Source organism: Chaetomium strumarium (genome assembly GCF_033439665.1).
Source record: "Chaetomium strumarium strain CBS 333.67 chromosome Unknown B0T15scaffold_1, whole genome shotgun sequence".
NCBI lineage: Eukaryota > Fungi > Ascomycota > Sordariomycetes > Sordariales > Chaetomiaceae > Chaetomium > Chaetomium strumarium.
This window is the reverse complement of record NW_026944429.1, coordinates 5,596,701-6,100,141: the sequence shown is the minus strand read 5'-3', so window position 1 is coordinate 6,100,141 and position 503,441 is coordinate 5,596,701. Positions and strand designations below refer to the sequence as shown.

The 503,441-nt window shown below is 56.2% G+C and overlaps 167 protein-coding genes and 5 non-coding genes across 172 annotated transcripts in view; 89 read left to right on the top strand and 83 right to left on the bottom strand.

The window, feature by feature from the left end:
- Positions 1–256, bottom strand: part of B0T15DRAFT_67379 (thioredoxin-like protein) — a 1,207-nt gene extending 951 nt beyond the window's left edge. The window contains exon 1 of the mRNA XM_062871188.1: positions 1–256. This exon is cut by the window's left edge and continues 489 nt beyond it. The gene's annotated coding sequence lies outside the window, so the exon portion shown is untranslated.
- An 842-nt stretch (positions 257–1,098) lies between these two features.
- B0T15DRAFT_389355 (chaperonin 10-like protein) lies at positions 1,099–2,338 on the top strand (the record flags this gene model as incomplete). Its single annotated transcript, XM_062864484.1, has 2 exons — positions 1,099–2,064; positions 2,141–2,338. 2 exons carry the CDS (start codon positions 1,099–1,101, stop codon positions 2,336–2,338), a joined length of 1,164 nt encoding a protein of 387 aa, XP_062727018.1.
- Positions 2,339–2,695: 357 nt separating this feature from the next.
- Positions 2,696–4,474, top strand: B0T15DRAFT_520851 (family 53 glycosyl hydrolase). The gene is made up of 2 exons (XM_062868527.1): positions 2,696–3,708; positions 3,773–4,474. Exons 1-2 carry the CDS (start codon positions 3,107–3,109, stop codon positions 4,221–4,223), a joined length of 1,053 nt encoding a protein of 350 aa, XP_062727017.1. The 5' UTR covers positions 2,696–3,106; the 3' UTR covers positions 4,224–4,474.
- Positions 4,475–4,608: 134 nt separating this feature from the next.
- B0T15DRAFT_427260 (ribosomal protein S19-domain-containing protein) lies at positions 4,609–5,839 on the top strand. Its single transcript, XM_062865664.1, has 4 exons — positions 4,609–4,803; positions 4,936–5,012; positions 5,209–5,505; positions 5,601–5,839. Exons 1-4 carry the CDS (start codon positions 4,786–4,788, stop codon positions 5,668–5,670), a joined length of 462 nt encoding a protein of 153 aa, XP_062727016.1. The 5' UTR covers positions 4,609–4,785; the 3' UTR covers positions 5,671–5,839.
- Positions 5,840–6,022: 183 nt separating this feature from the next.
- Positions 6,023–7,116, bottom strand: B0T15DRAFT_482309 (uncharacterized protein; the record flags this gene model as incomplete). Its single annotated transcript, XM_062866091.1, has 2 exons — positions 6,023–6,889; positions 7,057–7,116. 2 exons carry the CDS (start codon positions 7,114–7,116, stop codon positions 6,023–6,025), a joined length of 927 nt encoding a protein of 308 aa, XP_062727015.1.
- A 317-nt stretch (positions 7,117–7,433) lies between these two features.
- On the bottom strand, positions 7,434–8,223 carry B0T15DRAFT_507816 (uncharacterized protein; the record flags this gene model as incomplete). Its single annotated transcript, XM_062867670.1, has 3 exons — positions 7,434–7,572; positions 7,750–7,991; positions 8,074–8,223. The coding sequence occupies 3 exons, from the start codon at positions 8,221–8,223 to the stop codon at positions 7,434–7,436; spliced, it is 531 nt and encodes a 176-aa protein (XP_062727014.1).
- Positions 8,224–8,868: 645 nt separating this feature from the next.
- B0T15DRAFT_67223 (uncharacterized protein) lies at positions 8,869–10,460 on the top strand. Its single transcript, XM_062871187.1, has one exon. The coding sequence runs from the start codon at positions 8,957–8,959 to the stop codon at positions 10,313–10,315; it is 1,359 nt and encodes a 452-aa protein (XP_062727013.1). The 5' UTR covers positions 8,869–8,956; the 3' UTR covers positions 10,316–10,460.
- Positions 10,461–11,077: 617 nt separating this feature from the next.
- On the bottom strand, positions 11,078–13,331 carry B0T15DRAFT_67221 (uncharacterized protein). Its single transcript, XM_062871186.1, has 2 exons — positions 12,184–13,331; positions 11,078–12,126 (listed from the first exon to the last, which is right to left on the bottom strand). Exons 1-2 carry the CDS (start codon positions 13,197–13,199, stop codon positions 11,337–11,339), a joined length of 1,806 nt encoding a protein of 601 aa, XP_062727012.1. The 5' UTR covers positions 13,200–13,331; the 3' UTR covers positions 11,078–11,336.
- Positions 13,332–13,662: 331 nt separating this feature from the next.
- Positions 13,663–15,142, top strand: B0T15DRAFT_67183 (RNA polymerase III subunit Rpc25-domain-containing protein). Its single transcript, XM_062871185.1, has 6 exons — positions 13,663–14,005; positions 14,111–14,209; positions 14,281–14,377; positions 14,437–14,523; positions 14,598–14,661; positions 14,718–15,142. The coding sequence occupies exons 1-6, from the start codon at positions 13,994–13,996 to the stop codon at positions 14,962–14,964; spliced, it is 606 nt and encodes a 201-aa protein (XP_062727011.1). The 5' UTR covers positions 13,663–13,993; the 3' UTR covers positions 14,965–15,142.
- On the bottom strand, positions 15,041–16,059 carry B0T15DRAFT_388250 (integral membrane protein DUF106-domain-containing protein; the record flags this gene model as incomplete). Its single annotated transcript, XM_062864436.1, has 5 exons — positions 15,041–15,219; positions 15,274–15,435; positions 15,488–15,848; positions 15,924–15,957; positions 16,013–16,059. 5 exons carry the CDS (start codon positions 16,057–16,059, stop codon positions 15,041–15,043), a joined length of 783 nt encoding a protein of 260 aa, XP_062727010.1.
- Positions 16,060–16,250: 191 nt separating this feature from the next.
- Positions 16,251–17,347, top strand: B0T15DRAFT_67130 (microsomal signal peptidase 25 kDa subunit-domain-containing protein). Its single transcript, XM_062871184.1, has 2 exons — positions 16,251–16,456; positions 16,535–17,347. Exons 1-2 carry the CDS (start codon positions 16,414–16,416, stop codon positions 17,185–17,187), a joined length of 696 nt encoding a protein of 231 aa, XP_062727009.1. The 5' UTR covers positions 16,251–16,413; the 3' UTR covers positions 17,188–17,347.
- On the bottom strand, positions 17,320–21,561 carry B0T15DRAFT_67126 (Dos2-interacting transcription regulator of RNA-Pol-II-domain-containing protein). Its single transcript, XM_062871183.1, has 5 exons — positions 21,150–21,561; positions 20,934–21,080; positions 20,806–20,868; positions 18,512–20,742; positions 17,320–18,453 (listed from the first exon to the last, which is right to left on the bottom strand). The coding sequence occupies exons 1-5, from the start codon at positions 21,235–21,237 to the stop codon at positions 17,452–17,454; spliced, it is 3,531 nt and encodes a 1,176-aa protein (XP_062727008.1). The 5' UTR covers positions 21,238–21,561; the 3' UTR covers positions 17,320–17,451.
- A 709-nt stretch (positions 21,562–22,270) lies between these two features.
- Positions 22,271–23,406, top strand: B0T15DRAFT_507810 (uncharacterized protein; the record flags this gene model as incomplete). The annotated part of the gene is made up of 3 exons (XM_062867669.1): positions 22,271–22,473; positions 22,527–23,259; positions 23,323–23,406. The coding sequence occupies 3 exons, from the start codon at positions 22,271–22,273 to the stop codon at positions 23,404–23,406; spliced, it is 1,020 nt and encodes a 339-aa protein (XP_062727007.1).
- A 504-nt stretch (positions 23,407–23,910) lies between these two features.
- Positions 23,911–27,228, bottom strand: B0T15DRAFT_67093 (uncharacterized protein). Its single transcript, XM_062871182.1, has 2 exons — positions 26,256–27,228; positions 23,911–26,206 (listed from the first exon to the last, which is right to left on the bottom strand). Exons 1-2 carry the CDS (start codon positions 27,036–27,038, stop codon positions 24,143–24,145), a joined length of 2,847 nt encoding a protein of 948 aa, XP_062727006.1. The 5' UTR covers positions 27,039–27,228; the 3' UTR covers positions 23,911–24,142.
- Positions 27,229–29,936: 2,708 nt separating this feature from the next.
- Positions 29,937–31,426, bottom strand: B0T15DRAFT_67033 (S-adenosylmethionine synthetase). The gene is made up of 3 exons (XM_062871181.1): positions 31,254–31,426; positions 30,534–31,199; positions 29,937–30,481 (listed from the first exon to the last, which is right to left on the bottom strand). Exons 1-3 carry the CDS (start codon positions 31,329–31,331, stop codon positions 30,020–30,022), a joined length of 1,206 nt encoding a protein of 401 aa, XP_062727005.1. The 5' UTR covers positions 31,332–31,426; the 3' UTR covers positions 29,937–30,019.
- Positions 31,427–32,755: 1,329 nt separating this feature from the next.
- B0T15DRAFT_564888 (GPN-loop GTPase) lies at positions 32,756–34,079 on the top strand. The gene is made up of 2 exons (XM_062870654.1): positions 32,756–32,975; positions 33,036–34,079. Exons 1-2 carry the CDS (start codon positions 32,928–32,930, stop codon positions 33,867–33,869), a joined length of 882 nt encoding a protein of 293 aa, XP_062727004.1. The 5' UTR covers positions 32,756–32,927; the 3' UTR covers positions 33,870–34,079.
- Positions 34,080–34,264: 185 nt separating this feature from the next.
- On the bottom strand, positions 34,265–34,908 carry B0T15DRAFT_507806 (uncharacterized protein; the record flags this gene model as incomplete). Its single annotated transcript, XM_062867668.1, has 2 exons — positions 34,265–34,749; positions 34,869–34,908. The coding sequence occupies 2 exons, from the start codon at positions 34,906–34,908 to the stop codon at positions 34,265–34,267; spliced, it is 525 nt and encodes a 174-aa protein (XP_062727003.1).
- Positions 34,909–35,539: 631 nt separating this feature from the next.
- On the bottom strand, positions 35,540–36,284 carry B0T15DRAFT_489844 (uncharacterized protein; the record flags this gene model as incomplete). Its single annotated transcript, XM_062866635.1, has 3 exons — positions 35,540–36,004; positions 36,066–36,149; positions 36,246–36,284. The coding sequence occupies 3 exons, from the start codon at positions 36,282–36,284 to the stop codon at positions 35,540–35,542; spliced, it is 588 nt and encodes a 195-aa protein (XP_062727002.1).
- An 802-nt stretch (positions 36,285–37,086) lies between these two features.
- On the top strand, positions 37,087–38,016 carry B0T15DRAFT_66921 (RNA polymerase Rpb7). Its single transcript, XM_062871180.1, has 3 exons — positions 37,087–37,564; positions 37,619–37,788; positions 37,847–38,016. The coding sequence occupies exons 1-3, from the start codon at positions 37,235–37,237 to the stop codon at positions 37,860–37,862; spliced, it is 516 nt and encodes a 171-aa protein (XP_062727001.1). The 5' UTR covers positions 37,087–37,234; the 3' UTR covers positions 37,863–38,016.
- A 3,500-nt stretch (positions 38,017–41,516) lies between these two features.
- Positions 41,517–42,236, top strand: B0T15DRAFT_489842 (ribosomal protein L21-like protein; the record flags this gene model as incomplete). The annotated part of the gene is made up of 1 exon (XM_062866634.1): positions 41,517–42,236. One exon carries the CDS (start codon positions 41,517–41,519, stop codon positions 42,234–42,236), a length of 720 nt encoding a protein of 239 aa, XP_062727000.1.
- An 854-nt stretch (positions 42,237–43,090) lies between these two features.
- On the bottom strand, positions 43,091–46,055 carry B0T15DRAFT_66839 (kinase-like domain-containing protein). Its single transcript, XM_062871178.1, has 4 exons — positions 45,837–46,055; positions 45,687–45,778; positions 44,007–45,611; positions 43,091–43,943 (listed from the first exon to the last, which is right to left on the bottom strand). Exons 2-4 carry the CDS (start codon positions 45,771–45,773, stop codon positions 43,215–43,217), a joined length of 2,421 nt encoding a protein of 806 aa, XP_062726999.1. The 5' UTR covers positions 45,774–45,778; positions 45,837–46,055; the 3' UTR covers positions 43,091–43,214.
- Positions 46,056–46,509: 454 nt separating this feature from the next.
- B0T15DRAFT_520810 (60s acidic ribosomal protein-domain-containing protein) lies at positions 46,510–47,788 on the bottom strand. The gene is made up of 2 exons (XM_062868526.1): positions 47,373–47,788; positions 46,510–47,309 (listed from the first exon to the last, which is right to left on the bottom strand). The coding sequence occupies exons 1-2, from the start codon at positions 47,529–47,531 to the stop codon at positions 46,944–46,946; spliced, it is 525 nt and encodes a 174-aa protein (XP_062726998.1). The 5' UTR covers positions 47,532–47,788; the 3' UTR covers positions 46,510–46,943.
- Positions 47,789–47,940: 152 nt separating this feature from the next.
- Positions 47,941–49,658, top strand: B0T15DRAFT_66570 (uncharacterized protein). Its single transcript, XM_062871176.1, has 2 exons — positions 47,941–48,324; positions 48,381–49,658. Exons 1-2 carry the CDS (start codon positions 48,319–48,321, stop codon positions 49,521–49,523), a joined length of 1,149 nt encoding a protein of 382 aa, XP_062726997.1. The 5' UTR covers positions 47,941–48,318; the 3' UTR covers positions 49,524–49,658.
- A 988-nt stretch (positions 49,659–50,646) lies between these two features.
- On the top strand, positions 50,647–51,904 carry B0T15DRAFT_389519 (ribosomal protein S8e/ribosomal biogenesis NSA2; the record flags this gene model as incomplete). Its single annotated transcript, XM_062864498.1, has 9 exons — positions 50,647–51,029; positions 51,088–51,119; positions 51,182–51,204; positions 51,260–51,308; positions 51,402–51,516; positions 51,568–51,569; positions 51,629–51,662; positions 51,720–51,810; positions 51,869–51,904. Coding segments are annotated over 9 exons (765 nt in total), but the record flags the coding sequence as incomplete, so codon positions are not given.
- A 311-nt stretch (positions 51,905–52,215) lies between these two features.
- On the bottom strand, positions 52,216–53,497 carry B0T15DRAFT_66750 (uncharacterized protein). The gene is made up of 4 exons (XM_062871177.1): positions 52,936–53,497; positions 52,638–52,808; positions 52,483–52,542; positions 52,216–52,412 (listed from the first exon to the last, which is right to left on the bottom strand). The coding sequence occupies exons 1-4, from the start codon at positions 53,310–53,312 to the stop codon at positions 52,337–52,339; spliced, it is 684 nt and encodes a 227-aa protein (XP_062726995.1). The 5' UTR covers positions 53,313–53,497; the 3' UTR covers positions 52,216–52,336.
- A 448-nt stretch (positions 53,498–53,945) lies between these two features.
- On the bottom strand, positions 53,946–55,716 carry B0T15DRAFT_520788 (Tim17/Tim22/Tim23/Pmp24 family-domain-containing protein). The gene is made up of 5 exons (XM_062868525.1): positions 55,352–55,716; positions 55,147–55,262; positions 55,053–55,079; positions 54,847–54,977; positions 53,946–54,749 (listed from the first exon to the last, which is right to left on the bottom strand). Exons 1-5 carry the CDS (start codon positions 55,385–55,387, stop codon positions 54,373–54,375), a joined length of 687 nt encoding a protein of 228 aa, XP_062726994.1. The 5' UTR covers positions 55,388–55,716; the 3' UTR covers positions 53,946–54,372.
- Positions 55,717–57,752: 2,036 nt separating this feature from the next.
- B0T15DRAFT_548523 (uncharacterized protein) lies at positions 57,753–59,681 on the top strand (the record flags this gene model as incomplete). The annotated part of the gene is made up of 5 exons (XM_062870199.1): positions 57,753–58,024; positions 58,083–58,364; positions 58,475–58,642; positions 58,674–59,010; positions 59,128–59,681. 5 exons carry the CDS (start codon positions 57,753–57,755, stop codon positions 59,281–59,283), a joined length of 1,215 nt encoding a protein of 404 aa, XP_062726993.1. The 3' UTR covers positions 59,284–59,681.
- A 1,112-nt stretch (positions 59,682–60,793) lies between these two features.
- B0T15DRAFT_482296 (uncharacterized protein) lies at positions 60,794–63,342 on the bottom strand (the record flags this gene model as incomplete). Its single annotated transcript, XM_062866090.1, has 4 exons — positions 60,794–60,864; positions 61,015–62,324; positions 62,405–62,934; positions 62,968–63,342. The coding sequence occupies 4 exons, from the start codon at positions 63,340–63,342 to the stop codon at positions 60,794–60,796; spliced, it is 2,286 nt and encodes a 761-aa protein (XP_062726992.1).
- Positions 63,343–63,411: 69 nt separating this feature from the next.
- B0T15DRAFT_66500 (uncharacterized protein) lies at positions 63,412–65,224 on the top strand. The gene has a single exon (XM_062871175.1). The coding sequence runs from the start codon at positions 63,798–63,800 to the stop codon at positions 65,112–65,114; it is 1,317 nt and encodes a 438-aa protein (XP_062726991.1). The 5' UTR covers positions 63,412–63,797; the 3' UTR covers positions 65,115–65,224.
- Positions 65,225–66,638, bottom strand: B0T15DRAFT_66470 (uncharacterized protein). The gene has a single exon (XM_062871174.1). The coding sequence runs from the start codon at positions 66,430–66,432 to the stop codon at positions 65,335–65,337; it is 1,098 nt and encodes a 365-aa protein (XP_062726990.1). The 5' UTR covers positions 66,433–66,638; the 3' UTR covers positions 65,225–65,334.
- A 679-nt stretch (positions 66,639–67,317) lies between these two features.
- Positions 67,318–68,951, top strand: B0T15DRAFT_388094 (pyridine nucleotide-disulfide oxidoreductase-domain-containing protein; the record flags this gene model as incomplete). The annotated part of the gene is made up of 3 exons (XM_062864423.1): positions 67,318–67,622; positions 67,709–67,940; positions 68,010–68,951. The coding sequence occupies 3 exons, from the start codon at positions 67,318–67,320 to the stop codon at positions 68,949–68,951; spliced, it is 1,479 nt and encodes a 492-aa protein (XP_062726989.1).
- A 576-nt stretch (positions 68,952–69,527) lies between these two features.
- B0T15DRAFT_66439 (uncharacterized protein) lies at positions 69,528–70,177 on the bottom strand. The gene has a single exon (XM_062871172.1). It carries the CDS (start codon positions 70,089–70,091, stop codon positions 69,603–69,605), a length of 489 nt encoding a protein of 162 aa, XP_062726988.1. The 5' UTR covers positions 70,092–70,177; the 3' UTR covers positions 69,528–69,602.
- Positions 70,178–71,066: 889 nt separating this feature from the next.
- On the top strand, positions 71,067–73,381 carry B0T15DRAFT_66441 (uncharacterized protein). Its single transcript, XM_062871173.1, has 2 exons — positions 71,067–71,428; positions 71,494–73,381. Exons 1-2 carry the CDS (start codon positions 71,295–71,297, stop codon positions 73,157–73,159), a joined length of 1,800 nt encoding a protein of 599 aa, XP_062726987.1. The 5' UTR covers positions 71,067–71,294; the 3' UTR covers positions 73,160–73,381.
- A 927-nt stretch (positions 73,382–74,308) lies between these two features.
- On the top strand, positions 74,309–75,043 carry B0T15DRAFT_66418 (uncharacterized protein). The gene is made up of 2 exons (XM_062871171.1): positions 74,309–74,618; positions 74,687–75,043. Exons 1-2 carry the CDS (start codon positions 74,478–74,480, stop codon positions 74,891–74,893), a joined length of 348 nt encoding a protein of 115 aa, XP_062726986.1. The 5' UTR covers positions 74,309–74,477; the 3' UTR covers positions 74,894–75,043.
- Positions 75,044–75,877: 834 nt separating this feature from the next.
- On the top strand, positions 75,878–77,687 carry B0T15DRAFT_548513 (uncharacterized protein). The gene is made up of 2 exons (XM_062870198.1): positions 75,878–76,438; positions 76,541–77,687. Exons 1-2 carry the CDS (start codon positions 75,924–75,926, stop codon positions 77,520–77,522), a joined length of 1,497 nt encoding a protein of 498 aa, XP_062726985.1. The 5' UTR covers positions 75,878–75,923; the 3' UTR covers positions 77,523–77,687.
- A 235-nt stretch (positions 77,688–77,922) lies between these two features.
- Positions 77,923–78,762, bottom strand: B0T15DRAFT_489827 (uncharacterized protein; the record flags this gene model as incomplete). Its single annotated transcript, XM_062866633.1, has 1 exon — positions 77,923–78,762. One exon carries the CDS (start codon positions 78,760–78,762, stop codon positions 77,923–77,925), a length of 840 nt encoding a protein of 279 aa, XP_062726984.1.
- A 2,495-nt stretch (positions 78,763–81,257) lies between these two features.
- B0T15DRAFT_66398 (uncharacterized protein) lies at positions 81,258–83,024 on the bottom strand. The gene is made up of 3 exons (XM_062871170.1): positions 82,770–83,024; positions 81,685–82,704; positions 81,258–81,628 (listed from the first exon to the last, which is right to left on the bottom strand). Exons 1-3 carry the CDS (start codon positions 82,888–82,890, stop codon positions 81,324–81,326), a joined length of 1,446 nt encoding a protein of 481 aa, XP_062726983.1. The 5' UTR covers positions 82,891–83,024; the 3' UTR covers positions 81,258–81,323.
- Positions 83,025–88,049: 5,025 nt separating this feature from the next.
- On the bottom strand, positions 88,050–88,121 carry B0T15DRAFT_t15. Its single transcript has one exon. It is a non-coding gene; the product is annotated as a tRNA-Gly (tRNA).
- A 4-nt stretch (positions 88,122–88,125) lies between these two features.
- On the bottom strand, positions 88,126–88,209 carry B0T15DRAFT_t14. Its single transcript has one exon. It is a non-coding gene; the product is annotated as a tRNA-Ala (tRNA).
- A 202-nt stretch (positions 88,210–88,411) lies between these two features.
- On the top strand, positions 88,412–90,151 carry B0T15DRAFT_520768 (uncharacterized protein). Its single transcript, XM_062868524.1, has 5 exons — positions 88,412–88,515; positions 88,589–88,847; positions 88,912–89,005; positions 89,074–89,203; positions 89,291–90,151. Coding segments are annotated over exons 1-5 (948 nt in total). The 5' UTR covers positions 88,412–88,513; the 3' UTR covers positions 89,754–90,151.
- Positions 90,152–90,564: 413 nt separating this feature from the next.
- Positions 90,565–92,980, top strand: B0T15DRAFT_499214 (uncharacterized protein; the record flags this gene model as incomplete). The annotated part of the gene is made up of 2 exons (XM_062867332.1): positions 90,565–90,735; positions 90,806–92,980. The coding sequence occupies 2 exons, from the start codon at positions 90,565–90,567 to the stop codon at positions 92,570–92,572; spliced, it is 1,938 nt and encodes a 645-aa protein (XP_062726981.1). The 3' UTR covers positions 92,573–92,980.
- On the bottom strand, positions 92,981–95,617 carry B0T15DRAFT_520762 (uncharacterized protein). The gene has a single exon (XM_062868523.1). It carries the CDS (start codon positions 95,506–95,508, stop codon positions 93,391–93,393), a length of 2,118 nt encoding a protein of 705 aa, XP_062726980.1. The 5' UTR covers positions 95,509–95,617; the 3' UTR covers positions 92,981–93,390.
- Positions 95,618–96,013: 396 nt separating this feature from the next.
- On the top strand, positions 96,014–97,615 carry B0T15DRAFT_507784 (uncharacterized protein; the record flags this gene model as incomplete). Its single annotated transcript, XM_062867667.1, has 5 exons — positions 96,014–96,159; positions 96,272–96,334; positions 96,392–97,166; positions 97,239–97,421; positions 97,586–97,615. The coding sequence occupies 5 exons, from the start codon at positions 96,014–96,016 to the stop codon at positions 97,613–97,615; spliced, it is 1,197 nt and encodes a 398-aa protein (XP_062726979.1).
- Positions 97,616–97,786: 171 nt separating this feature from the next.
- B0T15DRAFT_408829 (uncharacterized protein) lies at positions 97,787–99,934 on the bottom strand (the record flags this gene model as incomplete). The annotated part of the gene is made up of 3 exons (XM_062865344.1): positions 98,984–99,934; positions 98,737–98,926; positions 97,787–98,679 (listed from the first exon to the last, which is right to left on the bottom strand). Coding segments are annotated over exons 1-3 (1,734 nt in total), but the record flags the coding sequence as incomplete, so codon positions are not given.
- A 396-nt stretch (positions 99,935–100,330) lies between these two features.
- On the top strand, positions 100,331–101,437 carry B0T15DRAFT_489820 (Prefoldin; the record flags this gene model as incomplete). Its single annotated transcript, XM_062866632.1, has 5 exons — positions 100,331–100,373; positions 100,539–100,700; positions 100,871–100,980; positions 101,170–101,287; positions 101,367–101,437. 5 exons carry the CDS (start codon positions 100,331–100,333, stop codon positions 101,435–101,437), a joined length of 504 nt encoding a protein of 167 aa, XP_062726977.1.
- Positions 101,438–101,771: 334 nt separating this feature from the next.
- Positions 101,772–103,801, bottom strand: B0T15DRAFT_66315 (uncharacterized protein). Its single transcript, XM_062871169.1, has 4 exons — positions 103,629–103,801; positions 102,978–103,570; positions 102,638–102,925; positions 101,772–102,585 (listed from the first exon to the last, which is right to left on the bottom strand). Exons 1-4 carry the CDS (start codon positions 103,704–103,706, stop codon positions 102,033–102,035), a joined length of 1,512 nt encoding a protein of 503 aa, XP_062726976.1. The 5' UTR covers positions 103,707–103,801; the 3' UTR covers positions 101,772–102,032.
- A 2,271-nt stretch (positions 103,802–106,072) lies between these two features.
- B0T15DRAFT_385846 (P-loop containing nucleoside triphosphate hydrolase protein) lies at positions 106,073–108,453 on the top strand (the record flags this gene model as incomplete). The annotated part of the gene is made up of 2 exons (XM_062864299.1): positions 106,073–106,468; positions 106,537–108,453. 2 exons carry the CDS (start codon positions 106,073–106,075, stop codon positions 108,451–108,453), a joined length of 2,313 nt encoding a protein of 770 aa, XP_062726975.1.
- A 69-nt stretch (positions 108,454–108,522) lies between these two features.
- Positions 108,523–110,619, bottom strand: B0T15DRAFT_66129 (WD40-repeat-containing domain protein). Its single transcript, XM_062871166.1, has 3 exons — positions 109,427–110,619; positions 108,746–109,361; positions 108,523–108,678 (listed from the first exon to the last, which is right to left on the bottom strand). Exons 1-3 carry the CDS (start codon positions 110,219–110,221, stop codon positions 108,593–108,595), a joined length of 1,497 nt encoding a protein of 498 aa, XP_062726974.1. The 5' UTR covers positions 110,222–110,619; the 3' UTR covers positions 108,523–108,592.
- B0T15DRAFT_66124 (putative proteasome regulatory protein) lies at positions 110,498–112,147 on the top strand. The gene is made up of 8 exons (XM_062871165.1): positions 110,498–110,619; positions 110,704–111,009; positions 111,068–111,196; positions 111,254–111,356; positions 111,421–111,434; positions 111,516–111,756; positions 111,831–111,925; positions 111,983–112,147. Exons 2-8 carry the CDS (start codon positions 110,857–110,859, stop codon positions 112,031–112,033), a joined length of 786 nt encoding a protein of 261 aa, XP_062726973.1. The 5' UTR covers positions 110,498–110,619; positions 110,704–110,856; the 3' UTR covers positions 112,034–112,147.
- Positions 112,129–115,107, bottom strand: B0T15DRAFT_66183 (TATA element modulatory factor 1 TATA binding-domain-containing protein). Its single transcript, XM_062871167.1, has 3 exons — positions 114,836–115,107; positions 113,321–114,777; positions 112,129–113,271 (listed from the first exon to the last, which is right to left on the bottom strand). The coding sequence occupies exons 1-3, from the start codon at positions 114,990–114,992 to the stop codon at positions 112,261–112,263; spliced, it is 2,625 nt and encodes an 874-aa protein (XP_062726972.1). The 5' UTR covers positions 114,993–115,107; the 3' UTR covers positions 112,129–112,260.
- Positions 115,108–116,088: 981 nt separating this feature from the next.
- Positions 116,089–117,867, top strand: B0T15DRAFT_65732 (ceramidase). Its single transcript, XM_062871160.1, has 7 exons — positions 116,089–116,413; positions 116,475–116,661; positions 116,736–116,875; positions 116,944–117,124; positions 117,193–117,339; positions 117,403–117,405; positions 117,471–117,867. Exons 1-7 carry the CDS (start codon positions 116,321–116,323, stop codon positions 117,626–117,628), a joined length of 909 nt encoding a protein of 302 aa, XP_062726971.1. The 5' UTR covers positions 116,089–116,320; the 3' UTR covers positions 117,629–117,867.
- A 268-nt stretch (positions 117,868–118,135) lies between these two features.
- B0T15DRAFT_65811 (Prefoldin) lies at positions 118,136–118,978 on the top strand. Its single transcript, XM_062871162.1, has 3 exons — positions 118,136–118,315; positions 118,391–118,557; positions 118,631–118,978. Exons 1-3 carry the CDS (start codon positions 118,286–118,288, stop codon positions 118,797–118,799), a joined length of 366 nt encoding a protein of 121 aa, XP_062726970.1. The 5' UTR covers positions 118,136–118,285; the 3' UTR covers positions 118,800–118,978.
- A 1,643-nt stretch (positions 118,979–120,621) lies between these two features.
- On the top strand, positions 120,622–122,360 carry B0T15DRAFT_489812 (uncharacterized protein; the record flags this gene model as incomplete). The annotated part of the gene is made up of 2 exons (XM_062866631.1): positions 120,622–122,046; positions 122,115–122,360. The coding sequence occupies 2 exons, from the start codon at positions 120,622–120,624 to the stop codon at positions 122,358–122,360; spliced, it is 1,671 nt and encodes a 556-aa protein (XP_062726969.1).
- Positions 122,361–122,967: 607 nt separating this feature from the next.
- Positions 122,968–124,474, bottom strand: B0T15DRAFT_427184 (solute carrier family 25 member 38; the record flags this gene model as incomplete). The annotated part of the gene is made up of 2 exons (XM_062865663.1): positions 124,044–124,474; positions 122,968–123,983 (listed from the first exon to the last, which is right to left on the bottom strand). Exons 1-2 carry the CDS (start codon positions 124,078–124,080, stop codon positions 122,968–122,970), a joined length of 1,053 nt encoding a protein of 350 aa, XP_062726968.1. The 5' UTR covers positions 124,081–124,474.
- B0T15DRAFT_520727 (Dor1-like family-domain-containing protein) lies at positions 124,475–126,306 on the bottom strand. The gene has a single exon (XM_062868522.1). It carries the CDS (start codon positions 125,985–125,987, stop codon positions 124,623–124,625), a length of 1,365 nt encoding a protein of 454 aa, XP_062726967.1. The 5' UTR covers positions 125,988–126,306; the 3' UTR covers positions 124,475–124,622.
- A 27-nt stretch (positions 126,307–126,333) lies between these two features.
- B0T15DRAFT_520726 (uncharacterized protein) lies at positions 126,334–128,295 on the bottom strand. Its single transcript, XM_062868521.1, has one exon. It carries the CDS (start codon positions 128,222–128,224, stop codon positions 126,434–126,436), a length of 1,791 nt encoding a protein of 596 aa, XP_062726966.1. The 5' UTR covers positions 128,225–128,295; the 3' UTR covers positions 126,334–126,433.
- Positions 128,296–129,568: 1,273 nt separating this feature from the next.
- Positions 129,569–132,377, top strand: B0T15DRAFT_489808 (uncharacterized protein; the record flags this gene model as incomplete). Its single annotated transcript, XM_062866630.1, has 2 exons — positions 129,569–129,973; positions 130,032–132,377. 2 exons carry the CDS (start codon positions 129,569–129,571, stop codon positions 132,375–132,377), a joined length of 2,751 nt encoding a protein of 916 aa, XP_062726965.1.
- A 1,117-nt stretch (positions 132,378–133,494) lies between these two features.
- B0T15DRAFT_408808 (TLC domain-containing protein) lies at positions 133,495–135,490 on the top strand. Its single transcript, XM_062865343.1, has 2 exons — positions 133,495–134,377; positions 134,456–135,490. The coding sequence occupies exons 1-2, from the start codon at positions 133,895–133,897 to the stop codon at positions 135,062–135,064; spliced, it is 1,092 nt and encodes a 363-aa protein (XP_062726964.1). The 5' UTR covers positions 133,495–133,894; the 3' UTR covers positions 135,065–135,490.
- A 449-nt stretch (positions 135,491–135,939) lies between these two features.
- On the bottom strand, positions 135,940–140,146 carry B0T15DRAFT_65582 (uncharacterized protein). The gene is made up of 4 exons (XM_062871158.1): positions 139,770–140,146; positions 138,254–139,697; positions 136,316–138,190; positions 135,940–136,228 (listed from the first exon to the last, which is right to left on the bottom strand). Exons 1-4 carry the CDS (start codon positions 139,965–139,967, stop codon positions 136,203–136,205), a joined length of 3,543 nt encoding a protein of 1,180 aa, XP_062726963.1. The 5' UTR covers positions 139,968–140,146; the 3' UTR covers positions 135,940–136,202.
- A 943-nt stretch (positions 140,147–141,089) lies between these two features.
- B0T15DRAFT_65616 (uncharacterized protein) lies at positions 141,090–144,901 on the bottom strand. The gene is made up of 2 exons (XM_062871159.1): positions 141,811–144,901; positions 141,090–141,722 (listed from the first exon to the last, which is right to left on the bottom strand). The coding sequence occupies exons 1-2, from the start codon at positions 144,399–144,401 to the stop codon at positions 141,275–141,277; spliced, it is 3,039 nt and encodes a 1,012-aa protein (XP_062726962.1). The 5' UTR covers positions 144,402–144,901; the 3' UTR covers positions 141,090–141,274.
- A 491-nt stretch (positions 144,902–145,392) lies between these two features.
- On the bottom strand, positions 145,393–147,164 carry B0T15DRAFT_65543 (UAA transporter family-domain-containing protein). The gene is made up of 3 exons (XM_062871157.1): positions 146,572–147,164; positions 146,144–146,487; positions 145,393–146,083 (listed from the first exon to the last, which is right to left on the bottom strand). Exons 1-3 carry the CDS (start codon positions 146,891–146,893, stop codon positions 145,487–145,489), a joined length of 1,263 nt encoding a protein of 420 aa, XP_062726961.1. The 5' UTR covers positions 146,894–147,164; the 3' UTR covers positions 145,393–145,486.
- Positions 147,165–148,402: 1,238 nt separating this feature from the next.
- Positions 148,403–148,951, top strand: B0T15DRAFT_489804 (Sybindin-like protein; the record flags this gene model as incomplete). The annotated part of the gene is made up of 2 exons (XM_062866629.1): positions 148,403–148,536; positions 148,606–148,951. 2 exons carry the CDS (start codon positions 148,403–148,405, stop codon positions 148,949–148,951), a joined length of 480 nt encoding a protein of 159 aa, XP_062726960.1.
- Positions 148,952–149,196: 245 nt separating this feature from the next.
- On the bottom strand, positions 149,197–150,165 carry B0T15DRAFT_388854 (uncharacterized protein; the record flags this gene model as incomplete). The annotated part of the gene is made up of 2 exons (XM_062864464.1): positions 149,197–149,808; positions 149,875–150,165. The coding sequence occupies 2 exons, from the start codon at positions 150,163–150,165 to the stop codon at positions 149,197–149,199; spliced, it is 903 nt and encodes a 300-aa protein (XP_062726959.1).
- Positions 150,166–150,523: 358 nt separating this feature from the next.
- On the top strand, positions 150,524–152,092 carry B0T15DRAFT_65474 (Borealin N terminal-domain-containing protein). The gene is made up of 3 exons (XM_062871154.1): positions 150,524–150,901; positions 150,955–151,240; positions 151,292–152,092. Exons 1-3 carry the CDS (start codon positions 150,703–150,705, stop codon positions 151,965–151,967), a joined length of 1,161 nt encoding a protein of 386 aa, XP_062726958.1. The 5' UTR covers positions 150,524–150,702; the 3' UTR covers positions 151,968–152,092.
- A 176-nt stretch (positions 152,093–152,268) lies between these two features.
- On the bottom strand, positions 152,269–152,942 carry B0T15DRAFT_385431 (translation machinery-associated protein 22; the record flags this gene model as incomplete). The annotated part of the gene is made up of 3 exons (XM_062864276.1): positions 152,269–152,460; positions 152,543–152,760; positions 152,846–152,942. Coding segments are annotated over 3 exons (507 nt in total), but the record flags the coding sequence as incomplete, so codon positions are not given.
- Positions 152,943–153,819: 877 nt separating this feature from the next.
- B0T15DRAFT_520711 (uncharacterized protein) lies at positions 153,820–154,499 on the top strand. The gene has a single exon (XM_062868520.1). The coding sequence runs from the start codon at positions 153,873–153,875 to the stop codon at positions 154,260–154,262; it is 390 nt and encodes a 129-aa protein (XP_062726956.1). The 5' UTR covers positions 153,820–153,872; the 3' UTR covers positions 154,263–154,499.
- A 2,521-nt stretch (positions 154,500–157,020) lies between these two features.
- Positions 157,021–158,818, bottom strand: B0T15DRAFT_482275 (casein kinase I isoform delta; the record flags this gene model as incomplete). Its single annotated transcript, XM_062866089.1, has 7 exons — positions 157,021–157,044; positions 157,294–157,610; positions 157,684–157,943; positions 158,025–158,161; positions 158,216–158,278; position 158,429; positions 158,772–158,818. 7 exons carry the CDS (start codon positions 158,816–158,818, stop codon positions 157,021–157,023), a joined length of 849 nt encoding a protein of 282 aa, XP_062726955.1.
- A 976-nt stretch (positions 158,819–159,794) lies between these two features.
- B0T15DRAFT_65369 (uncharacterized protein) lies at positions 159,795–163,428 on the top strand. The gene has a single exon (XM_062871153.1). The coding sequence runs from the start codon at positions 160,023–160,025 to the stop codon at positions 163,098–163,100; it is 3,078 nt and encodes a 1,025-aa protein (XP_062726954.1). The 5' UTR covers positions 159,795–160,022; the 3' UTR covers positions 163,101–163,428.
- Positions 163,429–164,133: 705 nt separating this feature from the next.
- Positions 164,134–168,564, bottom strand: B0T15DRAFT_385537 (uncharacterized protein; the record flags this gene model as incomplete). Its single annotated transcript, XM_062864284.1, has 5 exons — positions 164,134–167,054; positions 167,115–167,238; positions 167,298–167,950; positions 168,027–168,122; positions 168,234–168,564. 5 exons carry the CDS (start codon positions 168,562–168,564, stop codon positions 164,134–164,136), a joined length of 4,125 nt encoding a protein of 1,374 aa, XP_062726953.1.
- Positions 168,565–171,635: 3,071 nt separating this feature from the next.
- Positions 171,636–175,311, top strand: B0T15DRAFT_489798 (uncharacterized protein; the record flags this gene model as incomplete). Its single annotated transcript, XM_062866628.1, has 3 exons — positions 171,636–171,735; positions 172,784–174,899; positions 174,984–175,311. 3 exons carry the CDS (start codon positions 171,636–171,638, stop codon positions 175,309–175,311), a joined length of 2,544 nt encoding a protein of 847 aa, XP_062726952.1.
- Positions 175,312–177,299: 1,988 nt separating this feature from the next.
- On the top strand, positions 177,300–179,716 carry B0T15DRAFT_520676 (uncharacterized protein). The gene has a single exon (XM_062868519.1). The coding sequence runs from the start codon at positions 177,736–177,738 to the stop codon at positions 179,410–179,412; it is 1,677 nt and encodes a 558-aa protein (XP_062726951.1). The 5' UTR covers positions 177,300–177,735; the 3' UTR covers positions 179,413–179,716.
- Positions 179,717–180,233: 517 nt separating this feature from the next.
- Positions 180,234–180,746, top strand: B0T15DRAFT_520675 (uncharacterized protein). Its single transcript, XM_062868518.1, has one exon. It carries the CDS (start codon positions 180,284–180,286, stop codon positions 180,710–180,712), a length of 429 nt encoding a protein of 142 aa, XP_062726950.1. The 5' UTR covers positions 180,234–180,283; the 3' UTR covers positions 180,713–180,746.
- A 1,951-nt stretch (positions 180,747–182,697) lies between these two features.
- On the top strand, positions 182,698–184,041 carry B0T15DRAFT_489795 (Cys/Met metabolism PLP-dependent enzyme-domain-containing protein; the record flags this gene model as incomplete). The annotated part of the gene is made up of 2 exons (XM_062866627.1): positions 182,698–182,904; positions 182,989–184,041. The coding sequence occupies 2 exons, from the start codon at positions 182,698–182,700 to the stop codon at positions 184,039–184,041; spliced, it is 1,260 nt and encodes a 419-aa protein (XP_062726949.1).
- Positions 184,042–185,189: 1,148 nt separating this feature from the next.
- Positions 185,190–186,545, top strand: B0T15DRAFT_388436 (uncharacterized protein; the record flags this gene model as incomplete). The annotated part of the gene is made up of 2 exons (XM_062864447.1): positions 185,190–185,525; positions 185,574–186,545. 2 exons carry the CDS (start codon positions 185,190–185,192, stop codon positions 186,543–186,545), a joined length of 1,308 nt encoding a protein of 435 aa, XP_062726948.1.
- Positions 186,546–186,845: 300 nt separating this feature from the next.
- Positions 186,846–188,571, bottom strand: B0T15DRAFT_64713 (uncharacterized protein). Its single transcript, XM_062871150.1, has 4 exons — positions 187,951–188,571; positions 187,739–187,767; positions 187,524–187,664; positions 186,846–187,427 (listed from the first exon to the last, which is right to left on the bottom strand). The coding sequence occupies exons 1-4, from the start codon at positions 188,153–188,155 to the stop codon at positions 186,981–186,983; spliced, it is 822 nt and encodes a 273-aa protein (XP_062726947.1). The 5' UTR covers positions 188,156–188,571; the 3' UTR covers positions 186,846–186,980.
- A 706-nt stretch (positions 188,572–189,277) lies between these two features.
- On the bottom strand, positions 189,278–191,340 carry B0T15DRAFT_489792 (oxygenase-like protein; the record flags this gene model as incomplete). Its single annotated transcript, XM_062866626.1, has 2 exons — positions 189,278–191,220; positions 191,277–191,340. The coding sequence occupies 2 exons, from the start codon at positions 191,338–191,340 to the stop codon at positions 189,278–189,280; spliced, it is 2,007 nt and encodes a 668-aa protein (XP_062726946.1).
- Positions 191,341–192,249: 909 nt separating this feature from the next.
- B0T15DRAFT_389335 (pyridoxal phosphate-dependent transferase) lies at positions 192,250–193,707 on the top strand (the record flags this gene model as incomplete). Its single annotated transcript, XM_062864481.1, has 5 exons — positions 192,250–192,365; positions 192,427–192,560; positions 192,613–193,043; positions 193,112–193,583; positions 193,652–193,707. The coding sequence occupies 5 exons, from the start codon at positions 192,250–192,252 to the stop codon at positions 193,705–193,707; spliced, it is 1,209 nt and encodes a 402-aa protein (XP_062726945.1).
- Positions 193,708–194,966: 1,259 nt separating this feature from the next.
- B0T15DRAFT_482266 (uncharacterized protein) lies at positions 194,967–197,057 on the top strand (the record flags this gene model as incomplete). Its single annotated transcript, XM_062866088.1, has 4 exons — positions 194,967–195,142; positions 195,762–196,198; positions 196,261–196,902; positions 196,951–197,057. 4 exons carry the CDS (start codon positions 194,967–194,969, stop codon positions 197,055–197,057), a joined length of 1,362 nt encoding a protein of 453 aa, XP_062726944.1.
- A 267-nt stretch (positions 197,058–197,324) lies between these two features.
- On the top strand, positions 197,325–200,688 carry B0T15DRAFT_520653 (Rad17 cell cycle checkpoint protein-domain-containing protein). The gene has a single exon (XM_062868517.1). It carries the CDS (start codon positions 197,497–197,499, stop codon positions 200,389–200,391), a length of 2,895 nt encoding a protein of 964 aa, XP_062726943.1. The 5' UTR covers positions 197,325–197,496; the 3' UTR covers positions 200,392–200,688.
- An 826-nt stretch (positions 200,689–201,514) lies between these two features.
- B0T15DRAFT_64554 (kinase-like domain-containing protein) lies at positions 201,515–203,509 on the top strand. The gene is made up of 3 exons (XM_062871149.1): positions 201,515–201,748; positions 201,825–202,441; positions 202,569–203,509. The coding sequence occupies exons 1-3, from the start codon at positions 201,650–201,652 to the stop codon at positions 203,170–203,172; spliced, it is 1,320 nt and encodes a 439-aa protein (XP_062726942.1). The 5' UTR covers positions 201,515–201,649; the 3' UTR covers positions 203,173–203,509.
- Positions 203,510–204,733: 1,224 nt separating this feature from the next.
- On the bottom strand, positions 204,734–207,355 carry B0T15DRAFT_507752 (uncharacterized protein; the record flags this gene model as incomplete). The annotated part of the gene is made up of 2 exons (XM_062867666.1): positions 204,734–205,755; positions 205,819–207,355. 2 exons carry the CDS (start codon positions 207,353–207,355, stop codon positions 204,734–204,736), a joined length of 2,559 nt encoding a protein of 852 aa, XP_062726941.1.
- A 5,478-nt stretch (positions 207,356–212,833) lies between these two features.
- B0T15DRAFT_507751 (uncharacterized protein) lies at positions 212,834–217,228 on the bottom strand (the record flags this gene model as incomplete). The annotated part of the gene is made up of 6 exons (XM_062867665.1): positions 212,834–216,031; positions 216,216–216,249; positions 216,373–216,678; positions 216,831–216,903; positions 216,993–217,092; positions 217,181–217,228. The coding sequence occupies 6 exons, from the start codon at positions 217,226–217,228 to the stop codon at positions 212,834–212,836; spliced, it is 3,759 nt and encodes a 1,252-aa protein (XP_062726940.1).
- A 1,566-nt stretch (positions 217,229–218,794) lies between these two features.
- B0T15DRAFT_520640 (uncharacterized protein) lies at positions 218,795–220,049 on the bottom strand. Its single transcript, XM_062868516.1, has 3 exons — positions 220,025–220,049; positions 219,905–219,965; positions 218,795–219,801 (listed from the first exon to the last, which is right to left on the bottom strand). The coding sequence occupies exons 1-3, from the start codon at positions 220,032–220,034 to the stop codon at positions 219,213–219,215; spliced, it is 660 nt and encodes a 219-aa protein (XP_062726939.1). The 5' UTR covers positions 220,035–220,049; the 3' UTR covers positions 218,795–219,212.
- Positions 220,050–220,614: 565 nt separating this feature from the next.
- Positions 220,615–222,065, bottom strand: B0T15DRAFT_489784 (uncharacterized protein; the record flags this gene model as incomplete). The annotated part of the gene is made up of 4 exons (XM_062866625.1): positions 220,615–220,918; positions 220,978–221,443; positions 221,510–221,574; positions 221,647–222,065. 4 exons carry the CDS (start codon positions 222,063–222,065, stop codon positions 220,615–220,617), a joined length of 1,254 nt encoding a protein of 417 aa, XP_062726938.1.
- Positions 222,066–231,542: 9,477 nt separating this feature from the next.
- B0T15DRAFT_64338 (uncharacterized protein) lies at positions 231,543–234,813 on the bottom strand. The gene is made up of 3 exons (XM_062871148.1): positions 234,421–234,813; positions 232,578–234,359; positions 231,543–232,496 (listed from the first exon to the last, which is right to left on the bottom strand). Exons 1-3 carry the CDS (start codon positions 234,586–234,588, stop codon positions 231,729–231,731), a joined length of 2,718 nt encoding a protein of 905 aa, XP_062726937.1. The 5' UTR covers positions 234,589–234,813; the 3' UTR covers positions 231,543–231,728.
- A 1,117-nt stretch (positions 234,814–235,930) lies between these two features.
- B0T15DRAFT_64087 (ER protein Pkr1-domain-containing protein) lies at positions 235,931–237,179 on the top strand. Its single transcript, XM_062871147.1, has one exon. It carries the CDS (start codon positions 236,239–236,241, stop codon positions 236,767–236,769), a length of 531 nt encoding a protein of 176 aa, XP_062726936.1. The 5' UTR covers positions 235,931–236,238; the 3' UTR covers positions 236,770–237,179.
- A 70-nt stretch (positions 237,180–237,249) lies between these two features.
- B0T15DRAFT_564850 (uncharacterized protein) lies at positions 237,250–238,007 on the top strand (the record flags this gene model as incomplete). The annotated part of the gene is made up of 2 exons (XM_062870653.1): positions 237,250–237,408; positions 237,656–238,007. The coding sequence occupies exons 1-2, from the start codon at positions 237,395–237,397 to the stop codon at positions 238,005–238,007; spliced, it is 366 nt and encodes a 121-aa protein (XP_062726935.1). The 5' UTR covers positions 237,250–237,394.
- Positions 238,008–238,507: 500 nt separating this feature from the next.
- B0T15DRAFT_482259 (methyltransferase domain-containing protein) lies at positions 238,508–239,326 on the bottom strand (the record flags this gene model as incomplete). The annotated part of the gene is made up of 1 exon (XM_062866087.1): positions 238,508–239,326. One exon carries the CDS (start codon positions 239,324–239,326, stop codon positions 238,508–238,510), a length of 819 nt encoding a protein of 272 aa, XP_062726934.1.
- Positions 239,327–240,719: 1,393 nt separating this feature from the next.
- Positions 240,720–243,534, bottom strand: B0T15DRAFT_386884 (uncharacterized protein; the record flags this gene model as incomplete). The annotated part of the gene is made up of 5 exons (XM_062864348.1): positions 240,720–241,721; positions 241,780–241,843; positions 241,897–242,214; positions 242,281–242,595; positions 242,681–243,534. 5 exons carry the CDS (start codon positions 243,532–243,534, stop codon positions 240,720–240,722), a joined length of 2,553 nt encoding a protein of 850 aa, XP_062726933.1.
- An 892-nt stretch (positions 243,535–244,426) lies between these two features.
- On the bottom strand, positions 244,427–245,350 carry B0T15DRAFT_489778 (uncharacterized protein; the record flags this gene model as incomplete). The annotated part of the gene is made up of 4 exons (XM_062866624.1): positions 244,427–244,452; positions 244,508–244,730; positions 244,790–245,244; positions 245,320–245,350. The coding sequence occupies 4 exons, from the start codon at positions 245,348–245,350 to the stop codon at positions 244,427–244,429; spliced, it is 735 nt and encodes a 244-aa protein (XP_062726932.1).
- A 342-nt stretch (positions 245,351–245,692) lies between these two features.
- B0T15DRAFT_388230 (CBF/Mak21 family-domain-containing protein) lies at positions 245,693–247,429 on the top strand (the record flags this gene model as incomplete). The annotated part of the gene is made up of 3 exons (XM_062864435.1): positions 245,693–246,306; positions 246,357–247,236; positions 247,286–247,429. 3 exons carry the CDS (start codon positions 245,693–245,695, stop codon positions 247,427–247,429), a joined length of 1,638 nt encoding a protein of 545 aa, XP_062726931.1.
- Positions 247,430–252,934: 5,505 nt separating this feature from the next.
- Positions 252,935–254,267, bottom strand: B0T15DRAFT_507741 (uncharacterized protein; the record flags this gene model as incomplete). Its single annotated transcript, XM_062867664.1, has 5 exons — positions 252,935–253,035; positions 253,065–253,217; positions 253,540–253,693; positions 253,802–253,877; positions 254,080–254,267. 5 exons carry the CDS (start codon positions 254,265–254,267, stop codon positions 252,935–252,937), a joined length of 672 nt encoding a protein of 223 aa, XP_062726930.1.
- A 580-nt stretch (positions 254,268–254,847) lies between these two features.
- Positions 254,848–256,805, top strand: B0T15DRAFT_389830 (uncharacterized protein; the record flags this gene model as incomplete). Its single annotated transcript, XM_062864513.1, has 2 exons — positions 254,848–255,647; positions 255,707–256,805. 2 exons carry the CDS (start codon positions 254,848–254,850, stop codon positions 256,803–256,805), a joined length of 1,899 nt encoding a protein of 632 aa, XP_062726929.1.
- Positions 256,806–261,427: 4,622 nt separating this feature from the next.
- On the bottom strand, positions 261,428–263,478 carry B0T15DRAFT_63831 (uncharacterized protein). Its single transcript, XM_062871146.1, has 4 exons — positions 262,586–263,478; positions 262,266–262,479; positions 262,139–262,172; positions 261,428–262,072 (listed from the first exon to the last, which is right to left on the bottom strand). Exons 1-4 carry the CDS (start codon positions 263,284–263,286, stop codon positions 261,726–261,728), a joined length of 1,296 nt encoding a protein of 431 aa, XP_062726928.1. The 5' UTR covers positions 263,287–263,478; the 3' UTR covers positions 261,428–261,725.
- Positions 263,479–263,920: 442 nt separating this feature from the next.
- Positions 263,921–264,015, top strand: B0T15DRAFT_t21. The gene has a single exon. It is a non-coding gene; the product is annotated as a tRNA-Ile (tRNA).
- Positions 264,016–264,431: 416 nt separating this feature from the next.
- Positions 264,432–267,076, top strand: B0T15DRAFT_63797 (uncharacterized protein). The gene has a single exon (XM_062871145.1). It carries the CDS (start codon positions 264,567–264,569, stop codon positions 266,865–266,867), a length of 2,301 nt encoding a protein of 766 aa, XP_062726927.1. The 5' UTR covers positions 264,432–264,566; the 3' UTR covers positions 266,868–267,076.
- B0T15DRAFT_63796 (uncharacterized protein) lies at positions 267,077–270,326 on the bottom strand. The gene is made up of 2 exons (XM_062871144.1): positions 270,216–270,326; positions 267,077–270,166 (listed from the first exon to the last, which is right to left on the bottom strand). Exons 1-2 carry the CDS (start codon positions 270,230–270,232, stop codon positions 267,286–267,288), a joined length of 2,898 nt encoding a protein of 965 aa, XP_062726926.1. The 5' UTR covers positions 270,233–270,326; the 3' UTR covers positions 267,077–267,285.
- A 194-nt stretch (positions 270,327–270,520) lies between these two features.
- B0T15DRAFT_520580 (Arp2/3 complex, 34 kd subunit p34-Arc-domain-containing protein) lies at positions 270,521–272,031 on the top strand. The gene is made up of 6 exons (XM_062868515.1): positions 270,521–270,687; positions 270,772–271,013; positions 271,069–271,491; positions 271,543–271,643; positions 271,696–271,744; positions 271,797–272,031. Exons 1-6 carry the CDS (start codon positions 270,626–270,628, stop codon positions 271,874–271,876), a joined length of 957 nt encoding a protein of 318 aa, XP_062726925.1. The 5' UTR covers positions 270,521–270,625; the 3' UTR covers positions 271,877–272,031.
- On the bottom strand, positions 272,032–274,629 carry B0T15DRAFT_520575 (uncharacterized protein). The gene is made up of 6 exons (XM_062868514.1): positions 274,147–274,629; positions 274,043–274,083; positions 273,811–273,985; positions 273,578–273,739; positions 273,335–273,522; positions 272,032–273,212 (listed from the first exon to the last, which is right to left on the bottom strand). Exons 1-6 carry the CDS (start codon positions 274,389–274,391, stop codon positions 272,191–272,193), a joined length of 1,833 nt encoding a protein of 610 aa, XP_062726924.1. The 5' UTR covers positions 274,392–274,629; the 3' UTR covers positions 272,032–272,190.
- An 812-nt stretch (positions 274,630–275,441) lies between these two features.
- Positions 275,442–277,459, bottom strand: B0T15DRAFT_520573 (uncharacterized protein). Its single transcript, XM_062868513.1, has 4 exons — positions 277,206–277,459; positions 276,696–277,151; positions 276,419–276,640; positions 275,442–276,324 (listed from the first exon to the last, which is right to left on the bottom strand). The coding sequence occupies exons 1-4, from the start codon at positions 277,321–277,323 to the stop codon at positions 275,762–275,764; spliced, it is 1,359 nt and encodes a 452-aa protein (XP_062726923.1). The 5' UTR covers positions 277,324–277,459; the 3' UTR covers positions 275,442–275,761.
- A 146-nt stretch (positions 277,460–277,605) lies between these two features.
- B0T15DRAFT_520564 (transcription initiation factor IIF, beta subunit-domain-containing protein) lies at positions 277,606–279,295 on the top strand. Its single transcript, XM_062868512.1, has 4 exons — positions 277,606–277,985; positions 278,042–278,309; positions 278,363–278,547; positions 278,609–279,295. Exons 1-4 carry the CDS (start codon positions 277,743–277,745, stop codon positions 278,960–278,962), a joined length of 1,050 nt encoding a protein of 349 aa, XP_062726922.1. The 5' UTR covers positions 277,606–277,742; the 3' UTR covers positions 278,963–279,295.
- A 4-nt stretch (positions 279,296–279,299) lies between these two features.
- On the top strand, positions 279,300–280,914 carry B0T15DRAFT_571569 (uncharacterized protein). The gene has a single exon (XM_062870864.1). It carries the CDS (start codon positions 279,556–279,558, stop codon positions 280,519–280,521), a length of 966 nt encoding a protein of 321 aa, XP_062726921.1. The 5' UTR covers positions 279,300–279,555; the 3' UTR covers positions 280,522–280,914.
- Positions 280,915–281,002: 88 nt separating this feature from the next.
- Positions 281,003–282,021, top strand: B0T15DRAFT_520560 (uncharacterized protein). Its single transcript, XM_062868511.1, has one exon. The coding sequence runs from the start codon at positions 281,148–281,150 to the stop codon at positions 281,655–281,657; it is 510 nt and encodes a 169-aa protein (XP_062726920.1). The 5' UTR covers positions 281,003–281,147; the 3' UTR covers positions 281,658–282,021.
- A 274-nt stretch (positions 282,022–282,295) lies between these two features.
- On the top strand, positions 282,296–283,185 carry B0T15DRAFT_388985 (uncharacterized protein; the record flags this gene model as incomplete). Its single annotated transcript, XM_062864469.1, has 2 exons — positions 282,296–282,661; positions 282,724–283,185. 2 exons carry the CDS (start codon positions 282,296–282,298, stop codon positions 283,183–283,185), a joined length of 828 nt encoding a protein of 275 aa, XP_062726919.1.
- A 2,075-nt stretch (positions 283,186–285,260) lies between these two features.
- Positions 285,261–289,319, top strand: B0T15DRAFT_63640 (cortical protein marker for cell polarity-domain-containing protein). Its single transcript, XM_062871143.1, has one exon. The coding sequence runs from the start codon at positions 285,508–285,510 to the stop codon at positions 289,237–289,239; it is 3,732 nt and encodes a 1,243-aa protein (XP_062726918.1). The 5' UTR covers positions 285,261–285,507; the 3' UTR covers positions 289,240–289,319.
- Positions 289,320–294,106: 4,787 nt separating this feature from the next.
- Positions 294,107–295,298, top strand: B0T15DRAFT_63572 (uncharacterized protein). The gene has a single exon (XM_062871142.1). The coding sequence runs from the start codon at positions 294,518–294,520 to the stop codon at positions 295,157–295,159; it is 642 nt and encodes a 213-aa protein (XP_062726917.1). The 5' UTR covers positions 294,107–294,517; the 3' UTR covers positions 295,160–295,298.
- Positions 295,299–297,483: 2,185 nt separating this feature from the next.
- B0T15DRAFT_63534 (uncharacterized protein) lies at positions 297,484–299,404 on the bottom strand. The gene is made up of 3 exons (XM_062871141.1): positions 298,368–299,404; positions 297,814–298,268; positions 297,484–297,753 (listed from the first exon to the last, which is right to left on the bottom strand). The coding sequence occupies exons 1-3, from the start codon at positions 298,967–298,969 to the stop codon at positions 297,620–297,622; spliced, it is 1,191 nt and encodes a 396-aa protein (XP_062726916.1). The 5' UTR covers positions 298,970–299,404; the 3' UTR covers positions 297,484–297,619.
- A 9,574-nt stretch (positions 299,405–308,978) lies between these two features.
- On the bottom strand, positions 308,979–313,143 carry B0T15DRAFT_520541 (armadillo-type protein). The gene has a single exon (XM_062868510.1). It carries the CDS (start codon positions 312,813–312,815, stop codon positions 309,144–309,146), a length of 3,672 nt encoding a protein of 1,223 aa, XP_062726915.1. The 5' UTR covers positions 312,816–313,143; the 3' UTR covers positions 308,979–309,143.
- Positions 313,141–315,016, top strand: B0T15DRAFT_63424 (ubiquitin-conjugating enzyme E2-binding protein). The gene is made up of 2 exons (XM_062871140.1): positions 313,141–313,861; positions 314,233–315,016. The coding sequence occupies exons 1-2, from the start codon at positions 313,238–313,240 to the stop codon at positions 314,827–314,829; spliced, it is 1,221 nt and encodes a 406-aa protein (XP_062726914.1). The 5' UTR covers positions 313,141–313,237; the 3' UTR covers positions 314,830–315,016.
- A 625-nt stretch (positions 315,017–315,641) lies between these two features.
- B0T15DRAFT_520535 (DNA glycosylase) lies at positions 315,642–317,503 on the bottom strand. Its single transcript, XM_062868509.1, has 3 exons — positions 317,239–317,503; positions 317,104–317,137; positions 315,642–317,044 (listed from the first exon to the last, which is right to left on the bottom strand). Exons 1-3 carry the CDS (start codon positions 317,321–317,323, stop codon positions 315,817–315,819), a joined length of 1,347 nt encoding a protein of 448 aa, XP_062726913.1. The 5' UTR covers positions 317,324–317,503; the 3' UTR covers positions 315,642–315,816.
- A 226-nt stretch (positions 317,504–317,729) lies between these two features.
- On the top strand, positions 317,730–319,693 carry B0T15DRAFT_482239 (uncharacterized protein; the record flags this gene model as incomplete). Its single annotated transcript, XM_062866086.1, has 5 exons — positions 317,730–317,757; positions 317,812–319,025; positions 319,091–319,349; positions 319,406–319,617; positions 319,667–319,693. 5 exons carry the CDS (start codon positions 317,730–317,732, stop codon positions 319,691–319,693), a joined length of 1,740 nt encoding a protein of 579 aa, XP_062726912.1.
- A 930-nt stretch (positions 319,694–320,623) lies between these two features.
- Positions 320,624–321,800, top strand: B0T15DRAFT_520528 (40S ribosomal protein S13). Its single transcript, XM_062868508.1, has 4 exons — positions 320,624–320,919; positions 320,981–321,013; positions 321,212–321,258; positions 321,362–321,800. The coding sequence occupies exons 1-4, from the start codon at positions 320,718–320,720 to the stop codon at positions 321,533–321,535; spliced, it is 456 nt and encodes a 151-aa protein (XP_062726911.1). The 5' UTR covers positions 320,624–320,717; the 3' UTR covers positions 321,536–321,800.
- On the bottom strand, positions 321,801–322,945 carry B0T15DRAFT_520527 (uncharacterized protein). Its single transcript, XM_062868507.1, has 3 exons — positions 322,716–322,945; positions 322,271–322,563; positions 321,801–322,113 (listed from the first exon to the last, which is right to left on the bottom strand). The coding sequence occupies exons 1-3, from the start codon at positions 322,782–322,784 to the stop codon at positions 322,026–322,028; spliced, it is 450 nt and encodes a 149-aa protein (XP_062726910.1). The 5' UTR covers positions 322,785–322,945; the 3' UTR covers positions 321,801–322,025.
- Positions 322,946–322,983: 38 nt separating this feature from the next.
- Positions 322,984–325,859, top strand: B0T15DRAFT_62814 (VRR-NUC domain-containing protein). The gene is made up of 2 exons (XM_062871138.1): positions 322,984–323,667; positions 323,717–325,859. The coding sequence occupies exons 1-2, from the start codon at positions 323,174–323,176 to the stop codon at positions 325,764–325,766; spliced, it is 2,544 nt and encodes an 847-aa protein (XP_062726909.1). The 5' UTR covers positions 322,984–323,173; the 3' UTR covers positions 325,767–325,859.
- Positions 325,860–328,050: 2,191 nt separating this feature from the next.
- Positions 328,051–329,547, bottom strand: B0T15DRAFT_62590 (uncharacterized protein). Its single transcript, XM_062871137.1, has one exon. The coding sequence runs from the start codon at positions 329,301–329,303 to the stop codon at positions 328,350–328,352; it is 954 nt and encodes a 317-aa protein (XP_062726908.1). The 5' UTR covers positions 329,304–329,547; the 3' UTR covers positions 328,051–328,349.
- A 4,327-nt stretch (positions 329,548–333,874) lies between these two features.
- On the bottom strand, positions 333,875–334,384 carry B0T15DRAFT_388345 (uncharacterized protein; the record flags this gene model as incomplete). Its single annotated transcript, XM_062864442.1, has 2 exons — positions 333,875–334,000; positions 334,088–334,384. 2 exons carry the CDS (start codon positions 334,382–334,384, stop codon positions 333,875–333,877), a joined length of 423 nt encoding a protein of 140 aa, XP_062726907.1.
- Positions 334,385–336,054: 1,670 nt separating this feature from the next.
- B0T15DRAFT_388193 (CCAAT-binding transcription factor (CBF-B/NF-YA) subunit B-domain-containing protein) lies at positions 336,055–337,014 on the bottom strand (the record flags this gene model as incomplete). Its single annotated transcript, XM_062864433.1, has 1 exon — positions 336,055–337,014. One exon carries the CDS (start codon positions 337,012–337,014, stop codon positions 336,055–336,057), a length of 960 nt encoding a protein of 319 aa, XP_062726906.1.
- A 5,795-nt stretch (positions 337,015–342,809) lies between these two features.
- Positions 342,810–348,242, bottom strand: B0T15DRAFT_564827 (eukaryotic translation initiation factor 3-like protein). The gene is made up of 8 exons (XM_062870652.1): positions 347,849–348,242; positions 346,533–347,769; positions 346,205–346,476; positions 345,472–345,831; positions 345,212–345,375; positions 345,160–345,169; positions 345,044–345,129; positions 342,810–345,010 (listed from the first exon to the last, which is right to left on the bottom strand). The coding sequence occupies exons 1-8, from the start codon at positions 348,072–348,074 to the stop codon at positions 343,010–343,012; spliced, it is 4,356 nt and encodes a 1,451-aa protein (XP_062726905.1). The 5' UTR covers positions 348,075–348,242; the 3' UTR covers positions 342,810–343,009.
- Positions 348,243–348,949: 707 nt separating this feature from the next.
- On the bottom strand, positions 348,950–349,040 carry B0T15DRAFT_t13. Its single transcript has one exon. It is a non-coding gene; the product is annotated as a tRNA-Met (tRNA).
- A 1,137-nt stretch (positions 349,041–350,177) lies between these two features.
- B0T15DRAFT_489751 (uncharacterized protein) lies at positions 350,178–351,990 on the bottom strand (the record flags this gene model as incomplete). Its single annotated transcript, XM_062866623.1, has 5 exons — positions 350,178–350,265; positions 350,394–350,864; positions 351,173–351,652; positions 351,709–351,796; positions 351,858–351,990. The coding sequence occupies 5 exons, from the start codon at positions 351,988–351,990 to the stop codon at positions 350,178–350,180; spliced, it is 1,260 nt and encodes a 419-aa protein (XP_062726904.1).
- Positions 351,991–358,126: 6,136 nt separating this feature from the next.
- B0T15DRAFT_62083 (uncharacterized protein) lies at positions 358,127–364,478 on the top strand. Its single transcript, XM_062871134.1, has 2 exons — positions 358,127–358,762; positions 358,821–364,478. The coding sequence occupies exons 1-2, from the start codon at positions 358,280–358,282 to the stop codon at positions 364,296–364,298; spliced, it is 5,961 nt and encodes a 1,986-aa protein (XP_062726903.1). The 5' UTR covers positions 358,127–358,279; the 3' UTR covers positions 364,299–364,478.
- A 2,834-nt stretch (positions 364,479–367,312) lies between these two features.
- Positions 367,313–369,513, top strand: B0T15DRAFT_489749 (major facilitator superfamily domain-containing protein; the record flags this gene model as incomplete). Its single annotated transcript, XM_062866622.1, has 2 exons — positions 367,313–367,976; positions 368,057–369,513. The coding sequence occupies 2 exons, from the start codon at positions 367,313–367,315 to the stop codon at positions 369,511–369,513; spliced, it is 2,121 nt and encodes a 706-aa protein (XP_062726902.1).
- A 681-nt stretch (positions 369,514–370,194) lies between these two features.
- On the bottom strand, positions 370,195–372,849 carry B0T15DRAFT_548376 (uncharacterized protein; the record flags this gene model as incomplete). The annotated part of the gene is made up of 7 exons (XM_062870197.1): positions 370,195–371,015; positions 371,082–371,278; positions 371,352–371,426; positions 371,477–371,563; positions 371,625–372,467; positions 372,548–372,660; positions 372,718–372,849. 7 exons carry the CDS (start codon positions 372,847–372,849, stop codon positions 370,240–370,242), a joined length of 2,223 nt encoding a protein of 740 aa, XP_062726901.1. The 3' UTR covers positions 370,195–370,239.
- Positions 372,850–374,744: 1,895 nt separating this feature from the next.
- On the top strand, positions 374,745–375,709 carry B0T15DRAFT_499145 (uncharacterized protein). Its single transcript, XM_062867331.1, has 3 exons — positions 374,745–375,046; positions 375,110–375,282; positions 375,346–375,709. Exons 1-3 carry the CDS (start codon positions 375,038–375,040, stop codon positions 375,353–375,355), a joined length of 192 nt encoding a protein of 63 aa, XP_062726900.1. The 5' UTR covers positions 374,745–375,037; the 3' UTR covers positions 375,356–375,709.
- Positions 375,710–377,927: 2,218 nt separating this feature from the next.
- Positions 377,928–379,470, top strand: B0T15DRAFT_520466 (uncharacterized protein). The gene is made up of 3 exons (XM_062868505.1): positions 377,928–378,268; positions 378,386–378,516; positions 378,580–379,470. Exons 2-3 carry the CDS (start codon positions 378,468–378,470, stop codon positions 378,822–378,824), a joined length of 294 nt encoding a protein of 97 aa, XP_062726899.1. The 5' UTR covers positions 377,928–378,268; positions 378,386–378,467; the 3' UTR covers positions 378,825–379,470.
- Positions 379,471–383,418: 3,948 nt separating this feature from the next.
- On the top strand, positions 383,419–387,533 carry B0T15DRAFT_408672 (P-loop containing nucleoside triphosphate hydrolase protein). The gene is made up of 3 exons (XM_062865342.1): positions 383,419–386,337; positions 386,390–386,481; positions 386,538–387,533. Exons 1-3 carry the CDS (start codon positions 383,542–383,544, stop codon positions 387,184–387,186), a joined length of 3,537 nt encoding a protein of 1,178 aa, XP_062726898.1. The 5' UTR covers positions 383,419–383,541; the 3' UTR covers positions 387,187–387,533.
- A 2,370-nt stretch (positions 387,534–389,903) lies between these two features.
- Positions 389,904–392,965, top strand: B0T15DRAFT_61876 (uncharacterized protein). Its single transcript, XM_062871133.1, has 2 exons — positions 389,904–389,971; positions 390,065–392,965. Exon 2 carries the CDS (start codon positions 390,291–390,293, stop codon positions 392,661–392,663), a length of 2,373 nt encoding a protein of 790 aa, XP_062726897.1. The 5' UTR covers positions 389,904–389,971; positions 390,065–390,290; the 3' UTR covers positions 392,664–392,965.
- Positions 392,966–393,266: 301 nt separating this feature from the next.
- On the top strand, positions 393,267–394,169 carry B0T15DRAFT_482227 (HSCB C-terminal oligomerization domain-containing protein; the record flags this gene model as incomplete). Its single annotated transcript, XM_062866085.1, has 1 exon — positions 393,267–394,169. The coding sequence occupies one exon, from the start codon at positions 393,267–393,269 to the stop codon at positions 394,167–394,169; it is 903 nt and encodes a 300-aa protein (XP_062726896.1).
- Positions 394,170–395,158: 989 nt separating this feature from the next.
- Positions 395,159–395,999, bottom strand: B0T15DRAFT_388005 (uncharacterized protein; the record flags this gene model as incomplete). The annotated part of the gene is made up of 2 exons (XM_062864419.1): positions 395,159–395,782; positions 395,847–395,999. 2 exons carry the CDS (start codon positions 395,997–395,999, stop codon positions 395,159–395,161), a joined length of 777 nt encoding a protein of 258 aa, XP_062726895.1.
- Positions 396,000–397,736: 1,737 nt separating this feature from the next.
- Positions 397,737–399,002, top strand: B0T15DRAFT_387628 (uncharacterized protein; the record flags this gene model as incomplete). Its single annotated transcript, XM_062864396.1, has 1 exon — positions 397,737–399,002. One exon carries the CDS (start codon positions 397,737–397,739, stop codon positions 399,000–399,002), a length of 1,266 nt encoding a protein of 421 aa, XP_062726894.1.
- A 128-nt stretch (positions 399,003–399,130) lies between these two features.
- On the bottom strand, positions 399,131–400,869 carry B0T15DRAFT_61603 (SGNH hydrolase-type esterase domain-containing protein). The gene is made up of 4 exons (XM_062871132.1): positions 400,144–400,869; positions 399,932–400,013; positions 399,665–399,862; positions 399,131–399,556 (listed from the first exon to the last, which is right to left on the bottom strand). Exons 1-4 carry the CDS (start codon positions 400,373–400,375, stop codon positions 399,259–399,261), a joined length of 810 nt encoding a protein of 269 aa, XP_062726893.1. The 5' UTR covers positions 400,376–400,869; the 3' UTR covers positions 399,131–399,258.
- Positions 400,870–401,363: 494 nt separating this feature from the next.
- B0T15DRAFT_548362 (cytochrome b5-like protein) lies at positions 401,364–403,463 on the top strand (the record flags this gene model as incomplete). The annotated part of the gene is made up of 5 exons (XM_062870196.1): positions 401,364–401,391; positions 401,476–402,327; positions 402,385–402,843; positions 402,914–402,987; positions 403,063–403,463. The coding sequence occupies 5 exons, from the start codon at positions 401,364–401,366 to the stop codon at positions 403,153–403,155; spliced, it is 1,506 nt and encodes a 501-aa protein (XP_062726892.1). The 3' UTR covers positions 403,156–403,463.
- Positions 403,464–405,514: 2,051 nt separating this feature from the next.
- B0T15DRAFT_520434 (uncharacterized protein) lies at positions 405,515–407,580 on the top strand. The gene is made up of 4 exons (XM_062868504.1): positions 405,515–406,048; positions 406,142–406,569; positions 406,633–406,748; positions 406,811–407,580. Exons 1-4 carry the CDS (start codon positions 405,900–405,902, stop codon positions 407,156–407,158), a joined length of 1,041 nt encoding a protein of 346 aa, XP_062726891.1. The 5' UTR covers positions 405,515–405,899; the 3' UTR covers positions 407,159–407,580.
- Positions 407,581–407,653: 73 nt separating this feature from the next.
- On the bottom strand, positions 407,654–409,078 carry B0T15DRAFT_571544 (uncharacterized protein). Its single transcript, XM_062870863.1, has 2 exons — positions 408,704–409,078; positions 407,654–408,648 (listed from the first exon to the last, which is right to left on the bottom strand). Exons 1-2 carry the CDS (start codon positions 408,876–408,878, stop codon positions 407,807–407,809), a joined length of 1,017 nt encoding a protein of 338 aa, XP_062726890.1. The 5' UTR covers positions 408,879–409,078; the 3' UTR covers positions 407,654–407,806.
- B0T15DRAFT_520429 (nucleophile aminohydrolase) lies at positions 409,079–410,506 on the top strand. The gene is made up of 3 exons (XM_062868503.1): positions 409,079–409,357; positions 409,421–409,568; positions 409,661–410,506. Exons 1-3 carry the CDS (start codon positions 409,328–409,330, stop codon positions 410,293–410,295), a joined length of 813 nt encoding a protein of 270 aa, XP_062726889.1. The 5' UTR covers positions 409,079–409,327; the 3' UTR covers positions 410,296–410,506.
- Positions 410,507–413,740, bottom strand: B0T15DRAFT_520427 (uncharacterized protein). The gene is made up of 5 exons (XM_062868502.1): positions 413,358–413,740; positions 413,166–413,236; positions 412,780–413,011; positions 411,118–412,700; positions 410,507–411,061 (listed from the first exon to the last, which is right to left on the bottom strand). The coding sequence occupies exons 1-5, from the start codon at positions 413,360–413,362 to the stop codon at positions 410,841–410,843; spliced, it is 2,112 nt and encodes a 703-aa protein (XP_062726888.1). The 5' UTR covers positions 413,363–413,740; the 3' UTR covers positions 410,507–410,840.
- Positions 413,741–415,408: 1,668 nt separating this feature from the next.
- B0T15DRAFT_61505 (P-loop containing nucleoside triphosphate hydrolase protein) lies at positions 415,409–416,997 on the bottom strand. The gene is made up of 4 exons (XM_062871131.1): positions 416,590–416,997; positions 416,129–416,515; positions 415,607–416,063; positions 415,409–415,546 (listed from the first exon to the last, which is right to left on the bottom strand). The coding sequence occupies exons 1-4, from the start codon at positions 416,798–416,800 to the stop codon at positions 415,426–415,428; spliced, it is 1,176 nt and encodes a 391-aa protein (XP_062726887.1). The 5' UTR covers positions 416,801–416,997; the 3' UTR covers positions 415,409–415,425.
- A 756-nt stretch (positions 416,998–417,753) lies between these two features.
- B0T15DRAFT_61485 (uncharacterized protein) lies at positions 417,754–418,357 on the top strand. The gene has a single exon (XM_062871130.1). The coding sequence runs from the start codon at positions 417,868–417,870 to the stop codon at positions 418,273–418,275; it is 408 nt and encodes a 135-aa protein (XP_062726886.1). The 5' UTR covers positions 417,754–417,867; the 3' UTR covers positions 418,276–418,357.
- Positions 418,358–418,774: 417 nt separating this feature from the next.
- B0T15DRAFT_520420 (killer toxin) lies at positions 418,775–420,203 on the top strand. Its single transcript, XM_062868501.1, has 2 exons — positions 418,775–419,542; positions 419,646–420,203. The coding sequence occupies exons 1-2, from the start codon at positions 419,253–419,255 to the stop codon at positions 419,776–419,778; spliced, it is 423 nt and encodes a 140-aa protein (XP_062726885.1). The 5' UTR covers positions 418,775–419,252; the 3' UTR covers positions 419,779–420,203.
- A 1,679-nt stretch (positions 420,204–421,882) lies between these two features.
- On the bottom strand, positions 421,883–422,943 carry B0T15DRAFT_385468 (Protoglobin-domain-containing protein; the record flags this gene model as incomplete). The annotated part of the gene is made up of 3 exons (XM_062864280.1): positions 421,883–422,417; positions 422,492–422,762; positions 422,835–422,943. 3 exons carry the CDS (start codon positions 422,941–422,943, stop codon positions 421,883–421,885), a joined length of 915 nt encoding a protein of 304 aa, XP_062726884.1.
- Positions 422,944–424,153: 1,210 nt separating this feature from the next.
- Positions 424,154–425,805, top strand: B0T15DRAFT_61396 (uncharacterized protein). The gene is made up of 3 exons (XM_062871129.1): positions 424,154–424,617; positions 424,674–425,618; positions 425,685–425,805. Exons 1-3 carry the CDS (start codon positions 424,505–424,507, stop codon positions 425,719–425,721), a joined length of 1,095 nt encoding a protein of 364 aa, XP_062726883.1. The 5' UTR covers positions 424,154–424,504; the 3' UTR covers positions 425,722–425,805.
- A 3,892-nt stretch (positions 425,806–429,697) lies between these two features.
- Positions 429,698–431,900, top strand: B0T15DRAFT_520406 (uncharacterized protein). Its single transcript, XM_062868500.1, has 9 exons — positions 429,698–429,969; positions 430,051–430,080; positions 430,141–430,196; positions 430,273–430,309; positions 430,365–430,817; positions 430,880–430,886; positions 430,939–430,983; positions 431,038–431,458; positions 431,516–431,900. The coding sequence occupies exons 1-9, from the start codon at positions 429,967–429,969 to the stop codon at positions 431,532–431,534; spliced, it is 1,071 nt and encodes a 356-aa protein (XP_062726882.1). The 5' UTR covers positions 429,698–429,966; the 3' UTR covers positions 431,535–431,900.
- A 4-nt stretch (positions 431,901–431,904) lies between these two features.
- B0T15DRAFT_61355 (NAD dependent epimerase/dehydratase family protein) lies at positions 431,905–433,272 on the top strand. The gene has a single exon (XM_062871128.1). It carries the CDS (start codon positions 432,040–432,042, stop codon positions 433,138–433,140), a length of 1,101 nt encoding a protein of 366 aa, XP_062726881.1. The 5' UTR covers positions 431,905–432,039; the 3' UTR covers positions 433,141–433,272.
- Positions 433,273–434,484: 1,212 nt separating this feature from the next.
- B0T15DRAFT_520400 (uncharacterized protein) lies at positions 434,485–437,073 on the top strand. Its single transcript, XM_062868499.1, has 4 exons — positions 434,485–434,928; positions 434,992–435,098; positions 435,167–435,777; positions 435,838–437,073. The coding sequence occupies exons 1-4, from the start codon at positions 434,747–434,749 to the stop codon at positions 436,957–436,959; spliced, it is 2,022 nt and encodes a 673-aa protein (XP_062726880.1). The 5' UTR covers positions 434,485–434,746; the 3' UTR covers positions 436,960–437,073.
- Positions 437,074–437,839: 766 nt separating this feature from the next.
- B0T15DRAFT_564808 (uncharacterized protein) lies at positions 437,840–439,271 on the top strand (the record flags this gene model as incomplete). The annotated part of the gene is made up of 3 exons (XM_062870651.1): positions 437,840–437,859; positions 438,145–438,467; positions 438,568–439,271. 3 exons carry the CDS (start codon positions 437,840–437,842, stop codon positions 439,269–439,271), a joined length of 1,047 nt encoding a protein of 348 aa, XP_062726879.1.
- A 155-nt stretch (positions 439,272–439,426) lies between these two features.
- On the bottom strand, positions 439,427–441,423 carry B0T15DRAFT_548334 (uncharacterized protein; the record flags this gene model as incomplete). Its single annotated transcript, XM_062870195.1, has 2 exons — positions 439,427–439,438; positions 439,618–441,423. 2 exons carry the CDS (start codon positions 441,421–441,423, stop codon positions 439,427–439,429), a joined length of 1,818 nt encoding a protein of 605 aa, XP_062726878.1.
- A 522-nt stretch (positions 441,424–441,945) lies between these two features.
- Positions 441,946–442,265, bottom strand: B0T15DRAFT_489729 (uncharacterized protein; the record flags this gene model as incomplete). The annotated part of the gene is made up of 2 exons (XM_062866621.1): positions 441,946–442,050; positions 442,140–442,265. 2 exons carry the CDS (start codon positions 442,263–442,265, stop codon positions 441,946–441,948), a joined length of 231 nt encoding a protein of 76 aa, XP_062726877.1.
- Positions 442,266–443,853: 1,588 nt separating this feature from the next.
- On the bottom strand, positions 443,854–446,454 carry B0T15DRAFT_520372 (uncharacterized protein). The gene is made up of 8 exons (XM_062868498.1): positions 446,048–446,454; positions 445,903–445,978; positions 445,636–445,793; positions 445,464–445,525; positions 444,773–445,360; positions 444,519–444,672; positions 444,153–444,445; positions 443,854–444,074 (listed from the first exon to the last, which is right to left on the bottom strand). Exons 1-7 carry the CDS (start codon positions 446,139–446,141, stop codon positions 444,204–444,206), a joined length of 1,374 nt encoding a protein of 457 aa, XP_062726876.1. The 5' UTR covers positions 446,142–446,454; the 3' UTR covers positions 443,854–444,074; positions 444,153–444,203.
- A 602-nt stretch (positions 446,455–447,056) lies between these two features.
- Positions 447,057–450,576, top strand: B0T15DRAFT_61044 (uncharacterized protein). Its single transcript, XM_062871127.1, has 3 exons — positions 447,057–447,088; positions 447,155–448,364; positions 448,441–450,576. Exons 2-3 carry the CDS (start codon positions 447,282–447,284, stop codon positions 450,268–450,270), a joined length of 2,913 nt encoding a protein of 970 aa, XP_062726875.1. The 5' UTR covers positions 447,057–447,088; positions 447,155–447,281; the 3' UTR covers positions 450,271–450,576.
- Positions 450,577–450,732: 156 nt separating this feature from the next.
- Positions 450,733–452,826, top strand: B0T15DRAFT_60986 (fungal-specific transcription factor domain-containing protein). Its single transcript, XM_062871126.1, has 4 exons — positions 450,733–451,360; positions 451,421–451,728; positions 451,798–451,931; positions 452,019–452,826. The coding sequence occupies exons 1-4, from the start codon at positions 450,937–450,939 to the stop codon at positions 452,806–452,808; spliced, it is 1,656 nt and encodes a 551-aa protein (XP_062726874.1). The 5' UTR covers positions 450,733–450,936; the 3' UTR covers positions 452,809–452,826.
- A 1,047-nt stretch (positions 452,827–453,873) lies between these two features.
- B0T15DRAFT_548299 (uncharacterized protein) lies at positions 453,874–455,288 on the top strand (the record flags this gene model as incomplete). Its single annotated transcript, XM_062870194.1, has 4 exons — positions 453,874–454,191; positions 454,341–454,424; positions 454,492–454,714; positions 454,740–455,288. The coding sequence occupies 4 exons, from the start codon at positions 453,874–453,876 to the stop codon at positions 455,018–455,020; spliced, it is 906 nt and encodes a 301-aa protein (XP_062726873.1). The 3' UTR covers positions 455,021–455,288.
- Positions 455,289–455,753: 465 nt separating this feature from the next.
- B0T15DRAFT_507686 (uncharacterized protein) lies at positions 455,754–456,924 on the top strand (the record flags this gene model as incomplete). Its single annotated transcript, XM_062867663.1, has 4 exons — positions 455,754–455,853; positions 455,913–455,965; positions 456,094–456,304; positions 456,407–456,924. 4 exons carry the CDS (start codon positions 455,754–455,756, stop codon positions 456,922–456,924), a joined length of 882 nt encoding a protein of 293 aa, XP_062726872.1.
- Positions 456,925–457,988: 1,064 nt separating this feature from the next.
- Positions 457,989–460,083, top strand: B0T15DRAFT_60939 (uncharacterized protein). The gene is made up of 4 exons (XM_062871125.1): positions 457,989–458,456; positions 458,566–459,177; positions 459,322–459,388; positions 459,442–460,083. The coding sequence occupies exons 1-4, from the start codon at positions 458,189–458,191 to the stop codon at positions 460,022–460,024; spliced, it is 1,530 nt and encodes a 509-aa protein (XP_062726871.1). The 5' UTR covers positions 457,989–458,188; the 3' UTR covers positions 460,025–460,083.
- B0T15DRAFT_60859 (putative high affinity copper protein) lies at positions 460,062–461,054 on the bottom strand. The gene is made up of 2 exons (XM_062871124.1): positions 460,807–461,054; positions 460,062–460,694 (listed from the first exon to the last, which is right to left on the bottom strand). Exons 1-2 carry the CDS (start codon positions 460,852–460,854, stop codon positions 460,143–460,145), a joined length of 600 nt encoding a protein of 199 aa, XP_062726870.1. The 5' UTR covers positions 460,855–461,054; the 3' UTR covers positions 460,062–460,142.
- Positions 461,055–461,456: 402 nt separating this feature from the next.
- On the top strand, positions 461,457–463,945 carry B0T15DRAFT_426992 (putative FAD binding protein; the record flags this gene model as incomplete). Its single annotated transcript, XM_062865661.1, has 1 exon — positions 461,457–463,945. Exon 1 carries the CDS (start codon positions 461,951–461,953, stop codon positions 463,943–463,945), a length of 1,995 nt encoding a protein of 664 aa, XP_062726869.1. The 5' UTR covers positions 461,457–461,950.
- Positions 463,916–466,300, bottom strand: B0T15DRAFT_520349 (peptidase S28). Its single transcript, XM_062868497.1, has 4 exons — positions 465,922–466,300; positions 465,077–465,867; positions 464,643–464,954; positions 463,916–464,587 (listed from the first exon to the last, which is right to left on the bottom strand). Exons 1-4 carry the CDS (start codon positions 466,036–466,038, stop codon positions 464,125–464,127), a joined length of 1,683 nt encoding a protein of 560 aa, XP_062726868.1. The 5' UTR covers positions 466,039–466,300; the 3' UTR covers positions 463,916–464,124.
- A 659-nt stretch (positions 466,301–466,959) lies between these two features.
- B0T15DRAFT_548289 (uncharacterized protein) lies at positions 466,960–468,806 on the top strand (the record flags this gene model as incomplete). Its single annotated transcript, XM_062870193.1, has 3 exons — positions 466,960–466,984; positions 467,113–467,138; positions 467,516–468,806. 3 exons carry the CDS (start codon positions 466,960–466,962, stop codon positions 468,755–468,757), a joined length of 1,293 nt encoding a protein of 430 aa, XP_062726867.1. The 3' UTR covers positions 468,758–468,806.
- Positions 468,807–470,164: 1,358 nt separating this feature from the next.
- Positions 470,165–472,113, bottom strand: B0T15DRAFT_520345 (uncharacterized protein). The gene is made up of 8 exons (XM_062868496.1): positions 471,737–472,113; positions 471,599–471,653; positions 471,304–471,540; positions 471,020–471,222; positions 470,809–470,950; positions 470,649–470,734; positions 470,409–470,581; positions 470,165–470,322 (listed from the first exon to the last, which is right to left on the bottom strand). Exons 1-8 carry the CDS (start codon positions 471,916–471,918, stop codon positions 470,285–470,287), a joined length of 1,116 nt encoding a protein of 371 aa, XP_062726866.1. The 5' UTR covers positions 471,919–472,113; the 3' UTR covers positions 470,165–470,284.
- Positions 472,114–473,071: 958 nt separating this feature from the next.
- Positions 473,072–474,238, top strand: B0T15DRAFT_482206 (uncharacterized protein; the record flags this gene model as incomplete). Its single annotated transcript, XM_062866084.1, has 4 exons — positions 473,072–473,074; positions 473,352–473,392; positions 473,452–474,122; positions 474,174–474,238. 4 exons carry the CDS (start codon positions 473,072–473,074, stop codon positions 474,236–474,238), a joined length of 780 nt encoding a protein of 259 aa, XP_062726865.1.
- A 1,334-nt stretch (positions 474,239–475,572) lies between these two features.
- On the top strand, positions 475,573–478,126 carry B0T15DRAFT_60712 (P-loop containing nucleoside triphosphate hydrolase protein). The gene is made up of 2 exons (XM_062871123.1): positions 475,573–476,328; positions 476,400–478,126. The coding sequence occupies exons 1-2, from the start codon at positions 475,721–475,723 to the stop codon at positions 477,940–477,942; spliced, it is 2,151 nt and encodes a 716-aa protein (XP_062726864.1). The 5' UTR covers positions 475,573–475,720; the 3' UTR covers positions 477,943–478,126.
- A 10-nt stretch (positions 478,127–478,136) lies between these two features.
- B0T15DRAFT_520336 (RmlC-like cupin domain-containing protein) lies at positions 478,137–480,076 on the bottom strand. The gene is made up of 2 exons (XM_062868495.1): positions 479,320–480,076; positions 478,137–479,269 (listed from the first exon to the last, which is right to left on the bottom strand). Exons 1-2 carry the CDS (start codon positions 479,668–479,670, stop codon positions 478,238–478,240), a joined length of 1,383 nt encoding a protein of 460 aa, XP_062726863.1. The 5' UTR covers positions 479,671–480,076; the 3' UTR covers positions 478,137–478,237.
- Positions 480,077–480,401: 325 nt separating this feature from the next.
- On the top strand, positions 480,402–481,298 carry B0T15DRAFT_507677 (uncharacterized protein; the record flags this gene model as incomplete). Its single annotated transcript, XM_062867662.1, has 2 exons — positions 480,402–480,612; positions 480,679–481,298. The coding sequence occupies 2 exons, from the start codon at positions 480,402–480,404 to the stop codon at positions 481,296–481,298; spliced, it is 831 nt and encodes a 276-aa protein (XP_062726862.1).
- A 249-nt stretch (positions 481,299–481,547) lies between these two features.
- On the bottom strand, positions 481,548–482,651 carry B0T15DRAFT_60703 (uncharacterized protein). The gene is made up of 3 exons (XM_062871122.1): positions 482,373–482,651; positions 481,902–482,217; positions 481,548–481,822 (listed from the first exon to the last, which is right to left on the bottom strand). Exons 1-3 carry the CDS (start codon positions 482,383–482,385, stop codon positions 481,783–481,785), a joined length of 369 nt encoding a protein of 122 aa, XP_062726861.1. The 5' UTR covers positions 482,386–482,651; the 3' UTR covers positions 481,548–481,782.
- Positions 482,652–483,341: 690 nt separating this feature from the next.
- B0T15DRAFT_408599 (major facilitator superfamily domain-containing protein) lies at positions 483,342–486,166 on the bottom strand. The gene is made up of 6 exons (XM_062865341.1): positions 485,741–486,166; positions 485,612–485,637; positions 485,144–485,527; positions 484,693–485,018; positions 484,310–484,610; positions 483,342–484,230 (listed from the first exon to the last, which is right to left on the bottom strand). Exons 1-6 carry the CDS (start codon positions 485,906–485,908, stop codon positions 483,660–483,662), a joined length of 1,776 nt encoding a protein of 591 aa, XP_062726860.1. The 5' UTR covers positions 485,909–486,166; the 3' UTR covers positions 483,342–483,659.
- A 507-nt stretch (positions 486,167–486,673) lies between these two features.
- B0T15DRAFT_520321 (uncharacterized protein) lies at positions 486,674–488,473 on the bottom strand (the record flags this gene model as incomplete). The annotated part of the gene is made up of 4 exons (XM_062868494.1): positions 486,674–487,136; positions 487,225–487,920; positions 487,974–488,330; positions 488,409–488,473. Coding segments are annotated over 4 exons (1,410 nt in total), but the record flags the coding sequence as incomplete, so codon positions are not given.
- Positions 488,474–489,019: 546 nt separating this feature from the next.
- Positions 489,020–490,979, bottom strand: B0T15DRAFT_520319 (uncharacterized protein). Its single transcript, XM_062868493.1, has one exon. It carries the CDS (start codon positions 490,628–490,630, stop codon positions 489,146–489,148), a length of 1,485 nt encoding a protein of 494 aa, XP_062726858.1. The 5' UTR covers positions 490,631–490,979; the 3' UTR covers positions 489,020–489,145.
- A 409-nt stretch (positions 490,980–491,388) lies between these two features.
- On the bottom strand, positions 491,389–492,071 carry B0T15DRAFT_520318 (uncharacterized protein). Its single transcript, XM_062868492.1, has one exon. It carries the CDS (start codon positions 491,812–491,814, stop codon positions 491,509–491,511), a length of 306 nt encoding a protein of 101 aa, XP_062726857.1. The 5' UTR covers positions 491,815–492,071; the 3' UTR covers positions 491,389–491,508.
- A 1,321-nt stretch (positions 492,072–493,392) lies between these two features.
- On the bottom strand, positions 493,393–495,653 carry B0T15DRAFT_482199 (glycoside hydrolase family 17 protein; the record flags this gene model as incomplete). Its single annotated transcript, XM_062866083.1, has 2 exons — positions 493,393–494,711; positions 494,771–495,653. 2 exons carry the CDS (start codon positions 495,651–495,653, stop codon positions 493,393–493,395), a joined length of 2,202 nt encoding a protein of 733 aa, XP_062726856.1.
- A 1,497-nt stretch (positions 495,654–497,150) lies between these two features.
- On the top strand, positions 497,151–498,195 carry B0T15DRAFT_60626 (uncharacterized protein). Its single transcript, XM_062871121.1, has 2 exons — positions 497,151–497,595; positions 497,662–498,195. Exons 1-2 carry the CDS (start codon positions 497,512–497,514, stop codon positions 498,142–498,144), a joined length of 567 nt encoding a protein of 188 aa, XP_062726855.1. The 5' UTR covers positions 497,151–497,511; the 3' UTR covers positions 498,145–498,195.
- A 47-nt stretch (positions 498,196–498,242) lies between these two features.
- On the bottom strand, positions 498,243–498,313 carry B0T15DRAFT_t12. The gene has a single exon. It is a non-coding gene; the product is annotated as a tRNA-Gly (tRNA).
- A 470-nt stretch (positions 498,314–498,783) lies between these two features.
- Positions 498,784–499,632, bottom strand: B0T15DRAFT_507670 (serine hydrolase FSH; the record flags this gene model as incomplete). The annotated part of the gene is made up of 1 exon (XM_062867661.1): positions 498,784–499,632. One exon carries the CDS (start codon positions 499,630–499,632, stop codon positions 498,784–498,786), a length of 849 nt encoding a protein of 282 aa, XP_062726854.1.
- Positions 499,633–501,736: 2,104 nt separating this feature from the next.
- Positions 501,737–503,224, top strand: B0T15DRAFT_385450 (uncharacterized protein; the record flags this gene model as incomplete). Its single annotated transcript, XM_062864279.1, has 1 exon — positions 501,737–503,224. The coding sequence occupies one exon, from the start codon at positions 501,737–501,739 to the stop codon at positions 503,222–503,224; it is 1,488 nt and encodes a 495-aa protein (XP_062726853.1).
- Positions 503,225–503,441: the final 217 nt, after the last annotated feature.

Genomic DNA, 503,441 nt, shown 5'->3' with positions numbered 1-503,441 from the left:
GGTGTGTAATTCAGGAGCGTGTCGTTTCGCGCGTATGAAACGCAGCAGATGTCGATCTTGACCAGCTGCTGCCGATGATGATAGACGCCCGATTCAGCATCTATACTACCCTCAAAGGTCAATTGGAACAAACGGCCTCGATGACAGCATTGCAATTGCACGTGGGATCGAACGCCGTCGACAAAAATGAAGTTCGACGTTCTCCAGACAAGACGCGGGATTGAAACTGGGTCGAGGACTTGACGTTACACTGCAGCATTACGGGAGTGTACGGACTGTACACTACTGACCACTGACCAGTACGGATTGAAATTTCCGTAACTACCTTACGTAATCTCAAATGACTAATCAATCTTCAAAGTTCCGCAATGCCGACAGGACAGTGTATACTGTGTAACTAGAAGACAGCTTCTCTGCACCTGATGATTTCAACCTGCAGGACCGCGTCGCCATAAACATGGTGATGTGTCTCTGTCTTGCACGTTACGACATACCGGCTTCAACCTCACTCGCGAAATGTATTTGTTGTGGCCGAATTTGCCCATTTCTTTGCCACACTGTTGAGGCTCTTCAACCCTGTGGAGCACACTGCAATCAGTGAGGCACTGTACGGTTAGTCATTGCTATCACCGGCTTGAGCCTTACAGCAACCGTGACGGCCTCATGCTTTCTCGTCCTCGTGTGATCCAAGTTTACAACGTACATCCATCGAAACGGTTCGAAGGGATTCTGCATCAATATTGCATGAGCTTGCCGCCCGATCACTACAATACCCTAGTCTGTTATTACCGCATCTAGACATCACCGATTCTGCCCCAACCTGAATTAATAATGGCTGCAGCTTCTAAATTTGTCCTTCGTGACCGTCGAAGGATTCGGGGGCTGTTACTTATTCTCTGCTCATAGTCTGAAGATTTTCGAGATAAAGACTTGACGCACAGCGGACCAGTTGCAATGACTGCCACGTCTCACCCTCTCTACTAGTGTAGCTAGCGACTTGCATCCCCAATCTCTTCCTACAGCTGTTTACAGCAACGGATAAACCTCCTACCTTGAGCCCCCTATTTAGAATCCATCTATCCGCTACCGACCGCCAAAATGGCCACCACCACCCTCCCCTCATCGGTTCCTGACACCCACCCGGCCATAGTCATCACCGCTCCCCGCCAACCGCTTCAACTTCTTTCACGTCCTACCGTCCCTCCCAAGGATGGCGAAGCCCTCGTCCACGTAACCTGGACGTCCTCCAGCCCTCTGGACCTGCACCGCGCCGACGGCGGCTTGGCGCTTGGCACGCCGCCCTTCGTCATGGGCATCAGCTTCGGCGGAACCGTCGTTGCTCTCGGAGGCAGCAAGCCCACGCACCTGAGCGTGGGGGACAAGGTGGTGGGCTTCGTGCAGGACGGCGCGCCCGACGAGGCCGGCTTCCAGACCTACATCACGCTGCCAATCTGGAAGGTGAGCAAGGTGCCTGCCAGCATGACGCTGCCTGAGGCGGTGACGGTGCCTGCGAATCTCGTCACGGCATTCCACACCATCACGGAAGACCTGGGCCTGGATCTGCCGTGGCCGTTGCCCCAGGGGTGGACGCCGCCGCAGGCCCAGGAGCGGATCTTGGTGTGGGGCGCGGCGAGCAGCGTCGGCATGTATGTGCTGCAGGTTTTGCGGCATTGGGGGTACCGGAACGTGCTGGCCGTGGCAAGCGGGAAGCATCACGAACTCCTGAAGGGGCTGGGAGCGAAGGAGTGCTTCGACTATCGGAACGGGAACGTGGTGGAGGAGATAGCGCGGTACCTTGCCGATGCCGAGGGCAGCGCATCATCGGCCGGGCGGCCGAGGGTGCCCTTTTTCGTGGACTGTATCGGGTCCAGGGAAGGAACGCTGCGGCCGCTGAGCAAGATCGCGGAGCCCGGAAGCAAGGTTGCCATCATGTTGCCGGTGATCAACGTCCACGCGGGCGATGAGCAGGTGCCCGAGTACGAGGGGGACGTGAGCAAGGTTCTGCCTGGTGACTGGGCGGAAGGGGTCGAGCTGAGGGGGACCAGGACATTCTTTTACGCAAAGGTGAGTTCGACCAGGCCTCGGCCTTTTCTACCAATTGCACATACATGGCTGACAAGCGATGCTTCTTTGTTGGCAGAACGAGTTTTTCAAGCACCATCTTCAGCCAGAGATTGTGCCTGCTCTGTTGGAACAGGGGGTGGTGCAGCCGAACAAGCACAGAATCGTTGAAGGCAACACGCTACTGGAACGAGCGGAAAACGCACTCAAACTGCTCAGGAATCAAGCTGTATCGGGCGAGAGGCTCGTATGGAGAATCGCCGACGAGGAGGACTGATTGATCATTGATCTGCCTCCTACGATGCATGTTTAAACCTAGGAGGTGATTTAGAGTACTACTAGTAGTACATATCAACTTACCCTTATCCCAACATACGGTCAATAAGTAGGTTAAGCTGTTGACACTAGGAGACCGCAACTCATAGGTCTTCTCGTTCACCCCTGAATGTCAGTTCTGCCCATTCCCCTGAAACGGTGGACACCAAAGCCCCAGCTCGGGCACTGCCCCAAGGTTACCTCCGGAAGCAGATGAGCCGAACAGCAGCGTGATTGGTGGTAAGACTCGGCATTGATGTAAATGTACCATTCTCCATCAACCTGGGATGGCGGGAAACGTTGATAGATTGCCGCTTGCTGGTTACCTACCTAAATAAACCCCCTTACGATCTATGTATGGATGTGGTTCGAGCGGGCAGTCGTTGCCGCATTGTGCCGGAACAACGTAACCTTCCGGATCGCAGCCGCCTTTGCTAGGTTCGGCCCAAAGCAGAACGTTCATCCGTTTCTTCCGTTCTGTCATGGATCAGGTATGGGTGGGACTGAGGTTACGGCCCGAAAGTGATGTACAAGTACCACCTTACCTACCTCGGTACGGAGTACTGAAGAGTGCTCGATGGACCATATCAATATCCCAAGCATGTCCCCACCAACCGGGAGATGCGTTTAAAACAGTACTGGAGGACTTGATAATGCCCACCAACCCGGTTCCCAATCCTATAGGCACAGAGCATTCAGAAGCGTTTCTTGCTCATTGCAGTCACCCAATATGATGCTCCCAGCAGTATTGACGATCCTGTTGGGCGCTTCGGCCGCCAGCGCCGCCCTGACATACAAAGGGGTGGACTGGTCCTCGGTGATGGTGGAAGAACGTGCGGGTGTCTCGTACAAGAACGCGAACGGCAATGCGCAGCCACTGGAAAAGATCCTGAGCGCGAACGGCGTCAACACCGTCCGGCAACGGGTATGGGTTAACCCCCGGGACGGCAACTACAACCTCGACTATAACATCGCGTTGGCGAAGAGAGCAAAGGCGGCCGGACTGGGGGTGTACGTCGACTTCCATTACAGCGACACTTGGGCTGATCCGGCCCATCAAACCATCCCGTCAGGATGGCCAACTGACATCGATAACCTCTCCTGGAAGCTGTACAACTACACGTTGGATGCGGCAAACCGATTCCAAGATGCAGGCATACAACCAACCATCATGTCCATTGGAAACGAGATCAGGGTCGGGTTGCTGTGGCCCACTGGCAAAACCGAGAACTGGGGCAATATTGCGCGATTGCTGCACTCGGCTGCGTGGGGCATCAAAGACTCCAGGCTCAACCCCAAGCCGAAGATCATGATTCATCTCGATAATGGATGGTGAGTGGCTGGCTCCTACCCTTGGTCCGAGTGAAGTGTGGGATGCTGAATGAGAGGATGGTAGGGACTGGGGAACCCAGAACTGGTGGTACAGCAACGTCTTGAAGCAGGGTACTCTCGCATCCTCGGATTTCGACATGATGGGTGTCTCATTCTACCCCTTCTATTCGGCGTCGGCCACTCTGAGCGCGCTCAAGACGAGTCTCAGCAACATGGCCAACACCTGGGGCAAAGAAATCGCCGTCGTCGAGACCAACTGGCCGACATCGTGTCCCAACCCACGGTACAGCTTCCCCTCGGACGTCAAGAGTATTCCCTTCTCAGCGGCGGGTCAAACGACCTTCATCACCAACGTGGCCAATGTTGTGTCGTCGGTGAGCCGCGGAGCAGGGCTGTTTTACTGGGAACCTGCTTGGATTCACAATGCGGGCTTGGGTTCTAGCTGTGCCGACAACACCATGTTCTCGCAGTCTGGGCAGGCACTGTCAAGCTTATCCGTTTTCCAGCGGATCTAGGGCCTGGCAGAGTTCGGTGGGCTTGTGAACATTAGCTGGAAAGAGAAGGCGGAAGTAGGAACAGGAGAAGTAGAGGATGGTAGAGAGTGAAGTAGCTCAAATGAGATATCGTGATATTTCAGTTGACTGCCCCACTATTGTGGCATACACGTACAACATTCCAGGTTGTGCGCATCGACCATCCAAAGCTCCGAAGCTGAATGTCGTGTTCATGATGAATCTGAGATTTGGGGCTCTGCTTTCCATGAGCATGGATGGGTAATAAACGAGCCCGGGCGCTCCAGTTGCGTGCTCCACACGTAACGGAAATTTAGCGCCACAATGCAGCCACAGCTCCCGCCACAAGCACTCCAATAACCACGGGCAGCGGAATCTGGCGAGGGCACAGAAACCCTACGAAATTTTGTGAGTGGGGCCCCAAGCAGCAGCGACACTGCCATCCACTACGCAGCGAAACCAGCCGTAGTCAAATCCACTCCATCATCGCGACAATCTGAATTTCGCTCTTCGATACCAGCACTATCGAACAGAGCGAAACCCGTGATCACCGACAACCGCAAAGATGGCTGACACCGAATACGTACGTGCCTTGTCCCCCTCGCCGTTCTCGGTTTCCGGTGACCGCAAATACCCCGACGACCATCGACGCTTTTTAGAGCCTGCAATCTCCGAAGCCTTGGGCGGACACTTAAGCTGATGATGGCGATGACAGAATGCCGAGGAGGCCGCTGAGCTGAAGAAGAAGAGAGCCTTCCGCAAGTTCTCCTACCGGGGTATTGACCTCGACGCGTACGTGGCCGTTCTCCTTGATTTCCCCAACCAGCAACAAAGATGTACCTGGACAACGAAGCCTCGAGAGCACTTAACGTGGTGACAGAGAGGAGGAAGAGGAAGGGCTGCGGGAAGAGGAGGCGACAACGATGTGAAATTGCATGAGTGTTGGTGCTGGGAAAGGGACAGAGCGCTGACACGATTGTCCGTACAGTCTCCTCGACCTCAGCTCTGATGAGCTCCGCGATGTCGTCCACGCCCGTGCCCGGAGAAAGATCAACCGGGGCCTGAAGCGGCGCCCCATGGGCCTGATCAAGAAGCTGCGCAAGGCTAAGCAGGAAGCTAAGCCTAACGAGAAGCCTGACCTTGTCAAGACGCACCTTCGTGATATGATCGTTGTCCCCGAGATGATCGGCAGCGTCATCGGCATCTACTCCGGCAAGGAATTCAACCAGGTGGAGATCAAGCCTGAGATGGTTGGTCACTACCTCGGCGAGTTCTCGATCACATAGTACGTCATGCCCTACCCTCTCGGCTGCTCCCTTTTGAAGAACATTCTGCAAGATTGGGATCTCAGGGACAAACGGACGGCTAACACCCCACTAGCAAGCCCGTCAAGCACGGTCGGCCAGGTATCGGTGCCACGCACTCTTCTCGTTTCATTCCTCTGAAGTAAGGGCTGTGGGATATGGGTGGTTCTTGCATTCAGTCAATCATGGATCAGGCGAAACGGGAAACGGTTCTGCTCATGGGCAATTGATTGATGTCGCGATGCCAAGCGCTATCTTGGACGGATCACGAGATAGTGTTACAGAGCAATTCGAGTGCTGCATTCGGTCCAAAACAATCCATGACACATTCATTAGGTGAGAGTTCGCATGGGGAAGATCCGGTGTTATGGCGGCGATTCGAACTGGACCGAAAGGTTCCAACGCCTGGGATGAGATATTATACCCCATTCCTCTCATCCTTCGCCGATGTTGTGCGGTGTTGGCGACGAATACCCATCAGATACCTCACGTTGCCTCTCAGAGCACGCCGCAGGTCTGTCCCAGTCCGCTCATGAAGCTGCTTCGGCAGGTTTCGCACTCACACTCAAACCCCTTCTCCTGCTTCCCATAGTCCCACGTCAACTGCTCCCCCTCGCATATATCTCGCCGCGCTTGCACACAGATATGGCGGGGCTTGATGAAGTGTGCCAACCCAGAAGGGCCAATGCGCCATGAGCAGTTCGGCCCAGGCGGGACACTGCTACTTGAGTAACAAGAATTCTGCTTGCTGCTAGCCAGCGAAGTTGAAGGGGCAGGGCAGCAGTGGTTGACCAGTGAGCCCAGCAGGTACACGCATGCTTCCCGCGTCGCCACTCCACCCCCGGCACGGGGAGGACCGGCGCCCTGGTGGACTTGGAAGGCGTAGTGCTTGAAGAACTCGAGACATGCATTCCGGGCGTCCGTCTCGGAGGAGCTGCTCACCACTTTGGCTTTGATGCCCGCTATGTAGGACTCGTACTCCTGGCGCGTCACGGTCGACCCGGCAAACCGGCCATGCTCGAGATTCTTGCCCAGCTCTCCGGACGTCAAAACGCGCGCCGCCTGGTCAAAGTCGGCGGGGACGACACCCAGCCGGGCGGCGAGCGAGGGAAAGGCGAGGGCAATGACGTCGGGGTCGGAAGCGAGGGCGCCGCGACAGGCGGCCAACTGACTCTGCATGAGCGCCTTGTCGCCCGAGAACTTCTCGTTGAAGAGCGCGGTCATCGCGGGCGCTTCATCGAAGATGAACTCGTCTCTTGCGAAGTCGCGCGCCGCGAAGAGGCCGTAACCCACGTCCGGGCTCACGAAGCCGACACGGACGGCGGGAGCATATCTGGGTGCGCGGCAGAGGAATTCTGATGGCGCCTAGAGTACGTTGAAATTGATTGCGTTAGCCAAGCAAAGCACAAGCGTGGGGCAGCTCAAGGATGAGGGACGGATCCCCGACGGAAATCTTGCCGAGCGGACAACGGGGGTACGGGCAAAAGGCCAAGAAAACCGAGGAACATAAAAAATAATGGAGAGTTACACGCCTTTGCTTGCTTTGATGCGTCAAATACTTCATTCGGCGTTGTCCTCGGAGCGCTCGCCATGCTGGTGTCAGCTGAGCGCTCGGGAGTTGGACGGAAGGCGGACGGGTGAAGCATGCATCGGCACAGCGTTGACCGTATATTCAAGATCGGAGGCTGGGGAGGCCTCGGAAATGGGGGGTCCTCTTTAATTGGTAAGGAGGGATGGACCACAGAGTTGTTTACGACAATTTCCAGGGAAAGGACGTTGGGTTATAGGACGGTTGCGGAGTGGCTTCCTCGGCGTCTCGACTCAAAGGCACCGTAGTATGTACAGGCAAGGTGACACAACGTGCGGGTTTTTATGCAACACAAAGCTAACCCCAGAGGCAGCGTTCTTGCTACTGGGACGCTGCAGCCAACCTCTTTGCTTTGCGCGCTTCTTCGTCGAGATGTTGTTGCTTGTAGTGGGCGATGACCTTGTCAATGTTGATGTAATGACCGGCGGGGACGTTGTGTGGTGAACCTTGTGTAAAGACCCTGTCACATGGTCAGCAATGTATCGCACCGATTGCAATGGCTCCTGGCATGACAAGGAAGCGCATAGAGCAGCCTCGGGCACCAAACCGCAGCCCTCTGTCGCGGTGAGCACTGGCTCTCGCTCTCCTCCTTTCCTTGGGGATTTCATATGTCATATGTCAAGAAATCGTCACATACTCAGGGTAGGTGAGCTCGTAATGCTTGCTCCGCTCAGCGTGGTAGAGGAGATGCTTGTCATGAGCCGCTTGCTGGAGCGCTGCCGTCATAAGGTGATTCTTTGTCTCCCACTCGTTGCCGTAGTCTGATATCTTCTCAAACCACTTGTGGATGGCCGAGGGCTGGCCGTCCTCACTGGGGCGCGAGATCGAGTAGACGAAGATGGAGGCGGCAACCGTGCCGACAGTGATGTAGAACGCAGACTACCCCTTTGGTTAGTTCCTAGCTCTTCTATCATTCCCCAGCAATGACCATATGAGTTTCCAACGGGTTCTTCGGACGTACCCCAAGCGGTTCCGCGACATTGTGGGCATGCTCGTGGTGATCGTGGCCATGGCTCGAGGCGTAGGATCTCGTGTTCTTCAGCACACCCGTCGGCCGCGCTGCCCGGGCTTGCCGGGAAAGCTGCGCTACTCTCTGCCTGATTGCTGACATGGTTGCTGTCGTTCTGCCGCAAGGGCGGGCAATTCGGGCAGGGGCAGAAGAGGGATGTCGGTTTCGAGCGCTGGGGGGAAGTTGACCCAACTCCCTGCTCACTTCCCGAGACCCGATAGCTCCCTTCCGGGCGCGGTCAAAGAGCAAAGCCTAATTGGATCTGCTGGACTCGAGAGAAGGTAATAGGGCTGCGTGCCCGCGTGAGAAAGCAGCAACTTCGGGAAGTCGGTTGGTGCTGAGTGACTATTTGCCAATGAGCTTGCGTTCAATTCAATCATCACGCTCGATGCCCAGAGCTTGGCAACGACAAAGCTACAAGTCACGTGACTGGAGCCTGCGCTTAGGGATGAGAAGCGCGCTTGCCGCCATTTGCGGCTATGAGCCAATCGGCAACTGTCCTTTAAGATCCAAAAGTCGTAAGTTGTCTTTTACCTTCCACCAGATTCAAACCCGTCTTGTGAGACAAAGCCGGGTTCCAGTTGTCTATTAGCAATCTGTCCTTTCTTATTTCCATTCTTGAGTTTACTAAAGTGGCCAAGAAGCCATGGTATTTATTAGAGATACTTTAAATTGACCACCGCTCACTCTTGATTTCCATTGACGTGCTGCTCAGTGCTTCCCCCAACAGTAGAACTCTAGAAGCACCCTTAGATGCAGTCACTCTCATACTCTCAATTCTCAGCTACAACAGTCGAGCCCGGAATCCATTCTCACTGCAGCTCGATCCGACAAAATGACGAGGTCACAGCTGAAGATGCTTCCACTCAATCTCGTGGCTCTCATTAGCCTGATGGCCTGGAGTGCAGCTGCCTCAACACCATCTCACTCATCATCCAGTGAAACCTCGACGCCGTCGGCGTCACCATCAGCCGACGTCGAGCTAATCTGCCACACCGACAATCCTGCTGAATGCTACCCAAAGATCTTCCAAGCAACCGACGAATTCCAAGTGGTCCACGACGATCAGGACCTTCCTCTCGGTCTCCACGTCAGGTTGAATGTCTACACCGGGAAGAAGGAAGCCAAGATCAACGTGCCGGACGAGAACGACGTAGCATTGGAAGGCTTGCCGGTGGACTCATCCGTGGTCATCGTCGAGCGAGACCAATCTGGACAAGGGGGGGAAGCAAGTGATCAAGTCAGGCTCTCGCCCAACGCTCCCCCCTACGACCCGGCAGGCAAAATCAAAACACCCGAGTCGGCCAAGTCGGACGAGGGCAGCGCATTCTACAAGTCCCTAGCCATCCTGAAGAAGGGCCTGGACGTCGACGGGGCGTTGGAAATGCTCGAAGACATCTCCCACGACATCTACTACGGCCTCAAGATAGCGGAGGACTACGAAACCGTCCGCGAGCTGTTCTGCCTGGCCGCGTCGGAGTCTTCTTCGGCAGCAGGCGACGCACACACTTCCCTCACTCGCGCCCGTCTCGCAGCCCTCACGTTGTCCTCAGCCGTTCAAAACAATCCGAAAGCGCTCGCCGAAATCGAGCGGCATTGGACAACAAAGCTCTCATCCTCGCTTTGCCGGTCCGACTCAACCGAGCCCCTAGGAACCACCACTTTTGTCCTGCTTGCCCCGTCATTATCATCACCGTCGTCGTCGTCGTCGTCGTCAGCCTCTGCGACGGCAGACACGGACCCCGCGCTGACCAAAGCCCGCATCTCCCTCCTGAGCGGTCTTCTCCGCTCCCCGATTTTGCGACGGGACTTCCTCGCCTCGGGCGGCCCGTCCCATCTACTGCGCATCCTCATCGCTCGGAACCGGCAGCCTGAGTGGTTGTTGGCGCAGCGATCGGCTGCCTTCCTCTTGCTGGACAACTTCCTCGACCCCGACATGGGCGCCACGATGGGTGAGTGGCCCACTCAGGCTCAGTTGCCAAAAGAAGAGTGTGCTGCACGGGAAGACAAGCAGCAGGGGAAAGATGGTGAGGAAGGAGAATGCTTGGATTGGCATGTCGAGCAATTACGGTCGAGACATGCAGCTATCGACCATTGGAGCCACGAGCTGTGGTCGAAGTTGGCCAAGTACAGGAAGGCTGAAGCAGCTGGGCAAGCGCGGACTGATACTGTTCGAGAGAAGACGGATTTGTGATTGAGATGCCCATGTTTTGTTTTCTATTTAGAAGGTCATCTATACCCTTGTACTACCTAGCTAGAAACGATGTATACCGTCTGAGCAGAGGCTTATGATGAGACTGTAGCTGCTGGGTCACCGCATCGTAACACATACCTTCCACCGCATGCGCACGTTCTGTACGAGGTGGCTAAGAGGACTTTCATTCTGCGGCGAGGATGTGGCAGTTTCATCGAGACTTGTCGCAGACGTACGGAAACTGCTGTCTGTATCAGAATTTCGGGAGGTATTATGACAGGATACTGCGACTCACTCCGCATACAGCTCGTGTGACGGCGCAGTTGCAGTCTGAGTGACACCCGGAGGTGGCGAGTATGGGAACACAACTAGGAGTACTTGGTATATGAGGGGTTGCAAACAACAATCACTGGGGAGAGCAGAACCTGTTGTCCACCGATCCTCACACTTGTGCGACAACTTCACCGGCCCTAAACGCCGCGATTTTTTGTCTAAATGTAGCATAACAGGGTTCCGAAAAGATCGCAGAATGATTAGACGCCACCCAATGCTTCGCTGGATCTAAGAACTAGGTAGTCGCCATTGAGAACCACAAAAGAGATTCCACAGTCCATGAACTCCGTAGACCTTTAGATCGGCCGCCAACCACTGTGTGACGCCGAAATAACAAAATAAAGCGGAAAATAGAAAACAAAGGCCTAGCGCTAACACTTACGACACTTGTGGTCGCGGTGATTTGACGTTCCGGCAACTCATATGAGCTGGCCCCGACACTGTCAGGGGCAGCCTTGAACTATGGCGAGGCAGCCAGGCAGCAGACGTATAATGTAGTAGGACATGTTAGAGCGAGTAATTGACCAACTTCCCGCTGAGGGGACACCCAGAAAACACAAACACTCCGTCAGTGGTGGTGTGCCCTGTAGAATGCGGGTCGACGCCTTAGTTCAACCCATCTAGGTTTCAGTGGAGGGAGTCGCCAAGCACGCCGGTGAGGCAGGGTTGAGGCCCGGGGCCCGGATCGCTATTCGCTCGGCCCGACGCCTGTGTTGCCAAAGCCGCTCAGGTTCCAACCGGGGTACTTGGCTGAATGATCGTCTGTCGAGACGTTGGTAGGCGGAATAGGCGGGAGGTCATTCCTTGGCCCCTCAGACGCCGGGGAAGAGTGTTCATCGGCGTGGGCAGCGGTGTACGCATCAGACGGCTGATCTCCCATCGGAGCGCCCGAGGCCTTCTTCGGGAGCACGCCCTTATCCTGGAGATACTTGAGCGTCTCCACGATAGCCAGGTCTTCTTGGTCATTATCATTCAGAATGAGACGTTGCTGCAACGTCATGCGGCCACCGTTCAACTCGCGCTCTCTCAGCGCAGCTTCCCGAACCGCTGGGTCGTGGACAAAGCGGCACTTGCCCCGCTTGCCACATGTGCCTCCGGTGGAGTAGTACTTGCAATGCTTGGTGGGGTCCGCTTTTCTGGGCGGGGGAGGGACGTTGCTCGGCTCGTGACGAGCCGACAAGACTTCAGGCTTCTCGTCATCCGAGTTGACATCGCTGGAGGGGGACGAGCTCAAGTCAACGTCCCTCATGTCGTCCCCTTCATCTTGCTGTTCACGCTTTCGCTTGATGCTCGACTCGACCTTCTCTAGTTGCTTTCTCAGTTTCTCGGCCCTCTTCTCTAGGGCGCTGTCCCTGGCATCGTGTGCATCGCCATTCTGAGCCTTCGCCGCAGCCTTGGCGGCTTCGATCTTGGCTTTCGTTGGAAACCTGGCACGACGCTCGGCGATCCACGCGGCAATCTCGGACGAGGTCTTGGGGCTTGTATATGGTCAGTATGGGCAAGAGAGGTACTGCAGCGTCCGTGGGGAAACATACTTAGGAGCTTCAGCGCCAATCATCTCATTAAGGCGCTCCTCCTCGTTCTCGTCATCCTCATCAGAGTCATCCCCGGGTGTCAGGCCCAGGGTGTTGGTCTTGCGCTTCTTTTTCTTGCCCGCAGATGCTGCATCAGGCTTCTGATGCTGGATAGGCGGCGTCTGGGCGCTCGGTCCTTTGTTTTGATTCTGGTTGCGGCTGCGACTTTTATCGCCGCCAAGGTGCCGGGGCTTGGAATGGTGAAAGCCACCGCGGCCGTGTTGACGAGGGCCGCGACCAGAATGGGCATCAAATGGCGGCGCGGGAGGCATGTATGGTGCGGGAGGCGGATAGCCTTGGTAGGGAGCAGGGTACGGAGCCGGAGGAGCAGGAGGCCCGCCGTATGGATATGGAGTGCTCACTGGAGCGGCCGTCGGCGGAGAACTGTTGCCATCAAATCCTATCCGGATCGGGGGTCCCATCAGCTGCCCCTTGGGCCCGGATCGATCGTTGTAGCCGCTGCGCCCACCACGTCCGCCACCACCGTATGCTCCGGGAACCGGGTGGGGTTGAGACGGCGCGCCCCATTGCTGGACCGGAGGACCAGGTTGAGGCGCGGGACCCGGATAGGGCTGGCCGTAGGGCGGCTGAGGAGCTGGTGGGTATTGGGGCTGACCACCATATGGCGGCTGTTGGTGGTACACCTGAGGAGCATAATTCGGGTGATAGTTCTGGACAGGTAGCGGCGCGTGCGGTCCGCCTTGTGGCGGGTGTTGCTGGCTATGTTCCGAGTGCCAAGCTTGATGCGGCAGCTGGGGGTAGCCGGGCTGCGGAGGGCTGGGGTATGGGGCGGGAGTTTGAGGGCCGTAGGTAGGCTGCTGGCCGTAACTGTATCCCGGTTGCGGTTGGTGGTAGCCACCCCGGTCCGATCCGGTCCGACCTCTACCACTATGACCTCCGCGAGGGCCATACGACGGATAACTCCCGGGGCCGGCGCTCGGTGGCGGCGGTGGGGGAGGCCCGTAGTTGTATGGCATGGTTTGTGAAGATCCGAGACCGTTAACCTCGAAAACGGCGTCGAAGGTCAACAGAACAGGCCCTGGTCAACTTCCCAGGACTGGCTCGCTCGGACTAGTGCGGCCCAACAGCTGATGAAAGGCGTCTTCACTTGAATACAAAGCCCGCAACAGCTAAGGTAAGGTACACGAGGAAAAGGAAACCGATGAGAATATACAGTGCCTGGTGTCGCCGACGTCGGGAGATCGGAGCGTGGGACGGTTTGGTGTAAATTCGGTGAAGGTTTCAAGGGTCTGTTGGTAGTTCGGATGACTTCACGGTAGTGGCCCGTGCGAGGAGACAATCAGACGGTAACGGTTCGCCCAAGGCGGTAAGCCGCAAGTGGTCAAACGCGGCAGAATTCCTGCAGGGTCCCAACTTCCAAGAAGCCTGAGTTTTTAAAACAGAAGCATGGGCCACATTGAAATTCCGTATGTAGGGTATTGTACAGTACATACGCCGTATAATACTGATGCCGAAATATGAAATCGGAACCAAGCTATCGAATGCTCAATAGTCAGTCGTATACAAAAGAACGTGAGGCACAACAAGAATAATAAGACCGGGGTAGTCTTGTAGATATTTCCGGTCCCGAAGATACCTACCTACCTGAGGTCTACGTCCCTCTAGCCTTCATCCAATCTTTGCCAAAGGTTTCGCACTGCCTGGTGCACAAAATCGTTGATACAATCACTCCATCAACTGACTTGTTATCGGCCAGCACAGCGAAACATACGAACCAAAATAAGGAAACGAAGACTTGGTTCACGCCGACATGTTTATCCTGGTCAGTACTGACATACGTTTTGCTGCTGGCTTTGCTTTTGTTATGGCGTAGTTTATACACCCGCATGATCCCTCACTAACACGCAGCGGCCGGAACCTGGATCAGACCAAGATAGCAGATCTTGTGCAGATTGCACCGGACGACTTTAGGAAACAGAGCCACATAGCAATTGAAGACAACCTCAACGCCAAATATGCCAACAAGGCAAGTGGACCACCTCCTCTCCACGTCAATCCAGTGTGTCTTGCTTGGCCCCTCTGACAGCTCCTCTCTAGGTAGTTCAGAAAATTGGGCTCTGCATCTGTCTCTGGGATATTTTATGGACATCAGAAGGCCTGGTCGGGCAGGGGGACGGCATGGCAAATGTCAACGGTACAGATTTCCAAAGCATACTGACCACTGGTCACCTGCTCTACTAACAGCTGATCTAGTCGAGTTCCGCATGGTGGTGTTCCGGCCATTTAAGGGAGAGGTCATCGTAGCACGAATCGCGGATCAATCGCCAGAAGGGATAAATCGTCCGTAGAACCACCTCCACGTCCTCCGCCAATTCTTGTCATCTTGGTATTAACTGCCTATTCTGCTCCTGCAGTCGCCACAAACTTCTTCGACGACATTTTCGTCCCTTGGACTGAGCTCCCAGAGGGCTCGGAATTGTAGGCAACCCCAACCCATTCGTTCGCCGGCAACTTCAAGCTGACAGTCCCGCTAGCGAACCGAACGAGAACATCTGGGTCTGGAAGGAGGAGGACCAAGTCATGTATTTCGACAACAACGAGATGGTCCGCTTCAGGGTGATTGCCGAGGAGTGGCATGACCAGACACCGTCCAAGCCGGTCGACGCGGTCGAGGCCTCCGAGGAGGAGCCTCTTCCCGTCATCAACTCCAAGCCGCCCTACAGTATCACGGGGTCGATGAACGGGGCGGGTCTCGGCTGCTGTTTGTGGTGGGAGGAATGATTGCCTCATCTCGAGGGTAGCGACGTAGGGGCTATATCCGACCGCCGGATGGGCGATTCAAGTGGCTATGGAATAGTTACACCTTGACAGCCTCCAAAAGACGCTGCTCCACACCGTCCAAGACGGAGTGGTGCTCGATGACGGCCAGGTTCTCCGCCTCGGCGAGGAACTGTTTGTTGGGATCGACGCCGGGACCGAACATCTGCCCACCTTGTGGGCCCATCTGGGTCATCTGTTGGGTCATTTGGTTTGCGGCTAGAGGCAGTATCAGTGGGTGCACAGGCAGATAAACAGAGCAGGGCAACCTACCGTTGTCGCTCCCGAGCAGGAAATTGAAGACAGACTGCAGACCGAAGATGCAGAGAAAGTACCAGCTGATGCTGGACATCCACCGAGGGTCCATGTCCCTGGTGGCTACGCCTGCCTGGAGCATGCTCTTGAACTTGACGGTAAGTGGGAACGGGAGTTTCACTGCCAGACTGTCAGCCACCGACACGACCAATGATACACCCAGGGAGCGCACTGATTACGTAGCCACTGAAGAACGCATTCACCCAGCTCATGATGAGGGTATTCGGAATGATCATGGCCATCTGATTCTTCATCATGCCCATCATGCCCTCCATGGCGTTTGGGTCGCTCATTGGATTCGCCGGCGGCTGGCCCCGCGCATTCGGGTCTTTCAGGTAGGCGCCCGATTCGTAGGCGATGATCAGAGCATCGCGCCGCGCCGTGAAGGAGGGCTTAGACAGCACGTGGTAGTTCCCACGCACGTTGATGCCGTGGAGCAGCGCCCGCTGCTCGCGCAGTGTCTTTCGATCGAGCTTCTTCGGCGTAGAGGCCATCAAGACGGTTGCATAGTGCCGGAGGACGCCGGTGAGAATCTACCCGGATATGTAAGCGTCTGGAAGGTAGGCACCGAGCTAATGGTCGCTTGGAAGAGGGCAGAGGTGGTGTACCATGACGATTGTGATGGGGAACAGGATCCAGTAGCTGTTGCGCTGTCAGCGTTTGTGCCAAGGAAGGCCCCTTTGAATGCGAGACTTACAATAACTGGGGATCCCTATGGATCGTCTGCACCGGTACTTGCGCCATCTTTGTAGCGCGGAGCCTGCTTTGCGCCGTCGAAGGCTGTTGTTGTCAGAAGCACTAGGAAGACTTTCAGTGAGAGATGTCGTCGTTCCTGGCTCGTTAGAAGCTCTGCCAAGCACAAGGGGTTGTGGAGACTTCAGACCCCTGTCATGGCGCGCTAGGCCGGCACTCAGCATGGAATTCCGTTGGCGCGCCACAGATCGTCAAAAGGTGCAGGTGGCCTTAAGCTTCACCCGACCTTACATAGCCCAGGCCGACTTACGCCAAAAACACCAACTACCACGCTCCTCAACATTGTCGGCGTCGCTGAGTTAGGCACTGGGTTGAACTTGAACCATTAGTAAACCGCTAGCAAACATGGCCGTCTCCCAAGAGAAAATAACGGTCTACAACCTAGCAGGTAACCGTTTCCTCTTTCTCTGACCCACTCCATCTCTCGTCTAATACATCCTCCCCGAACTTACACCTGGACTTGCAGACTTGAAAAACACGTCCGATGACGCAATCCCCAACTACCTCAACAGCCTCAAGTTCCGCCAGTCTCACCGTCTCACCGACGTGCGCCTCGCGCTAGGCTACTCCGCCTTCGCGCTCGCGGCCGCCTGTTTCGGCTGGGACTTCAAGTTCGGCTTCGAGTCGACCAAGTACTATACCGCCGCGGCCGTGGCCGCCTACACGCTGCTCAATGGGGCTCTGACGCTTTGGATGCTCTACGTCGAGCGCGGGACGGTGTACGTGGGTACGGCGCCGTCAGGGGAGACGCTGCGGATTTCGACGAGCACCAAGAAGAACGTGCCGACCTATTTTGTGACAGTCGAGGTGCAGGAGAAGGACGGCAAGAAGGAGGTGCTGAAGATCAGCCGGGCGTTTACGGAGTGGTTCGACGCGGCGGGACACTTTGTGGCGGCGCCGTTTCAGACTTTGCTAGCGAGCTCTCTGCCGGTGGTCGGGAAGCTTGATCCGAAGAGGGCGGCGGCACCGAAGGAGGACGGTGGCGCAGAGGCTACGTATACGCCGGAGATGCTGGATGTGCTGGCCCAGGCGAATGTGAGCGTGGTCGGGTCGGCGGCCGAGGAGGCGACCGGGTCGGAAGCGGCTGGGACGAAGGGTGGGAAGAGGAGGAAGGCGTGAGACGGCGACAGAGAGTAGATGACCGCGCCTATTGAATATGGTGTTGATCACACATGTGAAATGACCGGTACCCAAATGGTCACCTGGACTCCCAATATGAGATTCAATCAACTCCACGGCTCTGCAAGGCGTGGCGTTAGGATTGACCTCCAGTCCGACGGATGGTGCCCATAATCTTGAAGCTCATGCCATTCTCACCGCCGGTATCCGTATTTCTTTCTAGAGTTCTACACAATATGCACGCCAACAGGCTCGAGCAACCAGTTAAACAACCTTCGCCCAAGCACTCCTCGCCCTCCGAGCAACCTCGCGCACCTTCCTAACCGGGTCTCCGCACGCAACGGCTAACAAGCGCTGCGTCGGCGGCGCGAACGCCAGCACGTGCCGCTCCTCGAACCGAGTGGGAATGGCACCGAGTATATGCAGCGCTAGTTTCCGGCACAACGTACGGGTCGCCGGCTGGGCAATCATCGCGGCGCTCTTCTTCTGGACGCATTCCTGATACACCTCGGTGGTGCCGCCAATTACCTCCCTCAGATAGCCCTTGAGAGCATCCGGCTCGTTGGCGAGTATTTCCGCCAAGATCTCGAGCGCCGAGACGACGTGGGACCATGCGATGCCCTCGGAAAGGCCGGCGCGATTCTTGAGAGCGGAGACGAGCAGGCGCATCAGGGGTTCCAGATCGTCTTGGTACACCGTAAACGGGCAGTTGCTGATGACGGAGAGAACTGCGACACGATACCGGGTTGCGGTGTGGGCGTCTTTGGCGCCTGGCTGAGCGTCCTGGAGCAGCGGCCTGACTAGGTGACCATAAACCCACTGCTTGTAGAAGCGCTTGACGACTGCGTGATTGTCAGGGGTGAGGATGTCGTTTTGTTTGACGACAAGTCCAAGCGATTCGGCAACTCTCTCGCCGTTGCCGTGTTGGCTCGCTGCGGCCTGGTGCAGGACCGGTATGAGACCGAGGACATGTTTGTCCTGGCGAGCTGCTGCTCCGGCGATGACGTTCATGGCGAGTTTGTTGTAGTAAGCGAAGCTTTCCGTATCCACCGACGACGAGGCCGTTGCCTCCTTGATCCAGTTTGCCCAAAAGTCGAGAACCCGCTTCATCAGCAGTGACTCACGGTCCGACGATGCTGGGCCGTCCTTGTACTTGTTGACAAGTATCGCCCCTATAGCCGCGCGGACATCACTCTCTTGCGATGCAGAGTGTCCGAAGCTGGTCGTGTCACACATGTATCTTTCCGCTTCGCCGCTCAGCTCGTACTGGGATTCGCTGGTCAGTCATGGCGAACTACTCTCATTCAGTGAGTACGGGACATACTAGACCGGCCAATGCCCCTGGCCGCATCCCCTGAAGTATCCCTAGCGTGAGCAGGCCTTCCTGTAGACCGCGTACACTCTGCTGTGCCGGGGGGCTGTCCGAGTTGAAGAAATTAAAGGCCTCGGCGGCCAAATTACAAGATACCTGCAGCTTTTCGTCAAGACTTCGCACGACCAACGCCGTCATCCGCGAGAGTTGGACAAGGGCTCGCTCATCCCATGGTCCCCGGGCCCCGGATGATGCGAGTCGGTAGAAGTGCCTCACAATGAAGATGCTCACTCTCAAGAACTGGCGGTAGACCTCGGGGCCACTATCCGTCAACGTGGCCTGTGCCGCATCAGAGGGTGCGTCACCGCTTTGTATTCGCAGGAGCCAGTCATTGGGGAGCTGCTGAAACTCCTCCGACCAGTCCGTATCAGCGCCAGCTTGTGAAGCAAGGACCTCGCGCCCATATTTGACCTCGCACGCCTCGCGGAACCACAGGACGGAGGCGTGCAGTGAGGAGATGATGTGCGCATTCGCCGACCAGGACTGCGTTGAGCCCGTCGGCGGCAGTGACGTACTCTGTGTTGAGAGCGGAAAGATCTCTAGAAGCCGTGCCGTGAGTGTGATGAAATGCTGGAGGGGTGAGAACTGTCTCGGGGAGGATGCGTTGCTTGTGATGCTCGACGGTATCTCGGAGCAGCCGATGAATGCTGACCGAGACAGCAGGTCCCTAAAGGCGCTTAACGAATACTCGGAAGGGCTGGCCCAGTCACGCTTTTGGACCTCCGCTATCGCCCTCCTCATAAACTGTGCATAGCCCTCATGGTAGATCATTACAATCGTTCGCAAGGCTAGCACTGCTTCTCCCTCCAATGCTTCGTCGTCGCCATGGTTATCATTGGAGCTCAGGGTCAACCCTTTCGTGAGCATGACGGTCAGAAGAGAGCAAATTTCGGAGCAGACAGAAGTAGGGCACAACAGGACCGCTGTTCCGTCTGGCTGTAACACCTGTTGGCTGACAAGCAGGGCAAGGCCCTGGATGACCTGCTTGAGGATGTCCTTCTCCTCCGAAGCAGGCTCATTGCCCTTGGCGGTCCATATTGGTAGGTAAACGTCGTGGAACAGCGTGTCTAGGTGTGCATGGGGTTCTGTTCTTAAACTACCTTCGTCGTCCGGGTGTCCGCCGTTTCGATTCTTGAAGAGTTCCATCCGCGACTTGAGGAGGGAGTTGAGAAGGAGCAGAAGATCGCATGAGTGGGAGGGAGACTTCGGCTGCCGGAGATTCTGCCGGATGGTATCAATGAAACCGGCATTGTAGAGTACATAAGCCCTGATATTGGCGCTTATGACTGTCATCAATAGTAATCCGGCCTGCTTCGTGTAAGTCGGATTTGCAAGGTCATCCCGGCAGTCCCTGGAGACCAGGTCAACGTAGCCCGAGAGCAATGACCCGTCGAACTTGTGTGTTTTCGTGCCGTCGAGCTTCCTGGCCATCGCCCGCAGCACCTCCAGCGTTGCGTCGATGGTTTCCTTCACCTCGCCGTTTCGAACCTCGTACTTGAGAGAGCTCCAGATGTTTTCGATATGGGGGACGATGCTTGCGTGAGGGTTGCTGTACTGCTCGATGCATGCCTTGATGGTTTTCAGGATGTCAACCTTGACAGCCACCGTTACGGCGTCTCCTTGGTCGAGCTTCTGGATGAGGAAGGGAAAGGCATGGTTCGCAACACGCTGGTGTGCTGCGAAACAGCTCCGCACCGCCTCCTTCAGATCCTCGGCCGTGATGCCGATGGGGGCAGCAGAACTCCGCAGCGATATAGGGAAATAGGCTGAGAAAACCTTGAAGATCTCCTCGGTCACCTCAGGCGAGGGCTCATAGTCGGCGAGCAGGACGGCAAGAATCTTGAACCAGACCATAAGATTCCTCGGATCCCTCTCGCTCTGGCACACCTGGAGCAAGTCGACAACGAAGCCGCACGACGGCCCGTACTTGTGCTTCAACTCACTGCTTACAGCGGAGTCTTGAATTAGGCTGACAAAGAGCTCGTAGACCTCTAGCCGGGTAGACGCAGTCTGTAGACGGAAGTCCTCCTGGATCTTGCAGACATCTTCCATGATCTTGATGCCCATATCGGGCTTGAAGCCCTTCATAGCATAGAGCCGTCGTAGGGCCTTTGCAGATGCTGTGATGCCTGCCTTGTGGTCGTACGAAAACATGGCCCCAAAGAAACCGACGAGACGGAGGACTGTCCTAACCCGTAAGAAGCCTGCCCGCTTTGTAGAAATTGGGTAAGGGAAAGCGTACGCACCTTGATCCGACCTGAGCACACTCTTGTCAAGCGCCTCCAAAGTCCCTGCTAGAAAACCCAGAGCTGGTTTCGTGAAGATGCATCAGTGCCCACTCAGCCCCCTGAACGAGAGACAAATGCGCCCTTACCTTTAGCCCGAGCGATGATATCTCCGCTTCCCGCTTCATCCCCATTGTCCATTCGCTCATCGTCGGCATTTGCTGGAGTCATCCATTGCTGCACCGAGGCGGCCCAACTCCCCACCACTGTGCTGCTGGCACGGGAGCTCTCAATTTCTGCAACACGTTAATCAGCAACCGCTGTACCACTTAGGAATCCGAGTCTGAGGTCAGAGCTTTTCACACCTCTCGCAGCTTTTTGCGTGATCGCTGACTGTGCGGCTTCGTCGTCAGAGAGCACATATTCCAATGCCCACTGTTTGAATTGGGCCATCGTGTGTCTACTAGCATCCAAAGAGGATGATGTAGCAAGGGACCTGCGAAACTCCCAGGCTGCGCGGCTGTTGCGTTCTGATGTGTTGAGCACTGCAGACGGAGATGTTCGAATGCCTTGGCAGGATGCCTGAGAACCTGAAGTTAAGAACTCAGAATACAGGGCTTCGTGGCTTTACAACAACAGAACCGGCACAGTCTCTTAGGAACCTTCTTGCAAGCTAAGGCACGCTTTCGCAGACAGAGCAACTCAGATACACAGCTTTGCCTCGTCTCGAGGTCTTTACGGCTCATTCCATGCACCAGCGTCCTGGCACACCAAGACAGGAACTTGGTTCGCCGTTATCGCATCTGACCCCACGGTGCCCCGCGGCAGTAAAAGCCGCTACTCGGGCGGTGAAGCTTACATAAGGTTGCTGTATGACGCCGCAGTGTAAGGTAAGCAAGGGCCTAGCCGGCACTAAGCTAGGATTGGTAAGAGGGGCAGAGATGAGTGATTGCCATCACGGCCGAAATTTTTCGATCCAGAATAGGACCGTTCCGCGAGAGCGCTGCTCGGCCTGCCGCTGACTGAGGTGCGGTTTGAACTGCCGGGTATATGCCGTATATATCGATCAGAGCCAGGGCAAAATCTCTCATAAAGACGTAGCTCGCTATTCCAAACCATTGCCATTATTTGCCATTATCGGACAGACAAGGCCCGGCATCACTCCCGGTGTTCATATTTCGTTGAATTTCACGAGGCCAATTCCAGTGATTCTGGTATTAGTGGGGTTTCGCGGGGTAAGCCTCTTATCACCACCCACCGCGCCCCCTTTCCCCTACAACATTGAGCATTATCTGGATCGGTGTTGAGTCACTCAGTCGCTTGTCATGGGCCTCGAGGAAACCAGAGCCCCAGGCCAAGTCTCCTCTCGTCAAGATGATGGATACAGAAGACGCATTGCAGGCTCGGTTAGGGCTCTTGCTAATCCCGCTGCCAGGCATTCCGGTGTCCTAGCTGCCAGGTATTGAGAAGTTGACAACATCTCACGATGGCATCACAAGAAGTCCCCAAGACCTGCAAGGTCATTCTTGCGGACACAATCGCCAAGAAACTGCTGGCTGAGGTCAAGGAAACCTTAGCCAGCATCCAGGCACCCGGCAGCGGCAAGCCAACGTTGGTGGCGTTCCTGGCCAACGATGACCCTGCGGCCGACCAGTATGCCGAATATTCCAAGAAGACATGTGAGGAGAAGTGAGTACGGTTTCACTCCTGCGTCCCGAGCTGGAGGCTCATTCATATCGCAGCGGCTTCAACTTCGATCTGCGCAAGGTCGAGAAGGAGAATCTCGAAGACGCTATCGTAGCCGCCAACCAAGACAACACCGTCGACGGCATCCTGGTGTACTACCCCATCTGGAGGAACAATAAGCAGCAAGACCGGTACATCCAGGAGACCGTTGCGCTGTCTAAGGATGTCGAGGGCCTCTGCCACACCCATCTCTTCAACATGTACCACAATGTCCGTTTCTTAGACCCGCCCACCAATCAGAAAAAGTCGATCCTCCCCTGCACGCCGCTCGCCATTGTCAAGGCACTCGAGCACCTGCAAATCTACAACCCGATTCTGGCCTACGGGAACCGCCTCTTCGGCAAGACCATCACCGTCATCAACCGCAGCGAGGTCAACGGGCGCCCGCTAGCCGCACTGCTCGCCAACGACGGTGCCACTGTGTACAGCGTCGACATCACCGGCGTGCAGGTATTCACTCGCGGCAGCGGCATCCGGGCTCCGCGCCACCAAGTCCACGACAAGGAAGGGTGGGAACTCAAGGATGTGCTTCCCCTCAGCGACGTCGTTATCTCCGGCGTGCCGACTGAGAACTTCAAGGTGCCGACCGACCTGCTCCGGGAGGGCGCCGTGTGCATCAATTTCTCGAGCTATCGCAATTTCGATGGGCCGTCTGTCAAAGAGAAGGCGAGTATCTATGTGCCCAGCATTGGCAAGGTGACGATTGCGGTGCTGTTGCGCAATCTTGTGGTAAGTAAAGCTAGGTACCCCCTATTCACAGGTATCGGTGGGACTGACGTTGGTGCGCAACAGCGCCTCATTGCGAACCGGCCGCGTCCCGAGGGGACGTCCGACGCGGAACAGAAAGCGAGGGATGAGGCCTTCAAGGATGACTGATTGGTTACCCTTCTCAGCTAGCCTGTCATGTGTTTGGCTATTAATAAACTCGTAAATAAAAGGAGGCCTAAAAGGGGGTTACAAAGCAAACAACACCATGGGCTGAATACTTACGTGCGTACCTTAGATCCTGTCACTCCAATTTTATTCGGCGCACCTGTGAGAAGATGGCATAATGTGCCACTAGGAGGACAATGGGCAAAATGAAAAAAGGCCTTACTATCATCTATTCCAGCATCTTCGGGATGGACAGGGAGTAGAAGGCAAAGCATCTCAGCAGCAAAGCCCTTTCCCAATTACTCATAAATTTCGCCCAACGGGTGGCTGTGAATAAACAAAATCTATATACCAGAAAGAGTAAGGGTATCGAACTAGTCTTTCATAAACAGAAAAGAAGCGAAGAATAAAAGCACGTCTGGTTCCGATATGGCTGGACTGGCTCGTACCATAGCAGACGTGCCGGAAATCCTCTTGCCAAGGGCAAGGATAAAGCGGGCAGCTCATCGGAGGCTCATGCCCATTTGTCAACACCGCCGCGAAAATAACGCCCTTTTCTCCCCTTTCCGCGACACCTGACGACGCCAGCTGGTTTTGATCATTACCAATTACTTGCCTTTTTTTCCCCTACCACCACGTATCTTCGTAGCCAAGCCATTTCCTGTCGACGCCATGCCAAAGACGCCATAAACGAAAAGCTGATTCAGGGAGGAAGGAGTAAGCTCAACAAGCTTGAATTTCATTCCCCCTCCGCAGCCTCCAAGCCCTCCAGAATCCTTCTCGCCGCATCGATCCTGCGCCTGTACATCCGGCTCTCGGCGCTGGCCCGCCCATTCTCGGTCAGGCCCAGCACACACCGCCCCAAGCTCGCCACCAGCCGCTCGACGAGGTACTTGTCCTCTCTCAGCAGCGCCTCCAGCGGATGCTTGCCATCGCCGCCGCCCCCATCGCCACTGCCGTTGACTGCGTTGCCCATGTCGCTCATCAGCCTGCTGGCGATGCTGTTCAGTTCCTGATCGGGCGAGTCCCGCGGCGTTAGCACGCCGGTGCTGTTCGCCTTCTTTGTTCCCGCCCCGGAAAGAGAAGGTGGTTTGTTGGTGACAAGAGGAAAGCTCCGGTTGGTGCCAACCGACTCGAAAGAGGAGACGGAAGGGCGGTGCAGGGACGCGGCGGTGGATAAGGGGCGATGGATCACTGAAGCACGGCGGCTTCCTCGTTGGGCAGTGGAATTCGCTCCGCGTGCCGGTGAGGTGGAATCCTCCTCAGCTATGGGAGAGATAGAGCCGTCGCTGTCGCGCGTTGCAATGTTAGATGCTGGGTTGAGCGATAACCTCCTGGCCGTTGCCGTACTTCCGGACCTGTATCGGTGGCTTTGCGCAGAACTCGCTCTCGACGAAGTGCCATACATCCCAGTGGATGTAAGCGGAACGTCCTCGGAAATCACTGGGGATTTCAGAGACCGGCTCTCTTGGGCTGTGGCAAAGGTGTCAATGGTTGAGATCGAGTTGCTGCTATTCCGCCGGGCCAAGACGGGGGAGGCTTTAGGGCTGTAGTCATCGCCGTTTGACCCATCTGCTGCAGGCCCTCGGGTCGTTTCTACCGAGTCATCTGACGCGAAGCTCTCTGTGTCTGTGCTTGCTCGTCTTGCCAAGCTCATGGTGCCCATGGCGCTGTGGAGGAAGAAGTGTTCGTAGTCGAAAGCGTCTTCACGGTCCTCATGAGAGATTTGGTGCTGGACTGTATCATGGTAGAGCGATTCTCCACTCTCGCTCATGTAATCAGCGTCGTCAGCGTCGTGGAAGTTATCTTCCTGTCCCTCGTCCACGTCACCGTTTTCTGTGAGCATGTCCGAGCCATCGTCCTCAACTCCTCCATTGGCCTCCGGATCGGGAGCTGAAGGCGACAAAAGGTCGGTAGTACTTGGGGAGCGGCCCGCCGGTTGTTCATGCTGAATCTCGTGCTCTGCATCAAAATAATCCGTGTCTTCCCCTTCGACATGGTTGGTCGCCGCACGCTCCTTGGTGTCGCCATCCACGCTCGGTTCCTCACCGTTCCACAGGTCCCTGCCTGGAGGATTGCTGGTGATAATTTCGGACGTCCTGTTCGATCGAGGCTCCGCATACCACTGGTCTATCTGCGCATGCGTGAAGGGGCTGGGTGTCCGGAGACTCTGCAGACTCCGCCGCTTTAGGCTGTCTACCCGAGCCTGCTCTCGCAGGCTAGAGATCTTGCCCTTTAGATCTCTCATCTGGTCCTTGATGTCTCGCATTTGAGCTGCCGAAGATGATCTTTGGACATTCCTCACGCCATTGTCGCTATGGGACGACCCAAAAGTGGGGCTAAGAAACGCTTCAAGCCTCGCGTTTTGGCTAGAGCTGTCCGCTTCTCCAAGGCGCGCAACAACATCTTCTGTCAGAGGGCTCGGACCGGCTTCCATATACGAACTGGCTCTGTAGCCGGGCGAGAGCGGGTTACCGTCCATGCCACCGCGGATATAGTCGGCGCTCTTTGATGCCGTCAATGGCTGTCGGTAACCGCCAGCGGCCCCAAGGGCGCTTTGCGACCTCGGCAACGACACTCGATATGGCAACCCGTTCCGCATGGAAACATCGCTCAACATACGCGTGTGTCCGGGGGTGTGGTCATGGTCAGGTTGCGCAGCGCCGGTGTCCATGCTATGCTCTGGCGGATACATGGCTGTGGCGGCTCGCTGCAGAGGTGGGGAGGGCGTCGACCCGTCCGAGCCATAGGGGGATGCGTAGTGCAACGAGCTGCGCGCCCGGGTCAGATTGCCCTCCATCGTCTAGGTACCGTTAGCAGGCCATACACCGGATGAAGGGCTCGAGACGCACCGTCAGCCTTTTCTTGGCGTTTGCAAGGATCTCCTCTGCTCGCCGGCTCAGTGATGTGGTCGAGTATGTAGACAGGCGATCGAGATTCTCCGCTTTGGCGACCCCCAGCCGGGCAGGCTCAATGGCCGCCGTCCCCTCCACGTAGGAAGACGCCATGCTCTCTTCGTCATCCCCTTGAAAGACGCTGTCGCCCACACTGACGGAGTCGTCAAAGTCAGCGAAAGCCCCCGCATGGTCTTCTGTCGTGATGGTGCTGTCACTCTCAATGCTTGATCGGCGTTCGCGTTTGGCTTTCAAGCTCTGTTTGGACTTCTTTATCATGGCTGTTGCGCCCATCGTCGGAGACGACCGGAGTCCTGCTGTGTCGCTCCCGCTCCCGTGCTTCGGGGATCCAGGTCTCCGAATGGCCGACTTCGTCCGCGCCGGCGACGACTTCCCCACGGTGCTCTCAACCTCCGTGACCTCTCCAATATCCGACAGCATAGTGCCGTTGCCATAGATGATGGGTGTGGTGGGCGTGACCGGGCCAGGGGTGCCGTATGGGTGCGGTCCTGCCAGACCCGTTGCGACAAACATGTGGTGCATATCGGGGCCCGACGGAGAGACGTGTGCGTTGTTCCACATGGTGAGCGACGGGTGTGCGCGGCGGCCAAGGTCAGGGCCAGGGGACTCGCTGCGATCATAGTCCGGCAGGATCATGTCGGGGTTTGTGAGGGTGGGTGATGCGGGCTGTTGGCTGTGCCCATTGTGATATTGGGCGTTTGCCGCTTCCATGGCTGCCATGGCGCACGCATGCGTTGGCTCTCGGGCCTCGAGCTGTTTGGGCTGTCGGCGAAGCAAGGAAACGGACGGGAGAGATGCGAGGTCCCGAGCCCACTGGCCTCGAGGCCGCACCTTTTCTTCCCCTGGAAGTACGCGGGTACGTGCTTTGGCCGGCAGAACGGGGACGCTTCTTCCCGTCCACGAGGTGTGATGCGCCGGGCAAGGGGAAGCGAGCGCGCGACGCGCAAAAGCCACTGCGGGCTGCGACTAACGCGGGGTGAACCTGGCCTATATGCTAGGCAATGGGGCGAATGACTTAGGAGGAGACGTCTTGCCTAGGAACTTGTCGCAGCCGGCTTCGTCCATGGACGTGCTTCTGCGCGTCGTGGCTTGTTGGCCCTTCAGTGTAATGATCCGAGGAGACGGTAAGCCAGCGTAAAATGACCGCCAGCAGAACCTGGCCCTGGCACATCCACGTCCACCGCGCGAGAAATTGCCGGCGCCGTCATTTGAAAAGGCGCAGGGGTTATTAGCACGGCCGCCTTCCGGACTGGCCAACGGTGAATTGTGGGGGGTGACATGGGATCCATGCTCTGCGCGGTTGATTTCTTTTGCAGATCGATCGGGGCGCCTCCTGAGATTTGGAACCTGTGCCCGCGACTTCGGTACTCATTCTCAGATGGCGCAAAATAGCCCGAGCATGGGGCCATTGCTGACAATGAAATTGTTATGCTGACCGAGGACGCACAGACCTACTGTATTCCTTGATCACATTCACGAGCGCTCCCCAGGCACAAGCAGATATAGAAGTTGATCTTGCGGTGGAGATATTGTTCAGAATAGCCAATTCGCTTCGGCACGGACCCTGGGTTCTTGGGTCCGTCTTGGCGCTTAGAGTTTAAGGGGTCTCGAACCGTATTGCTTTGCACCCTGTACGGATCCGTATATGTAGTTACTTGTACTTATTGCTAGTATTATTATTACCTAACTCCGACATATGTGCTGTTCTTGTTTCAAACGCTGCATAAAGATACAGGCAGCGCTAATGGCAGGCTTTGGTAACGTATACGAATCTGCAGTGGATTCTGGATTCTGGCGCGGCCTGAAATTACAACCTCGCGAAGGGCCAGGATCGAGGTTCTCTTATGTTACATAAATCAATCTACGCCGTCGTATTGCCATAACCGTAGAAGTACGTAGTACATCCAATTATAGTTTCATACACCCTTTAGTTCTCAGGGTTACCAGTTTTGTCGCGTAAAGAAGTTGAGATATTGATGGAAAAACTTGTTGAATTCTCATCAGACAACAAGACAGCAATCCTCTTCAAGAGGACGGGACCTAAATAAGTCTGCCAAGGTCAAGCCACCCCGTCGTGCCTGGCGCAGCGTGGAGCTTCATCATGGCCCATGACCATGTCTCTGGGACAATAATCTGGACCATTCTTCAAGGGAGAATCGGATCCCTGTCATTCTTCTTACTATGTAACTGCTGTGTACTGTGGTATTGTATGTACTTGTACAATACAATACACTACCTACAGAGTACTCCGTACAATACAAGGGACACACGCTCAGCAAACCCCGAAGCTTCGAAAGAGTCACCCGACCACTACCAGTACTAGGTTACTAAGATGCGGCCGTGCGAAATCATCCCTTCGATAGGTACCCGTCATACAGGATATGCCTCTTACTATGACTCGGATTCCTCAAGCGGCGGGGAATTCGATCTACTGGGAGGTCCGGGTAGCAACCTGGAAGTTAACGGTGTCGGCCAAGCCAGATGAGTCCTGACGATCCTCAATCCTTATTCCGTAGCGAAAGTGAACCCGATGTCCCGGCGAGAAAGAGGGAATCTGGATTCGGGGATCGCATCGTGGTTGGTCATTCTCGAAGCCGTTTACACAGGCACCGTAGTATAGGAAAGCGGAGAATCAGTACTGGCATGCGAAATCATCGTCCGGACTACCTAAACCCTTGGTCCTTTTAACAGTTCCCTCGACTAGTGGAGGAGGTTGAACGTTTTCAGATTGGAACGCTCTCCGGGGCAATGCTGGAGGATCTCCAGCATTCGACTTCCAAACTCATGGATTCTGAGTTATTCCCACCAGAAAATCCAAACTCTCGTCTAACGTCAGACGGGTGTTATGCTGTTCAAGGATCCTAGCACTTGACCTTCTTGCGCTTATGCTCATGGCTCAGACTCTTCGGTTCAATCTCCACAGCGCCAGTGAGGTGTCTCAGCGTCTCCTGACTGTACTCGCAAGGACAAGATGGCAAAGGTTAACGATAACAGCGATCGTATAGGGCGACTCGAGTTCACCAAACGCTTCATTTGGTCTTTCGACCTTGTCATCGAGGCCACGGCTGCTCTCTAGGAACTAGGTAGTACATTCCTAGCTCAGGAACCCATGGCCCGAACCACAGGCATCACCTCTGTATGTCTCTCCTCTTTCCCGCCCTCCATCAAGCCAAAAAGGCTATTATCGACGTCTAATAATCAGGAAAAGAAAAGATGTTGAAGTTCTTTTGTTTTCCCCAAAACGCCGATGTCTTGTGCCCTCATATGCCGTGCCCCATGGGGTATCGCAATGCCATACAGTCGCCGCCTTCTTGGCTCATATAATGTCTTTGTTGAAAGACGCCTTTCACCCACCCATTAGCCACCCGTCTTTGACCTGGCTAAGTTTTTGGTATCCGCGAATTAACGAAACCCCCAGGCGTGATTCCGCCATCAGAAGCGTCGAGAGAAAATAAGGGAAAGCCAAAGTGGAGTCCCCAGTTATCCTTGTTGTGACCCAGAGACCCGAGCAAATCAGAGAAACGATGAGAAACATAAGTCTATCCGCCCACCCAGGTTTGTTGAGAACCGTACGCCAGCAATGCTTATCCCATTCATATGATCATAAAGAAAGATTAAAGGAAGATAGAAAAAGATCTTCCGATGAGGAGTGAGGTAACATCCGCAGAGGAAGTTGAATCGTCTGCGACATTGAATCTCACTTAGAACTTGAGCGGCTTGGGCTTTTCCCAGCTGAAGTTCTGGTTGGTGCCGAAATGGCCGTTCTTGGCCGTCTGGAGGTAGATAGGCTTGGCCAGATCCAGCTCCTTGACAATGACACCAGGGCGGAGGTCGAAGTTGTCCCGAATGATCTTGACGAGCTCATCCGAGGTCTTCTCCGAGGTGCCGTAGGTGTCCACGTAGATCGAGAGGGGTTCGGCGACACCGATGGCGTACGAGAGCTGAACCAAGGCGCGGCGAGCAAGGCCAGCGGCGACAAGTGACTTCGCAATCCAGCGTCCAACATAGGCAGCCGAGCGGTCAACCTTGGAGAAGTCCTTGCCGGAGAAAGCACCGCCACCATGGGCACCCCAGCCGCCGTAGGTGTCGACGATGATCTTGCGGCCTGTGAGACCAGCATCGCCCTGAGGACCCCCAATGATGAAGAGACCGGAGGGTTGAATCTAGACTCTGTCAGTAAGGAGAGTCCCAGACTTGCGCGATATTTGAGCTTACATGGTAAATGGTCCGGTCATCTAGGTACTTGGCAGGAATGGTGGTCTTGATGATCTTCTCCAGGATCTCCTTGCGCAACTTCTCGGTGGTGATTTCCGGGGCGTGCTGAGCAGATACGACGATGGTGTCGACACGGAGAGGCACGACAGCGCCATTGTCATGCTTGTACTCGATGGTGACCTGGGTCTTGGTGTCTGGGCGGAGCCATGGCAGGGTGCCATCGCGGCGAGCGGCCGCCATGGCAGCGTTGAGCTTGTGAGCGAAGAGCAGTGTCAGGGGGAACAACTCGGGCGTCTCATCGGTGGCGTAACCGAACATGATGCCCTGGTCACCCGCACCGAGGTTCTCGAGGCGGTCGTCGAGGTGCAGACCCTGCGCGATGTCGGGGGACTGTTCCTCGATGGCGACAAGCAGGTTGAGAGTCTTGTAGTCGAAACCCTTGGACGAATCATCGTAGCCAATGTCCTTGACGGCGTTGCGCACAACTTTCTGGTAATCGAGCTTGGCCTTGGTGGTGATTTCACCAAAAACCATGATCATGCCGGTCTTGGTGGCCGTCTCGCAAGCCACCTTGGAGAGGGGGTCCTCTGCCAGGCAGGCATCGAGGATAGCATCCGAAACCTGATCAGCGATCTTGTCGGGGTGGCCCTCACCGACAGACTCGGACTGAAAAGGCGGTCAGCGGCGACTATGCAATTCCCTAACAATGCTAAGACTTACAGTGAAGAGGAAAGTGCCCTCATTGTAGTGCTTCCACCCGCTCACGCCATTGGCCACACCGTTGCCGTTCGCAGCCATTCTGATTGAGCTTATGGGAAAGGGGGGTTCTAGAAGAGGGCTCGGAGTTAGTCACCGCTCCGGCCAGGACAAGTCTCGGGAATCTGCGCTCCGGGAGGGGATCAAGTCTTCGAGAGTCTCCAGGAGGACGACAGGATCAAGCCCTGAAGATCGGAGGAGCAACCAAGTTCCCAAGCAACAGTCGACCGGCTTATCGTCCATGGGATGGGAAGCCATTCAACACATTGCGGGAATTGACGATCTCTCGAGCAAGGAGAGCGGGGAAGAGAGTGAGATTCGGGGTCCATCTGAACCCCGAGACGGAAGCAACCCAGGTTCTCGACTGACCTTTGCAGAAGAAGAAACAAAAATTCACGGCAAAGAAGAACCGGCTGCTGGAAACTAGGACAGGGACAGGAGGAGAGATGTGAACGCTCGAAGGAAGATGGAGAAGCGAAAGACACGGGGGTCGCGGCAGTATTTGAAGAAATTGGGAAGGTGCCGAGCGTCGGCCATTTTTCACCGCAAGGTTCTCAAAGCGGCACGGCTGGGGTACCGGATCATCATGGTCCCCACCGGGCTACAAGTTAATGATGCCGCTCACCATAGGCAGTCCCGGCAAATGCCCCCGATCCTATAACGTCATGACCTGGTTCACAGTGAAAGCATTCATTCCAGCCGGGAAATTACTCATTCTAGCCGCAGGCCCAGAATTCTCTCGACCTTGAACGTGACAAGTAAGGGTATTACGGACGTATTATAGCACTGAGCAATTGCACCGGGAGACTTCGGGTCTACCTAAGGGACCTAGGACATAAGGTACCTTAAGATAGCTAGTGTCCTGAGCGGCTTAAATTTCTGTAGCAATGGATCTAACAGCTGCCGGGCTGTTATAGAGTACCCCAGGTCGGGCTTGTCCTTATCTGTAAAATTGCGCCATCTACCCCTCCTGTGAGTTTCTCCCCTTGCCGGGCGCATGGCGTCCCATCGGAACCGAGTGCCCCACTGAGGGGCAGAAAGTGAATTCCATCGACAGGAACACGTTCGGCAAACCTTATTCGCGTATCGTCGATTCAGACCAGAGTACACTACATAGGCTAGGTGGATAGACACTAGATAGGCACCTCTAAGCCGTTGTCTACACAATACTGGCATCTTATGCACAAGGTGCAAGCACAGAGCGAAACTCAAATAGCGTACAGTATTGATACTAGATTCCCGTCACGCTCGCCCGTCGCCACCGCCTTTGCGATCTCTGCCGAGGGGTAGTCTCAAGTGTTCAGCCACAGCTTTGGCGCTTGGGAGTTGTGTGCATGTATCTGTGGGGTGCCATCCAGCCCCGCACCGCCTTTAGCCAATCGGATACCACACACAGCACCAGCACCAGCTGTGCGTTTTGGTGGGTTCCCACAGATACATTTGCACCAGCCACCCAGGCCCACATCCACCCGCATTTGCCACACATGCTCACTTGAATCTCGTCCATGCTCCTTCGAGACTACGCGGGGATATTTTATGGACGCGATCTGTCTTTGGCTCCCTGCACTCCTTCAACTCTTCCTAAACCTTTCCACCCCTCTATTCTTATGATCCTATCACGTCACAATACTGCCCACCATGAGCAAATTCGGAGTTATGGTAATGGGTCCCGCAGGGGTAGGCAAGGTACGATGGCTTTTCGCAGATAACAATGTCTAGTAGGGTGCTAACCGTGCGGTTGAACAGTCTACGTTCTGCGCCAGTCTGATAACACACCTTCAGTTGAATCGACGTTCTGCCTTCTACGTGAACCTCGACCCGGCTGCTGAGCACTTTGAACACCAGCCCGATCTTGATATCAAAGACTTAATATCAGTCGAGGATGTGATGGACGAAATGCAGCTCGGTCCAAATGGGGGACTGGTCTACTGCTTCGAATATCTTATGCAAAATCTTGACTTTTTGACTGAGGGCCTGGAGTCGCTCACAGAGGAATATCTCATCATCTTCGACATGCCTGGCCAGATCGAACTGTATACACATATCCCCATCGTCCCGGACCTGGTCAAATTCCTGTCACGGCCCGGCGCGCTCGACATCCGGTTATGCGCGGCGTACCTGCTCGAAGGAACTTCGGTACTCGATCAGTCCAAATACTTCTCCGGCTCGCTCAGCGCAATGAGCGCCATGATTATGCTGGAGTTGCCGCACATCAACATCCTAAGCAAGTGGGACCTGGTTAAGGATCAACTCCCGAAGAAGCAACTCAAGCGTTTCAAGACACCGGATACGACCCTATTGGAGGACGACCCAGCGGATGTTGCACGGAGGAAGGCGGGCATTCACATTGACCCGCATAATTGGGATTCCAAAGATCAGGATGCGGTTCTGTCGGGGACTACGTTTAAGCGGTTGAACAACGCGGTGGCAAATCTGATCGAGACCTTCAGCCTGGTCGAGTACTTCGAACTCGATTGTACCGACGAGGAGAGTGTTGGAGCGATTCTCAGCCACCTGGATTACGTTATTCAGTATCACGAGGCCCAAGAGCCGAAGGAGCCGCCGGATGAGGAGGAGTAGGATAGAAAACGGGCGCCTCAGTAAGGCAGAAGGGAAAGAGAGAACAAGGAGGACCGGAAAAGAGAGGGGGGAAGAAAAGGAAAGGGACGAGAGGCGTTCATAAGAGACGGCATGGTTCTGTGGCCTCGGTGTTTCGGGTTGCTTAACTTGGTTTCGGCGTCTCAAAAGAACAGCATTTGCATGGGGACGGAGTTCGTTTGGGATAGTTTATGTTTCGTTTTGTTTCTCGGATTGATATCCATGAACAATTGCCTTTTCCATCGTCCCAAGAGTTTGTCCCTAAAAACCGTGCGCCATTACCCCGGGGCACCCATATCGTATCCAACCATAGCACCGCGATTCAGCCCGTTGAAAGTACACCTCCACCGTTACGCAACATGCTAATACCGCCTGCGCTACCTTTGCCGCTGTTGATAACCACCATACGCCGTCTGACCCTGCGTCTGCGACTGCGCCTGCGCCTTTTCATACTCGCGGACCCAAACACCAACAACGCCCATCACCCATCCAACGACCTGCCCACCCACCGTCACAACATCTCGTAGGCTATGCTCTAGCCCTCTCTGCCAGGCCGCCGCCATGAGTGCCACGACCGCCGCCCAGAAGAGCATCCGGAAGACGAGCCGCGTAAAATATAGCACCATCCTGTGCACCATGCTCAGAATCTGGAGCATCAACACTGCCAGCATCAGGACAAGCGCGGCCGACACGATGTTGGGGGACGCTGACACGAACGCGGCAAGGCGGTCGAGGGCAGTCGCGAACAGAGGGTACATCTGCGCGGTGGCGGTCGAGAGAAGGTGGGAGAGGTTGCGAAGGGGGCTGGACGGGCTGAGGAGGAAGGACTGGATCTGGGTGGCGGTCTCGTCGGGGAGAAGGTCTGTATTGTTGGTCCAATGGCACAGGTGGTTAGTGCTGGGTCGTTGTGCGAGGACGGGAAGGTCGGGGCCGAGGGGAGGACGGTTTCGCGATTGCGTTGGCTGCAGAATTGAAGCATACCTTTGAAGTAATTCAATGACCAGTGCGGTGGGGTATCCATTGTTCTCTCGGCTTCTCGGGAGGGTTCTGAACTTCTTTTGGCGACTTGTGTGGTTTCTGTGAACGGGAGCTTGAAGGTTCAATTATAAACAACGATGACATTATGTGGGGCAACTCAAGATGCGGTGTCAACACCGCCAAGCAGATAAGTCGTGAGGTGCCCACCTGCCTGGCATCTTTGACCATCGGAACCTGAGTGAAGGCCCCGATTTGAAACACCATAGGAATCACAAGAAATACATTAGTGCCTAAGACGAGGTAATCTTTATTCCTCCCGTTCCCTTCCCTGATTTCCCGTTCCGTCCGGTTGCTTTGCGGCTGCAGCCTCGACTCAGTACGAAAACTGAAGTCCCTCCAAGGCCTGAGGCCATAAGCAGGAATCCTTATACGGGATAGCCGTCCCATCACTGGTCGCACAACGTTGTCCCGCTTGTCGTAAATGCAGTCCAATAGACCACGTCGGTTCGGTATAATTCAATCGTACCCATACTCTTTACGGTCCCGTGCAACGTACGGTGGGTCTCACTCACTCGGCCTTCACACTTTACATCTTGTTGTTCAGAGGGCTTTCCTGTCCAAGGCCATCAAACCGTTGTCCCATGGAGTTCCCTCGGCTGGTGTTCTAGGGTAGGCTACTCGGCCTTGGCAAGCTTCTTCGCTTTCCGCTCGCGGACTTTAGCGACCTCGATCTCGACGGCCTTGTCGACGCGCTTCTTGAGCTCGGGTCGGTAGCCAAGCATGAACAGCACCTCGAGCCAGACGAACAGGGGCGCCAGAAAGATGGCCTGGAACAAGTTGTCCAGCAAGGCAGGGGCTCTGCCCTCGAACTTGCCATGGCCAACGAACTGCAAGAGCCAGCACACGATTTGCACGGCAATAGCGGCTTTGGTAGTGCCGGCCGGATCCTGTTGGCGAAGGTAATTGGTGCCGGCTGCTCCCGCGAGGCAGATCAGGGCCAGCACACCTCCCGCAACGGGCTCGAGGAGGAGGTATAAGCCGCCCCATGCCGTTGCTGCGAAGGCCCCCAGGTTTGGCTCAAGGTACGGTACCACTTGCAGCCATGGCGGGACGGCGAAGAAGGGGCCATAGTTGGAAGCCTGCATCGGGGTCGTCAGGTCATGCTGTTGTTCAGATGCGGCCTAGAACGGGGAGGCATACGATCTCAAATGCCGAAAACATAATCAGGGGCACGCAAACCATGTGAATAACTACGTTCACCCGGTTATGGTGGTACGCACCATACTGCGCGACAAGTTAGCTGGGTAAGTACGTGGAATACTAGAGTGCAGCCATATGGTCTCGGCCACGTCGGCTCCGGGTTTTGGTAGGCGAGCTTACGGAGGTGAGATGCTGTTCAAGGTCGAGCGACACCGCCATGGCGTTGTTGCGAACCCTTGAGGGAATGTTTGTTGAAGAAGGGGATAGGCTGGGCTGGGCTTGGACAGATTGTAATAATAAGCCTCCCGTCGGACAGCGGTCTTCCGCACAATCCAGAGCAACAAAAAGACAGATAAGCAGACTGAGATTTGGTGCGTCAAGAGAGAATAGCCTGCCAGTTGCAAAAGTAAATATTGGACGATGCTCACCACGGAGGGCAACAGAAGGATGTCAGGTGATGTTCTCGCAGTTTGTTGCAGGCTAGGCCGGTTGCAACGACAACGGACCGGTGATAAAACTTTTGGCCCTCGGGCGGCTGGGGTCAAGCTCCCATTTTCCCCCACCAGGGAACGAGGAGCAGCTGAGTGTTGTCGACTCGGCCACATTAGATGAACTAATTGATAAATGCCCGTGGAACAAATATGACATAGTGGGACACATAATGATGTAAAGCCGTATCTGCTGTGTGCTATATACACTGTGGCACGGTTATTCCATATCAAATTGGCCCCTTTTTCCAACGATGGCTTGGGCGCGTATCTGAAGGCGCTGCAGCTCAATGACCGGTTTTTTTGTTGTGAAGACTTGTTTGTACCTGGTAGATTAGGGAGCACATAGTTAATCAGAATGGGCGAAGACCACCACCATCTCATGTGACAGCAGCAGATAATGTGAATTCTTTCATCAAACTGATGAGCGTTTGCGCCGGTCCTCGGCTGGATGCGGAAGGACCCGAGTGGGCCCACTTTGATTCGCGCAATAGATCTACTACGTCAACCAGTCGCCGCACCACGGTCCGCCAGTCTTCCACTTCACAACTTACGCGGCGGCGAGTCAAGTAAAGGAATGCCCGACTAGACGCTCGTTTCCTCGAGGCCCTCGCCGCGACGCCCTTTCACTCTGCGACAACATCGATCCTTGAAGCAGAGAAGTCGCCGGCGCGTGTCGAAATGTTTTTTCTGCACAATCTCGAGCGGCGCGTCACGCTGCACCCTTCCTATTTTGGAAGGAACATGCATGAGCTGGTGACGACAAAGCTCGTTAAAGATGTGGAGGGAACATGTGCGGGCGACTACTACATAATCGCCGTCATGGACACCTTCGACGTGTCCGAAGGCCGGATTCTGCCTGGCAGCGGCCTGGCTGAGTTCACGGTCGGGTACCGAGCCGTCGTCTGGCGGCCGTTCAAAGGCGAGGTCATTGACGCCGTGACACATACGGTAAATCCCCACGGCTTCTTCGCCCAGGCCGGCCCATTAAGACTGTTTGTCTCGTCTCATGTATGTTCCCCACCACCGGTTGGAGGTCGACCATACCGCTGACGCATCTCGCAGTTGATGCCGGACGAGATTCAGTACGATGCAAGCGCAACACCTGCGCAGTTCACCAACAATGCCGATATCGTCATTGAGCAGGGTACGCATGTGCGTGTGAAAATAATCGGCCTCCGTACCGAAGTCGGAGAGATGTGGGCGATCGGCAGCATCAACGGAGATTTCCTCGGGTATGTAACCCGAGACTCATCCCGGCAAGATGAATGATGGTACTGACTATCATTGTAGCTGTCTGCAGGCTTAGGATCCTGACAAACGGCCTTCAACCATTGAAGCCGTTCCGCAGAAGAAGTTGTTCGAGGATTCTCTGTGGTCGCCGCCATCCCCGCCCGCAAGAAAGACTGCCTCGTGCAAGCCGGTGCACGATGAGGCCGCGTGGGTCAGTGCCCTGCTCGACTCGGTTGTTGGAAGGGCAAGGTTCACGACAAAACCAAAGTTGTAATACACGAGTCCCTCGCCTCAAACCTGGCCACCATGTAATGTCTCTACAGGTGGTTTGTGAGAATGAGTGGATGAGTTAGCCATGAATTAGCGAATGAGCTACTGCATATTCAAATCTGCGGGACAGAGGGTGAAGGAGGGCAACTCGCACTCCAAATAAATTTAATAACAGTGGCGCTCTTGATCGATTTTGCCCTGTCTGTAGATGGTCTCACCGTACAGATGCCACAACCAGCCAAGATTCTGGGTGCCAGGGCTTCGCTTGTGATTTGACGTGGCAGGAAGAGGATCGTATCTCTAGGTGACATCTTGATAGCCTGCTCATAGTCTATACGACCTCTAGCTGGTGCCCTCAGCAGAAGGTCCTCGTGGAGGTGTATATAGAGGCAGCAGTCAAGAACCTACAGGGCCATATACTGTCAAGCGAATTGTGATTAGGTTCTTAGGTGTTTGGACCTCCATTACCGGACAACCATGGAGGGTATATTTCCGGCCCAGGTTCATTATGTAGTAGCCGCAATGACAGAAGCACGTTAAGTCTAACCTGGAAGGCTATGCCGAGAAATATAGTAAAGCTGCTTCCATGATACGCTTGACGTATTGCTCAACATATAGGCGGCGCACCCTACCTAGTACTTATCCGGGAAATGCCCGTAGCTGCAGTATGTCCCCCACGCAGAGATAGATTTTCGCTGACGGCTGAATGATTGTATCAACACCTAGGTCTCAAGATTCACGTTGAACAATCAATACCCATCCAGAAAACTCGGTGAACGAGGAGGCTTACCGCAAAACACGAGGTAAGACCGCTTTTGTCTATCTCCAATGAGTAACTCTCACAATTGACTGTCTATGCAGGCGCTCATCTTTCCAATTGTCACCGAGTTGAGCATGCGGGAGAGGAAACGCCGCAGTCATTGTTCAGGGTACATACATGTGCAGTACGAAAAGTTCATGTGACGGCCTCAGCACTTGATGTGCAGTATGCTAACTAAGAAGACATTTGTTCAGTTTCAAGGTGGCGCAGCGAACAAAGATCCTAAGAACTAGGAAGATATTCCTGAACCATGACATTGTCTTGCTCTTCCCGATGGCATTGTTTTGCGCTCCCGGATGGAACTCCATCCGAACAAAGGCAATGTGAGGGAGTATATAAATCTACTGCCTCTTTTGTCCATTCCTAGCCCCTAGGCAGACTCCACGTCTTCCGATCAACACGACTGCCTCAGCTGACCACAACGGATCCAAAACGACGAGTCATATTCAAATACCAGCCGAAATCTAGTGGAAGCGGTAAGGCTCTCAAAGCTTCGAAAACACTCAAGGCATGTGTCACATCGAAATCGCCCACTATAGGTGTGGGCATAAGAAGGAGAGTAAGGTACGCAAGTGCCAGCTATACTATGAGAAAAAGGCAGAGGCAGGGTTTTCTCTCTGTTCTGCTATCCTTGGGCGCCGCCACCCTCGTCACTGCGGGCACGTCAGACACATCAACACAGACGACGGGTCAGTTTGCTCAATGGAATGTGCGTCGAGGCTCAAAGAAATGAGGCAGAAGGCGGGAAAGGAGGAGCTACGACGTCGAAGGGAACAGGAGAGGGGGGAAAGAGAGAGGAGGGAAAGACGGATCCAAAGACACGGTGAGTTGAAGAAGGCTATCTCTGACAGAGGGGGTATCAAGCCGCTCTGGCAGACGGGCCGCGGCGGGACGGATGTCCACACGGGGTCAACCCGGATAGAGAGACAACGGGCTCCGCCTCGACTCTCTGAGCGGCAACTCCTCCATCAGACACAGCATCCCCGCATTCCAACCACAACTACAACCACAACCGCCACTCTCCCACGCACCCAGGCTAACATGAACCCGCAAGGCGGTCGCGTACAGGCTACACAGAACCAGCAGAGAATGCCTCTACCATCGCGCGGCCAGGCTGGGCAACGACCAGGTCTGGCGAGACCTAGGGTGCAGGTTCCTCCAGCACAGACTGTCGCTTGCAGGAAGCCCGTGGTGGTGAATCCTCCAGCTGGCTTACCCGAGCCGTCTCGTCCAAGACTTGTCTCCGCTGCCACATCAAGCGGTTCATCCGTGTGTCGGCCCAGCCCTGCTAATGTCGCTAACCGGCAAACACGAACGCAGGCATCTCACGAACCAAGGAGCGCATACCGACAAGCTGCTCCTCCCGTGCCACCAAAAGACCGTCCTCCAATCCCACCGAAGGATGCGTGGCGACCACAGCATCGGAACATGGTACCAGCTCCCCTTGCCATCCGGTCCAAGCAACCGGTCAGGGCTGCAAGGGCTCCTGAGCCACAGCCGAGCGGAAGGCTCCACGGATACCGGACAGACCCGACGATGAATATGGCCCGGAGGAAACCAGTCGAGGTGAGTACTCCGTCGATGGCACGGGAGCGAGTCGTAAGACCGCAACCCGCACAGCCCGCGCAACACCCAAGCCTTGTTGTGCCCGGCTACAGGCCCAATCCAATGTTTGCTCGAAAGCCGGGTAAGAATCCACACGAGGGGGGCGTGCCATCAACGAAGCGACAACATGGCAATACCGCTGTTCGAGCGCCGCCTGCTGCTTCATCGCTGAAGTCTACCAAGCCTGGATCCAGGGTGCCGCAAAAGCAGAAAACCAAGCCTGGCTGGTTCAAGAGACTCATGTACAGCGACAGCAGCAATGATTCTGTCGAGTGGGTCTCCCTTGATGCTGCGCGTGTCGAAAGAAGCGTGGCGAATAAGTGGTAGAAAGTTTCCTTTGTACGACTGAATAATCTCCGCTATTGTGTACTACGAGTCGTTCGTTAGCTAGATGAAAAAATATACCTACCAGGTCTAAACGAGTGCTTTTAAAACCATGGCATCTTCGCGCAAGATGACCGTGACTGATAGTTCCACGCAGCTAGGCCAGGCATGTTGGATGGAATGCAAAGGAGAGAGGTATTGTGGTGAGAGATGTGCGTTCGTAGAATGGTGACCTAGAGTAACATATACGGCCTTTGGACAACCTCATTCACACGCGGGGATCTCAAGCCGTCCGTCCCCTTCCACTCCTCCGGTGCCCCTCGAGGTCACCAGTACCGCGGCGTTTCATGTGGGATGACACTAGTCGTGGGATCTTCCACTCTTTGGGAAAACGCAGCCGATTGTCAAGGTATGACCGATTTACTCGGCACTGGCCACAGGGAATCCAAAGCGCTTGCGTCGGGTGTTTTCATTGTTTGTTCGAACTTTGACGAGCGTAAACCCCCCTGCTCACCTCGCTCGACGTCGGTGGGGAAATGACCCACATTTATTTCCGCCGGACCGTCCGCTTGACCTCAGCTGTCCGCATCCGCCGAATTTTCCAACACCCGCCCCGACGCCCAGTCGCATCGCGGAGCCGACACCGCACCTCGACGGTTGAGACAGCTTCGTGCCTACCGCTCAATTGGGGTAGACACCGATTATCACAACATGAGCAGGACGCTGCTGCGCTCCGTCCTGGAGCTGCGCTCTCCGGTCATGCGCCTCCTTCTGCCATCGATCCGGCCGACGGCGACAACCGCGGCGCCCGCCGTGACAGTACCAGCCGCAGCCGCAGCGCGCTTCTTCAACCAAACGGCCCAGCACATTGAGCCGAGTCAGCCAGATCCCAGCATCGTCGCCAACTCCAAGTCGCCCCTTGCGTCCTCACCATCACCATCCTCTCTACAACAAACGCAGCCACAACCCTCCGAGACACAGCAGCAGCAGCAGCAGCAGTCCCAGCCATTAGCCAACACACCACCAAAACCGATCAGCGAATCCGTCCGCGCCTTGCTGCCCGTTCTCGCTGCCCAACCGGGCCGTTACATCACCGTCCACATCCACGGCCACCCTTACCTGGTGACCGAGGGCGACAGCGTGCGGCTGCCCTTCAAGATGCCGGGCGTCGTGCCGGGCGACATTCTCCGGCTGACGCGCGCCAGCATCCTCGGCAGCCGCGACTTCACGCTCAAGGGCGCGCCGTACATCGACGAGCGGCTCTTCGAGTGCCGGGCGGTCGTGACGGGGACCGAGTCGGAGCCGCTGCGCATCAAGATCAAGAAGAAGCGGAGGTGCCGGCGGACGAAGCACGTCAAGAGCAAGCACCGGTACACGATGCTGCGGATCAGCGAGCTGAGGATTCGGACCGAAGCGGTGAATGAGGCCTGAGCTGGAGAGAGCGGGGGTTCAAAGGTTGAGGAAGGGTTCCCGGAAGATGGGCTTGGAAGGGCACGGGGCCCTATTCTGAACACCGAGGTGTTTTCTTTGCCATCTGCTGCTGGAGGAGAGAGATGCCCGGGCCGTGTGTGCAAAGGAGTGCAACAGTTTGTACGATGAAGCGGTGAGCTGCCGTAGACATAGGTGTATAAATAGGGATCTATACGATGTCGTGGTGTAGAAGTGGTACAGCACACTGGCGCGGGATAAGTTAGGAATATCGACGGCAAGAAGCTTCAGTGATGGAGGAACAGAAATGGAGCGTCCGTCTTCGGCCGCCCTACAAGCTCACCAACTCGAGTTGGGAGATATTGAGTGCCAAATCCAAAGACGGAAAAGGTAGTAGGCGGTTGAAATCAATACACCGACGAGCACTCGGTAGGTACTACAGCATGATGATAATGAATGTGTGTAAGTCAGGGATGTCGACCCGGTAGAAGTACCTGAAGCGGTACGCCACCTAAGGAGGTAGCTCCCCGAGCTCCCTTATTATCCTGGAGGTCGAATTCAAGTTTTGCACAAAAAGCCTTTGAATATTAGAGGGAGTGTCATGAATCCCAAGATACCTTAGCTCCGAGTGATCACAGAAAAGGAAAGACGGTCTTGGAGTCGAACAACAAGGTGACAGTAGCAACTCTATAACCCTCAAATTTTCGAGGCTTCTCATTTCTTGAGAGGACATCCCTGAAATAGCATACCCTGATTATCTAACAATAGTCCATCCCGTCTCTATCGCCCTCTTTTTCGAGGGTGCCTCATTTTATGAGGAAAGGGCAAAATGCTCCCAAACTCCCAACTCCAACTTGTAACAGACCCAAAACCATTTCCCCCGCGCCGGGTATAAGAATGCTTGTCTTCCAAACAGCCACTTTTCCAAAAACTCCAATGTAGACCAATCCTCTACCATCCTCCACCAATCCCCAAGCAGTTTTACTCTCCTCCTTGTTTGGCACCAGCATCGATCGCCGTCCGCCAGCATGTGCAAGTGCCTTGCGGCTCCAGGGGGTATAAGAACGGATCCGTCTTGGCGAGGAGTTCCTCGCATGTGGGGCGAAGCGACGCATCCCGGTTCAAGCACCGCCGCATCGTGCGGAGCAAGCTCGGGGGAAGACGGGTGTTATCCACGGCGATCTCAGGGAAAGGGATGATGTGATCCCAATCGCAGATTGCCTGCACCCGAGCGATCATATGAGGCGAGTTGGCGAACGGAGGCGCACCATACACCATCTGGTACAGGATGCACCCCAAGCTCCAGATGTCAGAGGCCTTCCCGATCTTATAGTGCCTGACCTTCTGGTTTTGAGGCGCCGTAATCAGGCGCTGAGCGGCCGAGCTCAGGGCATATTCGTTGATATCCAACAGCGACTCCGGTGACAAGTAGTTCGGGGTGCCGACCTGTGACTCGCGATGCACATGGACCGTCTCTTCAATCTCGATCCGGTTGGCAATGCCGAAGTCGATGACCTTCAGTCGCCCTTGACAAAGGACAAAGTTGGCAGGCTTCAGATCTGAGTGGACAATGTCCCTGGCATGCACTGCCCGGACGCACTCGACCATTTCTTTCCACCAGTATCTGACAAAAGCTGGGTCGAATCCGCTGTCTTCTTGGTTGCGGCCACGCAGGAACGTCTGGAAGTCCAGCTCGCCTGCTTCCAGCACCTGGATCATGAACGGTTAGCGATACGTCAAAGTTGTGGCAAAGTGTTTTCGAAGATGACTTACAAGGCTGAGCGTCTCCTTCGAGGGGCTGTACTCGTAGTCTATCATTTGGACCACCCGGTCAACTCCAGTCAACCGCTTTAGCAGATCGACCTCCTGCCACTGGAAGCTTTTTGTCTTTTCGTTGAGAGTCCCGAGAGATAATCGTTTCAGAGCCAGGAGCTTGCCGCTTTCGGCTGAGACGCGGTAGACCTTACCCGACCCGCCGCGACCGAGTGTGTCAATTCTTGTGTACGACCTGCCATTGATGCGGAACAGGAACTGCTTCTTCCTGCTGCCCTGGCCAGCGGTGGAGGCGCCGGCAGAGGTAGTGACTGTGTCGACAACCGACATCTTGGGAGGTGGAGGCGGTGCCTGCCTCTGATTGGGACGATTGCTCGAGACCAGTGCGCTGTCCTTGCCGTGGATCATGAGGCGAGCCATGGACGGAGCTTCATTCTCCTTGTCGTCATTTTGGGGTTTGTCGAGCGGGACGGGAGCAACAACCGGACTACCCGATACATCAGAATCGACAGGGTTCGACGCCAGTAATGGCGGAGCCTGTCGCTTCCGGACCTGGGAGGGCCTCTGGTTATTGGTGGGGCTTCCTGATGCGACGAAATCAACAGGGTTCGACGCCGAATACGGCGGAGCCTGTCGGTCTCGGATCTGCGAGAACCTCTGTTTGCTCAATGGGCTGCCCGATTCTACAGTACCAGTAGGGTTCGACGCCGATGATAGCGGAGCCTGCTGATTCCGGACCTGGAGCAACTGTTCACAAACGTTGCTCTCCTGAAGCTTTGGTACTTCCTCGCTCTGCCTCCTGAGTCCGCGGCGAGCCGGACCAGAAAGGTAGCCGCCCGGGGTCTTGACGGCCCTTTTAACAGCGGGGACGGATGGTCGAGTGATAGAGGCGGAGCCGGGTCCGACTTCACGGCTCGCAGAACGGGTATTGTGAATGGAGAGGGCACTGGACGAAGCCGCTGACGTCCGTTTATGACCGGAGGAGCCCAGGGCGATTCTCACGGTCCTCACGGGGATTTCGGGCGTTTCGACCGACGTTTCTTGTTGACTAACAGGGGATATGGGCTTGGCTAACTTTGGGCCGTCGGAGCTCTCGGGTCTCTTCACTTTAGTAGAGGACGAGACTGTTCTCCGCAAATACCCCGGCGTGAAGCTCGAGTTGTTGGCCGCATTCGCCGAAGAATTTGAATGAAGCCGCACGACGCGCTTCCGTGGGCGAGCGCTGTCGGCTGGATTCATTGCGGGTGACGATTTGTTGCTGGCAGCAGATGCTGACCTGCGGGCTGTCGGGATTGAGCTTCTCCTAGAGGCAACCCGCGACCGGATCGAACTGGGAGGAGTGGACGATGGCCGATTCTCCCGTTCCTGGGAACACCTCCACAGGGACTCCTGGTCCCCAGAGGTTGGCCGTACCGGACCTGGAATGCATGACTTGTTAGGGGTACGCGGTGCGCGTTCAGCAAGACTCGATTCGCCGGGCGATGACACGTCGGAGTGATAATTAACTCCCAATATCGCCTTTGTCAAGGCACTCAGTTTCATGGGACGCAGACACTCCTCGGCCTCAGACGTGATGTCGCCATCGTCGCAGGTAGATTGCAACTGCTGTACTGGAGTGTTAGCCTGGCTGGTCCCAAGATGAAGGCAAGCGCATTATTGAGGGCAGTCAAATGTCCATACCTGAAACACGGTTGGCTTTCGGAAGGGCTCGCGCGGGCAACCGCGACGTTCGCTGGCATCACCGGATGTGTTGCAATTTGGATTCATGGCCGCTGTTGGTTGGTTAAGTTGATTGTTTTGACGGGTTGTGGGTTGCACCCGAGGACTTACCATGTAACAAGGAAGCGGTCGGGCAGATTAGGGCGCGGCACTCTGCCTCAATGGTCTTCCTTTCCTCTTCCGCCTCTTTCCGGGCGCGAATGGCTGACTTGATCTTGTTGAAAGAACCTTCGCTTCTGGGCGAGTGCGAAGGCTTGAGGGGTCTTGCTCTGAGGCTTCCTTGGGGGTGGAGGCAAGCCGACAGTGACGCGTCACAAACTCTGTCCGTATCGAGCAGGCACGCTGCAATGTGCCGTACCAGGGATCGTCAAGGATGTCTTCAATAGTTTCGGCCACTTCGCATTGGAAGGTGCGACATAAGTCTGACACGAAGGAAACATCCTCTACTGCCTGGGCTGCTAAATGACTCTGTTCCTCGAGTAACGAGTGCAGAGCGGCAAGGTCGCGATGTTGGCGATCGAAATCAAGAGATGCACCAAGTTTCTAGCGGAGCGTCATCTTTGATATCTGGGATGAGGGGCGATTAGAGAAAATAAAAAATCTGTCAACTGCTGAGCAGAGGTCAATTGATTGATTGGTTGATTGAGATAGCAAGTACGAACGATCAAAGTCCTAAGTCTCCAACTTGAGGCAGGTTGAGGAAGGGAAGAGGACGCGTTGGGGGGGAAACACTAGCAAGTCGATAAATAGAGGGCTGCCCAGGTGGTCTTGGTCCATGCGCGTCCCGAGATCCACAGCGCGTCAAGGTATGGGACGCAGCCAATGAGAGGCCGTATAGCGGCGCAGGAGGAAAGGCGGGCCCGACAGCATTCGGCAAGCAAACTGAAGCCAAGCTGAGCTGACTGAGGTGAGGGGAGCACAACCAGGCCCTGTGGTGGATGGGATGGTCTCTACATCAAATGGATAATCTAGACAGAGAGAACAAATGTTCCGTTATCCATTGCGCGACGCGACGGAATACCCAGTCGCCGAGCGCGCAGCCTGGAGCAGCCTCACAACGGAGATGAGCGGCGAGGGATTAGGCCCATGGAGCATGCCGGCAACACATCGCGTCCGAAGAGAGCCTTGGACTGTTATATTCCATTCTATATGCCCGGCGCGCCACCATACTCAGGTCCCTAGTTCAGGGATCCTGGTTACGAAGGGTATCTCGCTCCCTCACGTCAGGAACACCCGCCACGGCATATCATGTGGCCATGTATGTCGTAGCTGCGCAAGTAGGCCACCAAGGTTCTTCGGAAGCGACCCAGAGTGCTGAGCAAGCTTGCAAGGACCACTAACTCGGCGCTTAGTCGAAGAGACCGAAGCCCATGTCCTCGTCGGACTCCTCCTTCTCTGCAAGGACGTCAGTAAGCGACAGGGAGACGGTAGTCTACAGCAGGAACGCATACCCTCTTCCTTCTTCTCCTCCTCCTTGGGAGCCTCAGCAGCGGCGCCGCCTGCCGCAGCACCACCAGCGGCGGCAGCACCGCCAGCACCGCCAGACGGAACAGAGGCGAGCTTGGACGAACCCTCAGCGATCAGCTGTGTCGCATCGTGTTAGCGTACCATATTCACCGTGTTGAAGGAACATTCAATCCTGCGCACCTCGTTGATGTCCTTGCCCTCCAGCTCAGAAAGGAGCTTCTCGAGGCGTTCATCATCAGCCTCGATACCGACCGACTCGAGAACGGCCTTGATGTCGGCAGCCGACGGCGAGGTGTTGCCACCGAGGCCAAGAAGGAGATAGGCAGCGAGGTGCTTCATTTTGTATGGTCTGCGGCGGAATCGGTGTCAGCGTCAGGCGCTCTGTGGCCTTTGTCGAATAGGCAATGCTGTGAGGGAGAGACTCACTGTGAAGGATTTAGAGAACAAGAGAGGTCAATCAAGTTTAACCGCAAATTGGGCGGAGAAAGACTCTTCGAGTTCTGGTCAGTTGAAGGCTGGCAAGGGGAAACTTTCCTGGCTGATATTTTACAATTATGGCAGTTGTGATTTCGCATTTTCTGCCCCACATATCACCTGATTTGGATGTTAGGGCAGCTAGGTCGGTGGACCGTGGAGGGCGGGGGAGGGGAAGCTGCCTCGGAATCGGTTATACATAGCCCCGATCTGCTTGGGACAGGCCTGGGGGGTGGGCGGCTAGTGGAACTGTGGAACTCTGGCAGATTCCGCAGGTCTCTGTGGCCTCCCGCCCTTGCTGTATAAAAGCGGCTGGCAGCCAACCATCGATCGCGCCAACGCCTTTGTTCCCTTCCGCCGATTTATCTCTTTACTCGCTGCGCGCTCCTCCGATACCTCAACCGCCTCACCTTACGACTCTCACCTCCGCAGAGCAACCATTCTGCGCGGTTGCACTCGCTTGGACGGAGATTGTAAAGAGATTTTGCGGCAACCTCGCAAACTGACGTTCACAATTAAGAGAAGAGCGAAGGACCTTGTACCTCCTAAAAGCCGTGGTCGTTCGATGCCCCGGCATCGAGACTCAGTGTGAGGTTGGGGGTGGTTCACAAACCCGCGGGATTGATGCCCTAGGCTTGGCACACCAGCCACCATGCCGGTGAGTTCCAGCGCACCCTCGTCTCTGTCTCGTCAATATTGACTGTTGCGATCCAGATTCTCGACTTGCTAGCGTCGATCACGGGCGAGAAGCCCACGCCTTCGCCGAATCCGGTGCCTCAGCCAGGGATAATTCCGCGGAAACGGAAGGCCGAAGATGAGCTGCGTCCCGCGGCGGCGAGGGCAGCCAAGGCTGAGTCGATGCCCGAGAAGCCGTCGCGGCCGGATCATAGCTCGCCAAGGCCATCACCGCGGCCCGCAGATCGACCGACCATCTCTAGTGGCAAGCCGACCTCGAAGGCGCCGCACGGCTCGGACAAGCCCGTCTCGACTGCGAGGCCCGGTCTCGCCGGCTCCAATGGTAGCAAAACGGGGAAGGCGTCCTTGAACAATAGCAAGAGCCTACCTTCTCGGCTTGTTCCTAGTCGCCCGACCGTCCCAGATTCTGCGCCGCCGAAAAAGCGTTCATACGCAGAGATCATGGCTCGAGCAAAGGCTAATTCAGAGATGAGGGAGTCTCTCGGCAAGATTCACCACAAGACGGTCGAGCGGAGCACGATGACGAAAGAGCGCAAGGAGACGAAGACGGACGGCTTGAAGAAGCCTAGGATGGCCACGGGGAAGGTCATGTCGGGCAGAGCTGGGTCTACGAGCATGCCCTTGCGGGATGTCGGGAGAGCGTCTAGCGCACGTCAGAATGTCCCATCAGATTCTAAAAGCGCTCAGAAGACGGCACCGATGGAGGAAAAGAAGGTCAAGAAGGCGGCTTTGGCGACAACAGGTTACACTGGAACGGCGCGGCCGCGGCCTGGCACTTCCTCAACGGGCAAGTCTGGCGCTGCAGGCCGTCCGGGCTCGGCTGCTCGGTCTCGCGATAGGCCCCGGTTTGGTGGTCCGGTTTCGAGCTCCCGGAAGAAGTATGACGAGGATGACGATCTGGATGATTTCATCGAATACGATGACGAAGAAGAAGAAGCCGGTTATGGCATTGGAAACCAGTATCGGTACGACTCGTACGAAGAAGAGTCGGACATGGAGGCCGGTCTGTCAGACATCGAAGACGAGGAGCAACGGGCGGAGCGCCAAGCCCGGCGTGAGGACATGGAACAAGAGGCGCTCGAAATGCGACTGAAGCGTGAAAAGGAAGAGCGCAAGCGCAGACTCCTTACGGCTGCCAAAGCCAATGCTGGCAGTCGCTGATGCGCGATCGCCGGAGCTTGGGGCTTTGGACAGGCTTGTTCAGGATATCTGTGCATCAGAGCGACACAATGCGTTTCGCATCCTCGGAAGGTTGTTTTCCTGGAAGGGCGGGGAATTATCGGGGAGGTGGTAGGGCGTTGATTTCTAGACGGGGCACCATCGAGATACCGTACCGCATCATCATCATGGCCTTAGGGAGTTTTATGGTTCTGTAGCGTCCAGGATTGCATAGTTTTAGCCATCTTTTTTGTGTAAACATCAACAACTTTATGTCCATCCGTGCCTGCAAACCATGGTTCAGGCCTACCTTACCGCAGATGGAATGTTGTTCGGGTGATTGCCGCACGCCGAACTCTCAACTTGTCTCAAGCGGTGTTCTCGCAAAATCGCCGTACATATACAGGTCTGAACCCGCGGCATGCCCATCGCCTTTGCCCTCTGGACACAGTGTCTGGTACGCTCGTAGTCGACACTGCGCGACCCCTATCGTCTTTTCAAGGGGATGCTCGAGCCTCGAGGTAGCAGCCGGACCGACCTTAAGGGTTGCGGTAGCCAGCCCTTCATCTTCGACCTCGTCGAAACTACGCTATGCTAGTAGCCCATCTATCCATCTCATGGAGATCTATCTAGGTATGCAAAAGTACATCCGTTATGCAAAAGTACATCCGTACTGATAGATGAGCTATCCAACGGGGCTTATTAGTCAGTAAGCCATTGCTCGCCGTTGCCCCACTCGCCCGCCTGGGTCCCAGAATCTGATAAGCCCATCCATTTTTTATCAAGTCGAATGCCTCTCTCTCTGCAAGTACCTACTGCCCCGTGTCAAAGGCATCAACTCTCGCAGTGACACTTCTGGTGCTGTGTTTGACACCTCGAGTTTCGGCCCTTTGCGAGGGCGTCATCAGCCAATATGGTCAGTTCTCACAGGGCGCAGGCCACAGCATCTGTTTGCATCGTGGCCAGCCGAGCTAACCACATGTCTTGACAAACTACAGCCTCAGAACGAGTACATCGGTATGCACCCATCTCAAAGCGAAGGGGGCGGCACTTTCCAGATGCTCTTCACTTTCCCTCATAGTCGCGCCTCACAGCAAATCACAATCTAATATCAGCGGGATGAACAGAGCGGCATCGCAAGCTTCACGGCAAGCGCCTCGACCATGACGAGCGCGCGCGCAAGAAGGCCGCCCGCGAGGGGCACAAGCAGAGCGAGAACGCGCAGAATCTGCGCGGCCTGCGGGCCAAGCTGTACGCTAAGCAGCGACATGCCCAGAAGATCCAGATGCGCAAGGCGATCAAGCAGCACGAGGAGCGCAACATCAAGGGTGCCCCGGCCGAGAAAGAGCCGTCCGACCCCGTCCCCGCCTATCTGCTCGACCGAGCCAACCCGACCACGGCAAAGGCCCTGAGTTCGCAGATCAAGAATAAGCGGGCCGAGAAGGCGGCGAGGTTCTCGGTGCCCATCCCCAAGGTTAGGGGTATTAGCGAGGAGGAGCTGTTCAAGGTGTATGTGCTGTCTTTGGTGGTGTGGGATGGTTGGAGTGCGGGGCTGACAGAGAGACAGTGTCAAGACAGGTAAAAAGACACAGAAGAAGGGTATGTTTCCTGACGCCAGGACGCTATTGTTTCGGAAGTGGATGCTAACTACGATAAATTAGGGTGGAAGCGTGTTGTCACAAAGGTTGGCTTAGCTGCGCAACCCGAAGATGGGGGCACGATGCTAATAACCGTTTCAGCCAACTTTTGTCGGACCCGACTTTACAAGACGACCCGTCAAATACGAACGTGAGTCCCTCTCTCTGTCCCATTTTCACAATGGGGTTGTCGTGGCTAGGAGCCATGGGCGGATGTCTCGAAGGGAAGCTGACAGCTATGCAGGCTTCATCCGGCCAATGGGTCTGCGTTACAAGAAGGCCAACGTCACCCACCCGACTCTCAATGTCACAGTACAGCTTCCCATTCTCGGGGTGAAGAAAAACCCAAGCAACCCTCTGTGAGTTCTCTACACAACCATACTTGGGCTGCAAGGCTAACTTTCTCACAGTTGTATGCCATGTTGTCCTTCTGTGTCGCGCTGTACGAGTAATGCTAACTAGAAGATCAAGATACCCAACTAGGTGTTCTCACCAAGGGTACCATGTATGTATTGCCTCTGTCTTACGTCTCATTGAGAGGAAGTTGCTAACCAACGCCCAGCATCGAGGTCAATGTCTCCGACTTGGGTATTGTTACAGCGTCTGGAAAGATTGCTTGGGGCCGTTACGCGCAAATCACGAATAACCCGGAGGTATGTTCTTCCAAGGGGTGTCTCGGGCTCGCGGACGCTAACCTGTTCCCAACACCAGAACGACGGCTGCTTGAATGCTGTTCTTCTAGTATGATACTGGCTAGGCTTTGGTTTCTCCCTGGGCGGGTGGCAGGGCCTTCAAAGACGGGGATGGACTGGCGTTCGGAGTTGGGATTGAGGTTGGACTGGCCATATACAAAAACAAAAGTATGTCCCCCTTTCTGGGACTGCGATCCCTTACGTCCCGTCGATCTCAGATGAACATGTGCCATGTAAATGCCCATCTACATCCCCTTGAGTACCCGTCCAGGTGGATGAGCCCGCCTCTCCGCCTAGCTGTTCAATTATATCCCAAGAGGACTTTTGCTCGGTGGATCCTGAATGCCTACTGAGCCGCTGAGAACGTTGAGAAGTCGCCTCATCCACTGATGCAGGAGTCAACCACAATACAAGGTGTAATAAGTGTAAGAAGACCCAAACGACCCCGAATTCTGCAGGAACGCACTGTCTAACCGGTGTGTGTTTATCAGGCGCAGTAGTAGTGATTGTGATCTTTGTGTGCTCTTCCGCAGTGATAGCAGAAGTCGCACCCGCAGATGCAGCTGTTTCAACGCCAGTCAGCCATCTCACGCACCCCTCGGGGAGGTGACTGCAACACGCAGTATGACTCACGAGATATGGTTGCAACCCAATGTCTTTTCCACCCATCGCCCGCACTCCGGGCACTGCTTCCTGGGGCAAATGTTAGCTACGAACCTAGCACCACTACTAGTACTTCCCGCAGTCGTCGCGGGGGATTTTTTCAGGGGACCTCGAGAGGCACTCACCAACCCATCTCCCTCGCCGTCTTTTTGAAACGCACTTCATCCCCCCAGCTCACCGGTCTCCTAGTCTTCGCCACTCCGGTCTCATCCTCAACCTCATCTAGATGGTCTTGACATCGCCCGAAGTGTGCTCGCCCACGGCACTCGACACACGTTTTGCCATAGCAGCGTCTGCTGAACCGAACAGAATATTAGTCTTATCCCTGGAAACAGCGCAAAAGAAGGCCAAAACCCAACACCAAGCTGGAACCACACCCGGGGAGACAGACAAATAAGACCAACAACTAAAAACACCACATACCATTTTCCAACTCGCCGACTCCTAAGCGCAATGGGGATAAACCGCCCACACTTCGGGTCGTGGCAATATAGCTTCGCCTTGGCGTCGTACTCGGCCAGTCTCGTCCGGTATGCGGAGAGCTCGGACGATCCGAGCGAGAGGCACTGCCGCAGCAGGGATGTGGCGAGGCGCTGGCCGGGACAGCACTGGACGGGGCGAAACGGCGTCGCGCATGTGATGCTGAGGACGAAGTTGCGGCGGAGGCAGGCTAGGCAGTGCATGTGGCTGCAGGGGAAGACTGGGAGGGGCTGGCGGGAAGAGTGGGAGTTGCCTAGTGGGGAGAGGCAGATGGTGCAGAGCGTTGGTTGTGTTGTTGGCGGCGGTGGTGGTAGTGCCATGCTGACAGATCCTGGTATTGGCGTTGGAGACAAGCTAAGGGCCGTGTCCGTCGCGGTTTAGTTGGTTGGTAGGTTGAGATGGAGGCTATGCTCGCTCGATTGCTGTCACACTTGGGGACAAGGAGATCGCAGTTCGAGAAGCTGGGAGGACAGTAGAGGTTCGACGAAGACAACGGACAAGGGGTGTACAGAGTCGAACCACGGGGATATGCCGTTCCTCTTCAGCTGAGTTGTGTACTACAATACGGCTACCAGTATCACAAGATCGAAGGAAAGATAATGTGATCAGGTAAAATAGCTTCCCACTTTGTGGCTCAACGCTTCCACCAAGCAGTGGTGTTCGGTTGACCCATGAGAGACTAGCTCATTGGTCAAGGAGCGTCCTGTGACACAGGGCAAGGCGTGGTTCGTAGACGGAGGAGGAACACCTGGACAGTGCCCGAAGAGCCAGCCGTTTCGTGAGCATGGCGGGAAAACGTGGCACACAGCTGCGTGGCTGCGTGTTCGTGCCTTTGCTGCTGCCAGGCCAACTCAAGGGCGTCGGCCACCCGCTCACAGTGCCCAACAGGGCCAACACCGAGCGAGCGGCCTGATCTTCCTCGGACTGCGTTCAGGGGGCGCTTGGTACGGTGGTCAGGGTGTTGGGATGTTCCCCAAGTTGTCAGAGTCTCAAACCCGACAGTTCTATTGAACGATCCTCTTAAACAAACCAAGCGCTCCACCATTGGACGGCGTTGTTACATCGACCTCTCCACATTCCCTTCGGTGGTCAACCTCCCCCCTTCTATTGCCGGAAGAGCTTGGCCATACCTACATAGGGACAGGTGCAAGTGTAAGATATCCCTCCGCGTCTCCGAGTAGAGAAGTCGAAGAGTTGAAGGCCCCTGAAACAGATCTAGAACCCCAAGCAAACCCCAGTGAACGCCGTTTACATGTACACATGCCAACCGCTTGCGAAATGCTCAACCTCTTTCCCTCCCACAGCGACCTCCTTGACAAAAGCTCCATAATCGTCAACCGCGGCTGCGCGGTACATAGACAGTCTAGAGTCCGTCACTCATTACTTGTTATGCCACAGAAAATTGCCCAACCCATCCCACGTGTCCGCATTGGTATAGATATACGTCATACTACTCCTCAAGCTCGGCTGCAGCTCCGCGGCGTGCCACTTGAAGAGGTGCATGACCGAGGCCCACGACAAGCTGGCGAACAGCGGCCAGGCATAGTGGCTGATGGCGGCGCTTCGCTGCGGGTCCGACACCAGCGGCAGGCCGTAGCCCGGCTTGACGGCGAGGCGGGCCAGCGCCAGCACGACGCGCGCAAACACGTAGATGACGATCTGCTGGTTGACGCTCGAGATCCGGCTCGACCGCTTGGAGCGCTGCCCAAAGACGATGTAGCCGCCTAGCAGGCCGGCGATGAAGCTATCGTAGGGCCCTGATGATCTGGCTTAGCGGATCCTGTATAGCCCTCCGCTTCCTCTCTCTGGCCTGGGGCGTGAAGAAAGGGGAAGAAACAAGGGGTAAGTTCTTGCCTTCCTTCCCTGGTGTTGCGCCGTAGTTCTTTAATAGCATGCACGTCGCCTTATAGATGGCGGCGAACTTGGCAAGGTTTCTGGCATGTGTCCTCGTCGCGCGGAAAATGAGCCCTGCTTTTTGTCGGAGCCTGAATCGCGGCGACAACGGTTAGATGATAAATAAGGGAGAGACGGCGGCGCAGACACGGCGGAGCAAAACATACGTTCCGGACCGGAAGAGCATGATCATTCTGTTCGTAGAAAGTCAGCGCCGACGGCGTCTACACTCCTGGGTTACATCTATGCGAGGTCCCGTACACAAGCGCATGCGGAAAGCGCACTTTGGTCCCGTAGACGGCGCCATTGCGAGCGCCCTTTACCACGGCCAATAGATCATGGTATCTCGGGTCCAAGACGACGCGCTCGACGGCGGCCTGTGTTGCGACCGTTAGAAGTCTCCTTTAATCAATCCGTTGACCGGCTCCCATCGCGTGGTGTAAGCGACTGGTCTCGCGAATCGCACCTTGAGGCTCTCGAGGCTCTCGACTGCGCCGGACATCGTGCCTCGGCAACTCGGCGGGACAGGCTGATTGACGGGGTCGGGTCGGTGCACTGAGCACTTCGAAAAGACACACCGAGTTCTACCTCATCGGCGTACAGCTGCGTGCTATCGGTGGTTCTGGCCGGCAAGGAATACGAAGATAGGGGTAGGTGTACGAGTCGAGGTATGCAGTTCAAGTTTGTCCGACTCGGAACTCGAACCGAAGCTTCGGCCGCGGCATGTGCAAACCGCGGGGAATCAGACGGCAACTTGTCGGCTCTGTCGAACCCTTGTCCCTGCAGAGGACCACGGTGGGGAACCCTTGTTCATGTTCCCCGGAAGGGTCTGGCAATCTTACACTAGCAGTTCCAAGAATCCGCAGGGGTGACCGTTGTCAACCAGGCCTGTTGTCGACTTTAACACAATGGCTCAGCCCGACATCGGGCACCGCAACCAAACCAGCAACGACCTTGGATGTGCGTACCCTACTCAAAGTCTTATCTCAAATCTGTTTTCAGCAGGATTAACTGCCAATTCGCAGTGAGGTGGCTGAGGATCTTGCTTTACAGTTAGATGCCATGGACTCAATTAGGCGGACATTTCTAGGGACTGCCGTTATGGATAAGTAGGTAGCCAGGAATGGATACTATCAACCAACCACCATCCGAAGTGCGTTCCATTCCGCTTCCACTCTCTCTTACATGTGTGGGCCCTCACTTACCTTACTGAAACATTCCCAGGATCCCGCCAAGAGAAGGAGCCGCATCTCATCTCGGGTAGCCACGTGTGTGGCTGCATGTATGACAGTGTTTGATATCTTGCATCTGATCCGGTGTGCATCACACGACTTTGGGAGGTCGGTTGCGATGCCGGTTGCGGTAGCCGTCTCAGACGGCCCAGTCGTCGTTAATGCGGGAGCCTCAGGTGCGGGGGTCGCGTCGGCCATCGGCATCGGTGACGGCGAGGCGCGTATCCACATAACAGTAGTGACTACCAGCAGGCCGATACCTGTCAGGGCGAGGAAACAGAGGGCTATTCGGCGTTGCATCGTGTTTCTCTCCATGGAGCCGACTGATTACCCGATCCTCGAGTGTTTTCTTCGTCTTCATCTTCGTCTCTATCTTCGTCCTTAATATTTTCTTTATATTATCTTCTTTATTATATTTTCCCCCTCTATCGTCTCTCCTTATGTTTTCTCCTCTTCTTCTTCTTCTCTTTTTCTTCTTGTATTTGTTCCTCCTCTTCCTTCTCCTTTCCTTCAATTTCTACTTCTACGGTTATTTGCTTAATTCTGTTTAGATTACAGGCCGAGGAGCCTAGCGTACATGTACTAATGTGACGAAACCACAGGCAGTCCTGTCTCTGAAAGGGTTCGCCGGTCGAAGGTATCCGCTGGTCGGACTGTAGGTCTCGGTGAAGCCAAAGGGTTCACAACACTGCAAGTCGCAATGTCTGCACAGTAGGTAAAGGCTACTGTTTGAATTGCTCACTGAGGAAGCTAGCTATCTGAATGAGTGGCAGAATGGTAGAACTATATACAGCTTCCTCCCTTAGGTACCGGTGTACCTGATTCTGCTGGATCGATGATATCGAACATCGATCCCATAGATCCGTCCTGGCTCGACGGGATCGAACCTCGATCCCCTCGATCCTTTTCTGATTGGTCCATCTGGGACCATAATGATTGGAAGCGGGTGCCGCCCGCAGACCATGCAGGTCGGCCCCACCGGCCTCTGCGGGTTAATTCATGACAACTAAGTACGGCTTTTTTTGACGCTGGGGTGCCGGGGCAGCCCACTCTGGGGCTCCGCCGGGGACGACAAGCCGATTGCCGTCCAGAAAACAAACCAACTGGAAACCCCTCCAGATCACCTTCGAGCACCTCGAGCCAGCAATTCGCGCATTTTGATATGACCTGAGAAAACATGACCTAGCACCTGGGCTGCATTAAAATGCCTCTTCGTGCGACCGAGCCGCTGACTTACCAAGATCCGTACAGGCGCGTCCACGACTGGTTGAGTCTGTTACGCCCGGCGCAGCTGGCGAAATCGACCCCGGAACCGACTGCGAAGACGACTGCGGCTGTACGCACTGGGCCATGTCGACGGACCGCAAGCGCACCGGCTCTCCTACCAAACGGTCCCGGGTCGAGGCAGACGAGGGCGAGGCGACGCCGATCCCCTTGCGCAGGGCGCCGCCATGGCTGGCGCCAGCTACCATGGCTCCCACGCTTCCGCACTCCCACTCGCAGGGGTGGCAGCAGCATCACCATACAGCTGCCGACCCGTCAATGCCCGCCTCGGGGCTCCCCTAAACGACGCCGCTGTCGTCCCTCGAGGACGACGACGTCTTCTCAGTCTCTTCGGCATACCAAACACGGCTCATGTCCAATTCAGCCGGCGTTCTCTCCCTGCCGCGCCCGCCACCCGCATCATCGTCGACCCAAAGCACCACGACTGGGTCCCGCGTGTTGTCGCCCTCCCGACGGTCTAAGAGCCCTGTCAAGAAGGTCGCCGACTTGCGCTATTTTACAGAGCCGGTCACGTACTGTGGCTTGGATGACCCAGGCATTCAGCTGCCCGCCGAGATCCAGGACCTCTCGAATCAGATCGCAGTGGTGGCATTTGGCGAGGGCAGTCTTCCCACCAGCATTAAGTGAGTCATGTCCTGCATGCACGGCCGGTTTTGCTGGGTCATGCGCTGTGCTGACTAGAGCGCGTCTCTTGGTGCAGGACACGGTTCACGCGTCGAGCCCGCGCGAGAGAATCCCTGATTTCTTCTTCGGTGACTACAACGGGAACGGGACCGACTCCGCAACCCGCGACGATGCCATACGTAAAGACCTCGATATGCACGCCCAGCTCATGAAGGTCATCGCTGCAACGAGACAAAGCGTAAGATGGACAAGAAGTGAAGCGGCCTGGAACCTCTATGTGCATTCTCTGATGTTGGAATTGGCACTGGCGACTGTGGACAATGTCAGATCCGAGCTTATGTGAGTACCGTTCGTCATACTCGATTTGGTAAGCCCTCTTACCCCGGCATGCCCCAGCAGAATCTCTTCGCCAATGGATAGTCGTGGTGCTGATGTCTGCCACCCTGTAGAACAACAGCACAGATCCTATCCGACTTCCTACCTCTTACTGTCGCTCCTGGGACCCGACCGAGCGAATACGGCCCAGCAACAACCTCGGCTACCACCATAGTCACGTCCCAGGAGAAGATGGTTGACTTTGCATTCGTGCTCGACTGTGGACAGGGGTCGCCGCTCCAGTCCGCGATCACGCAACTCCTCGAACGACAGCTCCCCGTTCGGCCAAAAGTCGATTAACCACTCGGATTACGGCCCGTTATACGAACTGCCCGCGCCTATCGCGGTAGAAGCTAAGACTGCTACCGGGTCAGAGGAAGAGGAAAAGGTGCAGCTAGGCGTGTGGACGGCGGCATGGTTCCGAAGGATGAAGATGCTTGTAGGCTCCTCCAAGCTTCGCAAATCGTCTGCTACAGGAGGCAGCGAGACAGACCAGACTGCCGGCAATCTCGACAGCGCCCTCAGTACCGCCGTGATCTCAGTCCCCTTACTCCTGGTCGTCGGCGAGCGATGGATGTTGTTTTATGCCTGTGAAAAGGACAATCGAATCGTCAGTATACCTAATCCCTGCTCTTCCCTTTCCAGCCCTTGGTCCCTTCCCTCGTTATCATACTCGTCATGCCAGAATCTCTTGTCTCAAACATTCTCGCTCACACGTTACTTGCAGATAATCTACGGCTCCGACGCCATCGGGGACACCAGCACCGTTCTGGGTGTTTACAAACTTCTACGGGCTCTCCAGTGTATCGGCCGATGGATCACAGCGCATTTCCTCCCCTGGTTCGCCGCTAGTGTTGAGGGTTTAGGCTTAGGTGGGCTGTAACCAGAAGAGGTTGCCTCGTTGCTGCGGTAAACTGGCTCCCTCTTGCCAGAAAAACGCGTACACACACATCGATACTCACATCTTAAAGATGTAAAACGAGATTTAATTAGCTAACTAGGTAGTTCCACTTTACTATCTTCGTCTTCTTCTTTCCTCTTTCCTTCAATTTCTTTTCTTTATTTTTTTTATATAGTAATAATCGTATTTGCTTAACTCCATTTACCAGGGTGAGGGGCTTGGTGTACGGCCTTTTTTCGACGATGAGGTGACTGGGTTGTATTCTGGAATCAGTACCTCCAGGATTGAGAGACATAATTGTATTAAATTCGAGGGCATGATAAAGAAAGTACCGATATCTACAGCAGCTTTCCTGGCCGGACACGCTGGATAGACAAATCTCTCATTTCATCATCAACCCATTTCACCACATCGCATCGGCTTAAAAGGGACATAGTATTCCACATGGAGGCTAGTACGCCAGTTCATTCCATACAATCTCTCCATCCATCATCTACCTCCCCCACGTCCTGACTCTGGGCGGGAAGGAGGGCGCGCACTAGTGGTATTACTACCCCGGCCAGATGCCGGACGAGGTGCTTGCTTTCAAGCTCTATGATAGCCACCCGCCGAGGGACAATGCGCGCTGTGTGCCGCATACTAGCTTTCGGGAATTGGATGTTCCGGAGGGCGCGCGGCCTCGGCATAGTATTGAGATTCGCTGCTTTATTAGCTCTGCATCTTTCTTGAAGTTCACTATTTTGCATGTGAAAGCAGTCATGGTATTGTACAACTGCCCATAAGTTCCTAGCTGCCCAGGTACTTACTTACACAGTATATGTGATGCGTTCGACAATACTGACAATGTATTGCTAGTACAGCTGTTATCTCTAATGCCTTTGCTTCCATCGCACTTCGTCCTGTTCCGCCCCAGCTCACACAACCTAGCGTACTAAGGAGTTGCGTCCGGTGAACTCGAAAGACCCCTAACCCTCTCGCTTAGTGTACGACGCGATTTCCATATCCCCTGTTCGTCACTTTTACAACTTGACCTTAACCGCTTGCTCGATTTTCTACATTCAAGTCGCCTCCTGTTCTACCAACCTACCGAGCGACATTGTTGAAGTCTTTCCGATGTTGTAGACCGGCAGGCCCCATTCAAGCCATTGTTCTCCGATCTCGCAGCACAACTCCGGGCTCTAACGCTACATCTCGGACCTGCTTGTCCAGAACTCGTAGTCAAGTCGTACAGAGTATATTACAATTACCAAAGCATGGCGGGTACCGTATCCGGCTTACATACAGCCCAACAGCCCCCGGGAGGTTTCAGCTGATGACTAACTTCGAATCTCTGATCGCAAGGCAAGGGCATCGATCCGGAGCCGGCCGAAGCGGTAGGTAGAACAACACTATTGGGAAGAAGGGTCCGCGCCGAACCGAATCCCTCCCCTTCGCAGGTCCAGTTAACATATGGGGGTATTCCGAGCAACGAGAGCTAGCCATTTCCTCCAGGCTAGCACCAATACCCGTTCGTGGCGAAGATCTCCCAATCCGGATCGACGCCGAACCCCTCAAACTCCCACCCTTGAACGCCGTCCATCCCTCCTCCTCCTCCTCCTCCGGCAAACATCGGCCCGCCCGCAGCACCGGTAATAGGGGACTCCGACGGCAACCTACTACTCCCCGAACCTCCCGGGGCGACACCAGCCTCTTCGGACCTCGCTCCCAACAGACCCTCGCAAAACGCCAGGCTATCCCTCGCGGCGCGCGCCACCTCCACCTCAACCTCCTTCCCCTCCTCGACGGCCTCGACCTGCGCCAGGATCATGCTGAGGAACATGTGGCTCTTGACGTTGGTCTCGCCCTGCCGGATCCGCTCGGCCGACAGCTCGACCAGGCGGCCGCGCACGACCTGCTTCAGGAAGCCGCGGTACTGCGGCGCGCGGCGCAGCGACCCGTCGCCGCGCTGCGTCTCGACGTGCGACAGCAGCTCCAGGCTAATGGCCGTCGTGGCGCAGCGGATCCCCTCGCGGAACAGCCCGCCGCCGAGCGACATGAGCCGGGCGAAGTGGTTGGCGGGCGGGTCCGGCTCCGGCGAGATGAGGGCTAGTGCGGCGTCGAGGGAGATCTTCACGGATTGTCGGAAGAGCGGGTTCGAGCGGGCCTGGTGGGCGAAGGGGTAGTGCAGCGGGATCAGGAAGCGGCGGGTTAGGTAGTCGAGGTGGTTGCGGTGGAAGGGGCCGAAGTGGTTGTTGTTATTGTTATTGTTGTTGTTGTTGTTGCTGCTATCCTTGGTGTCGGCGCTGAAGCGGGTGCTGTAGCTTTGCAGAGCCGACGAGAGTTCCGAGGTGAGGGCGAGGACGCGGTGGTAGGAGAGTTCGGAGTGCATGCCGTTGAGGAGCTGGACGATGCGGAGGCGGGTGGGGAGAGATTCAAGCAGGGCCAGCTGGAAGGAGGTGGAGGTAAAGGTGCTCTTGGGGTGTGGCTGGAGGACTGTCGTGGACTCGTCCATCTCGTCGTCGTTGACGTTGGACGGAGGGTTCGTGTCGAATTCGTCTTGGGCGATTCTGGGCGGCATCCACGCGTCCAGAGACGACTGGACGGCCAGCTCCAGGATGGTAGCCCACAACCGCCGGCGGAGTTCGGCCTGCAGCACGGACATTGGCGGCAGGCTTTTGGGGTCGCGGTGCAAGCCCATCTGCATGGCCCGGTGGATGAGCGAGCCCATCGACACCCACACCGTGTCCCCGCCGATGGAGAAGATCTGCCGGGCGAGGATGGTGAGGCAGTAAATCTGTAGCCCGGTGATGTCGAGCCGGTCCTTTTCCAAGGGCCCCGAAAGCCAGGTCTGCGCGGCGTATATCCATTGATGAAGCAGTTCCGTGTTGCTTTGCGCCGCAGCAGCACTACCATGATCGTATAGGCTCGATCCTATCCCGACAACAAGCAGGACCTTGACACGGAGGTCAGGCGCGGCACTTTCGGGGTCGTCCCAGTATCTCTGATACTCGGCCCAGAAGGTAGGGGCGTGGAGGATGCGGTGACTGGATGCTTCAGAGTCAGCGGGACGCTTTGGCTTGTCCGCGATAGGGTAAAAATCACTAGATTTCCGAAACGCACGTACGTCGACTCGAAGGACGCAAAGTAGAGCCTGGCCAGCACATCAGCCATTTCGCGGGAAGGCGGCGTCAGATCAAGCCACGGACATGCGATTCCCCTCGTGGGCCGGCCGACCTTGCTGAATTTAGCCCTGCTCTTGCACTCCCGGAAGAAGTCCCTAGCCTGGGCAATCAGCGCAGCGGCCTCGCGGGTCTGGAAGGAGCCGTCCTTGCTCTCCATGCCCAGGATCTCGCCGTAGCAGCGGATCATGACGGTAAACTCGGGCGCCTTGCTGACCCAACGGCTTCTGCCCCAGTCACGCGGTTTGTTCAGGACGGCTTGCCACTCTTGCTGCGAGGCCTCCTGAGGTCGAGGTGCGAGAGGGTCGCTCCCCCGCGGCAGGACGGCTTCGGACAGCCTATTGACGGAAGGGCTGACGCTACCTTCAGCGGCACCTGAGGTGGGGTTTTCTTTCAGTTTCTGCAGAAGCAGACTGAGAAGACCCTGAAGGCTGTGTTCTCCGCGATCCGGGTGACGGGCAGAAAGAGGCTGTGACTGCAAGTGGTTGCGGTCGACGAGGCCTCTAACACTCGGTGCGGCGGCATGCTGATGGCCATGTATTTGGCCCATGGCAGACTCATGTGCATTGTTTGCGTGCTCTGCCGGCTGAAGCTCCGGGACAAGTACCTGCACACCTGGTATCCCCGATGGCGGACTTGCGCTACTTGGCCGTGAGCTTCCGGGCTCGGATTCCGGATTCAGGTGTTGGGGCGGACGGTCGTCCTCTGCCTGCTCCCCATAGCGACGAAAGGGCTTGTAGATGCATTGCGTCTTGTGGCGGACGCAGTGCGCGCAAGGCGTGTTATGATCGCACTTGACTTTGCGGCGGCGGCATTCTCGGCATGAGAGAGCCGGCCGTCGGCGCCGGCGCGGTGGCGGCTGCTGTTGTGGCTGTTTCTCCATGGACAAGGGCACGGAAGACCATCCTCGGCCGAGCCATATGCTCCGTCCTCCGAAAAAGCTTCGCTCAAAATCCAATGCTCGAAGCTGCGTCTTTTAGGAGAAGTCGGTGTTGTTCAGAAGTTCGGATGGAAGTTCAGGGGTCTGCGCATTTATCGGGCTGATGTCGTGCAAATTGCCGAAGCGAAGCGCAAATCCCAATGCTTACGGCCGCCCGAATCCCTGTCTCTCGGCCGAGTAGGCAGGCCATGTTCGGCAATAGGGATGTATAAGTCGGATCTGATGAATTGCTTATAAGACTAGAAGATCTGAGCATGTACATACCATAAAACCGTTTGAATTTCACTCTATTATCTTTTGGGTCTCCTGGTTCTTTCGATTCATCCAATCTGAGGCACTTCCGACTTGCTTTCGGCTCTTCCGCTCCTGCCAACCTCCTCGGCTCCCACGACCCAACCATGCCTCACTTGAGCCTCAGGGTCCTCGTCAGCGGCGGAGGCATTGCCGGGAATGCGCTCGCCTTTTTCCTTGCAAGGCAAGGCCACGACGTCACTGTCGTCGAGCGGTTCCCCAACCTGCGTGCCACGGGACTCCAACTCGATCTGCGCGGGCCCGGCATTGAAGTGCTGAGACGAATGGGCCTCGAGGACGCATTCCGCGCCAGGGCAGCCCCCGAGCAAGGCATGCAGTGGGTCGACAGCTCGGGAAGACGGCGGGCCTATTTCCCTGCAAACAAATCGGGACACGGGCGGCAAAGTTTCAGCTCCGAGTTTGAAATCATGAGGGGCGATCTGTGCCGCCTGCTTTACGACGCTGCCAGGACATGCAAGAAGCCACCGCGGTATGTGTTCGGGACGGCGATTGAAAGTTTGGAGCAGCACAACAACGGCAAAGACAATCACAATGTTGAGGTTCGGTTCGAGGACGGCAAGACGGACCGCTTTGATCTCGTCGTCGGTGCCGACGGCCAGTGGTCCCGTACGCGCAGGATGATGCTCGGCCCGGGAGTGCAGGACGGGATGCAGCGAGTTCCCGGGCTCTACTTCGCATACTTCACCATGCGGCGGCCGATGGAGGACGGCGACGAGTATCTCGCCACCTTGTACATGGCTCCAGGGAGACGGGGCATGGCGATCCGGAGACACAGCCCGCACGAGATGCAGGTCATGCTCTCATGCAAGACAGATCCAGATCGTCTCGAAAGCGTTCCCCGGGGAGACGTCAAGCGGGAGAAACAGGCCGTGGCAGACATCTTCAAAGGGGCCGGGTGGCTCACAGAGGATATCCTAAAGGCGATGAGCGTGGCCGATGACTTCTACCTCGAGCGGTACGGCATGGTCAAGTTACCGTCGTGGTCCTCCGGCCGCGTCGCCCTGGTTGGCGATGCTGCTTACTGTCCGACGGTGCTGACGGGCATGGGTACCACCTGCGCCATGGTCGGAGCCTACATCTTGGCCGGTGAGATCGGAAGATATTGCGCCCAGGGAAACGGTAACGACAGCAGCAGCCACAAATCGGACGGCTTGGTGGCTGCCCTCGAAAACTACGAACGAAAATTCCGGCCGTTCATGGACAAGATGCAGGAAGGCATACTCGAAAAGGCAGAGAGCCAATGGGCCATGACCGGCTCGGCATTCGGCATTGCCGTCTTGAACTGCTTTATGAGTTTGGTCTCGTTCTTCAAGGTGAACATCGCCGACTTTTTCGGCATCCGAGAGACTGTGAAGGGGTGGCAGTTGCCAGACTACAGGGGCGTCGTACCGGACGAGGCTTGACAACATACTACTACATCTCAGAAAAGGTGCCTGTACGAGTAATCAGGCGTCGGATATCTTCTCCTCTCAGCTCTTCCTCCACTTCTTTCCTTACTACTATGTACTATCAGATGCCCAAATCTAACTGATTCCAATATTCTCCAAACTGCTGATCCCACAATCAATTCAGCCATCACTTCATCACCCCTCCTGACACCCGGCTCACAGTTCACGCCAACCCTCAGCAACGCTCCCCTTCTCCTTTTCCTTTTCTTTCACTCCCACATTTTCTCCGTTTTCTTCCCCCCTTACTCAACGACCGCTCCCCCCTCCTCTTCCTCCCCATCCCATCCTCCTGCAGCATAGTATCAGATTTACCACCAAACCAGTGCGACCGCATCCCGCACCCCCGACATGTCTTCCCCTGGCACAGCGGACACAGCACCGCCCCGGCCTTGCTGCTCTCCCGGCCTTTCCGCGGCCCAGCCGTCACGATCCTCGCCTCCGACGACGCCAGGAACATGCCGCATCCTTCTCGATCGTGACAGTACAACCGCCGCTCGACCGGCGTGCGCCTCTCGCGCAGCTTGTCCCGGTATGCGAGGAACTCGGCTGCCGTGGCCGCTGACCCGAGCACCGCGAGCGGGATGGTTGTTGTCGTTGTTGTTGCTGTTGCTTCATTTGCCATGTCCTCTTTCTGCTTGTTGTTGCTGTTGTTGTTGTCGTCGTCGTCGTCGCTGCCGCGAAGGGTAGCAGTAGTAGTAGACTTAGTACTGCATGATCTGCATCCGGGACAGGATGCTGGAGTGAAGGGGTCGGTGGACAGGGAGGCTAGGAGCGAGGTGCGGATGCAGCGTTTGCAGAGCCGGTGGCCGCACTTTAGCGGTTTTGATGCTGGTGTTCGGGATAATGGCGGAGAGTGGTGGTGGTGGTGGTGATGATGACGAATGATGGGGCGGTAGCAGTTGGAACAGGGAGTGCTTGCGTGCTGATATCTGTTGATGTCGGGGCTGATGGGAGAGCTTGCTGACGGCGTCTGGATTGTGGAGGCAAAGGTTAAGGCAGGTGTTGCTGAGTGGTCTGAAGAAGCAGGCGGCGTTGTGGGATTGAACGGGAAGGAGAAATCATGGTCGGGAAATGACGGTCGCTTTGAGTTTGAACTTCCCGATGGTGGCGGCGTAAGTGGCTCGTACGCTGTGCGTGAGGGCTTCTCGGGAGTCAGAGGATCTGACGGGGGCTTTTCAACTGGATGTGAACTTCGTATAGGCGACATGGATGTTTTCGCTTCAGCTGGGCCACGATGGCCCGGGAGCGTAGACCGAGAGCTATTATTGCCCATACCGCAGCCGGCGACAAGTATAAGCGTTGTAGTAATGGCTTAGGGGGGAAGACTTTCCGAGCTGGAAAGATGCTATAGCACAGATAAACGATTTACTACTTGACATGTGAGGAAGTCTTGAATTTACTTGATACTAGTACTATGTATCTGAGACACGGACGACTGCCAACAGCGGACAAACTGGGCCATGGGTGACTGTAGCTCGGCTTGGAGGCATCGTATTGGGACAACACAGGAGGTCTAGCGACATGTCTGGCCACTCTTAAAACTTTGCTACTCTCGTTGACGCCCGACATTGTGTGGCAGCGTGTAAGTGGTTCATGATGTGAACAAGCAGGGGTCGCCATTGGCCAACGTTGCAACTTCTCAGCGGTTCACCTAGGTACCTGAATGTTCCGAAAAGCATCATTTGCTAAGCAGTAAGAGTATACAGTAGGGAGCTGGGGTTCAGTGATGGTCAACCGACCGCGTGACACCCGATCGTGACTTTTATTTGGACACTCGTTCCTAAAAGCTCTCAGGAGTCGGGTCTTTATCAATACCGGTAACGGAATACGGGTAGATAGTAGAGCCTAGAGGTTCGGACTATTGCGCTTTAAATCCCTATACCACCTAGAACATCGTAGGTTTTTGCTACTCCAACCTCTCAAGCTCCCAGTCACTGTAAGCCCGATCGGACAGACCTTTCTCGATCGTGTGATGCGTCGAGAGTGGTAAAACTTTTGGTGGTACATAAGGTACGGCGCTCCGTGGAGCCTTATCAGCTTATCGTCACTCATCGCAACCCAATGGAACACAACGAAAGGTGGGTCATCAAACTCGACTGTGCCAGAACTCATCCTGCGTTCAAGTTCTCCCATCATTCTAAAATGAGTCCGAGGCGAAATGCAGCCGTTGACCAGACGGTGCTGCAGCCATATCAGGAGTGGCTCCATACAAACCTGGAGGAAATGCTCAAGCCCGCATTCACTCCAAGGCCTCCGCATCCCCTATTCCTTGCGGTTCACTCGGCGGAATCACAATGCGACATCTCAACCTCAAAGAGCCAGTGTAATTGTCATCGGCGCTGGGCCCGCCGGCATAGCCGTCGTCGGCAATCTCCTCGAGACCGTCCCACATGCCAAAATCTTGTGGGTAGATAGATCGTTTGATGGCGGGAGCATTGGCCAGCTCTATCGCGAGCTTCCCAGGTGCGAGGACTATACCGTCGAGGATTGAATTTGAATTTCGGTCTGTTTCCTCACGAGGCATGGGCGCTAACCACCACTTGTTTCAGTTACTCCCCGGCAAGTGACTACCTGCAATACGCTTCCGCCTTGGCAACATTCCGTAATATCTGCGATGCGTCCCCGGAGCCCAACGCGATCACAGCGTTGAAGGAGCTTGACCCCGAAATGACGTGTTCGCTGAACCACGCCGCCGATATGCTCAAGCTCCTAACAAATGGCTTGATCAAGAGAGTTCAGCCCATAGTTGGAAACGTCACCCACGTGGTCCGAGACACCTGGGTAAGTGTTGACTCGGACCCCGACGTGCTATTCAAGATCCCAACTCAGTCCTAACACTCTTCTACCCAGCCCAGAAAGTGGACCGTGACGCTAGAACTAAACCCCCAAAGTGGCCCGGAGCCAGTCCTTCTCAAGTTCCAAGCGCCCATGGTAGTGTACTGTACCGGCAGTCGCCCTCAAACAATGGAACTTCCCGTCAATGTCTCCCGTCTGACCCTCCCCACTGCTCTCGCCCCTTCCCGCTTGGCGAAGGTCATCTCCCCGGACACACCACGCACCGTAGCCGTGATAGGCGACGGGCACAGCGCTGTCCTCGTCCTGCGCAACCTCTTCCGCATGGCGGCCGTCTCCCACCCCGGGCTCCGCATCCGGTGGTTCACGCGCACGGCGAACCTTCGCTACGCCGAGGAGACAGCCGATGGCGTGATTATCAACGAGAATACCGGGCTGACGGGCGAGGCCGCCCGCTTTGCGCGCACCATGCTCGAGGGGGACGCGTTGGACACATCGGACGCGCGCCACTACGTCACTCGATTCGTCTTTCCGTCTTCCAGGGATGAGGCGGAGAGGGATCAGTTGGAGATGGAGATGCTTAGAGAGCACTTGGAAGGCTGTGACTACGTGATTCAGGCGATTGGTTTCACGCGAAGTAGACTGCCGGAGGTGCGGGCCGGGCTGGCGCCGTTTCGGGGACCTGTGGGGAAACCGAAGCGGTTAGTATTCAACGGCTTGACCGGATCATTCTTCCCGAATATGTGGGATAGGAACGCTGTGGTTGGGCTCTTCGGGGCCGGAAGCGCGTTTCCCGAGCTTGAATTCACCACGGAGGGGTGGAGACAGCCGGCGGTGAGCATGTGGAAGTTCATGAATTTCCTCAAGAGGATGGTGCCGCAGTGGGTAGTGGCTACGACGAAGGGAGAGTTCGTCAAAGATGAAAGAAGGGTAGCTTGGGAGGCAAAGGGGACGAGGGAAATAATCCATGGCCGGAAAGGATCATGGAGTGATATGTAGGATAGTAAACCTATATTGAGATAAACGTTTGAGCTCGTTTGAGCTTGTATGTACATCATATGTAGAGAGGCTGTAGCGTCAAGTTCTAAACATCAACATCTTTATTTACAAATGCGGACACCTGTGGAAGAATCGAAACTGATCACCCCCACAAGTCCCCTGTTACATTATTAGAGAGAATCATATTACCGTTGGCTGTCACGACGTATTCAAATTCCATTGCGACACGACTAAATTAAAGGGTTAGTGATCGGGTTATTTACCTTACATAGAGGAATCTTTAAATATCCATCCTAGACACATGGCAAAAACCGAGGATCACACTGTCAAGGCCGAGTGCATTCCCTGAACACGCGTGATTTCCGCATTGGGTGACCATTGCAGAGTCGAAGACTGCCCCGGATCGCGGGCCCGAAATCGGCGATTTGCCGGCCGAACCGAAGTGGCGTTTTGATGTGCCGGGAATTTGTTGATGTTTATCTGGGGAAACCGGCTGCCAAGAAACCGTTTGTGCAACATCACACCAGGCTAAATTAGCCCCTGTGACTTTTGCTCTTTTCAACTTCACGGGCTTTTAGCCTGTCTGCAGCTTCCAAAATTGGTAACACGAAGACGCAACAACACATGAGATAAGAGGAACTCCCACCTTTCTCAACCTCTCTGCGTCCCGCTGGGGTGCATCGCAGAGTGCCTCTGAACTGAAGGTACCATCGTTGTCAGCCATCCTGTCAGGGATACAAGTCCCAACCGGCCGGTGCTTTTCAACGTCATTGCCCAAAGGATCCTTCTAGGCTTCTTCATATGTTTATGAGAATAAGATATGATTTTGGGTCGGACGGAAGACCGCGTGCCTCCCGCGGCCTTGAACCGTGCCAATCCGGGCGCCATAGTAGCAGGCTCCGCCTGAGGTGCGTGAAACTCGTCCCAACCGAAGAGAACACTTAGCCTTTCTGCCGGAAGCAGTCCCGCATGTAATCGAATGGATGCAACAAGTACCTTGATGGCGGGGACTGCGCGATGACATAGGTTGATCGCCATTAGTAGGCTGTTACAGCCTCTGCTGGACCCATCATTACGTAGAAGACCCTGCAGGCAAGGAAGATGACCTAGGAGTATAGCACAGTGGCACAGGTTTGGCATGAGATTGAAATTGGAGACGCGGTCACTTGCTTTATTTCCTTAAAGTGCTCGCCCACCTGAACATCTAACCGCCCGAGGTGTCTGCCTGAGTTCGCGCCTCTGCCTAGCAGCGGCAGGCGCTTTCCCGGCTATTTCCAATTTCTGTGCCGGACACCCACCCCTCACGCCATCCAGTACGGCAGTCAAATCCGTCAATCAAAGGCGGGCGTTATCTTCCCGCAGGCGCGCAAGTTTTTTTTCTCGACACGCACAGAGCGCCGGCACGAGAGCGGCCCTATATTGCGGAGCCGCCCACTTGACCTTTGGTCGTCTGATAGGTGAAGCAGCTATCGCGTTCACCTAGCTGATGGCGACCACGATCTCACGCCCTTCTGTTTGAATAAGCAGAGAGAGGACACGCCGTGGGCCGTGGATGGCACGATGAGAAGGGGTGGAAGTTCTCCTAGAATCCCAACCCTAAGGAATACACAGAATCCGTCGCCAAACTTTGCGAACAAGGCCAAACGGTGCACTCCTCGGACGTCCTACGTCAGCGGAGGAGCAGGCTGGGGTTTCTTATTTGCAGCTCTCCCCTCATTTGGCCCCCGTTCCGTTTCGTCCTTCGTCCGGTGTTCTCTTCACCACACCTCTACGGCTCTACACTCCTCGCTTCGAGGTGCTCACATCTGCCATATCCCGATTCCGAACAACTACGTACCTCTCACTTTCGACATGCCAAGGCCGATGGAAATCCAATCAATTGATTAGATGGCAATCTAGAGGAATTGACGTCAATTCCGTTGCTTTCCCTGAGCGGCAGCCCCCGACCAGATTGGCCCCGACTCTCTGCAGACGAGCCCACCCACCATCAAGGGGGCTAGTTTCACTCTCCGAGTCCATTCTTACACCTGGTTTGTTCCGCCGTCAGAACGCCCTGGTGCAACACAACTGCCGCTCCCATCTCATCGAGGATCATACGTGCGTGCCGTGGCGGCGGGATCATTGGAGAAAGCGAGCGGCCCCTTCATCTGTAAAAGGGTGTTGAGCGGCCAGAGTGTCGCGGCTGGCTCTGTGCCACTCGACGCCCTGTGGTTCTCCCGATCCCTAAATAGGCCCAAGTCGTCACTCTGTATTTCCTGTCTGGGCCTCCCCCCCTGGCTTGGTTTCGGTTCCACGATGCGGTGGATGCACCACGCGAGCTACTAGCACGTTGCGCCTTGCCTTATGTCGGACTCTCCTCAACATCGAGCGATGCACCATGCTGGGTCATACACGGCGGCCATCCACAGCGGTCACAACCATGGCTCGCATGCCGTCCAGGCACAACCCGCCTTGACAGGGCAATATGTCCCATGTCCGTGAGTCAGCGAGGCTGGGTTGCAGCGTCTTCAGTAATGTCAAGTGGCTGATCGATTTCTCCCAGATACGAAAACAAGGTCATTCGGGACGGTACCAGGGCGCGCATGGTCCTCTTGTTCATCCGCCAACTGCTCGAGGAGCTCCCCGTTGGTGAACAAGTCCAGCAGAGCTATGCTTGCCCTATGACGAAATGCCGTAACACCTTCACGGCGCCGGTGCACGTCATCCAGCATCTCTTGTCTTGTCCTGAGCTTGCTAGCGGCGAGTTCGATTGCGACAAGTGCAACACATGGCATAGCTTCCCGACGAACGAGAAAGACTGGACGCAGTGGATGGGTTGGAGGTCTCCGCAGTCTCTGAATGGAGGTCCTATCCAGCGGAAACAGAGCTTCGGTTCGAAGATGAAGGAGACGTTTGCTCTGAGGAAGAAAGACCCAGCTCGCAAACAGAACCCTGTAGCTGACCCGCACTTCAAAGGCACATACGCGACCGACGCGAGGCCTGGCACTGCTGCTTCTGGGACACCTAGCACCACTTTCACAAGCAGGGGCTTCGAACATCATGGCATCTTCCCCGGACCACCTGAGCAGGGGGGCGGTTTCATGGATCTTGGGAAGACCGCATTGCCGCACGGCCTCCCAGAGGTTAATAGCGGAATGTTTTGGCCCGGGTTCGATGCGAGTGACTTGCCCTCCACGGTCTCATCAGTGGCCATCTCGTCGACGGCGGACGAGAGCCCATCCGAGCAGCTTTCGCAGAATACTTCGCAGACAACCCTGTTCACCACGGGTTTAGCTTCGTACCAGCCTTCGGCGGCTTCAGTCCAAGCCACCAGGAAGACCCCGGAGACGGGGCAATTCCTATTTTCCACACAGGCGCCCTTCGGTCCAGGACTGACTTCTCTCCCCGGCCACGCGCCGTCAATCTCGGCCATGTCTCTAGACGAGCCGCTCCCCATGACTCAGACGCCCATATCATCGACGGAGCTAAGTCCCACGGCTGCAGACGGTAGTCAAGGGTGGTGGGGTCCGAAGGTAGAGGTTGGAACGCTTCAGGATGCTCCGCCATCATCTGGATCAGGTCCCTGCTTCCCTATCCAAACACCCATCGCGGATATCATGGGCGGGGGCATCGGCAGTGGAGTGTCTAGTCCGACATCTCCCTGCGGGGATGCATCCCCGTACTTCCAGACGCAAGCATCAGCAGCTCATTCCATGTCTCGAGCTCTAAGCCAGGAATCCATGCAGACCGGCGCCACAACGGTGTTCGGAACACCAACCCCAGAAAGAGGTGGAATTGCGACCTTATCTGCGCATGGGGGCCATGGCCAGCACTCGGTCCCAGTCCCAGGAACTGCCCCTCCCGAACCGTCGTTCGATGAAGAGCTTGTCTGCGACGAATGTCAGTGGAAGCCACGAGGCGTCCGGGAGAACCTAAAAGGCTACCTCCGCAAGCACAAGAACACGCACAGAGGCGTTCGGCTGGCTTGCGATGTGCCGGGATGTGTCAAAACCTTCAGCCGACTGGACAACCTGAAGAAACACAAGAAGGACAAGCACGGCATTGACGACACAAATAGCTCGGTGCCTGCAAAGCGGACGGCGTGCGACGCTGTTGCTACCCAGCACGCCGAGGAGGAGATGGAACCGAGACGCCCGAGTACGGTCGAATCCGAACTCAGGGGTCCAATGGAGGATTACTCGATGCTCTGGCCGGCGCTACACTTTTAGGCGCCTACGTACCGGTGGTTTATTGTGTTCGTCATCGTCATCATTGTGGTGTATGATGAAGACATCACGCGCTTCCCAGCGCTGCTTTCCTATCTCGAGTTGAGCATGTTCATTGATATAGTTACACAGCGTTCGGACTGACACATCGCATTGTCTTCTATCTATCGATATCCAGGATTCAAATCTCACATAAACCATCACAGGATAGCGTTGTGACCCTCTTGCGGGAGAGAGTTTAGCATTGATCTGGCATTTGATGAACTGATGCTCCATTGCTTTGTACTGCTGAAAAATTACAGGCTGATGCCGCTTTGGAATTAGCCGATTACTGGTAAGAAGACATCGGTAAGTAGAAGTATAGAAGTTCTTCGGTACTGGGACGGCTGTCCTTGAACATACTTCAACTTTAGCGTCTTAACGTATCCCGGCGGCCCAGCTGCTCGATGTTTGCAAGAAGGTCGGTGCTCGGTGTCATGGCCTACCTACCTGAGTCTGGATCCAACACAACCGAACGAGCTGGATGGACCCATCCTGGAGCCCTTCAAGTAACGCACTCGCTGAGAGACGTACGTTGCTCAAGCATATTAAGGGCAGAGGCGAGCTGTCTCTGTCTAAACCCTTTTCTTGGTGTCAATGTTAATCCTGCCTGTGTGTAGTAGAGTTGGAGAAGCGCCAATGGGAAGCCGCACTGGCAAGGCCATCGATGAAGATGTGGGCATGGGTCAGAGGTTCAGAAACTGAGAAGATCATCAACGGAACCTTAGAACTACAGGCCAAGAGGACGGACTCGGAATGGCAAGGTGGCCACGTCCCTCACGTTGCTCGAAACGAGAAGGGCCTTGATTTTGCCGCCGTTTACCATTAGTGTTGCTACTAGTAGTCACAAGAATCAACATCATTGGTGACCTGGACGCCCGAATACTGCGTACTTGTACCTGCCAGTGTCAAGTGATAGTCCCAGTAGGCCTATGAAGGCCCAGACTTCCATCATAATACACAGATTAGACAGAGCATGACTGTAATATCATGACGCTCTTTGTCTGCTGATGGTGCGGGGTTGACCAGGTTGGGTGATGTTGTGCACCTCACAGCGTTGGAAATCATGCCAGTGAACGTTCCAGCAGCATGTGCTTCTCCAACCCGACGATCAGAATGACGACACTGACGCAATGCATCAAAGGATCCCACCACTTGGTTCCGGATACAAAAGTAAGGAGTTCTGGATGGAATTGTTGCTGGATTTAATCGTTCTATGAATTCAGAAATCATTGAAACTTGAGACCAATACTAAAAGACACGTGCACCATATCTAAGCACCATGGAAGGACCGAATACTCAGAGAGGCCCCAAGAAGATGAGCCACCCGCACATGGCGGCCCCCAAGCACGAGTCGGGCTACACGGATGAGGTGGCCGAGGAGTGCCACGACCTGATCGACCATGCTGAAGAAGACGCACATGTACGTGTATTAATGTTCATTGAAAGGAATTCTTCCTGCGCATGGGTGTAATGTTGACAATCTGTTAGCTACACGAGCCCGGCTCGATGTACACAACCACGGACAAGCCCGAGCATGTGCACAGAATGAAGGCGGGCCTCGAGGGCAGCGGCACAAAAACCGGCAGCGGAGCCAGCGCAACGCAGAAAATGGAGGAGAAGGGTAAGGACATGAAGAGCACGATTGGAGAAAAAATGGAACAGATGAAGGACAAGATTCCCGGTATGCATAAGTAAACCGGGGACGGTGAACTGATCGAGTCTCAGTCAAAGGGGGGAGATACGAAAAGGAGAAGTCGGATGACGTTTCTACCTTTGTTGCGGTCACATCCGTATCATCAATTGATCTGTTCACAAACAAATGGTCCGCGCCATGTTTCAGGCATGATGCCTTCCGATTGTGTTAGCACTGTTAGGCCGAGATCGAGTTATGGAAACCCGGATGCTGAAACCAGTCCCTCCATGAGAACAATAAAGTACTAAAGCACATGTAATTATCCAGGCTATCACGTAGGTGTTCTTTCTGTGCTTTAAACAGAATTGCACCAAACATTATCCACGTTACTGAAGGTGGAAGGATGGTCTTTGAGTAAAATATGCAAAATTGCTCATATACCATCTAACAGAGATCATTCGTTCTGCGAAAGCTAAAAAAGCATAAACTACCAGGTAACGACGAACGCACCTTGGAGCTCCCAGCCTCCTAGTATCACATTACGAATTGTGCTTTCAAGTCTAGGTCAACCTCGTCGTTATCCCTTCTAAGCCAACAGAATTCGGCTGTGATTGCTGTCAAATATTGTGGTGGCTGAGCCAGCTTTGGGCGTTGCTCAGCCACTGTTAGCGCACATGACAAGGCTCACTACGAGACTACCCGGGTACCTTATTAGTGTGTATGACCACACCAAAGCAAGCAGTTGGTTTGTTCCTATAAGGCAAACTTTGGCTTGAAAGAGCTAGATCGAAAGCCCCCTTTTACCAGCCCGCTGGGTTGTTGGCGCCAAGGAAGCTTGTGACGTCTTGTTCACGCGCAGTGGAGAGAGATTGCAGTAGTGAGGAGGAACATGAATGTGTTCACCATAATCAAAGATGTGAGAGCTGCTTTCTGGTTAGTACTAGTGCCGTATTGAATAAATATCAAGTCGATCGCAAGTCCAAAATCAAATACGTACCAAACTCCCAACTTCCAAGACCAACCCCTAAAGTCAGATTTCAAGTCCCGACACACTATCGTATAGGTACTCTATCAATATTCCTTCCACAGAAAATGGAGGCAGCATCACAGTCGACAGCAACTTCTTATGAATCGGACGATTTCCCCATCGCCACGCTCGACAACACCCCCAACGAGTTAGGCGAGGAGCCTGTGCCAACCTACACCCGCACCGACACCACTCCTGTCACCACGCTCCTGGACACCCTCCCCTTGTCCATTTCCAGACACCTCCAACTGCCTTTGACAAGCTACCCAGCGCCTCCGCAGACATGGGATGCCACGGCCGCCGCAACCACCCACCCGCTCCCACGGGACCCGACCCTGACGTATTCCGAGAAAATCGCGGTCTACAAATCCCAGCAACAGATCATCGCCTCGTTCTTCAGCGCCATCTCCTCCCGCAACATCGAAGCCGTCACGCTCCTGGTGCAGCGCGGCCTCGTCTCGCCCGACGTGCCCGACTCCCTGACGCCCGGGCGCACGCCGCTGATTACGGCCGTCGAGGCGGGCGACGGCGCCATGGTGTGCACCCTCGTCGGGCTCGGGGCGCACGTGGACGGTTGGGGGTGGAGCAGCATGGCCACCACCACCTCTACCAGCACCACCACTACCAGGGGGGCCACAACTACAAGCATGGAGGGGGAGGAGGAAGAGGGAGAGAAAAAAAGGCAGCGGACGGCGCTGATGGTGGCAGCCGCGCGGGGCAACCTTGCCTTGGTGCGGCTGCTGCGCGAGGACTTTGGGGCCGACGACGCGGCGATTGCACCCGACGACGGGCAGCTGGCGCTGCGGCTGGCGGCCGAGGCCGGGCACCGCGACGTGGTCGAGTACCTGCCCGCGCGGCGCGGGGGTGCGTGGCGCAGGTGGGAATCTCATCACGCGGTGGCCATGGCGAGGGCGAGGAAGGCGGCGCGCGGCATCTACGTGTTCTTCAGGGCCCTACTGTACTACGTGCCGAGGTGCTTCCTGTGGGACGTGCCCAAGCATGCGGTAATGAAACCGTTGGGGAAGGCGGGCAAGTGGTGCTGGGTCAACAAGCACCGGTTCGGGCCATGGTGTAAGGAGCAGGCGAGGAAGTTTCCCGGGCGGGCGAAGCGGGCTGGGAAGGCGGTTTGGAGGGGGGCCAGAATGGTGCCCCGAGTTGTGTGGGGCGTGGCGAAGGGGATCCCGCGGGTAGTAGAAAGGCTGTTGAGGTGGTTGTGGACCGTCGTCATCACTCGCATCCCCGCGGCCATGAAGCAAGTCTGTGTGTGGATCTGGGAGAGTCTGAAGAGGGTTGGAAAGGCGGTCGGCCATGCGTTTCTACGCATTGTAGGCGCGCTGCACACGGCGATCGCGGCCGTGCTTGATTTCTTCAGGAATATCAGGGTCCGGGACGTCTGGAACGGGGTCTGCGACGTGTGCGAAGCCGTCTTCGTTGGGCTTCCGCGTGCCGTATGGAGAGGCATAGTGTCTGCGGGCGCCGTTGCGGCTGGCGTCGTCATCGGTCTGTTTGGCCTGACCGGGAAGCTCGTCGTGTTTCTCGTTAAGGTCCTGTGGTACGTGGCCAAATACGTGCCGCAGCAGCTGGTAGCAATCATCTCGGCAATCTGGACCTCGGTGGCGAAGGGATATCACGAGATCTTGGTGTGGATTAACCCCAAGCACTGAATCTCGTTCTTGAAGCGATTGGGGGTTTCGCCGAGATGCACACACATGTCCCATAGCCCTATACTGGGTCTAGCCGTCTAGGATAGTGCCAGGTATATAAAAGTTCTGCTGCTTGTAAAATAGCCCACTCATTTTCCGTCATTCTCACAACCTAAACAAGGATACCTTACATAAAGACCGTAGACATATCACCGCAAGCCAAGTGTTCTCTCATCCCTCCCGTGTCTCTCCAGCTTTGTTTTCCATGAAAGTTACAGGCCGACGCTATGTTCCCACCGTGAAATCAACAAGAGCAATGATGTCCCTCCCGCCGAACGATGCATGAAGCAGGCAAAGTCTACGCGACGTGTTTGCAAGTAGAATGCCAAGTAAGCGAAAAGAAAAAGAAAAAGAAAAACTCTCACTCATAAAGGTCGTCATCCTCCTCTTCTTCCCCATCACTATCGTAGTTGTCGGCATAATAGAACAAATCACTCAGAAACCACTCCTGCCCCTCGGGATCCGTCAACTTCAGCAGCGGTGGCGGGGCTCTCCCACCATCCTCCTCCGGCGGCTGAGGCTTATTAGCATTATTATTAGCCTGCTTCGGCTCCCGGCGGGTGTTCGTCTTGCTCTTGTGCCAGCGACAGGCCTGCAGCCCGTACACGGCTGGGCTGGCCGTGACCATATCCCGGCATTCTTGGTCCCCCAGTTCCTTTGCGATGCCCAGGTGGCCAGAGTCGTCGATGTAGAACGCCTCTCCCCAGCGGAAGTCGCGCTGCCGCTGCTCGGTGTGGGTGTAGTGGTGCTTTTGGGAGGCTGCGCGGGCCAGGCTCATTCTCTGCTTCCACGCGCGGAGCCTTTCTGCGGCTTCCAATCGTTTCTGCTGTCTGTCGCTCTCCTCGTCCCCGCGATTGGGGGTAGACGTTTGCCGGGATTGCGTTGCTGGCTGTACAGCAGCTTGGGTTAAGCCGCGCAGGGAGTGGGACGCCGGGATTGACTCGTAATCGGTCCAGGTGTCTTCCTCGTCATAGGGGAATTGGCCCTTCTGTTGTTGCTTCGACGTGTCAAACTGGGCTTCTGCGGACGATTGTTCGGTGCTTTCCGACCCGCAGGATACAGACGTCGACCGAGAGCGGATGTCGATGGCTGAATCGGTGTCTGTCCAGACAGTCCAGTCGCCGCTTTGCTCGCAGGACGGAATGCGGGCTCCCCCCTTCCCCGGAATATGAGAAGCAAGCTCGATTGTTGATTTCTGCATATTTGACGGCAGGCACAGGTGGAGGACGTGGTTACGATTTCGGTGAATATTGTGGCGCTTTGCGAACACTGGTGTTTGCGGAACGGCCGGAGACTTAATTGTTGGACGACGGAAAAATTGGAAGACGGAAAGCTCGAGGGAGGGTGCAGATTGAGGTGTGAAATAGCACTGCGCCGACTTCAACGTAAGTGTATGTTTGTTTGTTTACTTTGGGGTGTCTGCGATCACACCTCCTTCGCGTCATAGGCGGGAATCGCTAAAGGTCACGGGGACAAGATAGGCCAACAGCCAGTAGGTATCGAATATGCAATTGGGAGACAGTAACTACTATTAGTCTACTAGTATTACACTGTACCTCCCAGCTCGAGTATCAGGTGTGGCCAGGCTTAAAACAGCTGCTGTGTTCAGGTTTCACGGAATCAGTCTGTTCAATCTTTCGCTCAGATAGGGGCGCTGCTCGAGAAGCATGTCTGTCCGTTTGAATAAGCAATTTGCGAATACTAGTACCTGTTAGAAAGAAAACCATGATCCGCCACTGACCGCATAACGCAGCATGGACGTAATGTAGGCCCCCCAGTTACCATTATCCTACCTAATAAGGCAGCCATCAGGGGGGTGTAAGTCCGTGTGACCGACACTTTTTAGTTCAAGGTATTTCGGTTACATGTTAGGAACCGGCAACCATCCATAGCAACAACGCAAGGGGCAAGGGAGGGAGAAATAGATATCTCTCATCGTCATTCTGCACTCTAAAATGCCGACCTGGGCCTTCGCTCCACACTTTCCATCCTACCTCGAGGTTGAATCAAGCCCTCCCCACCACTCAGTCGGTTGCCATAATGTTTCTATTTGATTTTTTTTTTTTTTTTTTTTTTTTTTTTTTTTTTTTTTTTTTTTTTTTTTTTTTGAAAACCGCTACTTCTCTGGGTAACAATTGTCGGGGTAAAAAAAAAAAAAAAAATCAGCCGTTGCTCTATAAAGGTGCTGCCCAATGCTATTGGGGTACGGATCGTTCCTAAGCGGTTCCTACTAGTAGGTACTCGAGACCATGGCGATGGTCATTGACCCGATGTAAAACAATGTGATCCCAAATTGGCAATGGCGAGAAACGTACGGGCCGTCAGCGTCTCTCAACTAGTACGCCACAAACGCACAGCGAATCCACCAGGAGCAGCTTTTCTGGTATCACGCACGACTCTCCCGTTGAGTCACTGATTCCATGGGCCTTGCCATGGCCATTTCGTCACTCTTCTATTGTACCACAGCCTGCAGGGGTAAGGAGAACCGAGCAAGTCGTCGATCGCCTGGGGCTCAACCGCCATTCGTCACAAAGTCGTTCACGTCCAAGATGCCTCAGGGGACTGGAGAAGGCTTATCTAAGCCAAATCGTTTCTCGTACACTGGGCCGATATGCCCGTCAGCAGCGAGACAAGGGACACGGCTCAATATATCTCCACAGACCAGCTCAAAACCAAAAGTCAACGCGCCCGCCACACTCACAGCTTAAGTGGTACAATATGCCGAATCCACTCCCCTGGCCATCCCAATGTCCATACCGCACTCTCTTGCGCCTTTTTCTGGCCAACCTTTCTCATCGATGGTCTTGCCGTCACCATCCCGTAGTGGACAAAATGACCCTAGTGGACTCGATGGGTATAGTATATAAAGGGGAATATGTCGGTCGAGCCGATAAGCTATAATAAGAGAGCATATCGCGGCAAACCAGCCATCACAGATGCACAAATGCCCGCTTTTCCGGCTACCCAACTCCATGTGCTCCGCCTGGAAGACCCCAACCCGCCCATCAATGGCGCTTGCACTCCATGTTTATACCTAGGTAGGTACTAAGGTACCTTGCCTCCGACTTCCCATATCGCCAACCAAAAAGACCTCCGGCCCACGTCAACAACCAACCGCACCGCCAACAAGGTAAAAGGGGAGAGAATGCGATGACACAATGTCGACCACAGAAGAAGTCAAGTAGAGAAGAACTTTTGGTTCCCTGGTTTGAACCCACGCCCTCAGAATAGAATGATACCACACCAGTAGAAGGCACATAAATGGACAAAGGAGATGGTGGCCTGGGACACGTGAACGATTCAATAATAAGGGGTTCAACATTTGCCCTGGCTATGACTGGTCTTAGCCGATCAGATTTTGCGAATAAATCGCTGGCCCGGCACAAGTGTTGAATTGATGATGAGGCCGGTTTCGTGCCGATTCAGGGTTAGCGTTGGGAGTTGCAAAATAGCACCGCCCATATCGCCTCATCCGAACAATGTCCCAGTTGAGACGAAGGCTAATCGCCTAGTTCGGCGACGCAGCTGGCTGGATAAGAACTGGATCCACCAAGGTCTACGAGGACCGCGGCGGGAGCTGGAATCTTGCACTAGCAGAACTTCGTATCCCGCTGTCTTTAGCCAAGCCTGACTGCGTCCTCAACATCGCAGGGGCGGCAACGCTTTTCTGCAAGTCGCATCGGCTTTCGCCCAACATGAGCACTGCCAAGTAGAAGATACTGCCGTTGGCCCGTGCTCTTCCTTCGGCACCCGGAGGTCGTTCTAGAACCTCGCGGGCTCTCCGGGTCGGTAGCCGTTGACCCTAGGCGGCTCGTACTGCACGCCTGTCATGGAGTCGGGCCCCGTGGGCCCTGTAGCCGACTGCAACGACCGAAGAGGGGGCAGTTCAGGCGGCCGGGGCCTCGCATATTGATCAGGGCCGTACGGGTCCGCTGGCCGTGGCGTTGGGGCTCCGTGTATCCGTTCCTGGAGCTCTCGTCGCAGCATATCGATCTCGTTCTGCTGCTGTTGATTAAGGGCCTGGAGCTGCCTGATGAGATCGCTTTGCCGTTGGTGTTCCGAGATTGCTTTTAGAACGTCAGCATACCCGGTTCAGAAGCCTCAGGGGGGAGTGAGCTCCAACCTTTCGTCAGAATTTCCCATTTCGAAGCCTTGGAACCCCTCTCTTGCGGCATCAGATCCCTCAGCTGGTCAAACAACTCTTTCATTTCGGTGCGTCGTTTTCGTTCGGCCAGCTTGTGGCTAATACGGAGCTCGGGAGTTCGGCTGTAAGGCTGCGTGCCCGTCTGGGCACCAGCCTCTTCGTTTCGCAGCTCCCCGAGCTGTTTGTGCTGCAAGGTATGGTGGTGAACCGTCGAGTATTCACCGGATGCGTTAGACAACCTTTGGTAACCGCCTCCACCCATGTTCTCTTCCAGTCGTCGCTGCCCCGCTGGGAGCCTGGACTCAGTTGTGAACTGGCTGCTGGCAAACGATTCAGCAATGCTACTGCGTCTGGAGTCGATCAGCGACTGGGCCGTGGCAGACGGCAATCTCTGGATCTCTTCTTCCGGAAAGGCCCATGCCTGGCCCTTGGTCGGCTCTGCGGCCCGAGCGATTTGGCTAGTGGCCGGGCCAGTAATGGCCGGAGCAATCCTCATGGTTTTGCTGTGTCCCTCGGGGTTGCGCTCTGCGCTCGGCTGATATCCATTCGAAATTCGGTGAGGCGCGAGACTATCAAGGCCGGGGCGCGGGTTCCTTTGCTGCTGCAGTGTGGTGTGGATCGAGGTCGTCGACTGGTTATGGCTGGCGTAAGGTGAATTGCCCAATCTCATGTCGTGAAAGCCCTGGTTGATTCTGCTGTCCACGCTCTCTCTCCTTGACATCGCTTCGGCAATATCTCCATTTACAAACCCAGCGTTGTTTGGAGCCGAGTCCAACGACTGGGGGCGGTCAATGCGCCTCGGATCGGTAGTAGCGGGGGGTGTCGGCGAGACCATCGACGCCACGCTCATGTTACCACTATTCGTGGTGGTTGGGGATACGAGTGGGTGTGGGAGGAGGTGAGACGTCGTTGTCGGCGAGGGGGTCTTGTCGACAGGAGAAGGCTGGAAGCCGGAGTGCGGGGGGCTCAGCACGCCCATACCCGAAGCAGCAGAGGTGTCTGCCAGAACTCAGTAAGCCAATTGATACATGAGAAGCCAGTCAGGGGCACGGGGGGATCCGAACGTTTGCTTGATGCGTCTGTGCTCGAGTAATACGCCGAGTCCCGGTTGTCCTCCGGCGAGTTGAGGACTCCTGCCAATCCGGCTGGGAACTTCTGTGAGGTTGCCCGTTGCTGGTCCATCATTGCGGCGAGCGGGCCGGTACAGAGTGCAAACCCGCCCGACGAGGTCCTAGAGATTCGGTTTTGCCAGTTTTTGAAGCTTTCTCAGGTTCGGTCGAGCTAGCCTTTTTGGTTCGGGAGGAAGCAAGGGAGAACGATGGCAGCTCGGGTGACTCGAGGTCAGGTTCAGAACGGTAAGCTCCGCGGAAACAGCAATGGTGGTGGGAACGTAGGGGGGACGGTGGCCGAGCTAGGGGGTCGGCGCTAAAGGGGCACAAGGGGAGAGCGATGGTCAACGAGCGACTGGGCTGGCGACTGGGAAAATGTACAGCTGTCTAGGTGCGCATTGATGGGCTAATAAAGTAGCGTGCGACTGCGTGGTTGTGGGAGATCCAACAATAACCTCGACGGCGTGTGTGGGCCTGGGGGGGCGCACCGGCAGACCTCGAAAAGTGTCAAGGCGGGCCAGCACGTTTTTCTGAGCCAGCCAAGCATCTGGCCACGAGAGAACAGCTAGGGCGGGTGCGCAGGCCGGAGTGGGGTGCGACTCGTGCGTACCGCTCGGAATGGTCAGATGAAGCCGGGGTGGAATTGATGTGCCATGCGGGCATCCACCCATGGATGGACCCCGTTCTTTGCAGCCACATGGTATCTCCCGCTCCGCTCCCCATGATTCGTGATCACGGTACTAGTACGTACAATATAGGTATTGAATACACATTTCGACTAATGTTAACCAAATTGAGCAGCGGGACTTGTGCTCGCCTAAAGGGGTGCAACCAAGTCCACCGAGTGCCGACCCAAGTTCTGGGAGAGGTTCCGTACCACGGCCGCTTTGAAGCGTCGAAAACGGCAGGAGCTCAGTACACTAACAGAGCCAAGTGGAAAGTGCAACGAGGCATTACCGGGGTACTTGGTGTAGGGCGGCCACACAGTGGGCCTTCCCGTTGCACCCGTATGGAGTTCGGTCGGTGGGAAACTGGGGACCAACTTACTGCGTACCAAGATGCACTCATGCCCCCGAGATCCCCGGGCCCGACAGCCTGCGCTCACCCTCTGGTATGCAAGATAGCAACAATACCTAACAGCCTACCTTGCGGCCGCTGCAGGTTGGAATGATTTTATGTAGGTACAGTACTATTCCTTGGTTTGTCAAAATAGTCTACCATGTTGGCGGCGGCGCGTATCTTACCGTACATCACGACTTCGGGTAGGTAATGTACTGCTACAATACGTTACCGGTCTTGAGATCATCGACTGCGAGATACTTATACCTACGGTATGCACATACCTGGGCTTGCCTACACTATAACCAGGCTTGCTACCTTATAGTACTTGACTTTTGACGCAATCAGCCAGCTCAGCACTCCTGGACAGGGGAACGGCTAATGAATGAACTTGGTTCCCAGGTTCACATCGGACGCTTGCTGTGCTGTCACACCATTCAGCATCCCGAGATCGAGGTCATCGTGAACGCCAACGACTCTTTGTTCCCCGGTGCCATTGTTGGTAAGAGACGGTTGGGAATCCTCCCGACAAGCCTCCGGTGCAGTGCCCTGAACGATGTCGGTTTCCCGCCGTGCCGCAAAGCCAAGGGAAATGCCGTTCAGATATTGTCACCTCGGTCATCGCACATCAGGCAGGTGCAATTAGGCCCGGCTTGAACTGCAACTAACCAAAGAGACTGGGAGTCTGGGACCCATCCATCGACACCCCTTGAACGGGCCGAGGTTTTATCCAACCACCGTTACCGTACATACCGTAGTTACATAGCCCCGGAGGTTGCCCAGCCCTGAGCCAGCCTTGGGGTGCATCTTCGAACTATTGACTCAGGTGAGTGACGCAACTATAGCACATATAGTCCACACAAATCGTTCTCACGCCGCTCATTATGGTGCTGCTTGGGCGCCTGAGCCTCCGTCTATATAGGTATGTACATGTTTATACAAGTACATCCATGCACATATACGTACCTACACCTCACACAAGCGCGGACGCAGCGCCAGGGAGCGCCGGATCGCCGAAGCCCAACGAGCACACTCGGGTACCTATACATAGTGTACCCGTACCTACCAGGTAGTAATGTCCAGTTATCTAAAGCACTCTATCCGCCAAAGCTCGAGCCTGCCGGCAACAGGACGGGTCTCCATAGAAGGTCGATGTTTCGCGCAGAAAGGAGCCTCACCATGAGTTCCCCTTCAGGAACCCAACTGTAACTGTACTCCGGGGTACTGCTTCTAACAAGTACTTCCATTGCAGTATTACCGTATAAGTCTTCGCGGGGTTAAGGAGTTGTACAGTACCTAATAATCAGGGGACGCATTTTCTGCGACCAACGATTGGCGCTCGGCACGTGTTCTTGATTTGCCATGCCAGCGAATCTCGGCCAAATACGCATCCTGGTTCGGGCTGCAAGGGGGCACTGGGGCGTGGCAGATCGCTCCACTCTCCTAGATCACACATTTCTTTTCGTGATGGGTATGGATCAAACGAACCTTGGCCTGTACAGACAGAGATTCCTTCTAGGAGGCATCGATTCGATATCTGGAAGGCGAATCGATCGCAGCTACGGAGCACTATCACCGATCAAACTACGATGCTGAGGGACTGGCAAAGTTCTCCGTATAACGTTAACGTTACCGAGTCGCTATCGACGAGACGCGAGGCCGCGGTAGGACGGTCAGCCTCTGCAGTCGACTTACCCCACCTTGGACGCCAGGATGCAAATGATCAAAAAGATGTTTGTTCCAGGCGGCAAGGTGAGACATTTTTTTGCACTTCCTGGATTTGATCGCATTCTACCAGCCGAGAACAATCTGTCTCAGCGACCTGTCCGCCATTTGACTTTGGGATGTCTTGCTAAAATCTGTTTCTCTTTGTGGCATTTCAGAGGCCTCGCGCCTGGTGGCTTTCCTGCCTGCGTCGAAGGTCAGACATCTAGCAAGAGACGTACCAATCATCTACCAGAAGGACCCAAAGCCGGCTCGCTATCTTGATCTAACGTCAAGCCCAGCCAGTCGCAAAACAAACTCGATGACCGTCCTCTGTTGTCCAGCAGACTCGCTAGCGTAGTAGCGCCGACGCCGCTCGAGCCATTGACGCCGCTCACGACAGGACATATGCACACCCCCGCCACTGGCCTGCCACTTGCTTCCGTATCAATGTCTATGTGAACGCACAATTATGGATCGCGGAATGGTCCAACCGCAGAATCCAAGGAGACGCCTTTGTCGCAAACAGGAGGCCCGGGGAGCGACCTACCTTCATCCGTCTCTTGCCCCGTTTTCCCCGCTTCTCTCCATATATCGCAACATGCCGGTACTGCGTACGTACCAAAGCTCCGCAACTACCGCCGTGCGCTTGTGCTAAGCTGAAGACTACCGTCGGCCGTGACTAGCACAGCGTTCCAAGGGTGCCTTGCGGAGGCTCTCCGTGCTGGGCACCGTACATGCATAGAGAAACCCGCGGCAAGTCTGCTTTCTGATCGTGTCGGCCATACCACTTCCTATCGGCCAGGACGCCGAATTCGATATCTGGCCCTTGCCCGGGACCGACGGTGATACGTTGTCTCCCGTGTATCGGTGCGTCTCTCACGGTTTCGACAGTAGCTCCGAGCCCAGCTCTGGGCCGCGAAGCAGTTGCGGCCGAACATCCTCGGTCCATGGCGTCTGGTGCTCCGTGTCAATCGGCCGGTGCGTTACTCGGCTGCCCGCCGCTGGTAGCCTCGTTGCACCTACAACGCCAACTTTGCCGTGCTGCTTTTGTGAGACAGCAGACAACCCGCAGAATCCTGTCGTCTGAGAGATCAAGTACTCCCGGTGTATGGGTGTGTGTAGGGCTAGGTGAGGTGTCACATCCCTTCCATTCATCTGAGAACATTTGCTCGGGAACTGCCACGAGTCTGCCACACGTGGTTCACTGCGCGTATTACTCCATGCTTCCAGCTGGCACCCTCTCCGAACCTCGTCGGCTCCATATGCATCTTCACCCGCTCGCCAGTCACATCTTTCCAGACAACCTAGTAGGCAGAGCAAGCAACGTACGGATAATGACTGTCCTAGGCTGGCGTGTGGCGAGCCTCCAGCCCGCATGCACCACTCCTCTCGCGGGGCGCTGATTCGGACAACTACTTGTAGCATATAGCCAAACCCTGATATGACCAATAGATGGTGCTCCCAAGACTCCGGGTCCAGTGGCGTCCATTCAATGTGGCACCTCGAGTACAACGACATTCGGCATGCGGAAACGCACAACGCTGAACACAGATACAGAGTGCTCCTTGGTGCTTTCGATCTCTGTTCCAGATTCTCTTCAGGCTCTGTGAATACCGACGCCGTCCGAGACATGTGGCTACACAGTACAACACCAGGGGATCGAGCTCAGAACTCAGACCTCGAACTTGCCAGAGTGGATTTTCTTATTGCCCTTGCACACATAGTGCTTCACAAGGAGGAACTAGCGCAGCACCAGTTCAGTGGAACGGGACTATCTGCTCCCCGAAGACACGGACGGTGACTATCTGGTTCTCGGACGTAAGATCGGAGGCGAGAATGTTGCTTAGTTCTCGAGACTCAGGAGACTGCAGAGGCTGAAGTCGTAACCGGGAACACGGTTGAGAGGGGGGACCTGCTTGGCCGCTTTGGTATGACACCGGTTAAGCAGACCGTCGCTTATAGAGATGTTACATATAAATTAATGATGAGCTTCAGAGCTATGGTCGTGATACAGCGTGTGTATGTCACCTCTTGACCTACACCCAACAACAGTAGGTTGTGCCACCAGTTCACAGCCTCGGTTGAGGATCTCTCTCTGCCCTAGAATCACAGCGTATCAACAGATCGCTCTCAAGAACTCAAGAACCGTTTCAATGCCCATCAAATCAAGTCTCCTTGTTGGTTAGAGGAGGAGAGATGAAAGCAGGGAAGCAATGCTGCCGTGGAATGGGCATAAATAAGTAACCCACGTACTTGAAAATCAACCACATTTTATCAGGACCCAGTTTGATTTGTCCAGCCATGCACCCAACACAGGCTATATAGTAGATCGAGCATGGTGCGATCCTGGCCTTCTGTTCGCTCAGTTCTTTCGTAGCCTCTCTGAGAAGCTCGCAACAGTTGCTTGCGGTCAACAAAACCAAACCGCGATCAGGAAAAAAGAGAAGTCACTTTCCAATGATCTTTTTCTGCGCCAAGAGGGAATCGAACCCCCCCCTCAACCTTGGAAGGGTTGAATCCTAACCACTAGACCATTGGCGCATCGTGGACGAGCTGGGAATCGAACCCAGGACCTTTCGCATGCACCAGGCATGCTAAGCGAACGCTCTACCAACTGAGCCACACGCCCCTTCATGACGAATTTGTTGATGATTGGTTGGTGCCAGAGAATAATGAAGTGGCAGGCGAGTGGGCCGTGATGTTCGGCTTCGGTATGTATGTCACGTGCATGCCAAGCGCGGGGGGAGGAGGGGAGGGTGGAGCCAGCTTGCCAGCAGGGGTCCTCGCTCAATCGACTGATGCGATAGGAAATTTTCTTGCAAAGAGCAGCCCACGGGAACACGTTCTGCAGCCGTGTACCTTAGACACAGCAAGTCGGCGTTGGCTTGAGAATTCCAGACCACAACATCCGATTCCCAGCCAACATCCCCAAAATGTAAGTATACCATTGAACTTCTCCCTTCTCAATACATATGGGTACGCAGACCATTCACCAAACCATGATGCAGGCATTGTCTACGCCGCGCTGCTCTGAGGTCCGCGCTCTCGGCCACGAGGGCCGTTTTGACCCCAAGGGCCATTGCGCCCTTTGCCGCCGTGGCTCCCGCAGACTGCAGTGTTGCGAGGTCAGCTTCACCGCAGGCTATCCGCTTCTTCTCGCAGACGCTGCGTAAAGCATCCGAAGACAGGCAGTTAGAGGAAGCACAGCGCAAGTCGGAGGAGGAACTTGATCGCCAAGTTGTTGCCGACGCTCGTCAAGATGTAGAAGTATGTTGCACAGCGCTCAAGACACAGACACCCAGGTGTAGAGTGAGTAACTGACCAGTCGAAGGAGTCCGTGGCGCAAACCGAGGCCGATATTCAGGAGGCGATGCAAGAAGTGACGCCGGAAGAACCTGCTCCACGGAGACGATCCAACGAATCAAGTAAGCACCTGCGTGCCGGGACTTCTGCGCGTATCTGCTGCGTACAGCCAGCTAACAATAATATCCAGGCCAGAAGAGCGTCTTCGTGCGCAACCTTGTATTTGAGATCACCGAGGAGCATCTGCAGAAGGCATTTGCCAAGTATGGCGAGGTCGAGGGCGTATTCATTGCGCGCGACCCTCGCGGTATGAGCAAAGGGTGAGTTGGATTCTGCTTTTCCGTCTTTGGAGCCTCCAACTTGCTACCGGACGAAGCAGTGCGACTAACTTCGCTACCCACTTGCAGGTATGGCTTCGTGCACTTCAAGACACAAGAGGCGGTGGATGATGCCTGCGCAAATGTCAACGGCTCATTCTGGCACGGGCGCCGTGTTACCTGCATTCCCCGGACACAAAAAAAGGAATCGCCCAGATCCTTGAGACACCGCAACTCACCGTCGACCCCAACCGCGCAGCTCTTCATCGGCAACCTTCCCTACGAGACGACCGATGCCGAGCTGAACCGGCTCTTCCGGAGCATTGACAACATCACGGATGTACGGGTGGCTGTCGACCGCACCACTGGTTGGCCCCGCGGCTTTGCGCACGTCGATTTCAAGTCCGTTGAGGCAGCCATGGAGGCAATGAAGAGGCTAGAGGGCGCCAAGCTTGGCGATCGGGAGCTGAAGCTCGACTATGCGCACGGGTATAGGAAGGGGGAGAACCAAGACAAGACTTCTCGGTCCATCTTTACTGATGAGAGCGAGTGAGCATTGAAGGGAAAGGTTCCAACACCACATGCGTTAGGGGTGTCGCTGGCCGTCACGGGTAATTCGTGGGGGCGCTCGGCGTGGCCATGATTTCCTTGGGGTTGTTGGCCCAACGACAGGTGGATGGGCTCCTCGCTTGGCTTCCTGTGGGAAGTCTAAGTCCCCGCTATGTATGAATCATCTATGATGGCATCTTCCTTCTGTAACATGAATGTATAACTACCCCATCATCATTGAAAGAGGAGGCGTCGATCTAAATGTAATGTACACTGGGCTATAGGTACCAGTAGTTCGGAACCTGAAGCTGGAAGGTACCGCTCACGCTCGAGGCTTGTTCTTTAGAGGGGGCCCATCGGTTGAAAAACGCTCGGACCCCCAAGTACATCGCCCAAACGCTCGATTGCTGCCGGCCCGTGCCTGTGCACACCGCTGGCCGAAAGCCGATCTGTCCCTCACGCTCGGTGTGGGGCACACTGCCTCGGCATATCAGGTGGCGGCCTATGACAGCCGCACACACGACCGACAGGGCCTGAGATCTCGGAGACATTGCATGCCCAACCTCAGCCCCGCGAAACGTAACTGTGGCGGGATCCTGGCCTGGCCTTCTTTATTATTTGCTTTTTCTAAACTTCGTGGCTAACATCTGCTTTCTTATTAATGAATATCTTCTGCACCTGGCCCGGTATTTGTCAGCCCCGCATCTAGTAACCCTCACTGCCAACCACTTCAAAGCTCCTCTCACGAGTCGCCTCTCTCGCAAATACCCCCGGGCAACCTCTATCACATTACACGTCTTCTTTTCCTAGTGATCATGTCATTTCTCGGTGGTGCCGAGTGCTCGACGGCGGGCAATCCGCTCAGTCAGTTCACGAAGCACGTCCAAGACGACAAGAGCCTGCAGCATGACAGGCTCGCTGGCCGAGGGCCGAATGCTGCCGCCGGAGGCTTCAGGAGCATGGGTCACAATGCCCCGCAGGATGAGGTCGGTTGGAGTGTGAAAACCGTGAAAACATGCACAGAAGGAAAAACTAACATGTTGTTCCTTGATGTAGATGGTCAACGGATTTCTCCAACACGCGCCAGGTCTCCCAGAGATCGGGCTCGACCCCAGTCACAGCGTGCACCTCCATGCCCAAACTGGCTCGCCCATGTCCCCCGCCTGGGCGCCGCCCGACACCCAGGCTGCCATGGAAGCTGCCTTCAACGTACCGCCAGGAACCCAGTTCAGCCCGGAAGAATTCGCCAAATTCCAGCAGATGAACGGCTCCGCACCGTCTGTAGCCCGCGGTAGCCCCATGCCTGGAGCTAGCGCCACCGTCCTGGGCCAACCCCAGAGCCCTATGATGATGGGCGGCGGCATGAGCTACGGCATGGTGTCGCGCCCTATGTTCCAGCCCATGTATGGGCCGCAGTTGCACATGGCCCAGCCGCTGACGCAACAGCAGAGCGTTGGCAAGGGAAAGGGCAAAGAGGTGGTCGAGCTGGACGAGAACAAATGGGAAGAGCAGTTCAAGCAGATGGAGCTGCACGACCGCCAGCTGCGCGAGCAGCTGGACGAGGAGGCACGGTCCATGGAGCCTGAGCTCAACAAAATGGACGAGAAGCTGCTGCACTCCGAGACCGGCTACGGCGACCTCGAGTCGATCTGGCGCGGCATCCAGGCCGAGCGGGAGGCCATGGAGGAGTTAGACGACGTTGAGGACAGTTTCGCCAAGTTCGACAGCTCGAATTTTGGCGGGGACGGCCTCAACGACTGGTCGCTGAACAGCCGTTACGGCACAGACCCCATCGCGCAAGAATACCTCTTCGAAGAGGAGAACCTCTTCCAAGACCAACCCAACCCCTTTGAGGAGGGTGTCCGCATAATGAACGAGGGCGGCAACCTTTCGCTGGCCGCTCTCGCCTTCGAAGCGGCTGTGCAGAAGAACCCCGACCATGCTGAGGCCTGGGTTTACCTCGGGAGCGCCCAAGCCCAGAATGAGAAAGAAGAAGCCGCCATCCGCGCGCTCGAGCATGCCCTCAAGCTCGACCCCAACAACCTCGCCGCCCTCATGGCCCTCGCGGTATCCTACACCAATGAAGGCTACGACAGCACCGCCTACCGCACCCTAGAGCGCTGGCTCTCGGTCAAGTACCCCCAAATCATCGCCCCCACCGAGCTCTCCTCGGCCGCCGATATGGGCTTCACAGACCGTGCCCAGCTCCACAGGCGCGTGACCGACCTCTTCCTTGCCGCGGCCCGCCTCGCCCCGGATGGCGACCACATGGACCCGGACGTGCAGGTCGGCTTGGGCGTGCTCTTCTACGGCGCCGAGGAATACGACAAGGCGGTCGACTGCTTCCAGGCGGCGCTGCACAGCTCCGAGCTGGGCACGTCGAACCAGCGCGAGCAGATCCACCTGCTGTGGAACCGCCTGGGCGCAACGCTGGCCAACTCGGGCCGCTCCGAGGAGGCCATCGCCGCCTACGAGAAGGCGCTCGCGATCAAGCCCAACTTTGTCCGCGCCCGCTACAACCTCGGCGTCTCGTGCATTAACATAGGCTGCCACGCCGAGGCCGCCGGCCATCTGCTCGCTTCGCTGGACATGCATAAGAGCGTGGAGAAAAGCGGGCGCGAGAAGGCGAGGGAGCTGCTGGGCGGCGACGCCGCCGGCCCTGGCCTGGACGCTAGAATCGAGGCCATGACCACCCAGAACCGGAGCACCACGCTTTACGATACGCTGAGACGCGTGTTTACGCAAATGGGCAGGAGAGACCTCGCGGAGAAGGTCGTGGTGGGCGTCGACCCGGAGATTTTCAGGGGCGAGTTTGACTTTTGACGGGGCCGGTGATGGTGACCCGGGGCAGAAACATGATCATAAAGGGAAGCGGGTCTGGCATTTGAGCGGTTCTGGGAGGCTATGGGAGAGGCGCGTGGTTTTCTGATTCTGCCCTTCTCTTTCGGCGGCTTTCTCACGAGTCACTATCACTGGTATCTGGTGACTGGACGTACTGTCAATCTCATGCGGAATAGGATACGTGTGTATAAAAGGGGATGCATCGGATCTGCGATGGTCAATATTTGGAAGAGTGGTCGGCAGTGTCAGCCAATTTCACCAAACTGGCTTCAGCGGCAGCTCGATGTTCATGCTGCCAATCTGTAAATACCAGGAATCGCGGCTTAGATGGGACGGACATCGCGGCCTAACCAGCGATAAAGACAGCGGAATGAAATGAAAGCGGTAAATCATCGACTATATCGAATTTCAAGCGACTATAATATAAGGCAAGGCTTGTAGATAGACCATGACCCGCTTCCCCTTTTGAGCTGTTGCCTCTCAAGCATCTTCTTTCCATCTATCTCTCATCCACCTTCGACCATCATGCCTGGGTTTCGGGTCGCAGGCTAGCCTCCATTCAAATCATCGCCCCAAGATTACATCACTCTTATACGTTATACTCAGACGATCATGTCGCGTAGAGTAAGCACGCCATCGCTGCTACCGTACGCCTCCGACAGGTGATCCACCAAGGCAAGGCGTCAAAACACTCCGAAAAGCAACCTCAAAATCGACCGACGCAGCGCGATTCCACACCACGGATAAGACACCACCAACCTCCACCGGCGCTCCACGAACCATGCTGGCGGACGCTACCCCTATTTCACACCGATGAAACCGACCCCGCTGCGTGCGGCCTTCACCGCCCGCCGCAGGGCTTGCTCTTCCTTGTCAGTCCACTGCACGCTGAGCTGGTCCCATTTCGAGCCCGGGGTATTGTACTCCTTGCGGAACTGCGCTTGCATCGCCTGCAGCCGGCCCACCTCGCGCGGGTCGCCCGTGCCGCTGAACACGATGAAAGCTGTACAGGGCGGCAGAGCGTCGTGAATGCGCTTCAGCCGATCGGTAAGAGTAGTGAGGCATTGCTCCAGGGAAGGAACAGATGGGTCGCTGTCACTATCGCATGGAACTGAAGGTGGGCCGCCGGCGTCCTCTGCGAGGAGTTTGTTGCGGTTCCACCAGCCCTGCCGGGCTTCCAGCTCGCGCATGCGGGCCCAGACGAAGTCGACGCCGCCACCTGGGACTTCAAGGCCGTCCGGGTCACCCTTCACGGCGCGTATGATGCCAGCTTCGACCTCGGCGTCGGACTTGCACGAGATGGTGACAGTAGCGGCGTTGCAGGCGCTCCTAGTTGCGTCGCCCCAGTCGACTGCTGCGCTGGTCTTGCCTACCGGGAGGCCACCTGTTGCCTGAGGACCAGCCGTGGCGCGGTAGGCGGTGCCAGCGCGGGCCAGTCGCTTAAACAAGTTCTCGCCTTGCACGTCACCGGCAGCCCAGGCCTTTCCCTTCTCACACTTCTTCTTGATGAGGTCGAGACAGGTCTTAGCATCCTCAATGCTATCATGGCCGTTCATGGTGCCGTCGCCCTTTTGGACCTCACGATTCAGGTACTTCAACGCTAGATACTTGAGAGACGATTTGAGCGGTGCACCGCGCGGGTGCGGGAAGACGATGGAGGTATCGACGATAAATGGATGTGCAAGCCGAATCGCTTTGAGGTCCGACTCGAGGGAGTGGCCGACGAGTATCGTGCGAGGATGTAAAATATCAAGTAGCCGAGTCTGTATGTCTTTCAGAGTAGTCGTGACCGGGTCGAGCATTTCTTTGGTAATGCCCGAAAATCGAGTCACGTAGTCGGTGATAGGCTTCTCCGGCTTGACAAGCTCATCAAGCACAACTTCGCCGTCCCAGGATACCAGACTTATCCTCGTCAGAGAATACTCGTTTTCCCCTGTCATGCACATCTCACAGTCCAAAGCCAAAACTTCGCGGCCTGCTGTGATGCTGCCCTGTTGGATTTCGGCCTCGGGAACATCGCCATCTTCCAGGCTGTTGACCCTTGTATGGACGAAACCATCAGGGGCTTTGAAAGCGGCTCGCTTCTCTCCTTCCGGGAGCATGGCTGGGTGTACTGGGAAACCGTTTTCCATCATCTCATCAGTCGTAGCCAGAAACTCCGTAATTCGCGTTCGCACATCTCTCCAACCGTGAGGGTCAGACAACAGCGTGGCAGCCCCCTTCTTCTCCTTTGGAAGAGGAGCAGTGAGCATAGTCTGCATCGGAGAATGCAGCTTGGCGTACTTGTCATCGCCCGGTGCCTTCACTGGCCAGATATGCGGGAACATATCGGCAAATGGCTGCAGAGCCCGGTGCAATGCCTCCTTTTTGAGGACGCGAGGATAATAATCATCCGGAGAAGTACCCGCGGAGACCCGCTCGATCGCTTGACCTGGGGAGAGACTATAGCTGGAAAAGTCAACCTTCTCTTGGAACATGGCCTCTTCGAGGCCGGGGACCATGATGGCGACGATCTTCCTGAACTCCGGGCGGTGCTTAACCGATACCCATTGAGGAGCAGGCCCGTCAGCGAAGATATATAGAATCAAGTCACGCAGGGATGAGACATGAATCTTGGCCTGCAACCTTGCTTGTTGCTGGGAGAAGGTAATGCCCGGGTACCGGTTAGAGTTGGGACCTGGGATCTTCTTGTGCCTTTTGACGGGCCGACCGCGCTCGATCGTCTGCCATCCGTCGTCACTTTCAGCATCGTGAGGACTTGGCCGTTTGAGGCTGCCCGAGTCCGAAGTCAAGTTTTCTGTCGTAAGAGTCTGAGTGGCGTCCTCCGCGTCGGCAGACCCGTCGACCCCGTCGATAGCGAGGGTTGCCATGGTGCCAGCCACGCCACGGTTGTGCTTGGACTTTCGGTTCTTCCCCATGACAGTCTGAGAGCCGTCGTGGGCAGTCAAAGGCTAATAGAGATGAAAGAAGTGCTGGGCAGCACGTGATCCATGCAGATGAAGGAATGGTGGTTGAACTTTGGAGCTTTCAAGATTGATGGCATTTGGAAACAAACCTGCAGGAGGTTGCCGAAAAGCGGAAGTGGGGACCGAGTGGGGCGGTGGGTGCAGAGGGTACTAACCCGTTTTGGGCTAAGAGAACCTCGATGGCTCCAGCACTTATTACTGTAGTTTGATCTGAAGTTCCGAACGCTCCTTCCTCGACGAAGCTTATTTAGTAGTGCACAATGTGAACTGAGCTTGAACAGTGAGCTGCCACCTAGTGATTCGGATCGAATGAGAATCAAGGCGAGTATTGTAGGCTCCTGGAACATGCAGATGTCAACACTCCAGAGAGCACCAGCAGTTCTAGACTTCCCACCCCGACTCCAATTGTCTGAAGTTTTAACTGGGATCATCGGCCAACACCCGCACGTATCACACAATGGAAAGCGTCTTTTGCGAGTGCAAAGAGTGCGGTGCCCTCATCGGCCGTTTCACCAACCTCTGGACGCAGATTGGCAAAGACCTTTTTAGTCCGGTCCTGGAGCCAGAGGGTGACCTGGCGATCCATTGCCAAGGACACGACAGGTTCGGGCAACGAGGGACTATAGTAGAAGATTGGTGAATATGCCGGTGTCAGTCTTACTTCTAGTGTTGATCTAACTGCCTTGTATAGCCATGTACGAGACATCACCTGCAGGAATTGCACTGCGGTATTAGGGCTCAAGTGCATTCATACGCCGGTAAACCACTTGTTGGGCGGGTAAGTCCTTGCCCGACCACCTCATCGGGTATCTGTTTGCCTCTGACACCGGTCCAGGGGTCAGATCCTGCTCAGGCTCGCCTCGGTGGGATTGCTAGATAGTGATGGCCACGGAAGCGAGTTTGCTATCAAACGGATCCTCATCGATGAGCCGACGATGGGCAGCAACGCAAAAGTCGCTGAGCCATCTCAGGGAGCACTGGCGGACCGGCTTGCGTCGGCGACCGCTACTCTTGGAGAACTCGGCCAACAGTTTGCCGCGTTGCGCACTCTGATCCACGGGGAGCTGTGCGAATTCGAATCGAAGCTCCGTTCGCAGTACCAAGAGATGCAAGGATTAAAGTCTGACATCAATGGCAGTTTGCCTGCGACAGAAGATGCCGAGGACATGGCGAGCTTCCGCGCCGAGATGGCGAAGATGAGACGTCAAATAGACGAGATTTGCTCGAGAAGCATGGGTCGCACGGAAGTGCTCCCGTCTGGGGAGCTCGAAGTGCTCACCAGCAATAAGACTGGGGGCAAAGCCGACCAACCCACCATTGACCAAGTCATCCGGATTCCCAAAGATCTGCAGGCACGTCTTCTTGATATGGAAGAGCCCGAACGCTATGGTACATGGCTCCGCTGCGTCTTTGAGGAGGACCCTGAGGTTCAAATCGACCAATTGGCTCTCTGGAGAGCGTACAGCGCATCGTTCCTCGGAGCCCTAACGCGTGCAGGTCGTCCCATCATCAGCGCCCCCGAGTTTATCCAGAGAATCAGTGCTGTCTGGCCAAACGCCCGCCCACAAGTGATTCAGAGTGGGCCCAACAGAGAGGAGCAGAAGTACATCGTACGTGGAATCCGCGCTAGATCGCATCCGATAACCCCGGAAGGGCAGGCGTACCTGAAATGCCACTGGCAGCGTGGCCCTGGACAGCCCGTCAAGTGCGGATTTTGGAGTCTCACAGCCGAGAAGATGTGGGAGCACGTCCTCTCCAAACACGTGAATGTAACTGGGACCAAGGAGGGCGTGCACCGAACTCGCGAAATCGAAGCATCGCAGAGGGGCCTGGACTCTTTAGAGAAACAGATCGTGAAGCGAGAAGTTAGTGGACAAGCAGGGGATGATCATCGACAGAGTCGCAATATGGGTGCAGGAGATCTTGTTGAACTGTTGCCTGGCTCGCGAAAACGGCCGGCCTCACCAAGGCTCGACCACCTCTCCAAGAGGCCCGCTCACTCAGTTGGCCACCCACACTTCCCAGGCAGAAAGGACCGGGGGCCTTCTATGCCTGTTAACCGCCTGGTGACCACGGACCAGGGTCAAGCATCGGACGGCGATGATGCTTCCCATTTAACTCCAGGATACCAAAGGAAGAAGTCACCGGGCACTCGCACGACAAGTGCGTCTGACCGTCTCTCAGCATTCCCCTTGTAAGGGTGTTGCAATACGCCGCATCATTTCTGCTTTTGCTTGACCGGGCTATTGCGGCCCAGCATCGCCTCTAAAATCTGAGGTGCAAAAGACGCAAGCGTCTTGATGGGTCTGAGCACTTGGTCCTCGAAGAAGGCAGCACCTTCGGGGTCCTCCGGATCTCTTGCCCATGCTCGGATCAGATTCGACTCGTGCTCTCGTCCCTCCAGGCTTTCGAGGTCTTCCAGCATCGACTTAGCTTGTTTCAGTACGTCCCAATCCTCTGCCGCGCCGATAGATCCATGACGGACAGCGAGGCGAAGTAGCGCTTCGCATATGCTGACCTGGTCCGCCATAGCTAGGGTTCCTACTAGACCTTCGTGTGCGCATCTCGTTGCGAGCGCCCCGCTCGCCGTGAACTCTCCAGTGAGGGCCAACATTTTGATGATAGCCACTACGCCCTTGATTCTCCACGGCTGGAATGGCGCCACCAGTTTGAAGGGGTCGCACTCCGTGCTAAGGAAACATAGCAAGGGCAGGGCGTAAACAACCATCTTGTAGCTGGTTTGCCAGCGGATGGCCAGCTGATTTATGGTTGTCGGTAATGGCTCAACAGCCCACATCTTAGCTTCGACGAGGGGCCTGCATAGCTCCCATCGCTTGCAGGCGAATTTTAGGTGTTCCTCCTCGTCATCGCCTTGTGGCGGGGCGAGAGTCTGCCATTTCTTGTAAATTGCTTCGATCTCTGCCCTGGTCACCTTCGACCTGTCAATTGGCGGGTCTTGTAGCTTTGACAGGTCCGGCTGGAGGCTGAATGCGTTGAGATAGATGTGAGGCGAAGCTTGGCAAACCTCATAGACATCCAAGTCGTCCCAGCATCGAGGGCAGACGCACTCGAAATGGTACAGTCTCAGTGCCTCGTGTCGCGCCGACGTGGGCAGCATGTTATCTGGCAAAGAAGGTCAGCAAGCCATCACCACCTCCATAGGATCACGATGCTACCCACCGATATAAGAGATCGTGATTTCCTCCCCTTCCTGAATCGGCCTTTCTGCCCTCAGCACAGCTGTCCTCTTATGGAACCCGACAAACGCGTTCGGGACGCAGGAGTGATTGACCATCGCCAACCCGGCGTCGAGAAAGATGCCCGTCATACCCGTATCGGCATCCAACCGATTGAAGGCATTCGTTTGTATCTGCAACCCCTTCAGCACGCGGCTCCTCTTCACCCACCAGATACACGGAGCACTCACCTTACACAACACCTCCCTTGCCTTTGCCAGCATCTCCTCTCCCTCCAGCAACCCAGCGTACACCACTGCCGCAGTAGCTTGAAGTTCAAAGTCCTTCCACACCTCCTCATATGCCCTGAAACCCTCTACGTTCCCCTCCAACCCATCCCCCGTTTCAAAAGCCTCTTTGATAGCCGGATCTCCACTCTTCAAGAGCATCAAGACCTGCGCGACAGCCCGTACAGGCGTCGGCAGCCAGTCCTTGCCGGCGTTCTCCCGCACGCGGGCAAACATCTTGCACTCGAGCTTGTGCACCACCCGCCAGTGGGCACGCTGGCACGTGGCGTTGCAGTAGACTGCTGCCTTGCAGGCCGTGCACGCCCGCAGTTGTTGCGGCTGTTGCTGTCCCTCTCCTCCTCCTCCTCCTCCTCCTCCCCGCCCTCCTCTTCCTGAGTCGGTGGCATCAGATTCTGGAGAGCCCACGTGGAGGCAGTAGTTGCAGGTTGTGCGCATCGATGGGCCGTCGGGGAGGGCGATGAGGGGGTTGGAGAAGGTGGCTATCTGGCTACCCGGAGAGAAGGACTGGGTTGCGACCAGAGACCGCCGTTTTCCGGTGTTGGCTGGGTGAAGGCCATGGCTAATGCGAATTCCGGGAGGCAGCTGGGAAGGCATTGTGAAATAGAGTGTTTGTGAGTGAGCTGTTGCTACGAGGACAGTGGTGATGCGATTGGTGAACGGTGTGGTTGAGCTGGAAATCGAGAAGTGGGAGTTGGTCAAGCTGTCAAGTTATTTAATGTCGGAGAGACAATGAACGATGAGGCCTCGTAGGACAAGAACACCACAGCCACAATAGCGTAGGTAATAGGAGACTGTGGGTGCGAGCTGACTTGTGAGTCCGAGCTGGTGTGAACTTGTGAACGGTGAAGATTCGGATGAGTGTGATAATGCCACCCCCCTGCTATGCCAGATAAGCGCCATCTCTATAAGCCGGTTTGAGCCGTAATCGGTGTGAAACTGATCATGGCGCCAGTCCCTCAATAACAATGCAGACGCTCGAAACGGATCAGCAAGTCTGATTCTGATACATCGGAAGAGTCTTCCAGAAAAGTCTTGAACTCTACCAAACCTCAGTTTCTCACTTGCCGACCTGGGCTTGACCTATCTACCTATCCATTAGCTGCATAACCCCGCCAGACATGACGTCTAATCACGGCCCACATTACTGAAGTTCACAGCTCCACGCGCGCAGTTCCAGGGTCGTAGCGGGGCAGCCAGCAACACCCAAAGGATTTGAGTCCTATCGTGGCTCCGACATTAATTAGCCTCCCTCAGTACTACCTAGGCAACTGAAGCCAAGAATTCCCAAACATGGCCAGCCGTGGCGGTCAGCAACAGCAACAAGGAGAGGCAGGTCAGTTTTCACAGTCCTAAACTCATTGCGCGATCCCAGCCAAACTCTGGTTGAAAGTCATTACAATCTACGCTACCCCACCATCGCTCAGCTCAGAGGGCCACCCCTGGGTCTGCCCGGAAGAGACCGACTGAAAGAAAACAAACACTGATTCCGCCTCAACAGTTGACCTCGCCAGCCTCAGTGCCCAACAGCTCACTGCCGTCAAAAAGCAGCTGGACGGCGAAGTAGAACACCTCTCGACATCATACGCACAGCTTGCCGCAGCGCAAGCCAAGTTCAAGGAGTGCCTGCGTGTCGTCAAGTCGGGCTCATCATCATTCGATAGTGCGTTCCTCTTTCTCACGATTTACTTAGCGAACGTTCTGCCCGGAGTTCGGCGTCTCTTCCTTCCCCTCCGTTAGGACCAAACTCCTACTCGGACTCGGACTCCTTGATATCGAACCATCAACAACCCCTGACTGCCTCATCATCGATCCGCTAACACACAACCAAAGAAGAGAAATCCATACTCGTCCCGCTCACAAACTCCCTCTACGTCAAAGGCCAGCTCGCCGACCCCGACCGCGTACTGGTTGACGTTGGGACAGGCTTCTATGTAGAAAAGGTAACAGAACCCTCACCGTCACCCTCATCTTAACTCTCCTACCTGCCAAACTCAACCGGATCCTCGATATCTCACCTCACAACAACCGAGCCATCTACACCTGCCACTCGAATATCACATAGAGAGAAGATGAAAAATAGACATACACATCAAGAGAAAGTGCCACCCTCATCTAACAGCAATCACCAGGACACCGCATCCGCCGCCGAGTTCTACGAAGCCAAGGTCAAGGAGTTGGCGGGCAACATCCAAGGGCTCGAAGGTATCGTGCAAGCTAAAACGAACAACCTGCGGGTGGTGGAAGAAGGTTAGTCTTCCTCTACGTTGATTCCTTCACTCACGCTCGTATTTCTGGCTCGGTGGCACTGACAGACAACCCTGGCCAGTGTTGCGGCAAAAGGTGCTGGTCCAAGGTTCGGGCACGGGTGGGGAGGCATCAGCACCAGCATCACGATGATACTTCGGAGCAGTGAGGCTCAAGAAGCTTTCGTGTAGCAATTGATGCCATTCACAATCAAGCGTCCCCGCCATTGTGGTATGAACATCATGATGTTACAACCGCTGTGAAGTGAAGGCTCGTTTTAGGGGATGACGGAACTCATTGCGTTATACCTACATCAACAGCGACCCTTGAACGAAGATGATGCCAAAACTGAGTTCAGTCAACTGCGTCAAGCCATTGATCGATCCCAGATACCACCTATGAACTTCAACTTCAAAGCAACCGAATCCTTTCCTTCATCCACATAGCAAAATCCATCGTTCGGAAACTGAAACTGCTGAAACTAAAACGTCCAAACAGAATGTCATGAGGCCCCTGTCATTCCCCGTTTCCCTTCTTCCTGGTACATGCATCGCATCGTCCCTTTTCATCACCAGTTGAGGTTGCTCTAACCGTGAAGAGTGATCCAGACACTTAGCCGTACGCGCTTTTCGTTCCCTCCTCGCCAAAAGGCTGCAATGGAGATCGACTTCTCGACGGATTTGGATGATTGATTGCCGACTGAACGTTTTGTCGGGATTGGCCGCCGTTGGACTCATCGCTCCAGCCATCACATGGCGCTACTAGCCTCGGCGTGCTGGTCGGAGGCATCGTCGAGGACAGTCCGAATCCACTTGACCCAGAGGAGAAAATGGTCAAGAGGCTGGGTCGTCTGGTTGTGATCCTCGCCTGGGGCTATGTCCCCGTCATATGGCATGAAAAACTGCTCTGCGAAGGAGGCGTCCCATTGCCGTGGCACGCCAGCACCAGCACGCATGTCGTCATCCCAGTCCTCGCTGTACAGCGTCACGCTACCTGTAGTGGCGGTTGTCGATATGGTATCAGCTTGGTTCGGCGCCTTCTGTCCAAACTCGTGGATCAAGCTGATCTCCAGCAAGTATTTCGTGCTCAGGGTATAGAGCCAGGTCCTCTTGCCGTAGATATCTTCAATTTCGTGCGTGCGGAGGAAATACTTCGGAATAGTGATCACCGGAAAGTCTTCGCCGAGGGCAGCGCGCTGGAATTTGAGAACCTTGTGCAATTCATCCACAGTGAACGGAGGCGCAGCTTCTGTGTCCTGTTCGGAATTCTCCTTACGGACTTCAAGGACCCAGTCATGGGCACTATCCCGCTGTTAGTTGTTGTGAACAAGAAGGACTGCGTGGGATGCCTTACCCCTCCGGGCACGCGGTCGTAATCTCTAGCGCCCGTTGCTGCTTCTCCTGCTGGTTTGGCGTAAGGGGACCCAGTGTATACTGGACTATCTGTCCTATCTTCTCTTCATACTTGCCCTGGCCCCGCACCTTCTCGAAGGTTGACTCAACACGTAGGTTCTTGGTCTTGAAAATCAGGGAATCGGTCTGCACTGGCTCAATCTCGAGGTAGCTCCGCACCGAAGCCGGTAGGTCCCTATTCGATTGAGAAAGATTGTCACGAAGTGCCTTTATGGCCTTCTTGCCGACCCTGAAGTCACATCAGTAAGGCTTGAATGAAAACTTGGCGGAAGGCAACCTACCGATCGACCATGCGAGCTGTGCCCCTGGTGCCAACCCGGTGAACGAGGTTGCATAGATCGACGAAGCTGTAATCTGCCTGATCCTTTTTCCACTCGTCCAGAACAAGGGTCCCAAATCGCACTCTCATATGCATGGCATTGGGGTTGGAAAGCAAGATAGACCCCGCGCGGTTGATGGCCTGGGTCAGCTGCTTCGCATATTCAAGCTGCAGTGCGACTTTCTCATTTGAGTCGCTCGGCTTCGGTTCCTCGGACATTGCGACGATACGCCGACCGACGGTGCCCTTCTGGGGCTGGATAACTGCCGTGAAGCAGTTCTTTCCACCCGTCGGAGGGTGGACCAGCAGTCGGGCGCGCCACACGCCGTCCTCTCCAGGCTGGTACCTGAGCTTGGATCGAATGCTCGTGACGACATCTTGAGCTTTTGCCCTGTTCGCGGCTCTCACCGTGACGGTGACGGCAGGGCCACTGGTCTCTACCTCAGCCACGGCATCATGCTCTCCGGCAATTCGGGAGAGCAGGGCCTTCACGTCGACATCTGAGGGGTCAAGATCTTTAAATCCGCGCATTGGTGCCGGCAGAACAACGTGGACCTACCGGATTAGACTTCATACCTTGCGTCTAGGGAAAATGCTTGGGAGAGCGACTTACTATGATGTCCAGCTTTGGCGCGCTTTTTATCACCACCTGGTCGGCCCCGACGGTGTACTTTTTCCTTAACTCGGCCATCTTGTCAAGCCGTTCTCGCTCAGCCTTGCAGCTTGAGTGCCAGAATGTCTTCTCGCCGATGGTGACAGGAAGGCGGACGTTGTCGAATGAAGCGGGTACTCGCTATTAAGAGGACTAGAACCGCTGTTAGTAGAGAAGGTTTAACTGAAAAAAGGCAAGCCAACAATGCTCGGGGTCCTTTCAATCAACAGCTAAGGGATGATGATTTGGTGGTGTTGAGGAGGACGGGTAGAAACCTGGCGCAGTGAAAGTATGGGCGTGGTCAACTGGAAGGCTGGAATTTGAAAATGGAAGTCGGTCTCTGGTGAATGAAGATTTGACCCCGGGGTTTAGCCATTGCCACTGGATCAATGCCAGATAGCGTGCCTTCCATCGGGAGGTAGTCACGGCCACGGCCCCTGAGATGGGAAAGAGCGACCTTCCACACCCATGGTGCGAGTCCTGGAGGTGACGGCTCCCTTTGTGCCTGGCAACTCGGCTAACACCTGGGGCTGGACTGAAGTGGACCACAACGCAGCCCAAAGCGAACGAAGGGCAGGGTGGTGGACACAGGCATGACTTGAATTGAACTCTCTCACAACCAAGTGTATGGGCACGTACTTCTTGACTGAACGGGGGAGTTCGCCCTCCTCGGTCCTGCTGAACCGTGTTAGCCGAGAACTTCAAGTACAGCATGTCAAGAGAGCAAAGAAGTGAATATAGGGTAATACAACAACCTAACGTAGGACATTTCGTTGTCTAAAGAAAGCCCAGATCCTTGAGACCCGGGACCGAAAGAGTCGGTCGGTTGCAGGAAACAGAGCAAGAACGTATGAAAGAATGGACAACCTAACAGTCTTCAGGGAGTCTGCTGCCAAGGAGGAGCAAGCTATGCCAACCCCGGCCCGTGGCAAGATACTATAGCAATGAGCTTGGAAGTGCATGCAGAGATGGGATGAATGGAAATGTGTGATGACGATGTAAGAAACGGAGAAAAGCGTACCTCGATGGCGCGAGATTCTGGGCAGAGGACGGCGCTGACGCCGGTCGCTCCTGACTCATCTCCGCCCCGACTTGTTTTGCCTTGGGGAATTGCGAATTCCTAGCCATATTTGCGATCTTTATAGCTTTATATATGTTGTTGACAACCTGCAAGGACTTGACCTGGCGGCGTCGCTATCGTCCTGGAGGGTTTCGCGAAACCTAGACCGCTAGATGGTCGAATGGTGTTGAGGATGGTGGTGGTGGTTGGGTTTCGAAGTCGGTGGGATCTTCAGGTCAGCAGGTACTGTAGAGAAGATACCTTATGAAAGGAGGAAAGAGGCAAAGGAGAAATAAGAAAGAGAGAAAGCTTGTAGTTATGGCATTTCTTCGCGTCCCCGAAGTAGAGGATTACTCGAGCCGAGTGGTACGATTGTGGTGTGAGTGCAGAGTAGGCCAGCCGGCTACATGTTCCAAGAGATGCTAGATCTGTTACAGTATCATGTCGGTCACCCTGCTGCACGCTTGATTTCCCATGAGGGACTCTAAACATTGCCATCTCTGCGGCGACATCATAGCCAGGATAGATACTCATGCTCGGAGCGCGTGATTCGCCACCAGATTCAGGGGCGGGCCTATGGTGACCGGGCCGTGAAGGTCACGTGGCTGGGGCTGGATGTGAATCTACAGCACCAGACCGGTACTTACTTGGAGCCTTCCGACTTGGAACCATTGTGATAAGCACTTAGATTGGACTGTGAAAGAGAAGTGAACATCAGTGGTGTCCTGGACAAAGCGAGTCTAGTGACTCTGCTCTCCAGCATTGCCTCCGGAGCTGGTCAGGATCAAGGAGAAATACACTTGCTGCCCAACCAGGGCAAGCAATCCCAGGCTGTGCCATGGTCAAGGGCAGGCACGCTACATACAGATATTGTATTATACGATGCTTTGTGGAAGCCAAGTTCTGTCACCTTGCCCCTGTTGTTTGTTTATATTTACATTTTCCCGTTCTTGCCTCTATGGTGGGGTCGTTGCGGAGTTTGTACGATGAACTCGCCGGCAAGGGCTCGAATTGGGCTTAGAGCACTGCGGAAGGTCGTCCTAGAAGTATACAAAACGCCAGGACTTTATGTTGTCCCCTTAATCTAAGATGCGATCCAGTTCTGTTCTTTCATGCACAGGTAATGGTAAAATTAGTTCGTGGTTGACCCACAAGGATTCTGAGGTGGTCTGCCTGTCGTTGCTACAGGCAGGGGTCTTAATTGATTTGACGCGCTAGTTGGACGCGACAACGCGCGTCATAAGTCAACTAAAAGACAGCACCTGAAAAGCCAATGCAAGCCGGAGCGACAGCATCATTCAAACGTGGTATTTGCGACAAGTCATTTCCATAGTTGAGAGCCGCGATGCCTGGCGTTGTCGGGCGCTCGAGCCGATCCGCGCGCTACGTCCCCGGGATTGCCAGAGAGGACTCGGACGACGAGCTCGGCACCGATGACATCCCTTGGGAATGGATCTACGATAAGGACGCTGCCGGGGAGGAGCCAGCAGCAGTCGAGAACGGGAGGAAGCGCAAGCGAGCGGCAACGCCCGAAGCCCAGATCATCGGCGCGCGCATGGGCAGCTTCGAGTGCCATCTGGGCGACACAATGCTGCTCAAGGCCGAGGGCTCCAACGAAGCCTGGGTCGGCATAATATGCGACTTTCAGGTCGACGACGACGGCGACAAGGCGGCATGCTTCATGTGGTTCTCCTCCCCCGACGAGATCCGCAACCCCAAGAAGCGGACTGACTTCCTCGAGGTGAGTGCGACCGACCGACTTACCCGTGGAACTGAGGGAGACTGACTAACAGCGTGCTCTGCATGTAGAATGAGCTATACATAACCGTCAATTTTGATGTGAATCCCTTGGCAACCATCAACGGCAAGGCGCACATCATGTCCGAGGCTGCATTCATGGCAAAGTATCCCGGCGGCAAAGTGCCGCGGAAGTCGAAGGAGTTCGGCAAAGTGTTCGTCTGCCGCAGGGGCTGCAACACGAGGACATGCACGTACACCGAGGAGTTTGTCTGGGAGGATATCTATCGCGGCTGGGAGGACTTCGATAACTTGCAGGATATGGTGCGCCAAGGGACCAAGGCAACGCGCAAGCGCAGGACAGCGAAGGATAAGCCATCGGATCAAGACTACAAGGCGGAAGCAGAAGATGATCGCAAAGGAGACTACGCGCCGGGGACACCGCGGACTCCCAAGAAAGCACGCACCCGAGACGCTGTTACGCCAAGCAGCAGACGCAAGGACAGCAGCAAGCCAGCCACCCCCTCCTCGCACCGCCGCATCATGGTCAAAAAGCACCTCGAATTCACCCCGCTGGCCACCCGCGTCCTCTCCCCGCACCACGTTCAATCATCCCCCTATCAGCTCGCCCGCAACCAACTGCACGTGGCTTCCGTCCCGACAAGCCTCCCCTGCCGCGAAGCAGAGTTCAGCCTCGTCTACTCCCACCTCGAGGCCGCCATCACCGACGGCAGCGGCACCTGCATCTACATCTCCGGCACTCCCGGCACCGGAAAGACGGCGACCGTCCGCGAAGTCGTCTCTCACCTCGACGCGGCCGTCCGCGCCGACGAGCTCGACGACTTCATCTTTGTCGAGATCAACGGCATGAAGATCACGGATCCGCACCAGTCCTACTCGCTGCTGTGGGAAGCCCTCAAGGGCCAGCGCGTGAGCCCCGCGCAGGCGCTGGACCTGCTCGAGCGGGAGTTCAGCCACCCCTCGCCGCGGCGGGTGCCGTGCGTGGTGCTGATGGACGAGCTGGACCAGCTGGTGACCAAGAACCAGGGGGTCATGTACAACTTCTTCAACTGGCCGGGCCTCCGGCACAGCCGGCTGATCGTGCTGGCTGTGGCCAACACGATGGACCTGCCCGAGCGCACGCTGAGCAACAAGATCAGCTCGAGGCTCGGCCTGACGCGCATCACCTTCCCCGGGTACAACCACGAGCAGCTGATGCGGATCGTGCAGAGTCGCCTGGAGGGCGTGCCGGGAGACATCGTCGATGCGGATGCGGTGCAGTTCGCTGCGAGGAAGGTAGCTGCCGTGAGTGGCGACGCGAGACGGGCGCTGGATATCTGCCGAAGGGCGGTGGAGCTGGCCGAGGCGGACGCGCAGAGTAGAGAAGCAGAGGCGGAGAATACGGTGCCGGATACGCCAAGCAGGAAAAAGACTGCTGCCGGAGCAGGCAGAAAGGGCCAGCTGGACGACACGCCAAAGAAGAAGAAAGGCGCCGCCTCCGGCAGGGTCACCATCGAGACGGTCCGCCGCGCCATCAACGAGGCCACAAGCAACCCGTTGCAGCAGTACCTCCGTTCGCTGCCCTTTGCGTCGCGCCTGCTGCTGGCGGCGCTCCTGATGCGCACGCAGCGGACCGGGTTGGCGGAGAGCACATTCGGCGATGTGCTCGAGGAGATGCAGCGGACGCTGAAGTTGGCCGGGGAGAGCAGGCCGCTACTCCTGCTCGACAAGAAGGCGGCGGGGGTTACGAATACAACAACAGGGGCGGATACAGGGGCGATGACGTCCATGCGAGCGAAGAACAGCTCGCAGCTGGTCCGGCCGGCTGGGTTAAGTGCCGCCGCTGTGGACCTCGCGGGCGCGGGCATCATCAACTTGGAGGCGCACAAAGCCGAGCGCCCAAGCAAGGTGCGTTTGGCGGTTGGAGACGAGGAGGTTAGGTTGGCATTCCGGGATGACCCGGAGATTAAAGCACTCGGAGTCTTATAGAGATACCCATAATATACCGACCTAGAACAGAGATCTTGATCTGACAACAATCATTTTGGCTCTTCGTATGCATACCACGTCCGCCCAATACAGCTCGAGAACGCCAACCATGGCCCGGATATCAAATCCTATGCGCCTTCTAAAACTTCCTCTTCGCAAATGTCGGCTTCCAGTCAATCGGGTGTGATTCTGGCGTAGCTTTTGGATCCTCCTTCCATATTTTGACTGCCTACTGTTAGCCTCTCATGCACAACGAGGGGTGAGTCGAACCGATGAAGGGGCATAGACTCACTGGTTTTGTCGGCTTCGCCGCATATTAACCTCGAACCCGACAAATCAAAAATAGAGCTCATAATACCGGACTCGGCATCAAGCGAACCAGGTTGCGCCGTCGTGTCCAGCGCCTGAAACCGGTAGCCCGATTTCCAATCCCAGAAACTCATCGAACCATTATCACCTCCCGAGAAGAACACATTCCGGTCGTTGACCGCAAGCGTGTTGATGATCGCGTTGTGACCCTCAAAATTCTGCATGAAGGCGCCTTCGGGGCACTTCCACTGCTTGATGCTGCCCGTGCTGCCGGTAGCAAACGTGAACTCGGTCGGATGCGTTGTCAGTGCGCGAACGCCCTTTTTGTGGTGCGTCAGCACCCCCATCGTCTTGCCCGCCGCCAGGTCCCACATGCGCACAGTCGAGTCCAGGCTGCCTGTGATGACCTGCGGGTCGGCCTCCTGGCAGACGAGGTCCGCGACGGTGCCTGTGTGGCCAGACAGCACGTGCACGTTACTCCGCGTGCGCATGTCCCATACCCGGGCAACGCCGTCGCGGCCGCCGGTGACCAGGACATCGAGCGTGGGGTGCAGTTTGAGGGTGTAGACGCCGGAGAGATGCCCGTGATAATGCCTAATCTGTAACAATTCACCGTCAGTATCCAGACAATGGGATCGATCCTTCGCAACAAGGCGCTACTCACCACCTTGTTCGTCTCCAAATCCCAGCACTTGACCATCTTATCCTCACCACACGAGAACATATACGGATGCCTAGGCGAGACCGCCAGCCCGCGCACTGTCGAGATGTGCCCGGTCAGCGTCAGACGTAGCTGACCCGACGCCATATCCCAGATCTTGATAGTCCGGTCACCCGCGCCGGACGCGAACCACTGGTTGTTCGGTTCTATCGCCAACGCCCGCACCCAGCCAAGGTGCCCACTGATGACGCGCTGCAGCTTCCACGGCGGATGCCAATCGGGACGCGGCTGCGCAAGAATGCTGTCTGGCCGCCGGGTGAGACTCATGTTCTGTGGTTCGTTGCGCTGCTGGGGCTTGCCGCCTGCGGGCTGAGCGCCAGCGGGCCGGTTCCGAGAGAGCACCAGGGCGCTGGAGTTGGCGCCGCCCGCTGCGCCCGCTGCATTTCTGGCCGGGATGCCCTCTATCAACTTGCGCGCGTGCTCTTCTGACTTGGACGGCGCTTCTTCGGCCGCCTTGGGCTTCTTCTTCCGCGGACCGGCTGCCGGGAGCTTCTTTGCGATGACTTCTGGCAGGGTCTGAACGTCGTTGTATTCGGCATGAAGGCGGAGGGAGAGGGCTGTTTTCGTGATATCTGGGTCTTCGGACGCCAGGCCGGGGTCGAGCTTTATCCGCTTTCGGGCCGACGAGTCGGGAGCTGTGCTAGTGTAGATGGATTTCGTCCTGCGAGCGTTGTCGCGGACCAGGGCCTCGAGCCGCGAGACATCTGCGCCATTGCTGGCCACCTCCGCCGCCATCATTCCGAGGAGTGCGGTATCACGAGGTAAATGTGGGCCACTTCCAGTTTGGAGTCGATAGAAGTTGTTGTCTGTCGTCAACTGATGGCAATGGGTATGGTCGTGCTTGTCCCCGTCGCGTTCGTTCAGGTCGATGGCAATTTCAGTGGGTCCCCGGGCACACACGCCACATTTGATCTGGTAACGGAAGATACGGTACGATGCTGTTGCCAGTGTGCCGCCAGAGGATTCACCATTTGTAATCTAGCGGCCTTAGGCGTGTATATCTATCGATTAGAGCCAAATACTGGGCACATCAGCTCTTGACTCTCTCAACATATTTTGCAGCCTGCTTCTTACATCCTACTCTTTTAACTCTTCAATCTTACAGCGTGTGGCTGAAGCTCAAGCCACACTACCAGGTAAGGCAGTCAGCACATGCAAGCTTAAGACCCGCACAGTGCTTGATAAACCCTGCATTGGATGGCGCTGATCCCAGCATATAGTACGTTGGTTCTAGAAAGCATCACTTACAAGACACTCAACCTTAACCAGATATCGCAAAAGGAGTCTGAAGATATTGCGATAATATTCACTTCCGATTTAGTGAATCTTGTCACACTCTGAACGCCTATTTTCTGTCAGTGCACCTCAGGACCATGGAGGACAGGCCTGACAAGTACGCCATACACGCGGCAGCGCGGGAGGGGAAGGGTGAGTCGGTCGTGTATGTGCTGAGAACGCACAAAGGAAAGATTGCTGACGGATCCATTCGAAACTGTCCAGTTGATGTTGTTGAATCTCTCCTTCACGTTTGTCTCATTCCTTGCTCAGACAGTTCGCTTGTGGACTTACTGACGGCGGCACCAGGCCAACCCAAAGCTTGCCCAACTCAAAGACGATGACGGCCGGTTGGCCATCCACTGGGCGGCATCATACAACCAGCCCGAGGTGGTCAGCCTGTTGATCAGCCAAAAGGGCTTTGACCCGGATGCCGAGGTAGCTTCTGTTTGTGTGTCAAGCAAATACAAGCACCATATCTGACGGCCTGTCCAGGACGACAGCGGCTGGACACCACTCATGATCGCGGCCAGCGTGAAGGATGCCGACAAGGTTGTGGACATCCTGCTCGCCCGCGGTGCCGACGTCAACCAGACAAGTACTCTATCCTCTACCCTCCTCAGCATGTCATGGTAGTGACTTAACTAACCCCTAGTTTTCAGATAACAACGGCCAAGTAGCTCCCCCTTCCCCCCCCCCCCCCCCCCCCCATCACACCACTCTCCCTCCTCTCCTAACTTGATTTTGTTTGTTACAGACAGCTCTTCACTTCCTCGCGTCCAAGTCCAACCTGGATCTTGCGCGCAAGCTCCTTGAACAGCACACCCCGGCGGCATCAACCCGCGTGCGCGACAAGCGCGGCCAGTACCCGATCCACCGTGCCGCCGCCGTCGGTTCGGTCCCTATGCTCAACCTCCTTATCAAGCACAACAGCCCGCTCAACGCGACCGACAGTGCCGGGCAAACGCCCTTGCACCATGCGATTGCCGAGGGGCACGGTGAGTCTTATTTGAGTCCCTATGGCGTTGCTGTTAGGGGCAAGCAGGCGCTCATGATGGCAAATGAATTACAGGTGACGCGGCGATTGCGTTGTTGAAAGCCGGGGCGGAGGCAGATAAGAAGGACGTGGATGGATTTCTGCCGTTGGATTTGGCGCCGGGGAAAGACGTAAGTTCCTTCAAGGTGGAAAACTCATCCGGGGGAGACGTGGCTGACCCGAAACAGGTTCGGAAATACATCGAGCGGAAGGCAGAGGAGGAGGGTATTGAGCTGTAGGCCGGAAGCTTCGGATCACATGTCGCTGGTGACTCTGGGTCATAGACGGGACATGGCTGAGCTGGGATAGAGGGGGCCGTAGTAAGAAAGACAAAAAAGTAAGGGCGTACTCGATGGTGGTGTCACCCGAGAGACACTAGTCGGCCATGCAAAGATCTCAGCCCACACGGGAAACGCGGTGCTTCCATAATGCTCTTAACTATGCCAGTGAGTCACTTGACATCCATTCACTTGATAGTCCTCTCCACCAAGTCCCTATACATAGCCTTGACGTCTTCCACATCCGCCCTGAGCTCCTCGACCAGCTCGCTCTTCTCCCCAAGCAGCTCCAACGTGGTCTCGTACCTCTCCTTCATCTCGGCCACCTCCGCTTCCAGCACTTCCACCTTCTTCACCGCTGCCTTGCCACCTTCGACCTCTCGCATAAGCGCCACGATCTCGGCCCTCGCCTCGTCCCGCTGGCGCGATATCCTCGCCAGCTCCTCCCTCGCCGCCACCTTCTCGCTCTCGAGCCTGCGTATGGCAGCGCTCATGCGTTCGACGAGCTGCACTGAGGGGCCCGCGGCCACGGTCGAGACAGACACCATGTCCTGCAGGACCTGCTGCGGTGAAGCCGACCTCTCGACGCCGCCCTCGAAGGCATCCTCGCCTCGCTGGACCTCCCTGTCGAGCGGATTTGCGCCGCCGTGGTGAGACGGGGTCTCGGAGGTGGGGCTGAAGACAGAGCCTGGACTGAAGATGCTGTTTGCCGGCGGGGCGGATACTAGGGGTGGTCGGAACGGCGGTTGGGCCGACGGGCGGCGGGAGAAGGGCATACGGGACTCGAGACCGCTTACACCAGCGTCGCTGTTGCTCGAGGGGGCAGAGACCTTGCGGGCCTTGCTCGTGAGGGACGAGATGCCGAGGAAGTCAGTGCTGAAGGTCCGTTGCTGGTTGGTGAGTTGTGGCGAGGCTGGTCGACTCTCGGGCTTGAGGAATGAGCCGCCAGGGAGTCCTTCCAGCCAGGATCGCGGCCGTTCTGGCGGCTCGCGGAGCTGGCGCTCTTCTCGTTCGGCCTCCCAGGCTTGTTTTTGCTTCTCGAATTCAGCCTTGGCTTTAGCTAGTGTTGCTTCGGCTGCTTCCGCTCTTTTCTTGAGCGCATCGAGCTGGGTCTGATAGGACTTGACGTCCTCCTGGATCGTAGGGATCTTGGTCTTCGCCTCTTCCAACTCTTCCGCCTGGCGCTTTGCCCGGACAGCCTACGGAAGTCAGCAGATCATCCGGGGAACAAACGCGGTAGGTACTCACCGCCTCTCTAGCCTTCTTCCGCATTTCCGACTCCCTCTGCAGCGCCTCGTCCCGCTCCCTTTCCAAGCCGGTGATCCGGGCCAGGAGCGTTGTCTCGATACCTTGCCAGTTCTCGCTGGCGATTGAGTACTGCGTCTGCAGCGTCTCAACCTGCCGCAGCAGCTTCGCTTGCGAATCACCTGCAGCGCCTGACGACGCCTCCTCAGCGCGCATCCGCATCGCCTCAAGCTTGCTCTCCATCACTTGCACCTCTGCCTTGAGTTCCAACTCGAGCGCCCGTGTTCTCTCGTTGGCCCGTTCTGCCTTCTCTCGCAGCTCAGCGGCTTGTGCCTTGGCCCGGTCGGCGACCAGGTTCTTTTCCACTTTAAGGGCGGCCACTTCTTCTTCCAAGTCCGAGATTCGCCGCTTATCCTGTTCCCGTGCCTGTTCGTTCACCCTGGCCGTCATAGCTTCCATTTGTTCGCTGGCCTTTTGCAACTGGCTTTGCAGCTCCGCAATGGTGCTGTCTTTAGCGCGGATCCCTGGTCGCAATGTGCTGAGCTCCTTTTGTGCCTGGTCAAACCGCTTCTGAAGGTCGTCGTTCATCTTCTCCAGCTCGTCGGCTCGGCGAGCGCGGCTGCGCAGCTTTTCCATCTCTCTGTCGGACTTGTCCTTCGCTGTTCTGAGGCTGCCCAGCTCTTTCTCATTCTCCGCGATATTAGCGCGCAGCTTCTTCACAAGCGAGCGGTTCTTGTGATCTACGCTTGCCAGATTCTTCCCTTCTTCTATCAGCTGCGCAATCTGCTGATCCTTTTCGGCCAGCTTCTTTTCGATGCTTTCCGCCGGCGCGGCCAAAGCCGCCTTCCGGGCCGAGTCCGTAGCCTCCCTGGCAAGAAACTGAAGTTTGGCCTCTAATGCGTCTATGCGCTCCACGTACCCGTGGACCTCCTCCTGGTGCTGCAGTTGAGCGTCTGCGAGCGTCTTGTCCTCATTCTTCACGGGCTCCTCGACGTCGGCGTCATCGGAGGCCGTCTTCGTTTCTATGTTGGTGATGGGCTCGGGCACTCCTATGACAGGTGTGCTCTCCGGGTTTACGGATGTAACAGGTGGCGCCCCTGTCACACTCCTTGCATCACCATCAACCCTCCCCGCCAACTCCTGATCCTTCCTCTCGCTGGCGGACGAGACGCCTTTCTCCGGCATGTCGGCCACATCGTCATCTTGAGATTGTCTCGCAATGTCCTGCGAACCACGTGGCGATGGTGTGTCCCTGGGAAAGTCCTTCACAGTCGGACTGGGGCGGTCCACGCTGTCGGTTGAGGTGCGGCTCAGCACGTCAAGGCTCTGGCGCGGACTCCCCTGAGCGGACATTGACGACCGGGCTGCGGCTTTGGCAGCCATGGCTTTCGCCAGTCGTTCCTGGAGCCGATCATTGGTGCGGGTGGTCGAGGCGGTTCTCGATGGACCTGCTAGCGACCCTGGCAGTCAGGAACAGCCGTGTCCTCACGCGAGTCTAGCGTCCGACAGAGAACATACCAGGACTTTGTTTGGCCGAAGGCGCAGGTGTTGCTGGCTTGGTCTCCTTCTGTTGCACTGCACCGTCCTCATTATCGGCGAGGACTTTGTCCAGACGGGCCTCAACTCCGGCCACAGCCTGGGAGAGTAACGAGCCCCATCGACTTGGGGCCGCCATTGCTTAGGAACAAAGCAGTATATGTGACGGACAGTGGATGTGATCTGGCCATTAAGTTGCGCGTTCTAGTACACGGCTGTCCCGGGTTGTCGCATCTGATCATGTGTGCACGATGGACGATGTGGTGTTTGCGCGGCAGAGATCGCTGGCTCGATGTTGCTGTTCAACCTTGAGTTCATTCCGGCAGGGGCATGAGAGCGGCTGTCTCCCTGTGATACATCTCGTCGATATCAAATTGGTCCAAGTTGTAGTGTACTATGGTGATGCGCATGGGCGCGATCGATGGTGGAGGTTCTAGTTCTCAGGCAAGATAGGTAGGCGTTTCCAGGCCAAGCCTCGTTAATGTCTACGTACTCTGTACGAATCCGTACAGCTTTCGTAATTCTCTGGGGCTTCAGGCAACAACTGCTTGGCACTTGAACCTTGACGCCTGTCAACGCCTAGCCACGTCGCCCGCTGGTTGGTTGGCGAGCCTGCGCCCCTGTACGGTAACGGCACCGTGTGAGAACATTCCACCTCTGATCTGGACACGGTACCTTACCACACACGAGATCTGTTACCTGTACGGATACAGCAGAACACCGAATAACCGGAAAGGGAAGAAGATGGAAGGATGCGGTTCATGTCGCATTCCACGTGAAGTGATTGCCTTCTTACAGGACGCTTGTTCATCAGTGTCGCTTTCATACAATGCATCTCCCTTGGCTGAGACTGCCGCTGATAAGATGTCCTTACTCAGCTGGACGAGTGTAGGGACATTTCAGGTTGCTGGTCTTCGGCTTCCGGAGTTACCACACCCGGTGTGCTCCAGTCCGGTTCTTTTTTGTTCGAGCAGTCGAATCAGCGATTCGGAACGGCTATAGTAAGATGCATACATCACCGAGCCTCTCGTCGACGGGTCCCATTCCCGGGATTTCGGTCCTTCGCGTTTCGTGAATCAGCTTCCGGCTTCCTGTCTGGCTTTCCCCAGTCGCTTCCGGTTGTTCCGGATTCGCTCAAGTCCAATCTGCGCCGCTGAACCTGACATTCTTGTATCAGTGCATGTCCGGCTATCTCACCATTCAAGCCTTACTTCACCTGTTACTGTGTCTTTGAAGAGAAAATTTCGCTCGTTTGGGCACCTTGCTCCTGGATTGGAAACCCCAAGGCCCGCGACGGACATCCCGGGCGCACTCACGCTAACTTACATCCCCTACTAACGGCGATCAACTTGGTCGGCGCGACTGAGCCGGAGTAGCAGTGTGGTCCTTCGCTCTGCGCTTGTCTCTGAGTTCCCGAGCTTGGCTCTATGCGGAGTGGCATTCCATAGGCTCGCGCTCAAGAGGAACATGGACTTGGTGTCTGCACTCCGGTTTCCCTACCGGGAATCGCGCGATGGATTCTGGGGCGAACAGACGTCTACGCTGAACTGGTGCGAAGAGGTGCGTTCAAGCGCATCGGTCCGTTCAAAACGCGGCCAATGGCTTATCACCGGATGTCCAGGATTACAGCATCAGCTTCTACATTGCCGAAGTAGTCAACACGCTCACGAACCTGGTATTCCTGTGGCTAGGGAGTAAGGGTCTCTGGAATGTCGTGACATACTCCCACTCGAGGGTGTTCATTCTCGTCTATTTGGGGTACCTCGTCGTTGGCCTCGGGTCCATGGCGTTTCACACCACCCTGAAGTGTGAGTCTCGAACGTTCTTTCTGCCCAACGTACGTTGTGTTCCTGCATCGCCCTGTCTTACATGCCGATCGCAGATGAAATGCAGCTTGCCGACGAGCTGCCCATGATATACACAGTTTGTATCATGGCTTTTGCCACGTTCTCGTACAGGCGGCCGGTGAAAGTGCAGCTTTTTGTTGCGGCAGCCTTGGTTGGGTTGGCTGTCTTCATCACGGTTGGTGCTAGCTACTTTACCTTACTTTACATTGGTGACGAGTCAGGGCTGATGGTCATTGCGTCTAGGTTTACTACCTCTATGCCAAGGATCCGGTCTTCCACCAGGTTGCATACGGTGTGCTTACAGCTGGTCTCATTTTCCGCGGTTTCTATGTCATGGAGCGACAGTTGAGGCCGAAGTTGAGCCAGAGACGTCCTGTCGAAAGCGACCGGTACATGCGAGAGATGTATAAGTTGGCATTGACTGGTCTGTCCCACTACCGACGGTCGCAGCCTTCTGTGATAGGTATGACTAACACTGGTGCGTACGGCAAGGCATCCTCATGTTCTTGGCCGGCTTCTTCATCTGGAACGTGGACAATATCTTTTGCCATCATCTCACCGCCACAAAGAACGCAATCCTCCTACCATGGTCGGTTCTGTTAGAAGGCCATGGCTGGTGGCACATCTTGACTGGTCTAGGTCAGTTGCCTTCCCCTCTCCGGATCATCTTCCCTGGCCCAGTGACACTGACACCGAACATAGGCGGTATGTGGGATTCTCCCGGGAGCGAAAGCGTTGACATGACCACTAATTGAAGCAACTGACTGTAGCATATCATATGATCCTCTGGAGGGTCTGGCTGGAACGCTGTCTGGACGGGAGCGAGGGTGAGTTCATGTTAGATTGGGTACCTCTGCGGTCTGTCCCACAGGTTGTACCTAGGCGTGGCGCCTCTGTGAACGGTCCAAGGCAGAAAAAGACCCAGTGACCCGGTTTTGCTCACCTTCTGGGCGAGCACGGGCAGTCTCGGGTGGCTTGCACACAGTTGGGCTCCACGCACGGTGATACCATCCGTTGTGCCAACACGCCGTGCCCTGGATGTCAAGCCACGAATACGAAGTAAATGCAGATGAAGCCTGCTCCTGGCCACTATACGGTTGACCTTGGGCATCACCCCTGGGCTCTTGAATGGAAAATTAGACAGACAGCTGGACGATGTAAGATTGTTGAGAATACTGAACCCATACCTGAGCCCGCTGAAGGAACATGACGCATCCGCAACTTGGGGGCTTCTAACTTGGCATGGGCTGTCAACATCAGAGCTAGTAGGAAGGATTTTGAACATTTTACTTACTACTAAGTACTCAGTATTGCCTTGTCTCCTGAGTGTGTGGACGTTTCTGTCCAGAATTCCAGATTGAGTCTGCTTCTATCCGCCATGTGCGACTTTTGGAGATTCTGACACTGTGCTAGGACCGAACCAAATTTACGTAGCCAAGAAAACAACAGCATCGCATCATGAGTCCGGATTATACATCCATGACACCTCAGCGTCGGTCAAACTTACCTGCTCCTCTCTCCCACGACATATCAGGCGTGCATTTGGTCTTGAATCGGACCCATCACCAGAAACAGAATTATCAAAATGTCAATATCCAACGAGGCGCTGCAAAAGGCAAGTAGTGTCACAGTCCCTCACCCGGGTCCAGTCGGGCATCAACACTGCTAACATCCACGTGCGATCGCACAGCTCTTGAGGGAGGTCGAGACGCAGGCCATTGCCGCGCAGCAGCAGATCAGTCTGGTCCGCACTCAGGTCGCAAGCAAGCAGCGCGAGATGCGGCTGGCCCAACTGACTCGCAGCGAGATCGCGTCGCTGCCGCCTGACACGGCCGTGTATGAAGGGGTTGGGAAAATGTATGCTTTGCTACTCCAGGCCCCGTCAACGTGCCCCTTCCCTGAACGGGACGAGTTCCTAACGCCTTGTCAGGTTCGTTGCCGTGCCCGTTCCAGCGTTACAGGAGAAACTTGGCGGGCAGATGAAGGATATCGAGACCGAGGTGGATGCGTTGGGCAAGCGACTGCATTACTTGGAGACGACGGCAAAGAACAGCCAGGAGCACATCGAGAAAATACTGAAAGGTGGTGGTCAACCATGATGCTAGGGGTCGCACCGTGGTGTATGGTTTGATCATTTGATGCGAATGTGGACAGAGACGACCCGGCTTCGCTCACCTGCTGCACTCAGTCAAGTGAAGCAACGGCAATCATGATTGCGTTTAGATGGCACACAGATGCCCTGGTTCGAGAAGAATGACCGAATGAGGTCACATTTTGGAGTCTTCAGCCATGTCCTGGACAGGGAATATTGAACCATTATGATACTATGAATACAGATATGAAACTGAGGCACACTTGGCTGTGTATGTATGTATGTATGTATATCCACAATTTGGCCGTGTTCCTGAATTGAACTTGAGACTCGGTGTTCTACCAAGTACTAATCCAAAGTCAAGATGTACTGTACTAAACACTGTGCTAATGCCTCGTCGGGAGTCATAGCGGCCGGTCTCTACACAGGGCGGATTTGGGCGGCTCGCTTGACTGGTGACTTGCCGTGTGTTTCATACAGGCGCCGTTTCCTGCAAGCTGCGCACGTCCTCGGTTCATCAGCTGCCCGCAGCCAGTGGCTTTCAGGTTTGTGCACGAGTGGCCGCCTTAAATCCCGTCACCTGACACAAAGATAGGGTAAGAGCATGCGCGGCATCGCCCTTGCGCTACGGAATTGACCAACGCCATGAACTCGACAATAGGAGCAGTCGCAGACTCGCAGCACCCGACGTTTGCTGCCCGAATCCGGAGTGGAGAACAGCAAGAAGCCGAGCCCAATGCGCCAGAGGAATCCTGCCGACAGAAGCCAAGACATCCGGCCCAGCCCCTCATCTAGCCCTACACACCGGCCCCTCGCGGCGCGCAGCAAATTCCGTCGGAAGTTAGACGAACAGGCAGGCGGGGCTCTCGAGGAGACGGGTCCCGCGGCCTTATGGTGATATGACGGCCCATAGTCGGAAAGTCAACGAGAGGCAGTCACACACAATAGGCGTCATTCTCAGCAGGTCTTCCTATGGTATAGGGTATCTACCCGTACGCAACACAACAATGATCTTCAACACAAGGCTGGGGCTTTTCCGTCTTGACGTGTCCACTGTCCCCTGTTGCGCAACTTTCAACATCTCCACATACGGGAGAACTGGCGAGCGGCTGTCATCCTCCACAGCCACCAGCCGCCGGCCATGCTGCTACGCCGCGGATGCGCAGTTCTTCCTGGGGGCCAAGGTGTAATCTGTCCCTCCCCGCCCACCTGCCCATGGTCTCGCTCCTGGACCAACCATGCAGCGGCCACTGTGCGCTGTGGGAAAATGAGCGTCCTCCTGCCAGCCGCGAGGGAACGGTACCTCATCTCGGGCATGTTCTGTGTGGCACACCCCTCCAGGCTGCCATCACGCGTTGGTTCCGGGTACTTGTCAGCCCAGCCGATCTTGGCTGTGGCCGCCGGTCACGCACTGTACAGTCCCGGTGTCAGGTAATTCTTTTCGTCCCTCCTGATTTGCTGTTGTGCCCGCAGCTAATGCAGCCTCTCATTCCTTAGCCGAAAAGCTGCCATCGTAGGTACTCGATGTTGGTGCTGACCGCCGCTGTGCTGAATAAATGGTGGGTCACACCCCGCTCCGTTGGCGGCTTACAATCCTCCTGACCCCCCCTCTGTGACCCGACCATCTGCGTGGCGCAGAACTTCTCACTTCGATTCTCAGTATTCACTCGCAGAAGCCTTGACCTCAGGGAAAATAGGATAAGGTTCACGACTTGGGGTTCCAAATCCATTCCCGTTCCGTTTCCGAGGAGGTTGCCGGTTCAGTTGCCCCAGCTCAGCGGCACAACAAGGACAGCTTCACCCTGGGCCCCTCTTTTTGTCCTCTCGAAATGTCTAGCTACAGCGATGACTCGACCGAGATCGAGCGTGATCGGATAAGAATACACGAACGCATACGCGACCGGTCCCCGCTTCGCCGGGGCCCTCCGCCTTTCCATGCTGGGCCTCCGCATTTCATTCAAACCGTCACAAGAGATGTGCGGGACCCCCGTCCACCCCCTACGGGCTACTATCATCAGCCCGGCCCTATCTATCGCCGGCCCGAAGGTCGGACGGACATTGTTGTGACCCGCGCCCGGTCGAGGGAGCGCCGGTCCCCGCCGGTCCACGGCGGCCCGCCGCCGCCGCCGCCTGCTGCTGCTCCCCAGGTAGTCATCAACCAACCGCTGGTTGACCGCCGGCCAATCAGAGCGCATGACTCGGATTCGTCATCCGACGAATCGTCCTATGTCTCTTCTCGCCGTCATCGCTCTCGCCATAGGCGGTCCTACAGCCGCGCTCGCAGCCGGTCTTCGAGCACGCACAGCGACCTCGATGGTGCGCGGGATAAGTGGAGGGTGCAGCAGCTCGAGATGCAGCTCGCCGCAATCCGTTCCGAAGCCCAAAGGAAGGAGGAGCAGCAGCGCGAGGCGCAGAAGTACTCTCAGATACAGAAGTACTCTGAGAAAGAGGCCGAGCTAGCGCGCATCAGGGCTGAGCTGGATCTGCGGCTCGAGAGGGAGAGAGAGGAGCACCGCAACAATGAATTCAGGGACAAGTTCAAGCTGAGGGACCTCGAGTATCAGCTTGACCTCATCACGCGCCAGCAGGAGGAATTCGATCTGCGCCGCTCGCACGAGGAGAAGTCGAAGCTGCAGAAGGACAGTGAAGAGCTAGCTCGCATAAAGCGTGAGAGGGAAGAGCGAGAGCGTGAAAAGAAGGCCGAGGAAGAGAGGATATATCGGGAGCAAAAGGCAGAGCTAGAGAGGAAGATCAAAGCCGAGCAAGAGGCGAGGCAGGAGCAGGAGTTTAAGCAACGAAGCAAGGCGCAGGCGGCACTCGACGAGCTCGAGCGCCTCCACGCGGAGAAGAAGAAAAAGGAGGAGGAGGAACGTCTTCGGCGCGAGATAGAGCTGAAAAGGCTGGAGGAGGAGAAGAAGGCCGAGGAGGAGCGTAAGCGCAAGGAGAAGGAAGCCGAAGAGGTAATTGCGGCGTACAAGGCCAAGGAGGCGGAGCGCATCAAGAAGGAAAAGGAGGCCGCTGAGGCTGCCGAGAAGGAGTTCCAGCGCCGTATGCAAGAGAAGCTGATCAAGTCCGGCCTCGATGAAAAGGCCATCGAGGCCATCATGAAGGACGAGAAGATCAAGCAGGAGAAGAAGAAAAAGGAAGAGGAGGATGCCGCGCAGGTCGCCCGCCCCATGTACACCCGCATGTCGCTCCGGCACCTCGACATCGATACGCTCCGGTTCTACAAGCTTGACTTCGAGCTGGATCCGGTAGGTTCTCCCTTACTGCTCCGTGCCTACTATACTTATCTCCGGGACCTGCTAACCCTCCATCCTAGGCCGATCCGGGCTATGTTCTGATCCGGCGCTGGGTGCCCGAGTGGGAGCAGGCTATGCTGTGGGAGCACACTCGCAAGATCCGCACCGAGAGGCGGGGAGAAGAAAAGATCATGCTCGAGGTCTCGAGCCATTCCCGCCACCACAGGCACAAGTCGGCCGATAACTTCGAGTTCGTCCGCCCTAAGCGCCACCGTAGCAAGTCGCCTGGTCTCTTGATGTATCTCGCCGGTGGCCGCCCGCGGTAAATTCGGCTTGTTGCCACGACGTTACACGCTACTTCATTTCACTTGTCACTGCAGTGGATACCCTTTCTTGTCACGTTGACGGACAATCCTGCTTTGCTTTCTCATCCCGAGTGGAAATCCGAGGGAAGAAGGATCAGGCGGCTTTGAAGGGGAAATAGGATGACGGAAACGTTTGAGTATGATGGAACGAGAAGCACGGCCATGGTTTATGTCTGTTCTAACACGCGGGTCAGAGATCTTTCTTTCCGTACTTATCACTTTGCGTTACTCTACTATTCTGTCATTCCCAACTCAGTTTCCTTGTCCCAAGCAGTTAGAGTGATGCAACATTGAGTGACTCTAACTAGTGGTTCTGGGCTGTTTCTTTCCCCCCTTCATCCCACAACTACTGTATCCTTCATTTTGGGTTATGATACAGGTGTCTAGGGTAGGCTAGCTGGGCGGCCTTAGGTTTAGGTTAAGTGAGATGAGTTTAGAACACGATAGTAAAACTGGTATCGTACAGGACTCTGTGCCGCCGTATCCCAAAAAGGAATGAAGCAGAACAAGCCTTGCAACTCCTCATAATTCAATCCTTCCCAGCAGGTACCCCATAGCCATAATGGAATCATAGAGTATTCCTCGCCTTGACCTGGCCTCCGCTCCAACTCCCCTCGGCCCGCCTTATTAATTCCTCGTAGACGGTCCATGCCAGCGCGGAGCTGACCGCTTTGCGGCTCATACGCAGCGCTAGCCCATCCCACAGCGCCCTGAACCCTTCCTCGCCAACCATCCGCCTCGCGCCCTGCACCATGTTCCGGTACTGTTCGGGCTGCAGCTGGATGCGCGTCTTGACCGCGTCGAACGGGTTCGAGATCACGCTGCAGACCACGCCCGAGAACACGCCCGACGCAAAGTTGATGCATGCGGCGTGGGAGAGCGCCATCCTCCCTCCACCCTCTTCTGCTCCCCCTCCTCCTCCTCCTCGTCGTCCGGAATGCCCGAGCGATGATGGTGATGATGATGGTGGTGATGGTGATGGTGGTGGTGGAGAGGCAGGGAACAGAGCGCCCAGCCTCTTCTTGCTCTGCTCGTAGAACAGCACGTACAGCCCCGCGTAGGGCGCATCGCGGATTGCCGTCGCGCCATACCCGGCGAAAAAGCCGCGCAGCCCTTCCTTGGCGGCAATGTCCCGCGCTGCGGACGCCAGGGAAGTGTAGCGGTAGAGTGTGCTCTCGTACCGCACCTTCAGCACGGTCAGCGGCATGAGGATGAGCCCTGCGAAGGACCGAGCCGTGGCGCCGGCTAGCAGGTTGCTAGTGTTGGAGAGCTTAGGGAGGGAGGAGGAGGAGGAGGAGGAGGCATTGTTCTTTCCGCCTGAAGAGGGGGTGATGCGGGCTGCGCTTTGGCGGATTGCGTTGAGCGAGGTGAAGTAGATGGCTGAGCCGAAGCCGGTGCGGAGGGCCGAGGGGACGGCGCCGCGCCAGAGGGCGGGCAGGAGGCGCGGGGCTGCGCGGATGTCGGCGATGGCGGCCGCTAGGGAGTGGGCGCCAGATTGTTGGACGCGGGTCTTGAGGAGGTCGATGGGTTGGAGAAGGACGGCCGAGAGCACTCCGGAACCGAGCCCCGCGGCGAAGTGGAAGGCTGGAATTTCTTGCGGTCAGTACGGTTGTGTTCTGGTAACTTGAACTAGGTAGGACGTACTCGACTTCGAAAGCGCCGTGCGGGAGCCATCAGACATTGCGACGTCGGATGTCTTTCGCTCTGTGTGTGTCCCCGCTTGTTTTCCTTCGGTGAAGCTAAATGCTGGAACCCGCGGAAGAAAAGATACCTGCTTAAAGAGTGGTATGTCGGAGACAAGGACCGGCCATTCTCGACTACCCGTACTATATCGAATAACACATTGTGACTGAACGGGGTTAGGCCCCCGTGTTGTTCTTTCTGTGGTGCGGTTGAGTCAAACGTCAAAAGTCGAAGCTACGAACCGCCGACAGGGATGCCGGCCTATGACGGCATGGCAATGCTGCGTCTGGACCCGCCGGAACCCGGTCCTGCCGGGCTGGCTTGACCCGAGCTTACAAGCACTACAGCGCCGAAGTTCCCCATAGAGCCTAACCCCGCTCCACGGAAGACATACGAGACGGCACAGACGAGATCGTTCATCTGGTGCAGAGTCACAATAGTTCGACTCACATGTAGTCCGCTGACTGCCATAGCGGAGGTTGTAAAAAGGGGATTGATGGCTCGGTGCAGGTCAACCCACTAATCGCACAGTGCCGTATATCAACTCCCCTTCTTTTGCTCTCCTACAATTGACTCCAGCCGCCCAGCCAAAGCCCGGTGTCTCTTGACCACCTCAACCCACTCCTCTTCCACCTCTGGGCCAACATCCAGCGTAGCAAGAAACAGTCCAAAATCGCCCCCTAGCCGGCCAAGACTCCCAGCACAGTACAGCACCTGGGTGAGCAGACTGTCCCTTGCCGCTTGGTCTTTCACCGTGGGAAGGTATGTCCGGAGCGTTTCAAGCAGCATGTCCACCAGGTAGAGCGGGAAGGTCGCCAGCGCAGAGGGTATCGGTTCCAACGGATCACCGTCCTGCGGCCGTGGAGAGGCAGGCCCATCGCTGGCCGCTGCCGTTACGTCGGGGAAGATGCTCCGGAACATGGACACGATGGAGAAACTCTGCTCGCGGAAGATCTCGATATAGCGCTTGAGGTATCGCTCCGTCTGCTGCCCGCCCGACCAGGCGTTGCCGCTGCCGATGGCCTTTTGCCGCGCCTTTTCTTGGTCGGCGAGTTCCTGGAGCGGTTCGAGGGCCTCGATCATCGTCATGAGCGTTGCAAGGCGGCAGACGAGGAAGAGCGCGCCGAGGAGTCGTTCCTGGGAGCCGTGCGCCTTGCCAGCACTGCTGGAAGTAGTGGTGGGAGCTGCTGCTGCTGCCGCTGCCGCCGCCGTTGACGCTGCCTCGAGGTCTGGAAGCACTCGCCGCAACCAGCTAATTGTCCGGAGTGATGCGGCCAGCTTGAGGCCGGGTGCTTTGAGGGACAGGATGAGGTTTGCAGCCATCGTGCGCATGGATTCGTCTGCTTGGGCCGATATTGAGGCGACGAGCGGCGACTTAGGGTAGATAGAGTGCAGCCGGCGGATATGCCCGTTGAGGTCCAGGGCGGACGAGTAGTTGACAGGCGCAGTGGAGATGACCGAGGACAGCAATGTTGGCAGCTCGAGCACGTCGACCAGCCGCTCAACGTTGCGTGATAGGAGTAGCGCCTTCTTGCGTTGTTCCAGCACTTCGCTGTCGCTGCTCTTGCTAAATGTGCTTGAGAAGCGCACTGCCTCGCTGTCGAGCTTAGGAATCGAGTTGCGCAGTTCGGCAGTGCTAGCTGCCAGCGCAGGTAGTGTCGCTCGCAGCGTTGCATGATGAGTTGCAGACTCAATGATCTGCTTGTGTGACTTTTTTGATAGAGCTTGGAGGGAAAGTAGGAGTCCATGAGAGGACTGCGCCAGTGCCTGCGGTTCAGCTGACTCGAGCGACGACAGCGGCTGCGAGGCTAGTTTTGCGAGATACTCGAGTGCGCTCGGCTCTGGTGCCGCCCGAGACGACGATGGCCCCGGCGGTGAGAGCAATTCATAGAGGAGATCTGCCATGTTGACCAAACACCTCCGCTTTTTACTGGTAACAACTGTCGTCGATATCGCGCCGGGTCTTCAGATCAGTTCCAGTTGTGTGCATCTGCTCCTTCTCATCCAGGTGGTTGCTCCTGCCGTGTTTGAGTGCCTCCCTGCCCAAGTCGTGCTGTCGGACCATCAACAATCAAAAACTGATTTCGCCCATTCGAGTTCCAGTTTTCTTTTCTTGGTCAGGCGCTTGTTAACTAAATCTGCCGAGTTGCTTTCTAGATCCCTTACGAGACAACGAGGTGAGTACCCAGGAGCAGATGCGCGTATCACTTTGGGGGTTGTACTGATTAGTCAGATAGTGAAGTATGCATATGTCGAGCTTGCAGCTTGGCATTGAGTAAAGGACGGAAGTACAGGGATCTCCCTGCTCCGTGCCCCTTTTCAACAACTGCATCGTATTTGCTAGTCTGCCTCTAGAACAGTGTCTTTCCCTTTTCCACGTTCACATTTACATATGCATATGCCCGCTGCCCACGGCGCCCTCGAAGCCCTCGAAGCCGAGTCCGGCGAAGATTGGCAGGCCTTGTCGGTGGTAGTGTGACGCGCCTGGTCTCCCAGGCATCGTCAAGAACAGCTGCCTTAGACCTGTTCGCTCTCACACTTTCCACTCCCGTTCCCGTTCCCGCTGTCCTGGACTTCGGTCTTAGTGGCACACCTACCTTACCGACGAGGCTCAAAAACAACAGACACCTTCCAAACCAATGCAGTAGCACGGCGGTCACACCTGCACCCAACCAGTCTCTGTCTCCCTGTCTTTTCTCCGGAAAAGTTTCTTTACCTGAGTCGCTCACCGAAGTGTGATGGACGAGCTCGTTGCCTTCTTCTCCTGTTCCTTCTTCTTCAGTGGCCTTTACCGTGGCGTCATTGACAGGACCGTTGCCCTGTTCTTCTTCCGCTTCACCGACGACAGCCGAGCGCACTGGGGTCACTGGACTCGGTGGTTCCGAAGTGCTACGGACAGGCGGATTGGGCTCTTGTCTTCCCACTTCTGTAGCGACCGTCGAGTCTACGAGGGTCACTGAACTCGGTGGTTCCGAGACATGACCGGCCTCAGCTCTGGTGGGCCTGGTTGTGGAAAGAGTCGCACGTTGCAGTATGAAGCCGGCGGCCGTCATCAGGTCCTCCAGCGCCACCGTAGGAGGGTGTTGTTGAACTGGGTTCTCCGCCGTCGAGGACTCTCTGCCGACTCCCGCCTGTGCCCTCAATTCTAAACGCCGTCTCAAGCTCTGCTGCTGTTGCGCGTTCTGCAAATAGGGTCGTGGTTCTTGGGCCATGATAGGCGTCTGGGCTTGGCTAGGAACGGCGGGATAGCAGCTCGCAGCCCGTGCGCTAGGAAGTTCTTCTGGGACTTCGGCCCTATTTGCATCACGCATCTTCTCGTGCAGACCTCGGGCGATTCCGTCTAGCCGCAAGGGGCTTGAATAGCTTTCGGCCCATTCGATTTTGGTGGTTATTTCTTGGTGCTTGCTGGGGTTATCTCCGAACTTCATCCAGCCTTTCATCTGCTTTTTCATCTGGTCTGAGAGCTTTGCAAGCTTGCCGCTGACGTGTACCGTCATATAGAACTTTGTCGCATTATGTTCGAGTGCGAATGCTGTGTGGAAGAGGTTGCTGTGTGTCGGCTGCCATTCCAGCGAGTTCTCCTGAAGCTCCCATCTCAGCTTGTTGTACCACAGGCTTCCCTTAGTCGAGGAGATGTGACCGGAGAAGTTCCACCGCCCCCTGGTCTGCACGATCTTCTCCTTATTTATACCGAGCCCACCGCCACCATAACCCATGAACTGCATCTCGGGGGTGCGCTGCTTGACCTCTTTGGTCTGCACAAGGGATTCCTCCCCCACCATACACTTGGGGCCGTAGTCGTCCGTGAACTGGACCGGGCAATGAAAACGGCGCTGCATGCGGCTCTCTTCGCCATCGTCCTCGGCCAGGATCACTGTAATGGTTGCAGACTCGAGCCTGCAGTCCGCGGGCTGATAGAAATCCAGGTCCAGGTAGATAATGCCGGCCGGTTTCCTCGATTCCCCTATGACGCCCCATTGGGATTTCGTGAGCAGGAAGCGGCAGTCGATCTCAACCTTCCCGATGCGCCCACCGCCTGCTCGCATAAGGGTCGAGCCGATATTGTCGAATCTCTTATAATCACATCGTCCATATTTGCCCACTCTCGTCATCAAAACTGGTCGAGCGCCCTGTCCATCCATGATTGGGGTAAGTAGGCTTGAGTTCCCTCCAGTTCCACGCGATTCACTTGATCCCGGGAACTGACTCTAGTCTACCTCTGAGCGAGGCTGCTCCTACTTATCAACCCGCCGCAGCTAGCTGAAGACGCTGCAACCGAGGTGGTACAGTCCAGTACAGGGTTGTATTCCCGTCCTTGCAAGCTGCATAAGCTGCAGCCGCACTGTCCAATTCGTGATATTCTTGCTGCCGCTGTGCCCCCACGACACGGCAAGGCTGCCTCGTCCCGCACCACTCACCGGTCGGCGGTTCTTCACGACCGCTGGTGCCTCAGCTATCATGAACCTGGTCCGTGAAGCACGCGAGAAACGAGGGACATGAGCCACGTCCGTCGCACTCTAGATGGCTTCAGTCTGAGACCCTACGATACTCCATCGGTGGTACAGTTCCGCAGCTACCTACCTCGCACCATTGGCCCCGCGGCTGGTCTCGCGTTACACAAAGCTTCCCGGGTCGACGCTGGTTACAGCATGTCCATGGGTTCCTACGAGTCTTACTCTAGCCGGGAAGATGGATACGAAGAATCCTCACAGTACTCCGACAACGATGGCCAAGACTATCAGGAGGGGAGACGTGAACGCCGTATCTATCAGGAGGACAGAGATGAGCGCCACAGGAAGACCCATTACAGGTGGGTTTGCTCCCCAAGAGACACCGTGTGACGCCACGGCTTGAACCTAAAGGATTTAAAAACAAGCTATTTCAGAGAGCCGAGTCGCATCATGGGATGGCTGGCGCGGCAACCTCTGGCCCATATTCATCCGCAAAGTGGTCTCGCTGACTTTCATTCCTACTCAAGGGAGCCCCCAGCGCACCAGCGGCGGCCCAATATCTTGCGCCCGTTGGAGCAATTGCAATCTGGATTCGATCAAAAGCATGGGAGTCGGCAAAGCGGTCTCGCTGACTTTCATACCGACTCCAGAGAGCCCCCAGTGCACCCCCGGCGGCCCTGGTTCTTGGACCCGTGGGCGCAACTGCGGTCTGGACTCGATCAGCAGCATGGGAGGGCTCTTGTCTCCGCCCGAAGGCACTGGAACCCGCACGGAGAAACTTCAACACAATTCGACCGCAAAGATGGTGAGCCCCATGTCCAAGAAGATGTCGTACCCTCTACTGTTTCCGACCACCACGGGGTCCATGAAGGCATCGGAAGACAGCGCTCTTCTAAGACAGCCTTTCTAGCGGAGAACAAGAGGAAGGCGCCTAAGGTTCTAGTGGATTCGTCTGCCTCCAGTCAAGCTCCGGATTGCGAGGCCCCTGACCGACGAGTTGATCTTGTCTATGATCCATCACAAGCACGCAAGGATATGTCGATTCGGCTCGAGTTTGATATCGAGGAGGATTGGGAGGCGGATCTTGAGGCCTTCTGTCGTCTGCGACGGCTCGGGCGCTTCAAGGAGGCGAAGGAACACTTCCGGTCCAAGCTTGAGCACGTCAGCGCTATCCCGTACATCCGGGTACAGTATGCTGAAATGCTTGAAGCGTGCGGAGATTACAAGACCCTTCAGAGCCTTGTCTCTGGTCGCGAATTTTCTCCCGACCCATCAGAAGAAGCTCCCGATGATCGCAACAGGGGCAAGCTCGCAGCCAACGATGCTCTCCTGGAGTTCCTCTCACAACGACCCAATCCAACATACGTCGAAGCTGCATGGAAAGTCGTGTACCATACACTGAAAGCTCTTGCCACTGAGACCACCATGGGATCTACGGAGGTAGGTCATGAGCATCTTGCCTGTTGCCCGGCAGCACATCTGACCTCATGCCAACCAGATCCAGCTACTTACTTTATGCCTGCGCGTTTTGCACTATATCGAACGGTGTACACACGAGAGCATCGTAGGGGCGGTCAAAGTATATGCGAGGTATCTCTTTGATTGGAAGCAACTGTACCAAGAGCTTGTTGGGGAGAGCTGCATCTGGGACTTCCGGGATCTGCTGGTCGCTGCGGTATCGGTTTTCGGATGGGAAGAAAGCTCAAGGCTATTCTTTGGTACAGGTCATCTCCCGCGGGCCCTGGGCATGATTGTCAAGGACTGGGACCATCCCTTCTACGACGAAGCATCCACCCTGGGTCTCCTTGACCTCTTCACCTCGTTGGTTCTTCAGGACCCCAGCGATCACATGAGGACTCACAACTCGCTTTTCCTCCAGCATGCCAGGGCTCTCGCCGAATCCGTACAAACTAACGATCCGGAGCTGATGCGGAGCCGGCCGTTTATCCAGTGGCTGCTGGTCAGGTCTCTCCTAGAGCTGGAAGCAACGCCTGAACATTCACATGCGGTGCATTCCGGGGAGCCCGGCGGGTTGAAAGTTGACCAAGGACGCGGTGTCAATTTGCCGATATACTTCCCGAGCCGACATGGCAGGAAGCCAGATTGGAATATGGTTTCTGCTCGACCCACCCCGACGCAACGAAGTGTCATTGAGGTCGCCATCAGGGTCGCCGACGAGATTGGCGATTACAGATCGCAAGCAACCGCTCTCAAGCTGCTCGTTCTCCATTCCCAAGACCCCAGGACGTCGATGGGCGCTTTAGCACATCTGCAATCGGAGACTCAAGGCGACAGGGATGGCTACCTTGCGACCTGTCTATCCAGATACCTGGTTGCTACCGGTCCGGACGAGTTAGCGGACCTCCTCAAAGAGCTCGAGGGGCCCGGCGTCGCCGGCCACACGTTGCGCTTGGAGCAGTGCCCGAACGCGTCTCTGAAGTGGGCTTGGGTATTGATGCGCGATCTCTTGAGTGCGGCAACCGGCGGTCCTGGTGCCAGCGATCCGGCGGACCGAGTGTCGTCGAGATTCTTCGGCGCCGGAATCCAACTCGACGGATCGAAACTGCCTCCGTATATCGCGGAATTCACTCGAGCTGAGCTCGGCATTCCTGTCTCCCCATCTATGGCCCCCCTTTACCCAGAACACCCTTTCCCACCCGAAGACAACCTCGAAGACGACTCTGTCCCATCTGAAGTCGACGCGCCACATGTGCAAAATGGCCAACAGCAAGACCAAAAAGTACCCGATGGCTTTCTTCGCAGAGTTATCAAGCCGGCCAGTGACCAGAGGCAGCCAAACCCTTGGCAGTTCAACCCTTTCCGCGAGCCAACCTGGATGTACGGTTCAGACTGGCCTCCGCCAGCGTTTTATCCTGCCGCCCCCGTTCAGATGCCGCCACAAGCTCCCCGGCCCTTCTACTACTCTGGTGAACAGCCGTTCTATCCTACCCCTACCGCTCAGATGCCATCGCAAAACTCCGGGGCCTTCTACTCTGGTGGACAGCCGTCTTATTTTACCGCTACCGCGCAGATGCCGCCACCACCGCTAAACCCCGCGGCCTTCTACTCTGCTGAACATCCGTCTTATTCTACCCCTGCTGCTCAGATGCCACCACCAAACTCCGGGGCCTTCTACTCTGCTGAACAACCAGATCCCTTACTACACGGGATATCTCCTTCTGTCGAGGTGAGCGGCTGGCCACGTATCCGGTACGTCGATGCAAGGCGCTACCCAGCGCCGCAGGCCATACCGCAGCATCCCCACAATCCAGAAGAAGGCCAGGCCAAGAATCAAGCTCAAGAACGTAGACCAAGCGAGGCACACGGTCGCCAGAGTGGGCGCCATAACAAGCCAGGGAATTATGAACGCCACGGGAAGGACGCAAAGGAACCAAGGGAACAAAGAAATCCCAACGATAGTCAATACAAACCTAATCAGCGACAAGGTGAAGTTTTCATGCCGCAATGGGACTTCGGAGCCGATGGGCCAGCGGGTAATGACACCAGGTTGGGTTACGACTACGGAAAAACCTCAGCCAGTCTGAAGGGTAAGGGCAAAGAGCAGTCAATACCTCGCCCCGGAACGGAGGCGGAAACGAAGGCACAATGGAACACTAGCGGCCAGCCTCAACAGCCAGGGAGGAGCGAACCACAACAGTCTGCTCTACAGGACTCAAAAGCCCCATCCGGTTCTATCGGTATCGCCGCAGACGGCGGCAAACAAGCGAGCCGGAAGGACTCGGGTGATTCTCCCGAGAAAGAGGAAGATGGATCCGGTCAGATGAAGGAGACCTTACGTACGGGATCTGAGGGTAAGGAGAATGGAGCACAGACCCTGCTATAAAGAGACTGACAATGTAGTACCCCCTTTGCCCCCGATCCCCCCCCCCACACAGCAGCCCGGTCCTACAGAACAACGCGGGGTTCGGGAGGGCTGGGCGAGCTTGGTTGCGTCCGAACGTGAACGGATAAGAACACAATGGGGTAGACGCCGTATTGAGGCCCCCCGTCGTACTTTCACAGCTGATGCCGGGAACGCGGGACCATCCTCAAGCAAGCACGCCCAGACTGGTCAGCGCGATCGCGAACCGTCCCGCCCACCACCACCGACGAGAAGACGCGGGTCTGACGAGCTTGAAGTCCACTCAGCCACCGAGTAGTGGATGCTTCTGAGGTGGAACGTAGGGTCTGCGGTCGGTAGGGCTGGATTTCCGGGGGTTATGTCAAGCTTTGACAACTCATCCTCCTTCTGGGCCACGGAGAAACTGCACAGGCTACGGCTGCATTGTTGGAGACTCTTGGCATTTGCTTCAGATATTCAGGTAGTTAGCCATATCCGTACATCTTTTGAACTGGGTAAATAATCCTCTTTATATATCTAATTGATGTTAAGATGTCCATGATAGAACTAAGGCATTAACACACCGCGAGCTGAAGCGGTGCTGCTAGTCGTTGGAACTTGAAGGTAATCGACGCAGCCTACTACTAGTAGTAGTTGACATAACTGACGTTTTCTATAGTGGGTGCAGTTACAGTGGGCGTGCACGTAATTACAAAAGAAGTGGGCGCATTTACAATGAAACGTGAGCATACTAACAACAATGAGCAGATGTAGATGTCAGTACGATACGTCGCACGTAATATACAGCCAATGTTATGAACGGAATTTCACGAAATGGGAACGTTCGCTCTCTAGCGGCTAGCCTTAGCACCTAGGTATAGGATTGACAGTTGACTAGTTCAAGGCTCATCACTGGTCGGTGTGAAAGTACGAAAATGTGTAGAATTCAGGTATTCTAATGTCTGTCACTCAGGTCACTGCCAGTGTGTTACTGTGTTACCTTACTTACAATTACCGCTCGTCCCGGGATGTATGTTACTTGGCTCGCACTGTACCATACTGTACAGTATCTTACCTACCCAGGCCGGGGCAGGCAGCGCCTAGACCTCTCCAACGAATCCCCAACAAAAACGACGCCCTGGAGGAGGGCTTGTGCCGTCATCGAGCGGGACGGGCCTGGGCTGAAGCTGAGGCATCCGATTCCATTCCCGCTGCAACCTGCAAGCTCCGAAACGAGCAGCAAACGAATGATGAGGATGCACATGGCGCAGTGATCCTCCCCGAAGCGCCCAGTCCATCATCACTGGTGTACTTTCTTTGAAACGTCATCGGCCGCCCCAGCTGAGCCGCCCACCACACCACAGCCCCGGGTGCTTGTGACATTGTGCCTGGTGACCGCCATTACTACCTGGAAGCAGTCTCCCGCTTGCCACTCGCCGTTGAAAAGCAAACGAGCCTCCTGAGTGCCTCTGCTCCTCCGAACTTTCCAACAAGGGTGCCGTGCCCATTCACTTTCAAGAATGCGCGATCCATTCCCGTTCCCGCCGATCCCGGCACTGAGCAAGGCTGTCGAGCCGTATGCCGAGCGGTTCTCGATGTCGACTCTGCCCTTGCACATACACGAAGTCATCGGCGCCGCCCTGTTTTACACCCTGATCCAGACCGTTGTCTCACCCGTGCTCTCCAACAAGCTGTTTCCTCAGCACTATCCGCGTCACCACCGCGCTAAGAAAGCCAACTGGGACACCCACGTCGTCTCACTCGTCCAGAGCTTGATCATCAATGGCGTCGCCCTCTGGGTCATGTTTGCGGACGAGGAGCGCAGCAGCATGGACCATGAGCAGCGCATCTGGGGGTATACGGGCGGCTGTGGGATCGTCCAGGCCCTTGCTGCTGGCTACTTCCTCTGGGACGTGGGCATCACCCTGCTGAATCTGGATACCTTTGGGCTGGGCCTGCTTGCGCACGGCGTCGCCGCCCTGAGCGTGTACACCTTGGGCTTCGTAAGTCACACTTTCCGCTTTTCCCATCTTACACTCTCGAAAGAAACCAGCAAACTAACTCTGTATGCTTTGCTGCAGCGTCCCTTTATCAACTTCTACTCCCCGACCTTCATCCTTTACGAGCTCTCCACGCCCTTCCTCAACATCCACTGGTTCTGCGACAAGCTCAACATGACCGGGTCAAAGCTGCAGCTGTACAACGGCATCTCGCTGCTCGTGACCTTTTTCCTCTGCCGCCTCGTCTGGGGCACCTGGCAGTCCGCCCTCGTCTACCGCGACATCTGGCATGCGGTCGGCCGCGGGCCGTCGGCCGACGCCCTCGCGAAAGCCTTCTCGGACCCGACGGTCACCACCGCCGCCGCCGATCCGCACACCAACCCCATGTTCTTCGCCTCCCAGGCCGGCACGGTGCCCGTCTGGATGGCCGGGGTGTATCTCCTGGCCAACGTCGTGCTGAACACGCTGAACTGGTACTGGTTCGTCAAGATGATCAAGGCGGTCAGGAAGCGCTTCGAGCCGCCCAAGCCTGGGAAGAGGGAGGCGTTGTTGCCTGCCGAGGCTGTGCCGCGGACCAAGGTGTCGGCGGTGGAGGACAAGGACCGGATGACGGTGCGGCATCGCCGCGCGCATTCCATTGAGGATGTTGTGCCGGACAGCGAGGAGCTAAGGGAGGGGACTATTCAATAATGGGGATTAGCTGCCGTTGGGGTGAGATATAACGTCAAAGTGTGTTGAGATGCAGTAGGATTACTGATTCCTGCTGCCAGCCAGGTACCTGGCTGAATACGGTACCGACTAGGGTGGAATGGGGACCTCATGGATGGATATCTTACGATATAATGTCGATTAGCTGACCGCATGGGACGGGCACGGATTGATCATTCTGCTTGTCCACGGACGTTCTGTTGTCATGATTTCACGAGAAGTATATGGGACGTGCCAGGGGAGCCAGTCAGGGTTCTATAGACGGCCATTACACGAAGCCTCACCACCTCTCTCAACATGAGTGGTACCTTATGGGCCGTGTTTTTTGGACAGAGCCTTGAGGTTCTTCCTGTGCACTGGACATACGTACCATTCCCGGTCATCGAAACTAATTCAACCATTGCAACTTGTATCCCCCTTTGTCCGCAACGTCAAAAGCAAAACATCCAACTCTTGAGATACTGCATATATCGTGATTACCAAGTTTCCATAAATAACACAATTTCAACAATCATCAGGAGAGCAAGCTCAAAGCCAAGAACCCGAAACACAAAAGAAGCCACACGATGCAATTCAACTTTGACAAATTCGTAGGATAAATAGGTACTAGCTAAATAACTTTAGGTAGGTAGGTACTTAGGTACAGAGTAGCTCGGATGAAACGAAACGAAGGGTGAAGGGGGACACAGACGAGAGAAAAACGACAAAAACCTGACCAAAACCCGCAGCGGCTCCAATGAGCAGCATGCTGCTCCTACCCCCGTTCCGACGATCTGGATCCGTCTCTTCTTCTTCCGCCCCCCTGGAGAACTCTTATCGCGGTCTTAGCTCCCCTCGCCGTCGCCCATCCACTTCCCATCCACCTTCCCCTTGGCCTTCTATCGTCTCCAGGCACTTGAATCAGCCTTGTCTTGTCTAGATACGGTTACCACGGCGTTCGGAGAAAGCATGTCTCCGGAATGCCGCTGCTCTCTCCTTGTTTCCTGGTAAGCTGGACTTTGGTCTGAGAGAACACCGCTCGCGGCAATGACCAAGCATTGCCAGAAATGTCCGGCAAGCGACGCTGCAGGTATTCACACGACAAACTAGCATCTTTTCTGTCATTGGCATCTCGCTGGAATCAGAACCCGAACGGGTTATCCGGCGCTGTAACGCAAAAGAACGTCAGCATTCGCACGTAGACGAAGACAACCCGGCAGATTGCAGAGTAACCTGGCTGAGATAAAGACTTACTAGCAGCAGCGAGGTTCGCCCGCCTCCCCGTCGGCTGCGGCGCGAGTTTCTTGGCCTCGGGCGTCACGCCGAACCGAACGGGCGGCGGCGGGCCCGTCTTCTGGGGCACGAGCGGCTGCGCGGTCGGCGGCTGCAGCCCCCCTCCGACAGCACCGAATCCGCCGACAGCAGAAGGATTGGCCATCCCCGTCGGCTGGGGCTGCAATCCCATGCCCATGCCCATTCCCATGCCCATGCCGACGCCCATACCGCCCACTCCCATCCCCATCAGAGGCATGCCCGTCCGCTGAGGCTCGAGCGGTGGCGGAAGGCCCGTCATCTGAGGCTGCATAGGTTGCTGCTGCTGCTGCTGCGGAAAGCCGGCCATGAAGCCAGTCGGCTGGGCTTGCATGGGCGCGGTCATGCCTGTCGGCTGGGGTATGAACGGCCCTTGCATCGGGAAGCTCTGTTGCTGCGGCATGCCGGTCACCATGGGCATCATTGGCTGCGGCTGCTGGGCCATTTTCTGTTGCATGGCTTGGGTATACTGCTGCTGGAGACGCTGTTGGCTAAGGTCATTCAGGCTCTGCCCCGGCGGAGCGACCTGGGTTTGCGGATAGCCCGTCATCTGCGGCTGCAGGGGCGGGGGTCCAAAGGCGCTAGGCTGTGCGGACTGGGGAGCCGAGAGCGGTCGGGATGGGGGCGGAGGTGGCATCAGGCCGCCTTGGCCTTGGGTGTACTGCGGAACCATAGGTCTTTGCCGGGCGATGGTCTGGGGAAGCTGCTGGGCCAACTGCTGTGCTTGACCGTTGACGGCCGGCGGTTGCATGCCGCTGAAGAAACCGGGGGTTGCACCAGTGGGCTGCGGAACCTGTGCCGGAGCCGGGGCGGGCGCCGGAGCCGGCGCTAGGTTTAGAGGGGGCGGAGCTGGGGCCGGAGGCTGCACCTTCTCCGGCTCCAGTGGTTGACTAAGCAGAGACAGCTCTTGCATGGATCCCGTGAGCGTCGCGGTGCTCTGCGCGGGAGTGGCAGCGGCAGTGGCGACAGGGGCCGCGGCAGGAGTGCTGGTGGCTGCCGGGGCAGCAGAGGCGGCGGGCGGCGCAGGCGCTTGCTGCGGCGCCGGTTCCGGGGTTTTGGAGGGCTTCACATCCCACGCATCGTCATCGAAACCGCTGGCGGGCTTTGAAGCGGCAGCAGAAGTTGAAGTTGCTGACGTTGTAGGAGACGCACCCTTGGTCTCGGTCGCACCGGCGTCCTTCTGCTGGGAAAATGCCTTTGGATCGACGGTGTTGTTGGTCTCAACCGGAGGAGCCGGCCGCCCTTTCCTAGTGTTGTTCCGCAGGGTGCCCCCCGGTCCGGAAAATAGGCCACCAGACGCTTCATCGCCGCCTTTCCTGTCACGACAATACTTCGTATCCAAGTACCGTATGACTTTGATAATATCACCCTCGCGGAAACCCAGATTTCGGAGCACGGTCGCGTCGACGTCCGGCAGGACGGTCTCGTCCATGGACTCCCTCGCGAACGCTTGGGCATACCGCTCGCACAATGCCGGCTGGACGTCGCAGGAGAGGAAGAACGGGAACCAGTCGTACTCGGGCTTCTTGGGCTCGACCGTAGCGCCAACCTTCGGGGCCGGGTTGCTCCGGGAAGGCTCGCTGGTAGCGGCCCTCTTCTTGAGATCGGACAAAGGCTTGTCCTCGTCAAGAGAAATGCCAGTGATACGCTCGACATACTCCAGATCCTCGAGGGACATCTTAGCAATCGGCACGGCAATCCGGACCCCGTTCAGCTTGTGAAGGTTGAGCTTGCCGTCCTTGATACCGAGGAATTGGGCCTCGACGGTGAAGGACTTCGAACGGTCTGTCCACGTGCGGACTTTGGAAGGATCAGGCTCTGGAGATACTTTTAGCACAAATCTTCCCCGGCCAGTTAGCGTGTATAAGAAACGCTACTTACTTGACTTGCCGCTAGACCTGGACGAGCCCGGGGCCTCAGCACGGCCGTTCTCGTGTCTGCTTCGCTGTTGCCCCTCGGTGTTACCCTTTCTGACCGACAGACTACTACTCCGCTCGGGCAAAGGGAACCCAGGGCCTACCTCTTGCGCTCTCTTTTCCCGTTCTCTTTCCCTCTGATCCTCCCGCTGCCCGGCCTTGATAGCCTCCTTGGTCAGGCGCGCCTCCTCCAGACGGTTCTGCTCGACGGTGGACATGCCCGCAGTGATGCCCGGCGCTGACGAGGCCACGGGCGTGTCCAGGATCCCCGTGACTTCGATGTAGCTGCTCGGCACGACGCCCTCCTTCTGGTTCTTGACGCGGCGCACCATCCACCACTCGTCGCTCTTGGTGTCGTCCAGGATGATGACTTCGTCCCCTATGCCGACCGTGACCTCGTCGTCGCCCTGCGCCATGAAATCGTACATGACGACGCCCTTCTTCTGCACGATTCCCTTCTTCGCCGTGCCCGCCATGATCACCTCCCTCAGGCCCTCGGCGCGCACCGCGCCTGCCAGCTCGCCCAGCATGGCGACAATCTCCTCCGCGGTGTCCTTAGCGCCCGCGTGGAAGTCGACGCTCTTGCTCGGCTTGACCAGCTCCATGAACACGTGCTTGCCCTCGCGCGAGTAGTGCGTCATCTTATCGGCCGTCCACTCCAACGAGGGGCCGTCCTGGGCGTATTCCGGGGCGATTAGGATGATACCGGTCCGCAGGTTGATGCCCAGGGTTGTCGGCATCTTCTTTTTCTTGCCCATGATGGAAACCATCTCGTTGATATTGTACATATGGAAATCGCCGGGAGTGAGGGGCGCCGTTCCTGGGGTCCGAGGGGGCTCATAATCGTCGCGACTACGATGCCCCCCCGCGGGCGGGGATGGCCGGGGAGGGTCTACTGAGAGGTGGGAGTCGCCGCGCGGCCGTGCCGGGAGAGGTGGGGATTTCACCTCACTATCGGATTCCTCTGAGGCGTACTCCTGCCGGGGCGGGAGATCATTGAGCGGGGCTGGGGGCTGATGGGACGAGCCCGCCCGGGCAGCCATCATACCAGCGATCATGGTGGCCGGGTTCGGCGCGGCCGGAGTGGCAGGGCTGCTGGGCTCCGAGGGAACCGGATTCCGAGCTGGGAGCGGCGGGCTTTGCACATCAACGCTAGGACTCCGAGCCGGGAGCGGAGGCGCCGCTGGCGCGGGCGGCTCGGCAGCCACGTCCTGCTTGCTCTCTGCCTCGCCAGAGAGTTCAATGTAGTTTGCAGGGACAAAGCCATAGTCTCCATCGTGTCCCACCAAGATCCAGTCCGGATCGGACGTGTCAAAGACTGTGAGCTGCGCATCCTCGGGGAACGAGAGCTCCTCGTCGGTTTGTCTGGTGTACTCGTAGAGGGCGCGGGCTTTCCCTTGGGGTTGGGCCTGCATTTGTGCGCACTCGTGTTAGCTCTTAAACGGTCTCCTGATCTGCCCTGTTCTCCGCATCATACACACCTCCTCGATGTAGTTGTTGGGAATCAGGCCGACTGGCTCGTCCTCGTCCTCGCCAGTCGCCTTCTTCTTGGCCTTCCACCAGTCATCCTCGGTGCTCTTCTCCAGCACGTACAGCAAGTCCCCCTCGGCGATCTGCAGCTCGCCCTCGGCCTGGGGCGTGTAGTCGTACACGGCCTTGTACACGCCGACGAAGCCCATCCTCGCTGCTGCTGTTCCTGCTGCAACTGCTGGCAGTCGCGGGGGAAAGTGCTCTTCAGATCGTCGGGAGTCGGGATCGGGGCTATCGTCGCGTAAGGATGGCAGACGGCATCGGAGGGAATGGCAGCGGGTGCCGGCGTAGGACGCGCGGGCGAATGAAGGCTGCAATTAGCTCAGTTATGGCCGCCCAAAGGAGGTTGATTGCGGGGTGCCAGGGTGGATGTATGTAGCGGCGTAGCAACGAAGTCCCAGACCGCTGAGGTTGGGCCGGACCCAGGCGGGATATTGCGCTAAAGACGGCGTCTTCCCCGAAGACTCCTTAAGGCTCTTGGCGAGGCGCACCCTCAATCAGCAGGCGTTTAAGATTCTGAAAAGAGATGGCGCAGTCGTGATCCTGTATTCTTCCGGTCGTACTGTTCGGCAGACTCGGAGTTGAGTGGCCTCTTCCAATCACAGATCCGTTTCCAACTCCCAGCTACAGTAGGTAGATGACCCTGCGCAAGGAGGTCGGCGGGCATAGGTCTTTTTGGGCGGTGGGTCTGTTCAAGCAAGTGGTAACTTAACTGGTAACTTACATTACCCTGTCTCCAGCAGCTGTACGGATCCGTATCCGTATTGTAAGGTACTTATCCACCTCAGTACCTTAGGTTAACAAGGTTGTTAACGAGAGTGGGATCTACCCCAAATATCCAAAACCCAAGTCAGGCGCTGCAGGGGTGATCATAAATTCCTAGTTCCTAGGTTGTAGTAGAGAAGGGCCCTGCAGTGGCATCTGGGATCGTTATCGGCTCCGCACTGTGCTGTGTCGGTGCGTTCTGCCGGTAGCCGTGTGGTTCACAAGCTCAACGGTATGCAGGCAGCTCCGAGGCTCTGCATCCATGCATTGGACCCTGGACATTGGATGACAGCATCCAATTGTCCACATCACGGGCGACATCTGGATCTCGCTCCTTCCGTTGCCGGCACACTCTGGATGGATCCAAAATAGTCCTATCTGAATATCTATTCCGTCTCTAACGGTCCGCTAGCCATCGATACCGACAGAGTGATCGCTCTTTATCCCGAAGCCCTCGTCGTCGCACACTGAAGCAAAGCAAAGCAGGACTAGCTGGTTCGTCCCCTTCCCGCTTATACTCCAGCTGCAACTTTCTGCTTCTAATACGCAGTCCAAACCCTGCCCTTCCCTCAAAAACGCCTCCGCGTCTAACAATAGAGCCCACAACCTGCCCGCATCTTTCCAGTCCCTCCCAGTCACCGCTCGTTATTGCGCTCTCCCCTTATTGCGATTCACCTAACAAGGCCAATGTTCATCGAGGATGGTCGCTCTCATGCCCCGACTCCTTCCTCATGCTATCCTTCCGCTGAGTGTTCCTCGAGACCAACCCCGGGAAATACCTAGGTTCATGCCCCGACAGATGAATATCTCTCGCACCAGCGTCAACCGCGGTGGGTGTGCCCACCCCTGACCCTGACATGGACCCCAACATCGGCGATGCCAGCGCCGAGATGCTGCCCGTGTAGAGTTGAGACTGACTTGATGATGCGGGGATCGAGGCGACGGTCGGACTCCCCGTCTGCACTTCCAGGGGCCGTGCCGATGATCCCGCGGTTGGGGCTTGGCTCTGCTGGGGCTGCTGTCTCGGGTCGGGCAGCGCCATCGTGGCAGCGGCAGCGGCAGCGGCGCTGGCCGTGTTGGTGCGGGTCGAGAGCGCTGGGGATTGAGGGGGTAAGGGGTCGGAGGTGTATCTCTCCACCCTGCAATCATAGGTAAGGTAGGTTAGCTTAGCCTCAATCTTTGCCTAGTACCAAGTGGTAAAAAAAAAAAAAAGCAGCGAAAGCTCACATCATCCGCTCCTCCATGAGGGTCTGGTACCGGAACTCCTCTCTCCGATCCGGCACGTTCGTCTTGACCATAGTATTCCCGCGCTTCCCGGGCAAGTGGAAGTTTGGCCCCAGCCACTGCTGCTTGATGGAGAACTCGTAGCCACTCTGCTTGACAGAATTCTTGGCCAGCTCGCACATGTCCACGGAGCTCAGCTTGTAGATCTGTGCGGCGACCGCATACTCCTCGATCAAGGGCTCCTTGGTGAATGCAAACTGAAGCGGGTCATCAGTCGAGAGCGACACGTTCAGTCCGCGCTTGAAGTACTGGTAGAAGGGGTTCCGCTCGTACGCCAGAAACAGCGCGTTGTTGCTGAGCGGCGACATGGCGATGCCGATCTGCTCGAGATAGAAGATGTATTGTAGCAGGGGCACTTTGCGAAGTAGCAGGCCGTGGCTGATGCTGTGGCAGCAGAGCGCGGCAACCGCAAGATGCTCGCTGTCGCCCGCCTCGCCGCAGTGAGGCCGGAGAACGAACGTATTGAAGCCGCGCTGTTTCCGGAAGTGATTCAGCGACGCTAGATTCGCGAACAGGTGATAGATCCAGTACGTGTACGGCGGGTTCTGCTTCGTGTCCCACACCCTCGGCACCGGGAATTTCTTGAACAGCCTCCGCTCGACCTTGCTCTCGTCGTCGACGCTGTCGAGACCCACGACCCGCTGTAGGAATATGTGGAGCTTGGGGTGGCTGGTTGGGTCTTTGGTGACCTCGAACAGCGGCTGAAACAGGTTCTTGATGATCTGCTCGAATGAACTCATCAAGCCGCTCGACTTGTAGACGTCGTACAACCGCGGGACCTGGATCAGCCACCGGACGTTGTGGGAGAAGAGCTTGTTGTCTATGACCCAGGCCGCGAGCTTGTCCCACTCGTCGAGCGATCTGCCGTAGATGGAGATGCGCCACTCGACCATCTGGTACTTGCTCGATTCGAGATCGGCGATGACCTCCTTCGTGATCTCGGCCAGATATCTGCCCTTGATGAAGTTGTCCGTCTTGAGGAAGATGGTCCTCAGCCGCGACTCGCCGATCGGGTTATACTTCAGGTTGAACTTGTCGAAGCGATGGAACGAATCCTTGTGCGCGTGCATGTCCAGTGTGTCGATGCTGAGATCGTACGCCGTGAGGTTGATACTCTCGAACACCTCAGCCAGCGTCAGATGCTTCCCGTCGCGGAACAAGACAATCTCGTCCGGAAACTTCTTCATCTTGCTCTTGATGAAGCGCAGAAGGTGCTTCTGGTTCATGCAGGCCGAGTGGTGGACGTGGGTGTCGACCTTCCTGACGTTGTAAAAGTCACGGTGCGGCACCTTCTTGCTGTCGGCCGTCTCCTGATACTCGTTGAGAAGGGTGTAGAGGTTGAACTTGCCCTCCAGGTATTGCAGACGCCGGAACGCAAAGCTCTTGCTCGGCCCATCGGACGAGACGTTCAGGATCACGTCGAGGTCCAGGTAGTACTCCTTGATGGTCGGTACATTGACAACCGGCCTGCCAGCGTTTTCCGCTTCTTCGTTCTCGTAGACCTGATACACCCCGTTGTCGTCCAGCCGAAAGGTCATCCCGCTGCGCCCCGGCAAAGGCAGCAGATCATCCATGTCAAAGTCCTCGCCAATGTCCTGCCCCGGCTTGCGCTTCTTTGCGTTCGATTTCCGCGGCATCCCGGCACCTTGCTCCGGCGACCGCTCGCTAGAGCGCTGCTTTTCAACGTTCAGCACAAGGCTGTTCTGCATGCTGTTGTTGGCACTACCAGCTCCCCGAGTGGCCCTTTCCCTATCCTCCGTCCATGCCGGTTCTGGCGGTGGCGGATAGATGTTCCAGCTCGGATCATCTTTCGGATTGTCGTTTGGTCCTTGGAGAGAGAGTCGGATGTACTTGTGCCTGATGTCCAGGACCTTCTGGACGTTCTTGAAGATAGCGGTGAGCTCGGCGTTTATCTGAGGATCGGCATCCACGAAAGTACTGCTGCCGATGCCCGCGACCGCGCCGTTTAGGAGCATCTGCTGTTGGGTCGCGGAATCGGGCTGGACCCCTGATACTGACCCTGTGTTGCCCAGTTGGGGGTAGCTGCCACGGCTCGGAAGGTTGTCGGTCCCATAGTAACTAGGCTCCTCTCTGGGTTGCTGCACGGAAGCCGAGTCAAGTTCGGAGAGTTTCAGGTTGCTAAAACTGTGGCCGAGATTCGATCCACTATCAGCATGGGACGCGGCGATTCCAGCACTAGCCGGGATGAGTGGACTACTCTGGGGCGACATTTGAGCGAGCTGCTGCAATTGAGTGCGACTCTCCGCCTGGCTTCGCTGATAGAACAGTTTGGCGTCGGTCTGCGTCATTTGCCGTTCTGCAACCATGTCGTAGAAGGCCGTCTTATGGGGCATGTCTCGGGGAAGCATGCCGTCCTCCATTTCGATTTCATTTCGCTCGTGGTCGTCATCTGGACTTGAACGCTCCTTAAGGTGGTGACCGTCGGAGTCATTCCCATCTGGGCCCCCCTCAGAATCCGTGTCACCCCGAGCGTGCGTCCTGTACTCCTCGCCATCCGAATCAAGTGTTGGCATTTGAGTAGCTGAGACCTTGGGCGATGATGAGTGTGACGACGGATCATGCGAGTACGGATGTTCTGAATACAACAGTTAACTGCTTGTCCCACAAGCGGAGGTGGACACGGTGTAGCCGAAGCCTTTGTGTCCCGGCTTTCGTGCGGAAGGCTGGTTGGTGGTTGTTTAAGCACAGAGGAACACTGAGAGTTTCTCTCGGGTTCAACAATGCAATACTTACCGGCCATGACTAACTATATGCCGACTTCTAAAACACGGACAGTAAACTCTCCAGGATCCCGGAATCGCTTATCGTCCCTGTAACTCTCTTAGGGAAAGGAGAGTTAATATGGAATGAGATATGCTGTGTTCTCTTTCGGCCACAGTCGCAAATGGCACTAAGAATACTTCTGGGAATCACCACCCACCTTCAGGGTTTCTCTTAAGTCGAGGTTCAGGCTGTTAGGCTCTGACCCGAAAGAAACCAACAAGAATCGGCACCTTCCGTAACTGTGCGTGCCGTTGCGGCGGGGATTGACGTTCGGAGTCGGCCGTTAAGGTTGCCGCCAAGCCTGCATGCCTGCCAAGTCTTCCGTTCCAAGCGATTTTTACACTTCTGACTCCTGACCCTGGATACTACCTTACGTGTATGGTACTGTGCATACGCAGTATATAGGTAACTATACTAAGGAGTAAACGCTGAGCGTACAATACCTTACGTAACGATGTACCGATATGCCAAGCATACATGTCCAGTATAATACCGTACATAATCAGCCTCCCTTTCATGTTACTCGTGTACAGAAGCGGAATGACTGACCCTAATAACCGAGCCCAGCGAGCCGGAACCCCTGGGATTGGGTTTGAGAGGAGTCGAGGACGTTAATAAAAGCACCATTGCGGCGCTATGTAGATTTGGTGGAAGTTTGGAACGAGCCGGGCCTGTCGGTAAGTACTTACCTACACTAGGCCGGGACCACGGACAAGTGGCAAACACAATTCAATCAACTTGGGATCAGAAGCCGTCATTGGCTCTCGCATACATCTCTTGGTTCCTACACATCTAATACAACGGATGTCTATTATGTACGACAGAACCAGTATCCTCAGGACTTGGCTGCTGCTCCTCTTCTGACCGGCAGCTTTCGTTTCCCGTCCAGGGAGTACAAGCCTCCGGCAAAGAAGACTATGACAGCCCCTATGAGCGTCCCAGATGCCAAACGATTCCCAAATAGCCAAATGCTCAACAGTAGGCTCACCAGTTTGCGAATGTTGAGTACGATGGTAACGGTCAGAGCTGAGGACGCCGCGGCGAGGAGATTCACCCCGCGGATACAGGCGTATTGCGTCAACACGTTGAGGACGAGATAGAAGAGCTGGCTCGGAATCTGGATCTTCTGCAGACCTCGCTGGATGTTTGGCGATATGGCCGGTAAGTCCTCGGGGGACGGGACAGCGAGCGAGAGTGGAGCGCTGTTGGCGAGCTTCATGAATTGCCTCGTCAAGGACGGCAGGAAGGGCAAGAAGAGGGGCAACGACAGCAGATGCGAGTAGAACAGGTTCTCCTTCCACTGCGGGCCGTAGATGCGGTATGTTTCTTCCGTGTAGAGACCCATGATCGCTGAGAGAACCTGGGCGACGAAGAGGATGGCGAGGCCTGTCCCGAAGCTTGCGTTCCCGACTGACTTGTCGGCCGGCGACCCCTGAGCTGCCTGTTAGTGCCGTTGCAAGCTGTCGGCGTGAAAGGTTCAAGAAATGGTTACCTTAGTCTGCGCATCGGACCAGGCGGCAGTGATTACGCCCACCGTAAGTAGGAGCACTGCGACAACCTGGATCCGAGAGTACTTCTTGCCGTACAAGCTCCCTGCAATCATGGTTGTGATGCTGCCTCCCGAACGCAGGATGATATGTACCGGAACCGAAATATCGTAGCTGAAGGCGTGGTTATTGAGCACATTGATGCTGAAGAACAGCACAATGTTGACCAGCCAGCGCCGGATGGGGACTTTGTTCGGCTTGAGGAAGAATGGCGGGCGCTTCGAGTCGAACTGGGACGGTAATCCGATGGCCGCCACGAAAAGGAACTGAACGAACGTCAAGAGTGTCCCTGTTGACACCATGCGCTGTCAGTCCACAGCCGTTCCGCTTCCGCCGCTCCCGAGAAGGCTCATGCAGGGTCGACAGAACATACCACTGGCGGGCTCAACCTTGATGATAGATTCAAGGGCAAACACGTTGGAACAACAGCCGCCAAAAATGAGCGACAGCATGGCCCCGACGGCCAGCCATTGCGGGATGGTCTCGATGAACATGCGCCCGGCGAGGGCCATAGCGCGGCTGAAAACGGGCCGGTTGTCGTCAATTCCGTACATCTCGGCCTTTTCGAGCGAGGGCCCGGCATTGATGACGCGCGGCGACGGTGCCGACATGGCGTATGTCTTGTCGCCGCGGTCTTTGCTGGTTGGCGGCGTCTGCTGATGCTTGTGCAGTGCCGGACGCCGACGAGTTGTCATGGCCAGGGGGTGCGGCGCGGCGCGGGGGCGGTTGGCTCGTTACGGGGACATAAAAATGCCTGGTATTGGCGCTAGTGCACACGGTATCGGAACGGCACACCGGACTCCGTTGCCACACGAAGGGGCCGAGACTCGGATCGATCGGGGACGAGGCAAAAAGGTCGTCAGGCTATGGCGGGGCAGATAGCAGCTCTGAAGCGTTTGTCCTTAATGCCTGCTTCGCAAAGCGGGACGGTGAGACCGGGAGTCACAGCAGAGAAAGTCTGAAGGGGGGCTCGCGTGGTAACCCCAAGCTGAACCGTGGATAGGAAAGTTCGCGTCGAAAACAAGCAACGGTCGGCAGCGGTCGCACGAACCAAGTGTTAGGATGAATGAACGAATGGCGGAGGATATGTAGCAGCGCCAATCCCTCCCTTATATGGCGGTCATATTCACCGGCCGCCCGTGCAGCCTTTTTCGCGCCCGTCAGAACTCCAGGGCTACGTTACCTTATTCGAACTTTCCCTTGAGCTTCCATGTGGCCAAAAGAGACAGCAGGTGGATATGGTCCGAGATCCACCTGCGCGCCGCGGTAGTTTATTAGTGCTAAGATTGTTGAGCAGGCCGGCTTCCGAGCCACTAGAATCGCGGGAAAGGCAGCGCATCGGGTGGAAAGGCGGCAGCTTTCAGCGGGATGGAAATTTGCCGACCGGGATCGCGTTTGTGGATGGCCGATTGATCCTTGATGATTCTCGCTCGAGTGGGGTGCAACTGCCGTCGACTGCCGCCCTGGACCTGCATACGCGGATCTGGATGGGTTTGCTGGACGGCATCGCGCTGTCTGTTTGGGATGGAACATTAAATTCCGATAAGGAGCCGTTGTACGCAGCGTTACCTAGAATTCGCCTATCACATGTTCGTCCCCTTCATGCCGGTTTCCTTATCTTGCATCTTAACTTGGCCTGACCCGGATCAGCAGAAATGCTCGTAACTTCCCTATACCTACTAGTACACTGAAGGGTTGGGTAAGAGCAAGTTGAAGTTCCCGGCACGATCGGGCCGACGTGGTGGTAGGTAAGTTCTTGGCAACATCTGATGTTCTAGCTGGAGATACCGTAAGCGGGAATGAACGATTATGAGAAAGGAAAGACTAGTAGCTGTGGCTTATTACAAGTCGCAGAAAACGAGATGCTCTTCAACGCAACATGGCACCCGTACTAGTACTGGTAGTACTGCTCCAGTTGTAGTATTCAACCCTAACCCACTCATTTCCCGTCTGTCCCAAGACCCACCACAACCCATTCGCTGCAGATGAGCAGTCCGCCAATACCATCACTGGTCCATCGCGGCTTGAAAGTCGCCCAGATCCGATACAGCCCAGGGTATATTGTCTCTCAAACATTACAGCCGTGGACTCACATGGTTGCATATGTGGATATTTTCAACTTTCCCGCCAGCCATGAGATGAGATTGTCACTATGTGCGTCCTCCCATACAAGAAAGGGACTTGGACCTAAGCTGAACTGGATAATGACCAGGACCGTCTTCGCCCTCATCATCATAAACAAGGCCGGTGGCCTGATCTACAATCGGAGCTTCCACGAGGGCGGCTTGAATAAAATCAGCACCAATGACTACCTGGTCCTAGCGGGCACATTCCATGGGTACGGTGCCCTATTCATAGCCCCGGACCTCAGCTTGACACTTGATACTCACATAACACCAACGAAAAGCGTGCATGCCATCACAGCTCGCCTCAACCCTCTCAAGACTCCCGCCGCCAAACGAAGCTCCACTTCATCAACCGGCTCGCTCACTCGACCGGAGCTCCCATCAGGCCTCGAGGTGCTCGAGTCGGAGAACTTCCGGATGCAGTGCTTCACGACGTTGACGGGCATCAAGTTCCTGCTCTTTACTGACACGACGCAGGCCAATGTGGATTTGACAATGCGGCGTGTGTACGATATGTACACTGACTATGTCATGAAGAACCCCTTCTATCAGTTGGAAATGCCTGTGCGGTGCGACATGTTCGACCGGAAGCTGGGATCATACATCAGGGAGATCAACAACCGATAGCGCCCGCATCATCAAGCTACTCGGGGTGGGGATTGGGGGGTGCGAAGGAGAGAGATTACGAGGCTGGGGAAAGGGGAAGGTTGAATTGGAGTCATCGGCATTCTCTTGTTCCGGGAAGTCATTTGGAGTTGAGTCGTGGGAAGCGCACTTCAATAACGCCAAGCAACGTCTATTTCTACAGACCCGAGGCAACAGACCCCCGAGCGATCATTGCCCCATAGGTACCTGCTCCCACCCGTGCGTGTTCAGGAAGTATCCATCTTGTCGGCGTCGTCCGGTTTGCCTCCCTTGTCGTCATCCTTCTTGCTGCCGCTCGGCTGCCCGTCCTTATCCAGCAGCGGCGCAGACTCTCCCTCCTCCTTCACACTCTCTAAGTTGGTCTTTTTGGCCGCCTCGGCTTCCTCGCGCGCCCGCTTCTCTTGCCGCGCCTTCTCCTCCTCCATACTCATGCGCAGAGCCAGAGCTAGCTCGGGGTCCTGGGTCGGGTCGACACCGAACGGGAAGTCCTCACTCGAGCTGGCGGTTTCGCCACCCATGCTTCCCGCACCGCCGGCAACGCCCTCGCCGAGCAGGATCGGTGTCGCAATGAGCTGATCGCTGAGCAGCTTCGAGCTGGGCGGGATAACAACCAGATGCGACGAGTCGGTTGTGCCCTTGATCTCACGGCTGAACGCCTCCAACTTTGCTTGGTTCTCCTCGTCCATATCTCCGAATAGCACAAAGTCGACACCAATTGACAACTTCTTCAGCTTCTTCGCGAGCACGACGAGTTCGCGCTCGGATTCATTGATAGGTGAGCAGACGAACACGATGATGCGCTGCTTCTGGGCCTTGTTCTGGCGGTGTTTGAGCGCGAGCTGTTTCATGTCCAGCCAAGAGTTAGCAAGTAATCAGAAGCCCAGTGCGGCCTCACAGCAACTCACGCTAGCTATTTGGATGCCGGTTGCGAGATGAGCGGAGCCCCGGATCTTCTTCTTGGTCTGATGCAAGCCATCAAGGATCTTGCCCTGGTCGGTTGTTAGGGTCGCCAGCACTTCAGGGCCCTTGCCGCCCATGCTCATCAAACCGACAGACGACTCGGCGTTGCCCTGCACGACATTTTGAAAGATGATATTAACAGCATCGCTCTGCGCCTCGTAGCGGGTCGGTGTATAATCGCCGTTTCTGCTGCTCTCGCTGTTGTCCACCACGATCATCACTGCCTCTAGAGGCATCTTGACGAGGCTGCTGTCGGGTAAGAGGAACAATCGTTCGCAGATAAAGGTCTAGTTTGCCAGATCTGGATGTTCGCACCCTCCTTTCCTCTGAGAAGTGGATGATGTATGTTTTCAGTCGAATTATCGTTGGCGGTTGCAGCTGTGAAGTTGGAAGTCGAATGGAGCTCTGCTGCGTAAGGCGGTTCAGCCTAGCCTCCGAGCTTGGCTGACAGACCCCGGACTTCACTGCAACCACTGCTGGCAGGGGGACCCGCAGCAGCGTTGAATGCTTACGTAATACAGATAACCCGCCCCTGTAGGTCAGGTAATTCACTTGAACGCTGGTACCCGCTGGTTTGTTTACTTTCTGAGACGCGGACCACTCACGTCACTCAGCGCGCATCCCCTTCCCACAACTCACATCACAACTTCGCATGCCAGCGCAAATCGACTCAGGCTGTCAACCCTGTCAGATCCATCAGTTGCGCAAAAAGACCACAATTATCTCAGCACGAAATTGCATCAACAGCAATATCACACGACTCCAGTCACATCATGGAACATCTCGGCAGCAGAAAGCGCAAATCGGATCAGATTTCGGTCTCCGAAGACCAGTACACGGTCGACATAGGCAGTCAAAAAATACCAACCAAGGCTGGAGATGCTGAACGGAACGAAAGTCCGCTGAAGAGGCAGAAAGTTGGGATTACGCTGGCACAAAAGCAAGCACTAATTGACAACCTTCAGCTCGAGAGTATGTTCGCGTCGAAGACGAGGAAGTCGCCGCAATGCTGACAGTGTTTGCAGTTACCGAGCGCGCTCGTAAGCTGCGAGCAAACTACAACATCCATGCCCAAAGCCTTCGAACGCGGATCGAGATCCGCGTCAACCGCATTCCCCTCTCTTTGCGCAAGCTCACCATGGGAGAGTTGTTAGAGAGATACTCGACGGAGCAGCAACAGAACCCCAACGCACACACAAGCAGCACCAGGGGTCCACCGGTGCCTGCGAAGGACCCAGCACCGTCACGGCCGCCCATCCGAGCACCAGCGACTATCGCGTCATCCTCATCCCGCCAAACAAAAAGAACAAGGTTCGTAGCATCGGCCCTCACGCAATTGGGTGCGCTAACAATCTTCTACAGTCATGAAATCTCGGGCGGAGACAAGGAAAATGAGACGCAGACTCCCCAGAAGAAAGTTCGCGCCGACCCGGTGACAGATGTTGCGCGCAACCCAGCACAGGTGTTGTCACCAACCACTTCCAACTCTCGGATCGCGCCTCGGAGTGTCGCCACGCCAGGGAGATCAGGCATAGCACGACCCGTCGTGACCCCTGGCAGAGCAGTGGTAGCAACAAACATCCTGAATAGAATGGTTGAGGGGGCGCGGTCAACAACACGGCCCACCACGACCACAGCACGCAAGACGATGACCTCCGCCGCGCCAAGCAGCTCAGCCAACATCGCCACTACCGCTACCGGGACAACGGCAGACAGGAGGAAAAGAGGCGCGACAGTCACGGCGGCAGCGAAGCCGCTATCGAGGCCTGCAACGCGGATGGCGCGGAGAGCTAGCGGCATCAGCGAGTCCAGCGAAGGCAGCACCTCGACGGTGGTGAGGAAACGGCCCATGACAGCACCGCCGGGGGCACAGCCGAAACCTCCGGCCCCGCAACCTACGGCAGCCAAACGGACGATGCTGAGCACAGTCAAGAAGGCGGTCACGTCCGGCACGACGAGGAAACCGCCTGCAACCAAGGCAGCAGCACCATCCGCTTCAACGGCTGGCACGGGGAGGGTGTTGAGGAAGCGAGCTTGATTCGGACTCGGGGGTGGCATTTGTATCTTTATTGGCGTTTGGGCCAGCGTCATTCTTGACCCCGTGTTGAGACTTATCCGGGTGGCGGGCAGGTTTCATGGTTTGGCGTGCGTCACAACGGCAATGCATAGGGAATTTCGGGATATAACATCGTTGTCGGCATTATGGATTGGGAGCGGAATGGAGCCGGCTAAGCAAGAGGAGTCGCGGATTGTGTGTTTTTTGTATTCCAATGGGATAACACTTTCCAATGGCCACGTTGCGCTCCTCTCGCACCGCCCCATGGGTCTCTCACCGGTGTCTAACCAGCAGTCTTCTTCTTCTTATCCTCGACCAGCTCGATATTATCCTCGGGAATCTCCTTGTACTTCTCCAGCAAAAACTCTTCGATCTCGCCGCTAACATCGCCTTGCACCACAATCTCCTCCCCACCACCGGGCGCCTTGGTCACGGACGACCCAGTCGCGAACTTCTTGCCGAAATCCTTGGCCACCTATTTGTACCCGGTCAGCACAAACACAAACCCCTACTACCCCAGCTTCACCGGTCCGGGTTCGTCATGTAGAGGGACGGACCTTTTTCAAATCCAGCCCAAATGCCTCCAGCCCGATCACAGCCGTGACATACTTGCGCTTGTTGCGCTCGATCCGCTTGATAGTCACCACGCTGTGGGCCAGTTTGTCGGCCTGCCTCTGCTCGGCTGCCTCGGCTTTCGCGGCTTTCTTGGCTGCATCTTTTGCTGCACGCTCTTGGGCGGCTACGGAGAGCGAGGCTGTTGCGGCTTCGAGGGCTTCTGCGCGGGGTGGAAACAAGGGCGGGTCAGTAGGAGCAACCCAAAGGAAAGGGGCGGAGAGGAGGAGCGAGATGGCGAAACGAACCAGGTGACCATATCCTCTGGTAGAGCTCCAGATGGCTTTTCTCTAACCATTCTTGGCATTTCTTGACGGTACCGCCATATTCGCAGTACTGAAAGGGATGAAGTGTCAGTTCGGTAAGATTCAGGGTAGATCTGGTCCGGGGAAAACCGGCAGCAAGGGACACATGCCTCCGGTGGGAGAGTGCACACTATGGTAGCCCGAATGAATGTTAGTTGTGTAAACGTCATGATAGGAGCTGGGTGCGAGGATAGGGGAGCTCATGTATCTGGTGGTTCGGGTGGGATGATGTCACACGAGCAAGCTGTATCGGAAGGGGGGATTTGTTTCCTTACCTCCGCAGTAAACTACCTCGCGGCCGACTGACGCAGGCTCAGCCATACCTAGCTAGACAGCCAAAGCTGCGTGCTGTCTGGAGACAGTGAATATAAAGGCGGTGGTATTCGGCGCGTGCTGGTGCTGTCCTCGTCGCGTTTCGAGTCTCTTATGTCGCGCCGAGATGCTGCCCCTCCTTCGAATTAGACCGCGGGGCTGCTGGATGGCGGGGCTATCAGGGCAGAGCTACGGAGCACCAATCACCAACGACCTTGAGGTGGCAGGTGGGACCATCGGCTCTTTGAGGCACTTCGCAGCCCGGTCGGTACATGACTCTTCCCGCGCCCCCGCTGACCGACATCCTGCAAGTAGCCATTCAATTCCCTTCTTTCTTCCGCACGTGCAGACGACTTCTTGCCGATACGCCGTCCCAACATATCAGTTCGCGCTGGTTGTGTCATGGAGCTGTTTCGGCCTGGATCGTCTTCCGATTACCCCGCACCGTATTCATGCTGCAGAGCGGCTAATGGTTGGCTGACGCCTTCGCAAATGCGGCGCGCTCAATGTGACCCATGCCTACCCGCAGACAACAACGCGTTCCAGCCCAATCATTCTTTGCCGCGCACCACCCGAGGTCTGCATCAGTCCCGAGCCCCTAGCACGACCCGGATACCCATGGGCTTCCCTCGATCGCAAACTTTCGAAGGTGCTGCTGATGGCGAGCGCGCGAAATCGAAAGAGAGCCCACGCAGACGACCTCTCGCAAGAGCACCGTTCTAACAAGAAGATCAAGTCGAGAGGGAGACTTCACGGGCCGTCGAATTTCCCACCCGAATTCTGGGACGACCTGTCCAAGGTTCCCCTTACGCGTCGCGCACTGCGCGAACTCGACCGGCGAAACAGCGCTTGGCCTGCCCCGAGGCCCGTAATACCTGCAGTGTATACCAAGAACCTTGCCCGCTTTGCAAGACACGGCGGCCCAGATTTTCGCCATCTTCGAGGGGTATATATATGTTATTCTATGATCGAATTGATATGGTGCTGGAATTTGACATATGCGAAACGTTCTAGCTTAGCGAACCGAAGACCGCCTTATATACTATGACATCTAGCCGCTCCACTTCAAGCCAATAAACTAACGAAATCGACAAAGGCGATAGATATCTGTTCTAATACTAAGACGAACTCAGCGTACGTGTGACGAAACCACAGGCAGTCCTGCCTCTGAAAGGGTTCGCCGGTCGAAGGTATCTGTTGGTCGGACTGTAGGTCTCGGTGAAGCCAAAGGGTTCACAACAATGCTTGCCGCAATGTTTGCACAGTAAGTGAAGGCTACTGCTTGAATTGCTCACTGGAGAACTCCCAGAGTCCTCCAGAACGAGTGACTATATACTGTCTATCCTTGAGTGCTCTTATATGCTCTATAGAGCTCCTTAGAGCTTGATGCTCTATTGACCCTATCGAGAGCTTCCATCCCTTTGTGCTGATTGGCTTAGTTCCTTGAGCTCTCGTCCGCTCTCTAGAGCTCCCTAGAGCTCCTTTCTCATTGGTCCTAAATGATTGGTTCGGGTGCGTCCTGCGCCACCCGTCGGGTTGTCCCACCTGCAGCTGTCCTGTTGGCTTAATTCGTGACATCTAGCTATACGTATACTATGTCACGCAGCCGACAGCGCCGGGCGGGCGGCCCGAGTACTATATGACTGAGATTAAGGTATTCGCCATGACGAGCGATCGTAATATATTCGTTCAAGGAGCAACGGCATTCCGGAATGTACGCCATCGGGCGCAATAGTACCGCGACAACTTCATCCAGGTGTCATGAACCAACCATATATGACGGCCGGGTGGGGCGCGACCCCTGAACCCCGAGCCAATGGCCGACAGGGACGGCAGGATCACCAAGATCAATCGGGGACTGGTGATCCCGGTGAGCGGCTCACCCACGATCACCGGGCCGAAGCGATCAATGGTGATCTGGGTACGAAGGTACCTAGGGGAGGAAGCTGTATATAGTTTACCGTTCTGTCACTCATTCAGATGGATAGCTTCCTCAGTGAGCAATTCAAACAGTAGCCTTCACCTACTGTGCAGACATTGCGACTTGCATTGTTGTGAACCTTTTGGCTTCACCGAGACCTATAGTCCGACCAGCAGATACCTTCGACCGGCGAACCCTTTCAGAGGCAGGACTGCCTGTGGTTTCATCACACCAGGCGGCGAATACAAGAGCACGCCAAACCAATAAGGAGGCACCGCCTGAAGCAGAAATCACGATTGCTAAGCAATCTAAAGAGTTGGCTAGTAATAACTTTATAGATTATAAGGAATATGCCGGATTATAAGCTATCGGCACTAAGAACTACGCTATAGCCAAGGACGTCGAGGAGATGCTGGCTCCTCCCCAGTACCTTTATATAGAGGACGAAGAGCCTAGCCAGGAGCCTACATCCCTTAGTAAGCCGGTTTTAAGCTTCACTACGAGCTTTACATCGAGCTTTACCGTATAGAGCCAAACCAGTTCGAAGCGGAACAGAGCTTCTAACAGTCCCCCGTCGAATTCCCGGCCACGCAAGAAGCAGGATCCAGCCAAGAAGCACGACTCGGCCAAGAAGCGGACACGCTATAGTACGCCTCTACGAGTGGCTAGGTCTTCCACGCAGGGCTCGACATCTTCAGGATCTGCTGTACCTCTAGGGGCCCCGGCTGAAGAGTACTGGTCCTGGAGTGACGAATATCAAATGTGGTACTATATGAACGAGGACGGGAGTTGCATCTGGGACGATGGGGAGTAGTATTACCGTCAAGGGCTTGTTGTGTCCACGGACTCGGATGGGCGTTCCCGGTGTATGTTTAGTGTTGTTGCTTTCCCGTATGGCATCTCTGTAATGTTTACCGCCCTGGCGGACGTTTGCATTGGCTTTTTCGCATTCATTGGCACTAGTATATACGATGTGCTATGGTAGGCAACCTACAGAGAACTGCTCCTCCATGAAAACCCTCGGCCTACAACGCCTCCCATAGTCAGCTATATCCGCGAATCACACTGACATTTGTCTCGAGAAGGCTGAGGTAGTTGTATTACTTGGCCGACTAGTACCCCATCTTCTCCCTCTCTTACCTGACTGTCGCCATCCACTTTTCTAAGCCACTAATAGCGGCTTCCGGAGACCGGAAATTCGATGCTAAATATAACACCACCTTAGCCGGGCTAAATTCCCTCTCCGGAATCTTTGCGACGAACTCTTCTGCGAGCGGGCCGGTAGCCTGACGTCATAACTCCACCAAAAGAGCAAAATCGAGACTGAGACTCTTGTGAGCGTCCAGACGCTCGGTTGAGCCAATGTCCAAGTACTTGTGCAGAAAGACGACGCTGAATCGCTTATGGACACTATGGTTCAGGATGAGTTACCGGATTGGACCGAAAATGACGGATTCACATCCAACTCCTTCAACTGACAGCTTGCGGTGTGAAGACTTGAAAGTGAGTTGTAGGCGTTCAGCCCATCGGAATAGAGATGGAATGTCCTCACGATGCCATTTGCTCAACGGCAATGTCTGCAGCAGGAGAGCGAGAGAGTGTGAAGCAGGAAGCGTGGCAGGCTTATCATCAGAGGTAGCGCCTGACTGTACACTCAATCTTGAGCTAATAGTGATGTTCACGAATTTTGTAGGCATCCCCTAGCAAGAGAATGAAAGCAATTTTATCGTTCTGTCCTGGCTTCCCCACTGGCGCCTAAACTGGAATAATGTCTGTCCAAATGAAACGCAAAACGCAAACCGGTTGAAAAGGCACTCTGTCATGGAAGGCATGATTGGTAGAGGGCATGACGGCTTGCGGGGAGTTTGCCGCTAAAAAGGGACACTCACTGAGCAAGATGCATCAATACCTATCGCTAATTGGACATCGGGTTACTAACATCGTGAATGATCGAGGCAACATGTTCCAAACTATCATTTGGACAATACATCTCCTACTACTCACGCTCTTGTGCTATCCCGGCCCTCCCTGCGTAGACCTTTCATCGGCCTCGTATGGATTTGGGGTTCCCGACCTCTCCGCGTAGGTGTTTCCTATGCCTCTAGAGTTTTGGGGCCGGTCTTTATGGCTCTTGTATCGAAGGCACTATGGGACTAACTTTACTTTGCATCTCGTTAAACATCTTCTTCGTCCAGTCGAAGACGTTATCATATTTGAACTCCTTTGCTGCAAATAGACGACGGAAGAGTCGACGAAGATACGAGTAGTCCGGCCTATCCTCGAAACGCAGGCGTCGGGTATAGTTAATATACGTGGCGAATTCTTTGGGGAGGATGCCGTCGCAGAGCTCTTCGCCAGATAGGCGCTCCTTTATCTCTTTGATCCGCGCGTCCTTTTCTTCGCCCGTGGCCGCCTTTAGGCCTTGCCATGGTAGCGAGCCGTAGGCAAAATATACAAAGACGTATCCCAGAGACTCTAGGTCGTCCCCCTACGACTGCTCTGCCCGCGCTTTAGTAGACGAACAAACGGATCGCGATTAGGTACCTACCGCGGCCGTTATGATTATTAATGCTTGCGTACCGTATGGTACCGCCTAATAGGAGGCCTTCTACGTCCTTGTAACGCTCGGCATCGGCAGATTCCTTGGCCAGGCCAAAATCAATCGTGTATAGAGTGTTTCCCTGCTTGTCGATTCCTATTAGGAAGTTGTCCGGCTTGATATCGCGGTGAAGGAAACCCTTTGAATGGATATATTCGATCCGAGAGATCGCCTGGTCGGCGATAAGGAGGATAGTCTTGAGCGAAAATCTTCGGCCGCAGTAGTTGAATAAATCCTCGAGCGACGGGACGAGGGCATCGAGAACGAGCACGTAGAAATCGCACTCCTACCCATACCAGTGCACCCGCGGGATCCCAACTCCACCCGATAGCGCGTTATATATATCCTTCTCGCCTCGGAGCACCTCGGGGTTATCTCGAACATATATAAGCTTTATGGCAACCTCCTCGCCCAATTGGATCGGTCCCTACCCAGTTAGCGACGACCAGGGCAGCGAGGGACAGCACGTACCAGAATAGACAAGGCCAAAGCCCCCCGCCCCGATCTTGCGGTCAAGGCGGTACCGGTCGGCGATGACAATGTCCTCAAGGGTATGTGAGCAGTGTCCCCTTCGATACAGCGGATGGCGATCTGTACCTTCATTTGTGAGCTGGCAGGTAAAGCGGCAAAGTGGAAGCTAGCACCCAGAAATCATCTCATCTGTACCAAGACGGATTGGGGCGGGCGGGACTACCCTGGTGGACGTCCAACAGCACCGCTGCAATGCGCCCGCTGGTGGCACGGGGAATTGCGGCAAACCAGAGAAGCGGCCCCGCCTCGTTTGCTAGCATCGCGAATTCCTGGCACAGATCTCTCACCTAACACTATCTTTTGCTCAGCAAGGGAACAGCGGATCTTGTCCTTTGCCAGTTTGCTACAACCCAGCACCGTTCGCACACTGCTTGTGTCAAAGAGGCTGTCTCGACCGTGTTCAAGCTAACGACCGAGCTCCTGCGCGAAACGGGTCACAGTTGGCTGATGCCTTCCACAGGTGCGCCGCGGTCGACGCGTCACATGAGAAGTCTCCTTCTACTTACTTTGTTCGGTGCAAATCTGCCAGACTACCCGCTGATACCCTCACCATGGTTCGACTATTTCAGTGCTCTCTCCTGCAGGTGATAACCGAGACCGCCAACGGCCGTTTCACCCGTTGTTTCACTCAGAAAAGCCACTGATGCCATCGGATCAGGAGCAGGCAGGAGAGCGTTTCCAGAATTTAATCTGGCAGGAGAATACCAAGAATCCTAGTTTGACCAGAAAGGAAACCCGCAGATCGAATGATGATCCGGATGGGGTGAGCGCAAGCCCGTGCATTTCCCAGAACGGCCAGATGCGCGGCTGCATCGACGGACCGAAGCTACAGATACACGGTACGGTACAACGCCATTGGGGCTCGGTTGCTGTCAGGGACCGGGATTTGTGATACGGCAGCATCGACATGCTCCCTTCGACCCGCAAGCAAAGCTACTTCATCTTCGCCGGTTCGCAGCTCGCCATGTCGGAGGGATGTGTGGGCTATCTTATTATTATTAGTGTCGACAGCGAACCGGGTCCAATCAATGGCGACAGCCGCCCGTGTAAGCGCCCGCTCGACATCTTGCACTACACCAGCCATTCTCATTGGCTGCAACCCACTCTAGCTACTCTGCTTGATCCGGACCTCATTCGCGCGCGCCTTACCTTCGCATGGCGCTCATCTTGGTTCAGTGCAGTGAGTTGGCGAAGCTGAGCCGAAGCTGATTCGCTCGTGGCCGCAGTATCGCCGTGGTGATGGATGCGGTGATGCTGCCCAACTCCCGCCGATACTTCCTCACTGAGCGGCCGTCCCTGCATACCACCCGCCCCCAGGCAGTTGTCATCCGTTGTTCGGACGCTACTGCCCGTCTGGCGTCACCTCTGCGCTTCGCCGAAGACCAGTCACACCATGTCTGCCCATGAGAGCGAGCGCACCTTGGCGCGAATCCAGGTTCTGCCGCTGTGTAGGCGCTCTAGTGGATATCACCTGAATTCCTCTCCCTGGTTGTGCTTTCGTTTGCCTGGTGTTATATTGCTTTCCGAGTCACCTGTTCGCGTGCCTGTTGGTTCCCTCTATCTTCCTTTCTTGCCCCCTGCTGCGCGGCTTAGCAGAATAGTGCTTCGTTGACCGAAGCCGGTCCTGTCGTTCCCATCTCTCCTAATCACCGTTACATTTTCCGGCGCAGGACGTCTTTCAGCTTACTTGCAGTGTCTATTTCTATGTATTGGCTACGCCATTTCCTGCGATATTGATCCTACAACTATAAACAGCCATGTCAGATCAACTACTGTTACCAAGAACCACGTTCCGGCCAGCCTCCCCGCCAGCCCGGAGGAGGCATGGTCGGACACTTAATCCCATAATGGAGGAACCCGAACAGACGGGAGACTCGTTCGTTGAGCGGAGGAAGAACAGGCGGTCGATCGAGAAGATCGAGCAGTGGCTCTCACCCATGAGCGATCATTTCCCCACGCCGAGAGGTCAACACTTCCTGGCTGCCCCGATCCTCCCCGCCACCCCGTCCTGCGTGCCGAGCGACTGCGAAGCCGACCTCGACAACGACGACGCCAGTTCCCAGGCTTCTTCATCAAACCCATCATTACAGTGGAATACCAGCCACAACCGAGACAGCATCATGACGGATGTAACTGAGTTTGACGACCTTTATGATGTTTCCGACGACGAACTTACACGACGGCAACGCCTTCAGACGAACGGGATCAATCGGCAAGGGAGTGCAAGGAGTCTTCGGAGGACGTCGAGGGCGTCCATTGAGCAGCGGAGATCCTTGGCTCGCCTGGTGATCCCGGAGGAGCCAGTGCTCGCGGCTGCGAAGAAGCTGATGTCACCAATTCCACCAACGCCGCCATCCGCAGTTGCTATGTCGCCTGCTGTCAAGTCATTTATGGAGCTGCGGCAGGCACAGGAGGTTCCCCGTGTGTCTGCGCCCCCGTCTCTGGACGGTAGTATCAACTCAGAAGAGATGGCTCAGATGTCTGCGCCTCCCACCCCCATGATTGGAGCCGAGGACAGCGAGGACGAGGAGTGGTCAGGAGTCAGGCTCCAACCGGGTGCCCTCGAAACCCTCCAGGCGCTCTCAGGCAGTGAATCTGGGTACGAGGAGGAGCCCGCACAGGTCATCGAGATCCCGCAAGAGATGACCGAGGCGAACCGACGGCCACCCAGGCTGATCACCGGAGCCCCCCTAGCCAGAGCCGTTTCCCACCGGCAATCTCTCGCGGGATTGACTAAGCTCGAGATCCCTTCCCCGGGAGGCTTCTTCTCCGAACTCTCGTCCGCGACCCGGCGCACGTGGAACGTGAGCACCCAGCCAGAGGAGGCCAACCCCCCTACTTCGACCACCGCTGAGAACTTTTACAAAATCCCCTGGAACCGGTCGACCAACGGGATCCCGCCGCCTCCGCCACGGCCGCTACATCTCGACGACATACCGTCGGCCATTGTCGAGCGTGTCATTGAGCTTCCCGTGAACGAGAAGGATGAAGATCTCCCGACGGCAATCCGGGTGGAGGAAACTCCTGTGCCCATCACCGCTCGCAAAGTTCCGCCAACCCCGAAGCATTCTGAGGCCCCGGCTTCTGAGACTGCAGTCGAGGAACCAACGTCTCCGGTCGATGTCAACGAGATAATCAATGAGTATGCTACTCAACAGGCCTCAAAGCGGGAGGAGAACGCGGTATCACACATGGACCGCACTCAGATGTGGTTGGCGGCTCAGCGGGCGTACCTCCAGGGAGTTGCGGGCTTCTCGGAGGATAGCGCGACCACGGAAGAGTCGGAGCCCGAGCTTGAAGCAGAAGACAAGGCCGAGGTGCAATCCAAGGATACTTCTCCTGAACCCGAAAGCGAGCTGCCCAAGAAGAAGGCTGTCCGGTTCTCCGAGGTTGTGCTCAAGCAGAACATACCTCGCTGCCTCCCCTCGAAGCTGCTCCGCCAGGAGTCGTCCTACTACCGCGCCTTCACCGACTACATTGTGAGGGCCTGTGCCAGTGATGTCTTCATCTGCCGTCACCCACGCTTCGAAGCGCTTCAAGCCCAGCGTGTCTCGCTCAGGGACGCCCACCGTAACCAGCTCCTTGGCAAGTTCCAGCTTTCGGTGGTGCCCCAGTCGGCCAAGAAACGCTTGAGCACCAACGTCGTCCGAGGCGACGACGAGATTGTCGACGACCCGGAGAAGCTCCGCGCCGACAAGGAGGCCGAGGCCCTTTTCCAGATGCGCATGGCCACCTGGCAGGTCGCCGCCACCAAGCTGCTAAACGGCGGTAAGCTCATCTCCGCGCCCGTTGCGAAGCGTCTCGCACGCCAGAGCTGTATGGCGCCCGGCCCAGACGGTGTCAGCCGTGACCGCGCACGCATTCTCGACCTGGCTGGCCAGGGTTCCTGCGACTGGGCATGGCATGCCGCGATCCAGTACCCCAACACCAAGATCTACACCGTCACCACCAAGGCCATGCGCCAGCTCAGCAACAGCAACATCCGCGGACCGCCCAACCACCGCCAAGTCGCCGTCAAGAGTCTCACCAAGCTGCCCTTCGGTGACGACCAGTTCGATCTTATCTCGGCCCGTGAACTGCACGCCGTTCTCAAACTCTTTGGCGAGCACGGCATGGACGAATGGGATGCTTGTCTCAAAGAATGCCTGCGCATACTCAAACCGGGCGGCTACCTCGAGTTCGGCTTGCTCGACGCAGACATCATGAACGCTGGCCCGCTTGGCAATGCAAAAGCGGTGGAGTTTCACTTTGCTCTGCAAACCCTTGGCTACGACCCGAACCCGACCCGGTCCTTCCTCTCACGTCTGAACAGAGCGGGGTTCGAGGAAATCCGGCGGGCGTGGTTGTCTCTGCCTGTGGGGCCCAAGCGTCCTCCGCGTCCTGCCGCTTCCGTCACTCCTGCCTCATCGAGAGATTCCACCTCAGCCGCATCGGTCAAGGAGCATCGCCTCGAGGCCATCGTGTCTGGTTCGTCAGAGAATGTTGCCGCCATCACAGGGGTGGCGGCCGGCTGGAGCTGGGAGAAATGGCTGCTTCGCGCAGAGATGGAGAAGGCCGCTGGCGAGCTGAGGCTGGCTGATACCGTCAACCCCGGCGAGGCCATGCACGAGGCGGGTAAGATGATTGCCGACGTGCACGCGGTCGTGGAGGAGGGCCGCGGGATGGGGTCTTGCTTCCGCATGTTGAAGGGCTATGCGCGGAAGCCTCGACCTCTGCCTTCTCCTCCCATGCCGACGCCGGCAGGATTACCTACCGCACTGGCGGAAGCGGATGGAGTGGACTTGGATCGGAGCGGGTCGATTCGGATTTGCTTGGATACTGAATCGCTTCATTGAAGCCACCGTACTTGGGCCGGGGGGTTAGACCGGTTACTGGCAAGAACTCGAACGAAATGAAGGATATTTTGGTGTCGTCTCTTCTCTTCTGATCACGATTTTCTACTGAGAATGACGTTTCCGGGGCTGCTATCCGTATCGCAACATGTCGCTGCTCGCATTGTGCAAAAGCATCCGAGCCATTAGATCATCGTGGAGTGTAATACATAGGTACTGATACCCACAACCTACTACTAAACCTTGTGTCCTGTGCCTTGCGAGCAAAGCAGTGAACAAGATATTGTACACAAGGTGAGGTACGGATACGGAGTACATAGGTACCTTTATGTATAAAACCTGGTTTGTATTCGAAGAGTGTCGAGATGAGCAACAAGTGCCGGCCACGACTTATATAGCGATAACAACTTTTTATTACTAGTACTGTCGGAAACACCTACGCCTCCCCACCGGTCTCAGCCCGACCAGAATCAACTCCCCACGAACAGCGCAAGCGATTGCGCACATCAGTCATCATGATCAGTCTACTACTAGTAAAGGTCACGAAAGCAGAAAGCCTCCCTACACCAAAACTCGTCCGAAATTGCCCGCCTTAGACTCCGATTTGACAGAGCCTCTCGCAGGCCGTAATAATAAGGTAATCATCATGAATGGAAACAATCAGTTAACAGTTTGAAGTAGAAAGTAAAAGAATGAACCAGGCGATACATGTCGCACAGGTAGCTGCTTGGTGCTCTTGACGGACCCGCCGGGGCGGAACTTGCTCGGCAGGGTTCGCGTCGCGTATGGGGTCACACTCGCCGTTGGCATGCATGGCGCGGGCGGTGTTGAGCGCGTTCCACCAGCTCGTCCAGCGGTTGACGTCCTGGGCGCGCTCCTCCTTTGAGATGCCGAAGTTGCCCTCGGGGAAGAGTAGCAGATCTTGGTAAGGCTGCAGTAGACTTGCCATGCGCGTTGGCCCGATGCTCTTTTATTGTTGGTTTTGTTGGGAGGATGTGGAGTACGAATAATAATCAAGCGATCAATGACACGAAACCTAGTCTGTGTCCATGACATCGGGCGCGGGCGAGCCAAGCGTAACCTCGGGGCGCAACATTTGGCGTGTTGTGTCGTTGGCCTCGATGCTTGATAGCGGCTGATCGGAGTATTGCGACAGAGGTACACTAGCGCTCTTGCACCTTTCCATTTCCATCGACTCCGCACTAGGAGGATTGGGGACCGCGACTTGGATCTCGGCCTGCGGTTCGGGCTCTGGCTCAGACTTACGGCCGGACAGGGGCTCTTGTTCGTGCTCGTGAGTGATGAACGTCTCTGAGGGCGAGGTTAGAGATGGCTCAGGCTGGTGCGGTGACTCAGATTGTCGGGCTGCTGGTTGCTGATCCTGTTGAGGGCTCGGCATCGGCTCCTGCTGCCCCTGCTGCTCGAAGAAGTTCTGCGCTTGGGTCGCAATGCGTTCGGCGTCCGCAGCCTCGCACCTTTCAACGCTGACATCCCGCTGCTCAGTGCGCGGCTGCGCGGCTTCTCGGGAGCTTAGAGCATCCAGATCCATACCAAGTTCCTTGCCTTTTTCCGTACTCGCAGTCGTCGGTGTCCTGCTGGCCGAACTCTTGCCCGTGCGGCCGCTGCCAGTGCCGCTGCCGGTGGTCTTCGGCGTCGACGGAACAATGACATTCAGTACGCAGTCGTCAAGGTGCTCATAGAACTCTTGCGCCGTGGCAAATTGGCTCTCGCAGATGCTGCACTTGGCTCCCCCGTCTCCAGTCCGCCCGGCGCCCGCGGTCAGGACCAGCTTCTTGCTGTTGGGCGGTGTCTGTTCGACGTGATGTACCGCCGTCAGGTGGCGCTTGAACACATCCGCACGGTTGAAAGCCTTCTCGTAAGGGGTTCCGACGCCTGGGCAGAAGGGGCACACCATGGTACCCTTGTAGTGTGTCAAGGCGTGTCTGTTCTTGTCGTATTTGCGAGCGAATCCCTTGATGTGATACTCACATGTCTCAATAGGACATTTTTCAGGGCGTTCCTCCATGTGCGTCAGCATGTGCGCTTGGAGGTCCTTGAAGACGCGGCCACAGTCAGGGTGGGGGCACCGGGTGCGAGCGCTGGAGGATGACGAGGCCAGTGCATACGGCTGCTCATCGCTTTTCAAAATCATTGCCGGTGCCACGAAGGGGTTTTGGATGGGATGCTTGACGACCGGCCGCGGGTCGGCCGGATGGACGCGGTCGAGCGAAGGTGCTATCAATGGCGGGCCGTGTGCTTGCGGAGGCGCAAGAGGGGCCGGTGCAAGACGCGGGACATCCATGGTAGGCGAGCGCCGGTGGGGTGGCGAAACATACTCGTGGGCTGCCTTGTAGTCGTGCGCTTCATCTTCGCCGCTGGATCCGTCGTCGTGGTCTTGCGTGTCGTGCGATTGCCGCACCTCGCGCATCCACTCCTTGAGGACTGTCATAGGAGGCCAGTCCCCGCTCGCCTTGCCCCCGCGGTGAGGGTTGAAATGGGCTCTCCTGAGGTGAGCAGCCGCGTTATAATACGCCCCATAGCGCTTCTCGTTGACGCAGGCCTTGCATTTGGAAAGCGGTATCTCGGGTTGCAGCGAGCCGGGCGAGTCTGACGGCTGTCTGCAAACCCATCTCTTAACTAATGTGGCATGCTTCGCGTCGTTATGCCTCCTCAACTCATGCTCGCCTCGAAAGCCTTCCGGATACTCGTTGCATTTCGCGCAATAGACCCTCCGGAGGGGCGGGCGCTGATACGGGGCTCGCATTCTGGCCGTAGGAACCGGTGATGTGAGTACCTTTCCAGCCTGGCGCACGAACGTCGGGCTCTCAGCAACCGTGTGTCGTCGGCCAGGATCCATCGTCTGCGGAGACGCGAGCATCCGCTCAGGTTCTCCTCTAAAAAGATATATGTCTCTGTCCGTCTGGCTGGGGACGCTAGGATTCCAGGTCGTGATGAGCGGCCGCATAGCCGGCAGAGGCTTCCTCCCTTCTTCGGGCTTGCTGATAGGCGGCAGGACAAAGGATCCCTGTCCCGTCGGCGACCGCTGCTTGATAAACCCGTGATAGAAGCCAGTGTCCATCTCACCCGTCCCAAGCGACATAAGAAAGTCCTTGATATCATGCTGCCCCCACGTGCTCCTGCCCAAGAATACTCCAACTTCCACGAGGAGTTTGTAGTCATCATGGCCGACACCCATCACGTGGGGGTCGAAGGACATCGGCGCGTACGATGCAAAAACACTAACGAGTGCTTTGTAGACGGCGTGCATCGCAGCTACGCCTGTCTGGGGTGGCGAGGCGGAACGGGCGTACGTCACCCTGTCCACCAGGATCGTCTTCACGGCGCTGAAGATGCACAAGGAGAGAAAGACAGCCAGCCAATTTTTGGGGTCGGGTGGACCGGGCCTCGCCATGTGGCCGTCAAACGACTGAAGAAACTGGACCATGCAGTTATAGAGCAGACGGAACCTTCCATGCGAGTCAGCATCGTCAAAAACGACGTGTGAGATCGAACTGCTTGGCTCGCAACGGATCACCGGATCGGGCTGTTGAAGGTCGTAAAAGAGCGTTTCTCGGAGCAAAAGCTTGGCGCAGTACAATACTGGATACTGGGATCGCTCAAACTCTCGATCTGCAGAGAGCTCCCTACTCAGCCTGAGAAGATGCCAGAAGCTGTGCATGGCATCGCTCATGTTCCAACTTGCCGCGAGGACGTTGAGAATCGGGGGCGGCCTCTCCATGGCCTCCTTGCGAAAGGACGCTTGGGTTGGGTTGTGCAGCGGCAACTTAGCAAGGTCTTCGGTCCACCAGAAGCCATCGTCGAAATCCAGACTAGCCATGACCATTCCTGCGATCTCCGGCGCGATCACAAAAGACCTCTCCAAGAATTCGTTCATGTTGCGACGGACGGCGAGAGGGGACGTCAGGGGTGTCTGGCCCTGTTTGGGGCGGACGAGGACTGGAGGTTGCTTCAGCACACTGACCCATCCATTCCCAAGCAAGAGGAGGGCAGTCCTACCTGGAAGCATGATATCGGCAAAGCTAGGAAGCGAGCCTCGATGGCAGCCGATGGCCTTCCAAAACTCATCGTCGGCAGAGCTTGCCGGATCGGAGCAGAGCCCACAGGGATCGTTTGAGTCGCACTAAGGGGGGTGTCAGCGTCAGCGGGGAAGACCCAGCCACATCCGAGACGCCCACTCACTGCTTTCTGCAATACTCTGCAACGCAAGCAACGCGAGTGATCTTGGTTATCCCGAAGAAGTTCACCGATGGATTCCAGCCGAGACTGTCCCGTACGGCTGCGCTTCAGGGGCGGTAGCAGGGGATCCACCTCGGAGTCCACCGAGCCCCGAGGGCCGGCCGGATATTCAGCTGCAAAGGAGTAACTCTTCAGCGAATCCCGGGAATCCTTCCCCTGACTGCCTGTCGCCACGGAAGCGAGTTGCAGAGCCCCGGCTGGCCGGGGGAGGTAGAGCGGCGAAGTCGTCGTTGTCTTAAGGTAATCGGCCCCATGGCTCCGGTTCGCGTGGTCAGCGAACAATACCGGCGAGGTGCCGCCGACGGACAGGCCCGAATCCCTCTTGCGGGGAATAACATGCTCGCTGGCGTGCTGATCCCGGTCGTCCCGATGGGGGTAGCCATAGATGTAGTGCATGCACCGGTCATCCCCGCACTTGTAGGAGTGATGGCTTCGGAAGCTCAAGGGCAAGCTATCCCTCAATCTGAATGCCCGGGTGACAGGGTCATACTGCGCGAGGTTCCTATCGAGCCAGGCAGCATACCCTTCAGGGGCTTGATCACGATGATAGTGGGACTTCAAGGTCTCAAGGAACCTGGGATCCTGGAGATTGATGCCTGATTCGCACGGGCGTATGGGTCAGTACTCAGTAACACACTCGTGCCGGGCCGTCAACGGCTAGCTCGGACGTACCTTGGTCAAGACAGGCCGTTTCGATGCACTCGCACTGATACTGTAACACTCTTGCCTCTTCTATCTCCGACAAAAGTGGGATGTTGCCGGATAATTCTACTCGTCAGGGGTCAGACAGTGTCGCAAGGAGCAGCGAGAATCTTCGACCCCGCCGAGCAGAGCGGAAGAGCAGCGGCGCAACACTAGCAGAAATCGAGGGAGACTCACTGTGGTCATCGGCGTATGCGCGCAGCACACGGAGTTTGTGGCGCAACATTTCGAGCTCCACCTTGATGTTGGGGCCATATTGCTGGGGGAGGAGGGCGGCAAGCCTTGCTTGGATCTCGGCTTGCTGGTCTAGCAATTGCCTGATGGTGGAGTCCCGGGCCGCGTCGACCTGCTGATGCGGAGGAAGTGCCGGGACCGGAGGGGCGCCGGGGCCGCCGGGATTTAGCATGGGGCCTGGGGGTGCCGCCACCGAGCCGCGATCCGCCCGGGAGGATGCCGGTATGGGAGGCGGCAGCGGGAGGGCCGGCGGCGCAACATTTTCGGCCGCCATGGCGTGCGGTGTCTGCGGTGACAGGGAGGCGGAGCGCTAGGGAAAGAACGCAGCCCGAGGTTGCGGACAGGCACGGCACGGCAGAGCGACGGCAAGGAATTCAACGGCCGGCTTGACCTAATCGGTATAGCGACGGAAGGGTTTGTTTCTCGGCGGCCTGGCTGTGCTGTGCTCGCTCTCGGGGCTCGCGGCGGTGGCGGACGCGGACGCGGACGCGGCGGCTTGCTCGTCCCACCAACCAAACCCCGAGCGGATTCTTCGCGCATCAACGACAAGGAATTTCTCGGGCCAGCAGGCGCAACATGGTAGGAATCTCTCTGGCGTGGGTCCAATGTTGCTGCTGAAATGCATCACAAGGCCATAGTGCGCGGCTGCGCGGGGCGCATTGGGGCTTGCGCTGAGAGCTAGATTAGGCGCTTCTGGAATTGGCTTTGGAGCTCTCCGAGAGCCATAAAAAGTATGTCGTCCTAGGAATTTTTTTGGGGCTGCGGATTGCGTTTCTTTTGCTCGTTTTGGGGCAATTTATTACTAGACAGGCATTGACAAGCCAAAGCGTCGATTCAATCGGAGAAGTGGAGCAATCGGCGCAGCGAGCACAAGGCGAGGCGGCAGATTAATCATTAGGTGCCCGAGCGGCATGGACCTTCCATGTCAAGTCAAGCCTTTCCTTCCACCCACCGCCTAACCCTCTATCGCAGCGGGGCTTGTGACTGCCGTACCTGACTCAAGCCTCCCGCCAAGCGTAGTAGTATAGAGATCTGAGCCTTCCAAGTTTGTTCTCATAGCTGGATCCCTCAGATCTCACACATTCATCCCGAAGATAACCCGCGCGAGTCTCCTCTCCTCCGCAGTCGCGCATGGCGGCATGGGCGACGCTCTTTTGGCTGGCGAATTCGACTGGATGCTCAAGTGCTCCACATCGCTACAATGGCTCGGCGCTTTACCTGAATTGGCATAGCGCGCACGCTACTTGAAGCAGGCAGGTCTGGAAGACCGTTGAGAAGGTGGAACGTGGGTCGGCCTGGGTCAACGGGTGCGCTTTGACACGATCGACATCGTCATTCTCCGCCACGCCAAAACCCGTCGAAAGTGTGTGGGAATTTAACCAAGCAGGCCTTATTACCGCCTAACCTTCTTAAGCTGCCATCTCAGCGCTGCTAGCTATTGATCGCACGCGTCAGCTCTAATCGAGCTGTAGGCTGTGATGCAGTCACTGGCAGAGACAGCCATGCGGTATCTCTACCGACATGCGATCCTACCCTAGCGCCACACCCCCGCGATCTCTTCTTCCCCCGTTTGCTCTTTGATAGCATTTACCGGCTGGTGGAGTATTATATTCCCAGGTTGCCCGTCTGGAAGCCTTTTTATCCGATGTCTCCCTACGGGTTGACTAAGCCTAAGGCAACTTGGGAGTCCATAATGACGCTATGATCGGGACGGGTTTTGCTTTCATCGACCGTCCTCTCAGATCCCTCGGACTCTGCGTCTTCGCAACGGCGTAACATCGCGAGCGAAAGCTGTGATTGGGGGAAAGCCAGTGCAACCGCACCCCGGCCCTGTGCCATCAGCCTGGCGTTTGCAGCTCGCTGCAGCTCGGCATGCCCCTCCCCCCCGCTCGCTAGCTATCGACTGAGGTCTCCGCAACTTAATCCGCCGACAACATCGGAAGGCAGATACCTCCGGCCCGCCCCGGGGTGCCATCATGGCTCTCATCTTTGACGCAATCAAGGTGGCTTATTAACAACATCGCTATGAAGCCGCAGAAGAAACGACAGCGGCGGTCGGTTTCTGGGATATCTACGACGGGATCGAGTCGATCGACGGACGGCCATTATTAACGATTCTTGGGGCTGGCCGTGACTAAGGTAGCTACCCCTCCGCTCCACAGAGGGCTGCCGGGATAGTCGGCTTCGTCGCAATTAATGTGACGGGAGACTTGCAGCTGGTGTAACCCGTGACACCATCTTTGCGAATCAGTAACTAGCTGGCGAGTGAAAACCGGGACCACTATCGAAGACAAGAGCTAGCGGCAAGGAGGGCGCCGATGTGCTCCGACGGTCCAGCTTGGTACAGTACTGAAAAGATCCAGACGTGAGCAACATCACCACCTCTACATGGACAGTATACTGCATGTTGCATGCAGTTGCAGACGAGAGCCACGCACACACCCCGCGTTTCGATGAAACCTGGAGGCCTGTTGTCGAATAGTAGCCAGCAGCCACCCTCCATGACAAAACAGTCAGCTTTGGTGAGCTTATCAGCAGGTTCTCACGAGCGCGATCCTCACTGGTCGGATGAGCTACAGACTTGATAGCTTCATCAGTTTCCAGCCACACCAGCCAGACCATTTATGGTTACTGTGGTCCTGTAGGATAGGGAGTAATATGGCCTGGGCTGCCGAATCCAGTCCAGCCCAACGGCTCTAATAAGCGCCGCCACCGGGCGCCCTTACCAAGGCACACACGACAGCCCATCATCCGCTTTGGGACTAGAGCAGTTCGCCTTGGGCCTCAGCTCTGGTCAGCTGGTTCGCCTTGTCCTTTTCGTTATCGTAAACGATATTTGCTAGTTTGTCCGGCTCTACCTAGTAGTAGAAGATGAGGGTACATGACGCTTAGCAGGTGAGGAGGCCTCGTCTCTGGCCCCCATAAGGACCACTAATAGTGACTGTATTATCGAGGATCAAGAGTGAACGAGGCCTAGATTCCGTCTTGCTTTTCGCTTGCCAAACACCTTAACCCGCGGGAGCCTAGTTCTCCCCTCAGCTTTGTGCCATGGAGCTGGAGACGTCCGTGGGAGGTGCTGTGATGTCACTAGCCCAACACTCGGCAAGGTACCATATCACAGCGCCTCAGCCCTGGCGGTTAGACTACGGGCAATTCCGAGCATACGTCGGTGATGATCTCACTCCCGCGCTACGGGGGGATAAAACATAGCTATATAGGTAGGGGGCGCGCAACCTGGGGCAAACTGTTGTCAGTCGACTTTCATCTAACCAGCGCCCGAAGCCCCCACAATCTGACCTCTTTGATTATATTAAACCATCGCCTAAGCAGCAGAGCACCCCAACGATGTCATCCCCGATTCATCTTTCCGACTTCCGGACCGAGCTGTTAGTGCTCAGCCCCATCCTCCTCCTCCTCCTCTGCGCGATTATCACGTCCATCAGGGGTAAGCATCGCAGGAAGACAAACCCGACACCGTAGGGTTAACCCGGGCCCTACTAACACACCCCATCACCCTCGCAGAGACCCTCGTCCCATCCACAACCGTTACGTCGCCGTCGTCGCCGTCGTCGTCGACAAGAACACGCATAACCAACAAGCCCATTCCGCTCCCAGCCCCTGATCAGCACGGCCCGGCCTCGCCTTCTCCAGCTGTCTTCCCCTGTCACGCGTCTCTACCAGGTCTCGCTCGGCGCGCCAGCGCCCCGGTGTCTTCTGTGGCTGACCCGGTGCTGGGGCGGAAAGGGTCGTCGACATGTGGAAGGTGGTCGGATGACGCGGGCTCCGAGAGAGGCTCTATCTGCTCCAGCGCGTCGTCGTGCTCCATGGAGGCGATGCTTGCTGGCGTTGGAGGGCAGTTCCAGTGGAGCTGAACATGGTGTACTGAGAGGAAGAGAGAGAGGAGGGAAGAGAGAGAGGAGGGAAGGGAGGGAAGGAGAGGAAGATGGAGGAAGAGGAAGAGGGTTGGTTGGTGGGAGGAAGGGCGCGGGGGTGGCAACTTTGTTGAGGATATTGGATCGGTCTGGATGGGCACGACTCTTTAAAAATGACGCGTCGAGTTCGTCATAGACGCGGTACCTATGAGATTTGGCACAGACTACCTTACCAGGTAGTCGGCTAGAAGACTGGTTAACACATCTCTCGAATAACACGCTTTCACTGCCTTTAGACCGCGTCCAGGGTAGCTAGTTGCGTGCCTCCCTTTCCTATCTCGACTGCTTTCCGAGGAGATGCCAACAGCGAGAAGAGGTCGTCTATCCAGGGCGACTCGCTTTCGAGAAATCGATCATGGAGTCATAACCGATCGGCCTCGCCTCGACCGGGATCACGCTAAACAGACTGTCAGAGGTTGAGCAGTTGATATAAATAGCTACCACCGCCCACACCACCGAGACCTACCTTACCTATGTCTACACGTATACTGGTGCCTCACTAGGTACTCTCAATTTACTACCCCCCCCCCCACCAAGGACATAGTATTGATAGTATTGTAGACGACACGTTGCCGGAACCGCTAGTCAGCATTTACCAGCAGTACAAGAAGGACACCAACTCGGTGGCCTCTCGGCTCGCATCCACGGCCAAGGCATGTGGATACCCGGCTAGCCTCTTGTCGTCGGGATCCTGGGATGTGCAGGCGAAGGGCAACAAGGCCGGGAAGGGGAGGAAGGGCAGGAAGCAGCAAGCCGCCGGTGGCGGCAAATACATTGTCGCGCTCGCCGACTTTCGCCCCCTAGCCAACTTCATCGCCCGCTCCTCCAAGCTGAGACCCGTCTCGGTCCCGGACTCGTTCGTCACCACCATCGACCGTCTCATCGCCTTGCGGGCTAGTTTCCGCACGCACCTGGCCAAGCATGGAGCGGAGCCCGCCGCCGACGCGGATGCCAGGCACAGCCACTTCGTCGGCGTGCTCGAGGCCGTCCGCGATGCTCTCCGGCCCCGCATGTCCACTCCTCCTCCACGCTTCGACGGGGCGGATGACGGCCGAGCCAACCGGTTCTCCATACTGCCCGTGTACGAGCCCTCCGAGGCTTTCCTCAAGGCCCCGGCCATAGAGAGGCCGCAGCCCGTGCCCGACGACAAGACCGTCTACGAGGCCGAGCAGCAGGCGTCTCTCCAGGAGTCGCTGTTCGCAATGTCCATGATGATGGACGATCTCTGCCGCATCCGCTCCGTCATCAGCTGGATCTGGTCAAACTACGGGTCAGACGAGTTTGACCTCGCCGCGTGTGCCGTAGCAACCAACACGGCCACGGAGCTAGCCCATGGCATCATTGAAGATGTGGTCCCCGTCTTCAGGCGCCACGGCGGAACAAAGATGGTGTTGAACAAATACTTTCAGGCCTGCTGCCTGGCAAGCGGCCTCACCGTGGACCAATTCGACATGGATAGATTCGACGATTCGGGTTTCGACAGAGACGTGTACAGGATCGCCGACCGTGTCTACCTCGTCACATACCGCTTAGTGAAGGGTTTTCTCGACAAGCTCGGCCCACGTGAGCTCCCGCTGGCCCAGGAAGGCTTCTTTGGCAAGTACAGTGCCGCGAGGGATGCCGCCACCGAGACGGACCAGCAGTTGACCGACGAGGACACGACCCTGCTCATGGAGTTCTTCACCGAGCTGATGGTGGTGATTCGGCTTATCCCGAACTACCCTGTCGAGGACGAGCTGGTACGGGGGATGAGGGAGATGGACCAGGCGCGCCAGGTGCCCTTCCACCTTGTCTTTGCCGCCCAGATCTACCTTGACATACACCACACGCTCAGGGCCAAAGCCGCCTCGGGCGGCATGCGGATGGTGGTCGAGGCCACCATGATGCACTCGGAGCTCGACAAGCACCTTGAGTTCCACCAGGATCTCAAGATGGCCACATTGCCAGTAGAGAGCGACCACATGGTGGGCGAGTTGCACAATGTATTGGTCTCGGTCCTCCGGGACCCTGTCTACGAGGCCAAGGTGCGCGTCATGCCCGTGGCGGTCACCATGCGGCGGCACCGCATCCTGCAGCACTCGCCGGTGCTCGCCGGCCTGACGCTCTTCCAGCTGCGAATCTGCACGTACAAGGTGGGCATGTCCGTGGCCAACACCTGGCGCTCCATCCAGTCCGCCTACCACCTGTACCACGCCCTGCAGACGTGCGGGCTGCTGCGCGGGACCTGGACGGACATGGAGGTGGCGCACTCGCTGCTCGGCGACTCGGCCTTCTTCGTCGGCGACCCGCCGCGCTCATTCGACGATTCTCTTAAGAAGTTTTGCCTGCAAGTGGGCGTGACAGCTGCCGCGGTCGCCGACGCCAGGCAGCCGGGCGGATGGCTGCATGGTGGCGGCGTCAGGACGATGGTGTCGCGCGCCGGCCCGCGCGGATTCAGGGTCGACCGTCGCCTGCCCGTGTCGTCCATGTTTGCAGAGAGATACCTGGGCGAGTCGGCCCAGATGAGCTGGACGCGCCAGCAGCTTGACGACATACTCGCGCGCAGCGAGTGGGAGGTCGAGGAGGGTGTCGATGACCAGTCCGCCACCGAGTACTTGATGAAGCAGGTCGATGGCGCGGCCAAGGGCAGGGGGAAGGGCCAGGCCAAGGCACCGACATCGTCGTCGACCGTGCTGTCGTAGGAACGACTGATCAAGTCGCTGGTGATGGCGCTGCACGCCGAGAAGACCGAGATGACCTTCCCATTCCTAACGCTGCACAGGCAGTGCTGGCGGTTGCTGCGGGATGTCAGGGGCGCCTGCGACGCAGTGCTGCGTGCGCTGTACACGCCCGCGTACATCGAGCGGGAGGCGGAATTGTCGTTTGTGGTTGGCTACGCCTTCATGGCCGCCTGCGACACGCCCGCCGCCGATCTGCGCCTGCTCCGCTACGTCGCCGAGGCCTTCAACGGCTGGCTGGGCACTGGGGAGCCCACGGTGTCGCTGGAGTTGCTGAGAAAGATGGGTCACCATGTCAAGTTTGTCGAGGATGAGACTTCGGACGGGAAGAAGGAGAACCGAACTCGACGTAGTAGGGTAAAACGCCTGTAGCGCCCGCATGACCGCAGGTATGCAGCAAGTCAACCTTCTGGGCTCAGTCAGAAAAGGAGGGTGAAGGAAATGCTACTTGTAAGTTGTGGTGAGGGGCTGAACGCAGTTTTAGGAGGCCCAGCGAGTAACTACTTGTAGGGAACCATCTCTTCCAGACTACCTTCAGCTCCAACCATCATCAACAACCATCGACACTCAACATAGGGCCATCCCTTCGCGAAAAGAAGAGAAAGCTTCTTGGTCCTAATCGACTCTACTCTTGGAAGCAGTTCGACTCTCCTCGTGGAAGCATCTACAGGGGAAGCTTCCAGAGAGTGGGCGACCATCTCCAAAATCAAGGTTATTATTAAGGTGCTGGATGGTGTTTCCAAAGCCTGACCGGCTATGGTTTGCAATAGAGATCTAGGAAAATCGACAGATGTTGTACTAAAATGGATGACACATGCCGTGGTACAAGAAAGCACCTGGCACGAGGGTGCCGCAAAGTATGTTGCCGGATTAACCATAGGAAAGCGTCACAGCGATACGCTCAGTATTCCCTCAAACGGACGGCGGGACGATCTAGCAACTAGCTATGAGCAATCATGGGACACGGAGAAAAGAAGTCCGGAGATGCGGCGCTGGTTGCGAATGAATGTATTCGTGATGAAGGAAAGGAAGAGACAAGAAATGCTGGTCGCGAAGAAATTCTCGGAAGGACTTGGTCCCGCCATACACAGTATGCAGGGGCCTACTTCACACCCTTTACACTGTACGTATTCTTCACGCAGGAGCGAGAAGCGCAGCCGGCTGACAGGTGAAGTGGGTCACCGTGGGGTTACGGTTCCGTCGGCTTCATCAGTTTCATTCACTTCTTCTGACCGGGCACGAGCAGAGTTGCGTTCCAGTTCGAAGTCCCGGAGACCCTTCATCTGGCCAACAAGCCAAACGATCCTAATGACTGATGCACGTCGGACACATTCCTGTACTACTACCACTGACTACTGTAGGCTGCCCTGTCAGTTCCATGACAAGCCGGCACATGCCGCACCTCTCAGCCCGACAATGAGACACCCTCTGACGTCGACTGTACGACGGGACGTTCAACTGCGGCGCGGAGCGGCTAACCGCACGGGATACGCAGTCGACTGAGAAGTGATCATGTGTGCCTCGGGATACTCACCTCCCCACCCAGGCGCTGCCATTACTCTTGAAACACACTGGCCGAATTGCAGTCTCCCTCTGCGATGTGGTCAACACGTGGGGAGGATGTCCAAAAGACATTGGCCCTTGTGTCCCCATCAGCCTCACAGCGTGGGATGCACCGATTCTTATGGAAATAGGCCATACGACACAGCCATTGGATGTCTTGAGGGTCTTTGGTACAAAACCCCAGCCAGAAGTGCCGGATGAAGCTACCCTGTAGGACAGCAAGGTTCTCGGCCGTCCACATGGCGGGCAGCCTTGAGGACCTTCACTTTTGTTTAAATACTCAGTGATACTTAAGTACATAAGACCGGCTTTGCACGCTCACCCTACACACCATAACTGCGGCGATCTTATGATCGACATCACACGCAGCGGGCGTCCTTGGCCAACAGAGCTGGGCAGCAAAAACAGGCGTACAGGAACGGCGTCATCTTGAAAGGTGCCGCTCCCTTGGCCACCCGCTCCCACGACCAAACCTGGAACCCCTCGACAAACAAAAAGCCCGGGGAGTGCCCAGCATCAAAGCACCCGAACCCACTTTCGATTCCATTCCGTTCGAAAAGACAGCCATGGCAATCTAAGGACGTAGTCAGCGCTGAACCACTGCCTCCGAGGGCAGGGTATAGTTCGCTTCTTTTACTTCTCCTGTCGCCTCAAGTTCATTTCGCTCTGGCAGTCTGCATGAAGGTTCTCGCACGCGGTTTGGCCGTGGCACTGCTGTGCCATGGCGTCATTGCCGGGCCGCCGGGTGTCCCGTCAGAGCACGCGCCCACTGTACGCTCTGCCCCGCGAAAGCTGCACGGCAGGTTCCTGCATATCACCGGTCTGTTGTGCCCCCCCGTCGCCCAATCTTTCAAGGCTTGGCAGCTTCAACATCTGTGTAGGCAAAATGGGAGAACTGACGTGAATACGCCGACAGACATCCACCCGGATGAATTCTACAAGGTGCACTCCTCGACCGACGAAGATGGTGCCTGCCACCGGGGCAAGGGCCCCGCGGGCCCCTACGGCGCCGAAACGACAGATTGCGACAGTCCTTTCTCCCTCGTGAATGCGACCTTTGACTGGATTGCCGCGAATCTCAAGGACACGATCGATTTCGTCATCTGGACCGGCGACAGTGCCCGCCATGATCGCGACGAGAACCTGCCGCGCAGTGCGGATCAGGTGCTGGGCACCAACACTTGGATCGCCGACAAGTTCGCGCAGCTGCTCGCCGACGAGGACGGAACGGGAATGACCATCCCCGTCGTGCCTAACTTCGGGAACAACGATATCCTCCCGCACAACATCCTGCTCCCGGGACCCAACAAGTGGTTCCAGACCTACTTGCACGTCTGGCGCCGCTTCGTCCCCGAGGAGCAGCGCCACAGCTTCGAGTTTGGCGGCTGGTTCCACGTCGAGGTCATCCCGAACAAGCTCGCCGTCTTTAGCCTTAATACGCTGTACTTCTTCGACCGCAACGCCGGTGTCGACGGCTGTGCGAACCCCGGGGAGCCGGGTTACAAGCAGATGGAATGGCTACGCGTGCAACTACAGTTCCTGCGTGAGCGCGGCATGAAGGCCATCCTGATAGGACACGTGCCCCCTGCCAGGACGGAGAGCAAGAAGTTGTGGGACGAGACGTGCTGGCAGAAGTACACGCTGTGGATGCACCAGTTCCGGGACGTTGTGGTGGTCGGCCTCTATGGCCACATGAATATCGACCACTTCCTCATCCACGATTCGGACGGGGTCGACATAGCAGCGCTCTCTGGGTCATCGCAGCGGGGTATTCGTCAGGCGATGGAGGACGATCTTTCGGTGCAGGGGGCGTCCGACTACCTTATGGAGCTGCGTCAGCATTGGGCCAAGCTGCCTCCGCCGCCCACGTTCAAAAGCAAGGCGGACGGCGTCAACGGAGATGGGAAAAGGAGGACAGGGAAGAAGCACAAGGACCCTTGGGGTGAGCGCTACCACCTCACTCTGGTTAGTCCCAGCATCGTGCCAAACTACTTCCCAACGCTGCGCGTTTTTGAATACAACATCACCGGCCTTGAACACGCCCCGGTTTGGAAGGACGCCCAGCAAGGCGGATCCCAAACTGCCGCAGAGATTGGATCCTCGCAGAAACATCTTGAACTCCGCCAGCTTTCCGTGGAATCCGAACTTCAAGTCGATCTCGATGATATCACCTCCGCCAAGAAGAGGGGGAGGAAGAAGAAGAAGAAGGAGAAGAAACCGAAAAAGAAACCTAAAAACCCGGTCCATGACCCAAATCTCAATGTCCCTTCACCGCCCGTGGAGGGCTCCCCGCCTGGCCCAGCCTACGCACCTCAACCGCTCACCCTCCTAGGGTATACCCAGTACTTCGCTAACCTGACGCACATCAACAACCTCAACCTCACCGATGTCCTCGTACGAAGCGACGATGCAGGGAAGGGGTGGTGGGACTGGTTGCTCCGTTGGAGGGAGGGCAAGCACGGCGGCAAAAAGCCGGCTTCGCCTCGGCCGCCGCAGCCGAGAGAGTTTGCTTTCGAGGTTGAGTATAGCACCTTCGAGGACAAGATCTACCGGCTGGGCGACTTGACCGTGAACAGCCTGGTCGGGCTGGCTGTGAGGATTGGAGAGCGCGTCGACAACGCTAAGACTAGGATGTCTGATGTTGTGGGCTGGGGAGGTGACGAGGTTGAGGGGTGCGCGGAGGAGATTGATGGTGAATGGGAGGAAACAGAGAGGGAAGAGCAAGAGGAGGATGAAGATGAGGGGAGCGATGAGGAGGTAGAGGCAGAAAAGAAGAAGAAGAAGGGAAAGAAAGGCAGGAAGGGCAGGAAAGGCAAGAAGAGAAGGAAACAAAACGAGACCTGGCTACATTTCCTGAAGCATGCATTTGTTGGGACACTAGAGGAGGAGGAACTGAGGAAGTTCGATTGAATAGGGCCTTTGACAGTTCGGCATCGGGCACTTCGGGCTGGATGGAGGAGTCAAGGCATGTTTTCTTCGCATATCTCAGGTAGTTCTGCATAAGGTCGGGAAGGACGGTCATGGCGTTGACATTCCGTTTGGGCATGGAGGGAACAGTCGTTCTCCAACAACTTGTATAGTAGGATACCATCCATGCACAATGAATGATGATACTGAAATGATTGTCGGCTGGGCACGCGATGGCGGTAACTACCTACCTAGTGGTTACCATAGAGGCCGGGTCTATTATATGAAAAATAATGCGTCGATAAGCAACCCCTGAAGCTTCCAGGTTATCCCTTATCTTATCGGGCTTCATTTCCCAACCGCGACGGGAGACTTGCTCCTTCTTCTCCTAGACAAACACCCAGTAGTGTCCATCTCCCAATTTCAAATTCAGAATCCCAATGCTCAAACCGCGCGAATGCCATCCTAAGCATTTCCACTCATGTTTCCCTCCCTCCGCCTCCCCAACCCCTACCTCCGCCGCCGCCTTCGCCGCCGCCGCATGGCGACCCTGCTCCTGCTCCTGGCCCTGCTCCTACTCTCCCTAGTATTCTTCCTGCTCCCATATATAGTCTACAAACCGCCCTCCTTCCTCATCCGCCTCCTCTCACACCGCTGGACCGACGTGCTCTTCCGCGTCTGGTTGCCGCGCGCCAAGCCGCTCGTGGCGCTGACCATCGACGACGCGCCGTCGGACCACACGCGCGCCATCCTGGCCGCGCTCGCCGCGGGCGGCGCCCACGCCACCTTCTTCGTCATCGGCTCCCAGGTGCGCGGGAGGGAGGACGTGCTGCGCGAGATCGTCCGCGGCGGGCACGAGCTGGCGAACCACGGCATGCGCGACGAGCCGGCGCGCGGGCTGGGCACGGCCGAGCTGGAGCGCCAGCTGAGGGAGGTGCAGGGCTTGATTGAGCAGGCGTATCGAGCCGAGGGGCGGGAGCCGCCGCCGCCGGGGACGGCAGGGCGCGGGAGGCGGTATTATCGGCCCGGGTCCGGGTTCTTCAGCAGTCGCATCCGCGGGGTGGCGAGGCGGCTTGGGTACAGGGTGGTGCTCGGGAGCATCTACCCGCACGATGCGCAGATTGGGTGGGCGTGGGTGAATGCGAGGCATATCCTGAGTATGCTGAGTCCCGGCGGGATTATCATCTGTCATGATCGGAGGAGCTGGACGGAGCCCATGTTGAGGCGGGTGCTGCCGGAGATGAAGAAGAGAGGGTATCGAGCGGTGACGCTGTCGGAGTTGTTGGCGGAGGTTACTGGTTGAGGCCGGGGGGTTCTATGAATACGGAGAATTCGTTACGAAATGGATGTCAGAACACGTCGGCCTCGTTTGACCTCCGCCGGGCGCTGAGACCACTCACACCCCGCCCACGAGCGCCTTAGGGAGCAGATTCCCGATCTGCTGTGGTAGGTGGCTGCAGACAACGGTCTCGCCGCGCTGCAGGAGAATCCAGGGTCAACTGGAATCGCCATCTGGCTCAGCCGCTTAAGGCTCGCTTACCGCATGGCACATCGTGTCTAGTTCAGCACCGGGCAAATATGAAGCCTAAGCAGTCTATCCAGGGGGTTGCAGTCGGCCAACAGACAGGAAACGGGTAACGGAGGCAGCTCTCAAGCCGGGAGGGCATGGCGCCCAGCCGATCAAAACCAAGTCCGATCTGAGGGCAACGGAGGCGCCAGAAGTACAGTTCGATATAATAGAACGCCTCCGGTGCCTTCCGCCAACCCGCTTCTCCAGTCTATCCCATCGATACATAATATCTAATACACCACCATCCGCTTACGTCCCCTTGAAGCTTACGAGCTTGCCCAGTTACTTTACTCACCCAACAACCTCATTACTTCCCCAGCAACAACCCCCGTCTCCAGGAACATCACTACCTCCTCATATTTCGCCACACCACTAGCGCCACTGTTCATCACCCGCCATCCGCTCCCTTCTCCATCCCCCCAACCGCCATACGCCCCTCAACCCGGGATCCCTAATCACAAAACATCACCACCGGACTCAGCAACCCGAGCCTCGCCGCCCAATGCAGCGCCATGTTCCCCTCGGCATCCCGCAAAGCCGGTTGGGCGGCCGGCGCAGGCATCATACCCACCCGGGGACAGGAGATATTTCTACATTTCCGGACCATGCACGGCTATCCGTGGTCGGCACAGCCATGGAAGACCGTTCGGTGTCCCGCCCGCCGTGCAATGCAAGAACACGACGCCTCAGCCCTTGACGAAATCAACCGTGTGCTTCGAGGGGATGAAGCCGCTCGCGGAGCGAGAAAGGTTTAGATCGAATGGATGGGCCACTGAGCAGACTGGCCGGCCACATCTGCCAGAAGGACGACGACCGGCTGGGACAGCGCTGCTTGATTCTTTCAGAAGAAGGTTCCTGCAGGCGTCGAGCACGAATAGCACGCAGCAAGAAGCGTGCAAGTCAAAGAAGTCTCATCTATAAGGACCTGTGGTTTTGCCCAGCCTCTCCGCTTTCCGCCTTTCCCCTTGTCACTCACTGCACTGTTATGGATACCGTCCACTTGACCAGACCTTCCTTCTGAGTTTAGAACAGCGACCACCTACGTAATGGCAGCGATGTTGGCCGCAAGCTGCCCCCAAACCCGGGGAGGCCGAATTGTTCTTGTAACATGAACGGATCGGTTTGCTCTTCAGCTACGGCCCCTTTCGGCCCGGGGTCCTGCCGCTTACCTACACGGTGCGCAGACAAACTCGATCGGGCGCCACATCGTTTCGGATCGGCATTGTCCTCCTCTTGTCAAACTACATATGATCCGTATGTAGATTGTAGAACATGCATGATTTGTCCATTCCTTTCCGCAGAGGCGCAATAGAGACCGCTGAAGATTCGGACCTCGGGCATTCTTCCCAAAAACGCCCGGCCCGGTTCAAAACTAGTACTTCCCGGACAGGGCCGAGTGCAGAGAGGCGAGAAGCGAGCAACAAAGCGCAAGACCATTGGAGATTGGCGACATCTTCAGGGCTACGGCACCCGGGACATACGCACTCCGGCAGCGGACTTGAAGAGTCCACATTTAGTGCGCCCTTAGGAATGACGAGTCGATCACTGATGGAGCCCGCCCCGCGCCGATATTCAGGACCCCGCTACGTTATGTAACACACCTGGGTCGAGTTGCCGGCGAAAGGAAAATGGCAGCGAATTCCCCTTTTTCATCTGTCTGCTACCTCGAGGAGGCCCTGCCAGATTCTTCCCTGGGAACACTGAAAGACGCAGAAACCATGGCACCAACGAAGGAAAAGGCCGGCGCCGGGAGCGCGGATGAGCTTGCTGCCGTCTTCGGCAGGCAGCTGTCGATGGCGTCTCGCTCAGTCCATGCCGACGACCACAGGAACGACCACGCAGCCGTTGCACCGCCAATGCACGTCTCCACGACGTTCCGCTACGACGACAATCCCGACAAGCTCGTGGCCTGGTCCGACATTGACGTGAGGATGCTTCCAACTACCTAGTTAACCAGCCGGAACAACCTAGCAAAGCAATATCAGTATGGTAGCTAACGGACTTGGCAGCCCAGTGAGGCGCCGGACTTCTGGATTTACTCCCGCGAGAAGGCGCCGACCGCCGTCCGGTACGAAACCATCTTGAGCTCGCTTCTGGGAGCACCAGCCGTGTCGTACGCCTCCGGGCTGGCGGCTTTCCACGCCATGATCGTGTTCCTCAACCCGAAGCGGGTGGCCATCGGCGAGGGCTACCACGGCTGCCACGGGATCCTGAAGCTGATGAAGAAGCTCAACGGGCTGGAGCAGCTGGACCTCGAGAGCGACGCCGACCTGGCCAAGCTGCAGCCGGGAGACGTGCTGCACGTCGAGACGCCCCTGAACCCGACGGGCGAGGCGCGCGACCTGGCCTACTACCGCAAGAAGGCGGACGAGCGGGGCTGCTACCTGACCGTCGACGCCACGTTTGCGCCGCCGCCGCTGCAGGACCCGTTCCAGTTCGGCGCCGACATCGTCATGCACAGCGGCACCAAGTACTTTGGCGGCCACAGCGACATGCTCAGCGGCGTGCTGGCCGTCCGGCCGGACCGGGCGAGCGGCGGGGGGTGGCTGCAGGGGCTGCGGGAGGAGCGGCTGCACCTCGGCGGCGTCACGGGCAGCTTCGAAGCGTGGCTCGGCGTGCGCAGCCTGCGGACGCTGGAGCTGCGGGTGACGCGGCAGGCGGCCAACGCTCAGCATCTGGTGGACTGGCTGGCGGCGCAGAAGCGGGCGGGCGGAAACGTGGTCGCGGATCTGGTGTACAAGATCCAGCACGCGTCGCAGCAGCCCGAGGCGGCCGACCCGGACTCGTGGCTGCGCAAGCAGATGCCCAACGGCTACGGGCCCGTGTTCTCGCTGTGGCTGAAGACGGAGGAGCACGCGAAGCGGCTGCCCAGCAAGCTGTGCCTGTTTCACCACGCGACCAGCCTCGGTGGCGTCGAGAGTCTGGTCGAGTGGCGGGCCATGAGCGACACGGCTGTCGACAGGAGGCTGGTGCGGGTCAGCATCGGTGTTGAGGGCTGGGAGGACCTGAGAGACGATTTGCTTCGGGGCCTGCAGGCGCTGAGCGAAGAACTGAAGGACTGAAGCACTGAAGAACTGGATCGGGAAGGAGGTGCTCCCGTGGTGCCTTCCGCTTGAAGAGGGTGCGAGCAACACATTTCGGGTACTGTGCGAGAAAATCAGGTACCTAGGTCAGGTACCTTAACGGCAGACGATTCCGGCATGGCCAACCCGTACTGAGCGTTCGAGTTGGATGCAATCATCATCCTCAGGTCCACTTCAAGTTTGCGATGATACAAGCACCGTCCGAGAACCCGACTCGCCGCTCGCGATCAGTGTCGCCGCAGCTATGCTAACTTACGTCGTTCCGCCAGAGGAGTTTGCGTCTGCGTGCCTTGATTCTGCATTGTATTCTAGATTCTTCGGGTAGCGTACGAAGGAAAGTGCCACTTTAATAAGCTACTACTGTAGTACCTACCTAGATTATCATGCTTTATATGACTCTCTCCTCCCTAGTTCCGTTATTCCGTACGGATACACCATTAGGAATCAAAGATGCCCTTCTTAATAGCAGAGGCAAGGGGCAGAACCAAAGGAATGTAGCAGGGAGTCTAGCTTGGGACGCCCGGAGCAAGGAGATCTGGAGGGATCGTTCGGGTCGGGGGTTTTGAAACGCGGGAGGGCATTACTGTTCATGTCATCTGGATTACTCTTTTCGGCGCAGAAGCACAGCTATGACGCGAAGGTCCGTTTCATACCACCCTGGTTGCCAAGAACGCTGGCCGGGCCTTGCAGCGATTTCCAAATTGGGAAATTGTGATGACAAGATCGGGGCGGCCCGTATATGGGGATTTGTGACATCGAGTTAAGGCTCTTACCAGGATTGATTTGACTGGGTAACGAACATTAAACAACTTCGGTATGAGATTAAGTCCTACCTGGAGATCGCTGAGATTAGGCACCCTCCTGTTTTCATCTCATCTCTAGCAGACTGCGAAACTGGCCATGCTGGATGGGTCGGCAAGTTCGTTCCGATGGTAAGGAGGAGGAGTAGACGACTAGTATATAGTGTATATATTCCACCCAGGAAGTTCCTCTCATCAAGCTTGAGATCTTCTATACTCAGTCGCTGTCATCCATCTGAATCAGCAGCTAAGGTACATACATAAGGTACCTTGTCCTTCGTCCTCCTGCCCAGCGCTTCACGGTTCAACCTTTCTACCCCCATCGACATGTCTCTCCTTTCGGTGTCTTGCTTTCTGGCTATCTTGTTACCATGGATACCAGGTGGGGTAGGCAGTCCTTTCTTTCCGTCCCCGCAACACTCATCCCAGCAGGGCGTGGGAAGGGCGGTCTACCTCATCACCAACGATGAGAAGGCCAACGCGGTCATTGCCCTGCCCATTGGCGCCGACGGCAAGCTCTGTCCGGGCACCGCAACCCTGACCGGCGGAACCGGCTCCGTGGCCCTGGACAGCGACGAGCAGCCTGCCACACCCGACGCCCTGGTCAGCCAGTCCGCGCTGACCATTGCCGGCAACGTAAGTGAACCATCTTTGGCATCCCCTGTGGCCCTTTCCTGATTGCTTACATTCTTCTTTTTCTTCTTCCATCAGACCATCTTCGCCGTCAACACCGGGTCCAACACGCTGAGCATGCTGAGCATCTCCGCCGCGGACCCTACCAAGCTGTCCCTGGCGGGTAAACCAGTTCCCGTCCCCGGCGAATTCCCCACCACCGTCGCGGCATCGGCCAAACACCACATCGTCTGCGTCGGCACAACCGGCGCCAAAGCCGGCATCGCATGCAGCCGATTCACAACCTGCGGCGGCCTGAGCCCCATGGACGCGCTGCGCCCCTTCGATCTGGGCCAGACCACCCCCCCTGTCGGGCCGACCAACACGGTATCCCAAGTCTTCTTCTCCGCAGACGAGTCCATGCTCTTCGCCACCGTCAAGGGCGACCCAGCAAGCAACAACACAGGCTTCTTCTCGGCCTTCTCCGTCCAGCGCGCCAATGCCCCACGTCATCATCATTCTTCTTCTTCTTCGCGCGGTCCCATGTCGGCGGTCTCGCGCATCGAGCAGCGCAGCTTCCCCAACAACACGGCAGTGCTCTTCGGCTCGCAGCCCATCCCCGGAAGCCCAACGAACCACCACGTCTTCGCCACCGACGCCTCCTTCGGCGCCGCCATCCTGTCGGTCGACCCAGCCACGGGCCGCGCCTCGACGATCGCGACGGGCGAGATCGCGGGCCAGAAAGCGACGTGCTGGGCAACGATCTCCCCCGCGACCGGCACCGCGTTCGTGACCGATGTGGCGGTCAACCGGCTCGTCGAGATGGACGTGCGCGATGCGCGCGTGCTGTCGCAGCTCGACCTGTCCGCCGCGGGCAGTCCTGATCCGGGGCTGATTGATTTGCGCGCGGCGGGGGGGTTCATCTACGCGCTGTCGCCGGGGAACGGGACGACCGAGGCTGCTGTGAGCGTCGTCTCCGTGGGCGGTGGGTCGGCGAAGATGGTGCAGCGTTTCGGGTTGGGAAGTATGGGGGTCGGGAGGAATGCGATGGGCATGGCTGTCTTGATTTGATGGATGGGGAGTGTGATCCTGGCAGTTAGCAGTGGGCGCAGGCATCCCCAATAAGTGAAGCAGAGATGACCGCCAACAAGGGCCCACCAACACCGTCTGCCTCATCATGGAACGAGTTGATGCTGCCAATGTCTGTATCCCAACCATTGCTCCTGTATCATTCATTAGTCGTACCTATTAGGTGTAATACTTCTCCCTCTCGCGAAGGCTCGACCCAAGCCTGATCCAGCTATCGTCATGTCATCCATTCCCTGTGTGTTCTTTCAGCGGCCATCCATGGACCGCACGGCAAACCCTGCGCGATTGAAGGTGCCGCAGCCACACCCAGACGCCCTTTCGAAAATTGTAACCCCCCCAACTGACAAAAATACTATCCCAGAACTGTGATATACCGCCTAGAGCGATGCAACCCACGCAACGACGCGCTGCATGGCCCTAGACCTCTTGCGCCTGCAACCCCGCCACCGAGGTCTCTATCCTCTTTGTCCTGTCCGACCCAGCAACAGGCATGATACCTAGCTCGGCCCCTTGCCCAGCACTCTGCTCCCTCTTTCGCCCGGGCAAGGGCAAGAACCTCGACATGGCGGTACCCCCAGTTTCCTCCGCAGTACTGGGGCTGTCCGAATTGAACTTGGTAAAGAAAAATCCTCTCTTCTTCGGTTGCTGGTCGGACTTCTCCGACAAGGATTGCTTCGTGTCGTCGTCCAACCCGACTTCCTCAAACTTCTCGTCCATCCTCTCATCCTCCTCCGGCCGCCTGCTGAGCGACGATCTCGGGAAGCGCGCCGACTGCGGCGTCGGGAAAGGGAAGCGGTTGGAGTCGAGGCTCTGCCGCGCAGGAAGGGGGTCTGTCATGACGACGGGGCTCCTGGCGCAGATGTCCTAGCGAAGTTCCCATCAGCTCTTGTCTCTCTCCTTTCCCCCTTCATTCTTCCCTCACTACAGATAGGAGAGAGAGGAGGGATTTGAAAAGCGTACAAATGACCGCCTGTACGAGTCGAACGACTCGCGCGAGATGGGGAAGTGCTCGATCTCGCCGCTGCCGACGCTGCTCTTATCGCTGGAGGTGCGCGACATGTACCGCCGGGGCCATGGCACTTCCCTTTCGATCGGGGACGGCTAGAAAGCGTTGCGCATTTGCTGTTAGATTGATCCATCCTTTTCTGGATTTGCACGGCGCCATTGCCTCATACCGGTAGGTAAACCCCGCTGTCATTCACAACTACAAAGAACCCCCAATGCCCCGAAGGTTAGCCCCTGACTCCAATGTGTGATCGCGATACGGCAGTTTCGCAGGCCATTGGCCGAAGGGTGGTGGCGTCGTGGCTTTTTGCCTACTTTCCGCGGGAAGCGGCGAGGTCCCGAGGGGCCGAACTCATTTCATCGAAGGAGGCCGGGAGCATACCACTTAGCTTGTATTCCCCATTATCCTGGCTCTTCCTGCTGCGAATGCTGAACGCCAACGACGATGCCTTGGACCCGACCGTGTCCACCCTCTGGAATCCGGGGTGCCCTGCCCCGGGGTTACCGGCGGCGGAGCCAGGCCGCTGATTCTCGTCGTGAATGGCGGGGCCCGTTCGGCGCGCAAAGGGGTTGCGGATAGTAGGCATTGTATGAAGGTAAGGACTCGACAAAAACTCTAATAAACCGGAATGGATGGTTTTAAGCCGAGCAAATGAGATGATGCGAGGCGAGGTAAAAGGGCCGGCATCCCAGGGACGGCAATGGTGGGATCAGTATGGTTTATGTATGTATAACGGGAAAGGCTGGGCCCGAGAACCGAAGCGCTAAGTGTTGGGACGCAAATCGGCGGCAGGACAGACCAGAAACACAATTCCTTCAAATGCGCCGCGGATCTTCTGATTGAGCGGGCTGCTGTGCTCTCTCCAGCACCTAAGGCACGGAAATTCCGGTGAAAGGCGGTAGTGTATCTGTACGCTGGTTGGTGCAGCTGTTGCCAAGTGCGCTCATCAACCTGGAAATCGCAGCCCAGGCGGCGCCGACCGCCGAACAGGTGGTGGGGTTCGCCGTCAGGACGGCACGAACCCCGGCACCCTAATTCCAACCCCACTGAGGTGGTTAGCCTGTGCCATTAGGTGCTACGGGGATGAACAGAAACGATGACTCTCCAACAAGCTCGCCCCTCGGAATTGCAAATCCCGCAGTCCCAGGGCGCGAGAGGCTAGCTATGGTTGAGCAAGGTACGGATTACCTTAGGTACGACCAGCCCAGGAACAGATGTATTTGTACTAAAATGTGGAGAATGCCACGTTGTGGTGCAGCAAAGTAAGGTACCTGTCTTTGCCCGCCTCCCCTGGCCCCATGAACTGCCACATGTATGATGTGAGCTGATCAAGGCGAGATCAAGGAGTTTGGACCACCAACGCAGCCAACCTTGATTGATGTTACTCAACGGGCCACTGACCCGAAGGTTGTGCCACTAATGATGGGGGCCATGGGGCTCAGACAGGTTCCTGTCGCATTCCTCGGTTGCTGCAAGGCAAATCTAGAGAGGTGCCACGCTGGGCAGAATTGGGACATACTCTGTCGAGAGTGGCCTACTCTGCCGGTTCAAGCATACCTTATGCTTGCCCTACGTGCTCACTGTGTCTGAAAACCTATCCAAAACAGCAAGTTATCAATGATGGTTGACAAGGGACAGCAGCTGGATAGGCTGACATCTCCATCGCCGGAATGCAACCCAAAGTATCGCATCATCGCGCAGCCAGCAGCTAGTCAGAATCGCTCTCTGCACTGCTCGAAAACCCATTGAACTCCTCCTCGGACTCATCCAACGCTCCAACTCCAGATGCCTCGCCGTTGTCTTGGTCATCGTCTGGTTCCTCGTCCTGCTCCTCAATCTCAAAGGTGCCGCTAATATCCCACCGATCGCCTTTGGCACTGGCGCTCACGTACTTGACGAAACGCAGTGTCCCGCTGTCGCGGAGCACAATGGTCATCTTGTTCCAAGCTGCCGCCTGGAAGAAGAGGATGTTGTCGTCATCAGCGCTGCTCTTGTAGATGGCCGCGTCCTCATTCTCATCGTCGTCGCCCGCCATGTACACCTCGTGGCCGCCCACCTCTTCCTCATCTGCCTTGGAGGCAACATCTTTGTCGATGGCCTTGCCTTTCCCCTTGGATTTGCTCTCATCCGCTTTACCTTTGCCCCTGCCGTTGGTAGCGCCCTTCTTGTCCTTCTTACCGCTGCGACCCTCTTCGGCGTCAGATGACGCTTCGGAGCTGGCGTCGTCGTCGTCATCCTCCTCATCGACGTCGCTCCAACCTTCCGTGGGGGTAAGGCCAATGTTGACCTCTAGCCTCGGCTTGCCATCGTGCCCAGTCGCAAGCGTGTAATCCTTGCCACGACGGAACCGCCGGGCCAACAGGTCGTGGCTCTCTACGGTGGAGCGCGTCGCCATCTGGAGCCAGAGACGGAATTGCCTGGACGGCAATAGAACTTCCAGCAGCTCTTTGAGCGGCGAAGGTTCCAGTCTTTCCTGGCCGGGCTGGAGGTAGAGATACCGGTGCTTATGCGGTGGACGGGCGACCTTCCACGCACCTTTTTCAATCTCATCGCTATCTTCCGGCAGTGCCTTGGCTTCTTCGGATTCCACATACCGGCGGAGCTTCTCGGCGAACTTGGGATGTAGTATGGATGGCAAAGTGATGCTGAACTCCTCTTCAAAGTGATCAGCGATGCCATCGATCGTGTCCGGTGTCAGGTATGTCGGAGAGATGTATTTCAACAAGAACTCAAGATCGGCCTCGTCCAGTGGAACATCATCACCGTCCTCCGTTTTCTCGCTCTCCACCCGGACGGGTTTGGCCTGTGGCCGATCATGTTGGTCGGGGTTGCCCTGCAGCTGCATGAGACCGCTCTTCTGGGCGGCCTTCTCCTCGGCTCCCTCGACATATCCATCCTCCCCAACCTGGGGAATATGGAACCAACCGCTGATAGCCATGCGGATACGCCCGCCATTTTTCTCCAGTTCTTCCTTGGAAGCAGCATGGTAGACCTCCTCAACGTCGTGGAAGGATTCTCCCGGCTGAACGGCAAAGAACGAGAGCTGGTTCCATGCGGGCGGAATGACCTTGACAACGTCTGGCAGCGGAGTCTTAGCCACTTCACCGTCTTTGCCTTCGCGGTCCACGACGGGGAAAAGGCGCAGGGCTCCACCCCATTCTGGTTGCCATGGTGTATCCGGGTCGGTCAAGTACAGGATGTAGCTAACCTTGCGAGACCCGATCACATCGTCGTGGCACAGGAGATAGCAGCCAGGGGTATAGACGTTGATGGCCATATCGGTCTTGCGCCCACTCAGGGGCCCACAGCCGGTTATGTGGGAGACGTAATCGCGGAACGTCTGGGAGTAGAGGGCATCGCGCAACGCAAGAAGCGACGGCAACTTTGCCAACGCCTCATCGTCTAGACCGTCGAGGTTCGCGAGGTCGCCGCTCTGGTGAATCTTGTAGATGTCGGTCTCCTTGGGTGTGAAGTGGACGTTGGCCTTGATCTCGGAGCGGACCTTGCGAAGCAGTGCATCGTCCACCAGGCTGGAAATGACGCTGTGCTTGTACGGTGTCGACGAAGCATATTGCGAGGTGTACTTGTCGAGGACAGCCTTGTCAAACAGCCCTTTCCGGAACCGAGCTTTGGCCTCCTCTTCACTGATCGCTAGATAATCCGGGTCAGCTACAGTGCGACTGTTCGGGTTGAGAAGGCGTATGTACTGGACTTGGATCGCTTTTTAACCGGCTTCGCGCGGCCAGCAGGGCCGTCCGCCTTTCTCTTCATCGTACAAATTCAATTGGCCTTGGTCACATACAAGATCTGGTGCTGTGGGAGGGCATAGAGCAGGGAAAGAAGCCCTCGAGAAATGGGCTGATATGAAGGCCAAACTACTGCGGTGTCGTACGGCAGAAACCCGTTTGTGGGCCGCGAAGTAACTTTTCGCCCCACCGCATTTGATCCCATCACCTTATCGGACCCTTTTTCCTGACCGGATGGCTGTCTCTTCGCCATGCATATTACTGCAGTGTTACATGACGCCCGAAGCGCCTGCCCATCTGCACCCGTCAGTCGTTGTCGTTGTGTCCAGTGCTGACGGCGCCAATCCTGCGCTGGTCTAGTCGCTGCTTTGCGTTCCTCGACTCAACGACCATGACATAGGCTCCCGTTGGCTCGCGCCTGGCGCTATCCGTCCCGTTTATGCCGGGTGAAAGCATTCTTGTTGGATGATTCCAACCCTTTGGCGTACTCCAATAATAATAAGGCTGTGAACCAGCAAAGAGGCGCCGCGGCAGCAGCGTGTCCGGCAGATCGTTCTGGCTGAGGTTGCTCGGTTGTTGGCTACGCACTCACACTCTGGGAGATGCACTCGATTGACGAGTGCTGGGTCCTTTAGAACAATCAGGGGCGGCTACCCGTCGTGAATCGCTTCAAGCCGCCAGGACCTGAGTTAGCAGTTAGATCTCAGAGGGATTCGTTCTCAACTCAACCCACCGAACTAACGCCGGTCCGAATGAGATCCTATGCCCGGCATAGGACCCACTTCTCCGGTAGCTCCGGTCTCTTCGGTTCGGCGATTTGTGATACCGTCCCTCTTTACCCGCTATTACAAGACCCAATGCGGTACCTAGGTGGTCATTGACTGTCTTAATGCTCGCATACTCTCGTTTGATTCAGTGACATTACTCCTCAGAGATGGCCACCGCCTTGGATTTGGATGAAGTGAGGGGAAGTTTCCCCGCCTTGGCCGGGAAGCAGGTCTATCTCGACAATGCTGGTGGAAGCCAGACCTTGGGGACAGTGGCTGAGCGGTATTGAGTACTCCCGTCATATGCTATTATGTTGCAACAACTAAGCTAACGACCATCCCAGCATCCAGGACTACCTTTTGAACACCAACGTCCAGCTCGGAGCCACATACGCCGCAGCTAAACAGTCCACGAGCCGCTATGACGAGGGCTATGCTGCGGCAGCGACATACATTGGCGCCTCAAGTGACGAGATTGGTTTGTGTTGTTCTTGAGACTCTAAGTGGGTAATCTTACCAAGGCCTCACAGTACTCGGCTCATCCACCACCCAACTGTTTCGGAACGTTTCATACGCCTTGCGCTTCCAAGCAGGCGACGAGCTGATTGTCTCGGCAGTCGATCACGAGGCCAACATCGCACCATGGGTCGACCTTGCGGAGCGTCAGAAGCTCGTGCTCAAGTGGTGGAAGCCCAACGCGGACGCCCCTGACGCCGGTACCAACCCCAAGTTGCTCGCATCAGATCTCGTGGGACTTCTGACGGAGAAGACACGGCTGGTGTCTTTCACCCACGCAAGCAATATCCTTGGCACCATCCACGACGTCAAGGCCATTACCTCTATCGTCCACAGCCGGAACCCAAAAACCATGGTATGCGTTGATGGCGTCGCCTACGCCCCGCACCGCAAGATCGACGTCAAAGACCTGGGCGTAGACTTCTACTCCTACTCTTGGTACAAGGTAACGACCCACCTTATATCTCAGCTTCCCCAATCCCTCCCCCCCTTTATCTGACCCCTGACTCTCAGGTTTACGGGCCGCACATCTCCATCCTCTACGCCAGCCCGCTCGCGCTCTCCAACCTCGCGTCGCTCGGCCACTTCTTCAATCCGCACGCCACCCTCCAAGACAAGCTCGGTCTCGCAGGCGCCAGCTACGAGCTCGTGCACGCCATTCCCGCCGTGGCCGAGTATCTGGACGGCAAGTGGGAGGGTATCGTCGCGCACGAGGGCCAGCTGCAGCGGACGCTGCTCGCCTGGCTGAATGCGCGCGCCGATGTCACGGTCTGGGGCGAACGGAGCGCGGACGTCGCTGTTCGAGTGCCCACTGTGAGTTTCACTCTCAATGGCTGGGACTCGAAGCGGTTCGTGGAGGCAGTGGAGGCCGAGAGCGATTTTGGGTTCCGTTGGGGCTCGTTCTATTCCGTTAGGTTGGTCAAGGACGTGTTGGGGTTGCCGGCCGAGGGTGTCATCAGGGTCAGCATGGTACATTACAACACCGGTGAGTTTGAGCTTCCTGTCCTGCCCCGAGGATGGACGCGCGCGGGGAGCTGACATGGTGCTGGGCAGTGGAAGAAGTAAAGAGGCTTATCGCAGCGATGGAAAAGGTGCTAGCACCCAAGTAGGAGGAAATCGTGAAGGCTGGGTGCGTCGAGTGGTTGGACTGAGGATAGTTCCTGGACGAGGAACCCCATAGAGTGCGTTTGCGTGCGTGATGCATCGTGCTGTCCCCTGCCTGTGCTTGCTGAGGGTGTATAAACTTGAGTAACAGCGCCAATCCTTCAGCCCCCGCCATTTGGCCAAGTCTCTGTGGGGGAAACCCAGTCTAATTAAGATTGAACACACTCAGTAGCTATTGTATGCAGAGCCGGTGTCCATTGGGAGCTCTAGGTGTACCAGTTTCCGCATCAACGTACGATCGGACCCCAGGGTAGATGTGGCCTAGCGGGCTTGAGACTGGTGTCCACGCTTCGGATCCTGCTGACTGATAGGTCACCAGTTCAATGACCATCAGAGTCCAGGGCCGAATTCTTGTTAGTGTGATGTTCTTGGAACTGAGAAGGGAATGACATTGCGTAAGGTAACCTCCTTTTCTCCTTCCACTTGTCTCTTCTTTGTCACGTGTCGCCAATTGTAGGTCTCTTCATTATATAACTAGGTAGTCTATTAGACACCTTCATAGGGACTTAACCAACTAGGCAACTCTACCTCGGGTCTTCTGATCTATAACCTCCCATTCCGCTTGTCTACCGCCTCCCTCAGACGCGCAATCACCTCTGATGGGTCCTTGGCCCCAAACACAGCACTCCCCGCAACAATCACATTCGCCCCGGCATCGGCCGCTTGATCGATCGTGCCCGGGCCCAGTCCGCCGTCCACCTCAATATTCAAGTCCGGGTACCGCGTCCGCAGCTCCTGCACCTTTGGCAGCTCTGACGCCATGAACTTTTGCCCGCCGAACCCGGGCTCGACAGTCATCACAAGGACCATCTAACCACCAAAAGGGGCCATCATCAGTGTCCACTCAGGAAGTGGCAAGGGGGGGCGTAGGGTAGGGAAGGGAACGGGAATCCCTTACATCCGGCCTTTCGGCCTTGTCGTGGCTGTCCAGCACGTCAAACAGCACATCCACCTTCGTGGCCGGCTTGATCGCGATGCCCGCCAGCATGCCTTGCTCATGGATGTAGCGGATCAGCTCGCGCGGGGAAGTCTTAAGATCGGATTTTGCTTCGGGGCTCTCGGCAGCGGTCGAGTTGATGGCGGCCTCGTAGTGGAAGCAATACAGGTCGCAGCCGGCCGACTTGAATTCTTTGACCCATTTCTTGGGCTGGCGTCCGAGGCGGTAAAAGGTTAGCGTATAGATGGTGGTGGGTGAAGTGTTGGGATGACGGTGAAAAGGGGCCAAAGCTACCTCGGCAATCATCATGTGGCAGTCAAAGGTGCCCCTGCCGTGACTCTCTGTCGGTCGCTCAACGTGCTTCCGGATCTTGGCGACGACAGGCGGCCCGAAGGTGAGGTTTGGGACGAAGTGGCCGTCCCTGGCGGCGGCGAGGAAGCTGTGTGAGCGACTTGGCGCACTGGAGAGCGGGTGACGCTGCTTGCTTGCTGCTGTTGACCTACATGATGTCGACATGGAGCCAGTCCGCGCCCTGCTCCATGGTCCTGCGGCATTCTGCCCCAGATCGGCAAAGTCCGCCGAGAGGATCGAGGGTGCAATAATCGACTTGGGCGCCATTCTGCTCGGTGGGATGTGGTACCAAGCTTCTTACTGTAGGAAGGTCGTGGATTCTATAATAAGCCTCAGCGACAAGGTTGAATTCCCCCGCGAGTTCGGACTTCAAGCTGTTTGGCGGGGGCGGGGCACCATGACGAATGACACAGCGGATGCATCCTGCTATTGATACGCCGGGGTGAGTGTAGAGATAACCACATGGATATGGCGAATTGGCCCACCTTGACATCACTCAACTGATTGGCGCCAACTCCCCAACAAACTGTCATAAGCTCGAGATACGCTGTGCATTCTGAACAGCTTCCGCGGTCCCTTAACCTGCGTCTGATGCGTTTCTGTACGGTGGGTGAAATGTGAAGGGCGATAAGAAACAACACCCTTTCACTAGTGAAGAATGGCGTCTCTCCTTTCATACGTGCCACTGGTCAACCGGTTGGTCACTCCCAGGGACGAGCCGAAGTCGATCGACCTTGAACCCGTCGAGGTACACAATGTCGAGGCGAATCCGGACAAAAGACCGCGTACACTCAAACACCTCCTGAGAGCAAACCATGTCAACCACTCCATCATCTATCACAATCTGCAGTTCGACAACCATATGCCCCATATCCTCTGCTCGGCCTACCATCTTGGCGCCGAGTCCCACCAGCTATATCACATCTACGATGAGGAGGCTAAGGAGCTTGAGCCATGGAAGGAATCACCATCAGAGGTCGCTCAAGACGACTGGCGGGAATTTCTCGGTGACAAGAGGTACCAGCGGGCCTATGTAGATTTCTTCGAGGATGCATTGGCCATGAAGTATGCGTACAACTGGAAGAGAGTGATCGAAGAATACCTGCTCAAGGGAGAAGAGCCGCTTGTCAACGGTCTCATTGGTGGCCGTACGCTACACACTCACCGCCATCTTAGATCTCAAGAGACCAACTTACTAACGTCCTCACAGTCGGCCACCCCCTGATCCACTTAGGCTATGCCTACGAATTTGACAGCCGCGAGGTAGCTATAGAAGCCCTCGCTCTCGCGGCAACACAGTACAACTTCCTCCACCAATACATCGACGACCCCTCCTATACCCGCAAACCCTCCTTTTCCTCCACCTCACCGCTAGAGCTCATCAACAAGCTCGCCTCGGACGACCGCTTCGATGGCCTCTTCAAGGAGCCCGGGTTCGCCAATATCGAGCCTCTCTTCCAGAAACACGAGTCCCTTATACTCGAGTACTGGAACGCTTGGGACTTGCAGTCGTCCGATGACCCCGTCAGGCTGTTCAGGGAATCCCAAGAGGCCGCTGTGGCACTGCTCGTGGCCACCGTCCGTCCAGGGACGCATGCCTACAACTTTTTCATCGTGCATGTCTTGACGACTAGCCACGCTGTGAGGATCCTGCTGCCTCTCTTGCCCGCCAAGTTCCATGTCAGTCTGGTCAGACAGTGGTGGCTGCTCGCCCTGGCGGTGTACATCGCCGAGCTGAGACCCAAGACCGATCCGGATTATGTGCCGGCGGATTTGAAGGGGAAAGGGTGGAAGCATGTTGAGTATCAGGCGCTGAATTCAGAATGGGCGACAGATGCGCACTATGTCAAGGGTGGGTAGTTCCAGATCCCTTACGTTGCATTTAACTGACGATATGCAGCCATTCGGGCGATGAAGGAGGCGGCGAGGACTTGGGGGGATGTTCATGACAGGTATTTAGCGGCTGCGGTCAGGTTCGTGGATGACTTTGAGGGCTGGGTGTTCTGAGGGTGTTTTGAGGAGCTCACCTGAGTGGATATCTACGTAACACAGAATGTGATTCCAAAGGCAGAAGACTGAAATCATCTTGGGAGTTCGTATTGCGTGCTCTGTGCCTTATTTGTCCAAACTAACCCAGAATTCCGAGTTAACTTGTTAACTCGGTCCAACTTCAAGTTGTCGCCGAACTGCAGGGTTGGGGTTAAGCTAGCCCTCAGCACCTGTTTCCCCTGACGCGAGGCTTCGGCCTGGCAGCTTTCAGCTCCCCACCTGTCTGCCTGCAGCCACTCATTGGCCTGGCCTTCACAACACATCCATGATCCGACTCTCGGAACAACACTGCAGACTCTAGAAAAGGGGGGCCATTGAAGCAAAAGAGACAGAGCTACAGCCGTAATCTTGTCTCATGACAAATGACACATAACCGTCCAGACGGAAATCGCCCGCAATGGCGCCGCCCGCAAAGCGACGCAAGCGCGCTATCGCCGACGATGATTCCGACGACGACGAGCAGCTACAGAAGAACACCTTGAAGCGCTTCCTGTTCTCATCCCCGGACAAGACCAGGTCCCCCGAGAAACCCCCAATCCGCCAGCCAAACGACAGTGGAACTACGGAGCCGGCTGTCGTCGACTCGCCGAGCCCGCTTCGCAAGCGGACTGCTCGTGCCTTAGCAGCAGCGTCCAGACCCCCGGCGGCTCGAAGCCCGAGTACCAGCCCTATCAAAGCCCGAACAAGAGCAGGGACACAAAGGAGGCGGAGAGCAGAAGAGGAGAAGGAAAAGGAGAAGAGCAGGTCCGGCGACCTGCTGACCTTGTTTTCGAAACAGGCACAACGCAGCCAGTCCTCCTTCTCGTCCACCAATGGAGGGTCGTTCAACGCGAATGGCCACGGGAAGGACCCTGCGCATCTGAGCAGCGGCAAGCTCGACGACATCATCAGCGACCCAATCTCGGAGAACAATGGCGAAGAGGACGATGACGATGTGCCGCTTTTCCTATCGTCATCGGCTGCTGCATCGAGCTTGGTTGGGAGAGCGCAGGCGGCGCATAAGCGGTTTGCGGGATCTGGCTCTACATCACGGTCCGGGAGCGGGAATGCGGTTGAAGGGACACAGCGAAGCGGCACGCAAGCAGTTGGCTCTGGTGGCGGGCAGAGATTCTTGCGACAGCCGCGTCCAGCCGCTATTAGCAAGGCAAGATCGACCCAAGATGACGACGACGACGCTCGCCCCTGGTCGGAGCGGTTCACGCCCGTATCTCTTGAGGAGCTGGCGGTACACAAGCGCAAAGTCCAGGACGTGAGACGATGGCTGGACGAGGTGTTTGCCGGGCGCATGCGGCAGCGATTGCTAGTATTGAAGGGCCCGGCCGGTTCGGGGAAGACGACCACCTTGCGGTTACTAGCGAGGGATATGCGGTGCGAGGTGCTTGAGTGGAGGAACCCGGCAAACTCATTTGGGGTCGCAGGGAGCGGTTACCAGTCGGCAGCAGCGCAGTTTGAGGAATTCCTCGGCAGGGGAGGGAAGTTCGGGCAGCTGGACGTTGACTCTGAGGAGGCGATGCCACCGCCACCTCCTCTTGCAACCGCTACTAGTGTAGCTGCACGTGCGGAGCGGAGGCTAATATTGGTGGAAGAGTTCCCGAACACGTTTATGAGGTCATCTACCGGGTTGATGGGCTTCAGGAATGCGATCATACAGTTCCTTGCGGCGAACACGCCAGCCCTCGCAGGCTTCGGAACTAGCTATATCACAGATCCCATCACGCCGATAATCATGGTCATCTCGGAGACCTTGCTCACTACCACATCTGCGTCGGCGGACAGCTTCACCGCCCATCGCTTGCTCGGACCGGAAATCTTGCGGCACCCTGGAACCGGGGTGATTGAATTCAACCCTATCGCACCAACCTTCCTGACAAAAGCGCTGGAATTGGTGGTGCGGAAAGAGGCTCGCAAATCAGGGAGGCGGCGAACCCCTGGCCCTCTTGTTCTCCAACGATTAGCGGAGATTGGCGATATCCGGAGCGCCGTCTCGTCCCTCGAATTTCTGTGTGTCAAGAGCGATGACGAGGCTGATTGGGGTTCCAAGATCCAGTTCACAAAAGCGAAACGAGGGTCGAAGGACGCCCCTGCGTTGACCAAGGGCGAGCAGGAGAGCCTGGAGCTGGTGTCAAGGCGGGAAGCAACGCTGGGGATATTCCACGCCGTCGGCAAAGTTGTTTACAACAAAAGGGGCGATTACCCCTCCGGGTCTGCTGAAGCGGCAGCGGAGATTTTACCTGATTACATGGCGCATCTCTCTCGCCCGAAGCGTTCGGAAGTCTCCGTCGACACGCTCATCGACGAGATAGGCACTGATACCCACACTTTCATCTCCGCCCTCCACGAGAATTATGCCCTATCCTGCGAGCAGAGCAGTCCGCTCGACCCCAACTCCTCGCTAGACTACATCAACGGATGCCTCGACTACCTCTCGGAGAGCGACCTTCTTTATCCCTCCTGGGACATCTTCTTCGGCGGCAAGGGGTTTGGCGGGGGCTACGTGGGTAAAGACTCAGGCAGCCACATCCTGCGGCAGGATGAGATGGCGTTCCAGGTGGCCGTGCGGGGGCTCCTGTTTTCGCTACCGTCGCCAGTGAAACGGCAGACGCATCCGACAGGGCGTGGCGGCGACACTTACAAAATGTTCTACCCGACCTACCTGAAATTGTGGCGGAGCAAAGAGGAGTTGGAGGGGTTGGTTGACATGTGGGCCACTGCATTGCTGAAGGGAGAGGATTGCGGTCTTGGACCGCCGGCACAATCACAGGGGTTTGCCAAGAACGGACCATCTGCGTTTCGCAAGCCGGTGGCGGTGGGTAATAATGTGTTTGCTGATAGCCAGATTTCACCGCCAGCGCGTCAGGCGGTCAATTCCAGGGCACATACACCTACGGCTGCTGCCCCGCCGCTCCTCTCGCTTGGCGATGCTGCACGCCAGGAGCTGCTTCTCGAGCGGCTGCCGTACATGGCTCACATCGCTCGTCAGCGACGATGTTCGTTTGGACCGATGCGGGTCAAGGATCTCGAGCGGATTGTGTCTTTCCAAGGCATCAACTCGGTGGGAGCAGACGAGGAGGAGGGAGAGGAGGGAGCAGACGAAGAAAGCGGCAACGCCCTGGCCGCGGCTGAATCATGGGCCACAGATAAACCTATCGAGGAGGGTACACCGCGGAAAAGGAGAGGCCTGGGCGCAATCCTGAACGGCCGGACGGGAAAGGGAAAAAGCGAAGGGGAGGAGCTATCGAGCCTGCCAATGCAGAGCCTTGTGATTAGTGACGATGATATCGAGGACGACTAGAGGTGTTTCATAGATGGCAGAGAGAAAGCTCAGGAAACGCGCGGCAATGGTGTGGCGTTGTTGTATTATGTATTATATAGGATGAGCATCTCGGGTTTGGGAGCGCATGCTTGAGTCTTGGCTTTGTATCAATGGATGGGCGGTATAGATTTGCAGAACATATCATGATGGGTAGGTTCCCGCAAAGTAGAAAATGCTTCTTGATAATAAGGTCCGTTGACACCTCTGTCACTTCATGAAACCGAAGGGTCTTGAGGTTGAAACGGAACCGCTGAATGTGCGGAACGGGTCCTCGCCAGCTCCTTCTGTCTGACGACTCAGACTGGACTTGACGTGATTGTGAACCCTGATGGCCGCTGATAAGACATTGATAAGCGCTGGCCAATTAGGTCGTGCGCAAGGTCCCACCTGGTTTGCCCTTTATAAAGACGGGCACACTGTTCTACCAGTCGGAGTAGGCCCGCTCAGACCGAACTCATTTCCTGCCTTTTACCGGATGTGACCGTGAGTTGGCCTAAAATACTCCATTACCCAATCTTTGGAACAAACCCTCTGGTTCGACCCAGACTCGATTCATTTTTTGCACTTGTATTTATTTTTCCGTTTCTTGATGCAAGGAGAGACAGCATATCCTTCTACAGCATGCTCAATGATGATTACCTTAACTAAGTTCTATTTCTTCCGCGATCTTAATAGACGTCAGCAAGCCAGGGTATCTGAACAACGCTGCTGCTCTCAGCGTTTCTCCAGCCACAACTCTTTATTAAGACAAGATGATTGTCCAACCCAAGTGCTGCAATTGCTGTTTGATTCTCCGCAGATGAACCACATCGCAACGTCTAGCAGGTTGGCTCAGGTTGGCTCATTCATGCGGGGTCGGGACCCGAACCCGGACGCAGCTTCGGCCCAGATGCAGGGAACCTCGGCTCGGGAAGCCCCGTTTTCAGCTTGGCCGCCCTACCTCGGCCCCGGATTTGTGAATGCATGAGCCGCGCACTGGCTGCACCGAGAGATGTGTCTTGGGGATCGTCATTTGGCGTCAAGACGACCTGTTTTATTGGTTGTTGGGTGTGGAACAGGCTAAGGCAAGTAGCGGTGGGCGGGGGTTCTAAGAATCCCATTCCCGGCAAGGGACGGGACAACAAACAACCACCTCCTAACCTTCCTCGAGACATCATCAGTCCTTTGAGATAATCGTTACGCCGCACCTCGCTTCAACACCACCGGACTGACGAGTCCGCCTGAAACCGTGGACATCATGGCGGGACGTGTACGCCAGCCCATTGATGCTGGGAGGCTCGAGAAATGGATCCAGAAGCACGTGCCCCAGATTGAGGTGCCGCTGGACATCAAGCAGGTATTGTACCTAGTAACTATCACGCCTACGTCTCATTGCTGCTCCGGGATCACTCACACTACTCGGCGTTGTCTAGTTTGGCTTCGGCCAGTCCAATCCAACCTACCAATTGACTGCGGCCGATGGCAAGCGCTACGTGCTGCGCAAGAAGCCGCCAGGACAGCTGGTGTCCAAGACGGCCCACAAGGTCGAGCGCGAGTACCGCATCATCCACGCGCTCGCCAAGACCGACGTGCCCGTGCCCAGGGCCTACTGCCTGTGTGAGGACGAGTCCGTGATCGGGACGCCCTTCTACATCATGGAGTTCCTTGACGGGCGCATCTTCGAGGACCCCGTCATCCCGAGCGTGCTGCCGGACCACCGCCGCGCCATCTGGGCCGACGCCGTGCGCACCCTCGCCAAGCTGCATCGCATCGACCCGCGGTCCATCGGCCTCGAGAACTTTGGCAAGCCCACGGGCTTCTACACCCGCCAGGTCGCCACGTGGCGCGCCGTGTGCGACGCCCAGGCCGCTGTCCGCGATGTCGACACCCGCGAGGCCGTCGGGCCCCTGCCTTACTTTAGCGAGCTGATGGAGTTCTTCGCCGACGAGAGCCAACAGCCTGCCGACCGCGGCACGCTGATCCACGGCGACTTCAAGATCGACAACCTGGTCTTCCATAGGACCGAGCCTCGCGTGATCGGTGTCTTGGAGTAAGCGAACCCCCGCTTCGTTTGGTCCTCTTGAGTTATCCGCCCCCCCAAGCTCCATGTCTTCGATTCCCAACTCACCCACAGCTTCACTTCACTAACAGTGTTAATTAATTCCCGAAAAATAAAGCTGGGAGATGTCCACAATAGGCCACCCACTCGCCGACATCTCCAATCTTATCACCCCTTATTTCACAGCCCGCCTCGACCCGCGCCGCTCCGTCAACGTGCACCCGGGCTTCCTCCCGCGCGCCACGCGCGGCCTGCCGGCCGTGGACGAGATCATCACACTCTACTTCTCCGTCGTCGAGGCGCCACCGCCGCCGCCGCCGCGGCGGTCGTCCAGTTTCAGTTCCGGCGCAAGTGCCTCCTCGTCCTCCTCCTCCTCTGCCGAATCCTCCCTCGAACTCACGCTGAGCAACAGCACCAAGATCAAAAGGGAGACGGCCCCATCGCGGCGCGACAGGAACCGGGAGCTGCAGTGGGCGCAGGCCTTCAACATCTTCCGGCTGGCCGCCATCTGCCAGGGGATTGCGGCGCGACAGGCCGGGCGGCAGGCGAGCAGCGAGCAGGCGAGGCGATACGGCGATGCGCGGGGCCCGCTGGCCGAGTTCGCCTGGGAGCTCGTGCAGAGCGCGAGGTCGTCGGGCGGCGGGCCGTCGGGTAGCGGAGGTGGTAGCGGAGGTGGTAGCGGGCAGGGAAGGGCTAACAGGGGGGCAGGGTCAAGATTGTGAGAGGCTTGACTTTGAGTTGTTGACGGTTGCCATGTATGTATTTTCTGGGGAGTGGAATTGTGCAGTCGTTGCATTGCATTAGATGGCCGATGTGGCAACCTTCAGCATCGGGAGGGTCATGGACATGTGGGAACTTGACGCGTTATATGTGTGTTCTAGACACGGCGCTTCGAAGTGAGGGTTCGACCGGCTTCACAGTCGACTGTGCATAGTAGTAGTTCAGTTGTAGTGCGTATGTAAGGTATTTGTACTTGTACATAGACAATCTCTGGCTATATCACTCTGCTTGAGCGAACACGGTATGCTTGCACACTATGGCCACCGGCCCCGCCGAGCGGCAAGCCTAAGTAAGAATGATTATATCACCTTGCAACAACACATCCACAAATATCGGAGACGAAGAGCACCTCAGTTATTTGATATGTAATTCTCGCTCCTAAGCTACCTCTTCGCTGGTAATTAAGAGCAAAGAAATCGATGGTGTTGAGCGCTGTTCCGTATCTCCCGTATTTCCCGTATTGCCCATCTGTATGTCTGCCAACCTGATGCCAAGTAACCCAACCAACCCGACCGGAAGCCCTAGATGTATCGTAACGTGTGAAAGAATTAATGGAATCAGGCCAGCATAAAAAGCATTTGCCCCCGCCTCATCAGGTAACAATCGATGCTGTTTCGTCTCTCTATCAGGCGGGGGGCCAGAAAGCCACCCAATCCTCCTCCTTCTTCCATCTCATCGGTCCCATTTGGAAAGGAGTATGGGAAGGCCTCGGCGGCCGACCAACTTAGTAGCGATTCGCTCGGTCGCCTTCTCCGACGTGTCCTGAATAGGAGGTGAAGTCGAGCAAGATTTCTTCTCTTGAGGGGGGGACGCCGATGAGAAGAGAGACGAATCCAGGCATCCGGCGCCGTATGAAGTCAGCCCTACTAATCCGCGGTAGGGGACCTGCATAAAAGACGAGTAAAATGCCGCCCATCCCGCAACCATCCATAGCTGCCTGACTCTCGCGGAATCTCAATACGAAGAGAAAAAGGCGAAAAAAAAAATCAAGGCAGATTCTCTATAGTGATGCATGCGTTGTCGTGATGAAGGATGAGATAACATAGAGAGCCGAAATCAAGAAAGTGTTGCGTGAGGTGGTGCTGAATTAAGACCGTGCATGCATTCGGCCACGTCGCCAAGGACGAGTGTGTTCGAAGGGCTGAGGAGATTCATCGTTTCTCATTACTGCGGCGGCCGTGGCGGATTGCGAAAAAGCTCTTGGCCATCATCGACCATCCGGGTTCCATTCGACGTTCGTCGCCTGGACCTCCCCTGCCAGTCGGACTGCATCGGACCCTGGCCGATACGCGAACTCGGGGAGCGTCTGTGCCTCAGCACCTGCTCAGCACCATACCATCGGTTCCCATACCCGTTCACTCCCATAGCAATGCGTTGTTCCCGTCCCAATCCTTCGCTCCATGATCGTATCAGGCCCCCTCTCGGCATCTGCGGTGGGAAGCGCCCACCACCTGACCGAATCGGATCCCAGCCCGGCAATCGTGGCCCGAACCATGCGCCATGCTACTGCATCTGGCCCTCCGCGACACCTGGCCGAGATACCCCGTTGCCGCCGTGTGAGGTATCCTGGAGGTTTGCCGTATCAAACGGCCCAATGGGGGGCAGCTGCGGGAAGTTAACTGAAGGGGAGGATGTGTACGGCAGGTTGGGATAGTAGGCCGGATTAGGGACGGGGGCCATCGATGACGTCGGCATCCCGTGGCTCATGGCGAAACCAATGGGGACCATATTCGGATTCGGTAGCAGGTGCTCTACCGGAGGAATGCCGTTGAATGGACCACCAGAGCTCAAGGGATTGAGATACGGGCGTTGACTGCCCGACACGGACTGTCTCGCAGCGTGCGTTGTCAGTATCCGATTCAGATCATGTGCATACTGACCAGGCCAAGGCAAGATGCTAGGGGATGTTACACGCTCACGAGGCGGGCTCTGCTGCCCAGGCGCCGGTGCTTCTGCTGTTTGAGCAGAGCTTGAAGCACGGGCGGTCGACGGGCCGGCCGATTGCGAGTGCAGGTTGTCATGTCGGGCACGCGTCCTTCTCCGGTTCTCTGTGACATCGGAGGGTGGGGACCTCCGTTCCCTGCCTGCGAACGGTCTCAGGGTGATGTTTTCCGACTCCAGCTCTTGTCGTGCTCTGGCACGAGCGACTTCACGCTGCTGCTGCTGCTGCTGCTGCGCGTACACGCGAACCAGTGTCTCATCACTGAGAGGTATTAGTGAGCTTGCCACAACCGTGTGGGAAGTGGGCGGGTGGACCAACATTGTCGAGTTGGCAGAGCTGCTCGGGGGCTGCCGAGCTCGCATATGGGTAGCGCGGTAGAAGTTCTGGAATGCCCGGAAACTGGCAGGATATGCAGGCTCTGAAGGCAGCTTGTCACGGCAATAGGGACAGCTGTCAGACTCCTCAAACCACTTTTTGATGCAGTGATCGCCAAACACATGCTGGCACTTAGGGAGACGCAGAGGGGCCTCGATAATACCCTCTGGACTCGGCTGACCAAAGTCGTTGTAGCAGATGACGCAGGCTGCAAGGATGCGTTAGTACAGGAAGCAGGACCGGGAAAGGTAGCGGAGCAAGCGTGACTTACTTCGCTCGCCGTCAGAGAGGCTGGCAAGATCCACGCTCTGGAGCTGCGCGAGAGCCTGCTTCGAGGCCACTCGTTTAGATGGAACCTGGCCGCGCATGATTTGCGCTGCACGAATGTGGTCCCCGGCCATGATAGCCCGAAAGTTGGGATGTTCTCTAGCAGCATCCATGTACCGTAGGACCCGCTCTTCTTCGTCCGCCGACGAACCGAGGTCATCGTCGCTCTCATGCTCCGACTGCCGCTGCACACGGCGAAAGTCGTCGTGGCGGCGTCGGCCAACGCCCGCCGGCACGGTAGGGATAGTCAGCGGGGCTGCCGGATGGTCGGAGTCGGCGGCGAGATCGCGATAAGCTTGCGAGAGGGCCTCTGCCCGCCGCCGATACGCGATGGCTAGTTCATTTGATGGCAAGGGCAGTCGAGGCAGGAGATGTGCCGACGACGGTCCGTCCCCGGTTGCGTGGCTCGATCTCCCGGGATTCTCAACGGGATACAAGAAGGCCGACGGGCGGCTGGCGGAGGTAGCCGGAGCGGCCGGGCCCGCCTGTCGCTGAGAGACCGACTGCGGACCACCTGAAGCCTGACTCGCGTTCGGATTCAGAGACGGAAGAGTGACAGCTCGAGTAGATAGGGGAGGCACTGGTCGTCCAGCACTCGTGGTGACTGGCGGAGACTGCACGTTTGCGACCTGACTCGGCTGGCCCGCCTGGTTCACTGGGTTTGGTTGCTGCTGACCTGACCGGCCGGCCTGGTCGTCACCAAACCGGCCATGCTGGTTTGTCTGGGTCGGGTTCTGTGAGGACGACATCTGGTAGAGTGGGTAATTTGCGGAGCGCTGGTATCCTTGGAAGACGAACGGGCTGGACGGATCAAGGTTAGGGAGAGTAGTCTGCTGGGTTGGCGGGAGGAAAGGTTGCGCAGGGCTTGATGAGCTGGCGAAATCTCCTCTGAGTTCACCCGCACCGTGACCGCTGCCGCGGAAATGTGGATCGGCGCCTGGGGGCCTTGGATGTAGAGTCGGTGTGGTGCCTGTGGTCGATGGGTGGTGCCACGAAGTGCCTTGACGCGGGCCCGATGTCCAACCAGCACTGGACGAGTGGACAGGATCGTAAGGAAAATGCTGAGAATACAGGAAGGATTGTGGAGGCGGAAGGGTTGGAGGTTGAGGAAGATGCGGCTGGTGTTGCCGCTGTGTTTGAACTTGGGAGTCTGCCGCGGGTTGCTGCTGCGAGTGGCTCCCGTTTGCAGAGCCCGAGGCGTGCAGAGGGGGCCCGGGCTGGCTTTGAGGGGCAAGGGCGGGGGAGTGCTGCTGGTTACCCAGAGGTGGCAGCTGGTGCGGCATCGGCCGAAAAGGGGGGTTTGGGTCAAAGTGCGGAGGAGGCAGGCTCGACCCATGAGATTGCTGGCCGCGGAAATACGGGCACCCTTGTGGCTGGTGCAGTCCAGGGAAGCCTGTGTTTGCAGTGGTTGGTTGTGCCTGCCCTGTCGCAGCAGCTTCGGGCTGGTGCATCAAGAAATCCATCGGTTCGAGGGCAGCCATGCTGATCAGGACTTGGTTTAAGTTGTTCCCTAGAACTGACAGACGTGTTAATAACCTCCAACTTGTTCCGGGCCACAACAACCACAATCACCTAGCAGTCACCGGCCCGCAGACCGGGCAGTGCTCAGTCAAACAACTGTTGTTCAGCCGCTGAACCGCAAGATTACCTGCGGGTGCCTGCAGCGTGCTGGACGGGGATGTGCTCCCCAGCTACCGGCCTGTTGCGGTGCACGGCGAGAACAACAAAGGGGAGCCGGAACTATGACCCTTTTCTGTTGCTGCCGCACGCTGCCAAGATCACCGTTGCCGCCGCCTGCCTGTCCCGCCCGCAAGTAACCCAATATTGCCAACTCACTTCGTCAGTGTAGCGCCCCGGCCTCCACTTTCAAAGCCTAGAGCAGGCTATTCCGTCCACGGCGCGAGCTTTAACCTCTGTTTCAAGGTCTCGTCCGGCCTGCCTCTGCCCAGGACGTAGCGGTCCACGCTGATGAGATACCAGAAGCGTTCCGATGGCGGTAGTCTGAGTAGCTGGTTTCACAGCCAAACCCCAGTGGCGCGGGCACATCCACGGGCAACTTTGGAAAAGCGTCAGGCTTTCTTCGTTCGATGACTCGGGGCACAAGCGCGCTTATTGCCGGGGAAACGATATAGGTGAGCCTTGACCTCTCCTAGGTACACAGGCAGCCGCTGCATCCGCTTGTTCAGCCGAAGCAATGTTTTCCAGTTTCCCGAACCAGGGCAATTAGGGAACGCCGACAATGAGATGGAGCACGAGCGGTCCGTTAGGCTTCAAATCAGCGCAGGTTTCGGGTCCTCCTTGCCGCCTGCGTGGTCCGTCACGCAGTACACTCGACTCTCGCTTGCCCGGTCGTTCCAGGCGGGGATGGGAATGATAGACGTCGATAAGATATCGGCACATACGGTGTGTTCGTTGGTGGGGTTGCAACAGGGGCCAACGTTAGACCCTTGGCGTTGATGGCGATGTGTTGGGAAGAGAGCAGGGCGAGGAGGCGGAGAAGGGAGGAAAAGGATGAGCGGCGAGTCGGGGATGGCGTCGGTTTTGTATGTATGATCAAGCGGCCAAGGGCCGGAAAAGCATGGGTGAGGGGCGCAACAAGTCACCAAGGTTCCGGCTCGAAGCGTCATGGGTTACAGGTAGGCTGGCTCGGCTGGGTCTTGGGTCCTGGGACGGTACGGAATACAGTAGACACGAAGTGGAAAGCCCCGTCCAGCCACTATGGATGTACATATGTAAGTATGTACGTACAAACATACTGTCCAGTAGGTACTGTGTAGGTGTGTCGAGCGATCCTCGCACGTTTCGCATTTACGCATCGCTTGCCAGGGCAAGCGTTGGGCCGCTAGACCGGCGGCGTTAGTGGAGAATACGACGGATCGAGCGCAAGCGGCTTGCGGCAGGTGAATGTGTGGGAGTAAAATGGAGAGCGTCATCAAGTGGTTACGCCAGTGCGCCTCACTGAGCAGGGGTTTCGCAAAGACGGTAACCTTGCAACGACAGAAAACAGTACAGGTATGGGCGGGTAACGTGGAATACGCCAGGGCGTTTGCACTGAGAAGCACGGGAGTCTCGTTCAAGTGGTGACAAAAGCAGCCAGCTGGCTGCCCGAGCGACGTCTACTATGGAGATGCAGCAGGCTACTAGTAGCAGCTCCAGTTTCACCCCCTTGCTTTAAGTGCTGGACGTATGTACTGTACAACACTTGTAAGTAACAGTTTGTACGTACAGTACTGTATGTACAATACGGTCCTTCCATCCTTACCTAAATGACATGACGATCGATCAGCGTAATTTACTTTGCAGAGCGAGCGGCCAACTGGCCATGGTGCCGTCGCCCAGCATGCTTGGGCTTGTTGTCTTCTTTCGCTTCAAGTTCTTTATGTACATAGAACGCAAGTTCACCATGCACTGTACGAGTCCACCAACAAAGAACCTCGGTCAAAAAATTGCCTCGCTTGTCGGGTGGACGACTACTGTGGAATGCGTAACTGGTGACTTTAGTGCGTTCAGGTTGAATGGGGCGAAAAGGTCCAGAGGCGATGGTGCGAAATCGGGCGTTTGTCTGACAACACTCCCGTCCACGGACAACTTGAGCATCCCTGAAATACTACCAGTAACGCCGCTATACAGAGTACATGCATACATGCAACATCTCAAATGGGAATGAGAAACCGAACGTCGTATATAGGCTGAGGAATGAGACGGCAAGGAATCACCGGTTCCGTGTCTCTGCTGCGTACGGTACCTATCCGCCATTATTACTTCTCAGCTGTATGCTGTGCGCAGAGCCTGCAATAAGTGCAATCGGGAACACAAGGCATCTGCTGACAGGGTCACCGGAACGGGCCCCTACCTAATAATAAAGCAAAGACGCCCTTCACCCCCGTTTTCCAGCCTTTCTATTCTTTTGCCTCTCAGGGTTTGCACCGAAACGTAACGATCTCTGTCAGCGCCACGTCCCAAGAGGGCGTCGCGCTTTCGAGTGCTGTTCGGCTCCGAGGTGTTTCCATGTTCCCTCGAGTTGTTGGTTGTAAGGGAAAGGGCCAACTACGACCATACGAGAGATGCAACTGGACCTCGTTGCCTTCGTCCCTCACAAGCACTCCGCACGCGCGATCCGGTTCTGGCTGCTTTGCTCGGACTTCAGCAATGTGGGTATCACAACTGTAACAAAACCCTGGACAGCAGCAGCAGGTTTCCATCGCCCGAACGTGTCTCTTATTACGGATATTACTACACTTATGCCAGGCGCATGTGTCAGCAGCCGATGCGAGCGAGCAGTTTCCACCCCAACTGGAAATCCGCGAAACGATGACCGAATCACATCTGCTTTTCCCGACCTTGCCGTGAGCTGGCCCGCTTGCGGAATACATTGGGCAGAGGACGAGACCGCTCAATCCAGCTTGATTGATTTCGAACAGAACTGAAGTGAATTGCAGAATACGACAGCCTTCAAGTTCAGTTCTCGGCTAGCCAGCGGTGGCTTCCGAGTTCAAGTTCCTTCAAATAGTTACTGTTACCTTCCGCATGATGACCGCCTGTACAATGCGAAACAGATAAAGTAACAGGGTAGAGGGGTTCCACGATCCAGCTGTGTCTTGAGAATGCCCGATCTCTGATCTCATTAAGATACCTTTGAAACCTCGGTTCGCTACGCCTGTCACTTGTGACAGAGCAAACCCAATACTCGTATGCCTTGGGGCGTTTGATGAGAGTCGTTGGAATTGAAGCTGCCTCTTGTTCGAACATCGATGCGCAGATCACTAATCTCTGCGTATGATGCTTATCTATTGGTTGGAGCAGTACAGTACATACAAACGTACCGTATGTATTACCTGGGACCGCTACAAGGGCTCTGATTCATTCAAGAGCACTTTTATAATCCTCGGGTTGATCATTTTCCCCCTTGCCCGGTGATGACATACACTATCCGTATAAGGTCCTTCTATCCAGAATTCACATACCCGTCCAGACGTGTGGCAACCAAAGGCCAAAGTTAGTCAGATCTAGTAATGCCATTGTGCGGGTGCACTCATGAATGTTTCGAGGCCATCCTACTCCTGAACCGCCGCGGATGCCCAAGCTTGAATGATGCGTTGTGCTACACTGATTCGCTCAAGGCATTCCCCGCCCCTCTTTTCTCATTTGGGCAGTTTTCAATATGGGCCTAGAACACCCTAGTGGCCAGCTCTCAACGGACCCAAGATGGACTTCCACAGCACACTAATAACATCATTGGCGAAGGGTAGGTCGCTTTGCCCGATCAAAGCTGTTTCATTCACCTGGCTTCCAGTGTTGAGCGTGGGTGGTCTGCTGCCTATCGTGCCTACTAATAACTACTAGGCAGCGTTACGTCGGTCAAGCAGCTCCGACCGGGACTGAGTGGCATCCAAAGTGCCCCGACAGAACGCCTCCTGCTGGAGCCAAGTCGTCGCTCGCCCCTCACCAGCCCGCTGCTCTCCTTTGCCAGGAAGCCAGCGATCACGGCAAAGTCGATATCACACCTCCCTGGCCCAACTTTCCCCCTTGGCCGTCTCGGGGCTTGCAGTCCCTCTTGTCAAACTGCAGCCACTCGGCAGGGCAGCACCTCCAACAAACGAAAGTGCGGTCCTCGGGCCAACGAAAAACGTCCGCTGGTTGCGGGGTAGGCGTCTAGCCCTGCTACCCATTCCATTTTTAAATACCTGGCAGAGCAATGTTCTCCAAGTACCGTACATACTTGATAAGAAGGGCAGAAAGGCCAACACGGATGAATCAGAGATCCCTTTGTCTGTTCGCCTCACTGGTGGTGACTGCCGCGGACGCTCAGTCGGCAGCTAACAAGTGCGGTGGGCCAGCTAGCCAAACCTGCGACCGTCACCCACGTGTTAAGAGCCAGCTCATAAAATGAGCGCTAAACGCGACACCTCTTCTAGCTGTCTCTCAGCAAAGAAAAAAAAAGAAGGACCACGATTGACGCCGACGGCGGGCCTGAATATTTCGCTAGGTGGGAGGCAGAAACGGGGGCCGCATTACGGGCCGCAATGGAGCGGGGTTGTCGTGTGTAGGGTTGGTCTGGCTTCGCGCCGCTTTGCCGGCCTGCCTTGGTTGACGGAACAGAATCAGACAATGTCGCACGTTCGCAGCCTCATCTCCCCTCCCCGAGTGCTCCCTTCGATGCTTCGTTGGCGGCAATGATCTCACTACAGAAACGCGCCACCGAAGCCACATTGCCTTGCCAAGAATGTGCCAGTGTTTGTCACCAGAAGACTCAGATGCTTACGAAAAGGGGTCTCCCGCAGAGAAATGGACCCATGATGGAACGACCCGTCTTCCCGGACGAGATGCCAGTGTAGTGTCCGCCATCATTCAGCTCTCTTCTTCCACGTCAACGCCCAGAGTAAGGGGTACAACCTCGGTTCGTTCCATCACGCACATCCGGCCGTAGCCGCGGAAACCCCTCCCCCCCGGGATCTGCGTTGTGCTCTGCACCAGACAGGCTAGTGAGGGCCAGTAGATGGTTGGATAGTAACAACCAGCGAATCCCTGGGGTGTTTGTATGTCGTCTCGTTCTCAGATCTCCTGTGCTTCTGAGTCTCCTTCACGCACCCACCACCTGTCCTTGAGACTCCCGTAACGGAGCGCTTCGGTGTTGGAGGGGTAACCTCATCATTCGGGGTAATGTGTCTGTAGCTTGTCGCTTGTGAAGCAACCAGCTCCATCATTTGTAGCGCGGCGCTGGGGAATGGTGGTATGTATGCTTCTTGGGATATAGAGTTGCTTCGTGTTCAGCCTCGACCAGTGGCACGACCGGCATAGAGAAGCCATGGTCCTATTGGTATCAGGTCATAACAACCATATCAACCTAACCTACAATACTGCCTTCACACGCCATATCTTCCTTAGCAGGCGACAGGTTGTAGTGTAACAGCCCCAACCCAGCACAGGAGTCCGTATACCCATCATCTCCTCCATGTTATCTATTTCTTGACAAGCCTATACTTCCCCCCAACAACCTCCAACTCCCCGCTGGTGACCTTCTCCGCCAGAAAATCCTGAAGCTCCTCATTGCTCCAGGGAAACCCGTCCGCGATGCTGATCTTCATCATCATGGCCATCTGGCCCAGCGGCATAGTGGCGCTGACGTTGGTGAGCATGCCTTGGATGTAGCGCCAGTAGATCTCGCGGCGCTCCCGCTCTTTGGCGGACACGGCGGGTTTAGCGCCGGCAGCGGCTCTCAGGTCGGGGGCTTCCAGTTCGCCTGTGGCATGTTGCTGCCCCTCCTCGTCCTGAGTGGAGGCGGTAGGCACAGCGGTGGTGGTAGAAGCGGCGGGGTCGTGCAGGGTTTCGACGACGATGTAGTTGTTTTTGCTGCCCGCGACGCGGCAGAGGACGCCTTTGCCAACCCAGAAGCGCAGTGCCGCGGCGATCAGGTCTTCATCCATCTGCAACTGTTCATAAAGCTCGTCAACTGACTTCTGTACGGGCGGGGCATTCCCGTCGCCGTCGTCCTCGGTGCGCTGGAAGGCGTAGATGACAGTAGCCTCGACGGGGTTGCAGTCCGCCGTCACCGTTCGATCCCTCAACTCGAGCTCCACCCTCGCCTGGCCCAGTTGATTCAACCACGTGAGCTTGCGCCGCGACTTGACGCTCTCGTAGCCCTGTTCATACTGCGCTTGCTGCTCGACCACGGGCTGTGGGAGGAGAAAGTGCTCGCGGTCCAGGTTTGGCCAGAACAACCGTGACAGGATCCTCGCATGGTACTCCATCTCTTGCCCACGGCAGTCCGCGGCAGACTTGGCAGGCGTGGCGAGAGCGCGCGCTCTCTGTCCGGCACGCGCCTTGTGAATGGCGGTATCTACCCTCCGCGAGTCCTGCACGTCCCTGATCATGACATCACAGCTCTGCAGCGCCGCTTCGCCGAACCGGCGCTTAAGCAGGTCCAGCACGCGCAGTTCCTGGTCGAAGCGGGTCGGCTCGCTAAGTAATCGCTCCGCGACCACGGCAGAGAACTCTTTGATAAAGACTTCTTCGCTTCCTAGACCGGAGATGATCGTACCCACGACGTCCTCGCTCTTGGGCCGTTTGTAGTTGGCGCCGGCGTCAATCGGGTCGGGCACCCAGTTCATGTCGTCCCAGTCGAGATCTTCATCCAGGTCGGCGGCCATGCGCCGGTTCTGGGCCGGATCGTTCAGCAGGAGCGCGAGCTCCACCAGCTTTGTCGGCCGCCTGGAATAGTTGTCGTCGGGCGACGCTCCGTTCTCGTCCACCTGCACGCTGCTATGCAGTCGAGGTTTATCTCTCGACGTGCTGCTCGACATGGCGGGCATGGCGGCGGTTGCGAACGGCCCATTGCTCTGAGGTTTCTCTCTCGGGGACTTCGCGACCTCGTTCGCCTTCCTCGCAGCCCGTATCTCGTCGGGACTCGCAAGTAGACCGGATACCACGACACGGACGGCATCCTCGCGATGGCACAGGTACAGTTGCAGCCTCGGCTCGACATGGCTCAACAAGACCTTGCTAGGGTCGAGAGCATGCAATGTGCGGATGATGGAGATATATGTTTGCAGAATCTCGAGGGTGCTGCGGCCTGGGTGCAGGAGCCGTATCTGGAGAGAGCGCGAGAAGCTATCAGTCAGTTGTCTGCGGCGAGTTGCGGTGGTAATGGTAGCCCGCAAGTCGTCGAGTGCTGGGCGGGATGCGGGCCATGCCAGGACAATGTCGAACAGCTCCCCAATGCGTAATGCTGCGAGACGCCCCAGGGCAAGGGACTGGTATGTTTTGACATCCGCCAGAGACACCGGCAACGGCCCCTGAGGGTTCGACGAGATGCAAGCCAGGACTTCGAAACTCAGACGAGCAAAGTGATTCTCAACCCAGTCGCTGAGGGACATGATACAAGGGGATGTCGCAGACGACGGCCCGCTCCGTGATATTGTGTCCATGGCGACCGAGAACGAGCCAGGGTCTGGCGCCGACCAGACACCACCGTAGGCCCCCGTGACAAAAGCCGACATCATGAGGTCCATGACTTCAGCGAACAGGACTTGGAAGCGCTCGCCGGCCAAGCCCACGTTGTGCAACTGCTGGACCAACTCGAGCAATCGTTCCCTGGCCGCCTGCACCCTTAGGTCATCAGGCCCGGGCGCCGCCGGTCGAGGTGCTTGCCCTCCGTCTCCTTTACGCTCATCTTGGGAAGGAAATCCGAGAATGGTGCCGGCAAGGCGGGTCAGGACAGCTTTGATCGACCTCATGAGCCCCTCTGAGGCAGAATTACTGACGAGAGCATGGGTATCGCGCCGGAAGCGTGTATTAAGCAATTCTGCGTCCTTAGCCAGGCCCGGAGATGAATCAGCCAGGCGGCTGAACCCCGATAACAACTGGTTAAGGCCGTAGAAGTAAAGCCGCAGGGCCGCCTCCAGAGTCCGTATGCTGCTCATAACAGTCACCATGTGCCTCTCGTAGTGGTTTCCTTTCCTCGCGGCGTGCCAGTGGCCATTGCCTGCGCCATCATCCCTTGCCTCGCCGGCCTCATCATCACCGTCGTCGTCACCATCATCAGCAACGCACCCAGTCAAAAGGGGGATCACGTGCTGGGCAAAGTGCGCCCTCACCTGGCGGACATGCCAAGCAAGGATGTCATCTGTGCGGGTGGCACGAGGCAGCAATGTGCTGGCGTTGATGACAAGGGCGAACGCGTCGTAGAACTCGTTAGCACCAGCGTCCCCTCGTCGGCGGGAGGACTGCTGCTGCGACTCTGCGGCAAGGGTGCCGAACGAGTCGTCAGCGGTGGCGGATGAGGGCAGTGCGATGTGGGCAGTTACGACGTGCCAGGCACGGTCATAGGTCGCCTGGTCATCAACGGCCGTCGTGAGGAGTGGCGGTGCGGTTGATCCGAAAGAAGATGATTCCGGGGTCGCCCTTCGAGAGGAGGGGTGCTGGCCGGGCCTCTGGAGGCTACGTCCACGGCCGTGGTGTGTCTGCTGGGGTTGCTGCGGGTGGAGAGAATGGCCTGGCAAGGGCGCGAGGGGGTAGCCGAAGGGCTGCCCAGGGTCCGTGGACTGGCTGACGTGCGTTGTCTGGGAAGTGGACGGCGCGACGTCCGTTTGAAAGACTGACTGGAACACTCGCCGTTGCCGGTCTCTCCACTGAGAGGCAACGGCAGCCGGCATGTCGGGCTATGTCGGCTATGTCAAGACTTCCAGCTAGTTTCCCCAAGCATCGGCAATCATCTGATCCTGACCGCTGCTATGCTATAGGAGGAACCAATACTTCCTCCACTTCTCTCCTTGGCCGTCGACAGATCTGGCCGGGACAAGTCTGGCCAGTCTGTCCAGTAGGTGCCTGCCTACCAGTGCCTACCTGCCAGAGCAGACACCGAGCAATCCGGGTGGACCTGCGTGTCGATAAGGCAAGCCAAATCGAATCGGGCCCAGCGTCGACGGCGGACAGGCCGTTGGGAGATTAGCCACGGATTGGCCTGCGGCCGCTTGTGGCGTGGTTCAGTCGTGTAGAATACCCAAGGTCCTGAGCATGGATCCGAGTCCGATATCGAAATTGGAGGTTTCGTTTGCGAGCCGCGGCAATAGACGCGCCGACGGGAAGGATTCCAGCATACGACGCCTCGGTCATGCCCGGGCGACAAATCGCGGGCGCGTTCTTCCAAGCGTCTTCCAGAAGTCCCCTCCCGTTGGTCCCGGTTGAAAGCGTAGACGCGAGTGCAACCTGATGTTGCCTGCGGGCCTCATTCATGCGGCCACGCGTGCCAGTCGGCGAGGTGAGGTGGTAATCGGCGATGGAAGCTGCGGCCGTTGTGGCATCTGGGCTGCGGCTGCCGTTAGGTACCGTTACCGTTGCAATGGTAAAGTATGCCCGCAGCGGTTACGCGCCGCAGGATCCCCAAAATGCACGTGGGAACGGCCAATAAGGATGACCGTGCTTTCCTCCGAGTTGCAGGACCGGAGATGATTGCCCTACCTAATAACTGCCGTGAGCAGGCAGCCTTCCCTCGCGTTTGTGCACAGATGATATTGGATTGCAGTCCAGATAGCTGCGTTGACGCGCGCCAGCGAGCCGTTTTAGCGCGCTGTGACGAGGATCCGTCAATCGGGGTATTAAACAAGTTGCCTAAGTACATACACACATATACGGATATTGCCATCCACTTTTGGCCCCCAGCAGCCACCACATCCGACATCCGCACATTCTCCATCTCCGAAGCTGCTTCGTCTCCCCAATGCTTCAGCGCTGGCCATCCCCGGCGTTAACATACAGTAGCAACCCTTGGACATAATATTTCCTTGCTAATCCCCGTTACTGCACCTTACCTGGTCGTCGGAAAAATCACCAAAACCTCGCATCTTTTGTTCCGGCATCTCCGTGCACTATCCGTAACTGGAGGCATTTCGCGGCAGCTTTGCCATATCCGGCAAATAGCGTATTTCGCGGATACGTAAACCGATCACTAGGAATGCCTTTTATGTGCCGCTACCTAATTAAAACGGCTGACCCTCAGTGTTAACGAGAGCCCTGATCCCAAGCCACAGAAAACCACCAAGCGAGGGGTCCAAGTCCGAGACTCTGTCCATGGCCTTCTTTTCTGCAGATTCGCTGACGTGATAACTAACGTCTGTGTCATTCACGCTCATGACGATGCTACCAGAATTTCCAAAGAGCATGGGCTATTCCAGTTATTGCATCGGCCAGCCAAGCAGTACTATTCCACCAACAAGGCAGGTGCAGAAACTCTAGCCTCGGGCCTCGACTCGTCGACGAAGGACACCCTTGTACAACGCCACTGAACGCCTCGGCCCAGCTCTACTAGTCCCTTGCTCTGGGGGCATGAGAGCCCCACGAGTCCTGTCGGGTTGTGGAGGAGTTCTCTCATTGCAACAGTAACCATGGAACTGAGACAAGACCACGTGCTGCCATGTTTGCGGCGCCGACCAGTTGGTAATCTAAACGATTACCAATCGCTTCCATTGTTTTGGTGCGGCGCCGAACTTCTAGAAAACGGCCTTCCCGAGGGCACTGCTTGTTTTACCTATTTCGACGCTCTTGACGTTTCAAGTTCTGCCGCTACCTCCCGTCTTTTTTGGTGTAGCACCGTGGCATCGTAGAAATGAGTTGTCGATCGAGCCTTGGAAAGGCTGTGCGTCTGAGGCTCAAATCTCAGATACATACAGACGATCTGTGGCTGGGCAATCTGTTGCTGCCTGGGCGACCAGGGCTCTCGCTTCCGTCGAGCCATGACGTTTGGGTCGCTTGAACGTCTTTCTCCCCGCGTTGCGGCCGGTCCGGTGCAGTGGGCTTCGGCTCCGAGCAGAAGTCCGGCACGGTGATGGACAACTAGGTAGGTCACCGACTATACCCCCTTGCATTGAGATAGGGGGGAATCGTCGTCGATCGACAACAGTTCTGTAGCCGAAGAACATGACATAGACGGGGGTGCCCTGACCTGGTGCATGGTTGTAACCAGATATTTCCCTACCATCCAGTTGCATGTATAATAGCGCTCGATGCATATATCCAATAATGACATTCATCAACACCAATATTAATCCAGGCGTCCAGGCACCGTACTACATTACACACCTTAGCTTGTCTGCGTGGAGCCTAATAAGTCACCTGGTAGTAGTTACCTTACCTGTCACGTAGCAAATGTCGTCAAAGACTCTTGCATAACGTGAGGCCCGTACATGGTAGACCCGACGCCAACCACACGCATAACACGGGAAGTATGAAGAGTCGTGGCATAACACACACCTCATCTAGTGTCCACGTGTGATAGGGACTTGACTCCGTATACTACTCAATACATAAGCGAATGGGGATCCTTGGAGAAGCCGCCCCGGCCCGTCGGGATAACGCTCCGCAGGGATCGCCCAGTAAGGCCGGGGCCGCCTATACCCGGGTCTCCATACGGACTATGGACGTGGTAATGTTACAGAAAACACGTATTGGTAAATCTCACGTACATGCACAACACATGATCCCCCGCCAACCAATCGCTACTACTGGTAGGTAGGTAGTAATGCTTGTGCCTCAACACGCGGTATGTGATTTCTTGCCGTATAATTTCTGTTCGACCATGTTGATCTAGCCTTGAGATTTTGGCCAGTTCGCGGTTCGGTTTTCTGTAGCCCTGTCAGGCCACTTGCTATTTCCAGGGGGGCTGTGCCGTCCGCTTGGAAGGGAGTGTCAACCAAGACTAGCTACTGCGACACAAAAAAAGGTTAAAAGTCGCCGAGATTGTTTGAGATGGGGGGAAAATCAGTCAACAGCTTTTCCTCAGTCGTTATTGGTGAATGCCCAATTATGATTGCACCCCCAACCCATGCGGTTCGCCATGAGCCTCGCTCACGTCTTCATGGTGTGGACTCGTTGTCTCTTCATAACATCATCTGTTGCTTTGCTGTCCCATGGGTCGTTGTACTTCTGCATGGCCTCGCTAAGAATAGTCTGGCATTGAGGCTCTGTTGCGGGACGTTGAACGGTCTTGATATTCGATAGCCTCGCAACAATTCTTCTCCCCGTTAATAGCGGTTCCGTGCTATCCAGGCGGAGCCATGAAGGGGTTTCGGCTCCGCTGGGCTGAAGAAGATAGTCAATTGTGCTGATGGTGATTTTGTAAGGTAGTGAGCATACATACGTAAGGTGCGGTACATAAATGCCGCGGAAAGAGTCGGGCAAAGGGGAAGACAACTCGCAAAATGGCCACTCACCGGATACTCTTTCCCGCCTCAAGTCTTCGTCGATGCCGTAAGTGGTGGGCAACAGTCGCGTTGGCTGTAACTGGCGCCATAAGCGCCTGGGCTTCTTCCTGTATGCAAGCTTTGCATCGGACTCGGCCGCCAATAGCAGTCTACTAGACGCCGCTTCACTTGTTCGAAGTGATAATCCACACAGTGGTGGCCGCTTCGGCATGGCTCTCTGTTCATGACCTGGCCTGATATTTGTGAGCGGAGAGCCGATCCTTGTTATGATCTGAGGTCCGCCTCCATCGTTGAGGGATCTGCCGCAGGATCAATAGAAAGTAAAAGCTTACGTACCACAACCCGATGTGGGATTGGGGGAATGTGGATGGACTCATCAGACTGCCGGATAATGGAGCTTAGAACCCCACGAAGGAATTAAGCATAATGCGTCCAAGACACTCTAGGAAGACACACCGTAAAACATAACGAAGGTGACGAGAGTCTACTGCACAATTTCAAGCGGACCTAAGTTTCGGCGCTTTCAACAAGTTGAAGGCTGTGGAGAGAAAGACTCCGAGAACATTGTTCGAAGACGTCTATAAACTTTCGCCTATACATGGCGCAAAATATGATACTAGAACGAACGGGACTGATCCTGTCCCATTCCCAAATGTCCACTCATGACGCTCATGGTGCGATGATAATGATCGGAGCATTTTCCCACCCAAATGCCTGGTATTTCCTCCTCCCCTTCCGTGGATATAAAGCCCAATGCTGAACCGAGTCGAAATCTAACAGTTCAAGCCCAAACAGGGTAACCGGGACTCCTCTGACCTTACGGCTTGAAAAAAAAATTGCCCCTTTGCAAAAAAGGAAAAAAAAGTGTTGGTTGTACAGCACAACAGCCGAGGCAGAGAAGCAATGAAAATAACGGTGAAATCGTGCTATAGGTGCAACCGAGAGCGCCTCGAATCCCAGTGGAACACGTGGTGCGATGGACGTGAAGCAGCCACGATGAGTCCGAGACGGCTCGCAGTGATTTCCGCGCCACGACGGTGGTTTGATTAGTTGACGTTCTTCTTCTTGCACTTGTCGTGTAACAGATGGCCGTTTCTGGCGGTTGTCCGTGTGAATTCTGCGCCGCAGTTCGGACACGTCGCTTTTGCCGCCTGCCCCGACTTCTCCCTCTGGTGTCTGAGGAGGTTGCTGAAGGTTGAGAACTGTCGGCCGTTGCACCCGTGATCCCAGCATTGCGGTTTCGGCCGGCTATGCACAACTCTGACCTGCCCGCTTGCGTCTGGCGGTCCGGGAGGCAGAACTGGCGGGACCGAGTACATCCCAAGGTTCGGGTCCGGTACAAGGGGTCTGCTGCGCGATCTAGAGTTAGCCTTCGAGGCCCGCTGCGGGATTTTAACAATGCGACATACCCGTAGTGCGACGGCAGGCTCGGCGCCGTTGTTGGTGGGTAGCCGTAATCGGGCATGTAATGCTGCTGTGGGTACGGATTCGTGAACATGTGTGCCTGGTTCGGGTCCGGGAGTGGTGGTGAGAATGGAGGCAAGTACTGCGGTGCCGCGGGCTCAGCGAGCAATGAGATTTGTGAGGGCGCAGTCGTATAGACCGGCATGCTCGAAGCGGCCGACGTCATATCGGCCAGCGTAACAGGCGGCGAGTAGACCGAAGACGATGCGCTGTCTGTCCTCCGGCCCCGGGCTTGCAGCTTGGAATTGTGCCGGGCTTGGTCCCTCTGTCGTTTCAACTCCCGCTGTTCTGCGGTGAGCGTCCTCGGAGGACTCGACGTAACGGATCGTGTGCCGCTGGACGGTGTGAGGCTGGCATCCGACCCGTAGGAACCGAGGTCTGGGGGCATGAGGCCGTTCCCGCATTCCATGGCTGTTCCAGTAAGCACCGACCTTGCACATGCCAAGAGGTGGAAGGGAGACGAGGGTGACGGCATACCTGGCCAAGTGAAAGATTGTCTGGTGCCCATGTTGAATGCCGGGTCGTACGACACGGCGACGGCGCTACTCCCGGATGTTAGTGATCGTGCGACCATATAGCCACATGTGCATGGCCGGTTCGAGTGAGCACTCTACCTCATAGCTTCTGTCTCGACAGACGCCAGTGGAGTTGTTGAAGATGATGGCGCTCCGGGCTGGTCGTGGGCGGGTTCTACTCGGAGCAGCGGCGCGCCTTGGGCTCGTGCTTGGTTTACTTCGAACCAATCTGTCTCCGAGACTGCCGTTTCGGACGACAGGGGCGGAAAAGACTGTTGTTGGTGGTGTTGAGAGAGCGGGGTCGAGAGGAAGCCCGGTGAGTGGGACAGACTCGGACTCAAGTATGCGGATGGTGGCCTGCTGGAGGTGTATGACCCGGTCTCGAAGGATGGCGATTCGACAAGCTGCAGGTTCTGGAGGAGACCTTCTGTGGTGGACACTCCGCTGCCGGCTCGTGACCTGGGGTTGCGTGAGTAAGTGCTGCTGCTGAAGGCTTGGTCTGAGTAGGTCGGGTCCATCTTCGGAGAAGATGTCGAGTACATGGGCTGAAGTGGGTGGATTCTTGAGGACAAAGAGACTGGACAGGCATGCACATACGTTGACCGTCAGGGCTATGTCGATGCTGTGTTGTTGTCGAGGTGTCTGAGGACTTATATGAAGTGAAGAGAGCCGCTGGCGATGGACCTCTGGCGGCGTACAAGCGATCAGGTAACAAGATTTTCGACGACGCCGTAGAGCTATCTTTGGGGTACTTGAATGTCCAAGATGCACCTCAGCCTCAACAGGTCGTGGGGAAAGGCCTAGGGCCTAGCTAGCTTATAACGTTTAAGTCGAGGGCAGTACAACATCCCCACAGCGCCGTAGTGGTGCCGCCCTGCATGGGGAGGGGCCTGTTCAGGTAATAGCACCGTTGGCCAGGAGTGTGGATGGACCTGCCAGTCGCCAGGGAACATGGGATGTGTACTCTGTACAATACTGTGTAAGTGAATACTAGCAATACCACAGTAACAACAAGAGCAGGCCCCTGGCTGCACGGGGGGGGTGTCAGGTCCACTCACAGGGGTCCGGAAAGCCACCCCACCCGGCTCCATGGCTCTCTCCTTACCAAGACATGTGTTTGGGCTGCTGTCAACGGCGTACCAGGGAGCAACGCTTTCCCCTAAACGGCAACACGTTGGGTTTGGCAGACGCAGACCGGGAAGTCGGGAGACACGCACTGGCGTGAGTGCCAATGGCGGGCACGTAGGAATTGGACGCCCAAGACTCGTGTCTACCGCTGTCCCTTCTGGTGAGCTCCCATAGCATTCATTGTACTTGTACATACAATAATTATGATTGATTGCGACCTGCTCCGAGCAAACGGAACAAGAGCAGGGCCGGCGCAGCGTCGGGGGCGAAACGACCGTGGCCTCGGCTTCCTAGGCTCCAGCATTTCTCAGGCTGGCCTGTGGATAGCTGCGCCGCTCGCTGTGTTATGAAGTCAAAGAAGCCCCTGTGCCGTAGCCAAACAGGGCTGCCCGGCAAAGCTTGTGGCAGACCCCGGAAGCGGTAAGGAGCCTGTGGAAGACAGTGCTGATGAACATGGACAGCGTTTGAACCCATGTCCTAGTGTCACACGATGGCCACCCATGGCGCGGCTCACGGCCAGTCCTCCGAGATCTGCCGGAAGGAGAATTCCTACTAGACGCGCAAAGATGACCTGTCACCGGCAGCTTTCGCAAGTTTCGCTGCTTGCTCGCTTTGCGCGGCTGGCGTTTGTCGACGTGCATGGCTTTTTCGATGCCGCTCAACGCAAGCACCCTCCCTCCTCTCGCAGTAACCTGCAGGACTTTCTGAGACAGGGATGGACAGGCAGGTCCTTGACCCAACTTATTAGTCGAATAACGGGGCAGGATCGAGAGCTGCAGGGGTTAGCAAATGATGGGTTAGAGCAGGTTCCGACAGAGCTGTGAAAGTTCGGCGAACGATGGCTTCGGCCGAGGGACCTAGGGGTTTTCCAGATGAGACATCGGCGTACTGAGTCAACTTCGAAAGAATCAACCTATTGATATGTTTTGAACACTGCATTTTATATTGTTGAGCTCTGTGCATTCTTTGCGGCTTTAAGAGAGCAGAAGTCGAACTTTCACTCGGCGAGTGGGGCTCGAAGGCCAGCCGGAGGCAGGCCCGCTCACAGACGCGAACAGATAATTGGAGGCAGGCGATTCGAGTAGATGAAGGATCCAAAACCCTGCACTCGGGTCGGTCTTTCCCCGCTTAACTCCATAACTCCTTATCTTATCGTGGAGCGTGGCCATCGCGCTGATCCACTGCAAGTGCTCTGGTCATAGCTGATGGTGGCAGTTATCAGCACAGACCACTTAGGTATTGTCAACAAGCGAGGAGGTGTGGATGCGGTGATCTCGCAAACGAGGCCCGCGCATGTCTAGGCAGTTGCCCGACAGACACAGCTGGACCGCATATTTGTTTGAGGGTCTATTTTATGTAGTGTACGTTGATACCTTCGCGGCTCAAGCGATGAGGACAATCCTATACGGATCCGTACGACGCTGCGAAGCGACAATGTGAAGTTGCAGTTCCTACCCTGAGGGCGCATCTGCTGCGAAACCGGTGCCGCCCCGCGCAACATGAAGGGGGCGGGCGTTGGTGTACCTATGTATTGCGGCGTTGGGCCTTCTTTAACTGTTCTGGAAGCTCTCGCGCCGCTGTCAGGACCCGGCACAGTGCACCGAAGTCTGCTCATTCGCGGCGCTCTACCACCACATACTACGTGTACGTTATCCACTATTCAGTCTCTGGGTAACGATGTGGACTGATCTCCAACCTCGCGTCAAACATGGGAGACATTCGATATTATACAGTAAACTGGCAGAAGAGTTGAGAGCTGAAGAATCGTCACTGGAGAATGACGGAGTCCCTCGCGAATATCCGACGTCGACGATTGGTTGCGGAACGTCGTCCGTACAGGGCTGCTTCTCAAGCAGCGCCTCCACGTCCTCTGCGATCGCAGACCCACAGCTCTCCAAGAAGACCGAGATACGCTCGACCTGCCTAATACGGAACCCCTGCAGACTTCTAAACTTTGCTCCGCTCTGCGCACTACGAAGTACACTAGGTACACTAGTGTCGTGTACATAGTCGAAGCTACGGTCAAGCATCTTCTGCGTAGGCTCCGAAGGGACTCTTGCGTCCTTAGGTTGCTTGCTGCGCAGCGTCCTGGACAGATTCACCAGATCTCTCGTGGATAGTAGCGATAGTAGAGCTGTCCTTTCTGAAACGGCCCAATGACTGCAGGAGCGCTAGCTTCATTTGAGGTGCCTCCGGTAGCGCCGGCGCTTGCGGTCATTGTTTATTGTTCCTTCCGCCGTGTTGGGGGCCACGAGTCCACGACGACCACGCGGCGGCCTTGCCAGATGGAGATTGGTCTTGTGGACGGGGCACCCGGACTTTCCCACAGAGGTATCTGTAGTGTATGGAAGATTTACCTCACAATGGATATGATATTCACGGCGGCGAGGAACTTGTTCCCGCTTGCGCTGAAGAAACCAGTTAGCCGCGTTGCCGATATCCGCTCCGAATCCCGCTAATTGCACACTTGCCTGCGCTACACTCCCCAATCTCACGTCCACCACCCTCAGTATCGTTATCAACCGCATCACAGCATCAGAGCACTACCCTAAGGACCAATGTCCTCAGGATTCAACATTCCAGAACCTAACAAGCTTATTCTAGGAGAAGAATTATTAGAGTGCACTGGCTAATGTTAACATTGAACGAACGGTCTATACTGGCAACACTAAGCTACTAGTATTCGACGTGTAGTGCTATTGTAGATGTACACTACAATATGAAACTACCTTACGAAATGGCCGTTCCTTGGAGAATTATTCGTATGTAATTAGCATTCGCAAAACAGCATAGCGAACCTTAGGCGTCCCAAGCGCGAAGTGTGGCCGGCATTGCAACACCTACTCTTTCCCCTTCTGCACCTAACGCAGTCTAGTACATAGTAGTAGGTATCAGATGGCGAGGTTGCAAGCCACTGTGCCATGTGCCGTGCACTTCAACGTCATTCCCGACTCCGGCCCCCCAGACCGTGCTGCCGGGTACATGAAACTTCTCCTTTGGATAGACAGGATACCAGAACCGAGCTGAGCTGTCCATTCCGTCCAACTCTCCCCGCTCAGGGGTGTCGGTAGTTAACGACTGGTGTGGCTTAATGAGCCTTCGGCCAGGGCTTAGACGAACCTCAGCCGATTAGTGGAGTAGACAGGCTGGGCAGGGACCACAGCTCTTCTGTTTAGCCTTCTTTTTATTTTGCTGCCTGGTAGCAATCTCCGGTCCAGTGCACCGCGTATCGCCCCACCCACATCCCGTAGCAGATCTCAGAAATCGGGCTTAGCACGGGCCCGGCAGACTGCAACATCGCGGACGGTGAGAGCCCAAGATTTGGAATTATAGCCGCGACGGCACAGCTGGTGTGCCGATTTGTCTCGAAACGAGACCTACGCCGTCAAAGTCGACGGCGGCGGAGCGACTAAGAGGACGGGGAACATCGCTATTGCCGACGGTTGACGACCTCCAAAGGATAATGCCGGCCCTTCATGGGCTGTCTGCTATGATCGCGTCTGGCCTCTGGTGTATAGTCCGTCTGTCCGCTCGGCTTGGATTTCCCTCTGCGGCATCTAGCTGCATGGCGCCTGCGCAGGTGTGCGTTGGCGTCGCATGCTCCGTGCAGTGGCTGCGGTCTGGCGGCTAACCAGTCCAATGGCGGCTTCTCCAAGCAGATTCGGGATTCAAGTTAGGCTCTAGTTCGGTGGGAGTACCATAGTAGGGAGCTGAATGACACCACGCAAACGCCAAACGCGGATATTGCAGCCGCGTGGCGCTAGTCTCAGATGTTATCGCCCACTCGAATCAAACGCGCGAATCACGGCAGCTGGAGGAGGAGGAGTCCAACTACCGGCTTGGGCATCATGCTGTGAATCATTCAATGATGAATATCCAGCACACATGTGTGGTCAGCCATTGGCGGTGAGCGCTCGCGAATGTCCCCACATGATTACCCAGCAAACAGCTCAACAGCGGGGAAAAGGAAGTACCCTGCAGCGAAGGTACTCCGTCATGATGGCGACGGGGTTCTAGTTGTGGCTTCCGAAAATCCCGTTGCCAAGCCTGCCAAGGTAAGCATGCTGTGGGGGCCATTTTCTCGAAGACCCTTGCCTGCCGGGACAGGTATGGCGTGGAAAACCATGTAATTGTTCCGATTGGGCCCGACCCCGCCGGTCGGAGAGCCGTCGAGGTTCGCAGCGATCGAAGAGCTTCCCCCGGGCCCGAATCGATCTCGGGCCCGGACGCCACAAGCCCGGCACCCTGGTCACGGAGAGAATGGCCGCATCGGTTGGCGAGTGATGAGATTGCTTCACTGACAAATAAAAAGAGCATGGAGACATTCGCATTCCATTACTTCCCCTTGCATACACTACCTTACACTAGACCTCTTCGGCTGGACTATTCTACGCAACTGACGCTTCGTCATTTTGGACGCATGACCTAACCGAGTAACGTTATGCTTATAACAAGAGTTCTCGAGCGGCTTTTGTCATCCAGTATCCCACACAATATTCATCTATCGATAACCAAGACGTTCAACTAAATTTACTAAACTGTGAAACTCCGACCGACCGATTACCTAGACCACATAGGAAAGTCGTGGCAAATTGCCCAGTGTCATTCCTCCCATGCTTGCAGTGCCGCAAAGCTGCATTCAGGATGATACGTGCGCATACTTCTAGAAACCACAAGCGTCTCTTCTCTCCCCGAGACGAATGTCCGGACAGAGGCAGTATTTGCCGCGGTAATCGCACTAGACTAAAGCCGTCTCGTCTCAGGTGGACTAGGTATGCCCCATGGCCAATTTTGCACTACCGACCTTAGGTAGGCTGGGCAATTACGTGCTCATTGTCGAGACGCCTGTTGGCTTCATCGACTCCCTTCTCTTGTTTACCTAAGTAGGTACCTGATCTGAACGTTGCCCATCTATTGCTAGAGTATCTCGGAGTGATTCTCCGTCCTTCTAGACAAGCCCATCAGAATTCAACTAACGGGCATGGCACCCGTCGTACAGCGTCCACTCATAGCCCTCGATAGCTCGGATTTTGGCCGGTTCCGAACCTTCAAGGGCTTACCTAACTAAGGTAACTTGTGTGGGTGCACGCGGGGAGACGCATCTCCTACATGTAGGTGTGTACTACTCTGTGAGCTGTCAGCACCAGCCCTACGGGGTCCCACGCTACCCGCCTGACGCTCCCGCTGAGATCATCCGGTGTGCTGTGTTACTGTGCATATTAACGCAGCAGGTAAATCGACGTTTTGGCGATGCCTTGCTACGTCACCGGCGACCCTGAGTCCGAGATGCCAAGTCCCCGACTCCGAAGCGGAGATTAGGTGCTCCCGCCCATGGTTCAGTCGGGGTTTACACTAGCTACTCGGATTTTGCATCGGTATAGTCTATAGAGTATATATGCCTTCACAGCTCAGCTCGGAGAGGAGCAACTAACTGGCTGGGAAAAGATGACAGGGTCACAGAGCGGTGAGTATCACCAGAAGCGTTGATCTTGTCCAAGCACGTCACCCAAGCTTGTACTACTGTACCTGCGTGAACTGGGGGGAGAAGCGCCAGCAGAAGATCAATAAAGCTTACCTCCGTACATGTATATATGTACAATACATGTATAGATATACGGAACTCAGTGCTGTCACAGCTATGCACGTGTACTTGTATTGTACATACATACCACGATATGTCTCTATGCAAAGCCCGAAGATCAGGGCGCTGTCGGCACTCAGCCCTACGAGATCAACGAACAGGAAGACCATGTTCAACAACTCTGGCTCCGGCTCTAACTCACCGTCTTTATCAACGCCATAACCCCTTTGCTACCTGCTATGTAGACGTAGTGCTATGTTGCTTTCGGTAGGGCTGGGATGACGGTGCATCACCGCAACCGGCCAAGGACACCAGCACTGGACACGGCTCTTACTGCCTTCTCACAGTACCTATCCCAACGCGGATGGGAGTGCAGCCATCGTCTACCGGCCACTCCGTCGGGGTTCTCAGGGAATTCCGCGAGATCTTCCGTGACTGGGTGACGGTACCTTGGTACGCCAGATCAACAGAACATCCAAAACGCATGCCGTAGTCCAGCCCCCTAATGATGAAACTCGTTCGTGGCCACTGTGTAGTAGCCCACCCAGCTGGATGTCGATACAAGACCATGTAACATTGGTGGCCCGCTCGCCGATTCGACCCAGAAATGGCAGGTCAGTTTGAGCGGTCCATTCCCTGGGCTCTGGAGATGTCCTGTAGTTCACGGGTTGAGATTGGCGGAGGTTGGGAGGTGCGGATTCACATCGGGGGGGCACAGCTCGCCTCAGACTACCTCGTGTTGTCAAGAAGGAAAGGTGCCGCAATATCCAAAGCATGATCGAAGAGCCTGAGACAACAACCTCCGGGGCCCCAGTCTATTCGAAGTGGTCGGCGACGGGACCCCGGTCTATTCGAAGTGGTCGGCGACGGGAGCCGAGGGCTCCGTTCTCCGGCGTCCGTGTGGCAAGGAGAGGCGCGATGATAGCTTCGCCGTCGCGGGCCGCGGCATTTGGTTTGCCGACACGGCGAAGTCCAGTCGTCTACTGTGGACTGGTGTAGATCGCAACGGGTCCAGTCCCTCCGGGTCGCTTCCAGGTGGCGCTCATGGCTGTCGAGTCGAGCGAGTCTCTGGGGTCGCGAGAACCGTTGCGTGGGTTCGAATCCTTTGAAGGGAAGGATTCGGGACCCATGCCCCCCACTCGCCCTTCGGGGTCCATTCGTTCGGGGTGCATTCGGTACGCGTGGATAATGAATGTGCCACTCACATTAAACACCTGGGCGAGCCAAGGCAAATCGGAGGGTTAATGAACCCGGTCATGGTCGGGGGGGCACGTAACTACGAGTTTCTAGTTAGTCTGTACTTGACCATGTATAGTTCGGGGGGGCAATACTGGTTGTCAATCATATTCCGCAGAATCTGGCAGTTCTCGGCCCTAGCCAGATGTTTAATGATCCTCATGGCCTCTGTTTTGCTCCACGCAGCCTAGGCGAGGCGATGGCCTCCTATTTTCAGAAAGCTACAGACCGGGGCCGGGTATCCCGGCAGCGGAAAGGCGGCTGCGGTCTCTGGGCTATTCTGAGGCCCGGTCGAGGTAAGTCCGCTCAGCTCCTGCCTGACGACGACTATGGTGTTCTGTGCCGCTCCCATTGTCTTGAACTTCCGGGTAGTAGAATAGAGTATGTACGTACTGGGGTTGTCTGAGCACGTTAGGGTGAGACCCCAGTCACGTTTCGCATCGTCCTCCCGTCACGACTACTGTACGTACCTTCAACCTTGCGTCCCCCCTTTTGTCCATGGTAACATCGGCCGCCGGAACAGGACGGTGGTCAAACTTTCTCTGACGTGCCGTGCCCCTGCCTGGGCGAGGGTAGTGTCGACGTCGACATGCCAATCTGTGAGCCGTCTACTGACAATCACTAGTACCAGCGCATGTTTCCCGAGAGACAATAACTAGGTATGCTGGGGGAGAGGGGAAGGGGGGGGGGCGTCCAAGTCGAAAAGGCTGCGGCCAGAGAAGTGCTTGCGTGAAGACTTTGGTGATACTTGGACACTGCGCGTTGAGGCGATGAGTAGAACACCAAGACGGACACTGCTACAATTCGTTAACTGTGACCAGGCAGACGACTAGGTAGGTAGTATTCCACTACATTGGAACTGCACTTCACGAAGCATGTCACTAAGCCAATTCGAGTTGGGCCATCAATACTGGTGCCTGCCGACACTACGATGGAGATCAGCTTGTGTACAAACATAGTACGGAATATGCGGCTGTAGACCATAGAATAGACAAACCAAAGTGTCCATCGTCAGTGTCGTCGATGTCCGCGATCGGCAAAAACAAACCTTGCCTGCGGCTGTGTAAAACACTTCTGCGCCCGTCGGGTGTCATGGTGACTGTGGTGAATGGTGATGATGTTTGCTAATAGAGACCAGGGTTACTGTTATGCCTACCGTACCTCCAGGTCTGGCCACCCTCAGGGGGGTAGAGGGTGGTTGATGCAGATGTAATTTATAAATCATGCTTTCAGGTTGAACATGACAGTGAACTTTGTGCTGCCCTTAAAACGGCAAGCACGACCCGGGCCCAGGGGCCATCTACTGCAACGAGTCACGGGTCTAGTACTGGTCAGTACGACCAATCCTTCTCATACAGAACTTCATTGCTCGACTTAGTCACCCATGATACTGGAACGCCCTGCAGGTTCAAGCGGCACTCGTTGGCAGAAATGAAACTGCCCTTCCGTTTGTTTGGGGAGGTTATGACCTGTGGCCGAGACCACTTTCGGCGGCCCCTGGATAGAGTTTGCCAGGCCGGCATGGCAAACAAAGCCCCAGTGGCAAACTTGACACGAATGCTTCGTTCTAAGGCCAGGAGAAGCTTGAATCCCTCCTCCTGGAAATGGAGGCCATGATCAGGAGAGAGTTGCACTGTAGAGTAGTAGTACGACCAGTATCTGGGGCTCACACATGAAAGTCTGATCCAAGAGGACATCCAGCGTGGTGGCGCGTTCATGCGGAGTTGCTCTACTACTCCTACCACTCTACTTTCCAGCATCTCTCCTCAAGGACACAACAAGTTACACAGCAGTGACTTGGTTTTCTCGTCGTAGCCGTGGACCCGCAACCACGATTGCCGTATCCCACCATTCACGTGAGTGAAGGACAGGATTTCGTATCAACAGCAACAACCTGGAAGGTCTTGTAGCTCCTCGAATTAACGAGCCCCATCCGAATTAGGTATTGTACACACCTTGGTAGTCGGTCGCGCAGGCACTCTCACTCTCGCCCGACTCGGACTTCAGCACGGCATGAGCAACCTCAACACCCATCCCCTTACGGAGAACCCCAACATGAATGTTGCATCAAAGGATGCAGCTTCGGAACGGTATGAAAAGCCAGCTAGTTGTATGATATGGTATGATCGCTATCCGCTGTCCCCGCTGTCCCCGCATTCATTCCGTCTCACTGAGCGCCAAAAGCAAAGTCCCTGCCTGAGCCAAACCGAAAAGCCTCTTCCCGAAGCCTCCCCCATTACAGTCTCCCATGCCTAGCCCTGAAAATAGCGACCTTGTCATCATAAAAGAGGATCTCCCTCAACTTCAGCTTGATCCCCCCCTTCCCCGGCTCGACAAACCCGTCATCTTCCTCATCCTCAGTTCCACCATCACTCTCCTCCTCCTCCTGCTCCTCCTCTTCGTCATCTTCCTCATCCTGCTCCTCGCCCGCTTCTGCTCCGGCCTCGGCTTCCATAGCAGCATCGGGCTCGCCATTACTTTGTGTCTCACTATGCTCGTCGGCATCCGTCGACGGTGTACCCTCATGGTCCTCACTGTCGCTAAACGCGTCCTCCGCCTCGCCGTCGGCACCCCCGCCGTTCTCGGCATGCGGTTCGTCGTTGGAGTCACTGTCCCACTCTAGCTCCTCGGAAAGATCCGCAGCATCTTCTATGTCAGCACCACCACCATTCGCAACAACCCCATTCGCCACACTGCCAATTGCATTCGGCAAGGTCGGCGTAATCGGCGTCGTCGCACCGCTGCTACCGGCCCCGTTGCCGGTGGAACTGCCACCGGTGCCAGCCTCGCGTGACTCAAGTAGCTCGAAGCACTTCGAGCCGATACCGATATAGCATAGGCGGATTTCAGGACAGAGGGTAATGATGTCCACAATCTGACTAGCAAGCTCCTTTGGATCGAACCAGCCTTGCGGACACTCGGGCGGGGAGGGGTAGTCGGCCAAGTGGGGAATATTGATGGAGCGGAGCTGGGGCGCGTTGCGTAGGCGTTGCAGGAAAGGGTGCTGGTGATTGTCAGTACACAGCACAACGAGAAATACATGGTACACGCAGGGCCTGGGAAACGGGGTGCAATAAGTACTGACCCAATCTTTGTACTCCACCGAGACGGCCAGTTCGCGCAGGTTGGCCATCCGGCCGCTCGTGATATACTGCATGACATCTGTCGTGAGAGCCCACTGGCGCCAGCGGGTGCTCTCGACGGCCAGCTTGGAAGAGCTATCCAGGAGCAGCTTACGCAAGCTTGCAGAGTGTCTTTTGATGGCCCCCTTGAAGATGGTATCGAGAGGTATCGGGGGACTCGCCCGCTTACGATCCTGTAAGAACAGGACCTCGAGCGAGTTCGGGGCAAGGGTTTCCTTGATAAGCGTGACCAGAGAGGGCGGAGCCATGTCTGCGTGAATAGCCTTGAGTGCGAGGTGGTACTGTAGAGGGGTATCTGGAGGGAACGGTTTGTCGCGGGACGAGCTGCCAGGGGTTGTGCCAAAGGGCGTAGGTTGAAACTGTTTGCGCAGCATCTTCCAGAGGTTATCATGTTGGGCGCAGTCAAGCAGCGTAAGGTCCGTCAATACAGACCAGTCGATGGCATATCTGCAGACTTGCAGCGACAGAGCGACCCGTTCGAGCTCCAAAGTTTGGAGCTTCAGCTTCCCCTCGAGCCTCTTCCTGCCACAGCCGTTGGGCTGGTTAGTCTTCGACGCCTTGCTTGGACCCCTTGTCGACACACCGTTTTGCGAGGGCGTTCCAGCGTCATCATCCTTTTGGATGTCTGCTTCATCCTTGGAGGATGACGACGAGGCTCCGTTCACCTGATTATGAGCCGGTATAGCTGACGAAGGGCTGCCCTCGGCGACGGAAGCAGCCGTGGCCGGCTTCTCCTTGGATTTACGTTTCCGGATGTCGTATATCCTGCCAACCAGCACGCCGAGCACGCCGCCTAGACGCCTATCACCGATCGTGCTCTCCCCCGGCCAGCGTGCCCGGTGATCTACCTGCTTCAGACCAGGGCCATCCCAAGTTTGTGCAAAGGCCTTGCCCGCCGCCTTGGGCGAAATGCTTACCCTGAGTTCCCGGAGGGTATCCTTCGAGCGCTCGATGAGCACCGCCATTTCGTCCAGGTAGCCGATCTCGTCGATGTCCAAGACGCTCAGGCTTTTGAGCGGAGGCAAAACACTAAAGGTGGGGTATTCACAATGATACTCTGAGTACCGCACTGGAGGCCGCGGAGGCGGATGGCTCGCATTTGGCGGGAGCATAATCCCCACGGGGGTAAGCTGGCTGCCGGGAGGAACAAGTGCAGTGCCGTTCGGGATATTGTTGGGATTCGACGGCACCGACTTTTCGGAGTTCTCGGAATTGTCGTGCCATCGCACCCATACGCGGCTCAGCTTGCACTCGTTATCTGGCTGGTCGCCTAACGACGCCAGGGACTCGAATACTCGAGAGAGCACGCCTGTGGGCATATCCCAGACGAAAGTCTCGAGGTTCCTCATCCTCGCAACGGCGCTGGCCACGAGTGTACCAAGCATCTTGCCGCTCTCTTTTGAAATCATGTACTCGGCCACCCAGTCCTTCGGCCCATTCCCCAGGGAGAACTTTTTGGTGTACTTGGCATAGTCGTTGTCGCCGAGCTTGCACGGCTGCTGCGAGTTTGGACCGAAGCGCTTGCGCACAGTGCGCGCAAATGCGCTCCCCAGGCAGAGGGTGGACAAACCGTAAGTAAGAGCATCGACGCTCTTGGAATCGGTAGCCTCAAGCTGCCCGTCTGGCCATACGATGTCAAAGCGAGAGTAGATGAGCGGAATGGCGATGTTATACAGAGCCGTGTTGGTCAGAGCCAGGGCTGTCAGGTCATTTGTATGCGTTATCTGAAATGCATCACGGTCAGCAGGCACTCCAGGATGCCATGGTGGTGCAGCTTTCACATGCCTCTTTTGCGATCAGCTGCAGGATGTCGACAGGGAGTTCGAGCAGAGTCAGAGGGCGTTTGCGCTCATTGATTGCCCGACATTTTCGAGATCTCTCCTTCACAATCTTCAAAACGACTGCGCTTGCCTCCTCTCCAGCTGAGCCGGCGACGCCATTTTGGGAGTCCATGGCGGAGCCCAAGTGTCGCTCAGGTCATGCGAGCAAGGCGCATGCCCAACCAAGCAGCATACCCTGCGGGAAGATTGCGACTGGGGGAAACTGCAGGTTCCAAATGGAATGTTAACAAAGAATTAGCCGCGATCGCGTCGGGCTTTGGACGTGGAGCTGTAGACTGTTTCCGGCCGCTATGCTTAACGCGCTGTCGCTGAGGTATGGGAGTGGATGTGGGGGATTGCTTTTTGGAATGCTGGCCGAGGGCCTTAGATTGCTGCTTTGAAAGGGCGCCAGGAAAAGTTGAGCGTCTCGCCTGATGGGACCTCGTGGCCCAGAATATGGCTATGACTGATTAATTTGAAGAGATTGTAACATATCAATGCCGTGAGGAGGTGGTTGTTCTGGTCGATACCAGTGTTTCCACATGCAATCGGCGAGTTGAGAGCTGGAAGTTGTGAAGATCCATTATGGGTGGAGTCGAGCGGAGTCAGCTGCGGATAGAGCCGCCAGTTGCCATCTCTCAATGCGGGTTAGCACGACAGATTTACATACACTGGTATGTACGTACTGTGAATACAAGTATCTTACGCTGGAGCCCCTGGCCACTTTCCACCTTACGAATGGTAGGTTACCTTGAGTATTCATCTATCGATATTGTAGTGTATAATGCCCATTCTTCCAGCGCTTGAATGACTTGGAGGAGAGGGCCCTACGAGCTCAGCCCGAGCTACGTAACGTTATTTCACCAGGTAGCTGGTGAATACGACGTGCGTATCTTACCTATCAGTGTAATCCGTACGTCTTTTACCCACTTACGGTACCGTACACTTCGGGCGGGTCAAACGACAAGCTACCCCTCGTGTTCCCCACCGTTGCATCGACTTCTCAACCCCATAACAGAAGGCCGGCGACTTGAGACCTGAGTGTACTGTCATGCTTGTGTAGTAGGTGCCAAATCGCGCCTCTGATGTATGAACCTTTTGTTCCCGGGCGTCGGCGGAGGCACTTGTTTGGCCCGAGCCTAACATCCTCTGTACCGTAGTATGTACATGTACCTCCTTCTGTTCGTGCGGGAGTTGTGGTTTTACAAGCTCTGGGCCCCGGCAACCCGGGCCTTGGCGCGGCTGATCGCGAGGCCGTTGAGGGGCCCTTGACCGTCGAGAATCGGGACGGCAACTGTCGCGTCATCATCCGTGCCCGACTGATCGTTCGCTGCATGTGCCGTTGCTTTGACAATCCTTTTTCGACCCAAGCGGAGAGACCACGTTGCCCAAGGCAGGGGTAAGTTATGTGTGTGCAGTGTCCTTTCGCAATGCTGCAAGCGTGTTACGCAGACGCCAATGCCAAGTTTTCAGGCTGCTGACTAGTACACAGTACCCTTGGTTCCATCGGCTGTTTAAAATGGCTGCGTTGCGCCTCGTGATCCCACGCTAAGACCGCCGCTCTTAAGTACCATACGTAGTCGGGAGCGCGACATTCACGACGGTTTGACAGAGCTCCTGCGCAGTCGCGATAACAGTCACACTGAGCTCGGCCACTTACTATTCTCCGTCTCGGCGAGTTTACGAAACCACCAGCGAGCTCGGTCGTCGTACAGTGTCAGCTGCGGTCGTCAGTCCAGAAGGCCCCAAATCTCTGTTCCGCCGACCGAGCATCCCGGCAGCTATGGCATCCTTCTTTGAAGGGCTCTGGGAGTCCATCTTCACACCGGGTCCAACGCCGACACTGCTTGTGGCTACGAATGCCACGTTTGCCGCCCTACAAGTCATCCTAGCTGCTCTTGTCTTCGCGACGTACAGCATACATTTCGTGGTGCTCTCAGTGCTGAGCGGCAGCCTCTGGGCGGCCATCAACTGGTTCGCGCGCGAGCTGAAGGAACATCAACAGCAAGAGGAGGAGAAGGCGCGACGCGCCCTCGCGGCCCGTCCACCGCCAGCGACTTCAGCCGACGATAGCGAGACCGAGGTAGAAGCGACGAGGTCGACCGCCAGCCTTCGCAAGGGGCCGCCGGGGTTGGCATCCGTTGCAAGAGATGTTGCCGCTAGCACTGAGGTCGAACCGGCGGAGGCGCATGGGGAACTCAAGCTGAGGGTTGTCGAGGAGGTACAGAGTCCTAGCCAGGGTCACAAGAGTGGGGTCAGCACTGAGGATGAGTGGGAGAGAGTGTCGGAAAATGAAAACGAGAAGGATAAATAGAGCGGTGGCTGTGGATGGTAGAAAACCGATTTGATCGACTCAGATCCGCGGGAAATGGGCGGTGCGGAAGTGTAACCTCGCGGTTTGATGTTTGGATTGTACATACCAAGGCCTTGGCCGGCTTGTTCAGCATAGATGCGATCTAACGTTACTCCCTAATATGGAACCTGGGAAGTCTAAATATCTAACATAACTACGACGAGGCTACAAGTGGCTCAAACTGCATTCACAAAACACGCCCTCCCTGGAAGTCGGCCCGTTTGTGATCATGGCAGAGAGGCCCGAGGCAAAATGCACTGTTCATCATCCATCCGTGATGTTGTCCTTGTCCTGCGCAGCAGGCGCACGCCAAAATCGGACATCGAGGGGCTTGGACCCACCTTGAGCTAGGAGAGGAGTGGAGAACCTATAACCAGCTCAGTCACGTGCCCCGAAACTTCAGGCTTGGCACCAGCCATCGCTTGAGCTCCATCAACCTCTGTTTAATACTAACATATACGTATGGACCTAGCGATTCACGAACGACCCAGAAGATCGAAACCGCGTTTCCCACTGCGCTCTCCTCTCTACATAAATCGCAGATTAATACCGGAGCAGGCGACCTGACTCCATCGAATCCGTCAAGATGAAGCTGGTCAGGTAAGCTTTTATATGCTTGCAGCCCGTTGTCCATCTGCCTCTATTTGCTCCGCCACGACTACGCGTGCTGAGGCCTGCCGCCCGCGCCCTTCCAAAGGGCCAGCCAGCCAGCCAGCCGAACTGCGCGCATCATCCTCCATCCCAATTCCAGGCTTCCCCCCCAACTATCAGGATGAGCCTGAGTCCCAATTACAGACCAGAAAGACTGACGACAAGGCCATCTCCGCTCTGCTGCCCTGGCAAACAGATTCTTAATGAAATGCGCCAATGAAACGGTCACGATCGAGCTCAAGAACGGCACCATCGTGCACGGCACGATCGCGTCGGTGTCGCCGCAGATGAACACGGCGCTCCGCAACGTCAAGATGACGCCCAAGGGCCAGGACGCCATCCCGCTCGAGACGCTCAACGTGCGCGGCAGCACGATCCGCTACTTTATCCTCCCCGACTCGCTGCCGCTGGATACCCTGCTGATTGACGACGCGCCCAAGCCCAAGAACAAGGCGCGCAAGGAGGCGGATCGGGGCGGGCGAGGTGGAAGGGGAGGACGCGGCAGGGGAAGAGGCGGGCGCGGTGGACGCGGGAGGGGGAGGGGTTAAGTCCCGTGTGTCTCTGGAATTTGAGGCGGGAAACGCTTTTTGTTCTGGCGTATTACGGGAGCCAGAGTGCTGGGTGCATGCATGCGCCTCTGGATCCTAAGCTACCGGCTGATCTGGTGATTATATGGCTAGGCATACGCATGATGTGAAGCGGTTGGAGAGAGAAGGGTTGTCCAGTCACGGGAATGGCATCAGTTTGTTCGAGGACGAGGCGGATGGATGGGTGATGGACCAGTGTGCTCCGCCCTGGTTCTATTGCCGAATACCTCGTTTCTTGTTGGTAGCTGCCCATGCATGTCGGGAGTTGCAGGCAGTCGTACGGCGTTTCATGGGGATGACCCGAAACCGATATTCTGGGGTTACCTTGTTATGGTTTAACCTTTCGGATACACAAAAGCACCGCCGCCAGCCGCCCCTTCCAGCAGACGGGGGCAGGCGCAGCAGGGCCAACGACAACTATTCTCCATGGAATCAGTATTGGGGCATCATAAAGCGTCGTGCTAGACGTTCTCCTCCTGCCATATCCTCACAATCTGCAATTTCTCCCAGCCGGCCTGCTTCCCACTCGTCCCAACCGTCTCAACCCTCCATGACCCTGCCCCTCCTCTGCTCTCCATCACCTGCCGAACGCGCTGCTTGACCTCCTGGGGCTTATTCTGCGCGCAGAGCAAGAGATACGCAACACCCCTGTCCGACAGCACCACCGGCAGCTCTTCAATCAGCCTCTCCGTGATCTCCATCCCGTCCTTGCCGCCCGCATACGACAGCGCAAGCAGCGCCGAGTCCTCTTCGTAGGTCGTCGTTTTTGCTGCTGCCTTCATCCCTCCGATAGGTACGGAAGGGACCTCCGGCGTGGGGACGTAGGGCGGGTTGAAGACGAGCACGTCCACGGTCCCCGGGCGGACGGGGCTCGTGAGATCGCCCTGCGCCGCGGCTAGGTAATACCCATACCCTTCTCCTCCAGGTCCGGCCCCGTCAGCAGCAGCAGCAGTGACAGCAGCATCCTCGGCCATGGCCTTGCGCACGGTCTCTCCCGTCGCCTGGCACGCGAACCGATTGACGTCGATGCCGAGCGTGAGGATGTCGCGGCGCGAGAAGAGCGCGTGCGCGTGCGCGGTGAGGAAGGCGAGCACCACCCCTGAGCCGGGCCCGACCTCGAGTACCAGAGGGGAGGGCGTCGGTGGTGAAAGGGGGAAATGGCGGGCAAGAAAGGCGGTTTCGGATGGCGAGGAGAGCGTGTCGAGAAGGAGGAAGGAGTCTTCGGCCGGCTCGTAGACCCGGGCATATGGGACGTGGGAGGTTGAAGGTGTGGGGAGCATTTTTTTTTCTTCTTATTTCCACGAAAAGGTGAATTGGTTGGGGCAGGGCGGCGGCGGTGGTCGTGGTGGTGGTGATGGCTTCGTTTCAAGGACGAATATAGTAAAAGGTGAATTTGGTGCGTGTTATGATTGTAAAAGGGACATTGTAAAAAGCGCCGAGGGTGGGGCACGTGATGAGAGGGCCAGTCATGAGACAAGCCGAACATGCTTTACAATCTCGATTTTGGAGCTTGAAGTAGTTTTGATAGATTGTTATATCGAGTGAAAAAGGAGTTTGTGCCTGACGATGGCGTGTTGGTTGTTATGGATAGCGGATGTAATTACGTCGACATGGGCACGTCTACGAATCTATCCAAAATTCCAAATCCCTCACAGGCTTCATACCTCGGCATATGAATTTCAAGCGACTGTAGACTACGTCTCTATCAATGGTCCTGTGCCATATGTTTACTCAGAGTCTCAGCCCTTCCTGTCCATCACCGCCTGTCTCGCTTCGCTTCCCGAGTTGCAAGCTGCCGCTCAATTGAACGAGGTTCAGGGACTCCGGGACTTTGGCTCTCATTATATCTTCCCAGTCTCGCTTTCCTCCTCACATCACATCACGCAGCACGTAATGTCACAACCCGGATCCGACTTGTTCGGGCCCAGGCCCCAGCGGAAGCCATGTCGTATCTCGCTGACCATGCGTGTCTGGTTCCGATCATACGCTCCTCGGAGGTCGCTATTAGAGGGTTAATGTTTTCTTGCGCACGAGGAGGTGGGTGTGTGTGCGAGTGAAAAAAGATGTGGGTGGAATTTGCCAACCAGAAAAGGGAGAAAAACATGAGCGTACATACCACTTCGGACACAGCTCGCCCTTCGCAACCAGCCGTGGTGGCAGTGGCCGTATCTGGCCATCGATGAACCCCAGGCATGTGTCGAAGCCCATGCCGGGATAGCAGGGGACGGCAATGGTAGCCCAGCGGTGCTTGCAATGGAAGTCGCGGTAATGGTTGACGAGGCACATTTATATTTCCTCGCTTAGACAATGGCAGGGAAGTAGTATGGGGAAATCGTGCCTTTGGGTGCGACTGGGTATTTTTCTCTGGGCTCACGAGTTCTTGCGGTTCGGAGAGTTGTAGAAAGCGTGGGCCATGGGAAGATGTTGGTTTCTTGATCGGAGGTCGCAGCGTGTAAGGTACCGTACGTATGCTATGTGACGCATGAGAGAAGGGTGACTAATAAGTGCACCCGGGTTGCTGTTAACCATCACACAAAGTTAACCCAAGTAGTTGTCCAGGTGACAGACTAAGGTACCAGGTAGTCATACCTTCTTTCATTGGCCATGGGATATACCAGGCTGGGACAAGCACATGCCAAAGGCTTTGTGCCCCCCTCCCTGTGTTGTTCATCATCACTCCTCTTCAGCCTCTCTATTCAACTCCGCTACCGACTTCCGACGCCTCCTCGAAGGCATCATTTCCACACCCTCCTCTCCTGAGCTTGACCCCACGTTCCCGTTGTGTGCACCCACCAACTTCTCCAACAACCCCTCAATCCGCTGCATGCGCTCTTCCAACGTTTCTAGCCGCGAGGCGATGTCACTCACTTCGTCGCTCTCGCGCAACACATCCTGCAGCTCGGCCCTCAGCCCGGGGAATGGCGCAATGCTGTCGCGCCTGCTGGGCACCCTATGGCCCTGCTGCGGCGTGGCTGGCGGCTGTATGATCTGCTCAGGCGATGTGGATAGCGGTTGCGGTGGTAGTTTCTGTGCTTGCTGTGATGGTTTCTGAGGTCGTTGCTGAGGTCGTTGCTGACTGGAGATCTCTACGATCGGCAATCCGCGCGCTGTTGGAGTAAACTGCCTGCGAATAAGGTGCCGCGTCATGTCATCGTCTGCGGCAACGTCTCCCAGCACCGAGTCCGGCACGGGCACCTCGAACACGGTGGAGATATCGCTATGGCTGGTGATCCTCCATCGCTCCCAGAACCGCCGGCGGATTGTGATGGTGTGGCCCTTGGAAACGCTGGGTGCGGGCGACAGGGCGGGCAGCTTGTGAGGCGAGAGGGAGCGGCGCTCGGCGAGCGCGATGACCAGCAAGATAGGCAGGTTGATGAGACGGACCGACATGACGTGGATCTTATGGAACCAGCGGGCCGAGACGCAGAATTTGAGCGGCACGAGGAGGAGGATGGCTAGAATATTGAAGGGCGGCGGGTAGGCGAAGATGGCGTCACCCTTGACGCCTTCGAGTGTCATGACCGCCCGGCGGAACTGTATCTCGGCGGGCGCGTTGTTGACGATGTGGCTGAAGGTCGTGGACAGCATGGAGACGAGGATGGTCAGGAAAAGCGTGTTGCCGAGGAAGGCGAATGTGACCATGAGAGAAGGTCCGAGGATCTTGTGGAACTCGGTCTGCCTGCCGTCAGCATGATATTTTTCCGATGGGAAGCGCACGCGGATAGAAACAAACAGAATGCTGGATGCCGGACCCATCGAGCCCGAACCAGATGTAGATCATCCACTTGCTGATGGTTCTGGTGCGTGTCAGCGAGGCTTGCAGCAGGTCGTGTTGAAATGAAAGACGTACGCGGGACCAAAACCACCGTTTCCAAGCCAGAACAACGACAGCAAGAAGCCAAGGAAGCACCAAGCAGCCAGAGCTGACAGCAGAGCGAAGTCGGACATCATAGATCTGAGCGACAGGAACACAAGGTTGTCTGAGAGTAGATTGAACGCCAGCCGCGGGACAAGCACGGGCGCTCCCATGGCCAACACGTCCAAGGCTTGCTGCCCGGCCTCAAGACTCGCTGTCTTCCAGCCGTAGATGCGGATGATGAGGTAGACCCAGTAGATGACGGCAAACGTGACGTCGAGAAAGGACCACAGGTTTTGCGCGTAGACGTCCCTGGTATCTGTTCGTCAACAACACACAAATATACGTTTTCCAGCCGGTGGTGGAAGCGCGGCATACCATCCATGCTCCAGGAGCGTGGCGAACTGGTCCAAGACCCATCCGAGGGCGTATACGGTGAAGCAGACTTCGAGCTTGCTGAACTGCTCCGCGTCCCTCTCGCTCATGAAGGCAAGATACAAGCCTAGGAGAACGACAAAATGCATAAGCTCGAGGTAATTCCGCGTCCTCGGCACCACCAGGCGGTACTGGTTGAGGAGGGACGCCTCTCGGGGGTTGTACAGTGAAATAGGTCGCTGCTTGTAGCGGTCGGGGAGGATGTCCATGAAGCTTGAGGGCGTGTAGATGACCCGGCCCTCGTAGATGGCATCCACGCTTTCCCATATTCTTGCGTCAACACTAAGCCATCTTCTCACACTCCCGTCTCGGGAGGGAAGGGGGGTTCACGGTATTCACTTACATCTTCTGGCAACTCGTCGACGCCAGGAAGATGCGGCTTTCGCTCAGAATCGCCACCTCCAACGCTGGCAGCGTCCGGTGATGCGCCGTCGACGCCCCGACCTCCCGCCTGATCTCGTCGGGCGCGTTCTGGAACGGCTCAAAGCCGGCGATCAGCACATGGGCTAGCACCAGCAGGTTCTCGGGCCCCTCGTTGTCCTCATTGAAGCGCCTCAGTATCCTGGTCGCAATCAGCTCGCACAGCATCGCCCGTGTGTAGTTCACATTCTGCCGGTTGCTCAGGTGCGCCTGCTCGGCGAGGAACTGAGCACGGTTCACGAGCAGGCAGTAGACGATCGAGATGTCGTCCTGCTCGTACAGCTTGTCGACCAAGGGCCGGATGACCGACACGTTGAGGCGGACGTCGCGCAGCTGGTCAAGCGAGAGGTAGTCTTCGACGACCGAGATAATGTCGCGGCGGATTCGATGGATATTGGTGTAGACGGGCAGATGCCGGTGGGCGCCATTTGGGGACGCGGACGCGGACGCGGACGCGCCGGGCCCCGTGCCGTAGCTGTAGCAGCTGAAGACCTCGCGGTCCAGGTTGTGCGGGAAGGCCGCACGTTGCGGGAGGAGAGGCCGCCGCTCCGCTGGTTCCTGGATCCGTATCGCCTGTGGCCGGAAGCCGGTGGCTGGTGCTATACTGCTGCCGCGCCCGGCGCCGCCTCCGCCCGCGTCCCCCTGCGTAGTGTTGCTATTGTTGATATTATGACCGCTATCGTTGTCCTCGCTGTTACTGCTGCTGCCGCTGCTGATGCAGATACTGGGGACGGAAACAGGGCCGTGGCTAGGTCGCCGTGCCGGTCCGTCACCCATGTCCTTCCCTGCGGCAGTGGCCTCCTTGACTACCTAAGTCAGGGGCGGATTCTCGCAACTTTGAGAGTGGCCGAGGATGGAACAGATTTTTGATTTTCCTACTGCTGAGGGTTGTAAAGTAATCCCCTCGTCTTAAAATACCTACTGAGAATTTTGACCTTTCCTGAAGCGATGTTTATAGTTTCTGTGGTTGCTAGTCGGACTTTGATGATATCATTGGTGTTTGGAATGTGAAATGAGCGGAATGGCGTGCTACAATAGAAATGACGGGAGTCGGGAGCTTGGGAGCTCTTGCCCCACCCACTCGCTCACAAAGAGCAACTTGAACAACACCTTCAGCAGCTACTAGGTATGGACCTAGTGACACAATGCTGTTTTGCCCATCTTCCTCGCTCACTAGAAGGTAGGTAGTAATCTACATATATACCAACTAGTATCATCTTGATGTGTTGTCGTTTGCCTTGCAATCCTTGAAATCGTACGTAGGCAATATTGATATCTCAGATCTCCGTTTTCCACCTGGGCTCAGACCCGCGGGTCTACTCTGAAAGTAACCTAGCTCTGATAGAAGCCTGTCGAAGAAGAGTCCTATGTTGAAGCTGGATGGTTTCTGGCGGAAAACGGACCCATTGCCCAGGTTTGGTTTCAGAATCACTGACCGAGTCCGTGTCTTTTATCAATGGCTGGCGGAGTAACTACTAGTAACTGCTTGGGTATCTGTTGTGCTAACCAGACCGCATACAGCCTGGCCCAACAAAACTCCAGAGACCCAACATATCTTCCACATGGTCAAGGCAACTAAGGAGGTTATATTGAGGCTAATGCACAGGGTGTGTAGGGACACTGGTACAACAAAGGGAATCTCGCTTCGCTAGTTTGTCGACGTAGCTGTCTATTGAGCCTTGGAAGAGACGATCCCTGACAGCGTGTTAGCAAGTACTCGTCTGGCATGACCTAGAAGGGCGAGACTCACTCTCAACATCCGCAACACTCTGCTGCAGAATCTGCTGCAGCACCTTGGGGTTCTCCAATTCCTTGCGCACCTTGGCAATGATGTTCTCGGCGAGCTCCTTCTGCTGCCTCTGCTTGACCTGGCTCTCGTACCGCACCCACGACTCCAGCACGTTCTTGGCCTCGGCAGCCAGCGCCGTCCGCTGCTCGAGCTCGTACGCCTGGGCCTCGAGCCGTGCAGTCTCCTGTTGGACATCATCAGCATCCAGCTCGGTCGCCTCTCGCAGCACGTGTTATGTCCCACCTTGGACACCTCGAACAGCGACTTGGTCACGTCAATGACGCTCGACATCTGCTTGACATCCTCGATGCGGTTCTTGACGGACTGCTCGTGGTTGGCCCGCGCAGCGTTGAGGATGTTCTTGATCTTCTCGTTCTGCTTCTCGGCCCACTCCTTGTACATTGGACCGCCGTACTTGATGAGACCAGCCCAGACGCTGAGCAGGCAGAAGGCCACGACCGTTTCCTCGTTCATCACGTAGTACTCGTTGCTGATCGCAAAGATGGACAGGCCAGCGGCCGACGAGAGGATGGCCGTCTTGGAGAGCAGGTTGCTGCCGGGAAGCGCATCGAGCAGTGACTGCGCCTTGCTCTTGGGGTCCTGCTGCGAGGGAAGGTTCGAGTTGTGGCGCGCCGTGACGAGCGTTGAGACGGCCGGAAGGGCGCGGGGAGCGATGCTCGGTCGCAGGCGTGCAGCCCCTGCAGGAAGTGCGCAAGTTCGAGTCAGCGCTGCGTTTGCTCAATTGGCGCACGCCCAGTCTGGAGTCAACTCACCGACAGCACTTCTCGCCAAGCGGGACGCCATTGTGAAGTCTGGGATGTCGAATGGGTGACGGCTTGACGTTGTCGGAGCTTCCTTGCCAAGTTCGATTTGAGGTTTTAACGGGCCCGGGCTTTGCCGTGAAACCGGGGGTAAGGTCACGTGCAGCTGCAGCTGACGATACCGTTAAGAGAGATCTTTTGCTTGGCGCCCATCATAATGAGCATTGAAATTTCCTGTCCAACTGAAATGTTTCTCGATGGTCGTGACCCACTTTATTTTTGGCGGACGACCAAAGCCTCAATCCGACAGCACAAATCTAAGACGATCCGGGACGCACAACCAGAGCAAATATCAACATAGTCCTTCGGGACTTCTTTAGGCAAGATGCCAGCCGCTAGTGAAGAACTTGCCGTCAAGACTGCGGTCAAGAGGAAGCACCAGGAAAAAGGGAACCACATCACGAAGCGGAGGAAATCGGCAGCCAGCGACAGCGATGAGTTCCCAACGAAGATCGAGAAGCTCGAAGCCGAAATTCATGAGTCCAAGAAGTATTACAACAACATTGTGACCCTAATCGAACTCGCACAAGAACACGATGAGGATGCAAAAGCTCGTCTGACCGCCTCGGAAGCACTGTGTCGCGTTTTTATTCGGCTTCTGGCTGCCGGTAACCTGACCAAGAAAAAGGATGCGTCGGAAAAGGAGGCCACGGTGAGGAGCTGGCTCAGGGACCGCCTGGCAGACTACAAGGGAGCTCTGTTATCCATGTTCCGAAGCGAGAAGTTGGCACTCAACGCCCTGATGCTGTCCCTGGCCTTGCTCAAAGCGGAAGCCCAGCATCTCAGCGGCTCGGACGAGGCAGTCTTTCCGCGGTATTTCTTCTCGGACATCATTGCCGGTCTCCTCGAATCTCCAGCTGAGCAGTTGCGCGAACATTTCTCTGAGAAGTTCGTTGACGAATACGACGACATCCGTTTCTACACGTTCGACGCCATCAAGTACGGTTAACCCAGCACTACGTGGAATCTCACATGCTGACAGTGGACAGGGACTACCTGATGGATCACGAAACTGTTGACGAAGATGTCCGGGATACGATTTTCGAGATGCTGATCAGTATGGAAGACGTTCCAGAGTCCAGCGAAGCCTTGGAAAACTTCTACATCGAGCCGCCTCAGAAGAAGAAACACCCGCTTCGCTCCTTGTCGCAGCACAAGAAGCAAGCCCAGGAGGCCTGGCTGGCGCTGATGCAACTGGGCTTAAGCAAGGAACAGAGGAAAAAGGTCTTGGAGGCCATGGCAACCTCGATCGCCCCCTGGTTCACTAAGCCTGAGCTGCTCATGGATTTCTTGACGGATTGCTATAACTCTGGCGGTTCCATATCGCTTCTGGCTCTTTCGGGCGTTTTTTATTTGATTCAAGAACGCAACCTCGACTACCCTGAGTTCTACACCAAGCTCTATTCATTACTGGATGCGGATATCCTGCACTCCAAGTACCGGTCTCGTTTCTTCCGCCTCCTCGATACCTTCCTCACGTCATCTCATTTGCCTGCTGTGTTGGTAGCGAGCTTCATCAAACGCCTGGCCCGCTTAGCACTCAATGCGCCGCCGAGCGCTATTGTGGTGATCGTGCCGTGGTTCTACAATCTCTTCAAGAAACATCCGCTCACAACCTTCATGATGCACCGTGTGCCGCGGACACCAGAGGAGAAGGATTTGCTAGAGAGGGAGGGTTTGGAGGATCCGTTCCTACCGGATGAGAAGGACCCATTGGAGACACAAGCCATCGACAGCTGTCTGTGGGAAATTGTCCAGCTGCAATCACACTATCACCCCAACGTGGCTACGATTGCCAAGATCATCTCGGAGCAGTTCACCAAGCAGGCTTACAATCTGGAGGACTTCCTGGATCACTCCTACGGCAGCGTAGGTTACAATAAACACCAGACTGCGGACCCAGCTAACAGTGTCACAGCTGCTTGAAGCCGAAATCTCCAAGGAAGTTAAGAAGCCGCCAGTCGTGGAGTATATGATTCCTAAGAGGATATTCACCAAGGCCGGCCCAGAAGCGGAGAAGGATAGTTTACTTGCAAGTCTTTGGGACTTTGCGTCGTCATAACCTCTCTGTTCTCATAAGAGCTCCCGATTTCTGCACCGAGATGGAAGCCTCGATCATCACCACGTCTATCGGTCTACTGCACACCGTTTGGGCTTCATGCAGTCGCAGACATTCGTCATTGAGCATGCCAAATGTACCCCACCGAGCACGTGCTCTCCTGACACGGTGATGTCTCGGATGAAGTTACGCAGCGCATGCATGACAGGCCCTCTCGAGACGTTGAGGGACAGAGAATGTTCTCCAATCTCCGGACGGAAGCCCAAGGCCGCTTCCGACGCTGCACCTTCTGCACCTTCGCATGCTGCGCACGAATGGCGCGGCCCCTGGGGTATGGCGACCTCTGGACGTTACTCATCGGCTGCCAGAAGAGGGATATGGTACCCCTCCGGTAAGCATCCGGTGACACCAACGGGCTCCCACACAACTTGCGGATGACTGCTCGCTCACATGCCACTCTCAGCAGTAGCTTCGGTGAAACGACGGCATCATCCCTTGGGCACCCGTCAACTGTCATTCTCGGGGTTGGGCTAGAACTGTTGATTCGGGGTTACATAGCTTAGCTCTGTGTAATGGAAGCCCCACACACAGTTACACAAATCTGGGGAAGTTACCTTTGTATGATCTCGAGTAGTCTACTACGTTACCCTTAATGTCCCATGATGGTTCCATGACAAAGGGGGCCGCGCAATCACGAAAACGTTTGCGCTGAACGCTGCGCCTTCATCATTATCGGTGGATGTTCCTTCTGGGAAAAGGCTTCCATTATTTCTCTTCCCGGGAAGCGCCGGGCCCGAGAGGAATGCAAATGGAAGCGCCGGGACAGCGCCTGCAAGTGCATGTTTACAGTCCGCCAACCTTTGGACACTGGCAGCATAAGGACGCCGAGATGAGTTCTCCCATCTACCAACGGTGTACTATACTAATAATGAGCTCCGCCACGATCAGCGTTGCAGCTGCGCACCCCCAGCAGCTTTGCCCTTCAACAGCCGTACGGAGTGCACTGCGTTCCGTTGCCAAATTTAATCTTCCCCGGTCTGCTCAGCGACGTTGCTGCTGTGCCACCCGTCTCTGGCCTATCCCTTATGTTGAACAACCCGTCGACCGCACATCGGATCCTTCCTATGGCAACGGTGGCGTCTCACTCATTCGTCACCTCTACCCCGTAACCAAGCCTCAGCTTGCGTAGCTGCACCTCTTCCGGTGCCAAGGGCCGAGAGGATACAGAGTAGCGTTCTGAACGTACTACTACCCTCGACAAAGAGTGAAATATGATGGATTCGAAGGGTGGAGACGTCGTTTTCCTTGACCGCTGGATGAGACGAAAGTAATAATACGGATACCCAACTTCTTTGCAGCTGTTTTTTTTTTTTTATTCGGCAGCCGGCGAAGTTCGCCGAAAATCCAATAGCGACTGAAGTGGAGGCTAGGCCGCTAGTCAGAGGACGGCGCAGTGCGGCGACAGCCATGCTTCCTTCGTCACTCCCCGACTCCTGTGACTTCCTCAGCACGTCACCAGTACACACTTGGTATGTATTGTACATACCGGGGCCGGCATGGGTTGTATCGTGTTCTCACTTTCCGTATCTCGCCGTCGTCAACCCCCGATCTAGCCTCCGAAGAGCGAAATATCATTCTTTCACCGACCCCAATCTCCGGCCGCCCGGTTCCACTCGTTGCTCTATCGTTTCTCCGCCCCACCTTCGCCGTCCAGTCAGCTCCGTTCCGGTCCCGATTTTCGTATCTCTTGGCCCGGCCGGACTCGGGCCAAGGAATGGAGCTTCAGCCGAATAGGGCGGTGAAGCGGATAACCATGTGATCTCCGTGGAGACCGAGCTCTGACCCATCCGCGATAGTAAGCAGAAAACAAGGGGGGTTGTTGATGGTCGTCGATCCCCCACCAGGCCGATCGCGTATCGGACTCATCGGACAGGGTTTGACGCATTCTTTGTTTTGGGTAGGGTGTGAGGGTGTGCACATCCAGGACGCGTCAGGAAGAAGGACTAGTACTGTAGAAGACAAAAGAGGATACAGATGATCCACAAGGCGTCCGAATCGATCCTCGGATTTTCTTGGCTCCAAGGGTGTAAACGCTGCCGGGTCAGCTTTGGGCTCCGAATCTTCTTCACCGCTACTCGCAGAATCGTCATGGAATGCGCAAAAACATTGGAGTCTGAACCCCGTGGCTCAGAAAAATGGCTACCTGATTTCACTCCGTTTTGGTTAGCCATTCGGATGGTTCGCACCGCGCGATGTAGGACAGAAGTCATGAGAAGCTCACATGCTTTACACAGTAACCAGAACACCAAAGGGTCTTGAAATGCGTCAGCGACTTCACCCTTCTTGCTACCAACACCACCAATGGCAGCCTCGTCGGGAAGGCCCTCCGTCCGCTCGCTCAAACAGAACACTGCAAACGGACCGCGCAACATTTGGCGGAACCCGGCCTACGCATTCGTGGAAGGCAACACCGCCGCTTCCACCGCGTTTGTGAGCCACTGTCTCAGACGCCCTGGCGCTGCACTGCATGTTGCACGTTGAAGTGCAGCTTGCCGGCAAGTGGGACAGCGGTACTGTATGGTAGGTATCCATAGTGTAAGCAGGACGCCGCAGCGGGCCCATTGTCTGACAATGCTGGATCTGGATTTCCTTCCCTGCAACACCTCCAGGCTTCCAGATCGAGGCTTGGGATCCGACTGACGAGAGTCCTGTTTTTGACTTCCGGTGGAAGCAAGCACGAATGATACGATGTTGCTCATGTCGATTCCACGATGATCGTGCCGTTATCAGGGCACACCGCCGAAGATGCTTCCAACCGGGTTTAGCCTTCCGAGGTGCACCATCTCCCTTCAAGGGTCCGGCCCCCGGCCATGCCTCGACCGAGCATTAGGGGGAACCGCACGAGCGAGATGCCCGTCCTCCCGAAGCAGCCGTCGTGACCCCTTGGTACCCGGTCATAAACTCAAGGTACTCTGAGATGGGGAGAGACGACAACCCTTTTATGGGGCTTGTGGAGTCTCGTTAGTCAGTCTGAAGGGCCAAACTCACCAGAAGAAGAGGACGATGTTGTATGCTCTCTCCGTGTGAAGCGCTTGCTCGTTTGGGAGCGTGTGTTGTATTTGCATTCTTCTTGAAATCTCCTCCACTCTGGAGAGCAGTCGCTCCCGAGAGCAAGACCGCAAGTATGAGTCAGTTTGCATAGGCGGACACAGGCCTTGGATCGTTCGCCCGGAGCGCCTGACACGACAAGCGCGGTCCCAGGAAAAGGGAACAAATAGGAAATTTTCTTCAGATCCCTTGGCGAAGCCACTAGCCAAACGTTACCGTCTGCAACAAACATGTGGGAAAGGTGAAGGGGCCATCTGAACAAGTCCGTATTGGTAGAATTGCGCCGTTGGGCAGGAAAGCGGACGGTTGATTGAACCCAGTTGCGGCCCCCAAGGATCCGATCTTGGCCATGGATTGGGCGTTGATCGCCGAAATGCATCAAGCGTCCGGGATTCCATGCAGAAGGCGTCTCAGGGCCCGGGAGTGGAAGCCGAGTGCGGCATTCCCGTACTTAGTTTAGGTGACGTGCCAGTTTTGGCAGTTATAGGATGCAGCCCTCGGGAACCACGAGTTGATCTGGATGTGCTCCCGGGCGTCAACGGATAATGGCGTGCACTGATGGAAACTGCGAATATTGGAAAGGGTTGGGGAGAAGGAGAGGGTGGTTTTCCCAGGACACCGGGACCGTGGCGCCTGCGTGGCTGAAGTTAGCCTTCTTTTTAGGAGTCACAACATATCGCGGCCGTTCCTATGTAGGTAGTACCGCGTGCAATGGCCTCAGTATGACGATTGCCGGCAGTCGGCGCTTCCCCCAGTGACCGGGTCTCGGGAGCAGTCCCGGAATGAAGCCTCATCCGGCATCTTTGCCGGGTGCCAATGAAGCGCAGCTTGTCCTGGTGTGGTACGTATCAGAGCATGAAAGACGCCCGAGATTTTGCCTGCGTTACCGAATTGAGTGGTACAATATTCATGGAATGAACACCATTCCAGTTTGCGTCCGCTATCACAGCTAAGGTCGTGTGATATTCACCGCGGATAGGGCGGGAAAGAGGTCTTGACCGGTCAAGTCCAGAATGCCGCAGTTCGGTTGATCAGGAGCTAGCTCGTCCTTCAGCGTCCGAGTCCCCATCTCCAGTGAAGTGAGGTGAATTGTCGCCGGTGCCATTGGACACCAATCCCGCCGCCCAGGACGGTCATTGGCAGCTGACCAAAGACAGGCAGAGAGCGTGGGTTCTCGCCTTGCCCCTAACGACTATCCATAGCTGCTCTGTTTGGGACCGGCTTGAGATCCGACAAGACGCGTTCTCGCCTGTCAGAGAACAGAAACACACCGACACTTTGAGTTGGGTCGGGACGAAGGAACGCTCGCCGCTGTTTGGGCCGTCATTGCGCGGGCCTTGGGATATGCGGCCAGGTGCGCATCGCGGAGCCTGGGCAAGCATCGCGACTGGCCAGCAGCCGTCTGAGCAGCTGCAAGCGCTCCATTCTCCCCTTCACTGGACATGCCGACAGGCGACGGGCAGCAGCATGAGTGGAGCTAGGAAACCGTCGACGCGCTGCAACCAGCCACCGAATTTTTTGGCACCAGTTTTCGTTGGCGGATGAGGTGCTCCAGACAAACTTCAAGCCTAAGTCGAAATAGGAAAGCCGCGATGGATTTCAAAACAATGCACGAGCGGCGAAACAAAACAGACGTTGTGGGTTTGAGGCAAAGCTCCTGGATAAGAGCTTGATGCTGTGTCGCGGCGTGGTGCAGCAATTGGAGCTGGAGAAGGACGGAGGGATGAGCCTCGCAGTCAGATGATGCAGTGGGCTGTCTCAAGCACTTCCGGCAAGCATGACTTGAGCACAGGCGGCAACGGGTCGGTAGCATTATGTCACGTGATGGGTCGGTAGAAAGCGGCGTGACCGCCTAGGTTGTGGGGAAAGCCCGGCGATTCGCTCACACGTTCCATTCCACGAGCTCCCACCAATTGAGCGACAGTCGAGTATGATTGGAAAGAAACTTAAGGAAGCACGGCATGCGCCGCAACGACCCGGCCTTCCGTCCCGATGCATCCATTGTCAGAGCTCCCTCGTGGCCGCTGCAACCGCCCACCGTTGTCGAAGGCGTTGCGAAACGGCCCTGCTACTTTTCGTGAATGCGTACTACTCCGTACACTACCTACGTTCCTTGCTTCATGGCGGCAACGAGAAGCTGTTCGCCCGGGAAGTTTGCATGTATGTACGTACATACATCCATACGGGAGAATGACTGGCATTTCTCTCATCAACAGTGGCCATATGATTACTTACGCCATACGCTGCTGTTTGGCATGCTCCATGATCACGTACGTCGGAGCAACACCACCATCGCAGCCATCATGACCGACTCGCCGAGGTCACCCTGCGCGCCGCATCAAATAGTCGCTTTGCTAAGACACAACGAGGAGACCACTTCCTTCGGCGCCTCGAAGTCTGTCAAGCCTGCCGGGGCGCAACATCACTCCACCAGGATAACTGCTGCGCAAAGGATGCTCGCCTCGCCGGCGAGTGGGCTGAATTTAGGCTGGCGTCCGTGGCTGTTTGGCTTGCTAGATACAGTACTTACAAACGGGATTTCTCACGGAGGTGTTTACCCACTGCCCACTGCTCACGGGGTTTGAGCTGGACCCTAGCATGGGCGTGGGAGCAACTGTGAGCCCGCGGCTAGCTACTGGCTCGAAGCATGCCTTTGGGTACCGATGGCCCATTTCTGCCCAACCTGCACTGGGCGGTCATCCACTACCACTCCTTCACCTTTGCTCCCGGTCTATCGCCTTCACCCTTGCCTGGTACCCAGGTCTCTTGTTCCTCCCTTCCAGCACAGGTAGAGACATGTCGCAAGTCACGTTATACTACAGGGACTCCCACCGTCCATGCATCACTGATTTTCAACCCGTCTTCAACGACGTGAAGTCAAGATTCACACCCGCCCCCAGCGGGTGATCGCTGATTCGATCTCAAATAGGGATTTCCCATTGCGCGTCGTCCCAGGCAAATCGCTCGTCGCCGTTGACCAGCGTGACTGTCCGCGGCAACCTCACAATGATTCCTATTGGGAAGCCGCTGTCGCCCGATCGCCGTCCTCAGTCTCCTTCTTGCTGCGGCGACCCGGAACGGTCTGTCGTTCATATGTACCGGCTTAGTCACAGCAGGTTTCTGTTCGAAACGGAGACCGCGAGCAAGACGCGCAAGACGCTGCGTTTCCGTCAGTGGCGTGTCTTTACTGGCGGTTTTAACGAATATCCAATCCCGACATGAGCCTCGTCTTTCGATGGCCCCCGTTGCCGTATCCGTTTCACCTACAGTGACGGTCCGGGCTCTGCTCGTACGATCTTCTCTTCTCTTCGGATACCCAGAAAGGTCCTCGGAGACTCCCCCCCTAGCCCTTGCTCTGTAGATCCGATCTCTCTTTTCACACCCCCCTTGCCAAGGCTGTACGCTACCCCCCGGTCCGGAAAAGTCTTCTTGATCCACAAGTTCCCGCACAGAGCAAGTCCTCCGCAACATCCACTCGAGGTACCATCCAACCGGAGGTTCCAGGTGCCCGCCTGCCTGCAATTGGGCAGGCCTCGGATACGCACCTTGTTTCGTGAGGGTCTTGCAGATTCGCCCTGACTGTGGTCAAGATCAAGTACAAAACATAGAAAGAGGCGGCCGCATCCCGTCTGCTCCCCTTATTCATCCCACCATCAGAACCAGCGTCGTTGCACACTGACACCTTCGACAGGAGCAGCATTGAGGCTGCTCGACTGAAGAAGAGTTTCTTCATCTCTACCCCACGAGGTGCTTCAACTCAAGACGTTGAAGCTGCCCCTCCGGTCTTAGTTACACAAACCACTGCCCCACGAATCCGGGTTGTGGTCAGAATACCCCTCTTCTCACTCACAGAAGACGGCAGCGTTGTGTAAGTGTTACGCTCTTTTCTCTGTTAAAAACCCTGCCCCTGCCTCCCGCGCTCCCGCACTCTCCGCCCCCAGCACTTCCCCCACTAGCTTCTCTTCAACCCACTCTTCACTGCCCAACCTGGAAGTTCCCTCAGCAGGATCACTCATGAGAGCTTGAGAACTTCCATCGTCTTCATCGTCGACCACAATACCAGAGCAGCGGTTTTAAGGGTAGGCATACCAGCGTGGCTTTTGGTGGCTTTTCTTCTCTTTCATAACCCACCCAAAGCTTACGGTTTCCCATCCATCCCCTGCATCCATATCCCCCGCCTCCCCAAAATAAAAGTCCTCACCGCCCGCGTGCACCATCACTAATTCGTATATCAGGATCGCCCTCATCTTCCCGCCCTCCCCTCGGGAAGCAACCTTAACACACATCACACATCTCACCCACAGTGGCCCACCATGGTCTCAGCGTTCCAGATGCCGTCATACTATAGGACGCCGTTGACTGTCGATACCACACACGCTCAGAAATTCTTCGAGGAGGAGGACGGGAGCATACTAGACGACAGCATCCTTGACCAGAGCGCACTTGACTCGGGTTTGGAAATGTCACCGCCGCTGGTTGAGAGCCGCAGAGACTCGTTCACGGTCGCCCCATCGATCTTCTCACCGAAGACAGAGGATTGGCAGTCGGTCGAGATGCAGTCTGTTCCATCGAACAACCCGTTCTTCGACCAGCAGAGTAACAACCCCTTCTTGAGAATGGATCAGAACCAGCAAGCCACGTACCAGAGCCACGTCTGGCCCATGACCAGCTCTGGATCTGCCACTCCCCAGCTCCCGGCCTTCGACGGCCTGCCGGTGGAGTACGACGCGGGCAACCTCGCTATGTTCCAGCGACCTCCCACCATCCAGACTCCAACCCCGTTCGGTGGCCCCGCCAACCCGGTCGGCATGTTCCAGCAACTCGGGCAACCGGCCCCGCAGTCTATCCCGACGTCTCCCCAGAAAGATGCCTGGATGGCCCAAGATCTCAAGGGTCAACCCATGCTCAAGAGGCCACGTCCCGCCAGCCCCCTGATCCGGTCGCACAACGACCTGCGGAGGGGCGATGGCATCCGCAAAAAGAACGCCCGCTTCGACATCCCTGCCGAGCGCAACCTCAACAACATCGACCAGCTGATTGCTCAGTCGACCGACGAGCAGGAGATCAAGGAGCTCAAACAACAAAAGCGCCTGCTGCGCAACAGGCAAGCTGCGTAGGTTCCATCACCCAGCACCCGAAGCCGTTCAGTCCGCACTAACAAGACCTTGCCAGGCTCGACTCGAGGCAACGCAAGAAGCAGCACACGGAGCGGCTCGAGGATGAGAAGAAGCAGTTCACCGAGATCATTGCCAACATGGAGGATACCATCGCGAAGATGGAGCGGGAGATGCAGAAGCTTGTCCTGGAGAAGCAGAACTACGAGTCGTACATCCACGAGCTCGAGCGCGACAAGGAAGAGATGATCAGCAGACACACCATCGAGACGGGCGAGCTGCGGAAGAAGATCAGCGTCCTGACGAACGAAGTGCAGTCCATGGGCCATGCCACCACCACCGCGTCCGGATTCTCGGGCGCTTTTAGCGAGATGGAGAGCATGGCCATGGACTGCTCCTGGGGCGACATGCCGATGTTCGGCGACTTCCCCATGGAGCAGCCCGCTGCCACTGAGGTCAAGCAGGAAATGCAGATTGTGCCGGCCGCCAAGAAGTCCGAGGGCGTGGCCCTGCCGACGGCCGACTCCGAGAAGCCTGCCCAACAAGGTGGGCTCCTCTTCATGCTCTTCCTTGTTGGCGCTTTTGTGCTCTCGAGCCGGTCGTCGACACCCAGCATCCCGCGCGTCTCGGAGGATGTCCGCGCCGCGTCCGCGACCCTTCTGGAGAACGTGCTGAAGGATGCGGGTGTGTCGCAGGTCTCGTCGGGCGTCGAGGCCGCCGTGGCGCCGCAGCCCTCGGGTGCCGCCAACTGGAACCCCCAGGCGTCCGCCCCGTCCATGTCCCTCGCCACACCCATGGTCGAGAATGTCGCGTCGTCGGTGCTGGGCGAGATGGCGGATGCCCTGACGCAGCCCACCGAGCAACAGACCAACGAGCAGATCTTCTCGCTCTCGGCCGCGCAGTATAACGACCTGACCTCGCCGGATTTCCTCTCGAGCGCTCCACCGGCCGAAAGGTCTACGAGCCAAGGGAGACGCAATCTTGCCGAGGCCCTGGCCAGCATGCGCAGCTCGAGCAAGCAGCAGTCTGCTGCCGAGGTCTACACTCGGTCGCTGCTCTGGGACCAGATCCCGAGCGACGTCGTCCGGGCCTTTGCCAAGATGGTCGCGGAGAGTAACAACGCCGCGGCCGTCGGAAGCGACGACAACCGGGCGTGAAAATGTCTCATGAGTTACGACTGTTATGACACGCACACTTCCACAACGCGAGCACGACCAGCATGATCCACACGAAACGAACAGCGATATGGAGATGGAATGAGGCATGCAACAGCACTCGAGCGGTTTTGGGCATCTTTTTTATTTCTTTGATCGACTTTTTTTTCCGGATTTCTACTTTCTCTCTCGATATTTTGGACCGCATACAGAGTTGATCCGCTCCCGCGACACGACACACAGACATCTGCAGCTCACGCACCGGAAGTTTGTTGCTTCTTCTCGCGGCATCCTGTACCGAGGCACAGGAGTCCGCCCCTTATTCGTACCTACTTGGCTTTGATCTATTTGGCATTTCTGGTTTTTCTTTTTTGAGAACTTAGCAAGCGAGCATTTGGTTTTTGTGTTTTTCAGTCTGATTTTGGTTCCTTGGCGCATCCCAACTCCTAATGCTGTATTCATCTGGCTACTTTTCTGGCTGTCTCTTTGGCGCTGGTATGGGATCGGATGGTTACGGTTCTGAGCAAAGCCTTGCTGCGAGGTCGGCGGGTACACTGGGGGGCCATGGCGAAAAAACGGCGGGTTTGGCTTTTGAGCACTGTTTTCTTCTTTTCTCGGAACCTCTTGGGACAGGCGATCGCTGCTTGAGCTTTGCCGTCTTTTGTTTTCTCCCCTCTCGTTTATCCATGCTGAGGACGCGGCCTGGCCGGCATGTATCTCGCTCGCGAGCGGAGAAATCTCTCGCCGACGCGCAGACGCCCGCCCGTCGCTTATCCATCAGATGGTATCGGGACTTGGAAAGGGGATCTTTTGAGCCACGTCCTGCATTCTGCGATCGGGCAGGGAGGAAGAGCCCTGCTACCTGGAGACCAGTTGCGGACACACACATGTCTTGACGACACCCGAATTTCCTTTTGTCGACACAACAACCAACATATACACCAATCTTTTCGATCCCGGGTCTTGCCGCCGTTACCATACGGATCACGGCGCCCATTCTCCGACGAGACTTCCCACGGAAAGGGATGGACGGGTTGCGGCGTCGCCTACTATGAAAGCGCGATCTCGATAATCACCGCCACACCTCTCGGGGAGGGATATTCCAACACTTCGGACACCATCGCCGATGTCGCCTGACAGGCTGAAACAACAGCTGAGCTTTTGATACCTGGCACAACAGGAAGGGGGTAACCGAACCCCCGGCAGGGGGAAGGCTTGGGACAGCCAACAACCTGCTTTCGACATTCATTTTTCTTCCCTTACGATCTTGTAGCTAGGCTAGGCAGCACAGAACCTCGGTGATAGCTGGAAAATTGGAACAAAGCGGCTTTTGCCACTCAGGATCGGTTCGATGATGCATGAGTGACCTACATTGGTGGGCGAGATGCGTAAAATGTAATGGCTGCGCTGCAGGATATTCCCAAACTGCGCCGGCAGCAGTGTAATTGGGGAGAGCCCGGCGAACTGTCGTATGCACCCTGCCTGTCTTCGCCGTGGGCTTGTGACGTCCCGAGAGGAAAGGGGGGAAAAGAGTCGCGGGATGCAGGTAGGCTTACACCCCCTTCCTCATTCCCCCCCTTCCAACCCGGTTTCTTACCAAGGTGTGTAACGTCACTTGGACACCGGTATAGTGGGATCGGTCCCGGGGAAGACACTGCACGATTTCGCGGTAGTATTCTTCCGTATAGCAGAAACAAGGCACATCGACTAAGTACGGTACTAGTATGGTATCACAGGGCACATGCAATGCCAACTCACCGCTCACGAGGGCTGATTTACCCACCCGCCCTTTCTCCATCCATTCAACCATGACCTTGGGGTCGCCGGTGGTAATGACGCATCTTTACACCATCATTGTTTGTTCCATACCTCGGGACCGAGGATCTCTCATTCCAGGAGACTGATAAGGAAGGAGGCAGGCAAAAAAGCAAAACGTCCAAAAACCTGGGGAACTGGTGACACAGCATGAGCAAACTCCCAATTTATTATTAGCCGGGTAGAAAAAAAGCGACAGACAGCCTGGGTTAAGCAAAGAAGGTGCTTGTGTCGGGGCCATGGCCCGCCCCGAACTGCCGGGCCGGCGTAATGCACGTGTAGGGCGATTGGGCATCGACGAGGTCTTGGGGTTGGGTCTGTGACGGCGTTGGTTGGCTGGTGAGTTGGGATTCTTGGGAAAGGGGAGGGTTGCACCACTTGCGCCTAGCATTGCATTCCCACTTTCCTTGGAAGCGACTGGGCGAAAGAGTAAGCCCGGATTCCGAAAGAAGTGAAAGTGAAGCTTTGGTACCTGCCGTGATTCGAGTTCCCTCTGTTTTTCTGTGGATCCTCAAGTTGACTCAGAGGCTTGTGTTCTCGGTTGCCGCCCCTTTTCTCCCGTCAACGGAGAGATACCACCGCAATAGTCAAAGCCATCCCGTCCCCTTCGTCACGACCTTCACGTCCTATCCTCTTGTCAACGAGCTATTATCTCCACACCTTCTACTGAGACAAACTGGCCCTTCCGCCTCACTTCTGTACTGGTCCTACCCATTACTGCATAAACAAATAGAGCCCATTGTGAACATTGCAGATTGGCGTGATACGTCCCGACACAGCCAGCCCGAAGATTTGGGAATGGACCAGTTAAGGCAACTGTCAGGGTGATGCACCCATCTTCAGAAACCCGCTCTGGTTTAAGATAGTAGCGTATAATATCAAGATATCCCAAGACTACCAACACGAAATACAGTTATCCCAGGCAATCTGCGGAGTCTTACAACTACCATGGCAAGCCCTCTTGTGCATCAGCTCTGGAAAAGGCTCATTGCCCTGGGATGAGCCAGCTCTGACAGGACCACACACAAAACCCAAGGGAACCCGCACACCCACTCGCCTTCCAGCTGCGATTACACTAGTACTGTTTTAACACCAATGTCCCGGTAACTTGCACAGATATTTTGTGATGTCGAGTGCGTCTCCAATATCTCAGGGGCTACCAGAGCTCTCGCCTAGCTTCTTTCCCCCCGGGGCTCGTAAGCAAGACATACACAGCCCAGTTCGTACTGGGGTGCATTGGCGCTTACTGGAGGACACGGTGACCATGTCATGTCCCCTTCCCCCAGGACTCCTACAGATCAGGAGAGAGCAGCGCAATGACCGCCGGAGGTGATGTTTCACTAGGGCGTGATTCAAACCTAAGAATCACGACCTGGTGAAGTGAAAAGAAGCAGAAAGAAAACAGAGAAGGAGAAGCGGCACAGGCAAGGGGGCGGTCGATTCGCGGCCCCTTCACCCGCTCCGTTTCCTGCTCAGCTCCAGTCATCCAAAACGGACCTTCTTCCGCCGTCTTGCCCGGATACCTCCCATCAACTCCGCTGTACTTCCACCGAGACCGTCACATCTCTGCAGTGTGCTGCAATGCAAATAAAATGCACCTGCAATGCCACGAGTGCACAGCAGCAGCAACTACCGAAGCGGACCGTTCCCCCTCGGATGGCACCACTCGTGGCTCAATGATCACGACCATATACTCGAGTCCAGACCAGGTACTACCATGCGTGATTGTTGATCAGAGCCAAGTCTACTTAGCTACCGTAGCCCAAAAGGCCAGCTGGTCCCTACCACCGGTTAAAAGTCCACCGGAGCCACCAAAAATAGGTATTGGTAAACATAAACACCACCGTGTTGAGCTGTTGATGGCCGATGCTTGCTGGCATAAATCCCTCGAGTGCCGAACTCTCCTATCCCGTCAAGAGAGCAGAAAAAAAAATGGACCAACCTACTTTCGCCGGCATGTAAACAATAAAACGAAGCATGCAAAAAGCACAATGGAATGACGGGATGGAGCACTCAACCATGCTCGAGCACCCAACGCAACCTTCCGAAGTGGACGGGGTAAGATGGGCTAGCTAGGGGCTAAACATGCACGCCGCGCGTAGCTAGGCTAGGTACAAATACCATACGCCCGGCTCGGGCCAACCCGGGAGGTCAAGGTAGACATGGCGTGACAACGGGAACCCAATTGATCATTTCTAAGATATCAAGTCAAACGAAGGGTATGTATGGGTTTATGTTTTCCCCGGCCGGGAAGGACATCTCAGGCATGACACTGGCTCTTCTAGACTGCAACAATGGGCCCCTGACGACATAAATAAACCAGTAGTTTGTTCTGAGCTAAAACCTTGCCCGTAAGGGATGATGAATAATGATACACATAAACGCCCATCCCATTATCCAATGAATTCCCATTCTCCAGTTGAGAGGTACCTCCGCCATAACCAAAGTGGCAATAGTACTCCAAGCTCCTAACGCTCCTCAAGGCGTAGTCCAACAGCAGCACTGTCCGCATTGTTCATTGTTTCCCTTACCCTGAAAAAAGACATCGCCGAATCCAAGTCGAGGCAGGAAGGCTGGGCGCTACTTCTTGCCATTCTCAGGATTGTACTTTTCCTTCCAGATCCTATGGCCAGGCAACCAAATATCATCAGTTGCTCGCGCTCAATTAACCTCGTGGGACGGCAAACAATACACGACGGAACAAAGACACGAAGCGCGGCGAAGGCGGTAGAAGCACGGCCAAAACAGAGACCACACCCTCCGGCCCAATCGACAGGAGCGGCCCAGATCAGTGAAGATGGACTAGGCCCGAGAGGCTAAGCCAGTACCGAGTTCCGCGACGGCGCGATTCGCCTGAATGGCCGGCGAGGGGAAGGGGGTGTTTCCACACTGGTGGAAGGGGACTACATCATGGAAACACAACAGCAAACAAAAGAGACGGGGAGAAAGAACGAGTACAAGAAATCACCGGGGACAAAAAAAGAAAAAAAATAAAAAAAAAAAATGAGAACACAGTGGCTTACCAGGAGTTTCCAATGATCTTGTTCCCGTTCTTCTCAGCCAGACGATAGTATTTGGCTGCCGCGAACTGTTGTGTGTGTGTGTGTCTCAGTGTGTCAGCCTGATGTGATCCATCGCAAAAGCGGTAAAGTGCAGTTTTGCAGAGCCCGGGCCGAGAGGGTTATGATTCGTCCTCCATCTGAAGCCCCGTTGATGCCCAACATCCGCATTTAGGAGCGCCGACACGGACGGCATCCCTTGCTTGGACCGGCGCCGGTTTCGTGTACAGGATGGAATAGATAAGCAGCCAGGGGTGGAAGGCTGGCTGTGTCCACCGTCGGCCGCTCTCTGGACGTCTCCTCGTTTGGGGAGGGCGTAGGGTGGAAGGAGACTGACCTTGTCCTTCTTAGTGCCAAATCCTTCAAGATAGCACCACGCTACCTCGTTCATGGCGTCTGCAGTAGTGGGTGGATGGTCAGCTATGAAATGTGCCGGACAATGGCGATCGCTGGGAGACATACCAGTGTCCCCTAGATTTGCGGCTGTCTCGTAGTACTGCAGTTTTCCAGGTCAGCGATGGGCTACGCAAAGCCCTTGCCGTTGCCGTGTTCTACCGTCCGTCGGTAGTGGAAAGACAGGACAACCCACCTGCTTGGCGGCAATTGGGTCCTTGGGGATCCCCCATCCGTGGCGGAAGCAATTGGCCAGTTCGAAGATGGCCAGCACGAGCTCGCCCTTGGCCGCGCCTCCCTTCTTGAGCCCTGCTTGCAGAGCAAGATGTTCAATGTCGGCAGCATTGGATGCTGCCGCCGAGAGATAGCTCACGGCCGCGGCTGCGTCTGGCTTGCACCCCCATCCGTGCCTGGAACTGAGCGTCAGCAACCCCGATGACTTCCCCTTTTGTCGGGGCAACCCGCTCGCCGCCGGAGTAGAGCTCCGGGCAAGATGGATACGGGGGTACCACCTACCGCAAGGCAAGACCGTACAAGACCTGACTCAGCGGGTTGTTGGCCCCCTTAGGGTCGGCCAACCGCGCAAAGAGTGCTGTCGACTGCTCGAGCTCCCCGGCCTCATGCAGCTTAATGGCCTCTTGGATATCGTCGTCGATCGCCTTGGAAGAGGCGGCCTTGCGCTGCGGCTCGGCCGCGCCGTCGCTGGGCCCGTCCAAGCGCAGCTGGGGGAGGACCGGCGGTGCCGAGACGTGCACCGGGGTAGCTGGACGACTTCGGTGCTTCTCATTCTCACGAGCCAGCATCGTGGCACGCTTCTCCCATTGCGACTCGGCGGCGTCTTTGTCCTCCTCGCCCGCGACGATCTCTGGCAGGTCCTGGGGCACGTGCTCGGAGCTGGCCGGGCTGCGGCTCAGGTGCAGGCGCTGCGACAAGCGCCTGGCGCCTGAGCTGCGGTGGCTCGACTCGGACGTGCTCCGGCTGCGGTTGCTGCGGAAGACGTCGAGGCTGCGCCGTGGCTTGGAGTCGGTGGAGGATTTGGGGTTGGCGTCGGCGGACAGGAACTGGCCGTGGCCTCCATCCGGCCCGGCGCTCGGCGGATGGATCACCTCGGCGCTGTGAGTGTCCGTGCGAATGAAGGTGAACTCCGGCGGCGAGGGGCGCACACCCCCCTCGTCGTCCGAATCGTGCTTCTTTCTGAGCTTGTCGCGAAGGCCCATAGCTGACGATGATAATGATGATAATGCTGTTGTTTCTGCTGTTGCTGGGGCCCTTGGCGGGGTTGGCGGGGCTGTCGTTGAGACAATGCGAGGCAGAATTCAGACGAAGCTCCCAAGGGAAAGGGATGCGAAGGGAGACGAAAGACGCCCAAGAACAGAAAGGATGAGGGACCGTGGCGTTTCCGGGGGTGACTTAAAAACGCAATGAATGACTCTCTTCTATAACGCTGTTTCAGAACTCGGTCGCGAGAGGCGCCCATTTCAAGGAGCCGTCAGCTCGTCGGCGACGCGCCAGTAGGAGTGCATGTGTCGTCCGAGTTCAGCTTGGAGCGGGGCAGTGCTGGAAGGCGCTAATAAGCATGTATTGTACCTTATGTACAGAGGTCAAGTGCCTACTACACATTACTCCATTTCTCGACATGTCCACAGGACTCAAGACGTTAGCACATATAAAAGAGAGGTTCAATATGGTAGGACCCTGATCGTGTATGGCATCCTGCATCACAAAAACCTGATAACATCCATCGATGGCAGGAGCAGAGGTCGTCTGAAACCTGAGCTAGGCGAGGAGGTGGAACGGCTTGGACAAACGCCATTCTCTATATGAAAGCGCCACGATAAATATAATAGCAAAGCCCGATTAGCTCAGCTGGTTAGAGCGTCGTACTAATACTGGTTCAACCTGTATATGGTATGCGAAGGTCAACAGTTCAATCCTGTTATTGGGCAATGGAATACTTTTGCCGCTGGAGCTGTTGTCCTTTGGTTTCTCAGTTTTGCCAGAGGTGCTGCCAGTACCTTAGTGATTGTGTTACCCACTCGTCTTCGACCTTGCAATTTGAACGATGAGAATCCATCGAGTTGGTAGTTCAGATTATTGTCCAAGTGCTTGTTTCGACTTCGAACCAAAACACATTGAGTTAGAAGCTCGACGTTGATGCTCGCTACCTATCCGTATCATTTTGGCCTTGGAGTGGATCTGTGGGTAAAGCGAATCGAAGCCTCGCGCTCTGTGGAACAAGCCCTTGTTGACCAATGAGGGCGACGGCATTGCGGGCTCGGCCCACAAGCCACCGCCACCCGGGGGTGAATTGTGAGACCATTGGTTGCACGCTCTAGCAGCCCCCCACGCTAATCTACTCATCGCCAGAGATCCTACCGTACTAGATTTACTGAGAAGACCACGACGCGCCAACCACACTCACTCGACGCATGCATGCGCGGGACAAATGGAACGCGAGGCGATCTCGTAGTCAGCTACTCCCGGAAGGCTGGAAAGCATGGCTCCTACGACACCGGGCACGCTAGTGGTGGACACACTATCACCGGACACGCTACCGGAGAAGTTCGAAAGAAGGAAGCCCAGACGCGTCGGGCATTTGACGCAGAAAGGCCTCCCGCGCAAAAAGCCGGGACCGAAGCCCAAGCCGCTGGCGGAACGGCTGAGGGCTAGGGCGTTGAAGGAGATCAAGCGCGTCGAGCGCAGCTATACCCGCGAGCGGAGGATTCAAGTGCTCCTGTGGTTGATCAACCATCGAGTACCCGATGAGCGCACAACTCACCTACCGCGGCGCCGCAAGGGGCAACCGCTCGTGCTGGAACGAAGCGAGACCGATCCGTATATCTGGTACCGCACGCCGACCTACGAGGAAGCCAGTGCGTTCTGGAAAGTGCCCGTTCCGACGATCCAGGGATGGTGGGACAGACGCAAAAAGATTCTTGAGGGAACGGGAATCGAGATTCCTGAGGAAGTGGAAGGGCCGACGAATGTTCACAGTCAGCCGCAGGCCAATGATGGGGACGGCCAAGGCGAAGGGGTTCGAGAGAATGGTCAAGGAGAGGCTTCACCATCCGGGTCCGAGCCATCTCCAAACCAGAACCAGACTCTCGATACTCCGACCTCGGTTCAGACGTCTACGCTGCCTGCTATGCACGACCCGCTACCTCTGACCACCCGAGTGCGAGTTATTGGGTCCGCTTCGCCGCCACCCCCCCGGAAGCCGCGTCCGGTTCGTCTTGAGCCCCGCCTTCTACCCGCCCCGCCCGTTCCACCTACTCAGCCCGTCCAGCCAACCCGGCCCGTCCCACCAGGCCGGCCCATCCAGCCAGCCCCGCCCGTCCAACCAACCAAGCCCGCCCAAACCGCTCAACCCCCGCCGCAGATACCCCCGGTACCGCCCGCTTATAATCCGGCGAATTATGTTGTCGTGTATATCGGGCCACCGGGCACCGGCCCGCAGCCGGGGCAGCACTGCCTTCATCCCGGAGCTGTATTGCCGGTGGTGTACTCGGGCCAGCCTTTGGAGGTCCCCCCGCTTAGCTACGCTGCCGTGTGGCCCAGCCATCCTCCAGCTCCCGTCATGCACCCTCCGGCTCCGGTTCCGGCTCCACCCCTCGGACACAGTGGTCCTGCTGTACATCCCGGTCCGCACAAGCTCTCACATGGACTTCAGGGACCACAAGGACCACCACAAGGACCGCCTGGACCACGCGTGCCATCCGGCCCGCCCGCGATCGCTCCCGGCCCTTCACACCGAGGCCAACCAGGAGTGCCACCTAGCCAGCAGCCACCCTCGAAGCCCCAAGGGGCCCCTACAACACGTGGGGTCCGCCCTCTCGCTCCGCGTCCAGACCCGGCATCACAGCCTCAGTGGAGGCCAATACAGATCCCGGCTCCCGGTACTCATGGCCGTCCCGTACCATCACCCCCGCACGCACCCTACACGGGGCCGCCCGGCTACATCAGCCCTTACAACAACCCACCACCCCAAAGCTTCGCTGCTGCCCAGATGTCACACCCCCATGCGCGTCCACACCCTCCCTCCGCTACCGTGCACACCGGTCCTCCACCGACATCGGGCGCTCAAGCACCGCAGACATCTTCAACCCCGGGCCCGCTGCCAATAGCGCCAGCAAACGCGGCGCCACCTCAAGGCCAGCATCTTGGCGCGCCACTTGGCCAGCAGCACCCAGCGCAGACAAAGTCGTTGCCTGTACCTCCTAGCTCGGATCAGCAAGCGTCCGCCACGGTACGAGCTGACCATCAGGTCCCACCGACCAATGCAGCCGAGTCACAGCAGAAGGGGGGTGAGGGTACAGATACGAATGCCACTAAAAGCCAGGGGTCGCCATCGTTCACCGCATTTGATCAAAGCCAAAGTCGGGATGTAGATGCCAATGCAAGTATAGCAGTATCACCGGTGTCTTCGCCGATGGCGGCAGCAAGCGCGCCCCAGAACGCAAGTGCGGCAACTCCCTTGGCAACAACTGCTACCCCCAACGAGGATACGGCAGTAACGTCGCCAGCGGTAACAGCAGCCCCAGAGGAAGCACACCTCCCCATGGAGGTGGACAATGACGTAGAAGAGCCAGCGGAACAGGTGTCCACGGAAGAAGGTACACCGGCAGAAAAGACAGCGCCCATGGAGATTGACACCGACACCGCCCCAGAGGCGGGGAGTGAGACGCCGATGGAGGTCGACACCGAGATGGTGAGCGAGGCCCATGCTGCAATGGCCGCTGCTACCAAGGGATCTCCCGATTCCCTCTTCGGCTCAGCAGCGTCAACACCCGCTCCCTGACTCGTCTTGTCTCCCAGTTTCCCGGATACTTGACTTTTTTGCTTGTTGTGGTGATGGCTTTGTTTCACTTGAAGCTGATGGTGTGAAAGCATAATAATATCTACCAAGGGAACTACGTAGGTGCTTAATCTTTGTTTTAATCTAAGCGGCTAGCGTCAGTACGAGATACCACCATCGATTAGAATAGGGAGAGGACTGTTGGTTCGACCCGTATCCATCCATCAGGCGCCTCGGGCGTCCAGTCCCCATGTCTACCTAGGCGATGTCAAAGACAAGGGGGTTGCTCTAATTCAAGTGAAGAACAACCAACTCCAATTCAGAATGTATCCTTTTCGATCCCCAACACCTGAAACCACCCCGACATTAGACCAATGCCCGTATACACCGGCTATCGACTACAATACCTGGTACCTAAAACTTAGGATACATTTGCGAACGCCCTCTTTCTCGCTCTATTTGCCCCCTCCATATCCTCATCCCAGGTATCATCCACATACTCCTTCACACTCTTCTCCTTCAGCTGCATGCCCACAACCTTCAGCGCGGCAATGTTATACCCCATCTCGTCCTTCTGCCGCCGCAGCACCGCCCTCAGATTCGCCCTGATGCCCTCCAGCATGGTCCGCATCGTGCGGCTCGCCACGATCTGCCGGTGGTGCGTCTTGAGCATGAAGAACAGGATGCGGCACGTCAGGGGGACGTTCATCTCCCGCAGGGCGAACAGGTTGAGGAATGTGAAGAGCATGGGGACGGAGGAGAAGGGGAGGACGAGGAGGGCGTCGTGGAGCGAGGCGGCCTTGATCTTCTGGAGGGTGTTGAGGACGTATGCCTCGGCCGAGATGTTGCCGAGCGCCACGAAGATCGGGTTGCGCTGTGGCGGCGCCATGGACGGGTTCGCGCGCTTCGCCTCTTCCCACTCGCGGAGGACGTTGAGGTCAGCCATGCCCAGCTCGAGGGCCTCGGCGATGCGCTCGCCCGCCTTGAGCGTCTCGACGGTCTGTTTGGTGGCCGCGGCGACTTCGCGGTTCTCGTCCTGCTCGTCTGGGTCTTGCTCCAGCGAAGTGGTGAGCGTCGATTCATACAGCTCCTCGAGCTCCTTCTCGCGCTCCTCCTCGAGGAAGATCTGCTCGTCGGTTTCCTCCCACACGCGGATGCTCTTGTCGTGGCTCGCGCTGACGAGGAAGGTGCCGCTGTGGCTTACGGCGACGGCCCAGATCTCGCCGTGGTGGCCGTCGATGCGCTGGATCTGTTCAAACTTGTCGGCGTCCCAGTACTTGATGGTGCGGTCCTTGCTCGCACTGAAGAAATGGTGCCCGTTGCCCTCCGAGTTGTGGGGGATGAAGGCGACCTGCAGGATGCTGTCCTGGTGGCCGAACAGCGCCTTGTGGCAGTCGCCGAAGTCCAGGCCCCATATCCTGATGTTCTTGTCGGCAGAGCTGGTTACAATGAGCTTGCTGTCGTAGGAAATGTCCATGCTCAGCACCGGTAGCTTGTGGCCGTAGAGGTTGAGGTAGAGCTTTAGCGTGTCGGTGAAGAAGACTTTGACGGTGCTGTCGAGGAGGGCGACCGCCAGCAGTTTTGCGTCAGGCGAGAACCGCAGGCTCAAGATATCGTCAGACACTTTCAATATCCTGGAGGCCACGAGCTTGAGTTTCGGCGTCGTCCTGGTCGTGCCGAGAACTTGCTCCTGGACAATTTTGAAGTCCCAGAACCTGGCCGTCTTGTCGGCGCCGCCGGACACCACCGACTTCCCGTCCGGGTGCACCTGCAGAGCCCAGATGGCATGGCCCTCGTGCGCATTGACCGTCTCAAGCAAGGCTGCCGACGCAACATCGTAGAGTTGGAGGTTGCCTTCCTTGGTGCCGACCACCACGACTTTGTCGCCTGGAAGGAAGGCGCAACAGAGCGCGTAGCCGCAGTCAAACGTCCGGATGCATGTTTGTGTCCGGATGTTCCAGATCTTCAGGGAACCGTTGGCGGCAGATGCCAACATCTTGTCGTCGGAGCTGATCGCCAGAGAGCGGATATCTGTGCGGTGCCCCGGAAGTTCAACGGCGAGGGCCTTGTTGTAGTCAGGGACATCACCCTTGGACTTCAGCTTGTCCTTCCCGACAATCGTATATAGCTCGAGAAGGTTGTTGGTGGATCCGACGAGTAACTGCAAATCCTTGATCCCTTGGCTCGTCGCCCAGTCGACCGACCGGACTTTGCCGGTGGTCCTGACAATCACATGCTGCACGATAACGTCGGAAATGTCTGCCTTGGTGATGTCGTCGGCCTTGTCGTCGGCGTCGTCCATCTCAAGGTCACCCTCGGCCTTTTTGTCCTTCAGCTTTTCCCTCCTCCTCTTCTTTCTCCTGGCCATGCTTTTTTTGATCTCTGCCTCGTTTCGTATCCTCCAGATTTCGACCGCCTTCTCCACACCGTGCACCGCAAAGTAGTCGCGCCGTGGATGGAAAGTGACCTCTACGGCCCTCTCCTTGCTCTGCCGATGCAATGTGCCCCTGTCCCGGAGGAAGTTGATTGTTTGTGAGAGATCGACCTTCTGCACCGATGAAGCCAGGGCGACAACGTCCAATGCCCAGACCTTCATCTCGCCGTCGTTGCCGGCTGTAACGCACCCGCTAAAGTCAGGCGTCACACCCAGGGCCCAGCACTCGCCGTTCGTTTGCGCAACATGTGTCTCGATACAGTGGCGGGAAGTCAGGTCCCAGAGCTTGATCAAGGCGTCCTTCCCGGTGGTCAGGAGGAATCCCTCCGACGCTTCGGTATCCACGGCCATCAAGGCCTGTTCCTCCTCGCCATCCCCCTGCACGATCGGATCCGGCTCGATGAAGTGCAGACCAGTGATCTGGTCCTTGTGCCCGCGCAGCTTATATTGTCCGACCTCGGCGACGAGGTCCCAGATAATGACATCGGTGTCCTTAGCACCACTGGCGAGGCGCACGCCTGTCTTGTCGAACGCTAGAGTTGTGATAGCCGACTTGTGTCCGTTGAAGCTCACCACCGAGGTGGCGATCTTGCTGTCCCAGATGCGAATACTGCCATCCTCGTAGCCGACGGCGAATACGTCCGGATCGGTCCTGCTCTGCGCAATGGCCGTGACCTTGGCTCTGCAGTTCTCGTCCCTCCAACGGCCCAGCAGCTCGCCCTTCTTGATATCCCACACGAGAACCTCCTCGTTGGCGGAGACAATGGCCTGCCCCGCGCCGCTGCCCGCCTTCCCCCTTGGGGAGGACCAGACGAGGTTCGAGTTGCTGGATGCGACAACGCCGAAGGACTTGGAGGGTTCGAATTTTCTGGACGAGTCAGCAGGGCAAGGTCTACAGCCGGCGATTGTGCACTTACAGATAGGATTTAACCATCTTTGCGACTAGGGACCGTCAATCCGCACTCCAACCGCACAGCCGTCTCTGAACGGTGGGATGCTTCTAGTACCTGACCCTTGGGACTTTTTTTTGGCTGCGATAAGATAACGTTGAGGACTGCACCAGCGGTCCAGCTAGCCACAGTTGGAGTGCCATATTGTGGCGTTTGTGAGGTAGTGTGGCTGCTGCTTGAGTGCGGGGCAGCTTTCAGGGTTCATGGGAGGTCGCTGAAAGTGGAGCTGCGCTTGCCCCGACGCAACGTCAGCTTTCCAGTTTCGACGGGAGCGCGGCCCCACCAAGGAACCGGTGCCCCGACCACCACCGCTCGACACTCGACAACACGGGCGCTCCTCGGGTAAGGGATTGAATAGGCGCAGAACAACTTCCAACATGCTGCTGCTCGACTACCAAAATGTTCTGATACAGTCTGTGCTCACGGAGCGCTTCTCCGGGTGAGTTCGCGCGCTGTCATCTGCGGCGATGGAGTGGACGGACGGAGCTCGCTGACCCTCGTCTCCTGGTTGTTCCGACCGCAGAGCGCCGCCCGTGTCCATCGACCAGACCGTGTCCGATTTCGACGGTGTCACCTTTCACATATCGACTCCCGAGACGAAGACCAAGATCATGGTCTCAATCCAAATCCGCTGCTTCCAGGATCTGCTAAAGTACGGCGCAGAGGAGGTGCTCAACCGCGAGTATGGGCCCTACGTCGTCCCCCCGGAGCCAGGCTTCGACTTTTCCATAGTAGTCGACCTGGAAAGTCTTCCCGCCGAAAAGGGTTGGTATACCCCAGCTTATGCACCTTCGCGCACTCGCTGAGACAGTAACTCTAGAGGCACGAGACGAGCTGGTGAAGAAGATCTCCCTCCTCAAACGCAACGCCATGGCCGCCCCGTTCGAGCAGGCCTACCAGGAGCACTACCACTTGAAGGCCGAAGCATCCAAGTTCACGTCCGAGGAGGCTCCCCAGGGCGTGCGCGAGGGCGGTGAGGTCAAGGCGATCCACTACCGTGAGGAGGAGGCCATCTACGTCAAGGCCAGCCACGATCGTGTAACCGTCATATTCAGCACGATTTTCAGGGAAGAGACGGATCGTGTGTTTGGCAAGGTCTTTATCCAGGAGTTCGTCGACGCCCGGCGGCGGGCCATCCAGAACGCGCCCCAGGTGCTGTTCCGCAACGATCCGCCCCTGGAGTTGCAGGGTGTGCCGGGCGTGAAGAATACCGGCACTGGCGAGATTGGCTACGTTACGTTTGGTATGCACCATGCGTCAAGATGCAGCGGCGTAGTTTGCTGACAGTTGGTAGTCCTCTTCCCGCGACATCTCACCCCCCAGCGGATGCCCGATGTCATCTCGCACATCCAGACCTTCCGGGACTACTTCCATTACCACATTAAGGCTTCCAAGGTATTTATCAAACCATGGCCCGGATGGCTTGATATGCAGCTAACCGTTCAAGGCATATATCCACTCCCGGATGAGACGGCGGACAGCAGACTTCCTCCAAGGTGAGCACTCTGCCTTGCTTACTGGGACGGCCAAATCGCTGACATGTCACAGTCCTCCGCAGAGCCAGGCCAGACAGCGAGGAGAAGGAGCGCAAGACAGCAAGCGGGAGGACCTTCAAGGTTGGGAGCTGAGGTGTGTTGCGTGTATAGAGCTAGTAGACGACGAATTCAAGGTAGCATCCGGATGCGGAATGCAGCGAACATGCCTGTGCCTCCTGACTTGGTTAGTCCAATGGATTGCGTGGCGCTAAAGCGCACTATCGGTTGTTATGACCCGGAGAGCAATACACTGCTTGGTATTCAGCTTCAGCTCGGTATGTACGCTACTAGTACCCCTGAAGTTGGCTAGTACCTAAGGTACTTATTCTGAAAACCGCTACCTAGGCACCCAGATATGAAGGGAAACAGCGCCTGCCAAGGACAGCCCACGATTCGAAACCGGCCGCTCAATGAGACCACGGCCGGGCCTTGTATCGGGTGTTCTCCTCCGGGCGCCCCTCCAACGGCACCTCGACCTGGTCGGGATTGATATACCACGACGGGTCACCGCTGATCTGCGTCACGCTCGACCCGTTGCCCAACCACCTCAACGCATTCCACCCTCCCGCCGCCCTGTCCTCCTCCACCCGCTCGTACTCCCAGTCCTCCCACCGCGGGCTCCGCAGCGCCTCGAGCGCGTGCAACGTCGACCCGGGCCACAGGCCCACAATCCTGCCGTCCTTGCCGCGATACCAGCTGCGGCACTCGTCCGTGTACACGGTGCCCTGGAAGTAGCCGTCGACATACTCCATGAAGTCGCGCACGCGCGCCCGCTTGGGCTCCATGCTCGCGTAGTCCTCCTTCTGCAGCTTGCGGATGGCGGCGATGATGTAGTCGGCCTCGGCCTCGAGGATCTTGGTCAGCGAGCCGGAGCCGATGGCGCTGTTGGGGCCGAACATCATGAGCAGGTTGGGGAAGGCGTCCACGGCGAGCGAGAGGTACGATTCCGCGCGGCCGCGCCACCGGGCCGAGAGCGGCAGGCCGTGGCGGCCGAGAAGGGGGAAGGGCGGCGGCGAGGAGACGTGGTAGCCGGTCGCGCAGACCAGCACGTCTACTTCGTGGTGCTGCAGGGCCGTGCTGTTGTTGGCCGCCGCCGCCGTCGTCGTCTCGACGCCCGTGGGCGTGATTTGGCTGATGGAAGAGCTGACGACGGCGACGTTGGGCTCGAGAAGCGATTCGAGGAAGCCCTTGCCAGGCGTCAGGCGACGGCAGCCCGGGGCGAAGGAGGGAATGAGCAGAGCGACGAGGTCGGGGCGGGCGGCGAGCTTGGCCTGCATCGCCTTGTGGAAGGCGGATTGGTGTTCTACTTGCATGGCGCTGCCGCGGATGGTGCTGTCGTGGACGAGGTTCCCGCCGGATTCGAAGACCTTGCGAAGCTTGAAGAGTTCGTCGGGGTTGGTGGATAACTTGTGCCGTTGTTCAGCAGAGACTAGTGGGGGGAAGGGTGGTGGTTAGTCATCTTTTCTTTTTTATTTATTTATTTATCTACTATTTATTTGTTTTTCTTTTTGAGGCGAGGGGCGGGCGGGAACGAGATGGATGGGGACATACAGGCTGTATTGGCAGGATCAAGGCCCAACTCGACCATGCCTGCATCCCCGAAGGCGGAGGATATCCAGGTCGGAGACCGCATGAAGCACGTGAGGGAGGCCCCCTCGACCTTCTGCAGGCTGGGAATGATTTGGATGGCGCTGGAGCCGTTGCCGATGATGCCAATTCTCTTGTTGCGGAAATCGTAACTAACGAGCGTTAGTTCCTTCTCTTCGAGCTCTACCCGGAACCCTTGGCTCTCACCTGGTGTCCCAATCCCCGGAATGCATCAACTTTCCTTCGAACTTGTCGAGGCCGGGGATTCTCGGCCAGGAAATGTCATTGAGCTGCCCGCGCGCCGTGATCAGGACATTTGCTGCATCCTCGAACGTCTCTCCAGTGGAGAGGTTGGTCACTTTGATCTTCCTGGTTCTCGGTCAGCGGTCCGCGGTCAGCGCAAACGCGAAACGGACTACTAGTAGGAAAGCATTAGGTACCATTGCTTTCGACTGTCATCCCACTCGCCGTGGTCGACCCTGTGGCGCGTTTTGATGAACCTCGTTGCGCCGTACCTCTCGGCTACGTCTTGGAGATACTGCTGGATTTCGCTGCCAGGGGCATAGAGATTGCTCCAGTTTGGATTCGGCGCGAATGAGTATTGATACGAGTGTGCTTATTGTCTTAGAGTTAGACTGAGTGGTGACCCCTGTTCGGAACGAAATCACTTACATGGAATATCACACGCAACCCCTGGGTATTTATTCAGCCACCTGAGGATGTCAGCCCTCGTTCACTTGCAGAACTTGAATGATTCGAAGCGTCATAATCCGTACCAGACTCCGCCAATGCCCTCATTCTTCTCATACACCACCAACTCAACATTTCTGAGTCTCTCAGGTATCCTGATGGCAGCCAAGATACCAGAGAAGCCAGCTCCAACAACAATGACCCTGAATGGTCGTAGGTTCTCGACGAAGTTGTCCTTGATTGTGAACCTATCGGCGGCGTCCTCTCTGTTGTGGGAGCCGTTCACGCCGTTCACGCCGTTCATGCCGTTCACAGTCTGTGAACTCCCCATTGTGTGAGAATCACACACTGCAGTTTCCCGTGTCTTGACTATTATATTTCTGTTAGGAGGTTAACCAGTGAGCCGAGTTGACAAGGTGTCTGCGTGCTTAATAGATGAGACGCGCTCAAGATGTAAACCCCAAAAGGTGGTCTACACGCACTGGCATACAACGGAAGCCATGGCTCCCGTGCTTTCAGGTATTGTAGCTATATATATATACCTCCCCACATGCCGCTCTCATGTCCTGTCTCCGGCGTTTTACCCGCTGGATGGCTGTCCCACACGCCGGGGAACGCACCCTCTACCTAGTGCCCTGATACGACCCCTCTCCTGCATGGTAAACATGTATTGTACAAGTACATGTACCCACAGGATCAGATACACATGCCCGGATTGGATGCTCATGGATCGCTGTTGAGTGTGATCTTCAAGTTACACATATCGGGTTGATTATTACAAGACGTTGGAAGTGCAGCTTCTTGTCTACAGGTAGCTAGGATGCCCTGATTATCACGGCTCAGGAGGTACGGTAATTATCGACCTTCAGCATGCATTTCCTCGCCCCTATCTGACTGACTGTAGGCAATGGGGATGTCCCGGTACAGCACAGTACATAAGGTAAGAGCGGAAGACTGGAGCCGTTTATGAAGTGCAACAGCTGACAAGTACCTATCCTGGAAAATGTAGCAAGTCCACGGCGACTCACACTGGACCTGCATCCCCATGCTCAGTGGGGATCTCAGGAGGGGAAAAGCGATGCTGGAGAAAGTTGGATCATGACAGTGGAAAACCGTTGCCGAGTTAGTACCGAGTATCTATTCCCCCTGCTGAAGCTTCCTTGGGTTCAACTCCAAGCGCTTATATTTAACTCGGGACATAGAGCGGGCAGGGCGAGTTACGTGAGTCCAACTTACCCCAGATCTTGGCTCCTTAGCTACGGAGTACCTACATAATTGTAGTTCCCCGCAACTGCCGAGCCAGGCAATCCGAGTCCGGGCCCGCCATGGACGGCAATGCACATCCGCCCGCGGGGGCGGAGGCGAAGTGTGGATCCGGACTCATCAACACACTGGCAGCAGGAAACGAACTCATAGCTCATGACAGTACATGTTCTTGTTTTCCCCCTCGTTCTTCTAGAGGCTATCTAGACTCATATGTGCAGTGATCCAACAGAACAGAAACGCATCGCGAGATCACGTTGGCGGCCGGTGCGTCACCAGTATTCCCATGCCACCAACTCTGGCCAATCCGTTCTTGCCCAATGGAAAGAAGAAAAAAAGTAGAGGGGTATCGTAACCGATGCTAGCAGGCAATGCAACGAAGAGATTCATGATCGGCAAGACATCACGGGGCGATATGGCGGACACAGAGGAGCAGCATCATAGCTCGATGAAGTCCCTCTGCTGCGCCAAATCAAGACCCCCATCTTCGTCTTGGCCGATGAACTCATCCACCTCATCCGAGTCAATATCGTCATCGTCAATCGACTCCCCATCTTCGTCGCTGGAGAGATCTGCCATCTCCTCATCTTCCGGGTTCGAGAGATCACGTCCACCAGCCACTTTCCGGAGGACGCTTGCCCTCTCCCGATGCGGCAGCTTACACCCCTTGTTTTTACAGACCCCCGTATTGCTGAAGTCAGGGCACTCGAAGGCGTGACGGTCCGGGCAGCTGGCCCCTTTGTCGCAGTACCCGTAGAAGCCGAAATCGCGGCATACTGGAGCTGCTGGTGGCACTTTCACGTGAGCATACTTGCAGTCAGGCTTGGTGCAACTATCCCGGGCAAAATGCAAACATGTCGGGGTGCGTTCGGGGGTAGGTTCATGCGAGAGATCGCAATTGTCGCCGTTGAGGCAGTCACCCTGTTGTAAAAAGTCCTTGCAGATGGCAACCCTGTGCGGATCGTGGACGTAGCGGCACCGCGGCCCTTGGGTGCAGGAACCTGTATCTCGGTTAGTGATGCTCCACACCGGCTTTCCTAGAGCCCAGTTGAAGAAGCGTCGCTCAAGCGCGTCGGTCCAGGGAAATGGAGTTACCCGTCATCGAAAACTGTTTGCAAGGCACGTTGACCTTCTTAACGGCGCTGGATTGCCTGCCGGAGAACGCTGGAGTCAGTTGCCCAACCTTTCGAACACGGGGAACATACCGCTGGGCTTTCACGATGCCATGCCGATATAGATTGCCGTTCTTGCTGCGATAGAATTTGACGCCTCCGATGACGGCCACTTTGGGCGTCGCCTTCGCTGAATTTCCATCACCTGCGCTCGCCCCTGTAAGTACCGTGAGATGATCGTGTGCATGGTTGCGACGCACCGGGAACCTTGATAAGTTTACTGCCGTTCTTGGTAATGGTGAACCGCACTCCTTGCACGGCAATCTCGTACTTGTCCGCCGTGGCCTGCTGATTAGCTGTTCCCAACCCTCCGCTGTTTACCATACGAGTAAGATGACTGATAAGTTTAGCGCGCTCTTGCCTGTCTTTGAGAGCAAGCTTATGGCGCCGCGTCTGCTCTGTGGCGGTAGTTCGTGACTCGGTGTCCATTTTGTAAGCATTTTTGTTGATCAACTGCAGATGTCGCACGTTTTTGGTCACCCAGGACATGCTGGATCCATCAGAAGTTGTTCCAGGGTCGACGTCTCCGGACTGGGTTTGGTGCGAGGTGCCATTCAAGACAAGCGATCTGTTGCGGTAAACGGGCAATCGCCCCCTGTGGTAGCCTCCGCGGTGAGTAACTCCTCCACGGCGCCATTTCCCGCCATAACCTGCGTCTCGAGGCGCGTCAGTTCAGATACCGTGAGCATGCGGTCGCTCGGCTGGCGTACGGTGATGCGGTGCGACAGAATGGGAGGGAAGAACGCCTGCTTGTTGATGCTTGTGGCGATTGATCTGGCCAGCCAAGCGGCTGATCCTTTCCATCATTTCGCGATCCTCCGCCGACATCTCTGCAGTTCAATAGTGGGCTTATGGGTTCGTGGTATTCTTGCTTTTTTTTCGGTGCCAGTAGAAGCTTCGGTAGCCCTGCTATTGCGATAGTGTGAAAGATGAGGCGAGGAGGAACAAAGTGGGATGGTGCCATGTGCAAGCTTAGAAACCTAAATTGAAAAGACTCGGAAAGAATCACACCTGAGTGGGCCACTTGAAGGCACTCGGCGGCAGCCAATCGGATGACGGCTTCGTCATGGACCCACCTGCAACGGGCTTGATCTCATCGCAAGGCGAAGCAGCACTTGCCGCCGTTCCATGTTGCTTTGTTTTCTTTCCTTTCAACTTCACATTCCTTCTTCCTTGACAATCACGTTAGAAACTGGCTCACATCGCGACCGACTAGCTCTACCAGCAAGTTGCTCCGGAAATCCAACATGGCAGAGCAACCGCAAATCAAGCCAGACCCGGATGCTGGCTCACCTTTCATGGACGAGGGCCTTGATGAAGAGAACCCGGACTTGGAATTCTACGATAAGCTACCCGACGCGGACGCATACAGTCGCATGTATTTGGCGCGCCTTCCCAACTACGTTTGGGAAGCCTGGTCGAAGCTAGATGATGATGCGGAGATCGAGATCGGGACGGTTCGCCAGTGGACGGACAAGGACGGTAATCTGGTCAGTCGGTTCGTTGCGGAGACCACCAGTCCCTATGGCTAAATGTGGCCCTGCAGAGATTACAGATGCGGCTCCGATCGGATCTGGAAGCCCACAAGAAGGTGCCGAAAGAGTACAACATGGATGTTGTTAACCACGATGTCAACAATACGTTCATCTTCAGTGAGCAGGATTTACCGAGCTTTGCTGCCAAAAACAAAGAGAGGGCCAATGCCTTGGCTCAGGGAATCCCGGCGCATCTTCTACGGAAACAACAAAAGCCCACAGAGCAACCTGCGGAGCGAGGCAAAAGGGGCGCGCCTTACGCCCGCAGGCCCATTCCAAGTTGGTCCCTTGCCCAACCTCAGGTCAAACAGGTGTGCTGACCCGAGACGCAGAGAAAACCAAGATTGCGGGCAAGGTCAAGCATGAAGTAGTCTGCACGCCGGTGCAAAATGCCGAAGCCAGCAGATTCTTGTCCCTGCGCGCCCAAGCCGCGGAACAGACCCAAAAGAGGACGAAGATGATCTACGGACACCCAACCCAGAAGCTTACGAACCCCAAGGAGTGGGAAGAATTTCTCGTACGCGGCCATGTTCTCTTTCCCCGCTCCGCTCTAACCCTCTTGCTGACGTGTAGTGCAGAAAACACGCGAGAAGCCAACCAAAGCGAAAAAGATGGAGAACAAGGCGACCCGCTGGCCGGAAAATCAGCTTCTGGATGCCATTGCTCAGTGTTTCTCAGAGCACAAGTACTGGTCTATCAAGGCTTTCCGCGGAAGGATTCCGCAGCCCGAGGCGTATCTCCGTGAAGGCCTCGAAAAGATTGCTGTCCTGCACCGGTCTGGCACGTTCGCCAACCATTGGTCTCTCAAGCCCGAGTACCAGAATATGCTGGGCTCCTTGCCCAAGCCAGCGGATGACGCAGCGGTACCCAAGGCTGAGGAGCTGTCTGATGACGAGGATGAGGAGGACATCAAGATGGAGGATGTCTTGTGATTGCCACCGTCTTTTATTATTTCAAGTTTTCGACCTAGTCTTTCCAGGATGGCGTTCAATAGGGCACTTCGGCTGGGTTTGCATGACACTGGGTTCTCTAGACGGGAACCTGACAACGATACCCTTACCTACATCAGGAAACAACACAGTATCAGCATTGTTTAAACAGGTGCCTTTTTGTGCTATATCTTGGGCTGCCGTGGTGTGCCATCAATCGGGTTGTAGTTTTCGTACAGAGGAAAGTCCTCGGCCTGCGGTCTGTCACGTTTTACATACCTCGGTAGGTACCTTAAGTAGGTACCTGAATTCTCATTTCCGCAAGAATAGTGGGGTTCAACTTTAAGCCGGTTTTCACCTGAACAACAGGAACAGGCGATCTTCGTTCTCAATGAGAGAATCCATTCCAGGTTGATTCCCTTAAAGCACCCCTAACTCCCAGGTTGCGTGACCACCTCACCCACTCTCGTGCCCAACAGCGCCCGCCGCCACTCACTACGCTACAAATCAAACCACCAAAACGCCGCCCGTGCCAGCTCAAACCACCACAAATCTAAATTATCTCAATCGAATCATAAGGAAACAGCAACAAAGAAATGGGCCAGCACCTCCTCCTCCTAGACTTCGACGGGACAATAACCCAGCACGACACCCTGCATTCCCTCGTCTCCCTCGCCATTGCCGCCTCCCGGCCCAGGGCCAGCAAGCACGACAACGACGACAGATCCTCTGCCCTGACCGCCCTGTGGGAAGAAATCGTCCGCGACTATGTCGCCGCCCACGCGCGCCACCTCGCGGGGTACTCCCCGCCGGCCGAGGAGCGCACGACTCTGGAGCTCGAGGTGGCCTTTCTCGAGAGCCTGAAGTCTGTGGAGGCGGCGTCTGCGGCTAGGGTCAGTCGGGCAGGGTTTTTCAGGGGCCTCAGTGGGGATGGGTTGGAGGAGCTGGGGCGGCGGGCTGTCACGTTGGGCACGGCTACTCATGGTGGTAGCAATGGTGGCGGTAATGGTGGGGGTGAGGATGGGAAGGGAAACGGAGAAAAGGGGGCAGTGAAGGTGAGGGAGGGGCTGGCGGAGTTTGTCGAGCGGATGGGCGGGGAGGAGGGCATGTGGGATCTGGCGGTTGTGAGCGTCAACTGGTCGGGGAGGTTCATCAAGGGTGTAGTGGAGGGTAGCTGTCGAGCCGGGGACAGAATAAGGCGGATAGTGGCCAACGGGATAAGCTGGCCCCACGGGGATATTCAAGGGCCGGATGACCTCGGCGGGAAGCCGCTTGCTACCGCTGGGGATAAGCTAAGGGCTATGCGGTCGCTGCGGGAAGGGTTGAAGGAGCAGAAGGTAGTGTATTTTGGGGACTCGACGACAGACCTGCCGTGTTTGATTGAGGCCAATCTCGGGGTGATCATGGCCGACGACGTGGAGAGCAAGCTGCTCAAGACGCTGAGGAGGGTCGGGTTCGAAGCACCACATGTGGGGGAAGCCGGGCCAGGGAGCAGCTTAGTTTGGGCGAGGGACTTCCATGAGGTCCTGCGGAGCGGCGTGATGGAAAGGATACTAGGGTGAGGCCGGTTTCGCGGAGAAATGGCTGATAGGCAGCGCGATGGTTGTAGCGATAAGCCGGGCATGTCCCTCTGCAATTTACAGCCGCCGGCGCAAGACTGGCTTCGTCCTGGACCGGTTCTGTGCTCGCCCATCGCCACGGCCCTGTTCAGCCGACATACTCTTTCGCAAATTGCTACTCAATGGCCGTACTGTTCCATTTTGGCCTTTGCCTGGTTATGAGGAGTATCAGTGCCTGTTTACCAGCCCGTGTTGCAGCCCGTGTTGTTGGACTTGGCTATATGCTTGACTTTGTTCGAACAGCCTGAGAGAGACAAAGACGTCAGGTCTGGGGTGGTCCGGTAAACAAGATGTCTAGACAACAATCAACAAAGAGATATCTCCTAGGGTATCTGCACCCTGCATCCTAATGGCATCCCTACAATGGGCAGGACAATGCCTTTCAAAGCTCAACGGCTACCTACCTCACCTACTCAGCAGTGCTGTTGCCTACGCTGTATCACTTACTATGAGCAACCATCATGATGCCATGGCTGTACTATTTAAAGCATGGATAGTCTCCATCAAATCACGCTCACCGGAGCCAGCATCAGTTGTCCAACCGTCCCGCAACCCAACCATTGCGTACCATGTGCTTTCACAAGCGCCTCCTCTTCGGCTGCAGCCACTACGAGTGGCTGAGTCTCACCCGGGCCTGCGAGCTCGAGGAGTCCTACAACCGCGGGGAAGTACAAGTCGGCTGCAGTGTGAGGTGGTCACATGGGTTCGACACGGTCCGGGTCGACGAGAAATGCCCCAAGTGTGCAGAGAGAGATGCGAGCGACAACTACCGACTGGGCGTGCTGAAAGAACAGATCAAGGTGCTTAAGGAGCACCTTATGCTGGTCAATGGCGTGTCGGAGACCAAGGAGGACTACCTGGATGTGGAGCAAGATCCGACTCTGCCGGGTACTGACGAGGGTGGTGTGCCGTCTTCACCTGTCAAAACTGACGATAGTGCCAGCACATCCCTCCAGAAGAACGAGATGTATGTCAGCGGTAAATGCATGGCCTCAACCGTGCCCGAGTCAATGAGACAGTCGTGGAAGCGTCAATGGATGGAGAAGGGTCGCGTCGACGTGGCCAACCGGTCCGGATAGGAAGACAGAGAGGCAGAAAAGGTGGTTGCTTCTGCTAGCTTTGCTGGGGGGACAGCCGATGAGAGCTTCGTTATACGGTGTGCGATTGCTTGCGGGTGAAGATTGAAGATGCGCTAGGAGAAGCCACCTCATTGGTGGCGATGAGGGAGACATATGGGGAGCCGATAGTGAAATGACCAAGCTTGCAAACATACTAAGGTACATAGTAGTCTTTTTAAGCGGATGAAAGTGTATGCTATTTGTGCCTCGTCCTTGTGATTGTTGGCTGCCATACTGCATCTGAGCCCGATCCGCGACTTGAGAGTTGGAGACGTTAATAATAAACTGTCGAAAGGTAGTGTAAACCTCGGAAGTTGAGTCATTGAAGCACGGCGTGCACGGCTGCGGGAAGTGGAGACGCATGACCCTGAGCTGCTTTGCCCCGCCAACGAACGGAACTGACCGATCCACAACCCCATGCTCCCCGTTCCGTCCCCTCCTCATCTGCCGGTTGCAACCAACCGCCAACGAGGAAAACCATAACACGCCCACTCTGAGACGGTGGTCAAGCCACCATGCCATGGGGCCTTCCGTCCGACTCCTCGCCGAGCAGCCGCAAAGATGACGAAGGGTCTTCATGGTTCCGACCACATACGCAGATGACGGGGAACGATGCGCGCAGGCCTTCAACGCCGGCTCCGACAAAGAATGAGAAATCCCGGCTCGATACAATAGCAAACAGCATCCGAGAGCACCTTAGCGTGCCGCACAACTGGATCGCACCGGTTATCGCTGCTGGCCTCACTCTAGGCCTCTGGACGTTCTACCAATCCTACCTACGGCGCATCCCCGGCACCGACCACATTACACCCGGCTTCTTCCGCCGCCGCAGTCTACTCGGCAAGGTGACAAGTGTCGGGGACGGGGATGGCTTCCATATGTTCCACACTCCGGGCGGTCGCTTGGCCGGCTGGGGCTGGCTGCGCCACGTGCCAAAGGACAGAAAGGAGCTGAAGGGCCGGACCGTGAGTCGCTTTTTGTCTACGTGGCCGCCAATGCCGCTGCTGATGTACCTCTCCGGGCATAGATCTCCGTCCGCATCGCCGGGGTTGACGCCCCAGAAGGCGCCCACTTCGGGCGGCCCGCGCAGCCTTACGCAGCCGAAGCGCTGGCCTTCCTAGAGAGCTATGTGCTACACCGGCGGGTACGTGCCTATATCTACAGGCGTGACCAGTACGAGAGGGTCGTGGCAACAGTGTACGTCCGCAGGCCGCCCTTCTTCTTCCCCCGGAAGGATGTCGGGTTGGAATTGCTCAAGCACGGCCTAGCGACCACGTATGAGGGCAAGACAGGCGCCGAGTTCGGTGGCCCCAAACTGGAGGCAGTGTATAGGGTAGCCGAGGCGACTGCGAAGAGCAAGGGGAAGGGGCTGTGGGCGAGGGCGGGCCCTGCTAGGTCTGGGAAGCAGCAGGAATTGGAGAGCCCGATGGCGTACAAGAAGCGCATGAAAATGCTGGAGATGCCGGTTGAACAGAAGGGCAAGGTGTGAAGCGTCTGGCACGGATGGAGTATTGATACCCATGGGAATGAAGTTATGGACCAACCTCGGGATAGCGTTGCCAGGACGGACTGCGCTGCCCCAGTCTCGCCATAGAAGCATCATGGGAGCATGAAGCCGCCGACAGCCGTTGCTTGCAGGCCTCATAAGAGGCACCCGGGAACCCAGGTCGTATAGGGGGCTCATCCGTCAACACAGCCTTACTCACAGACATGCATCTATAAGGCCGCCCTTGCATACTACCACGGGACATTGCGCTAATGTGTGGTTCTTAGAGTCGACCTGTTGCTGTACCTAAAGTGCCGGTGTTCATGTTTCCCGCCGCAACAAGGAGACGCACATTCTCAAGTAGGTATTCAGTGCTGCAACTCACGAACTTGAAGTTCCCAATATGAAGCACATGTGCCCATATCTCGAGGACCAGCCGCATTTCCCAGCGAAGGATTGGATATACTGTGCATGCTATGCACTTCTCTACTACCACAGTGGCTTAAGTACTACGGTAAGTAGTGCATGCTATGGTCTGGAGCTGCTGAGGTCAATTTCTGGCGGACGATGTTTGAGTTGGCAGAATCTTGGTGTAAGGTAATGAACTTGCCGTGACAGGAGGTAACTGGAAATGCAAAGCACACAAGCATGCTTCATTGCAGAGCCGAGGTGTTGATGTTGGAGGTGTGAGCTCTACCTACGCACACCACGTTGCCAACGGATGCAAGGAGCTGGAACTGCCCCTGTCGAGGCGCATGTTTGCCCAATGGAATTCGATTTGAAGTTCCATTGCCATGCAACATGAGCGGCCCCTGAATCCGACAAGCGGTGGGCCTAGAACTAGTACTACTGTGTACCTACGTTAGCAGCTGTTCCTTCGTGCTCTTTTGTTTCCATTGATCTTCTCTTTCTCTTAGGCTGCCGCAAGAGACGAAGCTCTTGGAGATAGCTAGGGACGGGAAACAAACGACACTCTTTCTGCCATTGTTACCAACTTTATTCCACTCTTTTTTCTCTTACTCGCAAACTGCTGTGGCACGAAGCCCAGTACGGACTCCGAGTTAATAAAAAAAGCACGGTGACGCCCACAGACACATTCTTTCTTTTCCGCTCAGCGTTTGCAGAGCCGCTCGTTGTGTTCCAATCGACCGCGAAACAGTGCGCAACCCCTGATCCGCCTCTGCTCTGACCATCGAGCCAGAATCTCTGACAAGAAACGCCAAACCAGGAATCGCATTCGACAACTTGAACAGCTCAACCGCCCGCGTCACCTGTCGGCACCCGATTTCCCGCGCCACTCGTTTTTCTAAGATATCATTACACTCATTTCAAAGTACCTATCCAACTGCTTCGACGCACGGCCACCACAAAAAGGACGCCTGAACCACAAGGACGTTTGTACGCACGGCCGTCTGCGTATCGAAGTTCAAGAGTGGCTGGAGTCGCTCGAAACATCATCGGTTTGGGTCACCCAGGGACACTGCTGTGAACAGTGAACACGAGGTTCGTGCATCCGTCGTGTCATTCTTATCATTTCCAACTCCACTTTTTCGCAACCCCGGTGAACACGAATCGGAAGGGTCCAGATACCTCTGAGATTGTACAGCAACTTCAAGCCGGTTTGACCTAGCCTTGTGTATGCTTTACTAGCTTGCGCAGGGTCACGCATCATGGCATTGCCGCTGTAAAATATTCTCTGACTAACATCGTGTGGCAGGACATTTAACATCGAGCGTTTGTTTGGTACGAGCCCATCATTTGCATTTAAGATCCCCTTCCCATCTTTTGGAACTTCGTCTAGCCTGATTAGGCTTAGCGATGCCGAGCTGACCAGTGAGCGCCAGCGCCCGAGGTTCGCAGAATCGTGTCCGCCCCGCCCAATCTCCGTCATCTTAGCAAGAACGCCATATTGGTCAGAAAACAAGCTGACTGAGGCCCAACTTCACGATCCTTGATTTCGAGCTCAATCGCAAACAAACTTTCTCAGCCGTCGAAGTCCGCTCCTTTTTTTTTTTGTTCGTCGCACCTGACCAAACGACGCAACCCGAATTCTCGACGGCCCTCATTACCCTCTTTAATTCCTTCCAACCTTGCTTCATCGGTGCAAGGTTCCCTCGCGTTGCGGCCGAACATTTCGTGTGACGAGGTCATTTAGTTTGAACGCGCAACACCCGCCACGCCAAAACGTGACTTTCGACACGATTCTTCAACCTGCTATGGCACCACTGTGTTGGTAGCTTGGGTCCGACGGCACTCCATTGAGCACCTTGATTGCTCGTCGGCCACCAAGCCCGATAATTATTACCGGTCCGCGAACAAAGCGCCATGCGATTACCATTCGGGCGGCGCCACGCCGCTCGCGGCGATCCCTTCTCCATGATCCCTTCGGCCGTCCTGCTCTCGTCGCTTGTCGCATCACCAGCATGCGCCATCTCGTTCACACCTGTTCCTGCACCGAACCTCGACCTCTCACAACTTGGCCGTGTAGTCCTAGGTGGGGATTTCTCGGGCATATCATTGTACCAGTTCGAGGAACAGAACGAGCACTCTTTTCTCAGCAATGGCACCGAACAGCTCCTCACCCGGCTTCCCAACAGCGTGTTCGCGCCCATTGTCAATACGGACGCGAGCATTCGCACAATGTGCGCACTCAACACTGACAATGGGACGGTAATTGTTTTGGGTGGAAATTTCACAAGCATAAAGGAGCTTGACTCTGGTGCCACAGCACTGCAGTCGACTGCCTTTGCGATATTCGATCCAACTACTGCCGTTGTGACACCGCTTCCGGGTTTGTCGGGCCAGGTCAACGCACTACTCTGCGACCAGGACAGGAACACGGTGTACGTGGGGGGAAGCTTTGTGGGCGCGAATTCGACTAATGCGCTGGCCTGGGAGGGAGGACGGAGCTGGAACAATCTGCCGTTTGCCGGGTTCAACGGCCCGGTCACGTCTATCACCAAGGCATCCAACGGGAATATCATTTTCGGCGGTAGCTTTACTGGGTTAGGAAATGCGAGCACCCCAAGCACGCCCGACGGACAGATCATCAATCTTTCGACAGCGAACATCAGTGCCGGCTCCTCAAGCACAACCTCAGGGTTCAGCGACCCCAAGAATATCATCTGCAAGACGAGCGGTGCAGACGGGGCAGGAAATACCTGGCTACTGCAGGACAACGTTCCGGGCTTCTGGCAGGCGAATTTCGGTCATGGATTCAGACCTACTAAGTTGCGTTTGTACAACACGCACCAGGATGGGAGGGGGACGAAAACATGGCGCTTCACGGCCATGCCAATCAACGGCATCATGAACTTCACCTACATCGATCCCGTGACACGCCAAAACGCGAGCTGCACAAGCGAGTGCCCGCTGAGCAACAACAGTTCTATCACGTTCCAGGACTTCCACTTCGTCAATGTCATCGGCATGAATGCATTCCGCCTCGACATCTCGGACTTCTATGGCAGCGGCGGAGGCCTGAATGGAATTGAGCTGTTTGGCAATGATATATATTCGTATGCCATCCAGGAATTCAACGAGCCTACATGTGCCGGTCTCAAATTCCCATCCACAGCGACCGCGACTGGGCCCTGGTCTGTCACGCCCTCCCACGAGAGCACCGCCGAGTATCTGACCGCTCAACTTACTGCCCCGATCACCAACACATCAGCCTCGGTTGTCTTCACGCCCGATATCAGAGAATCTGGTCACTACTCCATCAACCTGTACACCCCTGGGTGCCTGCAAGATAACACGTGCGCCACCCGAGGCCAGGTCAAACTCACTGGGCAGATGACAGCCGACGCCACAAAGAGCGAGCCAATCGACGTCAGTCTCTACCAGTCCAACAACTTTGACAAATATGACCAGATCTACTTTGGCCTCGTCGACGCGAGCTCAAGCAGCTTCCGTCCCCAGGTCACCATGACCCCCTTGGCAGGCCAGTCCCTGGCACAAATGACATTTGTCGCACAGCGGATTAGCTTCACCTTGATCAACAGCACCGGTGGCTTGAACGGGCTCTACGAATACACCCCTGGGGAAGCTCTTAACACCAGTGACTTCACGGAGTCTGCGTTCAACCGCCTGGGTGCGAGCTTCCCAAGAGGATCTGCCGTCAATGCCCTGGCTACGTCCGGCGAGTCTACTTTCATCGCGGGGAACTTCACCTCGGGCACCATGCGAAACGTTGCTGTTCTCAAGGGAAACGATGCGAACGCCTCGTCGCTCGACGGCGGTCTCAACGGCAAAGTGAATTCGATGTTTTTGAACGGCACCAGTTTGTATGTCGGCGGCGCTTTCAACAACACCTCGGAGAAGGCAACGGAAGGGCTCAACAACGTCGCCCTCTTTGACACATCTAAGAACAGCTGGAGTCCGCTTGGTGCTGGCGTCAACGGCCAGGTTCTCCGGGTCGTCGGCATGACCATGAACATCAGCAGTTCAACTCCAGAGGTTGTGGTAAGCGTGAATGGAGACTTTGACCAGCTCCTAGCTTTCGACAACAACGCAGCGGTTAGGGTGGCCGGATTCGGTGTCTGGGTTCCTTCACAGGGAAACTGGCTACAAAATCTGGATTTCCCGGTTGAGTTCGTTGAGGGTGTGCTCTCAGCTTCGATCCTAAACATGACTGGTGGTCCGTCATTCTATGCTGGCTCGCTCTCGTCCTCTGGTCTTGGGGCTAGGGGTGCCGCGGTCATGGGCAGCGAAACCCTGGGCCGGCTTCCCGTGGACATCCAACCTCCTGCGGGTTCCTCTAGTTCGACCGGCCTGAGCAAGCGGGACAGTGGCTTGGCTACCGGCGATATCGACGGCGTCTTGACTGGTGTCTTCGACAGCAACAACGGCAGGAACCTCACTATCCTAGGCGGTCATTTCACTGCAAGTGCCACGGACGGCTCCACCCTCCACAACATTGTCATCCTCGACGGTTCGAAGAACGACCAGGTGTTTGGGCTTGGCGATGGTCTCTCAGCCAACTCGACGTTCATGGCCTTGGCTGTGGAAGGGGACGTCCTCTTCGCCGGAGGCAAAGTGGCCGGGACAGTAAATGGCGGTAACGTCAATGGCCTCGTTACTTACAATCTGGCGAGCAGGTCGTTCAACACGCAACCGCCTGCGCTGTCTGGCGGGAACGGCACTGTCTCTACCATAGCTGTGCATTCAAGCACCAAGGACGTTTATGTGGGAGGATCCTTCACTTCAGCAGGATCTCTCGGCTGCCCAGGTGTGTGCTTCTTCAGCACCACGGCCTCCCAATGGAACCAGGCTGGCCGGAACCTGAACGGTAACGTCAGTTCCCTGATGTGGGCTACCGACAGTATACTGTTGGCTGGCGGCAACCTCACCATCAACATGACCGCTCCCTCCTTCCTCGCCAAGTACGATACAGGCACCCAGACGTGGGACTCTTACCCTGGCGCCGACCAGCTCCCTGGCCCGGTGACTGTTTTGACTGCCGGTGCAAGCGACGGCAGTCAAGTCTGGGCTGCCGGGACCTCGTCCATGGACGGCTCCGTCTACCTCATGAATTATGACGGCTCGACGTGGCAACGAGCCGGCCAGTCTGCCCTCCAGTCCGGCACCGATATCCACGGCCTCCAAATGTTCTCCCTTACATCCTCGCACAACAGCTCGTCTCTAGTCAAGGATGACGAAATTCTCCTCCTCACAGGCTCCATTGTCCTACCCGATTTCGGCTCCGCCTCGGCTGTCCTCTTCGACGGCAACTCGTTCACCCCTTTCATTCTCACGGCGAGCAACGACGGCAACGCAGGCAGCATCGCGCGCGTCTTCTCAGAGAAGAGCAACTACTTTGCCAAGAACGGCGGGCACATGCCGCTCGTCTTCGTCGTACTCATCGGACTGGCCATCTCGCTGGGTCTGATGCTGCTCATCGTACTCGGGGGCTTGTTCCTGGACAGGCTGAGGAAGAAGAGGGAGGGATATGTGCCGGCCCCGACGTCCATGTTCGATCGGGGCAATGGGATCCAGCGGATCCCACCTCGAGAGTTGTTAGAGGGGCTGGGCAGAAAGGGGGTGCCGCAGGTTTAGTTGCCCTTGCTGCCTAGGAGGCCGGTACCGGCCGGGTTAGAGGAGGGGCGGTTGTGAAAGGGTAGGAGACACATGCATCATCTGGGCTGGCGGGTCGGCGTTTTACCGGGTTTGGGTCGGGGTCCAGGTCGTCATCAAAACGGGGCTTGTTATACCGCGGTTATTTTTCCCATTGCTTCTTCTGTTGCATGGCTTGACTGACTCTCTTTGTTTGGCGTTTGGCATACACTTCTGGTCGGTCCGGTGAGAGACAGAGCAAGAGGGGTGACATCCACTTGAGACGGCGCTTTGAGACCACGACCATGTATTGGCTTGGCTGATGTGTGTGTATATATTGCCAGGGCCGGAAAGGGGGGTGTAAAACAAGGCCACATGGGCTGGGTCGACATTTCAGTTGTCTACCCTCCCGGGCCTCTGTTTTCTTCTTTTTCTCATCCTCTCTTGTCGAAACCCATGTTGCTGACAGGGCTAGACCGGCCTTTGCTATTTTCTTGTTCGGCATTGATCTATTAATGTTTAAGATACCTTATTCTACATGCTATGTTTGCTAGTGCCTCGTACCTGCTTACCTTTTCCCCCGCCTCCTGTGCTGTTGCTGTTCGGTATCAACTCCTAGTCCATTATGACAGCAGCTGGGAGTTTGGACAGGCTGGGTAAATGTCTCAGGGAGTAGACAGCGCAGGCTAGGGCGGAAGGGCAAGGGGTAGAGGAAGACGAGCATGAAGGATGGGTTGCATTGTACTAGTAGTGTTCACTCCTGAAGATGCTTGAATCTCAACGTGTAGGAGACGGTACCTGCTACTCTGCACATGGAGAAATGATGTTTGAGTCATCTGCTCCCTCAATCTTGCCATAATCGTTTCGGGGGCAGTGAGGTGGTGGAAGAGGATGACTTACCTTACTAACACTATCCCATCCGCTCCCAAGCTCTTAAGCCCCCGATCACTAACATGTTCTACTTGCTGAGACTAGTGTCTTACCTGGTAGGCAGCCTCTGGTAAGTAACCTGCTCATCTTCTTGCAACTGGTTCGTGTCCAATGCCGTGAGCCTGAGTGGTGCACTTCACACTAGTAGCATTCAAATCGCCAGTGCTCAAGACGTATGTATATGTACGATACGCACCACCAGTGAAGCTGGCCTGCGCAGTAAGGTCGTTTGCTAGAGGTTCCAATCATGATCGCTGTTCTGATAGGATCGATGGCGGAACTGGCCTGACATCGTCGACCACGTTGTCCTAAGACTCCGGAGTCCCTTGAATTGGGTACACCGGCAGCAACTGCCAGTGATCTGTTTCATGACCGTCACTCTCCGCTTTCAACGCCTGGATTATCAGCGGCAAGGTTTCCTCCAAGCATGCCAACATTGACGTTTAAGAAGCAAGGGCCATCGGACAGCTGGTATGGTGAAGCATCGCAGCAAACCTTTACAAGAACATTCTTACTACAAGCCTGCACGTAAACAGGTGACACAACAACATTTCAGGGACCGTGACTGTTCTCAGCCAGAAGCCGGTCGTGCTGCACAATGTGGAATACTAGTAGTACTGTACTCCCCGTCCAGTCTCTGTATCACGCCGGAGGGTTGTCTTGGATGACAGGGCAGGAGCACCGGCGGCTGAGACGTAGTCATCCGCCTTCCGGAGCTACTGCCACCAAGATCAGGTAATAGTCTTGAGTTCATTGAATGGCTCTCAGACCGGCTCCCACGCACGTCCGCTTTCCAACTGGCCGTCCTGTCGTATCGCAGCTTTTTGCCCCGAGTACAATATCCAAGCTGAGAAAACGCCCTTGAGGCGCTGCGGAAACCGGGGTCGAGGATCAACTCAACCCCCAGGCCGTGTTGGTCCTCAGTCTCATATGGGATCCCTAACGCGAAACACCGCCGTGCTGTGCTGGACTGCTGGACTGCTGGTATGCAGACAATGATGAACGGATGAACCGGCATATCCAAGCCGCGCCGGAGCCGGCTAAACCCTGATTCGGACCGGCGCTGATTACCTATCCCCCGTAATCTTCCTCCGGACGGTCAGCTTGAGGCCGATTCTCGCATAACGTTCACTACAACGCCCTCCATAGTTGTCGCAGCGTTCGTGGCTGTGTTCCGAAAGACGCGCATCCCGGACCCGGTCAGGCTCATCTCCTCGGCGGACTGCGCACAGGGCCCACGTCCATCCTCACGTTAGTTGAGTCCCCCCTATCCATTGAATCACTCCTGGTTCCAACAGGAAGCGGTGTATGGTAGCGGAGTGCATTAGATCCCCCAGTTCGACTTGCTTTGATTACGGTTGGGTACCATCATGGACTAGTAGTAGTAGTATGCACAGTGATACAGCCAGTCATGAACGAGAGAGTTTCAGGGCCGTTCGTATTGGATACCTTTACCTTGGCTAGCTGATGTTGGAAGTTGGGACCGCTCATCACGTCACCTGCTCAAGAATTAGGGGTCCTTTCTCAGCCGGGCGCCCCCCTGTGCTTGATGGAAGGATGTCCGAGTGCGGACCGAACTGACCCGAAGTCGACCACGTAGAGGCTGCAAGCCCAAGTTCCACGCAGACGGGGATCTGTAGTCGAACTGGACACATGAAACGAACTGAATAATACAGTACGGAAACGAAATACCTGTCCTTTTGCCAACTCACTCACGAACTTCAGGTAAGAAATACTGGTTCTCAAGTGTACAGTACACGAACATACGTACATCGTATTATACAGATTAATCCGTATACTACTCTAGCCCGTCGCTGTCTTCCGTCTGGCGTTGATTACTACCTTACCTATTAGCCTACAGTTCTGCTTGCAAGTGCATCCACCTGTGCCCTGCCCGATGAGATCATGGCTTGTTTCAGATTCTGCATGGGGCATTAATGAATCTTTCGTCTGCGCCTCATCAACTGCGTTCGGGGTTTCCGTGTCGGTGGGCCAAAGTAACGGTAACATGGGACTCTCATGGCCCTAACGGGGATCTTCGGTTCTCATACCTATCCCTTTCCTTCTAGCTGCGGGCTTTCACGTTACTACACGTACTACCTACTGTGTATAGGTATTTTGGCAGATCTCCCTTCCCAATCCTCAGGATTCCACACATTCATTTTTCTGGCCGGTGCCAACCCGCTATGCCGCGTAATGTCGCTTCCTTCCTACCTTTCGTACAGTTTGCCATGGAATACAGCCTGGCGGCTAGCGGGCTTTTCTCGGTCCTTTTCAGAGCATACCTTAGCCATCAATACAGCAAATGTCGAGTTTTATTAGTCTTGAGAAAGTTTGAGGGTCGTCGGCGAAGCGGAGCTATGCGGTGGGCGGTAAGTTACTCTGTGACACAGCGAGGGGTGTGAATGGAAGGTGCCACCGGGCTCCATGTGGCACGTATTTTGTCTGTCCTGCTATTGTATGCTGGCGTGTGCTAGTATGTTAGTCCCTGGCCTTACAGAACAACCATTGGAAGTCTACTCAGATATTATACATAGGTAAAGCTTCAGAACAGAGTCTATTGTCCTGGAAGTATGCCGTGTACATGTGCTTACTAGTTCTTTTGTACTGTCTTCCAAAGTAACGACAACATCTGTAAATTCGTATAGAGGTTCCCATGTTCGCACTTACACAGTATGGCTCGGGACTTGTAAATTACGTGAAATTGTGTGTGTACATTACCCTCCTCCAACACCTGCAACACACGAAGCAATGGATTCTATGGGCATTCCGCGTTCATGACTATTTAGTACGGTAACTTACATAACAACGGTAATGTAAGCCACGGTCTATGCTCGACACCGTCTTGGCTTCAGTTTTGAATTACCTTAGGTAAGGTATGTGGTGCCAAGGGCCCAAAGGAGAACTTTGAAGCCGGCGAAGCTAGCAACATCCCATGACATCATAGCACTCTTGGCGCGGTGAAGTGTTATCGGTTACGGATACTATGTTGTATCCGTATCTCGAAGAAGAGCCTCCCCTTCTACCTAATGCAAGCTGGCTGTCACCTTGACTTTTGCGTGTGTGTGTGTGTGTGGGCTTGTGACGTAAGGTGCGTTTCCTTGTGCACTTGGTTTTACTTCTGCCTAGTTGTTGGTGTGCCTGTGTCTTCTTTCAGGTTCTCACAGTCTCCCTCAGTTTCCCACATCTTGGTTGGCTGTATGTAGGAAGCCAATGTGGGGTTTAAGTCGTTGAAGTCGGCGAATGCGCTCTGCTGCAGCAGCTTACTGCAGTGTGGCTATTGAATGTACCAAGGGCAAGCATGGGCATTGAAAATTCCTTGGACGTGGGATGGGTATCTCTTTGCTGGCAGATGGCAATTTCATCAGAGTGCATCCGAAGGTGCATCCTTGACAATATCGGCAAATCGAGGCGGCCAACTGAGAAATCTGAAAGTAGGGGTCATAACCCGCCTTGCGAGTATGAGTTTCAGTGTTGTGTGTAATTACAGAACAAGGTAGCTGTAAGTTACGTGCACTTCAGCTTGTCAGGCATAATAATATTTCCCGTTTCTTGCACTAGTTATTCGTATCCTCAGTCAAATGCCCGTAGCTCATCGCCGGTTGCTGTCCAAACAATCAGTTTCTGCGGCCATCAATCTGGGTGCCTGCCCAGGTACGTTTATCCCGTCCGTCACTACAGCTCTCCCCGCAACGCCCAGCAGGACCCTGACGATCCATACGAAAGGTGTAACTATCTGTCGCGTTATGACGTCGTGATTGGGCTGAAACTAGCTGTGGGTCCGTGTCATTTTCGGAATGCCGCCGCGGCGACTTAGGACCTCAGCTCGTCTTCCAAGTTACCTTGGCCGGCCGTTGAGGCAGCCCCGATCTCGAGCAGCCTGCCAGGCGTAAGTGCGGAAATCTATCCGGACTGGTAGCTCTGAATATAATGGCAGCATGGTACTTTTGTCCCGTTGTATTTTTCCATACTTGTCTTGTAGGGAGTGGTAAACAGGCGAATGTTGTCATTCGCAGATCGACGTCATGGGTGGGACCAGCTGCCGTCTCGCACCCCTTCGGCAGCAACTTGAAGCAACAACTTGTTGCACTCGTGACGTCCAAGAGACAAGCAACAAAAACCTGGCATCAATCCGCTTCGAACTGCCACTATGTGTATTCTTACTACAACAACTACTATCATACACGTGTCTGCATCCCCTTCCGGTCGCCAAGACGATACAGGCCCGCTCCGCTACAAGCGGTCAAAGACCGGTTTCTAACGCGTTTTGCCAGCGTCGTCTTGACACCGAGACTTCCATGCCTGCCCTTGTCCCGGCTGGCCACGTCCAAGCTGGAGGATTGGCCCGTTGATGGGTCTTTATCGAGGAGCTGCCCGTCAGTTCGTGATGGAACTGGGCTTGTCGAGTGCGTCATCATTGTACAATACACAAGTACCGATGAGGAATGGCTGCACATGCTTGTGGTCGAAGTCATCATGTCGCGGGCCGCTTTCTGACGATGCTCTTGCTCTCCGGTCCTTGATTTTTCCCAATTCGGCTCTGCACCAAGTTGTTCTCGGAATGTCACCTCGGCCCACTCCGCCTCCCTTCAAGGAGATCAAGGTATCTTCTGAGAGAGGGGCCCGACGGATCAATATCGAGGTAATATCTGCACATGCCCGTCGACCTCGCCACTTGAGCGGTCGTGCGGTTCAGGTTGACGTTGACGTTGAGACGAGCGGTGTCCGCGTGGCTGACTCGAGCTGCCGAGGCGGGCGTGCTCCGTGCCGGTGTCAACGATGCGGCATACCGGTTCCACTTACACATCAAGGACGCCCCCGCCTCCGCGATCTTCCCCAGCAACAACGGCCGTTAAGAAGTACCGGAGCCGAAAAGTGGCTGCGGCCGATCGGCGTGTTCCAGAAAGGTGTTCGCACCGGGCCAGTGCTTGTTCGAGGAGGGTTGCCCCGTAGAGGCAATGATCCGAGCCTGTTGTTGCAACGCACGCACTGATGCACGAACTTTGAAACCGCGGACTCTGGACATCCCTGTACGCGGTCGTCACTTGGTTTGTTTCGCCGCGATGTATGTACTTGTATGTATTGTACGTACACACTGAACCCACCTACATGTATGTAGATACAGCATGTTCCTCTTCCTTGGTAACGGTGTCAAAAAGCTGTCAGTTACTGTGTGTGCTCTAGCATCTCCGCTGTTGTGTATCTATTGGTCTTCTCCGCTTCGAAAACAACGGCCGTCTGGTGTAGTTTTCGGTACTGTCGCGCGTGAAGTCAGCGAACAATAACAGGCGGGCGAGGAGAGAAGCGGTGGCCATGCAAAGAAAACAGCAAGGGCGGCGAAGATCCGCTTCCTCTTCCGGCCACTTTGCCCTTTGCCCTTTCACCTTCCGAGGGTCCCACCCCACAGACAGGGCCCCTTTCCAAGGCAAGCCGAGGCGGGCAGCTCGGGGCGTCACTCAACCGAACACACCAGTCAGCAGGAATTCCACAGTTTATCCACACACGAAGCATGGGCTTGCCATCCTTCCTTTCCACCCTTGTTGATGCCCGCCTTGCTGACCTGTCGGTGCACATGTGAAGACGCGGGGGGATGGGGGAGGGGATGAAACGCCCTCGAGCCTCTGCTTCCCACGTGTATCAACCAACGCATGTAGGAATACACACAGGATAAGGATGAAGTTCCGTGCTTTTGTCTGGCTAGCTCGGGCCCTTGTCAACTTTGGTCTTCGCCGCGATGCGAGCATAAAATGCTGGGGACTTGACTTGCAGTTGGTGAGCCTCAACTACCTACGTTGTTGTGTATGTGCAGCGGCTCCCGTCAGGTAGAGCCGAGCCGTTTAAATGAACTGCCGCGGCTACAAGAAAGGCTCCCCCCACACCCATCCATCCATTGGCAGGTACAGTACATACTATGTAGTTACTAGTAGTTACTGTATGTGCAGGGCGTCCTGCGGCGGGTGGTGAGGGTGGCCGATGGCAGGCAAAGGTAATAGGTAGGAAAAGATGTGATGAGGATACACAACTTATTAGGGCAGTTGCTGCCGATCCTCACCTAGGCCCCGAGTAGCCAACCAGGACGGCGTCGGCGGGGAATCGGTCCCCTAGAGTGTACCATTCTGACGCTGTGTTCGGCCCCATTGGGTTGAGCTTCACCCGGTAGGACGATGCCTAAGCGCAAGGCATGCGGGGATGCTGCGGTCGTGTTGTGTTCTTTGCGGTATCCTCGATATTGCGGTTGGGGAAAGCGCAGTTGTCCTGAAACGGCGCCTAGATGAGGTGTGGCCGTAGTAGTTCGCGCATGATGCAATGGATAGCCTGGTTCCCAATGGTTCCTTGGAGGACTCGAGAGCAGAGGCCAGGTGTCATTCCCATTTTGATGCAGGCCGGAGGACGCACTGGCATGACCGGGACCTGCGGTGCTAATACTCGGTGGGTACGAGGCACGGAAGGAATCCGAGGTGCAACTGGGAAGGTGCTCCTAGCTAGCTTGCTTGCTTCCTTGAAAGACACCCGAATAGGGGTTTTGCCACAAAGAGGACTGGAAGTTGGAACCAGGCTCGAGCCAGGCACTGCCCGACGGGATTGGGATTATCTTTGGTATTATTTGCCTCATTTCGGCCGCCGTCTCCATTAAAGAAGGGTGGGCGCACCGAGAGGTATTGGTAATAGTACATGATTAGGTACCTAGGTAGGTAGTGGTTTGGTAGGTAAGGTAGGTAGGTAGGTAATAAGGTAGGCCAATATACCTGCATCTATGGCTTGTACAATCCCCAACTCCTTGTCGTCATCCGCCAGAATAGACAGCCCGGAACGCATCTTCCACATCGTCTCAGGGCAACAAATCGTGTACGTTGCGGCCTGTGTCATGGGATGAACAAACCCCGCCCTCCGGAAATCCTAGCCCATCCCAGCCCATAAAACTCCCAGAAAGAACCCGTTTTGACGGCCGATATGGAACAGGAGAATGTAACACATGCAGCGAGGGAACCGAAGGAAACTGGCCTGACCATATCAACCCGACCATACGGACAACGACCCAGTATAAATGACCCAAAACGCCGATCCATGAGGGTATCGCCAAGGCATCGCATCCCCGGTCGCCTGCTAGAAGGGGAGCCCCTGAGCCCCAACCGTCAGAGGATGCCCGGGCTCCAGATTATTAAAAGAGTGTATGTGAAGTAACTCTAAGCGAGAGGGAGAGAGAGAGGTAGAGTCGGGCGTGGGACGCCGCCAGCCGGCGAGGGTGACGACTCGGGTGCGAGGAAACGTCACGTGCTTTCCTCTTTGGTCTTCAAGTTCAGGTGTCGAAAAATTAGGCGCATGCAGCGAGTGGTCGGAAGTAGAGAAGGTCGTATGTCTCAAGTCTATGTATGGAGTCGTCGCGCATCAAGTTGGAGGGCGAGGTGCGGTAGGGACTGGTTCGGCCAATCCAAGGCAAACTAGTACACCATTCCTAAGGTGACCGGTGGTCATCGGAACCCGTGTCTGACGGTGTCTCGCCCCCTCTCTTGTGCACCTTTTTGTGCCGACGAAGGTTGGAGACCACCGAGAACCGGCGGCCGCAGCCTTCCACCTCGCAGCCGAACGCTGTGTGGTTTTCGGTTAGCTTGGGCTCGGTTGGGCAGGCAATACGCCGGGTTTACTTACGTTTTTCTCCCGTGTGGCTGTACATGTGTGTTTGTAGCGAGCTAGGCCGGGTGAAGCGCTTGTCGCAGACCTTGCATTTGTGCTTCTTCTGCGCGCTGGACGACACCCTGGAGCTGAACGAGCCCATCATCGATTGCGGTGCCGGCGGCTGGGCCGACATGAGGCCCTGCGGTCTTGGGAGAGTGCGTCCCGACAGCGACTCGATGTCCGAGCCGGCTGCCGAATAGTCGCTGACCGAACCGTCGATGGAGCCCCCATAGTACCCGCTGAATCCGGCCGATGATACACTCGAAGTTGACGAGTGCGTCGAGGGGAACCCGTACGAGTCTGCCGAGCCTCGGCCCCTGTTGCGTACGTCGTAGATGTTTCTCGGCGTCTCCTGGCTCATCGAGAGCATCCCGTGGCTGGCCTCCAGTGCGTCTTGGAAGCTCCTTCTGTCGTCTGGCGGCAAACCTCTGTGGTCATAGTCAGAAAACGTGAACCCCGGCGCACCTCCGCCTGTGCCGCCCTCGGCGGAAGGGGGGCGGAGCTCCGACAAGCTGGAGGCTACTAACTGTTGCGAATACCTCCTCGAGCCGTCTTCATGCCCGAGGGAGAAGGTCCCTCTCATCGGCCCCGGCGCGTAACCCAGCTGGTCGTACGGGGACGCCGAAGTTGTTGCATACGTAGCGTTCACCGGGGACGAGGCGCTGGTGTATGATGAGTTGTCGTAGCCCGCCGACGTTGGCGGCTGCGGGACTCGGTTGAGACTGAAAGGATCTGGCGGCAACGAGAGCAGATCGTGCTGTCTGTAGACGCCTGCCATCGGGGCGCTCCCTGCTGATGCCGCCGAGACGGGGAGAGAGCCGTAGTGCGCCATGGAGCTGCCGCTGCCTGTCGTCCCCGTGTGCTGCGGCTGTTGTGGAGGGTGCGGGTGCTGTGAGCTCGGCGGTTGCCTAGGGAGGGCCGCGAGGTTTAAGTGAGGTAGACCGGCGCTGTCCTGGTTCCCGGTGTACAGCCCGTGTTGGCCCGCGCCTGGAGGGGCCGGTCCCGTCGGGGACGGCGACGAGTGCCAAGGGTCTGAGAACTGCGGCTGGCTAGTGAACGAAGGCATATGGTGGAAGCCTAGGGGTGGTCCGAAGCGGCGCCGGCTGTGGTCATCCACGGTCATCGTCATGGTGAATACCCGATAGTGCGGTCGGCGTGGTGGTCTCTCTTCCGGTCCGACTTGGAAGTGAGATCAACCAGAAGTAGCGATGCTGATCAAGCGTGGCGGCTGTGAGTCGAGAAGGACGGATCAGCGCCCTTAAGTGTCTTCGAGGGGTGCAACAGGATTGACGCGGGTGGCATGCGCAAGCATGGGCTCACACGAGGGTCGAGGGGTCAAGCAGGAGTGGTCTGAACCTTATTGCCCTCTTCGGCCAGGCGGGACTGGGTGTGGATGGGGTTTCAAGCAACTTCTGACGACTACCCGGTAGAGTGATCGGCGCGTGAAATATCCTTCCCAAGGGCCCCTGCCAGGGTACGCTTGTCAATTGGGACGAGGGGGGACTTGGGCGGGGATGTCGTCCGAATGGCGCGGAGCAGGGCTTTCAAGCCGTGAGGGAAGGGGTGAACGCAGTGGGGTGGCACGCCCTCTCTCTGCCTTCTGGGAGATCAGCCACCAGGCGATGTGAAATGTGGACCTGTGGTTTCTTTTCGAGATCCGGTGATGCTTGACGCAAGGACGCTCAAACCAACCTAGGGCCGTGGGTCCGGTACCTGGCGAGACGGCGCCGAGATCAAAACCGCACCGGAACTAGCCAAACTAGGGAGAACAGGGCGTGGGTTCACGTCGAAACAAGGGCTTGCTGAGGACGATCCGGGGATTTGACGTCAATCTGAGGCGTGTAGTGTACTTGTGTAAGTGCGGGCTGCCAGTTCGAATACACCAACCGAAAGTGTGAGAGTTGGGGCAGCTGCACAAATGCCGGCCCAGCAGTGAGAAGCGGCCTTCCGGTCGAGTTTTTGCTCGCTGGGCGATGGCCTTCTTCGGCGACAGCGAGGGAGTCAGAACAACAGAGGGAGGACGGCCAAGCTTTAACGAGGGGCGGTTCCACTCACCCCGGGGAGGAAACAATGAAGTCAGCGGTCAATGGCCACCCAGAAAACCACCACCCAGAGCAGGGCTCCAGAGGCAAAAGACGGGGGTGATGCAGTGGCACTGGAGTCAGGGTCACCCTGCCAGACTGGCCACGACGCAACCTGCGGGTCTCGCGGGATATTACCGCGTCCTGTCGTCTGGGTGCTGATATGTCCGCTTCTACACTGTTGTATAGTGCTGTAGACAGAGGCGTGGCTGCCTATACTCAGGTTGATCCAGTGTGCAAGCTGTTCTGTTCGTGGTTGAGAGAGATTCTTCGTGGAAAACCGAAGATGGGCCATCGGCAGGAGCCTGCCACTCCAAGGACCTTGGTATGTCTGCTGGTTGAGCTACCCATTAGGTGGTATTCAGATCAGGCAGTTTCGACACAGTCGGCTTTCTGTTACAATGCTGGACTTCCAACCGGAAAATTACAATACACAGTACACAAAAACAAACCGGTAAGTGAGATCCGCTCGGGCTAGCCAAGAAACTCATGCAGGGACTACCTCTTGATATGGCTTGCTCAAGGTTGCAATTTCACGGTCGATATCAGCAGCTGCGGGAGCCCAATTGGGCGCAAGGGCTTGTTTTCCCCCTGTCGTGACGCTGCCGGCCTGCTCATTGTGTTCATAGAGGCAGCTGAGGGTGTGCTGAGAGCAGGTTTTGGCACCTGGATGCTTTGTGTGCATTGCCCTGGCGAGGCGGCCGCGTCGGGTAAGCAAGCAGTGCAGGCTCCGCTTTGTGGTTCTCAAGCAGGGGAACTGGCAGGAATCGAATTGGGGGAATTGCCATTCGACAATGCCGGGAGGGAAGGAAGCCAGACCTCATTGGGCAGGAGCAAACAGATGTGTGGGTCTGCTAGTGGGGTGTTTTTGAGGGGTCTTGTGAACTGTGCTTAGACCTAATTGGGCAGCGTACTAATACCCTCGCCGTAAGAGGAAGAGTCCCCTTCCCCGAGATATCTATCAGCTACCACAACCTATACCTATAGTATCGTGCGTCGAGCTTACCATAGGTGAGAGTCGACATCGCGTGGCTTATTACTCCGTATATCCCATGACTCTGACCAATGCTTCTCCTGCCTACAACTTTCACTGAGCTCAGCCTGCTTTACACAGCTTCGAGGAATTATCTCCCGCAGCACTGTAGACTTATCTTCCTCCCAGTTCGACCGCGAGCCTTCCCCACTGCTGTGTTGTGGCAGAGTGGACCAGCTCCAACGCTCAACACGGAACGAACACGGAAGGGGGCTCTCGAGCAATTTCCTTGGGAAAGTTGTGACGTCTTTCCAACCTCTGCAGGAGGCCCAACGATCTCTGATTCGACGCCGTGGTTGCCAAACAAAACATCACCCAACAAGATTTTTGCGGTGCGCCTGTAGTACCAGTATCGTCACAGCGGATATGACGCAGAAGTCGGTTGAGCAAACGAGAGGTCATTCTAGCGCCGGTTGTTGTGTCTTTGCGGATCGCATACCACTGTGGTACTCAGGCTACGAGCAACTGCCTGCAAAACGGCACCCTAGTCGGCTCGGAACGGAGCCCACGCAAAACGGACATGTACGGATGCCTGCCAGCCTCTCTCACATCTCTACCGCTTGGTGGACAAAGGCCGTTCAATGGCGCTCACCGCTGTCCGAGCATCAAAGTCCACCAGGTGCGCAGTCATGTGTGGATATCATGATTCTGCAACCTTCTTACACGGTAAGCCTTGGGCCACTAACTCTCTTTCCATTTTGCAGTCGCTATGCCAGTTGAATCACCCCCGGGCGGACGGTTTTGTCGTGGTCACGGTATTCCTTCGTCCGTCGCTGCGTTGCGTTACCGGCGACCTCAGCAGAAGTTGACCAGCATCGGGAATATGCAGGAAGAAAAACGCAATGGTGGGCGAGCCCACATCGATCCCACCAGAAAGCAAGGGTACGGCAGCCCGGTCCCGCAGCATTCCCTGCAAGCCACCGGCATTCAACTGCCAATGACGGCACAGCCGGTGGGGTACGTCCCTTGGAGAATCCCGGCATCCCAACAGAGATGATGACAGGTCGAGAAAAGGGATAGCAGCCCAGGGGATCTAGATAAACTGGAAGTCAAGATGAGCTCTACGGCCATCTCGGGAAGCGTAGGCAATCTGCTGCGTGCTACCAAATACCCAACTGGTGGCGGTTGGCGTTCGATATGTGGTCCATTAAGGTTGAGAAAGAGCTGAAGCTCGCGGTGGGATGATGGTCGTCGGTTGAGGTCTTGGAAGGGTTCTGTTTTCTGTTCGTGCGTGCACAGCAAACTTACCTACAGTAGCACTAGTTACACAAGCTAAACCAGAACGGGAAGCAGCGGTGACCAGGGCACCCTGGTAGGTCGCCGATTTCAAGTCAACCCTCAGCCCGACATTGGCTCTTCATCCTGATTTTGAGACACGAAGCATTCACCACGTCCGGTATCGACTGCGGAGAGATTGGAGAGGCAGCACAAAATTTCAGCCATTTCGACCCTACATACCTCCGTGCAGTGTTCGCCAGGCCGAATTTCGCAGGTGGAAGGGGATGTCTCGGAATTTGCCCTGTTATGAGGGGAGATGGCGTCCACTGATATCACCGGTTCTTGCACATGGCCCAATGACTCCAACGGAAGGCTTCATGCGCTTTCGGCTTCACATGACGAGTGATTGTCAGGCACCGGGCGCGGATCAGGAACCAGCCAGCAATGTGCAACGGTTCCTGATCGACAGTAACGAACCAGCCGGACCCCAGATGCTGGGACTTCACGTGTCGTTTCTCGGCTCGTCCGAATCTCGGGGTCATTTTGAGAGATTGATGATGTGAGAATTCAAAGTCACCTCATCTCGATATGCCGGGGAAAAGAGATTGGCAGGAGCAAGTGTGGAACTGAAGCCATCCATCTTCACTGCTGGAAAGACGCACGGACCACGATCTACGTGCAGGGGTATGTTACAGAACGACAGGGTTCCCCGAGGGGATCAAGATTGAACGCCGGTTTAGCAACGGTCGACCTACCACAGGAAAGTTGTGCACACTCGGTGCGCCACTGCGGCTGGGCCCGTTAAATTTGAGCGAGGAAGAGCCGGGAGGCGCACTCCCGCGGAATGCAGTCACAGGATCATGAACTCTTTCTCACGTTGTCGAAATGTTGAAATGAGCACTGCCAGGTACCGTAGGTCTTTGTGTACGCACAGTCCGCCTCGACCTTGTCGTGAGGCCCGACGATGATGACTACTAACTAGTGTCCATGTTGAAGCGCAACAGCACGGTGGAGGTGAAAGGCCGGGGTTGTTTCTGAGCCGCTTAGTATTATTCATATTTTCACGATGATATGGATACATTGGATCCTTTAGGTGACCTCGATAGGCGCGATGATATCCCCCTTACGTATAAGTCACTCTAAGTAGGTACGGATATGTGCCACATGTATGTATCGCTGCCAGTAACCGACCCCGTCCGTCTGGCGGCTGGGTTTGACTCAGCTATGCTGGATAATATGGCTATTCTGGCCATGGCGTACACTAAGAGAGGGCGACATAACTTCCAGGTTAGGTGGGTAGGTAGGTAGTAACTTGCTCTGCAGGCAACTAGTGTATGGTATCAGCCCTTCTCACCTTCTCAGATCGCCAAGCGTTGAAGTTGCAGCTTTTCATATCACGTTTCCCTTGATACGAGAATCTCATCATACTTAGCGGTCACACGGTGGCATTGGTAGCAATCTACCGGGTCAGTGCGAAATCATCTTATTTATCCGTGCCACAGGAACAACCCGGCAGCTTGGGTGGTAGTCTCGGATGTCGCAATGGTGAGTTGTGGAGATAGCCCGAAGACACAACTGCGGCTCTGGGAACCACAACCTCCCGGTACATAAGGTACGTACCTACCTACTGTAACATATATGTGCCACAGTACGGAAGTACAGTATTTCCATTATTGAGCCGCTAGTGCAAGGCAAGGTAGGTCAGGGCTCAGGACAGGGGCAGAGGAGGATCACGGGATGGCGCCCGGCTTCAGGGAGATCACCGACTTGGCTCTGTTCAACGGGACCAATCCGTGCCAACGCCATCAAGAACGCCACGCTGCATCCAGCCGGGTTGAAATCGGCCCTTCAACCCAACATTGACTCCCCATTCCGATCGAAAAATGGCCTGAAAAAGACTCTTTAGGGATCTTGCAGCTTCATCGGTTGAAAAAGGGGGTGATGGGGACAGAGGCGAGTTGCAGCCAATCTGAGCTCGCCGCCTGGAGAGCCCAACTAACAGAAATGCGGACCAGATTAATAAAAACAACTTTAAACCAACCCCCCCCCCCTTTTTTTTTTTTGCGCTACACTGCTATGGTACCTATGCACAGCAGCCACCTCATCTATCTTGCCGTCCTCCATCTGAAAATCACGGGATACCGTAAACGGATGGCAGGCAACGGCGACCCTGGCTGGGGCCCTTGCTTGCTCGATTTGGGTTGCTCACCTTTCCATTTCTGCGCCGCCAAGACCCGGCAATGAGCGCAACCCTGGACGGGCGACCCTCCACATCATGATCGACACGCCGCGCATCTGTCAAGATCTCTGTCGTGCAGCGAGGTGGTTTCGCCCTGTGCCTCCACTCCGATCTCTCTCGCATACACGTGTAGGTAGGTAGCTTATCACTGCTTTTATTCACCCCGTTTCATCAGGTGCAACCGCAATTATCAGGCGTAACCGCAACTTTCTTCCCCTTTTCATGGGGGCCTTATCACCCGGCTTAATGATGGCCGCCGCCGACGAAAGCAAGTGGCTGCTCGCCAAGGCAAGAGAAATGAAAAGCGATCAGTGCGCTTTCTGGCGACCATTGAGATATGGGCCCGGCCGAGACACGCGCATTCTAGGAATCTCTCGAGGGTCATTTGCATGAGTGTTCACAAAGCAAACCGAGTGCATTGCTTGTTGCAGGGCAGTACCGGGAGTGCTTAGCCTGGCGCAGCAAGGCTGCAGAGCCCGGTCGATAACCCCTTATATCTGGCGCAATTCGACTCTCATCAGTCACGGCACGCGCCAATGAGATCCTGGACTCGAGACGGCGGCACAAGAACGGACCGAGTCTTGTCGTTGAGACTGTGCCATAGCTAATCTCGATCTCTTTGTGTTTCATATTTCCCGGGGGTGGGGCCCCTGCGCGGCATATCCACATGACGCACCATCACCAAAAACCTCATCAAGGCGCTTCTGGAGGCTTTCCCCTATATTGTCGTGTGGCTGCTGTTTCCCACTACATGCTCTGTGTATGTACAACAATACTAGTGTACTAGTACCCAAGGCGGCTCCACTCTCGTCCCCAACCTCATCAAAACGATTCACAATTGCCGGCCGCTTGGCGGGTAGGCCAAATTACCGAACTCCAGAGCCTCACCGTCAGCAACGGAATATGCCGTGGTGCACGTCCATTCCTCAGCACCTACATCCTGGCACTTGGGCCATGGGCTCGCTCAGGAACGTGCTCATCAGAGTGGGTTGACGCCAGCACGTGTCTGTGCGCTGGGAATTAACGTTATGCAGTCGGCCGAGCGAGCTGTTGATTGAGTATCGATTGCACGACGGCCTGTCCTAGCCAATTTTCGCTGGCTTTGGCCTTTTCGGCCAGTGAAATCGCCGCCCCGCCCGAGAGGATCGTGCGCGCTACGCAGGGTTGTGGCCTGTATGCCGGAACCCCCCCCCCCCCCCCCCCCCAAGAGATGCCATGGGGCTGGGAACTGGAAGAGTCCGCTTCGCGGACGGGATCCGAGCCCACCCGGTTCCTTCGCCCCGTGCTTGTTCGTCAAGACGCGCGAGACGAAGCAACGCCGAGTTTTTCTCTGCCCTACGAGATCCCCCTTCCCCGAGACATGCCGTGGGACGGACCTCTTGTGCCACTGCCAGTGACCCACTGGGGTCACGTTGTCTCAGTGCCGGGCCCATCCACATCGCCTTAGTCTTCTGGGACAAGCAGACTACGCATGCCTTATTATTCTCCAACCGCACATGCGAGGCTTCGTGCTTTCAGGCTCGGCGCGACCAGAAAGGAAGGTCCTTAAGTCCTCCCTCAACCCCGGACCAACCATGCGCCCCTTCACAATTCTCATCACGCTGCTAACTGAACAGCGACCCGAGCCGGGGGGGCAGCTACAGTAGCGGTGAGTGGACAGAAGGGGCCTTGTCGATCCGTTTTCACCTCCAGTGTCGAGGTTGCTGGTGAACGCAGCCCGTACATACGTAGTGTACGGATTACATACATACACACCCCCCGTTGTCTGTATAGTTTAAACATATCTGTATCCGTACAGCTCTGAGACACACATACCGACAACTAGGTATGTAGTTCAGGTCCCGGCAGCGCCGGCCCACTCTGTGGCCTGCTGATACGGACTGCCTCTGGCCTCGACTGGCCTGCCTTTGTCACGCTGACGGTAGTTGACGACTTGCGTTAGCGCAAGGATTCCCTGAACATGCATGCCCAGGTAGGACAGAAACGCGACTACATCAACATCACATCGTTGCTTCCGCCTCTTCATCAGCATGGGATGGGGCCAAGGCCCGACGGATGCGGGAGCTGACGAGCGAGCATACGTGGAGGGCTGGGGGCAGAAGCTGTGGCGAAGCTAAGACTCAGCAAACATCTGGGTATGTATTGTATGTACAATGTACATACGTGTATGTCTTGCGCCAATGTACTTTGGGCATGCTTCTGTGCGCGCTGCCACCAAGAGCCACGCACGGTGGTTTGCGTGGTGATGCCTCTATCTCCACCATCACTGCTGGCTCTGCCTCATGATCCGCCGCCGCAGCAGCACAGGGAGCAAGCTGGCAAGGCAGTGAACTGGATTCCCGGCCCCGCGTCTCCCGGATGGATCCTCATCAACCCTGGACTCACGGCAAGCCAGCCCTGTTGCATGTACACTCAACTCCTACCTAGTCCATAGGTTAAGGCTTACAGTACATACATATCACACAGCAAGGCATCGTCCGTTCCCCTGCAAGAGCTAGCAAAGCGTCAGTCAGGCCTTCTCGCCCGGTGTGACGGCCGCCGATGGACTCGCAGGCTGCTGCAGTCACATCCAGCACAGCACATGTATTGCACAGCACGTATTGTACATCCTTATTGCAGCTAGTTACTGCACGCCCCCTTTTCTCGCCACTTCCATTGCCGCGCTACTACTGCTCAGTACGGATACAGTACAAACGTACCCATTCGGCACTTGCGGGACAAACACAAGCAACTTGCACTACTCCACTGTGAACTCTGCTCGGGGCTGTGCTGAAGCATATTTACGTAGATATACTGCACCGTACTCCCTCGTCCTCAGTGGCTAAGCAACTACAGTAGCTTACGCAAGAGCCAACTAATACCTGACGCAACAGGAGGTTACCGTGACTGTCATGTCTTCGTGAACGGCAAGTAAGCAAGGGAGTGTGGTACTAGTCCACTACCCACCTCCCTTTCCACTCCTGGCACATCCAGGTTCAAACGCTTGGCCCCTTTGCTTGTTTTTTTACCACAGTGGTTTGGGTTATGGGTGTGGTGGAGTTATCAGAAGGATCCCCAGGCAAGGAGCATGGTGGATAATTGGAGATACTGTACGAAGTATAACTAAGTTGTGTGGCTGGAAGAGCCATTCTTGCTCAGTGTGGAGGGGGGGTGGCGGGGAAGAGAAATAATCTACACGTGTAAAGCGTGATGTTGATGAAATCCCACCTCCTGTCCAGGTTGACTGCTCGGCATCTAAGTACGGTCTTTATTCGCGTCTAGTGTGGTATGGAGGTGAGCGAGCGAGCGAGTGAGTGAAGTGAGTGAGTGGATAGGGGGGCAGGGACACACAAGCATGCAGGTCCAACAAGTCTGCTGTGTGCTTGGTTCCCCTGGTTGGCATTCGTGCGTCGAGCTCAGCAACCGTATGGCAATAATGGCGTGGTTTTCGAGTCTAGGGTAATGTACATGTCTTGTCGAGGCCCGCGCGGGAGAAGCACGTTTCTTTGGAGTATGGAACTTATTCATCGGCCGATCATCCTGCCACGAGTCGTCCCACGAGGTCGGATGGAGAATCGAGCAAAAAAGAGATGATCATCGACGGGAGTTTCATGCTTAGTTTGGGCCTGCTGATTAGATTGAATCATCATTCTTCAGGCATCTAGCCTGTTTGTCTTTGCAAGGGGGAGGAAAGGGGGGGGGAAGGGCAGCGAGCTAACACGATACAGATACGCCTCCCGGTCTCTGAACGGTGGATGACTACAAATGTGGGGTGCTATCGTCCCCCACCACACAGTTAACGTTAGTTGGCTTCGGGATTCATGATAACCCACCGTCGGCTTCGCCTGCGTCCTTTCATTCTACGGGCTCCGGGCGAGAGGAAAAAGGGGTCAATGGGCAGGTGAGGTTGAACATCACCGAGACCAATTCCGCATTACACTACGTATCATCGTTTGTCCGTCACATGCTACATACGGTACGTACTACGAATTGGTGACTAAGTATTATAAAGGCTTTGTTATGAGGGGGAAGGCAGAGAGACAAGTAGAGAGACAAGTAGAGAGACCAAAGGCCAACCGCAGAAGCTGTCCATAGTAGTTCTGGGTTCCCTGTTGCATCAAAAACATCCAGCATGCAATCGTCAGTTCTCCCGGCCCGCTTCATCAACCAGGGACTAAGAAGGCAGAAATGCCCCCAATCGAGGATGCTAAGAAACAGGGAGCGGCTTCTTTGGATTATCCGTGACAGGTAGTTATCATCGAATCCTCCTGTGATCTGACATGCGCGCCGGATACGCCAGACACGTCCTGCTCTGCCTGTGGTAATGGGGCCCCAGTCGTCCCCTCTGGTATAGACAATCGGGGTCGACTTCGTTGCGTATCTGTGGAGAACGCATACATGTCTTTACGGTAGTCTTTGTCGGTGCAGGCTGGGAGTCTCCCAGACAAAGACTCCGTGCTCTCGACTACCCCTATTCAGGGAGCATGGCTGTTCAAAGTGCCCCTTCGTGGAGAGGAAACTGCCCTGGGGTGCAGCAGGATTACTCTGGCAGAACTCAATATCATGAAGAGAGGATGGGAGTCAGCCTGGGGTTCCAAGTGTACCAAAAATGTATTCATTTACCCAGCGCTAACAGCAGCACTCACTTCAGCCAAACGCTAGGCAGAAGGGAACCTTCGCTGCTGCGGTTCTGACTGCCCGCCTCTCCCAGTTTAACAGTTACAAGAAAGATAAAACATATCCTAGACGCTGCTTAAAGAACAATGGCCAACTCCCCGCGATCAATGCCCTCCTCGACCAGATTCGGATAGTACGGCACCATCGCGTCCGCGCCCCACACATAGCAATCATTATACAAACGCCAGTACGGCGTCCTGACCTTCCGCGCCGGGTGGAAGAGCCCAGCCCAGACATAGTTCAGCACCAGCCCCGGCCCGACCGCCATGCGGATCGCCTCGATGGCCTCGACGATGCGGTCGATCACGTGCGGGCTGGTCTCGAAGAGGTTGGGGTAGAGCAGGTTGAGCAGGTGGACCATGGCGTCTTCGCAACCCAGCCCGACGACGCCGAGGGCGATATGTTTTACCACGCTGGCGGCCGTCTGGCGATGGACCTGGTCGCGGTCGATGAGTGCGTCCTCGAGGAGCGGCGCGACGGCGTAGACGTAGTCCTTTGCCATCTCGCCGATATACTCGAACAGGAAGGAGAGCGACTTCAGCACGCCGTTCTGCACATTGAGCTCCGGCACGCGGTACTCGTTCATCAGCGCGGGCAGCACCGTAAACGGCGCGCACGTCTCCGCCACGATGCCGATTGCCACGGCCGTGTTGACGCGGGACTGGCGCTCCTGCACCCGCAGGTTGTTGAGCAGCGTCGCCAGCACGTCCTGCGGACCGATAGCTTTCGCGATGAAACCAAACGTGTTGTTGGCCGCCCGGCGGATGCCCTTCTTGTGCGCCTTGAGCATGTCGAGCAGCTCGAAGCAGATGCGCATCCACTCGCGCGCGTTGACGCTTTCCGGGCCGCGGTCGGCGATGCGCCCAACCAGGTCGATTGTGTTCTCCTGCACCTTTTCGTGACGGTTGCGGAGGATCGGGGTGAGCCGCGGCAGGAGGTCTTTGATGGGTGGCTGCATCTGGCTGATGCCGACCACGGTGACGATGGAGCGCAGGGCGCCCAGGATGGAGCCGAGCACTTCGGGGTATTCTTCACCGAGGTACTCGTAGAGGACCACGCCGAGCTTGCCCATGAGCGCGTCCTCGCCGCACTGCTTCATGACCATGGCAATCCGCGAGACAAGGTCGGCGGCTTGTTGGCGGACAGTGGGGGACTTGTTGTTGAGACGCCATAGGATGGTGCTGACAATTTGGGGGAGATATGGCTTGCACCGGGTGCCGAGCGCATTCACTACCGACCCAAAGCCATTGAGCATCACGATGTCCTCGACACTCTGCTCCTGGAACGCGTGCAGGATGCCGTCGATGAGCCGTTCCTCCAGCCGCTCGCCGATGTCGGCCGCGCCGAGAGACGCCACGATCTTCTCGACCGTCTCGACCGTCATCTTGCGGTAGGCTTCGCTCTCGTCCTTCAGGTTGCCCACGATCCGCTCCAAGATCTCGCTGACACCCACCTTCTGGCCGATGTCGACCGTGGTCTCGACAACTTGCCTATAGTTGCGTTTATCGAGCGCCATCCGGCGCACCCAGAAGCTCTTGAAAAACTCGTCCAAGACATGCTCTTTGAGATAGCCGGCCGTGACTCCGTCAGTGGCGGCGCATTGCGAGATGACCTTCAAGACGACCTTCTTCATCTCTTCGTCGGGCGAGGAAAACTCGCGCAGCAGGATCTCCATGATCTGGCTGGTGTAGTAGTTCGCGTAGTCCTCGTCCATCAGGGGAATGATGTAGCCAACCGCCTTGAGGAAGCCGGCCAGGCCTTTGCCTCGCTGCTTACGGGCGCCGGTCCATAGGGGGTTGAGGATGTCGTCGAAACTCTCGATACCGTAGGGGTTCGAAGCCTCGGCCAGAGCTGCAATGGCCAAACTGGTTACTGTGCGCACCTTGGTCTGCTCGTCGTTCAAATTGGGTCCGATGCAGTCAACGAGCTGTTTCAGATGGGGCAAGACGGCGCAGCCCATAAGGATTGGAATTTGCTGCACGATCTTGACACCTGTGTGGCGTGCCTGCCACGATTTCTTGCTGCGGCAGACAGCTCTGAGGAAGGGGAGGAGGGCTGGGATACCAAGCGCAGACGCGACGACCGCGAATGCTCTTGCCGTGGTGTTTCTCACATACTCATCGACATGGTCGATGTCGGGCCGCATGACGCTGATCATGGTGGCCAGCCCGGCAGCCTTGGCGAGGTTGGAGATGATCTCACGACCCTCGACCCGTGCGTAATAGTCCTGGTCGATGAGCAGCGGCTCGATGACGACCAGGATCTTGTGAACATACGGCCGCACCATGTCGTCCAGCTTGTAGAGGATCCGGTCGATGACCTTGACGAGCAAGTGACGCTCCTGGTCCTCGAGCGTCTTCTCCATGAGCAACGGGAGGATCTGGTTGAACAGGGGACCAGCGCCAAAATTACGTGCGTTATCTGTAAGCTGTCTGAGCGCAGTCTTCCTCATCGGAGGAGTGCCGTTCTTGACCTTCAACAGTAGACGCATGATCTTCCTCTCCTTCAGCTCCTCCACACTGAGGTCATCCTCGTTGGCACCATCCGTCAGCTTGCCAAAGTACGCCATGTCCTCGGGCTTGAAGAACTGCAGGTCGCCGACTCCCGGTATCTCTTTGGGGATTTGCTGGCCGGCGCCGAACCGCGCGCTGCTGGGGTCCTGCATCATGAAGCCCGTTGCCGGGGTGGGCGCCGTTGCCAGCTTGTGGGCAGGAGCTCGTACCGGAGCATAGCCCGGTGGAGGCTCAAGAATCTTATAACCTTCTTTCTCACCGGGTAGCATCGCGTCCAGCTCTTCGTCGCTAAGCGGCATGTAGCGGCCCGACGCGTCCGTGCCAAAAGCGACAGGCAGCGCGGGCACTTGGGACGGGTGCGCCGGCGTAGCGAGACCTATGTTGCCGACGGGGGTGGCGGATGGAGCCTGATCCCACCTTGACTTCTTCTTTGGCTGCTCTGCTCCTGTCGCAGCCCCGATGACTGGGACTGAAGGCGCTTGGTCCCAGCGCGATCGCTTTTTGGGCTCGGCCGACGCTGGAGTAGCCTGCTCGCCCGTCGTCTCGTTGGTCGAGCCAACATCCCACCTCTTCTTGCGCTTCCGGCCGGCGGTGCCTGCCGAATCCTCATTCTCTTTATTCTCCTCGCTCCCGGCGTCCTTCAGCATAGGTTTGTGCTCCTCAACCGGACCGTCCTTCATCTTCTGTTCGATGGCACGGCGGACGCGCTCCTCCTCCCGCTCTATCTCTCGCCGCTCCATAATGTCGCGATAGGTATCTCCCGCCTCTGCGCCGTCCTGGCGGTCTGCGGCAAAAGGATCTGCGCGCGTCGGTGTCAAGACACGGTCGAACCGCCGTTTCTGGTAGTCTGTCTCGCGGTCTGTAATGCGGTTACTTCGCTCGCCGCGGCCCGCCAGGGGGTCATCCTCCTCGACGCCATTACCGTGCGCAAACTCATCGATAATGGCGCGGCTAGCGGTGTACTGGCCGACGAGGCGACGTGAGTTGTCCGCGTCGGCCATCTCCTCATCCTCATCGCCGTCAGCAGCAGGGAGGCTCCGGTGGTAGCCGGCAAACTTGTCGCCATTCCGGCGGTCGTAGAGATCCGTATCCCAAGCTTCATTCAGGCTGGCCTTGGTCGAGGTGTCGGCACGCTGGCCTGATGCATCGAAGGTCCGGGAACCTTTCTTTGCAGCGGCGGCGGCATTGCGCTCGGCCTGGAGCTTTCGGATCTGTTCAAACTCGGCGTCTGACATGGTGCTGCAGCCCGCTCGGCGGCGCGCTCATCCCATTCGGTAGGACTTATTGATGATGTATGGCAATGTCGCGGGGCAGATGCGTTCTGGCTGGCTAGATGGAAGTCGGTCGGCTAATTCGTGCTGGAACGCCGTCGTGCCGTTTTTCTCGTATCGCCGATGGAGATGGAAAGAGGAGGTGATGTTCGAGTCGAAGGAGCAATGCGCGATGGAGCCTCTTTTGACGTGTGAATTTTCGGCCAGAGGTTCACAGGCTGCCGCGCTAAAGGTCTTGGCAACCTTACGGCCCCACCGACCTTATGTCAGCCCGCAATCTACGGACACTCATCTGTAACTCGATGCATATCACAAGCAACAGAGTCGGATGCCAGGAGTAATGAAGCACTTCTTCTGAAGGCCTTTGTTAGAACATACGTGCAGGAATGGGGTTGTCCGACAGCTTGGTTCTTTACGCCGAGCTGCTCGCCAATATCCGCCAGATTTCCCTCGCTGCGTCGCTCCCTTCAGCCAGCGACGCGTCGACTCAGGTCGCACTGTCGTCCGACTGCAGAACTGTCCAGCTCAGACATCGCAATGACTGCAGTCAACTGACGCTTCCAGCCAAGGCATCCCTCGGCGGCACATTGCTCCCCATCCAAGATAAACAAAAAGGCGCCACGACACTCACATGGCGGCTGCCGCTCGACGCCTCATCCGCCTCACCTTCCTCTTCGGGTGATCTTATACCTTGGTCAGCGTCTGATCTACATCCAGGCTCCGGGGTTGCCTGCAGACAGTGCGGCACTGAGGTTGTGCCATCCCTTTCGGCGAAGGTATGGAAAGACCTCCCCAGCGAGAACTGGGCCGAGATGATGGAGTTCTGGCATTGCCACAAGCCAGACCACCATCACCACCACAACCATGGGGGAGATAGTGGGAGAGCGGATGAAGAGAGCCTCGCCTCGAGAGGTTATGGTGCCTCCTCGGTTATTTCAGCTCAAGAAGGTGTTGGCTTTGTGGACCTCACAACGCTACTTTTTGCCGAGAAGGACTGCCGAAACATCGTGGTAAGTGCTTGGTAGTACCAAGTGAGAAGGCTACCTGCTGAAAAATATCCTATTCTGCGCTGCTCGAGGGACTCCATTTCCATGGGCATCAAGAAGGTAGTCAAGCCGGCGTGAACCGCATTGATGGCGTGAGTACCGATACAAATGCCCCAGATTAAACTCGCTGGCACACTTCCCTGCGTATGCAGGCCACGGGTCGGTTGCGAACCTCCCCTTGCGGGATGGATCACTTCCCCCCGGTGGACGACCAGCCCTCTGTGCTTCGCCAGACCATTCGCAAGTGGAGAATGCTCGGGGATTACTGGAGGGACATACACGACTTGAACTACCTGCTACTCCCGGTCAGTAAGTCGCTGACCGCTGCATTATAGTTCTCCCTGGGCAGCTATGAGCAAGGCTCGACAGACCGACAGAACTTAGAGTTCCCTGATTCTACAACCGCTCAAATCCGCAGTCTGAACATCTTCTGCTCCTCTTGCCGTGCTCAGCTTGGCTTTTTCAACGTCCGAACCGCCGCAGTCACGTTGCTCAAGTGGCAAATATCGTGCAAGGCCACCTCAGGCGCTGCCCCAGGCATCACACAATGCCTTGGAGCCACGCTTATCTCAACCATCTCTCGGTCAGGGTCCTCTAAGTCACTCATATCGCCAATACCGGAAACAGCCCAGGAAACGGACGACAAGGCAATCCATGTCTGGGTTCTCAATAGCAGCATCGTGTATTCATCCAGTGACGCCCCGCAACCGACGCCGGCAATCAAGCTTCTCTACCGGCCGATAGGCGTCAAGGAAGCTGACAAGATGTTGGAAGCCGTTACGTGTGATGCGCAAGAAATCAACTTGCCTGCTCAGGCGCTGGGGGAGGTTATCCGACACCTTGACAGGAGTAATGTCTTGCTGCCGCCGTCAGAGCGGATGTTTAAGCAGTGGAAAGTGGGGTTGTTGACGAGGTGGGAAGCTAAAGGGTGATACTTCAAGTGACTGGGAAAGAATCGTTGGACGGGTGTACGGTTTGCAAGAAGACGCAGACAAAGAAGAAACACCCCTTCCAGAGCTCGCCAAAGCCAACCAACCCGGTCCACCATCAACCAAGCCAGGTCCTGGGGCATCCGGATTGTACCGTTCCGACTAAGGTACTTGACCGCCTGACACTGCCTCGGCAGATCCAATGCTCTATCCGTCTTGAAAGGCTGCCCCTCGTCCAGGTGCGGCCCATCTCTTCAAACCGCTCTAGCACCCACTATGGGGCACTACTTTCCTCAGACTTCGCCCGCAAGAGAGTGCTGCCCGGGATACCGATACGAGCAGGCGCAGGTGGGCGACACCGAGCGGCATTGGGCCAATGTCTTCCGGTGCTTGCCCATGTGGACACCGTACCTTCGCGGAGCAAACCGTTAGATGGCTCACCTATAACTCCAGCTCGCTCAGGGCCAGCTCGCGTCCTCGCGTGAGCTTCAAGCAGCGATCCGGTTGTGCTTGTGAGGGTTGTGCCACACGGCCAGGTCCGAGATTAGGCCAACCGCTGAACAGGGACAGCTGCTTGTGTCCGTAGAATGAGCGGTTTGGCTTTGACACCGTACATATCCACGAGCGACACCTTGGTGCTCGTCAGTTGTTTAGTAGCACTGTCGTATGTTCGGTGGCGGGCGCCGTACTTGTGCCAGAACCAGAGCTGGAAGATGGATAAGGTTATTGCTATGATATCGCCAGTGAGTTGACGCACCCCCCTCGACGGAGGGCCCCTAATGTAGTGGACAATTTCAGCTGCTGGTGTCCTGGCCGGGGGGGGGGGAGGGGTTCGTGATTCACAGTCTGCTGGTGCGAGTCAGGGATCGCCATCCTCTGCCCACGGAATTTTGCAATGGACGGTCTGCTCGCAAGCCCAAGCACGTGAGAAGATGCATGTACTGTACATTGCCGAAACACGGCTGAACTCGACGCGATGAGCGCCTGCCTCTAGCTTGCAGCCGCCTTGATCCTCTTGCTCCTCCTCCGTGTGCATACCTCGACCTGTGACGTTTCGGCCACCTTGGTATTGCTTTCAACTGACACCTTTGCCGTGGTTACTGCCCTCTTTCTCGTTCGGCTGTTTGTTTTCGCGATGGCAGGTTCGCGGTTCTCTTCAAATCTCACCAAGGCTGCCTCTGGGTCGGCAGAGGCTGGTTCGTAGACCATCGCAGCGCTCTCCGCCTTAGTCACTTTCACACCAGACTCTGGCTTGACTGCGGAGGCTTGCTCGGCGAACGACTTGAGGTTCGCCGTGAAAAGTACGCTTTGAGCCCAGCCAGCCTGGGTCCCCCATAAACTGCGGAAGTGGTCACCGACTGCATCATACATTGCCTTGTTCAACGTCTTGGTCTTGCTCCCCTTCCCAAAGCTGTAGTCGCGCTGCGCAATTTGCCAAACATGCGTGTCAATGGGAACAGCCTCACCCCAGCCAAGGCCCATTAGGCACACGCAATCCGCAACTTTGGGGCCAACGCCGGGAAGCTCAAGAAGGGCGTCGTGGGCCGCGCGGTAGGTTGCTGGTCCTGCGGCAGCTTTGATATCCGGCGTTCCGTACTTCTCTCCTAAAACGTCGAATGCCGGGCAAGCCGGGTTTCTGAGTTGTAGGAGCCATCCTGCGGGCTTGAACTTTGAAAGAATGCAGGCGGTCTCAGCGATGTATTTTGCGCGATAGCCAAAGCCGAGGTGTCGAAGGTGACTTTCAACATGGCTCCCTAATAAGGCTTCCGGTCCTGGAAAGTCATGGAAGGGTTCCCCTTCAATGGTCCCAATGTACGGACCGTAATGGATGCATAGCTTCTGGACCATCTGGCTGATGCGTGAAATGTTGTTGTTACTGCTGCAGATGAAGGCAACCAAGGCCTCCCAGGCATCTTGGTTAAGGATTCGGATGCCGGTGAATGCCGGGGCACGGCGGGCAAAGTTGGTGTCGGAAGCAGCCCATTGCGTGTAGAGGGAAGATAACGGGTGAGAAAGGGCAAAGTAGCTGTGCAGAAGGGAGTAGGTGTCATCCTTCTCAGCATCACTGTCGTTGTCCTTTAGGGTGGGAGCGCAAGCGGAAGACATGGAGACCGGAGATGTGAGCAGCCCAGGGGCGTAGTTGGGCCATGTTACTTTGTAATGGAGATGTGAGGCATCTTGTTTGAGCGATATGATACGGCCTCGGAGCACACAATGCCTAAAAGGATGTCAGCGACTCAAACCCGGGCGTCAAGCGTGCAACCAGGGTATTCGCACCACTCATCGTTGATTTTCCGCCATCGGAACGATTCTGTGACGCCATATCAGCACAACGTGCTCCTCTTGTCGTGGAGACAATCAAAGTTAAACGATAGTCAGAGACACAGAGAGACCAGGTATGTATGTACATACGTCCACACCGAAGGGTTGTCTCGATACAGAGCTCGCTGAGACTCAGTGGCAGCTTTTGCCAGTCTGATACATTGTGCGCTCCCATTACGACAGTGAAAGGGGAGGAACAAGGAACCACGTTGAGATATGATGAGAAGACTGTCGTGAAAGATTGATATCCTAAGGCTTCCAGGTGCCCGGAAGATGAGGATTGAATTTGAACTCCAAATTCTGTAAGTGCTCCTGGGTGCTCTGTAAGTTGAGGCGAGGGAGGGATTCATCCAATGGACCAATGGTGAATGAAATCCTGGGAAGGAACGGGAACAGGGGTGACAAAAGGTCCCCGCTAAGCCAAAAGCAGACTTTGGCGTGGCAAGCACCCGCATTCTTGCCGGCCCAAAAAAGTTCCAGCCTCGCGGTGAACTGCAGACGCTGTCACATCGCTGGCCCTCTTGGTATTCGCGATTCAAAGTCGTCGCATTGAATTCCATCAGCCGGGAGCAGCAGCTACAATGAACGGAGACAACTACTCCTCTAGAGGTATATACTTCCACTTTTTACTGGGCGCAACTTGATACTAACGACGCGACACAGACAGCGGCCGACACGGCTCGTCTCGCGACTACCCGGTTCGTTGGCCAACATCACAACATACGACAGGACTAATTGGAACTGACATGGTTACACCACAGTCCAGAAGAGACCGCGATGATAGACGCGACCGAGGGGGTGCACGGAGAAGATCGCGTTCTCCCGACTACCGGAGTGGCCGATCCCGTCGCGAGGATGGCGATGTCGATGCCTATTCATCCAGCCGAAGCCACCGCGACCGTGAACGCGAGGATCGCTACTCGGGGCGGGAGCGCCGGGGAGGCGACCGGGGCGAAAGGGAGTGGGACCGGGATCGGGGCGCCAGGAGTCGGCGAGACGACGAAGACAGGCGCGACCGCCGCCCAGACCGGGACTTGATCATCGATGACCGTCGTGGAGGCAGGCGTGACCGGGACTATGAACGGGAACGGGAGCGGGAGCGGCGGCGTAGTGCATCACCGCCCCCTAAGAAGCGCGAACCGACACCTGACCTCACGGATGTGGTCCCCATTCTGGAACGGAAGCGGCGTTTGACACAATGGGATATCAAGCCGCCCGGGTACGACAATGTCACAGCTGAGCAGGCCAAGCTTTCTGGCATGTTCCCGCTTCCCGGTGCGCCGCGTCAGCAAGCGATGGACCCGACCAAGCTCCAGGCATTCATGAATCAGCCTGGCGGTACCGCCAACAACACCGCCCTCAAACCCACAAATTCGCGTCAGGCTAAGCGCCTGATTATCAAGAACCTGCCACAATCGGCTACTGAAGAAAGCATGGTCAACTTCTTCAACCTTCAACTCAATGGCCTAAACGTCATCGAGAGCCCGGACCCTTGCGTGCTATGCCACATTGCGCCCGACCGTTCCTTTGCTATGCTCGAGTTCAGGAACAGCACAGATACGACAGTGGCTCTTGCGCTAGATGGCATATCGATGGAGGCAGACGACGCGCATGCTGCTAATGGCAGCGATGCGGCGCCTGGTGGTCTGCATATTCGCCGGCCGAAGGACTACATCGTGCCCGCTGTGGTAGAGGATCCGAACTACGACCCCGATTCCGATGTGCCATCAAGCGTGGTGCTCGACAGTCCGAACAAGATCAGCGTGACAAACCTTCCGCTGTACCTAACGGATGACCAAGTCATGGAGCTGCTTGTTAGTTTCGGCAAACTCAAATCATTTGTGCTAGTCAAGGATAATGGCACGCAGGAGTCAAGGGTAAGAGATGCAGATCCCTGGAGAGACATTCGCGGCGAAATAGCTAACGCTTATTTCTTGAATAGGGTATCGCATTCCTTGAGTATGCCGACCCGTCCGTCACCAACGTCGCCATCCAGGGCCTCAACAACATGATGCTTGGCGAGCGCGCCTTGAAGGTTCAGAAGGCCAGCATTGGCATCACCCAGGTGGCTGGAGAGATGGGCGTCAACGCCATGTCCATGCTTGCAGGCACGACATCCACCGATACAACAGTCACTAGGGTTCTGCAGCTCTTGAACATGGTGACGCCAGAGGAACTGATCGATAACGACGATTACGAAGGTATGCCGCGCCCTCACACCAAGCTTCACCCACTCTCTTTGCTAACTTGCCAATAGAAATTCTGGAGGATGTTCAGGGAGAATGTGAGAAGCTCGGCAAGATCTTATCGCTCAAGATTCCTAGGCCGTCCGGCGGCAGCAGGCAGTCGGCCGGCGTGGGGAAGATCTTTATCAAATATGAGACGCCAGAAGTCGCGGCAAAGGCCCTGAAGGCACTGGCAGGCAGGCAGTTTTCCAATCGTACTGTCGTTGCGACATATTTCCCCGAGGTAAGGGTGATCACCCCATCGGGTGTGACATGAGCTGACCCCAGGACAGGAGAACTTCGATGTGAATGCGTGGTAAAGGGAGAAGGAGTGAAGACGACCGGGGCAGTATACTAAAGCGGAACTTCCGTCGAGGCGACGATTGCCTCGGAATAGGGCTGTTTACGAGACTTTGGAGCACTTCTGGGCCTTGAATTCGGGGATTCTGCTCATTCTTGCGGAGAGCGGCGTCTATCAACATGTACTATTACAGTAACAGCAGAATGCTGCAGTGCGAGCGACTATAAGGTTTGGGGATCCTCGGTCAACAATTGTAACATTGACTGCCAGGGAAGATACTGAGATCAGGACGGCTTTATTTGATAACACTGGCATTGGACATCACAACAGTGGCAGAGCTCTACATATGAATGGGAAGCGGAACACAATTTGTTTACCGTTCGACTAGGAGCACTGAATGAGGTCTACAACACGTTAGCTGTGGCCAACAGGACAGAGACGTGTAAGAGTTTATGTGGTGCCGAAGAAATCAGAAGTCCAGTTCATTCATCGAGCCCAGAGGGCCCTAGCATAAGAGGTACCAGAATATAAAAAAGTGACGGTGTTGATCATCATGAAAACGGTGTGTGAAGGAGGAAAAGGACGAGTTGGTGACTGACCTGATGCTGGGATACCAGAATGTTGAGGAATGTTTTCGCCGAGCAGAGGGTGATATACTACCATACAAGGACATGAGTTTACGATAAGTCGGTTGCCTTCGACATGGCAACTTCAAGCATCAGGATAACAGCTTCCCGATGGTTGTGATGCAAAGCGCGACGCGAAGGCCAGGATGCGGGTGTGTACTTGTGTTTGGAAGAAAAGCAGAAAATTTCCCGTTTTCAATGCAGCAAGCAGATCCACACAGCTAGAAGGTTAAAGTCACGTGTAGCTGCCCTTTGCGCCAATCACATCCTCGGCCCTATCAATTTCTTAGCCCACACGAATATCGAACTTCTCAAACTTGGGATTTTCGTCGACTTCCCTCTTCGGCCAGCGACCAACTCGACAAACGGACCGACAGCACCGATCGCCGTCTCCCACCCCGACACAACACCGTCACAATGGGCCGTCTTCACAGCAAGGGCAAGGGCATTTCAGCCTCCGCCATCCCCTACTCGCGCAACCCTCCCGCGTGGCTCAAGACCACCCCCGAGCAAGTCGTTGACCAGATCTGCAAGCTCGCCAAGAAGGGTGCGACGCCCTCGCAGATTGGTGTCATCCTCCGTGACTCGCACGGCATCGCCCAGGTCAAGGTCGTCACCGGTATGTCTGGATTCTCTCGCTGGCGTTGGAGGGTAGGGTGCTGACAATTATGCGACCGCAGGTAACAAGATCCTCCGGATCCTGAAGAGCAATGGTATGGATTGAGCCATTTCACCAGAACCATGGGAAGAGTCGGATCGAGAACACACATGAGACAAGGCGCACCTCAACTTCGAGAGCCCCCTGCGGCCAAGAGCATGAGCTTGCACTGGCACTCCCAGACCGGAGCATGTGAAAGAGATGGAGTTATGCCTCTGTTTGGTCACCATGCTGACAGAGTGATGTGTGACAGGCCTTGCCCCCGATATTCCGGAGGACCTGTACATGCTCATCAAGAAGGTATGGACCCCTCGCATCAATCAGACTGTCTTTACTGCTTGGCGTCTGGATGCTTCACCTCCACATCCATACGAGGTCCGCGTCTGTGTGCTAACCGACCTAGGCCGTTGCCGTCCGTAAGCACCTCGAGCGCAACCGTAAGGACAAGGACTCCAAGTTCCGCCTGATTCTCATTGAGTCCCGTATCCACCGTCTGGCCCGCTACTACAAGACCGTCGGTGTCCTCCCGCCCACCTGGAAGTACGAGTCCTCGACCGCCAGCACCATCGTCGCCTAAACAAGAGGGCTATGATGCGCACGCCGAGTCGAGAAAGGGTCGCCTGGCAGGGCTTACTGTGAAGGGCTCGGGCCCTTTGCAGCCAACTGGCTCATCTGTGTGGAGTCGTCGGCTGGCCAGGTTTGCGCCGTTGGAGTTGGGGGAATGGAAAGGATACCTGCATTCTAGAGCATCGCAATGGGGCGCGATGTATCGCTGTCGCTCAGGCATGCAAAAGCACGGGAGCTGAAGCGATGATGATGACTTGGAGGAGATAAATGCAAAGCATGCTCCTCTATTTCCCTGTCCTTTTTTTTGCCGTGCCGCGATGAATATGTCAGGAGGCAGCAGTGAAGGTAGCAACTGGACTATCTCTTCCTGACCTCCGCATCCAGGGTGTCTATGGTGTGCATCTCTCACCATTTCGCGCCTAGTCGATGTTCCCATCATCATGACAGCCCGTTCTTCCATACCGACCCACGCCATCGTGGCTCAACCAGCACGTCGGCCCTCAAGAAATATCAGCCCTTCCCGTCCCTTCCAATTCCCTCGATCTCTGCAGCAAAAACTCCCCCAGCACCCGTAACGGATCCTTTGGCCTGCTCATCGTATCAGCATCTAGCCTGTCCATTACCCGGTTCCCGTTGCCAATGCATCTCTCCTAGCGCGGGACCCCAAAGAAAGATGGTTTCCTATGTATCTCTCGTCTCACAGGGACACATTGTTTTTGGCTCCGTTGGTGCGAGGGTGACTTACTGCTCCCGGGCAACGAGCTTCATCCCCTCCAGCAGGACCCCCGTGATCTTGCTGTTGATGTACTGTCGTACGGGCGCCCCGTGGGCTGCCGCTTCCGAGGGCATCGCGAAGCCTGGCGTGATGGCGCTAGCGCTCGGCATGCCGCTACCACCGACTGCGGGTTCTGGATGGGTAGAGGCTGCGCGGGAAGTTGAGGGCGGCGCTGTTGCTGCTGCTGCTGGAATTTGGGGGGTGGGAGTTGGTGATGGCGCAGCTGGTGGTGTTTGCACTTGTTGTATTGGCGGTTGTTGTCGCTGGGGTTTGCAGAATGTTTGTTTAGCTTTTGGCTGATATAACGGAAGCAATCAAGGCAATTTTAAACCAAAGCGAAAGAGAACTTTTCTTAGTAGCTAACTGAAACGTAACATGCGAGTGCAAACAAAGCTTCTGAAAGAAGGCGACGTACAGCTGTATGGAAAGCGGGCGCATCGGTCATGGCGGTATCGTGTGTTGCGGGTGGAGGAATGCTGTCCATATTCTCGGTATTGCTGTCTCGGATTCGCGCTCCTACTAAGGCTGATGATGGAGCTCCTTGTTCTGATATGGTTGGATATCTCGTCGCAATCGCACTCAAAGTGCCAGTGCTGAAGAGCCCAATATTTCTGGAATCATATTGAAGGGTGTGGAGTCTGGACGTCGACCGTGGTCCTATTGATTATCGTAGCCCCACCGGAGACACGAAGTCACGAGGCATCGCGTTTCATGACTGTCCGGCGGAATAGCGCCACGCGGGCCCTCAGGCTCTCTGTCCCCTTCTCGACTTTGTGCCTAAATAAGAAGATAAGTAGGCGAGCCAGATTGCCTGGCCTCTTTCATCCGTTAAACACATGATGGTCTCCTTTACATACTCCTGCTGTCTGCAAAATGGATCGCTTTCTCCAACGATCCAAACCCGCCAAAAACCAAGCTCAACCAGGAACCAGGCGTGTTGAGTCCAGCTCAGCGCAGAGAGCTACTGAGCCGCCAAAAAAGAGACCGCGACTTGGAGAGGTCAAGGATAGCGACGATGAGGAGGATCTTCCGATCCATACCCCTGACTCTGAAAGCGGCGACCATGGACTGGCCCAAGCAGAGCATCAGACGGCCTTGGACCTCTCACTCCCCTCCATCGTAACAGAGGAGGAAGCCATCGAGGAGTATGAGGCCTTACGAGCCTCGCAGGCCTCACTCGGGGAGGAAAATGCTGCTTCCACCAGGATCGACAATCCTCAGCGGGTCCGAGGCAAAAGCTCAATCTACGTCGATGCCTTCAACCTTGCGTTAGACACTGTTCTGGAAGATGAGGCACATCTGTTTGACGACAAGGAGAAGTACGTCTTTGAGCAGTGGCGAGCCCTCGGCTACGAGGCCCAATATCTGTAAGCCGCCTGCCTGTTTCCGCCGGAATCCATCTAACATATATTGCAGGTATGTCCGCCTGTTCTTGCGCAAAACCGCCATGTGGCATCGGATTCAGCGTCTGAGCTACGACAGTGACATCTCGGACATGGCAGCTGCCATTGACAGTCTTCTGCGCTCCCGACCCTTGCCCGACGACGGCGGCTCTCGGTGGGACGTGGAGCCCATGGGGGACTTGCAGGAGTGGATGCTAGGCGACTCGTTTTGCTTCGCTGATGACTCCGACTCATGCATCAAAACCATGGAGGAAGCCTCTTCGCTGCTGAGTCTTGAAGAGCTGAAAGCGCTCGCCAAGGACGCAAAGATCCAGGGCAAGAACAAGGCCGACCTTGTCAAGTCCCTGTGCCGTGTAAGCGCCCAGCAAGCGGGCCTCATGGCTGTCGGGCTCCGCCGCTCAAGCACGAACGGGTCAACAGAGTCCAGCGGGAGTCCAGGACATCAGGAGACGAATCGGAACGGTCACTTTCTCGCCAAGATCCTTGCCATAACCGGGCCTCTGATCAGGTTGTCAGAAGCCGTTTTCAAGCTGTTTGAGCGTGTGCACTTAGTCTTTTACCGCTCGACCGAGTGGACCGAGAAGTCTCTAACCACCATCATTCTCGCCAAGATGGCGAGACGAAACTATCCAGAGTACGTTGTGGGTCGGTCGTCCAACATCTTCGAGTCTCGGCGTCAGCTCCTCGAGTTCGAGCTCTCGATGAGAAAGGAACACGAAGTCGACAAAGTTCTCGAGTTCAATGGCCCGCCAGGGGAGGAAGGCTTCCGCAAAGTCCTTGATGTATTCACGAGCATCGCCCCGCGGTGGAGAGAGCTCATCGCGGAAGAGAACGACCGAGAGGACCATGTTTACGAATCCGGCGAAGGGAGCTACCTGCGTCGGTTCAGTGCCGGCCATGCTTTCACACGAATCGCGCACAAGGCGGCCCATGTACTCGGCCGTCTTCACAGATACAGAGAAGAGCACGCACTTCTCACCGAGCTTCTCCACCAGCGCCTGTTCCATCCAGCCCGTCGCGGTTCGTGGTACCAACGGAAGGCACTGCTGGAAGAACGCTATATGTGGGAAGTGGACCGAGACCTCGTCTCCAGCGACCCGGAGGTGCGCAAGAAGCACTGGCAGCGGATTGCGTTGATGACCTGTGAAACTGCTCTCGAGGACAGGGACTGCCATCTCATCTACCACTACGACCTACAGAGACGACTCCTCAGGCTCGAGAAGAGGCTGCGTGTGCCCCGGCGTCTCCAGCATGATTTCGGCCACGTAAAGCTGCGCGGACCCGAGGAAGATACTGTGCTGGGCGTCCAGTTAGTTCGAGATGACTCGGGCGTTAAGGGCAAAGATGGCCGCGGGCTGAGCACCAAGACCGTGTGGCTTGACGAGTTGGCTGATCCGGGTGAAGACGGTCAACCGCTTCAGGTCAGCGTTGAGGAGATGTGCCTGTCGTACTACCGCTCCCATGGGTGGAAAGGGTACCACAGCGAGGGCGGCATTCTACGGACACTGTTCGCCTACCTTTTCTTCGACGTGCTCTTCATATATGTGCCCAACGTGTTCCAGACCGCTTACCAAACATGCCCACTCGACCTGCACACGGACGCGTTCTACCCGGCACGGGCGAGCCAGATAAACCACCGGCTGGTGGAAATAGGAAACGGCGAAGCCCAGCGGATATTGCGAGAGGTGTACGAGCGAGAGCACGAGCGCCGCACCTGCGTTGTCGGGCTGAACTGGGACTTCGATATCGAAGACCTCCTCGAACTGGTAACCTGCTTCGATGGGAGTGCGCTTGCTGCCGTCTGCAAAGTCATGGCGCAAGAATACAACGCTCGTGGAAGCGGCGTTCCGGACCTCATACTCTGGCGGGCAAGCAGCAACGAGTTGCCAGACAAGAGCAAGACCGCCGGCCAGCATCCCGGAGAGGTCATGTTTGCCGAAGTCAAGAGCGCCAACGACCGACTGAGTGATACCCAGCGCCTGTGGATCAACGTACTCACCCGGGCGGGTGTGCGTGTCTCCCTGTGTAATGCGGTGGCCCGCGAGGTACGGCGGCTGACGTGACTTGGAAAAACATGCCCTCTCTCAGTATCAGCTGGTCGGCTCATCATTGCCTGCGCGCCGACGCTCTGAAAATAGCATACGTCACCTCCCAAGTCAAGGCCGTGTGCTACATATTGCGCAAAACTATTCGCTCCGCGATAGTCTCACAGACGCCTCTTCGTTCGCAGCGTGTACTGGACTCCCGACTAAACCCCGGTGCAGGAAACAAACCACATCAGGGGTCGACGTTCAACATCTCGCACGTGCAAACTCGGGAGGCGACCCAAAGATCCAAATATAGAGATCCCACAAGAACCCCCTATGTTTCGAAACCTTCCAGCGGCCTTCGAAACGTGGACATCCGCAACCCCGTTTCGCAGTGTCACATCCGAAGGGGGCCAAAAAGAGCCCCTGGCGGTCGTTTCAGCCGTTCTAGGATCGCACATCACGCCTGGTACGCTGGACCGTGGCGATCACAGAGGGCCATACTTGGGATGAGCTCGGCTCGACCTCGTACTACGAGCCCGTTACATATGTCTGCGATTAGCTTCTGCAAGTCGGGCATCGAGCCCGCACACCAATCGGAAGTGCCGGTTGACCGTCGACGTTGCGAGGACATAATAGGTACTGCAAACCCGGGAGACCGAATGGAAGATTCCCATTGCTACTACGCAAATGGTTCTACACCGAAAACGCTATGTATCGCGTACCTCCGGAATCATGTTCTGAACATCCTGATTTGAGACCTTGGCTGCCAGACAGATGGATCCACAGCTCGGTCGCAGGCCAAGTGCATGAGGCAGTGTCCTCGCCGGGATCTTGACAGAAGGAGCAGGCGGGACGAACTGGCATTGTGAGGTCTTGTCGAAAGCGTCAGCCGGTCCTGCGGTGTCGTCACGTCCACGGGGATCTTGCCACATCCAGCAAAGTTTCGGAAGCTTCGAAGAAGGAAGCGTTCATTGAGTGCTTCGTGGTCTGCCTCATTGACTGGGCAAATTAGGTCCCGTGCTGCCGTACAGGACGTTAGGTACCGCAGTCGGGCGGCTTCGCCGGGCGCTTAACCCCTCTGCCCCTTCACTTTCCCTCTCTGCCGGCAAGCCCTCGACCAATCATCCCGTCGGGAGTGTTTCTGGCGTCGCTGCACTGCAAGTGACGACACGACATTTCGAGACGCGCCAGTGGAGGGAATGTCCCACTTTCCAAAGTGCGGGCGCTTAGCAGCTCGGCACCCCACCATTCAGAACAGTTTCGGTGGGGTGTGTGGGACCGAGCTTGAGCTTGACCATGCGGGCGGGATGGCACTAGGATAGATTTGGAATGGGCGGGTTGAGCTGGTGTTCCGCCGGGTTGCCTGCTTCTTCGCTACCTTCGAGGCACTTTGTTCCCCGAAGCAGAGTGCTGCTGTTATTCTCAGCTGGCTGAAAACAGTGGGGGAGAAAAATGTGCAAGTGTCAGCTTGAAGGGCAGTGGAAAGCTACCTAAGTTCAGAAGATGAGAAGGCCTTCCCATCTCAGGTACCAGGTAGCTAAGAAGGTGCTTGGAAGCTGGCTTTGGCGCGCCTGGTCAAGGGTACCGTCGTATGGGGGTCGTGGCGAATTGGCACTGCACAATATGCCATCCTCCTTCATGCAGCAGCAAGATGATCGGATCAGCCTCACATACAGAGTTTTCTCTTTCCTAGTTTGTATATCCTCTGCTCCTCGTGAGCCACATCCAGGAAATTTTTACGCGCTTTTACGAGTATGAGTGGACTAATAATGCATACTTACTGGTGGAACATACATGGATGCATGTAAACATGGCCCGCATATGCTGCGGCCAATACACAAACAAACACAGCAGGAAGACGGAGCTGGTCGCATGTGAAGCGACCGCGGCAAAGCTGTCAAAACATGGATGGCCAGCGGAGCAAGTAAACAAACAAAAGATCACAAAATCAGGCGAAACAAAAGATTCGGCCACAGCATAGTCGTCCTTGGCGGAATGTTCTGCGGTTCCATATCCCATCCATTCAGGCTACACCACCTATCCTGATATACTGTACGCGGATAGCAGCTAAGGAGGCATTATGTAGGTAGTTTCCCCAGTTATCCTCTCAGGACTCAGAACCCCAAAACCCCGTATCCAACCATCTAACTCTCAGGCTTCGCTGTGTACGCCTCCCCACTCTCCCTGCTTGCTGTGGTATCGAGAACCAGTAAAACTTCCCGCCCAGACCTAGACCCAGACCTTCCTTTCTTTCCTTACAATGTCATCACGATAGTAGGTATGTGACAAGTGACGCCGTCCTGCAACGCCGTGTGGGCTCCGAAGTGCCTTCGCCTGGCAAAATCATGAAACTTTGAGCCATCAACTCCTCTCTTTCCGGCCTGTCTCCTTTTGCGGTTCCCGTGTGGTCATGGTGATGTTTAAACAAAAGAAATGTTTCAGAGCCGATCTGCTCGGCCAGTGCGAGTGTGTGTGCGTGGTTCTTGTTGGTGTTATTGTTGTGGTCGGTAGCGGCTTAGGCGGCATCCAGCACCGTGGTAGTTAGCTATTATGTACGCGGCTCCCATATCCCAAGCCAAACCAAGAACCCCGCCCATCCTTCCATCAAACGCAAGTTCATGACTTGACTGCCGTCTCCGGGTCAATCTTTCGCCTCTTGCCCTTGGGCGCGGGCGCCATCCGCGGGGTATAAGTGACCGTCCTCGTGACGACCTCGCGGATATGTCGTATGCTCGACCTTGACTCCCTCTTGGGGTGCCCTGGAGCCCCGGGCGCCTCGGAGGGCGCTGCCGGGCGTTTCGTGCCGGACGCCTCGGCGAACCTCCTCGACTTGAGGGCCGCCTCCCAGTCGAAGGGCGACTTTACCGACGCGGCGCTGAGCGGCGACCTTGGCGAGTAGAGACCTGCAGTGGACAGGGCGGGTGACGCGGGCAGCTTCATGCTAGGAAACACTGTGGGCCCGACAGCCGGAGCGGACATTGGGCACTTCGTGCCGGTAGGCGTATGCTGCCGCTTCGTGTCGATCGGCGTCGGTTTCGGGCTCTTTGTCCTTTCCCTGTCCTCCTCTTGGGACTCGGAACTTAGCTCGGACCGTGCTGTTGACGGAGCGCTCTCGACCTGCTCGCCCTTGTCCTTCTCGGAATCTCCCGACTCCGTTGAGGTGTTGCTCGTAGTGCTGCCGCTGCTGCGTGTGCTGCTGGCCGTACTTGTTCGGTTGAGGGCCGACTTCCCTGTTTGCGGGGGGGAAGCGATGCTCGGCGAGACGAGTGACATGCCCTTGAGGAAGTCCAGGTAGGCCACGGGCGGGGTTATGGGGGTCTTCTGCAAGTCATGCTCAAGCTTGATGGTGGCGCTGAACGGCCCTGCTGAAGGCAGTCCGGCCGAAGGTAGGCCAGAGGAAGGAATGGGATCCCGGAAGGCCGATGTCCGTGAGATAGCAGACAAAGGAGTATTAGAAGAGACAGCAGAGGGGAGCGAGACGGCCGAACGTAGCTCCGTACCAGATGGTGGTATGTGAGGGAAGTTTGCGGTGAGGGGCGTCGACACCCTCAACGTAGGTTTGGTCGACATGTTTGGCCGTGTGTGTTGGCGAGTAGGCGATATGCGGTTGACGTATTACGTCCAGGTCTTGTATGTCGAACTGACAGTCGGCTCACCGTTGAGAGGTGGTTGGGGAGCGAGCCCGGCAGTTAAGTGGGAAGGGAGGTGGAAGAAGCAGCAGGGCGGATAGCCAATGACTATATGAACGGGGACAGGTCGACTCACGGACGAGGGTCCAGGCTCCAATCCGAAGGATCAAGCAGTGATTCCCCGCGTGGGCTGGCTCGGAGGACTAGGACGCACTCCCCTAGCTCGGGATCCCTGTCTCCCTGAATCCCAGGTACCTACACTAGAAGTGGGCGGACCGGGATTTGTCGTGTGGCTTGAGAACTCAACGACAGCTAGCCAGGGCTGTTTTGACTTGTCCAAAATCGGCCCGCGATGAGACGAATGTGGGGGTAAAGACCAAGACCAATGACAGTTGGACTGAGAAGCAACTGAACTGAACACGAGAGAGCGTTAGCCAGCAGCACTTGGAGCGAAGAAACTGTGCACAAGGTATTTGTGTTGTCTTAAATATGACAAAGGTCCGAACAGAGGTCGCAAAGACGACTTCCTCGGACGAAGTAATCCTTGTTGCAGGCACGGATGGGCGACAGCACACACTTCCATGTCACTTCCAGTTGAGTGAGAGGGGCCAAAGTAGCAGCAAATCAGGGGAGGCGCCGGGGGTGTAGGGTGTGGGGCGGGCACCCGAGAAGCGAAGCGACAACTTGACAGGGGTAGTGCGGGCGGCAGTGAAGAGTGTAAAAGATGTGACCGGATGCAAATTGCAGCTGGCCAGCCGCGTTCTTGCTCAAGCGATTTGTGTGTGGTCTTCAGCCAGTTGATCCCCGCCGCTCGTTCGGGGAAGGGGCTTTTTCGGGAGGAACGAAGTGCAACAAGTTGTCGACAGGGGACGGAGAAGGAAAATGAAGCAATAGAGAGCATGCACTCACCGCTAGTGAATCTGAGCGCTTAACAGGGCCCAGCGTCCAGGCGTCGACGTTACCACGGTCGGTAATATGGAGAGCCGCCGGGGCAGACACTGGCAACGGGCCGAGTCCGGGGTTTGTCAAGTGTACTCTTGACTCCGTCCCTGCCGGGAGCAGAGCGTCCAGCCCGATTCGCAGATCAGAAGGCAGCAATAGACGACGGGCCCAGCACTAAGGTACGGACGGCGCCTGCTTCATGCCACGAGAAGCCACGGCCGCCGCGACGGGCGGATCGTGATGATGGCGTCGGTAACTTTGACTGCCGCAACCGCCTAGAGCGGGATCTCGCGCCTGATTGGTGACGCGCCCTGGAAACTCGGGCAAGGATGGGCGCTAAAGATCGTATTATTAGCACGTCGCCGCTTGATTGGTCAGAACTTGCCGCTTACCTCGACGACACCTGATCACAACGACCGACGATTCCTCGACGTCGAGTCTTTTAGTCGTCAAGGACAGAAACTCGCAGCAGCAATCTGCGTGAGTGGGCTGTGGATATGTCCTGAAGAAGCGATGCCAGGCTACGGTGGGATGAGATGAGAAGCGCCGGGGGGTTAAGGCGGCTCAGGCGAGAACAAAAAGTTTCCAGGAATAGTTTTCACGGGACCGGCCTGTGAATATCCAAGGAGGTTTTCTAGCTGGACGAAGACCGAATTGTATGCGCGAGCATTTCAGGTGAAAGAGGAGTGGACGGCTTCCGGAGCTGACGGTCGAGGGACAAGAAGCTGAGAAGACACTACCGCCGCGGCGGGAGCCCAACACATATAAGCACAACCTTTCGGTGGGCAGAGTCTAACCGCCTCTGCGAACTTAATGACGGACGATGGGCGGGTAAGCTCTTGCACCTGTTTCCCGGAGCCGCCATCTCGGATGCTTCAGCGGAGCGCGCGCCACGCAGCTGCATCTCTGGTTAGCACGAGCTTAGCGGCTTCGTCATTTCCATCCTCCCGGGTCCAGAAGCTACTGGCTGTCCGTCGGCGAATCCTAACACTTGCGGCCGCGCTTAATCCTCCGACCTCGAATGGTACGGCGTCCAACCAACACCGCGCGCGGCTGTTGACGCGCTTGCAAGGAACGGTCTAGTCGTCGGTGCTTCTGTTGGCTGTGCGGCCCCAGACGGTCGTCTTCCACGTTCGGGACGCTCCATCCCGCGACCCCATCGGTCAGCCATTGGCTCCCCATCTACCTGCCTCCGTACCACCGTGGTCCTGGGAATATAAGACAGACAGAGCGCGCGCCTGTTCCTCCGGTAACGCTCTTCTGTACGTCCAGGTCGAGAGCGCTGGCCAGCTCGGCAGCCATGTCGCGGGTTTGACGCATTGGCGAGTCAGCGGGGCGCTTCCGCGTCAACTTGCACGAGGACCGTCTGCCATTGCCGGCGATGGATCGTGCATCTCAATAGACCGATCCTTTGTATGTATCTTCAGCGTCCCCCTGACCCAATCCCAATGGACCGGCCGTGGCGTGGCTAGCCCGTTCCCTCGAGGAACTTGAAGGTTCCTAGAGGGTGCTTATGATCAAAGACGGCATCGAAGATCTTGCAATAATTGGCCGCTGGCGGGTTGTGAGGTAACTAGCCGCTGTCAAAAACCTGAAAGCATGATATACGGATCGATCTCTGTGCACCAAGCAACGTGGATAGCCGCGTGGGCGATCCTTGCTACCAGCGCAGCCTCCACATCCCGTCAAGACATGCGCTGCATGTCCGAGTGCATACTAGTAGTGTAGTTGTTCTGTTTATGACCAGCCATTGGACTGCTTCACATCCTCCGGAGATTGTTGCACAACCGACGTGGGACCATGTTCCCACCCGCTTTTCCATGCCCTTTCCGCCACCGGTCAGCCCTGCGGCGGCAGCAGAGTGTGTTGGCGCCCAACAGCAGCCTCGTAAGTGACAATATCCCAGCCGATACGGTGCATCACATCGCGGAAACCCGAGTGCTCCACAGACGAACCTCTCGCTCCCGGCCTGCTTGACAATTCAGGCTTTCCACGCAGTCCTTGGGGATGACACACAATCTGCCCCTGTGAGACGCGTCTGGCAAGAAAGCAGAGAGCGCTCGTCTTTGCTTCGTTTACCGCCGAGGCGTCTGAGCCTCGAAACCGAGCGAACGAGCTACTCTAGCTGCAGCAGGTCCGCCCAGAGAGCGGTTCCAGCCAACTGTCTTTTGCCAATAAACGCATTTGAGTGCCCTTAGAGTATCTGCGGAGAAGACAGAGCCAGACCGGAGGCGTCTGCCCTCATGCCTCCGGGACGGGCTGGTCATCAGTACTATGCTTTCCTTCTGCCAGGGCATACTTGAATCAGCCGTCTCTCTGCTATGCTATGACTCGATGCCATCCTACCGTCATTGCGGGTGTGGCGATGTGCTCGGGAGCACAGTGTTACCTACTAACGAGCCTGCAAGTTCCGGATCCTCTCAATCCAGCAGGATGCGCCATGCAGCCTTATGATGCAGGAAATGCACATACCGCTCGGTAACCAGTGATTTGCCCTTCGTGGTGGTTGGATGGTTGGTCAAGTCGTCAGGCAACGCACACATAACCTGTTGGGCAAACAGGACCCTGCAACTGTCGCAAGGGACGCCATGATCAGCCAAAGGTTTGCGCCTAAAGCGGTGTCGCTCTCAGCCAGAGTTGGACACATACTGCTGCTGCGTCACCCTCGCTGTATGCAGTTGGCTTGGCTTGTTGTTGCTCTCCGCGGACAAGTGTCGGCGTGCTACCGTTTGTCCTCACCGATCCCCTCATCCCATCGCCACTCGGTTCCGGCATGTCTGAGCCGCATTCGCCCCCGGATTCCCAGCAAGACTATCCCTCCCCCCATCCTCGGTAGTATCCTAACGAAGCTAAGGCAAAAGCTATTCGGCCGGGAAAGCTCGCATGGGATATGATTGCTGTAAGTGAAGTGCAGTAGATCGCGATACAATAAGAACCAAGCCGTGAATATTCCCCTGATGGACGGCGGAAACTCGGGGCCGGGCGGACTTGGGGCTGTGAGGGGGGCGCGAAGGACTTGGCGGAGGTCAGATAACGATCACACGGCATCTCCAATCAACCGGGCTAACGCAGTGATACGCTTGAGGTAGTGCCAGGTCTGTTTTGTCGCAGCCGTAAGTCGGGCAAGCGTCTGAATGGCCTCGTAACCATGACATGGGGAGGATTCCACTACCTCATTGTCCCTTTCCCCTCCCACCAGCCGAGGTTGGAGTTGGATTGATGTTCTGAATATCAAGTTCCTTTCCCACTTGGCCCTAACGCGGACGAGCCAGTCTCTCTCTCTCTCGCGATGTCGGGCGCCATGGAGCCCGAGCAAGACGTGCTGACTCCTAGTCCTAACCGGACCGGGAAGCATTGTCCGTCGGAGCGGGTTTCTTTCCTCATGCCACCTCCTACCGCCTACCCAGCTCCGTACCGTCCGGTCAAAACACGGCCTATCTCCCACTCACTGTTCTCATTTGCCCTTGCCAGCCTGATTGGCAGCTTCTGCTCGCTTGTCAGCTTCTGCTATCTCCCAGTGATATTCCGGCTTCCCAGAGAGTTGACGGAACGGCCACCTCAGCAACCTATTCAGATTCGTAGTAGCAACTCACCTCTCCTCGTAGCATCCTCCAGAAGCGGAACGTCCACGGCGCTCGCAGGCAAATGCACGTATCTCACCACGGAGCCGCGGATGAAGACGTTCTTGACGGCGCTCTGGAGTGATGGATCACACAACAGATCAGCAATCATCCAGTTGATAGGAGAAGAACGATGGCCCTCTAAGCGCACACAAGGACTCACCAAGTGCGGGTACTTGAGCTCCTCTAGGACCTGGATGTTGTCCAGCTTGATGTTGAGGTACTGGTCGACGCTCTTGAGCACGCCGCGAATCTGGATGTCGTTCTTGAGCTCGACCGTGACCTCATGGTCGATGAGGGTCTTGAAGAAGCTATGCTTACGAGTTAGCTTTTTTTGGGATCCGAGGACCAGACAGGGTGAGGGAAGGGGATCTCGCTGCCCGACTGAGGGAGTATGGCCATCTCCGCTGGCACTAGGAAGACACGACTTGTGTGATATTCTCAACCCATTCCCATACATCATCCATATACCTTCAATGCCACACCACGCAACGGCCCCTCACGGTTCACCGGACCAGCGCACACACCCCCTGGTTCTGAAGGGAGCGAAGACAAAAGGCAGTAAATCGTAAGTGAGCCAAAGCAGCGTAAAAGGCAGGTACAAGGTGTAGAGGAACGGAAAAGAGTGATCCACCTACCTGAAAAACAGCATCTTGACTTCGCGCAGCCGTCACTAATAATAAACGGGCATCAAGGCAGAGGACGGAATGAAAGTGTGAAGCTCTTCCTGTTGTGAGAAAGGACCCACTCCGAGTCAGCTTGGTGGCCAATGTGTAGCGTAATGATGATGCCTAAGATATCAGGCAGGATTTCCTGTCTGAATCGGGTTAGGCCGGACCTTGGGTGAACCTCCAGTGATGTGATCGAGTCCGTATCCGTGGAAGCCGAGGACGTCAAGGAACTAAAAAGATTGGACGACTCCGAATTGAAATGGCAGCAAAATCTTCCGAGCGCGCACCGTTCCGTCCCTAGATCGCACTGGTGTCGTCGAATCGGCTAAGCAACCGCCGGCAAGTCATCTTGCGGCCCGCACAAGTAGTCTAGGTCAAGGACCTACCTGCCGTATTTTCAATTCGTGCTAGATAGTACTACTATATCTGTGCGACGGATTCGCCGCTTCTTAATAATCCCAAATCCGTGGCGACCCCAGGTCCATACAGACCAGGGGCGTGAAAGTAGAGACAGTCATGAGGGGAAGAACTCGTGAAGTAATCGACACCAGACGAAATTGGGCAGCTGCTACTCTGTGCAACCTCTCTAAAACTGGTCGTTTACTTTTTTATATCTTGCAAGGCTGACCTCTTTTCCCTTCTTTCCCTCCATCTCCGATTTTCAGCCGTTCCATCCCACCGCGGGCTCCATTCTGCAGTCGGTAGTAAATATAGCAGACCATGCTCATCTGTCTAAAAAGATGGCATTGAAGGAACTCCCCGCCTGAACGAAGAACTAAGAGAACAATAACGTAATAATGGGAAAAGTAGACAAGCAACCACCAAACGGGGGCATTGTTGGGGGTATCCATCGTAAACCATTCCTCCTTGATGCCCTCGATGTACTCAATCTCCCCTTCCTAGACCGCCAAAGATTGCCGGCCGTAACCTTCCCTCCTACCACCACACCCCAGGCCCAACCCAGAAACCACCGGTGTCGTATTCGGAACCGCTAAATGCTATGCGCTGTTTCGCTGATATGCTGTGAGGCCAAGTTGTATTTGGTATCGGGAGATGACAATACGAAATGAGCCGCGTCGCCGACCAGAAACAAAACCTAGAGCACGCTCACAACGAAGAAAAGCGTGAGGGCCCGCCGTGTTGATGCACATGAAGCGGAAGAAAAGCGTTGCCCAATCTTTGAGAGAAGAAACATGAAAATAACAGCACGTCTCGCCAACCCCAAGACTCCTCGCCAAAGTATCCATGGCCGCACACCATCCCTGTTTTAAATAAGAGTATAGTGGGTGGGACGTTTCATAACTTCATGACGCGTTCTCGAGACATACGAGAACGGGGGGAATAGAGCTCAAGTTGGCGTTCTTCCATCATCCTGCGGAGGAGGAGGAGGCTGCTCAACTGCCACTCATCATTCGTCGTCATCCTCGGGAAGGAGGAGTTTTGCGCACTCGCCACTTCATCATTCGTCTTCATCGTCCTCCTCCTCCTCGGGGCTCGACGCCGCCGTTCTCTTTGCCTTCTTTGATGTAGTTGTGGCGGCACTGTTGCCATCTGACTTCCGTTTCGTCGCTCCGGTCGCCGTCTTCGTGCTTGTCTGCTCGGAGCCTTCCGTTTTGCCCCCTGGGTTTGCACCACCCGACTTGTCCTTCTCCATCTGCGCAACTTCTTCGGCCGTCAAGAAGCGCCCTCCAGGTCCGCGCGGCCGTCGCATAGCGTGGTTATGTCTCGACTCATGGAGGTAAGGCTTCCGGCCTTTACTAGTCAGCCGAAGTGCCTCCTCGAGTTTTTGCCGGGCAACCCTCCGCTTGAGAATGCGGTGAAACTGCTTAGCGTTGACGTAGAGGGGCGATTCCTCCACGACTCCAGACGCTATCTCGGGTGACTGCGGCGGTGGCATTTGCTGGGCCGCGGTCATCGGAGGGGGGACTGCCGAGCGCGCACCCGCGTGGTTCAACATCGTGGGCGCATTTCCAACCCCCGGGCTCGCGACCTGGCTGAGTCGCCGCTGCTGAGGCATCGTATTCATCTGCTGTGGCGACCGCGGCCCTGCCCTAGCGTCCTTCTTCGCGTTGACGCCCGACATCCTAGGCGACTGCTGCAGGCTAGGGTCCGACGCCATGTAGGGATAGGAAGAACCCGAAGCGGCCGCCGTCGCAGCCATAGCTGCAGCCTGGATACCCGGCATGCCATAATGCATGCTTTGCTGAGGAACAGCGTACTGAGTCTGGTACATGTTGTGTGTCTGCGTCGGAGATGGCTGGTGCTGTTGTGAAGGGAGGATGGGCGATGTTTGCGATAGGTGCTGAGAAGAGGCCGAGTTGATGCTGTTGCCGCCTGCAGAGTTCGGGTAACCCGTCTGAATGTGTGGTTGTGAGTGTGCGTTTTGCGGTTGTTGCTGGTATTGGGCGTATTCCATCATCCTCGTCGAGCTCCCGAGAAGCTGATAAGATCGCGGACAGTCGCGCTGCTGTATGGCGATGTATGAGCAATATGGAACCAACTACAATTGTATGTAATGAGCTGCCGGTGGATCTGATAACGATCTGGTTATGGAGACGCGACAGAGAGATGACCACTCAGGTTGGTCCAGGGAGCCTTCAAGACTGCTGATAAAGATTCAAGGTCCTGAGTCTATTTGGGCTCAAGGCGCACTGACAGTCCCAAGTCACCTTGTACCTTGTGGGTTGGGCTGGATGTGCACCCAATCTATTGGAGTGATGCGTTGGCACTCGTGAGGATCCAGCAAGATAGCGGAGCTGCGTAATTGGTCGCACCGCAGCTTCTGCAGGCTGATGTCGTTGCCAGGCGAGACTTGGGTGGCTCAGTCCCAGGTCTCTTTGGAGATGGCGTGGACAAGTACAGCCACGTGAGGACGGATGGGACTGTGCGATGGCACTTGGCTTCGTCGTGGACGATGAGCTTGCAAAATCTCAAGTCGCACCGAAAGCTAGTTGCGGGAGCTGAAGCAGACAACCGTGTGCGTAGGAGGATTTGCCGAGAAACGGTTGCCAGTGGGCAAGCGAGGCGCTTTTGGCCAAGTTCTGAACCCTATCAATAAGAGGCGTCAGTACAAGGCTCATCTAGCCCTTGAACGAAGAAACCCCGGATGACGGGTCCCTTGTTTGGGCGCCTCGGGTCAGGGCCAGTTTGATGCGCTGGCATGCATGACGGAATATGCACGAGGCGGGCCCACCTTGCCAACCAGCTCATCACCCCCAAGCCGGGTCGGGAGCCAGCACCAAAAAGAGAGATGGGGGGAACAGGAGGGGTAGAGGCAACCACGCTCAAGTGTATGGGGTTGCTGGGTTGTCCATCTCAAAGTCCATGAAACTGAGAGGCGGCGGAGGACATGAACCCAAGCCACCAGTGAGTAGAAAGTACGGAGTAGTCTCTGGTGCAGCGTATCCGACCATTGTAGGCACCTCCTTTCTCAAACTGCGGCTGGACTGCATGGCAGTCCGAGAGAGGTGGTAAGTCCAACTCGTAGCGTTTGGACTCAAGAGAGGTCCGGACGCGGTGGACAGCACCAGCTGGGTCTGGTGAACTTGGATTTGGCGGTACCCAAGGAGGAGGGGTCTGAGCCATATAACATAAGGCCTGGGGGAAAGGCGGGGGAAGGCAAAAGACAAGGTAAACAAGTAGAAGGTCCACGTACCTCTAGAAAGACTGAGCAGCGTCGGATAAAACAGAGTCCTTCCAGAAAGCTGATTGTTTGTCGAAACAATTCCAGTTAACTCCAAGTATTGCCGAGTATAGTGAGGACTACCTAGGTAATAAGCACCAGACGGATTCCTTTGGACAACAAGATAGCAGTGTTTGTCGACGGGTAGACGCGACAAGAACGGTACCTCGCTGGATTCGATCACAGGGTGTTCCCGGGTTGCCGACGTGATAAAGGGCACCACGCGTCAAGCACTGGCGGCTGCAACAGATATCAGGAAGCGGTAAGCTTGGATTACCTTTTGTTTGTTAGATGGCACAGTATCAAGGTCTTGATTGCTGTCCGCAGGTAGGAGTTATCACGGGATCAGGGCAGATCCAATGATGCGTCGAATCCTGAGGCTGAGGACTGTGATAGGTCTCCAGGCTGGTGATGCCTCCGTCTTCCCGTCGTAGCGGAGGACGGTGCTGATTTGTTGCCTGTTTTCTGGGGGTTGTGGCTCCTTATGCGCTCGAGAGTTGACTGGCTGGAAGATGAAGCCACTAGAAGGTGATGTTCAAGGGGCCGAGGTGGATACCCAGGCTGGTTCTGCTGAACAAAGATCGATCCGAACGATACCTGTCGCGAGTTGTGAGTGGGTGTCGCTTAGAAGACTGGTAATGGTCTGTGTCCCGTGACCATTCTGCGCGCCGGGCTCAGACGGAGGCTGATGGGGGCTGGCGGCGCGCATCGCATCACGAGGATGGCGAGCGTAAGGCAGCTCTGCATGACAGTCCGGGCCGCGTTCGAAGAACCGCAGGGATGCTGAAAGGGAGCATGTCCAAAACACACAGCAGAAACGTACCTGTGTCCCTTGTTACGGGGCCGCGTCTCGAGCGCCTATCTATTGGAGCGCTCTTAAGAGGGTAGCGAGGCCAAATGAGGCTGCGAGAATGCAGTCGCGGGCGCTTCGGCAACCCTAATTGGACTGGGCAACCGTCGCTGTTGCGATACGATTGGAGGCGGCCGTTGATTTGATAGGAATTTGGGGGTGTTCGACAGCCCTCGTTGGCAGCTTTGACAGTGGAGAGGGGGATTGGGTGATTGATTGGTTTGTGCGAGGGAAGGAGAGAAGACGAGGGAAAGCCGAACGATGATTTGAGGGTGCAGCCAGACTTCTTTAACTGGTTGATTTGGTTGGATGATTCAGCTCGACGAGTGGGACGGGTCGCACAGGATTTTTACAGGCTTTCAAAGGTGGCTGGCGGGGTTGAACTTGGAAAGTGGGCCCAGTTCCAATAAGATGAGGGGGCGGGGGCGTGAATGCAGGAAAGTGCCTGCGTGGATGCGCTCAAGTCTCGGAATCAGAAGCGGTCTACGAAGTACTTACAATCGTTTCATGACAGTACATCGTACATATTACATACTACCACATTATGTCCGCTCTAACATGGGATCTCTGGGTCCCAAAGACTCCCTTGATGAGCATTGCAAATAGTGTAGGCATTCAAGTTGGCAAGCATGCCTGTTTTGCGACACGTCGTGAAGCTACCAGCGGGGCTGCGGTCAGACGTAAGGAACGGAATACCAAAGGTGGCACGGTGGTAATAAGAAAACTACTAGTAGTACGTACCTAGGTAAGTTTCCCCGCCTCGGAACTCCCCAACTGCGACCCTTTCCCAGCGACAAACTCAGGTGCGATGCAACAAAGATGCGTCTCCTTGCCGACCCAGTGTACGAGAAGGATCCCTCAGCATATAGACACGAGCGTCTGCGACAGTATAGCATCACTCACTGACGTTCGCCGTCACCCCAGGCGAACATCGATACTCAAGGGATGGGGTGTATAGGCTTGACCGAGGATCGGCATCGACCCCGGTACCTGCCGCTGCGGCTGTTGTGTGGTGTTCAATCTCGGCTTAAACTTAGCCCCGACGACGTCACCCAACTCTCAAGCTTCCCGGCTAGAAATCAGAAACAAGCAAGCCGTCGTGGTGCGTTATGAAGTTGGTGACCACCGGCCAGCGTTAGGCGGTGCGGACTCTGAAGATACAAGGTCGATCAGAACTCGTCTGTCTGCACGACGGCATCATGGAAGCGATCCACGCCGAGATGATGTCGCGAATCGACCCATGAGTTTGGTTCCAACAAGGGAAAAGTCTAGTTGCCTTCAGTCTCAACGGCGCCCAAAAGCGGAAGTAGCCCAGTCTTTGAGGTGACATATCGCCAGCCAAGTGGTACGGGTTCACCGTTCAGCAAACTGGTGCGGCCGCCCGCTGGCCGGGTGTCGGACCTGAGACCAAAACCCGGATGCATGGCAAGCGCCGGGTTGACAACCGCCAGCATCAAGCCCAATTGAGAGCAACGTCCAGCCTCCAAGCCTCGAACCCGAAAAGTCGGTGTGGACCCACCTCAACCTCATCGCCATTGCATGTCGCCCATGGCGGTCAGCCGGGGTGGTCGATATTCGTCGCGGTGATTCTCCGCGTCTCAAGAGATAAACATTATCCTGTGCTGTTTATACTATCATACAGACCACGTCGAAGCGGTTTCCCTTCCCTCTTGTCTAGGTCCCCCAGGTTCTGAGTCGAGGTAACAAGGGTACGGATTACGGATACAGTGGCACCGTCCGAATCTTCGGGAATACCTGCCAGCACGAGCAGGGTCTCGGCCATCGCCACAACGGAATAGAAATACGATACATGTCACCCGCTTACACTTTTACATACCACAGTAGCCGGCGAAGCGTTGGTTGATGATCCCGGCCAGACACGCCGTGCTCGACTCGGATGATAGTCCTGCGCTCCTGGTACTGTCTACCCATGTAATAAGGCGGCACTGGGCGGGATCAGAAAGAACCTGTGCTACTGTGGTACTGTTATAAGTGCTACTGTTAACTTGAAAGGACGCAAAAGGCTCTCATGGTGATTTCCAGGTGACGACACAATGTGTCATCCCAATGCAGGATGAGTTGTCAGATCTCTGCCGACCCGCCGCCGACGGGAGCGACCCATTTCCCCGCAGACACTCCACTGCTTGGCCGGGACGGAGATCGTGAGCGCGACTCACCGTCGGCGAACTGATGTGCCAACTTCGAACATTTTTTCGTGTCTCGACTAATGTATACTAAATTGAGTAACGTGCCGTCAGCTTATTATTGAGGTGACGGCCCTTCCTAATTTCACAGTAGCGGACGCTCGGGGCTTCACTAGTCTCGTCCCAGCATCTGTTCAGCCTTGCCTCCGCACCATCCAGGCGCCTAGGTAGGTCAGGTAATATTCAAAGTGGTACGTAGGGTTGGTACGGGTACCCAAGTAGTTCGCGAATTCTTCCAGTGCCGTGCATTGGAACCCCAATCATTTGCAACGTCCCCCCCCCCCCCCCCCCAACCACGTCATCTCGACCTCATCTGTCCAGGCGTGCCCTCGGCGCCAGATGTAACAAGACAATAATCCTTGAAGGGCCTATAATTCGGATGTTAATGCCCCTCTCTACGCTGACCCGATCATGGGCGCAATCTCACTCCAGCGCGTGCTGTGTACTGTGATTACCAGAGAACAAGAATCCAGCAACCGCCGAGAGCTACCATAGGTAAGGCATATGTACGGAGTTATGATCTCGGTAGTCGCAAAACTGGAGACTCGCTTGCTCTGGCCGGTGCAAGCGCGGGATCAGCCGGGGCAGCGCCGTCGCCTAAGGTAGCCCGGAACCGCGCCGGACGACAAGGGCATTGGCGCCAATGAGCATCAGTATCACGTACTGTCGCGACCGTCGTCAAGGTTGCGATGCAGCGATAGGCTCCTCACTTTGAAACGATCTCACCTGGCGCCAATGGTTGGTTTCGATAGCATTTCTCACGCGAGTATACACTTACCCCGGAATGCGTGGATACAACGAGCCATGGCTATGTTTCAATCTCGAGCTCTATCATGGCAACCACATACTCGCCCACTCTAAGATGAAGATACGTAGGTACGGTATGGACGAATGAAAGCGCGTACTAGACCTTCTGGCATCCTATCTTCTCCCTAGCACGAGGTTGGTGATGGTCTGTTACAGTAAGGTAGGTAGGACTGGAATCATTGCGGACACCTTCTAGTGACCTTGACGGCGGTGATGCGTCTTATTATACAGTAGTGTAGAAACCGTCCTTTGAGCTTCAGCTGGGGTGTTCTCACCCGGCGGTTGCGTGCATCGACGCATCTACCCTCAAAGGACCCAGATGGCATGTGCGACGCCACAGATGATGGTGTATTGTCACGATTCTTTCATCCTGTGATACCTCATCCCTCCATATTAGATCCCTAACAAACATAGGTACCTAGGGAGCCAGCAAATAGCGTAGGACCGTAATCACCATTCTCCGCGCCTTCAAGATCTTACTGAGCGTGACCAGGGTCCAAGGATTGAGTCGTTCTGCCAGCCCATGCTCAGAGCGTCAGGTCCAGGATGCTACCCCATCAGCTCGGCAGCGCTGAAGATACGACCTCCGCTGTATTCTGTCTGAGCCTTTGTTGAGGTTGTCAGCGTACGGACTAGAGTGCCTCGAGTGGCTCTCGCTTTCAGATCAATAAGTGGGTTTTGTATTGTACTAGTGCTTTACAGTGCGCGCCTCGCCGCCAACCATTTGGCGGGCGATAGGATGGACATGTCTTAGCTGGAGGAAGTACGGTAGCTAGCATATACATCATCTTTTTGATACGAGAGAGCCGCATCTGACCGTTTTCCAATCAAGCCTGGTGTGCTTGCGTCCATGTTTATACACATTCCCCTCCTACCAATACACCGCACCCCCTTTCCCATCCTTCCCGTCCCAGAGCCCGAGCCCGCCTCTACCCCCCTCACCCCCTTCGCCTTCCTCCCCTTCCAATATCCTCACCAGCCCTCCCCGTCTCCTCTCCCCCAGCCACCGATCGATCCAGCCCTTCATCCTCCGCCTGCTCGCCTCGCTGCCCACGTTGACAGTCGGCACGACCCGCTCGATGCGCAAGGCCATCAGGAACAGCGCCAGCTCCCGGAAGCTGCTGTGCTCGCTGTACGGCACGCCAAAGCACAGCACTTCCTTCCCGCTGCCCCGCTGCGGCACCAGATCCCGCACGCCAAACCGCGTGCGCCACCCGGGGCCGTGCAGCAGCTGGGTCGTGGGGAGGGAGCCGGGCGCGAGGTTCGCAGCTACCGCGGGGGCGCCAGCCGTGCCGCCGCCGTTCCCCTTGCCGTTCACCCCGCCCGGTCCCGAGGGCCGGTAATTCCAGCCCGACGGCCGGAACCCCACGATCCGGCCGAACTCGCCGCGGGCTCTGTACGCCTCGAGATACTCGGCCAGCGTCTCGGCGCGGATCTCCATGATCATCTGCATGTGGACTTGTGCCTCGCACGGGTCCGAGGTGAGGAGCGAGACGAGCTCCGGGTCGTCGAGCTGCTTGCACATGCGGATCTTGGCGGGCGTGGCGTAGATCTTGGTGTTGAGCGCCTTGGCGATGGCGACGCAGATGCGCTCCTTGCCGATGCTGTAGGTGCCGCAGACGACGAGGAGGCGGTTGGGGTGGCGGGGTCTGCCGTTGAGGGCCGTGAAGGCGTTGCTGGGAGGAAGTGAGGATCGGGTTGGCGGGGTGGTGGTGGAGGAGGTGGTGGGAAAGAACTTGGCAACGCTCTCATTGTTGGAAGAGCCGTTGCCACCACGTTCCCGTCGTCGCAGGAGGGCGTCCCACTCGCGATTGTCGTTGGCTAGGAGGCTTTTGTTGAGCCGGGAGCAGAGTTCAGCGCAGGCACCGATCACGTCGTGTTGCGGCGGAAACGAGTAGCGGGGGTTGAGGTAGGTGGTATCGAGGTAGCAGACATCGATCTTCTGCTGCTTCGTTCGGCGAGAGAGGGCATCGACCATCTCGGGCCGTAGTTTCGGGTGCTCGACGTGGGAGGCGCAGGCACGGAAGTCGCCGCAGTGAAGGATCCGCTGGGTTTTCCCGCCAGTCGTCTTCTCAAAGAGGAAAAGGGAGCTTCCTGGGCAATGGTTCGCTGGGATCATGGTCACCGTAACGTCCTTGGTTTCTGGGACGGGCACTGTCTCCTCGAACTCCAGCTCGACGACATACTTTGCTGCCGTCCTCAGCTGCGACTTGACCAACGACCCGGTTACTTTGCTGCAGTAGATCGGCCCATGCGTCCAGCTCGCTGTCAGGCCCATGTAGTGATCACTGTGGAAGTGGCTGAGGAAATACGCTTGGCAGCCTTCGACGGCCCCGTACCGGAAGGCATCAACACAGATTGAGAGCCCAGGCATGATCTTGTAGAATGGACACGTTCGCTTATACGCGGGCATGCCCCGGGACGCGCTCTCCGCCGCGGCAGCCGTCGCCCACGCCGCATCCTCGGCGTGGCCAGACATGAGCTTGGTAAACGCCGAGGTTGACGGGCCCTCCCCGGCGTCGCCACCGAGACTGATGGGATTCGCCTGACCCGGGCGTGCCACAGCAGCTTTTGCAAACCGCTTGCTCATAACTGCAGCCTCGGTTTCATTCGCAACCCCGATAACAGTGGCAATGGCTGGCGGATTCGGCAAGGGCATCGGGTTGCCGTCGAGACAGGAATTGACGTGCGCTGTGGCCTCGTCTGACGTCGCACCAGCCAGACTACCGTTGCAGACCGGACAGCTCTCCGCCATAGCGTTCCCGTTGTCATCGCTTGTATCGTACTCTTCTCCTCCCGCCTCCGCCTCCAACCGTGCCTGCTCCTCCATAAACTGCATCATCCTCCGTTCCTCACCGGTAAAATCGTCGCCCTCGAATAGGCCCATATCGTCGCTATCGAAGACGTCATCTCGTGTTTCCTCGTCGCGGTCACCCCCGGCCTCGGCTCCCGACGTCTGCTGTCTCAAAAGCGGCGCCCTGGAACCTCTCTCTCCGTTGGTAAGCTCGGCCGGCCCAGAACCCTTGATTTCCTCGCCTGAATCGGTATCCAACCCGGAGTGTAGTGGCCTCACCCTTGCTGTAGTTTTCGCCGAAGCTGGCTCGTTTTCCTTGTCACCTTCGTCATCGTCGGAAGAGTCGTCGAGGAACGGATTTCCCGCCTTCTTTTTCTTGTTGTCTGACGCCGCCGAGGTGCCCGACTTTGCGTTCGGCTGCGATGTGGTTTGCGCATCGGACTCTGATGGCCCCGACCCCTGCCGGTGTCCTACCTTCTCGGCCGCGTGCTGGCCTCCTTGCGGACTAATACCTGAACTGCGGGGGAGGCCGCAAGGACTCAACTTCCTCCTCTTCACGGATCCGCCAACCTCGTTGAACCTCCTTTCTCCGCCATCCTCGCCCGTTTGCTCACGGGGCGGGGTCGAGCGATAGAGGTCCTCCTCTTCTCCCGCCTCGGGGACGACGTCGATCCCACAGCTGTCCTCTCTCCTCTCCTCGATGAAAAGCGCCTCATCCTGTTCCGGCGCCTTCTTGAAGAAGCTCAGAATACTCTGATTCGGCTTTGATTTGGTTTTCGGCTTTTGCTTGGTGGCAGAAGCGGACAAGGTTGACTGCCTGGACGCGGGCTTCTGTGGGGTTTTCAGTCGAGTCTGGGATAGCCTCGATTTCGCAGGCGGCGCCATGATCTGCCGTTTTGCTCGTGCGGGTTTGGAGAAGTGCAAAGTGCGGACGCGTTGTCAGATTGGACAGAAGTAGGTGGGGTGGAACACCTCGGAGTCGCGCGCTATCACGTGGTTCAATTTCTGTTCAGATGGGCCCATAAAGGACGGTGCAAACACACACACACACATGCGCAATAGCGATAAGAAAGCCGTCACGTAAGCTTGGGTCAGTTCCACGATCTGCTGCAGAATGTTCGACACAGTTTACAGATTAACCCAGGCGGAAGCTGTCTCATTCTATTGAACTTTTGGGACCCTGCTCGCCGTTGGCCTCTTATCGTCGATCCACCTGTCCCTTCCCCCGTCTTCCCGATCCCGATTCCCTTGTTCACTACTCTGCAGTCCCACCAGCAGCCCCCTCCGGCTCAGGCGCCTCGTCGTCGTCGTCCAACCCGCCAGCGGGGACCTCGTACAGACGCAGGATGCTCTTGTTGGGGTCCTTGACGAGCACGTACTTGCCCTCGTCGCGCTGCAGACACATGTCGGCGATGGTGCGCACGATGCCCCAGCCGTTGGACAGCTGAAGATTCATCTGGTTGGCGAAGTCCCTGGGCTTCCAGCCGATGACGCCGAGAATGACGTGCTTGTCGTTCACTTTGGGCGATATGCGGGAGACGAAGCTGCGGTCAGGTTAGCTGGGCGTGGTTCGAAAATTGCCGGGAGGTCAAGCACTCACCCAAGCTTCATGACATCAGCCTTGGCCAGAATACTCTGCACAGTCCACCGCGCGAGCTTGCAGCTGTTGTTCTTCATCTCCGTGGCGACCACGGCACCTCTCTGGGATACGAGCTTCGTCCGCCAATCCAGCCCGCCGCCGCTGCCCTGAGCCTTGTTGTCGAACTCGTTCAGCGCATGGACGGTCACGAACTGGTCCTCGCCGTTGATGGCGTTTTTCTGTACCGCGTCGAGCTCCGTGCGGACGACCAGGTATGTCGGGTTCTCCTCGCTAGTCGACAAGTCAAACCGCCTGTACTTGTATGCCTTGGACGCCGGAGGCTCTGTCTCGTCCGACGCGCTGTAGAAGGGGTTCTCGTGCGCCATCTCGACCTTCTGGTTCTGGCTCTCCAGCACCACCTGGTTGGCGAAGTTGTGGTTAATGTAGGTCGCCTCCTCGGCGAGCGCAGCCGGCTGGTTGATGGGTTCCTTGGAACCCTCGGAAGCCTCGAGCGGGGCGTCGTGGGCGTTCTCGTTGACTGTCACCATGTCGAGCGCTGCGTTATCGCGCTTGTCCAGGAACACCTTGTTGCCCTGCCGGACGATAACAATGTCCCAGGGGTAGACGGACCGTGGGGCGCACATTAGCATCGACAGGATACTATCCGTGGCGAAGATAGTGGCCTCGTCCCTCTCGGCCAGCTCCTGGATGATGGGGTCGGACGAAGTCGTCACATTGTACACGGCGCGGTCCACAACCGCAAGCTTGCGCTCGGCGCTCTTGACGGGCTGCTTGTCGAATGACCGGTCGTAGTAGTACAGAAATCCGTAGCTGTCGATGTCTTCGCCCTCGTCGGTTTCGAGGTTCAGCTTGCTGAGGCGGTTGAAGTCGATTTCCTCGAGAAGCTTCCAGTCGGGCCTAACGTTGATGGAGGCATCGCGGTTGCGCTGCGGCTTGTCATAATCCCTCCAGCCGAAGCGGCGACCACGAGCACCACCGCCCCGCGCAGCGCCACGGCCATCGTAGCCGCCGCCGTATTGTTGACCACCACGCCCCCCACGCTGGAACTGCTGGCGACCACCGCCCCGGGTGTCTCCGCGGGCACCACGTTGGCCACGGCCGCGGGTGAAGATGGCGCCACGCCCGAAGCGAGTCTTGCCCGTGTCGCGCACGTTGGAAACAACGGAAAAGGAGGCCTCGTCTTCTGCCACAGGCGCGGAAAAGAGCGAGGCGGAGCCGGCGCCGTATACCTGTTGGTCTGAAAGCGGATGGTGGTCAGTAATAGTACATTTGCTGGAGATAAAGACCCTGTGAGAGAGCCCAGAATCACAACGCACCGCGGTAATTCCTGTTGTATTGTTGCCTGCCACGTCCGTCCCTGCCGTCCTTAGAATCGGACCAGTCAGCCATGCGGCCTAGCTTGTCGCTCTTGGAGAACGGGGCGTAGGGGACGCCATTGAGAGTCGTCTCGTCGGTAACGGGGGGCCCCCAGGTGCCGTCGGGATCGGGCAGCGAGTTGATGAGGTCGACAAGGGCCGAAGTGCCTGGCGCAGGTTCCGCCATAGCTGCTTGGATACGCGACTACTTCGCGATTGATACCTCGAAGGGAAGAGACCAGGGTACTGTTGAGAAAATCTCGAACGCTTTCCGATGCCTGGTGGTTGCTCGCTGACCTCTCAGAGCTCTTTGATTTTGGTCGAAATTCTCTTGTGGTGGGGTGTTTTGTGATGTGGGGCAGGCACACTTTAACAATGGCTGCCATTACGGATATGAAAGGGTGAGCTACCTAAGGACTAATAAGCTAACCCTCCCACCATTGACAACGAGGCCGGCTACGTTGCCGCACTTGGTACCAGCAATGGACTTATAGCAGACCACAACAATGCCTACTGTCCATCTCTTGCTGGCGGTTGCTTAGTACTGTCATGGTGAACTTGTAACGGTTAATCAGCGAAGCTTTCCGAGTCATGAGGGGCACTGGTATTGCCGACTTGTTCCTGAAGTGATTGATAAAGGAAATCGATATGGTACGTTCCCGGTACGGGAGCGCAGCCACGTCCTTGTGGTGCTCCTTGACCCAGCCATGAATAAACCGGATCATCGCACAGAGGAGTACACGGAACCGCTCGACGTTCTGTTCAATAACAGGACCTGTCAAGGGAGCAAGACCGATAGCATCAAGCCCTAGAGGTTGCCCTCCTTCTACAGGAACCTCTTCTCCCTGCTCCTCGGTACCATGGTGAGACAAATCTTCGTCGTCGTAGACGTCGCCGTCCGCGGCTCTGGGGGCGATGCAGACTTCAGAGATCAGACACAGGGTAGGGGGCAAGACTTGCACATACGCTCTGGTGAGTTCCAGTGACGAAGAGCCTAAGGCAAAAAGTTGTGGCTGATCGGAACAAAAGCTCCGGCCTTCGGCCCGAGAAGCGCAAAATCTTTGGGAACTGTGAGGATCGAACTCACGACCTCCGGATAGCTCACTATTTTAACTATGAGACCGGCGCAATCTTCCGACTGTGCTAAGCTCCCTTTTCCTGATTATTGAAGGCAAGGTGGCAAGAAGAAATTGATCAAGGTGGCTTTGGTGCTGTTTCAGATCTATGTGCGTCGGGCCGAAACCCGGCGGGGCTGGTTCACACCTTGCGTGGGGCCAATCGCCCAACCCGAGCCAATCCCAAGTCCCGACCCAAAAAGCCATACGTCACTCCACAACGCACCACAGCCGCTGGCGCCCTGCAATAAAGAAAACGCATGGAGAGTATGATGGACGCCGTGGTACTCGCAGGTCCAAAGCCCATAAGCTATGGCATTCACGCGCAGTAGATCACCTTCAAAGTGGCAGGCCTGAGCTAGCTAAGCTCCATTTCTTGCTTGCGGGGCTGAGGGGGTCAGAGAGAAGAAGAGACACTACGGTAAGGTACCTATCAAGGGGGCTTCGGTTACCCAACATCAAGTGCGAACCCAATCTCACTTCTCCCTACTCGGTACCACAAACTGTTGAAGGGCTTCTTGAGAGCCACGACGCACTCCGCTGGGTTTTGTACTCTTACTTTGCGTCATCCTAATGTAGATGTACGGACACGCAGCCCTCGGCAGCTCATTGCCTATTGCAATGGATCTTCTTTGTCCTCGTGCCAATCGGCATTATCCCCTGTTCTTAATCCATTGTGCGAATTCGCGTGAGACGAATGACGCTGGACGACAGTTCAGGTTCCATAGCTTTCGGTCAACGGAAGGGATACGCAGATACGAGAGGTATGCGCCGTCTGGAAACAGGAGCCGAGGTTCACTGTTGGGAGGATCTGGGGTAGTCGGTCTCTTAGTGTTAGGTTGCGAACCCGCGGAACCGGGGACGTTGGATGCGTAAAGCTTCTGGGGAGGAGTTGGTGAACTGTGCCTTCTTTTCGGTATGTAGAACGGCCAACCAGCTGTCCGCAGTCTCTCTGCGAGTCTGAAGGTGTCTTGATGACTTGTGGAAGCAACCCTATATCAGCCATCGACCAACGTGTTAGGTAACCGGTGACATAGAGGGTATGTAGATCCCGTAAAGACAGCGGGATGGTTTATTCTAGATCCCTCTATACCGCCGGCCCAACGTGTATGGTCTCACGACAACCGCTATAGCTAAAAAGAAGCAATGATAGATTTCCTACCTACCTTCTTGCCTTAGTACCGCGTCCCAAACTCCGGCTTAGTGGAAAGCACATTCTCCAGCGCATCCCGCACCTCGAACTCCTCCAAGACCGCACCGAACCTGAACAAATCTCGTCAGTCACTAAAAAAAGAAAAAAGAAGGGGGTGGGGGGGGGGGGAAAGGAAGAGAAAAAAGCCTAGGAAGAGAAAGGAAGAAAGCGGGAAGAAGAAACGGACGGAGAAACTCACCCGTAACATCGGACTTTCCCACTCAGCTCCTCCGTCAGCCTCCCTAGATCCTCTAGGCTTAGCTCTCCCGCCCGCGGATGAGCCAGCACCATCCCCCAGGCCATGACAGGCGTGATCTCGCCGTCCAGGTTCAGCCGCTTGCTCAAGTCGAGCAGGGTCGCCAGGTCAGCCTTGGTCAGTGTCCAGGTGGCCATTTCTGCAGGTGTGCCATTGGGGCCCCTGCCAACGCTGCCGTTGCCGTTGCCGTTGCCGGGGCTGTGATGGTGGAGCATATGGGCATCATGGTGGTGATGATGGTGGTGGTGGTGTGTCTGGCGGCGGTGGTGGCCAAAGGGCATGTCGGGCGGAAGTTTGGAGAAGGGCTCGGGCGGGCACGACGCCATGAGGGCGTGGCCGCAGGGATGGTGGCTGCCGCTCTCGGCGCTGCGCTCCAGCAGCCAGGGCAGGTGGTTCATGCACGGTCTTTCGAGACTAGGTTTTTTGTTATTTGATCAGCCTTGCTTTCCTATTTCCTCGTTGTGCTTGCTCGCTGATCGGGTTGTTGCCACGCCTTATCTTACTGATCCGCCTTCAGGGAGAGCACATGATCGGCTCGGGTCCCCATAGAACACCACTCATCTCGTGCTTTTCCCCCGTTGGTTGCTCTTTACAACAACTATCTTATTAAAGATCCGCCCTCTCGCCTTGTGCTATGGGGAGTGCAGTGGGGCGGCCAGGTGAACATGACGGGGTATCAACTTAAGTGCGTGGATGGGTCAGGTATTTTAGGGCTTTCGTACGTTAAAACAAAGTCAATGCCAGCTTGTTCATAATCCAGAACTGGATTCTCGTTCGGCTGGTCTCCGGCATCCAGGCTGGTGCTTAGTGGCTCTTGCTGGGAATGTTGGTGATAAAGATGGCGGTAGCCGGACGGGTATATCGCGCTGCGCGGCGATAGTTCATCGCTGCGGCCTCCGCTGCTTACGGAAATCGGAGCGCTGAACGCATTCGTGTTGCTGGATGCCGCCATGTAGCTCCCCGTCATACTGGTGTTCGGTGAGTGCCCGACGCTCAGATTGCTCATCGAGTCCTCCAGCACGTTGCTGCCGCCTGTCAACGCTGCCATGCGCGAGCCATCTTGGACCAGAAGGGCCTTGAGCTGCCTATTCTCCTCTGCTAGCTTCTCCTTGTCTTTGGATATGTTGCTGAAAATCTCCTTCAGGCGGAGCACCTCGTCTTCGAGAGCCTTGATGTAGAGCTCTTTTCGCTCCCGGTGGGTTCTGCGGCACCGGATTAGCTGGGAAGAAAACGGCACCACAGCCCATGCGCTTCTCACCTTTGAGCTTGCCGGTTTAGCTCTTGTCGCCTTGTTAGGGCTGGTCTGCTGTCTGGCTTCGGACCGCGCCGCTTCGGTGGTTGCCCGTCTGCAGTTGGAAGGCCAGGTTGGCTCAGCTGTCTAAGTGTGGTAGAAGCGCTGGGACCAACCTCTTGTTACTCTCTTTCCCGCCAGGGTTCTGATGAAATCGATGTTTAACGTCGACAAGGGCGTCCCATCGTGGCCGGAGGGTCCTTCGCCAAAGCCTGGTTGAGGGGGTTGGCTAGGAGAGAGAGACGTCATGGCTGCTCGGACGGAAAGCGACAAGGGAAAGTCGTCCTCTGCGGAGGCGAGTAGCCCGGCGACGAGTGATGGGCTGCAGCGGCTACAATTCCTATGTCAGCAGTCATCATGACGAGCGCGCCGTATATTCATGTCAGAAAGCTGCGGGTTGTGGTTGGCGTGCTGTGAACCTGGTGACGATCGGAGTAAGGAGACAGGTAAGGGGATGACCCCTTTCCAAAGGAGCTCTGAGATGTGAAAACAGAGTGAGAGTATGCCGCGTACCTGGTGGAATCGGCGTTGGTCTCGACAGGAGGGGAGCCTTCAAATGCGATGTGTGTGGTGTATAGTAATAAGTACAGGGCTGGTCCGCTCAGGCAGTCAAGCGGCACCGATGGCTTGGCGCGGGATAGGGCGTGGCTCAAGTGACGGTCCAGAAACCATGGACCCGTTTGCGCAGAGCAGCGTGTGATGCGGGTATCAGATGTATTGATAAAATCGTTTGCAAAGTGGTTGACGATGGACGAGAATGATCGCTTCAGTCCCGGTGTAACGCGCCAAGCTTGGCGATGAGCTGCCTTCGAGAATCCCTGATACCCCTCGTCGTGGCAAGAACACGTAGCTTTGACACGAATAGTAGAGCTCCGAAATGACCTAGTTGATGTGAAGGTGAGTTGAGTGAAGAGCCTTGCCTCCTACAAGGCCTTATATAACCCTCCGCGCTGAATCTGACATGCAGGGGCTTCGCCACAGGACAGGAACATTGTTGGGTGTATTCGAACTTTCGAAACCCCGACACGGTCGAAACGAAGAACCGTGCAGGGTCGGAGTTAAAGCTTTCGTCCTGTGCTAGTGTTGGCTTGTATGCAAGACGGGCGGGGGAGAATGTAAGTTGTGAATCATATACTATGGACTCGGTCAGAAACTATCCGTAGACGCCCGCCGTCAACTTCCTGACTGGAGACTTGAAGTGACGGTGTTTGGTGCCCCACAGAGGCAGAGGTGCACCGTGCACACTGATCCAAATACGCTACGCACGAGCCGAATACGCCCTTGCATGTCAAGAGGCTCAGAGGTCGGAGATCGCTGGAAAGCCGGTGAGCTTAACTTTAACTAAACAACTCCTGTCATCAGAAAACCAACCGCCTTCGACACTTTTTACCACACTATGCTGGCCTGTCCGATTTGCTCTCACCGTTCCGGCGTGACTCCCTCTCTTCGGACCGGTTCTTACTAAGACAGCATCGAATCGGGAAGTGAGCGCGACCGGCATCCATGCGGCCAAGGACCTCGGTTTGATCAACAGGAATCTAAAGCAAGATAGGGTACTTACTGTCTTTGTTCGCCGCCGAGTCTTGTCAGCTATTGGCAATGTCTCTACCCTCGCCTCGCCTTTCTCTTCTCTTCGGGACCTCAACGTCCTCAATGTCAAAGCGTCTTATCGATTGCTATGATCGGAAGTAGGCACACGTCTCTCACTACCTGGTCTGGACTCATGCCGAATACCCTACTTTGTTACTATTCCGAGGCGTCTAATATTCCACACTTTTTCAAGCGTTCTCCCGGACCGGGCTATCCCTTACTACCCGGTTGCGCGCTAAGTCCGATGCCAAGCTCCGCTCCGCGCCTCCACCAGGGCTCCACATGGCCGCGGGCTCCGGGCAGGGCACACCCGGCACAGGCGGATCGACCGACACGAGGTCCGAAGGGACATGGAAGCGACAAGCCGCCAACGACGAGTACATACCTTACCTATACTGACCTGACCGTCCTCACCCTCGAATGCCGCACGCCGAGAGATAACTTAAAGAGTTCCACCATCTGCGCCAGCTCCATTAGGATTCGACCTTAATCCTGTTGAAGTACTGCCAGATGCCATCGAGTCATGTCCCTCTGTCATTCCCTCATCTATGAGCTTCGGTGTGTGCGGATTGCTTGCTCCAATGCGTTCAATCTGGATTATGCTCTAACTTCCAGGTCAAGACGGTTTAGAATGGTTGTGAAGTAATGCATTGCGCAGAAGCTGCCGCACTAGCAACAGTGAAGCTTGACAATGGCTAGCGTGTGTAGGAGTTACCTACATTGTCAATAAGTGTTGCTCTTGACCATAGTCATATAGTCAGGTCACTGGGCACCGCCGTTAGTTCGTCTTCTACTCGTCACTCACCTCAATCCGCTCCTGTCCCATCATCGCAAGTACGTTCCTCGGTTACTAGAAGCGTGGGGGCTACTGCTGATCGGATGGCATCATAGACTCATGGCGTTGTAGATACCTTACCTTCCTTACACAGTATGTGTTCCCCGCACCGCTCACGGGTACAAGCGTGCGCGGGGAAGGCGGCCGGGCGAACCAGGACATCCGCATCGAAGCAGTCGAGAAGGAGGATCGGCCGTTCAACGAAGTTGATCGATCGGAAACTGTCAGCCTATCGGGGAACTAGCTCAACGCCTACTAGCCATGCCGACCCACTTGAAGGAGGAGAGTTTCCTGAGCGTCCAGTCTATTCGTCAATGGGGACTCATCAAGGCTTAGACAGTAAGGTAGCGTGCACGAATAGCATACGATTTCCCTCATCCGGTGCCCTCTCGTCAACTACAGACTAGCACAGCAGGAACGACGTCTCCGGGGTGCGTGTCGCGTGTTGAAGATTCCGACAGGTGCCTGGGTAAATAGTGTTTGGGATAAATGGGAAACGCAGAGATATGACAGTAAGATGACGACTGGGACGAGCAGAGTGGTAGTTTCTAATCACGGGATCAATATGTCCCACCTGTCTGTAAGGAGACACTGCTGAGTTGCCTGTCGACAGATCGCTTCGTAACCGGAGAGGAGGGCGGGGGAGACGATCGCTCGAGAGTTAGTAGTACAATTGTCGACGCAGAGCACCATAGCCTGCGATCGAGATCGAACCACTCTTCTGAGAGAGCTTCATCCCCTCACGTGGTAAGTGGTCCCACACTTTGTTGCGGTGAAACCTCGAACCGTTGGCAGGAAAAGTGCCCCGGCAGTATGTAGTACAATGTCGGGTGTATGTAGGCATATTTGACCTCGTCATAGACTCTCCATGGAGATCCGAGGGCTATGTGGGACAACGCTACCGTCCCAGTTTAAAGCCGGCAGCCCTCTGAATTGTTGCGGTGGTGGTTCGTTCGGGAAACACACCGTCGCTGTCAGATTGGGGAGGGACTTTTCGTCTTCTACCTTGGGGTAATATACCGATCATGTCGTGCAAGCAGGGGATGGTCTACGCAGCGAAGTCGTCCTGCGAGAGGGCTGGGTTTGACTGGACGCACGCTCCACATCGCGATGCAGCGACTGACATGGCCGAGTCCAGACCTTCAGCGGTTTAGAGTGTACATACTGTGCGTACCCTCCTTCCTGGTACGGTGGGTTACATGCAATGACTTTGGGGTCCTGGGCCGCTGGGAAGTTGCAAGATGAGACAAAGGGACTAAGCTGCCTTTGGTTAAGCAGCAATATACTTACCGGTGCCTATATACCACACTACTCATTTGTAGTAGTAACAGGTGACGGTTAGTTTCCGGGGGGAAAGGGGGCAGTGACCTTGGCGTGCCAGCACGATCAGCACAGCTGTGGTTATCGCCGCGAGCGGGTGCGTCTCTACCACAGTATATGGTTAGGTCGGAGCAGGTGTTACATTGAGCTCACCTCAACGGAAATAGCACATTGTGGTGGAACTAGCTTGGGATGGCGAGGACACGCACTCTGCTTGGACGGAGGAGCCGAGAAGCGTGACGAAACCTTTAGAAGACCGTGATGAGCATGTTCGTAATTTGTATGCGTCTTGTACTTCGAGGATAACGACGTCCAGTGCGTCCCTCCGTGGCAACGGAGGCCTATTGGGTTGAATTGGTTGCCATTAGCTGGGACCACTTGCAGCACGAACTTGGCGTGCAGAATAAACAGTACGGTATCCCGAGGTGAACGCTATGGGGCATGTAGATAATCCTACCTACGACATGCAGGTTGAGCCCGGGAATTCTCTGGTGCTGTCCGTACTACCTACTGCGTAGCGATGCTGTGCTCGGCCAATGATACCCCTGGTCTTCTCTACATCTTGCATTGAGCTTGTTGTTCTGTCAGCAGATAATTTGGAGTCTCTGATCATCCGGGTTTCCACCACGGCTTCCACAGCAGTGTAGGCAGCAGATACCCGGCAGAGCTTCATCCCCGAAGGGCCTTCCACTGTTGGTGATCTCCGACGAATCCAGTGAAACCTTCGAAAGAAAAGCACAGAGATGGCCTAACCGGTCGGTCATTGAACCCCATCCTCCCTAACCCCATACCTAGGTAAAAAGATCGAGGCGAGATCTGTCAACGAGTCAGAGGTATGAAGTCACTATTGACTCGATCTAAGATGCGAGTCAGCATGAGCATTGTTGTGAAAGGAGACAATCGACTTGAACATATTCGATGTAAACTGCTGGACTTTAGGACACGCGATTTGCTCCAGGACCTCTTTCCCCCCCCCCCCCCCCCCCCCCCCCCCCCCCCCCGCTCAGCGGCAATCCCTGGCACAATTGTCGAGTTGGAAGGTCGCCAGATCAGTGGCGACTGGCCGCACTCGGCCTAGACCGTACGGATGTCATATGGCATCTCGTGCGACTGGTGTCATGCAGGAGAAGCCAGCCAACGAATGAATCGTCCCCGCGGCGCTGCGGGAGGATTTAGGAAAGGTCACGCCGACTGACGATCGGTGTATCGGCATAGCGAAAACTACTGAATAAGCAGCATAAACTTTAGCTGGTAGTAGTTCAGCTCTACTGAATAAAAGGAGGATAACGGGTAGTTGGGATTGAAATCTTGGAGGATCCTACTCAAGGTACGTGTTGCAAAATTGAAAGATTGAGGAAGGACGATACGGTGAGCTAAGGGAAGCATTAGGTAGCACTGTAGCAGACACGGTCATAGGTACCGTACGCATTAAGTTACGCATTTCATGAGTGGGTCTCAGCGTCCCACCACCTACCGTAGGTAAGGTAGGTATTTTGCACGGTATCGGTAACCCGACGTTTTCCTCTCCTTCTTTAGACCTAAGCTTACGGTGAAGAGAGTGAGGTAGGTACTCTTCCATCTATGTCGACTTTGGTCAACTCGAATAACAGTTTGAAACCTACAGGTACCTTACTGAAAGCCCAAGTTGCAAGTGAGCGCAGCAGAGTCGCGCGACTTTCCTTCCAGAACAGCGGCTTGCCACAAGCTGGATTAGCGTCACCAAAGCCAAGGTAACCTTGCACCCGCAGCGCTCCTCAGTGTCATTGGCCAGCTGTTAGCTCTCCCCGCTCTCAACGGTACCCCACAATGCGAGCGCCGCGCACGATTTCGAGGGACACCACCACAGTGTGATTCGCTTCTGTGCACTCATCAGTCACCAAATATTGGACCGGTCGGGTTCGCCTCCTCTCCCGGCTCTCACGCCAAGTCCAGAGCGGTTGGCCTTCCATCGTCTCTGTTGACATCAATTCCCAAACCCCCCCAAAAAAAGATAGGGACTAGCCGGATCTCAGCGTTTACTCACTCTTCGACGTCGCCGATGCCGGTGGCTGCCTGATCTCGGCTGCCACAATACGGGCAACTCCCGCTTCGCTGGCACTGAGCAGCGCGGAGCCAAACAAAGAGATCCCCACTTAAACTTTCGAGGTTGGCGTCTAGAACCACAGAACCCGCCCGAGCGAGTTCGACGACGACAACACCCGTACCGCAAGGCAATCCGTCCGCCTCGGGCCCCAGGCGCCCCGCCGACACATCCTCCCGTGCCCGTCTTGCCCATCATACTATCCCGGAATTTGCCGTCTCCAGGCTAGCCGCAGCCCTAACGTCGCCTTTTGTTGCTCTGACCGTCGACAGAAACACCGGGCTTCGTCGCCTCATAAGAAGCCACCGACTTGCGACCGACAACTTTCGAGGGCGATTGATTGCGAACTCTTGCTCCTCTAAGCGAGCAACGCCCAACCCAGGGCATACAGGGCCCGTCACTGCCATCGATGCACGCGTAGCCACCGAGACGCAACGTCGCTTCGAAGACCGACAGCGAGGCAGTCACGTCAATTGCACTGCATTATGTCTCAGGGCTGTGCCGTGCTCTAGCTTTCTGGCGTTCTGGCCAGAAACCCTGCTGGCCGGTTCCAACTGGACCTCCAGATTGCTTCCCGACCCCGCTCAGCGAGGACGAGTCTCGTCAAAAAGCTTCCGTGTTCCGAGAGAGCCGCGATAAAGGCACCGCCGTCCTTGTATTCTGCGAATGGTGTTAAGAGGAATTTCGCTTGCTGCGATATTTAACACGCCACAATGGAGGAAGAAACTGCTGCTACGCCTCAGATACTCGCTCCCCCGGCCGTGGCCTCGCTCAGGGCTGGTCCGATGGAGCGCTCCCTCAGCGAGGATATCCGAGAGGAGAGGGAGGAGCTACGTGAGGCCGCTGAGCAGACGCTCAATGTCATCCTAGATCTCAACAATGACGGGACAATCAGATGGGTCAGCCCTTCCTGGGTCGACGTTATCGGAACGCAGCCGGATTCGGTTGTGGGCACCCGGATCGCCGACCTCATCGTCAGCGACAACCCCAACATCTTCTCCGAAGTCGTTGAGGGCATGACGCAGGATGATAGACGAAGTCAGTTCATCCGCTTTGCCGTCAAGCTAGGTCCCCTCTCCAAGCTCCTCCCCCCGGAGATGGTCAAGGATCTCGAAGGGACTGCCCAACCCGTTGTTATCGACCTAGAGGCCCAAGGCATCATGGTCTATAGCGGTCCGTCCGCAGGGGAAAGCCATGTAAGTGTCTTCCAAAGCTCATTCCCCGAATCGTCAGGTGCTGATGCCGGAGCCCCAGACCATGTGGATGATACGGCAATGGGTTGCACCGCGGGAAATCAAGATTGATCTGCCTGCGGTCATTGTTGACTCGCTGGGGTCGGGCGCGCAAGTGCTTGCAAGCTACCTCACACAGCTCGCAGAGTCAGGTCTGGATGACCCAGCACAACACCCTCCGCCGCTGCCCGTTCTCTGCCGGATATGCGAGCGGCAGATCTCGCCGTGGTGGTTCGAGAAGCATACAGAGCTGTGCCTACAGGAACACCGCGCTGAAATGGACGTCCAGATGTCTCAAGAGGCCCTAACGGAGCATCGCCATGCCATTGTCAAGGTCCTGGATGCGCTCGAGGCAAGGCACAGCCGGTCACTGGCGGGAGGGGTTCCAATGAACCTTCCTGTCGCCGAGTACAAGGGCTTACCAATTGGTCCTCCAACAACCTCGTCGAGCTCGTCGTCCGGGAACTCGTCTCCTGCACCCGGTACAGCCCCTGGTCGGTCACGTGAACGCTCCTCTGGGTTCGGACACGCGCGGGCTAGGTCGTTTGCTGTCCGCAGACCGCAGGCTAGAATCGTTGAACTGCTGCTTGACTTGTGTGACACGGCCATTGAGATCAGTACGCCTGCCATCAAAGAATCGTCTCAGGCCCCTGGTGAATTCCGCACGCAGTCACCGCAGTCCGAAGGCCGGATCGCCCAAGTGCTGCAGTGGGAGACGCCGGGGACAAATACTCTGGAGCAGGAACAAGGTCTCGCGCTGCTATGTGCCGACACCGAAAGAGTGGCCAAGGAAAAGGTCGAGGCTGTCTTCCGCCACCGCAGGATTCTCGAGTATTCTGAGCGAATCCGTGTGGAGTTTGCCTACATGGTTCAGGACTGCATCGATGCTGCTATGCACAAGGCTGCCAAGATTGCTGCTGGCCGTCTCAGTGATTCTACCGATGATGAAGAGGAAGAGCTCAAAGTCCCGCCACCTGTGGGCGAAGAAGGCATCTTCGCCGGATCTTTCGATGCTCCCTCCACCTTAGCATTGGCTTTACAAAAGGCAGATATCAACGAAGATCCCGACAAACGTCGGCTGTCAATGCCGCTGCATTCTCCGAGGTCAAGCAGCCCCAAGGAGTGCCCGACGCCCCGATCTAACCGTGGCCCTCTCGGCTCTCTAACGGGCGCCAGCCAATCCCGACGGGAGTCTATGATCTTCGAAAGCGACGCTGGGGAGAGTGACGGCAGTCTCAGGTCTTCCTCGGTGGCGTCCAGGGCACCACAGCGGACCGACTCTCCAATGTCCGAGTTCGGGGATCTCCGACGTCAGGCGAGCTCGCGGCAACACCACCGCAGGAGTCTGATTCTCCCGGGCGCCGTGTCGCCGCGCAGACAAGAATCACCCTCCAGAGGCGGACACCCGCCATCCTCGCCCCTCCGGATCAACAAACCACGGAATCTGCCGTTCCTGCCTTCTGATGCTCTGGTGTCGCCGGAAGCGTCGCCGATGCTTCCGGGCAGCGAATTCACGTCCCCCAGCATTTCCCACACGTATCACCACCACCGGAGACAGTCGTCGGCTGCAGTGTCTTCCAATCCCGGCGAGGGACCGGGACCGGCGAAACCCCCGCCATCTCCCCGCCTAAGCGCTGTTGTTGGTGGCCCCCAGGCCAAAGCGGTCCCTCCGTCGATCAAAGATTTCGAGATCATCAAGCCTATCAGCAAGGGCGCCTTTGGCAGCGTCTACCTGTCCAAGAAGAAGTCCACAGGCGAGTATTTCGCCATCAAGGTTCTCAAGAAAGCAGACATGGTCGCCAAGAACCAGGTAACCAACGTCAAGGCTGAGCGGGCTATCATGATGTGGCAAGGCGAGAGCGACTTCGTGGCGAAGCTATACTGGACCTTCTCGAGCAAAGATTACTTGTACTTGGTGATGGAATATCTCAACGGAGGAGACTGTGCCTCCCTCATCAAGGTGCTGGGAGGTCTGCCGGAGGACTGGGTCAAAAAGTACCTCGGAGAGGTCGTGCTTGGTGTCGAACATCTGCATAGCCGCGGGATTGTGCACCGGGACCTGAAGCCAGACAACCTGCTGATTGACCAGAAAGGGCATTTGAAGTTGACGGACTTCGGCCTATCACGCATGGGATTGATCGGACGGCAGAAGAGAGCTCTTACTAGCGGTGCCGATGCGGCGCCTGACCTCCTTAAGCAAGGGCCATTCGCTCGATCTACCTCGATGGCTTCGTCCCGATCCACCTCGCTTGATCTCCACGGGCGCACTCACTCCCCAGGCTCCACCCCGCAGATGACGCCGAGCGATTATGCGACCAGCTTAGGGCAGCCGTCGTACTTCAGCCTGGGGGCCTTCTCACAAGAGCCGCGTCGTATTTCGAACCAACGCAGCGATAGTGGCGGCAGCGAGACCTTAGTGCGGATGCTTGGGGGATTGTCCCTGAATGATCCCCTGACAAACAATTCGCAGGCTATTCTGTCTCCCGCTGAGGGCAGCGAGGCTGAGGGTACTGGGTCCCCGGATCTGGTTTCACTTTCCCACACGACTACCCAGAATAGTACCGAGTCCAAAGGAACACCTCCACAGCCAGCCATGCCCCCGCCGAACTGGGCGCTCTTCGATCCGGAAGACAAGGACCGTCGGTTTGTGGGCACGCCCGACTACCTCGCGCCGGAGACGATCAAGGGCGAACCGCAAGACGAGACGAGCGATTGGTGGTCTGTTGGGTGTATCATGTTCGAGTTCCTCTACGGCATCCCTCCATTCCACGCCAGCGAGCCAGACCAGGTCTTCGAGAACATCTTGGCACGCAGAATTCATTGGCCGGAAGAGGGCGAGGACGAGGTTTCGCCGGAAGCCAAGGACCTTATCAATAAGCTACTCTGCTCAGATCCTCACCAACGCTTGGGCGCGAACCGCGAAGAGAAGTTCCAGTCCGGGGGCGAGGAGATTCGCAGCCACCCCTGGTTTAAAGATCTGAACTGGGACACGCTGCTCCAGGACGAGGCCCAGTTTGTCCCGCAACCCGAGAATCCTGAGGATACCGAGTATTTCGACGCTCGTGGAGCCACACTGCAATCCTTCGCCGAGGAGATGGAAGATCAGCACTCGCCACCCGCGTCTGCACCAACTGCCGACTACCCCGACCGCCCGCACGACGCCCTGTCCCGTGTCAGGGCCCAGGTCAACTCGATGAAGCGCGGCCTTATGCCGTTGCACATCCCCCCGCATGTTCGAGACCTGAAGAGCAGACGCTTGAGCGAGCCGGTGGCTGGTGATGACTTTGGCAACTTCTCGTTCAAGAACCTGCCCGTCCTCGAAAAGGCGAATAAGGATGTGATTCAGAAGCTTCGGGCCGAAGCGATGGCAGCCCAGAGCAAGCCCATCAGCCCCAGCGGCTTGGCCAGTTTGACATCCCCGGCGGGATCTCTCGAGGGCAGCCCCGCTATCGCAAACCCTGTTCAGAGAACGCTGTCAAACGCCAAGGCATCCCACAGACCGCAGTCCCCATCTGGCGTAAGTCACGCCAACTCGTCTCCCAATCGCGCCTCGCAGCCGTCGTCTCCTTTGCTGGTTTCCTTCGTCGCTGGCCCGGGTCCCGATAGCAGACGGAAGACGTCAAGCACCTCCTCGAGCATTTCCCAGCCTTCTGGGAACTCGTTACAGCCGGGGAGCTTCTTCGAGATGCCGCGCGTCCCGCCCAGTCTGCAGAAAGCGGCTACCACGATTGCCGCCAACCCATCATCTGCCAAATGCAGGGGAGGTGTTCCTGCCTCATTGCCGCTGTCGTCGCCGCAAAAGCCCGTGACAAACCATGTGGTGTCTACGCCGCGACACGGCAGCACCTCATCCGGCGGGCGCTCTCGTTCGCTCACGGTTGGCTCGCAAGATGGGAGCCCGGTAACAACGGAGATGCTGGCAGCTCACCATAGGAATCGCCGTAGCCAGGTCTTCGATATGTCACCGTCATCTTCCGACAATGAGGCTGACAAGGCCAACGCGCTGCTCAGAGTTCAACGACGCCGGCAAAGCGCAAGACGCATGTCGTATATCGCAGCAGACGGCCCCGTCTTCCGCCCTCTATATGTGCTCATCTGCGATGACCATCCGGTCTCGCGGATGGTAATGGAGAAGTTGCTCGAAAAATTGCGATGTCGCACCATCTCGGCGGCGACGGGCAGCGAAGCGATCCGGTATGCCATGAGCGACATCAAGTTCGACATCATGTTCCTGGAGTTTAGGCTCCCAAAGCTCTCCGGGTCCGATGTCGCGCGTATGATCCGCGATACTAAACATATCAACATGCACACCCCGTTGGTCGCCATCACGTCTTACCTGAAGGAGCTGCCTGCGCCTCAATACTTCGATTCTCTCGTCGAGAAGCCCATCAGCTCGTCGAAGCTCACGGAGGTGTTAAGCACGCTCTGCCATTGGAAGGCCCCATCCCCAGGGCAGGCCAACTCGCTCTCCCTGGCGCTGCTGCCACACCCTGTCCCGTCTGGCCTGCGAACGGAGAGTCTGCGTCTCGAGGATAGCCCGACCTCAGCTTCGTCCGGATACGCAATGCGATCTGGGAGTAGCTTCCGCGAGGACTCCATCAGTTCAAGTCTTTTCGGGGACTCCGAATCCGTTGCCACCGACGACATTCCCGTCCTCATCAGTCGCAAAGCCACAGGCGACTGGGACGAGGGTGGGCTCTGCATCTCGGGGCCCGAGGATCAGGTTCTCCTAGGGTCTAACAACCCGCTGGGCTCTCCCCTCCAGCCTCGTCTTATCACGCAGCGATCCGCCCCGCCGCAGATTGATTCCTCACCTCTTCGAGCGAAAGGACCCGTGCCACAGCGATCACTCGAGAAGCTGAAGGCGAAGCGCGAATCGATCGAGAAACGCAGGTACGAAGGCAGCGTCGATTCGGCCGACGACGAGGATGATGAGCTCGGTCTCGGCGCGGCACCCGCCCAGACAGGCAGCGGCAGCGGCAGCGGCAGCGGCAGCGGCAGCAGTGGCAGTGGCAGTGGCAGTGCTAGTGGCAGCAACCCTGGTTCTCCGTCGGGCCAACAATATCGCAGCAAGTCGGTCCTGCCGTCGTCCAAGCTTGGGATTGAAATGATGCGTGCGAATAGCCATGACAGTTTGCTCACTGGGTCCGAATGTGCCAGTACCGTGGAGCCGGCAACTCAGGTAGTCACTCCGAATCAGGAGGTGCAGCTGGCCTTCCCCGAGCCGGACCCCATGGTTCACCTGGTGACGCAGCCGGTGACGCCGGCGCCGCATACTGTGGCCGAAAAGCAAGGTCAAGCTGCTCCTGTCGTGCGCACTCCGCCCGAACTCGAGCCAGGAGCACCGCCCGATGTCGATGTCGATGTCGACGAAACACCACGGCCGAGTTCGTCTCTCGGGCGGAACCCAATCGAGGATGAAGACCCAACCCCAAGACGGCCGCCTGCGAGGACTGCCGATAGAGACGATACGATGTCGCCACTCCCCGGAGGGATCTAACCCATCATCAGCCATCTACGACGCCTTGCGTACAGCACTTGACTCAAATCCTGTCGGGCAAAAAAGGCTATTCTGAGCCACGGCATGCTATATCATGCGATCACGCCTAGTATTTCCTTGCGTCTGTTTCACATTTGATTTTCTTTGCGTTTTCTCCTTTCACCGGTCCAGAAGCGCGGCGTTCCTGGGCCAGGCAAAGAGGGGGCTAATGTGCCTAGATTGCACCACCTCGGTCGCCGACACGGTCCTTTCCTTTTGTCATCTGTTCAGGGAGTCCGGTTGAGCAATGGAGGAGCTGGCTGGACAAACATGAGAAGGCGTAAAGCAGAGGCATCAAATCAAGGTTAGAGGCGTTACGCATGGCTGCATCCAATCCGAACCAAGCACGGTTGGCTTTCGGGGGGCGAGGAGGAAGGGTTGGTTGTCTGTTGACTTCATTGGCTCGCTTCTGCTTGGTTACTTGGGTCCTCTGCGCTAGTTCTCCTTCTCTGCTGTACCTTTTTTGTCGGTTCGGTGTTATGTAGGCGCGCTTTGGAGAAATGGAAGTTCGCGGGCGCGTCAGGAATTCGACCTTCTACGACACATTCGGATAGTTCATGAGCGACCCCATGCGGCAACAGTAGTTACAAATACTGAGCGGCTAGGGGGTGCAATCTTTTACCTCGCAATGTGATGTTGCTCTCTCTGGTTCATCTTGCTTGCCTTGGAGCTTAGGTGTCGAAGAATATTATCCATGCGGGTAGGCAACGGTGGAAAAGGAAATATCCATCCGGAGACCAATGACACCTAGTAGTTGCTAGTCCCTAATTGAAGGAGAGCTCAGCGAGTGGATCTGATTAGCGGCGTCCGAACCTGCTTGGTCGTTATGTGATACATGATACAGTAGAAAGGGTATTCACTTGGACGAATGAGATTAGGTGCGAAGTGTGTAATCTGTACACCCTGAGTGACCCCCACGGGCCCATAGAAACTTCAGGGTCCTGGCGGCCTGGCCTCCCTGAAGAAACTGTACCCGAGGTAAACCAAAATTGAATGTTGTACGGAGTATCGCAACACCAAGCTGGCGTGTTCATCCCCCGCGGTCCGGGCTGCCCATTAGTACCGTCACCGAGACGAGACCACTTCCATTTCCGGGATCTGCTAGTTTCAGTAGCCCGCGAGATGCGGGGTTTCAATTTACACGAGAAAGAGAACCAACAAAAAGGACGCATCATGTTACCCTGGAGGCGAGAGGAGTGGAATAGGTGGAGATGGGGCAACGAAAAATCGACAATCGCCTCTCCATTTCCCTTAACTATTACGGAGTATTAATAAGTAGCTATGCACACCCTCGGAGCTGGCGGACGTCCAGACCTAGCCTGGCCCTCTTCAACTACTGTAGGTATTCGAGACCATGTGTGCCGCAGTTCACACAATAAGAGATGGCAGTTTGCTTGTCGCGTGGGTGGTACATGCGAGGATACCGCTCTCAATATAAATCACTCGATTTCTGCCGTCGCTGGATTCAAAATCATGGCCAAAGAGGAAGGGAGGCACGCGACACTTGCAGACGACGTCGGCTCGCCAAGCGGCCAAGCAGACCGGTAGCTGCGGGCACTTTGCGGAGCGCTGCTTGGCCGTGTAGTGTAGCCTCGTTTTCGCGGTGCTGAATTTTAGGACCAATCAACCACATCTCCAGAGCAGACGCGTGGGGCGGTGGTTTGGCCACTTTCTCTTCAAGATTCTGCCCCCTCGCCATTTTGGAGATTCCCCAGATCCAATCGTCCGGACACGTGTGGGCGTTGGCGCTGCTGATTGGCCAATTCAGCTCGGTGCACGGCAATGAACGGGGATCTGCGCTTGCTACGTACCACCATCCAGGGGCCGCAGATGGCGATGGCATGGGCGGGGGTCACACATCGCTTGACGTTATCCACCCAAAGAGCGCACACCAATTCTGCCAGATTTTTAACTCGGTACGGAGTAACATCATGGTACTTGATCTTGGCAGTCGTCACAGCCCAAGACAGCCAAGGAAGCTTGGAAATGCTTGATGTGTGTGGTGCCCGTCATCCGCAGATCAAGCATTTCAATTGCGTAGTTTATCCTTTCCAGAAAGTTTAGAAGGAAGTTGCGGCGTCAAGTGAAGTGTTGCAGGGTCCAACGGAGCGGGCGGATAGGAAGGCGGTGAAGTGCGGTTTGCCGATGGATCCAAGGTCGGTCCGCATTTGAAGGTTCCATCAAAAGACCCATCACACTGCCCCGCGAACAGCGACGCCAAGGAACTGGATACTTCGCACACCCAACAGAGACAGAACGGTCTCGGTGCCTGTGAGGTGCTGATGAGTCTACGTACGGTACTGTGGACGTCATCATGGGCGAGTGAATGTGTTGCCGGGTTACCCTTTTGGGCCACAGCAGGGCAGAATCGATGCCCTTGTGGCAACGACAGAACTGCACGACTGGAGATGCTGAGAAACACGCCTTCTCTTGGGACACAGAGAACCGTGTCACAGTCCGAGTCCTGCAAGGGCATGGGGGTTGGAAATATCCAAAAATCATCATGGACGCTAGTACCTATGCGATATACCTAAAGGTACTGTATGTGGGTGGCAATGGGCTCCGGGCTGGGCAGGTACGAAGTCCCTTTCCGACTTCCAAAGTCTCGTCCCATCTGGTGCCCCCCAGGGCCCATGCATCTCCACCACAGCAGTCCACACCAGACTCCCACAGTTGACGGTATAAACGGGCCACACTCGGGCCCATTCTCGTCTCTCAAACTCCCTTCTTCGTTTTTCTACACACTTCACACCACGCTGCACGTACCGCTCCCCTCGTCGTGCCTTCGACCTCCATCCTCAGCTCATCAACTGCTGTTTGTGCTGTCGTTAAACATTCCTCTTCCTACCTCGGTTTGCAATTCCACACAGCAATTGGCCGCCCCACAACATCAAAACCCTTCCAAACGTCAACACAGTAAATAAACAGCGTGAGATCTCGCCTCTCTGTGCCGGGATTACTCGGCGAACCAGGCAATGGCCGGCCTCCTTCGGCATCACCACCGCCACGATCCCCCCTTGGGCGAGATACCGGTCCCGCACGGCCCCGTCACAGGCGCAGAACATGAGCACTACCCAGCCAGGCCCGGCGCCTCGGACCAGGAGCGTGACATCTTCGGCTACTTGACCCACCCGGACGACTGCTACACCGAGGATGGCGTGTACTGGGCCGACCTTCCGTTGAGGAAACGCATCGCCTTCGTCAACAAGGTTCAGAACGAGGAGGCGAAGAAGGAGCTGCGCACCATTGGCAGCATGATCAAGGCCGACCCCCTCAGTCCCGTCTCCTGGTACTTCCGCAACGCCGTGCTTCCGGGCGCCGGCCTCGGTCTGGAAGGCTACGTGCTCTTCAGCATCGGCAACCTCGAGCCTCTGTTCAAGTCGGCCTGGCCGTCCTGCTGGGGGAAGCACCCGACGGAATGCAGCGCCAACTGGGTCGCGTCGGTCACGTACCTGGAGGTCATCGGTATCATGGTCGGCCAGATGGCTGTGGGCGTCATCGGAGACTGGATTGGCCGCCGCTGGGGCTTGATCCAGGATGCTGCCATCATGTTTGTCGGGTTGCTCATGATCACGGCTAGCTGGGGCCTGAATCTGAACGGCTGGGTCATCTGCTACGCCTGGTCTCTGTTCTTCTACGGTACGTCGACGACTCTCGGGAGTCAGCACAAGCCAATCCGCGTGTTGGCCTGGACATGTTACTGATCTGTTTTTCTACAGGCTTCGGCGTCGGTGGAGAATACCCGATCACGGCGACATCATCCATGGAGAACGCTGTCTCGGCCGGGAAGCTCTCGACCCGCGAGGACCGCTTGCACCGTGGCCGGAAGGTCACCATGGCCTTCCTGATGCAGGGCTGGGGCCAGCTCATCAACCAGGCCATTCTCATCCTCCTGCTGTTGATCCTCCACCACGGCGACGGGGACCCTCCGTACGGCCAGACAACCGTGCAGTGGATCTGGCGCTTGTCGTTCGCCATCCCCGCCATCGGGACCCTCTGGCTCGTCTATTACCGCGCCTACAAGATGCCGCACGCCAGCCGCCAGCTCGCCGCGGCCAAGAAGAAGAACAACGTCACGGGCTATGACGTGGACTCCCTCCGCCTGGCCTGCACCTTCTTCGGAGGCCGCCTTCTGGCCACGGCCGGCACCTGGTTCTGCAACGACGTCTTCTTCTACGGCAACAAGCTCTTCCAGGCGCAGTTCATCGCCGTCATCAGTAACAACCCGTCCTCGGTCATGACCGGCTGGATCTGGAACCTGTACAACGTCATCATCTCGCTTGCCGGCTACTATCTCGCCTCGCTGCTGATCGACAACAAGTTCTACGGCCGCAAGATGATGCAGCAGGTCGGCTTCCTGATGTGCTTCATCATGTTCGTCGTGCCGGCCTTCAACTACGAATACTACACGTCGCCCGCCGGCATCAAGGCCTTCCAGGCCATGTACTTCCTCTCGAGCTTCTTCAACCAGTTCGGCCCCAACAGCGTGACCTTCCTGGTCGCCGGCGAGGTGTTCCCGACCCCGATCCGGGCCTCGGCGCACGGCTTCTCGGCCTGCATCGGCAAGTCGGGCGCCCTGCTGGCGTCGGTGCTGTACAACTTCATCGACACGCAGACCAAGTTCTACGTCGTGCCCTGGTTCGGCCTCGCTGGCATGCTGCTGACGTGGCTCTTCCTGCCGGACACGACGGGCCTGGACCTCAAGGAACAGGAGCGCCGCTGGACCTACATCCGTGCGGGGCGCGGCAGCGAGTACCACGGCATCGCCATCCACCCGAAGCACCTCTCGCTGTGGGAGCGCATCACGGGCGTCGGCAAGAACTACGACCCGGAGCTCGACATCAAGCTCAAGATCGAGGACATGCGCGAGGAGTGGGCCGGCAAGGAGCGCCTCCGCCGCCAGAACGAGGTCTGCGGCGAGGCCCTGGGCCCCGAGGGCATCGACGATGAGGAGTGGAACGACCGGGTTACCGAGTACTTCCGCAACACGACCGACGTCGGCCTGCTGGTGCCGAATAGTAACGGCAGCGGCAGCGGGAGCGGGAGCACAAGTCCCAGCACCACCACCGCAGGAAAGGGGGATCACGAGGAGAAAAAGAAGACGACGACGAGCGCGCCTGGTGCGTCGCGACTGGATGAAAAGTCTGGGGGGTCGTTGGATATCTCGCGAAGTTAAACTAAATGGGCTAAGGATGTTTTTGGAAGCTTTGCTTGTTTTGTTTCCTGTTTTCTGATTCTGGATGATCATGCATGGCCATTTAGAGAGGCATGACCGGTTTGTTATGGCGTTACGATAGGGATAGGCATGCATCAGCATTAGTCCGGATTTATGGATGTATGAACGAAGACAAGAGTCGCATAAAATAGACAGACTACTAGTAGTACCTACTACTAACCTACTATTGAACGGACAATACTAGTAACTACCTAGGTAACTGCCTGCCACTGCAGTTCACACAACCGTGCTGATCATATATTGCTATGCGCTCTCACTGTATGTATTGTACTTCCGGACGTATAGGTCATCCGATATGGGGGGCAAAGTGGCTTGCTGTTCTCGAAGCCTCCTACCTTAGATAGAATTTGGGGGGACCCTGCTTCTAGAAACGTCATCACGACGAAGATGTTTGGTGAAAAGAGGCAGACGCCAGATATCATGTATCAACAGTGGGAATCCGTAGGTAGTTATTCCTTGTCAACCAACCAACCAACCAACAACCAGAACTGCTTGTGCTAGTAGTACCATGCAACCAAACCCGCATTCCCCCTTTCCCGACTTCTAACCTAACATAGTGCAACCATGGCTCCGATTCGATGCTTGCTCTCCCCTAATAGCATTACTATAATGACTCCTCGTCTACTGTTCCAAAATGCAACATAGTAGGTACTACTATTCGTTGTCTCATTCCTCCAGACCATACACGGCCCGGATAATCTCCCACTGCCACACGGTGCCGGCATCCACCTCCTTCAGGTCCCTAAGCCAGTCGACGTAGAGGCCGACCGTCTCGCTGGCGTCCAGCTCGAAGCGCTCGCCACACAGCGTGCTGCGGATGCGCCGGAGGATGGGCACGGTCGTGCTCATGTGCAGCAGCACCAGGATGCCGAAAAAGTTGCGCGTGAAGAAGAAGCTGCAGGGGATGAGCCGCTTGTTCTTGCAGGTCGGCGACATGGCGACGGGCCACTTCAGGCACGCCTTGAGACACTCGGCCACGCCGACGGCGTCGTCGTGCGTCATGGCGTCCGGGTGGTGCAGGGCCTTGTACACAAAGGGGCGGTGGATCAGGAACTTGGTGTAGTAGTACCGCGAGCGCAGGAGGGCGACCTGGATGTCGAGCACGTACGGGTATCGCGATGGCGGGGCGTCGAGGTCGGTGGTGAACATGAGCGGCGCGGTCACGCCGGTCGGCGGAACGGCTGCTGATTGTTGTGCCGTGGCTGAGATGGCGGGCGAAATTGGTGTGGTCGCCGGGGTGAAGAGCGCCGCGTTGAAGGGGTCTGCGTTGGTGTTGGGAAAGGCCCCCGGCGAGCTCTCGTCCCACCGCAGGTGGACAGGGAGCATGCCGCGCCATTGTTCTAGCTGCACCGCGAGCTGGTGTATGGTGAGTTGGTTGACCCCTGCGATTGTCGTCGTCGTTGGGCTAAACGGCGTCGACATTGCCCCGAGCGATGAGGATGCTGTCGCACCTGAAACAGCGGTCAGTTATATTCAGGGAAGCAAAAATCAGGGGGGGGGGGACGCACCCTGGCTCAAGACGCTGTGAAAGTTCACCAGCAGCCGTCTCAGGACGATTTGCGAGGCGGAATGCTCTTGGAAATGCGACTCCTGGTTGCTGATGTAGTCTTCTTCCGAGAATGGGCTGCTGAAATCGGGGAGCCCAACGATGGACTCCATCTTCTCCAGCCCTGTGAGCGGAAGTCCGAGCTCGAGATTCAACCCGCTGGTGGGGGAATGCGTCAGATACCGTCCGTGTCTCCGATGGAGCGATGTCCTAGATGGGGGAGAATCCTTACGTTTCCATAATGGAGATGTGCCAAAACACTCTCCGCGTCAAATCTGCCTGTGCCGAAGACAGCAGGCCAGGGTGGCTGTCAACCGTTAGTTTCGAAGAGAGGGCAGCGTCGCGGCTTTGTCGTACCTCCTGATGAACATTTGGCAGGCGATAGACGCGAATGTGGTCATCCGCCAGAAGTCCAGGGGGCGGAAGCAGGTTCCGCAATAGATACTGTGTGATCCGGTTAGCAAAGGAACGGCTGCGCCCTGCCTCGCCGGGAGATGGATCCTACCTTGCGAGCTCAAACATCTGGGAGCACTCGAGGCTGCACTCCGTCAGATGGAGGCCCATGCGCCGCCTCGCCTCGTTGAAGAGTTCCAAGCCCGGCGGCCGGTCCTTGGTCCCGCCTTTTATACCGCTCGCCCGGCCGTTGTAGACATGGACCGGAATACCGGTAGAATCTGCGATGGCGACCTCTCCCAACGCGAGGACGAGAAGTGCGATGGTTGACGCCATGTCATCGCTGAAACCGTTGCTGAACACGGCGGGCAGCGTGTCGGACATGAAGGCCTGGCGGTTGAGAATGGGACAAAGGAGGTTGAAGCTGTCAAAGTAAGCCTTGCTCAGCGACAGCATGGTCTCCCAGCCCAAATCCGAACCGGTAATAGGGGGCCGGCCTGACACTGCGTTGTGGATGCCGATGGGAGGGCCTCCCCCGAGGGCAGCACCCGTGTCGTTGGGCAGCTCTGGAGGGGTCGAATGTCGAGCGAGTACGCTCGGCGCTCCCTCCCTTTCAAAGGAAGACAGGTCAATTCTGGAGACCTTGGGCTGTACCGAGGCGAACAGCTGCTGTATCGCCGGCCAGCCCAGCATCTCGTGCACCGAAGACACGTATTGGTAGTGATTGCCTCCTCTGGCCGTGGCGGTGGAGGTTTCGGAGAAATTGAAGGGCGAGGCGGCACGCACCGACGGGCCAGCAGTCCCCTCAGCGGTGGGCACCGGGGAAGGCAGCGAGCTGGGCTGCAACGAATACGCCGCTGTCGACGGCATGATGTGCGACCGCTGGCTGAAGCTGTCGATCTTGCCCTCCAGAGTCTTGATCCGATCGAGTATCTCCACCAGCGTCTTGTCTTTCCTGTGACTGCGTCAGAAGGACCGAACCAGACAAGACACGGCACGGCCTACACGTGAGTATGTGAGTATGTGGTCACGTACTTTGTCGGTTGGGGCTCCCGGTAGTTGCATTCGAGCCGGAACTTCTGGCATGTGCCACACTTGGGCCGTTGTTCGTCGCATCTCTGCTTGCGGCTTCGGCAAGTGTCGCAGGCCTGGCATGTTTGGTCAGATGGTGAGCGCCGAAGATGTTTGTTGGCTTCTGGACGAACCTGAGCTGCTATTGCTCCCCTCTCCTTTCTAGGGCTCGTTCCCGGCGGAAGCGAGGGCGGGCTGCCATGGCTCGAGGTTCCCTGGGGCGGTTGCGAGGGCTGCTTCGTCGGCGCCGTGGGAAGGCCGCTCATCTTCTTGCGGAGGCGGCGTGATGCAGCCGGCCGCGCGGCTTTCAGACTGTTGTTGGCAGCCAGCTGTTCACACGGACACGTGCTGACACGGGGACGGGAGGGAGGAAGGGGCGTGCTGAGATGCTTCGTCTGCTCACGATCATGACCCCCTAGTAGTTGGCCAAGGTGCAAGAGGTCAGGGGATGATCAGCGTATTCTCCGTTAAACCTTCCTCACCTCGGAAAGCGGAAAGCGGATGGGGAACGCAGCCAGCTGAGCCTCTCCAGGCCGTCGTTGATGGTCGCTGCAGGGTGTGGGACACTAGGAAGGCCAGGGCAGGCCAGGGCAGGCCCAGTGGGGGCGATGCAAGAACGATGCAGAAGCCGGGAATCGGCCGGTTCCAATTTGGCAGTCCGGGTGGTATCACCAAGAGGGACGAGGGAGCAGCGCGTGTCTAGATTTCCGGACCGCAGGGATCGGAGGTCGGGTGTGCTTCGAGAGAAACGCCAGGATCGCATTTTCCTCTCGGAAAACCACAGAACCGGAAAGAGCGTGGCAGCGAGACGAAATTCCCCCTCCCCCTTGGATTGGGGCAAATTGCCTCGACTGAATCGTGACGGGGTGCGGCACGGAACTGACGATCCGCGAGCCCCAGGCTACTGGACGCCCAAGCCAAGCGCGTCGCAGCGCCTTGGAACAAGACGGCCGGCTACGTCATCGAGCATGGTAACCGAGTTGCCAAGCTAGCCATCGACCGCCCAGACCCCCTTCCGTCTGAACTGCCCTGGGAAATTCTCGGTGGGCACCCGAAACTCGAAAATCCCATCCTCATCGCCGCCGGTCTTTCATACCTATTCCGTTCCGACCTGACTTTTCGTCGTGGTGACACACATCATTTCTTAAACAGGCACCATGTAAACAGCCCCGCTGAGCTGCCAACCCCTTTGTTGCCCTGTCGTCTCGTCTAAACGTCGCCGCATCTTTCGGGCTCATCGGCGCGTTTTGCCTGGCACAATCTCGTCCTTGGACGGACCGCGAGGTCACGAGGACTGCGCGAAGTCTGGGCAACGGGAAGTGATGGGAACTCGGGTTCCTCCGTGAATCTCCGCCAAGAGGCTGAGACGATGATAGGCTCTGCAAGCGCGCAGTTCAGCCTCTAATATCTGATCGATCTTATCGCCCCGAGCCCCACCAGGTAACCCGACGTCAGTCAGTCAGTTTGGCTGTCGGGGTCGAGCCCAAGACACACAAAACCTCAACATCTAATCGTTAGCTCAATGCTGAACAACCATTAACCTAATGGAGTAAATCGACAGGTACATACGAACGTCGGCCTGCTTGTACAGCTGTTGCTGCCGCTGTTGCTGCCGCTGTTGTTGATGCTGTTGTTGTTATTGTTGTTGTTGTGGTTTCTGCTGCTGCTGGCCGGGGAGTATACTAGTATCGGGAGACGGAGTCCTGCCGTGTTGATGCATAAACAACGCTGCTGCTACACCCACTGACAGAAGAGCCATCAAGGCTCGAGGTAGATCCCTCAGGGGCAAGGGAGCGAGAGGCAGACATCGTAATATTCTCACTAGTATCAATAAACAACTGGGTATGACGATAATAAGCCACTGGATATCCCGTGCAGTAGAGTCTACTACAGTATAATGTAAACGACGAAGTCTCCCGAGGCCTGGGAGGATTCGATAGCAGACAGACAACTCAAGCCTGGACCCGTTACTTTAAGGTGCTCTAGGAAGAAGCACTCTAGGCAGGAGCAGACGGGATAGGAAGGAGCGAGCATGACCACTCTGCGGTTGGGCCCCGTTGGTTGGAAGGTGCCACCTACTGGGGTGGGTTACTGGGTTTTCTTGTGGTCCTGGAACTTCTTCTGGCTTTGGAGCGGAACATCCATCAACCAACCGACCTAAGGTAGAACAAGAGCATCATCACTTGTTGGGCCTGGGCCCTAGTCTTTGCTCGATCAATCAATTCATCAATCATACCATCAATCAAGTCATCCAAGTCATCGTCCTTTTCTCCCGTACGATATTTCTTCGCATCGTACCATTTTCCTTCTTCTCTCAGTGATTGTTTATATATCAGTACGACAAGGAACGACAACAACGACAGCAGCATCAGCAGCAGCAATAACAACAGCAACAACAACACCGACACCAACAATAACAATACCAACAGTAGTAATAGCAGCAGCACGACCAAGATGCGCTTCGTAAGTAGCTTTCTATTTACTACTATTAGATTATAGCTATTAAGCTAACGACTATATATTTAGAAGGTCGTGTCGTCAATGTGCACATTCGCAACTACTACGAAGCTGGTTCCGGTGGCAGTGGCAGTTGTGGCGGTCGTGGTGGCCGAGGTGATGGTGGTGATGGAGGCGGCGGCATTCGCCGCCGTAGTCGCTCGAGTCGACGGGCGCGCCAAGAGCGCGCCCAGAGGCATAGGGTACGTACCTATTATAATTCTTACCTACCTTCAAGGTCAGGGCATTTTTAACCTCAGAGATAGGCCAACCTAGCCAACGCCTCCCCCGACGTCCTCCCCGTGCCTCCGGCGACCGCACTCCTCGCCCGGTGCACTTGGGAGCCGGAGCCTTCTTTGCCAAGTCATAGAGCGCGGGAGCAGTCTCCTTGTTCTTCTTGGCTTGCTCCTTGTTGTCCGGCATTTTGTTTGCGTTTTTGGGGTTATCGAAGGAATTTGCGAGGTGTGAGAAATGGACTTGAAGATTTTGTACTGTGATCGTTTTCCTTGAATGGAACTGAGTGATTGTGTGGGTGTTGTGAGTGTCTGTCGAAGGAAACGATTTCTCGAGTTTATGCTTGGGAAGATGCTCGACTTTATACCCGTCGAGCTGAAGAGAATCTTATGAAAGAAACGGGCAACGGACATCACTGCGAGAGTCACATGCGGCCTGCGAGATGACACATCCACATCCTCATCCTGCCGCCTGCGCAACCTGCGGACTGATTCCTTAACTAACGGACGAGTTTCAACATGCTATGCTGCGGCAGGTGCAGTCCGAGGCCGACAGCGATGACGCGCACAACCTCATCCTGCGGACTGGAACTCGACCAAAGACGAGTTTTTCAACATGCAATGTGGCATGGAACCCCGAGACTCCATTCTTTGTTCCTGTATGTAGAAGGCAGTTCGCTAGGCAACACAGGAAAATCCGGGCCATGTCACGAGAGCTGGGCCGGCCCCAACGCCGCATAGGAACGGAGGTTTCCATAAAAGGGGAGGGGGATAAACAACATTCTCCAGTTATGACTCCACACAAGGTCACAATACCTACTGAAACAGGTGATCAACAGCATCCAATTGTCACCGAATTGTGTCCGTGGAGCCATGTTTAACATACCGTGTAATGTCACGGCCCATGTTACAATGTTGGTAAGGTAGTTACTTGAATCGGACATTACTTTGTATAGCCTTGGATACCTAATCAAAACTCTCTGATCAAAATCATCATATATTTCCTTAGCACCTCTAATGAAGAACAATGGCCTAAGTAGGCTGAACGTGACGTTGTGTTGGTTATGGGTAGGGGGGGCCATTCCTTTCAGACCAGGGCCGACTGTAAGATGTTGTCTACGGAGTACCTGTTACTCTGCCTCCGTGATCACCATTCCGACGTGGACATTGTATTACAAACCCGCTTGCATGCGGTTGATATAGCTAAGCACCTGTGGTTTATACTCATGTTTCCTCTTCATCATTGATATGGGCAGGCTTTTGTCTTGTTTTCTCTTCTTCCCTTTACCTTTCCATCGTCCTTGTCATAAATCTTCTTTTCTTCTTCCTGTCCGGTCCAATTCCTCTTCCACGCATTTCTTTACTTAGACGCACAAGGAGCGTCGCCAGAGATATCGTCCAGACTCATGAAAAGTAGACCCCCAAGAAGGGCCCCCCAAGGGTCGTTGAACCAATACAACCCCAGACTCGCCAAGGACGGGCCAAATCCATCATTGGGACCAAAACCCGTGATCATCCCGCTGCTCGTGTATCCTCAAGCTAACGAGCCACATTGACTTCATGGGTGACGATATCAACAAAAGGGCCGTTGCCACAACAACGGGACTGCGCGGTGCAACCGATTTCGTCCACAACGCGGCACCATCCGTCTCCCTGACCTGTTGTCTAATATCCCCTGTTACATGGTAGGTAAGGAACCAGGTATTGCACGTAGGATGGGTAGGATGTGTGGGGCAGAATACTGGGCGCGGCTCTGCTCTGCTCTTGGCGCGCGGATTGGCAAAGAGGAGAGCTACCTAGGTACCTACCTTACCTTACCTTAGGTGGGCATGGGTTAGCTGCCGAAAGCTCCGACGACGCGGAGATCCCGCAGTCACAAGCCCTGTTATGGCTTGATTACTACCGTAGCATACTTGACCTGGACACCCTCGTTCATCTGGTAGTAGTGTAAGCTCGCCTCCATAGAGCTACAGAGCCGCAGAGTAAGGCTGGAGGGGGGGAGCATCTAGTTCCAGTATCACATAGTCTTCAGAGTGTTGGTAGGTACGCTGGCTGACAGTCTACGTGAGGTTGGCGGTATGGGCTCAAGTCTAGGACAGGCCCATGTCCGCTGGAAGGGAAACTGGATCGGGCCGGGTGTGAGCCTACCAGCCAGGAAGTTCGATGGCAACCTTCCTGATCCTGTCATTTGATGGTGCCGGAGTTGCCCATGCAGGGACGACATCTGTCAGGCATCAGACCGCTATAACAGCCAGGACATATATAACCACAGCACAACGGGAACCGAAGCCCCCACATAGTCAGCAAAGAACTGCCGCCAAATAGCGGACGTCTTCGTATTGGATGACGGATGAACTCTTGCGAGCATAGATTCAAGATACCTAGTCCACTGTCCGTGCGTGAACATGCGTGGGTTGGCCTGTCGGTTCAACGTTGATCAATTCGTCGATCCGGCGCCCAAGCTCTGGTGGGGCTTGACCCTGCCGCACGGCGTCCTCCTCACGTTTCACCTTCTCGTCCCAGTTGAAAGCGGCGATGTGCTCACCACCCACGCCCAGGCCATCTTGCTTCCTTACAGGCCTCGACTTCGTCTCTAATCTTGGATGGATCTACATATTCACGGTTAACCATGGCTCCAATGTTGGCATGCCCCTGCTGGCTACCTCCGGTTCTCCATTGGATAGTATAAGTCAGAGCACAGCACCAGAACCTTCATCTCGGCGCAAAGACCCGCTATCTCGTCATCATTCTCAGCCAGTACTTCCACCTTCTCGACCATCTGCCTTGGCCGCTCTACCGCCCCCTCTTCACCTCCCACACTTTCACCTATATTTTTTACTTAACAAAATGGGCCCCTTTACCACAACAAAATTGACTTCCGGTTGACGGAATAAATGCCTTCTCGTCGACCAGAGGTCTGAAAAAGCTCAAAGTTGGGATAGTTAGGACTCGTTTGGTAAGAGCAGCTGCCTACGAGGTTCAAGTCGGAGTGAGGCAGTTGCGAGGCTGTCCTCCTACCGCTGAACTCAGCCTAACCGTCGGTGAGGTTCGCGCTTTCCTGACGACGAAACAGCAGAGATTTAGCCAGCCGCTTAAAAGTCACTACCGAAACTACCGTATTTAGGTCGTTGTGATCTTGTCCAGTTGTATAACCTATGGCCTATAAAAACAAACAGTCTGACTGCCCAACGTACCTAGAGACAGGTAAGAGCCGCTCCTCTCGAGCCATACCCCTCTTTGTTCTCACGCAGCTAACCTGTGTCCGAGGCCACCATCATATTCCGAACCATTCATCATTACATTCCGTCTACGCTAGGGCGAATCTCGGTTGTCGCTTCACCATGTGCGACTGGGCCATAAACTACTACATCTACACGACGTGCTATGACCCGATGTATCACTTCTTCCGCACCTCGGTTGACGGCAGCCCCAAGAATTCCTGCCCCAGCGCTCCCCATGGGCGCTACATCGTGCAGCAAGGAAACTGCCCGCTTTGCTTATATGGCAGATGACAATGGCCGGCCGACTGCTCCGGGCTCGCCCTCCGCAGAAGTCGAATGCGACCGAAGAACCAGTTTCTTGTTGCCTATGACCGACTGGACAGATCCCGCTCTTCCTGTTCTGTTGTTCGGTGGGAAAGTTGGTTCCCCCCTATCGGATTTAACATAGCCAGCCGGAAACGACGGATTCCAGCGGGACGGGGACGGGAAACATTCGGCTTGGGCTGATCTTCACTCCTTTTCTAAAGATATACACTTTGTGGCAGAGTTCTTTTTGACAGACTAGTTTTTCGCTTTTTCCAGCGCGAGCATTACTAGGTACACAGTCATAAGGTCACCCTCATAACGGGTCCCCAGCGTCTTCAGGTCGTGGTAATGGAAAGCCTGCTTTTTTTTCTTTCTTCATTTACTTTCTCGCATGCGTTTTGGGAGGACGGGGGGCTGATACCAGACCCCTTGGACTTGGACTTCAGGGAGAGGGGGTTGGCGAGAAAGGGGGTTGGGAACTGCACAAGGATAGATACATGGAACCCCTGAATCGGGTGCGGGCCGGCCAACTTACCTACTGCAAAGGCCAGTGTATAACTGCCTGCTAATTACTCCTCCTCATAAGTAATTCCACGTATAATGCTTATGTACATACATACATACATACCTATGTCATTTCCCTTGCAACCGTCATCACTCACGTTGATGTGGATATGCCGAAGTCCCCATCCGTGCAGGGTATCGAGCAATCAGAGCGTCCCAATGCTGTCCTCTACTGACTGTTTTGGCTTTGTTTTGCATCCTGGCTCAAGGCTGGCCTGAACTGTGTGGAAGAATCCTGATCACACACCCCTTCCGTCCCGGTCGACATGCATACCCGGACCGGAGCAAGGCTGCATACCTTAGTAGGCCAGGAGGGGTGGAGGGGAAGACATCTCCGGGGGAATCCCAATGGCAACCAGAAGATGATTCAGTGAAACACGGGCACGGTCAACATACATATGACTGGTACGTACCTTAAGTAGATGGAAGTCATTACTAACCCAACTTAGGGATGCTGCCTGCCGGAAGAAAGATGCCCTTCGACAGCGCGGGCCTTCAGCGATGAGTGAGCACAGACTTCTGCTTCTCACAACGACGGGGCCCAGTGTGGTCTGACCAATAAATTAGGTCTCTAGGTTGGCCTGGAGGTAACGCAATCCGAGAGGTATGGTGTGCATGTTCTGCCCAGGGTCGACACACCAGCCATGCACGCCACCCGTGTGTAAGCTCGGGTCCTGCAGCTTCGGACTCAATATCACAGAATCTATATATGCTAGCTAGGCTGAGAGAGGGGAAGGACTGGCCAGAGCACACTCTGGTGCCTCGTGAACAGGTTTCCTTCATAGATTAATCAGGGGTTGATTGGTTGGGGGGGAAGGTGATATTGGGTCCTTGCTGCCACTTGCGGAGACTCGACTCCCGCTGAGATATTGTCTGACCGTGACTCTTTTACCATGAGCTCGTTGGCGGATTCACGCCAATATCGGGGCAGATTGGGTCTGGTCTCTTGCGTGGTCATCAGATCAGCAGCTCAACCGATAGCGACAGTGGGGGGCACCAACGCGGGGACATTGTCGAGACTATCTGTGCTCATGACGGAGGAAGGTGGGATCATCTGTCATCTGTACGTGCGCGATGAACCGCAGTTGCGGGGTGAGCGGTTCGTGGTCCGCCGTGTAACGCTAATGTGCGTGGAGGTGTACGGAAAGGAGAAGCGCCCAGGGTGGGAAGAGTTTCGAGTCTACCTCTCGGCGGACGAGGCTCGTGCGAGGTGAAAGCGAGAGAAACCTCAGGGCGCCGGAACGCAGACGCCTCATTACCGATGATATCATAATGCGCTGACCCTCAACGGCACCAACGGGGGCCATGGCGGCGGCTGGTCCTCCTGCTCGAGCCCTTTCAAGGGAAGCGGCCAGGTGGGAGTATAGCAGAGCCGAACTATAGCCTGACAGCAAAGCATCCACGTTCGTTTCCTCGTCAAAATGCCCCGGCACCTTTGCTTCCCCTCCCTCGTTACTATAATCGGAGGGCTGAACATGGTGTGAATGCCGGGTTGTTGAGCTCGGGACCATGCCAGCTGACCACCGTTTGAATCAGCCCCGGGTCCGAGCGTAGATCTAAATCAGTCTGACAGATAGCACGGAACATTGTTCTCGGGTGAAGTTGAAGCCGGGGTGGTTGATTCGTCGGAGATCTGTTTGTCATGGGATGCATGAAAAACATCTGCACATCATAAGCGACACGGGAGGAGAGGAGGGAGACTCCTGCAGACTGCTTGTGCAGGCTCTACTCTCTGCATCCGGCCAAGAAGGTATGCCAGCCATGATCATCCACCAGGAGGGAACCAGCAATGGTCCTGTAACGGATGACCTATGCTGTGCGTGGGCAAGGGGGTCCAGGGAAGAAGAAAAGAGGAAGGGGGGGGGGGTTGGATATCTGCCTCTACCTCTTGTGAAACTAGCATGACGACCAAGAATAGCGCCGTATGTGCCGCTCGATGATAGACAACGCATTTCCAACACACCATCAGCGGAGCGGGTAGCGGCAGGCAAGAGGCTGTCATGTTCTTGTCTCCTCCCCGCCAGGGGGGAATTGTCCGCGGGCATTGCTTCCTAGCTCAGCTGATCACATGATCTGGTGACGAGAATCACCTCCAGCAGATGTGGCCAGCCACGTCGCAAGCAAGGGGTTGTATCGGAACGGGGTAGAAAGGCGTGGACGGTGATCGGGTGTTAGGGCTGATCCGCAATTCGATGGCATGACAAGGACATGGGTTTGTCCCTGAGAACCCGGCTGAAGCAGCGGTATGGCACAGAGAGTGATCAACCTCGGCGGAGAGAGATCGGCGGAAGTAGCGCTTTGCTCCTCCTCCTTTGGTGTTGAGCATCCGATGCTCTCGAATGAATCGGAGGGAATAATAACAATCATATTCCCCGTGGGCAAAGCGCTTCTGCTTCAGCGACGATGCCCGATCTTGTCGAGAGCCGTCTCCCAGTGGTCCGAAGCGTCGAAACTGACAACAGAGCACCGCACCACCGCGTAGAAACTGGTTTGAAGGTCCAGCGCTACCGATTGCTTGGTTTCCTTGACCATGCAGATGAAGCAAAGCAAGACTCGGCGGCCTAGGCGCTCGGCTGTAGCCGTCATGCTCATCGTCAATGCTTTCAATGCGGGAAGATCCATCAGAGGCTGTAGCGAGCGGCTTTGGCCGTTACCTTCCCGTTTGATAATGCTGCCACGACACTGGCAACAGAAGAGAGTACGCATAATCGGTCGGGGCACTGACCCTCGGCGCTTGGGGCGTGCATGTCGATCACTGAAACAAGCAGTCGTATCCGGATCGAGAGAGGCGCCCTTGACATCACGGACCTCGATTCGTCGGTCCCGGGCCCTCGGGTGGTCTTGGCATGTGTGAAGTACATACGGTCGGGCAGTGTGCTAGGCGCCGACCACAGCTATGCTATTTGTTCTTGCCGGGAGACCGTGGGCGGCAGCTCGGCGTTGGGAACCCTCACCGCGAACCATCCCAGCATGTCCCTGCAGATCGTCGTGGGGATCCGAAGGTCGCCGACGTGAAATTCTTTCTACTTCGCGCGGGGCCCGGTGGTAAACTCGCCAGTGTTTTGTTCCGGTTTCGAATCCCGGTGCGGCTTGAAGATCCCCGAGATCGTCCCTAGAAGTAAGCGGGACTCGCGACACCATTTGGTCTGTGCGTCTCGTGCGAAGTCTGCCATCCGCCAAAAGCGTAGGGCAAGCCCGACTTGCTGAGCCTGGAGTCGTATGATAGGTGATGCAGAGCCTCTCTGCAGCTTGCCGCGTGAAGCCGGGGGAAGGGGACAAAACCCGGTCTGCGGCCTAACGCGTGACGCGGAGTTGGACTTGGTAGTATGTACAACCCGAGGTCTCGGCTGCACCTATATCTCCCCGAAGGATCCTTGGTCTTTTTCATCCACTCAAAGTTGGTTTGCATTCCTTTCCGGACATTAGAATATCTTACAATGCCAGGTGTGGATCCAAGAGTGAGATTCGCATTCTTCGTACTATGCGAATCGGATTGTTGTCTGAGAAGGGCGATTGCTCGCTCATTATGGACCTGTGAACATTTACCTTCCATCTAAATGGTGCGGTTTGAACAGGCGGGAGGAAGCCGACGGGGAGCACTTGAAGCGACCCAGGGCCGGGACGACCCGAGGATTCCAGGTTGCTGTCAATGGAAGCTGCCCTGCTGTTGCACCCATCTCCGCAGTTGCCCCTGACTACAGGACAACCCCTGAAACTTTGTTTGGCTCAGACTTACAACCGGGGGTTTGTTCGTGAATCCATAATGATATAGTTCAACATTCGTCAGGACTGTCTTAGCACAAGCAAGTACATTACACAGCAATGTTCAAACGTCGATTTTCCTCAATGCCGTTTGAGTGTTCGTGAGAATGGAAGGTTGGCCGGGGCTCAAGGCATGCGCTAGCCAGCAGCAGGGGTCTGATTGTTTGGCCCCGCTAGCGGCCCCGCCAATCGCATCGCTTACCCCACCTGCCCCGGGTTTCGCTCAGCCTTATCGCTTGGCAGTGGGTCAATTCTTACACGACCTCGAGACGACGTACCTTTACCGACCTCAGGCAACATCCTACTGTAATGTCCAGCTTGAAGAGGTCGTGCGAAGATTCAGTGACGGTAGTATCAGCTGTCACTACTCGCAACAATGCTACCGACGGAGCTCTCGCGCTACGTCGCAGCCGGATGCCTCATCCTCGAAAAGACCGAGCTGGAAGACCAACTCGCTGGCAATATCTGGTCGCACGTGAAGCCGGGAGAGTGGCATCACTTTCTTCCGCTCACTGCGCTAGATAAAAATGAAGGATTTGATGGCCAAATTGGCTACGTAAGCCAAGATGAGGTTGGCGAATCCACGTCTCAGTCTCTTACGCCGGAAATCCAGAGTCGCCTGTTCTCTTCTTCAGGGCCCCTCGGATGGATTTTCGGCCTTCTGCTCAACCGCTGGATTCACATGAACCTCGGAATCAGTTCCAACACCCCCGACCTAGCCATCGTCCGAGTCTATCTCCTACCTGATGATGTTGACAACCGCAGCATTCCGCGTTTCGCTGACGATCTGCGAAGGGCGAGGACGACTCTTCTTCAACACCTGGATTTATCCAAGAAAACTTGGCAAGGTCAGGTCAGTGAAGCAGAGGAGGAACAGCATGGAGAGAGCCGTTCCTTGCTGCAGATGTTCAACAGCATCCCATCCCCGGATCCCAGGCCAGGGGACATCCTGGACTTCGAAGTCCGTGATGCCGCCTTCAGATTGATGGACAGCGACGTTCCCGGGCTCATCACTACACTATACTCATATCAGCGCCGCTCAGCAGCCCTGATGCTTCAAAGGGAGTCCCAGACCATGCAGATGGTCGATCCGCGCCTAACGATGGTCGCCGATCAGCTAGGGTCGCAGTGGTACTACGATGCAGTTAGCGGTACCATCCTTCGGGAGCCGGTTCATTACGATGAGCCACGTGGCGGAATTCTTGCTGAGGAGATGGGTGCCGGAAAGACGCTGATATGTCTGGCACTCATCCTAGCGAGTAGACACATTCCGTCTGCGACTCCTGACCATCTACGGATGGACGAGCCCGTAGTGCGTCCCCGAATTGGGAGCCTCGCTGATATGGCAGCGGCATGCGTTACTCGCAATTCAGTACCCTGGAGGTCGGTGTTGGGTGGCCTCGCGCCGGAGGAAAACGAGTATCGTGGGTCTCTCGACGCCATCCGACGGAACCCCGGATTCTACCTTCTGCCGCCTCCAACCCGTCACCGACGAACGCGGCAGCCGGACAGCCTTGCGCAACCGAGACGGGTACTGTTGAGCCACACTTCACTTCTGATCGTCCCCCCCAATCTCGTGCAGCAATGGAAGCAAGAAATCAGCAAACACACGACTGGTCTGAGGGTTTTCATCATCGTCGACAAGAAACAGGAGCTGCTCCCTGCCCAAGAACTCACCGAGTACGATATCCTCTTATTCACGTCAACGCGCTTTGAGAGGTTGATCGAGTATTTTGCCCCAAACCCGAATGGCGTCCACGTACTTCCGGACTCCCCTTTGGCGAGGCTCGCCATGATCCACTTCAAGCGTTGTATCGTTGATGAGGGCCACAAACTCGGGAACTCCAGGTCTCGAAGAAGAAGCAACATACACCTGATAATCGACTATCTCCAAATATCTGCGAAGTGGGTAGTCACTGGCACACCCTCCAAGGGGCTGTTCGGTGTCGATGACACCAATCTTTCTCAACCAGATAGTCAGCAGCAACTCGCTGGCATGCGGCAAACAGAGACCTCGGCGGACCTAGAAATGGAAGACTTGCAGCGTATCGGCTCGATTGCAAGGTTCTTTCTGCAGATGCGGCCATGGGCTAACAAGTCAACAGAGCCTGGCGATACCCCGGCGGATTGGAGTGTGTATGTTATGCAACCCCGGCACTCAGCTCGAAGCGCGGGGAGCGAAGAGTGTCTTAGAGCAACCCTCGGGTCGTTGATCATCCGGCATCGTCTGTCCGAACTCAGCGATCTCCTTCCAACGGTGGACGAGAAGGTCGTCTATCTCGACGGATCGTTCCAGGATCGACTTGTTCTCAACCTCTTCTCCATGATGATCATCTTCAACGCGGTTCAATCCCAACGGACGGACCAGGATTACTTCTTCCACCCGCGGCAGAGGAAGGCCTTGGTTGAGTTAGTGTTAAATTTGAGACAAGCGAGCTTTTTTGGAGGATCCTTCTTCTCTGCCGCTGAGATTCGCAGGGCTATTGACACGGCGGAAGACTTTCTGCGAGAAGGCAAGGTTCCAATCAGCTCCGAAGACGAGGCTCTGCTCAGGGATGCGATTGAATTCGGCCACGTAGCAGTGGAAAACAGCCTCAAAAACTGCGCGAATCGGTTTCGCGAAGTTCCCCTATATATTCACAACTTTCCGTGGGGAGCGGGTCGGGAATGGTCCCTGGATCTAAAGGACGGAGATCCGGTGTGTACCGATTCACGTCTGATCTCTGCGCTTCAGAAATTCGTTCACCCCTTGGTTGATGCTCCGACATCGCTGCAGATGATGTTCGACAGCGGACGGTTTGCGGAGCGCGGGTCACAGGAACGACTAAAAGGGCTTGAGGAACAGGACCCGGACGGAGAGGGCACACAGAAGCCCCAGCAGAAGACGCTTGCTGGAAATACTCAGCTAGGCCAGGATAGCACCAGCCCGAACAAACGACGCTCTGCTATTTTAGCCAGGGACTTAGCAGCACCCGGAGGCACTTTAGTGGCTGCCGAGGCAGAACAAACCACCATTGCGGCAGCCCTAAGCGGAGCACAACTGGTCTCAACGGCGTCTGCAAAGCTCTCTTACCTGATCGACCAGATAGTGAAGTACCAGGACTCAGAGCAGATCATTATTTTCTACGAGAACGACAATGTGGCATATTATCTTGCTGGCGTTCTTGAGATAGTACGCGTTCTCTTCTCTCCGTGCCCCAACCTCGCTGACACTACGACTACAGCTTCAGATCCAACATCTCATCTATGCAAAGACCCTGACCCCTGAGCGGCGGGCACAATACGTCGCTACATTCAACCACAACCCGAAGTTTCGGTACGTTATTCACTCTACTCTGGTATGAAGGGGCCCGAGCTGACCAACGACTACAGTGTCCTGCTTATGGACGTCGGGCAGGCGGCGTTCGGTCTCGACATGCAGTCCGCCTCGCGGATCTATTTTATCAACCCTGTACTGAACCCCCAAGTCGTGGCCCAGGCGATCGGTCGTGCACGGCGCATCAGCCAGAAGAAGCCTGTCTCGGTCGAGACGCTGGTTCTCCGCGGCACCGTGGAGGAGGTCATTGTGAAGAGGCGCGGCGAGATGACGCAGGCGGAGCAGTGGAGGTGCCGCTCCATACTTGACGACAAGCCGATCTACGAATGGATCCTCAACGCCAAGATACTCCCCCTTCCGGGCGGGAAGGATATCGCGCCGCCGGACCAGATGGCGAAGCTGCAGTCACCGCAGTTCCTCTTCGGTCGAGGCTTCGGGCGGGAGCTCAGCCATTCCGACCAGGATCTCCTCACGGTAAATGGGTCTCCGGTGGGCAAAAAGAAGTCTTATGCGGTTATCGCGGAGAAGAGCCTGAAGAGGGCATCTCCAGAGGTAGGGTTTGCCACGTCGTCGGTTGGCACACCCTTGTCAAATGATGGTCCTGCTAGGAAGAGGAGACCGCAGGTGCGGTTTTTCGACGAGGAGAGTGAGGAGCATGGGAGTTCGGCTTTTGACCAACATGGTCGAGTCTATCCCCGACCTTGAATAAGCAAGGTTGAGCGGTCTTATAGGTACCGCATACCTTTTTGCAGGTCGGAGACAGCACGAAGCTTGCTGAATATTTCGAAATCGTCAGAGGCAGACAAGTGGTTTACCTCGAGACTGGAATATGGTTATTTGACTGGAAGATTTGAGTGAATTGGGTCGTTCGTGGGAATAGGAGCAAGGTTTACAATGTTCCGAATCTGGCAGAGAAGCCTGCATCGAAGTTGTTGTTCTGCGGGAGAATCGGTTGTACTGTCTATATCTCCGTACAGTACGTAAAGTATCCCGTCGCGCAAAGTGAGGATTCTGGCAAGCGGCCTTGAAGAAATCATACAAATTCTTTTCATCTCACCTAACTTGGAGCAGCTGCTTTTGCGGGGCGGCATCTCCCCGAGCTACATATTCAAGACTTGGGAGACCGTGACCGCCCGCATTGCAAAGGAAGGTCGTTGAGGAGCGGGTACACCCCTTGGTAACGGCGGCGTCACCTCAGGCACGTTGTTGCTCCCGTCTTGTGCCATGTTGCATGGCATGATGGACGGCAGTACCACATGTGCTACGTACTGTACATACAGTACATACGGTACATTACGAGAGGATGTAAGGTTACGTCTTAATGCGGAGACGTCGCCCAGCCTGCGTGCATTAGCGCTTCCTACCACGCCATTAACGGGATGAATACGAACGCGCCGAGCGATGAGCTGTTCGAATGAAATTGATGATGAAGGTCTTCCAGCCGAACAGGCCGTCAAGAATAGCTGAGGTAAACGCAGGCTGCCAGCCACTCATCGCTCCTGTGAACAGGTCAGCGCAACAAGAGACGAAGATCGACTAGTTAGACCGCTGGGGTTGCGGGGCAGATCCTCGTCAGACGCCGTGTTTACACTTTTCGGCCCGCTCGGCGTTGCGATATGGTTGGATGAACGGGATGGCAGGGCGCAGCGGGGAGTTTTCATCGAAGATCGCGATCGCGTGCTGGGAGGTAAATACCTACCGGTACCCACTCCTTCGTTGTCCTCGACTTTTGTAGCTTACGGCGCCTAACTGGATTCCGTAGTGAGGGCGGATCGATGCACATACCATACCTGCAATGCGTTACCCAGCCTCGAGGCTGTAGCGAATTGCCGTACGAGCGAAGCATTGAATGTGTAACCCAACCATTCTCCCGCCGTTGCCCTGCTGACCCCGAATGGTGACTGGCACCCTTGGCTTGGGATGCAGGGCGGAGTTGGTCCACTCGGATCAACAAAAGGTGGACAGAGGCTGTGGGGTTCAATTGCTGAGAGCTTGAATTCTCAAAAGCCGAGTTTGACCCGCCCAGGTGGTCTGTCCATGTCTCCATGGCCACACAACATCTCATCAACGTCCTCGAAATTTGATACCGGAGCGGGGCATTGCACGAATCAGCCCGAAGTCGACAAGATGTGCGGCTGAGGCTTCGAGATCCCGGCTCGGCAAGATCTTGCGGCTGACCGCGAACACACGCCATCACGGGTTTTAGGGTTCTAGACAAGCCGACCCAGGAAGAACGGGCGACAGGAAGGCTTCGGTGATCCGGCAGCCACCATCGATGGTGCCAGCATTTGCACCAGGAATGAAGTCATGGCCTCCACGACGACGGTCTCTCCAGAGGCACAACAGAAGTCTCCATGGCCGTGGAGCAGTCAGAAACGACGCAACAGCGAGAGCTCCTTGCCAACGTTGCGAGAGCTCGTGACAGGGAGGAGGAGGAATTCGCTCTCAGCCGCGGACGCACCGGCACCGAACGTTCTTCGGAAGAAACCACCTCCTGGCTTCTCAGCCTCCAGACCGCAGACTTCAGGCGGCCCAGCAGACGCCGATGATGTGAAGGCAGCTGCAGCGGATCCGGACGATGCTGGGGATAACAGGCCCCCCCAAAAGCCACAGAAATCACAGTCTCGGTGAGCAACTTCCTTCTTTTATCGTCTTGATATATAAATTACCTTCCCGGGATATCGATTCAATATCCCCCACCACAACGGCGCGAACCCCCGGCCATTTGTCCAGCCGAGCCCTAGCGGGTGCCGCTGGCATCCATGGATGTGCTGTGGAACAAATGTCATCGGAGCTTTATTAGCAGTGTAACCCACAACCCCTGCCCCCCGTTTCTTAAGTGCCAATTGCTGCTTTCGGTTCTTCCAATTCTTCATGCAGAAGGCCCCCTTTTCTTCCACTACCCCACGACAGCCGTAGCATCGGAGCTGCCATGCTGCCAATCGATTTGTTGCCGGAAGTTGGCATGGTGGAAGATTTTCTTTTACGCGGACAACTGCCGCTTGTTTCCGGACCCGCAGGCATGGCATATGTACGATGCGCTGCTTATTTAATTTCCACCTTTTGCTCGTGGCGCTATGTACGGAGCTGTTCCGTCCACTCCGACCATCAGCTTCGTCCATGCACATCCAAAGCGGTTAGCTCTTGGCGAATCCGGTCCAGCAACCGAAGCGCTGAGGCGATACCGCGCTCGCGTTCCTGCACCGCGTGTGGAATAGTTCACCTCTCGCGACGCAGCACATGCAGAAAAACGCCTAGGCTTGGCACACCGAGCTTTCCGTGAGCGTTACACGTAGGGTGCTACATCGTCAACCGCCGAGTCAACGTCGGCCCAGGGCAGTGAAGAGCAAAAGCAGCCTCGCCTGGTGTCGCGGGGCTGAGATCTGCAAGTCATTTTAAAAAGCCGGGTTGGGTCCACCACATCGTCCCATCGTCCACGAGATCTTGGCTCTTTCTCCTTTTTTCTTTTTCCTTTTCTTTGAACTCGTCTGTCGGTCTCTCCTGCAGTTTCCCGAGTGTGTCTACGGAGCGGGCCAAGATTTGTTTGCTGACCGGCGGGTTTGACCTCCGTCTTACATAACAGCCCTCCGCCAGCCTTCTACAACAAAGTCCGCAACCGGCACACCTTCTCGGCCTCTGCAGTCCTGAGGTGGTATACGATCCGTGACGATGACGATGACGCACTGTTGAAGCCGCCCTCCACTCGATCTCGGACTTCCGGTGGCCCGCCCCCGGCTCTGAAGCCGACTCCTGCGCCTCCCACTCTCCGGCCGCCGCCTCGGCGCCCTTTGGACAGCATCCCGCGGGCCATGTACCCACCCGGCGACGGCGAGGAATTCGTGCTAAGAACGCAAAGGGCGAGCGCAAAGGTGCAACAGATCACAGGCTCCCACTCCAGTCCGAAAGGGTCCGACATGGAGCATGCCCCAGTGATTCATAGGCCGACGGCCTTACCGGATGGGCCGTTGCCCGGCCCGGAGCGCCCTGGCGGATACAACAAACCTCGGCGGCTGTCCAATGGCAGTACCAGCTCAGCCACCAGCAGTATGGTGTCCGGCAGCGACGGCTTTGACCGACGGATACGCACCGCTTCCGTCAGCAGCAGTCAGACCAGCATCGACTCATGGCCGACCAGCCCGGCCGCCTCGCCTGTTACGTGGGCGACGCAGAACGGCTCGCCGGGCCAGAACTATCCATGGCATAAACCAGCACCCATCAAGACATACCGCAGGAAGACCCAACCAGGGGAGCTCTTTGCCGCGTTGCCGGGCGAGGTGCTGGGGTTGATACTGGAGGAGCTGCGCAAGCTGCACTTGCAGCCAGGGAGTAGTAGCTGTGCGACATGTTGGATGCGAGATTGCTGCTCCGTGGCCGTCAGTGCCCGCAAATTCCTCAAGTATGCACGCGAGGCTCTGTATCAGCACATCCACCTGGTTGGACACGAGGCGCCGAATATGAAGAAGCGGACGAAGACGACATATGGTTCGAGATTGGTCCTGTTGCGACGAACACTGAGGGCGAATCCACAGATTGCGGCTCTGGTGCGGTCACTGAAGCCACCGGCGCGGCCCCTTTCGGTCCGGGTAGTGGCATACAACGATCTGCTCGCCTCGGTTGTGATGGCATGTCCCAACCTCGAACAACTGGTCGGATATTATCCGACCTATGACCACTCATTCCAACGGTTATTTCACGCGCTATCGACACGGGCCAAATTGAAGGACATGAATTGGATACTGGAACCCTCGTCGCTTCAACGGCAGCAGAGGACACGCTCTCCTGCCCACAACGATCGCTGGGGCCCAGGGGATCTACAACCACAAGAGTCACAGCTGTTTCTGGGGTTTCACGCGAATTGGAAACAGCTCACAACACTTGTTGTTCACTGTCAACCGGGGGCATCGCTGAGTCCTGCCAACCTGCTAGAGTGCACAATCCGGTCTCTGCCTTCGCTGCGGAACCTTTATCTTTCGAAAGTGCCTCCCGCCGCATTTAACGATACCAACCTCCTCGCCTTGCCGGCGCTCAAGAAGTTATCTCTAAGCCATTGCGCCGGTATCACGACAGCCGGCCTTTCTTCGTTGGCGACGCGGCCAGCCAGCGCCTCGATCCAAACGCTCACCCTCATACACATGAATGTCGAATCCCTCCCCGCTATTGCCAGGATATTATCCTACCTCACCGCCCTCGAAACCTTCAACATCGTCCAAACCTACGCTCCCGAAATGCCGCCCGACGAGTTCATGATGCTCTTCCCCTACCTGGCTTCCCAAACCTTGCGCAGACTCCACTGGGACATTCCCTACCTTCCGACCACCGCCACAACGGCAGACGGCATCCTCGCCAGAAGCATCAGCGCAGGAGGTTTCCCGTCCCTCCGCACCCTCTGCACGCCCAACGACCCCGAAGGCCTCTTCCAGTCCCTCTGCGCCCCGCGAGAACGCGTCGACCACCCAACGGATCGCTACCGCGGCGGCAAGGCCCACCTCTCGTACTCTTCCAACCCGGTTGCGGTTGTGGGCGGGTGGCAAGGCCTCGGCCACACGCGAAACAATTCGAGCTTCTCCTCGTCCCGGCCCGGCAGCAGCTTCAGCCTCAACAAGCAGAGCAGCAGCAGCGGCACGCCGCCCGCCAGCCCGCTGTTTCCGCCCCCGGACGCCCTGATCCCCCGCGACAACAGCAACCTCCACCAGGCGCGGCTCGCGGCGCAAGCGCGCCTGGAAGCGGCGCAGCGGATCCCGCGGTACTTTGTGCACGTCGTGGACGAGACGGGCACCGTGGTGGAGAAGCACGGCGTCGGCGCCTTCATGGGCACCGTGGAGAGCCAGATACGCTATGTCCTCTCCCCGGAAGCCGCGACGGGCGGGACGGACGAAGGGGGCGGGCTGGTGAGCGTGGAGGATATGCTGCGGGACGACGGCGGGGAGATGCTGGGTCTGGGCGCGGAAGGGTTCGCCGAGAAGGAAGCGGGCAAGAAGCAGAAGAAAGGGAGGGCGTCGGAAAGGGAGGAGAGCGATCATGAAGGTGGGAAGGGCAATAATAATAACGGAATGATGGTGGAGAGGAGGGAGGGGTGTACGGGAAGGTGGAATACCTTCAGCGGCAATGTGGTGGACAAAAAGGACCGGGAACGGTGGTGGCATCAGGAACGCGGTCGGTGGAGAGGCGTGGTGCTCTCGTGATGTCGTGATGGAGAAGAAAGGGACTTTCTGGATATAGTATATTGCATGAAGTTATGACATGGGCAGATCTGTTTGGATGTATGTACTTGTACCATATGAAAGGTATATAATAGTAATCAGGGCTGACCACGGCCTCTTGCCTTCCAAGTTCGGCCCGGTAGCATGAGGCTGACTTGTCCTCGAGACCAAGACCAAGGCAAATTCACTCTTGTTGAGCTCTGATGTCTCACGGTGGAACTCGGAGCCCGGGGGTGGTACCGGTTGAGAGCTTCTCTCCAGGAAGTTGTCTAAGGTGCTGTGTAAGTCGCCCGCAAGGGTTAGGGCTGCCTATCTCGGCGATAGAACGGCTCTTTCGGGGAATTCGGAGTGGAGACGCCTGGGTGCCGACGTCATTTCCTTGCTCAGTTCGTTCTGCGACTTGTGAATTTCTCGCGAGAATTCAGGAGGTGCCATTTGACTGTCCGAAGCATCCGGTAACACAGCAATCTCAACCTTCTCCCCGCTCAACCTCCACCAGCTTTGCGATTACAGCACGATCAACACCCTCCAGCTAGACCAACCATCACTACAAAACTGCTGAGGGAACAAACGACCTGTGGCAGAATGAGAGCATCTCTGATCTTCAGTCCCGGTCGAGCAGCCACCTACCTTTGCGCCGCGTGCCGGAGAGAGGCGATAGCGGCTCAAGTGGCTCAGAGGGCAGCAGTGTTGAGAATCACCCCGACAGGACCATTGCGAAGGACCATCCGAACCGTCTCGTCGTCGCACACTGGCAGAGCAACCGGCCAGCACTGGGCCTCGGCATCGCAGTGCCGCAGCGCCTCCACCAACTCGGCCTCCGCGCAGACCGGAACCGCAACCTCCGAACCACCCTCGGCAACGTCCCCCATCCCAACCTACTACGCCCTCTTTCCCGAAACGCTACCCAACGGCCCACCGCCGCGCGGGAAATTCCACATCGACGTCCGCGCCCTCCGCCGCGAGTTCCTCCGCCTGCAGGCCGCCTCCCACCCCGACTTCCACCACGCCGCCGCCTCCTCTTCTTCTCCGTCATCACGACAACAAGTCGGCAGCAGCAGCAGCAGCAACAATAGCAAATCGGCCGCGCGCATCCGCGCCGAAGCCACCTCGGCGCTGATCAACGCGGCGTACAAGACGCTATCGTCCCCGCTGCTGCGCGCGCAGTACCTCCTGCGCGAGCAGCACGGGGTCGATCTCGAGGGGGACGAGGCCGGGGCCCAGGCGGCGCCGGACCCGGAGCTGCTGATGACGGTGCTCGAGGCGCGTGAGGCGATCGAGGAGGCCGAGCGGGAGGAGGATCTGGAGGAGGTGCGGGCGGCCAACGAGGAGCGCATAAGGGAGAGCGAGGCGCGGCTGGGCGAGGCGCTCGAGGCCGGGGATGTGCAGAGCGCGAAGGAGGAGGCGGTTCGGTTGAGGTATTGGGTTAATATTCGTGAGGGTGTGAGGAATTGGGAGAGGGGCAAGCCTGTTGTTTTGCAGCATTAGGTGGCCGCGGGAGAGATAGGATACCTAGGTCGTGGGAATTAGAAAGTAGGCTGGTGCGGTTGTTATTTCGCGGATGGTTCGTATTTCCATCCTCATCTCAAGAGTACCTGCGGTTCCCCAACACAACGGGCGGGTGAGTGGGACGGCATTGGCGATCGTTCCTCGGTGTTCATACAACGGGGATGGAGCGTGTGTTAGCGTTCTCGCGTACCTAGAGAGTACTCAACTCAGAGAAGGTGTTGTCTGGTGTGTGGCTCACGGCCCCGTCAGGAGTAATCGTGGGACAAATCTCACTCAAGTCGGGTAGCTGTGTGCTTTTGAGCAGGTTTGCATTTCGGCTTCTGCTCATCAGTTCGACATTCAAACTTCGCTTTGGATGGGCATGTGTAATCGAAAATCGAAAATCTTCGGGGTATTTGCGCCCGGGTTGGGGAACTGGGCCTGGCCTAGGTAAACATCATACGATGTTAACATCAGTGCCTGGTAGGGGTTCACCACAGTTATTACTCCAGTTCCGGATGCAACAAATCAACCTTCACATCTGGGAACTTACACACAGGTCCTTATTATTGAAGCATCTCAAGATCATTTGCAACTCTGTTAGAGGGTTGCGCTAACGGTATGGCATGTTTCTCCTTCCTTTCCACCCCTTGAGTCCTTATTTCCCTTTTGTCACGGCAATTATCTCTTTGGTACCCAATCACGCCCATCACTCGATGGCGAGACAATACTGCTAAGTTGTAAGAAGAGGTAGAGGTCAAAAAGGAGGGCGAACACTCCCTCTGGGCCGTTGATATTTGTTGCTCACTGCTAATACCGACTTAATAATTCCTGCTGGCCCCAAGTCCGCGAGTTTGAAGAGGGAATAGCGGTGGAGGCCGTCAGGCTGAACATGACCACCATGAACCCCGCCCCTGGAATGCTTACCACCATCATCAGCTCTTGTACGCTGCCTCTACCTTGCCCCGCCCTCCCCGAGGCACATTTATTTAAGCCCTAAACGACCTCCCGCATGCCGCTGCCTGCGCCGCAGCCGCAGCCGCACCCCCAGCGCCGACCATCTGGACAGGAACAACGCCCCCGAACGGCCCTGCCTTGTTCGAGTTGGCAATCTTGACCAGACACACCCCGGTCATGCTCGCCACCGTCCCAGTGCACGTCGTGCCCGCAGGCACGGAGAACTTGAAGTCGAAGCTCTGGTTGACGTTGGCCGCTCTCTTCAGAAGGACGAGACGGCCCGTAGATTCTAGCGCGCGCCGCCAGAGTGTTCTCCTCTGCTGCTGCTGCTGCTGCTGCTGCTGCTGCTTCTTGGATGCCGCGATATTGCCGTTCTTACCCGGGATCTGCTCGAGCACGGTGAGCGGGATGCCGGTGGAGAACTTCCCCGTGGCGGTCGGGTCGAGAACGGCTTGGATCGGGCCGGCACCGTCAGTGGTCACGATGTGGAAGGTGCCCGAGATATTACCGCCTGCTGTGATTTGAGGCAGGGTGGTGCCCGACAGGCTCATGGCTTCTACCACCATGGAGATGGTGTTCTTGCCGGAGCCGGTGGTCTTGCCCAGCCCGTCGGAGAGGATGTTGGTCTTGCTGAAGACGGTAGTGTCTACTTCAGTCTGTGGCGGCTGGTGAGAAACAGTACCATGGGGGGGATGGAAGTTTTGAGCTGCAGAGACTGACCTTGGTGTTTGGACCCGTTCCCGGGACGACGCCACCCTTGATTGCTAGGGCCGTGCCGTTGCCACCGGCGTCCCCTGTCACGACCGTGACCTTGCCATGCGCCGAGACAAAGGGTGTGAGGGCCAGAGCGAGGAAGAAAAGCTTGGACAGCATGCTGACGGGTGGCTCGAGGATCTTGGCAGCAGGGAGAGTATATACAGTGAAAGTAGACGGTAGACCCCACAACATGAACTAAGAAGCGAATGAGAGGACCAGGGAGACGGATCAACCGTCCCTTAGCAAAGAGAAAGACTTGACGAAAAAGAGATAGGCTGGCGATGGTGAAGGATACGGAAGTGAGGGCGGAAACTGAGCTCTTGATATACCCGCCCAACACACAGCAGCCGCGACGTTCCGCCTTTCGTCCAAACTGTGTTCCCAGCGCGGCTCGTCTCTTGACCCCAAGTGGCATGCTGCCGCCGAGGTCGAGTATATTCCGTACAGAGCGTCGCGCCTCCTCGCAAGAGCTGAGCGAGGCGCGAATGCCATGGGATGGTCTTGAAACAGACTGTCCAGCTTTTACAATTTGACGCTGGGGGTTGTTGCATGGTTTCGGGCGTGACTACGGCAATTCAGGTCCAACCAGTCTGTCTTCAAAGTGTCAATATGCGGAAGATGAAACTAGACGGTGAAGAGCTAGATAGTCTAATAGACCAGTGTGCCGCAGGTAAGGCTCAGGAGGAGGCCACGACCTGTGGAGTGCTGGCCAGCTCCGCGGCCTGTTGCCCCTGGCAGACAAATTCCCTACCGTTGGACGACTACGGGAATGGGGAAGGGAGTATGCATGCTTCGATCCATGACCCTTCAGAAGCCCGAATATGGGTAGCGTAGGGCACTATCGGCTCCGCGAAGAGATAACAGCAATTGGCCTCGTGGATTGAGGAAGGTGAACACGGGGATAACGGGACATGGCGCCTTGAACGTTACGAAGCAATCATTGCCAACTCAGTTTCATACTCCAGGGTTGGTGGCATCGTGTGAGGGAAAGGGGCAGAATACACCATCCAACCAACGCCTGAAACCACCGCGTAAAGAAGAACCTATTGGGCGCCAAAGTCTCAAGCTGAGGCAGTCTGGCCTTCGACACAATGTCACCTAGATGAAGTTTTAGGTAGTCACCTTAATCTGGGGGAAAGCCAATGCAAGGCAGCTATGCGCGCGCTTAAGTCGCGTAGATTCGAATTCACCGCCATCCCCGATAGGAAAGCTTCCATATACATAGCAATATCTTTAGACAAGAGCTGTTGAAATAACAAACGGAATCGAAATGCTTACACTTGGGTAACCGAGTTTGCTTGCGAGTTCAAGATAGCACGCTCGTAGATTGCTGGTTGCTGGTTGCAGGTTGGGTTCTGAGTCTCGAAGTATGACCTTACTTATAGAGCTGGTCACTTCCTGTCTGGTTCCAGCTGGAGGAGCCTTCGTGTGACACAGTCCATATTAGCTGAGGTATGACGCCCGACTGTGATGATTCACTGAGAACATAGCGCGGGGCAGGGCCGAAGACGACTTAGATCGGGAGTTGGGTTTGGGAAGTTGTGTGTAAACAGTTGTAAACGTCCCCACAGCGGCAGCTTCAGGAACAGCTGCCTTGGCGTCTCCACTAACTACGGTAACGTTTAACCCCACCATACCCCACCCCTCTGGCTTGCAGCTCACCAAGACTCAAGCTTCCGTTTGGCGAGCTGCATTTCAGGACCTCAGCCTTAACGACAACCCCAACTCTACAGCCCGCAAAGAGGATCTCCCTCGTGGCACTTTCAATATTCCGGACTGCTGTAATCTCTATAACGCCTCCGTACTCTGGTAACTGCCTCGTTTCACGGCGCGGTCTTACAGTCTGGGCTCGCAATGGCTTCGCCCAAGGTTGCGGAAGCTCTGGAGCGAGCGCAGAACCTCGAAGGTGCCCCGCAGATCACAGAATACCAGAGCATCATAACAAATATCCAGTCTCTTTCCGACTCGTCCCATCTTACAGCAGATCTGATAGCCGTCCTGGATGCCATATTCGCGGAGAACCTGGGACTCATCAACACGCGCCAACTGTTAGGCGACCTGATCAGCACGCTCCGCACTGTGGAGGATCACGATGTGCGGATCGAAGTCGGTCGAGATGCCGTGCGCAAAATCCCCTCCAGCCCAAATTCGTCGTCTCTCATCGAGCAAGCGGCCGCCCTGCGGGAGATGGTGGCAGCCGCGCACGAGGCCAACGAGGACTTCCTCGCGGCGGCCAAGGTGCTGGCCAAGATCCCGCTCGACAGCTCGCAGCGGCGGGTGCCCGACGCCGAGAAGGCGGCGATGTGGATCCGCATCGTGCGCAACTACCTCGAGGTCGACGACAGCACGGCCGCCGAGACGTACCTCAACAAGCTCAAGAACGTGATGCACACGGTCGACGACCCGGAGCTGAACCTGCACTTTCGCCTCAGCGCGGCCCGCATCCAGGACTCCAACCGCCAGTTCCTGCAGGCGGCCAAGAGCTACCACGACATCAGCTTTTCACCCGCCATCGCCGAGGAGGAGCGGCTGCACACGCTCAGCATGGCCATCAAGTGCGCCATCCTCGCGCCGGCGGGCCCGCTGCGGAGCCGCGCCCTCGGCCAGCTGTACAAGGACGAGCGGTCCGCCGGGCTGGAGGAGTACGGCATCCTTGAGAAGATGTTCTTCGACCGCCTGCTGAGCACGGCCGAGGTGGACAAGTTCGCGCAGGGGCTCGCGCCGCACCAGCTTGCCAAGACGTCGGACGGCTCGACGGTGCTGGTGAAGGCGGTGGTGGAGCACAATCTGCTGAGCGCGAGCAGGCTGTACAGCAATATCGGGTTCGGCGAGCTGGGGTTGCTGCTGGGCTTGGACGGGGACAAGGCGGAGGACACCACGGCAAGGATGATTGAGCAGGGGCGGTTGGCGGGTTCGATCGATCAGATTGACAGGATTATCTGGTTTGAAGGGCATGAGGCCTCTGGGGAGAAGGGCAGCGGCCGGGCCGAGATGCCGGTGGGCAAAGAGATGCGGCGGTGGGATAGCAATGTGCAGGCATTGGCCGAGGACGTGGAGCGGCTGACTGACGCATTACAAGCGGAGTTCCCGGACTTTGTAGCCGCGCAGATTGCGGTATGAAAGAGGGTACTACCTGGTGGTTGGGTATTGTATCGTCTATCCGTGATCCAGTCATACACCAGAGCCTGCCCGAACATAGTGCAAGCCCAATACCGAAACAGGAGACATAGATGATAATCATGACTGACGGGTAAATAAGAAACCAAGCCCAGGGAAACAGCCCGCATTTCGTCTACCAATCCAGTCTCCCTGTGCACCCAAACTCCGGTCCAACCCTGTACTTCACTCTTCACTCGTCACTTGTCATACCCGTACCCTAATCGAGGTCTGTACGCCGGACTACCACGTATCCTTGATTGATAGCCGACGGGTCACCTGCCTCCTCCTCGAACCTCTCGTCGTCATCCTTAAACATGCGCCGCCGTCGTTTAGGAGGACGCGGGTCAGCCGCCGCCCGCTCTGCGGCCAGGATGCTGACGAGCGCAGTGCCGACTTTGTTTCCAATCAGGTCGTACCCGTCCGGCGTGAAATGGAGGTGATCGTCCCAATACCGCTCCCGATCTTTCTCTGACATGCCCCAATACGGGACCACTTTGTGAAGGTCGAAGACATGGCTGTGGCGTGAGTAGACTTGGTGGTTAGCAATGGTATGATAGAACTCAAAGAGGGTAAGGGAGGTAGGTAGGTGGTTGAGGGAGAGGGGTAGACAACCGGATACTCACAAGCCCTCCCGCTTGTACCCCTTTATGAGGTCATTCAGCGTGTTCCTCTTCGCGTCGAGCCTCTCTCTGACCTTGCCCTTTACGCCAGCCTCGGGGACCGTGAGCGCGAGGACCTTGCACTTGTGAACGAGTGGAACGTTCCAGACTGCCTTGAGCGCCTCGAAGATCTCCTGCGGGGGCACGCCCACCCCAAGGTCACTGTTCGATTTGTCGTTGTGTTAGAGGAGGGGGTGCTACACGACTAGGGCTGAGACGAGAGAATCCTACTTTGTGCCTCCCAATACGATGGCCCAGTCGTACCGTTTCCCGGTGTCTTCCTCATCCTTGTTCTTACTCTTCTTCGGGGCAACTAGTAGCACCAGGCAAATGTTAAGCAATCGATGTGCTTCCTATAATTTATAAAATACGCTGAACCGAGCTGGAAGGGGTCGTCATGCTGAATGAAACATGCAGGCCTGGGGTGGGGTCTCATCACACACATTGTTCATTCATCCTCGACTGGAACCCATACTTCACTGTCGCCCCGGACACGCCGTCCTCGACCGTCTCGATGCTAAGGTCCGGAAACGCCATTTTCAGCAGCTCCTCCAGCGTCTCGTGGTATGGGTGATGGATCGCTCCATAGCATGCATAGCCGGCGGTGAGTGAGTCGCCGAAGCAGAGGATCCGCAGCTTTGGACGAGCTGCCATCTTGGCGAGCAATGCGCCCATCCACCGGGCGGATATCGATGGGAGGGCTGGCGTGTTTCAACGCGGGGTTGCCGTCTTTTGTCCGCGGATAAACTGTTCAGGATTGTTCAGAGAGAATGAGTGTAGAGGAACTGAAAAAAAGGGACTGAAATCTGTTTTTGTAACAGAGCTTGCGAAAGTCACCACAGGGAAGCTGGCACCTTGTTGACGGGACGTTCACGCGGCGAAGGCAGCTGAGCTGTTGGAATGGCGGGGGATGGAGCAGCAGCCTGGCACGCCTGTCAGGGTCCATCATTGGTCCGTGCAGAGCCTGGGGCCGGGCGGTTCTACGTAGGGCTGACGGAACTGATGAGACTCCTCGCAGTTGCTGAACTTTGGCTCCCGTCCGAGTCATTTCAGGGTGTTTGTTGTTAGGTCGAGATTCGGGCCGCTAGAAAGGATGGAGGTCCATCATGAGGACGTCCATATGCCATCTACTTCCTATCGCTGAGCTTCGGCAGGTGTAGCATTACACACCCATGGTCAGCTATAATATCCCGCCTGTATTACCTAACGTGAAGACAAAGCGATTGCGGATATCTCGTGGACTGTTTTAACAATTGAAGGTAGTGATGAGACTACCCTCTGGGCAAACGTGGTAATATATCCCGATGTGTTTTCCGAACCCAAGACCTGCTAATAACAATAAGTTCTCCTGCCCGCCGTTTCGGGTCAGGCCCAGCGAACTGCCGCTCCCCGGATGCCGAATTTCCCTCCAATCCCCCCAAGCGGGAACCCCGTTGGTCCCCACTGCTCTCCCCTGAACGGGTTCCGCTCCCCCACACATTGACACGGAATGGAACCCAATCATCAGGGGCACCAGATTTGGCACCGGTTCCGACTCCGCAGCACGTTCCGGCCGGGAGTTTAAAATGGCGCCAGCTTCCCACACCGTCGTCACTTGTTGTGTTGATGAGCTTATGCGTGGTCCTACGTGTTCGGCCAAAACGTTGAGTGCGTGTGCTGCAAGATGGCCAAGGTGTTCACCGCAGAGGAAGGTGAGGGCCCTCCACCCCAATTGCGGTGTGTCGACACCGGATTAGGTATGACACGGTTAGTTGACACCATTTCTACTTACCCAGTCGCGAAACACACTTCCGCAGAGAGCTGCTGGGTAGTGCTGCACGGCAATGTCTACGACGTGACCGAGTTTCTCCCCGAGCACCCGGGCGGGTCCAAGATCATCCTGCAGCTGGCCGGACGGGATGCCACCGCCGAGTACGACCCGATCCACCCCCCGGGCACCCTCGAGGAGAACCTCAAACCGGAGGCGAAGCTGGGCGTGGTGGACCCGGAGAGTCTGAAGAAGCTCCAACGGCAGGCGGCGCAGGGCAGAGAGGCAGAGGAACACAAAGCCCCGCCTCCGCCGCTGCACACGCTCCTCAACCTCGACGAGATCGAAGCGGCCGCCAAGACGCAAATCTCCAAAAAGTGCTGGGCGTACTACTTCTCCGCGGCCGACGACCTGCAGAGCAAGTACCTCAACAACACGGCCTACCGCAACATCCTCCTTCGCCCGCGCGTCTTCGTCGACGTGACACGCGCCAACACGGCCACCACGCTGCTGGGCCACAAGGTCGCCACGCCGCTGTACGTGTCGCCCGCGGCCATGGCGCGCCTGGCCCACCCGGACGGCGAGGCCGGCATCGCGCGCGGCATCTCGCGCTTCGGCGCGATGCAGATCGTCTCGCACAACGCGTCCATGACGCCCGAGCAGATCGTGGCCGACGCCGCGCCGGGCCAGGTGTTTGGCTGGCAGCTGTACGTGCAGACCAGCCGGGCCAAGAGCGAGGCGATGCTGGCGCGCATCGGCCGGCTGCGCGACCACTACAAGTTTGTCGTGCTGACGCTGGACGCGCCCGTGCCGAGCAAGCGCGAGCACGACGAGAAGGCCGGCATCGAGGCGCAGCTGGTCGTCGAGTCGAGCAAGAGCGGTGAGGAAGAGGAGGGGAAGAAGAAGAAGGAGGCGGCGAAACAAGCCGGAGGAGGAGGTGGTGGTGGTGGTGGAAGGCCGGATTCGAGTTCCGGCGTCGGCCAGCAGCTGTTCTGGGGCACGGCCGCCGATCTGACCTGGGATACCACGCTCCCCTGGCTGGCCAAGCACACTGATCTGCCGATTGTCCTGAAGGGGATCCAGACGCACGAGGATGCCTACTTGGCGGCGCAGTACGCGCGCAAGAACCCGGGCTCCATCAAGGCCGTGATCTTGTCGAATCACGGCGGCCGGTCGTTGGATACAGCTCCCCCGGCGGTGCACACCCTGCTGGAAATTAGGAAATATTGCCCGGAGGTTTTTGATATCATCGAAGTGTGGGTGGATGGAGGGATCAGGCGGGGAACAGACATCGTCAAGGCGCTGTGTCTGGGCGCGAAGGCGGTCGGTGTAGGGCGAGCAGCTCTCTGGGGGTTGGGCGCTGGTGGCTGGAAGGGGGTCGACAGAACCTTTGAGAGTGAGTGTTCTTCCCTCAGCTTTCTAGTTCATGTCCCACGGTTGCTGACCCATGTCCTTTTTTTGTCCAGTTCTGCAAGGAGAGATTGAGACGTGTTTGAAGATGATGGGCGTAACAGACATCTCGGAATTGGGGCCACGCTTCGTGAGTACCCATCCCTCCGTCCCGCTCATGTATAACGTTATACTTGTCCGGCAGGCCTAACACCGCCGACTACAGATTAACACCCGTGTTGTGGAGCGGGATATTTTCGATGGCGGCGCTGGGTTGGACAAGGCGGGCCTGTGGACTTCGCCCCGGGCCAAGCTGTGAGGCGATCGGACTGTCGATACTCGAGTAAGTCTGCTGGTGGTTTGGACGACCCCGTTATGGAGTTCACGACGGGAAAGTTCTCCGCCATGTGATTTGGCGTGGGTTAGTTGTAATGCGCATGAGCTATACCGAATTTCGGAAACCCGTCCTCGTGGTGTTGTAGCGTGTGAGTTTCATGGGGCATTTGAAGCCCTGGTTTACATAATACGAAAGGAAAGTTTCGAGTTATCTCTCCGGGTCCATACGTACCAAGTCAGACCCAAGGTGCGTCCCCTGTGATTACCTAGCAATTCGAGCCGGGTTTGCGATAGTTAACGTTATGGCACGATCTGTGCATCCGGACACTTCCACCCTCCTCAACCGATGCAACCGTTGCAGCACCGGAACTGTTCACGGAGATTTAGACCCTAAAACGGACGGCAACTATCTGGGAGCGCCTCCCGGAGTATCGCAACGAACTGATGATTTGGTCCTTTCAGAATCTACTAGATTACTACAGCGAACGGGGTACGGAGGTGGTAGTGTACCTAGAGGTTCAAGTTGTTTCCTGGGTGCAACACCTCGTAAGGTCTTTTGCCGTTGATTGGCTTGTTGGTTTTGATTTGCAAACTATCGACATGCAGGCCGCTAGCCAGTCGGAGCGACCGAGTGGAAAAGCGTTCACCAACAGTCTTTGGGAGCAAATAGTGTAATCTCAATATGTGGTTGGTGCTCCATTGATGTCGGTCAACGTCCGTCCTTAATCTCCTGACAACCTTTCTGAGATGCGACTTTCCTCCCTTTTGCAGCATCGTCTCTTCTATGCCGTTGCGGAATACGGATACCATCGCTTGAGGGTTACCCCTTGCCTTATACTCGTATGTAGACCCTGAATGGCGGGGCACTGGCAGGCATTGAAACCACGGATGTCGTTGGTTGTCTGAGTCTGGATCAAATCTCCGAGCGGCTCCAGTCTGAACTCATCAACCATGCAATGCAGTCCGCTCCAAATCAGCAGGCCCTGCTTTGATGAGCCTCGTTGTTGAGCTGTCCGTGGGGAATAAATTATCTAGGTAATCTTCGGGCAAATATCGACATATCCTCTGTCTTGCATTGGTCGTTCTAGATTGATATTGGCTGACGGTCTTCTGGCGATGCAGTTCAAGACTCACAAGTTGGCTTTTCCAGGTTGTGTTGTGGGACCCTTTTTACCTTATGTGGTGTAAGTACACAGTACACAAGATGCGCTCTTGACTTGCAGCCCCTCCGGAGTACAGTAACATGAACCAAGAACTCCATTCGCTGCTGTTCTCTGACGTTTGGTTCACCTGCTGTTTGGGAAACATACTGACGAGGAATTCCTTGCAAATCTCAAAATTTTCATGTGCTTCATCTCGACCTTCAGGGAAGCCGAGGAGTCGATGTTCATCCGGGGCGCCTGCCCTGCATAGAGCGGGGTAGAGTATCAAATGATACTCTTGGCATCGTCCCTTTAAGGCAGTCAGGCCCGGCAAGAGCCGTGTGGCCCTGTTTGGCCTACGTATCACAAGTGACGTTCATCCGAGTATTCTGGAACTGAGGAAGGTTGCGATATATTCTCCGAAGAGTTGCTTCTTACGAACGTGACACTGAGAGTCTGAGACAGCAGTACGCCAGTACGAGTTGGCCAGGTCTCGCAGAGATGCAACTGCAGACACGACTTGCGAACAGAGTGCTCATGTGCACACACCGACAAAGACCAGCTTCTGAAACCGGTTTGGCGGCCTTCGATACGCGATCCTATTCCTCGGAACCCGAAGACTGGAAAGCTATTCTACATCCGGCGGGAAGGGAATGGTCAGCAGAGACATCCCCACACCTTGCACTTCCCAAGACGATCAAAGGCGAAAATCACCTCGGTCCATGGGTGAGCGTGATGCTTGTCCTCCGCATTCCCCGCATTCTCTCCCCAGGCCCATCATTCCCCGTGAAGCCAAGATTTGGCGGCATCGAGATGCCAAGCGGTCTAGGAAGCACTTGGATTCTTTACGGGATCTGACCTATGTATACTCGTGCAGCTGCGAAGCCAAAACGAAGGGCCCGAAGCGTGACACAGTGCGGAACCACACCATGCTTTGTCTTGCGGTGAGGATAGGATGGGACAAGTGAGCTAAGGTACTATGTGTACCGGCCTTGAAACAAACTTGAAGGGAGCTCGGATCTCTTGGCTCAGCGCCTCACATGAGGGTTAGGGGTGTGAACCCTGGGTTGCCTCCTTTTCTGGAGGGGCAGTGACCCGGCGCAACCTGCTCAAAAAGGCTAGCGGGCCGCGCGAGAGGACAGGGCCGAATAAGCCTTGTCAATCCGCTGGGGTTACATACTGTAGAAATTCCTTTGCAACGGGATGGACGGGTGGCAACAAGGTTGCCCGTCTTTCTTGCATTCACGCGGAATTGGCGATCCCTATGTCTACCATGGCTTCCAATCGGCCGCAGGTTCGTGAGTGCGGACCGCCGCAAGCACCCCGACCCTGGACCCGCTTGGCCGAATTGACCCTAGCCGAGAAGTGAACGTCTCTCATCTCGTCTTTCAAATACAAGCGGGCGGCCCGATCTCCTTCTTTCACACTCACCCATGCTCTCCTTCTCTCCCCTGCCGATTTCTTTCCACCCCTTGCGACTGCCGTAGGCCGCCGGATCGACACTGGCTTTGTCGAGACACCTGCTCAAGCGAGAAGAGAAGCGGTATACCATCCGAACCCGAAAGTCCATCGAGACACGCCCATCATGAGCGACGTCGATAAGTCCGCCGTCACCCAGACGGAGAATATCTCGGACAAGCCCAGGAGGCGCGGTTGCCTGGGCCACTGCGCCAGGTTCTGGTGGGCGTATTTGATCGTTCTTGTTATCATCGTCGTCATTGTCGTGCCCGTTGTGTAAGTGAGATCTCGTGCTTAGCTACCGTGTGCCGCAGTCTTGCATATACCCAAGGTACGTATGCATATAGCAGCTACTGACCACCTCTCGAGCCTCCTGGTTGGCGTCCCCAAGATTGCTCAACAGAAGCTCGATGATGCGCAACTCGACCTCGATGGAATCAACATCAGCAACACACAGAGCCAGAACTTGACCATGGCCATAAACAGCACCATCACGACGGACGGCTCCGTCCACGCTACAGTCAAGGGTTTCCAGGGCGTCATGTATCTCGAGGACCTGCAGCCCCACACCCCCTTCGCCAAGTTCGATTTCCCTCAGACCAACAGTGATGCATTCCAGACCGTCAACATCAGTCAGTTTCTCCCGGTCGATGACGTTAAGGCCTTGACCGTCTTCAACACTTGGCTGCTCGCCAATGAGTCGCTCCGTGTGACCGTGCTCGGCGACACCCAAGTCCGTGTCAAGGGCATTTCCCGGGACTACGGTGTCACCTTCAAGAAGATCGTCGACATGCCCGGTATGTAGCACGCCGATGACGGCCCTTTGTTGCAGTTGGACCGGTGAACTGACCTGACGTCAGGCCTCAATGCCTTTGCTGGGACAGTGGTCAACCAGACGTCTGTCTCACTCGACAAGGAAAACAACTTCAACGGCACCGCGTACATCCCCAACCTCTCTCATTTCGACTTCGAGCTTGTAAGTCCACTTGACGAAACCAGAAGAGAAGATGTTTTGGCGGTTTATCTGACAGTATCCAGGGCAACGTCACCTTCCGCAACTACCTGTTTGGCGAGGAAATCGGCACCGTGTACATTGACAACCTTCGCGTCAGGCGCGGAATGAACGTGTACCGAATGCGCGCATCTATTCAGCAAACCCCCGTGATCGAGGCCCTCGGCCGCCCGGAGTACTGCAAAGGTCCCAACAAGGGCATCCTTCCGTTCGTGATCAGCGGCAAGTCGGTCATCAACCACGGCCAGGCACTGCCCTATTTCGCGGATGCCCTGGCTGCTGTGAACCAGAGCATCCCCATCAACATTGGTGCTGGCATCAAGAGCTCTCTTGGAATCGACGTCCCTTGCAGCATCGTCGAACGCCGCAGGTAAAAGCCCCTGGGCAAACATTTCCTGTTTTAATCATCTTCTTGTTTTACTTTCTTTATTACATTTCGCCGGGCTCTAAGTGCACGGTCGGGAGATACCATTCCATTATGATGACGATGGGGGATACCATGAGCTGTTGTCTATTACTTGGGGATTCAGTTGACGGGCAGCCAAAAGCCCGACTTGGCCTGTAAATAGGGGTCGGAGGAAACCGCTGACTGCCAGGAGCGGGCACTCGGGCACGGAAGTCTGTTATGTGACAGTGGGCGGTGGCAGCGCTTCCATCAGCACCTAAACTGGTGATGTAATGTCAGTTAATGAATAACACACGGTGGTAGTTTATGCGCAACTACCCAATGCCAGCTTGAGGTGTTTGTGAAACACCAAGCTAGCAAGGTCCCGCTCCGAAGTCTCAGCATAGTGACATCAGAATACCTTCCCAGAGTGAAACAGTAAGACAAGAATCACAACCCGTGGAGTTTGAGATTTGACCAGAGGGCTGGGCTCTCTTGGAGCGTAATGTGTACGTCATTATCATTTCAGGCTTCAAGTTTGGGTATCACAAACTCTGCTCCTTTTTTGCTATCAGCTATATTTTTTACAACACGCCACGGCATTCTCTCCATGCCTCACCAGGTAAACAACATCCTCTCACGTATCGAACCTCCCCTTCCTTTTCCCACCCGCCACACCAGGCGTTCCGGGTCTACTCCTAGCCGCCGACCCAGTCCCCCCCGCTACACCGCCCGCAGAGACAAACTCAACCGGCTCTCCCTTCCCTCTCTCCCTCTCCCTCGCCCCTCTCTCCTGCGCCTTCCTAAGCGGGCCCTTGTACGCCCACGCAGGAAAGCCCATCGGATCCCACACCTCGGCGCTCAGCACCGTGGCATATTGCTCCAACGCTCTTTTCCTCCCTCCCCGCGTTGCGTCATCAGCTCCCTCAGCATCACCACCACTACTACCATCAACCGAACCATCAGCTTCTTCAAACTCAGTCCCAATCCCGACAAACCCCAAAAGCTTATCCATCAGCGCCGGATTCCGCATCCCCGCCGACGCGGCAAGCCTTTCGTTGAAATGCACCCCCTTGGTGCGCTTCAGCCGGAGGAAGGTGTCGAACTTGGCCGTGAGGGCCTCCAGCGCCGGCGGCGGCGTGCCGGGTGGCGAAGGGGGGATGTCCATGTTCGGAACCGAGGGGAGGGTGAGGTCCCGCAGGAGGGTGCGGGTTGCGGTGTACGGGGATCGTGGTGGTTCTGGTGCGGAGGAGGAGGAGGAAGAAGGGTTGTTCAGGGGCTGGGATAAGGTGGCGTCCTCCGAGAGGAAGGCGAGGTCGACTTCAACTTGTGCCTCTGCCTCTGATGGTCGGGAGGGGCCTAGGGCTGGGCCGAGGATGGGCCGCGGGTCGATGACTGTTGAAGATCCGGACTGATTTGGTCCTGTAGATGTGGCTTGTGCCGGGTGTTCTCCTGCGGGGGCTGAGCTGAGTGCTGGTTCTGTGACGCCAGTTAGTAATAGTGGTTTCGGCTTGGCATGGTTGTGAGAATTTACCGTCCGAATTCTGAATTTGGGATTCAGAAGGTTGGATTGTAGTTTCTATGACCTGCGACCACATGTTATTACATGCTCTCCAATGAGTGGCAAAACGTTCACTTGCCGGAGTTGCTGCAGATGGAGCTTGAACCTCCTCATCCTCGTCGTCGCTGTCGTACTGCACCAGACCCATGATTCCTTGTCGTGTCAAAAATACCTGCGAGAAACGACGTTCTTCTTCACCTGCAAAATACGACCAAAATCGGAGAGATTAGTTTGTTGATCGAAGAGGGTATCACGTGCGCATGGAAATCGAGGCTGTACAATACAAGTACACAGGACTCAGGAGCTTGTTGCAGGAAACATTTATGCCTTAGGCAGGCGGGCCCATGTGGGTCTTCGGTGCCAGTCAGGCCGCCTGTCGCACTGCGAAGGCAGCACTTGGACGCGAAGCTCCATTGAGCTGCCGCCCGCAATCCAACTGCAAGCTTCCCTCCCACCTTATTAACGGCCAACGACCACCCTGGCGACATCTCGACGGCGAAACCTGCGCTACACTAGCGGAACCCACGAACACAAGATACGGCAATTTGAGTTGGAATCCCTTGTTAGCGCTTCTCTTTGCGCACCCCGCCCACCATCATGGACCATCGCCCGCAAGCTTGGGGCCGTGTACGTCAAACCATCTCTCCCAAGTGGCTCGCAAGCCGCAAAGGCGATACTAACCCAGCACAGCCGAGAGACGACGTCTATGGCGCCTACGATGCCAGCTATCTCCAGACCACCGGTCCCAAGACGGCCACACAAGCGCCCGTCGTAACCGGCACCTCAGTCATCGCTGTCAAGTTCAAAGACGGCGTCGTCATGGCCGCCGACAATCTGGGTTCGTTTGCTCCTCACAACCTCAACATTTTCTTCAACTTTCCGTCGTCCAAAAAGACTAACCGACCCTTCCCCTCCATTGCATGCAACCAGCCTCCTACGGCTCGCTAGCACGCTTCACCGACGTCAAGCGACTGCGTCCCTTCCTGGGGACGTCGGTCGTCGGCTTCGGCGGCGACGTGTCCGACATGCAGTTCCTCGACCGGCACCTGAGCGAGCTGGCCATCGACGAGGCCTACGAGCACGAGACGACGGCCAGCATGTCCGGCCCGGCGCCTGCCGGCCAGCTCAACGCCGCCAACCTGCACAAATACCTGTCCAAGCTGATGTACCGGCGGCGCAGTGACTTCGATCCCCTGTGGAACCAGATCCTGGTGGCCGGCTTCGACTCGGACGCGAAGCCGTTCCTCGCGTCGGTCGACCTGCGCGGCACGGCCTTCACGTCGCCCTCGCTGGCGACCGGGTTCGGCGCGATGCTGGCGCAGCCCATCATGCGGAAGTATGCGGCCACCGAGGAGGACGCGGCGCGGCTGAGCCGGGAGGAGGCGGTCAACGTCGTCAAGGAGTGCATGAAGGTGCTGTTCTACCGAGATGCGCGCTCGCTGGACCGGTACAGCATTGCGGTGGTGACCAAGGACGGCGTGGAGCTGAGCGAGGACGAGCAACTGGAGAAGCAGAGCTGGGCGTTTGCCGAGCGGATCCGCGGGTATGGCACGCAGACTGTATAGAAAGGGGGAGGGGTCAGGTAGAGAGGTTTGATGCTAGGCCGCGGGAGGTGGGCCTTTCTCTCCAGAGTTCTGAAATACACCTAGACTTCGCTCTGGCTTCTAGGACATGTCTAAAATATTCCCGCCGCGCGGATAGAGGGACATTGGGACTGATGGCTACGGCGGAGAGAATAGCCCTCTGTATGAGTCATCACCTTGATGAGCTGCTTCTGATTGTCCATGCAACAAGTATATTGCCTACGGCGAGTGGCTTTGCTGGTCATTATGTTCCTGATAGTAGGCTCCATCGCTGACCAACCAGCCTGGCAACCGTGTCCTCCTGAACCCGATCCTCCGCGGCGTTATCGGCCCTTCCGCCGACGCCGGCGTTCCACTGACCCTCTTGTGTCGAGTAATTCCTAACCAGCGGATAGATTGTAAGATAGCCAATAAACCTCTAGTACAATGGATAAAAATGGCCAGGTTCATTGTCCAAGACAGGAAAGACTGCGACCCGGGTGCTCGGACGACCTTAATCACCCCACACAGACCGTTGTGTTGATGCTTCACTCCACGGTCACCGACTTGGCAAGGTTGCGGGGGAAGTCGACGTTGAGACCCTCCATCACAGCGAGCCAGTAGGCAATCAGCTGCAGAGGGATGACGTTCAGGATGCCCTGCAGGACATCCACCGTCTTGGGGATCTCGATCTTCTCAGCCTGGTTGGCACTGAACTCCTCATCGCCCGGGTTGCAAATCACAATAGGCTTCCCGCCACGGGCAACAACTGCGAATCTTTGGTCAGCGAGTAATCAATGGAGTCGGACATTCTGCGGAACAAACCTTGTTGGTAGGCGTTCAGGCTCTTCTTGAAGAGGTCATCACGCGTCAGGATCATGATGATGGGAAGGTTCTCGTCCACCAACGCGAGCACGCCGTGCTTGAGCTCACCGCTCATGACAGCCTCGCAGTGCAGGTAGCTGATTTCCTTGATCTTCAGGGCACCCTCCAGCGCTGTGCTGTACTGGCTGCCGCGGCCGAGCAGGAGCAGGCTTTTCTGGTTCTTGAACGTCTTCTCGCACAGCTGCTTGATCTTCTGATCCTGCTCCAGGACCGACTTGATCTGGTCGCTGATCTTGCTAAGACCTTCCATGATCTCCTCGCGCCGCTTCTGCTTGGATGCCCGGTCCTCGCTGAGCGACAGGGCGAACATGACCATGGCGATGAACTGCGAGGTGTATGCCTTGGTCGAAGCAACGCCGATCTCGGGGCCAGCGTTTACGTGCACACCACAGTGCGTCAGCAGTGAGATGCTCGAGCCAACCACGTTCACGATGCCAACGGTCAGGGCTCCCCGCTCCAGGCAGTACCTCAGGGCCATCAGCGAGTCGGCCGTCTCGCCGGACTGCGACACGAAGACGCAAGTGTCGTCCCGGAACACCGGCGCCTGACGATCTAGGAAGTCGGAGGCCAGCTCCACGGCGATGGGAATCTCGGTCAGCTCTTCAAAGACGCCGCGGACAGCCATGCAGCTGTGGTACGAGGTACCGCAGGCGATGAAGATGATGCGGCGGCACCGACGGATGGTGCTGATGTAGTTCCGGAGACCACCCAGCGTCACCGTCCTGTTGGCGATGTCGAGACGGCCGCGCATCGTGTTGACGACGGATTCGGGTTGCTCGAAAATTTCCTTCTGCATAAAGTGATCGAACTTGCCCTTCATGATCTCCTGCAGCTCGAGCTCGAGCGTCTGAATCGTCCGCACATTGCTGCTGCCGTCGGCCTTCTTCAGGCGGTGGATGTTGAGCGAGCCCTCATGAATGTGGGCGATATCGTCGTCCTCGAGGTACATGACCTTCTTGGTGTGCTCCACGATGGCGGAGGGGTCCGAAGATAAGAAGAACTCGGTGGGCATGGGCAGGCCATCGTCTGTCATGAAAGCGCGCGACTGCGAGCGGTGGAGGAGGGACTTGTCGGGAGCACCCAACAAGCCGTTGGGGGAGAGAAGACCGCTAGACCCGGTCGTCTTCTTCAGGGCCACATTCTGTGACGCTGTCTCGGCCGGCAGCGGGCTGTTCTCGTCGGCATATTCAACATCGACGAAGTCGACCTTCATGCGCTTCTGTGTCTTGACGCCGATGACCAGCGGAGAACCTTTGCGGGCAGCAATCACCTCGTGGGGGTAGTGCACGCTCTTGATCAGCAGACCGTAGGCGCCCTCAAGCTCGCTGATCACGGCCTTGGCCAGGTCGGTGAAGCCCACATTCGGATGCTGGTCGTAGAGGTACTTGGCCAGCTTGGCGATGCACTCGGTATCGGTCTCCGTCTCGAATCGGAAGCCCTTGCTCTCAAGCAGCGTCTTCAGCTCCTTGTAGTTGGTGATGATACCATTGTGGACGACGGTAAACTCCCAGCTGGGATCAGACCTGGACAGATAGCCTTGTTAGCGTTGCCACAAACAAGGGGCCTTCCGTCATCTGCCATGCTCAGCATTTTCTGACTTACCTGTGGGGGTGGCAGTTGATACGGGACGGGGGACCGTGAGTAGCCCAGCGGGTGTGGGCAATGCCGCAATGTGAATCGAAGACCTTGGTCAGGTCGAGCTCGGACTCGTCGACGAGCGCCTTCAGCTTCGCGACCTTGCCAACCTCCTTGAAGGCAAACACCTCCCTCTTCTTGTCGCCATCGACGGCAAGACCAGCAGAGTCGTAGCCGCGGTACTCGAGACGGGAGAGACCTAATTTTAACGGGACGGCGTACGTCAGCAACTTGGAGCTTCTAAAGTGGGTTGCGCCAATCTGCCGGTTTTTTCACATATGAAACAGGGCGGGGCCGGAATTCGTCCTTGCAGCGCCCAACAGCTCTGCGTTCGGCTGCTGGTGTCGACGTACCGTTGATGAGTGTGTCGATGATGAACTTCCGGTCCTTTTCCACCAGGTAGTTGATGTAACCGAAAATGCCACTACATGATAATCCTCTTGTCAGCAGACTGTCGTCTCCCAGGCGCCCGTCCCGCTTGTTGTTCTGTCTCGCAAAGTAAGGAGTTAAGGTGGGGTTGGGGAATTTGGGAAGGCCGTCCGTACCACATCTTGAAGAACCAACCAGCGAACGAGCGAACAAGGGGGAACGAAAGGCTTCGCGAATCGAGGACACGGGAGTCTGAGGGTATCACAGAGGCTGCTGTTGTAAGGCCCGAAGTGTCAGAGGGCGACGAAGATTGAGAACGGCAGAGAATGGGATGGATGGGCAGGAATGGGCTGCTGTGGTTGCTGGGGCGCTCGACTTTATGGCCGATTCTGGAGGGGGAGTGGAATGCTGCAGGTAGGGCGTTAGCTATGTGGGTCCTTTAGCGACCAGACATGACAAGGGTCAGCTCGGGACCAGCGACCTCAAAGTCGTCATTGCCCACCAAGGAGGGTTTCCAGGTATGAAAGAACAACTATAGTCTTTCTCAAGGAGAGAGATGGTGATGGTTTTTGATCTGTTAGACATTGTCATTTTGCCTCCATTTACGGCCTGGTTGGAGCCTTGTATACACACTCCCGCACGTCAGTTCTCATCTTAGGTCTCTAGGAGGTGAGTCTTGGCTTGTTCACCGCATGAGCCCGCAAGTTGGACCCCTCTACTCCTCAATTGATCTCTCGACTGAGTGATTTTGTATTCATAAGTTGGCAGATCCCTAGAGAACTGTACAAATGAAGTGCTTGCCGTGGTGTGTCTCCCAGCTAATGGTATATCTCGCACCTAATCCGACAGGCCTCATTCCATTGCGCCGTTTTTGGCGTATCTTGAACCGAGCCCCGCTCCTCCAAAGTAGGTTGTTATCACTGCAGGGAGTACTCTGCGTACTCTCCAACCTTTGACGAGTATTCTGCCTTCAAGTTGTCGACACAGCATGTGCACGTTTGGCATTGCTGGCAGCATGCAGCGAGAGCGACGATTCCCATTGGCGGCGTCTCGGCACGCCAGCACAGGCCGATCTGTATTCTGGTCCAAACTTGGCCCCTCGACTATCACGTAGTACCTCAAAATGGCTTCACCGCCACCTAGCCATTTCTCATCACCGGTCATTGTTGGTGAGTTCGCACAGCGCCCTTGGCAACCACCGCAGTGGAGAGCTTCCATTCGTATCATTCTAAGTGGACGTAATCTACATCTTCTCCCTTTGTCGACCTGCATTCTTCCGATCCGAAGGTAGCACGAAGGAAACCTTCTCCTGTCTACCAAGGCGCATTTCCGTATGGTAGAGTATCATCGCCTTAGCCTCACCTGTCACAACGCGGCTGCCGCTCGTGTTGTTGACTGGGAACACCCGAGCACAAAGGACGCAATGCGACCCCATTCACAGCGGAGATCGCAGTCAGCCGCGCCTGTGTGCCAGCAACTCGCGCCTCGCCAGATCTCAGGGGACTGATAAGTGAGAGCCCACTTTTTGAGGCTGTGAAGCTCCCGGAGAAAGGGGTTGCTTTGCCTTGGCACCTATTCTTAGAAATATTTCCGGGCGCCCCACGAGGTCAATGCCGAAAACAATGTTCAACACGAGGCTCAAGGAATTTGATAAAGCCAAGTTTGTCGTTGCCATGGATCATCAACAATCTGGCATCGCCATCCAATAGCTTCGCCAATAGATTGACCATCGGCACATCGTAACTTAGTCGCGAAAACCTGGGAGCAATTGCGCCAGGCCGGAACTCCATTGCAGCTGCGTACAATCCGAGCAGATGCCGATTCCGTCATCTCCAAGTGCGAGGTCTTCAGGATCGTCCATGCAGGTAAAACCGCACTATCAGCCCTATCTGAGCGCCCTTCCCGAGCCCGCACAGCCTCAGCACCGCGACCATTGGACAGCAGTATGGCAGTTCCAAAGAGATCCATTGATAGGTCAAATTCCGAAAAGGATTCTATCACTCTCTCCTACCCAGAAATCAGCTGTGAACATCGCCGCGACCAGGCACAAGCCACATTTCCAGAGGAGGAATACACGGCTCGCCAGCCATCGACATCTATTCGCTTGGTGGCCGATACTGCCAAGTACCTTACTGTTACACAATTACGGGTATCGCTGGCGCTGGCAAAGTGTACCCATGATGGCATTGGATCTGAGTTTGCCTCCATGAAGAACCTCTATCCGCATGTCCACAATGACACCTTTTACAATTTCTGGTACTCCAGCTTACCCTCCAGCTTCTTCGCCTCGACCAGCTTCCGCACAGCCTTGTTGAAGTCATCTTGATTGATCGCGTCTCTGTCTGCCTTGATGGCAAACAAGCCCCTAAAACATCGCGTGTCAGTAGAGGAAGACAGTTACAGCGTGGATCTTGGATAGACTCACGCCTCTGTTACCACGTTCCGCAAGTCGGCACCATTTAGCCCATCGCTCATCTTGACCACACTCTCAAAGTCGATCTCGCCCTCCTTGGCCACGCTAGCCGCGTGGATCTTGAGAATCTCCAGCCGCCCAACCTCGTTCGGGAGGGGGATCTCGATCTTACGGTCTAGCCGGCCGGCACGGAGCAGCGCCGGGTCCAGCGTGTCGGGCCGGTTGGTGGCCATAATGATCTTGGTCTTGCCGAGGTAATCGAAGCCATCGAGCTGGTTGAGCAACTCCATGAGCGTACGCTGGATTTCGCGGTCGGCACTTGTTCCTTCGCTGAACCGCCGCCCGCCGATGGCGTCGATCTCGTCCATGAAGATGATGCACGGCTCGTGTTCCTTGGCGTAGCCGAACATCTCGCGGATGAGGCGTGCGGATTCGCCGATGTACTTGTCCACGATGGCTGAGGAGACGACTAAGGAAGGGGATCGGATGTTAGCGAGCTATGGTACTCGTCCCAAAGCACGCGGGGCCACACACCCTTGAGGAAATTTGTCTCCAAGCTGCTGGCTACGGCGCGAGCGAGCAGCGTCTTGCCCGTGCCGGGCGGGCCGTAGAGGAGCACGCCCTTAGGCGGCTTGATGCCGACTCGCAAGAACAGCTCAGGGTTCTTGAGGGGCAGTTCGATCACCTCTCTTAGCTCGCGAATCTGGTCGTTGAGCCCGCCGATACCGGCGAAGCTGACCTGGCCCGGGTCCTCGAGCGACATGTTGTAGACGAGCGGATCGACCTCGCGGGGCAGCATGCGCATAATGGTGAGTGTTGTCATGTCGAGCGCCACGCGCGTCCCCTGCTTCAGCTTGGTCTTGTCCACCTTGGACCGGCAGCCCACGACGTACCGCGGCCCTGAGGAGGCCTTGACGATAACTGAAACGTTGAGAAAGTATGTCAGCAAATGTCGGGACGATCTCAAGGACGGAATCGGAGTAGGAGCGACGCACATCTCTCATCGTCCAACTGCTTCAGCACTTCGCCGATAATCTGACCGACGCTTTGTAACGCCTTGATGTTCTCCTCTGTCTGGTCAAACTCCTTCTGCATCTCCTTGATTTCTAGCCGAAGGTTCTTGAGCTTCGTTTCCCATTCCCGCGACTCGATCAGCTTCTGCTTGAACGCGGCAAGGGCCTGCTCGCGCTCTGAATCTGATGACATGGTGGCGACCGATTGCGATTCTACCGTCTATTTCGTGACCGATGCAGTCGAGACTCGTTTTGCGCAGTATTCGTCCACTAATGTGATGACTAGGGGTGTCGTCGCTGCTGTGTCGTATTAGATGGGAGCCGTCGCCGAGTGTTGTCGCCGAGTGTGTCGCCGTGCTGAGTTTAGGTTGTTGCTAGCAATGCAAGACGATCGAGCTTACCCAAGCTTCTGTTGCCTTGCCGCTGTGGGTCCTCCGGCTTGCGCTGCGAAGCGTTAACTGCAAACCCTAACCCTTTTCGCGCCTGAAATTACGGCCGCAGCTTCTACTTCAACTCCGGAGTCTGTTTATAGTTTAAACAGCCTGAGGTGATGCACATGAGGGTCTTCTAGACTTCTGATTAATGCTCTAATTCTGAGTGCCAATAATGGTCAGACAGTTAGGCTGCGCTGTTACGTTTTCCTCGGGCGGTTCGGGATGTGGACGAGCGAAGAGGACGAGTCGCAAAATCTTGCCTTTCGCACGCCTGCAATTGATAACTCAGCAAGCGCCGGCCCAACGCTCACCCGGAGTTTTGCCGGCCCGAAACCCATTCGCGTTCCCGGAGTGGGGCCGCCTCCGTTACGAATGCAAACGACATCGGCGACGGAGTTGAGTACCCTCAGCACGCGCCCCGTGCATTCGCGATGGCGGTGCAAATTTTGGCGTCAGAATTGCGTCCTTGGTTCAAAGACGCGAACTAACTACGTCCGACCTTCGAGGCTCGGTGCTAGCCTGGCTCGCTCATACCGTCGTAGGTTAGTAATAATAGTAGCTTTCCTAAGTACATCTAGAATTTCCTCTATGCTTTATATAGCTAGATAAGAGTTTTTAATAGTAATAATAAGCTTGTTAATATCTTAATAGGGGTTTAGCATCTAGAGACGGATAGTTATATCTAGTATAAAAATAGTAGCCGATATAGTAGTATAGTTAGAAGGTGAAGGAGAAGGTATTTAGGTTAGGGAAGGAAGGAGAAGCCAAGAAATTAGAGGAAGGGGGCCTGAGATGGATTAAATAGCCATTAGGAGCCGGGCGGTTGATGTGCCCTGTCTCAAGGTGTTGGAGATTGGAAGTGGGTTTTTCCGAAGCTGGCCGCATCGCCCTGGTAGTAAGGGCGTCGTTAGGCTGGGCGAGGGCAAGGTCGTCGTGGCTAAGTCTGCACCTGGAGGAGATGGAGGCCAACCGACGCGCCAAGCTGAGTCTGGACGTGCTGGCGCCGGCCGAGAGGGTGCGCTCGAGCTCGATCCGCGCCACGGGCAGCGACGCCTTCTTCGCGAAGCAGGACGACGAGGGCGCCAGTGCCCGTGCTGGTGTTACCCTGATGCAGGCTTTTAGGACTACTACTAGTAGTACTAGTAGAAAGGCTGCCGGAGAGCGGGGAGAGGCGCTTGGCCGCCAGCAGCAGGAGCAGCAGCAGCAGCAGCAGCAGCAACCTAAGCTGGATTGAAGGGGGATTATTTTTCGAGAGAGAGGTTAAAGCACACCTGAGAAAAAGCATCGATGGCACCTAAGTAGATACAGTTCCGATTTACTCCTGAACCTAGACAAAATGCTTTTTAGATCTGCGTCATGCTCCTGCTGCGTGACGATGAGCATCAGTACTTAGGTGCTTAACCGGAGATTGGAGGCATCTTAGTTCGACCGAGAGGCATATACCTACTAGTACCTGACCTTAACAGTTTTGTACAGATTGTTAAGAGCTTGAGCCAGCTTAATAACTGTTCTGGGCAAGGTCTCGTGAGCCCGACACTTACAAAATCGCCGCTCACGCCTCCTGCACTGGTCGCATGGCCCAGGGAAAGAGTATTTCTGAACGTGGCGCCTCCTGTGAGCTCAGCCCAGGAGATCTGTAAGACCGGACTTATTGCAATCTCCGGACTTCCAAGAATCCAAGATCATATTTTCGGCAGAGCTCGTTCCACACCTGACTCATCACGGCCATCCAACCGACTAGTTCAGAGTACTGGAAATGCGGCAGCCTACCTTGGCGTTTTTATAGCAAGAACTGGTGGCTGGTGTTGAGAGGTAGAACAAGCTGACCGCCAAGCGGGGCTTATTAACTGTGGGTTATAGGTTCAACTGTAGTAGTCTCCCACCCCATCGTCACGCAACGATTGACCGACCTTCGAAACGGGACGCGTAACAGGTAAGCAGTCCTGCCTCGTGAACAACCACAACTGGCGGTAACCAGCTTGAGATTGAGAGACTTGGCTACTTGGCGATGGGTGGGAGTATGGTCCGGAGTTTAGGAACCTTCACACCGCATGCCGCAGCAAGAACTGGGATATATATTGAGGCCGGCTTCGCCATCGTGAAGGAATAGATAAGAAACGAGAGCATCACCGCTGTCTTCTTCTTCTTCTTCTTCTTAAGCACCCTCGCCTGGCACTTAAATTCATCCATCTAACGAACCGCCACGCCATTATGCATTCTTCCACCTTGCTCGTCGCCGCCCTCTCCCTTCTTACCTCCCCCTCCTTTGCTCAACTGGGCATCAACTGCCGCGGGTCTTCGAACTGCGCATTCGTATCGAATCAGAGAACTGCGCTAGACCTCGCGAACGTCATCGTCGACCGCATCGACGTCAATCGCTGGTACAACAACGGCGAGCACGTGGCCTGCTCTGCCGAGGGCATCTGTGCCTTCCTGCAGAACACGGGCGGCTGGCAGGGTGCCAGGATCCGGGAGCTCGCTCCTTATATTCCTCGACATGGGTAACGAACACCCCATCCCCGTCCCATCCTACCATATGGAATGATTCCCTGTGTGTGGATGCATCATGGCAAAACTGACTTGCGTTGCTTATTACGTGCCCAGCTGCCAAGTTTGCGGTAGCGTCCCAACGGACTATCCCCGCACCAACAACGTTGAGAATGGTCAGCTCACCTTCAACTATGTGAGCAATCCGCAATGCGGGCCAAGTTCGGGCGAGAGTGTTAGGTTGTGTTAGGTTATGTTACAGCACGGCGGTGGCGGGACTCTTCGAGGGCGGTTCTTGGCGTTGATGGGAGAAACGTTGCGGGGTTCAAATCTCCCGCTGTTTCGCGGAAGCTGGATGGCGGGAGTTGGGGGATAGGGGACGGGATGGGTTGGTGGTGTGGAAACTTCACAAATTTCTCCTTTTGTATCTGTCTTCCTTGCAGGAAACGCTGTTCAACACAGCCTACGGTATTCAGGATGATATCGATATGCGTTCCCCATATCTCTCATCCCCTTGACCTGGCTGTCTACTCTTACGGTAGATATCCACACTGCTGCCTGCTTCCTTAGGTTAGAGAGGGAGGCTGGGAATCACATCTAAATCGGTACGAAAGCGCTTCTTGGGGACGAAGTCGCCTTGCAGTTTGGTGTTCTCGTCCTTCCGTGGACAAGTCGGCCTTACGGCTAATGCCATCGCGCCATGGGAAAAGTGGTAGTGGTTTTACCCCGCATGCCCAATTGGCAACTCAGCTGCTGCGCCTTGCAATTTGCGAAAGACGCATAGAGTAGGGCCGCAAAACGCGTTTGGTTGGCTAAGAATAAGATCTGTAACGTGTTGGCGGAACGTAGGTCACCAGGCGAATGTTAGAATCACACCATGACGTGGATGAGGAACGGAACTGAGAAACAGAATAGTAAAACTAAGCGGGTACACGTTCTCTCCCGTTTGATCCTCAGATAGCGTTTTTACTACGTGACCTAGGCGCTGCTGAGTTAACAACTTGAACCCCAAAAAAGAAGATAATCACCAGGTACAGATTTACGTTTTCGCCCTCCCTATAATAACGATAGCATTTGGTCTTCGTTGTTGTTCAAAGGGTGCGGTTTCCTATCTTCAAAGCTACTAGTTTCGGACCCTTCTGAGCAGACAGACGACTTTTATGGGCAAACTCCAATTTTGTCCTTTTCCATGTCCCACGGACCGAGAAGGACGATCCAACGAGCTGATAACTCTCAAATGGCCCCAAGCCCAAGTACTCCTCCGCAAACATGCCATCCATGCTAGACCGTAGGTTGGCTCGGTCGTTCAAGTTGCCGACGCCCTGGAACCTGCTCAAAATTTTTGTGTCATATAGGGAGAAGTTAAGATCTGTCCTTGTGCCTCGTTAAGCTGGCTAACAATGCTAATTCTTTGCTCGATGCTCTCCTCTACTCGTGTCCTTACGTCAATTTAGTCAATGGCCGGAGCTATGCTGGCTATCGAAATTGAATTCTCGCACTTAGCCCCTGTCTTAATTCATTTGATGGGTGGGAATTCACCCTACCATATCATATTGGGCCGTGGAACGAAGAGATCCTAGCGTGCTACGCAATGAAGTATTGCTCAGATACCAGGTTTGGTTCCAAATTTCCTTGCTCCATCATAGGGAGATGTTGACAAGGTCAGTATAAGGGATTGAAACCCGTTCGGCGGAATGGTTAGCTTCTGTGTAGAGCGAGGTATTTGCAACCTCAACGATCATTCAAAGTAATCAAACAACCCGAGCCGCCATTGGATTGAATCCTCCAGCCCAGACTTTGGCCCGTAATGCGTCTCAGGAAATAAGGCCTTGATTGTATGCTGTAAAGTCATCTGATAATAGAATAGGTGAGTCAGCTGCCCGGGTTGTTCATGCAGCACTGGCATTTTCAAATTGAATCAGTCAAACACTCTGGATTGATATCACCTTTGAAATGCGATCAGTCTGGCACGAGCCGAGAAGGCCTACAGCTGGCCTAGATATTGTATGGTGGGAAGTGCGAAGAGACCTACGTCGTCAGACGACTACCTTATGGTGAACATTCGAGGAGACGAGACAGTCCCTTGTGAGCGAACTCGATCAGCAGCTAGTATGGCGAGATGTGGGCAGAATCAGATCGTGTCCGTCTCCCATGCGTATAAGATTTGTAAAAAAAAAAAAAATAAAAAAAAATAAAAAAAAAAATAGTAGTTTGGAAGCCTCTCCATTGCTTTTTTACCAGTGCCAGCCCTAGCGAACCTGCAAAACAGTCCCAAATCTAACCTCATGACCCATCTAGCGCGGGAAATCAAAACATAATTCGAGCCCAGCAGATATCATCCAGGATAGACCCGGTCATTGGCCATTCACAACAACCTCAGCAGCCTTCGGCTCCTCGTCGAACTTCACCTTCGGCTTTGCGTCCTGCACCGTCCCTTCCTGCATCTTCAAACCTCCCATTCCAGTCGTCATTCCCGTGAAGGGGCACACGCCAACGGGCGCTGATGGTGCAGCAGCAGCATCGCCCCCATCCTTCTTCTCCCCCCTCTGCGGAGCGGGGCTATCATCACTCGCCCCAGAGATTGATTCCTCGTCATGTGCGAGAACTTTCTTGCCGTGCATAAACCCCTCCCTCTCGACAAGGGCTTCGTAGTCCATACCTTCTGTGTACTCCTCGCCGTCGTGCACATACCATTTCGCGAACAGATCGTTCTGGATCCAGATGACCTTGCCGAGCGCCTTCACAATAGCGATCTTGCGCGCGATGTGCAGGCGAGGGTGCGAGAGGATGGCCTCGCTCAGGATGTCCTGGATGACGGCCAGCGCCGCGCCGATGTGGACATACTCGATGTGCAGGGGATGTGTGCGGCCTATCCCAGTGTGCATCATGCTAGATGTAGCGGTAGGGTTAGTTTTCACCGAGATTCAGGTTGATCGTAGGGTACAGGGAATGGGGTGGCATACCCGACTTTGTCGAGGTACTCCCAGAACTCCATCTGAGATGGGTCGGAGCATAGCTTCTTAAGGTATGCTCTGAGGAATTGCTTGCGGTGGAGGATCTGCGGGCTCATCTCGTCCGGCTCCTCGTCCATGGGGCCTTCGAAGGAAGTACTCCTGGTTGTGAACGCCCGGGCAGTGATATCATACTGGAGAAGTTTCCGGTAGACAATGTTGACTACTGCCGGGATCAACGCCTGAATGTATTTAGAGCCTGATCTTAGGGCATCAATGTCACCTGTGGTGCAGTGTTAGCTAAGTTGCAGTTATGCTTCCGTCGCTGCGGATGGTCAGTTGAATAATAGTGTACCAGAACCGAAGTCGAGAAATGAATGCAGGTATTGAATCCGGGCCTCAAGGTTGGTGTACAACGACTTGCGGTCGATATGTTGCATCGGCCGAGATCTTGCTGTCGACATTGTGAGCGCGTTGGTGGGTCCTCTTGCAGTGAAGCACTTGATGGCTCGAGGTGAGCCGAGTTAGACAGTTGTTGAGTGAGCCACCAAAAATCAAGTTGAACAAGTTGAAAGTGAAACCGGGTACTTAGATATGAGCAACCTCTTACTTGACATGAGTGAGACTAGATGTTCCAAGACGAAGAAGCTGTTGGTTTTTGAAGGCCATTGAGACGAAAACGGCCTCCAGGCCACTCAGCCTACAAATCGCGATGGTGGTGTGAGCGTGAGACAATGAAGCTGTGGTGGTCTGATGATCGAACCACATTCGATCCTAACATTCCCCGAGAAGCTGATTGGCTGAATTCGAGATGTTTTACCATATCGGGAAATTGAGGGGACTCCGCTCGCTCGCTTCGCAAAGTCTTGGTTTTCGAAGAAAACTACCAGGGAGCCGAGCCTAACTCATTCTGCCTTGGAGTTCAGGCCATTACTATAGCGCCTACCTCCCTATGGGTATAGGCTAACTTTCTCGGACTAGTAACCCCGGCCAACAATGGGCCGACTATCGTCCTAGTGACGGCAGCGACGCCGAGCACAGCAAGGATGATGGTGGTGTCCGGCCGCAGCGGCGGAAGCGCCGTAGAGTGAGCGCTACGGCTCTTGACGATCGGCGCAACGGTCTCGCAGCGGCAGACGCGGGCGTCCTGCAGCGACTCCCTATCGCGAGAGTCGGCGGGATCGTCCCACCGCCCGAAGCGCCTGCGGGAGCGTAGCATTCCTAATCAAGCGTCATCGTCACGACGGTTCACCTTGGAGAGGGAGAGGGAGACGGACAGCGCCCCGGTCGCGAAGTTTGAAGAATGGCCCCTTGCAAACGCGGTCCTCAAACGCGTTACAATGGACGGTTCGCCGCCTACTTTCGTGCTACATCTCCTAGCGAGCGGGACAGCTAGTCGAGTATCGCTAAGCAGCAAGCGGTTACTTCCAGACACCTCATTTAGTGGGGTAGATGTAGATGCGGATACTTGGAGGAACCCGTGAAAGCGGTAGTTAAGCCAATTCTTTTTTGGCAGGGATTTCTGTAGTAATATGCAAGTGAGCCCAACAGGTGGCTCCCGCACGGGGCGCCAAGACGTCAAGGCGTTTGCTGGACAGTGAAAGGCGGGGGATCACGGGACAGAAACGTCTCTACCCACTTTTCCTGTAATGCCTACTTCAGCAACAGACCCACAAAATAACTATGGCTTCGGAGAGCCAGGAATATGCTGTCGACGACGAGATCGCCGCGTTTTTCTCAAAGACCTCGGTGCGTTGCGAAGCTTGCGACGTATTGGCCAAGGAGCTCGTCGGCGGCGACCATGTCATTCCAGTCGCGGTGCAGGGAGTCTGCTCGTATACTGTTTACGCCGGACAGGGCCTTGGCTATGTCGTTCAGTTCCGCCTCATGTCTCACGAGCTTAAGGTAGAAACCGCCGTTCTTGCCCGACAGATCTTTGGCACCTTCGCACCAGACGTATCGTTCAGGCAGAAGCTCGGCGAAGATTTGACAACGGCTGGTTAAGAACCTCTGCTCGTCTATGTCATGACTCGTATACGGGGGATGAGCCGCCTGGACTTCATACTCGCACATGGCTTCCCAGACAACTCACCCGAGAATAAGGCCCGGCGCAAGAACCTGGTTCAGGATGTCGCAAGGTCCGCCGTCGGTTTCTTGTCTATGCTGTGAGCTACGCTAATTTGACTTGACGCAGGTTCTTTGCTCTTGCGTGGAAGGCGCCACAAAAGGTTGACCAAGCCTACCGCGATCGCATGGCTGAAGGACCCCGTGGATCTGTGCTCACCACCCCGCGCGATTTTCGACTCATCGCGCAGAAGGGCGGCATCGAGCTTTCAGTCTTGGACGAAGAGAGTGCCGTTACCCTCCTGACAAGTATGTCACGGTTCAATGGTGACAAACTGGACGATGATGAACGGAAGGAAGAACTTGACGCCGCGCTTAGCATCGTAAGGAGAATCGATTGCTTACCATTAGCCATCATGCACTCGGCAAACCTCGTTCTCTCGGATTCGTGCACCTTCTCCGAGTTCCTTGAGGCGTACAGCAATCGCGAACTGATCCAGGACTGCGAGGAGGTCCGCCTGGTCAATCAGTCTAGCGGTGCAGCGTACCGGTACTCGCTTCGAACAGTCTGGAACATGAGCTTTGACCGCCTAGACTCAGGGGCACAGAGCTTGATAAGAATGTTATCCTACATGGACCCGGATCGAGTTCAGCTGCGCCATCTCGCCGACGGAGTGGGAAAGGCCAAGGACCCGGCACTGGGATTCATGGACATCGCCTACAAGAGAAACAAGCTCAAAGTTCAGCTCTTGCGGAGCTCGCTCGTCACACAGAGCAAGAAACACAAGGAGCTGCGGGTGCACAGGCTAGTACAAGCGTCATGCCATCTACGTATGGACCTTGAGGAGCGCCGCCAGAGTTTCAAAAACGCACTCACTATCGTTAAACACTGCTGGCCGGTTCCGCCCAGAACGGCCATTTATGATCCTGCGTTATGGGATGCACAGCAAGCCCTTCTGCCACATGTGCAATCGCTTTGCGCACATTATGTCGTCTCCTGCAAAGAAGGGAACCCGCTGATTCCACCCGAGACCGTGAACTGGGACTTCCCGATGATTCTGTACGAGGCCGGATGGTAAGGGCCAACTGACCTAACTAGGTACCTCCGTAACATGCATCTGGCGCTAATAGATTACCTCAGGTACTGCTACGAAAGGGCTCTCCATGCGCTTGCTTAGTGTCTCGGCTCCGCGTTCTATCGGGAGAGGAAAGCAGGGCAACCATTTCAATTATCATATATAAACTAGGTCGGTAAATACCGATAGAAATATAAGCTATAAGTTATATAACAGCAATACCAAGAAATCCTTGCATCGTCCTTCAGTCGAACTACTTCCTTTGGGACCTGGACGGGGTACGTATTTTCAAGACGCGGTACAGAGACTAGGAGCGGGACCGGCCGCTTATAGAGGGCGCAGGCGTCATCGTGCAAATAGGACACGAAGAAGGAAGAGGCCGATATACGGTCTTATCCGGAAATAGTACGTTACTAGCCGCTAGATAGGAGTCGAGGTTCAAAATGTTTAAGGTGTCTATAGCAGGAGACGTAGGAAAGGGAAATTCGGGTATTAAGGTAGGGTTTATACCGGTATTAGGAAAAGAGAGACTCTCGCCATCCGGTGGGGATAGCAACGCAGGAAGCGTTACTCCTATCTCCGCGGCTAGTAGCAGAGATACCGAGATAAAGCTAGTTAGTATAGGAAGCATAATACCCGGGCCTGTAAGATATATAGGCGGCGAAGTCAAGAACGATAGTTCTATTACCGCTAGTAATAGAACAGACGAGGCGGAGGACGAGGTAGAGGCCGCAGAGCTAGTAGACGGGGTCGGCGACGAGTACCCCGAACGGCCCTGCAAGGGCGATATAGAATTGATAAAGGGGTATGCGAGAACGTAGCCCCGAAAAAGGCTTTCGACGTCCCGTGGTCTGAATCGGTTTTCTTCTGGCAGGTTAGTGTCAAAACTACGGAGTATGCCGTCCTTAGACTTATATGTAAACTCGACATAAGGGGTCTTAATAAGGAGGGCGACCTTGACCCCGAAGTTATATAAGGCCGTTGTAAGGGTGTGTATTTTTCTTATGATCCTATGGCTGCGCTCGTTGAAGTTACGGGCAGGATCGGTAGGACAGGTAGGTTGGGCAAGAGTCCTCTGGGAGCTTTGGCTGACTATGGTAAAGACGGCGGGGGTGAAGGAGACGGAAGACGGAGACGAAGGATAAAGAGGTAGAGTGCTAGCAGGTTTAAGGCTAGTCTAGAGTGAGAAGTGCGAGACTGGTTGGCGTTGAACTCGAAGTCTCGTTTGAAAACCCAGCGACATATTCCTGCTTTATACGCATGTGAGTTATACCGAAAGCTGAGACAAGCGCTTGACGAACTCTGTCGCTATAGGTATGGTGCAGCGGTCGCTATAATTCGTTGGTTTGGCGCCCGCCGTTCTATAATGGGTTCCCAGGGTGCGGCAGCACGGCTAAATCTGCAGGAACGAGATGAAGTGCCTGGCATACCAGAACGAGAGCCAGGGCGGAGAATACGCGGACGCAAACGAGAATGCGTCGCTATATGCTTAGTAGCGGCAGAAAAGCAGAAAGCGGCGCCCTTAGGTCTATATGCGTTGTAGAGAGACGAAGCCTCCTACTACCCTCTTTTCGGCGTCGACGATGGACGTCTTAACATATTACTCGATCGGCTTCAGCGCTATGTGGGCTGTGCCCCTGCTGCCAGGCCTCTACGCACTATTCTGTCGGCATGTCGTACCTCTCTTTCGTTGCTAGCTCGCCAGGGTCCGACACCAGCGCATTGGCGGGCTTACCCGCCTGTATCTCTTCCGTGGCGCGACCTAGGTGGAACTTCTCCTCCTCTTGGCTTACATGGCCGGCAACGGCGTCGCCGTGGCACTAGACTCCATCAAAGGAACCAGAATTGCTAGCAGCGCCGCCCTAGCCGCTTCCATCAACCTGATCCCGCTGCTGCTCGGGGGCCGTACAAGCCGCGTCGCCGACGTCATTGGGGTATCCCGCCCCGCGTACTACGTCGCTCACTACTGGATCGGTCGTACAGGCATTGCAGCCCATTCCGAGTCTCCTGCCCAGGTTGTCTCCCCGGCGCTCATGCAATCTGGCTATACCTAGCGTCCATCCATGCAACCGTCGGGCCGAGTCCCATCCATTTCCAAGCTGCGGATGCTACCCACACGTTGGGACCCAGCATCCGAGTCTCTATTTCCGTCTCGGCTAACCCCCATCACAACATCTGACCTGGCACGACGAACGCTTGCCGCCCCCTAACATCTCTGGCTAAGCTCCATGCTCGACTACGTAGATAGTAATCAATTGCCTGGAGGCCCAACTCCTTCTTTGGCTGCAGCTGAGCACGCTGAGCACCGCTGTTTTTATCAACAACTTGGAAGAGCGAGTTGTGGCAAGGAACTCGGGTTTCGTATAGCATGGAGTCTAAGGAACAACACCTCTAATCGAGCGAGTCAGATGCCAAACACAGGCATTGAGTTCATGATAGGCCAACAACTGAGGTAGTGAAGTAGTCACCGTGGCACAACACATCTATGATTAAGGGAAATACAAGTGTAATCCACTAGCCTAGTTGCAAGATGGAATTGGGGTTCGAGTTATCGAGCAGCATTTCGTGTTAAAAATCCTGGACTGGCATCAACTCTCAATGGAATACTATCCAGACACTAGGTATGCTTACATAGCTGTAGAAGCTTTCTTAAAAGGATGACCCAGGCTCTCATACAGTATATATATCCCCAACAAGAAAGAGAGTTGAAGCTTGTCTGCCGGGCTGGTTCACTCCGTCCCAGCAGCCTGACCTGGTAATCATACATTGAAAAGAGAGCTTTGACTTGGGGCTTACCTTGCTCTCGGATAGAATACCGCACTCGGTAGGCTTTCAGTATATAACATAAATATAGCTTGAACCTCGAAGAGCACCCCCAGGTCACCCTCTACGTCACTGCCTGTGGGCTTGGCTGAGGCGTTCAACAAGACAGAAGCATCGCAGATAGAGCGGTAGACGTGGCAACCACTTGAAGATACAACGTCCCTACAACCTTTGCTATGAATTCAGATTACTTATCCGACATCTACCCCGCGACCAAAGGTTCAGCAGCATCCGGACTCACTCTCATTACTAGCTACTCGGTCATACAGGAGGTATTCTTTAACTCAAGACACACGCCCGGCGAAAGGGCATACACAGCTGCGCGCAAAACAAGCCGAAGCTTAGCAACAGCACCCTCGCCGTTGACCCTGATATAAACTGGGCTCAGAGTTTCCATCTCCCGAAACACCCAAAGTGCTGGACTGGTTACCTAGCTTACTCAACTGATGGTATCCTCTCCGTATGCATACTCACGCCCGGATGGTAGTTCCCGAGGTTTCCAGTTGAGATGTAAATCGCCGATCTAGCTGCACCACTACATGATTTACCGTAATCCGGGACTCATTCTGAATCCAAGTTCCCGGCTGAACGGCCTGCGATGGCGGTGGTTGATGGACTTCTATTGAGAATGTCATGTCCTTAATGCCGCACGTAGGGATCTCATCTGCGCCCAGTATGCTTTCAGCTATATGTCGATTACCTCTGCTGGCGGAGAAAATGGCGCATTGCCTCCTGTTGGCAGCGAGGCAAGAGTTTCCCTAGTATTTGAGCCAACTGACTGCGTGGTATTCTGAGCCCGTCGTTCGCTGATCGCAATCTCTAGGGTGCCAAGTGGAGGTTAAGAAAAGCACTGCACAGGACGCGGCGTATGCCGCGTGATTTCGGGCGCCCAACTTCTGGATCGACACTGCAAGTCGGCGGGCGGAATGCACATGGCAACTCCAGGCTTGGTGACACCCTCCCGCCCAGACATTCGGAAGAGGAGGTGAGATGGCGCGGATGGGTGGCACGGGTGGGAAGAACAAGGGGTTGAGGTTGCGTGCGGGCTGAGAAACCGCAGAACGGGCCGTGGGGTCCAGACCCTGCATCTCTGGCTCATTTGGCAACCAATGACAATGCGGGGGTTGTCAAAGTATGGAGTCAGCCAATGAGACGCCGACGATAAGATGCTTCCCCCGCGGAGGGGCTGCAGACTCATGCGGGTCCGAGGGGCATCGAACGCGCCTCCTATCTCGGGACTATCAGCCGGGGACAAGGTCAATAATCGCATTTGGCGCGTGCCCATGCGTGGAGGCGCGGTTTTTCGGTCAGTGGGATGTTCAGGTTGGGCCATTGTTATCATGCTGCAGAACAGGGGCGCCGCTATCGGGGGTCTGATTTAAGGACACAGCATTCCCGCGCCCTCGCTGACCCCGTCGACTTTGCCTGATCCCGGAAAAGGAAACACCCAGCCGTATCTTGCCAGTTTGCGATTTTGAATTCAGCGCAGTTGTTTTGTTTGTTCTTCAAGTTCAGTCTGCAACCATGGTACGAAACCCCAACTTACATCTAGCTTGCTGAGGCAACGATTGGCATGTGGCATGAGACTGACGGATGTGGTTTGGACAGGCTGTCTCCATGATCTCTCACGCTGGGATTGTGAGCACCAATGGACCCCGACGATTGTGATGGATAGCGGTTGGCTCATACATAGTGCAGCTCGACAAGTACTTCTCCCTCGACCAGAAGGGCACCATCATTGCTGAGTACATATGGTGAGTTTCTCCCTCCACCTCGGAGGAGCAGCAGGGAAGCACACTCGGGAGTCGTCTCGCTAACACCACTGGCAAGGATTGACTCAGAGGGTGGCACACGGTCCAAGTCGAGGGTGAGAACTTCTCAACACTCTTCTTAAGAACACCAATCCCTAACCTCTCCTCTAGACCCTACCGGAGCAGGACTACAAGCCCGAGGACCTGCCCATGTGGAACTTTGACGGCTCGTCCACCGGCCAAGCCCCCGGCGACAACTCGGACGTCTACCTGAAGCCCGTCGCCGTCTTCCCCGACCCACTACGCAGAGGCAAGAACATCCTTGTGCTTGCCGAGTGCTGGGACGCCGATGGAACGCCAAACAAGTACAACCACCGCCACGAGACGGCCAAGCTGATGGAGGCGCATGCCGAGCACGTGCCTTGGTTCGGGCTCGAGCAGGAGTATACGCTGCTGGACCTCAATGACCGGCCGTACGGCTGGCCCGCGAACGGCTTCCCTGCTCCTCAGGGGCCATACTACTGTGGAGTTGGTGCTGGCAAGGTTGTCCAGCGTGACATCGTCGAGGCCCACTACCGCGCCTGCCTGTATGCCGGCATCAAGATCTCGGGCACCAATGCCGAGGTACGTATTACATGCCCAAGGAGTGTTTCAGTAGTGAAGCTGTTGCTAATCGAGTGATTTAGGTGATGCGTATGTTCAGGCCCTGACATTTTCGCTGCGTTCACAGGCTGACGTGAAACAGCTGCCCAGTGGGAGTTCCAGGTTGGCCCTTGCGTGGGTATCGAGAGTAAGTCACAAATCGGCATGACCAATCTGGGAGATCTCTGCTGACCTCAAGCAGTGGGTGACCAACTCTGGGTGGCCCGCTTCCTCCTGCACCGCATCGCCGAAGACTTCGGCGTCAAGGTGTCTGTGCATCCCAAGCCCATCCCTGGCGACTGGAACGGCGCTGGCCTGCACACCAACTTCTCCACCAAGGAGATGCGTGAAGAGGGCGGCATGAAACACATCGAGTCCGCCATTGCCAAGCTCGGCACCCGCCACCAGGAGCACATTGCTGTCTACGGCGAGGACAACGAGAAGCGGCTGACGGGCAGGCACGAGACGGGCGCCATCGACCAGTTCAGCTACGGTGTCGCCAACCGTGGGGCGTCCATCCGTATCCCAAGAGAGTGCGCCGCCAAGGGCTACGGCTACTTTGAGGACCGCCGGCCGGCCTCGAACGCGGACCCGTACCAGATCACGGGTATTATCATGGAGACGTGAGTTCCGACCGGGTCGTATGTTTTCTGTAAAGATGTTGAGCTAACGATTCCTAGGATCTTCGGCGCTGTCTAAGCTACTGAGTGAACACTTGGGCGGGACTGGACAGGACTGCGTCTGGCGATTATCTGGGAGGAGTTGGAGGTGTTTGTTATGGAATGTTCGGCGACAACCCTGATATCCGAAGCAATGAACTGCTTGATTTTCTTCCTTGATCCATGTCGGTTTCTGTACCTCAGGATAGAGGTTGACAGATCCTCCCGAAACGAAAGAGGCATTCGTCTGTCTTCGTCTGAATAAGTGTGCCATTCCCAGTGTTACTTTTCTAATCTGGCGTAGTAAAGGACTTGGCGGTTGGTTGCGAAACCCCCGAGCTAGCGTGGTCCTGGCCGTTGGAACGTTTCATCAAGTTGGCCTGACGCCATCTCCACTGACACCTGCATACCCAAATTTTCCTAGCGGCGGTGACTCACCCAATGCCAATCACAGAGGACGGACCATATATAGGCGACCGCTCGACACTTCCCCTAACACGTTCGATACGCGTCCCTCCAATTGATTTCACCATTCTCCCCTGACCATGTCGAAGCCCACCGTCCTCGTTACGGGCTCAGCCGGGCACCTCGGCAAAGCGCTGATGCTCGCGCTGCCCGACCTAGGCTACACCCCCATCGGCATCGACATCAACGCTAGCCCGACCACCACCTTCGTCGGCTCCATCACCGACACGGCCTTCCTCTCCCAGATCTTTTCCACCCACTCCATTTCCCACGTCATCCACGCCGCGACGCTGCACAAGCCGCATGTCGGCTCGCACTCCAAGAACGATTTCATCCAGACCAACATCGCCGGCACCCTCGCCCTGCTCGAGGCCGCTTCCTCCTCCTCCTCCTCCTCCTCCTCCTCCTCCTTCTCTGATGAGAACGTGGGTAAAACCAAACCAAAAACAGTAGAATCCTTCATCTACATCTCAACCACCTCCACCTTCGGCTCCGCCCTCTCCCCCTCGCGAGGCCAGCCCGCGGCGTGGATCGACGAGTCTGTCGTGCCGGTGCCGAAGAACATCTATGGCGTCACCAAGACGGCCGCGGAGGACGTGTGCCGCCTGGTGCACAGGGAGACCGGCCTGCCTGTGATTGTGCTGCGCACGAGCCGGTTCTTCCCGGAGGAGGACGACGACGAGGAGCGCAGGTCGGCCATGGAGGGGGAGAACCTGAAGGTGTTGGAGCTCGCGTATCGCAGGGTCGATATCGCCGATGTGGTTTCTGCGTGTGTCTGTGCGATGGAGAGGGCGGCGCGTCATACTAATACTAAGGGGCAGGTGAGGTGGGGGAAGTATATCATTAGTGCGCCGACGCCGTTTGGGAGGGATGCAGAGACGCTGCGGGGGTTGGATGAGGATGCTGCCGAGGTGTTTAAGAAGGCTGTGCTTGGGTGTGTGGGGGTGTTTGAGCGGAAGGGGTGGAGGTTTTTGGACAGGCTGGATCGGGTGTATGATTCCACGCGGGCGGTCGAGGAGCTGGGGTGGAAGCCGGAGTACACGTTTGAGAAGGCGGTGGAGAAGGTCGGGAAGGGGGAGGAGTGGAGGAGTCCGTTGACGTTCAAGGTGGGCAAATTGGGGTATCATGCCGTGCCCACCGGGGTGTACACCACCAGAGAAGAGGCGACGATGACTGAGTGACAATTCCCTTGGGGCCTGGTGCTAGTCGGCTGCAATGGGCTTTAGGATTGGAATCAATGCTTCAGTGAAGAGGGGCCGTGGTGTAATAGAATCAAACAGCATCCGGAGAAGGAAGCGGAAGGACAATTCACCCAGAAGAAGAATCACAAGAAGAAAAAAAATCATTAAGAAGGAATGCAGTACATACAACGACAACTTACACGCAACCAACCGATTACCAACCTAGAGTGTCTAGCTATTCTCGTCCGATCTGAGAATCTCAGCTAAGCCACACCAGCCTGACTATCTTCTTTCTTGGGACCAACTTCCGAATGACTTCCGACCTCTACCTTAGTGGACAATTGCTCCGTGATACATCTCGCTGATGCCACGCTTGCAGGTCTCTCCCATATTTCTTCGGCCCGGGTGGCCACAGCACCGCAGAGTAGACGGCTTTGCGGGGTCGACTCGGGGGCGTTGGTTGCAACATACACGGTCCAGGGGCTCTCGACGGTCGCTTGGAGCCATCTGTTCATTGGCGAAGGCGGCAGAACAGATTGACTTTCATTGCGTCGTTCGTGGGACTCGTCTTGGCTTGACACTGTTGTCTGCAACAAGACGGGTCTCTTGGGCGGCTGTTGCAGGAGGTTTGTTGGACCGACGTGAAGCTCAGAGAGTTCAACTTCGGCTGGGTGTATGGGGTGAGAAGTGGGATCCTCCCATGCCCCAAGGTGCAGTAGAAGGGGCTGGTCCAGCTGGTGGCAGGATTGCTCGCCGATGTTGGGCATGATGGAGCGATGGGAAGACAGAATAATGTAGAGATCTCGCTTGGCTAAGGAGGCGCTGGTCTACGCTCACGATGACCGTCGGATTGGATATTCTTATACTTGTCTTATACTACCAGAACTTGCCCGCGCGGATATTGCCAACCCCGAGGTAGCGTCTTCTGCGGTCCAAGCCGAGACAACCTGGAAATTTCCCTTCGCCATCTGGGGAAGAGTCACTTGTTCCAAAATCCTTCATCCAAGCCGCGGCATAACCAACACGAAGTACTGTTTTTGCCTTTGCGGTCTTCTGGAGATAGTCGCGCTTGACTCGTTTGGGAAAAGGAAAATCGACGATGACTGGCGGATCGGTGTGCATATGCAGATGTGCAGATCCGTTTATGTGCAGGCTTCGACTTCGCCGCTCCGGCTCTCTGAATGGGCCCTTTGGTTCGCTGTGGCTTACAATGCATAGTCGTGCGGCGACGCTAGCCACGGACAGCGTTGCTGGCCACGTGAGGGTTGCCTTCACCGGGAGCCTCCTAGTAGGCTCTGTGAGGTGCGACACCCCCCACGGAAATGGGGCTGGCTGCCAGTGTGCCTTCCCGAAACGGAGAAGGGAATTCTCTATCTCAGCCACATGGGAATGCCTAGGAAAGATACGGCTTCAGATCTGCCTGCAGCCTTCCCACTCTTTCCCGTCTAGAGTTTAGACCTACCTAGGTACCTTAGTATTTAGGTGCCCTGTCTACAGCCCAGTCTAGCTTAGACCTTGACATCTCATTTCTGACCAAGACCAAGGTCATTGCATTGTACTGCGACACACTTCTTAAGATTCATTTGCGGCGACCGACTCCGGCAGAATGGTTTCCTCGCTGATACGGCAACAGTTTGTGTGGAAGACAACTCCTGTCGCGCCACGCGCCCAGCCGGTGTCTCCTGAACATTGGGAGGGGCATAGGAAAATCATTTGCGAGATGTATAAGTCTGCGACGCTAGAGGAGGTCATGAGGTACATGGAAGCAAACCATGGCTTCGCCCCATCGTAAGTGACGTCCTCGAGAGCAATTTAATTGTATTCGTCACTAAGTTGGCACAAACGCCGCAGACGCAAGCAGTACATTCTTCAGCTTGGGAAATGGGGTTTGCGGAAGTATGGCAAGGAGCCCGTCCGAGTTGCACTGGAGGATGTGTCAATGCCCGGAAAGGCTTCAGGTACGATTGCACTGTGTCGTGTCCCTTGGCCTAAGCATGAGCACCACACTAAGAGCGACGGTAATAAGGAATATCCGACGGACCCCCTGATTACCCGCTCCCAGAGCCACCGCCCGCAAAGCGACGAAAGCTAGGAGATACTGTGCCGCGAGAAACTCGGGGAACCAACCGGAACACCTCACATGGCGTGTCAACATCACAGTCTGAAGGCCCCTGCTGCAACAGCAACAAACGGATATTTCCAGCTTCTCTCTTAGGCTCGACTCTCGCTGACGGACTTTCCCACACCGAGATCGAAGTGGAAATTGAACAGGTTGAGCTGGCTGCGGAGTTCTTTCTCCATTCTCGGTGCTACGAAGACAGCTATCGTCTGTACACGTTGCTGTTGAACTGGACCAAAAGTCACGGTGCTCCGCTGTGTCCTTTTGCCTTCGAGCTGCTCAAGCGAGTCGTGATCGGTCGCGCGCGGTCTGGTGAATACGACCCTGAAAATCCCACCGCCGGGCGTCTCTCCGGGTGGGACGATGTGGCCGAGGAGGATGCCTCGGTTTTGTTTTACAGGCGTGTCCGCTTGTGGGAGTCGCAGCGGGCAAGCGGCGTGTTACGAGCGTACGAGGCAGCGATCCGAGATACACAGGCGGACTACTTCCGACAGGCATTTCTGAAACCGAAGACTGCGGTATGTGTGGGCCTCTCGAAATTTCTCGATGATGGCATTAACGGTAGCCAACGGAACCAGATTCGAGACGTCGACGGGCCCCTCGGCTGTTCTAGGCTGGGAATGGTCGACTGCTTCGCTAACTCGAGCAGCGTGGACGTGTTGATAGTCTGCTTGCGCTGGCTTCTGCGTAGGGCAACAAGACCCTCGCTCGCGAGTCGCATGCATGCAGAGGCCGTTCCCGCCGGCTCAGACGACCATTGGAGGCGTGTGCTTTTCACCTCAATGTTCACCTCTTTCTGGGGTGAGTTTAGAGACGAAGTGAAGTTGAGCGACACGCCCAGCTGGGCCGAGATGATGAACCTCACGACGGGCATCTCAGCAACGGAGCTACTCGCGGTGGTGACCAACCTCGTGCTTCAACATGCGCCGGCGCCATCTAGCACCTCTGGCGTTCTCAACATCATCCTGTACTGCGAAGAGTCAATTGATCTGGTCATTGAAGGCATGCTAGGAATGCGGAATGAGCAGCTTGCGGAACGCTTCTTTCGCGCATTTGTCGACCCTGCGCGTCTCCGCCCTGGGACTCTGAGATGCACATATAACAACATATGGGACGATGTCGCCATGAGGCTTTCCCGAGCGACTGTCCTCAAGCATCTGAACTTGGAACCGGTATCGTTTCTCGACCTGATTTCCCAGGGGGCACCGGCCCATCAGGACTCCGAGGCGCAACCACCCGATCCTCTCGACTGGACCTTACCGGTCACTCGGGACACCTCCCCGGCTCCCGAGAGCGCGAGTTCCAACCCAGCGGACCTTGAAGCCGAGACCGGTGACAACACTATGTTAACCGCATCTCCAATAGCAGTCCCCATTGGTGTTCCGGGGCGCACTACAGGGCCTCAACTCCCGCCTCTCACGGACCAGTTACACTCACCCGACTACAAGTCGATGGCTGCTCTACGGGACCACATCACCGCAACAGTTGATCTACAATCGGCTATGAGCAAACTATCAATCGATCTTCCTTCCGCGGTGCTGGGCCCGGCAAGTTGGAAAAGCATCAAGAGCAGCCCCTCGCAAGGGTTGAGAAGGACTCTTGGGTATGGTGTTTTCTCTGGTGTGAACTCTCCGGCTTTCAGGTTCAGCGGGAGTGCCGCAGCAAGTCTTGGGAGTGTTCTCAGCGGAGCAAGCCGATGAAAGGGGAGTCTCGTAAGAAGGTTTATCAAGTAACCAACTATAAGGTTTCCTTTCATGGGAGGAGTCTTTATGACGTAGATATCCAAAATGACCCAAACTTCTTTTGATTTACTAGCGAGGTAAGTGAATTAATTTGTCTACCCTGTGCTATCTATTCAATTGACACCCGGTCTTCGACACGAAATTGATGAGGCCGCTGCGTGAATCCAGCCTTCTGATAGTAGGTGGTTTACCTGAAGCACAAACTACCTCACAAGCTGTGCCAATCGATACAGCACTCTGTTGTATCTAACAACAGAAGTTCAGGCCGAGTACAAGGATAGCCAGTTAAGGTGTTTCAGCTTCAAGGTCGAATGAAGGCTGAGTTGCGAGCAACTGGACACTGCTGGATCAACGCCTAACTACAGTATACGCAATGTGAGTGGATCTCCTGCCACTGGATCGGCCGAGCTTATTCGTGCTGAAAGTTGGTTGGGAGGAGCCGGCAACGGCTCGCGGTGTTGTAGTTTCGTAGATATCGTTGCAGTTCATGCACGAGTCCGGCTAACTCGGCGCCGCTTCATACGTCATCGTGCCGGCTCGCGGATCCGGAAGTGGGTCTGGATCGGCGTGGGTCTGCCGATCGGGCTTTTCCGCCGGAAACAAGCAATGTTTCTGTGCACTTACTGTACTACACTTTGGGCTCTCTGTGAGCTTGGGGGAATCACTGTCGATACTGTCATGGCTTGGATGGAAAAGGAGCACAGAGCAACACAGTCCGTACATATCAGCAACCCGGACACTTTAATATTGCCCCTTACCGAGAACAACGCACCCGGGCTGCGGGATGTAACGCCAAGATACCGTTCCGGGGACCCACAATGCCGGGTTTTGGCCCGCAATGGCTGGCGACCCGGAACCGTAACTGGCTCCGGACCGGGTTAAAATGACGTTGGGATCGTCGGCAGGAGGCTTGGCTATCATATGCAAGTCTCCCGGAGCAAGTGCTCCTACATCATGACAAGTGACGCAAGATCCAAGACAAACAAGCAGCTTCACGGGGACACAGGGGGACTGATAAATAAATGGGCTTCGATACCACCTACTGTTCGTTTCCCACAACCAACAACACCGCACAGCTAACCTTCGCTTTCCACGCTTAAAACTCATTCATCAGACCAAGATGAACTCCTCCGCAACTACTAGAGTCCTGCGCCTCGCGGCGCGCCAGACCCTGCCCGCCCGCGTCTCACAGGCAAGGACAACAACAACAACACCAATCCGTCCCCTGTCCGTCAGCCTCACAGCCACAAGAGCCCTCCACGCATCCCCAATTACCCAGTCCAAGCCCAGGAATCCCGACCCACGACATAACCCAGCGCATGACATCAAGCCCGGCGCAGACGAGCTCATCGGGCGGAAACGCTTCGCGGATTTCGATGTGGCCGGGAAGGTGTTTGTCGTGACGGGCGGCGCGCAGGGGTTAGGGCTGGCGATGGCGGAGGCGCTGGTCGAGGCCGGAGGGAAAGGTGAGTCTTTTTATTTTTATTTTATTTTTCCCCATTCTTTCCCCTCACAATTGTAATTATAATTATAATCAAAAAACTAACCCCCCTCATCTTCCAACAGTCTACGCCCTCGACCGCTCACCCGAGCCAGCCGAGGAGGAGTGGTCCGAGGCCCAATCGCGCGTGTCCCCGGACTGGGGCGGGTCGCTGCACTACCGGCAGCAGGACGTGACCGACACGCGGCACCTGAACGACCTGATGGCGGCCATCGCGGAGGAGAACGGCGGGCGGCTGGACGGCTGCGTGGCGGCGGCGGGCGTGCAGAACGTGAAACCCGCGCTGGAGTACACGCCGCAGGACGTCGCCCAGATGCTCGAGATCAACTACACGGGCGTGTTCGCCACGGCGCAGGCGGCCGCGCGCCAGATGTTCCGCTACAAGACGCGGGGCAGCATCTGCCTGATCGCCAGCATGTCCGGCCTGGTGGCCAACAAGGGCCTGCTGTGCGCGGCGTACAACTCGTCCAAGGCCGGGGTGATCCAGCTGGCGAGGAACCTGGCGATGGAGTGGAGTCCCGTGCGGGAGGACGGGGCCGGCGGGATCAGGGTGAACTGTATCAGCCCAGGGCACATTCTGACGCCGATGGTGCTGAAGAACTTTGAGGAGGTGCCCGGCTTGCGGGAGACGTGGGAGGGCGAGAACATGATGGGCCGGCTGGCCGAGACGCATGAGTTTAAGGGCGCTGTGCTGTTCCTGCTGAGCAAGGCGAGCAGTTTCATGACGGGGAGTAATTTGGTGATTGATGGTGGGCATACTGCGTGGTAGGCGGGAGGAGTTTTAATGGGGCCCCATAGGCGAATTGGGGAGATGACGAGATTGATAAAGTACTGTAGCACCACTACGGTTTTCACGTTTTCAAGATTTATTAGATGATATTAGAGTTCAAGACAAGCGGCAACCGCAATTTGAAATAACCCACCTTAGTAGCGGATCTAATAAACAAAAACAGAGAGAGAAGGGGGAGCCGAGCAACGGGTGTGAAAGAACGTACGTATATGCTGCCCCCTTAGGCCCGGCGATACGTCAGCACGCCGCGTCGGTGGCGCATGCGGTTATACGGACTCACGGGCGTCACCCGGACATGCTTCAAGCCTCTCGCGGCGCTCCTTACCTTCTCATTCCTCAGCGCGGCTTCGATGCCGGCAGTCCAGACCTCCTCGGGGCAAGCACACTTGGAGCCGTGGAGGAGGGCGTGCCAGAGTCTGAGCCTTTCCTCAAACCGCTCCACAAAATCTTCCGTTGTTGGTGCAGTGGGCGGCGCGTTCTTCTTCTTCTTCTTCTTGGAAGGCGGCTTCTTTGTCTTGGACAGCTGCCTTTTCTCTTCGGCCGCTTTGGCGAGCTTGTCGAGTTCTAAGTATGCCTTGCACCTGTCGTGGAAGAGGTTATGGTCATAGTCATAGTCTTCGACACCAGCAATGCCGCCAGGGTTGTGCGCCGATGATGTTAAGTAAGAAGCATCTTCGTCCCCCGAAACCCAGGAATACCTGCGGCATGGCTCAGCATAGAGGCCTCCGGCATCATCCCCCTCGGTCCAGGAGAAGGCCGGGGATGCCGCCTCCTCCTGCGCGTCGTCGGGGCTGTCGGGTCGAGAAGCACTGTGGGTGGTGGTTGTGGACGCCAAGTTGGCCGAGGCGTCGTCGATGCTGCCGGCCGAGCTATCCGTCTCGAGGAACCTGGGCTCGACCTGGCCCGGAGCCCGTTCGGTGGTGGACATGTCCTCGACGAGACGGTGACCGTTGGGTCTGTGGTGCGTTCTCCCATCGTCCTCCTCTGCCAGCACGCACTCGATCCGGACAAGGTGCCAGGGGCCGTGGATGGCGACCGGTACCGACTCGAACCCGTCGGCCAGGGCCTTGCCGCAGCGGGAACGCAAGGCTTCTTCCTTGGTCGCGTGCACAACCAAGGCGCGCTCACGCTCCACGCTGAGTGCCGTGTCGCGCTCCTCCGTGATCCATTTGATGTAGGCATCGGAGAGCGTCTCGTCGACGTCACCGCCCTCACAGAACGACGCTTCGATATCCCGTGCCCAGTCGATAAACGGCCTGAGGTCGGGCGGCGGCTGCCTCGGCGGGGCGTCCTTCAGATGTACGATGACGCTGTCGATGTCATAGGCCAGACGCCTCAGCGCCTTTACCCCGGGATCGCCGTAGCCCCGCCGGCTGCCCATGATGTCGAGGAGGAGGGCCAGGCTGCGCGAGAACTTGTCCAGGTCGTCGACCGGGCGCGCGACGTAGGCTTCCGTGTCGAGATACAGATCTTGGCACTGGGGATCGGCGACCCCGGCGTTGCCGAAATCGCCCAAGTAGAAGTCCGGAAGCAGCTGGTCTGCGCGCCAGTGGATCCAGATGTTGCCGAAGTGCAGGTCGTCGTGGTAGATGGGCCGCGCTCCCCCCGTGTATAGGTAGTGCAGCGTGCTGAAGACCTGGCGGATCATGCGCGCCACGGCTATGATAGGAGGCACGAAGTCGCCTTCCAGCCACCGCGAGCGGACCGAGCTGCCGTTGCACAGCTTCCAGTACGAGACCGAGTGGTACTTCGGGCGCCCCAGACGGTCAGTGTCGGTTGATTTGATGAACTCGTGACCCAAGCATTCCACGATGTAGCATGGGAACCCCGGGTCGGCCGCCCTGAACGTCCCTTTGATCAGTTCCAAGATGCGGATTTCGCGCGGCTTCTTGGGCCGGAACCCCGCCAGTGCTTTCGCAGAGACGCGGTTGGGCCGCAAGCGCTCGGCACTCACCTTGCGGATCAGGGCTTCTCCCGTGTCTACATCCTCGACTAGTTGCGCAACCGACTCTATCCCTTGCCCGAAGTTTCGGATGAAGAGGAAGCGTCGGCTACCCATCCGGAACATGTACGCATAGCGCCCCTCGCGCCCCTCCCGCCGCCCTGTCTCATCCTTGTGATCAAAGTCCATGGTTACTCACCTATGACAAAAATCAGTTGTAGCCAACCTTTAGCTTGCAGAAGTGAGCACTTGAATCGGAAGTTGATCCTAGTGGTCGAAGAAGGCCATCCCTGACCTATGACCAAAATCACAGCTCTTTTATAGTCAGCCCATGGCATTGTACGATGCTTTGAACTTTGAATCGCATTGTTTCGAGCCGGTGAACAATGGACTTTTTCAAAGGGAAAGGGTGGGGCTTGCCAATAGCATTGAGTGCATACAACAGGATTGTTCCTTTGTCTCACAAGGAACAAAGAGCTTGGGGGTGCACGCTGTTTCAGCTCTTCATTGGAGTTCAAGTGGCCAGTGTATTGCGAAGGTGGCTGTGCGTGATCTTCGATGGAGGTTTCCGACCTGGAAGAGACGCACACCTTGGTCTGGGGTGTTCAGTAAGGTAGGTAGGAGGTATGTACACAAAGTGAGAACACCCCAGATGCCCCCATTCCCCCCTGAGCATGCAGGCACCGAACACCTTTGGCGACTAGGGTTCTTCTAGCCCCCTGGCACGCAGAGCGACTCGTCGTCAAAGGTTCCGCACTTGAGGCCGGAGCAGCAGTCGCTGTCCACGCGGCAAGACGTCAATATCGAGTGGCATGCCTGGGCTCCAGTCAGCTGTCTAGCACTAGCATAGCAAGTATGTATATGTATATGTGGTGTCTCATGGGAGGTTGTCAACCTCAACGCACCTCCTTGCCCAAAAAATCCACAACCGCAAACTGGGTCTGGGACTGCCGCCGCGGGGTCCCAGGGATGGCCAGGCCGGCAACCAGGCCGAGCAGGAAGAAGAGAAAGACCTGAATCGACGACTTCATTGTTGTTGCCGAAGTTTCGAGGAAAACACGAACGGAAAAATAACGAGTGGATATATCAGAGTGAAATGCCCCCCCCTCCGTCCTGGGAGGAAGTCGATCGAAAGCGCGTAAAAAAAGCTGGGGGCAACTGGGCCTAACGAAAAGAGTTGTTGGACAAGCCACACCAGGAGGCAGGAAGCTACTGCGAAAAAAGCGTCGCAGTTGATTCTGCAATGCGATTTTAATAGCATCGCACCGACGAATGCCCCGTTTGCGCCACTGAAACCGGCCAAGAGGAGCGTTCGCGGTCAAACGGTGGCGGCAGAATGCGATTGGGGGAATCTAGTCTGAAGGGTGACGGGGATTTGAAACGACTAGCGCTTTCGGAGCGCACTAACAAACCCACCGTGGTAAGTCCCGCAAAGATTGTTAGCACAGCCGCAAGTGAATGACTTCTTGCATAAGGGGGAAGTGTTTCAGGTTAAATAACAGCGCGAATCCTCGGGCACCGTAGCCTGGTAGGAAGAGACGATCGGCTTTGATCATCCGATCGACACCTGGAAATCCGCCGCGCACGCGGCTGGACGTCGGGAGGTTATCCTATAAAAAGACCGGACGACCATCTCCCGCCGTCGGCCCGATGCTGCTACTTTCTAGTCAGAATCTAGATAGTAGGAATTCCCGCCTCCATGTTCAAGCCCTGTTCCAACACAGGACTCCAGCATCTTGTTCAGGCTTGCCCGGAAATGCTCAACAGTGACCTCCACAATCGGGATTCCGTTGCAAAAGTGCAGCAATCTTATTGGAACACAGCCGCGGCCGCAGAGCCCATTCGCATATTTAGCGGATGGGTTCGAGTACTAGCTATGATCTATCGGTATCGCCGAACTGGTGTATGCCTCACGGCAGCAGCCTACTCTGGCATCCGAGTCCTTCTAAGATGAGCAACCTGCACTGCCCGTTAACCCCATGGTCGTGATATTAACAACGAATCGCCGCTTTCTAAATCAAGTTCAAGAACCACCTACCTAGATTGATGTATCGCTAAGCAGATGACAAAGATGCCGGCGAGGCAGCAGCAGGCCACAGCTGCCCCAGCCGATAGCGCCGACGTAGGCCACCATGGCCAGCGACAAGAAAAAAAAAGCCGTGACGAGCAAAAGATGCAGCGCCAGCAAGACACATATCCCGATTCCGTCCCAGCGCCGGGCCCATTCCCGTTCCCGTTCCCGATCCTGATCGCACACCCCACCAGTACCAGTAGTAGTCGCTCTGTCGGTCTCAGCCAAGAGGGTGAAAACGCCCGAGACATACCCCGCCACCGAGAGGCATAGGATGAGCAACAGCCATGCCGCGGCGGTGAAGGACCGTACGGTATGCAGGTCAAACCGCGGCGGCGCGTCGTTTGTTGGTGGTTCTGCTGAGTTTCGCGGGGTCTGCCATGTCACTTGCCACGACGAAGAATGTGGATGCTCCGAAGAGAGATACGGTCGAGATGACGGATAAGGAGGACCGGAAGTGGCTCATGGATTGCGTAACCTGCATGTCGGATACCTTGATCGGGTCAACATGGGGAGCGTTCGCCAGCATGTTGGGATGGAATGAGGCCTACGCGGTGTTGCTGATACCAGCATTGGATGTAAGAGAAGGAACTATGGTGGCTGACATGTGGTGTTGTGAGAGAGGCAGGTTGGATGCTGATGATGTAAATGACCCGAGAAGAGCTTTGTCCTACTGAGTCGGTGTGCTTATACCCTCCGTGGCTCAACTGTGCCTCAGAGTCTCACCTGGTGCCTGCACATGTGATATCCATGGGGGCCAAATTGTTTCATGCCATAAAAAGTCAGCTTTTGGTGTCCTTTTGGTATTTATGGGAGCTTCGTGAATGTGAAGTAGCAGGAAACCTACTCAAGTCAGAAAATCATATTGTGACAAAGAAATGGTTATTACCACGAATCGTCAAACTATCTGGGCTTCCATGTTCCTCAGCTCGATCCCGTCCGCGAGAATAGCCGTGCCCCGACTTGTCGCACCGGCACCTTTCCGAGCAGCAGGCCGCCAACTCGGCAGAGGCAACAACTCTGCCGACCCAAACGGCCACTTGAGGGTATCCCGCTCGCCGGCCCGCCAGACGCCCAGGATCAGGAGCGTCACAGGGACGGCGATGAGCCACAACAACCAGAAGTCGGGGTTCACGCTCACTGGGAGGAAGGGGGAAAATTGTCAGCTGCGCAGTTCCCCTATGCGGGAGATCTTGTTCTGGCCCTGACATACTGTGCTGATCGCCCGAAGTGAAGAACTGGGTGCCGAAGATGGACGTGATGGTGCTGAAGGGGAGGAAGACGAGGCCGACGATGGAGATGAGGCGCACGCTTTTGCTGTTTGCCAGATTGACTCGGCTGTCGTGTGCTGTGTTGATGTGGAAAGCCTAGCTCGGTAGATACCGCAATAGTAGGTAGTTAGCCAAGAAAAAGGGGGGAGAGACGGTGCAAATACTAGGTTGATTAAGGTTTGGTGGCACAACATACGAGATCCACTGTGTTCTTGATTCTGGCCTGGGAGCTGACGGTCCTTAGACGTGTTGAGTGGAATAGTTCACGGCGGTGTTGTAAGAGCAGATGAGTATTCTGCCACACCTTGCCTCCTCCCCCTTGGCCGGATAGTTCATGGTCCGACAAGGCCAGGTCGACTATTCTGATGGCGGCGTCCAATGCTTCAATCATGAAGATTGCGTTCTTTGCGTTGGTGTGAATCCTGTGTAGGTCGAGGTCGGTAACGGTTGAGTCGGCAATTGACGGCAGCATTCGTGCTCGCTCGAATATGTCCACCTCATCTTTGCGGATTAGCTCGGTCACCGTCCAAGCGACCCTGTCGATGCGGTGATACCAGGACACGAGCGCAATATCGACCAGCACATAGGGGTCAAAGGTGGCGTCCGTCCAGTGCGCAGACCGCACGAAGTCAAAGAGTCGCTTGAAAGTGTCTATCGGTGGTTGGAATACGATGAGCTCGATCGTATATTCCGTAACGGGCTCCGGGCTAGGTCCAGCATGACAGTCTGGTATTCGTGCTTGCACTTTGGGCCGCCAGCTCAGCAAAAAGCCCCATTTCAGCCACTGACAAAAGCACAGGGACGGTCAGTCGTATGCTTCCAACCGATGGCTCGAGCTCGAAGAGCCGCCCATAGAAAAAGGAGGTTACGGCGATAGTTTGACATACGTCTGGTTGACGCTCGGGGGTTTCTGTCCGGGGGATCTCGACCAGAAAGTGCATCCAAAGCACTGCAGCCACGATAATGTTGGGGCATTTAGTCGGGCGACAGATAGCCAATATTGGGAGGGCTGCGTGATGATCAGATCATCAGGTGAACAGGTAGGTAGGTAGTACTCACTCATACGCCCCCCATCTCCTATCCGACGTCCGAAGGAGTGCGTCACGCTTTGCTCACGCTCCCACACGAACTCGTCTGGTATCTCGTAGAGATTGACAAGGGTCTGGTATCCGTTATCTGTGCCGCTGTCATTGCGTGTGCCATCCAGCGGCGCGACTCTGCGGGAATTTTCAGCCAGTAATCATAAGCTGCAGTGTGTCACTGTGTGACCTGGGCTGGGGCTGAAATGGAACCCCGAAAAACAGGAACGTACGGATGGGAACATACATCATGTCAAAATCCTTGGCATCCCATGGCCTCAGCTGCCCTGCACTGGTGAACGTGGTCCGCTTCAGAGTCTCGCCTTTCCCATCGGTTCGGTGCCCAAGAGTTAGTGCCTGAAATGGGCGGCAAGAAACGTCGCGGCACTCACCGTGCTGCCTCCAAATCCTGTGATACGGTGGTTGGGCTTGCTGGGATGGACCGGGCTGGCGCTCTCCAAGTTGCTGTGCCGCGGTGCTCGACATCCTGGATTCCCGAGGTCCTGTCTGGACTTTGCAGGCAGTGCAGGGAAACAACGAATGGAACGGAGGTGGACAGGACAGGCCAAGAGTCGAAGAGAGCGGGGTAGCCAAAAAGGAAGTTAAGAAAGAGGAAGGGGGTTACCATCAGTTACCAAACATATAACAGAGTCACAGACTTCGTGCTGCACGATGTATACCAGAGGCACGGGAGATTAAGTTGCAGGCAGGCATCCTTCGGGCTTGACTCCTTGAGGGATGAGGCTCCGGGCTCTACGACCAGAATCCGATGCCAAGCCGTCAACGATTATATTTTCGGAAGAAGCGGCTGAGTTGCTCATTTCATGCGGTACCACCCACCAGAGCCTTGGCTGCAGAAAGTGCAATCCACCGTCGACAAGGCCACCAATAGACCTTTGCGAGAGCGGGCTGTCCGAGTCCACGGGCGCTTAGTATAGTGACGCGTCGGACCCTTGCGTCCTGCAGACTTCTCCCGGCCATTTGAGACAATTCACAAAGCAGTGGCAAAGCATTGGCTTCTTCGAACCTTCGACGGAATGCGACGTCAGCCACATGATTGCAATGAAACGCATCGGCAGCCTTGTGCTAGGTTGCTCTTTGCCCTCCGCATACAGGGTTGTTAGGCAGTGCCCTTATATATCCTGCTCGAGGCTTCTGACGGCAGGCATCGAGAAATCCTGTCCTTCTCCACCAGCAGTCAACAGCCACACACACACTCTTTCCCCAGTCTCTCATTATTGATCAACCGGACGTTCTACACCTTGCTCCACCCCAGCGCAGCTCGCCGGGCATGGCATCAGGTGGAACTCAACCTACGTATCACGGCTCGACCAGAAACCACGATCAGCAAGCATACCAGAGCTTCCTGGACGAACTGGACAGGGACTTCCCGTGTGAAGACGCGACGCCGGCACCTCCAGCACCCAGCAACAGTACGTCAAGCATCTTTGATGACAGGCATAATCTTTGATACTTGTGCTGACCCGTTCTCCAACTAGACACCGTTGATACCAGCGGAGGCCAGCAAGCACCCGCTCAGACATCGGGCAACCCTTCCCCGCCTCCGCCGCCCCCAAATTCTAACCCAACACACCGGCGCTAGTGTGCTAGGTCCCAACCGGCAACATGGCGCAGGTGCCGCCCCCCAGAGTTGGGTCCGCGGAATACCCCAATCCTCACCAAGATGTGCCCTCGTGGTGGTCGATCTTCTTTGGCGGCGGCTGGTCCTGGCGATGGTGGTCGGATCCCCACCTGTACTTCCGCCCGAACCTGGAATACGTCCCAGGCCCCAATCACTTCACCGTAATCGATGGCCTGGGACGGGAGAAGACATACGACAAGCCATTCGACTGCTACCTCGATCCGTTCACCGGCAGGGTCGAGACCCTGTACGTCCAGGCTCCCGAATCGCTCTGTCGTCTGTCTGCCTCCCGCCCCAACGCCACGTGGAAGCGGACGCCGATCCGCAATGCCACCCCCTTGTTGCTCCGCCTAGCCAACTTCCCCTTCCGGTTCGTCCCGATCGAGCGGAGGGGTGACATATCGCAGTACAACGCCGGCGACTGGGCGCTCGTGGTCGCCATGTGGATTCCCACGCTTGTCCTATTCCTATTCTATTGGATCGGCATGTGGTTTGTCAGCCCGGGTCAGCAGCCCGAGGGCAAGGACCAGAATAAGTACCTCCCGATGCTGTACAGGGGGCTCCGGTATCCGCGGCTGGCCCGCAATATGCTCGAGAACCGGGAGCACGTCGCCCAGCAACTACAGAGCCATGCGACGTGGAACACAAGGGCGGCCCTGTCCACATACCGCACCTTCCGGCCGCGCTTTTTGAATTACTTGGTTGAGGTCGAGCGGAACGGACGCAAGAGGTACGAGTTCGAGCGCCGACCCGTAGGTCCGAATGACCTGACGCCTTTTGTCCTGGTCGCCTACTCCTCCGAGCACTACCACATCCCCGACGAAAACGATGACAAGCAGTCGAGGGATGGGGGGGCCTCGAACACGAAAGAAGACTTGGAGGCCCTTCTTGCCGTCGCCACAAAGGCCTGCGAGTCTTATTTTAGTCCACTGCCAGCCGACTTGCAGAAGAACCCAAGGGCCTTCTGGTTGTCGGCAAATTGCATGCCGGCCGGCGAGGTGGCGGACGAATACGGAAGGATACACAGGGTCGACGGACTCGACAAGGAAGTCCTGGCCAACCAAGACGTAGGTTTTGTTTCTTCGTCCCTTGGTCGACCCCCGCTTGCGTGAAGCGACGCATCTGACAGGTTCCGTCTCACAGACCTACAGTATTTCTGACATTATCCGCGCCGCTAAACACGTCATTGTGGTGGCGGGCAACATGCGGCGACCCTGGGACGACCAGGCTCTGAATGTCTGGGGTCAGCGCGTCTGGACCCTGCCCGAGATCGTGCTGAGCAAAGGGGACTCGGTGACGGTGTGGCGCTGCGGCTCCCGCGAGAAGCCACTGCCGCCCGTCGAAAAGGAGGAGATCCCCAAGGCGCTGTTCCCTCTCGTGGCTTGGCGGGACTCCCTCAACTCGCGCCAGCTGATCGATCACTACAGCAACCTGCACCTGAGCCGGCTCGAGCTGGTCAAGATTGCCCTGGAATGCCTGATGAGCCGCGAGTTCCGGGCGCTGCACCCCGGTGACCGGGTCTACGTCCTAATGGGCCTCCTGCGGATCCGGCCTCCCATCGACAAGACCGACTCGGCCTTCCAGGCCTTTGCGCGGCTGTCGTTGCCCCAGGATAGCGACCGGCTGATGGAGCGCCTGGTTTGTCTGCTCCCGGACACGCCCGAGCAGAACTGGGAGCTCATGACGGACCAGTACAAGGCCAGCCTGTGGGACATCTACCCGGACACGCAGGTGTGCGGCATCGGCGAGAATGACACGGTCATTGTCGACGGGGCCAAGGGCGCGCAGATCGCGTGGGCCAAGTTCACCGAGGTCCGTACCCTCCGCCGGCTCACCCCGAAGCGGCAGGCCTTCCTCTACCTGCTCATCTGCTCGCCATTCCTCTTCTTCACGGGCGTTCTCATTGCCGCACTTTACGCCCCGCGCTCGGGCTCTGCCACCAGTAGCTCATACGGCTATGGCTTCCGAAGCAAGCGTTATGCCTCGCCTCGCAGCCAAGCGTACGACGCGGGCGTCGCCATCACAGTGCTCACCCTCATCCTATGCATCATCCCGGCCCCCTACTTCCTGTCGAGCCTGTACGCGGGCAAGCTGTGGGCGGTCGAGCCGTGCTTCTTCGGCATCGAAGGCTATGTCCCCATTGAGGTGATCGAAGAGCGGCTGTTTGGGAAACGCTCGAGCAAGCGGCCGCGCCTGAGCTGGAGCGCCTGGGGGTCGCCCTTGTCGCGGCACAGGGAGGGCGAGCCCATGCACGAGCGCGCAGTGCGGTATGCGTACCGTGACAACAACGACGCACAGCTCGACTCCGTCACCACCCTCCCAACCTACCCGATCGAGACGGTCGACCCGACCTCCCCCTGTGGGTACTGCGCAACCGGCAGCCCGCAAGGAGGACCCGCCGCCCTGTACTGCCCGCACCACCCGACCGTGGCCTCGCTGCAGGACATGAGCATGCGGTCGCGCATGGGCGAGCTGAAGCCGTTCACGCTGGTCGACACCTTCAACATGACGGTGACGCTCTTCTACGCCGTGCGGCCGCCGACGGTGCTGGTGGTCGGCGGCAGCGAGGGCGGCATGAAGCGGGCGCTCGCCTGCTCGTTCGATGTCGCTACGGGCACGCTGTACCGCGAGACGGTGCTGCGCATCCCCTCGCAGAGCGTCGACTGCATGGAGAGCCTGCCCAGGGTCCGGCTCGGGTTGAGGAGGCCGTTCTTGGAGGGGGATGTCAGGTTGGTAGGCAGTAGTACGGAAGCGGGAACGGGAAAGGTTGGTGGTGTCGATGCTGCCGGCAATGGTGCAGGCTACGGATACTATAATGGGGCGCAGGGCGTGGGAGAAGTCGCCGGAGGTCAGCAGTGGCAGTGGCAGCAGCAGCAACAACTACTGCCGGCAACAGCAGCATTGGCGAATGACTGGGTTCAGTATGAGCAGCCGGCCGTGCCTGTTCAACATACCTATGAACCAAAGCGGTGAATGCCTCAGGAAGGCGGCGTGTGGTTCGTTGCGTATCTAGAAATTCAGTGTTGTTTGACGAGGAGAAGACGCGGGCGGGGCTGTATCGGTTCGAATTTCAGGGACGGCAATTCCTGAGTGATCTTCGGGTTCCCTTTCTGTCGTTTGCTCGTACGCTTGGACGTTGATGGAAGCGAGAGATGTATCATGTATGTCACAATGTCTACCTTACACAGTAATCAGTATGCTTGAGATTTTATGATATCTCGTTGGAGATGGAAAGTTACCTAGGTACCCATAATGAAAAATTCATGTGTATCGGTTTAGGCTCGAGCCTGTCATCTGAATTGTATATGAAAAGGAGTTTGGTTCTTTGCCACAGCGACTCGGAAAGTCAGCGAGTGAAAGTGACCGCGGGTGTTGTTTTATTTATTAGGCACCCACTGTACGAATAACTTAGTGCATGCACTGCACCCTTTATTCCCGATTAGGAGAATACTCTGGCCAAGACTCGCGCCACGACACCCTGTCTGACACCGACACCACTTCCGAACTCTCCTGAGTGAAGTGTCGTCCGGAACTCATCTCATCCAGGATACCTTACACATTAACAGCTTTTGGCTCCGTAGATTCACATGCCTCACGGTGCATGATCTCTCCGCAGCATCCTATTCCTACCGCCAGCCAATGTCGAGAAAATCAGTAAATGGCCCGCAAATGTCTCAGCAGCCCTCACCATCACGACCCCAATGTTGGGAGTGCCGAAGGAGACGTCATGTCTGCGATGGCATGCAACCCGTATGCGCTAAATGCCAAACCGCCCGAATCGTGTGTCCCGGCTATGCAGACAAGAGACCTTTGACGTGGGTAACACCTGGCCAGGCCATGTCTCGGCCCCGGAAGGCGAAGCCAAGCTCAAAACGGAACACCGCACAAAAGTCCTGCAACGACATCCGGGACCGCGGGAGGCTCCCTATTCGTGCCGCCCCCTCCACATCTCAGAGCCCTGGGACTGGGACCGAAAGCGACAGCCACACGGAGGAGCTGGATCTCCCCGCTCCCGTCGAGCTCCGGCCCGAGGTGTGCGATATCATCGATGCGATGCTTTACTGTACGTACCTAATTACTGATGGTCGCTATGTCCAAGCATATGCTGAGCACCAGCGTCTAGATAATTCCCACATCTACCCAGACCTGATCCGGCACCAGCTTGGGCCCAACAGCTTTGTGATACCCTTGACCATCGTAGAGAACTGCCCGCCCGCCATCACCCACACACTCGTGTCGATTACCATCAGCCACCGGATCCTCCAGGTGGCAGAGGATCCCGCATCAGACCAGGCGGTCAAACCCTTGTGGACGCGCCTCTACCGACACCGCGACATTGCCGTGCGTGTCATCAACAAGCTGGTCGCCGACGAGAAGACGCGCAAGGATATTGCAACGGTCGTTAGCGTCTATACCCTTCTGTTTGCCATGGTGAGAAACGAAGCCTACGTACACTTGCATCAGTCCTGGTGCCCTGTCACTAATCCTAAGCCCCCTCAGCTTCAGCAGTCTTTCAAGCCTTGTTGGCGAACCCACGTCGATGGCTTGATGAGCCTGGTCCGTCTCTGGGGCTCCTTGTCCGCCATCATTCAGGCCGTTCCGGGCATGGAACTGAGCATGATGGCATTATGCATGTCAGTACCATTTCTTTTACGGTCCTACCGCCAACCTAGGTTGCTTCCCACATCCACCCGTAACTAACGGCACCATGATTACCACAGCGTCAGCGTCCTCGCCAATACCACCAGTCCGAGGGACAACCAGCTCCAGGTCGCCAGCACCGAGGAGATCCTCTCCCTCTCCCAAACCTACTACACTGAGACGTTCTTCCCATCCATTCCCATGCCTCCCGCGCTCTTCGCCGAGCTGGTCCTCATCAACGCCCTCCGGGCAGAAGCGCCTTCGGACACCGCCACGGCAGAAGCCGAGCTAATCCTTTCCCGCATCGAGTCGTTCGACCCGCAGACCTGGTCCGCCACCCGGCCCGCAGCTGAGCGAGAGGACCCAACCCTGCAAGCCGACTGGCTGCTCATCGCCACCCTCTTCCATGCCGCCGTCGCGCTCTACGCCATTCTCTCGCTCCAAAGCTCCGGCGCACTCCCCTGCTCCTCCGCCTCTTCCTCCGCCTCCTCCTACTCTCCATCTCCATCTCCATCTACATCTCAACAGTCTCCCGAAACAAAAAGGTTAGAATCAGAATTAGAAATACAGCTCGAACTGTCCCGCGCCCGCCACGCCCGCCAGCTCTTCGCCCTGCTCGAGTCGGGTATGTCGGCGCCCCGCGTGCGCAAGCGCATGACCTGGCCGCTGCTGGTCGCCGGCGTCGAGGCAGCGTCGCGCGGGGCGAGCTGGGAGGTGCAGCGGTATATCGGCGCGTGTCTGAGCGAGATGGGGCGGGACCAGGGGTCGGCGGCTCCCGGGCTGGCGCGGCGGGTGCTGGAGCGTTTCTGCCTGGGCGGAGGGTCACGCTGGGACGAGTGTTTTGCGGAGCCCTTTGCGCTGGTTATGTGACGCTTCCTTCCTTCTAATGAGAGATTCTGAATCTTTCAAATCAATCCTCCGTCCTCTATTCCCTGCGCTCCATGCCAAGCATTGTAGTGTAAGTGATGTATAATGATGTCTGCACGCGCTGATATGGTTAATGGTATGCCGGGCTGATCCTTCAGAATTTCAGATACGGTATCTAAGGTAGGTGGCGCTCTACAATCAGGTTTGGGACAGTGGCTGGCAGAAACCTGTCCCATCAGTCCCAGAACGCGCGGAAGATCCGATTACCTGCAGTACCCAAGAGCTTGTTTGCGCTAGGAAAGCCCGAGTCCCGACTCTTCCACTCAGGGAATGTGATTTACGTGGGCGGCTTGACGATCTATTGTACCATGACGGATGCCATTACCAATTTACCATCTTGATGTGGTGTTCCTCCATTTTCTTTCTTACGAGAGTGGTAGGGGTCGCCAACTTTCGAGTGTGGTTGGTGATTCTGTAAAAATGTCAGTTAGTATTTCAGTGCTCGGCCTAGTCTCTGAGGCACAGACTTTACTCTCGTGAGCGTTACAGCCGCAAGCGGCTGGTGGGGTGGCTGCACAACCATAAGGAATCTGCTGTTGTATGTGGGTTCTGGTTGGTTGGAATTGCCTCAGCGTGGTGGTAGGTCCCTGCGGTACGTCACCTGCGCTACAGCTGGTCTGAGCATCTGAGACTAGCTCGGCCTGCATTCTGCGAACGTTCTTGTTCGGTAGGGATCCAAGTTTGGACGATAGACATGGTCACGGGTCATGATTTTGTTGCTTAGTATGTCGTACACATATACGGATACGGATTAACCAATCAGGTGGCGTGGCCGCAGGAACCACACACCCACACTGTGTGAGTTTCAGTTTGCAAACTGGGTAGCCTGCGGTGGGTTTATCTACACTTCGGCCAGCGCACCCACTGTTATTAGAAAAGTCCACCATCTTTCCACCTTCTTGAATCAGGTATTATCCATCTTTGACGACCGCATCATAAGTCGAAACCAACTTTACGCTACAGCACGACCCGCTTCATATCGCACCACGATTCACACAAACACTCGCAATGCCTCGTAGGAAGCGGAGCCGCAAGCCGCCCCCGTTCCCGGCCCTGCCCCCGGAGAAGCTTCAACCGCCCGGCGGAGGCCCCGAGAGATTTGAATCAGAGTTCACCCACGAGGAACTACTGTGGTTATACCGCACCAAGCTTGAACAAAACCACCGCTACCAATGCTGCTGGTTGCAGATTGAGCGCAGCTACGGACCCTCGATGGACAAGGTCGAGCCTCACCTGGGGCAAATGGGTCAATATGGACTCGATGACAGATGGTACCAGTCGGTGCCCATGTACTTCTTGGGAACTCTTAGACACCGCTGGTATGTGGTAAGTTGCAATCCCTCTGTTTATGCCTCTGGGTGGCTGGCTCGGGTGTCAATGTGCTCCTGTGACAGCCCTATGACACCCGCGACTCGGGAAAAGAAAAAGAAAAACAGAAAAAGAAAACGAAAAAGGCGGCTGACATTTTTGGGCAGGTTCGGATACTCATCGAGAAGTACATCTATAAGCGGTGGTTTCGACCCTACCGGAGCGCAATCGAATTGGGCCAGTACCTTATGGTAAGTTACCCTACCGTATACACTACACTTCAGACCTGGCCTATACTCACTTACCCTACGTAGCAAGTTCATCTCACCCAAGGGCGTAAGCAGCCCCGACTCGCCGCCGTCCAGGTCGGTCGTTGAGTATCTGCTGGCCATGAACAAGGCCGTCTGTGCGAACGCCGAGAAGTATGCACAGGAGGCCCTGCGAAGCGAGTTGGGATCAGGAGAACAGATTGCGGAGTCGACCCCATCGCGCAGCACCCGGATGCTGAATCCGCTCGTCAAGGTGATTATCATGATCGTCTGTACTGACGATTACAAATGACCAAGACCCGGACACCATCGGTTCCTTGCCTGTGTATCTCGTGCGGACTGGTGTCGAAGAAGGACTGTCTGCGCCGATCTCGTTCGACTCCATCTCAGACAAGGTGGAGCCCCAAGAGGCTGAGGGCGTTGTGAAAACCAACCTCGAGACCGCCATCGACTTCGTCATGGCCTTGGACGCCCGCGAGGAGGCTTCTTTTGGTCCCCAACCAGATCTGCTAGGCATAGCGGCGCGGCACTACAGAGATGAAGGCGCCGACAAGTTGACGACGCTACCAAGCTCCTAATGGGTGAGCGATGAGAGGGCCGAGGAATGGGGCTGGTGTGGAGCGGGTCGACGAGAGTTCGAGCAATGGGAGAGTAAACAGGAAGGTAGGGGTTTTGCTTGGTACAAGCTGCACTTTATCGCTCAGAAGATTGTTAGAGAGGCCTATGAGAACGAGAAGGAGGATGAATTGCCCAATACGATATATCTCGGCAACTATGGGATTGGATCCGGGACGTATAGATTGCTGATGGAAGCTGAAAGGAAGGAGGCTGCTACTAGGTCGGACGGTTCATCTGGAACTGGCCCAACCCATCGTCTGTAAATGATTAAATAGGAAGGAAGAGTGAGAACCTGACAACTGACTTCGATGGAGGGACACGTAGGATTCTGAGAGGGACGTCATCATCACATATCGTTTTCGACAGTACGAATATACCTACCGTAGGTAGATAGCACAACTCCAGATTGAGCGATGGAACTCCCCGCTGCTTAGCGGAACTGCACTGCGCCATTTTCACGGCTCGGGGGATGCTTGTTCTCTTGGGCCAGCAGCAATCGCTCTTTCCTCCTAATGGATAGTTTAGGTACTTCCTTCTGCTTGCCCACCCCTAGGATGGCCGCCGGATCGAAGGTGCAATGCGCAACGCATGACCACCAAGGTCAAAGAGTGAGAGCCCGGTTTTCTGTGCTGCTGATGTTTCTCGCCCTGCGTGTTTGTCTCTGTCTCTGTCATCTGACATTTCGGCTTCAAAATGGCGCCCAGCCTGTTTTCCCCAGACGATAAAGCCGCGCAGTTCGTTGCCAAAGGGCGTCGATATTACGCCCAATGGACACAGGCCTACGAGAGACGGAGTCCAGACCCCCCCTCCCCCCCACCCCCCAACCGACCTTCCGGCCTCACTACGAACCAGACCAAGGCGACCTCGGAAAGCCTAAAATCCATGAAGTGAGGATGAAAGCCCTCGTAAGTCTAGTCGCTTCTGCTACCCAGTTAGCTCATGAGCATACTGGTGCCTGAGGGATACTGTTATCCCCTGTTCACTCAGCATGGGGTGATAGTATAGGTGGTAAACTAATGTCTGATCACAATAGAAATCCCTTGACCACCCCATCTCGGTCTATGCCTTTGTCCGGGTTGGCAACCACCCCTTCACCGACTCCGACGAGGCGCCGTACGAGAACTATGTCCACGCCCACGGAAAGGTCATCATCTGTTACTGGAATTTCTTGGCGGGGGACGAGCTCCGGGGTCGGCCGGAGAGAATATGGTGGTCGGATATAATGGCCGGCTCCTGCGACGAGAGTGTGCTACTAACAGGCTACTATATTCCTATAAACCCTTGGTCCCTTGTCCCTTAGCGCTCCTAGGAGGAACGAAATATTGCTAACAATAACCGGTCATTAGTGACGGAACGATACAAGACAAGTATGAAGGAGGTTCGCGCCATCTGGCGTGTTAACATTGTGAACCCGGAGACATCGGGTCTCATTGCCTGGGCGTGCCGCGACCAAGAAGCGCTGTTGAAGCTCACTCCCCCCGACCCCCGATTCTTTGCTCTCGTCGGAACAGTGCACGGGTTGGGCCTTGGTCGCATGTTATCTACGTACCAACAAAAGTTTGGACGTAGACAGATCGTTTCTGTTTGGGTTTTCCCGTCTCATGGAAAAGAGGGCCCGGCGCTGTGCTGGTTGCTGGCCGAAGCTCCGCCCCCCACCGCCCGACCCCAGCCGGCCGCTGTCCGGAAAGGAATAGCGGAAGCTGAAACGTCAGCTGCAAAATACCAGCAAGACATGACTTCCTCGGACCCCGGCATGTCCTTAAAAGGCCTACCTACCACCTGGGGTGTCGCACCATGCGTGGCACAGGCCGTTGCTGCTCTGGACCCCGAGGACGGATGCCAGAGTGTATCCCGAGGGGTATAGGATGCACGGATCTCCTGCCGGTCCTAAGAAGCTTGTTCTGTCGATATGAGGAACGGCTCCCCTCTCCGAGGGACACATACGAGTCTGCGCGTCTGCGTCGCGATAGGTGACTAGTAGCCTTGTACGACTTCAACACTACAAGGTGAAGCCAATTCACAGACCCAACCTTATCCGAGGGGGTCCAACCCACGTGTAAGTCAGCCCCTGCCTTCTAAGCCCCCGGGTATAACGTCTAGTGAGCTAACATGATGTTCCACATGCACTTGCGGACGGGTATGAACGGGGAAGGTGGCCGACCGCCGATGCAGGGGCCCAGGCCTATCATACACCTATATAACAGAACCACGAGGATGTGGAACTAGCTCTCGGCGGGGTTGGAGCTGACGGTGATGGCTTAGGGGGATGTGATGGAACAGCACTACAAGGCCCCTCGTGCGGTCAGTGACCCCATTACCTTGCAGCTGTGAGAAGTAGGGCGATAGCGGAACGGTACGTATTTTTTGTGAACTGTTTTCAATGCTATTTCGTCGTATCGCTCGAAACCCTTGCCAACAGCTTCACAAGAAGTGCGTGGAGCTGCTAGTTGCTTCAAATTCCCGCGCTCGTCTTCCACATGACAGGTCATTTGATCCTTATCAAGGCCCATGTTTCCGGACTGATGCGGCAGCGTTGAGCAAACCGGAGAGTCCTGGGACCCTTGGGCCTTGACGTGAGTCACTGCAACGGAGAGGATAAACCATCCAGAAGAGAAGAGAAAAGGGAAGAAGGGGAAAAAGAAGAAGGAAATGAAAAGATAAATAATGTAGAAAAGGAGGAGAAAGTAGAGCCATCTTATCATCTCGTCATTCTCATCATCCCATGCCGGACGTGCTAGCCGTCCGAGGACCGAACTCACCGAAGGCCTCTCTAGGGTCTAGACTAGTAGACTCTAGTCGCTACAGTCTACATCCTTGATACTTCTAGCGGACATCAGTGGCGTGTCCTTTCTAGCTACTATAGCCTTGCTGCCTCGGGCGATTGAATCATTAACTATCCAGCTGGGGGCCACATGGTGGTCACGTAGTGTGATATGATATGACGGCCCGGGAATCTCGGATTCATCGGAACTTTGGCAGCGCACAGACATTCCGCTCCACCTCGGAGTCTCGGTCTCTCGGAAGCTACCTGCCTTGCATGACGGGGAGCGCATTTCCCGTACTCTCTCTCTTGACAATTCACACCCTCACTGACGCGGCTATCTTTTTGTGTAACGACTGGATGGGAAATGCTCGACTGTTTCACTCTCAGTGGCTGGCCCCTCTTGCTGGCTGGGCTCCTCGGAGCCCTCACGGCTGCGTATTTAGTGCGCCTCAACCAACTACTGCTACGCACACCCGACGAGATCGCAAAGCTGGCGCCGACAACAAGATGGACGACAAGTCTGTTGCGGGAAACGTACCGCAGACTCGAGGGTCGTCCCATCACCACTAGCAGCTATGCCACACGCATTCCGCCGAGGCTTGAGCGACGCTACATTGTTACGGGAGGATCCGGTAAGTCCGTCTGGCAGTTACTACTGGTAGTAGTTAATTGCTGCCCGTGTAGAACTTCAACAAAAGTTAAAACCGACTCCGCTCCCACCTGTTTCCCGCTCCTGACCAGACGCGGCAGGTCTCGTCGGAGGCTATATCGTTCTGCAACTGCTCGAGCGAGGCCAGGCCCCGGAAAGCATCCGCATCGTCGACTTCAGGCCGCCCAGCCGGGCCGACATGCTGCGCGGACCGGCCACCGGGGTCGACTTTGTGCGAACTGACATTTCGTCGGCCGAGGCGACGGACAGGGCGTTCGGCAAGCCCTGGCACCCGTCCACCGCGGGCCTGCCCCTGACCGTCTTCCACACCGCGGCCGTCATCGTGCCGTCAGACCGGTCCAAGCTCGTCGCGGGCTTCTGCGACGCCGTCAATGTCCAGGGAACGAGGAACGTGGTGGAGGCCGCCCGGCGGGCCGGTGCCGACGTGCTGGTCTCCACTACGTCGGCCTCCATCAGCATCCGCCCCGTCGAGCTGTGGGTGCCGCCCTGGAAGATGTGCGGCGGCGCGCAGCCACGCCATTACTGGCAGGTCCTGGACGAGGAGGACTTTTTTGAGCCGCTCCGCCGGCACGACGCCTTCTACGCCAACTACCCGGCGTCCAAGGCCGCCGCGGAGCGCATCGTCTGTGCCGCGAATTCCAGGGAGATGCGGACCGGGTGCATACGTCCGGCTAACGGCGTTTGTATGTCAAGTTTGTGCTGTTTATTTCCCCCCCCTCTCCGTGGCTATGCCGGGGAGGTTGTTATGTTCCCGAGACGGCACTTCCGCTCCTAAATTACTCCCGAGACATCCAATTAGGAAATAAGTCGCTAACTGCGTGGGACAGATGGGAGCGCTACGGCCCCAACCGATAACACTGTCGCTGGGGCACTTCAAAAGGCTGTCCTTCCGACGTAAGCCCCTTTTCTCTGTCGTTGTATACCTAGGTTTGCTGATCCTCAGCCAGCTGGACTTCCCACATCGTCCAGAGTTTTGTCCACGGCACCAACGTGGCCATTGCCCATCTCGACTTCGAGGCCGTCCTCGCCTCTCCGGCGTCGGCATCGTGTCCCCAGGCTGGGCGGCCGTTTGTCGTCACGGACCCCAACGCCCCGATCGCATACCGCGATTTGTACCTTCTCGTCCAGACCCTCGCCGTCACTCCCTTCCGCGCGTTGCACATCCACCCCATCGTCATGGTCTTGCTGTCATACCCCATCGAGTGGTACAGTCTCCTCCGCGCCAAGTATCTTTTTCTGCGGAAGTTGCTTCCGGAACTCACCGGCGAGGTGAAGCATCTGAAGCCGGGCATTTTCAGCATCTGCACCCACCTCGTTGCGTCAAATGCAACAGCAAGTCAGCCCGTCAGCCGCGGAGGGCTTGGCTACAGCGGCGTCTTGACAACGCTGGAGGGGATGACGCAGGAGGTGCTCGACTGGAATCTCGAGCACAAGGACGCCGCCGGAGCAAGGAAGTCCTACCCGACCAGTGTCGCGCTCGCCGATGACATAGCAAAGGCGGCAGCGGCAGCCAAGTCGATGTCAGAGTGACAGTGTCCGTCACTAACACATTGCATATATTAAAGTAACTTGGCGTCCGGCGTGCCGCCCCCCTTCCCAGGTCCTGCGTAAACCCCTCTTCACCCCAACCCTTTCCCCCATCCGCTGCTCACCCGCAGCAAACGGTCGGCTCGTCGATCCCCGCGGCCGCGGCCGAGCCCTTGGCGTCCGCCCCGGGCTGCCCAATCACCACCTTGCAGGTCATCCAGTCGCACAAGAACTTGCCCAGCAGCGCCCCAATCAGGATGCAGATGATGATGTACCCGTTGTAGTACATGGCGAGCAGCATGATGATGTAGGCCAGCCCGAACGTCGCGGCGTGGATCACGGCCCGGATAAACTGCTCTAGTGGGGACGCGCGGAACGTCACCACCGTCGGCTCTCCACCACCGTCCCGGGCAGAAGAAGAGCAACGAGCAGCGGCCGGGGCTGACGCAGACGCAGAAGAAGGGGAGGAGCCGGCATTAACGATCACCCCGACCCGCGCCGCGAACTGCCGCGAGATGTGCTGGTCGTATTCCTTGCCGAGCCGCCGCAGGAACTCGAGCAGCACCACCATCAGCATCACGCCGATGCACGTCGCCGCGAAGGCGCCGTGCGACGTGATCTGCCACGATGGCGACAGGAAGCAAGCGTCGATGGTGTACCAGTTCCACAGCATCTATTTCCACGAGCACGAGTTGCGTCAGACAAACATTCGCTACCTAGCTAGCACTGAGAGCCGGGAGAGAGTGGGGGGAAGGGGTGGTGGGCGTATTGTATTGTAAACATACGGATATTTTACATGTTGCCATGCTGGAACTTGACGCGCCGTGGTCCATTTTTGCCGGTATGCGGATGGATAGGAAGGACTGGTACTGTGGTATCCGTATTTTTGGAATCTTGGTACTGCGTGTGGGATGTGTGGTCCCGCGCCGAAACCCCGGACAGCACGGCAGTGGAATGGTAATTCAATATAATAAAGCGTGCCGGTAGCTGGGCTGCGGAATAGATTGTGACCGGGGGCGAGCGGACTGCGAATCGCTTTTCAGCAGTTGATTGTGGAGAGACGGAGTGCTACTTGACGGGAGCGCAACTGCAGTCGCGATCGCCTGTGGGTGCTGCCGTACTTATCACTATTAAAGCTGCGATCTCCGTTCGCTTGTCGGTGATACTTGCCCACTTTTCCTGCTATTATCGTAGTAAACTCCCTCATTTTTCTCACCAAGGCATGCCGGGGGTTTTGTTTCACGACTCTGTTGGCTCCAGTGCCGCGAATTCAGGCCCAGTCATCAGCGTGGAAACGCGAGCACAAATGCGCCCGAATCCCCCCGTCCCAGGTTCTCGCCAAGACCGCCGAGAAGGCACCTAGAACATCCGGCCCGGTAACCGGGCCCACTAGAAAACGTGCTCAATCTTGCTCGAGCTTTAAAACGCCGTGGCAGAACAACACGAAAAAGATGATGAAGCATGTGCTGATTTTCTGTGTGCAAGAGCCTAGAGGGGACTTGGGGGAAGCTTTCTAAATCGGCATCTCTATCCGTACACGGAACAGACTCGTATTGGCTGGCGGTCTGCTCGATCGGAGAATCTTCCGTGGTGGCAAAAGCACCTTCACGGCCCTCCTTCTTGAAATCTGCTCAACTCCACCATTCCCAAACGCAACGCTTGGCAGCGCAACCGACAGGATCCGTCATCTGAATCAGCCGGAAGCCGTACCGGAGGGTGGCTCCCCGAGCGCCAGGATGGAGAACAAATTGCCAATGTCTAGCCTCATGACTAAGATACATAAGAAGTGATGTTTCGCCACATGGATTTCGAGACAGCAACTAGCAGTATCGTAAACTTTGTAATCAGACGACTTCCTGTCCCGCCCGGATGGACCGCTCGATCAACTCCAAGCGCCGCGATCCCGAATCCTGAGTCCCCCGACCAACCATGGCACTCGCACCGCGACACATCCAGAACCTCTCCGAGGCGGCCTCGCTCGAGCCGCACTGGGGCTACGCAGACAGGGCGGTACCCTGCACCAACGACCCGGGCTCGTGCGCCTATCTCGACGTGGTCTACTCGGCCCACGACCGCGGCATGATCTACACGGGCATCTTCTGGCTCACGCTCGGCGGCATCCTGTTGGCGTGGACCCTGTGGCGCCGCATCTTCCCATCTCCCGACGGCGACGATGGCCATCATTTGCTCCAACTTCACTCCTCCTCCTCCTCCTCCTCCTCCTCCGAACCAGAATCCCAACAACCCCTTTCATCAGCCCCAAATTCCTTCTCTTCATCATCCCTCACCCGCCTCCGACGCGCCATAGCCGCCACAACACGGCACTACCTCCTCCCCGCGGTCCCGCTCCGGCCCGTCTTCGGCCACACCACCCGGCTGCAACTCGTCCTCCTGGCCTTCCTCACCGCCTACCTGACCCTCTGGTCCTTCATCGGCATCGGCTACGGCCGCTGGGTCACGCCCGTCAAGAACAGCAACCCACCAGTCTACAACACCCGCACCTCCCTGGGCCCCTGGGCCGACCGCGTCGGCGTGCTGGCGTACGCGCTCACGCCGCTCAGCATCCTGCTCGCGTCGCGCGAGAACGTGCTGAGCCTGCTGACCGGCGTGCCCTACACGTCCTTCATGTTCCTGCACCGCTGGACGGGCTACCTCATCCTCGCGCAGTCGCTGCTGCACACGCTCGGCTGGGTGCTGGTCGAGGCGTGGCTGTACCAGCCGCAGCCGAAGGTGTGGAACGACTGGATCGCGCAGGAGTATGCCGTCTGGGGGGTGGTGGCGCTGGTGCTGCTGGTTGTGCTGTGGGTAGGCACGTGGCAGATCACTGTGCGAGTGGCTGGCTATGAGGCCTTCCGCAAGGCGCATTACGTGCTGGCCATGGTGTACATTGGCGCGCTGATCGGGCACTGGAAGCAGCTGCAGTGCTTCCTGGTGCCGGGGCTCGTGCTGTGGGGGCTGGATCGCGGGGCGAGGCTGGTGAGGATGGGATTGTTGCATTATGGGTACTGGCAGGGGAAAGGCGGGTTTGGGTTCAAGGCGGCAGAGGCGGAGGTGAAGGTGTGGGAGGATAAGGAGCTGGGGGACTGTGTGCGGCTGGACTTTGACCATGTGCAGGCGCCGTGGAAGGTTGGGCAGCACATGTTCCTGTGTTTTGCCGAGGGCAGCATCTGGCAGAGCCACCCGTTCACGCCGCTGTCGCTGCCAGTGGCGGATGCCACGGGGCGGGTGAGGCATTCGTATGTGTTCCGAGCGAAGGGCGGCGAGACGAGGAAGATCGTCGATGTGCTGGCGAAGAAGAGGGACGCCGCACCGTCCACGAGGCTCACAACGCCTGTCATCTTGCAGGGTCCCTATGGCGAGAATATCCTCGAGGGCCTGACGCACGACGTCAACGTGCTTTGTGTCGCGGGCGGCACCGGCATCACATTCGTCCTCCCGGTCTTGCTGCGGTTGGTCAGGGGCCAAGCGGTGCCCGGTCGCAAGATTGAGCTGGTCTGGGCGGTCAAGCGGAGGCAAGATCTGGAATGGGTCGAGCCCGAGATGGACGAGCTGCGGCGGCTTGGTGCTCGCCACGATATTCAGATCCGAACTTATGTCACAGCCCCCGAGTCGCTTCCTGTGACTTCAAAAGAGGTCAAGGTCACCGACGAGAAGGGGCGGACCGAGTCCGAAGGTGATGCCGAGTCGCTGCGAGGGACACCGTCGACCCGAAGTGGCCATGACCACAGACCGGATGTGATCGTGGCAGTGAACGAGTTTATCAGTAGCATAGCACGAGGGTCGACACGTGTCTTTGGCAGCGGTCCACCGGGCATGATCCAAGACTTGAGAGCGGCCGTGGCCCGGTGCAACTCTGGTACCAGGGTCTGGAAGGGGGAGGAGCGGAACGACGTGTGTCTTGTATGCGATGATCGGTTGGAATGATAGATACCCCTTTTATACCCCTTTATACAATTGACTTCGCTTTCTGTCCAAAATGGACACCACTTCTATACAAACCTCCCAGACCTTGACATGAAATATGCCCGCAATGGCACAATGCTCCGTCATAGATCTTCCCAATCCTCCTCCCTGTACGAGTCTGCTGCTTCGAGTTAGTTACCTCACTCAACCACACATGTTCCCGGCTTGCTACCCCTACATCTCGTCTTGCTCCACTCCTTCAGCCACGCCCTCACGAACTGTGCTTCCGCTCTCTGAGCCTGTGCGACAGGCTTGGGCGGCAGGTCGGCCGTCGTCTCGTTGGGAAATAGCCCGTTCTCGTCCCAGTGGTGTACACCGTCATCGATAAGGATAAACGGCTCACTGACCGTGCTCCTACGCTCCGGCAGCCCGATTCGGTGCGGCGAAGCGTACCGCCAGGGATCCCTCTCCCCGTCGACGAAGGCCAGGCGCGGGTAGCTGATGTTGACGCCGCCGTGCTTGTTGATGCGCTCGACCTGGGCAGGGGTCGTGATGTTGAACGCTTCGCGACACACGAGGGAGAGGTAGTCGATGTCGATGAGGCGGGAAATTAGGGGCAGCTGATCCGCGGGGACACCGGAGCCGGTCTGGAGATAGCCCCATCTTTTCAAGATTAGCACCGACTGAGCGAAGAAGAAACAGAAGCACGCAGACCTACTCAAAGCAATACTGGTACGCCCAGAGTCTCCAATCCTGCTTGAGGTCGTCCTGCTGATAAAAGGTCGAGTTGTGGTTGGAGAAGCAGGCGTCTTGGCTCCTGTCGAGACAGGACTGCACCATTGTCACGTTGACATAGCCTATGTAGTTGAGCAGTTGGTTGATGAGACTGTCAGCTTCGGCACCGTAGCCGCCCGCCGTGAGCAGTTCTCTGGCCTCGGACCTGAGGCTTGCGGCGCCTGGGTAGAGCAGAACCGGGGAGCTGATGTTGTTGCAGTAGCGGCCAAATTCCGTGTTGTTCAAGGCGGGATCCCTTCCAATGATGTCAGCCATTTCGTCCCTTAGCAGGAGGTCTCGGGAGCAGTTCAGGAATCATCTATCCTAAGAGGACAATGATTCCCAAAGACAGCCAGACAGGGGTAAAGTACCACGTACCAGTTTAGACCTTGCAAGCCCGCGATGCCAAACGAGATGGTGTTGGCAAAGTCGTTGTTGAACGTGAGATTGCCGAGTCCAAAGGCTGCTTTTAGACGCGGCACATACTCGGTCTCTGCCTTGCCGATGAGAATGTTGTCGACCATGTGTGTCAGCTTCTGCGTGTTGACCACACAGTCGGACGGGGCAAACAGGCGGGCCGCCTCGTAATACTGCCAGTAATCATAAATGGCCTCGGGAACGCCAGACGAAGAGATGGCACCCCAGTAGACGTCCGGATACAGCTTCCGCAGGAAGGCGACGAACGCCCCGGCATAGGAACCGCCGTAAGCGATGTAGGCTGCACTGCGTGCCGTCAGGTCCAAGTGTTCCAGTCCCTCAAATACGACATGCTGGGCAAAGTAGGCCATGTCGGCAACGGCCTGCTCCGTCGTCAAGAAGCGGAGGTTCTCGGTGCTGAAGTCCGGGGTGGGATAACTCTCTCCATAGTAACGGTGCTCTAGGATCACACCCAGGCCGTGGGTAGCCTGGGCTAACTGGGCCACGATCCCCTTTTGCAGGAAGGGAAGACGCCCAACGCCGCTGGTTTCGCCGCTCTGCAAGACAATGACGGGCCCGCCCTTCCTGTAGTGGCTAGCATCAAACCAGTAGCGCAGGGCGAAGGTGTCATTGGAGTGCGGCTCGTAGAGCGATTCATTGTGGAAGTGGTCTATGGGAACCTGGATGGTGCGAGCTGGGTATAGCGACTCGAGATCCCCGGCCACCAGCGCAGCGTGAGATGTAGAATCCAGCTGCGCAACAGTAAGCAGAGTGAACAACCCTACTTGCTTGCTTGCAAAACCCACCTGCTCCTTGAAATTTCGCAGCGTCAAAGAGGTCCGGAACGCGCCATCAAATCCAAGGCCGGTAACGAGGTGGATGACACCCGCGAAGGCCAAGCCGAGTCTTCGGCGTGCTGACATCTTGTCTTATCGATCGACCGGGAGGGAAAGGCACGCAGACAAATAGGGAGATGCAACAGAACGGGGCACTTACCTACCTTTTAACAGTTAGCATTATCGTCCCGCTCAGGCCCTACCGCCCATAATAAGAGCCGATCACCAGGAGGCCCGCGAAAGGGGAAGGTAACAGAGCTTGAGAGTGCCAGAGTGGTCCCGGACTTTCACAACTTCCTATTCTAGGCAAAACAATCAGCGTGTTGAAAGCCCCCTGGCGCTGACGAATGGTGCCAAGCCGGCAGGCACGCAGTGGAGCCGGTAAAGGTCACCCAGTCGACCTGCCCTGGCGAGATGCACCGTGCACCATAATGCGAAGTACTGTATGTGCATATGTCAATTACTGCTGTGTACGCACCGTACGGTGGGGCGCGCACGGACAGGAGGTAAGCTTTCCGATTAGTTGAGCTTCCGCTACAAGAGCGGATAACTGTGATTTGCCGGCATTAGCAACAGCAAGACGTCAAACCTCCTGTCCGTGCGCAGCCACATGGCAATGATGGCATCCCACAGTAGGTAGTATAGTCAGCCCTACACACTATACATACTACTACCTAGTAGTAGTCCAGGGCATATGGATGATCTGGGTAAAACGATTAAGACGTCTAGCTGGGCCAAGCTTACTGTTTATGAGGGAGATACTAGTCTCCACTCTACATACTCCATGAGATGAACGATTACCGGCCAGCATATATAACATTATGACTGCATGTAGTAATGTGTTATGTACTGCGGTAGCGTACAGGTGGGTCGCAGGTAAACCACGCGGGTCATTACCGTACCGGACGTCCGTGGGGTGATCAGTTAGTTTCATCAGCTACTTATAGCCATGTACGGAGAGAGGCTTGCTTTCCCGAACCTCTGTACAATACAAGCCTTTTGGTCCCCATGTTTGTTAGCGAGCTCAAAAGCGGTAAGCATTTGATTTAGGATGTACACAGACAACTGTAGTCTCATTGATTCTGTACTCTATGTGTGGAACATGCATGCAACTACTAGTTCTTACGGTAGGAGACGTGGGTACCTACTCAACCGGATAAGGCATTGACTGCCCGGGTAGCATCAATGTAAGTTCCTCACATGTACCAGATTCACGTGTTGGACTTGGTTCTGCTGTCCTTATCCTTGTGTTGGGATGCGCAGTTCCTGAGCCTACTACGAACATTGAGAGAAAATGACGTCTTTCAGGCGTGTTGCGTGCGTCTTGAGCGCGTTGGTCGAGTGGCCCCCGTTTGTTTGGTCAAGCGGCCCCGTCTGTTTTGTTTAGACAACAAACCTCGACCTATCATCCCGTAGGGAGCCTTTGCCACCCGTGGATTAGGTTCCTTGGATCACGCTGACTGCGATGCCTTGTGCTCATCCCATAAATTCGTCTGCCCACCATGTTGGTTACCTTTCTGCTCTCTTTCCTTCACAACAGAAGTTGACCATGACACCGCCACAGAACATCTTCGGACCTCTGCTCACAACGCAACAACTGAACACTATCTTAACCACTGCACTACGATATCCGACTCTCCTTTCACTGACCTATCAAATGGATTACGATCCGGAGAAGCCGCCCTGCCCCTACAAGCCGGGCTTCAAGGTGGGTATCAGTCGGGTCACTCCTCCACTGCCTTACGGCAAGATTGGCATTGATGTGCACGGCTGGAGGGACCTTCGATGGTGGTGTGTGGACATCTACTCCTCTACCCAGACCAGAGTCGTGATGGAGTATCCGCCCCTGGATCACGACAACCGCCCCGCCGACCCTGCCTGGTCTGGCGAGCCCACGGCCTGGCTTACCATCATCAGGACCTTGGGTGAGCGGCTAATCGACGCCGCGGACGACGGATCGTCTGTGACCTGCAGGAGCGGTCCTTGGATCGTGGTTTGTTTTGTCATTCCGATAGACCCCCGCGAGGTTCCCTTCGAGGCTGTCGCGAAGATCTATGACCCGTTATACTATCCCTTCGGCGACCAGGGATTGCCCTACACGCGCGTTAATGTTGCTAAGCTGGCCGAAGTAGACTTCACCCACGAGGCCAATGCCCTCGCTCATCTCCAGACGAAGGGCCAATCCGGGCATGTCGGCTTGTCTTGCCCGGAGTACTACGGGGCTTGGAGTTACAACCTGCCCATCACCTACAGGGGGCTAAGGGTACAGCGCTGCATTCGGCTTGTGCTCATGGAGCTCATCAGGGGCCCAAGCCTGCGCAGCCTTACGCTCACCGACGCCTTCTCACGCTACAGCACAGACGATCGCCTGGAAACTTTCGCCATGGTGCTGGATGCGGCCGCACGCCAGCGCTTCGCCGGCGTCCATCAGGGGGATTTGGCAGCGCGAAACGTTGTGCTCCGCCCCAGTCCTCCGATGTCGGCGGCGAACGGGGCTCGATGCTTGCCCCAGCCTGTAATCATCGACTACAATAGAGCCGTTGTATACGAGCTCTCTTGCTTGGGCAGGCGTGGCCTCCAGTCTGAAAAGCTGCCGGACAATCCCCTGCAGATCTTCTGGGACTCGAGCTTCTCTGAGTTCAACCTCTGGTTGCCGCCGGCGTTCGATAGCGCTGCAGTCCGCCAGGAATGGTTGAGAAGGCGGTTCGGACAAGGCGAAGCAGAAAAGCAATATGCCCCTCTGAATTCCCTTCGGCTCTCAACACGGGAAAAGACAAAAGAGGCGGAAGAGACGGAAGAACCCTAGACTGTATCCCGCTAACTAACGTGCCTGGATTGAAATACTGAAAGACTAGACAGCGAGACCATTGGTTAGATAGGAATATAAATTATATTCTATGCACTTTACAACGATCAGCGTGTCACGGGAAGTCTATATTCAACGTAGCCATACCACAAGCAACCTCACCGCCACGACGACACGAGGGTTGCTTTGCCTCTCCTGCTACCCAAAAGGCGACTCGGAATACGAATCATTGCAACGCGGACTTGGCCGGACGCAACCGAACGAACGCTCACTGGCGGGACGCTGCGTCCGGTGTAGATCTTGGGACGGCAAACACGGCGGCCGGGTATAATAACCCACCCGAGCAGAACCACGATGATTGATCCCACCATCGGCGAAGGGCGGGTACAGATCAAAACCCTGTGCAGTGCCCATCTTCTACACTCCTTCAATCTCGACTCTACAAGACACCCCGGGGAGTCAAGTCCATGCATCTCCCAACGCTCAGCATCGCAGCGGCCGTGACGGCCTAGCCCGCCGCCGCCACCACCACCACCACTTCCTCCTCCTTCTCCTCCTCCATGGGCTTCCACCTCATCGTCCACGTCACCGACCCGTCCCGCAACCTCACCCCCGTCCATCGAAGGCTGGGCGCTCACAGCAATCCACACGGGGCGCCGACCTCAACGCGGCCATACTTTCCTCCAACAACCAAGGCAGCCTCTTCTACGAGAAACGGCACGGCCAAGCAGCTAATGGTTGCGACGCACAACGCCATCTTCACCGACGGCGGCAAACCCCCTCCCCCCGGTTTCCGATGGACCTCTACGTGCAGGACGACCCGGGCCAGCCACGCCCAAGATCCTTCGAGATCAACGCCGGCGCGGGAGACGCTCAGCCCCCCCCCCCCCCCCCCCCCTCTTTTTTTTTTTTCTTTTTTTTTTGGTCGTCGGGAGGGAGGCCGATGGTGTGTTGGTAGTAAGTAGTGAACGGCTTGGATGCTACTAATAAACATAACAACGGCCTGGGGCGGGGGAACGTACATGGCTTTGCAACGCAACCGTTGTTATGAGTAAAGGGTTAAGTGCTGTTGGACTGAGAATGTACGAAGGGCACTAAGGAAAAGGCGAATTCTTGACTGCTCAGTGTTTGTACACTGATGAGAGCGAAGCTGGAGGCTCTGAGTCTCTGACTGGCAGACTATGCGGAGAAGAGGATTTACTTACCTATTATCCACAACTCACGAAAGAATGGAGTACCGCTACTTTGACAGTTAGTATGGTTGCATACTAACCTGAGTGCAGAGGATGATGTTCGGGGAAAGTGTAAAGGAAGAATCCAGCGCAAGATTTCGTTTTATCCCCAGTGACTTGCTCGCCTCGCATATCAGGTGGAATCGAAAACCCAGGAAAGCGGGGCTATTGTTCTGACTTGATTCTGTGCATAGGCAGTATTCATGGGTTTAATAGCCACCAATGTTGATTAGGCCACAGCCATGTTCTACCGTCTGTCATTCTCCTACATCGAGGGCGTATTTATGCCACTGTGCTACATGCCGCTGCCTCCACCTGGGAGTTCATCTAGCCCTGTACTCACAATCTCAGTGGAGGTTCCCACAGGTAACCCAGAATGAATGAGCTGTAAGTAAGGTAGGTAGGCAGCAAAGACTTACATGCGTCGAAGTCCTCAGGTACCGTTACCGGGACCTGACATAGATTCTTGACCTTTGGCGCTATCGGCGTTAGCAACGAGCAGTTGCGTAAATAGCAAGCGTTGTCCATGGCTTTCTGCAGCGAATCGCTGTCCCAGCCAAAGACATAGTCACCATGCTGGCCAAATCCGGTGCTTTATGTTCTGTAAGCGTGTCGAACTCCGGAAGATCACATCTTAGTAAGAGGTGATGATGGCTTACTGGTCCCCATTCGACAGATAAAACGGCTGGCCGTCATCCTCAGGCCAGTCTTCAGGATTGTTGAATTTCCGTGTATCCCACATGACCTAGGTCAGATACGTATTAGATTAGATCTTTTTCAGAACAAAGTCGCATTAGCGTAATCGCTGCAGCTACTCACTTCTAACATGACCTGGGGGATCTTTACAGGATGACTGCTGGGACAACTGGCACCGACCACGGCGAATGAAGTAGGCCCTGCGTCGGGATGCGAAACATGATCCTTGTGGTTCGGCGTATCAAGATTCTTTCCGTCCCAGCATCTGTCGGATATGTTCACAGTTCAGACCCATTGGCCTTCGCCAGCGGACAGGGTGTGGGTGAGGTCTCACAGGGGAAAGATGATGTTGGACCGTATCCCACCAGGGCATGGTCGCCTTGGGAAGTGATCCGAGTCCAGTTCGGGGTCCATGCAGGGCGAATACATACTCCCGCCGAAATTCTCGGCTGTGAAGCAGCGGTAGCATTGTTGCGTGTTCTTGCCAAGATTGTCCGACTTGCGTTGCGTGGAATCACCGGTGAGCATCCGGAAGCCCTGGACAGCCGGATGTGTCAGCAAACAACGACAAGCGAAGATCGAGACGATGCAGGATGCATCATGTTTTGTATGTGTTACCGGCTTGAAGGCCGTCGTCAAGCCTGGGCCAGGCGAGGTGTAGTAGACGGTGATCCCGGCGTTGTCGCCGTCGTTGAACTGGTTTGCCATCTGGGGCACACGCTTGTAGCTGCCATTGCGGGCTCTGAAGTACAGGTTTGCCGTCCAGTAGTTGGAGACGTCTTCTTTAAAATGGCATGTCGTGCAACTCCCAAGCTTCGAGATGTCGGTCATGGGCATAGAGGCGGCGAATGCATTCTACCGAGTGACCTTCTTTGTCAGTGAACCGTCAGTAAACGTGCGGGAATGCTCCTACCCCTCCGGCGACTTGGTGCATGTGTGAGGATGGCGCCATCCCGGGATCGACAAGTCTAAGTCATGGTTTGATCAGTTAACTGCTTGCTCAGCCGTATACCATAAGCAGCCAAGTCGGCCACCATTAGGACGTATTTACGGGTCAAGACGCTCGATCACGACCTGTGAGCAACCGAAGCGCAGCATCGCTCCAGGACCGGTTCTTGGAGGCCCTCTCAGCATCGGCTCATCGAGTTCGTAGCCCTCATAGTATTGCGCCGCCGCCCGCGCCACAAGCCCCCAAAGCGCCATGCCGTATGACCAGAACTGGCTGAACATCATGATGCAATGGTGTCAACTTCGGCCAGGACAGGTAAGACAAATTTCAGATGCGAAAGGAGATGCCTCCAGCTGGGTTGTGGATATGAGACAGGTCCCTGGAGGTATACATTCGACCGTTGAGGAGAAGGGGCGCCAAGAAAGCAGTTCCCGGCTAGAGCAAGAAACTGGAAGGTTTGCCGCGCTGCACGATAGATTGATCGCCTAACTGTGACATGTTCACTTGTATATTTTCAATATCCCCGAGCCGCCTTCTGGTCTATAAGGATCGTGGTGCCCTTATCCGGATCCCGCCTCATTTCCCGGCTTTGGCTCTACATGTTTTGCTTCGGCGCCAGGTTTCTTGAAGCTGATAAGCCGGCATAGTGTCAGGGAGTTGGTTGGGTGACAGCAATCAGACTACCGACAAGTCTGGTGGTAGAGATCGTTACGATAGGCACTTACTAGTATAGTTATATATGCTCGAGAGTGAAACGTTAGGAGAACACAACGCAACCAGAGTAGGTGGGCGTGCCACAGCTGCGTCAGTTGATGGCACTAAGATATGTGACGGACCCTGTCAAAGACTCAAATTGATCTCGTAGCTTCTCCAGCATGTCGGAGATAGGGTGTCGAAAGCAGACAGTATCTCCAACTACAGATATGAGCCGATTAGCGAGGAACTGAAGCTGCAGCTAGGATATGTCAACTGAAGCTGTGGCTTATGCGCGAATATACAGTACTGGAGCTCTCCGATGGCCAGGTTTAATGTGCATTAAGAGTGTCGCGCGTCCAAATGTTACGCGAGTCCCTACGTAAGTAGGTATTCAAGGTGATAGACTTGATTGGGCGGATGCAACATGTCGATATCTGAGAGAAGACCTTATTCCATGATCCAGTCTGACCAGCGGAAGCTTCACCAACGGCAGCAAGTCTTGAGAAGTTGAGGTTCCAAGTTCTTTCCAGGCGACGGGAGATCGGAAGCGTCCTGTGGTTAGTTACAGGGTTAGGGGCCTGACCTCGCGGACTCTTCGTGTAAGTAACCGTAACACGTGCGTACCTTACGTACTGAGACATTGTGACGTCTGTATTCGGTACAGATCTTATCGCAATTCTTATCGCAATTGTTATCGCCACCCGACGGACGCTCTCAGCTCTTCGTGCTGGGAGTGCTGGGATGGCAACGACATTTTGACTTCGCTCGAATCGAGCCATACTTATGTTACTCTCGCTGTTCGGCTGTTCGGCGCTACGGGCGATAATCTCATCTAAAACTAGAAAGACGGACGACAATGGGTGCTGATACAAGCCTTAGCCGGGGGGTATCCTCTAGGAAGCGCAAACATACAGAATACGCAGTCTCCCACTCAAGTACCAGTTTCGCCGTCGCATCAGAATACAGCGCCCATACCTGCGCAACGTACGATGACGCTAAGCCGGCGAAGAAAGCACGGAAGCCCGCGGCGGGCGACGCGCCTACTGAGAAGCGACTACGAAGGTATTACTCCTCGAAATGTCGACAGTCACGACATACTAACCCTTGCTTCTACCGACCAGATTCCGTCCGAACCCTCCCAACTCCTTCCACGAACTCTATGATCGCGCCACAACCCAGCGCTTCTACGTGCTATCTCGCACCCGCTGCGGCACAGCCGACTTACCCGAGGAAAGAGTCGAGCTGACCGGGTCGACCGGCAACATCTACACAGTGGTGATCACGCGGCAGCCGAGATGCGACTGCCCGTATGCGCGCAAGGGCAACCAGTGCAAGCACGTGCTGTACGTCCTGTCGCGCGTCTTGCACGCCAAATGGGAGTATGTCTACCAGCTTGCGCTGTTGAGCGAGGAGTTGAGGGAGATCTTCCGGGATGCGCCGCCTCCAGCGTCGGACGGCGATGAGGGGGGTGCCGGCGATGGGCGGCGCAAGCCGGTTGAGGGCGACTGTCCGATATGCTTCTGCGAGATGGAGGCGTCGGGAGGGGAGCCGGTGGTCTGGTGCCGCGCGGCGTGCGGGCAGAATATACATAAGGCGTGCTTCGAGACGTGGGCGACTACTAAGCGGCAGCAGGGCGCGGGTCGTGGCGGGAACGGGGACGTGACTTGTCCGTATTGCCGTAGTGTTTGGCAGGGTGACGAGGATATGATCCGGACGATCGAGAAGAAGGGCAAACGGAATGCTGAGGGCTATGTCAATGTGGCGTCTCAGCTGGGCATCAGCACACAACGAGGTAAGTGGCCGTTTTCTTCGGTCAATGAGCAGACTGCTGACATCGCTCAAGACTATTCCACATATTCGAGATGGTGGTCGGGCCACCCATCTAGCTATCGGCGGCAATACTATTGAGGATGATCGGGCTCAGAACGACCTTGATCTCAACCGGGGTTCGCCGGGGCGTTCTGGAGTGTGTTTTGATCGGTGATGCTGTTTCTTCACCGGTGACTAACCATGGCGTCGACGCGAGTCGGCCGGGTCGGATAAGAGGGCAACAATATCGAGCAAAACATACCACAACGGGGCATTTCCCTGTCGCCACCGACCTGAGTGCGGACCTCGCGGTCAGTGGTTTGTCTAAGGGATAGCGGACGGGATCCGAGTTCTCTGCTGCCTGTGGTCGTATGTACTTGTCGAGCCGGGAACGGCGAACTCAAGAGGGAATGCGGCATCAGCAGTCTCTGGCGTCGTCGGCTCCGCCCTAAGGAGGACCGACTTCATACTCGCTGTGAAAGTGTCTCCAAGATTCAACTCAGAGAGTGATAAACGCGTTGACCATGAGCGCACCTTCTGAACCAACCCCGATCGGCGCTGGATTGACTCGCCGGTGTGAAATAATTATGCCTTCCAGCGCAAGCGAGCGAGTGATCAGTGTCGACAGTCAACATATCCTCGACTCCACCACACTCGGTTGAAGTCCCTGGCAAGGCTCGACAAAAGTCACAGCTCATTGGGCCATCGCTACCTACGCATGGCGCAAAAAGCCATCCTTCACCAACCAGTGGCACCTACCTACGGTAGTGTGATCTGCACGGTGCACACAGCACAACAGTGCTGACAACATGGAGCATGCCCTAGGACATAGGTAGAGCTCAATGGATGATTGACACTCAAGCACTCGTCTTGCCATCAGAGATTGGTGGCCTCTGGTATGTCAGCATGCAAGAACAGCAATGCTGATGTGAGACTGGGCGGGGGCGGGACGGGTCGCTTGGAGAAATGCGGCGCAGCTGCCTGGAGCCGGGCCCACAGGGCAGACCTCTGGGCGGCCGTGGGGCTTAAGCGATTGCAGAGGCGTCTGGTGGCCGCAACGGCCTGGCCCCGCAGAGCGAACGCCGGATGACTCTGTTCGCAGGAAAACCAGCATGATGGATTCCTGCCACCAATCTCCTCGCGCACCAGGAAGCCACAATGGGAGTGAGGACAAGAGGACAGCTTACGAGGAGCCAGTTTCCGGGATCCGTGAGTGGCAGTGATTAGCGCGAGGCAGCTGCTCCTGCTGCATGCAGGAATGCTATCAGGCCAAAAAGCGGTCATTGTACCAGCCAATGAGGCCAGTGACTCACTCGCGTACCCAGCTGCATCTTGACGGTTTGCCCTCCAGGCCGCAGCATTGCCCTACAGGCCAGGCTTCCCGGCCTAGAAGCTCAGCCCAGGATATGCGATCCGGTGTCCTCATGAGGCTCATTCCGTCCGCGTGTCCATAAGAAGGCGTCTCTTCCCGGCGTTTAACAACCCTCACAACTCTGACCTTCTCTCTAGTCTCTACACACCCGGTTCCAGCACGACGGAACTTTCCCTTTTCACTTCAAGCTTTACTGTGTATAATTAACGATGCCGCGTTGCTGGCCTTTTCGGACTGTGACCCGCTCCAAGCAGGGAGCGGGGGGTTCCACAAAGTCGGGGAAGCTTAGCTCGACCTCCGGCTCCACAATCAGCGCCGAGGCTGACAGCAACACGAAGAAGGAAGAGAAAAAGGACGAGAAGAAGGACGGAGAGAATAAGGAAGAGAAGAAGGCTGAAGACAAGTCTGACGACAAGAAAGTCGAGAAGGAAGGCGACGAGTCCAAAGACGAGTCTAAGGATGAGAACGACGACGAGAAAGAAAAGGAAAAGCCCAAGGTGCCGGTCGGGTCGGTGAGCGAGATCAAGAACATCTACAAGGGAGCCTCGGACGACGACGGGAATTGGACATGGGTCGACAAGTATCCCGATGATGTTGAGGAGGCGGCGGAGAACGAGGAGACGGCGACGTACGCGGTCGTGGTGCGCAACCAGAAGAGCAATGACAGCCGCAAGAAGCTCGAGGCTCACTCCATCGTGGTGCAAAGCCCTCAGATCAGGGCAGCGCTGGCCGAGATCATGGCAGACTACCCGGGAGTCGCTTGCGAGCTGACCAGGCTTGAGTTTGAGGCGCCCTTCCAGCCGTTTGTGCACCGATGGTGTGTATTTACCCTGATGGTATCCTGACGGTGCCTCCCGAGACACACGGTGGCTAATCACAGCGGGACAGGGCCGAGTTCACCAAGTATCTCGAGAAGCCGGACCTCGACGAGAAGACCAAGGAGCACATGAAGCTGTTGTACGACATCCTCAACTATGAGATCGGCGACAACATCAGGACGTTCCAGGACTACGTCAAGAACGGCGTCGTCAGCTTCAAGGACCTGTGGATGATCTTCCAGCCGGGCAATGTTGTCATTTCGGCGCATGGCGGCCCCCTTAGTGCCTTCGAGATGGTCGAGACCGAGTACATGGCCAACCAATGCGGCAAGTTCCTCCAGGTCCGCTGCGACTGCGTGGACTACGGCGGCAAGGACTTCGGCCGGTACCAGGAAGCCATCAACATACCCGAGTTCCTCGGCACCAAGAAGATTACGGGTCTGAAGGTGTATCCGCTGCACTTCCACGAGGAGCGGGAAGCCGTCGCCGCCAAGCTGATCAAGCGGGGCGAGATGTTCCAGGCGTTGGCAGGCCACCACTATAAGCAGTACTCGGGCAAGGCCATCACGTGGAACCGCGAGGGCCAGGAGGTGGAGTGCCAGATCTCGGGCCGTATCGTGGTCGACATCGACAGCTTCAACCGCTTCAGCCCATGGCGCGTGCGCTACCTCAACGACTGGAACGCCAACGACCTGGACCGCTTCAGCAAGCACAAGGAGAAGATGGGGCTGACGGACGAGAAGTTTGTCCTGCCGCCTTACTATCAGATGCTCGCCCGGTCGAGAACGAGGGGCTACTCGCTCAAGTTCAAGAAGTGGCTCGACTTCTTCGTCGAGCAGATCACCGAGGTGCAGTGGAACAGCAACGCCTTCGAGCGGCTTGTGCTGCCGCCGGATCAGAAGGAGCTCATCCTGGCCTTCTCCGAGTCGCAGCTGGCCGGCAGCAACTTCGACGACGTCATCCAGGGCAAGGGCAAGGGCATCATCTGCCTGCTGTCGGGCCCACCCGGCGTGGGCAAGACGCTGACGGCCGAGGCGGTGGCCGAGAGCCTAAAGGTTCCCCTACACAGCCTCTCTTCGGGCGACCTGGGCTCGGACCCGTGGGAGCTGGAGCGCGAGCTGAGCTCGATCCTCGAGCTGGTGGCGCGGTGGAACGCGATCTTACTGCTCGATGAATGCGATGTGTTCCTGGAGGCGCGCAGCACGCACGAGCTGGAGCGCAACAAGATCGTGTCCATCTTCCTGCGCACGCTCGAGTACTACGAGGGCATCATGTTTATGACGACCAACCGGGTCGAGGACATCGACGCCGCCTTCCAGAGCCGCATCCACGTCAGCATCGAGTACCCGGACCTGACGGCGGCCTCGCGCCGCACCATCTGGGCCAACTTCCTCAAGGGCTCGACCATCAAGAGCTCGCTCACGGACAAGGATATTGCCGAGCTGGCCGAGCTCAAGCTGAACGGGCGGCAGATCAAGAACGTGCTCAAGACGGCGCAGCTGCTGGCGTCTAGAAGAAAGAGCAGCACACTAGACCGCGAGTACATCGAGACGGTACTCATCATCGAGAAGAAGCGGCCCGGGGCGCCGCAGCAGATGATGCATTATCTGTGATCAATTCGCTGGATCAGGCCGGCATGGCGTTGGGGACATGGTCGTAAGCTGGGGGATATATGACGATAGGAACAATAACGGTACTTCTAAGTTAGCAGCGTATGCTATCCAGATGGAATTGCCTACATGGATACAGGAAAGCGAATATTTTTAAAGGGGCAGGCGTTGGGATTGGTTGGGAATGTTTCTACATAACCATAGTTCATTCTATTCGTAACTTGAATGCATGATGACACTCAGCTCCTTTTCCTTGCTTCAGGATACCAACCCGCACCTTTCCGGCTTTGCACGCCTTTCACAACTCAGTCTCCTCTTCCTCATCATCATCACCAGCCGGAGGCAGCGTAATCTCATCCTTGCCGGCATCTTCAATACTCTTCAGGAAACGCTCCCCGGCCTTTTTGTCTCCAGCAAACAGCGTATCCACCACCATCCTCCTGGGCGTCTCCCCGAGCCACTGGAACAGCGAGAAATCCCGGAACTCGTCGGCGCGGAAGATCTCGAGCATCTCCACCTCCTCGTCGCCGACGACCTCGACGAAATGGCCCATGTTCTTGGGCACGATCCCCACGTCGCCGGCCTGGTAGTCGAAGGTGCGCGCGGCGCCCTCGGCCCCGAACACGGTCACCCTTGCGCGGCCCCGGATGAAGAAGGACCACTCGTCGGCGTTGGGGTGCCAGTGCATCTCCCGCAGCGCGCCGGGGGCCATGGTCAGGTGCGCGGCGGCGACGGTCTTGGAGATGGGGAAGTTGGCGCTGTCGGCGATGCGCACGGCCCCGCCCGTCGTGTTCTTCGCCGGCTGGGCGAGCATGCGGTGGGTGAAGTTGTACTTGGACGGCTTGGCGTGCTTGCCGGACGGCTTCTCGCGCGAGATGGAGCCCGGCTTGGTGCCCTGGAAGATGTACTTCTCGGCCTCGGGGATGTGGGCGAACACCTCGGCGGGGAGGCCGCGGAAGTTCTTGGCGAGCACGGAGCGCGGCGTGTGCGCGAGCCAGTCGGTGAGCAGGAAGGTAGACTCCTCCGAGAAGCGGCCGTCGTCGAAGATGAGCAGGAACTCGGTCCCGTTGGGCGACAGGCCTTGCAGCGAGTGCGGGACGCCGGAGGGGAAGTACCACAGATCGCCCCGCGACAGGTCGTCCACGAAGTAACCGCCCTCGTAGTCTAATGCCGTGACGCGCACGCTGCCGTCGAGCACGTAGGCCCACTCGGCTTCCTTGTGCCAGTGGAGCTCGCGGATGACGCCTTCGTCGAGCCGCATGTTGACGCCGGCGAGCTCTATGCTGGTTGGCAGCTCGCGGACGGTCGTCTGCCGGGTCCAGCCTCCTTCCTGGTCGGGGTTAACCTTCGTGACGAATAGGATGTGACGGCAATACAAACCTCGATGCGTATGTGTGAGTCAACGAAGCTCCATCTCAGGTTGGGCATGTTGCCGTGGTCGGTTGATGGGGGCCGGACGAGATCAGGGCTTTGTCGGGCACGCTCGCGGTTCCAGGGGCCCAAGACGGAGGCACCATCTCCGTTGCGGTATGGCAGTGGGTCCAGCTTCTTGCCAATGGCATCTACCGCCCGGTCATAGGGGTCTCGGTGTCCGGGGGTATAAGGGGGCGCCGCATTCTTGCGGTATTTGGCAGGGAGAGGTTTGCCGTCGAGGAGCCGCTGCCTCGGGCTGTCCTGAACGGGCACAGCACATGCCGCCGCTGCCAGCAGGACGACGGTGTTGAAGCGCATTGTGCCACACTATCTGATCCAATAGCTCGAGTGGACTGGTACATGGACCTTGCTCCGCAACGGGAACGGAAAGATGAGGGAGCCTGAAAGACAGTCTAATCAAGTCTACTGATGAGGGTCTTTCTGGGAGCTTATGTATGAATGCTTTGTTTTGTTTTGAAGGATCTGAACGGCTGTCGGGCGCCCCTAAGTCTCACACAGTTCTTGTCATCTCGAAACACTTAGGCACGCGGCGCTGGAAATGTCCAGGTGCGATGCGTGATGATGACGACCGACATCCGCAGCAGTCGACCCTCCCGCGGATCGGCCACGGAAGACACAGGTCCCGAAAGAGGGGAAGTTCCATCCTTCATAGTGTATGGGCGATGAGTAAAACAATGCGGCTTTCGAATCGGGAATGGGAGAGGCTTGCGAAAAGTTGCGATCTGCCATTGAAATGACATCACCAACTTTGCCTGGGATTGGAGCTACCCCTGCAGCCCCGCAAAGTTCGGAGTTACCGGCACAGCCCGCGCGGGCCGGCTGTCGGCCCCGACAGCCGAGACGTCGTGTAACAGAGTTTTAATATCCAAAACCGGAAGTTTCATGGTAATTTTGACATTGGACTGCGGTTCAGACTTCAGATTGGGGCTGGACCACATTTTAGGATCCGTACCAAACATAACTGCTAGATAAAGCCCACGTGAACCTGAGCTTGGCCATCCAGAGTTGCAATCCCTCGAGACAACATCATGCCCGGGAACGGTGTCGTCTCCGACGAGGAGACACCGCTTCTTCGGAACCGCAGCACCAAGCCGTCTGTGTCACGATGGCGTAGGCATCTGACAGCGGATGTCTCGCGCAAGCATGTCGATGTCATTCTGCTATTATGTTATCTCATCACAGGCCTGCTCGACAGCGCCTCCATCTCGGTCTGGGGATCCTTCGTCTCGATGCAGACCGGTAAGCAATGCCCGCCTCATCACCAAGTGTTATATTTCTCCGCTACTCTACTGACACCACGCCCAGGAAACTCAGTCTATTTCGGCCTGGGCCTCGCCTCCCCCTCGGAATCAACCCGCTGGATCAAATCGGGCGTCTCCCTGCTCGCCTTCTGCGTCGGCTCCGTAGTCTTCAGCCGCTTCCACCGCTTCTTCTCCCCGAAACGGCGCTGGGTGCTATGCACGTCCTTTATCTTCCAAACAATCTTGACGTCAGTCGCCGCAGCCATTGTCACCTTCACCACCGCGACCGGATCTCCCGCGGGGGCGACTGCAGGTGACCAGAAGACGACGACGATCGGCTGGCACGTGCTGTTGCCGATAGCCCTCGTCGCGTTCCAGGCCTGCGGCCAAGCGGTGGTCAGCCGGGCGCTGAGGTACAACGCGCTGACCAGCGTCGTGCTGACGAGTATCTACTGTGACTTGTTCTCGGACGCCGACCTGTTTGCGCTGCGGAACGTGGAGCGCAACCAGAGGACGGCGGCGCCGCTGCTGCTGCTGCTGGGCGCGTTCCTGGGCGGGAAGTTTGCCCACTCTGTGCTGGGCGTTGCTGGGGCGCTGTGGACGGCCGCGGTGCTGAAGGCCATGGTTGTGGTTGTCTGGATTGTCTGGCCGAGTGACGGCGAGGCGCCGAGGGAGGGGAGATAGAAAGGATGCCTGGCGACTTGCGAGTTTAAGTTGCCTGACGGAGGTCTAGCAAATGGTGCCAACGCAGTTGTCAATCTACGGGAGAAGCAAACCACGTCTGTAAAGACTGTGACGATTGAAACACATGCATTGCTTCATGAAGACTTGGAGCGTTGTCACAATTCGCAGCGTTACCTACCACAAGCTGGCGAAATACAGTCGGACGAGCTTGCGACTCGAATCTCAACCCAGCCCAATGCTCGGCGACAGTGCTGCCAAAAGTTTGTGACTTAACGGTGGTTCTTGATTGACGGTCTCTGATACTACGTCAATTCGTCCTTGGAAGCCATGGCATAACGAGGATCTTAAGGGACGAGACATCCGAAGCGATGGTGCTTCTCATTGTATTCAATGGTCTAAGCCAAAAAGGCACTGCCATGCTTTGCTTCCAACAATCCAAATTCCCACTCGTCAACAATAAAACCACCTCCGCCATGTCGCACGCCTAATACCTCTCAAAATGGCTGGGAGGCCCCTGCTGGTACCTAAAACCCGAGCGTATCAGCACCCCAACACCAACATAGCTACGGACGAAGACCCAAGTAAAGCAGGGGTTACACGTACGGGTCATACTGATCTTGGCCGCCGTAGTGCTGGTCGTACAGCTGCTCAACCTGCTGGCGGGCGTGGTGCTTGGCGCGCTCGCGGTCGACGAAGTCGAGGCCCTTGGTCTCGACCAGCTTGTCGACCTCGAAGCCGACGGCGGCCGCGAGCATCTCCTTGGCCGTGCCGTGGTTTACTGTCTTGCCCTCCCTGCGCTGCTCCTGCTCCCACAGGCGCATACCCTCGAAGGCGGCGGCCGAGCCGATCAGCTCGTGCGACAGCTTGGACTCGTGCGGCTGCCCGTCGTAGACCTCGTCACGAGCATCCTTTGCGTCGCCTAGAAGAGGGGGGAAAAGGGAGCCGTTAGCTACATAGTTGCGCCCCCAAAGTGGTGCTGGCTGAGGTTCAGGTGGCAATGAGGAGTAACGGAGAGATGGAACCGTGTAATGGAGGGAGGGTTGATCGTGCAGAAAAGGGGGTTAGAGGACATACCAAAGCCGAACATTGTGATGGTGTTGAGATGTGGATAACGACCAATGAGTACAGTAGTAGTAAGGTAAGTAGACGACTGCGAGAGGGGAGGCAGGAGCACGATTGCAAAGAAAGAATAGAGGGGGTAAAGGAATGGGACCTAGGGGCAAGGTGTCTTTATGGATTCCAGTACATGAGTCCCCCTCATTCTCCCCGATGAGGTGACGTTCCCTCTCCACCGGTGTCCATCAGGGTCCCTTGCCTTGCCGTGCCTGAGAGTGAGAGACGTTGTGGGCTTATTACTGTAGCTGATTGGATGGAGCCTCAGTTCACAGTTACTAGTCGACCTGAACCCCTCCTGCAAGCGTCACAGCTTCAGGAATGTGGTACCATTTAAGGACCAGTCGGGTGAGCTGTGCTTACAGTAGGTGTACATTGCAACCCCTGGGCCCTGACTCGAAGGGCGACGCGTGCGGCAGGAAGAGTGAGCCACTGGCCCCTCCGAGACACGGCCGACTAACCCGATCCCCTCGTGTCTGCATCATGTGGGCGTTTGGTCGTTTTCGGGGACAAGTAGCGCACTCTTCTTCGCCTTTGTACCTCAGATTACCCGAGGTAGGTGCGGAGTGGTACGTAACGTCGGTACGGGCCTTGGTCTTGGCAACGGATGCTGCCAAGAGAGCCAAGAAAGCTTGAATGAGCTTGTTTCTGAATGCCGAGAAAATCAGACCTGCATGAGAAGGTCTCACGTCGCCGGGCTTTTAATATACTTAAGTCAAGGATCGTTGAGTAGGTCTGATGCCAACCGCGAGCAGTTCACCAAGCTGCTTCGGAAATGGTAACCTTCGTTGCCCTGGCTGGCTCCGGTGATGCACACCTAAGGCATACTTTGTTCCCCACTGTGCCCTTCGGTTAACTGGGACATTTCCCCGGCAAACCCGGCACTGGCTCGCACAGCACCACAGCTGGACCCTTCTTGCAGCGGGGTTGACCACCCAGTCCAGCTGGACTTGCGGGATTCACGAAACATGAGAGGCAGCTCGGCACATTGCACATGATTGTTGTCCACACTGCCACCGGGACCATAACATCGAGCATAGATAGCATGGCCTTGCACTGACACGGAATGGATGCGTCCAGGAAATCCAAAAGCGCACGAAAGCCGAAGTTGCTTACCACGCACCTCACGCCCCTGTTTCCGCAGTCTCCAAACACGTCCAACGCAGAACAATGCTCATCGCATCCACTTTCCGGCCTGCAATCCATGATGGAACCTGGAAGCCACTGCTCCAGTGACTCTAGTGATGTCTACACCGCCTTCTCCTCCGCGGTGTCAGTCACCCGCTCAACCGTCGCCTCCACCTTCTCCGTCATGAGCTCACCCACACCCCGCATGCAGACAATCGCCACCGTGGCCAGCACCACAAAGGGAATAATGGACGCCCACGCGAGCCGGTACGCCGCGGCATACTGCAGCCTGCTCTCCGCGACGGCCGCCGCCCACACGGCATCCGTCGCCCCATCCACGACCACGCCACTGTCACCACCGACCGTCCCCGCAGCCAGGGCAGCCAGCAAGGCCGGGACGCTGTCGCCAGGCAGGCCAGCCGCCGTGGCTGCGGCACCCACGGCCGGGGCGTAGTGGGACGCGAGCCTGCCGTTGATGATGGCGTCGAGCACGGCCGACCCGAAGGCGCCGCCGATGGCCCGCGCCGAGAAGGCCAGCCCCGTGGCGGTGGACAGGAAGGCGTGGGGCGCGCTGAACTGCACGCACGCCACGAGCAGCGTCAGCGGACCGGACTGCCCGATGCCGGCGACGATGTTGAACCCGATCTGTGCATGGTTCCAGTGGGGTTGGAAGGCTGCGTAGCAAATTGTACTGTTTTTCTCATAAGGAGAGGGTAAGCAAAAGTTGCATTAGGAGGTGGCAAGAGCCAAGAGGGATAGGTAAGACTTACACGACCAGGAAGAAGATCCAGGTGACCAGTAAGGGTGTTTTGAGATCCTTGAAGCGTGTCGACCACCAGGTCACTACGAGGGAAAAGGCCAGGGTAGTGAGGGAGTAGGACAGCTGGCGGATGCTGATGTCCCAGGCGTTGGTCTCGTAGCCGAGGTTGAGCACGAGCTGGGGCGTGATGGCGTTGACGGCGCTGTAGAAGATCCAGCCCTCGACGGCGAAGGCGAAGACCGAGAGGGCAAAATTGGCATCGCGGTGGAAGAAGATGTGGGCCACGAGGCCATCGGTGCGGCCCTTCCATTCTGTCATCACACCCCCAGGTCAGCCCATGCCGTGCTGGAGAAGCCAGACTGTGTGGTTTCGGCGGCTACTACTAGTACCTACCGTACAACCCGAAAGCCACGAGCAGCACGACCCCGACCGCCAGCGGTGCGGCAACGTGGGCGTCCGACCATTCGTACGTGCCGGCAGCCCAGTCAAGAGCAAGCAGCATCAGCGTCGCGCTGGTGATGAAGAGAAGCGAGCCCACGGGATCACACGACCACACGAGCTCCTTCAGGGTGCTCCTCGGTCGCTCAACCTTGGCTGGCCAGTAGAAGGCAAACAACCCCAGTGCGGTGGCACCGTGGAACGCAGCCTGCATCCAGAAGATGTAGCGCCAGCCGTCGGCATCAACGTTCGTCACCGCCCCGGCTCCTATTCCGCCCACACTATCCGCCGCCACAACAAGCCGTCAGCACTTCCCTACTACCAATCACTCAGGCCTCTAAGGAAAACAGAGGAACCAAGAGGGAACAACAGAGTCCAAGGAGTGTGGGGAAACTGTAGTACTCACATCCCCCCCACCGCACCACCAACAAAGGCGAACCCGTTCGCCAGCGCGCGGTACTTGAGCGGCAGGATCTCGGACGGGATGGCCTGCACGATGGAGATGGTCGACAGCGTGGCGCCGATCAGGATGCCGCCGCCGATGAGCATGTTCATGCTGGTGGCCCTGGCCGACACCACGGCGCCCGCAAAGGCGATCAGCGGCGGCACCGTGGCGAGTGCCTTGCGGTCGAGCACGTCCGAGAGCCGCCCGACGATGGGCGAGAGCACCGACTGCATCAGCAACGGGCCCTGGATGATCCACCCGGCCAGCGAGCCGTCGCCGACGTCGCGGATGATGAAGGCTATGACGGACCCGGCCGCTACGACGACGTAGACCTGCGCCATGATCCTGATTATTTATTAGTATCCCGCCGGTCAGATCTCGGTTTTTCGATGGGCTTGGTTGGTTGTTTATTGGTCGGGCTGAACTCACGCGAAGCATGTGATGAACACGACCAGCTGGGTTTATTAGTTAGTTAGTGCCGCACCGGTCAGCACAGTTCTCTCTTGTTGTTCTCAGGAGTAGTAGGTTCGTGTTTTGACGTGGATTAAGTGAGCTCACCCATGACCGCCAGCCTAGGTTGATGTGCATATCGCCCTGGTGCGCTTCTTCCTCCATCGGCACTATCCTGTCGGTTCTTCCATGGGGTGAATGCTGGGCCTGGCCAATGACGCGGGCTTCGATGTGGTCAGCGTCCACCTGCTTTCCGTCTTCTGTGTCTCGCGGCATTTTTTGATGGCGAAGAGGAGACTAATAAGGTAGAAAACCGAAAGAAATGGCGTGAGAGGAATGCTGAGGAACGCTTGCTCAGTGGCTCAGCATAGGAGGGCTTCGCAACGCAACGAGAGAGATAGGATGGCCAAGGATTCCCTATGAAGAACCCCCGGGCAACCTCTCGGTGGGTTGAATGAGTTTATTAGGGAGAGCAAGACGGCCGGGAAGGGTCCCGTCATAACCGGCATCGGCAACTCGCTAGTCTAGGACACTACTACCATGGCTAATAAACACCACCTATATCCCCCGCCTTTTATTGCCGCCGTCGGCACATACATACTTAGGTAGTAGCTCGGATCCATGCGGGGGATTGCCAACCCCACGCACCAAACCCCGGGTTACTAAACCCGGACTGAACGGGCGGCGGCCGGGAGATACAACCGAGGACAGTAACATTGTGTGATAAGATCGTGCATCGAGAACATGTCGTGAATCATGCAGTGTGCATGCGATCGACCTTCATTGACGGCACACACGGTAAGTTGCAGCCTCACGGGGCAAGTTACATACAATATAAATAGATGAAGCTTGTCCGGCTCGCTTATGCAGTGCGGAACCCAGCGTCTCTGCAGATGCATGTATGGATGTATCATGTAGCACTGGGGAAAGGCCTTCTATTGCGGCACAGATCCCGCCGGTGCAGACGGGGAGCTGCATGCCACGCTGTACAGTAAGGCAGGTATGCAGTACTGCATATTTATAACTTTCGGCTCGGTGCAATCGGTCCAAATTGCATCCCAGTGGCTTGATCTGCCTTGCATTGTATAGTAATACATGCATGTATTGAAAAACATGGGTCTATGTCCAACACATGTCCGCTTCCATTCAATATACTACTGATCTTCCCACCGGTCCGGCTCCGGGTCGCCACGCATGAGTACTACTAGTAGATCAAAACGTCGTCCGCAACTTCGGGTAGTTTCCCGCGTCCGCCTGTAGGTCTGCAAAGATGCGGCCCGAGTCATCCTCCCGCAGGGCCTTCATCCGCTGCATGTCTTCCTCCTCCAGCTTCTCCATCTCCGCTGCCGGTTCCGCCCTGCCGTCCTTCTGGTCCTCCGTCTGCGGCGCCAGGGCTTTCTCCAATCCGGAGGACTCGCCCACCAGGAGGAACTGCGTGTTGACGTAGTCTAAGTGCTTCGGCTGAGTGGGCACCCAGCGGAGGGATCGGAATTCCTCAAGGAGCCTGCACATGATTGTTGATTTTAGTTACCAGTCAAAATCAGAGATTGTGTTGTAATATAATACTGAAAGGTGGAGAAAAGTGTACTCACTCCTTAGGATACTCGGGCGCCTTGGGAAGCCTCGCGTTGGCTGGACCGGGGTGCTCCGGGTTCTTGGTGGTGATGATGAAGCTGCCCTTCTCCTTCAGGCCGATCTCGCGCTGCAGCTCGCCCACCCTCTCCGGCAGCGTCAGGACGTAGGCCAGATGGCTCTCCCTTCCGGTGCTGGTGATGGCATACACGCCCTCGCCGGCGGGCGTGGCGGCGGGCGTGTGCCGTTCGCCGGCCGTCTTGGTCTGGTACTCGGAAGAGGCGAGAAACTCGTCCTTGAGCTGCTGGAAGGACGCGCCGGCCTTCTCGACGAACCCGATCCACCGGTCCCGGCCGCTTTGTGGCAGCGTCTTCTTGGGGACGACGCAGACCCGGCTGTTACCTGCGTCGCCGATCGGTCCGCTGCCCAGCTTGGCGTCTTTCTCGATGGGACGGAGGAGGATGTAGCTCCGCGCGATCTCGCTCACGCCCGACGGCTCGTCCACGTTGACGCGGCCGCGGAAGAAGAAGTAGATGATGCCCTTCTCGAGGATGCTGGATGGCGGTGCCTCGCTCTCGCCGCGGCCCTGCGGCTCGACAGCCGATGTCTCGTCTTTGCCCTCCTCTTTGGGTTCTGGCCGCTTCTTTTCGGTCCGCTGCTCATTCCCGTGACCCTCCTTGGAGGCTCCATTCTCCTGTCTGTGCTTGGTCTCATCGCTGCACGATGGGTTAGAGAATGTGGAACGTATCACAAGCTTAGGGAAACTTGCCCCGCAATCGTGTTTTCGATTTTCGTTTGCTTCTTGCCCCCCTTCCTTCGCTTATTAGAGCTCCGTGAGTCCGCACTCGCGCCTGCCTTATGTTTCGCGCCTGGCCGCGCTGTTTCTGTAGGACGCACGTCTGCTTGTCCTTGCTTCTTTGCTGCAGACCTTGTTGTAGTCGTCATCTTGGCTGCCGCCTCGAAGGTGAATTGGTGGATGCTGTGTATGGCTTTGCTTTTGGCTGCACTTTGAAAAAAGCTCAGACAATAAACCGCCGTATTGGAAGTCGGATGTAAACTGTTCTGGATAGCGACCCGAATGCCGATTCGATTCTTGGAGCTGATATCTTTCATCAATTTCATGGGTCTTGAGGGTTGTAACTTGTCAGTTGTCACTCCTGTGATGTCATAGATGCCGTTCTGGAATCCGAGAATGAACACAAACCGGTAAACGCATTTGCCTGCACCACAGTACATATAAGCATTTGCCTGCACCACAGTACATATAAGTACTCGAAAATAATGCCCTATGAATACCGAAAAAAAAAAAAAAAAAGGAGAAGAAGAGAGAGAGAGAGAGAGAGAGAGAGAGAAGCACAAACAAGAGGCACAGTTGGGTAGAGACCAAGAGAGTACCCCGCCCATGATACACTTCCATCCTACCTCGGGTGTGGATATGATCATCTGTTCCTGATCTGAACGCAATGAATCAATCAGGTGATCGGATATATATTAGGTACCGGATGGGTAAAGGGCTAATCACGCGAGGTTCCATCTAGCCGTGGCGGGAGCGAACTGGTAGAGCTCTACTAACAACTTGAAGGTAGTGTAGCAAGCCGATGTTGTCCGACAGGTGCTGTACTACTTCTACCGTTCTACATGACGTCCATGCACCTAGCCGACCTAACCATTCAGAAAAAGAATATCCCGCTTGGTCCTCCGCAGCAGGTATGCGAGATTCCCAGACAATGCAATGCCTATGAGCACCCCTCTAACTGGGTCGAACCTCGAGCTCATCTATATACGCTGTCTCCGATAGAATTGAATAATGCGGATAAGGGAAAAAAAAAAAAAAACAAGCAAAGAACAAAGGGTCGTCAGGGTCTGTGTGCAGTGTCCAGGGCGATGCTTCGCTCTAACATTCTGCATCCCATCCCTCCTCGCACAAAACGCACACTCGGCTTAGAATCGACGATGCTCCCGCTTGATTTTCTCTTCGAAATGGCGGTAGTGCTGTTCTGTCACACCCAGAGCCTGCATCAGCTCACGGAAATCTCGTCCTCGTCTACTGCTCGGCGTCTCCTTCTCCGAATCGCTAGCTTCGTCCGCGCGTCGCCTTTTGTCCGAATGCCGCAGCGATACGGCCAGCGCACTGGTAAAGCGATCGTCCGACACCGTCACAGCCGTCTCGGCGATGCTTCCACAGATGCTTAGCCACCCCGCAACGAGATCGGCGCTGATTGACCCTTCCATGATGCGGAACTCCATCGTCCGAGGGTTGCGTCGCGCCCGCTCGTCTTCTTCGCCAAACGCGCTGAAGTTGAAACCGAGCCGGCGGTACATCTTTTCGGGGCCCGAGAGGAGCTGGCCAAGCTCCAGGTGGGAACTCGTCTTCCAGATCTCGACAAGAGCGTTCAGCTCCTGGGCGGGGACCGTCGTCTGCCTCTGGACGGCGTCGATCGCCTGGAGGTCTGAGATGCTGGCAAGCTGGGTCGCTGTCGTGGCGCGGCTCCCCACTCGTCCGGCAAGTCGGCTCTGCTGTCGCATGGGAAATCCCCACGTGTAGATGTTGTGATAATTGGGCGACTGCGGGTTCCTGATGCTTCGCAGAGTCGGCTCGGCCACCCACAGCAGGGCGGCGAGCCTCTTGAGGGTCGACAACGACCATGGGCGGCCATCCATTCGCCCAAGGTGTACATGCACCTCGCAAGTGCAGTTTGCGGCTAAGCGATGGCCCGAGTTCAGCGCCGCCAGGACCTTGAGAATGCGCGCTTGAGTGTCCGGGTCCTTGAACCGCATCTTCGGCGAGCATATCTCAACGCCCACCCAGATGTATTCGCGGAAGGCCTTCTCCTCGTCCAGTGGCTCAACCGAGTTCGCCTTCTTGACGACCCAAGACGAGTCCCAGAAGTCCTTCTCTGCGAGACCGTCGTTGACGAGAGAGTGCATTGTCACGGCCCTCTCGCCCGCCCGTCTGACCGTTTGAGCAATGGATTCAGAGGCTTGCTCCAGGTAGCCCCTCGCGTCGCCGTCGTCGTCACGCAGCTCGACAATGGGCCGCCCATCGTCAGGCCGCGGGTCCTTCTGCCTCGGGGCAAGCAGCGGAAGCAGCAACTTCCATTCTAGCGCCACCGATATGTTCTCGGCACAGTCGGTCTCAGCGGTTGCGCTGTGCGGCTTGAGTAACAGTCCGGGGTCAATGTGGCTCGCTGCTGCACCACGGCCGGGTTTAATCGAGATTTGGCGCAGCGACTGAGTGCGTCCATTGTACCGGCGGTCATCGTCATGGAGAAAGGGCGCCATCCTCCAAGAGTGCATTCCCGAATTTCCCTTTGCGCCTGCGCGGACGAGAGGTCGAACGGCCCATTCCGCGTCCACGCACGAGGCAAGCACAGAGGGGAAATACGAAGCCGGGCGGCTTAAGGAGTGGGCTCCCCCTTCCAGCATCCGCAGTTGTCGAGCCCGTTTCCTTGTCACCTGGACATGGCAGGAGCGACCTCGCAGACAGATAAGCCGGGTTGTTCGGGTACGCGAGGAGTGGCCGGGAGCCCCATATTTCCCAATTTCCAGCCAGCCGGGTTTCGAAAGATGGGGGATACAGTCAATACACTAGGCGTGCAGCCTCAAAAGTTTCGAGGGCACTAGGCGACTCCTGCAACGCAGATGTCGACAACGGGGGATGCGGTTGGTTCATGCGGGTTCCATAGCCGGGCCCCGAATCTGGACTTGCTTCGGGCAGCAAAATTTCTGCATGTGCACCGCCATGCGCATGGGGTACCGTGCAAGGTCCCGTGCAGCGCTGGGCCGTCACGCCACAGACTGACATCTCGTCAGCCCGGCTGCAAGATGCCGCCAACAGAGATGAATGCGGAGCCGACAGGTCTTACATAGGTACCTACTCCGTACCTATTATCCGCCCCGCACGCACTCGACTGCCAGTCTTTCCGCCCTCTCCAGGCCGGAAGAAAAACAATGCAACGTACTGGTGTTTCTGGGGTCTTCTCACTTGCTCCTCGCGGGGCCTGCAGACCGCTGCTACCAGCGCCGGCGCGAGTCCTCTTGGCTTATCTCCGGGGGCGGGAAGCGTGCGACGCATGACCAAAACGGCCCACACCCGTCAGCACCGAATCCATGGGTTGGAGGAGTCAGGAGCGGTCAGTGCCCCTTCTTGGCCAACCCCAGCACTGCTCCCACGCGAGTGCTCTTGGCAGGCCGCCCCCACTCCTGTCAAACCTGTTACTTGTTCGGTTCTCGCTTTTTGCCGAACGGTCGGTAAAATAGCTCCGGGAAACGAACTTGACTGGCCAACACAAAGCCTGCGTTCATCACCTGCTGGGTGCTAGACAAAAGTTCCAATGTAGCGTCACCTTGCTACATAGATATGTGTGTGGGTAATCTGATGGTGAGATGTGAGCACTCATCAAGCAGTGAGCAAGATGTCGAGTTATGAAACGGATGGTACCTACACTAGACAGCCTCACTTGTGACACAGTCTTGGGATGGAGACAGGAGACTAGTGTAGCCAGATCAATCAGGAACCCTGGACTTTGAAGTTGGTTTTGGGGGGGACCATCATCGGTGAGCGCAATGAGCACTACAACTAGTAGTATGCTTGTGCGTCCCGACATCATCGGACAATCTCGGACCTCAACGACGAGGTGATTCGCATGCTCGCATCGAGTCCGTCAGAATGAAAGCCGGGTGCGCATCATCTTGTGTGCCGTAAGATGCCCCATGACCGGGTCTGACATGTTGCGATGGTGCGATGGATATGTGGTGGTGTAGGACGGAAGCTCATCCACCTACCACAAGTTACTACCTACCCTACTCACTTTGTGACACTATATCACCTGACCCTTGAGCAATCCAGTCGCAGACACAGTCAGTCCATTGTTTCACATTCACGTTCTGCCGCTATGAGCCAGCTCGGAGCCGTCGAAACAAGAGAAACTTGGCATGGAAATCAGTCACACGTAACAAGCTCGTGCGTGTACGACAGACCCCGACCAACATCCGCCGACGGAACTACAGCCCTATTACAATAGAGTAAACAGACGCTGTGTAACGGGGGCCCTGTGGTCAGATTCGCTTCATGTCCTATCAAGGTCGCCGCCATGAAATAGCCTCAACCCGATAGGACCGGACTTGAAGTTCTGGAATCTGGATGCTCTCTCTCTGCCTTGGTCATGAGCGCAACTCGTGATCAGGAATGGCTCACTTTTGTGTTTCCCAAGATGTAAGCCACCGTTCCGGCGATCGGGTTGCGCCCGACTCCTTCAGTCAGTCTCTTGATGTCGTACTAAATAGCTTCTGACTCAGAGGTCAGACCCGTCACCTCCCTCCCAGCCGACATTCTCGTGCCTCGTTAGCAAATCGACCGTCAGATACTACCTAACTAACTATCAGGTATGAATGATGTGCTCCATCCAGGTGAAGGATGGAGCACTCCAAGGCCATATCTGTCATCCGGATGACGGTGTCTCTAGCATCTTGTGCAACGAGGCGCTCTAATAGTTAGGGGTCGGCATCGTTTCGCGTCCAAGTCTAGAGTGGCTTGCGTGTTGATAATGAAGCCTAAACAAACGGCGAATGAAAACGGCTGTGGAAGAGAATTGGTTACATATTCCAGGAACACTCGGGCAGCTGGGAGGGCCGGGTCGCATAACGTATGGAGCGTCCTAGAGCCGTTCGTATGTGGGCTTACGAGGGAATCAAGACAAGTGAGGCGAAGCGAACCTAGACAAGGCAGGCTGGGGATAGATTATGGTAAAACCACCCAAGCTGCCAAGGTCAGGGAGTACGCCTTGAACCGCCTTACCGAATCGCACTGAAGTGGTCAATGTTTTGCAGAAACGCTATGCCATTACAAGTATCTAGACCTGGTCGTCAACCCACCGGTCCAAGTACCTAATCATCCACCCAAAGTCCGCCCAAAGAGTATCTAACCGCTAACCGTATTCCCTAAATAAGAGATAGTTACCTTGTGTAGACTTAAACCCCACTGAAGCGTTAATACCTACCTAAGGTGTCCACTCAAGTGTACAACACAGAACCCCACAACAAGACCTTGGACATGCCCACCCCTGGCATCGTAAATACAACGGGCCGACGTGATGACGAACACAGGAGGGATATGGCTCCACAAGAGCAAAACAAAACCCAGACATGGAATATGAACCGCAGAATAAGAAACTGGTGCAACACGGATACTAAGAAACCCTCTTTCCGCCACAGTCCGGAATCTTCACCCCTTTCTTCAACTTGCGATCCACCGTCAACAACCCCCAGTGGTCCTCCCACTCCTTCCCCGCGGTGTTGAACCGTATCTTCCACGGCTCGTCGAACGCCTCGAACCAGAAATACTCGGTGCCGTCGTCCAGCGAGCGGCACACCCAATCCTCCATGAAGGTATTCAGCTCGTCGATCCCCGCAACCGCCTTGTCCGGGCAGTCGGTCTCCCACTCGTTGCCGCACGCCGTGCCGCCCTGCGACGGCCAGCCCGTCTCGGCGATGATGTTCATGGCATTGTCTTTCTTGAGAAAGTCCTGAGTCTTGTTGCCCCAGAAGTACATGGTCCAGTCGGCGGCCTGGGTCGCCTTGGTGCCGGCAAAGAAGGGGTGGATGTTGGCCATGATTGCGTCGCTCTGCGCGGCAAGGTTCGACGTCCAGTTGTCGCCGAGGTCGCTAGTCGCCACGGGCAGCTTCATGCCCTTGGCGGTCAAGTTGGCGCGGACCTCTTGAAGGAGACTTCCCAGGGTGGCAATGTTCATCTCCTGGCGGAAGAGAATCTCGTTGGCCACGATGATGCCCTTGAAGTAGCTCTCGCCGTACTCGTCTAGGATGTCCCACATCTGGCTCAGCTGGCGAGCGTTAGTCGTGGCGTTGCCGTCTTGCCACACGCCCAGCCAGACCTTCACCGTGTCTTGGAGCTTGAGTTGGTTGATGGAGTGGATCAGCATCTGGGTCTGGTTGCAGTCAGTGCCGTACAGCCGGATCACGTTGGTCAGCTGCGAGAGGACGGCCAGGTCGCGCGTGATGTTGTTCTGCGACGGTGGGTTCTTGAGGCAGTCCGGGAACTGCGTGTTGAGCGGGGTGTAGTCCATGCCGGGGAACACCTTGCGGAGGTCCGGGTTGTTCATGAGCGCCTGAATCTCAGAGGAATCCGAATTGAGGTCTCCGTTTGCTTGCGTGTCGCCAGCGCCTGTCGACGTGCTGCCGGATGAGCTGCCGCCGCTGCCGCCGCTGGTGTCGTGGCCCTTCAAGACCGCCCCAAACAGCACGCCGCAAACGATGCCGGCGATGATTGCGAGTATGACGACAACGATTATTGCTAGCCTCCACTTCTTGCCGCTGCCGCTGCCCTTCGGAACCGCTCCCGCCTGCCATGCGCCCTTCTCTCCGTCCGCGCCCATAGGTGGTCCGGCACTGTATATGTTCCCCCCTCCTGAACCCCCGGAAGCTCTATCGCTGCTGGTGTCGTGGTTGACGGGGGCATATTGATTGGTCACACCCCCGCTCCCATTCCGCCCTGCCAGCCCCCAAGCACGCCGCCCGCTACAGCAACCCCGCCGGCGGTGGCGGCGGTACCGTCACGGCTCTTGTGACTAGACCCGATGCTCAGCATGCTCGTCCTCGGCCCTCTCCGTCCGTATACCAGGCCGTCGTCGTCGTCGTCTATGATGTCGTTGGGATTGACGATGCTAAGGAGGGTCGAGTCCCTGTGATGGTGGCTGGAGAGGTTCTGGTACGGGTCGTCGGTGTAGATGTCCCCTGTCCGCGACGGCGTTATCTGCCCTGGCGTGGCGTATCCAGCGCCCACGGCACCGGCGTTCAGCCCTTGCAAGCTGGAATGTGAGGCTCTGTCTCCTGAATAGTACTCGTGCGGTGTCAGCATCCCCCTCTCCGGGTACGCTTGTCCCTGCTGGCCCTGATTCTGGTATGGGTGATCTGGGTGTTGGCTGTGGATCGCGTTTAGACCACTCTCTCTGGCGTTTTGCTCAGCGATACTCAAGGCGATTCCGGCCATGCCTCCCGCAGCGGTATTGCTGAAGTTGTCGGCGCCGGGAGTGACGGTGCTCTGGGGAGACGGCCGCTGTTGTGCGCGTGGTGGATACGAGGTCCCCTGGCCCCATATATTCCTGTCCGTATAGCGTTGCGGAGATGAGTGGAGTGGGGACACTGGCGATACTTCTGGCTGTCCGTAAGCGTTCGGCGCCGTGCCGGAAGCGGCGTATCGGTGGGCAGCCTCTTGGCTACGTCGTCTTTGGGAGCGTCTCTCAAACGAGGAGTCGGGATGGGCTCCGGACCGGAATTGAGACGACGGGGCGTCGTATGGATCTCGCGGAGACTGGTACGATCGTTGAGGCGGCTGCTTGAACTGTCGATGGGGAGGGGGGGATGGCGCGGAAACACCGAGCGGTTGGCGTTCAGCCATTTCGTCGTCTTCTGAATAATATCGTGGCTGCGCCATGGCCGCAGGTGCTGAAACAGAGGCGTAGCGACGGTGTGCTGACCTTCCCAATTCCCAATTCCAGTCCCCACTGGAATGTTCGCAGCCTGGTTCGACTGGCCGGCCAACTTCGATAGAGTTTTCTTGGCTCGGCGGATGCTCGCTTTGGGGCGCGGGGAAAGAGAGGATCGAAACTGGGTCGCTGAATTGGAAAGAATCGAGTGGCACAACAAGCAAACCGCCGTGGCTTGGATGGTTTCGTGTCGAACACTGTGCTCGTATTTGGGCTGCGCCCCTCCTGTTGTTGCGTTTGGAGCCTTCCTGAATCCGTCGCTGAGGGCCCCCACTGGACAGCGGCGCGCAAACGACGCTGTGTCGAGAGACACAGCAGCTCACTATCCGTAGGTAGGGCGGGTCGATGCAGCAGCTACCCGCAAGCTGGAACCTCCCACAGAAAAGAAACAGCAACGCCTAAGAAGCAAAAACACTGGATCCTCGAAACATGAGACGGGAACGTGCTTTGGCGTGCCAAGAACTGGTGGGCTGCATACCCGATCCGGACTCGAGGTAACTATCGGTACCAGAACCGGCCCAGCAAGGCTCGGCGGTCGGCGCAAGATGTTGGTTGCTCGCGGCGCCGACGCTAACGTTACAGCTGGCCCGGATACATACTGTGAACTTAACCGGAATGGCCAAAAAGGCGGGGTGGCTGGAACCGGTTGGCTGGGCAGCCGTCAGCCGCAAGTGTTTACCTACAGTTCAACCCCTGAATGATTGTTAGCGCGGAACTTACGACAGGGTTCCGCTCTCAACCCCGAAACAACACTCCTAAATTACGAAAAGAGCTGGTTCAACGCAGAAAGATAGAGCATCTCACAACAACCTAAAGTCTGAGTTTATCTATACCTTTTTTCCGTAGAAAGGTTGGCCGTTTTGCCGTTGTGATTGAGATTTTGGGTTAGACCCTGGTCTTCAAGTCAGGCGCTAACGTACCTCACACCAGGGGTTGGACTGCACTATGCCCCGCGGACCTATGGAATAGTGTAACCGCTGCGTCTGGAATTAATCCCGCTGCACCTGGCTTGATATCCTTCCTCTGCACAAACAAAACCAGAATACAACCTGGAACACGCTTGATGCATTCCTCATTCTATTAAGCGCCCCGTGTCACCTACACTATTGGTACATACAGACACGTGTATTCACCCAGGTATCAAACTTCAGTTCATCCTAATCAGACGGAAAGTCCCGACATCTGATCCACCCACAGCAGGGTGCGGAAGATGCCCCGCTTCATTACATCATCTTGAGCTTGACATCCCCGATGGCCGACACAGTAGCATCCATTCGGCATGCTTACACTAGCACTTTACATACAGTACACCGACCCAAGTTGTGATGGCCCGGTCCGCGACATACGGTTGAGAAGGATGTCAAGTGCAGATTTTGGAGATATTACCTTTAGTCGATGTCAAGCCCAGACTTCAGTGACTGGCACTGCATAAACTGAGTTGCAGAATCTCCGACGTCCATACACATGTGCCGGGGCTTGGGGCTTCCACCACCGACAATCACAACCCAAGTGGGAGAAGGTAGCAGGATGATGTAACCGGCACATTTGAGAATGGCGCGTTCCTACTATACCGGTCCCTCCAGTAACATGCCCTTATGTGGTTATGACGCAACAGTATTTTGTGTGGAGAGTTTAAGGAAATTGACATCATAGACCGACCTTGACCACAATCTGAACTTATATCTGACGGCTCCGAGTTGCTTGGAGCACAAACCCATCCACGAACAGCATTCGGCATCAAACAACATCAAGTGCACGACAGACCAATCTGAGCCACTCGCAGTACAAGTCAAAACACCTCTCACCATGTCTGCCAACCCCGATTCAGTTGTCAACCAAGGGCAGTTTCACTCGAGCGTGCCGCCAGCACAGCCGCTAACCACCTCTGGAGTAAGTCACGTCCGGCCCCGATACCCTCTCCAGCGATGATTGCTCGGCTCACTCACACCGACGCAGCATCAACTGGGCCAGCAAGTCGGCAACGAAGCCGTCCCCGAGTTCCGCGCCAAGACATTCCCTCCCGGGACCGCGCCCAAGGAAAGCACATACAAACCCAACCCGATCCACGAGACCCCGGGACAGGCCATGAACCCGGATGTAGACGAGTCCGGACGGACGGGCGCGTTGGACATGCCAGGCGCCACCAGTGGCGAAGTGCACAGCCAGTCGACATTCGCGCGGCCGATGGAGGGCCAGACGGGCAAAGAGCTGAACGACAGCAAGATGCACGCCGGCAAACGCAAAAAGGAGCGCAGCGGCTTGGAGGGCGTGGGCGCCACGGCTACCACGTCGGACGAGACGGTTGAGGGCCGGGCGCGCGCCCTGGGCGCGGACCTGCCCGAGGGCGTGGAGCGCGGTATCAGGGGCAAAGGGCCCGGAGCAGAGGAGACCAATCCGGCGTCTGCGGCGGAGGTGGCGGCGGAGAAGAGCCGGAAGTAATTGAAACCGGATGGAAAAGGGGTTGCACTGTACGACCAGTCCGGGGCCATCTTGCGATATCAAAACAGATTCTGATTCGGGAAAGGATGCAAAAGTAATGCGTCAGCCGCGAATCGAACGCGGGGCCCATCGATGGCAACGATGGATTTTACCACTAAACCACTGACGCTGTTTTGCGATTGTTGTGGAGGCGTAGCTCGAATGGAACCTTAGATATGCAAGGCAAAGACACCCAATTCCCTTCCACTGGACTGAACTTCTTACAAGAGTCATCAGACGCCAGCGCCAGTGAAACAATCCAGTGACCGAGCATCGAGGAATCTTGCACTCAGTACCAGTAGTGCGTAAAACCAATATAGCGAGTGTCGGAATAAAAATCATAATAGGTTGTAGCCGGGCTTGCGGCGTCGAGACCCTTATGTCTGGACCGGTAACTCTGTTAACAGGCTTATCAGAAGAAGGCTTGGATTGTGTCTTAGTCGCTAGATTAAACTGAAACGTCTCTTATAACATTGGTTGCAGTAGGATCACTGAGCAAGCACACAGATGGCGTTTTCCTGCACCATTCTATCGCTCGTCCACCTTTTCTAGGACTCTAATCCATTCTATCGTTCAGTCACTCGGAAAGCACCACGATTATTAGGACATCAGGTTGAGGCTGGTTGCAACCTGAATCACCTGGGTCACCACGGCAGACACATCGTGGCTCTTGATAGGCACACGATGATCGCCATCCCACTCCACGAGCCTAGTGGTCCCCGGCTGACACGATTCCCGGAGCAGATGCCGGTGCATCTCGAGCCTAGAATCTCGAAGCCCATGGACGTGGATAGTAGGCAGCTGCAGCTGCAGTCTAGGCCCTTCTTCCCCGAGATTGTGCGGTTCAAGATCCCGACCCACAACAAACAGCGGCCCGCGCCCAGCAAGCAGCACAGCAAAGCGATAGCCCCTTATTAGTTTGGTCGCCCCGCCCCCATCATCCCCATTATTACTGTCCGCGAGAGTCTGCTGCTCCCTCAGCAACAGGCTCGCCGCAACCTTCGCCCCCTGGCTAAATCCCAACAAGGCAACCACGCTCCCCGTCGCGCCTCGCGCATCATCCGCCCGGACAGCAGCGGCGACACTCTCGTCGATCTTCCGCACCCCTTCTCGGTCCGGAGGGTCCGTCTGGCCTAGCTTCGGCAGCCAGCTCCGAAAGGGCCCGAGCTCGCTAAACACCGGCTCCACTCCCGGCCCCGGCGGGCTCGAAATTGGCGCGTCGGCAAAGACGAAGCGGAAATGCGGCGCGAGTCGCTTCTGCAGGACGCGGCATTGGATCCGGAAGATGGCTGCGTTGGTACCCCCGCCGTGGAGGCAGAGGATGCGTGGGAGCCGAAGGCTTGCAGCCTCGTTGCCGTCGCCGTCACGCGCAGCGAAAGAGGGGCTTGGCTGGTCCGGCGGAGACTGTTGTGGTGTCGGGTGAAGAGCTGTTGCGGAGTCTGAAGACATTGTGGTGATTTGGTGGATTGGGATTGCCGGGTCGGCTTGACGATCGACACTCGACAGTAGTACTGTACTACTCTTGGATGCGGTAGGGGAAAGCGTTTGGAGCAGATGGCCAGCTCTGTGACGATACACGTCTTCCGAGACTGTGGTGTGAGCTAGATCTTCCGTTTGAGTGAGAAAGGGACCACGCAGCATCAGAGGTGAGATTGCGAGCAAGAGAGAGAGCGGGCCGATATCGGGATATTCTGCACGTCTATGGCACGGCAAACCCCGAAGCTTCGTGAGGCTGCCGACGGGACACTGGGGCGAACATCATCTCCGTTTCGACAGGACTATAGTCCAAGTCCCTCCTTGGAGCTGGGATGCTCCTCATTCACCTCCGGCACAGACTCTCAGCTCTCTTCTGCCAAGTCAAGAATTCCCGGAGTATCTCGACTGTAGCCATTGGCATGATGACGTGCCAGTTTATGCCCAGGGCAGCTGAACTGCTGCCGGTGTATACGGCCCTACCACAGTAGGTCATACGTAAATCGCCTCGTGCATGCCCGAATGACAGTGCGATTGTCTTCTGTCCGTAATACTGGCCCATGAAGCATAAGACAGGGCCATTCTTGACAGATACTAGTGCTCAGTCTCGAAATCTCAAGCCTATAATGCAGCAGGCCGCTTACCCGGCTCCTTTGATTAGGTAATGGATAAAGCAAAGAATACAACGGGTTGCTGTTCGGGTTGGAGTTGGCCATGCTGTTGGGTTTCGGGTCACGCTTATTATGGCTGTGCTTGTGTGCGGCACATTTTTAAGATTAACGTTAGAACCTAGAACCAGGCCAGGCCGGGTCGGCCTGGGCCGATACTACCTTAGGTACCTACGGACCTACGGAGTAGCGGTACTGTTCCCATCCCCAAAACGGAAACCGGTCCCGCCGCAACAAGTACAAGTCCCTTGTTTGGCTGCAAACACGACCCACTGTTACGAGTGCATGTTGTGCAAGCCGAGCAGAAAGTCGCAAATTGCGACTCGCAATTCCAAGTTTCCTTGGCACTGCCGCTGACCGTAGGTGCATACCTCGGTAAAGTACCTAAGGGAAGGTCAGGTAGGTAATCGGAAATAAGCGGCCCAAAAAAACATCCTTGCCCAGCCCTAGTGGCGGGCAGTGCGGTAACACGTGACGTGACACGGTGACTCAAGTGCCCACGAAAGCCATGGCATGATAGCTTATTATTCTTAGTATTAGGGACCTACAGCTTTGAGAGGCTAACTCACAGCTACCACCTCATTTCCGTGAGTTGGAGTACCTAATCTGCTACGCGATCTTCCTCAGACGATGTCCTTTGAGGCAAAGGCGACCTATCACCTGGCCTTGTTCATGCGGCCCACGTCAGGTCAAATGATCCTCCAGCCGTTGATTGTCTGCCACGAATAGTCACAGCCCCACAGCTGGCCGTTATCCTACACCATTGTTTATCTAGGTAGGTACCTACTTAGTAAGTTAGTAGTGTTTGTATGGTTTCAGAAACTTCACCAAAAGTCATCCTCTGACCTCACCTGCATTCCTCCTGCCCGCGACCACGACACACAGGTCAGCGCCTGTGGCATTGATAAGGCTTGCGTGACCCCAAGCCCTTTGCTTCCTCTGAATACATATCCGTTTCCTCTTTGTGTTTACACATCAGATCGCTGTGTCCTTTGCTGTCAACCGACTCAACCCTTTAACTGGTGCTGGTCACCCCGTCTAACCGACTGTCACCTCCTCAAATCTGCGCCTTGTTTGCGCTGCACTGCTACCTACTTATCTACCTACGTTGTCAACGGTTGCTTTAAAAGCCAAGCTCGCCTACACTCACAACCACAATGTCTTCCAAACATACCAACACATCCGGGCGTCCCTCAGGACCATCACGCGACAACTCACTTCCCATCCGCAAGGCTCCTGCGTCTAGCTCTGCATCTAACGCAACACGCTCTGCATCTAACGCAACACGCTCTGCATCTAACGCAACACGCTCTGCTAGTTCACTTCCACAATCTGCTACTACCAGTACCACATCGCAACTGGCAGCCACGGGCTCTTCTCCCAGCACCGGACGCAGTGGGCAGAAGGTCCAAATGCAGGATGCCCGGCCCGACACACGCCCGGAATCGACTCCACGGTTGCCGTCTCGCTCGATCCCATTTAGCAAGGACGATTGGCAGTATTCATTCTATAAGAAACTCGAAAACGTGGTTGCTAAGCGTAAACGGCGCGAAACACCACGTATCATAGTCATTACCGACATCGAGCAGGACTATGACGACCTGCTCGCTATCATCTTCCTCGCCGAGATGCACCGCATGGGTGCCGTGGAGCTTGCTGGATTCATCGCCAACCATGAGCCTGCCGACAGACGTGCCAAGTTCCTGCGAACCGTTCTTCATCTCCTCCAATTGCCCAATGTCCCCGTCGCAGTGGGCACCGTCGGCACCGACGACAGGGCTAAACACGTCCATGACCACTTCTATGCTCTCAAGAATGAGACATTCGAAAACGCGTCTTGGAACAAAAAAGGTTTCAAATCAGGAAAAGACCTCATCGAGGAACTTGCGGATCCCCGCCGGCCGCTCACTATGCTTCTTATCTCCAGCCTGCAAGACATGGCTGAATTCTTCACCGCTCGCTACAAGGAGACCGGTCACGAAGCAACGTCCAAGTATCTCCAACAAAGATTCACCAAGTTCGTCTCGCAAGGGGGTTACAAAATCGCACCTAATCGCGTCGACCTAATCCCTGTTAAGGGGATGATGAACAACGATTACAACTTTCCCAAGGCGGAGAATTACTGTAATGGTCTCGTCAGCTTCAACCTCCGCTCTGATGCCTGGTCCCGAGAGGCGGCCAAAGCGGCGAGGTTAGAAGGTAGCTTCATGCAGCGTCTTTTCAAGTATGGACCCATTGGAGCCCACCTCCGATGGAGCTGGCTGCGCCAGGAGTTCAAGTTCTTTTGGGATCCTATGAACTGGCCCTTCATGCCCCACCTCAAGGTCGACTGGTACCTGAACACTCGTCTCGGACTGGAGAAAAATTCCCCCAAGTTCAACCACCTGAAAGAGAAATCCGAGACCTTGGGCTTGGGCTTCGAGGAAGTCGCGGAAGATGTCAAGGTCATTGCCTACGACTGCTGCGCCGCCGTCGGAGTCGTGGGTGACGACTTTATGCGCGAATTTGGCGTGTTGGAAAACCGCAACGTCGGCCAGCATCGCATCTTTGGCGAAAGTTCCGATGACCTGGGCGGCATCAACCCCAAGAAACTGTCCGAGGTCATGCAGGCATTCCTGCTCGGGGGTCTCAAGTCGACCTACGACGCAGCCAACCAGATGGGCGGGTTCCAAACGCTCAAGCACAACCCCAAAGCCTCGCCCTATAACGCGCGAGATTTCCTCAGCAAGATCTTGCCGCTGATGAAAAAGATGGAGGAGTACAAGAACAGGAATGAAGAAGGCAAGGCCCGCCAAATAGAGAGCAAGTTGCGCGATATTGTGGGCAAGGTGCCGACCAGGGACGATATTCCCTACGAGCAGCTGTACCAGGAGGTCGTGCAACGCCAAAGGAGGAAGTGAACCCTCCGAAATATTCGGCATTTGATTTCGTGAGCAGGACAGTAATTCGAGTTGCACATTGCTCACTGCTGGGTTGGGGGCGTTTTGGGGGCTCGATTCGGTTGGGCGTGCGGGTTTGGTCAGGTACCTACCCTACCTCTAGATAGATGATGGCTCATAGGATTCCGCAGCTTTCTCTTTTACTCTTTGCATTACCCTTTCTTTGCATGTGAAGCGG

What these genes read in the sequence shown, in the direction of transcription:
- B0T15DRAFT_63797 (XM_062871145.1), top strand. Translation starts at nt 264,567, where the DNA reads ATGGCTCCTACGACACCGGGCACGCTAGTGGTGGACACACTATCACCG.
- B0T15DRAFT_571544 (XM_062870863.1), bottom strand. Translation starts at nt 408,878, where the DNA reads ATGGGTCTGGTGCAGTACGACAGCGACGACGAGGATGAGGAGGTTCAA. An exon ending in CCAAATTCAGAATTCGGACG is followed by an intron (nt 408,649 to 408,703) that starts GTAAATTCTCAC and finishes CTGGCGTCACAG; the next exon opens with AACCAGCACTCAGCTCAGCC.
- B0T15DRAFT_520372 (XM_062868498.1), bottom strand. Translation starts at nt 446,141, where the DNA reads ATGTCGAGCACCGCGGCACAGCAACTTGGAGAGCGCCAGCCCGGTCCA. An exon ending in GCCAAGGATTTTGACATGAT is followed by an intron (nt 445,794 to 445,902) that starts GTATGTTCCCAT and finishes AAATTCCCGCAG; the next exon opens with AGTCGCGCCGCTGGATGGCA. An exon ending in CACTTCGGGCGATCAGCACA is followed by an intron (nt 444,446 to 444,518) that starts GTATGTCAGGGC and finishes CCTTCCTCCCAG; the next exon opens with TGAGCGTGAACCCCGACTTC.
- B0T15DRAFT_65582 (XM_062871158.1), bottom strand. Translation starts at nt 139,967, where the DNA reads ATGGGCTTCGTCGGCGTGTACAAGGCCGTGTACGACTACACGCCCCAG. An exon ending in CCAACAACTACATCGAGGAG is followed by an intron (nt 139,698 to 139,769) that starts GTGTGTATGATG and finishes GCACAAATGCAG; the next exon opens with GCCCAACCCCAAGGGAAAGC. An exon ending in GGCGAACCTCGCTGCTGCTA is followed by an intron (nt 136,229 to 136,315) that starts GTAAGTCTTTAT and finishes TTTGCGTTACAG; the next exon opens with CGCCGGATAACCCGTTCGGG.
- B0T15DRAFT_408808 (XM_062865343.1), top strand. Translation starts at nt 133,895, where the DNA reads ATGCGCGATCCATTCCCGTTCCCGCCGATCCCGGCACTGAGCAAGGCT. An exon ending in GCGTGTACACCTTGGGCTTC is followed by an intron (nt 134,378 to 134,455) that starts GTAAGTCACACT and finishes GCTTTGCTGCAG; the next exon opens with CGTCCCTTTATCAACTTCTA.
- B0T15DRAFT_61396 (XM_062871129.1), top strand. Translation starts at nt 424,505, where the DNA reads ATGACTCGTATACGGGGGATGAGCCGCCTGGACTTCATACTCGCACAT. An exon ending in CTGGTTCAGGATGTCGCAAG is followed by an intron (nt 424,618 to 424,673) that starts GTCCGCCGTCGG and finishes GACTTGACGCAG; the next exon opens with GTTCTTTGCTCTTGCGTGGA. An exon ending in ATTCTGTACGAGGCCGGATG is followed by an intron (nt 425,619 to 425,684) that starts GTAAGGGCCAAC and finishes AGATTACCTCAG; the next exon opens with GTACTGCTACGAAAGGGCTC.
- B0T15DRAFT_66398 (XM_062871170.1), bottom strand. Translation starts at nt 82,890, where the DNA reads ATGATGGACCAGCAACGGGCAACCTCACAGAAGTTCCCAGCCGGATTG. An exon ending in CACAGACGCATCAAGCAAAC is followed by an intron (nt 82,705 to 82,769) that starts GTTCGGATCCCC and finishes GAGTTCTGGCAG; the next exon opens with ACACCTCTGCTGCTTCGGGT. An exon ending in ATGGGAAATTCTGACGAAAG is followed by an intron (nt 81,629 to 81,684) that starts GTTGGAGCTCAC and finishes ACGTTCTAAAAG; the next exon opens with CAATCTCGGAACACCAACGG.
- B0T15DRAFT_520788 (XM_062868525.1), bottom strand. Translation starts at nt 55,387, where the DNA reads ATGTCCGGCGCAGTCGAGAGCCTCGAGAGCCTCAAG. An exon ending in ATGCTCTTCCGGTCCGGAAC is followed by an intron (nt 54,978 to 55,052) that starts GTATGTTTTGCT and finishes GCCGCGATTCAG; the next exon opens with GCTCCGACAAAAAGCAGGGC. An exon ending in CGCAACACCAGGGAAGGAAG is followed by an intron (nt 54,750 to 54,846) that starts GCAAGAACTTAC and finishes CCAGATCATCAG; the next exon opens with GGCCCTACGATAGCTTCATC.
- B0T15DRAFT_66470 (XM_062871174.1), bottom strand. Translation starts at nt 66,432, where the DNA reads ATGGGCAATAATAGCTCTCGGTCTACGCTCCCGGGCCATCGTGGCCCA.
- B0T15DRAFT_427260 (XM_062865664.1), top strand. An exon ending in CGGGGTATTGACCTCGACGC is followed by an intron (nt 5,013 to 5,208) that starts GTACGTGGCCGT and finishes TTGTCCGTACAG; the next exon opens with TCTCCTCGACCTCAGCTCTG. An exon ending in GGCGAGTTCTCGATCACATA is followed by an intron (nt 5,506 to 5,600) that starts GTACGTCATGCC and finishes ACACCCCACTAG; the next exon opens with CAAGCCCGTCAAGCACGGTC.
- B0T15DRAFT_63534 (XM_062871141.1), bottom strand. Translation starts at nt 298,969, where the DNA reads ATGACGATGACCGTGGATGACCACAGCCGGCGCCGCTTCGGACCACCC. An exon ending in TCGAGGAGGTATTCGCAACA is followed by an intron (nt 298,269 to 298,367) that starts GTTAGTAGCCTC and finishes CTATGACCACAG; the next exon opens with AGGTTTGCCGCCAGACGACA. An exon ending in CAGCCACACGGGAGAAAAAC is followed by an intron (nt 297,754 to 297,813) that starts GTAAGTAAACCC and finishes AAAACCACACAG; the next exon opens with CGTTCGGCTGCGAGGTGGAA.
- B0T15DRAFT_64338 (XM_062871148.1), bottom strand. Translation starts at nt 234,588, where the DNA reads ATGGACTCCCAAAATGGCGTCGCCGGCTCAGCTGGAGAGGAGGCAAGC. An exon ending in TGCAGCTGATCGCAAAAGAG is followed by an intron (nt 234,360 to 234,420) that starts GCATGTGAAAGC and finishes GATGCATTTCAG; the next exon opens with ATAACGCATACAAATGACCT. An exon ending in CGGTGGAGTACAAAGATTGG is followed by an intron (nt 232,497 to 232,577) that starts GTCAGTACTTAT and finishes GACAATCACCAG; the next exon opens with CACCCTTTCCTGCAACGCCT.
- B0T15DRAFT_63831 (XM_062871146.1), bottom strand. Translation starts at nt 263,286, where the DNA reads ATGGGCCTTCGCGACAAGCTCAGAAAGAAGCACGATTCGGACGACGAG. An exon ending in TTGTACGGTCTTGCCTTGCG is followed by an intron (nt 262,480 to 262,585) that starts GTAGGTGGTACC and finishes GCTCAGTTCCAG; the next exon opens with GCACGGATGGGGGTGCAAGC. An exon ending in ACCCAATTGCCGCCAAGCAG is followed by an intron (nt 262,173 to 262,265) that starts GTGGGTTGTCCT and finishes GGAAAACTGCAG; the next exon opens with TACTACGAGACAGCCGCAAA.
- B0T15DRAFT_65543 (XM_062871157.1), bottom strand. Translation starts at nt 146,893, where the DNA reads ATGACAACTCGTCGGCGTCCGGCACTGCACAAGCATCAGCAGACGCCG. An exon ending in CAAGGTTGAGCCCGCCAGTG is followed by an intron (nt 146,488 to 146,571) that starts GTATGTTCTGTC and finishes TGGTGTCAACAG; the next exon opens with GGACACTCTTGACGTTCGTT. An exon ending in GGTCCGATGCGCAGACTAAG is followed by an intron (nt 146,084 to 146,143) that starts GTAACCATTTCT and finishes CAGGCAGCTCAG; the next exon opens with GGGTCGCCGGCCGACAAGTC.
- B0T15DRAFT_520318 (XM_062868492.1), bottom strand. Translation starts at nt 491,814, where the DNA reads ATGATGTCGGGACGCACAAGCATACTACTAGTTGTAGTGCTCATTGCG.
- B0T15DRAFT_520527 (XM_062868507.1), bottom strand. Translation starts at nt 322,784, where the DNA reads ATGGACAGCATTCCTCCACCCGCAACACACGATACCGCCATGACCGAT. An exon ending in CGCCCGCTTTCCATACAGCT is followed by an intron (nt 322,564 to 322,715) that starts GTACGTCGCCTT and finishes TGCAAACCCCAG; the next exon opens with CGACAACAACCGCCAATACA. An exon ending in AAGCTCGTTGCCCGGGAGCA is followed by an intron (nt 322,114 to 322,270) that starts GTAAGTCACCCT and finishes TACGATGAGCAG; the next exon opens with GCCAAAGGATCCGTTACGGG.
- B0T15DRAFT_63424 (XM_062871140.1), top strand. Translation starts at nt 313,238, where the DNA reads ATGGGGTTGTCCGACAGCTTGGTTCTTTACGCCGAGCTGCTCGCCAAT. An exon ending in AGGACTGCCGAAACATCGTG is followed by an intron (nt 313,862 to 314,232) that starts GTAAGTGCTTGG and finishes GCTGCATTATAG; the next exon opens with TTCTCCCTGGGCAGCTATGA.
- B0T15DRAFT_66124 (XM_062871165.1), top strand. Translation starts at nt 110,857, where the DNA reads ATGGAGGACAGGCCTGACAAGTACGCCATACACGCGGCAGCGCGGGAG. An exon ending in GCTTTGACCCGGATGCCGAG is followed by an intron (nt 111,197 to 111,253) that starts GTAGCTTCTGTT and finishes CGGCCTGTCCAG; the next exon opens with GACGACAGCGGCTGGACACC. An exon ending in TGCGATTGCCGAGGGGCACG is followed by an intron (nt 111,757 to 111,830) that starts GTGAGTCTTATT and finishes AATGAATTACAG; the next exon opens with GTGACGCGGCGATTGCGTTG.
- B0T15DRAFT_520466 (XM_062868505.1), top strand. Translation starts at nt 378,468, where the DNA reads ATGGCCTATAAAAACAAACAGTCTGACTGCCCAACGTACCTAGAGACA. An exon ending in CCCAACGTACCTAGAGACAG is followed by an intron (nt 378,517 to 378,579) that starts GTAAGAGCCGCT and finishes CCTGTGTCCGAG; the next exon opens with GCCACCATCATATTCCGAAC.
- B0T15DRAFT_520711 (XM_062868520.1), top strand. Translation starts at nt 153,873, where the DNA reads ATGGCGAGCGCGCGAAATCGAAAGAGAGCCCACGCAGACGACCTCTCG.
- B0T15DRAFT_62590 (XM_062871137.1), bottom strand. Translation starts at nt 329,303, where the DNA reads ATGTCGACCAAACCTACGTTGAGGGTGTCGACGCCCCTCACCGCAAAC.
- B0T15DRAFT_65616 (XM_062871159.1), bottom strand. Translation starts at nt 144,401, where the DNA reads ATGCCAACACTTGATTCGGATGGCGAGGAGTACAGGACGCACGCTCGG. An exon ending in CTCATGGAGGAGCGGATGAT is followed by an intron (nt 141,723 to 141,810) that starts GTGAGCTTTCGC and finishes CTATGATTGCAG; the next exon opens with GGTGGAGAGATACACCTCCG.
- B0T15DRAFT_65474 (XM_062871154.1), top strand. Translation starts at nt 150,703, where the DNA reads ATGGAACATCTCGGCAGCAGAAAGCGCAAATCGGATCAGATTTCGGTC. An exon ending in TGACAACCTTCAGCTCGAGA is followed by an intron (nt 150,902 to 150,954) that starts GTATGTTCGCGT and finishes CAGTGTTTGCAG; the next exon opens with TTACCGAGCGCGCTCGTAAG. An exon ending in CGCCAAACAAAAAGAACAAG is followed by an intron (nt 151,241 to 151,291) that starts GTTCGTAGCATC and finishes AATCTTCTACAG; the next exon opens with TCATGAAATCTCGGGCGGAG.
- B0T15DRAFT_67223 (XM_062871187.1), top strand. Translation starts at nt 8,957, where the DNA reads ATGACGAGGTCACAGCTGAAGATGCTTCCACTCAATCTCGTGGCTCTC.
- B0T15DRAFT_66129 (XM_062871166.1), bottom strand. Translation starts at nt 110,221, where the DNA reads ATGATGGCGGCGGAGGTGGCCAGCAATGGCGCAGATGTCTCGCGGCTC. An exon ending in ATTTGGAGACGAACAAGGTG is followed by an intron (nt 109,362 to 109,426) that starts GTGAGTAGCGCC and finishes GAATTGTTACAG; the next exon opens with ATTAGGCATTATCACGGGCA. An exon ending in CGGCGAAGCCGACAAAACCA is followed by an intron (nt 108,679 to 108,745) that starts GTGAGTCTATGC and finishes AACAGTAGGCAG; the next exon opens with TCAAAATATGGAAGGAGGAT.
- B0T15DRAFT_67130 (XM_062871184.1), top strand. Translation starts at nt 16,414, where the DNA reads ATGGCCGTCTCCCAAGAGAAAATAACGGTCTACAACCTAGCAG. An exon ending in AACGGTCTACAACCTAGCAG is followed by an intron (nt 16,457 to 16,534) that starts GTAACCGTTTCC and finishes CTGGACTTGCAG; the next exon opens with ACTTGAAAAACACGTCCGAT.
- B0T15DRAFT_571569 (XM_062870864.1), top strand. Translation starts at nt 279,556, where the DNA reads ATGGGCCAGCACCTCCTCCTCCTAGACTTCGACGGGACAATAACCCAG.
- B0T15DRAFT_61603 (XM_062871132.1), bottom strand. Translation starts at nt 400,375, where the DNA reads ATGGGCGCATTGCTCGCCAAGATGGCAGCTCGTCCAAAGCTGCGGATC. An exon ending in ATCGTATTGGGAGGCACAAA is followed by an intron (nt 399,863 to 399,931) that starts GTAGGATTCTCT and finishes CAAATCGAACAG; the next exon opens with TGACCTTGGGGTGGGCGTGC. An exon ending in GGGTACAAGCGGGAGGGCTT is followed by an intron (nt 399,557 to 399,664) that starts GTGAGTATCCGG and finishes CTCACGCCACAG; the next exon opens with CCATGTCTTCGACCTTCACA.
- B0T15DRAFT_564888 (XM_062870654.1), top strand. Translation starts at nt 32,928, where the DNA reads ATGAGCAAATTCGGAGTTATGGTAATGGGTCCCGCAGGGGTAGGCAAG. An exon ending in GTCCCGCAGGGGTAGGCAAG is followed by an intron (nt 32,976 to 33,035) that starts GTACGATGGCTT and finishes GCGGTTGAACAG; the next exon opens with TCTACGTTCTGCGCCAGTCT.
- B0T15DRAFT_60626 (XM_062871121.1), top strand. Translation starts at nt 497,512, where the DNA reads ATGTCTGCCAACCCCGATTCAGTTGTCAACCAAGGGCAGTTTCACTCG. An exon ending in AGCCGCTAACCACCTCTGGA is followed by an intron (nt 497,596 to 497,661) that starts GTAAGTCACGTC and finishes ACACCGACGCAG; the next exon opens with CATCAACTGGGCCAGCAAGT.
- B0T15DRAFT_66839 (XM_062871178.1), bottom strand. Translation starts at nt 45,773, where the DNA reads ATGAATCCAAATTGCAACACATCCGGTGATGCCAGCGAACGTCGCGGT. An exon ending in GAAAGCCAACCGTGTTTCAG is followed by an intron (nt 45,612 to 45,686) that starts GTATGGACATTT and finishes ACTCCAGTACAG; the next exon opens with CAGTTGCAATCTACCTGCGA. An exon ending in CGAAGGAGACGCTCAGCCTT is followed by an intron (nt 43,944 to 44,006) that starts GTAAGTCATCTT and finishes TTCATGATCCAG; the next exon opens with GTGCTGGAAGCAGGCGAGCT.
- B0T15DRAFT_66315 (XM_062871169.1), bottom strand. Translation starts at nt 103,706, where the DNA reads ATGGCCGAGTTAAGGAAAAAGTACACCGTCGGGGCCGACCAGGTGGTG. An exon ending in ACAGCTCGCATGGTCGATCG is followed by an intron (nt 102,926 to 102,977) that starts GTAGGTTGCCTT and finishes ATGTGACTTCAG; the next exon opens with GGTCGGCAAGAAGGCCATAA. An exon ending in ACGACCGCGTGCCCGGAGGG is followed by an intron (nt 102,586 to 102,637) that starts GTAAGGCATCCC and finishes ACAGCGGGATAG; the next exon opens with TGCCCATGACTGGGTCCTTG.
- B0T15DRAFT_520420 (XM_062868501.1), top strand. Translation starts at nt 419,253, where the DNA reads ATGCATTCTTCCACCTTGCTCGTCGCCGCCCTCTCCCTTCTTACCTCC. An exon ending in CCTTATATTCCTCGACATGG is followed by an intron (nt 419,543 to 419,645) that starts GTAACGAACACC and finishes TTACGTGCCCAG; the next exon opens with CTGCCAAGTTTGCGGTAGCG.
- B0T15DRAFT_520575 (XM_062868514.1), bottom strand. Translation starts at nt 274,391, where the DNA reads ATGGGGAGTTCACAGACTGTGAACGGCATGAACGGCGTGAACGGCGTG. An exon ending in GATGACAGTCGAAAGCAATG is followed by an intron (nt 273,740 to 273,810) that starts GTACCTAATGCT and finishes ACCGAGAACCAG; the next exon opens with GAAGATCAAAGTGACCAACC. An exon ending in TGATCCTGCCAATACAGCCT is followed by an intron (nt 273,213 to 273,334) that starts GTATGTCCCCAT and finishes TCCCCCCACTAG; the next exon opens with TCTCTGCTGAACAACGGCAC.
- B0T15DRAFT_520726 (XM_062868521.1), bottom strand. Translation starts at nt 128,224, where the DNA reads ATGGATGGACAGGGCGCTCGACCAGTTTTGATGACGAGAGTGGGCAAA.
- B0T15DRAFT_67221 (XM_062871186.1), bottom strand. Translation starts at nt 13,199, where the DNA reads ATGCCATACAACTACGGGCCTCCCCCACCGCCGCCACCGAGCGCCGGC. An exon ending in ATTGGCGCTGAAGCTCCTAA is followed by an intron (nt 12,127 to 12,183) that starts GTATGTTTCCCC and finishes ACCATATACAAG; the next exon opens with CCCCAAGACCTCGTCCGAGA.
- B0T15DRAFT_520349 (XM_062868497.1), bottom strand. Translation starts at nt 466,038, where the DNA reads ATGTCAGCACGCCGAAGACTCGGCTTGGCCTTCGCGGGTGTCATCCAC. An exon ending in TGCGAAATTTCAAGGAGCAG is followed by an intron (nt 465,868 to 465,921) that starts GTGGGTTTTGCA and finishes ACTGTTGCGCAG; the next exon opens with CTGGATTCTACATCTCACGC. An exon ending in GGCTTGCAAGGTCTAAACTG is followed by an intron (nt 464,955 to 465,076) that starts GTACGTGGTACT and finishes CATCATTGGAAG; the next exon opens with GGATCCCGCCTTGAACAACA.
- B0T15DRAFT_520640 (XM_062868516.1), bottom strand. An exon ending in CAATCCCACATCGGGTTGTG is followed by an intron (nt 219,802 to 219,904) that starts GTACGTAAGCTT and finishes CACAAATATCAG; the next exon opens with GCCAGGTCATGAACAGAGAG.
- B0T15DRAFT_61355 (XM_062871128.1), top strand. Translation starts at nt 432,040, where the DNA reads ATGTCGAAGCCCACCGTCCTCGTTACGGGCTCAGCCGGGCACCTCGGC.
- B0T15DRAFT_65732 (XM_062871160.1), top strand. Translation starts at nt 116,321, where the DNA reads ATGGACTTGGTGTCTGCACTCCGGTTTCCCTACCGGGAATCGCGCGAT. An exon ending in CGCTGAACTGGTGCGAAGAG is followed by an intron (nt 116,414 to 116,474) that starts GTGCGTTCAAGC and finishes CCGGATGTCCAG; the next exon opens with GATTACAGCATCAGCTTCTA. An exon ending in GTATAAGTTGGCATTGACTG is followed by an intron (nt 117,125 to 117,192) that starts GTCTGTCCCACT and finishes GCGTACGGCAAG; the next exon opens with GCATCCTCATGTTCTTGGCC.
- B0T15DRAFT_64554 (XM_062871149.1), top strand. Translation starts at nt 201,650, where the DNA reads ATGGCGGGACGTGTACGCCAGCCCATTGATGCTGGGAGGCTCGAGAAA. An exon ending in TGCCGCTGGACATCAAGCAG is followed by an intron (nt 201,749 to 201,824) that starts GTATTGTACCTA and finishes GGCGTTGTCTAG; the next exon opens with TTTGGCTTCGGCCAGTCCAA. An exon ending in CGCGTGATCGGTGTCTTGGA is followed by an intron (nt 202,442 to 202,568) that starts GTAAGCGAACCC and finishes CGAAAAATAAAG; the next exon opens with CTGGGAGATGTCCACAATAG.
- B0T15DRAFT_408672 (XM_062865342.1), top strand. Translation starts at nt 383,542, where the DNA reads ATGCTACCGACGGAGCTCTCGCGCTACGTCGCAGCCGGATGCCTCATC. An exon ending in TTGCTGGCGTTCTTGAGATA is followed by an intron (nt 386,338 to 386,389) that starts GTACGCGTTCTC and finishes CTACGACTACAG; the next exon opens with CTTCAGATCCAACATCTCAT. An exon ending in AACCACAACCCGAAGTTTCG is followed by an intron (nt 386,482 to 386,537) that starts GTACGTTATTCA and finishes CAACGACTACAG; the next exon opens with TGTCCTGCTTATGGACGTCG.
- B0T15DRAFT_64087 (XM_062871147.1), top strand. Translation starts at nt 236,239, where the DNA reads ATGGCATCCTTCTTTGAAGGGCTCTGGGAGTCCATCTTCACACCGGGT.
- B0T15DRAFT_520560 (XM_062868511.1), top strand. Translation starts at nt 281,148, where the DNA reads ATGTGCTTTCACAAGCGCCTCCTCTTCGGCTGCAGCCACTACGAGTGG.
- B0T15DRAFT_60712 (XM_062871123.1), top strand. Translation starts at nt 475,721, where the DNA reads ATGCCGCGTTGCTGGCCTTTTCGGACTGTGACCCGCTCCAAGCAGGGA. An exon ending in CAGCCGTTTGTGCACCGATG is followed by an intron (nt 476,329 to 476,399) that starts GTGTGTATTTAC and finishes ACAGCGGGACAG; the next exon opens with GGCCGAGTTCACCAAGTATC.
- B0T15DRAFT_65369 (XM_062871153.1), top strand. Translation starts at nt 160,023, where the DNA reads ATGTCAGATCAACTACTGTTACCAAGAACCACGTTCCGGCCAGCCTCC.
- B0T15DRAFT_520653 (XM_062868517.1), top strand. Translation starts at nt 197,497, where the DNA reads ATGGCGCCGCCCGCAAAGCGACGCAAGCGCGCTATCGCCGACGATGAT.
- B0T15DRAFT_408599 (XM_062865341.1), bottom strand. Translation starts at nt 485,908, where the DNA reads ATGCCGCGAGACACAGAAGACGGAAAGCAGGTGGACGCTGACCACATC. An exon ending in GTGTTCATCACATGCTTCGC is followed by an intron (nt 485,528 to 485,611) that starts GTGAGTTCAGCC and finishes ATAAATAATCAG; the next exon opens with GATCATGGCGCAGGTCTACG. An exon ending in GGTGGTGCGGTGGGGGGGAT is followed by an intron (nt 485,019 to 485,143) that starts GTGAGTACTACA and finishes GGCGGCGGATAG; the next exon opens with TGTGGGCGGAATAGGAGCCG.
- B0T15DRAFT_61505 (XM_062871131.1), bottom strand. Translation starts at nt 416,800, where the DNA reads ATGTCATCAGATTCAGAGCGCGAGCAGGCCCTTGCCGCGTTCAAGCAG. An exon ending in GCAGTTGGACGATGAGAGAT is followed by an intron (nt 416,516 to 416,589) that starts GTGCGTCGCTCC and finishes TCAACGTTTCAG; the next exon opens with TTATCGTCAAGGCCTCCTCA. An exon ending in GGAGACAAATTTCCTCAAGG is followed by an intron (nt 416,064 to 416,128) that starts GTGTGTGGCCCC and finishes CCCCTTCCTTAG; the next exon opens with TCGTCTCCTCAGCCATCGTG.
- B0T15DRAFT_564827 (XM_062870652.1), bottom strand. Translation starts at nt 348,074, where the DNA reads ATGGCGGAACCTGCGCCAGGCACTTCGGCCCTTGTCGACCTCATCAAC. An exon ending in ATACAACAGGAATTACCGCG is followed by an intron (nt 347,770 to 347,848) that starts GTGCGTTGTGAT and finishes ATCCGCTTTCAG; the next exon opens with ACCAACAGGTATACGGCGCC. An exon ending in CGTGAAGAGGAGGAAGTTGA is followed by an intron (nt 345,376 to 345,471) that starts GTCCTTGCGGCC and finishes CGGGGCCATCAG; the next exon opens with AGTCCGATGCGCAAACCACA.
- B0T15DRAFT_66921 (XM_062871180.1), top strand. Translation starts at nt 37,235, where the DNA reads ATGTTTTTTCTGCACAATCTCGAGCGGCGCGTCACGCTGCACCCTTCC. An exon ending in GACTGTTTGTCTCGTCTCAT is followed by an intron (nt 37,565 to 37,618) that starts GTATGTTCCCCA and finishes CGCATCTCGCAG; the next exon opens with TTGATGCCGGACGAGATTCA.
- B0T15DRAFT_65811 (XM_062871162.1), top strand. Translation starts at nt 118,286, where the DNA reads ATGTCAATATCCAACGAGGCGCTGCAAAAG. An exon ending in CCAACGAGGCGCTGCAAAAG is followed by an intron (nt 118,316 to 118,390) that starts GCAAGTAGTGTC and finishes GCGATCGCACAG; the next exon opens with CTCTTGAGGGAGGTCGAGAC. An exon ending in TATGAAGGGGTTGGGAAAAT is followed by an intron (nt 118,558 to 118,630) that starts GTATGCTTTGCT and finishes ACGCCTTGTCAG; the next exon opens with GTTCGTTGCCGTGCCCGTTC.
- B0T15DRAFT_66439 (XM_062871172.1), bottom strand. Translation starts at nt 70,091, where the DNA reads ATGCCAAACCTGTGCCACTGTGCTATACTCCTAGGTCATCTTCCTTGC.
- B0T15DRAFT_67126 (XM_062871183.1), bottom strand. Translation starts at nt 21,237, where the DNA reads ATGGCCCAATTCAAACAGTGGGCATTGGAATATGTGCTCTCTGACGAC. An exon ending in CACGCAAAAAGCTGCGAGAG is followed by an intron (nt 21,081 to 21,149) that starts GTGTGAAAAGCT and finishes AACGTGTTGCAG; the next exon opens with AAATTGAGAGCTCCCGTGCC. An exon ending in TATCATCGCTCGGGCTAAAG is followed by an intron (nt 20,869 to 20,933) that starts GTAAGGGCGCAT and finishes TCACGAAACCAG; the next exon opens with CTCTGGGTTTTCTAGCAGGG.
- B0T15DRAFT_60939 (XM_062871125.1), top strand. Translation starts at nt 458,189, where the DNA reads ATGCTCGACTGTTTCACTCTCAGTGGCTGGCCCCTCTTGCTGGCTGGG. An exon ending in CATTGTTACGGGAGGATCCG is followed by an intron (nt 458,457 to 458,565) that starts GTAAGTCCGTCT and finishes GCTCCTGACCAG; the next exon opens with ACGCGGCAGGTCTCGTCGGA. An exon ending in CAAAAGGCTGTCCTTCCGAC is followed by an intron (nt 459,389 to 459,441) that starts GTAAGCCCCTTT and finishes ATCCTCAGCCAG; the next exon opens with CTGGACTTCCCACATCGTCC.
- B0T15DRAFT_520427 (XM_062868502.1), bottom strand. An exon ending in CATCGACACACTCATCAACG is followed by an intron (nt 413,012 to 413,165) that starts GTACGTCGACAC and finishes CGTTAAAATTAG; the next exon opens with GTCTCTCCCGTCTCGAGTAC. An exon ending in CCTGAACGCCTACCAACAAG is followed by an intron (nt 411,062 to 411,117) that starts GTTTGTTCCGCA and finishes AAAGATTCGCAG; the next exon opens with TTGTTGCCCGTGGCGGGAAG.
- B0T15DRAFT_520564 (XM_062868512.1), top strand. Translation starts at nt 277,743, where the DNA reads ATGGCAGAGCAACCGCAAATCAAGCCAGACCCGGATGCTGGCTCACCT. An exon ending in CGCCCGCAGGCCCATTCCAA is followed by an intron (nt 278,310 to 278,362) that starts GTTGGTCCCTTG and finishes CCCGAGACGCAG; the next exon opens with AGAAAACCAAGATTGCGGGC. An exon ending in AGGAGTGGGAAGAATTTCTC is followed by an intron (nt 278,548 to 278,608) that starts GTACGCGGCCAT and finishes CGTGTAGTGCAG; the next exon opens with AAAACACGCGAGAAGCCAAC.
- B0T15DRAFT_60986 (XM_062871126.1), top strand. Translation starts at nt 450,937, where the DNA reads ATGTCGAGAAAATCAGTAAATGGCCCGCAAATGTCTCAGCAGCCCTCA. An exon ending in CATCGATGCGATGCTTTACT is followed by an intron (nt 451,361 to 451,420) that starts GTACGTACCTAA and finishes ACCAGCGTCTAG; the next exon opens with ATAATTCCCACATCTACCCA. An exon ending in AGCATGATGGCATTATGCAT is followed by an intron (nt 451,932 to 452,018) that starts GTCAGTACCATT and finishes TGATTACCACAG; the next exon opens with CGTCAGCGTCCTCGCCAATA.
- B0T15DRAFT_520573 (XM_062868513.1), bottom strand. Translation starts at nt 277,323, where the DNA reads ATGTCGGCGGAGGATCGCGAAATGATGGAAAGGATCAGCCGCTTGGCT. An exon ending in TTCTGTCGCACCGCATCACC is followed by an intron (nt 277,152 to 277,205) that starts GTACGCCAGCCG and finishes ACGCGCCTCGAG; the next exon opens with ACGCAGGTTATGGCGGGAAA. An exon ending in CAAACAGTTTTCGATGACGG is followed by an intron (nt 276,325 to 276,418) that starts GTAACTCCATTT and finishes ACCGAGATACAG; the next exon opens with GTTCCTGCACCCAAGGGCCG.
- B0T15DRAFT_67033 (XM_062871181.1), bottom strand. Translation starts at nt 31,331, where the DNA reads ATGGCTGCGAACGGCAACGGTGTGGCCAATGGCGTGAGCGGGTGGAAG. An exon ending in AGGGCACTTTCCTCTTCACT is followed by an intron (nt 31,200 to 31,253) that starts GTAAGTCTTAGC and finishes CCGCCTTTTCAG; the next exon opens with TCCGAGTCTGTCGGTGAGGG. An exon ending in ATGACCGGACCATTTACCAT is followed by an intron (nt 30,482 to 30,533) that starts GTAAGCTCAAAT and finishes GACAGAGTCTAG; the next exon opens with ATTCAACCCTCCGGTCTCTT.
- B0T15DRAFT_520810 (XM_062868526.1), bottom strand. Translation starts at nt 47,531, where the DNA reads ATGAAGCACCTCGCTGCCTATCTCCTTCTTGGCCTCGGTGGCAACACC. An exon ending in AGGGCAAGGACATCAACGAG is followed by an intron (nt 47,310 to 47,372) that starts GTGCGCAGGATT and finishes GATGCGACACAG; the next exon opens with CTGATCGCTGAGGGTTCGTC.
- B0T15DRAFT_520762 (XM_062868523.1), bottom strand. Translation starts at nt 95,508, where the DNA reads ATGGGGAAGAACCGAAAGTCCAAGCACAACCGTGGCGTGGCTGGCACC.
- B0T15DRAFT_67093 (XM_062871182.1), bottom strand. Translation starts at nt 27,038, where the DNA reads ATGGCAGCCATGGAAGCGGCAAACGCCCAATATCACAATGGGCACAGC. An exon ending in ACGCCAAGAAAAGGCTGACG is followed by an intron (nt 26,207 to 26,255) that starts GTGCGTCTCGAG and finishes AACGGTACCTAG; the next exon opens with ACGATGGAGGGCAATCTGAC.
- B0T15DRAFT_520429 (XM_062868503.1), top strand. Translation starts at nt 409,328, where the DNA reads ATGGACCATCGCCCGCAAGCTTGGGGCCGT. An exon ending in GCCCGCAAGCTTGGGGCCGT is followed by an intron (nt 409,358 to 409,420) that starts GTACGTCAAACC and finishes AACCCAGCACAG; the next exon opens with CCGAGAGACGACGTCTATGG. An exon ending in CATGGCCGCCGACAATCTGG is followed by an intron (nt 409,569 to 409,660) that starts GTTCGTTTGCTC and finishes GCATGCAACCAG; the next exon opens with CCTCCTACGGCTCGCTAGCA.
- B0T15DRAFT_63640 (XM_062871143.1), top strand. Translation starts at nt 285,508, where the DNA reads ATGCGATTACCATTCGGGCGGCGCCACGCCGCTCGCGGCGATCCCTTC.
- B0T15DRAFT_520851 (XM_062868527.1), top strand. Translation starts at nt 3,107, where the DNA reads ATGATGCTCCCAGCAGTATTGACGATCCTGTTGGGCGCTTCGGCCGCC. An exon ending in ATTCATCTCGATAATGGATG is followed by an intron (nt 3,709 to 3,772) that starts GTGAGTGGCTGG and finishes AGAGGATGGTAG; the next exon opens with GGACTGGGGAACCCAGAACT.
- B0T15DRAFT_66441 (XM_062871173.1), top strand. Translation starts at nt 71,295, where the DNA reads ATGTCGGACTCTCCTCAACATCGAGCGATGCACCATGCTGGGTCATAC. An exon ending in GGGCAATATGTCCCATGTCC is followed by an intron (nt 71,429 to 71,493) that starts GTGAGTCAGCGA and finishes GATTTCTCCCAG; the next exon opens with ATACGAAAACAAGGTCATTC.
- B0T15DRAFT_62814 (XM_062871138.1), top strand. Translation starts at nt 323,174, where the DNA reads ATGGATCGCTTTCTCCAACGATCCAAACCCGCCAAAAACCAAGCTCAA. An exon ending in GGCTACGAGGCCCAATATCT is followed by an intron (nt 323,668 to 323,716) that starts GTAAGCCGCCTG and finishes CATATATTGCAG; the next exon opens with GTATGTCCGCCTGTTCTTGC.
- B0T15DRAFT_64713 (XM_062871150.1), bottom strand. Translation starts at nt 188,155, where the DNA reads ATGCCTACTATCCGCAACCCCTTTGCGCGCCGAACGGGCCCCGCCATT. An exon ending in TGGGGAATACAAGCTAAGTG is followed by an intron (nt 187,768 to 187,950) that starts GTATGCTCCCGG and finishes GGTTCTTTGTAG; the next exon opens with TTGTGAATGACAGCGGGGTT. An exon ending in ACTCGTACAGGCGGTCATTT is followed by an intron (nt 187,428 to 187,523) that starts GTACGCTTTTCA and finishes GAACTTCGCTAG; the next exon opens with GACATCTGCGCCAGGAGCCC.
- B0T15DRAFT_60859 (XM_062871124.1), bottom strand. Translation starts at nt 460,854, where the DNA reads ATGGACCACGGCGCGTCAAGTTCCAGCATGGCAACATGTAAAATATCC. An exon ending in TGGCAACATGTAAAATATCC is followed by an intron (nt 460,695 to 460,806) that starts GTATGTTTACAA and finishes TCGTGGAAATAG; the next exon opens with ATGCTGTGGAACTGGTACAC.
- B0T15DRAFT_520535 (XM_062868509.1), bottom strand. Translation starts at nt 317,323, where the DNA reads ATGGGAGCGCACAATGTATCAGACTGGCAAAAGCTGCCACTGAGTCTC. An exon ending in GACAACCCTTCGGTGTGGAC is followed by an intron (nt 317,138 to 317,238) that starts GTATGTACATAC and finishes ATGGCGTCACAG; the next exon opens with AATCGTTCCGATGGCGGAAA. An exon ending in CGGAAAATCAACGATGAGTG is followed by an intron (nt 317,045 to 317,103) that starts GTGCGAATACCC and finishes ACATCCTTTTAG; the next exon opens with GCATTGTGTGCTCCGAGGCC.
- B0T15DRAFT_520676 (XM_062868519.1), top strand. Translation starts at nt 177,736, where the DNA reads ATGACCATCCCCGTCGTGCCTAACTTCGGGAACAACGATATCCTCCCG.
- B0T15DRAFT_520345 (XM_062868496.1), bottom strand. Translation starts at nt 471,918, where the DNA reads ATGATGTTCAGCCAGTTCTGGTCATACGGCATGGCGCTTTGGGGGCTT. An exon ending in GTGATCGAGCGTCTTGACCC is followed by an intron (nt 471,654 to 471,736) that starts GTAAATACGTCC and finishes ACCATGACTTAG; the next exon opens with ACTTGTCGATCCCGGGATGG. An exon ending in TGCACCAAGTCGCCGGAGGG is followed by an intron (nt 471,541 to 471,598) that starts GTAGGAGCATTC and finishes GTCACTCGGTAG; the next exon opens with AATGCATTCGCCGCCTCTAT.
- B0T15DRAFT_62083 (XM_062871134.1), top strand. Translation starts at nt 358,280, where the DNA reads ATGGAGGAAGAAACTGCTGCTACGCCTCAGATACTCGCTCCCCCGGCC. An exon ending in CGTCCGCAGGGGAAAGCCAT is followed by an intron (nt 358,763 to 358,820) that starts GTAAGTGTCTTC and finishes CCGGAGCCCCAG; the next exon opens with ACCATGTGGATGATACGGCA.
- B0T15DRAFT_60703 (XM_062871122.1), bottom strand. An exon ending in GGCCAAGATCAGTATGACCC is followed by an intron (nt 481,823 to 481,901) that starts GTACGTGTAACC and finishes CTCGGGTTTTAG; the next exon opens with GTACCAGCAGGGGCCTCCCA.
- B0T15DRAFT_520768 (XM_062868524.1), top strand. An exon ending in GAGACGATCCAACGAATCAA is followed by an intron (nt 89,006 to 89,073) that starts GTAAGCACCTGC and finishes AATAATATCCAG; the next exon opens with GCCAGAAGAGCGTCTTCGTG. An exon ending in CCTCGCGGTATGAGCAAAGG is followed by an intron (nt 89,204 to 89,290) that starts GTGAGTTGGATT and finishes ACCCACTTGCAG; the next exon opens with GTATGGCTTCGTGCACTTCA.
- B0T15DRAFT_61876 (XM_062871133.1), top strand. Translation starts at nt 390,291, where the DNA reads ATGTACCCACCCGGCGACGGCGAGGAATTCGTGCTAAGAACGCAAAGG.
- B0T15DRAFT_66500 (XM_062871175.1), top strand. Translation starts at nt 63,798, where the DNA reads ATGCCTCACTTGAGCCTCAGGGTCCTCGTCAGCGGCGGAGGCATTGCC.
- B0T15DRAFT_520434 (XM_062868504.1), top strand. Translation starts at nt 405,900, where the DNA reads ATGAGCGACGTCGATAAGTCCGCCGTCACCCAGACGGAGAATATCTCG. An exon ending in GTCATTGTCGTGCCCGTTGT is followed by an intron (nt 406,049 to 406,141) that starts GTAAGTGAGATC and finishes CCACCTCTCGAG; the next exon opens with CCTCCTGGTTGGCGTCCCCA. An exon ending in GAAGATCGTCGACATGCCCG is followed by an intron (nt 406,570 to 406,632) that starts GTATGTAGCACG and finishes ACCTGACGTCAG; the next exon opens with GCCTCAATGCCTTTGCTGGG.
- B0T15DRAFT_61044 (XM_062871127.1), top strand. Translation starts at nt 447,282, where the DNA reads ATGGCGCAGGTGCCGCCCCCCAGAGTTGGGTCCGCGGAATACCCCAAT. An exon ending in AAGTCCTGGCCAACCAAGAC is followed by an intron (nt 448,365 to 448,440) that starts GTAGGTTTTGTT and finishes TCCGTCTCACAG; the next exon opens with ACCTACAGTATTTCTGACAT.
- B0T15DRAFT_520541 (XM_062868510.1), bottom strand. Translation starts at nt 312,815, where the DNA reads ATGTCAGACGCCGAGTTTGAACAGATCCGAAAGCTCCAGGCCGAGCGC.
- B0T15DRAFT_66750 (XM_062871177.1), bottom strand. Translation starts at nt 53,312, where the DNA reads ATGGCACTACCACCACCGCCGCCAACAACACAACCAACGCTCTGCACC. An exon ending in AGTCGGCGAGTTGGAAAATG is followed by an intron (nt 52,809 to 52,935) that starts GTATGTGGTGTT and finishes TGTTCGGTTCAG; the next exon opens with CAGACGCTGCTATGGCAAAA. An exon ending in ACGGCGAGGGAGATGGGTTG is followed by an intron (nt 52,543 to 52,637) that starts GTGAGTGCCTCT and finishes CATTTGCCCCAG; the next exon opens with GAAGCAGTGCCCGGAGTGCG.
- B0T15DRAFT_520406 (XM_062868500.1), top strand. An exon ending in ATCATTGCTGAGTACATATG is followed by an intron (nt 430,197 to 430,272) that starts GTGAGTTTCTCC and finishes ACCACTGGCAAG; the next exon opens with GATTGACTCAGAGGGTGGCA. An exon ending in CCCTTGCGTGGGTATCGAGA is followed by an intron (nt 430,984 to 431,037) that starts GTAAGTCACAAA and finishes GACCTCAAGCAG; the next exon opens with TGGGTGACCAACTCTGGGTG.
- B0T15DRAFT_548513 (XM_062870198.1), top strand. Translation starts at nt 75,924, where the DNA reads ATGGAGGCAGCATCACAGTCGACAGCAACTTCTTATGAATCGGACGAT. An exon ending in GCGCACGTGGACGGTTGGGG is followed by an intron (nt 76,439 to 76,540) that starts GTGGAGCAGCAT and finishes AGAGAAAAAAAG; the next exon opens with GCAGCGGACGGCGCTGATGG.
- B0T15DRAFT_66418 (XM_062871171.1), top strand. Translation starts at nt 74,478, where the DNA reads ATGGAAGGACCGAATACTCAGAGAGGCCCCAAGAAGATGAGCCACCCG. An exon ending in ATGCTGAAGAAGACGCACAT is followed by an intron (nt 74,619 to 74,686) that starts GTACGTGTATTA and finishes ACAATCTGTTAG; the next exon opens with CTACACGAGCCCGGCTCGAT.
- B0T15DRAFT_520580 (XM_062868515.1), top strand. Translation starts at nt 270,626, where the DNA reads ATGCTGCTGCTCGACTACCAAAATGTTCTGATACAGTCTGTGCTCACG. An exon ending in ACCACATTAAGGCTTCCAAG is followed by an intron (nt 271,644 to 271,695) that starts GTATTTATCAAA and finishes TAACCGTTCAAG; the next exon opens with GCATATATCCACTCCCGGAT. An exon ending in GACAGCAGACTTCCTCCAAG is followed by an intron (nt 271,745 to 271,796) that starts GTGAGCACTCTG and finishes GACATGTCACAG; the next exon opens with TCCTCCGCAGAGCCAGGCCA.
- B0T15DRAFT_61485 (XM_062871130.1), top strand. Translation starts at nt 417,868, where the DNA reads ATGTGCCCTGTCTCAAGGTGTTGGAGATTGGAAGTGGGTTTTTCCGAA.
- B0T15DRAFT_520675 (XM_062868518.1), top strand. Translation starts at nt 180,284, where the DNA reads ATGCGCGACGAGCCGGCGCGCGGGCTGGGCACGGCCGAGCTGGAGCGC.
- B0T15DRAFT_520528 (XM_062868508.1), top strand. Translation starts at nt 320,718, where the DNA reads ATGGGCCGTCTTCACAGCAAGGGCAAGGGCATTTCAGCCTCCGCCATC. An exon ending in CCAGGTCAAGGTCGTCACCG is followed by an intron (nt 320,920 to 320,980) that starts GTATGTCTGGAT and finishes ATGCGACCGCAG; the next exon opens with GTAACAAGATCCTCCGGATC. An exon ending in CCGGATCCTGAAGAGCAATG is followed by an intron (nt 321,014 to 321,211) that starts GTATGGATTGAG and finishes GATGTGTGACAG; the next exon opens with GCCTTGCCCCCGATATTCCG.
- B0T15DRAFT_520336 (XM_062868495.1), bottom strand. Translation starts at nt 479,670, where the DNA reads ATGCGCTTCAACACCGTCGTCCTGCTGGCAGCGGCGGCATGTGCTGTG. An exon ending in ACTCACACATACGCATCGAG is followed by an intron (nt 479,270 to 479,319) that starts GTTTGTATTGCC and finishes AACCCCGACCAG; the next exon opens with GAAGGAGGCTGGACCCGGCA.
- B0T15DRAFT_66183 (XM_062871167.1), bottom strand. Translation starts at nt 114,992, where the DNA reads ATGGCGGCCCCAAGTCGATGGGGCTCGTTACTCTCCCAGGCTGTGGCC. An exon ending in TTCGGCCAAACAAAGTCCTG is followed by an intron (nt 114,778 to 114,835) that starts GTATGTTCTCTG and finishes CCTGACTGCCAG; the next exon opens with GGTCGCTAGCAGGTCCATCG. An exon ending in GGAAGAAGGCTAGAGAGGCG is followed by an intron (nt 113,272 to 113,320) that starts GTGAGTACCTAC and finishes TGACTTCCGTAG; the next exon opens with GCTGTCCGGGCAAAGCGCCA.
- B0T15DRAFT_520319 (XM_062868493.1), bottom strand. Translation starts at nt 490,630, where the DNA reads ATGCTGGAAGGGGGAGCCCACTCCTTAAGCCGCCCGGCTTCGTATTTC.
- B0T15DRAFT_520400 (XM_062868499.1), top strand. Translation starts at nt 434,747, where the DNA reads ATGGTTTCCTCGCTGATACGGCAACAGTTTGTGTGGAAGACAACTCCT. An exon ending in AACCATGGCTTCGCCCCATC is followed by an intron (nt 434,929 to 434,991) that starts GTAAGTGACGTC and finishes CAAACGCCGCAG; the next exon opens with ACGCAAGCAGTACATTCTTC. An exon ending in AATGCCCGGAAAGGCTTCAG is followed by an intron (nt 435,099 to 435,166) that starts GTACGATTGCAC and finishes GACGGTAATAAG; the next exon opens with GAATATCCGACGGACCCCCT.
- B0T15DRAFT_520727 (XM_062868522.1), bottom strand. Translation starts at nt 125,987, where the DNA reads ATGGCAGATCTCCTCTATGAATTGCTCTCACCGCCGGGGCCATCGTCG.
- B0T15DRAFT_67183 (XM_062871185.1), top strand. An exon ending in ACGCCAAATATGCCAACAAG is followed by an intron (nt 14,210 to 14,280) that starts GCAAGTGGACCA and finishes GCTCCTCTCTAG; the next exon opens with GTAGTTCAGAAAATTGGGCT. An exon ending in CGGCATGGCAAATGTCAACG is followed by an intron (nt 14,378 to 14,436) that starts GTACAGATTTCC and finishes CAGCTGATCTAG; the next exon opens with TCGAGTTCCGCATGGTGGTG.
- B0T15DRAFT_63572 (XM_062871142.1), top strand. Translation starts at nt 294,518, where the DNA reads ATGGGTCTTTATCGAGGAGCTGCCCGTCAGTTCGTGATGGAACTGGGC.